This window comes from Camelus dromedarius, chromosome 10 (genome assembly GCF_036321535.1).
Source record: "Camelus dromedarius isolate mCamDro1 chromosome 10, mCamDro1.pat, whole genome shotgun sequence".
NCBI classification, from domain to species: Eukaryota; Metazoa; Chordata; class Mammalia; order Artiodactyla; family Camelidae; genus Camelus; species Camelus dromedarius.
The window spans coordinates 19,917,166-20,493,881 of NC_087445.1; the positions used below are offsets into that span (position 1 = coordinate 19,917,166).

The 576,716-nt window shown below is 39.9% G+C and overlaps 7 protein-coding genes, 2 long non-coding RNA genes, 2 other non-coding genes and 1 pseudogene across 33 annotated transcripts; 7 read left to right on the plus strand and 5 right to left on the minus strand.

Annotated features, from left to right (window-relative positions):
- Positions 1-9,948: 9,948 nt before the first annotated feature.
- On the plus strand, positions 9,949-233,007 carry SLC24A2 (solute carrier family 24 member 2). Of its 3 annotated transcripts, XM_010988149.3 has the most exons (11): positions 9,949-10,132; positions 12,016-13,104; positions 143,664-143,702; positions 146,279-146,387; positions 169,090-169,140; positions 188,543-188,641; positions 191,531-191,649; positions 208,166-208,306; positions 216,138-216,227; positions 221,053-221,219; positions 225,334-233,007. In XM_010988149.3, exons 2-11 carry the CDS (start codon positions 12,172-12,174, stop codon positions 225,581-225,583), a joined length of 1,998 nt encoding a protein of 665 aa, XP_010986451.1. In that variant the 5' UTR covers positions 9,949-10,132; positions 12,016-12,171; the 3' UTR covers positions 225,584-233,007. The 3 variants fall into 3 exon arrangements, with proteins under 3 accessions (XP_010986451.1, XP_010986453.1, XP_010986452.1); XM_010988151.3 differs by lacking the exon at positions 169,090-169,140 and having other exon boundaries at positions 9,950-10,132; XM_010988150.3 differs by lacking the exon at positions 143,664-143,702 and having other exon boundaries at positions 9,950-10,132.
- Positions 185,352-185,424, plus strand: TRNAA-UGC (transfer RNA alanine (anticodon UGC)). The gene has a single exon. It is a non-coding gene; the product is annotated as a tRNA-Ala (tRNA).
- Positions 233,008-234,242: 1,235 nt separating the features above from the next.
- On the minus strand, positions 234,243-277,495 carry ACER2 (alkaline ceramidase 2). 6 transcript variants are annotated; one of them, XM_031449639.2, is made up of 6 exons: positions 277,270-277,491; positions 270,225-270,339; positions 269,338-269,479; positions 263,564-263,701; positions 257,526-257,663; positions 249,945-254,238 (listed from the first exon to the last, which is right to left on the minus strand). In XM_031449639.2, the coding sequence occupies exons 1-6, from the start codon at positions 277,375-277,377 to the stop codon at positions 254,052-254,054; spliced, it is 828 nt and encodes a 275-aa protein (XP_031305499.1). In that variant the 5' UTR covers positions 277,378-277,491; the 3' UTR covers positions 249,945-254,051. The 6 variants fall into 6 exon arrangements, with proteins under 6 accessions (XP_064346243.1, XP_064346244.1, XP_031305499.1 ...); XM_064490173.1 differs by lacking the exons at positions 249,945-254,238; positions 277,270-277,491 and adding an exon at positions 234,243-234,535 and having other exon boundaries at positions 270,225-273,246; XM_064490174.1 differs by lacking the exons at positions 249,945-254,238; positions 277,270-277,491 and adding an exon at positions 234,243-234,538 and having other exon boundaries at positions 270,225-273,244.
- A 2,073-nt stretch (positions 277,496-279,568) lies between these two features.
- On the minus strand, positions 279,569-298,172 carry LOC135322263 (uncharacterized). The gene is made up of 3 exons (XR_010382636.1): positions 297,949-298,172; positions 292,130-292,456; positions 279,569-281,552 (listed from the first exon to the last, which is right to left on the minus strand). It is a non-coding gene; the product is annotated as an uncharacterized LOC135322263 (long non-coding RNA).
- Positions 298,173-298,204: 32 nt separating this feature from the next.
- RPS6 (ribosomal protein S6) lies at positions 298,205-302,410 on the plus strand. Its single transcript, XM_010988153.3, has 6 exons — positions 298,205-298,315; positions 298,862-298,993; positions 299,538-299,748; positions 299,928-300,074; positions 301,882-302,039; positions 302,277-302,410. Exons 1-6 carry the CDS (start codon positions 298,310-298,312, stop codon positions 302,370-302,372), a joined length of 750 nt encoding a protein of 249 aa, XP_010986455.1. The 5' UTR covers positions 298,205-298,309; the 3' UTR covers positions 302,373-302,410.
- A 1,492-nt stretch (positions 302,411-303,902) lies between these two features.
- On the minus strand, positions 303,903-399,369 carry DENND4C (DENN domain containing 4C). Of its 5 annotated transcripts, none has more exons than XM_031449642.2 (33): positions 398,981-399,369; positions 373,077-373,398; positions 367,490-367,742; positions 366,510-366,579; positions 364,594-364,763; positions 361,448-361,686; positions 359,854-359,920; positions 358,703-358,761; positions 357,677-357,821; positions 354,435-354,610; positions 344,210-344,310; positions 343,666-343,884; positions 341,107-341,252; positions 339,997-340,032; positions 339,779-339,909; positions 338,290-338,422; positions 335,935-336,141; positions 331,500-331,628; positions 331,177-331,321; positions 330,750-330,896; positions 326,566-326,688; positions 325,511-325,657; positions 321,979-323,141; positions 320,353-320,530; positions 319,555-319,664; positions 319,081-319,256; positions 316,566-316,748; positions 315,419-315,614; positions 313,292-313,537; positions 312,231-312,348; positions 308,601-308,751; positions 307,286-307,350; positions 303,903-307,101 (listed from the first exon to the last, which is right to left on the minus strand). In XM_031449642.2, the coding sequence occupies exons 2-33, from the start codon at positions 373,379-373,381 to the stop codon at positions 306,965-306,967; spliced, it is 5,871 nt and encodes a 1,956-aa protein (XP_031305502.2). In that variant the 5' UTR covers positions 373,382-373,398; positions 398,981-399,369; the 3' UTR covers positions 303,903-306,964. The 5 variants fall into 5 exon arrangements, with proteins under 5 accessions (XP_031305502.2, XP_064346245.1, XP_064346246.1 ...); XM_064490175.1 differs by lacking the exon at positions 398,981-399,369 and adding an exon at positions 374,586-374,676; XM_064490176.1 differs by lacking the exon at positions 398,981-399,369 and adding an exon at positions 374,586-374,671 and having other exon boundaries at positions 316,566-316,715.
- A 161-nt stretch (positions 399,370-399,530) lies between these two features.
- On the plus strand, positions 399,531-475,842 carry PLIN2 (perilipin 2). 9 transcript variants are annotated; one of them, XM_031449648.2, is made up of 11 exons: positions 399,531-400,027; positions 408,696-408,771; positions 419,739-419,804; positions 463,603-463,640; positions 463,724-463,919; positions 465,602-465,684; positions 466,499-466,784; positions 467,450-467,631; positions 468,394-468,528; positions 469,644-469,934; positions 475,446-475,842. In XM_031449648.2, exons 4-11 carry the CDS (start codon positions 463,626-463,628, stop codon positions 475,584-475,586), a joined length of 1,329 nt encoding a protein of 442 aa, XP_031305508.1. In that variant the 5' UTR covers positions 399,531-400,027; positions 408,696-408,771; positions 419,739-419,804; positions 463,603-463,625; the 3' UTR covers positions 475,587-475,842. The 9 variants fall into 9 exon arrangements, with proteins under 9 accessions (XP_031305508.1, XP_064346251.1, XP_064346249.1 ...); XM_010988157.2 differs by lacking the exons at positions 399,531-400,027; positions 408,696-408,771; positions 419,739-419,804 and adding exons at positions 456,137-456,197; positions 472,820-472,863; XM_064490181.1 differs by lacking the exons at positions 419,739-419,804; positions 463,603-463,640.
- Positions 449,019-462,495, minus strand: LOC116152616 (uncharacterized). 2 transcript variants are annotated; one of them, XR_004136141.2, is made up of 5 exons: positions 462,410-462,495; positions 461,189-461,333; positions 458,574-458,761; positions 450,964-451,166; positions 449,019-449,285 (listed from the first exon to the last, which is right to left on the minus strand). It is a non-coding gene; the product is annotated as an uncharacterized LOC116152616 (long non-coding RNA). The 2 variants fall into 2 exon arrangements; XR_010382635.1 differs by lacking the exons at positions 449,019-449,285; positions 450,964-451,166 and having other exon boundaries at positions 458,354-458,761; positions 462,410-462,494.
- Positions 475,843-479,431: 3,589 nt separating the features above from the next.
- On the plus strand, positions 479,432-514,327 carry HAUS6 (HAUS augmin like complex subunit 6). Of its 3 annotated transcripts, XM_064490183.1 has the most exons (18): positions 479,725-479,837; positions 480,250-480,332; positions 482,686-482,781; positions 484,432-484,510; positions 485,042-485,174; positions 488,591-488,738; positions 490,252-490,317; positions 490,626-490,674; positions 492,777-492,947; positions 494,388-494,581; positions 495,236-495,362; positions 495,990-496,092; positions 499,550-499,631; positions 504,074-504,140; positions 504,454-504,639; positions 506,565-506,700; positions 507,836-508,879; positions 511,063-514,327. In XM_064490183.1, exons 3-18 carry the CDS (start codon positions 482,690-482,692, stop codon positions 511,122-511,124), a joined length of 2,739 nt encoding a protein of 912 aa, XP_064346253.1. In that variant the 5' UTR covers positions 479,725-479,837; positions 480,250-480,332; positions 482,686-482,689; the 3' UTR covers positions 511,125-514,327. The 3 variants fall into 3 exon arrangements, with proteins under 3 accessions (XP_031305513.1, XP_064346252.1, XP_064346253.1); XM_031449653.2 differs by lacking the exon at positions 480,250-480,332 and having other exon boundaries at positions 479,432-479,837; XM_064490182.1 differs by lacking the exon at positions 480,250-480,332 and having other exon boundaries at positions 479,432-479,837; positions 511,281-514,327.
- LOC116152833 (small Cajal body-specific RNA 8) lies at positions 503,861-503,991 on the plus strand. Its single transcript, XR_004136537.1, has one exon. It is a non-coding gene; the product is annotated as a small Cajal body-specific RNA 8 (non-coding RNA).
- Positions 514,328-515,684: 1,357 nt separating the features above from the next.
- Positions 515,685-517,516, minus strand: RRAGA (Ras related GTP binding A). Its single transcript, XM_010988158.3, has one exon. It carries the CDS (start codon positions 517,062-517,064, stop codon positions 516,123-516,125), a length of 942 nt encoding a protein of 313 aa, XP_010986460.1. The 5' UTR covers positions 517,065-517,516; the 3' UTR covers positions 515,685-516,122.
- A 48,858-nt stretch (positions 517,517-566,374) lies between these two features.
- On the plus strand, positions 566,375-566,786 carry LOC105095946 (ATP synthase subunit f, mitochondrial-like; annotated as a pseudogene).
- The last annotated feature ends 9,930 nt before the right edge of the window (positions 566,787-576,716 follow it).

Here is a 576,716-nt window from a genome sequence, read left to right on the forward strand (position 1 = left end):
CTTGTAAAGCTAAAGAAAATATCTGTTAGAATATCATTTATTAAAACCAAATCTCCAAACATCTGAAAATCATTCATAGAAGATATCATATCAATAAAGAACAAAACCCACAGGAACATCTTAATAGATGCAGAAAAAGCATATAAAATCCAACAAGACTTTATGATTTAAAAAAGACTCTGCATGAAGCAGAAGGGAACTTTCTTAACCCGATAAAGCCACAGCTAGCATCATACTTAATGGTGAAAGATAGAACGCTTTCCCCATGAGAGCAGGAACAAGACAGCTCTTGCCACTTCTATTCAACATACTACTGAAGGTTCTAACTAGGGCAGTTAGGAAAGAAAATGAAATAAAAGGCATCCTGATTGGAAAGGAGGAAATAAAACTCTCTATTTGCAAGGGGTATGATCTTGTATATAGGATATCCTAAGGAATCCACTAAAAGACTGTTAAAACTAATAAATGAGTTCAGCAAGGTTGCAGGATATAAGATAATACACAAAAATTAATTGTATTTCTATACACTAGTAATGGGCAATCCAAAAATGAAGTTAAGAAAATAATTCAATTTATAATAGCTTTAAGAAGAATAAAATACTTGGGATTGAATATAACAAAAGAGGTATGAAACATATACTCTGAAAAGGTACAAAACAATGTTGAAAGAAGACCTAAATACCATGTTCCAGTGATAAAGAATTTCTGTAAAATAAAATGATATGCAGGCAAATTAAGGGAGAATTCCAAAACAGTAATAGACAATGTTCCTGAGCTCACTGGATAGTCCCTTGAAATAAGTGATAAGGCATGAGAAATCTAATCTCTTTCTTGGAACAATAAAGTTGAAGATACAAGCTAACAGAGGAGAAGGTAACACACCTTGATGCTGCAGTTTCACATAGATTGGCAAGGCTGGAGTGGTCAGAATATGGGAAAACCTTACAATTTTTGCAGACCTGGACTCCGACTTCACATGTAGTAGGTTGAATAATGTTCCCCAAAATTCATGTCCATCTGAAACCTCAGAATGTGATCTTTGGAAATTTGGTCTTTGCAAATGATATAAGCTAAAGAACTCAAGATGAAATCATCCTGAATTTAGAGCGGGCCCTAAATCCAATGACTGGTGTTTTTATAAGAAGAAGAAAGGATACAGAGAAACACACAGAGAAGAAGTCCCCGTGAAACAAGAGGCAGAGAATGAAGTGATGCTGCTACAAACCAAGGAATGCCAAGGGTTGCCCAGACGTGGCAGAGGAGCTCAGCAGAGGTAAGGAAGGATCCTACCCTGGAGCCTTCAGAGGGAGCATGGCCCTGCCAACACCTTAATTTCAGACTTCTAGCCTCCAGAACTGTGAGAGAATAAATTTGTGTTGTTTTAAGCCACCAAGTTTGTGGTAATATATTTTGGCAGCCCAAGGAAACTAATGCACCACATAAATAAACTGGAGAGTGAAGGAGAGAACGGAGTATTAAGCAGATTTGCAGTGCTGACCAAAGTGGACTGAATAAAACCAAATGATTAAACACAAAACATCTGTGATCTATTAGTCTTCATTATGAACCACAAAGAGAGATTGAACACTGACCCCAGCTGACAGCCAGCAAGGAAACAGAGATCAGTCCTACAACTGCATGGAACTGAATCCCCCAGCACCTGAGAGAGCAGGAAACATATTCTCTCCTAGAACCTCCAGAAAAGGAGCTTTGCTGACACCTTGATTTTAGCCCAGTGAGACTATATGGGACTTCTGACCTATAAAAGTATAAAGTAACATATGTGGGTTGCTTTAAAACACTGCGTTTACACCAATTTGTTATCACAGCAACAAAAATTTAACTGAGCAGGGATACAGGATGGGGCTGCAAATAGGAAGCTTGGCTGAAAGTCTTCAAGAAGCAATTAGATCTTTAAAGACACTTCCCCACCCTGTGTCGCCAGGAGATGAGCTCTCCCACCTGTTAGAAGACTAAGGTTGACCCTTCCAAGAAACTCAACTAGAGTTGTCTGGGACATCAGGCAAAGCTATGGTCAAGTGTGAGCTACCCTGAATTCTATAAATTGAAAAATGAAATTCTGCTAACCTCTTTTCTTGCTCAATTCCCGTAATGCCAGCTGCCAGGAATCAATAGCTCTGATGGGGGCTTGGAGAACTCCCTTATGGAGAAGCTGATCATCCCAAGAGAAGTTCTGTCGAGGTCCTGACACTTGTGCCTCCTGCAGTGGAAAGGCTGCGTCCCCGACTTGATTACACAGTAGAGTACAACTCTCTTCTTGAGAGGTCCCATCCAAGCTGGAGCTTTGATTTAGCATTTTAGTGTCTCACTCAGCTATTTACAGGTACCAAAGTGCACAAGACATTTTAAAAAGGCCTGTAACATAATAACTAGGCCAGAACAAGCAGCAAAAAGGAACTTGTAGGAACCTGAAACTTCAGGAAGAAGAAGAAAATGTGCAGTAAGCATAATAAATATTCTCATTCATTCAAATATATTTATCAAATGCTTATTATACTTAGCACTCATTGTTCTAGGTGTTGAACCATAGTGAACAAAGCAGAAAAAGCCCATGGCCTCATGAAGCTTACTGTGTCCCAGAGAGAGAAGAGAAGCCACCAGACCTAAGTAATAAAAACAGGAAACTATATGTAAAAGAAATGTGCAAAGAACAAGATAGAATTTTTAAAAATTAAAAATAAAATAAGCTGAAATTTTTTTAACACTAGAAGGGTTAAATGATAATGTTGAGACTCTCCCAAGAGATGGAAAAATGGAGGGAAAAAAATGTCTTAATTAGAAGATCAGATAAGGAAAGTCAAAAATCAAAATAACAGAGATTCCAGAAAAGGTAGAGATAATTGAGAAAAGAAAATTATTTTTTAAATTTACACAAAAGTAATTTTCCCAGGTGTGTATGTGTTTCAAGAGCAGAAAATAATGAATGAGAAAAGATCCACCCCAGAGCACATTATCGTGAAGTTTTACGATACTGTGAGGAAAGGGACAGTCCTAAAATCTTCTCTAAAGAACAACTAGACCCCATCAAAAAGGACCAGAATCTGAATGCATCAGGCTTCTCTATGGCAACAATGAAACATCCAAGACAGGGAAAGAAAGAAATGCCTTAAAAATCCAAGGGAAGACAATTTCTAACCTAGGAATTTACACAAAGCCAGACTTCGAACAGAGAATGAGAGGAGGAGACAGACATTACAGACACACAAGTACTCAAAAAGTCTCCTCCCACTTCCCCTTCTGAGGAAGATACTGGAGGCTGTGCTCTAGTAAGCAGGAAAGTAAATATGAAAGAGGATTGAGGAAACAGGGCTTTAAACACAAAACAAGAGGTAAAAAGAATTCCCAGGATGCCACGCAGACAGCAGGCCTAGGCAGCTGTCAGTCCACGTGGCCACAGGGCTCCAAGAGTGATGTCTTCCAAGGGGGAACCCATGAAACCCGTAGATCAGCTGTTATTCCCTCTGTCTGAAAATACTGAGGGGAAATGTACAGTTCTGTCAGAGTTTGAGGAGAATTAGTATACTCTGCAGCTAAACCAATGCTTATGTTTGCATAATTCAAAGGATGTATTAATTAAAGTATGTGACCATTAATTTATTCAAAATGGCAACACAACTGTATTGAAAGTTTGGGGAGAGGGTTACGTGGAGATGAGCGCTTCAGGGAGTTGGGAAGGGGCGGATATTGTAAGAGGAAGAAATCTTTTCTTCCATAATAGGAATTTAATAGCTAATATTCAAATCAGAAAAATCAAGCGATAATAAAATGAGCCTACCACCTCGAAAGACAGACGTGATAAGTACTAGGGGAGAAGAATAAGACACCTAAACCCTTTGAAAATGGTTACTTCCAGGGACCAGGAAGCAGGAGTTGTGGGGAGAAAAAAAATGCAGTTTTTCGATATAAGATTTGTAGTAATATTTGGAGTATTTGAGGGGCTCAATATATATCATTTGTCTTCCATCTTGATTCTGAACAAACTGAGAAATACGCAAAAAGGAGTGACAGGTGGAAGAGAAACTATCACTATTATTACCAGTAAAGGCTAATCTGGGGAAATGGTGAGCATGAGCCCCAAACAGATGTACTGACTGAATCCCAGTGTTGGGGCAGGGCAGGCCTTGCTGTGGTATCAGGACCCCTCCCCACCACTACACACGCAGACATTATTTGGAGGGGCATGAGTGTTGCTGAACTGACCAGCTTGAGACCCCTGAGCTGAGGAAATGACTAGTGACATTCATTTTACTTTTATGAAGTGAATAAAACAGGTATTTTACTTCAGTATTCAAAACCAAAAACACAGGAGCATATTCTTACTGGCTCAAGGCACAGGTCTCTTCTATCCCAATATTTTAATGAAATTCTGAGCCAGAGATAGGTAAAGAGAGAATGCAGTTTAAGGAGGAAAGCAGCAGGAGCACAATTTTTAAAGCTGTTAGAAAAAGTGCTCCTTGCTTGCCCTCTGAATGGACTGTCTTGAATCTACGCCTCTTCCCCAGCGAGTCTCCTTTTACAGGTATTATTTTCTTTATTTCCTTGCTGATGCTGCTCTAAGAGACAGAGGGGCACTGCAGAGGTCGCTCAGGAAGTCCCTGCTGGAATCAGGAAGACAGCCAGAGTTTTAGACTGCAGGCCCCTTGATGAAATTGATGACCTGTGCCTCTCATACTCCTCTGAGCCCAGCCTCAGCACTGCACCCACCTTGGTGCCCAGGAACCCTGAGCTGAGCTGCTGTTGCAAAGAGAAACTCAATTTTTGTGCTTTCTGAGCATTTAAGCCTGGAAAAAAATCCTGTTCCTAATGTAAAAATAACAGGCATCCACCATTTCATTTCATCTCCTAAATAGATACAAAAAAAAGAAGAAGGAAGGAAGAAAGAAAGAAAGAAAGGGCAGTGATTTGGTGTGTTGCTTTAAGTGCTATTGCAGAAACCACTGTCAAAAGCAAAGAAGCCTGTACTTGCATCCCTCAACCCCACAGATACTATTTTCTGCTTTCATGGTTCTCATTGAACTGGAAGGGGAGAGCCACCAGCCCCCCTCCCCCCTCCAAAAAAAGAGCAAAATGCAAAGGAAAACAAGATCAGCTCAGGGTTGGGGACCTGAGAACATTTTTTAGAGAACACCAGGATTTTATTTTGATATTTACACCTGTGTGGTTTTTAAATGAGCAAAACGGATCCTCTTAGGAAATAATTATCCTAGATTGTAGACCAGCTGGTGGTAGAAAAAAATCCACAGGAATCACCTAAGCATGTAACCCCAACAGGAAAAATGCAACTAACTCTTAGTTAGGCAGGGACCAAAAACCTCAGTACTATACGTTAATGATTAGTAGAAAGGACTTGGGCTTTGAAGCCAATATGAGTAAATGAGAGCTGCTTAATATTGGGAAACCTACTGAACCTCACTGAGCCTCAGTTTATTCATCTGTAAAATGGGAATAGTGATAGTGCTAAAACTTGTGAGATTGAAAAGAAATAGGTGAAAGCTTCCAGTTCATGGTAGGTGCATAACATATGTGAGTTCCCTTTTTTTGTTCCAGTTATCCATCATGATAGTCATTAATGCTGGCCACCAAATCTTTCCACTCTCCTCCCAAGCACATAGAGCAACTGCACTTTCTTGCTCCCCTGAAGATAGATGTGGCCATGCTTTTTGCTTTAGCCAATGAAATTTGAGTAGCCGTAATGCATCGCTTCCAAGCTGAAGCTTTAAAAGCAAGTACAAGATTTGCCATGCATCTTTTCTTTATGACAGCAACTGGCAATGTTCTAGATGGTGACCAACTTGGGGACAGGAGTGAGGATGACACAGCAAAATTCACAGAGGACAGGTAGTGTAAGTGAGAAACAAAAACCTGTGTTGTTTTAAGCCACTGTGAATTTTTGAGCTCCTCATTACTGCAGCATAACCTGCACCCTCCTGATTGACCCACCCTCCTTAAGGAACTGCATCTGCCGACAACTCATTAATTCATTCCACAGATAGGTACTGGATAGATGCCAAGCACCATGCTAGATGCTGGGAAATGCATGATACTGATTCTTGCTCTCAAGCAGCTCATAAAAAGGGGAAAAGAAGAGGGTCGTTGTCAGGAGTCTTAAAAATATTCCCCATCGATTCTAATGTTTAACGAGAGTCAAGGTTGAGAACTGCTGCTTTTGTGCACATTGAATCCTCCATATATGTTCTGATTGCCTGCAGATATTGATAACAGAGAAGCTAGAGATTATAATAGAAAGGAGAAAAAAATGTAGTGTCAGGGAAGACTGAAAAAAGAGGTGCTTAGACTAACAAAGTAAAATCTAAATACTTCAGCTTGTCCCTTTGTTGCCTACAACCTCCTGACTCAACTTTCTCTCTCCCACCTTCCCATCATGAAAAGTTACTAGGATTTTCTTTTTCTTTAGACTAAATGTCAAGTCAAAAACAATGTAAAGTTACTTATGATCACTATCACTCTATAACTAGACCCACTTACTTCTTTTAAAAATCCTAAAGGTATAAAATTTAAAAAGCCCAAACAACAAATTTCTAATGGTAGAATTATAGGCACAGTGCCAACCAGGGATATCATTTTGAATGGGGGCACAGGAACCTTCCCAGCCCTACCTGAAAACATGTTATCCTATGCTTCCTTGTGAAAATGGTAGTAACTTATTAACTAGTATCCCTTTGGCAGTTTTCATTAAGGTTTTTTTCTGAGGCTTTATCTTGTTCTTTTGTTTGGAACATATTCCTGTTTCTTCATTTTGCTTGATTCTCTGTGTCGTTTCTCTGCATTGGATAAAATAGCCACCTCTCCCAGTCTTGAAGGAGTGGCCTCATGTGGGAGATGAAACTGATTACTTCAGCCCTTCCCTAGCTCTTGGTCGTTAGAAGTTTTGTGATTGTCCAAGCAGCCTGTTTATTTTTCAATGGTTCTCAGTAGTTGAGGATGTGCCAAGATTTGTCGGTGTCCCAAAGGGGAGAATCTCAGTCAGCTCCTAGATTTAGGCCGATCCTCAGGTAACAGCTTTTAAAGTAAACAAATATATACAGTCCAATGGGACCACAAGTACAAGCCCTCCTGGCTACCAGTGCCAGGTGATCAAGAGATGTCCCCTGGGCAGTAGTCACAAAAATTGGGGCTACAGAGGAGTGAATAAGTCCCTACCTGGGAGATCCTGGTGAGCTGTAGCCAGCCAGAGGGAGAGCACACAGACAGCGTGCACTGGCCTGCTTCCCTGAGAACATGTCTGCAGATCCTAGATGTGCACCATACCTGAAGCCAGCCCCTCACGTTGAAGCTCCAGAACAAGCAAGTAGGGTTCTTTCACAGGAAGACTGAGGAGTGTTTCAGTCTGCTCTCTGTGCAGGGTCCTCAGGGTAGCAGTTTGCCAAGAACCACCTCTCCAATTGTTACAGCCCCATGGGAACCAGGAACGCAAGGCTCCCTGGCCACCAGAGCCAGGTGATCAAGGGGCATCTCCTGGGTGGCCGACTGGGCACCAGAGGTAAAAACCAGGACACCAGACACGTGTAAAAGGTCTCCTCTAAGAGATGCTGGAGCCCAGGGGCGAGACAGAGGGAGAGTGTAGAGATGGTGTCCACTAGGGAAGAGGGAAGGAAGAAAGACGGAAAGAAAGAGGGAGGGAGGAAAGAAGGAAGAAGGATGAGAGAAAGGGAGAAAGGAAGAGCCTAGAGTTTAAAAAAAAGAAGAAAAAGTAAAAGATGACTCACTGGCTGGAGCAAGGCAGAGGGAGAGTGAAAAGATGGTGCCCGTCAGTCTCTGTGGGCAGAAAGCATCCCAGCAGGCCCCCAAATGTATGGCAGTTCACATGCCTGCCCCTAAGGCCAACACTCTAAGACAAGCCAATAGGCTTCTCCCACACAAAGTCTGGGCGCCCTTGCATCAGCCATTTCAGGGCCCTGGGGCAGGTGAGTCCGAGTGCACAAGCCCTTATAAAGGCATTTCTCTGATCACAACAGCTCTGTTGGTTTTCAAAGCTAAATGTTGTGGGGGCTCGTTTCTCAGGTGCTCGTCTTAAAAGTTGGAAGTGCCCAATGTGGGGGTCAAACCCTTCGCTTCTCAGGGAGACTCTCTGGGTTGAGTTCCCTACTGACTGTGGGTCACCACACTGAGGGTATAACTAAAATAAATAAAATATATATATATATTAATAATATATATAATTACTATATATATATAGTAATCTTTTTCTTTTAGATGGGACTTTGTATATAAGAGCTTCTCTCTGCAGATAGCCAGAGGCATCATTGTATCAGGGAAGATGAGGATTGTTAGGCTAGGGAAGCAAAGGCAAGGACAGCAGAAAAGTAAAGTTTAATTGGTTACTCTGAAGTCCATTTTATACAGAAAAGGCAGATTAAATGCATGCTTGTTTTCTTTTTTCTAAAACAATTTCAAAATAATGAGTTAATTCACTCTTGCCCATCAACAGTGACCAATCAACTGAGTTACTTTAGAATCATTATGAACTTATAGATATAATCATATTTGATATGTTTGAAACAATTGCAATTCTTAGCAATTTTTGGTGCTCAGATTGATCCATCCTTGTCTAGTGGGAGCCTATTTAAATTGGCTCCTTAGTCTAAGACACAGACCTAGAAGTAGTTGATAGCTTCTTTACTTTCTGTAAATATTTACAGATAAAAGAATACTATATCTGGGATTTGCTTTAAAATAATGGCACAGGAACAAGGGATACAGATGAAATACAACTGACTGTGAGTTGATAGTTGTTCAAGCTGAGTGATGGCCCCAGGGAGGGCCCCATACTGTTCTCTTATATTTGAAATGTCTGGAATTTTCCAAAATGAAAAGTAAAGATAAAAAATGTTCAGACTATGATTTCCGAAAAGGGACCCTGAAATCCTTAGCAAAACAATAGTCTTAAGTGTCTGTCTTTGGTGGGAGAAAAAGAGACTTCTATTTTCTCAAGACTTCTCTCCACATATCAAGAGGAAGTGTCGAGGTCGAAGTATAGTTTTACCTGAAGTCAGAGGTAGTGAGCTTTCCAGATGACTGACATTCCCCAAGTCCCAGGAAAGCATAAATAACCCCCCCCCCCCAAATGGAAAACAGGAGGAAGCAGGAAAGTAAGGAGAGCAGAAAACGTTTGTTGAAAGGTTTCCAGTCGTGGGACCCTCAGTAGTTCTGGTAGTGTTCACGGGGTGGGGGGGGTGGGGTAAAAGGGGACTTTCCCCAGGAACCAATCTGCCTGATCTCCACCCACTCTTTGGCCCATATTCTTGTCTCCAATTCCCAAGAAGCCTGACTCAATTTCTTGTGGTCAAGGGGATCTTGCTCTCCTGACAGGGCAGGGAAAAGCGCTGGGCTCAGAGTCCAGAGGCCAGCACACGAACGCTGTCTATGACTCAAAATGACACTATCTTGGGTCTCAGCTTCACCATTCGTGAAATTAAAAGGTCAGCCTGCAAGACTAAAGATCCTTCAGTGTCCCAGCCATCCAAAGCCGAGACCTCAGAAACCCTGGGCCTGAACAGACAATCCTGCAGGCCTTCTGGCCTTTCTCAGATCCTCTTTCCCACCAGTATGCATTACATCGCCTCCTAAAGAAATATGTGACTGCTGTCACTTTTAGCAGATAATTGGAGAGGAGGTGCCCAGCATAGATGACCCCAAAGTTGGCAGTACTTTCAGGCTTTAGGAATCAGGCGCGTCACCGACCTGTAAAATTTCTCCTCTCTGTCCTTGCTCGCCTGCAAATCCTGACCCCCGACCTCACTGCGGAGCAATCTCCTAAGAGACGGCTTCCCGCGTCGCCTCTGCGCGGAGGAGGCGTGGAGCAGAGGGCGCGGGAGCAGAGCACGCTGCGGCCACGCTCCCCGCGCAGAGCCGGGAGGGAGGGGCGCTGGGGGCTGGGGGGCCGGGCAGCACCAGAGGCGGCGCGCGGGGCTCGCGGCGGCTCAGTCTCTTCCCGAGCCCAGCCCCGGCCGGTGAGAGCGGCGGCGAGCGCGAGCCGGAGCCGGAGCCTGGGCCTCGGAGCGAGGAGGCAGAGGGCCGGAGAAGGAGGAGGACCGGAGCGGCGGGCCGCGTTCTGGACCCCGTCGTGTTCGCGTCCTCCTGGCGGATCCCGGTAAGTGCGGGCTGCCGAGCCCGGGCCAGCCGCCAGGCTTGGTGGCCGCAGTGGTCGTTGTCCCCGGGTCCCGGTTGCGGGCATACCGCTGCTGCGCTGTAGGCTCACAGGTGGCTCCGCGGTGGACATGGGTGCCCCAGGCCCCGAAAGGAGTTAGCTAACTCTCTTCGCTCTGGGGCGCGGTTTCCAAGCCTCTGTTTCTCCCACCCCAACCGCCCCTGCTCCCGGCTCGGGCCTACAGTCGGGGGAGACTCGAAGAGGGGCGCTCCCCTTCCCCAGCCACCTACCAGTGTTTGGGAAGATGCCATCAAGCCCCTCCCCAAGCTGCATCGCAGTTCCTGGCTCGCTTGTGGGGCGTCTGTCCTTTAGTTTTATTTTCCTATTAACCCACCCGGGAAAGTTTGGGACCACACAAGGCAAAGTTGGGGCGCAGCTGGGGGTGCACTTCGCCGGCGGAGGCAGCTCTAGTGGAGTGGAGCGGTGGGTTTGCTGGTCGAGCTTGGCTGGGGCTGGAGCTGATAGCGCACCCGGGGAGTTGAGCCGGTCCCTGCCGTTTGCCCCGGCCAGCATTGTGACGATCCCCGGAGCGCAGTGAGTCGCTTAATCGTTCACGCTAAGCATAGACATCTGCCAGCCAGCCAGAAATCTCTGATGGGTTAGGTGTATCTCAGGAGTAACAGCGTCTCAGCCTGATTTTACTTGTGCTCCCTCTGCAAACCTGAGTTCCAGCTAATCTCTGTAACTAGCGTGTGTTTAATTAGCTTAGTTTACACTTGAGATGATCTCAGCGAATGTCTCTAAAATGAAATCGTTGATTCAAGAAAAAAACCAAAACCAAAAAAAAAAAAAACAAAAAAACCAGAGCAGTGTTTTTCAGGAAGATTTAAAAGGGGAAACTTTGGAATATCAACTGTCACGTCTGGATATTTTACTCTTCTCTTCTGTAAAAGAGAGAATGAAAACTGCTTGGGTATCTAACCTACTAGAGAGTCAGTGTTGGGGGCTATTTTTGGTAGATTTTGTAAACAGAGGTCTTACTGCATCTTGCATATTATTTATGAAATACACATCTGATCTTTTCAAATAGCCTTCTTGTTAGGAGTTGTTTGATTTACTAAGTTGTTTAAAATACGACTAAAGGTTGTTTTTTAAAAATAAGCTTTAGCTGAAAACAATGTCTTGATGTTTAAGGAAGACAGTTTGTTCATGTCATCAGAACATTATTTAGTAAACAAATTTTTAAAGGGCTACTTTTCTGCATCTGATCTAGGAGAGGCTTTTCATGAAAAAAAAAAAAAAAAAAAAGATCCTGAGATCTTTATGTATACAGGAAAGGAGTGCTACCTGCTCCAATACTCAACCCTCTCCAAGTGATAGATTAAGTCAGAAAAGTGTGCCTGCAGCTGGAATTATATAATTGCACCAAAAGAAAATACAGTGAATAATTGTTGGTTGTCAAATAGGTAGATAATTCTAAAGGAAGTGGTATCTTTTTTTAGCACTGGGAATTTATTTACATGATTTGAGGTGGGCTAAACAGATTTTCATCTACATCTATAAAATTTTTATTCTTAACATAGTCTACATCTAATACTGGATTTACCAAAATGTTTGCCTTTGTACATTATCATAAGTGCCTAATATGTGTTGCATCCCACTCTTAATGCTTCGTGTATTTTAACTCATCTTATCCTCAGTCGAATGCTTGGTGGTAAGGGGCCATAATTGTCCTAATTTTTAAAACAGAGAAACTGAGGCACAATAGAATTAAGTAACTTACCCAAGGTCGTACGGCCATATTACAGGACTTTTTCATATGTGCAAAGTTCTTTTGTAAAAAAAAAGACATGATTTACTTATCCTTGTGTTTATTTTTATTTAAGCATAAATGTTGAAAATACTTCCTGTGAAGCATAAGAACCTGTGATTGTGGAAGCACCCCCACAAGCACCATTAACTGTCAAGGGAGGAAAAGTATGAAAGAGGCATCCAGTTGAGTCTACAATTTGAAGACCACCGCATCCTCCAGAGTATCCAGGATGGATCTGCACCGAAGCACCACCGTCACTTTCCTTGAGAAATGGTGTTCCGATAGGTCACCATCTGGCTGCAGGAGACATTATAATATCAGGAAAAAACTGAAGTTAATTCGAATCTTAGGCCTTTTCATGGGCCTGGTAGCCATTAGCACTGTCCCATTTTCAATCAGTGCCTTTTCTGAGACAGAGACACAGAGCCCAGGAGAGGCCAGTGGTGCCAGTGGCCCTAGGGTAGCACACAGTTACCATCAGAGAACTCTCCTAGATTTAAATGACAATATTCAAGACTACACTCCACAGCCACCTCTTTCTCAGGAAGGCAAATCTGAGAACAGTACTGCAGATCATGCCCAAGGAGACTACCCAAGAGACATCTTTTCCCTCGAGCAGCGCAGAAAGGGCGCCATCATTCTCCATGTCATTGGAATGATCTATATGTTCATAGCTTTAGCCATTGTCTGCGATGAGTTCTTTGTTCCTTCTTTGACTGTCATCACTGAGAAGCTGGGCATCTCTGATGATGTGGCTGGAGCCACCTTTATGGCTGCCGGGGGCTCGGCCCCAGAACTTTTCACGTCTCTCATAGGGGTGTTTATTGCTCACAGCAATGTTGGCATTGGCACAATTGTGGGCTCAGCGGTGTTCAATATCCTCTTTGTCATTGGCATGTGTGCTCTGTTTTCTAGAGAAATCTTAAACCTGACATGGTGGCCACTCTTTCGGGATGTGTCCTTTTACATCATTGACTTGATCATGCTGATCATATTTTTCCTGGATAATTTTATCATGTGGTGGGAAAGCTTGCTTCTCTTGACAGCTTACTTTGGCTATGTGGTTTTCATGAAATTCAACGTCCAAGTAGAAAGATGGGTGAAGCAAATGATAAATCGCAACAAGGTCGTCAAGGTGACAGCACCAGAGGCCCAAGCAAAGGTTGGTGGTTGTGGTTGTTTATTGAATGTTCTTCTTGACCATAGCTCTGAATTATGTTTTTGAGATCTGCTACTTTCTTTTTAATGGGATGGTGTTTGGGGCTGTAATGGAGAGCAGATTGTTTTCTGCAGTTCTTGGATAGCCAGACTAACGTAACCATGGGAAGAATAACTGGAGGGTATTCTGGGGAATGTCTAGTAAGTTCTCAAGCTACTTGCCTCAGAGTAAAGTAAACATAGGTTACATAAGCTTCACAGAGCAGACTCAGCAGTTACTTGTCTCTCATTTTCTGAAGGTAGGCATAATGATTTTGTGAACAGTCTGATTTTCATGGGAAAGTGTACATGTGCCTTGTAAGTTGCAGGGCTTTTTTTTTTTATATATATATAATGGACATGTGACAGTTATCAAGAACACTCTCTTTAAAGATGCTTAGAGAAGAAAGTTTATTTCGGTCACCAGAGCTATACCTTTAAGTCAGCATCCTAGATCCTCTCAGGACTGGTCATCTGAGTGGATCACGGCCATGCTTCTTGATCCACACAATGATACGTCAGACCTTGACCAGGAACTGATCAGGATCTGTAAAAGAGAATCGTAGGCAAGCCCTGCCGCCTGCCTCTGGAGCTCGATGGCTCATTTTGCACACCATGATAAACATGACCCCAAATATTTTTTATAGTAGAATTTGAGGGAGTTTTAATGACAGTAGTGGCCATCCTGCTACTGACGTAGGAAGCAAATGGGTAATGAGCTTGGAAGAAACTGATCTGCAAAAACAGAAATTAATTTTTTAAGATAATCAATGGGCAACATCAATAAAATTTTATATTAAGTCAGGTAATGCAGTTCTGATTTTTTTCCTAACATTGGAAGGTCATCTCTGAATGTGATTTTAAACAGAAAACCAAAATACCTATGCAGACTCTTCATACTAACACTTGGGAAAATTCTCATGTATGCAAAAAACAGATGTTGAGTGAAGGGTGAGATGTTTTGTCCAGAATGAAAGAAAATGATATTAATTTAGCATAATTCCTTTATGTTCAAGTTTGATGACCATCCATCATTTCTGTAGCAGCCTTGAAATGGAAGCAAAGCACAGCTGATAAACCCACTAGTAATAGTTCTGTTTATTCAAAAGAGAAGTGTTTCATACTGTGTTTTTTCTAACATTTCACTCAATGTATGGTGGTTTATTAGAAACTGTAGCAAAAAAAAAAAAAAGTCATGGTAAATAAGCTCTCAGCTATCCTTGAAGACGTAGACATGGTCATCACTGAAGCCCCCTCCCTGATCTAATTTTGTAGCCAAAAGGATGATCCCTCAAGCTGTCTCCTCAAGCCTGACTGCCAGTTTGAGTGGTTTGCATTAGTCTATGTGTTTATTTGAATTAGAATGCTGAGCAATTGCCAAGGGAAAGGCGTATTTTTTAGAGGAAAGGGAATAATTTGGTGGCTTATAAATATCCCAGGCACATCAAGGATAAAAAGTCTTCTTAAGAACTCAATACTTTTTCGTTTTGTTACACCACAGTGAAACTTCATTAATACAGACTCGGCTAAAGGTTATGTTGGCAATAAGTATGAAACAGAAACTTGCAGAGCAGTTCAATGGTGTATTGAAGATTGCAAGGGGATTTATTCTGATGGTGGCGGGGCAGGGGTGGGAGGAGCAGATTTTGTGCATTTAGTAATAACTTTTTAAATATGGTTTACAGACAGTATTTAATCAATTATAAGTCACTCATTAAATCAGCTCTTGGAAGATTTTTTCGTACTGTTTTAGATGACTGTCATGTCATTTTCATAATAATTTAAAACTCAATAACTTAGGCTGATGTTCCTTAACAGTTGTTATTCATATACATAATTTTTGCAGTGCTTAATGGTGTGCATTTTTAAAATTTGGGAATTCTTAATTTACATAATGAGAAAGGAAAGATTATATTCATGACTGTATCTCCTGTTTCTGATTTACCCCAAAAATATGTTAATTGTATTATTTTCCTTTGAGCACCAAATAGCTTTAGTTTATTCCATTTAATCATTATCATTTATTTTGGCATTCAGTTACTAGATTGAACTATAAATTATCATGGGACCAGAATTTTTTTTTAAACATAGCTATGTCTTGTTTGGCATTCCTCAAAAATGTTAGAACACAGATGTTTTTAGGTGGCATTGTGCATAATGGTGTGTGATTTCCTTTAGGAAATTTCACCTTACCAATTTCATTTTTGAATTACTGTTGGAAAAAAATTTTTTCAGCATTTGGTCTTCATCAGATGCCTGATTTCAGAATCTTACGGAGATTTTGCTCTCTAAGCACTGAACATAAGGTGTCCCAAGGAAGGATAAGTCCTTGAGCATGGCTGTCTCCTTCTCTGATCTGCGAAGTTGCTTTCTGGCTGTATACACCACCTTACCGACCAAAGTCAGTGCTTCTGTAATATCATCAGAACACTGAGAAAAAGGACTCTAAGCCAAAGGCAGCCGTTGATGGAGTCTTCATAGAGAGAAATGTACTATACAAGATTTCAGGAAGCAAAATACTAAACACATTTTTAGACAGAACTACCTCATTGTCTTATTTGCACAGTTATGGAGCAGGGGAGTACGGGAAAGTAGAGGAAACATGTTTTAGATATTTTTATACTAGTCATCAATGGTTCTTGCTAAAAATTCATCAATTCTGCTGGGCTGTAGGCAATGAAATATCTTTTAAACTACTTGGTTCATAGACAAGTTGAAAGTCTTAATTTGGTTCCATTGTTGATGGTGGAGCATAGAAAAATAGAAAATGTGAACATTTTTCTCATAGTTAAAGCAATAGTTTCCCACTTTATTAAACGGTTACACCTTGTATATGGTTTTTTATTTGATATTATTATTATTATTATTATTATTATTATTATTTCATTTAGTGATATTATTATCCTTTTTAAAATGTCATGGAGTCATGACTTGGTAAAGAGACTCTGGGCTTTGATTCAGGGAAAAAAGATTTTCACCCAGGTGTGTAATAAGCCCTGTGACCTCAGGGAAGTCACATAAACTCTCTGAACCTCAGGTCACTAATTTGGAAAATGAAAATAATAATACCTACTTCTTAAAGTTGGGAAAATTATTAAATGAAGAAATGAATGGTAAGCAGCTAACGTAGTCCTTGGCAAATGTGGGTTGTTCACTAAGTGTTAGTTCCCTTCCTTTCATCTTTCATTCTTAAAAGCAAATCGGGATAAATTATTTCAAATTTGAGAATTTCAAAACATTTCTTGAAGATTTTAATTCATGCCAGTCAATCATTGAGTTAAGCAGGCCATTATCTCCCTTAGGGGTGTATGATGTTTGTCATATTGTAATACTTATAAGCCAAGTTCATATACAGTGAATATATACACAGAAGATATTATTACAAACTCCAAGAAAACCTTCAAATGCCTTTGTTGTCCTGAAATTTTATTTTGTAGAATTTTGTTTGAAGTAAGTAGGCCATTGACTTGGGTTTGAAAATATCTATGCTAAGCAGAGATTTTTGTTTTAAGGATATTTTTATTTATAAGTGATTGGGACTCTCTTCTAAAAACCTCCCCATAGCTGGTTAGGAATTAATTTGAATCCTGCAGGATGTGAAGCAGTGGAGTTTCAGGGCATCTGGCGTGTTTTGCTGTGTGCCTGGCCCAGCTCCTGAGGTCCGTTGATCTGCTATGGTGCTAGGCTGTCATTGGCCTAGAAAGCAGCTGTCCATGGTATTTAACTTCTTCTTAGACTTGGCACTGTAATCTGACAGCAAGTCAGCCCAGTTCAAATGAAGGGAATGGTCTAAATAAAGATGCTTAAAGCTGGATAGTTGAAGGCAGGCTACTTAGTTTTAGGTGTGCCTTGCTTTATTCATTTTGTGTGTTCGTGAAAAGTTGTTTGTCAACAGAGTGTTTGCAATGCAATTTGTTATTAATATTCATGGAAAAATTGAAACGGGAACCATGTTATAAATATTCCTTATAAAGTAAAGTATCTCTGGTAAAATGCTAATAATTATATAAATACAATGTGTAGTCCCAAGCTTGCTTAAGGCACAGAATGTAAGTTCAGTCTTTGTTCCCTCTTCATACCTAGTAGGTAAACAGTAAAATTTGCCAATTAATGTAAAAATTTCAAGGAAGGTAAGGTAAGATTATCCTTACAATGAATAAAAGGATATTATTACTTGACAGACTTAGAAACTCTCTCAAAAGAAAGAAAATACAGGCATTAAACCTGTGATTGTAGTATTCTTTTGAATTCCTGGACCCAATTCCAACATGGGTAGGGGTGGGAGATGCTTCCCATATACCACCAAAAAATTCTCGGACACCAGCAGGGTGTCCAAGAATTTAACTCAGTTCTAACACTCTCTACCCAAAGATAGCATCGGATTCCACAGGTTAAGAGTTCAGTCCTGCAAGACTGTGCCCCCCACTACCCCCACTTCAGATGCAAGTCACAAGTCCAAGTTGTTACCTGTACTTCCGGCTATAAGTCAGAGATTCCAATGACCCCCTCCTCAGGCTCAATTAATTTGCTAGAGCATCTCCCAAAACTCAGAGAGACATTTTACTTGCTAGATCACTGGTTCATTATAAAAGCATATAACTCAGGAGCAGCCAGCTGGAAGATATGCATAGGGTGAGGCATGGGGAAAGTTCATGGAGCCTCCATGCCCTCTCCAGGCTTGCCACTCTCCCAGTATCTCCATGTGTTCACCTATCCAGAAGCGCTCCGAACTCTGTCATTTGAGGGGTTTTATGGAGGCTTCATTACATAGGTATGGTTGATCAGATCATTGGCCATGGGCAAACTGATTTGACCTCTAGCCCCTCTCTCCTCCCCCGAGGCCTGGGTTGGGGCGGGAGGGTGGGGGGTAGTTCCAACCCCTTTAATCACACAGTTAGTGCCATTAGCAACCAGCCGCCTTCCTTAGGTACTTTCCAAAAGTCACCTCGTTACCATAACAAAAGATACCTTTATTCCTCTCAACACAGGAAATCCCAGGGGTTTTGAGAGCCAGGAGCCAGGAATTGTGAATGAAGACCAAATATGTATGAGAATTATATTCTGATCATCTGAATGACCAAGTATATATTTCTTACAAATCACAGTATCACAAGTGTGTTTGTTCGTGCTATTTTCCTTGTTTTGTTTCCCTCTACTTTTGTTAAAAGCAAACCCTTCAGTTATTGAATATGGTTCAGAGAGTTAAGGAGGCACTTTGAGAGACTCAGAAAGCCTAGTGGATTTTAGTACACAGAGGTCAGATTGTCCTTGGCTCTTCCCCTTGCTGCTCTGGCTTCTCCAGCAAGAGTGGACTTAAATGTGGCAGTGTTGAGAGCAAGAAGTTATCACATCTCTTCCTCTCTCCTTTTCCCCTCCTCTATCTCCATTTTGTTCTTCTTCTTCTTCTTTTTTTTTTTTTTTTTTTGGTAGCACTAGGTAATTCGTATTTTAACTGTAACAAGGAATGATATTGTTATGTTAAGCTGCTCTCTGGCAGTGGAGGGGGGAAGTACATCTCCAGCGTGGATTTGACTGGTTTAGTTTTTCCACTCTTTCATTTTAAACCTTCTTTTGTTTTAAATAAGTCTCTAGTAAATAGAATATAGCAGCATGTTGTTTAATTCAGTTTGACAATCATTATCTTTTACCTGCAAAGTTTAGTTTATTTACACTGATTGTGATAACTATTACATTTGGATTCATTTCTATCACCCTATTTTATACTTTCTGTTTGTTCTGATCTTTCTGTTTCTTTTTATGATTCTTTCTTGCCTTTTTTGTTTTGGATTAATTTTTTCCCCTAAATCGTCTTTTCCCATTAATAGTTTGGAATTTATACATCCTATTTCTATTTGAGTGTTTACCCTAAAATTTTTAATGTGTATATTTAATTCAACAGAGTATAAAATTAATTAATATCTTTATACTCCTGCTGAACAACCTAAGGGCCTTAGAACATTTTAATTCAATTACCTCTTCCCATTGTATATGATTTGAAGTCTTCAACTGAAGTTTTACCTTGATGTTTTATAACGGCATTATTGAAGTATGATCTTCACTTTTTTAACCCTATGAATTAGACATTTCGTTATACCATCAATGTTTTTAGATGTATCTACATTTTTGCCAGTTTTTTCCTATCTCATTTCTTTTCTCACATCAGACCATTTTTCTATGATTTTTTTTCTTATACTGGCTTACATTCTTTATAAGTTCCTTTACCAAGAATCTGTTAATAGTCTATGCTCCTGATTTTCATTTGCTTAAAGATTGATTTTACTTTTGTTCTTGAAGGATAGTTTTGGTGGGTAGAAAATTTTCTCATTCCACTTTGAAATTATAATAATAATAGTTCCACTGTCTCTGACTTCCATTTTTGCTGTTGAAAAGACTGCTATTGGTGTGAATAGTGCTTCTTTGTAATATGTTTGTCTTTTTTCCTGATTGCTTTTAAGATTTTCTGTTTGTTTCTGGCATTCAGTGTTGTTCTTACGCTTTGTCAGGTGTGGTTTTCTCACTTATTTATCCCTTATTTGGGATTCAGTAGACTTTCTGAATTTGAGGATTAGTGCCTACCACCAGTTGTGCCTCTACTTCATTCTTCCCCTAATCTTCTAAAATTCTGATTGGATATGTATTGTACTATCTCAGCCTGTCCTCCATGTCTTTTAACTACTCATCTTTTTCTGTGTTCCTCATGCTGATCATTTCTTTATATCTGCCTTCTACTTTTTAAATTTCTCTTCGATTTTGTCTAATCTGGTCCAGAAATTAGCTGTTTAGTTTCTAATTTTAATTCTATTTTTCATTTCTAGAGGTTTCTTGTGGCTCTTTTTCACCCCCTGTCAAGTTGATTTTCATTGAACTTTACCTGTAGGGTGCCACTGAGGCCTGAGTTCTAAATGTCTTCCAACAGAGTAGACTTTATTTGCTCTTCTGTCAAGTGCCTGTGAGTCCAGCCAACCTGGAACCATTCTAACCAAAATGTTTGACTTTTTCTACTCAGGTAGTGTGTGAATTCAGACTCCAAACCCATGGGTGAGCCTGTGGTTAGAAATTCTTAAGGGAGACTTTTCCTTGCATTTTCTTTTTCAGTATCACTCAAAACCAAGACCAAAATAGGCACATTCTACTATTTCCCTTTGCTAGGCAGATTTTTTTTTTCCTTATCCACCCACTAAGTGTCAGTCCTTCAGGATTTCTATCTTACTGGGAGTCGAGGTCCCTAAAATTCCTCCTTCCTATCTAGCCTCATGTTTGTAGCTTCTGTAGTCCTAGTCTCTAGCCACCCCAGCATAGCAGATATCTCAGAGACAAAGCAACACAGACCCCTCTGGATTTGTACTTAGTTGGTGTTCTGGGTTCTAAGTAATCCCTACTTCCTCACTAACATAGTTGGATAATTCTGAAATATATTAAAAAATATATTATCTAACACTTTGAGGTACGTAGACTGAAAATGGCTTCTCTGAATGCTTAATCCATCAGATTGCTTGCTGAAAAAATATGTTTCAGACTACTTTGGATTTGTCAAATGACAGTGCATATAACAAAGGATGTTAGCATGTATTTTAATTGTACACTTTCAGAATGTTTGCTACACCCTGACCATTGTAATAAAGCTCCCATCAACAGATCCTACCAATGGCAAATTTTGAGTCAAATCAGATCTAAGAGGCAATTCTAACAGAAAGTTATATGGGGCCACTTTAAATTGAGATTTGCCTTTTAAGCAATATTTTTACCATATACTGAAAGTCTATAAAACCACATCAAAATACAAAAAAGAAAATTTAAAATAGTCTGTAATCTTTCCATTGCACCATCCAAAAAAAAATTTGTGCACATTTTTGCATGTATTCTTCCAGACTTTTCTCACATGCACACACACACACACACACACACACACACACACACACACACACACACACACACACATACACACACATGCACATACATACCTATATATCTAAATAAGTTGGAATGATATTAGATATACACAACTTTAAACTTTTATTGACCATATACCATTTGAATATTTTTTAACTTAGTTAATTATGGGCATTTCTTCATATCATTAAATGTTTTTCTAAAATATTATTCATTGTTTAGCACTATCATAAAATAGAAAGTCATTTTCATGTTATATTTCACTACTATTAAAAATGCTATAACTAACAACCTTACACATGAATTTCTGATTTTGGAGAAGCCGAAATTCTGGATCAAAGTATATGAGCTTTTTAAAGTTTCTGCTATGTTGCTACATCCTTGATAATGTTGACTGTTATAATTTTAATAGTTTCCAGTTTCATAGGTGAAACAGCATTTCATTGTTTTCATTTGCGTTTCTTTGAGAGGTTGAAAAATACGTTTTTTGAGAATTAAATTTTTCATTTATAGGTTGTCAGTTTCCTTTGTGTCCTTTGTGTCATTTTTAAAGTTTGCTGTGATGACTCAAAGATCTCTTACAAACATATGCAGAGAATCACTAACTTTAGCTTTCATCTCTCCCCACATTTCCACACCTAAATCAAGGCAGGAAGTTTTTGCAGTTTTTGTTTTAAAGGATGAGTTATTCTGAAGAAGGAGGCCTCGTGACCTAGGAGTTAAGAAATGAGGTTCCCAGGGACTGGGATGTGTCCCAGCCATGTGACCTTTTTGGATCCTGTACCTCCTAGGACCCCTGCCTCCAAATCTGGAAAATGGGAAAATTGACCCACATGACCTAAAAGATTACTTTCAGCTTGTCATTTCTGTCCTCAGAGGCTCTCATAATTACAATGTGGCATACGCTAATCAGGTCAAAGTAACAGTCTAACACGTTTACCGAAAACGGAAGACCAGATTCTAACCATTCCCACAGCACCAAACACTTTTCCTAACTTAGCTTGCATGTAGTACTTTCACTCAAATGATTTAATTGACTTGGCTAAACAGTAATTTTAGCTCAAGCATGCCGTGGGAAGTAGTTCTTCCAGGCAGACAGGAGAACAACTTGCACGGGAGAGGATGGTTTAAAGTTTACTGCAGGACTCTACACCCCCTCAGCTTTGTGGCTTTGGGCAGTGGAAACCCTCCGTGGCAGCTGAATGTGTGTGCCTGGACCGCTGGTCTCTGCTGGTCTCTCCAAAGTCAAGAGAAAAGAGAGATCTGAAAACTGGACTCATGCTTAATACCAAGTCTTTACCACATCACCACTCAGAAATAGATCCTATGTCTACCTGCAGATCAAGAATCTGAGGACCAGAAAACAGAAATGATTGCCTAAGGCCCAAATTTAGTGGTATTAAACTGAATTTGAACTTGGGCCTGTCTGGCTCCTAAACGCATGCTATTTCTCATAGTGCTTCCCACTGGACAGCTGGGAATAAAGACAAAGCAAACCTTCCAAATGAGATGCACATTTCATATTAGACTCAGTAAAGTCAGTGACTTTCAAATATTTTTTAACCATGACCCCTGCTAAGAAATATATTTCAAATCTCAACCCAGTGTATATACACACACGTACCTACACATACATATGTATATGTTTACATATATATAAATAAAATCTGCTTGAGACATTTATATTTCTTATATTTTTCTATTCTATTAGAAATGCTAGTTTCAACCCTAAAATAATTTTACAACCCACTAATGAGCTGTGACCTAAGTTTTACAATATACTGTGTTAAGAAATTCCCTTTTCATCCTTCTTGCTCTTACCAGGATTGCCCTGTAAGCCTGTGCTAGCTTACTGCACAAGGGCATCTATCTGGTCAAGGGGGTGAACAGGGACAGAAATCCAGACATCAGTCTACTGGACAAGCTGTGTGTCTGGTGTAGGAATGCAGCTGCCCAGAGAAATAGGTGCCTTTTCTTAATTCCACAAAGGTGCCCTTTAAGTTGGGAGTGGCTTTGCTTCTTACCCTCTCTGGCTCCGACATAGACTGATTGCAGGGTCAGAAAAGTGCAGATCAAAGCATGATGTGCTCCCTGAGCCTTGACTCATCCTTGGTTCCCAATGAGCTTGTCATTGAGTGGGAAAGAAATGTGGTTGAAATAGGGAGGTAAGAAGCAGAGCCCTGACAAGAAGACTGATGCTGCATTTCAATTAGGTTGGTTACCTTTTAGGTTGGATTTGTAAACCAAATGATGCAGACACGGTTCTTGTCCTGGTCAAAAGTGATGATTTTGGAAAGGGTCTGGGCACCAGGCTTTATTAATGCCTTGTTTACGGCCTTCAAGGATGCACTCAGAATCCTGCTTTGACAGGAACTGGGCCTGGAGAGATGGAGTCCCTTTCATCCCACCCACTGGCTGTCTAATCCTGGTCCAGGCACTTTCCCTCAAGTGTCTTCTCTGAAAATGAAGGGGCTAGTGTATCTACAGAGTCCCCACTAGCTCTGAAAATTCTGTGCTTCTCTGGTAATGGGACACAAACAAGTATATGTCTGTAATTGTGGGCTGCCCAGTAGAAGGGGTGGTCAGGTAATGAAGCCCTGAACTGATCTCCTTCCAAGTACGTTGCCAGTTAAGAAGTCCAATTAAAGGGGATTAGTTCCTTCGGAGGGATAACAAGGGCTTCTTTACCCGTCCATAGGACCTTCTTGAAAAGGGTCAAGGTTTCCGATGCTCTATAAGTAACTTTCTCTTTTCCTACTTCATGGACGCTGAGCTGAGCAAGCAGGTTACAGGTAGAAATACTGGTTTCCCCTTCGGCAGCCCAGTCCTCCCACTTAAACAGTCATCTGTTGCCCTAACCACTCAAGCAGGTTGAGCCAGTTTCATTTTTTCCTGCCACCTGAGAGCAATGAAAAAGATGTCGAACCACTTCTGTTATTTTAGGCATATGGTAGGCACTGAACACTGGCACTTTGCAGGAACCTGTGACTGTTTTCTGAGAGGGAGGCTGACGGTTAAGGGTTAATACAATAGAATTATAATTCAAGCCTGGGATAGAGTGTGACCCTCTTGGCTGTGTGATCTTGGGCAAGTTATTGAACCTCTCTGGGCTAATTTTTGTTTATTCATAAATTAAAAAGAAAATAGCCTTCCCTCATAGGGAGGCTGAATTTCGATGCAAATGCACAGGAAAAGTGATTAGCAGAATACAGTCCCACATACCCACATATATTCTATTCCTTGTTTCTTTACCTCTGAGTCCCTCCCATGTACTATTAGCCTGCCCTCCCCAAGTCCTTTTTCAGGACCTCACCTCACTCCCTAGGCCCTCTTCTCTCTGCCTCCCATGCAGCCAGATGAAGGTGCAGTTCTCCAACTAATCCTCAACTAATAGTCAAATCCTCCGTGTTCGGACTTGAACCTGCTTTCCCTCTGTTCTTGCAGAGGATTAAGAGAGAAGCAGTTTCCCTGTTATGAGACTGAACCTCACTCAAGTATGAAATTCTCTTGAGCCCTCCTGTCACTGTCCTGTAAATGTATTTACTCTTTTCTTACATATGTTATCAATATTTAATCTTAGCCTGTCACATCTCCATCCAGTCATGGCTGGGCCTTATGTTGATTTGCCAGCATCTGTTTTTATTGCCTTGGATTAAGTCACTCCCCTTGACTCAGGGACTAACCAACCCCACATGCAGTATTTCGTGTCTGGCTTGGTACCCAGGGTAGAAAGGAAAAGGGCACTGAATGCCCTTTGATAATGGTGGTGTTGAGTGTTCATGATAAAAAGTCTGGGCCTGAATCAATCATAAAATATAGTGGCTTATAAACTAAAGTCAAGTGGCAAACAAGTTTCTGATTTAAGAAACAGAATCCGGTAGACATTCTCCAGTCCCCTCGGGTTGCAGGTGTGAGCATCAGGGCAGGTAAGGGCCCTTAATTCTAAAAGCCAGATCACTCCAGCTGTGGCCTCGAAATAGCTCTCTTTACCTTCTAGCATTATATAGTGTTTCTCTCTATTGACTTTTTTATAGCAGTTTTTTTGAGATATAATTCACTCAATAGAATTCACCCGAAGTGTGCAGTTCACTGGTTTTTCATATATTCAGAGTTGTAATGCCATCACCACTAATTTTAGAATGTGTTCATCACCTCCAAAAAGAAACCCTATATCTGTTAATAGTCACTCCTCATTCCTTTTTCTACCCCTGTCCCTGGTAGCCACCAATCTCCTTTCAGTTGCTAGCGATTTGCCTATTGTGGACATTTCCTATGAATGGTATCATCCAATATGTGGCCTTTTGTGTCTGGCTTCTTTCACTTAGCATGTTTTCAAGGTCCATCCATGTTGTTGTTGCCTTTTTATGGCCAAATATTCCACTGTATGGATACACCATAGTTTGTTGATTCATTCATCAGTTGATGGACACTTGGGTTACTTCCACCTTGGGGCCTTTATGAACAACGCTGCTATGAACATTTGCTTACAAGTTTTTGTGTGAATATGTATTTTCAGTTCTCTTCGGTACATACTCAGGAGTAGAATTGCTGGACTGTATGCTCACTGTATGTTTAACATTTTAAGGAACTGCCAAACTGTTTTCCAAAGTGGCTGTACCGTTTTGCATTCCTACCAGCAATGTGTGAAGGTTCCAATTTTTCTACATCTTTGCTAACATTTGCTATTATGTGTCTGTTTGATTATGCCCATCCTAGTGGAGGTGAAGTAGTATCTCATCATGATTTTGATTTGCATTTCCTTGAAGGATGCTGATGTTGAGCATCTTTTCATGAGCTTATTGGCCATTTCTATATCTTCTTTGAGAAATGTCTTCATATTTGCCTTATTGTTAAGAATTCTTTGTATGTTCTGGATGCAAGTCCCTTTCCATATATATGATTTGCAAATATGTTCTCCTTTTCTGTGGAGTAAGGAATAATCTCCTTAGATGGGCAGCTCCTAGACTGGGAACCCCCAGGTCTCCAAGCTGTTCCATATTGTTCTGTAGGCATCCTTCTATCTAGAGTGATTTGGAATCTCTGGATCAACCCTAAAGCTGCCTCTTCCCTTGAGTTGATCTTGGGAAAAAATTGATCCCCTTAAAGCTAAGGACTGGAGGAAGACTTAGGGGTTGTTTGAGGTCCAGGACTTGTTGCTTATAGCGAATGTGGGAACGGGAGTCTACTTGAACATCAGACCCAGGATATCTGTTGTCTGGGTGCTCCATCACCCTTTTTCACCCACTCCCAATTCTTCTCTGTATTACCTAAGAGAGTTTCTTGTCATCGAACCCCCTTCCCAACTTACTGTCCAAAAGCCTTGCCAGGAAAGCAGTAGGGCCGCAGCCCTTCACTCCCAGATGTGAAATTTCCCAATGTTGCCATCTGGACTTTGGCACTTAACTTTATACATCTTGGTTGTGGGCCAGTCCTGCCCATCCACGCCCACTGCCCCAAAACATAACCTCTCCCACTCCGGGTTCTAGGAACATCTGCATTCATTTTGAGCAAAGCTTTGCAAGTGTCTGAAGCCACACATAGTAAATAATAACAATACCAGTAATGATCTACTCTGTCATTGTCTAGCATAAATAGTAATTGCACAAACCTGATTAATGAGCACACTCGGAGGGAAAAGAGAGCTCAGCCATGCACTCCTGCTGTGTACAAAAATGTGCAATTGGTTCAAATCTCCAGTGATTTCCAGGGGGTTCAGGAAACAATCGTCTCTCTTGCTGCTAGTTGCTCCAGCCGCACAGTAACGTGTGGCGTGGTAGACGGAGGTTTGGGGCCCTGAACAAGAGGCTGATTTATTTAAATAGGTTCAGATGTGCCAGGCTGCTCGTTTGATGCCTACTTTGAAGGGCCATTACAAATCTGCTGTTTTCTGCTGCCTTTTATTTTAAGTCCAATTAAGTGGATAGCCACAAATAACTCTGACCTTGAAAGTCTCAGTGAAGGTGAGAAGTGAGAACAGGCTTAGGAAACATATGTTTTGGCATCTTAATGCTCTGCAAGTCACACACACTTAAGGAAAATAAATAGAACAGAACAAGATAGTGTTGTGCTTTAGGAGGAAGCATTTAAATGCCCTGGGAAGTAGCACCACATGCTTCACTGGTGCGTAGTCATAAACTGTGCTAAAAATTCATCTAACTCTATCTCATTTCGCTGTGTGGCTCTGAGAGACCAGCCCCAGATGAGCGGTAGTGCCGGTGACATTCAGCACATAATCACCCTGGGTTGGCATCTTCGCCAGGCACCTCTCCTGAGGGCTGCTTCCTTCCTCTCGGCAGCCCCAATACATGCTTTTGGTTATTTGCTTTTAGTAAAACAGTGCTGAGAGTATCATACCACCATTTCAGTTCAGTTGCTTGCAAATGTGGATCACAAAACAAACCTGCAGTTGAATACCTCGTTTTAGATATTATCAGTGTGGGGCTTCTTATTTAAATTCTTAAAGTCCTAGAATTGGGTTATAGAGGTTTAAAGAGGTTTTTCTTTAAGCCACCTGCAAAAATCATATTAAGTATTTTGTGATGTGCTACGAGCTCCCCTTCTCTCTTTTTAATCTTAACCTAACCAGTCCAGGACTAAAAGATGCTTGTCTGAGAATCTTACTGACTCACTAGATGGTCATTGTGAAGTTTTCATTTCTATACACCTATTTTTAAATGTTTTATGTTTCTACTACCTCACTAAATGCTCCAACATTTCATGAGTTGTATGCATTGATCTGTCCCCAATTTTTTACTTCAAGAAATGGGAGCAGATGGCTTTTCCCATGTCTCATGGGATAGTGTGATAATTAATGAGGTGATGGGAATGGACCACTGTCTGAGCCCACATTCGAGTGAAACCACAGACACGAAGACAGTGGCAGTGCTGAATGAGAACATTAGAAAATAGCATCAGAATGATTTCAAACACATTTTTAGTGTAGGGTTCAAATGAATTGTCTTTATAGAAAGGATTGCTCTCGTGTGAATATCCTGAAATATATTCATGGAGCCAGCTTGAGAGATTAAAGTGCTTTCTGGCAATCTCTATTTGTGGATGTTTACAATCCCATAAACTTGGAAGTCCAGTATCCAGACGTCCAGAACAGAACCATGATTCAAAGTCTATGCCAGAAGATCTGTGTTCTAAATTTCAGACACTCAATCATACGGCAACTTCTGGAGACTCTTTATAAGAGTCTGTTTACTTATATCATATACAAAATTCAAGTAAATCAGGGTGCCTTGTTTTCCAGGCCCTAAAGAATTTAGACATAGCAAATGTGATCTCTATGGGGCGTGGGATAGGCAGAGTTCTGAGCTGGGGCAGACCCTTGTGTGCACACTGATAGCCAGGTATGCTACTGGCCTATTCAGTGTCTTTAAGCAGGTTAAAGAGAGCTCCCTGCCCTGAGCAGACCAATTAGAAAAGGCACACACACACCCTTCAAGTGTAGACAGCTCCAGAGGACGTGATGAGCAGAAGACAAGTTTGTGCAAAGAGAAAGGCGCCGTCTCCTGTGGGTGTGCTGATGCAGTGCCCACCAGGACTCATGTCGTGGCGGGGAACAGATGGTCCACTTACCCCTCCACTGTGCACCTCTGGGCAGTGCACACATGCACAGTGTGTGCTGCTACCCATAGATCACATTCGGTAAGACAGCCAGTGTCAACAAGAGACCAGATAAACGATAAAACCATACACAAATAGATCTGTCTGGGGTAACTGCAGGTTCAAAACAGAGTACCTCACCTTCTCATGGCACCTGTGGACTTGAAAATGATGTGGCAATTAACGTTGATAATAATCCACAGAAACACTGAAAGTCTGAATTGTGTTCAGTGTGCCTTGTGCTAGAGGCAGTGGAGCTGCTGAGACAGGCTGTAGGATGGAGAGGAATGACCTACATGGTTGCATAATTGGTGACATGGCCCAGGCTGGTGATGACAGTGGCCTGGCCGGGGTGGTCACAACAGAGGCAGTGAGAAGTGATCCAAGTCTGGACCTCTTTTTGAAGGTAATGCAAAAAGCATTTGCTGATGGATTAGATGCAGGGTGCGATAAAAAGAGGAAAATCAAAGGTGATACAAAGATTTTTGACATAAGTAACTGGGTGAGTGGAATCCACTAGTTGAGATGGGGAGACTTCAGGGGAGCAGGTTTCAAGTGGAAGATAGGAGTTAAATTTTAGATTTAAGTTTGGGACCTAAATGGTTACACATCTAAATGCGGATGTTGAGTAGGCAGTTGGAGATGAGTCTGGAACTCAGAGTAGAAATGAAATACAAGTTCGGAAATCATGAGACTCTCGGTAGTATGTAAAGCCGTGGGACTGAATGATGTCACCCGGGTGTGAGTGTAGATGAAGAGCAGAGATTGTGAAGGCCTGAGTCCAAGGTTTACAGCGTTGAGACAGAAGAAAAACAAGGAGGAGACAGCAAAGGAGCCCAAGGAGTGGCAGCTACTGAGGAGGGAAGGAAACCTGGAGAATGAGGAAGCCAGGTGAAGCAAGCATCTCAGAGAAAACGGAGTGATTGTGTCAGTTGGTGACCAAGTAGGGTGAGGACAGAGAATTGAACATCAGATTTAGCCATGGTCATGGTCATGGTCATGGGTGATTTGACAAGACCAGTTTTGGTGGAGTGGGTGGGGTGAAAACCAAGGTAAAGTGGGTTCAAGGAATGGGAGAATGGAAATTAGAGATACCTGCAAAGGGGAACAAACAATGGGTACAACCCCGGGGACAATGTAGGGTTGTTTTTTTTTTTAATTTTTGAGAAAGCGCTGGGGAGTGAACCCAGAGTCTCATGCATGCTGAGCATGTGTTCTACTGAGCGATTCCCCCCATCCCAAGAGTTTTTGTAAGTGGAAGAAATAATAGCACATTTGTGTGGTAATGGGGATGACACAACCAAGTGGGAAGATGCGATGGCGCACAGAGGGGAGAATTGTTGCAGCCGTGTCCCTGAGTTAGTGGGGAAGGGATGGGAGATTCTGGGTGCAGATGGAAGGGCTGGCTTGGATGAGCACCACCTAGTAAGGGTGAAGCCAGGTAATGGCACCGCTGCAGGTAATGGATGAGTGTGTTAGAGGGATTTGTACAAGTTCTCTTTTTGTTTCTGTTTTCTGTTTCCACAGTAAAATCAGAAGCAACAGATTTCCAAAATTCGATTGAAAAGTGCTCTGATGAGTAATAAAAATCATCTGTCGATCACATCGACATTCAACAAAATGATGTTGTGTGGCTCAGAATGAATTACAAAAATCTGTCCTGCTTGGGAAGCCAAGAAGCAGAGTGATAAACATTAACCCATCTTATCTTAACAGACCACATTATTTTTTTGACAACAGGATATAGCAGGGCATTTATCTGCAATTCAGTGGCCTAAAGGGTAACTTTCTTACTCCCTCAGAAGTTTATGGTTTATGGTACATGGTGTATAGTAGAAACATAGAAGTCAATGAAATATAAGCTTCGACAGGACCGGAGTTTATTTTGTTCACACGTGAATCCCTACTACCTAGAAGAGTACCTGGCAAATAATAGGTGCTCAGTAAACAATTATTGGATGAATGATTGATGCCAAAACAAGGGCAACCCAAGTATTTTTTCACTTAAAAAGATAGTTGCCAATTATTTTAAGTGATCCGTTTCCACATTCTCAATTTTCATCTTTCAAGTGAGAGTGTCCATATGGCAACGTTGCTGCCTTTTTTCTCCCAACACTTTATTCTTGAGAACTGCCTGCAGAATATTACTTATAGCTCTGTTTTTATGGGATAATTTCAGGGGCTTTTACTCCATAAATTCACTTTGCAGTTGAAAAGCCAGCAGAATCTCTGTGCAGAATGAAAATCTGCTCTCTGATCTTATCTGGTCCAATCTCATTATTAAATGGTTATGGAGATCATAGAGTTGAATGGGTAAAATGCCGGGCACCATCTGTCGGCGAGCTGGACACCTACACTGGGAAACCAGATCTGGTTGTGGAATTTCAAAACAAGGTCCTCTGGTATTTAAGTTATGCCAGCTTGCTACCACGTGGCTGGCGTAGTGAGAATCAGAAGCTAAGCAGAAGTCTTGTGCTTTGTATCCCAGGTCTGGGTGCCTGTTGTAGTTGTCTTTTGTCTGATATCCTTTATAAACAGTAGGATCTCAAAGTAAGCTCATTGTTCTTGATTTCCCTTTGGTTGGCAAGATGAGCATTTTGACATAAATCAATAGGCTGCATCCCGAATGCTGTGCAATCTTGACACAAAATGGCTGTGCGAGCACTTTTTGCACTCTTGTCTCAGGAGCCTCAGAGGAAAGGTGCATTGCAGGGTGGGGTGAGCTATTGAGTCAAGGAGAAGAGATGATTTTACCTTGGTAGAACCAGAGGATGTATTATAGTTCCAACTAGCCTGATCAGCAGGAATTATCGACAGACCCCAGTGATTGATGAAAAAAATAAATTTTCCTGAAGTATTGAATTGTAGTGCTCTTTAAGAGGAATCACCTTCCTTACTAAAAACAAATCAAACCTGACAAGGGTCTCCCTCCCCTTGGGCCCTTGCGTGCACAACCCAACCCCACTGAACAACCTGAAAGATATAAACTACTCCCATGGGATCTTCTGGTTCCCAAGGCCAACAGAGGGGAACTATTTTCTCTTGTTCCTTTTTAGCAAGGAGAATTTATTTTCCAAGTAATGTTATATTTTAACTCTAAGGTTTGTTTGGTTTTTAATTAAAGGCTAATGGAAACAAACAAGGGAAGATCAGAATTTCATATGAAATGGTCCCAATTGCAGATTCCAGTACAGCTTTCTGACTGTGCCATCAGGTTATTTATGATTGTTCTTACCCTCCCCCTTCCAGAAGAGGGCTCAGGTCATATTCATGAGGACGAACAAAGGGTGATGGGAACTGGGGTTGATAGGCCCTCCTTGTATCTGTCTTCTTCACCAGCCTAGTTCAGGCAAAAGGCTGGACTTCTTGTCTGTGGGCACATCATAGGTTCTTTTCTTTCATGCTCTGTAAATGAGTTCTTCCTGTTTGATGTTGAAATTACCTTAGAATAGACTCAGTAGTGAACTCTCTCAAGTTTCCCTGATTGGTATGTCTAGATCTTTGTTAAGGTCTTTACTTGGTTGTATGTGATTTTAAGACTAGGAAATTCCAGTGGCTTATTGGGATATTTTGGATTTTTATTTTAGTTCTGAGCTTCACCTTTTCTTCAGGCTAGTTCTTAACTATCCAGGAGATATTTCTGTTTTGCATCGGTTTTCTAACAGAGAAAAAAATAACCTTTTAGAATTTTAGGTGATCATTATTTAAAGCAAGAAGAAGAGAAAGGAGAGGAGGAGAAACAGAAGAAACCAAATAAAAGAAATTGCTTTGGAATTTTTTCCTTTCCTCTTTGTAACTAAATTTATGAATCAGTGAAATTTTCTAAGTATTGATAACTTTTTTTTAATGAAGCCATATATTTTGCAGCGATGCTTCGTTTCATCCAAAACTCTCAAATTTATCAACACAGAGTGTGCAAAACTCAGGCCAGACCTCATGCTTGGCTCTCAGGGTACAGAGATAAATGAGATACAACCCTTGCCCTGAAGGAATTCCCAGCTTACCATCATTTGGCCAGTCAGTTGTTTCCAATGTGAGTTGAGAAACTGAACACACTGACTCCAGAATTTTGAGGTAAGCATTTCTGTTTTTTAGAGGCTGTAGTGGAAGCCTGGGGCATGGATTCCAAGCTCTAGTTTTGTGCATTTCTGATGCCATTGCCCTCTCCCCCCGAAGTCTCCCCTGAACTTGAGCATTTCCTAGGAGGATACTAGAATCATGGCCTCCTTCTGCATGAAATGAGCAGACTTAGGTTAAGACCTCTTTCAAAGCACGTAGTCTGAAATAAAACCAGATGAAATCTGGTTTTCTAGTTGCAGAATCATCTGGAACTCTAGTGTAATCTTTAGTGCTTACCAGAGGTGAATTCGTTGTCACATAATAACATGGTTGCCCAAGCTGAGAACCTCTCTGAGCCATACTGTGCCGAGACTCCTGACCTGTGGAAACTGAGAGGGAATAAATGGATGTTGTTGTAAGCCTCGATGCTTATGGTAATTTGTTATACAGCAGTAGAAAGCTAATCCACCCACGATAGCAACGTGATATAAATAGCTGTCCAAAAGTGTTGGAATATCAATAGCTAGGCTTTGAGTATTTTCAAAGAATCACCATAGAATATTTAAACCCATGATTTTCCTCTTGTTGGAGTCCCTTTGGAATTTTCTTTTTCTCTTCATGTCTATAGTTTAAAAAAAAGGCTCCTCTGCAGAAGGACGTATCCATTTGTTTATGGATTTGTGCATCAAATATTTATTATGTGTCAACTATGTATGTGCCTGGCACTCAGTTGGGCATTTGGAGATAAAATATGACTGAAACATGGTCAGTGCACACCAGGAGCTCACACAGACATGAAAGCAGATCATTGCACACAGTCTGGATGCTCAAGTTTGAAGGTTATAGCTGATGACACTGGGCACCGGAAGCAGATAGCATTTACCTCTGTGAATTTGCCATGGGCAGGAGCCTGGCTATCAGCCCAGTGGACTCATAACCCTGATTGTAATGGCCCATTGCAAGGGACTCATCTCTCAGAGGTGGACTTGTATTGCCCAAGCTCATTATGACTGCTGTCTATTAATACAAATCCAATTAGAGCCCATTAAAATACAATGAGAGCTATATCTCTAAAATCGAAAGGAAAGCCCAAATCAGCAAATCAGAGCCTTATTATGCCTCAGTAGACAAGTACATGGAAAACCAAATTATCATAATCAGGGTGACAATCTATTAATTTACAATGAGGAATTAAACTGTCAAGCTGACGGGCCTGACCAGCACATGGGCTCTGTCTAGATAACAAAATGGGAAGCCAGATGATAGCATCACCGTGGACTCAAGAAGTGTGGCTTTGCCAAAATGCTTGACAGACTGTCACCACAGCAGGGATGACCTTACTGAGGAAAGAGGGACACTTGCTCAGCCAAGATTTCCTCTACCCTTGAGAGCCCTTGGACAGACCTGGCCAACTCTGTCTCATTGCTGCACTTAGGTCTCTTGGCTGTATTTCCATACAGATACCACCTGTTTACACGGTATCTCCATCACAGAGTACGGTATAGACTCTAATGTTTCCACTTAGTCAATTGTCATCACTTTTCAGTTCACCTTATTTATGGTTACTTTCTTTTCAATTTGGGATAGTCCTATACTCTTTATTCTAAACTACATTCCAGACGGTCCTCTGGGTTTGTGTTCAGAGATGGCTAATTAGTACAAGTTCTGTAACAGAGATGTGCAGAGGGTTCTACAGGAACTTGGAGCATGAAGAAACTAACATTTATTGAATCCCTACTAAGGACCAAGGACTGTGGCAGGCCTTCAACTCGTATTATTCACGTGATCCGCAATAACCCCATTGTGTAGGAATTGGAGATTAAGGAACTTGCTCGTAGTTAGAGAGCGGGCAAGAAGCAGGGCCAGGGTTTAAGCTCAGGCCATCTGAGCCCAGAGCTTATGTTCTTAACTGCTGTGTTCTGCTGCCGCCCCTTAGTCGTTCGGTCCTCACACCCACTCTGAAGGATGGAGAGACGTATCAGTCTGGGCTTAGTTGCAGAAAATAAAAACCAGTCTATTATCTACGAAAGAGAGGGTTTTAGTGGAGGAAATGGGTGCTTACAAAATCACTGGGAGGGCAGGATGTGCAGGCCGCATCTCCAGGAATGACTCCCGAACCACACATTAAGATTGACCTGCCAGGATTACTGCTGCTTCTGCCTCGGTCAGGAAGGTGAGGGATCAGGAAGCCGCCATGGGAACTGTGGCATTCTGGCACAAGCTGCCAGTGCCCTGCCTCTCAGTATGTATGATCCGACTCACTAAACACCCAGGTTAATTAAAAAAAGAATTGCCCCCCTGATTGCCAGAAGTCATGATTGCCATAATGACATAGCCTCCACTCTCACCTTCCCCTTCTGAATCTAGTTTGAAAGTCTCTGCTTGGCTAAACCTAAATAGCACCCTGCATCCTAGCTGCAAGGAAGGCTGGAAATGTCATTGTTTCTGACCTCTGCAGTTCAGGAAGTCAGACTAGAAGGAAGGTGGCACGGATCCTAATCACCAGTCCCTTTGTCACTGAGGTGTCCCAGGCTCAGGGAAGGATGTGCCCAAGGTCACACAATGAGAAAGATGGCTGGCCAAACTCTCACTGAATTTGTCACACTCCAAGCTCTGTGTTCTCGGTCCTCTCCACTGCCTAACTCAGCCTAGTTGGGGAAGGAGTGTTTACAGGGATATCTTCATGGAGAAACTGGGTCTTGAAGGAGGAGTGGACTGTGGTTCTGGGAAGACACAGTGGGGCGGGGTCTTTGGGAGCAGGTGAATCCTTCCTCTTACTCTTCCACTGATGGTGTGACCCCTTTTTCAGAATTTCAGGAATCAGTGCTGGGGCTTACTGGGGTATTAAAGCTAAGTGGTGAGCTTTCTCACCTATGTAATGTAGTTTAAATTGTTCATATTGTGGAAAGGGTTGGGGGCTCCAGTTTCTCCCGTATTTTTTTAAAGCGTATCTTTCTTGCATGCATGTTCAAATATACGATTTAATTAATCACTTACATACCTTTGTTGCTAGGAAGACTATTTGGTTCTCTCAGAGAAGCTCGGTGGTTGATGTAGGTGGGAGATGCTAGAAGATGCCAGTTGTTAGAATCAGAAAGGACTTGTGAGGAGCCTCTCCTGCCCTTCCAGAAAATCTAGCAAGAGATTCACTCTCCCCATCAAATCTACATTCAGATGCCACAGGGTGCCTGTCTGGACGTAGCCTGGGTTTCTCACTAGGACATACCTTTGCTAGGATAGTAGTTTTGAAGGAATAATATTCTCAAAAGGTGGCTGAGTAGGCAAATACTGTGCTTGATGGAAAAAATGAGAAAATACTAAAGCCAGGATACTAAATATAAATACTAATACAAATACTGAAGGATACAAATACTAAAGAATAGTTGAAACTTGGAGGTTCAAATTCCCCTATTACAGTAATGTAATTTAATTCATTCCTTAAAAATAGAGGTGAATACAACATTATAGGAAGGTGGTAGTTTAAAAATAAAGATTGGTTTTGTGCCAGTCTAAGTGATAAGCACCCCATTGTATAGGAAATGGACAAAGTACTTGGGAATGTTAATAGTTTAAGGTCATTAGTTTTTTTTCCCCCCATGTTCTTAGCTCTGCTCACCAGCACTGAGAACTCTCCAGAATAAAGCTATCTCTGTTCTTAAAAGCCTTGTTGATTGTCAGCACAGATAATATCCAGGGTTTCAAAAATGCTGGGACTTGGGAATCTGAGAAATCAGGACAGCTGCCTTGGGGGGGCATCAGTTGAGTTGAGACGTGGTTAGATGAGACTGATTCAGCCGTGTGCTCTTGTCCTCGCTGCCTGCTGAGTCGGGACTCACTGGTGGTCTGAGGACATCAAAAGGTGCCCTTTGTGTCCTCATACAGGGCTCTTCTCCAGCCAGCCAGAGTGTGCACAGACAAGGAGAGAATGTGATAAAAAAAAAAAAAAGTTACTGTAGGTCTAAATCCCGCTCCTAGCACCTGAGGGAGTAGGAGACTCCTCCTTTGAAAGCTGAAATACAGGGATTCTGGCATTTCCATTTTTCTGGCATTTGACATTTGTTTTCATTTATTCTGCTAATACATATAGAGAATTTTGAGCATAGTACAGCACTTAGGAGCCCAGACTCTGGTGCTGGATTGCCTTGGTTCAGAATCTAGCTTAGCCACATACTATCTACATGAACTTGGGGAAGTCAATTTCTCTGTTTCTGTTTCCTCATCTGTAAAATGGGCATAATAATAGTACCTACTTCCTAGGGTGGTTGTGAAGTTTAAATGAATAGGTTGCTTATACACACACACACACACACACACACACACTCACAGCCCCTCTAGAAGTATTAGCTATTATTGTGGATCTGAATTCTTCATTTCTTCCTTCCCACAACTGCATGAAGTAGGTCTTTATTAAGAGTATTTTGCATGTGAGGAAACAGACTTAGTGAGTTTAAGGAGTTTGCCCAAAGTGGCAGAGCTTATAAGGGGCTGAGCCAGGGTCCAACTGCCTGGGACTGCATGACTGCACAGCCTGTGCCAAACAGCGTCTTCAGTCACCGTGATGATCATTCTGACATGCTTAACCGCTGAAGATACGACCATGATTTTTTGTCAGCCATAGGGAATCCTCGTCCTTTCTCATTGGGATCCGTCTGTAACCCCTCAGTTCCTGGGCCAGAATTGATCTCTCCTTCAACTGTCTGACCCCACTATGGCCCCACGTGTGGTTCCTGCTAATACTTCTACAGTAACTCACCTTTCCTACGTCTTTTTTATCTGCCCCGCAAAATCCCCTGCCTTCTTATCCCCATCCTGGGTCAAGTCCTCATTCTTTCTGTGTCAAATTTCTCTGGTTTCCATTCCTTCTTATTTCTTCCCTGGCAAGCAGCTAGCACTGATGTCACATAACCAAATACCTGTCAGGCACGCATCAAATAAATGGTTTTAAGGTTAAATTCTGCCTTTTGAAAACTTTCTGACTACATAGCAAGTGGTTTCTGCATTACGCATTCTAATTTTGGCAAGGGAATGATTGCAGAGAAGCAGCTGGTGCACCGAGAGAAACAGGACCAGTTCTGTCTTTAGAGAAGATTAGGTGGAATCATAGTGCATGTGCTCAGAAATGTCTAATGCAGCCAGAGCCTTCCTCTGTTGCCTGGTAAAGTGCATGTCCAGGTTGCAAAGGAGCCGTCTCCACCGCCCTTGCCACCCCTCATCTCAAGCCATGCGTGAGCTAAGGAAAGAACCGTGGTCCTCCCTTCAGTGCAACATGTCAGGTGGGCCTGGCACAGAGCTCATCTGCAGGAGTCTAATGCTTGATAGGGGACTTAGGGGCAGAGCTGTGGAGCCTCCACCATCAGAGTCTGGGTCCTTCCCTTCCCCAAACTCTCTGGCTTCTCTGCCTCCAACATTGGTTCAGGTTTCTTAGAATGAAGCAAGTAGATCAGTGAACATCAAAGCTGGCTGTACGTTAGAATCACCTGGGAAGTTTTAATAAGCTCCTCCAGGTCCCAGCCCACCAAAGATTCCGAGTCAATGGTTCTTGGTGGGCCTGAGCATCAATATTTTTAAGACGTTTCTCAGCAGCTTATACTTTGCACCAATTTACTAGCCACCGTGCTTTGGCTAGCCCTTCATGTCTTGGCCTCAGTTTCTTCTATCACATGGAGGTAATAATAATACCGGGCTCATCGGGTTGTTATTGGAAGTAAATAGGTAAAATAAAGGGCCTAGAAAGTTGCCCAGCACATAAACACTTGGCCAGTGTTAGCCATACTTTACTGCTGTAATTATTGTAGACAGTGCTTGTGCAAAATCCCAGGTATTCAAAGTGAGGAAAGCAAGTCTCTGACCCTGAAGGTCATAATCCTCCTGGGAAGACAGGCCTGCTGCTCCTACACTCAAGGCACAGTGAGCCCCGGAGTGAAGGCAGGTCCCCGTGCGGTGCGGTTGCACAGACCAGGAAGCAGCTAAGTCTGCGGTGCAGAAGGAAGCAGCTTACCAGAAGCAGGCCTCCCCCTGGAGCAGGGTCGATCGAGAAGGACACATTTGCCAGACAAAAGCAGGGTAGATGGAAAACATTCCAGGTAAAGGAAAGGTCTGTACAAAGCCCTCCTGACCTGAAAAAGCATCAGGTGACAGACAACTGGCCAGTGGTTTGGCCCCATCTGTTGTGGGGGGCGGCGGGGGTGGGGGGGATGTGCTTGTTGAGAGGCTGAAAACAAGGACCACTGCCAAACCCTGAAGGACCTGTGTGCCTGCCTGGAGGCAATTTGGCTTTTATTCTCCAGGCATGAAGAGCCATTTAGGTTTTGAAGAAATGGAGAAACATCCTCAAAATTGCACTTTAGAAAGGTATCTCATACAGCAATAAAAAGAGGAGATAAAAAAAGGAAATGGCTGTGGGGTGGGGGGCTCATTAAGATCTTTTTGCTGACAGCTTGAACTAAGGGAGGGGAACTCGGGAGGGTACTTGAGAGACATCTCCGAGACAGCCTCACCAGGAGTTGGCATTTGACTGCCTTGGGGTGAAGGAGGCTGCCTGGGGCCATTGGAGTCTTTGTGGGCAGGCTGTAGTTGAGGCAGGAATTATGGGAGGACGGGGTGTGGTGGTGGGGTGGGTGTGGAGAAGAAGAAAGTGAAGTAGGTGTCGAGCATGTTGTGTATGTGAGCCTTCTGGGTTATCCAGGTTGGGAATGTTTAGGTAGAGTGCTCACTGGACAGCGGGGAGGAAAGAGAGGGATTCCTGTGCCTCCAGCCTTTCCAGTCTTACCAGTTAATCTTCCCATCTTCTGGACATCTGTTCAAACATTTTCCTCCAACCAGCTCCACAAACTTGAAATCAGAGTCATTGTCAAAAATGCCTTCCTTTAAACCGCACTTCCCAACACCGGTCTACACCAGCAGCATCCAACAATAGATCCCCCTTGTCTAAGAGGCACTGGTAAACTGCGATTCCTCTTGTCTTTGGCTTGAGTGCCTAGAGGGTCTAGCATCGCTCCCCAAATTAGTATCCTTCCCCACTGGGCTTGATGGCAAAGAGTGATCTCAGTTGGGAAAATTTGGTTTCTGGTCCCTATAGCAGAATGCACTGCAGTGCAGCCAAGACTTGATACCGTGAAAGAAGAATGTTGCCAAGTGCCAAGTTCATGGGCACATGAACCAGCTGCTGCTGCATGACCCTGAACCCCAGGGAGCCTCACTTCATTAGGATTGCTAGGTAAAATACAGGACAGTGCATTCAATTTGAATTTTAGGTAAACAATGAATCACTTCCCAGATATTACGTGGGACAAACTTATACCAAAAGTGACTCTGTATCTGCAATACAAATTTAACTGAGCATCTTGGATTTTTATTTGCTAAATCTGACTACCCTAAATCCAGCCTACCTCAGCTATTTCTTGTAATGCGTAGACTCTCTTCTAATAAGAGAAGATAAGAGAAGTGTTCCCTTCAGCACAGGGAGACCTGGGTCTCCCTTGTACTACATGCGATAAACTCAGCTTTGTTTTGTTCTGTTTTTTAAATCTCTGGTGGTGGTTGTTTTATCCGTTCAAAACACACACACACACACACACACACACACACACACACACCCCTTTAAAAAAAGACACCCAACTAAATACAAAAATACAGCCAAAATTCAGAAAGGGACATAAACCAGAAGAAATACGTGCTTTTTCTCTATCTCCTTTAGACAAAATCAGTGAATATCAGTGTTTTGCTGGGAATTCTGGGGACCTGGATTGAGTTTATTGTTAATTTTTGTTTCTGTTTATTTAAGCTTTCTCACCTAAGTAACCCGAGCTGAGGGCAAGGAACAGAGGTGAGCTGCGTCATGTCTGGAAGGCACACGCCGGTCTTGCTGATGCAGGAGAATCTTAAGAGCTTATTGATGGCATCTGGAAATAACTCTGGAGGCTGGCTGTGCCAATCCAACGTGTCTCATCCTGTACCGCAAGGTCTCGGGAGAGGGAGGTAGCACAATCTGGTGCAGCAGCCTGTTTGAGACAGGAGCAGGTCTTGTTCTAATTTGACACAAACCTGCTTCCTCCTGCGCTCTCTCCCTTTGAAATGAAGGGTGGCTCTCACTCTCTCGTGATACTTCCTCCCTTCTGCACCTACGGATGCTTTATTCCTGAGGGCAAGGCCAGCGACATCAGGAAGCTGGGAAGACGTTTTTGAGCTGGGTTGTTTAAAAAAACAAAAAGGAACAACAAAAAATAATTGGGTCTAGACAGCCTAAAGAGGTTGACCAATATTGCTGAAAAATTCCATTAAATTACAGGGGTCATAATTTTGATACTAACTGGCCACATCTAGCATCCCTCCTGCAAAGTCCTTACTGCTCAGCTGTGACTGTGCAGAGTTTGAATTCAACATGGTCACAAAGGTGCCTCAAAAGTTTTTTCTACCACTTGCCCCACTACATCAACAGAGGACCAATCAGTCTTAAAAATTCCTATGTCATTCCTTCATGTACTTTTAGAGGGAAAAGAATGATGGCTTGTTGTTTTGCTGAGCATAAAGAAACCAGTGTTTCATGACAAAGAGGGAAATCCGCCTGCTTGTTTGTGAGGACTGGTGGGAGCCAGGGAGCCGAAACCTCAGATCTGCTCCCCTGCACAACATATTTATATCTGCTTTAGCCGAGCTGAGTGTGAGCCACTGTCTAATGCTAATGGCTTGAGGTATTTGTTTTTAGCAAATAATTCAATAAATACCTTCGGAAGCACACATGAAGTTCCCTGTTGCATATCTCTTTTGTGAACGTGCAGCTTTTGTTAAAACAGAAAATAGAGAAACCTATGCAGGCTAAGAAGGCGAGAAGCAGCTGAGTGTCAGCCCTGAGCACAGGCTCAGGAACGAGATGTCTGGAATTTAGCATCCCTCGCCATCTCTGTGCTCTCCGGCTTTGATTAACCTCTTTGTGCCTCAGTTGCCTCACTCATGAAATACATAGAGTTGCGTGCTTGAAATGAATTAATACAGAGAAGCTCCAGTCGGTACCTGGTGCACAGTTAACCTTCATGCACATGGTGTGTGTGTATGTATGTCTGTGCCGTCATGTGTTCAGTCAGCCTCTGGTGCTGCGCTCGTTTGATCTGTCCTGGGGTCATGTGAAGTAAGTAGAAATCTGAGAGTTTATGGAAGATGTTTTTAATAGAAGTTAATTTCTAGATAAGGCAAGAAGAATTTGCTTTGACTAATCTCGTGAAAGGCAGCTCGGTATGTCAGGTAGTAATGAAATGTTTGTAATTAACTTCTATCGAAGACCTATTACGTGCTGGCCACCGTGCTAGCACTTTATCAGAATCATTTAGTCTTTCTGTACGTAGTGTTACTATCCTTCTCTGACAGATGAGGGAATTGAGACTCTTAGAGGTTAAGTATATGTGGATCAACTTGCATAATGCAACACAGGGCCATAAAAAGCAAGTTGCACATGTCTATTATGAAACCACTTATGGAAATGTTTTAGACATAGACATATGCATATATGCACATAATGGGAGAGAGAGAAAGTAAAGGTGTAAAAAGTGCACGGGAATGATAAATAGCCAAGGGGGTGAGGAAAGGAGAGAGGGGAACGGGATGGGGGAGGGCATACAGAGCGGCTTCAACTTTGCCTATAATTTATTTCTTTCAAAGAAGCATCAGTATGGCAGAATATTAAAATCTAAGTCAGGCAGTGGATTCACAGGTGATTATTATATTTGCTTCTTGAATGTCTAAAATATTTCATAATTTTAGAAAGAGGTGGTGTCGGAGACCTGGGGCGTGCCAGCATGGTCCCGGCACACAGCTGACACTGGGCACACGGCATTGTTGTTAGGAGGCTCTTTTCCCAATAAACGCAGTTCTGAAATAAAACTGTTGATTTCACCGTTGGAATTACATTCTGAAGTGAAGACCTAGCAGGTTGGGAAGTCTTACGAGAACCCCAAAGGGGAACTCCGAACACCTCTGCAGACGTTCTTGTTAACCAACGAGATAAACAAGTGTGACTAAATAAGTGTCTATAAATGCACTGAAACAGTGTTCTTCGTTAGGAAGAGCACTTAACTTGGCCTCCCCGTGAGTCTTCTTTAGGCTCTTGGGCCTTGGCTTTTAAAATTCCTTTGTGAGTTAAAGAAGTGAGGAAAGGAATACTGGATTTCAGAGGAATGGCAGAATCAAGGAAAAATAATTCTCTGGGTCAGTAAAAACTTTGAAGTTTCCCATTCCATGTCCTTGGGTATATTTTATAATTTTTGACCTGTTGCAGGAGCAGTGTCAGCTGTATTGACACACTGGACTGTAATGGTAATGAAGGGTGTTTTTGTTACTGGATTCTATTCCAGTCAGTCACAGTGAGCCTACACATACTCTCTGCCGCGGACGTTGCCTGCGGCACCCATAATAGCATAGAGATTTTGAATATTTTCATATCAGGATTAGCAATTTCCCCTGTCTGTCATGGCGACTAGAAAAATCAGCGAAGCTGATTTCATTTCATTTAGGCTTTGCATCTCCTTTCAGAGTTACTTATAACTTTGATGAACAATAAATAAATAATTCTTTAAATCTTCCATGTGGTACCCCCGGAAAGTTGGCACAGGCTCTGAGAACAGGGGAGCTGCTTATCTCCTGACGATGTTGTGGGGTGGAAAAGAGGGCTGCACCTGCACAGGTGTGCCCTCCTGCACTTAAGTAAAAAGGGTAAAGAAAATGCACAATAACAGATGGCGGAATTCCGGGTAATTTTTTTTATTTTCTTCTGTTGTCTTTTCTGTACTCACCAGCTTTTCTGCAACTAATATAGTTGACTCTTACAAGTAGGGAAAAAATGTTATTTCTGAAACACAGAAAAAAAGAAAAGGCTGTGATTTCTGTCAGGAAGCCAGATGAATAATCTTAACTCTGACATTGTACTAACTGCGATTTTAAGAAAATCATTTTAACTTCTTATTGCTAGTTTTCACATTTATAAGATGGCCAGATGGTGATAATAAAACCATTTGGTTTGCTCTGGCTAACACATAGGATTCCTATATGCAGAAAGGAGGTGATAAAATGTGAAAATCCTTTAATAGAGAGTGCTCCATCAATGCAGGGACTTTCCCTGGAATGTAGAAGAGGCACTTAAGCTGTAGTACCCACTACCAAAAGCTGGATTAATCCCCATCGGCCAGAATTCTTCCTCCTCCGTGGAGTCACAGGCAGGTGTATAATAGGGCAGTGACTTTCAGACTTACAGGCATCACAGTCACCTGGAGGGCTTGTTAATGCGAAGATTGCTAGATTCACCTGAAGAGTTTCTGATTTAGTAGGTCTTGGGAGGGGCATGAGATTTTGCATTTCTAGAATGTTCCGGGTGATGCTGGGATCACTTTGAGAACCACTGTTTTAAGGATATACACACAGTATTCTAGACTATTTGGTGACTAGAAGCTTCCTGGTGACCTTCAGGAGTACGCTTTCAGCAGAGTGGAAAACAGAAGTTGGCTGAGGAGAGAGTCATGGACGTGGAAAAGCAGTCAACAGTAAGAGACTACATGTTTAGAAAGTTCTGAGAGCTAAATAACACTTAAATGGGAAGCAGAGTCAAATGTTTAAATGAGAGGATACAGTTGGGGCCCACGAGGTAGCTGACCCACTCAACTCATCTTTTGAGTCGTTCAGTCTTTTAAATTAGTGGCCACCATGTAAATGTTACCAGATTTATGGAACTCCAATTTCCTGTCTGCTTTTGAAAAATAAGATGTGGTCTGTATTCCGACACGATAGCAGTTGGCTGAACCAAGTGATAGCTGCTCCTTTTACCTGAGGCATATGCCTTGGGGTTAATCAGCCCCCATCTAGCCCTCCCCTGTCTTAAATAACCAGCAAGATCTCTATGAGCCAATGAGTTTGCAGCAGCAAAATTCAACAAAATAAACCTGCATACTCCTAGCCTGAGGACAGAGAACAGGAGATGGTGGCAAGTTGTGATCATGACAGAAGCAAGGTCCAGCAAGGAGGAGATGGAATCAAGGACACAAGTGGGAAGGTTGGCTTGGGGAAGGAATGGGAACATCCATCCTCCGATACAGTAAGGACGAAAGGAGAGAAGATGGAAGTAAAGAAAGTGGTATTTTGAATTCAAGATGGTGGCCTTGATCTTCTCAGTAGTAGACAGATCTTCTCAGTAACATGGACAAGACCCTCGAAGGTTTGGCTGGACTGCTGTTCAGTGTGCTGGCCAGTTGGCATGAGGGAGGAAAACATCGCAGCGCAGCTCTCTGAGCCCATTTGGAATGAAGTACCCCGTGACTTTCCCCTCCAGCAGCACTGTGCTGCACGGGTACTGAGGTAGTGATCAAGACTGGGGATTAGAACTGAAGAGGGTGAAGCCAGTTTTTCATTTTAAACCACTGAAGAGTCAAGCACAACCCTACAGTTTAGGGATGGGTTAATAAAGTTAGGAAGTATCCTCCTTATCTGCAGTCCTCCAAAACAAGATAGCATTCCATTCATGCTATGGTCCCACGTGCCCTGTAGGGCAAGCATTTTTAGAGCACCAAGAACTACTGTGTCTGAGTTTCCATGTTTTTTTAATTAGAAGAGGCAGTGGTGTGCCTCAGGATAAACAGAACCCTAGAATCTGAGCATAATTTTCCTGATAGGTGTTTTAGAGAGCAGCAGCAGTTAAATAATTTACCTAGCAAGTAATTTAGAACATTTTTATGTTATCAAAACAAGAGCAGATTACGGGATGCAAAAATCCCTCTCTTTTTGTTGGATGTTAACACAGATCTCAGAGAAACTGTGCTTCACAGGAACTGTTCTGGGCTACACACCTCCACTCAGCCCCCACCCTCAGCCACCCTGTCCTCTGCTCTGGGACGATGGCAGAGTCCCAGAAATGCTGCTGAAGGAAAATACTTCACTTTTCTAAGTTAATCTCAGAGCACAGTAAATGATAGTTTTTAAAAATGTAGAAAATTGGTGTCACCTGTATTTCAAATACTGTCACCCTAAAAAGCAGCTGATTAAAATTCAGTATAATTTGTAAGGTGAATTACAAATCAGTGCATGATCAACTTCCCATGAACAGAAGTGATAAAGTGATTGACCCTGTGACATAACCGTAGCAGTAATTACCCAGCCCCACTCTCACTGCTGTCTTAGCCCCATACTGATTCTGACTTTTTAATTTTGACATGCTGTTGCTTCGAAAGAGAGATGTTAAGCACAGAATTCCTCTACTTTTCAAAATAACAGATTGTTCTCAGACATATGAAAAAAAAAATCAGAGACATTTAACAAACTTTAAATGTTTTTAAGCCTTTCATTGAAATGAAAGCATTCTCTGGTTTTAATCGGAAAATCCCACGTCCTGTTGGGAATTCCATCTGTTGATAAATGGTCTCAGTTTCCTTCCAAAAGCAGCAAGATGATTCTATGAAGCACCTAGAAAAGGTTCCAACCTCCTTGTGCTTTAAGTCTAGATCATGGGTACAGAGGAGGGAGCAGAGAGCAGGGTAGACATGCTACAGCTCTATTCCATGAGACTGCTGTGGGGATTCAAGGGGATGCTCTTGGGAAGGGATCTTCTTATACACAAATGTCACATATTATTTAGTAGAATAACTAAGATGGCTGTGTTGAGGATATGTCTCAGAAGTTCACTCAGAGAAGATTTCTTTACACAAAGCATTGATTGGATTTGACCACCCTGTGGTCTAACAAAACTAGAAAAACGAATTCTTCCATTCCACAGTTCCTAATTCAGGGGAATATCAATCTGTTGCCTTAAGAAGGCTCTAAGATAATTTCTAAACTATTGAGGGCTTCATTTACTGGTTTTACACCTTCTGAAAAGATGGGCCACTAAGAACAGACTGCTGATACGAAGTAGATGAGCCGCCTATTTCTTGTCTTTCATACCCTAGTTCAGGTGAATTTACTAGATTTTTTTTCCTTAGGATAATATCCCACAGCACATTTTGACTACATTCCCAATAAGTTGCTCTCCGTTTTTGGCAGCACTTGTTCATATAATATGCAATTTTCCACTCATCTCCCTTTAAATTAAGTACCTACTGTATAGCTTCCATACACCTATGACATCAGCACTTGACGGCAGTTGTTTCTGAGATGGAATTTGGCTTTTCTGTGTCTGAATTTCAGTACTGCCATATCAGTTTCATCCACAGTGGGTAGCTTTAATAGAAATACTGTAAACATGTGAGAGACATGTGACTTAAAAGCTTAGATATATGCTGTCAAAAATTAGCCCATTATACACTGTGCTAATGACTGTATTAAGGCAAAACTCAATTATTTAATTTTCAGTAGTCGTTTAAAAAAGAATTGAGGTAGCTGAATACTCAGTTGAAATTGTTATTCTGCTTACCTGGGGTGAAAGAGGGAAGGAGAGAGTTTATTGATTTGTTGTTGTTGTTGTTAAACAAATGTATGCTCAGCAAGAGAAAATCAATATTTTTCTGTCAAGCACAGAGGCAGCAAGGACAGAGCATAACTCTGGAAAGGTTGTATCAGTCAGGATCCAGTAGGAGGCAGAAATCTCACCTGATATTTGAACAGAGTGAGGTTGACATAAAGAATGGTTAACTAGCCAGAAAGTTAATTACCTAAAGTGTAAGAGAACTGTTTAAGGCACCAGGGAGGTAGAATTTCAGGAAGCAGCTGCCACTCCTGGGACTGGGGAAACAAGGGGAAGAGGCTGGAATTATTAAAACTTAGACACTGGGAGGAGGGGGATGCTGCCCTGGTGTTCCCATCTTTGAGCAGAGGGCGGTGAGGCTGGTTCTTTGAGAAAGAGCGTACTGGATTCAGCTGCTGGGAAGGGAAGGGACTGCCACCTCTGCCGTGAAACTCGAAGGATTAGGAAATAGACGAGAAGTGCCCAGGAAGTGGGAAGGGAGGAGCAAGTTCCTTCTTCCTTCTTCTTCCAGATTTCCAGTCTCCCTCCTGGTGCCCCTTTTTGGCAGAATCAGAGGGCCAGCTGGCAAATCAGAAGCATGGTTTGCAGAGCCCCATCCACAGCTTCAGAAAGCCAGAATATAGAAGGGCAGGTTTGAACTGAAAGGTAAACAGCTTAATCACTTGCACAAAATTTTTCAGACAAGATAAGCTGATGGCAGCAGCAGAAACCAAACCTGTGAGCTCTTAGAAAGAGTGAGGCAGCAGTTGGTACCAGAAAAGGCAAACGAAACATAGCATCATCTTATTGTCCTCACATGACACTCAGCTTTATCAGTGTAGATTTGAACTGATAAAGATAGAACTATGATTCAGTCAGAGAGGGCAGTAAACCACCAGGAGGCTGTTGTAGGTCTCAGTGAATAGTTCTTTTTTTTTTTTCTGGCCCTTTTTATAATGGAAAATTTTAAATGTACCTGAAGTACAAAGAGTGGTACGATGAACGCCCATATACCCAACACTCAACTATAACAATCATAATTATTTGGCTACTTAGGTTTTGTTTAGCCCACTACACTGCCTCTCCATGCCCCCCATCTTCCCATTGAACTCTATAATTTCATTCACAATAATTCAGTATGTTTACTTACAGCTTGATGAATTTCCAAAGTCCAACATGCTCATGTAAACCCCACCTAGTTCAGAAAAAAGACTACTACAAGTACTTGGGCCCTTTTACAGGACGTTCCCAGGTCCTCGCCCCACCCTTTCCCTACCTGTTTTGAACTTTATGTATGTGGGCTCATAGCGTATGTCCTTTTTTGAGTTTGGCTGCTTTTGCTATACATTGTTGGTGAGATTTACCCATGTTGCATATAGTCATAGTTCATTTATTTTCATGACTGTAGGAATTTATTGTATGACTATACCACAGTTTATTCATTCATTCTGCCATTCATATACAACTGAGTTGTTTCCAGTTTGGGGGCTATTACAAGTGAGGTGTTGCTATGAATATTCTTCTGCATGACTTTTGGTACACACTGGTATTTGTTTCTCTTGGGTATATATCAAGAAAGGAATTTTGGGGTCTTATAATATGCATAGATCCAACTTTAATAAATACCGCCTAACAGTTTTTCAAAGCAGTGAGGCCAGTTCTCCTCCTGTACCAGTTCCAGTTATTCATTTCAGATCCTTGCCTGCACTTGACATGTTATTTTTCACTTTAAACATTCTGTCATGGTGTTTCATTATCACTTTAAGTGCCATTCCCTTGAAGAACACATTTTCTGATGCTTAATTGGCTATTTGGATGTATTTTGTAAAGAGTCTCTTCAGGTCTTTTGCCTGCATTTATTGAGTTGTCTGCCATTTTTCTTACTGATCTATAGGAGATATACATATATATACTGGATAGAGTCTGTTGTCAGACATAAACCTGGCAGATGTCTTCTCCCACTGTAGCCTGCCATTTCATTCTCTTAATGGTGTCTTTGGTAATAAAAGTTCTTGGCTTTAGTGCAGTCCTGTTTATCAGACTTTTTCTTTATAGTTAGTGCTCTTGTGTCTTGTTGAGGAAACTTTCACCTATCCCAGTGTGATAAAGATATTCTCCTATGTTATTTTCTAGAAGTTTTTTTGTTTAATCTTTCACATTTAGGTCTATAATCCACCTGCAATTGAACTTTGTTGATAATGTAAGGGTCAAGATTCTTTTATTTCTCTTATTTCCATATATGAATGTACAGTTCACCTAGCACCATTTTTGAAAGGATTATTATTTCCTCACTACACTATGGTTTCATCTTTGTCATCAATCAAGTGACGGTATGAATATGTGGTTTTTTATTTGTATATCCTTGTGCAAATACTGTATTATTTTGATTGTAATAAGGATTAAGACATCTAATGGTGTGCATTCTTGAACTTTGTTCTTCAGAACTTTCATGGTTATTCTTGGCCTTTTATACTTGCATATAAATTTTAAATTAGCTTATCAATTTCCAAACTATGTGATAGAATTTTATTAGAATTGCATTCAATCTGTAATTTAATTTGAGTAAAAATGACTTCTTCACAACATAAAATCTTCTATTCATAGCATTTTGTATGTCTACATTGATTTAGACTTTTCAATTTCTCTAAATAATTTCATTTTCTTTGTAGAGGCTTTGCACATCTTTTATTGGCTTTATTCCTAGGTATATGATTTTTATAGATTCTTGCCATTCTGAATGGAATAATTTTTAGATTTTGTGTGTGTGTGTGTGTGATTATACGGAAATGTAATTGATTTGCTAAGTTCAGCTATTAATTCAAATAGTTTTTTTGAATAAATTTTCCTGTATGTATAATTACGTTGTCTGCAAATAATGACAGCTTTGTTTCTTCCCTTTTAATCTGTAAACCTTTTATTTGTTTTTCTTACTTTATTGCACTGGTTAAGACCAATACCTCTTTTAGACCAGCATATCACAAATATATGCTGAACATAATAAACTTATTTTAAAATGCATGGGCCACTCTCTTACTTGGGATCTTTTCCCCTAAATATTCACTTTTACCCTAACATCATCCATCCTCCAAAAAAAATGGCTTACCACATCTTTTGCATTGTCTTTGAAACAAAGGTGATGGCATCCAGATTTGACAGTTTGTGAATTGTGTTCATGTTTATGAGGGGATCAAACACTGCTTTGCAGTGAGAGGTGGTTGGCATGGCAAAAGCACTTAAGTAAAAGCAGACTAATTAACTTGACAAATCATTCCTCTTAGATAGCATTAATACATAGATTCCTTGTATAATGAAGTATTGTTTCCCATTCTTTGGGCTTCTGTTTTCTTACTTCTCTTGTGCTATTATTTGTAATTCTGGAGAATAGCAAGTTATGCATAAATTACAACATTTTTGCAGCAATTGTTCATCCCAGCTGAGGAACATTTTACATAAGTAGGAAACAATATATATTACTCTTAAATTTGCACACATTTAAGTCTAGACCTAACATATGTGATGCCTCATACTAATTCATTTACTGGCAATATACAATGATACTGAATGCTAGAATAGAAAATATTTTACATGTATAACAATATTTAATGAAATTTAAATTTTCAAAAATTAAATGATAAAATATCACATTTCTTAAGTAATTTTGATTTAAAAATTGAGATTCATTTATTTGTATCTTGGCTTCAGTTTTAATACATAATTTTGCATATTTTAGAAGAAAAGCAGTATTTTTGAAAACAATTTTTTTGATATTTTACATTTTCTTATTTTTATAAAAATATATTCACTTACGCACTTTGAATACAATTGCATATTAGTTTTTAATCCTTTAAATCATCACTGTCAAGCGTACCAGTTGTATGAAAATCTTGACTATAGCAACACAAAAAATTTACTAAAATAAAGGTATAAAGATCATTTTATGGAGTAAATATGTGATAATTGATGGATAGTTCATACCTTTATTTTATGACTTGGTCAAACATGACCAGCTGATCAATAGAGCACCTGATACATGCTATAATAATTCAATTTAATCATCTTTGATATTTTGCCAGTTTTAATTCATGTATAAATATTAGTTTTATACCTTTTTATTTTGTCGTTTAAAGGTTTATTTGTCAAGGTAGGAGGACAGGACTATTTTGACAGTTTCACAGTTTGATTTGTAATTTTTGCATGTTTATATATGGGGAATGTAGCCTCCATTTGTCCTCTTACCCTTGTGGCTGCAAATAAGCCTGGGTGAGTCTGGCTGAGACCTCAGGTGCAATGCAGTATAGAGGAAAAGACAGCAGGCATCCTTGTTTATCAGTCTTCAAATGTTCAGTTAGTTCAGTACTGATTTTTTTGTCTGCTCTTTCTATCATTTGCAGGGAGAAGTGCCTTAAAATCTCCCACTATGGTTGTAGTTTCTTGGTTTCTCTGTTTGCTTCTGTTCACTTTTGCTTTATATATTTTGAAGCTGTGTTATTCAACACACAAATTGAGCATTGTTACATCATTATGCTGAGATAACACTTTCATTCTTGTAAAATGGCCATCTTGATTTCTAGTAATTCTTCTAGCTTTAAAGTCTACTTTGTCTAATTTTAATATGGGTATACCATTCTTCTTTTGATTAACTTTTGTCTGCAGTTTTCTACCCTTTGCTTTCAATCTTTTCATTCCTTTATACTCAAAGTATGTCCCTAGTATGCTATGTCTGATGGGATTTTATTTGCTATCATTTGTTTATAATCTTTAATTTGATTGTCTCTTAATTTGTCTCTTGAGTATGTAGTCAATGTATATTTGATGTAATTATGAATATATTTAGGTTTAAATCCATCATACTATTTTCTATATGTTTTTCCAATCAAATATTCTTTTTTGTCTCTTTTTTGCTACTTTTCGGATTAATTATTATCATTGCATTCTTTTTCCTTCCTCTGTTTTATTTTTCTCCTCTTAAAACTATAGATACTACATCATGTGTGCTTAATTTACCAAAGTCCAATATAAATGAGTACTTTTACCACTTTCTGGACAACGTGTATTAAGAGCCTTAGAATATTTTAATCAATTTAATACCCTCCTATTTTTTGTGTTCCCACTGTCATGAATTTTAATTCTGAAGACATTTTTACATGACTCAAACTTTCTGGCAGACTTCTGTACAGCCTCTACTCAAATGTCACTTCCTCAGAGAGCCTAGCCTGTATCATCCTAATTCAGATAACCTCACTCTACCCTTTTCCTCTCCATTCCCTTACTTTCTTTGGTTTTCCTTTATGGACTTATCACCTGAAATGAGATATTTATTTTGGGTTTTTTTTGCTTTTTTTTTTTCCTGTCTCTCTCATGAGAATGTAAGCTTCAGAAAGTCAGGGGCTGTCTACCTTCCTCACCAGAACTTGGCCCCGTAAATCCATGTTGACTCACAAACATAGGTCAGAGATGCTCACCAGAGACCACAGCCACTGACTCTCAGGAGTGAAGAAAGCAGGGGTCCCCATGGCTTTGTGTGCTATGAACCACACGTCAGAGGATTTTTCTACCAAGAAAACTGTGGAGGGATACTGGGATCACTCCAGAAATAACTCAGTGGGACGATTTCCTCTCTCCATGGTTTTTGTTCATAACACTTCCTGAACAGTTGTTCAAATCTGGGCGCCAAGCTGGGTGCTGAGGACTGTGCTGGACTCCGTGCTGTGGGCAGCAGGCAGCATCCTCTGTAAGATTCTCTCAGGGGTCATCGTGGGAAACGAGACCTGGCCAAAAGGTGTGAGGGCCTGATGGGCTGGATGACTGGAAAGAAGGTTGCAATGAAAGGGAATGGAGATTGTCTTGCTGGTGAGGCACTGAGGGGGCTGAGGGACATCAGGACTTCGGTCCTGCTGCCCTCAGGTCAGCAGTGTTGAGACGTGGTGCGAGAGGGCATCCACAGAGAAGGCACCGAGAACTGGTCCAAGAAAATTCTAAATCCAAAGGTTCTGACTTTATACTGTCCTGATTTCTTCATTGCTGAGACTCAAGACCCAGAGGTCATCAATCCTGGAAACTTGGACCAGGGTACCACCCGGAGAGCAGCTCAGATGCGCAATATTTCCTTGGAGCCATATTAGCCGTTTTTATTTTTCAAACACCAGTCACATCTTAAGACTTCCAAAATGTTCCATCCTTATGTGACTTTTGAGTCACTATTTTCTTCCTCTGGAGTGGCTGGGCCTGAGGTGGTATAAGGGATACTTCTCTCTGGCCTTTGCCCATGTCTTAAAAAAACAAAGAGGTCACAGGTTAATTCCTAGGTTTTACTCACAGAATGACAACTGAAAAAAAAAAAATCACGATTTTTTTTTTAATAGTTCGGGCTGTATCATTTTCACATTTTCCAACTCTCGGCCTTTTCTCCAGCCTAACAGGCAGATGGGAGGGCAGCTGGGCCTGCAATAAAAAGTGACCCTGGCGGTCAGTCCCTCTGTTTCGTGGTCAGCCCAGGTTGTGTGTATGAAATACAGTTGGCATTTGCAGGCAGAGTAGCTGCAGAGGAAGATGCCGCACAGCTTTGAGAAAGAGATGGGTCTCGGGTTATGATATTGGGCACAGACCCAACGTTGCCAAAGGCTCTTCATGAGGCTGCCAGCCTGAAGGAGTTCCATGGATGGCTGTGCTCACACCATTAAACAGCCAGTATTTCTAGCATTTCTGCAAGAGCGGGTCTCGAGGTACCCTGTCGCCATTCTTCTAGAAGCTATTTGGACTGTTGGGAGATGAATCCCACAACCCATGCCTCTTTAGGGCCAGCTAGTGGAGCTAAGTCCCTGGAATGTTTGTTTGGGCAGCAGACATAACTGGGTGCCCTCTGGGGGGTCAAGCCCTGGGCTGAGTATAACTAGACAGGTACTCACCCTTATGACCTCATTTAACCTTAGTTACTTCGTCATAGGCCTTATCTCCAAATGCAGCCACGCTGGGGGTTGGAGCTTAAATTGGGGAGAATACAGACAGTCTGCTTGTAATGCTATGTAAAGTCCTCATAAGACACACGTTTTACAGATGGAGAGACTGAGGCTCAGAGAAAGTAAGTCCAACTGAGGACAGAGATGGAATTCACACCAAGACCTGACTTTAAAATCCATACCTTTTCCAACAGCTAGACCACTTTCTAAACTTGATGCAGTGGCTCAATATTGAGACAATAGATAAACGACAAGAATAGTTAAACTTCATTTACCAGTTGCCTTATGTACTATACTGGTTTGTTTTGCACTGGCTTGTTTTAAAATATGTACCTCCAGATGAATCAGTACCACTCAGCATTTGATTATAAAGCAAAATGGACTGAAAAGCATGGCAATTTTAAATATAGTGAAGTGCTTGAAAGATAAGTATCCTTTTTCACAATGTCAGAAGCTTTTATTATCAAAGATAAAAAATAGCCTATGGAATATAGTACTTAAGTGTAGGAAGGAGTAGGAGTGATGGTTTAAAACACTGTTAAATGTGAATTTAAATGCAGTCATATATGTTTAGAAAAGATATGCACCAAATAATACCTTAAATGTGTTTAAAATATTTAATGTAAAGGTAATATATCCATATTTGAAGTAATTCAAGCAATGGAAAATGTACATATAAATATACAGGTACATATTTTTTAAACATAAATGACTTATGCAACTTGTTTTTTTCATTTAACATAGAAGTCAGATACATTTTCCTGTTGCTACATACAGATTTGCCTCATTCTGTGACACAGTGGCCTGGCATGCCAGAGTCAAGTTGTAACATCACTCATTTAAATGTTCACCCTATTGGTGAACATTTAGATTTTTTTCTACCGTCACAGAATTGTAGCCTTAGACATCTCTGCACATCTTTATCCACATGGACAGATACATTATGTAATTTGTCTTGAGGATAAAACATGCACATGTTGACAGATACCGGCAAATTACTTTCAAGATAAATTTTCACATTCAACCTTTCCAAGACATATCCTGCGTCAACTGTGATGAAATGTTGTCAGAGTTCTCCCTGCACTGCATACCACCTCTCCGGTGACATTTGATCTGAGGCTTGAAGGAAGAGGGGGAGATCACCATGCTGCTGTGGAAATGTTCTCAAAAACAACAGTCCATTGAGTTTATCTGTGAGGTAAACTGATGTTTACCTGTGTTGTTTACCTATGCGGTGAACTGACGTTCACTCAGTGAAATGGGTATTCTCGTCTCCTTCTCAGTCCTGCGGTTCATTCCACAGACATTTACTGAGTGTCTACTGTGTGGACGGCAAGGTGATGGGCACTAAGGTTGTTCAGGAGCTAAGTGAGACAGATGATCTACCCCAGACGTGTGTGTTTTACTTGTCCTTTTTTTGGTAAGCTTTTTTTTTTTCTGGAGAACCTTGACTAATGCACTCTCAGCACGTAAAAGTGTACAGTTTCTTCCACCCCCTTAAAAACTGGATAGTATCACTCTCCCTACTTTTTAAACTAGATTTAAAGGTACTGGGAAGAAAACCTTTCTCCTGCTTTGCAGTCTTCTGAACTCCACAGTGGGCTATTCAGCCCTCTTTCCTCTGGGTTCCCTCCTCCTGTCGTAGTCTGAAGCAATTTAAGGAACCCTAGGTCTGTGGCTCAAGGATTTAGCACCAAATCACGTTGTGCTGCTGATCGGTTGGGCGATTATTTCAATTTATTTTTAAATTTACATACAGCAAAGTTCACTCCTTGGTGTACTGCTTTGCTTTTTTAATCCAAGTCTCCACTCAAACAAATGAGAACAACAAATTGTTGCTATTGAATATGCCTTTAGCTATGGTTTCAATGTCCATGTCCCTCAGAAGTTCATATGTTGAAATCCTAATGCCCAAGGTGATGGTAGTTTAGGAGGCGGGACCTTTTGGAGGTACTTACATTATGAGGGTGGAGCTCTCATGAACGGCATTATTGCTCTGATAAAAGAGACTCCACCAAGCTCCCTAGCCCCTCCGACCACGTGAGGTTACAAGGAGAAATCTGTGACCCAGGAGAGAAATCCCCTGACCCTGCTGGCATCCTGATCTCAGACTGCCAGCCTCCAGAACTGAGAAATAAATTTCTGTTGTTTATAAGCCACCCAGTCCCCTGGTATTTTTCTTATAGCAACCTGGACAAACTGAGACACTCTATGCTGTAAGTGAATAAAGTCAGCTAGCCTAGAGTTCTTTGGGCCACTGACTGTACAGAAATTGAGGAACCTTCCAATATCCAGAGTTTCCTAAATCAACAGTCTCTATAATTACACTTATTTTTTTATGTAAATTGTTGATTACAGCTGTCTCTGTTTTGTATTGAGGTAAGCAGTATGTGGCCTTTGAAATTCTTGCCTACCTCTTCTGAACCTTTCTCCCCTGAGAGTTGAGAACCTTCTATAATCATTACATGTGACAACATAAGACTTTTTTTATTACAACAAAGCAGAATGAATAAAAGAATTTTAATGAAAGGTGTAGTCTTCTGAGCTGAAATGACATTACTTGTCTGAAGCCCTGGAAAATGCTAATACTCAATATATTAAAAGGACAGCCATCTTAACCTCCTTAATGCCCATTTGCCTGAATTTATGAGATTTCATTCTTTTCAGTTTGGTATTTTTGAAATTATCCAGCTGGGAGTGAGTCAAATTTTTTTTTCTGTCACTAATTCATTAAAAATGTCAGTCATACAAAGCAACTCAAGTGGGACCATCTGCCTTTCAGAAAACCTTAAGAACGCAAAGAGCAAGAGGGACTATACTCTTTGGACCTGAGCCGGGACTGAGGAGCTTAGAAAGGAGGGCACGGTGGCTTCCAAGCCCAGCTCCCATGACCCCACTCCATCTCCCCACTTCCTCACCTGGTGAGAATTTGAACCATTTAGGGCCTGGGCTATTTCACTCAGAAAGGGTTAATGATTTTGTCCTCTTAGGACTATTAAGGCACTTAGGGTTAACTTGCTTTCTTTCCCTCTTATGAACTCCCAGAGGTGCCCGTGAAGACTAGAGGCAGCCCGTTTACCCACTGAGAAAGAATTGGGAGTGATCTTGGCTTATGATTTCTGGTTTCAGTACTAAAGGACCACGTTTTCTAATAAATGTAAAACTGATCTGATCTTTGCTTAGAGGCATATAAGGTAAATTATTATAGGGTAGTTTTTCAGATAGATTCTTCTTTTCCATCCTAAGATAAGTGAAATTTTTAAATTATGTCTTTCAAAAAAGGGTTACAGTAAAATTACCTGAATGCTTAAAAAATAGTTGGAGAAAGTGTGAAAGATGTAGTATTTATTCATCTGACATACAGGTACAGATGTCTGCTGCATTGTAGCCATTGTTCTAAGAGTTTAGGCTCCTGCAGGGAACAAAGCCCACCCAAATCCCCACCCTCTTGGAGCTTACCTTCTGGTGGAGGAGACAAGCGGTGCAGTAGAAATAAACAAATGATTGTTTATTTGCATGGAAGGGTGCAAAGTCTATAGAGCAAAATAAAAAGAGAAGGAGGAGGGGAAGTTAAAGTAAAACTCTAATGTGAAAAAGGAATGCCGATTATGAGCAAAGCGTGATACAAGTTATTTAAGGCCACTTTTCAAAATCTGGATTGCATCGGAAACATTCTGTTTTGGTTTCCTGAGGTGATGACAAAAATGTCACTGTGTAGAGATCCCTCTCTTGTTTGATTTTACCCATGTAAAAATGTCAGATATTTATACCAACTTAAGCTAGGATTATATAGCATTAAATCTCAGCAGATTTACTCGATGAGAAGAACCCAGGAGTGGTAAAGCCTGCAGGTAGAGAATTGCTGGTTTTACTTTCCCTGTAAATAAAGTGATGCAATCTTTGCTTCTTCAATGCTGAAAAAGTTTCACCCCAAATTATTTCAGTGCCTGAATGAAATGGGTACAAGTAGTAAATCTGGGACTGACTTCCCAGAGGCATCCAGCAGGATGATGACCTGCTGTGTACCACCAAGCAATAAAATGTCATCTTCTTGACGTGAAGAAAAACCCCACCTGTACCAGAGCATTCATTATAACCTTAAAGCTAAGCGGGAAACTTTCCTTGGTTTGAAAGAAAGGAAAGGCTCTATAATAGACCAGGTTGAATTTGCCTTCGGGTAAACAGATCAATTCTACAGGATGTAAAACTATTCTATAGAACAGTTGGTAAATGGCAGATGAAGTGAACTGAGTTAACATATGTGAATTACGCTATCCTGCAATGATTTTAAGTGAGTCATCTGCATGACAACTAGAAGATATGTAATGCCAAATGGTCGTATTAGCCAAGAGGAGTTCGGTAATCATTCTAAAGAGAACAGAATCATATTTCACACTTTGTTCAGTTTGGATAAGGTCACTGAGATCTCAGAGCTCCAGTACAGCCTTCTCTTTAATTTCTCCTGTTTTAGGGGGAGCGCTGTGCCTTCTGATTGCTGCTTGGAAGCAGTAAAACATACTGCAATTTTATTTGCTTTCATACTAAAACAAAATACAATGAATAAACAAAAACAATATACCTGAGAGTAATATGGATTCGTGCTAATACACAGAGGAAGATTAGCATATTGTTTATGGTTCTGGATTTTACCTTCTTTTTACCTGTTTGGTTGGATATAAGATATTCTTAAAGTTATATTCTCTTCCAGGCAATTAGAATATTTTTATAGCAGTAAGGAAACTGCCTGTTGAGAGGATGTATAATCCTATGCCATGTTTAATGTGAACTGGCTTGTCTACATAATGAAAGGTCTTGCCAAGAGGTAACTCCAGGGAGATTGTTTTTTGAGGTGCCGAAGAAGAAATCTTGATTAGGGCACAAAGGCCTTGACTCTGCTTCCTTTCCTTGATGAGGATGTGGCCGCCCCAGAACTGAGTTTGTTTCAAGAATCAAGAGATCACAATGTTCGTCAGCAGTCCTTGTTAAGTGGAAGTCCAGAGACTGGGAGAATAAGAGTTTTTCCCCCCAATACCTCACAGGCCTGAATACAGAAGGGCCAGAGCATAGCAAGAATTGGACTTTTCTTTCCAAACTGGTGTACCTGTACCCTGGAGGGAAATATAAGCAGCTGCTTTGTATCCTGGGAGTAAAGGGAAGACTTCATTAAGATACACTCCATCCAGTGCTGATCTGTGGGACCACATCCATTCAGTTCTGCACCTTTAGGAACAAGAAGGAGGAGTACATGCTAGCCATCCCCTCAAACTCTCACCCCTGCAACACCACAGTAACAGTGGCCTTCGTGTGTGTTTTAATGCTGCGCTCTTCATTCATACAGTCATTTCCTCATATTCTTGTACATACTTCTTTTAAAATGGCAAAAATAAATGTGCACATAAAATGCTATGGTATGTATAAATGAAGCCCTGGAAAGATAGTTTATTTGTAGACAGATTACCTCCAAATCTGAGAGCTTTTATCAAAAACATTCAACAGAGTTTGTATGCATTTCATCCTAGCCAAAATAAAGCAAAAATAAAATGTTGAGCCAAATTTTCTTACCTAAACAATTTGCTTATCCTGAAGGAAGCATGTTTGGATTGGCATTTACTTGTTTTAGCTACTAAAGAAACAGCTGAGTTGTATGGAATCACCACATGCAGTATGAAATTAACCATTCATCATATATACAATATGCAGGGTCTTCTCCATGGTTTCTCATCCCGGGCACTGTCGACATTTAAGGCTGGGTCTTCTTTGTTGTGGGCTACTGTGCTGGGCACTGTAGAATGTTTAGCAGCATTCCTGGCCTCTGCCCACTGGATGCCGCTAGCCCCCCCCCCCCCAACTCCCACCTGGTGCAACCAAATATGCCTCTCAACATTGCAGAATGCCCTTTGCGGGATAAAATCGCCCCATCAGTAATATACTACAGTGAATAAGTATAACTACAGTGTAAGACAGAGGTTTTGCAGAGGTTTTGTATGATGCAAACCAGGGCTGTAAGAGTTGTGGCAGAGGGTAAGGAGCAAGCTCTTCTAGTGGGGAAGACTAGAGAGGCTACAAGGGAGACGTGAGATTTAGCAGCCTCTTGAAGTTTGTGTAGGATTTTAAATTTCATCTGTGGCTTGCTTATTGGTTTCCCTGTAGTGGTATCTTTTGCAACTGGTGTTTGTGTTTGAAATATGCCCTATTGGTTTCAAAGATGTTTAAATTGCCAAGAATGCCAAAAGTATAACTGTACATTAATTAAAAATTGACAAAATTCAAGTAATTTTTTTAAACTAAGACTGAATTCTCCTTGAACTTAATAATGTGGTGCTTTTGGAATTAGAGCATCTGGAGATAATTGGGTTGGGCAAAAACGTGCTGTTTTCCATTTACAAATGCCACCAAAAAAGCCACTTGGCGTTGTTTTACTGAAGGGGAACTAATATAACAGACCTTGTATTAGTAATGTTACTTTTTGGCAGGACCTCAAAGCATGTCAGGTCATTTAGACATCTTATCCTGCCCCAGACTCATCTTTTATAGATCAAAATTCTGCACACTTACCTTTCAAATATTTGTTGAATCTTCATTGTAGTTTTAACTTTGAAGACATCACCTTTCTCGAAGGAAATGATTTGCTCACACTGTGTCATGTTTGAACAACAGATGTTATCACGTGCTGCTGTGTCAGAATGTCATTCTCTTTGTCATAGCATCGCTCGTTAAGTCTGATTGAGCAACAGTCAGTTACGCATTTAACCAAATGTGTGAGATTAGTCATGATTGTATGTTCACCAAACTTTGTGGCTCTGAGTTTCCAAAAAAGAAGTTGTCTAGGAAGACTTGCTCTTAAATTTTTCTTCAAATGAATTACCGTTCTCTCCCAGGTGTAATAATTGTGTCGTATCAATATCATAGCATAGCAAATTAAATTATAAGACTGTGGCAGAAGTTGTGTTTGGATATTAACCTTACATAGTTGTACTGCAAATCATATTATACCATGAGTTAGGTTACTTCATCAGTCAGACATCTAAATAGTTCAATACATTCAATCCATGTAAATTTATGAGTTGCAAAAACTCAATATGGCCAAATGCCCACATTATCAGAGATATACCTTGTAAAGGAGCCAGTACTTAATAAATTCTCAAGAAACATTTGTTGAATTAAGCTCTCTATGTTAATTTCTGTCCTGAAGTATGATGTACAGAAGACTTTTTGGACTGTAAATTTTGCTTCAGTGGTTTGCTCTCACTTTGGCCCTGGGCTTCTTATTATTAATTTTTAACAGAAATTCTCTTAAAATTAGTTTTCAAGGAGAATTCCATGAACAGGACAGTAAATGATCTATCTCTATGTGATTCAGCTCTACTGGAAGGCAAGATAATAGCCCTAATATTTCTTAGGGTCCCTTCTAGTGCTATACTTGACCCTAAAGTCACATGGCAAACATTGCCTATTTCAAAGTCTATGTTGTCACAATGATAAGATGAAAGATTCAGTTTATGGCTTTTGATAGAGTTAAAGGGGAGGAAACTTTAACTGTAAATTAAATGGAAGGTGCTAGAATTTTTGGAATGAAAACACCTGTATTAAATATTATTTTTAAATAGAGGAGTACCAGATGTTCTGTGGGTTCATTCTTTTTTGGTGCATCTTATTTCTCTTTGTTGTTAGCAAAAATATGAAATAAATTAAAACTCCTTCATGTCTATGCAACAAAAATAGAAAAAGAGAGCAAATGGCATGATTGATAAAGCAGCACCTAAAATAATTGCCGTTAGGTTATTTGGAGATGTATTGTGAATTAGACTGCAGGAATGTGCAGGGTAAAATTGGCATCTGTCATTTAAAAACAATATAACTTATTTAAAAATGGATCCAAGTGCACTGCTTAGATTGACAGGTCTTTAAATTTTGATGATAATTTTATCACTACCACCCCCAAGCCCCAGTATTTTATGTGCCATTTGCTTTGGGATTTTCCTTGAATTAAAAATTGAACAATCTTATTGCAGTGCAGAGAGGATTTCATTACTTTCAGAGGTGACCTTCCAGATTCTATTAGGACAAGAAAATAGCCTTTAACACCGTCACTCAAAACTTATCTTCCCGTACTGACTTCACCTCTTTCTAGCACCTCCAAATACTCTAGAAACTCTTTGACATTTCTCCTTCCCTCTGCCCTTCCTGTGCAAAGTCAGCAATGCATGTTAAGGCTGTTTGGAAGTCTTCTTTATCATTTTGTTGTGTGTGATTCTGCCACTTGCATTTTGTTGCCTCAGCTCTTTAAGTTGAGAGTTAATACCTTGAAGACAGGGATTGAATATCCTATTCCTATATAATTTTCTGGAGAGCTTAATTCAGATCCCTGTACCTAATAAGCATCCATAATATTAACTGGTTCTTTCTGATGAAACATCCCGTGATTCCTTTAAAGACTGTCCTGACTTACCATGGGCATTTTAGCTGGTCATAAGAACTACAGACTGACTATTAATCAGCTAGTCATGGCTCTCCTGTTGAAGAGGTAATAGTGCCAAAGAAGACAAGCCTTTTAGTCATGTTACTATATAACAAGTCATAATATTTTTTTATTTTAAAGTGATACCAAAATGTGTCCAACCCAACATTTTCAGCTCAGCTCAATTAACTTCTCTGAGGACTCATATTTTTATTGTTTCAAAGAATACCTAATCTCATAAGCTTTCCTAGGGAACATTCTTGAAAACAGTATTTGCTGTAGGATATCTTAATCTGGTTTCTTTAACCTAAATAAATTTATTTGTACCCACCTCTTGTTGTACATGAAACTGCTTAAATACTGTTCCCTATAATTGCCATTTTAATTTAAGCAAGGTCATGTAAGAAGCACATACAAAAAATATAATAGCGTTTCGCAAGTAGTTTCTGAAATGCTTTTTTCCTCTCAGGAGGGGTTGTATGACCAGTGGGATGTGAGGAATTTGGAAACGTATCATGCAAATTGGCCTTGTATTAGAAAATGGAGAGTGAAAGGCACACAAAATGAGCCTGAAGAATGAGGTCTGCTTATCTGAAAAAAGAGCAACAAAGCCTCACTAATTTAGTGACTGTTTTTCAGTTATTTGAGGAATAATGACCAATATTTTCTCCATGAATATGCAGACAGAGATGTTTTAAAAAGGAAATAGGCTTTAGGTGGCAAAGATTAAGATTAAATAGGATGAAAATAGCCTCCAAATGAAGGCTGTTATGTGTTAGAATGATTTAGTTAGGAGGACTGTGGAATTGTTTCTTTAGGAAGTCATAAGAATGAAGAAGACACACTGAAATGACGGGGACTAAATGACATTTTAAAGGGCCTCCTACTTTAATGATTTTTAAGATTTCTTTCCATTTATTATTTAATTTCTTTATTAACTTCCCTGATTCCATCATATTTATCGTCTCATGGTTAAAGCTTTTTAAACCTTCATTGTGAAAGAAGGGAGAAGACGTTAATGTTTGGTTTTTTTATTGGAACACATATTTCTGTCCCTTTTATGTTTTTCTTTTTCTTTTTTTGCCATTGTCACTCCAACCAAGGCAAACTACTAGCTCCAAAATAAAAAAATAATAACAATTCCAAATTTGCACAAAAACTCTAGGCGGTGTCAACATAGGGTCAACATTTCAAAATATTTATAGTGGGAAAGGGTGATTGTCACTGAAATCCAGCAGATCTCATTTTGCTCTGGGTCTTTATGAACATGCAGAATTGCTGTTTTGATTTCAAAATAAGCCAGGTGAATGATATTTTAAAAGTGGGATTTTCAGAGTGAAAAATTTGCTGGATTAGACGCTGTTTTCAACCTCCTTTTTAAAAAAAAATTCTTTTTTTTTTTTTTGGTCCTTAAGTGTATTGTGAAGAATTTTGCATTCCCACCACTTTCGGACAACAGCAATTTCTCTTAAATTTATAGAGGGGAATAGTTGCCAAGGAGTGAAACTTGCAGGATAAAGGATCGGAAATTGGCATTCCTATAGCACAGAACTACACACTCCAGAGCAGAATTACTGGTACCTAAACTAAACAGTTACTTTTATCAAGCACTGTACTTTGGAAACTTAGAGAATCAAGTCAGGATAATATTAACATCAGGGGAATATGTGATGCTGGTAGAAGCTTTCAAAGATATAACTAACACACACACACACACACACACACATACACACACACACACACACATATACACGCACCCCATCCACCCTACAGACAAAAGTTGTTTCAGAACTACAGAAAGAAAATCGAGGACATGGGTTTCTATTTAAATGTTTGCTACGAGTTGAGTCAAGAATACATCGGATCCTCTTGGACTACACTGAGATGATTTTTTTTTTTTTTAACACACAGTATGTTCAGTATAAAGTATCCCCGTACCACAGACTCTGAGAAGAGGCTCCAGCTTTGTGGAGAATTCTTAAGCACCATGGACAGCTGCAGGTTTCTTCTGGCAATTCTGTAGTTTACCACTCAGGGACCAGTTAACAAACTCAGGGCTCATAATCCATGTGTTCACTGTGAAATTTCACCCTTGCATTTTCCAACAAGGCTGTCTCAGGTGGGCACTTCAATCTTCAAAAGGGCCTTTCCTACTTCCTTGTTGAACAGTTTGGGTACCATCTTCTGCAGGTCCTTTTGCAATATCTAGTAAATTTTTATAGATTCTCAGAGTTGACTTGATGTCCCCAGATTCCCAAATCAGCCACATTTGGTTTTGTTTGGCGCACACAGAGGTTTTTAGGATACACTATAGCAAGGCAAGAGATGCTTATATTGGTCGGTCATGATACTATCAACATAGCTCCTGCAGGTTTGTCTCCAGCCTGCTTCACTCTTTTATGTTACGTCCTTGGCCCCTAGAGGAATTTGATTATATGAGCCATATCATAGCTTTCCAGTAGAATTTGGGGGAAATTTAGAGTTGTCTGAAAGACTAGGAACCCTGAAAGATGACCCTTGCATGCTTGAAGTCACATAATGTTGTATGTTTATATGCATGCATTGCTAAACAAAATTCTGGGTGTGATTGACTCTTTTCTGTGCAGAAGGGGAACCCAAAGGGAGAATAATCCAGCTGGATAATAACATGAGACAAAATATTCTGAGTCATTGAGGTGGTTATATGAATTTGTTGAAGTTTGAAGTCCATTTTACTTAATCAGTGAACTTTCTGGTGTTCTTCTAAGAACTTAAGATTTGACCTTAACTGAGCATGAAACTTTCCATAAACCCTTAATTCAAGCCAGGCTGGTTCCTGTCTTTCTCTGCTCTGCTTCTCCCTTTCTGGACCCTTTCTCTTCTGCCATTAATGGAGATTTTAGGTGCACATCCTTAAGTACTCTGTTCCTCTCATTCCTCGGCCTCAGCTCTTACCCTGCACAACAAAGGTGTGAGAACTAAGATGTAAAGGCATCTCGAGAGCACTGAGCATCACCTGAGAGCACTGTGAAGAACTCAGATAAAACAACCACAGCAAAAAGTCTGGGTTCAATGTGAAATAGAATAATAGTGCTGAAGAGATGAGTACCAGGTAACAAACCGTATACAAGGTTTTATGATGTTAGCTACACTTCCTCTCCCACTAATTTGGTGACAAGACTGTTGCTGTAGGTCCCCCTGAGGAATAGTGAGACTCTCCTGACCCCAAGTTTGATGCTGGTAACCAAGGAAAAGCATATCTTATGACTGCAAGCACCAGGAAACTGTGCCTCGGAAACCACCTTCAAACAATCAAGTCTTAGCAGTATGTGCCCAGAAGGAAGATTCCTCAGGAACCTTGGCATTTTGGATATTGTGTGAAGTGGAGGTGGAAGGGAGCTGGTGAGACTTTGCAGAGGACTTGATTACTTTCTGCCAATATTCCATGTGACAGCTTATTGCAGACGGGTTTCTCTTTCCTGTACAGCTTGAAATGTGTCAAGGGAAATGTGTCCCACTTTCCTCAGACCAGCTCTAAAATTTCAAAAGGCAAGACACCGGTATAAATTCAGAGAGAGTCATAAGGGAAATAAGTTGATACCACACTTTATAGTTCCAGAAGTTGAAGAGGATCGAAAATGGGTCATCTTTTAATGAGCTGATAGAAAGATGTTCCCACAGTGGGAACTGTTGACCCAAGTATTTGAACATGCCTGAGGTTTATTTCCAGTCCTAGGCATTCAATGACCCTGACACAGGACTGACCGTAAGCCTTGCTGGTAGTAAGGGCCACAGATGCCAGTCTAAGTAACACAGTGAGGCTTCACGGTGTGAAGTCACCAAGTTGTGGCCATTATCTTCATCGGTCCCACTCTGATTAGATCTTAAAAAATGTATGCATTGTTTTTCTGTAACTGAAGTTTTGAGTGGAATTTTCACGTAGTTGAGTCATTGGAAAAACAAATTCTTTGACCCTTTTGTGGGAAAGCCTTATCCAGTATAATTATTGCAGGAGGCTTCCAATGAGTTTAGTCACAGAAAAGAGGAAAAGCTGTACCAAGCAACTGACAAAATTTAAGAGCCAGGTAAAAAATTCAGAATCTCTATCAATATATTGAACCCAGATTAGATGAGCTGGTATTATATAACTTTAGTGGTCATTAGGTTAACTTTCAAATTTAGATGACTTTGTATAGAATTCCACTTTTCTAGAATTCTTAAAAAAAATCAAATAGGCTTTTTGGGGGTTGTTGTTACAATGTTCTTAATGACCTCTGAGGCAAGTATTTTGGCAGCAAGCATCTTTTTATTGATAAACTAATTCCGTCTTCATTCTTTCAAAGTTAGAAGTCCATGGATGGTGCATATGACAATTCTTGGTTAATCAAAGAATCAAATTAACCTAATCATTTTATTCTACCACCATTTCCAATTAAACTGGAGTGTACTGGGCTACTTAACAGGGCACCTCTCTCCCATGGAACCTCTGTGTAGGTCTCTTTCTGATCTAACATTCCCATTTTCTTTTCTAAAAACTTGAGAATAGTGAGTCAGTGCAGTCTGTCCAAGGTTGCAAGGAAATATACTGTGAAGCTTATAGCCCTTTGGCCTGTTTTCCAGGGTGCTCTTCATTAGATCTTACCTTCTGATACAGCCTTTACATTTTGTCAAATGATGTGAGTGTACCTCGTATCTCGGGAAAAGCTCTCACTGTCTCTGGCAAAGTCAACCACTGTAGTTCATCCATTATCCAGAACTCAGATGGCAGATGGCAGACAACTTGAAGCCTCTGGAATAGCACCAAACCAGGTTTTATGGGAGAGAGGGAACAGTGTTGGGAACAGATAAATGTGTGTTTTAAAGAATTCTCTGTCCAGACTTTGAGCAGACAAAAGTCACAATAGTAACTAAGAAGACTTGGAAGCCTGGAGATTATAGTGGGACCATTGACCGTCTGGCCAGACAGAGACCATGAACACAGAAGCATGAAGACATGACTGAGGCAAAAGAAAAAAGTTAATGGAAGCAGAGAATATATAACAAACTACAGGCTGGGAAAAGAAAAGAGACTGTGTGGAGGAGAGAGGGCATGGTGGCTATAAGATATAAACACCGAGAGCCTGTGAGAAAGAAAGGATCAAATAGAGGAGGCCAGCAAAGGGATTTATCAAAGACATTTATAGATCTCAGCTGTCTCTCAAGATATGGTTGGCTAAAGGTAGATACCGAGCATAAGCTCTAGGATAACACTGCTGTGGTGAGGAGGATCACATTTAATATAGGGATAAATCAGATCACCCCAGAGATCACACAGGGGTGTCATTGCATGTGCAATTTACCAGAGGCTTTCACACATACAATGCAGTAGTGGCCAGTGACCATGAGGTCAGGGGCCGACACGTTGCCCGGCATATCGTAGGCCCACGATATGTGTGCTGAATGCAGCAGGAGGCGAACTGTCATCACTGTCACTGGGTAGAGTCTTTGGCTGTGGAACATTGGAAGCACATGCGGTTGAATTGAGGGTGAGTGTGTAATAGGTGGTGCCCTGCATTATGGACTGGGAAAGGCAAAAGGAGACAGAACCTGGGAGTGCCTTGAAGTGAGCAGACCCGGGAAACTAGCCTGATACGTATGTCATTCAAGTGTTGTAGAACTTGTTTAAAAGGGGATGCTCTTCACAAGCCTTCTGATTTTGTAACTGGGTCGTACATTCTGTTGATGTATTGTGCAAGTCGATATGCTTGGCTGAATAGAGATACCTCTTTTCTTTCAGTATTTTCTCAATAAAAAGAAAGAATGCCTTTCCCTCTTCCACCCCCATCAATGACCTGCAACCAAAACAATGTGAGAAGACGAATTTTGAAGAGCAAATTAGAAAAAGAATAGATTCTTATTAGTTGACTAAGGCGTAGGTACTTTGGTTTTAACTTTTATCAACAGCCAGCATATAATGCAGCTATATAAAAGTTGTTTGCTATTTATTCTTTTCAGAGAACACATTTGTAAATAGACTCCCGCCCTCTGAGTAGCATATAATAGCGTGCTTGGTCACATTTGCCAGCTTCCCTGTGGACCGTGCCTCATTTCAAACACAATGAGGGCAAGTTGACTGTGCCTGCAGGAGCTAGTCTTGGAGACTCTGGAAAATAAAACCTTTATCTTTTAGGGAAAAAGTCCTTAGCACAGAGCTTTCAGAGGAGTCTCGGTGTTGATTCCAGAGGACAAACTAATGCACAGATGGATGAATAATACTTCCCAAGAGATTCCATCATTTTTAGTACCGTCAGTGAAAGATTATTTCAAATCTGGGTCGTACTTGAGATGCTTCAGCTCCTCTCCAGCGAGGCAATTATGGCTCTAACCCTGAAGAGGCGGCGTTGCTGTCTTCAATTATCTTTCTGCCTGCCCATGTATCAACTGGGGTATTATTCAGAAAGTAAAATGTTCTTATGAAAGAAAATACAAGAAGAATTTGATATGCCCTACAAATACAGTAGAAAACATTCAAACTTACTGTTCATTAAAATGCATCTTGTAGGTGTCGAGCATTCTGTCCAAACATTGAGGAATGCTTTAAGAAAAATGAAATCTGGCATTACATCTCTGAAAGTAGTCATTGTCTGATGATGGTGATGATGGGGACCGGGATGGGGAGGGGATGAGGCACCTTAGGTGTAGGTTTTCCCCACGTCTTACGTAAATTCTTGGAATGATAATTAGGAATTATTCTCCGTACATCTAGTGAAAAGGACATAGATGAGTGATGTGGGTTGCCAAGAGGGCTGACTATAGAGATCACAAACCAGGTTTGGAAGGTTATGATAAGACCCTAGAAAAACAGTAAAGAAAATGATGATTTTTTTTTACCCCAGGATGGAAAGGCTACTTTCCGTCTTTGATTTCAGCAGTCAGTGTTGTAAAAGGCAGGCTATCGCCATCATGTTTCTGCACATGCTGCACTCCACCATGGGAGGAATTCAGTCCCAGGGCTGCTCTCGGGGACCTGACCCTGAAACCATGACACCTATACTCACCCTTGCTAGTACTTATGCACAGCTTCACAAAGGGACTCCTGTTCATTAGGAAGACCTCAGGTCACTAAAATACACACACACAGTGTTACAGATAGTCTGTCATAAAGAAGAAGGAAGTATTGTGTGTTTTAGAAAGACTTTAATCAGTGAAAACTTGGAAAATGTCAAAGTAGAATTACTTAATTTTTTAAAGTTCTATTTATCGTATTCAGAAGTTATTCCCTGGAGATTCTCGGGAGCTGAAGTGTTATGGAACTTCACTTAATAGCTGGCTGGATTCAGGTTTTATTCTGACCATTTAAAAGGATCTACCAGCAGTCAGGAGCTATCTTTACCTCCTTCTCCAAAATGTGTAATTTTCTTGGCCCTTATAATGTCTCTCGAATGCTTGCAGTTCTTTCCAGAAGAAAGTCAGCATCTTCGAAGTCAGCCTAATATATCTTAAGGAATTCAGAAAGAATATAACAGATTTTCAGGAAACTTAAAAAAACATTCAATCTTACAATTAAGTAAAGACTTCACTACATGAATAAACTTAACTAGGGCTGGAATCAGGGTAACACCCACTGAATTGATGGGTCTACATAGTAATGCTAATAAAAGCCTCTTCAGGACACATTTGCAACTTATATGTGTGAAGGACAAGTGCAGGTCTTTAATCAGGCACTTTTCTAATTGTGAGAATGCTTTTTGCTCAATGCAAGCAGATATCAATGCTTATAATGAGTGAGAACATAGGTTCTTGATGGTGTGAAATGACTGTAATTTTAGGTCTCAGAAGTGCATACTACTCATAAATGTGGCTGACAGATACATTCTAAATGTTTTATTTCTGCATTCAAAGCATCCTTATAGAGAAGGTGAGTAAAAGTGTGCCCATTATTAGGAAATTCCCTGAAGCCTCATCACTGCTGTGTATAACAGGCAGTGATGATGTTAATAGCTAAACAGAGTGGAAGCCTTTCTGTTGGTGGCGTGTCTATATTCCCCCAGGATGAGAATATCCTGTCTCTCTTCCAGCTTCCCACAGGTTACCTTCCTCCTTCCTTCTTTCGTTCAACAAGTATTTGTAAAGCATCTACCGATTGTCTAGGTTCCAGGTGCTAGGATTACAGCAGTGAAGGCAGACAATAAACAAAGAACTATCTGATATAATATTAGTTGGTGGTAAATACTGTGAGGAGAAACAAAACAGGGAAAGGGAACAGAGCAAGACGGGGTTTCTGTTTTAGCCTGGGTTGTGAAAAAGTTTCCCTAGAGGGGCATTTGAGTACAGGCCTAAATTGAGCGAGGAAGTGAATCATGCCGATATCTAGGGCAGTGATTCCTAACCGGGGGTGATTTTTGCCTCCCATGGGATATTTGGCATCTGGAGATGTGCTGGGTTGTCACAGCCTGGTCTGAGGGTGGGGAGGTGCTACTGGCATCTCGTAGGTAGAGGCCAGAGATACTGCTAAACATCCTACAGTGCATGAACAGCCTCCCCAAATGTTAATAACACTGAGGTTAGGAAACCCCCGTCTAGAAAAAGAATATTTCCGGCTAAGAAGGAAGTTAATAACCACAGACTTCGAGATAGAAACTTGCCTGGCACGTTTGAGGAAGAAGTAGGAGGCTTGTGTGTGACTACAGCACAGTGACAAAGGATATTTGCCAAGAAAAGAATCTGAAAGATAGCTCACAGCCAGGTCACATGGGGTAACAGTTAAGACCTCAGCTTTTCTGTTCTCTGCTTCTGCTTCCCACTCTACTAAGCTCCTATTCCACAACTCTCTAAGGAGAACTAGCCAGCTTTGCTAGCAGTTGTCCTAGGAAACTAACCCTGGGTTTTTGTGGGAGAAAAGGGTTTCACCTGCTTGTTTACCTAAAAAATGAGTTCTCCCTAGCTGTCTTGCCCAGTGTTGAAAGATCTTAGAGTTGGCTATGCAAAGATCGGGAGGATCAGCTCACCAAAGGTCTAGAATAGAGATAGGGTAGTTACTAGTCTTGTGTGACTATTTGAATTTAAATCGACAGCAATGAAATAAAATTAAAAATTCAGTTCTTCAAACATACTGGCCCACATCACAAGCGCTCAGTAGCCACATGCAGCTCTGGCTGCCATATTGGACCGCCCAGGCATGGAGTGTTTCCATCATTGTTTTGTTGGGCAGTACTGTTTTCAAATCATTAAATGTTAATGATATAGGGAACCTTTGAATTGAGTGGTTATTCTGTTTGTGAGAGATAAGGAAGCTAGAACCAAGAAAGGTTAACTGACATGCCTCAGGTGACTGTGTCAATTAACTTTTGTCCCATAAAAAGCACCTGAAAACTAAGTAGCAGCTTGAAATAGATCATTAGTTTAGCCTACAGTTCTGTGGCTCAGCAGTTTGGGCTGGACTCAGCATGGCAGTTCTTCTTGTTTGGGTTGGCTTCACTTATGGGACTACTGGGTCAACTGCTGAGTTAGTTGGGGGTGGTTGGTCTCAGGTGGCCTCAGCCATGATGCTCATTTTCTGTTCTACGTGTCTGGCATCTAAGCCAACAATTTTGTTCTGGTTCACATGGTGGTGATAGGAGGGATCACAAGAACAAGAGCCAAAGGCCGGGTTTAGAACTCCCACAGCATTGCTTCTGCTCCATTGTAACGGCCAAAGCAAATCAAAACACCAGCACAGATTCAAAAGGTAGAGAAATTGACTCATGATGAGAGAAGCTGCAAAAAATTGTAGCCATTTTTTTAAGTGTACTACTATCCTATAGCTAATAAGTTGGAAATTGGAACTCAAACCCATGTCTTGTATGACTCGTGGTGGTGTTCTGAGTTTCTTCAGGGTTTTTCCGGTCCACTTTCTCTGACACTTTCTGAGTCTTGTTCCATTAAAACTTATGTCTTTGATTTCCCAGCCATTTAGAAATTTTAAAAAAGCAAAACAAAAACCTTGGATTCTAGCAAATGGTATACTCAAATTAGCATTCAGCACATTTTTTCCTATTACTGTATACAGGAAAATGACAGATAATTTCAAGTAAATAAAGAATAGTTTATTTTATACAGTATATAGGAAGAATTTTGAGAAAATGTTTCAAACTATCAGTACAGACAGTAACCAAGAAAATGATTATCTAAAGCAGAGCCTAATTTTGGAAATGGAAACACATCGAGGGAAATCAGGCTAAGAGGCTGGAGCACCTGAACACAAGAGACGCTCAGAGTAGGGATAGAATAAGGACTTAGGGTCAGTGCTGCTGTAGGTAGAGGAAGATTGTAGAAGATTACAGCCCCAGGTATACAGCACAGGTATCAGGCGGACTTAGTCAGCATGGCCACAATCAGTGCTTTCTTGTGCTAGGAATCTCTTTAAAAATTATATTCAAAATCCTTATGAAAATTTGAACAACCTTGTTTGAAAGTAGGTTGGCAGAATTCATTAAGGAACTTAAAAACATTACCACAGTTTTCTCAGAATTTCCATTTCAAGGAGTTCCATCTAAACAAATGCTCAGATATACAGTAATACGGAATGTCCATGAATGTTAATTGCAATGATGGTTATTAAATGTGAAAAATTGGTGGTAATCTACTTGACTGACAATAAAGCAATCAGTAAATCAATTATCATAATCACTAAAAACAAAGTTTTTTACTTTTTTTTTCATTAAGCAGCAAAATCTTTAAAATGTTAAGTGGAAAAAAATGGTCTAATCAGCATATATAGGTTTATTCTAATTTTTAAATAAATTTTAAAAAATTTTTACAATGAAACACAGTTTTTGAATCAGAAATTTTTAAAATTTACTTCATGTCATATAAAATGTTTGAAAACCATTCACTTCTGAGCAGGGTTAGAGTTAAATGCTATTACTTTTAGCAAAAGATCATAAATTTACAGAGGAATAAACAGATTCAAAGTAATTTATGAACTTATCTAAATCCTTCCTGAAGTACTTCTTAAGGATGGTAAATTGATAAAATATTTTATTTACTTAATAGACTTCTATTTAATTTTTTTTAAGTCAAAATAAATCCTGAATCAATCTTTTTCAGAAACTTCAGGGACAGGCTTCAGTTTTATAATCCAAGATGAGAAAATATCCACCCCTTTGAGGATTCCTATTTTTTAGTCATGAGTCATTCTTAATCTTCTTAGATTTACCCACTAATGAATCCAATTTTTTTACATTCACGTTTTTCATTTTCATTGTAACTTTTTTATTACTTGAAAAACTCTACATAGTTAAAAATTTTTAACAGTACAAAAATGGACACAATGAAAAATCTCTCCCAACCCAGAGCACGAGTCCCCCACTATCCCTTCTCACAAGGACACTATTATTTTGTTTCTGATGTACTCTTCCATCAGCAGCCTACTTTACTTATAAGAGATGATTTCCTATTAGCACTTAGAGATCTCTCAAGCTTCCTAAGAACCTTATGGAGTCCTGGTCTTAAGTCTTGAGCTCGAACTGCTCTCCGTGTCCTGGACTATTTTTCTGTGTTGCTCTTATCCTGACCTCCCCCCAGGCTGTTTATGCTGAGACTTTCAGGGACCTCCTGGAAGGGCAGGCTCCCTGGGATTCTTCAGGAGTACGATAAAGTTTCCTTTATTGTCTCCAGACCTTTGGGACGGCAAGGAGGTGACTGCCGGATTTATGCTTGATTAGATTTTTTCAACAAGTGGTCCACAGGGGATCCTAAAGTCCTCCCAGGGGTGGAGACTTGAGTTTGGAGCTGCTGGTTCTGAGTCTGGTTTGCATCATTTCTCCTCACTGTGTTATTCTCCACTTGCCTACACTGCAGCTTCTATTTTCCTTTTCTGCCCACACACCAGAGATCTTGTTCTAAGCTATGAGTATTACTCAGTGACTTTGTTTTCTAACTTTAAAAACAAGTTTAAAGAACAAAGTATCTCCAGAATCGCAGATACAGATTTTGTATTTCTACTTAGTGTGCTATATGTTACGTGCTTCGATTTCCTTGGTTAGACGCCATCTATAAAGCCCAGGCATTGTCCTTACGTTTCATGGGCAATGGCCCTGATTTGAAAGGACACCAAACTCAGATAAGAACTAAGCTCTTTGTAAGGAGAGTTTACCCTTCCTCATAATTTGCTGAGCTCTTGGTAGTGGATGCTTTGAAAATGTTCTTTAAATGCTGATGGCAAGGGCTGTCAAATTTTGTGGTCTCAAGTCCCCTTTACTCTCTTACCGATTACTGAGGACCCCAAGAGCTTTTGTTATGTGGTTATTATCTTTCTGTATTTACCATAGTCAAAATTAAAACTGATAAAAATTTAAAGCCCAAGAAAATTCATGCACATAAAACATTAGCCATCAGAGCCGTTGCCTCACTCCTGACACTTAGCCTTAACTCCACTGTATGTTTGTGAGAATAAGAACAAAAAAGTTAAATACTGTCTTATTCTTATTGTGAAAATAATTTTGACCTCATGGACCCCCCCGATGGAAATGCAGGGACCCTCATGGATCCCTAGACTTCACTTTGAGAACTGCTAGCCTGTTGTATAAATTTGAAAGGACTACTGTTTAAAGACAGCTGGATATTTTGCGTCCAGGAAACATTTTTTCCATTGTCAGTGAGTTCATCTTCCCTTGGCCTGAAGTGGCCCATAGATCTCCATGGAGAGGACAGGGAGGAAGTAAGCATTTATTAAGTACATTCTCACTGCCTCTTCCATCATCCCCCACTTCCAGTTAATCACCAGTCTCATTCCATTTACAGTCATCCATTTCCACTGACATTGGCCTAGTTCAGACTAGGATCATCTCTCACCTGCTTTAATGCAGCAGCCCTCAAGGTGATCTCCAGTCCTCCTGTCCTTCCTCCTCACTGTGGCCGGAGCGTTCTCCCTAAAACCCCAGACAGACCAAGTTTGACCCTGAAGTTCTCCTCTGGAGGGAGTTAAACTTCCTTCTTGTGGTTTACAAGGCCCATTCATGACTGGGCTTCACTGCCCCCTCCAGTGTCACTTCCCTTCTTTATCTTGCCCCCGCCCTCTACCCCAAATTCATATCCTAACCATTTGAATTTTATGAGCAGCTGAACATGCTTGCTCTTTCTTACTCTTGAGCCTTTAAATGTGACATCCCTGCTTTCTGGAACCTCCCAGCCTCTCCTGGCTAAGACCCACTGGTCCATCAGCTCTCGGTTAAATATCACTTGCTCCAAGAAGACTTCCTCACCACCCCCACCACCCTCCCCTGTGGTTGGGTCAGCTACTCCTCATATTCCCGCGATATCAGGTCCTCTCCCTGTTGTAGCCCTTGTTGTGCTGTAGAGTAATTGTGTTTCCTTGGTTATATCCCTTGAGCCTAAAATCACCCTGAGGTAAGGGAACTTGTCTGGGATCATTTACTTCCTCTGTGCTCAGCAATTTTCAGCATATGATGGACACACAGTACCCAGTTGTTGAATAAGGAATGAATGAATGAATCAGTCAGTTCAGTCAGTTTTTTAAGTACTTCCTAATAAATGCTCTTTAATAAATGCTTTCTGTGCATTTAATCCTCTTAACTAAAGGAGATACCATTTCCCTTAGTTTTGTGTTAAAGGAATTTGGACTGTTACTTCTGTTGCCTGAACATCCCTGAAGCTAGGAAATAGTGAAGCTGAGATTTGAATTATTTTCCTACCACAATATGCTGGAAGAAAGGGATCACCAAAATGGGGGGAAACGGACAGAAATAAATAAAGTTTAAGGTAAATTTTCCAAGAGAGAATTCAGGCAAAGAATCATTCTAACAAAGCAGCTGGATCCTCTTTCAACCTCCAGCTTGCATGGCTGGAATCTCCCCAACCAGAACTCAAAAGAAAGCCACTGAAAATACTTGGTAAGGGAAATTGATCTGTCTCATCATAAAAGGACCTTCCCAGCTGGCAGTCTTGAAAATGTCTGTGCTCCTATAGCTTTATAGTCCTGTTTTATAAAAAAAAAAAAAAAAAAAAAAAAAAAAATTTTAACATATCCCAAGAGCTCCAGGGACTACAACGTGAAGGTTACACAGACTTATTTCACACCTAGTGGAAAATTCTTATCATTTAATTCTTTCTCTTCTGACAGCACCTTGTCCCACTGATTAAACCCCTGTGGGCGGCGGCGTTCTTCCAGTTCAGCCTGTTGGTTCATGTTTATTTTTCCGGAAAGAAGTCAGTGAAATTCTGAAAACAGAAAAGGAATTAAGAATAGTTTTATTGCTTTAATATTTTAAAGAGGTGTGTTCATAGTAGAAAATACAGATAAGCAAACAGAAGAAAATTTAAATCTTTAATTCCACTGCTGCTGGGATTTTGCTAAATACTCTTCTTATCGGTCCTGCTGGCTTGCGCTCAAGCTCTTGCTCTCCCTGTCTCTGTGTGTGTGTGTGTGTGTGTGTGTGTGTGTGTGTGTGTGTGTGTGTGTGTGTGTGTGAGTTTTAAAATTTACCAATGTAGTGTCATAAAGAACCAATTCTTGTGAAGTCAGCCTGTTGAATGACCATTTAATTGCAAACAGCTTTCCATGCCACTAATCATCTACCTCAGTGCTTCTTTTAATGCATTGTGAGTCATTGGTGAACGGTTAGAATCTGGAATCTTAGACCTGGTGCTCCAGACCTATCTCCAGAAACCACACTTTAACAAATTGCAGGTGAAGGTGATGGTGTTGGTTCAAGGACCACATTTCAGTAGCAAAGATTGGCATCCTTTCTGAAGACTTCTGAGACCCCAGTGTTAATGTGTCAAAGTTGATGTAACTAAGGCCCATGTTGTAAACATCAGTTTCCCTGTAAGGATGAGGCACATCCTTATAAGTATTAGCCCACATCCATCATTGTATCCTTAGGAAAAAATTCTGTAAGTAGTTTGCCAAATCAAATGTATTTTTAAGAGAAATAATTTGTTTTTCGAGAGTCCAAGACAGTAATTAATTCCACCTCATAGAACATAAGACTAAAGTGTAGCCGTGGTATTTCCAATCATGTCTACATTTTTCCCCCCTGCAGTGAACCCAGACCGAGCTTTCTTTGATATTTTTAGTAATTGTGATCACAGTGTTCCTATTCTTTGAAATGTGTTCCCTCTGTCTTCTCTTCAGTTCATCTAATTTTATCCACCCTTTAACACACAGTTTCAATCTCACTTTCTCCAGAAAGCCTTCCCTAACAGTTCAACTCACAGTGAACTCGCTAAACATTTTCATCGTTTTTCTCTGGGCCACTTAAGTTATCTCAAAGCACACTTACTTACTTTCTTTTGATGCCATTTGAATATATTACTTGGCATCTGTTATCTCCAGGACTAGATTATGAACTGCCTGAGGGAATGCATCTTGCACGTGCTTCACCCAAGTCCTCTGCGACACCTCTCACAGGGGTTTACACCAGGAGGGATTCTGGTGTAGTAGAAAGAGCCACAATTTGGAACGAGAAGCTCTGTGTTTGAGGCCCAGCTCCGTCATTTATCAAATGTGATCAGGGAGCAAGTCCTATATCCTCTCTGAGTAAATGGAAATAATATCTGTGCTGCTTACTCAACAGATCACTTAACAAGGTTGCTTGTTGTGCAAATTAAGAGTACAATTCATTATATCATTTCCCAAAATTTAAATACTTCCCTAGAAAAAGAAATCTCAGTTTGAAGCTTACTTGTCTCTAAACTTTATCTCATACATACAGATCTCTTTTATTCACTTTCCGTCTCGAGCTCAAAGACCTTCACCCAACAACAGTACCCAGTAGGAGTTAAGCAGCATTGTCTTGTTTTCACTGCATTTTTTACTTTCGATTTATGGCAAGCAATATTGGTTTTCTAGTTACAGTAGTGATACAAAGTTCACTTTTTAAATAAACTTACTTAAGTTAAAAAAAAAAAAGGCAAGTCAGTATGAAGTTAAATGGTTGGTAAATAGTAGAGCATAAGTTATGAAAACATGGCAAAATCTCATGCTGATGTTATAAAAATGAAGTTTGAGAAGCATCTGACTGTAGGAGGACACATTCCAGCTGTAAAGCGATATACATGGATGTCAGCTGTTATTTCAGCTGTTATTAGGTGAACTGTTGCAAGACTAGTTCTGTGGGTGCTTCTCCAACAGACCCCTAGGCATAATAAATTCTCAATAAAAATTACACAGGTGTGATTAAGAATAGACCAAAAAGTCAGCTGTTCTGTTACTTGACATATGACGATTGTTTTAGTGTGCAGAAATAGCCAAAGAACATAGAGAAGAGAGTTTGTTTCTGATAGAGAAGGTACATATAGATGTATAAGTGTAAAAGTTTCTGATAAAGAAGATAGATATAAAAGTAACTGGGTGTCTCCACAGATACCAGTTACAATTCAGAGAAAGTAGAGAAGATGTTACTTGACAATGATCCATTTCTCCTCTTATGAAAAACAATAAATATTCAAGGAGCACCAATTGTACAGAGGATACTTTGCTTGGAAAGATTCAACCAAAGCCTGCATTCATGGGAAAAACAAAAGATTTACTGTGTCCTGAATTAACATAATTACTGCTATTGTATTAAACTCAAAACAAGTTTACATCGAATTTTTCAGTTAACACTATGACATCTCTCAAAGACAGAACAGGTCCATTAATTATGCCTCTATGTAAACAAAGGACATTTGTCAGAGATTAGACTAAGTGATTAGACTAAGATCATACAGTTATTTATAGCCAAAATGAAAAATGAAGAGTTCTGACTCTGTGGATCTCATAGTTTCATTGTTGATTTCCATCCAGGGTGGGCTTCTCGGACGCTTTATATTCCTGCTGCTCTGGGGAGAGTAAATGATTTGACGCAGTGGTTCTAGATATGGACTGTGCAACAGTGGGATTAAACTAAATCATGGGATTAAGATGAGCTCTGGTGTATTGGTTTGAAGACAGCAGAGAGAAATGAACCTTCAGTGTGAAGGATGATGGCCAAGCTCCTAATGCAAGTAGATCAGGTTGTGGGCATGAGACCTGAAGGAGCCTTCTTGAATTTCTCTTCTTTTTAAAATTAAAAAAAAAAAAAAAAAAAAAAGGCAGGAGAATGCAGTGATTAAAATCTGAAGCTTTGAAGTTGAACCGGCTTCCAGATTCTGCCTCCAACATTTTCCGTAGGATCTTAGACAAGTTACTTGATGTCACTGATCTTTAGTCCTACTATAAAATGGGAAGAATAATAGTAATTATCTCGCGTGCTTATAACAAGGATTTAATATGGTGGGGGAAAAAGAAAGAACGTGTTTAGAACCATGCCTGCCTGTGGTATAGAAGGCCCTCACTAAGAAGATGAAAAGGATCTCTGAAAGGGAAAGTGTGAGCTCATGTTTTAGACATTTCAGGCTCCTCTGGGGTTTACAGTCCTGTGTCTGGAATGGAAGTTACTTCAAATGATGGCAGTGCCCTTTAGATCTCGTTATTTCATTGACAAATTGTTATTATCAAAAAAGTTCTGTGCACAACATTTTCCTTCCTGTCTCAAAGACTTCACTCATAGGAGATACCCTACCCTTTTAACTGACATTCCCACTTTGTCGTCCTAATGTCACATCGGCTAAAACAGAACTCAGTGTCTGTCCCTTCAACTCAGCTCCCCTTCTTACTCCCCATTGTTATTCTCCCATCGTGGCCCAGTCCATCTTTCTTGACTCCTCCTTCCATCTCTACTACTGTTGGCTTCTCCCCTCATAATATTTAAGTTTTGGTTCCCTTGGAAGCAGACCCCAAGACAAGGCTTTGAATGCAAGTAGTTTACTTGGTCGGTTCAGAAAACACTGATAGTAGATTGAGGTAGTAAGCAGCAAAGGGGAAGCAAGCAAATAAAAATGAGTAATAAAGCCACCACCTTGGGGATGATTAGAGCTTATTCCTTTGGGGGGAAACTCTAGGAGATGATGTAAAACACATGTGGTAGCCCAAACAATGCCTCCCAAAGGTGCCTGTTCCCTAATCACCAGAACCTATGAATATGTTATCTTGTATGGTAAAAGAGACTTCGCCCCATGACTAAATTAAGGATCTTGAGATGGGAAGATTATCCTGGATTATCCAAGTGGACCCAAAGTAATCTAAGTGGACCTTATAGGAGGGAGGCAGCAGGGTCAGAGTCAGAAAGAAATTGGAAGTTGGAAAACTGCTGGCTTTGAAGATGGAGGAAGGGGCCACAGGCCAAGGAATGTAGGCAGCATCTAGAAGCTGAAAAGGCAAGGAAATAGATTCTCCCCTAGAGCTTCCAGAAACAACCCAGCTCCACTGACACCTTGATTTTAGCCTCTTTTGGACCAAGATTCATTCTGGAGTTCTGATCTCCAGAACTGTTTGATAATAAATTTGTGTTTCTTTAAGCCTCTATCATTTGGTAATTTTTTATAGCAGCAGTAGGAAACGAACACATCACCCAAAGGGCAAGGTGTTTATGTGTTGACTCCCGTGAATCACTGGTGGAGGGCTTCTGGGCATGAGGGTGTTAATTCTTCAGCTCTCAGGTAAAGGGAAGTACAGGCAGGCAGTTCAGAGTCAACCAGAGCACAGCGAAGTGCTGAGATTCCAGGGAAATGGACTTTGGACCAACAGAGTCAGCCAAAATGTGCCCTTCACCTGCTTTCCTGTCTAATCTGCCTCCATAGTCATCTCCCTTGCAGGTCAGCCTTTCCAGTCAATCTCCCAGCATTTTACCAGATGAATCTTCCTAGAATAAGCAAGACCTTAAGTGGGTTGCTTCCTTTCTCAAACATCTGCAATGCTTTCATAATGGAAGAGCCTCACAAAAGGAAGCCCAGAGGCCAGAAAATGACTTAGCGCTGGATCCCCTGAGCTTTAATCTTGGTCCTTGAACTTTTAAATTTGGGTGTGCAGAAGAAACAGCAGGTGCGCTTGGATATCTATTTGTGGACGGAGTTCCAGGCTTGGCATTCGAAACCTTTGAAGCCTTGAAACATGAATCCCTTAGGTCTGCATTCCTTAGAATAGCAGTAACACCATGAGGAAGTGAGAAAATTGATTTGAAAATGGAGAAGTTTAATTAAAGGAAACATTTAAGACGTGCGGTTGTCAATTGACACCAGAGAAACTGCGCCTGAGAAATTCTGAGTTCTGCACATTTACAGAATGTCACATGTCTATTTAGATAAACCCAGAGTCCAAGGAGACATACTACGCTGGAATCACTTCAGCGCACCAAAACAAAGGACGTTCACACTTCCTACTCTGCCTGCCCTGATGGGAAGTGCTTAAAATTCCAGAGCCTTTGTATGGCAGATGTCAGGTTCAAATGGCTCCCTTAAAATGTGTCCCCAGTCCTCACATTGATTTGCCCAAGCTATGCTGACTTTGGACTCCCTATTGGTCCACACCACTAAAAGGTAGAGAAACAAAGAAGAGAGTCTGTATGTTTTAAACACATCAAAAATAAATATGCTTTAAAATTAGAACAGATAGTTGCTGATGCTGGTTTTTTGTTTGTTTGTGTTAATCCTTGTTCCAGAGTAAGGGTGGGCTGGTGAAAGGCGGAGCCTAAGAAAGGAGGGACACTTACTAACATTGCCCAAGGCGTTCAGTTCACAGTGACCCTCTGAAGGCGTTAATAGTCCCACTTGACGAATGATACGGCTCAGCTTCCAAGAGTGTATGTGATTTGACTCATGTCATGAAACTGAGAAGTCCGTCACTTGGGACTGAGTGTCACTCTGGTTCTGACATCTGTCCTGTATTGTTTCTCGTGTAAGACAGAACTTGTATGTATATAGTGCTTTTCGAAGCATTTTTCTTATGCTCTCTTCAAAGTTCATCTGTGGGGCAAATATCAGTTTCCACATTTTCCAGGTAAAATTGTAAAGGTTCAAAACTGTTTTCCCCAAAGATTCAGCCAGTAAAACAAGGAAAGAGGTCTGGGTTGTGAGGTCTTTCCAGACAATTGTGTCCAGACCACAAGGACTGTGGCAGGGTGACCTGAAACCAGCTGGTAGCAGGCGGTTCATTTCAGAGAATCAGTCTGGTCCAAAGAAAACTGAAAAACACATAATGTTCTTTTTTTCCTAATTATTTAATTAATGGAGTCTGCTTACCCCAAATTTGGACAATACAGAATAGAAGAAAATGAAAATTGCCTGTCGTATCACCACCAAGAAATAATCCCAAGTATTATTTTGGTACATTTCCTTCCAGAAAGTGTATTACAGGTGTATTTGCCTACTGTATTCTTAGAAACGTGGGATCATGTTGTGTACAGCTTAATATCCTGGTTTTCTAACTAACATGAGATGATGAGTATTTCCCCAGGTCATTACATAATCTTAAGAAACTGCCTCATATACCATAATATGGCATGAACATAAACTTAATTTACTTAAGCATTCACTTCCTGTTGAACATAGAAATCATTTCTGGTTGTAAACTAGTACACATGATGCTGTGGTTTTTGGTATCTAAACATAAAATTTACATCTCCAATAGCAGCGGGTGAGGCGGCCAATTTCTCCATCTTTAGTGTTGTTACTTTTAAATTTTTGCAAGATTGATAGGTGAAAAAAAATTCTTCTAATTTGCATTTTACAAATGACAGCCAAGCTGAACTTGCTTCCCCACCTATACTTATCAGGTGTTCTAATCCACACCCAGTAGCAGCAGGTTGGTTTCTGTGCTGCCTCAATCCTCAGAGACCCAGCAGTAGATACCTGGACAATCCAGTATTAAAATAATCCCCAGAACTCCCATGTCGTGCCAGTGCCGGCATGGAAGTGTAAGCACCTCTGGGCAGGAACTGGCTCTTATAATCATCTTTCTTGTCCCTAATTCCTGGCTCTGAGCCAGACACCTGGCAGGTTCTCAACACATTTGTTGCAAACATTGCAGCAGAACATATGTTCTAATTTTGGCCTTCTGACTTGCTCTATGACTTCTCAACAAGTTAGGTCACCTCTCTGTGTCTCCATGTGTTCACCAATAAATGGATGGAAGTGTTAGGTAACATGCTACATGAAATAAGTGCTGGAGAAATGCTGCATCTTCCATGCAAAGAGCTCTGTGTGTGTGTGTGTGTGCGCGCACGCCTATCACCTGGGCAAGATTCCTTTCCTTCTCCCAGGGTGGAGGATTCCGTGTATATTACAGGCTTGGGTTTTTAGTTCACTCCCACCTCTCATGCTGATGGAGCCCATTTCATTTTGTTTTTCTTTCCGTTCTCAGTCTAGCACAGTGCATGGCACATAGGAAGTATCTGGAAGGGAGGAGGAAGAAAGGAGGCCAGGAAGTCATTAATGATGAAAGGATGAATGAATGAAGTATTAGAGCGGGAGGAGATCTTCCAGATCTCATTTTCAAGGTCATCTTCTCGGTTACCATTTTATTTTTGTAAACACAGCTACATTAACATCCTCACCTTATAGGCACTTGCTAGAATAAATTTAAATCACTAGCCAGGGAATTTTAATTTGATAAAAAAAATTATCCATATTCAACACTTCCTTGGGTTTTGCTTTGTTTTGTTACTAGCCATGGTCTTAATATAAATATAAAGTCAAGAAGTACAGTTTTCACTTTTAGTGGAAGCACACCATGTATGAAACAATGATTAGATTACAAATTTATGTTTTATATGAATTTTTCAACCATATCAAAAAAATGGTGAAGTTATCATTTCAGTTTCCAAAGATAATTTAAATGAGTACTTAGAAAGCCAATGAAACTAATAATATAAATTATGTCTTTGAAGATCTCTTTTTCCTAAATAATGAACATGCTTATTTTAACCTGCTAAATATGTGTGTTTTTTAATGTTTTACTAATTGGTATATAATATTTCTAAAATGACAAAATACTTTTAGCAAAGCCACTGTAAGGAAATTACAACTAATCCACTCACAATTTTTCTTGTATCATTTATTTATACGATTTAAAAATGACAGGCTTTTTGTGCTTTTCTCAATTCCCAAATGATTTCCCTAGTTAGAACAAATTAGTGCCAAAGAAAAAGACGTTTGTTACATAATTGCAGAAGTTATTATGACAATTGTAAAAGCCTTTGATGCAACCACTTATCTGAGGAACTTAATTCACTGATGAAATCTTAAAACATTGACAAACATGTTGATTTTTAGTTTCTTAGAATTTTTATTGCAGATTTTAACTACTAAATGCCTAAAATATAATCATCTTTTTCTTCTTTAGAGATTAGTAATTTTCCTCAATAAGTTAGAAGGAAATAACTGGACATGGCATGTGACCTTTGAGACCCATCTATAAAACTTTGCAAATGGGTGGATGACTCAATTTTCTCATATGCTCTATTATTAGAACAGAAAAACTCAATTCGCTTTAGAATGATGCTATAGAGGTTAAATTTAAATTATGTATTTGAAATTAAATTACAGATATTTTTAAAGAAAGCCTATACTTTTTAATTTTCTATTTTAAAGCATGTAATATCTTGACAGCACATTAAGTTTTCTTAGAACAACTGTATTTTTAGAATTTAATTCCTACTTCATAAATGAGACTCATTACTTTTTACTGGATGCAATATTTTATTTTATCTTTCTGAAGATGTTAAAACAATTTTATGTAATATAATTTGAAACATACCAAAGTCATAAAAGGACAATAAGCAACTATAAACCCCAAATGCAGCTTTTGAAGTAAAACATTATAAAGTGGAAATTCTCTTGTGTATCCCTCCCAGTCACATTTCCTTCCTATCCACCTTCTAGAAGGAACCTCCATCTTGCAGATAGATACTAACTTCGCTGCTTTACTGATTTAGACGACAAGTAGGAATCCTTAAAGGATGTATGGTAAAGTTTTAGATGTTTCTAAACTTTATATAAATAGTATCTGAATGAATGGGGTCTTCTGCAGTGTGCTTATTTTAGTCAATATATAATATTGTATTTGTGAACTGTATCTATATTGAAATACACAACTCTGTATCACACATTTTAAGCAATGTATGGCTTTTCAGTTATATGAATAGACTGCTGTCAGTCTGTCCATTCTCTTTTTGGTGAATAGTCAGACTGTTTGTAGGGGTTTTTTGCGCAGGAAAATGGGGCGAGAGAGGATGGTCATGTCCCAGATCCCAGGCAAGTCCCTGGGACCCACCCCATCAAGTGAGAGTCCTTGGCTTCACCAAGGAAAGAATTCAAGACTGAGCCACAGTTGAGTGAAAGTAGATTTACTGAGAGCGACACATACTCCATAGACAGAGTGTAAGCAGTCTCAGTAGGCCAGACAAAGACCACAAGGTGCAGGGTTGGGTGTTTAGTTTAAAGTAAAAGTGGGTACACATTCCATAGAGTGCAGGCGTCCCCAAAGGCCAGGCGTGGTGTTGCTGGTGTTTACGGCCACGGTTATTTCATGTGCTGACAAGTGGGAGGAGTCTTCCAGCTACTTTGGAAAAGGGACCGGGATTGCCAGGAACTGGGCCATCACCCACTTTTTGACCTTTTTTGGGTAGCCTCAGAACTGTCCTGGTGCCTGTGGGAGGGCCATTTGCCGTGCTAATGTATTACGATGAGCATATAATGAAGCTCAGGGTCTACGGGGAGTTGAGTCTCCCTCATCTTGGTGCTAACTGCTGCGTCATTCCTTTAATGGCTGTGCCCTGCCCTCTGCCCTCCAGTCCCACTAACAAACAATGCTGCTATGAATGATCTGTGCATCTCTCCCCATCACACATGCAGGAGTTTCTCTGAGATAAATCCCTACAAGTGGAATTGCTGGGTCAGTTTGTTCAGCTTTACCCTTTCTGGATATCGGCAAATTGCTTTTCAGGGTTGGTTCTACCGATTATAGTTTTTTTAAGTTTTTGGCATAGTCTCTGCTTCCTCCAATCTTTTTCTCTTATTGGGTGATTTTTCTTATTAGGTGGATGCTTGTTTTCATCTCTTTTATTGTGGGGCTTTTGTCAAATGTGTGGTGAAGATCCAGCCATCCATATTTGAGGAAGAAGTCCAAAAGTTCATCCTTTGAAGCCAGTTGAAGTCTTACGTGAGTGATGTAGACAGGGACAGGTGTAAACTGTGGGCTTTACTCTAAGATAAGGTTCAACAGCAGCATTACTGGCATTTGGAGCTGGATAAGTCATTGTTGTGGGGGCTTTTATGTGCCTTGTAGGATGTCTGGTAATTTCCCTGGTCTCTCCCCACTAGACACCAGTAGCATTACTCACCTGTAGTCATATCAAAAATGTCTCCATGTGTCCCCTGGGAATGATCCCCTCCAACCCCCCAAGTTGATAACCACTGCTCTAGAATACATAAGGGGCTGGCTGGGCTTTTTATTTGCTTCAAATTTAAGTCTCTAGAAGCCATTTCTCTGGGGTCACTCCCTTTCTCCAGAAGGGTTCCTCCAGTCTCCTGTCCTTGATGGAGGAGGAGCAGAGAATAGGGCCTGGTACAGTCACTTACTCAGTCCTCTATTTTCACTCAGTGCACCATTACTGAGGCATTTAAACCGAGTGGGAAGTCACTGAACCAACTGCTAGGATAATACTCCATAGGAATACCTTTAACCTATTGGTTGAGATTTCATCATTTATTATTTTCCTGTTTTAATAGGCCATTACTTTTCTAATTTTTTTAAAGATGTTTATTTAGAATAAAAATTGTAACGATTCAGAATTTTTTTTTTTTTAGACCGTCTTGGTTAACCATGTTTATGGGCAGTTCTTACAGTTCAACCAATTCATTTTGCCTTAGTGGTATCTTAGTGGTACAATTCTAATTGGAAATGATTTAATAATGTACATAAATTTTCTAAGAAATCTTCTATTGACCATTTTTTCTCCCTCTGACATACTTATTTTTTGAAATATTTATCTTATGTGAAGAAGACAACCAAAAAATGTTAATTCTAGTTAATGAATAAAGACACTTGAGTGAGGGGAGGGAGAGGGGAGGAGGGGTGGAAGGCAGGAAGGGAGGGTGGGGGGATGGGGCTAAAAAAAAAAAAAGGAGGAAGGAAGGAAAAAGCACCTGGGAAATCACCTTTCTAAAACTCAAATTCTTCCTTTCCCTAACACTGTTTTCGGTATGTGAGAAGCATCTTAAAAACCAACTGACCTTTGAAGAGGGAGAGAAAAAAAACTCCAGTGCTTATCAGTCTTGTCAGTGTCCTGTTTGGTTTTTGTCCTCTAAATGGACTTGATGGGGGAGAAGAGTTTTGAAGCCTCCTCCTAGTGTAGAGATGTAAAGGGTGCATGAAGGCAGTGCTTTCCTCTGTTGACTTCTTAGCTTTGGATGGGGACACCAGGCAGGCAATACAGTAGCTCAGGAAACTGAGTTGTCCAGCAGCTTCAGGTATGGCTGGGTCTAAGACGGCATCAGGCAAGACCCTTGGGCTTCGCCTCTCTCTGTGTACCTCTTGCCTTCAACACCGCTTTTCTGTCGTCTTCAGCCGTGGGCTCTTTGCACTGTAAACAAGAAGGGCACCAGCAGCTCTGCGTTTTCACTGCATCAGCTCAGCACCCCTGTCGTAGTCCACTCAGCTGCTGCAACAAAATATCAGGGACAGGCTAGCTTATAAATTTATTTCTCAGAGTTCTGGAGGCTGGGGAGTTGAAAATCAAGATGCTAGCAGTTTCCGTGTCTGGTGAGAGCTCAATTCCCGATTCATTAACGGCACCTCTCGCTGTTTCCTCACTTGGTAGAGGGTTAGGAAGCTCTGTGGGGTCTCCTTTATAAGACACTGTCATTTATGAGGGATACACCCTCATGACCTAAGCACCTCCCAAAGGCCCCACCTCCTAATACCACCACATAGGGCTTTAAAATTCCAACATGTGAATTTGGTGGGGTGGGGGACACAAGCATGCAGGACATAGCAACCCTCAAAGGAAAGACAGCTCCTCTTTCCCAGTGGTTCCTCCATCAATTCCAGCATGTAACCAGCTCATTGAAGCTATGGCCAGGAGGTGAGGTACACCGTCTGAAGCAGCCTGAGTCACCCGGTCCCATTAAGCTGAGGATGGGGTTCCTCCCCTCCTGAATCAAATTGACTCACAGTGGAAGAGAGAGGGGTCCTCCAAGACCACCGAGGTGCTGCTCCCAGAAAGAGCAGCAGTGGATGCTGGCAGGAGAAAACATCAGAGCTCGTATAAGGACTTGCACATAAGAGGTGGCCAGAGTAGAAGGCTTTGCTTGTAATGAAGATTCCACCGGTTGTGCCACACTGACAAGTCATTTCCCCTTCAATTCAGGGTCTGTGGCATTTACTTCCTGAGAACTATAACAAACATGATGTCATGTATCACATTACCATACTCTATGATTGAACAAATATTCTGAGCATTACTCAGGTATGTTGAAAGAAGTTCCCAACAATTCCTTAGCATCCAGATCTCTCTCACTAGCTCCCCTAACTAGTGAGAATGTCAGCTCATCAGAGCTGTAGCAGCCTTGTTGAGACTAAACTGAGTAATCTAAGAACCTGACCTTTTGAGAAAAGCTCAAACCTTTAAAAAAAAAAAATTGTAGAATAAGTGACTGATGTAGTTGCAGTTTTCCCTTCTTTGGGAAGTCCTAGTGTTGCCACGAGGTTTTTCTCTGGGGAAGAGGGCACTAGCTGGAGCATCAAGAAAGCTGTACCATTTAGGGCTTGGACCACTTAACGAGCTCATGTAATTAAACCACTCAGTGAGCCTCAGTTACCTCATCTGTAAAATGGCAACAATGACGATTGTTTTATTAGGTTGTGTTGAAAATGTGATGAAGTAGTAATAAGTAAAATGACCAGGAAAACAGCTGATGTCAGTGCAGCCCCTGGTATATGTTCCTTTTCCTCCATCTCAGTAAAGGGCTCTTTCACTATAGATTTATAGTTTTAATTAAGATACATTCATTTGTTTGAAAGAATTGGAAGTCTTAAATTTATATAAGATTAGAACCAAACTACAGCTGATCCTTGAACAACACAGGCTTGAACTCTGCAGGTCCATTTATTCATGAATTTTTTTCAAAAGTAAATACCACAGTAACTACACAATCTGAGGTTGGTTGGAACCACAGATACGGAGGAACAGGGCATACAGAGGAACCACATGTATGGAACCACATGTACAGAGGGCCAACTAGAAGTTATACACAGATTTTCAACTGTGTAGAGGGTCAACCTCCTTAATTTCCATGCAGTTCAAGTGTCAACTGTAGTTTATATTATGTACTCAGAGGTAACCCTAACGATTTGCAGTTTAACCTTATGTAAAAGCATTATATTTATTCAAAATAACAGACTAAGGGAATTTAAATTCTAGGGTCTTCAAGTCTGGCATTGGGACATGCAAAATAAAAGGCTTAGAGAAGGCCATGTATGTTGGGAACAGATAAGAAACCCAGAATCAGTGAAATGATAAAAAAAATTTCTACAAATGCACTCCTAGTGTATTTCCTCAATGAAAGTTATTCACCAAGAACACATTCTGATTTGTATCTTTAAAGTGAAGATAAAAACACAACTTGTTCTAAGGAAATTTGCTTTCTAGTCAGCTGAAGTGCAACTTTTTTAAAACCAGAAAATTCCCCAGTGATTGCCCTCCGCCACTATTTGCAGTCACTTTTAGGAGTAGCTTTCAAATTCAGATTTAACAAAAATGCAATCAGCCTACCAAAAGGGCCCTGGCATCTTATTAGCAATAATCTTGTGTGTTCTTTTATTTTGGTTTTACCATCATTCAGGGAGAGGGATGTTATTCCCTCATTTCACATTCCAAGAAACTGAGGTTCTCGAAAAGTTACGTGACTTACCTAAAACCACACAGGCAGGAAGCCAGAAAGCCCAGATTATCAAGCCCAGGTTTGCCCTGTTCTAAATCCAGGGCTCTCTGCCCAGAGTACTTGTCGAATACTCCACCCTAAAATGAAGTTTTTGATTTTTCACATTTAATAGCACCTTCTTCATCAAGATTTCTACAAGCTGAACAAATTGATTTGCGAGTTATTTATAGAAATCATTTCACCCATCACTGAAAGCAGCCTTCACAGAGCTTTTCAAAAGCATACAAAAATATTGCCTAGCAGGTTAATGAAATGGAAAAAGGGGAAAGAAATTATTGGAAGCTACAGAGTGTTTATGCATAAACACTGGAAGACACAACGGGGGTGACTCCTTACTGAGTTGCCATGGCTGAATAACAGTTAAGTAACTTGGGCTTTTTTAGTCATTGTCCAGGTCCTCTCAAGAGGTCTAGGCACCTGCCTGGAGAATCTGTCACTCAAATTACAGGGTCCAAAAACCAGTCCTCTAACATGGGGTATCAATCAAGACAGCCAAAAGGAGTAACTGGTGGGAAACTGAGTCAGACGAGGAGCAAAGGTCAAAGCCAGAGAGCAAGAGCTAAAGTCACGTGAGAGGGGGAGAGAGAACCCCAAACTCCAAAGGGAGCCATGAGATGAAAACCTGGATGTTCCAGGACGAGTTGAGAACATGGTGTGGGACACATTGGAGCAGCTGTTTCTGAATGAAGAATGCAACCAGCGTGAGGAAGTCAGAAGCCCTTTTCTGTCACACCCACTGCCTGATGTGTGGCACCACCCACACAGGTGAAAGGAATTTGCTTTTCTGTTTGCCTCCTTGTGGATGCTACCTTCAAGTCTTCCACATAAATTGCAACAGACTTTCATAATGGCTTGTAAAACCTAGTTAACTTAGGACTGCACACAGGGGTAAAGAATGTCCCGTTTTACATGTTCCATACCCCAAACACAGCAATTTGGTTAACTCATCCAGGCTACCATGACGGAGCCAATGTGGAACTAGGTTAGAACTCAGGTCTGCAGTGCCGCTATCTTGTCATCTTCAAGGATGGGTTTTTCCGGGTTTCTTATACACCTACTCTTCTCACCATTTGGCTTCCCTAGTGGGAAGAATGATATTCTGGACATCAACAAATCTAGAAGAAACTCACCACCCTGGAACCTCCAAAATATAAAAAGCTCACCTTTGCTGTCCGATATACTCAGGGTTTCACCTTCCTTCATTTTTGGTGCTGTCGTGTTCAGTTACAGTGTGGGTCTGTCAAGTGCAGTCCTTCGCAGCCACACATACTGATGGCTTGAGGATATGTGAACGTCTCTCCTTGACCATCACAGACACTGGATTAGACCATCTTGGTCAAAAGGCATCATCGATGCTTCCTGAGTGGAGTTTCGCTCTAAGGACGTCACCCTGGTTCTAGAGGGAGACCCTGTGGAGAGGGGGTCCTCTTCCCTTAGGCTCAGCATCCTGATTTCCATGGAAGGGAGGGATCCGTGCTTCTAGCACAAATCACGAGGCTAAAGGGAGACTCCCTGCCTGTCTCCTGGGCCTTAGATATTTGAGTGAGATGATACAAAAACAGAAAAAGAAAAAAAAAACTTGGGATCTATTGACCTTGTAGAGAGACTGCCCATCAGTTTCTGCTACTGGGAACCCCAGATGCCTATTGTTTCTAAACTTGATTCCTGATTTTCTTTCAATCCAGTGAGTTCTCCCATTTCTTTCCAATAAGTTCCCCTTTTCATGTTAACAGGGAGTTTCTTTTTTGCTTATAACCATAGAGTCCTAAGGGCTACCCCCCAAGAGGGAGACGATAAGTAGCCATAGGCCCAGGGAGGAACAGCCAGGAGATTCAAGAAAGCAAAGAGGTATATGATGCCCACATGCCCACAGCGCATGGCTCCCTGCCTGGTGTCCTAGGCATCAGATCACCCACAGCATTCTTTAATGTTTCCCCCTAAAATGTTTCTTAACTCCTCCATTTAACCACAGGAAAGCTGCTCTGTCTATATAAAATTTCAGTTGTTCGCCCTTAGCTAGATTCCCATCACCCAATACAGTCATCCTTGCTACTTCAAAAGCTGTAATTGGAAGCCTCCAATTAATAGAAGTGGAGAAATGTACTAAACATTGTTTAATTAATAAAGCTTGATTGGCCACATCTTTCATGAAAAAAATAAAAAGACATTTCGTGGAGATTTTTTAATAGTTCAGAGCACAATTTCCAATCGGAATGTTGGCTGCTGAGTGTGTGACGCATGTCACTTGATCAGAATGGCTGCATGTGACCAGACCAAATGACCATCACATTCTCCAGACCCTTCCATTTCCAGAAAGACAGTGAAATCCTCTGCACCCTTCAAAATACAGTTCAACATCTTTGTTGTCTCCCTGAAATCTTCTCAATTCCCTCTGCCGAGGCATCACTCCTTAGCTTTCTCCAGTTGCACTGAAGACCTGTATCTCCTACTTTCTAGTTTTGTCATTATTCTTATTCATCCATCTCTCCCACTAAACTCTGAATTCTTTGCCTGTGGGAGCTTTACTTTCAGTGTTTTCACCCCAGCGCTTATTATAGTGTCTGACTTACAGTAAACACTCGGCTAATGTTCTTTAAAGGGATTTGCTCTCCTCTCCTTGGCAGATGCCCTGCACTAGAACTTTGCATCGATGTTTGCTAGGAACAAGGCTTGTGAAACTGAACATTCATTGTGGATCCTTGACTTTACTACAACTTCAGTTTGTCTGCGTTTTTTACCATACTTTTTTTTTAAACCACTGATAACCAGTTTTGTTTTGTTTTTTAATCCATCTCACTCCAAGACAGTCCAACCAATCAATAGAGAAAGTAAACAGAAGGGAAAATGGATGAAAGCCATTACGTTTTTTGGAGTTTCCCTTTGGGCCCCATCTTCAAAAACCTTCCACATCTTCCATCATTTGCTTAGAATAAGTACAAATTAGTTTTAGCGATTATGTATTTAAGATCAACTGTAAATGTGTCTCTTTGATCTCAAATTAAAGATGCCTTGCTGTTTCATACGGTGCATTCGTATGCTTGTTTTTGCTGTGTTCCTCCTGCTCCCTGTACCGCGGCTGGGTCACACAAGACACTGTGCTGGTTCTACTTTGCCACGGGAGCAGGCTTTTCCTTTGGGGTTTTCTGCACATTGGGGTTGAGACTGTTTCACTCCTGGGGTTTGGTATTGAAGTTTTTTCCCCTTTTGACATTTTAGTTAAAATTCATAGGAAGGGAAAACAGCTCTAAAGGAGAGGATTACTATTACAGAAAACTGACATCTTTATTCCTTTGAATATTATTAGCAATTATTTATTGACATATAGTCGATTTACAATGTTGTGTCAATTTCTGGTGTACAGTATAATGTTTCAGTCATACATATACATATATGTTCCTTTTCATATTCTTTTTCATTATAGGTTACTATAAGATATTAGCCATAATTCCCTGAGCTGTACAGCAGAAACTTGTAGTTTATCTATTTTATATATAGTAGTCAGTATCTGCAAATCTTGATTTGATTTCAGGGGGTGTTTTTCCCATTTTGGTTGACAGAATGGCCCAAGTTTTGCACTTGGCTACCTTAGTCCTGTGTGCATCTCTCTCCTACCAGTCCCAAAAGGAGCACTGAACATAATTTTGTGTGTGTTGCCTTAGCCATTGAGAATCTTACTCCCGGCCCAGTGAACATTTCTTGATGTCATCTCCGTAAGCCAGCGTTGTTAAAATTAGAATCTCAGCTCAGTAAGTGCTCACATAACGCACAGCCATGATGCAGGATAATGAGCTTCAGAGGCCCCTAGCTAGGTCCCAGTTCCAATTAACCTGTGGCAGAGAGATCTGCATAAGAAATGTCAACAGTGCAACGAAGTGGGTGGATTTGGGCAGGAGAAATGGTGATAAATTACCCTGGTGGAAACCATCCATCAGTGCCTGTATCTGTTGCGTGAAGGAACTGTTTTTGCAAACTAGTGTTTGTCACGCCCCTCTCCAATATTCTGTGAACATAATATACTGTTTCTCAGACAAAGGTTGACAGAATGAGTCCCTAGAGAGTAAATAATCTCCCCACTCATTAATCTATAGATCCTTAATGCGTGTTTGTAATGCTCCTGTTGACTGAGAACAGAGGTAACAGCCAAACTTGCTCCCGTTACATTAGCAGCCTCTGTTACTGCCCACCGCTTTGCATTTTATGGTTGTGCTACATAGAGAGTGTCTTGACTCAAAAACTTTCTTAGCTGAACAGTATGAACCAGGAACAGAGGGAAATGGAGACACTAGGATCCCGGAAAGACCCCATTTCTCTACTGGACCACAGATGGTTCACTTTCTGCACCATGGCCCAGACAGCAGCAGGATCCGGCTGAGGGATATGGAAGTGAACAAAGGAGACAATAATTCGTGCCCTCGTGGAGATTACATTCTAAAGGAGGAAGCCAGAAAATAAAGAAAATAAATTAGGATGTTAGCAAGTGAGGAGGACTATGGAGACCCATGAAACAGAGATGAGAGGCAGGGCTTGTTGGAGGGCAGGGAGGGTGCAATTTGAAATAAGGTGGTCAGGGAAGGCCTCCTTGGAAAGAGTGACATTTGAGCAAAGATTTGAAGGAAGGGAGAGAGAGATCTGAGATATGCTGGATGCCTGGGGTGAAAAGCATTCCAAGGAGGAGGAGCGAGGTCGGGACTCTGAAGTGTAGCTGGAGAAACGTGAGCAAGGACAGGTGGTGTAAGAGAGGTGATCTGGACCCTCAAACAACTGAAGGGTCTCTGGAAGGGCTTCTGCTCCTGCTCTGAGATAGGAAACCACCTGGAAGGTTTTCAGCAGGAGAGAGACACGCTCTGACAACATTTTGTACAGGGTCACCCTGCCTGCTCTGCTGAGAACCGGCTAAGATGGGGAAGTAGGAGGGAACCAGGAGACCAGGAAATAATTCAAAGGCTATTGCACGTCTAGGCAGAAAGTGATGGGTCAGGTAGGAGCTGTAAAGTCCTCAAGAAAAGTTCTGATTCTATAAGCACGATGAAATGCGTGCGCACGCGCGCACACACACACACCGTATGTTCAGAGTTTTTCACGTCAGCAAAAGTTTCTGAGCATTTATTATGTCAGCTCTTGATAGGAAAGTTTGTCATTAGCTGTACTTATGAGCTTCTCAACATTGTGAAATTGAGGAGTTTTCAAACGTTTTGAAGGCGCGGATCTTTGCCTTAAAATAAGGAAATGAGTCGTGTGAAAGATTGTAGGGGTAAAGGAACCCCAAAGTGGAATTTATCTTCTTATCATTTTAGCTATAAAAATTATGTACAGAAAACTGTCTTTATTTCTCATAATGTTTAAGAAAGTGCAATTAAAGCGTTATTGCTAACTCAGTCACCTTGATGAACAAAATCACGCAAAGAAACTAGGATTTTCAGCAGAACTTCATGAACCGCGGAGAGAAGTCACTGCAGCAGCATCAGACCTTCTAAGTGGTCTACTTCCTTCATTTCATCGCTGTCCTCAGCCCCTGGGCAGTGGGTTTGCCTGGTTTGGGCCACTCTCTTCTCTCAGTGTGCCCTGACACTTTCTGCATCTGTGCCTCTGTGTGCCTGTGGCTTCACCTGGAGTGCCCAGTTCTCCTCCACTACCATCAGCCTTAAAGACTCAGCCCAGTAACCCCCCCTTCTGGTAGGGTTGGGTCTTCTCCTTTGCTTCCATTACTCCCAGCCGCAGCCCCACCCCCCCTGCATCATAGTACTTCTCAGTGTTAATGGATTTCTGTGTCTTGTCTTTCCCTCTAGACTGTGAACTCCCTAAAGGCAGAAACTGTGGGTATCCTTTCTGGGGGGTCCCAGTGCTAGAATAATATTGCCCGGCACACAGTACTATAGGTTGAATTGATGTTTGGCTGAGAGAGCCCATAGTAGCTAATCATTTTATGCTAGTTGCATCTGCAGGAACCAATTAAGGTTCCTTCCTGTGGTAATAAGGATGACAACCATTTATTACGAGTATGCAGTGTCCCAGGCCTGAGCTAGGCACATTACAAATGTTACCTCATTCAGCCTCCAGCAACCCTATGAAGAGGGATTTTTGTCCCTATTTTCTGGGGATACAGTCCTTAGAAATGACAAAATGGATAATCTAGAGAACCTCAGGACACTACTTCCCTTTGATATATGTAGATAAGTGTGCTGTAAATCTACAACCTATTGGGTTAAAATCTGCCATAATCTGGCCTGTAACAACACAAACTCCGATAACCAGGTGGGTGATTGCCCGACCCTCTGCTGGCTCCTGTGCTCAGTGGGGAGGCTACACTCTTCTCTTGTGGGAGTCAGGGCAGAATTAGGGCATAACTGCCTAGAAGCTCAGTGTACCACCGTTTGTACAAGTGTTACTGCCTTTACTTCTGTGGATTTTGTGACAGCACAGACTGACAAAAATATGTTATTTTTCATTAACCTCCTAATTCACAACTCCGTATTTTATACAATTGATTTTCATATCCCACTTATCATATTATGATGGGGCATTCTGTATTCGATTACTTGTAAGAACTAAGAATTTGCAGCATCACTTAATAGTCAATTCATATCAATTCTGTAAAGAACAAGGAGGTATTTAGGAGAAAACCATTGTAGTTTCTCTAAAGTAGGCAGTCTCCTAATTCCAGGCATTTCTGTAAATTTTGTTTTAGTGCAGGCAAACATGAGCTATTTAGCAGGAATTAGTTGAAAAGACAAAATATCTGTATTTGTTCATTATAAGGAGATGTCTAGATGCCTTCTTGACGTGCTGTGGTAATGCCTTTGATTTCCTTTGACTAGAAAGTAAAATTTAAGAAATGAGACCCCCCCCCAAAAAAAGAACCTTCAGTGTGTATTAAATAAAAATAAAGTATCACACTAGACAGCCAAGTTAGAGAGAAATCAAAAGGCAAGTGCTTTACTTGGTTGCCTTAATCACTTCATAGGTTTACCTGCCCAGGCTGCTTAGGACATACTGAAGCCTGCAGATGCCCGCAAGCTGGGTGCACGTTCTGGTTTGGAAATCCTCCTTCTGAGTCGAATGCCCGCCACAGAACGGGGTGCAATGCTTCTTACCAGAAATAGATGTAGGAGAGGGTACTGAGAACTCCGTAGACTGGTGCCTTTGGGTGGTATGGTGCAAAGAGCCCACAAGTTAGGGTCAGAATAACAAACGGAGGCGGAAGCTGAAGGAGTTTCCCATTACTGAATCCTGACTCTGTGCTGGGTCTGCCACCTACATCACCTCTTTTCATCTTCCTAACAACCCTGGGAGTCAGTATTATGAGCCCATTATTAGTGATGAGGAAAGAGACTCGAAGAGGTTGAGTCTCATGTGAGTTACAAAGCTCATGTGAGGGAGGGGACTTGAGACCAGGACTGTCTGGTTGAAGCCCCACGTGCTTCTGTCTATGTCACGATGCTGCCTGGGGCCTGGCTCTGTCATCACTGCTCGTTGGTTTTTTCATGCGCATGCGTGTGTGTGTGTGTGTTTGTATTTTATGTTTATACCTTTATATACTTGTTTACATACGTTTGTATGTTATATGTATCTGTTTATGTAACTATACTATATAGCCATACTTATTGTGTCTATTTATAAATTTATAATGTAGCATATAATAGATACAATATAGTCTAGAATGTGTACTATGTGTGATATATACCACATATAATTGAGTACAGTATTTATATAGACATATAAAAGTGTTTATCTAGGTAATTGCTGAAATACCTGAGACTTGAAGGTTTATTCAATTTAATTTGGATTTTTCTATAAAAAAACTTTTTAATGTTGTGATATTTGTACAGAAGTCCCTTGGGTTGAGAAATTAATTTTAAATAGTAAAATCATTTCTCTGCAAAGCCAAACCTGTTCTTCCTAGTACATACGTCAATAGAGGACAAAGTTTTATCTGTTTTATTTGACATTTTAATCAGAATGGGATTGCTAATAGTAAAATTTCCATTAATCAAGAGCTCATTTATCTTGTTTTATTTGCTTCATTTAGTCTTTATCTTACTAACCTAATTTCTAATGAAAAATTACTTTCAAAAACTTTCCCCATTAGGTAAAATATACATGTGAAAAAAAAGCATCTTCATTGTGGAGGAAAAATAGAGAATACAGATAAACAAACAAAAATTACCTATGATTTTACCACCCAGAGATGATCATCACTAATGCAAGAAATACAGACTTCCATGTTTTTAAAGCATCTAATTTTTAAATGCTATTTTCACTCATTCATATATTCGACAAGTAATTATTGAGCACAATAATTAGTAAAGACCATTGTTTAGGAAAACTCCTCGAAAAAGGATCTAAGTTTCTTTTTATTATCAAAACTCCCTGGACACAGTGGATAACTTTTAATGATTGCAGAATTAACCACATTCTAATCTGAGTACTTTAGGCTAATTAGCTTGAGGCCTTGCCGCTGATGGGTGAGTTAAGAGTTTTTATCAGGGATATCAGAAGTGTTTCTTAGAAAGCCGTAAAGTTTATCCAGTGCAGATGAAGTAGGCTTTGCTCTACCACCTGGTGACCTAGGCAGTGAAGGACAGTTTACAGAGCACACAGTACAGTTATCCTCATCCTGAGACATACAAAAGGCTGGGCAGTGTCTGTCTCTTCTCCCCTCCAACCCATTTTTGTGGGCCTGGGCACATTCTAGAGGCCAGCAGAGTCAGGATCACATCCTGGCTGTGTTTATTTGCTATGTGCTCTTGGACAAATAATGTAATCTCTCTGTGCCTCAATTTGCTCACCTATAAAATGGGAATAAAGTGCACAGGATTGTCATAAGGAACAAACAAAATCTGGTGCAGATAAGCATCTGGCACTTTTTAATTGTAGACGTAATAACTATAGTTACTATTTAAGGAACAAAATCATGCATGGGAGACCATGAGTTCTTCTCACTTCCTGGGTTCATAGAATATGTGACTGTTTTAGGGAGTTGGTTTTTATAAGATTACCTTGGTGATAAATAGCTGTTAATAAGTTGTTGTGTGGTCACACTTGGAAGCTCCTATCAGTATCAATATTAGGAACTAGAAGATTAAAAAACCTAACTTACTATGTTTATATTATATAACCTAATTATGTAACATGCCTCCCTATGACCTTAATTCTCACCTGTGCTTAACACCTACAGCTGTAAATGAGGAGGGATCTCAGGACTGGGATCTGATGTTCCTGGTGGTTTCCAGTGGTACCACGAGGAATGGGAAGGAATGTTGAGGTGATGGGCTTCTGAGAATGGAGTGATACTTACACTGGGAGCTGAGAATTTAACTGGGGTGTTTAACTTTTGGAGCTCTCTGGGTTTGGACCATCTCCTGAGTGCCTGTCTTGAGGGCAACCCATGTAACACAGAAGATAATCACCAATGACCAACAAGTGTGGGGTTTTCTCCAGTGTTTCTCAGTGGGGGGCTCTGTGATGGCAGAATAATGACCACCAAAGATGTCCACATCCTAATCCCTGCAACCTGTAAATCCATTGTGCTGCATGGCAAAGGGGAGTTACAGTTGCAGGTGGAATTAAGGTTGCTAATCAGCTGACCGTGAGTTGGGGAAGTTACCCTGGATTCTCCATATGAGACTAATGTAATCACAAACATTTAAAAGTGGAAACAGGAGGCAGAAGAAGAGATTGGAGTGATGCATAGGAGAGGGTCTCAGGCTACTATTGCTGGCTTTGAAGATAGAGGAAGGAGGCCACAAGCCAAGGGATGTGGGTGACCTATAGAAGCTGGGAAAGGCAAGGAAATAGATTCTCTAGAGCCTTTGGACAGGTATCAGCAGCGCTGCTGATACCTTGATTTTAGCTCAGTGAGACTCACATGAGACTCCTGACCTACAGGATTGTAACGTAAATCTGTGTAAAGTCTCTAAGCTTTTGATAGTTTGTTACAGCAGCAGTAAAAAAAACAGATACAGGTATCATAAGCATTTTGGACAGCACAGTTCTCCATTACGTAGGACTGCCCAGTGCATTCCAGGGCTGGTACTATCCAGTGGGCTCTGCCCACTAATGCTAGTGCTGCCCCCAGCCATTGAGTCGTCCAGCCACCCCCCTCCCTGCCCTGCCACACACGCACACACACACACACACACACACACACAGGTACACACATACATGCACGTGCTTCACATGCGCTGTGGGAGAGTATACCACTCCTGGTTGAGAGCAGTCTCCTGAACAACAATTCATTCTGTCCATCTTTCTTCTCCTGATTTTGGATCTCAGGGACTCAGACCTGAAGTCCCAGATTACATGTGCCTTCCCCTTTCCTATGGTCTCCTCCTGCTCTCAAACTATGAAGAACAATTATGCTGTATGAGATGCAATATTTACAGTTGAGCCGGATACATGTTAAGATATTTATTTTCAGGTTACTATAGTAAGGACATTTAGAAAGCCCCCCGTTCTCAGAAAGAGCAATGACATGAACACTCATTCACTTATTCACTCAGCCCAAATATACTAAATATCTTTCGTATGCACAACATTGTATTGGGGCTGGGGCCAAACAAAGATGGAAAAGATCTGCTCCCTGCACTAAAGGTACTCCAGCTTAATTCAGGGAAAAGTCTTGCAGAAATTCGCATTATGGGAACTGGAAAATTAACCAAAGCCATGGAAGAGAAGGGGTAGCACTGGGCATGTGTGTGTGTGTGTGTGTGTGTGAGAGAGAGAGAGAGAGAGAGAGAGAGAGAGAGAGAGAGAGACAATACTGTGGGTTGCACAGGAGGGGAAACATTTCATACTGGCAGGAACAGAAAATGTTCCACGAAGTCAGTGGTATTTGCATTAGACCTTAAAGCGAGAGTAGGACTTTCACAAGTAGAGGTGAGAAGGGCCTTTTAGGGAGAAGGCGAAGAATGAGCACAGACATGGGGAGACAAAACGTTTTATGCTTTGAAGAAATGGCTCCCAATCTACTGCTTCTGTCCTAGGAAAGTAGCAGAGGGTAGCGCTGGAGCATCTGTGATCTCACACAGCTCTGGGGTCAAATCCTGACTCTTACTTACTGGCAGTGTGATACTAGGAACGGCTTACATGCTCTGAGCCTCACTTTCCCCATCTACAAAATGGAGGGAGATAAGAGTCTGGTGAGATTAGAAAATACAGCAGTCTGGGAGGATGCCAGTTGGAAAGAGATGATACTGAAAAGTAGTCACGGTAGGATGCTGACAATGAGCAACGGGGATCATAAATCACGTCAGTAGTTGATGGGGCACTTCAGTGGTTGTCCAGGCTCTGCGCTGCAGGCTGAGGCATCAGAGGTGAATTAGTGACTGTCTTCACTCCAAGGAGCTGCCACTGTGGCCATGAGGATAGATGCATAAATTAAAACATTATAAATACAGTGGGAAATGTACGAGAATGGAATTAGGGTCCAAGTACCTCGAGGGTACTGAGGTGGCAGTGGATGAGAAGGAAAGGTTCCAGAAGGCTTCCTGGAGGAGGCACTATCAGAACTAGCAGTGGGTTTAAGGATAGTTCTCTCAGGTCACAAGGTAGAGAACAACATTTTCAGGCAGAGGGAGCAGCATGCTGTGGCCGGTAGACCACAGGCAGCATGGAACAGCTGAGATACTAGGTGCTGGCTGGGCCGGGAGGAGCCTGGTAGGAGGTTCCACAGGAGGAAGAGGTCATTCTGGCACACTTTCCAGGCTATTCCAAGGAGCTGACACACCAGTCTGTAGGTCTCAGGGCCAGTGAAGGGCATCACCCAGGAAGAGAGAAAATTTATAAAGCTCCTTGGTGGAGGATGAATGAAGGACTCCATAGCCAGAGGCAAGAATACCCTTAAAGAGGCGATTCCAGAAGTTCAGGAACACTTGGTCCAGGGGTCAAACTTGGGGATGGAGAGAAGGAAGGAGACGGAGCCATGATCGGGAGGCATCATCTCCAGGCTGTGGTGACCAGTCAGACCTGGGCAGTGAGTGTGGAGGCCCAGGATGGCTCCAGGCTTCTGGCTGGATGATGGAATCATTAACCAAGAAAGAATGTGGGGGAAAGATCAGGTCTGGATGGGGGAGGAGAAAGGGTTAACTCACAGCGTGTTCACTTTTGAACCTTTTTTATTTTGAGACACCTGAGGGAAATACGGAGGGAAATAACCAGGTCGGAGAAGGAATGGCTTTGGCAAGATTTCTGTCATTATTTTAGCCAGTTCTCCCTTTCATTACGATTCTTGAGATTTTATTTTGTCTTTTTATATGCTAACTCATTTAGGCTGTGTTTTTAAATAGCAGGGAAATCGAGTTACACCTCACTAGTAGAGGCATTGAGATTTACCAGTTTCTCAAGCTGAAAAAGCAGATCCCAAGTACACAAATATAAAGCTGCCTGCTCTTTATTAGTTTGTACAGAGTGTTTTATTTTAGATATTTTAAGAAAAGAGTGCATTGTTTGTGTAGCTCTGAGAATGTGCACATAAACTGCACCCATCATGACGGGCACACTGTGCTGTGGAACAGATACACGTTCTGGACAAAGAACAGACCCCCACTTAGGGAGCAGTTTACGTCTGAAACCATGAAAGGCACCTCGTAATACTACCTCAGGGAAAAAGACAAGATGTCCTGCGTTGAACAAAACTTAATGGCTTTAGTAGCCCTTTAGAGTAGAAAAAAATCTGTTAAGGAAGAGAAAGTGCTATTTTATTACTGGTACATGCTGTTCCCATGAATTGTTGGAAATTAAATATATATTCTCTATACTGCTTGGCTTTAACTCATTTCCATCCCCTTTTAAATCAAAAATGTTTAAATCTCTGCACTAAAAATGATGGATACTTTACAGTATGGACATAGATAAACAGAGTTGGAAATAATTGTTATTTTCTTATACATTAGAGGGAGCTTGCACAGGTCCTTAACCACTGTATACCACCCAGTTAACTCAGATTTTTTCTCACGTTTAATTGAGGAAATTAAAACAAGTTCCCCTGTACCTCATTTGAAAATAATGAGAACTAATAAGATGTGTTCAAAGAAGAAAGCATTCTATTAATTATAAAGTATTTTATAAAAGCTAGCCATTCATCATGTGCTTACCATTGCTCTGTACATATTTATTTTGTAATTTTTAATTTCCTTTATTTTTCTTAAAACATATTTTGAATCAAAAAATACATATACATAGTTTTTAAAAATCAACTAAGTATTGACAAGGTTTAAAAAAAAAAAAAAGGTAATCTTCTGCCCTGCCCTCACCAGCCCTGATTCCACTCCCCAAAGGCAACTACTGCTTTAGCTGGTTTTTTGTCCCTGACATTTCCTTCTATGTTTTGACCAATACAGATAACCTATTTTAAAAATTGCAGTAGGGAGGCATATAAACAACAGAAATTTATTTCTCACAACTCTAGAGTCTAGACAGTCCAATAATAATTTTTTTTTCATTTCAAACCACTTCATTACTTCTCTTTTTCTGAACAACAATGGTAAAATCCGTGAAATGGGCCAATAGGAGTAGTATTGTTTCACAAATAAAGAAGTGGACAAATAGATGACCTCAGACTATAGTTATGTAGTCGGTAATTGGAGATTGGATTCTGCCTGGGACCTCTGTATTTCATGTAGTGCTTTTGCCACTGGACCTCGCTGCTACCAATTTAAGTGTAGAGTGGCCCACCCCGTCCCCCCAGCCTCAGTACAACCACAGTATCTTTTACTCCCTGCTCCATTTCTTTTTCTCTAAATTGATGTATAGTTGATGTACAATATTATATAAGTAACAGGTATACGATACAGTGATTCACAATTTTTAAAGGTTGGACTCTATATATAGTTATTATAAAATATTGACTACACTCCCTATATTGTCTCTACATATAGTAACTCAGCATTATCCTCACTTTTCACAGGTGAGGAAACAGTCATGAGGGAGGTTAAATGATTTGCCCAGCGTCTCGTAGCTAGCGTATTGCCAGTCCAGGGTTCGTACTTATTTTTGCCTGATGCCCATAGAGAATTCTACAACCAGGCCATCTCAGTTTGAGTCCATCAAGACTAGATCACTCACAGAACTGTTCCCTTCTTCTCCCTGGGGCTTCACCACCCACCCAGTTCCCCCACCAGAAACCTGGGCGTCCCCACTGCTCGCCCCTCACGCTTACCCCAGCGCCAATGTGTCAGCCGTCCTACAAGTCTGCCTTCCCAGCATGTCTCCGAGTCATCCATCTCTGCTCATTCCTGCTGCCACCATGAGTCCACGCCACCTCCCTTTCTCCTTGGACAACAGCAGCATTTCTCGACAGTCTCCCCTTGTGCCTTTCCCTGGGGCCACGTTTAGGAAACTCATGTCTGATAGATTGTCACATTGCCCTGCCTATGGTCTTTCGCTGGCTTTCCTGGAGAGCGAGCAGTCAGATGTAGGTAAGATTGAGGGCCTCCGATGTCACTAACCCCACACCACTCAGCCTTGACGTTCTGGGAGGAGGACGGCTAATCTTTAGCACCAGAGAACCTAGGATTTGAATCCCAGGGGTGTTAGTTTCCTCAGACCGTCATAACAAAGCACCACACACTGTGGGGCTGTAAACAACGGAAATGTATTGTCTCACAGTTTTAGAGGCTAAAAGCCTGAAATCAAGGTATTGGCGCTTCCTCTGAAGACTAGGGAAGTGTCCCTCCTTGCCACTTCCTAGCCTTGGGTGGTTGTTGGGAATTGTTAGCGTTCCTTGGCTGAAAGCTGCATCACTTCAGTCTCTGCCTTCATCATCATATGGCCACCGTGTGTGTGTGTGTGTGTGTGTGTGTGTGTGTGTGTGTGTGTGTGTGTGTCCTCTGAGTCCAGATCTCTCTCTCCTTAAGAGGACATCAGCCTTCGGATACAGGGCCCACCCTAATCCCATATGACCTCACCCTAACCTGAGTACACCTGCAAAGACCCCATCCCAAATAAAGTCACACTCACGGGTACCAGGGATTAGGACTTCGGGTTATCTTTTGAGGGGAAACAGTTCAACCCACTATATCACGTTTGCCCCCTGACTTTGCACTTCTTTGACCTTTAGATTTCTCATTTATACAACAGGAAATGGCAAATGTCTAACTTCTAGGGTTACTGTGAGCAATAATTGAGATAATGCATGTAAAGTGTTTATCACAGTCTGTCTCACAGAGACTACTCAGTAAATGGCAGTTGTGATTTATTGCCGGACTTTTTCCTTTAAAAAATTATCTGTAAACTAACCCCTGTTCTAAGTGCACCAAGGAAACTTGCCATTGAAAGAAACCCTGCATCAGATCTCCTGTGAAACAAAGCAAATAATTGTCTCTTACTTATGTTGTTATTTCTGATTTCTGTATATTGATTTTCCTTGTGGTAAGATAGATAAATGGTCTGTCATTAAAAAAAAAAAATTCAAACTCAAAACGTTTACCCAAGGGTGCTAATCTGTGTGTAATGTGAGCTCAGACTAAGCCTGCAGAGAAACAGGTTGAGAAAATCCATCTATCCCGCTATGGGGTCATGACTCTTCTAGGGGAGGAGCCACAGCACTCAGGGCAGCAGATGCTTCTAAGGGCAGCCCTGCCAATCTCTTTTGTTTCCAGCTGTCCAGCTGCTTATTAGAAGGGGAGATGGGAGACTGGAAGGGAAATCATCCCTGTTTGCAAATTCAGATATGTACCCGGTACTCTGCTTGCCGCCAGATTTGTTGCTAGAAGCTTCAGTGCCTTGCAGGAGACCTCAGCAGCCCTGGGATTGCCTGTGACAGCACCGACCATGGTGCCAGGCATATGTGCACACAGTTTAATCTATCCAATTGGGTGACGTGTAGGCAGACTCCAGTACAGAGGATGGTACAGGAATGCTTAATGAGAGAGAAAACAAGAGCCTCGTTTGAGAACAGGATGGGCACAGTAAAGGTGTTTCTCACACTCAGAAGCTGGAATTGACTCTTGCCCTCCGACAGCTCGTGGGATGTAGACCCAGGGCTTTTCTACTGGTCTGATCCATCCCTGTGTCCCCAAGAGTCTATTCTGCTGACAAGTCAGGACGCATCTTCTGTCACTACCCATTGTGTTTGACAGGGTGGGGCGGGGGAAGATTATCCCAGAGGGGGAATGGAGTTAGCAGAGATGCCTGCCTATGCACTGTGCTCTCCTCCGTGATCTGTGGAAAGAGGCCACCTGTGCTTGGGTTTGTTTGAAGCCATCAGAAGGCTACTGCTCTAGAACTTTGTTGTAACTAGGACACCAGCATGAAGATCAGCTTCAGAGACAGATCTGGACTGATCCCTCTTCAGGAACTCACTAGCTGTGTGGCCTTGGACAAGTCTTTTGAGCTTTCTGAGCTTCTATTTTCTCATCTGTGAAATGAGGGTAGTGATGCTTCTCTTTTGGATTGTCATGCTTGGTGAATGTTGGATTCCATCTTTCCTTTAACCTCTCCAGGGACTCAGCCAATATTGAACACTTAATCATTTACCTGCTTTGTAGGTGATAAATGCAGAGTATATCTTAAGTCAGAAACCTGTTTTGTTTCAAAATTATGAAGATAAATTAATATTTTGTCTAGCATATACTCTGTATTGTTCCTCAACTAGTGTTACAGGTGTGATGTTTGATATTAGTGATCTAAAACCAGTAAGACCTGGAACACACACATACACACACAAAACAGATCATAGGGCGGTTAATGAAACCACAAGCACATTGATTGTGAGCGTACAATGTAAATCCTGATAAAAGATGTTCAGAAGCAGGCATTAAATCCAATTGAGAACTGGCCAGGGGCAGGGTGCTTTTTGAGAACAGGTGTTATTTTTTAAAGGAGAAGTGGAAGGAGCATTCGGGCAGGAGTAACAGCCTGTACCAAGCCGAGGCAATGTGGAGTGGGTCACCAGGTTCGGGGACTCCAGGCAGCTCAGTGTACTCTGTGGGAGAATCAAAAGTATAGCCCTTGATCTCTGCCCGAGGGCTGGTAGATTAGTTGAGGGGATGTGCACATGCCATGGAGGTTTTACCAGCACAGGGCGCCGTGATCATCACAAACTGAGCAGGACAGACAGAAGTGTATCTCAAAGAGAGAGAACTTAAGCAACAGGCATGACTCTTACTGTGTGCCAGGCGCTGCGCTTGTGTCCTCAGAAATCACACAGCTCGTGCTGCACTGCCCAGTCCATGTCTCTGCTGAGCCCTTGAAATGTGGCGAGTCCAGCTGAGATGTGCTATAAGTATAAAATATACTCTAGTTTTTTAAAAAATGTAAATATCTCATTACTAATTTTATTTACATGTTGAGATTATACTAATGTGGATATACTGGGTTAAGTAAACTATATGATTAAAAGTAATCTTACCTATTTCTTATTATTTTGTTTTTTGAATTATCTTTTTTTTAACATGTTTGTATCTTTTAATAAAAATCATAAATATTTAATATATACAAGATGATAATTTGATATATATATATGTACATAGTGAAATGATTACTACCATCAAGCTAATTAACATATCAGCTCCTCACATGGATACCATCTTTTATGTGATCAGTATACCTGACATCTACTCTCAGCATTTTTCCAGTGTTTGATACAATATTATTAAGTAGAGCCATCATTCCTGTTCTTGTTACTTTTTTAATGTGACTACTAGAAAATTTACAGTTACAAATGCAGCTCATGTGATATTTCTATTGCACAGCATTGGTCTTGAGAGTGAAAGATCTTGGCCTGGGGTAGCAGGGAAGGACGTGGTGCTCTAACACTACTGTGGAAAATGAGGAGGGTTCAGGTGCACATGAAGAGAGGAAGGATTTGTCAGAAGGAGAATGGTGAGTGTGCAGGGTGTGCGTAGGGAATCGCGAGCAGGCCATGCGGGTGGAGCAGGTGAAAAGCTCTCGTGGTGTTTTGATAAAGTGACTTACGCTGGTCATGCACACTCAGATATGTTGAGACGCTTCATATGAATGATAAACAGGAAGAAGTGTCTGTCACTGGCAGGAACAATGGAAATTTACAATACGAGGCTCCCTGATTTTTCACTTTGGTTGGTTTTGTCGTCAAGGATTGCCCTAGAGGACATTAAAGTTTTATTTTGTGATTAAAGTTTTGGGAAAAAATGAAGGGATTGATGATTCTTGTCATATCCTTTCTTTGAACTTCCTCAGCATAGTGACTTGTTGGAGTTATAAATAAATAAATGTGTTCAAGGACATATGGTTGAAGGCCCAGGTGCCGGGCCCCCTACATGAGAAGAGGAGAATTGAGAAATGTCTCTGATCTTTCCTGATGATGTCCTGTTATGCAGCTACTAGATATGCCCCACATGGGCCCTCTGCAAAAAGAAATATTGAGCTGCCTTCTTCCAACATGGTATTTTTTTAATTCTCGCATTTAAAGTACTTAGAAGAAAGATGCCTGAACATGATGATTTTACAATAATTGCTGACTCCCTAACCATCCAAAGGATGATAAAGCAAGATCCTTCCTTGATAATGTATTGGGTACTTTATCTAGTAGTTTACATGGAAATGTTCATAGTATCAGAGGATTCACAGTCAAACACAGGCAGTGTGGTAAGGGCTCACCAGTTGCATAATTAACGTCAGTTAAATAATAAATACACAAAGGACACAGGTATGAAAATACATAAATGTGGGTAGATTGCATTGTTGTGTTGCAGGAGGAGGAATTATGAGAAAGGATATTTAAAACCAAAGTGCTTATAATGGCAAGATTTTTAGCCTGTGTCTCTTATCCGGCAAACCCACAGAATCCCAAGGATGAACTTGCTCCTGACAGAGGAGCACAGTTTATCCACATATGGGAACTTCTGCCACAATGTTCAAAAACTAGCTTTTGAGTTGAATTCCACAATGTTCAAAAACTAGCTTTTGAGTTGAATTACTAGCTGGTAGGCTCTGGGGTCCTAGTGCAACGCCGCAGTGGACCAGAATTCCCATGCGTCTGAGCTCAGCCAGACCTCAGTTCCAAGCCTGGCTTTGCCATTTATTGGTGTTTGCCTTGAGGAGATTACAAAACCTCTCTAAGCCTTAGCTTTCCTATCTGTAGAACGGGGTAGCAATACTACCTGTCTTAAAAGTGTCATTGTTGCCGAAAAACCAGCCTCTGTACCCCGACAGCTGACTTGAGACTTGGAGGCAGAGTTTGGGGAGAATTAGAAAAGAAGAGCTTTATTGCTTTGCCAGGTGAAGGGTAATCACAGCAGGCTGGTGCCTCAGAGACTGTGAGTCCATGTGGGAGTTGGGGTCCTAAGGTTTTATAGAAAAGCCGGACAGAACAGAAAGGCGACTAGGGTGTTGTCCAGGTTGCTGCATTCTTCTTAATCTTGGTGAATCTACCTGGCATCATGGAGAAACTTTGGAGGGTCTGTTCATTCTTCTGAGGCTATTAGCCTGTGACCACCTTCCTGGAACACAACTTCTGGGTTAAAGGATAAGCTATCCAGGGTAAAGAGTGTATCGGGAGTGGAGAGTGTGATGGAAAGGCTGGGGGCTGTTTAGCACAAAAATAGCTCAGCAAGTGAAGCAGAGATGAGGTTTGTTAGAGAAAAGACAAAAACAAGTTGCAAGACTTCTAAGTCAGAATGAATTACTAGGCAGCTTTCGCATTAGGAAAGCTGTTTTGTTTTCTGCTTTTTGTCATGAGGACGCCATGAGATAAGGTGTGTAAAGTCCCTGCTGCCGGGTGCCGAAGGTTTGCAAACTTAGTGGGGGTGATGTTGTGCCGGGAGTTCTAGTATAAGCTTTTTTTTGCAAAAGGAATCAGGAAACTGCCTTTCTAGAATGAATTGCTTTTGCCCCAAGGCTTCTAAATCTTCAATTCCGAACACACCACTTTCCCAGCTACTCCCAGAGTAGAGGAGGCATTCTCAAGTAGCGTTGTTCGCATCTTTCTTTCGCTTCCTGGCTCCCTCTCTCCTGTTGGAGTCACCTCCCCTTTCTTGCCCTCACACCTAGGTTTAGAGATTTTTAAGAATTTTTGCATTTCTGCATATCTGGGTGGCAAACACTTTAAATTATTCCAAAGGGGTGGGGCGTGCTTTATATGTTTTTATTGGTGCCCTAAGTCAAAACTGGCCTTCAGTGATCATCAAGGGAAGGGATAAAGTGTGAGGATAAATATAAAGGCACAGCACCATTACGGGTTAAGTCATCACTGAGAGCTCCCCCCACCAGGGCACCTACTTCTGTGAATGAGTCAGTTCGACTAAAACTAGTGACATCCTTAAGAAGAAATGGTAGAGCAGTAATTCCTTAGACAGCAGCTCCCCCCACCTACTTGCCTGGGGCAGGTGCTGGGGTAGCTGAAGCAGAGGCTCTGAGATGGTCCAGACGGTGGAACAATCAGGGGATCCTCTGTGACAAAGGAAAACTCTCAGGGCAGTTCCTTTCATCTGTTTGCTTTTCGTTTCTCTTTCATCAGGAGGAATTGTAGCTTGCCAAGTAGGCATCCTACTTGCATTTAAAAGGGATGTGGTCCCCTCACAATTCCCCACCTGTTCATCTTAACCATGAAGATAGGGTCCTGTGGTGTTAGGCTCTGATGGAAATGGAGGTCCAGACCTGCGCTCCTGCTTGGCTCTTCTCCTGATGGTGTTCATGAGACGCGTGGCCGCGTATTTGAAAATCCTGACCCCCGTGGACCCTGGCTTCCACTTGACTCATTCTGAGTGTATTTGTGCCTCTTCAGAAAACCAGCTTTCTCAAGAGCTTACTCTTCATTGCCACTCTTCCATTGAACACAGACCCAGCTGGTCTCATAGCAAAAAATCAAGCATGTCATCACACTGAGCATATGAGTCTGCAGCACTGTGCTTAGGCCAAGTGGCATTAAGGGAGTTCATAAAAGCACCGTCTAAGTTTATTCCATGATGTTATTAGTATTATTTCAGAGGAAAGCACTTGCGTCTTGCCGTCAGAGCCCTGGACCCTGCTCCTAGCTTTTTCACCTTAGGAAAGTCAGGACCCAGCAGAAAACAGAGCACGCACTCAGAATAAGTAATTGAAGAGAATTTCAGGAAGGGACTGCTTCTTAAGTATAGGTAGTTGGATTCGTTTCTTAGGTCTGCCATAACAAAGCACCATAGACTGAATAGCTTAAAACAACAGAAATCTATTATCCGATAGTTCTGGAGGCTAGAAGTCTGAAATCAAGGTGCTGGCAGGGCCATGCTCCCTCAGAAACCTGGCAAATCCGCCCTCGCCTCTCCCTAGCTTCCATGGGGGCCATCTTCGGCATTCCTTGGCTGGCAGCTGCCTGCCTCTCATCTCTGCCTTCGTTCTCCCTGTGTCTGTCTTCACATGGCTGTCTCCTTATAAGAACACCGGTCATTTTAGATTAGGATGCGCTTACTCCTTATCTTATAACTAATGACATCTGCAGTAACCCTGTTCCAAATAAGGTCACGTTCTGAAGTCCTGGGAGTTAGGAAGTCAACATGTCTTTTTTGCGGGAGATACAGTTCAACCCATAGGGTTCAGGAAAGCCAGCGAAGGTCCCTGTAGCACCTGAGTCCATCCCTTGCCTGAAGGTGCAGTGGACAGAGGGTTTCTGGAGCCCCTGATACCTGTGACTGTAGGAAAGGATGCCTGACGGAGCTGTGCCTTGGGGAGAGAATTGCAGCCACTAGTGATGGGCAGCCAGGCAGGGAGGGAGCAGAGAAATAAAGGTTCTGACCTCTCTCTCCTCCCAGCTCTGATCTCCGGGATCTCCTGCTGGCATCTCCCAGTGATGGTGTCCAACAGGAAGTGCGAGGGCAGGAGCCCACTGGTGCAGTCCCTAAAGGTGGGCCTCCCTGTGCATGGAGCAGGGTGAAGAGGGTGATGACTGGATATGGAGGGGCAAACAGTAATTAGCATAGCCTGTTATCTTCTCCAAGCCTCAGCTGACCTGTCTGAAAATTAGGGATAATAGTGCCCACCTCATGGGGTCATTAGCTTGGTGCCCAGCATATAATAATCATAAATGTTTGCTATCGTTTTATGATGAGTTCCAGTCCTCTTCACATAACCCAGCTTCCGTGCCACTACTCTATGTATCTGGTGAATGTGAGAAGTATAGGTGTCATGTTTGTGAATGAACACCAGTATGCGCACAGGCGTCTGTCCCAGCAATGTTCTCTGATTTTCCGAGTCATATACTCAAGCAAATGTACTTCAACACCTGGGACCCATACTGGCCAGAGGGCAGCTTGGGCAAAGGCTCAGGTAATTGCCACAGCAGAGGCAGGACCAATCCAGTGACCAAAGCACATTGTTTGGAGGACACTGTGGCTGATGCCCTCAGGAGCAGGACACAGGTAACTCTCACTACGAGTAGAAATCATGAGGGTTTCAGACTGATAAGAAGACCGATAGTTCTGCAATGGGACATCTGAGAGGATTTTTTGGAAAGGACAGTATGGGGGCTGAACCTTGAAAAAGTAGGGTTTGGGCACATGGAGATTGGGGGGCGGGGGAAGCCAGAGCGAAGCAAAGTCAGAGTGCACACGGGACAGGAATAGAGCTGTGGCATCAGTGGGAGCGGAAGGTAAGGTACAGGGCAATAAATAGGGTTGTGGGGGAAACGGGAGTAAGAACGGTAGTAATGGTGAAGGATCGAGAGTGCCTGGTTGGTTTTCCAGCAAAAGCATGGCACTCAGTACCTGACAGATCCTATGACTGTCCAGCTTCTAGCAGTATGTCGGTCATGTTCTGAATATAAACTGGCTCTTCTTCCCTCCTCAGACTGGCCCTGTCTAAATACATGTAGTTGTTTCCAGGTCCTTCTGAGACTGAGTTGCAATTATAGCCTGCAGTTGAAAGAGGCAACTTCCGGAAGCTAGAGGTGGGCAGTTATTTGGCCACTGCAAAGGGAGGAAACCCAGAGCCACCAGCCAACAAAGTGTCAACACACAGAAGGCAGCTCCTTGGGCTTTTCAGGAAGGCTGGAGGGAGAGTTGCCCTGGTGGAAGGAAGCCTGGGAAACAAAGAGGCCCCACAGATTGGTGGGGGCGAGACTCCTGAGGAGATGGAGCAGTGTATGGTGGGTATCAGGGAAGGGGTTCAGCTTTACCTGGTGGGTGAGGGGTCCCGCAGGACTAGACCCAAAAGAAGTTAGGGGGAGGGAGCAGGTGACAAAAGAGAAACTGAGGCATCTCAACTACCACAGTTGCAAAGAAGTGGGAGGAAGAAAGCGTGGGAGATGCAGAGAGACCCCAGGTGCACATCAGATTTCAAAAGAGGCAAAGGAGCTGGAAAGAAGGTGCAGAAAGATAAGAATGAGGAACATCGGAGCAGGGTCAGTATGGGTGTGGGCTCTGAAGGTGGGAATGAAAATGGGAAGCTTCCAAATAGGAGAAGTGAGAATCTGGGAAAGAGACTGAAGGCAGATCAATTCATGGGGAAGGGAGCTTGGAAAAGGATTTCAGAGAGGGTATTGGGAATCACGTAGTAATGAGAGAGGTGAAGGGGAAAAGAGAGACTTGAGATGGAAGGGGAAGCAACTAGAATGAAGATGTTTAGACTGGCCAAAAACAAGGGAAGGTCATTCTAGAGTTCTCAAGGCCAAAATAACATAGGTCGTGGTAGCCACAGATAGAGGTCAAAGTCAGATCAGTATAAATTCAACAAAATTAACCACACAGAACAATCCCAATTTCCCAGGTGTAAGTTTTCAGTGTTTCTCTTTTCCTTTTTTTTTAATTGGTCGTAGTCTTGGCAACTGCAGAAACTTTGTGTTCCTCTCTCCTCTCTCCTCTTACTATGTGATATCTTACATAGCAGTCTGACTTAAATGGGAGCTCTCTCTGTGGAAATGATCCAGTCCCTGGTTTCCGGGAGAAGCAGTCTGGTTCACATCATCAAAGCTGACAGTCTGAGATCTTGCACAAACAATTCCGAAAGGGCCCACTTGTCATAATTGCAGACCACGTTTCGGAAATCCAGCCAGGAGGAAGTGATCCAGGCTCTGCAGGCGCAGTTGGAACTGTGGCCTCCTGTGATCCCTTTGCACGATCAACTATGGCACCTTCAGATCATAAAGTTAGACACGCGGTTTTCACGTCTCTGTGCCCTCCTCCCGCGCCCATGGAAGACATCGCTAGTCAGTCTCAGCAGCCTCTCTCAGGGAGCCCGGCCAGATATTGGAACTCCAACTTGTCCTCAGCTCAGCAATCTAGACAACCTCCACCCACCAATGGTGACTGATTGGCAGGGGACTTGAGACCCATCTGCCACCAGCCACTCTCCTCATGGGTGCTCATTGCTTGTGGTCTGTAACTGAGTTATAACCTATGATTCGTATTACTTGTTTTAGACAAAATAAGTAATGTAGACAAAACAAAATAATTTTCAGGTAATGCCCAAGTAGTCCATTAATCTTGAAATAAAACGCCAAATTAAATTCATACAAATTAAAACTCATACATCTGTATTACCGCATCCAATTTAGAAGTTTATAAAAGAGGTATTCATCACCACAGAGGGAAAAAAATTCCTCACAAAGTCCATCCACCTCACTTAGGTGATGTGTGGAAAATGTGTTAACGATTTTCCACTCTTAGTTACTCAGGGTCTTAGATAACCTCTCATACTGTTTGTCTAGACTCAGGCAGAAAATTGAAAGACACTGAGACCACCAGAAGCTGACCCAGTGGCATTCTAAAGATGTAGAAGCTAATAGGAAGAGAGGAAGGTATCTTCTGAGCCATCTCTAGAAATACACAGAGTATTTTAAAATTCCTTCGGGCACAGGGGGAAGAGTGCAATAATAGAGCATGCACAAGGTCCTGGGTTCAATCCCCAGTATCTCCATTTTTAAAAAATACATTCAAAAAATGAAAGACTAAGTTAAGAAAAGGTTAAATTGTGTCTAATATACTCTATTTCCCAAACAAGGAAGTGTGTAATGAGTATTCTTTAGAAAAGTTTCCATCAGGAATGGCACTTGAAGTGAGCAGGCTTCAGTTATCTGGAAAATGCATTTGTTCATAATTCTTGTTCAGTGATGGGGCCCGAAAAGTAAGGTTTTACTGCATTCGTGAGTGAAGGATTTTCTTTACTATAGATTTTTAAAGTTCCCCAGTTAGAAATTCCAATCACATAAACCTCCTCTAAGAAAGCACAAGGAAGACTCCCCAGTGATGAGGACAGTGATGAGTGTGCGTCTGCAGCCATCATTCAGATGGGCAAAGGGAACGAGTCTGGGCTGAGCAAAGCACCTGGATGGCAGTGAAATCATGGAGCTGGGGTGATAAGCTGGGCTGAGGATGGTGGGGGCCGGTACAGAGGGTATTCATAGGTGAAGGAGAGAGGATCTCTGCCCTCAGGTTGGTCTCAGAGAATTACAGCTGGTGCAAGGTTCTCAGACCTGCCAGACAGATTGTTTTTAGGACAGTAGTTTACACCAGATTTGGCAGATTTTTCTTTACCTGGAATGAAATTCACAGGTAATATGTCTAAGGGAGAGGGAAGATGGAAGATAACCCCCGGGTTCCTCACCAGGGCAGTGAGTAGGCAGAGAAGGGGGACCACCAGCCAAGTGAGGAAAAGGGCAAGTCCTTCAGGTGGCTGGAAATCATGCTGTGTCACGCAAGGAACCCTCGATTTAGGAACCCTCGGCTTTCTGGGAGTGCATGGGTGCTGCAGGGCAAGGCAGCCAGGCCACGTGTCCGGAGGACACCGAAGCCGAAGGCCCAGGCAAGACAGAAGACAAACCCGTGCATGTGGATGCACACGGCAGGATGGGTGATTCCCAGCAACGTATGAAAGAGCCAGATGGAAAAGACACATTCTGTGTGACACCATTTATATGAAAGTCTAGAAAAGGCCAAACTGTAATAACTGGAAGCAGATCCGTGGTGGCTTGGGACCAGGGGTGGGGGAGAGGACTGACTGCTGGGGGCCTGGAAAGATGATGGAAATGTTCTGTATCATGAGTGTGCTGGTGGCTCACAATGTTAACGTTTGCCAAAACTCATCAAATTACACACTTAACATGGATGCATTAGATATCAATTATGTTATGCCTCAGTAAAGCTGCTTTTAAAAGTCAGACGTGTAGTCTGATACAGAGATGAAGTCACTCACTTAACACCTTGACACTGAGCCGGCAACTCTGAGGACCAGCAGATGAAACTGGGCACAAGGCATTCGGGGATAATCTGGCTGGAGCACTGACTGTTAGGTTGCGGTATTTATTCCACAAACATATGTTGCACCTCTGCTACATGCCCGGCACTGTGCTAGGTCCTAGGTATGTCATGATGATAGAGGAATCACAAAGTTAAAGTGGGGACTTGAAATAAAACTCTAAACTTGACTCCAGGTTCAACATTCTGCTGGCATTTGGACTGTTTTATAGCACGCTTGTCAGCTTGGCTACTTGGGTAACTTCAGGTGGTTAACTTTTCAACTGGGAACAAAGCTCTCAGAATGAAGAACAGTAATCATTGTTGATAAGTAATGTGGGTACTACATACAAGTTACTACTAATTAGCTTTAGATTGGCGATTCAAAAGGATTGGAATTTTTCTCTAAGCGCAAAGACATTTAGTGAGCATAATCTTAGGGAACAAAGTAGTGTGGGTGTCTCCTGCAGTCAAGCCCTTTACTTGAGTGAGGATTCTCTCGCACTTGTGCACAGAGGACTGCCCAGATGGAAGGGTGGAACCAAGACTTGCAGGGGAAGGAAACTGGGTTCTCTTTGAGAGAAATAAGTATGGCCAGAGAAGAAAATGGAGTCATACGAAAGCAGCTAAAGCCTCTGGAGTACTTTATAGGAAAACCAGTAAGAATTAGGAAGGCGTAGGTACCACTATAGCATACATTGTCATCAGTTTGATGATCTCAGTAATTTTTTAGGGCCCATTAGCTTGACTCTCAGTCTCCTTATCTGCAAAATAAAGGCATATGATTAGATAGGACAACTCAGTGATTCTTTAAAATCTAATTTTGCAAAGTAGTGATAGTGTGCTTACTAGCTCTCATAAAATAACACTCTAGGGGATAAAATAAGAAAAAAACAAAACAAAAAAACAGAGAGAGAAGCGTGAGGATAAGGGTAGGCATGGAGGATTTCCTGCTGGCAAACTGTATGCTCCGTAGTACCTGATATCATCTCTCCTCTTTCCCAGAAGCACTCGTTAGCCACCATGGGGAGTGGTGTTATGGACATGGCTTCTGAGTTAGATCACCTGGGTCTTAATCCTGACTTTCCTCACCATATGACCTTGTACAGGTTCCCCAGTTTCTCTCTTCTTCACACTTTTTGGCCTGTAAAATAGAAATAATGAGTACCTTTGCCATTGGGTCATTGCAGGAATGAAACTAGGCAGCACATGTTATGGTGCTTAAAACAGTAAGTAGCACCTTGTAAGTACATCGTAAGTATTTACATCATTATTAGGTCCTCTTGTAGCTGACGCACCTCCTAGTTGGGGTACTGTAGCTTTACTAAGAAGGTTTGTTTCGCACCATATTGTAAAAGCAAGTGAGGTCATTGGGGCCTCAGATCTGTGCTGCCTGATACTGGTAGGTCCAAATCTGAGCTTGATTCTGCAGAGGTACTTCTTTTTCAGTTTTCAAATTTTAGAAGGTAGCACATTGTTAATCTCTGAGGCAGGTTGCTGTCCTGTCAATGCAAGTTGACCACTTAGCTATTAGGTCTCTTCAAACATGGAGTATAGCATATAGTTCTCCACTTTAGAAGTATTTCAGTCATGCCAGCGGAATTGACTTCCTAGAAGGCTATTGATGCTGGCACTAGAAAAAAATATAGAAGCTCATTTGTAAAAATATCTGTGAATTAATGTCTGTTTTAGTTGTACATCTTTCTGTTGTTTGCTTTCTGTTGTTTTATTTGTGTGTGCGTTTGTGTGTATGCCATGTTTTGTTTTCTCTGCAGATGGCTTGCCTGGCCATGAAAAACTGGTCTATTCAAGGACAGTGCTCTTTTTAATGACGCCAAGGTCATGGTTTCTGTTCCCATTTGGCCAGTTAGCTTTGCTCTTTGCTTCCTTTTGTAGGCGCAGGCTGCTCCCTAATCATCACATCCAAGCTGTCTCTCGTGGGATGGGAGGATGGTTGGGGGGAAAGGGCACATTACAGGGCCAGTCGACAACTGCAGGTCAAGCTGGTGGTAAGCCAGAGGCCAACATTAGCTGATCACTCATTAGGTTGTTCTTTGTCTTCATGGGAACCGCTTCTTAATTTTCTTTGGGTTGGGTCCCTGCAGAAATCTGTTTCAGGCAGTGTTTCTCTTTAACCAGTAGACTAGATTATTTCAGCATCCATCCTCTTTATTGCCAGAGTAGACTCCTGGGACCCAATTAGTACCATTATTCTTTGTCTTCCGAAGGTAATGTGTCTTTGGTTTCTTCCATTTTCAGCCCTTGAGTCTGTTGCCAAAGAATCTGCTAATGAGAGCTAATATTTATTGAGTACTTACCTTTTGCCAAGCCCTTCTATGTGAATTATCTCTTTTAATCCTCAAATAGCCTATGAGGTAGAACATACTGTTCCATTTTTTCCAGTGAGGACCAAGGTGTAGACTAGTTACATTGCCAGTTGTGCACAAAGTTAGGATTCAAACTCTTGCAGCCCACTTACAGATCCCATACTCCTTAGACTGGGTTGTGACATTTCCCTGCAAACGTGACACCGTGGACAGAACTAGGAGCTGAATGATTACTGCAGAGTCACACTGCTGTGAATTGGTACCAGTTTTTTGTTTTTGCTTTTTTTTTGTGGGGGGGACGGGGGGGTTCCCTTTATTGTGTCATCTTTATTGGAGCTAGAGCCAAGATAGCCACCTGGCAAACTGTGCTAAGTAGACACATTCTTTCTGGGCCAGCAGTTAAATCTTATTCCTATGCCCTGTCTGTATTTCTTAGTTGAATCACATGCCACAGTGGATAAGTGGACTGTTGCCTGGACCTCAGAAATAATTTATTGTACAGAGATGCTTGAACACGCTAGTACTTGTGACCCAGTGAAAGCCTGTATTTGAGAAATCTCTTGATCCCGATGTATTGTCTCCAGATGTCAGTTTCGGGGATTTGATTTTCAAATGCTGAAAGAAACCCCACATTAAACTCCAAACATTGTACTCTCCCTGACCACCCACACCCCTAACCCGTATCCTGAAGATAGGGTCCTAGTGGCTTAAGAATGGTGTAACATCAGTATTTTTTTTTAACGTGCTGGTATTTCACGACTTCCTGTTGATTTTTAAATACCCAATGCATACTTGTGCAAGATAATTCAAGCTGCAGATCAACAAATATTATCTTGAAAAACAAAGAGAAGCTTAATACTTCTCAGTTCTTATAATAAAGGAGAATACAAAATACCTACTGCCCCATCTCGAGAAACAAAGTTTTGAGGGGAGGGTATAGCTCAGTGGTAGAGTATGTGCTTAGCATGCGTGAGGTCCTGGTTCAATCCCCAGTACCTCCATTAAAAGTAAAAAAGATAAATAAGCCTGATTACCTCACTCCCCACCCCCAAAAAAGGAGTTTTGTGTAGCTTGATTCTGTAAGCTCTTCAGCTGTATCTCTAAACCCCTGGATGTTTACAGTGTTTACAAGTTGGCTGATATTTGACACTGATTCCTTTCTAGTATTTAAATGGGTCTGACTGATCCCTGATCTTGAACTTTTCTAGATGATTTGTCCATTTCCCATCGTCCACATCTTCTGAAGAGTTGCTGGGGGGCGAGGAGGTGGGGCTATAGTTTGTAAACGACATTGGTAAAATTCACTAAGCCCTCCTATTTTGGAATGAATATCTTTAGCACCAGACAATTTCAGTTAAGCCAGTTCTATTAAATAACTTTGAGTCATTTCCTTCCCTCTTCCAGCTTTCCCAGCCTGCCAGCACACGTGGGTGGCGCAGTCTGTGAAAGTGAATACAGTCTGACCCTTTGCAGAGATTGTGTTATAAACATAAAACCCAATAACTCTAACCCCTTAATCTTAGAAGTATCCTGTTGCAATGGATGTCCCTCCATGCCAAGAATCAGTACCTGCCCAGTTCCCTGCTGCCAATAGAATTAAATAATGCTTTTCCTATTCCAAATAATACCCTTATCAATTGTGTCCTATTTTGGGCTTTCTTCCTACAGTAAATTTTATTTCCTTCACTTCTCCTTAAATGATCTGGCTTAATGTCCTTGTTTTGTAGCATTCTGTTAGGTTGGTACAGGTTCTAGTTTTAGCCAATTTGATTCCTTTTCTTAACTTTTTCTCTTGTGTTCTGAAATTCTTTCCGTCAGTGGCATCCAACTCTTTGGGGGGCTTGAGTTTTTTAGTTTTTGGTTTTTTTGTTTTCTAATTTGCCCATCTAATCTCCTGACTCTCATGTTTTTGAAATGTATCATCCGTCTCTGGAAGATTTTTCTTCTTTATGAAATCAAGCCTGGCACTACTGCTTATTAATTGGATACCTTACAACTTGTTTAACTCCACTGTCCATCTGGAGGATGAAGATAATAGTACCTACCCTAGAGGGTGGTCGTATCTGTTATACAAACTAATGACTTCCCATTGCCGCATACAGCTTATGGCACTTCAGTTAACGTTAGCACCATTTTCGTTTATGAGAACTAGCTCATGGAGCTGTCTTGCCCTTTACTCTCCTTTCTTGCCTTTCCCAACACCCCCATCACTTTCACCAATGGGAGGAGGAAGGAGTTTCAGACTCAGGGTTCACAGTCCTTGTTTGCATATCCACTGTGAAATAGATGTTGGCCAGCTCAAGTGAGACACCCTGTAACCTTGTTTGTCACAGGCTTTTTCCTTGTGCTGCTTGTAAGATCAAGCATTTTCCAACTACTGTGAAATCAACTTAAGGTAGCTAATGATTCTTATAAAGATAAGAACCTAAATTCCTCTAAAGGACTGGAGTTAACAATAGAGATATAAATGGTACCCAGTTGATTCATTTGGTAAGCATTCTTTCCTGCTGATGATAAACCTTGTTTGTTTCCCCCTTTCATCTCAATCCAGAAGTGGTCTCCTTTTGTGTATGTTCATGTTGCCCTCCCATTAAGTTAGCTTTTACTACTCCATTACCCTGTCCCTTCTATGGTGTTCCTCGACCAGTAGTGCTGTTCTAAGTAGTGCTTGCTGCCTCCTCTCATCTCAGGGACACCTGTCACATGAAAATATAGCCATGAACATCCACCTCTTCTCGCTCTTCCCACTGCCTCTTATATTTCTAAGTTTAGAGACTTGTTTGTGGTCTTGTCCTCTTTGACCAAAATTTCCAGTAAAGGAGATTTAGGAAACCTCAAATGGGGTCTTTAGGAAAACCATCTGTAAGTTCCCTGAGATAAAAAGGATGACTTTGAACCAGAGTTTTGACAGCTAAATGTTCCCATAAATACCTTTATTAAAGTCTTAGTTTTTCTGGGAAAGGCATAGATGACTGTGACTTATCCTTGTCAAGGAGGAATTCAAACACAGGAGGGAAACAAAAATAAAAGTAACCTGCTAAATCAAGGCAGACTGTCATTACTACTAGGATAGAGGAGTCCTCATGATAAGAAGGCAGAATAAATTAATTTTACCTAGAGAAGTCTTAGAAGGCTTCATGGAAGAGGTGAGAGTCAAAGGATAGATGGGAATTCAACAGACTTCTGCAGGAGAATGACCCAAGGATAGAATTCCAGACAAGGGATGCAGCTAAACAACTAGCAACTCCTTTCCCTCAGAGTGAGTGTGTGTGTGTGTGTGTATGTGTACACAGAAATGTGTTTGAAGATGAAGGAAAGAACTGCAGTGACGAATACATGCCTGGGAAGATTGGTTGATGCCATGTTTTTAAGGGTGTAAAAGCTACAAAACCTTATTTCTCTCTAAATATGCTCAAGGAGATAATACCTAGGAAGGAGAAAGGGAGAGAATTGGGAAACAGTGTGTTTGTATTGTGTTCCTGTTTGATTAGCACACCCTTGAGAAGTGTGTTTATTATCTATCAGAATCCTTCTGGCAGAACTGCATGTCTGTCAATCTTATCCCCCCCAATCTGAGGCCCCGGACACAGGTCTGTTCCTCACAGTTGGTGACCTTTCTTTAAAAGGCAAACCTGGCCTGACATCACTGATGTTTTGAATTCAGCATTCAGAGCTTTAGAGGAATTTCTTTCTGAAGGAAAAAAAAAAAGTGTGTCAGCCCTGCAGTGACAGCCCCCTGCTTGCTGCCGAGAAGGAAACAGGTTTTTGTGCTCATCAGTGGCAAGGCAGTTTCAGAGAAGAGAAATGATCTGTTGGTGGAGGCAGTTTCTCTTCACATCTTCTTCAAGAGGAGTCCAAGAGCAGGCAAGAAATTCAAATGGTTTATGTTTTACTTTGTGAGGAAAAGAGACACATATAATTTATATGCACCAAAATATACCTGTTTGAGTTGGACAAAATGACTAGAATTCCTTGCATTCTAGCTAACGCTCAGATCCTCCTCAACTGTGTGCCTACCTACAGTGAGTCAATTAATGGCAAAGGTTGTATTGCTTCACATAATTTCCTAAGTGAGTCCAGATTCATTGCCCCATTTACTCTTCCTGGCACCCCTTGGAACGATGATCATCGTGTTACCGCTGGGAAAGCTGCAGCCAGAGAGGCTGAGCAGTTCCCAAGATCACACAGGTGGAAAGATGCGGAAACAAGACTCCAAGTGGCTCATCTGATCCAGATCCAGGGCCCTTGGCATTTCAAACAGAGATGCTTCTCTAGGAATGGGTTTCTTTCTCTTTAAAAAGAGAGGGGGGTGGGGGCGGAGTGGAGGGCAGGATATAGCTCCCTGGTAGAGCATGAGGTCGTGGGTTCAATCCCTAGGACCTCCATTGAGAAAGTAAATAAATAAATAAACCTAATTACCTGCCCCGCCCCTAGAAAAAGTAAAAAATAAAAAGAAAGGACTGGACAAGAACAATTCTCTCAGGGGTTTCTTACAAGCCTGCAAAGTTTGTATTTCTGATTCATAATGAAAAATTAGTGCAGTCTTCTTTCTGGCAGAATGAATGTAGAGAACTTGAAACTGAGGTGTGGGGTGGGCCAGAGCCCCTGGGTGCTTGGGCTCCTGGAGATGCTCCCCCATCACCCGACCCTGTGCTGTCCTTGGCCTCAGACGCACTGTCTTCTGAGCCCACCTAGAAAATGCTCATCTGTCCCCTTTCTATCTCAAGCCCCACTTCTTCCACACCCTTCTTTGCCATCATGTGTTAAAGACACACACTTATTTTTTTGCCTCCATGTTTGACAAACATACCATGTTTATTTTGTTGTATGTGGAAAATTTACTCAGAAGTGCAAAATATGTCCCAGTTTTTCTCTTAAAGCCAGACGCTCACAAACTAAACTGCTAAATCATAGTCCTGAATAATTAATTGTAACCATGCAGTCTATTCTGTGAGGAGCAAAGAAAATTTTTAAGTTAAAAATAATAATAATAATGTCAAGTTTACATCCAGCCACCAATATAAGACATTCCTAAAGTGGTGGAAATTTCAGATATCAGATCTTTACAAATGACCAGGAATAGAAATTACATTAATACAATAGCTATTGTAATCTCTGGGAGTTGCATATAACATCCAGGCATTTTTTATGTCCTTAGTAATGTGCCCCCTTTATCTATATCTTGACAGCACATAACTTGAATCCTAAAATCATTCTTCTCATCAATGGGAATGAGGAGCATATAAAGAAACTATGCAAACTAGTATGTAATAGAACAGGAAATCTTTTCTCATCTTTAAGTACTGTCTGTTTTTTTATTCTCCTTGTTTCATGCCTGGTCAAAGTTTGTTCTGGAAATTCCACTCCAAGATTAAAATAGGGTCATGAAAAAGACCCTATTTAAGTAAATGTACTTTTTGACTTAGAGATCACAGAATGAGAATGCTGTATAGTCATTTACATACTAAATTTTCAATGTGAACAAGTAGCATTAATGATGACAAATATTCCTTATGAAGAATTCTATATTCAGATAGGGACAAGTGTCCATTAAGCAAAATGTGAAAAATGGATAGAATGGTTCATTTTTTTAATAAGCATAAACTTTTTTTCTTTCTTATTATTCTTATTTATTTTTGAAGTGTAGTCGATTTACAATGTTAGTTTCAGGTGTACAGCAAATCAGTTCAGTTATATGTATACATATATTTTTTCAGTTTATTTTATATTTCAAGCATATTACTTATGTAAAAATATAGAGAAAATTTACATAAGCTGTGGTCAAATGAGGAAAACAGGACTGTAGTTTAAAATTAAACAAGCTAGAACTAGAGATAGAGAGTAGCCTACTGGTTAAAGATGCAGACCTTAGGTAGACTGCCTGGGTTCGGACTCAGCTCTTTTATTTACTGTAGTATCCTTTAGGCAAGTAGTTTAATCTTCCCCTTCCTCAGTTTCCTCAGTTTTGCCATTCTGTAACATGGGGCTGAAAATAGAATTTGTCTCACAGGCTATTGGAAGGATTCAATGAGTGACTCTATGTGAAATACATAGACCCTCCCTGACATAGTAAACATACAGCGTGTCACCTTAAACAATTGCAAACATATCAGGTTAGGCTGAATGTCCTTCTCCCTCGGAAGCCAGTCTTCTGCATACATTCATTTGAATCCGACTATCCTAATATGTCTATTTGTTTATTTCCAGAAGTGAACGGAAATCAACAACTCTTAGCACCACCTCTCCCCACCATCCGTCATACCGATACTTCCACCGCCGGTGTTTCCAACACCGCACCTTATTCTCACTTTACATAAATCTTTGATCTTTAGATAAGAGATGCTACTCCTGACTAAGCTCCAAGTTCACAAGTGCAGAGTGGAGGGAGACTAGTGTGTTTTCAGGCGTGAGGCGTGTCACAAGTAGTTTATTATTCACAGTGATTAAAGTACCCAGGTTCGTAAATTTATTTTTACTAGTTAGAGTAGTTTCAAGGCTATCCCAGTAACCTCGGCCTCACTCAGCTGAGTTCCAGTAAGCTTCTATGAGGAGGAGGGAGGCAAAGATGTCAAGTTCTGGGAAATCCTTACACTCTGTGGGTTAAGCACATCCACTGGCCCATTGCTATGGCCGTGTCACACAATCAGTATCATCCTCACGGGTTGCAGGAAAAATTAATGTAGAGAACTGATGTCCTAAGAGACATGTTAAGAGTGACATATTTCAAGTGGTTTACTAACTGGAAAAACATACACAGATGTTCATCGTTATTTTTGGTAAATAGAGAAGGCTCAGACATGACGCATCTGCCCCTTCCAAAGGATGCAAGAGTGTTTGGGGCAGTTGTCATGGGACATGGTGTCTATGGCAACAAGCCCATCTTCTCCGTCCTCCGGAGCATATCTCAATTAGGCTCACTTGCTGGCCCATCAGCAACAAACACTCCACCTACAGAGGAGTATACCCCAGAGGTTCTGTGCTCAACTTGCTACCATTTTAGGGACATTTCCACCAGTTACTCAAAGTTAATGATGACGGCAAGTGTGAAGTAGCAGGAACATGTCAAAAAATAAGCTAGAGATACAGCAAAGAAACAAGATTAATGAAAAACATAAGAACAACTGGCCTGAACAATAGGTCCTTTGATCTGTGCAATGGACAGTTTAGTAGATAAGAACTGTTAAATCTACAATTTTTATACTAGAGCACCCACTGAATTTAGTAAAATGCAGGCATAAGTAAAGCTCATATTTATAATTTTTCAATATTTAACATTAAGATAAAAATTCTTCATCTCAGTGGGGTCAAGACAGTTTATATTTAGTATGCAAAGAGCATTCAAAATCAGTAGTCACTGAATCAAATCCACTGATTTGGTAAGTGGGGAGATGATTAATGAAATCATTCAGATCTGTATTTAAAAAATTAATACCATCTCTAGAAGCAGGAGCTTGCAATCACATAACATGAAAAGTCATAGCATCACAACCTCATATCAGCCACCCTGAAAGCTACATCGAACAACAACAAATCAAGCAAACAAACTTTATCAGTCTATGTAAACAGGGCCTGTAGACATAGCTGCTAGTTAGGTGTCTTCTGTTGTCATGAACTTGGCTCCCAGAGGAGTTAGCTTGGCACAATGACCCTGTGGTTTGGGGACACTGCCACCTGTTGTCAACCTTGTGCGAGGCCGTGGATTCTGAGCTGTAAGAGCTGAGCTCTGGCTGAGCATTGTCGCCAATCCTCTCTGCTTAGGCAAGCTCCCAGATGATGGCTAGACACGTCTTCACTGAGATCCCCCTGCCCCCTCCAAGGTCGACCAGATGCACCTCCCAGGGCCCACACTCGGAGTATTCCTCCCTCTGGTCCCAGATCCAGATGTGTGGACCCAGCATAGGATGTGAGGGAGTGTGTACAGTAGACCTAAAGCTGGGACTCCTTCCAGCCTCTGTGCCACCTGGGGAGGCCCAGGCATGTGAGGAACCTCTCCTGCCTGCATCTTCCCCCTCCTAAAAGCCAAGCCAGTCTCCCTCCCTACAACCTGTCCTGGAAATACAACCGTCCTGTTTACACACTCTTTCCCACCCCACCCCCTACCACTCCAGCTTCTCCTACCTGGGAAGGACCCACCCTAGGTGTGTGGGAGCTAGGTCTTTTGTAGGCCTACTGAGGTCAGTGCTGATGTTATTAAAAGAAAAATGAAAACACATTTGGCAATAGAATTGATGGAATTTGCTGGTGGATTTGGGTGTAAGAGAAAAGAGGAAGAGAAAAATTCAACAAGACTCCTAATTTTTTGTCTTAAACAGTTGGGGAAATGGTATTGCTGGCCTCTACTAAAAGGCAGGTGGAAGATTAACAGGTTTGGGGAGCAGAAATAAAAATATCCAATGAACCCATGTTGCTTTCCTATGTAAATACATACATATTATTTTAATTGTTAAAAAATGTTTAAACATCCTAAAATCAACCAAAGAAAACATGAAGAGGTTTTGTAAGATCTAAGTTTGTGATTGGACTGATCCCAATGGTACAGAGAGGAAGGCCACCTATCTTAACATCTATGAACGTGAGCATCCGCCTTGTAAAGTCTGCGCACTAGAAATCCAGTGGAGATGGCAGATTGGCAGTTGGGTGTGCATGTATGGAGGGGACAGAGTCAGGACTAGAGGGGTGTCTGTTGGTGGTAGTAAAGGCCAAGGGTTTGTCTGGGAACAGAAGAGGGCAGAGGACTCAAGTCTGAGGAGGAGAAGTCAGTGAGGTAGAAGGAAAGCCAGGAGAGAATGGTGGGAGGAAGACAGATTCAGAGATGTCCCGTGGCGTGTGAGGGCAGGGACGTGGCCACTGTCTTTACACCAGAGTGGTCTTTGGCGACTTGCATAAGAGCAGACTCACTAGGCTAGTACATCAGCCTCCTAACTAGTCTCCCAGTTTCCACATTTGACCTCCCTTCAACCTACGCAGCAGCCAAAGCCATCTTTTTAAAACTTAAATCCCATCAGCCCCTTGCTTGAAAACTTTCATTTGCTTACCATTTCAACTGAGAATTAAATCCAAACTCCTAGGGCTGGAACTGGGGTGAAGTGAGTGAGGCACAAAATTTAAGCAGGCACCCAAAGTCTCAGTTCAAGATAAATAATATTTTACTGCAGTATTTTTTAAAAAATCAAATTGGCTAACTGTAGCCCATGGGCCAGCCGCTGAGTTTTACAAATACAGTTTTATTGGAACCAGGGCCAGTATTAGGGTAAGGTACGTGAGAAAGGGTCATGCAAGTACAAGGTCAAAGCCTGTCTTTATTGAAAATCTTGATCTTCTGTTTATCATGGAATTTGTGCATTAATTTTGATTTTTGAAATACTGCATTTGTGTCACTTAAATTACTAAGTGTTTTGACACCCCCTTAAATTTTGTGCATGACGCCAATGAGACATTAGCCTCACCCACATCCTGGCCCTCCAAACCCCATATCTAGACCTAAACTTTCCAGAGGACATATATTGTTTTTATTGTCAAAAATACAAATATTAGATTTTTTTTTTAATGTTGAAGCCACCTAAATAAAAATAAACCCAAGGTGTATGAAGACATTTTGCCCAGCAGTGGAGAGAGAAAGGCACCCAACTTTAACATCTAAAAGGGTGAAGACTCAACTTCTTCTTTTCCAAATGGATCTGCTCTCACTTATGCAGTGAGTGCTCAGTGAGGCACATGGATTAATAACAGCAGGAGAGCCATTTTTAGATAAAACTGATGATGCTTTCATGGAAAGGTTCCAGGCAGATTAAAGTTGTATAAGACATAATGCTTTTTGACTGCTTAAATATGTTATGATCATAATTTTATTTTGGGACCTCTTCAACAGAGACAAGAGGTTTCTCTTATTTACCAGGCTATCCACCAAGAGAACTAGGAAGCTTTAATTTCTTCATTCCTTAAATAAATTCAAGTTATACTGAAACCTGAACAATCTTAGAAATCTATTAACAAACATATTTTTAAGAGTGCGTATGGTTTGAGGTTTGATTAATAGAAAAAAATATTTTTAGGTTTTCCAAGTTAACAAGAAATATTTTCTTTCTCTTGGCCTCTCCCCACCTCTTCCCTCATCACTGTGCCTTATGTTTTAAAAGTTGTTTTGCTTCCTCTGAATAACTGTGGCTAAATGTATTCAGAAGGGCCTAAAAGCTATTGACTCTCATCTTAGTTAAGCTCTTATGTTATAGGAGAGGTGTCTATCTCAGTTTCCATATTTGAGATGTGAGAATCTGCTGCTGCAAAATATCATCATTACACTGGAAATTCATTATCCAGACCAATATGCCAATATGACCCACATGTCTAAATAAGATCATTGGTGAGAAGGACACGTAGGTATGTCCCCCACACATGCACATATCCAAAGTATTCACCTCACTGCTCAGTTGTAATTTCTGTTGTCTGGCTGGATGATGGCAGTTGTGACAGGGGGCAGGTAGCAGGCTAGCCTGGACTGGTTCACATGGTGGCTGGCTGGAATTCTAAGGGAACGTCTGCATGCATGCAAGTCCCTTGAGACCTAGTCTGGCACCCTGGCACTTCTACTGCATTCTGTTGGCCAAAGCAAATCACAAGACTAGCCCAGATCAAGGGGAAGGGAAATAAACTCCACCTCCTGATGTGGGGAAACTACAAAGTCACTGTTGGGTGAATAAAGGGAGGAGAAAAATTGCCTCCTTTTTGCAAACAAACCACCACAATTAATAAGAGTGGAAAACCCACACAATTACCTATAATATAGTGGCTTCACCTGGTGACTTTTTAACAAGGTTATAAGAGAGAAGGGAAGAGCTATAGGAGAGACTATTTGTGTTGAGAAAACTACCTGTAAATGCAAAATGACGATTATTTGATGAGAAAATGGAAAAGTTGAAGCAGATTACGTTCTCATCTGTCTGGGATAACAAAGACTGACTTGCCCAGTTCTCTGTGGTTCCATGAAGTTGAAATTCCTGCCCAAAGCATTTGAGAGATTCAGGATTTGTTCAGGAGTAGGAATTTCAACCTGGCTATCTGTTATCTCTGAGTTTAGGTATTTAATTCTTCTAGTTGTAAGTTTTTATAATTCTTTAATCTCCTGTATGTTATTAAGGACTTTTACATGTCATCTTATTTAATTTGGTATTAAACAACCTTCTGAAATAGCTGTCATCTACATATTATATGAGTAGGAACTGAGACTTGGAACCCTCCATCAGCTAGCTGGAGGCCACAGAGCTAGTAACCAGCAAGCCAGGGCTCTTTAAAACACTCTCCATCATACTGTAATGTCATTCCATTTATCTCCTTGAATCATACCCTGTTTGTATTTAATACTTAATGTTAGAAATAAAAATGTCAAAATCTAACTCATTGGGAAATAATTTTTCTATTACAAAAAACGAACAAAACAGAGATTCCTTTAGGTGTCCCAGAATGTGTAAATATTTGTGGATCTCCAATTCAACAGAGGGAACAAGTGAAAAGAAAGTATTAGAATCCTCTGCCTAATGAATATTCATTGGCAATAATGATCAATTCAATTTACTTTAACTTGATTTCCTACAAAACTTCTCAAGAATGTGCATATTGGATAAAAAGGGCTCATTTGGAGAAAGTAACCTCTCATCATTCAACGAAGTTCTCTCTAGCGCCCTGATAGTCTGTACCCTCCCAGATGGTGACTACTTCCTGATCCCATACCCTCGGGCCTGCAAAGAAAACCTGCTTCCAGGCCAGACTTTGCTAGGTGTGAACCCCAACTTTTATCTACATCTGTAGCCTTGGGCTGTTTACTCAGCCTCACTGAGCCTCACTTTTCCCAGCAGTAAGATGGGATTGATAATGCACAGGGAGCTATAAATATTAAGTGGGATAATGCATTGACAGCAAATGGTTTGAAAGCTAAGTGCTATTGATTTGTCTCTCACCTGCATTTTTCAACAGAAGCTGAGACAAAACAAAGCACAGTAAGCAAACAACCCCATGCGGGAGCTGCCTTCCCTTCGTTATTACTCATTATCACTTGTGTGTTCCATGCCTGTCCTCCCACTTTGAATATTTGTGATAGGAAATGGCATTTGACAGACACGGGTCCTAATCCTGGCCCCTGCTCACTGAGTAACTAGGGTCCTTACCCCCATCCAGTTGCTTCATCCATCTGAGCTTCCCTTCCTTCCAGCTGCCAAACAGTGGTGCTAAGGGGATGCTCGTGATTCTGCTGATGCCTTGAGACAGCCCTGTAAGAACACCCAGCAGAATACCTGGCACTTCTTTATGCCCCTGTTTTTTTTTTTATTACATTTGGCATCTATTCTCATTGCCAAAATGGCCTGGAAGGTAAGAAGTAAGAAAGGAGACGCTTTTCCTTTTCTCACTTGCTTTGGGTTTTTCTGCTTCTCGCTGCTGTATTTCTTTGAGATGAGCACAATCACGGTTGAAAGCCATGCTGAAGGCTGCCAGCGCCTGGGCAGACTGGGACATTTGGAACAGAGACAGTCGGGTGAGATGGGTGCCTGGTCCTGGGAGCAGACTTTTGGCACTCTGCCCAGTCACTGCCCACTGAACAGAATTGGACCCTCTGCAGTGACATTCAGATCTTTTTCCTGAAGAGCTGGAACTAATTGAGAACTTGTCAGTGTGTGTAACCTGCTTTGTGCTGCCTTCTGCTCCAGCTCGCCTCTGCCAGAACCCACTTTGGAGGCATCAGGCTGTCAGTTGCATAGACTAGATGGGTCCTCTTGGAATTCTCCTTTCTGTCGTTTAGCCCTTTGTAATGATATCATACAGCTTCCAAACGGTGAGTGTTTTGAAAGCATTAAATCAGTGATTCTTAACCTTTTCAGGATCATAGACACTTCTGAGAATCTTACAGAAGCTGTGGATACTCATCCTCCTGTCCCTGAAAATTTATACGCACACAAAATGTAACACATAGTTTCATAGATGTCCCAACACCCCACCCTTAAATCCAGACTGTGGACCCCAAATTCCAGCACTGAGTAGTAGTTATATTTATAAATATCTGGTCAGTATTGTTCACCAATAAGCTAATACCGAACAAGTCAGGAAATGAGTGTTTGTGTCTAGAGCAACTTTTCTTTTAAGGAACCAAATGATTTTTGTTGATCTGCTCTCATGGGTTGGTGGGATAAGTAAGGAAGGGAGATGGTTTTAACAAAACAGATCCTTTGTTTTACATACACTTAATAACTAACTAGCCTTGGGGACAAATTGTAAATATGAAAATAATTGACCATGCTGTCAAAAAAAACACCATCAGGAGGTACTAACCTGTTAAGGCAACGTGCACCTATTACATACATACAGAATGCACACACACAAACAGGGTTATGAATATATAGGAGAAGGACTTTGTTCTTAGAAGGTAACATGTGAAATGTTTAGCATGCCATCTGCCACTTACTTTAAAGTGTTTCAGAAAAATTTTAAATATATTGATAAAGCAACTACAGAAAATGCTAACATTTATTGAATCTAAGTGGTAGGAATATGGCTATTCATTGTACTACTCTTTAGACTTTCCTGTGTTTGAAATTTTTCATTATTGGAACTTAGAGAATAAAGGCACACATTATTTTGAGAGAAATGTCACCATAAGCACAGTCTTTCACTTTTGGACTAGATTTTCTTCATTCAGTCACTGAGCGTCATTTTCCCAACGGAACATAATTTCACTGTATTAGAATCCTGTCCGAAGATGTCCAGCATTACTGTAGCTTAGTAAATAGTAAACTTTCAGTGATGATATTATCCATTATGTGATTGTTATCAGCATTTAAGATGCTCTCTGGGCAGTAAGCTTGTGTCCTGGGACTTGCTGCAAAATCAAGTCTCTAGAGCTATCTAGCAGTTCTCAATATCTAAAGCCAAAGCTTCAGAGCCAGCTGTAATCAGAAAGAAAGCTTTTCCTACAGGATATTCCTCCTGTCGTTTTTCCCTAGTTCTGCAAGAGATTTTTAATGCCAACACTGAAAATAGTGCTGAATATTTGGCCAAGAGGATGGTCCTGACTATAACATTGGTACTTCCTGGCTCCATTTGACAGTAATGCAGTTAGGATTCCCAGAGGTATCTTTTTCCATTTCTGTTACTGCAAGGCTACATCTGTTCTCAATGGTACACAATTTCCGTTGTGCTACTGACAGATAGCAGATAAGATATGCCCTTGGAGACCACAGCCACTATCTGGAACCAGAAATTTTATTTTGAAACCTGAACCGCCAACATCGTCAGTCTATTACTACTTCATCAGCAAAAATAGAGCACTGTCCTTACTTAACGGCAGATCTCAATTTCACCTCTATTCTTCTGGTTTGCACTTGGGCTTTATACAAGTGAAAGGATGCATGATGTTGGAAGTAATAGTTTATTTTTTTAATCATATACTTTTTGTTCAAAGCAAGGCTGATGACTAAAGCCCTAGATTTCCTTAAATACATCTGTGAAGATTAGATGGATTCCATTTTCTGAAAAAGTTTCCCTCTGTTCTGCGTAGAAGGTGAATTCAGTGTGTGTTTTATGTTTACCTGAGGAATGCAGGGGGAGTGATGCCTCGGGCCCCAGGAAGTACAGTCATTAAGAACACACAGGTACAATTTAGACTTCTTGCATTTCCCCCCCAGTGCCTGCACTTAATACCTGAATGACTTCAGGCAAATCATTTGACTTCACTAGGCCTTCCACTCTTGATCTCTGAAATGGATGTAATAGCAATTGGATATCCATAGGCAAAAAAAATGGTGGATCATGACCAAAACTTCTATCTTACACAAAAATAAACTCAAAATGGATCAGGGCTTAAATGTGAAACATAAAATGAAAAACTCCTAGGGAAAAAATAGGATAAAATCCTCAGGACTTGGACTAGGCAGAGTTCTTAGATGTGCTACCAAAACCCAGTATGTCAAAGGAACGTTGATAAATTGGGCCTCATCAAAATTTAAAACTTTTGCTCTGTGAAAGACAATGTTAAAGAGATGAAAGGACTAATTACAGATGGGGAGAAAATATTTGCAAACCACGTATCTGGTAAAGGACTTGTATCTGGAATAAGTAAAGAACCCTTGACATGTAACATTAAAAAAAAAAAAACAGGCAATGCAGTTAGAAAATGGACAAAAGATAGGTGCAAACGTTTCACTGAATAGGATATACAAACAGAAAATAAGTACACAAAAAAATGTTCAGTATGGTAGGTCATTAGAGAAATGCACATTAAAACCACAATGAGATATAACTGTACCTATGAGGGTGGCTAAAATAAAAACTAATCATAATACCAAATGCTGACAAGGCAGAAAAACCGGATCACTCATACACTGCTAGTGGGAATATAAAATGGCACAGCCACTCTGGAAAATAGTTTAGCAGTTCCTTTTTAAAACTGAAAATGGTCTTATGACCCAGCAATTGTATTCTTATGCATATATCCCAGAGAAATGAAACTTATTTTTATGCAGAAGCTTGTACATGAATGCTCATTGCAGCTTTATTCATCATAGCCCAAAACTGGAGACTATCCAGATGTCCTTCAATGGATGAATATAGTTGGTCCATGTCATAGAATTACTCAACAATAAAAGTTGTTGATATCTGCTACAACTTGAGTGACCCTCAAGTATTACACTGAGAAGAAAAAGCCAGTCTCAAAAGGATACATATGCATGATTCCACTTACATGACAATCGTGAAATAACTATAGAGATGGATAAGAGTGAGTGCCCGGGGTGAGGGCTGAGAAAAGGGATGGATGTAGATTTAAAGAGGTAGCACTAGGGAATCATACAGTAATGGTACAGTTAAGTATCTTGATTGCAGTGGTGGTTACACAAAGCTAAATGTGATTAAAGTGAAGGGAGCAACACAGGCACCGTACACACCATACACGGTCACAAGTAAGTGCACAGAAAAGTGGCAAAATCCGAGTGAACTCAATAGAATGTACGTGACACCTTCCTGGTTTGGATGCTGTTCTACAGTGATGCAAAATGCTGTCTTTAGAGGAGGCTGGGTAAAGTGTGCACAGCACTTCCCTGTACATTTTTTAAAACAGCCTGTGATTCTGTAATTATTTTTTTTAAGCTTTTTGATGTTTCCTAATAGAACCTTCCACCAAGGGTTGTGATGAGGATCAAATGAGCATTTGGCACAGTATCTCAAGTGTAGTTGGTGCTCAGTAAAAGTCAGCAGGGATTTTATATATTAATGGCTGCCTTTGGTACCTGATTGGAAGACTGTCTTAGAAGAGAGATTTAAACTAGAATACCATGTTCTTAGCTCCACGCGACCAAGGATTTCAGCTGTTTTGTTCGCTGTAGTATCCCAGAACAGTGTAACGCACATAAGGTACTTAGTGAATATGTGTTGAAGAGTGAATGAAAGAGTGGTTTTGAAGATACCATGAAGGAAGGTATTTGGCTAATAGCGCAAGAGGAATAATTTGGTAACATCCAAGGTTGGACACAGATAAAAGAGCTAAAATGGCAATTTGCCTGGACCACCTGTGAGACCGAAGGATAGGAAAGATAAGTGAGTTGAGTAGATAAATTTGAATTGTAATGTGACTCTCATTACCCTAGATTGCATCAGCTTTAGGGGGAAAACTGAGTGGTAACAATCCTTCTGCTAAACTCCTGTGGTAGTGTTCCTAATCCTTACCATGCACCCTACTTTTCCGGGGTGCCAGCTGTAGCATGGTCAGTGCCCAGTGGAACTGTTCCTTACTGCTGTCTCTCCCTTGAGAAGGGTGCTCAGTAGTGGGAGAGAGAAAGATGAAACAAATAATACAAAAGAATGAACTAGGGAGCAAAGAGGAGGACACACAGGGTGTGAGTGGAATCTGGAGGTAACTAAGCTGTGTTCGAAACAAACACTGCCGAGTCCCAACCCCATGACATGAGTGATCTTGGTTTCTTCCTGGCCTGTCTTGGGAACAGGAGAGCAGTTCAAGGAATGAGACTGATTCTCAGTATTAGTATGTTTTCAACGACAAATGTTATATACTTGTTATTTGTGTCCTTTGTTGTTTTCCCAAAGTTTAATTCCACTTTCATTTTTATTGGGTTTATGTGATATTCATCTGCTTCCTGGGAATTCCAAAACTAAGTTCAGCAAATCTGGCATCTCTGTTTTTCTGTATGTATAGAAATTATATCAGAGTCCTCTAGGAATCAGGTGCTAGTGTGATGCCAATGAAATGTCTAGGATCACAGGTTAAAAAATGTGGTGGAGAATCAATACGTTGTATTAATGAGATTATACTGTACCTAAGAGAGCGTAAAAGTGAAAAGATACACATATGTCCAAATCACAAAGTTACATTACATTCAATTTACAGTCTTTTGTTCTCTTTGGAGTTTAGGGTTTCTTCTTTTTTTTTTTTAATCTTAAATCTGTGAAAGTTTTTTTAAAAACAATAATACTGTTAAAAATTAAATCACGTCTTAAATTTTATCAGTTTCAAGATGTACTTAGAATATCTAGTGCCCTTTGCTCTTTGTTTCTTACAACTTTATAGACACAATCATGTTTTTAATATTCTTTATAGTCTTTGCTAGCTTCTCTCCAAACCAGAATGCATGCTAAATCCAGAATTAATCATAAAGTATGAATTCAGAAGTGATGGTCAGGCCACAGTTAATCCACTGAAATATATCCTTAAATATAACAATTTTAAGTGACCTATTCTTTCTGTCTAGTTAATTTTATGATAATAACATATTTTGGGATGTCACTCATAAAGACACAGATTTTGTCAGTTCTAGTCACATCTGTATCCCTGGAACCTAGAAGAATGCCTGGCATATAGTAAGCATCCAATAAATATTATCAGATAAGTATTAAGTGACTGACCAACTAAATTGTCTTTATTCAAGACTGGCTGTTCAGAGTCTCCCCTTGGTGCTTCAGTCATGGGGAATATGCTTATTTCATGTTTGGGTTGTTCTTTCCTTGAAACAAAGAAACAGCACTAGTCCGTCAAGTGCCAGAAATAAATGGAAGATTGGACACACCCGGCTTCCAAATAAGCTAAATATAGACTAGTATCACGTGGCCACAGCAATAAATGGACCACCAGAGCGCCCCACTTTTCCCACCTACTGGTGAGCTATCAGCTCCTTAACACAAGTCAATTTGCTATACGGATAAACTTCGTTTGCTGCGCTACTTAAACCTATGCCATTGTGAAGGTCGTTAAAGTGCCTCCATGACTTTCAAGGGACATTCAAAAGAAAATTTATAACAACTGTAGGTAAGTCTAAATGATAATGCTGGAAGGGACAAAAGGCAAGAAAATAACCTCTATACTTTCTTTATTCCCGGGCACCAACTTTCTGTACCAAATGAACACAAATAAAATCTGTCATTCTGCAGTCACCGCAATCACTTGGCAACTATTTTCTGGCTTCCACTGGAAGTCAGAGCTCATAAATAGCCCTTAATATACATAAACTATTTTTACTGTATTTGCAGTTCTAGTGCCTCCAGCCTCCTGCCCACAGGCCACGGCAAGGAAAATTCCACTGTCTTGTTTCCCCAACACTGTCTGCAACGCTAAGGCCCAGCTCTGCCCCTTACTGGATACATGGCCATGAACAAACCTCCATCAGCCTCAGGGTCCTCATATGTTCGAGGGGGTGGGAGTGTTTATAATGCCTGTTACCGTGAGGATTCAACTGGATAATACACGTGAAGCCCTTGGCACATCTTGAGCTTTCAATAAATATTCATTATTACCAGAATCTGCTTCATTTGCAGCAAATTATTCTGTGATGTGTCCGGCACCAGCATTTGTTGGACTTCTCTTTTAAGTTCACATCATCTTGGACACTCTGTCTTTAGAAGAAATCAGGCAGTCCAGACTTAATAGATAAGTGCATTGGGGTTCTTTACTAGTCAAAGGAAATTTGTGTGACTAATGCCAGAACCCCACTCAGATTGTGATGGATTGACATATCAAAATGGTTCCTTAGCAATTGTGAGACTTGCTCAAAAAATACCACAAAATGTGTTAGCAACATCTGGATGTGCCAGGGGCAGGCGAGAGATGGGCATGGTAGTTGGGTTGTTAATTCCTAAATTAAGTGAATTAACAAAGGTGCTTAGTATCCTGAGTACTGAAACAGCCTGAGGCAATTCCTGCTTCTCTCTTTCAGTGTATAACATGGGGAGTAATGTCTTCTACGTACCTACTTAATAGGAGGGAGTCAATTAATAGGGACTCTAAAGGGGAGATGTAAATACTCATCATTACTATTCATTTAGCCGGTGGATCAAGCCTCAGAGGAGCTTTGGTTCCTGACCCCGGGCCCCACGGTCCCCGTTCTGCCTGGGTGGCCTCACTCTCTCATGCCACATAGTTGCATCTTTAGTAGCCACGTCAGGGACCATGGAGGCGCAAGGTGAATCCTGCTCTCAAGGCTTTTACCACTGCCACGATTTGGGAGGCTGGCTGGGTGAGCTGGGTATAGTGTACACCCAATACAGCTTACCAACTTAGTGAGAAACATTTAAAACTCTCTCAAATTTTGTTTTTATTTTACTTTTCCCAGCTCTGTTGAGATATAATTGACATCTCACATCGTGTACCTTTAAGGGTTCTACTTTCTCTGAGTCTCCCAGCCTCCAGAGCTTCCTGATCAAAACCAGACCCACTAAGATATACGAGATGTGCGGTGCTAGCCTTGCCTTGCAAATCCTGTATCCTTCAGGCGATGCTGATTCATGGAACAGGGACGTAGTCAGAAGCCAAGTCAAGGAAATATAATCTGTTGTGTCATCACCTCTTCCCTTGGCTGCCAACCTTGGACGTGCCCAGTTAACCATCCTCCAATGTCCTGCGCACATTGCCTCTCACCATCCTAATCAATGGAATTTTCCTCCTTCCCATAGAAGCCACCCTGTTCTCTAATCCAGTTCACAGCCCTGAACCTACTTTTGTCACATAATTTGCCCTTATTCTCCCCTGTGACTCCTAATATTAACAGTATGGATAATAGAGCTGACATACAGTGTTTACCATGTCCCCAACTTTGAGGACTTTCCAGGTATTAACTCATTTAACCCTCCCATCAACCCTCTGGAATTGTTTACTGTTATTATTCCCATTTGACATTACCAGGAAACGAAAGCATAGAGAGATTAAGTAACTTGTCCAAGGTCACACAGGTAACAAGTGACAAAAATAGGAAAATGAACCCAAGCAGTTCTTAATAACTTGTTCTTAATAACTATATGACGCCACTTACCCTACGATGTTCCCTGTACAACTCTTTAAAAAGCAAAATGTTGTTCCTTAACTGTCTCTAAGCATTTCACTTCCATTTCCTTCCTTTCAAAGGATATCTATGCTTCTGAAATTTCTTTTCTGCTATCCCAAATGTTTCAAGATCATGGGAATTATTCAGCTAAATCATCAAAATGCTTTGCTTCCAAAATGCTTTGCTTCCATTACCACGCTTTTTACTTAATTTCCATCCTCTCTCTCCATCCCAATGTGTTTCTTTAAACGAGAGTTGCAAGCGGGTGTTCTTGCAGCCTGGGTGGCCACCTTCAGCCTTTCATTAATCTTTGAGATTCTTACTTTCCTAAAGGACAGTGACAGTGGCGTAATTACCCAGCAACCAGTAGTAAAAGTAATTTGAATTTAAATCTCTTAGTAATTTCTTTCTTTCAGAATTTATTTAACCCTGTCCCGCTTAATACTTGAGGGAATACGTTAGGGCACAGTAAAGGGAGGGAAAGGAACATGGTTTTGCATCTGATTAAGAAAAGATTGGGTTTCTTTCCTTTTAGATTTCAGATTTGAAGTTTTGGCACCTTTTATGTAGTCTTCTCATAGGCTTTGAGGTTTATTCATCTTCAGCCAGAAGAAAGATTTTGAATGTTTTGGCTAATTACATGTAAATGTATGAAAGAAAAAAGGAGACATCATTTTATACTTCCTTGTTCATTTTTAAATGAAAATCAGTCATTCAAATCGTCCCGCACCCAACCTTTCTAAATTCCAAGACACTAAAATACTGTCAGTTAAATAATGGATTAATGTTTTGGATCACATTTATGACAAAATAATTATACTTTCAGATCCGTTCTTGTAGACTTCATAGTGCTTCTGAGTCCTTGGCATAATGAATCTAGGTGCATTTTACTGGACGTAGTGAAAGGTTATGGTGGTGGACGTTTACGGTTGTTACTTGACTGTTGTGAAAAATTGCCTGTTTTTCCTTATCTGTTGCCAAAGCCACAGGCCAGAAAAGCCACCCCTTATTTTACACACTTGTCTTCTGGCAGTGAAATCTTCCCAGCAACCCATTTGATTATATGATTTGCAGGGGGGTGATTACCAGTCAGAGTAAACCAGGGACTGATTGCTCATGATGCAGCCAAACTCTGTAGTGTTTGCCTCATGTTTATATGTTTGCGGTGGGAGTGGGGGCCTGTATGTGGCGTAAGGCTCTGTACAGAGTCACATCAAACTACACTTAGTAGTCAGGGAAATCATTTCTAACCAATGATTTTCGAGGGTCAAAGGAAGAGAGGTGATTTAAGGATGTGTGAATGATTTATAGCGTTAAAAATGCTCTTTAAATGAGCTGTGTGTTCTTTATTTGGGGTGGAGGAATGTAGCACTTGCAAAACACCCACCAAATTGGTAGCCAAGTCCCCATATATATTGGGGTTTCCACCAGGGAGGACAGCAGATATTAATGGCATCATCTCAGTTGTCCAATTACTCAATTACTTGCAGTAATTAAGGAGGGGGCAGTTTAAATTAAATAAAGGATTGAATTACAGACTATTTCCTTTTAAGTAAAAGATGTATCCCTCAAGAATTGCTATGGAATACTATGGATTTGGTTTAACAAATCTTTCTGTAACTGGCATAGCCTTTGAACAGACCACTAGGAATTGGGCTCTCAAATTAGCATAGCCCAAATGTAGCATATATTGTTGTGTTTAAAATTAAGGAAATTTTTTAAAGCAGAATGCATAATACGGATGCCAAGGTCAACCCTTAAAGTCACATCAGTCCTCTTTTGAAGGAGTTGTCTTCTCTGACATCCAGTGGGTTAGAATAAATTTGGCAGATGTTAAATGGCCCTGAAAATAAATTCTCAGCACCAAGGCCAACCCAAAACCCAGATTCTTAGCTAAATAATCCAGTGGTTACACACATTTGGATTGTTTCTTTGTCCCTTCACTAGTTACTTTCAGTGTAATTAAAACCCTTTTAAAATTGAATTCCTAACATAATCAATTAGAAGCACATTTCCAGGACTGTGAGGCTGCTTCAAGATGCAGTGAAAGGGAGACTAAGTCGGGTGAGCATCAGGAATTACCAGGAAAAGTGGGCAAACCCCTGAAAATGAGCAGTTACCATCATATGTCACATCACTCATCTCTTTTGCAACAGGGCTACATAAAAGGAAAGTGTGTGTGTGGCGTCATCGGGGCGGGGGTGGGGGGAGGGCTGGCGTGTTTTAATGGCCTCAGCTGCCATTTGTGTGTCTACCTAAATTTACATGTTATAACTTGATGTGTATTCATGTCTACAAATGACAATTGAGAGTAAACCAATGACATCAACTTCTGCTGACATTAAACAGTGGGAAATTTTGTAAAGGATTTCAGACCTTTCTCTGCACTGTTTTATCATTATAAAATCTAGGTACAAGGCACTTTCTTTCCATCTCTTGTGTCTTATGAGCCTCCTTGCTTGTGAGAGAAAAAGCAGATCAATGGGATAGATATTTTTTTCTTCCTTTCAGACCGAAAGACAGGTTTAGGTTTTTTTTTCCTTCCTCAAATATTTTTAAAGTATATCTTTTATATCCAAACTCTCTGCTGGTGGTATTTTTGTTCTTATAAAGACCACCGTATTCTTTCCCCAGTTTCATCCTGTCCCTTTATGTTCTGTGGTATCACTGTGGCATCAATCCCCGCTTGTAATGATTTGCCTGCCATTTAAGCCACAAGGTGTAAATTTGCTAACTGAACAGGCGTGCTCTGACAGTTAATCTCCATGTGTGTCCAAAGGCTGAGCTGGCTGCACTGGGTAATTTCCCTGGGGGATTGTTCTGTAGAATGTGGGGCCATTTGTTGAGCTGTGTGATGTGGGAGAAGGGGAAATGAAAGGACTGCCAGAGAGAAGCAGGCTCAGATGGTGCCTTTTAGAGCAAAAAAGGAAATCAAAGGACAATTTCAGGTCCACTGCAGTTCCCTAAGCTTGTTCCTGGAACTAGGGAATCTGGGATATTTTCTTATTCGTGTTTTTAGAGAAGTCCCTGAGAGAGGGCCCCAAATTAGGAGGTTATGGCAAATTTAGTAATGCCTGTGGGCTGTCCTTAGAAATTCCCACCAACCTAAACGTGCCGGAGACTTACAAGTTCTTCAAGGGTCTGCAAAAAGTGTTTGGAACCAGAAGGAAAAATATCTGTTGATATTGACTCCAGAATCCAAAAAGGTATCTGTAAGGGTATTCAGTGTTTAATTGAATGTCTGCCAAGTAAAATCAACTTCATTAAGTATTCAATTTAGTCTTCTTAAAAATTACATTACATGTGAAACCAAACTGCAGATTCAGCTTTCTCACTTTCCAAGATTTCTAGCATGCCAGTCAGAAATTAGATGAATTGCACATAACCAGTCATTTGAAATGCAAAATTACGAGTGCTTTCCATTTTTGTTTTACACAAAAATGTACATTTCAGGTTGGATATGGGGTCATGTGAGGATTCCTTCTGGGGCCTGTGTGGTGGGACTAAAGAAGAGAGTCCAGGGCTCATGAAGATTTTAAAACAACTCTGCCCTCATAAATTCTCCTCCAAGGGTATGATTGGTCCTGAAGACACAGATCAGCAAAGATGCTAATGGGGAAGAGGACTAGAAGGCCAGACAGGGGAAAGGTTCCAGTTTCTTCTTGCTGTGTGCACCCTTACTTGAGGTGAAGTGACAGAGACAGTGGTCTGACCATGAGGAAGATCACAAGGCACCTGTACACCACTGGAAAGACTACAGGACAGTGCCTGGTTCTGTTGAAGAGGGAGTGTTCACTTTAAGTGGGGAAGGCCAAGCCGTCCAGTTGGGGCTTGTTAGAAGACTGCCAGTGTCCCCGTGTCTGAATTGCGGTCTCTCCCAGCAGATGAGCGGACCCTCGTGAGCCTTTGGGTTTTAGTCAACTTCTCTCAACTTGACAGATATTTCCATTTTAAGAATGGAAAACCTGACGTGGTGGGGCAGGAAAGAAGGTGGATTTTCTGAATTCCATGTGTGAAGATCCTAGTCTTTAATTCAAGTGGCCTGATTTCTTCAGGCTTTATTTTATTCACCACATGTGGGGCAGTGAATGTTGACTGCCTCCCAAAGACATGGAATATGACACGTCCTTGTAATTCCAGCCCCCAGGAATAACCACTAATAAGAGCTTGGTATAATTTTTGCAGAACTTTTTTTCTTTACATATACTGAAGTATTATTCATTTATTTTCTTTTATAAAATGAGATAATAAATAAGGTTTTTAATTTTTTTCACTTAACAACATGTCTTATATTTTTCTGTGTTAATGTGTACTTACCCCATTCATTGTAATGACCACTGGATTCCACTCGATGGCTGGGCCACAATGGATCTCACTGGCCTCTGTTACTGGGCATTTGGGTCGGCCACTCAACTTTGATCTTTCAAGAGAACGTACCCTGTGCCTAAATAAAGCATTATATGTTGGCTGGAAATATGTGCTTTTGACCCCCAGTGTTGGCATAATCCTTCCCAGGAGCCGAAAGAACCAAATCGTTCCCTGTACTGATGTTTGTGATTAAATGTAAAATCTATATGTGACTTGTTTATTTATTTCTTTGTCTTTTGTCTTTGCCTTTTCCTCCTATGCAGTCATCTACAGCCAGGGACAAGGATGAACAGGCTCTACCGGTAGGAAGCAGTGGCCTTGTCTGTACCTGTTCATGTGCCTGTGGAGAGTGTGGGGCGGGGGTGGGAGGAAGAGAGGCTTTTGTGCTCAACAGATCATCCTCTCCCTTGGAATACTGAAATGGTCTAATCTGCTGGTGTATGTATGCTGTGTCCTATAATTAGTGTCAACTGAATTCTTAAATTCAGTGACAAATTATTTCTGGGACTAGGTTTCAGAACACTTGAGTTCTCTCTTGCTCTTGGCATGAAAGAGTTGAAAGAGTGAGATATTTCCAAATTCCATTCCAAGGGATGTTGAGCTGATGTTTGAGGACAGGGTGGGATCTAATGCTTGGTACCTATTTCTTTGTGTATCTGCATGCACCTAATTTGGGGTTGGAGATTTCTTTTGGTTCCATCAAAAGAAATGCTGCATGAGATCTGTATATTCAATCTCTACATAATGCCCCGAAGAATGCTTTAAGTTCTATAAATGTAATCCTAGGCTAATGAAGATCTCTGCAGAAGAGTTCCTTCCGTTTCTCAGAATCAGGACCATAGTAACAGTGATTAAGACAAACTATTAACAACAAACACATTTTCCAGTTCCTAGCCAATTAAGACATCACATTTTGTATTGTGCAGCTTGGCAAGGAAATGACCTTCAGAGTTTTTGTGCTCAGCCATCAAACCATGATTACATTTCAACTCCACTCAAATATTTTAACCTTGCTCCTAAAATATTTTGAGCCTTAATCATCTTAATCAAATAACACAATGCATTTTAAAATGTTCTAGATTTTTGAGGCTGAAAGGACTAGTAATGAAGATAAATTTGACCCCATTCTTCCTACTGTGGTGCTCAGAGCAGACACTTACAACAAGCATTGAGAGCCCATAGGACATGCAAATCCAGTACAGAGCTAGGAGTGCAGACCCCTTTGTGATCTGGTTCACCACTGAGACCCCACTAATCCCCTCTGTATCTTCTCCAAACCCTATGGAGTTGGAAATATTATTTCTAATAGAATATCAATTATAATAAAATCACATTTAAAAATTCAGATTTCTCCATGTACCTCATACTGACATTTTACCCACGCTTCAAGCTTACTCTGTGTTTCACGTTTCTCTCCAAACATGTAGATCATGATTGTTAATAAGTATTCTTTAGTATAAGGGATGTATGGGCAAAAGTTTGGGAAACACTGTCCAAGTTAATCAAGTTAACCAGATTTCTTTCATGTTAGACTTAGTGGTCTAATGTATAACCTAAAATTTTAAAGGTGGGTTGGTCTAGGGTGGAGCACCTTTTAAATATATTTGGTCATGAAGTCTTTTATGGGACTCTTCTTGGGAAACCCAAGTGTGATGGAATATTTTGCAAAACATTGTAAAGGACTGGAAGATTCCTCAGCGGGATATAGTATTTTATGTTTACCTGACCCTAGAAAAATTTCATGTCACAACTTTGGACCAAAAGTTCAATAAGATTCTCTCACATGACATTACCTCCCTCCCTCTTAAACCTGCCCATCTATAAAGCTCAGCTACTCTGAAACATCTTCCCCTCGATAAGCGGCACAAAATCAACTGAAGGAGGAGAAAGCAGTTCCTGTTCAGGACAACAATCTGTCAAAATATAGAGAGTTCAGGGTCTCTTGGTTATATTGTTTGCTTTTGAAGATTGACTGAAAGAGTTTGTTGGCAACCTCATCTCTAGAAGTGCATTCTTCCTCCCTTACCTTTGGGTTTCATTTATTTGGCCAAAGTAGCAGGAGTTTATGCAAAAGGAGTCCTCTTTGGAGTCAGAAAGCTTCTCTGTGGATTCATAATAGAACATCTTGCTCTTCAGATCTCATTTAACACAGACTGGGAGGCTTCATGGATTAGAGCTGTGATTCCCAGCATAGAAGTGAGGGACCCAGGAGATGTGCGGGATGTTCCTTTGTGGCACATTGGGGAAATATTAGCACCTCTATCATTTACTTTCTGTGTTAGTCTTCAAAATGTCTACTTTTGCAAGTGTTTTATGATATATATGCTCATATTTTAGTATGTCTGGATATAGATCAATGCACATATGGATATAGAGATTGATACATATATACATACTCAAAAATTTTACCGATAGGGTACACAGTCCAAACATTTTAGGGATCACCCACTGGTTCGGAGAACGGATTCTGAGTGAAGCAGACCCACCATCCACTCCACTATCCTCTGTTTTTCGCCTGTATGCCCGTAACGCCTCATTTCACTGCTCTGGGATTGTGTTCTCATCTGTGTAAAGGGAACAATAACAGTATCTAGTTCACAGGGTTCATTTTGAGAATGAAATGAACTAATGGAGGTGAAGCCTACAGCACATTGACTAGCTAAGCTCTAAAAAAAAAAAAATTATAGCGATTAATTCCTTAAGGAGGAAAGGATGTGAGAACACCATTCCTTCAGGAGACTTTGAAGGGATGTACTTTGAAAATCTTTGGTTCAGTTTTGTGTGATCATATGACAGACTAGGCGAGGACCTTATCTGTAATGCACTTGCCTTGCGTTTCTGAGAACTAACAACATCCCTGTCTGGTTTCTCTGCTCAGGCTAAGCCGCGTCTTCAGCGAGGTGGCAGCTCTGCCTCCCTCCACAACAGTCTCATGAGGAATAGCATCTTCCAGCTCATGATACACACCCTGGACCCACTCGCTGAAGGTAAACACCAGGCTTTAGTTTGGGAGCTTGTTTGGGGGGAAAGAGGACGTGAAACGTCTTCTCTTCACGAAACGTGCTTCCACTTCCGTTGCAAACCTGTGACGTCCACGTGTGCAGCGTCTGCAAGAGGCAGCCCTGGCCCTGCGGTGGGCTTTATCCGCAGCAGCTCAGTTCAGGATCAGAGATTTTTGTACCGGGAGTAGGAGCAGAGGTCTGTTTGCTGATTCTGTTTTTTGGTGCCTGCAGCATAAATACAGTTTGGTACTAGTAGAGAAGACAAGAGAGGTTTCTCTTCCAGCTAGAGTGCCAATTCTCCTTCATCCTCCTCCTAAGTTTCAAAATGAAGTTGTATGTGAAGATAAATTGATAATTTGTTCGTCTTCAAAAAAAAAAAAAAGAGAGAGAAAAGAACTCCATGACTTAGGGCTGTGATTAGTTTTGGGAATGATGTTCACTGCAGAACATTGACATTGTGCCTTTTCTTCTCTTTGGCACTTGGAGGATGGAAGGTGAATTTCTAAGCATCCAAAGAGTGCTCTCTAAGATAACTGCTTAGGACCAGACTGGAAAGGGTGATCACAGAACCCGTCACAAAGAATCCACTATTGTGTTCTTCCACGTTTACTGATTCACAATGAAGCGAGGTGTATCATGTTTCTTAAATTGTACAAGTATCCTTAAAAAAACTAATTTTTCAAGGAAGTAGATACCTGAAGCATCAAATAAATATCAGAGTTAGACCGCTAGCAAGGGGTTCAAATATAACCACGCCCCCTGTTCTCCCTTCAGCCCTGGACCTTACAGTTGGGCTAATGTTACACAGGGGCAAAGAGCTGGGGAAGCAGGTCTCTGCCACTGAACCAAACACATGGGATGAGATCATGAAATCATGTCACATAAATCAGAGCTCTTAACCAATATAAACTTTTGCTAAATCATTTCAAAGGTTCGAGACATCAGGAAATTCAGATGAAGTCAGAAAATTCTCTGGGACCTCAAGAGCTGCTCCCCAGATCCTGTCTCCCCCTCACTGGACACATACCTTCACCCAGAATGATAAGGGAGGAGCACCTGTCACTGTGGGGTATTTCAGTTATGAAACATCTCCGTCTTATACCCCAGAGAGTTATATAGCTGATGTGATCTTTTCCGAGGAGTCCTCCCTCATAGATCCTGGGTTCTGTTTACTTGGGTAATCCTGAGCCAGGAGCATCCCAGCTGTCATTCCTCTATTTACCAGAGGTCCACTTGATGAGGGAATGAGCCCTGGTCACCAGCCTTCTTTTCTTACCGCCGGGGTCACCCCCAGAGTAGTGATCGCAGTGAGTGAAGGAGTAACAGGCCGGCCTCCTCCCAGCCGTGAAGCAGCTGTGTGACTTTGGGCAACTCAGAGCCTCTCTAGTACTTGGTTCCTTCATCTGCAGTAAGAGTTACCTTTGTAACTAGCACTTTATAATTGACAAAGCTTTTTCACACCTGTGATTCTATGCATCATCGTAACGCTTCATAACTAACATTATTATACTAATGTCATAAAATGTTGTACCACCAAACCAGACCTCAAACGTATCTCCTTCTCCCTCTGCCAGCTCTCTGTTCCAGGCCACCTTTATCGCTTCCTACCTGGTCTTCCACTTCCTCCGTTGCCTCTTTGTTTGCATATTTTCCACACAGCAGCCCAAATGATCTTCTTAAAAAGTAAATCAAATCATGTCACTCCTGTTAACCTGCAGTGGCTTCCCATGGCTCTTAGGAGAATTGTGAAATACTTGCCATGGTCTACATGATCTGTTTCTTTCTCCAAACTCAATTTGGCTCACTTTGCTTTAGCCAGACAGAGGCCTTTTCTGTCCTCAAACAGGTACTTCTCTCCTGCCTCAGGGCCTTTACCTAGGCTATTCTCCCCCAGCCAGAATACTTTCCTTTCTCCCATCTTCTTCCCCTTTTCCCTGCTTTATTCCAGCCCATTCTTCAGCACTCTGTGTGAATGACACTTCCTGACCATCCAGTTTAAACCAGGACCCTAACCCTCATCTCTCAATGCACTCTTTAATTTTTCTTTGTTGTTCTCATTACAATTTGTGTGATTACTTGTTTATTGTCTGTCTCCCCCAGGACACAGTAAATTTCTAGAGAGCTGGGACTCTATTTACTAATTGTCCCCAAGGTCTGGCAGACTACCTGATACATGGTAGTTGCTAAGGCTCAGAACGATTGTGCAGCTTGGCCAAAGTCATGCTTTTGACCGGATATTCACACAATTTCGAAGCCCTCTAAAGCCTCATGGGTTTAAGGTTGTATCTTGGTTATTCTGAGGCACCATCTTCCCCACCCGTCACCCAAAAGAGCCAAGTGAGAAAAGAGAACAACTCTCTTATTGCCTCAACTTGATTATGAGCAGGTGACTGAGTTTATTTATTTTTGGCAAAGCATGCTATATAGTAATTAAGGACAGATTCCAGAGCCAGACTCTCTCAATCCAAATCCCAGTTGTACATTTACTAGCTGTGTGTCCTTGGACAAGTTACCTAACTTCTCTGTACCTCAGTTCCCTCATCTGTAAAATCAGGATGATATATAATGATGTCTACATCATAAAGTTGTTGTAAATCTAAAGGAGTGAATATGCATAAAGCACTTACATTGCCTAGCAGATCATAAGTACCATATAAAGGTTTGGAATTATTCTGTTTCATTATTTTGAAAAACAATGCAGCATAGGATTTTTTTTTTAATTTAAAACATTCAAAAGCCTATGGTGAAAAAATAAATCTTCCTCCTCCATCAACCTCCCAGTTTTCTCCAGTCCCCAGTTCTCCCAGAGGAAACCATAGCTACCAATTTCTTGGGGCTCATTCCAGAGATGTTCTGTGCATATACAAATGTGTGTGTGTGTGTATGTATGTGTCTTTGCCCACAGGACTCAACAATCTAAATTTCTGTGGTTTTTGTTTGAGGGAGTTCAGTTTCTGGTAGGACTTGTTTTTGTTCTGCTGTTTGGTGGGAGAGGTTATGCTTTGTGTCTGTGAGGTAAGAGGAAGTGAATCTGCGTTGTCTCGGAGTCAGGCCATCAGTGATTTTCCAAAACACCTGGCCCTTGTAGGGCCATGCTGCAATTAAAGTGTTTGTTCCTGCTGTAGGAAGATGTGCCGTCTGAATCTGGGCACCTATTTCCAAGGTGAAACATCTCCCTCAAAGCCATGGAGTGCTCCAACTGTGTGAATCTGGGAGGATGCTGAGAGTCGTAATCAGTTCTGGACTTGCGTGACTGGAAAATATGGAAAGTACTCCAGTGCTTTAAAATTGCTCCATAGCACGCAGCCAAGAAAACAGATTGCTCTGGTACTTTTCCCCCAAAATTCACAATCATTTTCCATTCCAAGAACATCCCAAGCTCTCGGAAATAGTCATCTCTCTTTTAGTTTGCATCTAATCACTTGAATTCACACATCCTTGTGCCAAACTGTCACCTTTTTGCAATACAGAGCATGCTGGTTACATCACCAGGTTGACGGCGTGAACACTGCAGTAGCTTCTCTCCTGCCCTATTGACGTTCCTGGCGTCCAGCTAGCTGAGTCGTGCATTGGCACCGCATGGCGTACGGTCAGTTTTCATAAAGGGAAGTTTTCAAATTCATTTGGAAACATCCTCTAGAACAGATGACCCATGAAAAGTCGCATTTCTCTTTGTCTCATCTGTGCCACCCAGTTTTGTTTTTTTTTTTGTCTTCCAAAATCCAGTGGCTGAGCCCTTGCTAAAAGCTTTGGTTGGTGATTGGTTCGGCCTCTGAGCCTGAGTCACAAGATCCTGCAGTGTTTGTGTTTCATTCATCTATTGATATGTAACAAAGCATCCAAGATTTAGTGGCTTAGAACCACCACCCTATTATTCCTGCTCATGATTTCATGGATCAGGAATTTCGGTGATTCAGAGATCAGCAGGGTAATTCTTCTGTTCCCTGTGGTGTCAGTAGAGGTCATTTGATGTTACTGAGCTAGGAGAGAGGCAGGTTAGAACCACCAGCGTAAGTTTAGAATTAGTATTTCTCAGCCTGAAAAGTCCTTGGTTTCCTCACCTGTAAAAGGAAATAATAACAGTTCCACTCTTGGAAGTTTATGGTGCACGTTCAATACACTAATACCCAAAAAGCATATTGCTAGTGCTCGGTGGCTGTTGGCAATGATTTTTCAGTTAAAATTGTGTTCAGTGTCATGTAATAGAATCTAACTGCGGTGGCTTAATTTAATAGTTTTTTTTAAAGACTTTTCTTTTTCTAGAGCAGTTTTAGGATTACAACAAAAGTGAGAGGAAGATACAGAGATTTCCCATAGCCCCACAGATTACTACCCTCCCCCATTATCGAAATCACTCACTAGAACAGTGCATTTTTACTGAAGGCAGACCTACGTAGACACATCGTAATCACCCACAGATTACCATAGGGTTCACTCTTGGTGGTGTACACTCTATGGGTTTAGGCAAACATAATGACATATATCCATCATTATAATATCAAACAGTATTTTCACTGCCCTAGGACTCCCCTGTGCTCCGCCTCTTCATCCTTCTCTCTGTCTCACACACACACACACACACCCCTGGCAACCACTGACCCTTTTATTGTCTCCATAGTTTCGCCTTTTCCAGACGTCAGATAGTTGGAATCACATAGTATATAGCCTCTTCCAACTAGCCTCCACAGTTTTTTAGGATTTTTATTTTTCATTTAACTAGAAGCCCAATAAAAAGCAGTTCAAGGCTGGTAATACTGCTCCCTCTTGCCATGAGAGACCTAGTCTCCTGTGTCTTTTCATTCTTCCATCCAGAGCCTGCTTCTCTCACTCCTCATCCCCCTAGGATGGAAGCTACTCCCCCTGCCCCCCACCACCATCATATCTGTATTCTGGGAAGGATAAGACAGTGCAGCTGTCTTTTTAATCAGGAAAACCTTAGCATCCCAGAAGCAGACTTCCACCTACATCGTATAGGCCAGCACAGGGCTGTGTGACCACCCCAATTTACAAACAAGCCAGAACTGGGCACTCTGCCTCCCCAAACGTGGAACTCCATGGTAGACCCCAGTGAAGGTCGACTGTGTTCCCCTTTTTCTGCCCATCCTTAGTAACCTTTATCCTGTCTTCTCAAGTTCCTGATTTACAGAGATGTAAATTCCCCTTCCTCCTCCCTTTTAAAGCATTCTCTGATGGTCCATAAGTCCAACTTTTATACAGTGGCCCTGAATTCTTCCCCAGAAAAGACATGCCTCAAAACTTGTCATGTAAGGATCCTGGTTCCCTTAAAACATAGATGAAATCATGTGTCACCTCTGCTCAAAACCATCTCACCAGCAATAAAAGCCCTGGGAGATGCCTTTCTTCCTTCTTCCCTTCCTCCCTTCTTCTCTGCCTCCTTTTTTCCTTCTCCCCTCCTCTCCTCCTCTTTCTCAGCCCTTCTCTCCTTCCTCTCTTATGTCACTCCCTTTGCTCCACTTCTCTGGCTGCCTGGCAGCAGTGCCTTCTTACAAAGTCCAAACATACTATTGCCTCAGGGACTTTGCACATGTTCCCTCTTCCCCTGGACATCCAAATAGCTCCTGCCCGCCCTTTCATCAAGTCAGCCTTCAGATGTCACCTGATGAGAAAGGCCTTACTCAATCAGCCTTTGAAAGACAGCAAAATCAAAACAATGGTAATGGAGCAGAGTTCTGGACCTTCCTTGCCCTGCACTATACTTCTCCATAACCACCATGAACATATTTATTTGTTGTTTACTTCCTGTCTCTACCCTTGCGTCTCCAATAGGGCGAGGCATAGGGCAGGCTCTACTCTATCTCCAGGGCCCAGCATGCACGGATCCCAATCTGTATTTATTGAGTGGATAGAATGAATGCTCGCTTTTGTCACTTTTCTGCTGGAGAACAGTATGTCTCTGGCCACATACATTGTCTTAGTCCAGGCCCTGTCAAAGCACTCTTTGGTTGTGACCAACAAAGTCCAACTGATGGTTGTCTCTGCAGTAGTCAATAGCAGTCATGTATGCTGTGGCCAACGTTGTATCTCCAGCCACTAGGATGGCGCTGACTTGGTCAGTATTTGCTGGATGATTGAATGAATCTCCTTGTAGTTCTGGAGTTACTGCTGCGGTGGGAAATGTTTGCTCTTTGCCTCTTGCCTTCTTGATGAGTTCTCCTGTCCACTCTTTCTCTTTTCTTTCCAAACTCTTTGTTCTTCTCTTATTTCCTTTTTGTGTCTTCCCTTTGATAAACTGTTGGTCCTTTCATTTGTTGCATTTCATGGGCCTGCTTTTATATGTTCAGAGAATTACCATCACTACAAGATTCTAAGGAGTTTATTGTTTTGACCATTCATTCATTTTACAAATTCAAACACCTCTTAAAATAGCATCACCATGTAATTTGGTATTAAGTTGTGTCTGAGAATAAAACCACAAAAGAAGCTGCTCCTCATTCAGTTTTTATGGATTCTTGGAGTCCCTTCTACAGTTCTCCTAGTTTCTCCTTCCTTATAGAATTTCAAAACTTAACTGACATTTTTCATCATAACAATAATTTTATTATTAATAGCAAAAGTTAACAGGTAAACGCATTTGATGCCTTAGAAACAGAAAAGGAGGAATAACACTTGCCTAGAGGGTCTGTAATTGAACTGAAGGATTATTTCACTACAGGGCATGAGACAGTTTAGAACAGTAGGTCTCTATGTCGGATATGTGTTTCCCTTGAGGTTTTCAGAATCCTGTAATGAGATGTCAGAAAATGACACCGTGCTCATAGTACGATGCCTTCCTTATTGGCTGCTAGAAAGACAGGCAAATGTCCCTCAAGGTAAATTCACTTCACGTTATCACAGCCAGTCTCTGCTCTTGTCACTTTCGTAACGTTTACGTTACGAAACCAATATGTTTACATTAGGTTCATTCTGATTGGCTGCAGGAATGTCCTGGGAACACTTTCCTTGCCTTTCTGAAGCGGACAGTTTTGCTCCCTCATTTCCTTCCCATTAGCTATTATGACATTCTAATGCCATCTTTCCCACTGCTTTATCAGTCTGGCTCAGGCAGTGTGAGGTGAGCGGGTGGCTTCAGTGACCTGAATTCTGGGACATCTTGACTAAAAGCTTCACAAATGAGTAGAAACTATCTATTTTTTCATTATTTTCCCGGTAGCCTAGATTATAGGTTTTCAAAGGTTTTTTTTTTAGTAATAGTGGAACCAGTTTGTTCAAAAGAATTCCCACAGGGAAGAATACATATTTTTTAAATAGTTGGAACTACTGAGAGTTCACTCATGTCAAATCCTTTAGCAGTGTGCCTAATTCAGTAGCCTTCCTCTACACCAGCCATAGCAAACGTAAAAGAAATAAAGACTCTACTCACAAATGCAACAAAACCAGAAAGTACCACGGATTAACTCTAAGAAAATGTTTAAGAACTTTATAGCAAAAACAATAAATAATCATTAATGAAGAATGCAGAAGAAGATCCAAATAAATGGTGATATATTATAAAGATATCAGTTCTCCCCAAATTAAACTCTAAATGCAACTCAGTCCTAATTGAAATCGCAAGAAGTTATTTCATGGGATGAACTTCATAACTTGACTTCTAAATTTATATAGAATCAGCAAGAAGAGCAAAGAAGAACAGAAAGGGAAAATATGCTCCTCAGAGCTCAAGATGTATCATAAAGCAGCAGCTTTTAGGTGCTCGAGTTGAAATATTTGAGAGGAAGGGGAAGAGGCTGGACCCAAAGCAGCTGGGGTCTCCCCAGAGGCAGCCCCTGAGGAATAGGAATACAGTGTGAGCACCGCTCAGGGGGATGGGAGGGGCCTTCCTGGAGCACTAGAATCATCTAACTGAAGGAACAAGGCCCTCATCCCCCAAGCGATGAAAAGCGCACATTCGTGGGCTGAGCATCATATCATGACAGTGCAGATTAGCAAACCAAATTGGGAAACCCTGCTGATGCTCACGCAGCGCTGAGCGGGCACAGAGGAAGCAGCCCTGCAGGTGAACTCTGCTCCCCAGACGTTCAGGAACGTCATCTAGGTGTGAGCCTGAGGGCAGGGCCATCGGGAAAGTATGCATAGACAAAGTGAGCTTTGAGAGTGGTTCCCAAAGCAGGTGAGGAACATGGGCAGGCAGAGAAGGTGGGGCATTCGAGGCAATGGAACTGGCCAGAGAGATCCAAGACTATGTCTTGTTGGCCCAACCAAGACGGCGCTGTTTTGAGATGAGCAGGCATGTGGCTGTTTGCCCACTGAACTCATGCTCTGGCGTCTCTCCTGTATAGGGTCAGCTAGGGGTATGTCTGTGTCTGTGTGTGCGTCTACCATGTGTGTGTGTGTGTGTGTATGTGTGTGTGTGTGTGTGTGTGAGAGAGAGAGAGAGAGATTTAAGTGTAGGAAGCTAGAGGCCTGAGAGGATGCTGAAGAGGGAAAACAAGAGAGTGGGGCTTTTGAAGTGCTCGCTCTGCACCACACCTCTGACAGTCATCTTCTGGGATTCTCCCAGCCGTGGCTGTGGGAATTATTGTGTGTTTTACCTCTGAGGAAACTGAGGTTCAGAGAGGTGACATTACTAGCTCATAGTCACCAGCCCCTAAATTTGACTTCAGAGCCTGAGCACTTCGCACTCACACAGGAAGGACGTCCATCTCCTGTACACATGGCCATATGTCTATTTTGTAAAATCGTTCCCATTCTTTAACATAGACATTTAGTGTTAACTCGAAGCTGACACTGAGATTAAACATTCACTTGCTTGCTGAGTTTTCTTTTTTCTCACCAAACAGCAGGACTTGTTATTTTCCCCAGCTTCTATTTTTAAAAACAGCTTCAATATGAGCTTTCAAAAATTGTCATTTGATCCCAGAAGAAAGTCATTTTCATGCCTGTTTCATTCAAAATGTGGAGAAGTTATTCCTGAAAGGCAGTGCTATGACCTTTCTTTCTGTCCCAAATCATAGATCAGTTTAAATTAGCAGGAAAGATGTTTGCAGGCTGCCCTAGCTGGTAAGTGAATAGGCAACAGGAGTGAAAGTCTTCACTGAAGAAGAAGAAAATGCAGTCTGCTGGCCTTGATTTTAATAAAATGACAGTAGTTTAAATGCCTGGATAGAGAAAGGCAGGCTATTTATGCCTCTCATGGAGCAAATACAGGGACAAGTTGAAACGCTTCTCTCTTTGGGGAATAGTAAAGCATTACTCTTAGATTTGAACATCAAAGAAGATCGAAATTGGATCTTTCTTTGTGTTGTACACATAACGAATAAATTTCATTTCGGGCATGAGGGGATGTGAATGGACTTACTGAAAAAAATGCTTCTGAGGATGGGAATAGGTTTGTGTTCTCTCTCTCCCTCTCTCTCTCTCTCTCTCTCTCTCTCAGGTTTGCTTTAAAACCAAGTCCACAAACTCATGTGGCCAAAAAATTGATGCGATGCCATTTGAGTGTAAACAGTGCACACAGAAAGGAAAAGACGATGAAGCCTCCATAAAGTTACAGCTTCATCTTTGTTCTCTTGAACTTATCACCTGCTCAAGCGATGCAGTTAGAACTCCTGAGGCGGGGGGGGGGGGGGGGGGATGACTCAGAGTTCCCAGAGATAGAAGGCAGCTGTCACAGGAGTGATTACATGGAGGACCAAGGATGGGGGCAGTCACTAAAGGTTCAAAAGCACTTTGATTTTATCAGTGACTGCCTGCTCAGTAAGCAGGTTGATACTGAAATATCATCTGTGAGATGAGGACATTCAAAAGTGTTTTGTCTCAAATGAAACCCTAAAGACACCTCTGCTTGTTGAATCAATGGCAGGGCCTCACTTAATGGAGTGCAGGTTGGACGACTTGCATTTGGTTCTGAGACACTTTCCTCTGACAGTAGCCAGATCCCTTCCTAGTTTGTCTCTTGGTCTAGGGTTTGCACTGTGCTGTGCACTCACTTCTGGATGTTGATCAGACTGTAAAAACAAATCTTCAGGCTGCTGTCAGGGTTCCTTTTCTCTCCTGGTCTCGCAATATCAGATCCACCAAATCTGGCCTCTTCACCTCAGCCATTAAGAAGAATTCCCTCCCCCATGACAAGCTGTCTTTTACAGGTTTTGGAGGAGGGCTCAGGTTAGACTGTATAATATGCACACACACACGTACACACTCACACACATAAAGAGTCCAGCAGCACTGTGGTTTATAGAAAGCTTTGGGGTCTACATCAGATTGGTGTCTTACTCGCATGTGTGGATTCGTGTATTCATTCATTCATCCACAAAACACATGCTATTGCAGGCTAATGTGAGCGGTCCCCCTGTTTGAGAACGTTTCCCTTTACGAGTCCCCACTGTCGGTAAGTCTGTGGAGGAACATAAGCCAGTGCTCACTGCAGACTGGGTAACTTCCAGAAAACCAACTTCAGTGCTGTTGTTGAATCTGAGCGTTAGCAGTGCACTTGCAGTAAACATTGTGGCTGCTTCTGTGTGGTGATTTCCCTCCTTGACGTCCCAGGGTGGCAGCCCTTAATCCCAAATAACCAACAGCAAAGGAAGCTTTGCTTCAACTCTAAGGGCTTTTGGCCAGAAACACCATCATAGGCAAGAATTAAAAATCATAGTGAGCCAGTCTCATTCCAGAAGGATCTTTATGATGAAAATCCTCCTCTGCCAGAAGAAAACTTTCTTCCGTCATTCATCTCCCTTCCCATGCATCACATCCCCATTCATGACACATCAGGTCACGCAGTTTCCTATCTAGGAAAAGTCACACATTCTTTTCTTGACCTCAGGTCTATACCCCATCCTCATCGTACTAGTGAGGATTAGAATGTGAGGGGCTGACCCTTGGAGCTTAAAGGTAGAATCTTGCAATTTGCCCATGTAGACAGACTCTCTCCCCTGCTGGGTGCATTCATGGCGGCCTCTTTCCACTGGACTCATGAGGAGGACAGTAGTGCAGTTGCTAAGCAGACACACTGTGGAGCCAGCCACCTGGGTTCCAGTCCCAGCCCTGCCACTCACTAGTTGTGTGACCTTGGGTAAGTTACTTAGCCTCTTTGTAACGCAGCTTCCTCTTTTGTAGAATAGGGAAGATGGTAGCATCTGTCTCTTCAGGCTGTCGAGTGTATTCAATGGAGTGCTATTCACAGAGCACCTAACAGTACCCAGTACATCATTAGTTCTAGGTAGGCACGTGCCGAATAAATTGCTTTCAGTTCCTTTTTTCCTTGCAACTGTCATATTTTTAGGCAGTTTTCAGTGGTTCAGTAGTAAGTCATTGAATTATCTCTATTTTCCCTTAAAAAGAAGCCTATTCACCACGTACCAGTTTTTCAGATCCCGCCATACCTGTCTAGAAGATAAGATGGGAACTGGTCTTTTTGGCAGTCTGGCTCTTGTTTGGGCAAAAGTTATCCTGGAGCTGAATAATTATAGTTTCTGTATTTCCAGATTCTCCTCTCCTTTGTACAATGAGAAGGAAATCAATGTGACATGATACTCAATTCATTTCTTTACAAAAAGCCCCAGCTTCATCTGGGGTCTACAGCTTTAAGATGTTTGACAGACTGAAAAAAAAAATTTCTCTTCCCAACATATTGATAAAAATCTGGAAAAGCAATTACTGTACTAATTTTTTTAATCCTCCCAAAACATCCTAAGGCCAGTATTTGTGTACTTAGGGGTTAGAAGGTCCCGCAGTGCCCTACCTCCTCCTATATCATCAGAGCTCTGGGTCACTGGCAGGCATTTGTTGCTAGATATAAGGTGCATAATGGACTATCAGTGAAACATATCTTAATTTCCAACCCTGTCTCTGCATCCTGGATTTTAAAATACTCATACAGTCCCATCAGATAGTATGGTATTTAAGTAGGAGTAATGGTGAATGGATTTACACTTAAGTGAAATTTAGAAGAGCACATGAACATTCTTTCTACTTGAAATTTGATCCTTTAAATTTTTCATGATCTGGGGTTATTGTTTCAGCTGTGATAGGGAGCCAAGTATTCAATAAAATGACATCCTGGACAATACTGAAGTATAGAATACAAAATTACAAGGATAGTTTTGACTTTGGATTACTTCCACATCAGTGGCATTAATTTCCTTTGTCTTCCAGTTTTTGTTTTTGTTTTTGTTTTTTTCCCTCAGTTTCATTCTGTTCCCAAATTCTCTCGCCTTCTCATTTTTTTCTCTTAACATTTGCCTTTGGGATAAGTTTATCCATTTTATTGTTTTTCTTCTCCTCTTCTATGACACTTTTCTTGCATGTTTCTCTGGTACTATTTGACACTCAGTACATCAGAGGGTACAAACTCAGCTGTGCTGACTCCATGGCTGGATATAATTTAGCACTGATTCTCTCTGCCTGGCAGGCTTTTCTGAATCCAACCAGGCTGCAGGTTGGGATCCAGGAGAACATCCAAGTGGTTCTCTAGCCAGCGTGCAGCGTCCATTCTGTGCACCAGTGTTTGTTTGTTTTTCCTTTTTCATCTCCATTCCCAAGATATTGCTACCATTTTGTCTTCCACGTGCTGAGGACACTCCTGATGGCACGCTTGCATGACGCAAATCCTCCTACTTTGCGGAAGCCATGAAGAGGATTCCAACAGTTGAGGCCGCATTCATTTCCCCTTCATAGACTTCCTCCCCACAGAGATACTGAAGACAGAGTAGTTGAAACTGGGGGGTTGAAACACTAAAATGGAAGGAATCATAGCCATCAGTAGCGAAGGCAACTAGGCTGAGCAAGTCTAACAGAGCACTATTAAATAGAGATTTAATTCAATTTAGCAGCATTTGAACACCTAGAGAGTGCCAGGAACTCTGCTGGGTACTCGAATTAACAAAATGAGTATGTTGATTCCTTGCCCTAAAGGACAGAAAGCAAGTAGGTTAAGGTGCATTCGATGAGCATATGCAGAAGGGTATACTTGCGACAGACCCGCAGGAGAAAGTGACTTACACTAGGGACTCAGAGGGGGAGGCATTCAGGAATACTGCCTGCTGGAGGGAACCTCAAAACTGGGTTCCAAGTAATTAAATAAATGAGAAGACCTAATAAAATTCCAACACACACACGCACACAAACCAGTATGTGTGGGATTTAGAGGTGTATGTGCACTTTGTGTTTTGAAAGCCTTAACCTGGTAATAGGGTGAAAGATGGGTGGAAGGTGCCGGGACTAGACAGTAGGTGGTAATAAAGGTTAGGAAACAAGAATTCAAATAAGACTATTGCAGTAACCTCTGATTAAGGCAGGGGCAGTGGGTACGGAACAGAAAAGACAGAGTTGACGATATTTAGGGGTGGAATTGATAGGGGTTCGTGACTGGTTGGCTTGTGGGTGTGGCTTATAGAAGCATCAGCATCACCCCAGCCCTGTAGATCTTAGTCACATGTAACATAACTAAGCTCACATTTCTATCAAAGAGAGCAATGGGGCTTGTCTGTTTGTGCCACCTTGAAAATACTTTGGGGGAGAAAAAAGGATAGGGGAGGAGAATGAAGTATTTTGCCACTCTTAAGACTGAGCAATAAATGTGTTTGCAGCCCCCCCTCCCCAATTTGATAAGACGTAATCAGAAAGTAGCTTTTGCCTGATTTTGTAAACATAATCTTTCCGTTTACAGAGATGCAAAAGTGTACCCAAGATGTTAGATACCATTAGTGAACATCTTAGCTTCTTAACCCCCTAACTACACAAAAATTTTACTTAGAAAACATTTTAGAAACTTGCTGTTAGAAGAGCTGAAACAGAATTTTCTGAAATAAGAAATAAATGCCAAATGTTGCAAGGATGGCATCTAATAGTCTATGTTCTTTGCTATTCAAACCATATTCTTTCACTGTCTTTGACAATATCATTTTCTTCCTGTAAACTCATGCTGAATAAATAAGAGCTGTGAAAAAAACGTTGAATGTTTAGCCAGAACCCTGCATTGATGCCCATGGAGGCATTAATAATGACAAATGGAGTAACTAATATTTATTGAGTACTTACTATTTGCCAGACACTGTGCTAAGCCTTTTATATAGATTAACTCATTCAATTTTCACATCAGTCCTATGATTCTATTATATTATAACCTTATTATATTGTAACTTCCTCTATTATAGCCATTTTACAGATAAGGACATTGAAAGTTAGAATAGTTAAATAATTTGCCCCAGGACATAAGGGCAGGGACTGATAGAGCCAGTTTAAATCCAGATTTGTTGGACCCCAGAATTAATTCTTTTAACCACTGAATACTACTACTTTCCCAAACAGCTGGAATCCCTTTTGAGCTTTCCTTTCGGAAATCGAAACTTGTATTTTCTCTTTCCCTGAGTTGTACCTTCTTTAAGTAATGCCAACAGTCCCCGTGTATCTGATGTCAGATAATATAAAAGAATATGACATTCATAGACTTCCTTTGGCATAACTAGTCATTGTTTTTGTCATTCTTCTTCTTTAACCTTTATCTCCTCCGATATAAACTTGTGCAGAGAATGTTAGAACAGAATTCTAATCCTGGGTGGTCACTTATTGGGACTTACTGTGTTAGCCTAGACACTCATCACTCCTGGGCTTTGGCCTAGTCATAGAGTGATGGCCCCCGTACGCTGAGAACTTCCAGTGTTCCAGGCATCAGATGAAACCCCTTACAACAACACAGTAAGGAAGTACTGGAATTAGCCCCATTTTACAGACGAGGAAACGAAGACTTTCAAAGGCTAAGTAACATACTGCAGAAGTCACACAGCTAGTAAGAAGTAAAGTCTGGATTAGAAGCCACATCTGTTGAGTCCAGAACTTAGGCTGTGCTGTAAGACCTCCTTGTTCCGCATCATGGTGGAAGGACTCCTGATATCAGGTTCACTCCAGTTTTGTGCTGATCAGAAGAATGCTGTGATGGGAGCTCCCTGAGGTATAAGTGCTTTAAAGCCTTTAATAGTACCTACCGTATATTCCACGAATATTATTTGCCAATTATGTGTTAAGTACCTGTTATCCTCACCACAACCCTACGAGACAGCTTTGTTGTTCCCATTTTATGTAAGTGTGGGAACTGTGTGTCAGAGAGGTTAGGTAACTTGCCCAAGGTCTCATCGCTAGTAAGTGGCAGAACCAGTTGTCAAGACAAAGTCTGTAGGGCTTCAAACTACAAATGATGGAACTGTCACGCTATACCATCACTTGCTTTTCTCTGTCCCTTTGGGAAAAAGAAAAAACATTCTGGCAAAGTATCAGTGTTTAAAATTACCTTAAGATTGTGATGGAGATTTTTAATGATACCATTCAAAGGATACTCATAAAAGCCCGGGAAATCCTTTTTGAACCACACTGTTTTGTGTGGTTCTCTTGCCTGCGTTGCTGTCTGTTTTTCTTTAAAAATCCTTTCCAGAAACCTGCTTGCTCTATCCTGTGCTCTCCCCCTCCAGAACCCATCTCAGAGGGAAAGCAGCAGAATAGCACTTCCAGGTCCCATTTTTCTTGCTTGATCATCCAGAGCATGTAAATTACAGCAAAATATGGCCTGAGTCAGCGCCTCACAGGACAGAAATCAGTAACCATTGATATTGCTAAGCAACGCCACAGAGGAGCGAGGCTGCAAATTAGGTGACAAATCTATAAGAAGTTGAAGTATCTGGGGACTCACTTGGACATTTCATTATGAACCATCTGGAAGAGCCACAGTAATGACCACACAGAATTGTTCACTGTTCAAGGATGATAATTCCCAAATAATTATATGGCACCTCCCTGTGTGACCCTAACCTACCTTTCAGAACTTTACATTGTGTTTTTCATAATCCAGATACCTCCCTGCAAAATAACTGGGAACAGTTATACCTAATGGATAAGGTTCATTCCTCTCCAAAATAAGATTTTTTTTTTTTAATTACTCTGTTACCTTGTGTGATGGCAGAACTTGATGGGCGAGAACATGCAAAAGAAGAGGGGATTGGCCGTGAAATCGTAGCAGCTCCTTTGGCCTGACATGGCCTCAGCCTTTGTGGTCCCAGAGGAGCCTGAGGTGATGAGACTCACAGTCTGTTCCTAAGTCAGATCTGAGCAAACTGTGGTACCTCCACCAGGTGAGATAGGTAAGCCTTGAGGGAGACAAGGAAGGGAGCCAGAATCCTTGACCTTCTGGAGAAGGGCAGCCTAGCGAGGAACACTTCCCGCTTCCAACAGTCTAGTTGGTTCCATTCATTCAGCTAATTGGACTAAGTATCCTGATTTTAAACCAAAGGTTACAAATTGATGAGCCAAATATGACCCAGAGTATTTTTTTTTAATTTGGAATTAGTTGCCAACATATAAAAAATCAGGAATTTTCACGTAAAAATCCTGATAGCTGGCTTCCCTTGAATAATGAGATCCATGAACACCAAATCTGCCTTCCTTCATGGAGTAGGAGCTGTGTGGCTGTGGCCCCTCATTAGGCATGCACTGGCCAATTTTCCATAATCCCCACCACTCCCTATTGTTGTCCCCAGCCCACTTTCCTCACCTACACACCTGTGGTTCACTGGTGCTTTATCAGAATGCCTATGATGCTCCAGTCACTGGGCCAGGTGCTGGGGATCTTTCTGACTCCCGATTTGGCCACCAGTGTAGTATCAGGATTTCTTAGGGCCTGGGACCTCAGAACGATATCAGCAGATGGACATCAACAAGGAAATACATCTGGAGAGTGAGGGAGACAAAACAGCAGCAATAACCAACCAGTGTGTCTGGGTTTGCAGGAAGCTGGAAAAGGAAGAGTGAGTATTTCATGCAAGGGCTAGATTCAGAGGGTGTGAAAATCAGGTGATAAATCTCTAAGAGGTAGCTATGTGTGTGCACATAAATCCTACTTGAAACTCAATAGCTGTCAGGGGTTACCCGCAAGTTCAGCCCTTTATTTTCACTTGCAAAGTTCTTGCCTTACTTCCAAAAGCCTAAGTGAGAGGTTTTAATCTCGTAGAAGACAAAAAAAAAAAAAGTACTCATTAGCATAGATTTGGAAAAGCCAATGAAAAGAACTCCAGAGGGCAAAATCACCTCTGTTTACACCTTGTGTATGACATACACGTGTTACCACGTGTTGGGTACAGCTGTCCCCAGGTAATCCTGTACAGTTAGGAGGCTCTTAGGGAAGTTTAAGGCACAAACATCATTCCCCCACAGATTGTTAAGCAGAGCTTCTGCAATGAGTCAGTACTTTGAAAGCTTTTTTTGAGTGAGAATTTGAATTTGAAGGTTAAAATACTCTTTTCCTTCTGACTTGAACATGAAGTGAGAATAAGCTTGTGTCCTCATTTAACCCCAATCTCTTAAAGTTTTTTAAGTTAAAAAAATGATTTGCCTTGACTTGCACATTTGATATAAAAGAATAATGACCAAAAAAAAGCCTTTTAATATAAATCAATTAATTTTGGTGGTCCCTGCAGCCCTTAGTTTGAGATGAAATCAAACAGAAAGCTTTAAATTGGTCTGTATTAGAAATATCTTTTAATTCAGAATCCATGTTTATTTTGATGAAGGATTTTCACACGCGGAGATGAGAAATGATATTAACCCTGATACCCTGCAAGAAACTTAAAAATTGTATGAATCTACAAATATAAATGTTATGTCTATAGGGAGCGGGGTGGGAAATCACAGATACACAACTGTCATCCTAGTCATTCACAAAACTTCAATAATAAAAATCAAGTCACAAATTAAAAAAAAATAAAAGCCTACCTCAGGCTAAAATAGTAATTCTGCCAAACATGGTTCTGGAAGTTAGCCAGGACAGCCTTTCATTAAACTAGAAGTTTTCCTTCTGACAGTCTTGTATTTAAGGGAAGAAGTCTAGGAGGGGTTTGTTGACTTGCACGTGTCAAGTATTGACATTGACATTGGTGCCGACCCGCGGAGATAATTAGAGTTTGAGTAGCATTTAACAACCTCATGCTGAGCTGAATTAGACGTTCCTTTTGGAACAGTGGCAGACAGTGAAGAGAGGTACCAATTATTAAGGATGTCTGCGCCTCCCAATGTAAAATGCTTTCATAGACGTGTTCTCTCTGATCCTCCAAAAACCCTCCTGAGAATAGATGTTTAGTGCTCTTATCCTCAGTCTACTGAAGAGGAGACTGAGGCTCAGAGAGGATCACCCAGCTCAGAAATAGTAGAACCAAGCTTTCAATTAGCTGTCTTCTCTGTCTCACTCTGAAGCACTCTTAGCCTTGGTAGTGATATTTTGGTGTCAACAGTCCAGAAGCCTTAGGCATCAGTGCCCGCCTTCCTAACTTTGGCAAGTCCAGGGAAGTTCAACAAACCAAAGCATCCTAAACCTCTCTGACATTTGGGAGCTGTGTATTTATATGCTTTGTGTAAGAAATGTGAGGAGAGCACGTGATACGAGAGAAACACTGTTCTAGTTGGGCAGAATCTAAAAAGGAATAAGATGTCTGCCTCCAATGTGCGGGCACCCTAGTTGGAGAGACAGGCTTGTGTGCAAATATCAGAAGGGAAGGTGCCCAAGCTGGAACACTGGTGGTCAGGTGAATGAAGGTGCTGCTTTTCACATACTGTTCCCATGGTTATGATCCATATTTTGAGTTCCGAGACTAGAAGGGCAGGACTGATGAAGAAATTATTTTAAATTCTGGCCCCGACATGGTAGAATATCTTTTGTTGTTGGACAACAAATATCTATTTAAAACGTCTATAGGTACTGTTGAATTAATTTTAACAAACCTGTGTAGAGTACCAAGTTCTGCTCCACGCCCCATACATTCTCTTTCACTCTTCCTGGTGCTGCTTGTGATAACGAAGCTGCTCATTGATTGCTTAGTGGGTGTTATTATCTCATCTACTCTTCACCGCAGCTCTGTGGGGCAGATACAGTTATGCCCCTTTACAGCTGAGGACACTGAGGCTCAGAGAGGTAAAGTGATTTGCTCAAAGTCACACAGCTAATAAGTGGCAAATCTTGGGTTCAAACCTCTACCCTGGCTTCAAAGCCTTTGTTCTTAACTTCTATTCGCTACTGGAAAGAATCCTTTCATGGATGCGATATAACCCAGTGTCTGTACACATCTCCTTGATAGGTATTAGACAACTTTACCAAAAAACTACTCTCTGTAATTGAGAGAGCCTTAATTTTTAGGTCTTTGCACTCAGTTCAATTCAGTATCAAAGATAAAGCAGCTCTTTGATTTAAGAGAATAAACAAGTTAATCGTATTTTTTTTTGCATCCACTAACACTTAAGTAATAAAAAATACTTGTGCTCACTGATTTCTCTACCTCTATTCTTCATTCTGATAAAATGAATTCAGCATAGATACGTCTGTTGACTTTCTGTTTTGTATGTCAGAATTTTAAGGCCTGAAAGGTGAGAGGTCATTTTTATGGTTCTACAGTCTGGGGAGACTTGCTGAAAAAAGGGTTGAGAATGTCAAAGGTTTTAAAAGATAAGCAAGTCGATACTGGAAGGAGAAATCTGTGTCCATGCCCTTCTTAAGAAAGAAACAAGTTAGGAGCCCAAAACACTAGTTCTTGTTCACAAATTCTTTGAGACTGAAGACAAGACCCTTCCCTTGACTTGTCAACCAAGAAATATGGACAAGAATTCAGAGGTCCCTTAAACCAGGTAATGATGTTGCTCACGAGGCCTGAAAGGAAGTGGGCAGAAGAATGACAAGGGTTCAGCCGCTCCTAGCGATCTGAGAGCTTGGATGTCCGTGGACCCAGCTGTCCAAATGGCATGAGCAAGTGTGGGCGCCGTGCTAGGCAGCTTTCCCCATCAGCTTAAAGGCTCATCTCAAACACCAACCACTGCGTCCTGGGATTTATTCTTAGGCTGTGTGACTTCTTAGGGAAATGTTATGGACAAGAGGCAGCAGGCGGTGCCCAGGACGATACTCCCTGCTGATTCATCCTCTTCCAGGCCCGGCTGCCTCTTGCTCAGTTGATATAATGGCAGTTGCTTGATGGTATTAAACAGCACCCTCTTGAACCTCTCACTCCCTCCCTCCTATCCCAAAGAAACCCAGCTCAGAGTGGGCCCAGTTTGAATCCTTATCCAATGGTGCTAAAGGTGCTTGGTTACTCTCCAGGGGGAGTGTGCTGCCTGGAGGCCATTTCCCCTTGCAGGTGAGTTTTCATTCATGCCTCTCAGGCTACTTTCCGTGAGCATCCATGGGCGGTGGGACACCAGCCAGGTGCGTGATGTGCTCTGGCTTATATATGCATGTTGTGTTTGTCCTAGTCACATGTCACACCCCTTTTCCTGTGCCCCCTAAGCCCCTGGTTCAAGGAAGGGAGGCATCGGCTCTTGGAGATGCTGTCCCGCCTGGCCCAGGATGGTACCCTGCCCACTTGAAAGCATCGGAGTGCTGAGTTCACCGTCTCACTGTCCCACCGTCCCATCGCTGTCAGTGTGAACACCTGCATTCTAGCAGGCCGGTTTCCTTCACATTCTTGTATGCCTGTTCTTTACTAAGCAAGCAACATGGTTCTCTTCAGTTGGGCAAATATTATTTCCTTGCCCTCCTTCCTCACTTTAAGTGCTTTAAGTTGCTACATCCATCACCTGTTGTTATTCAGCCTTTCACTGCTCTTATTCCTTCTCTTCCTCCAGCTTTAGCCTCATTTTTCTTACATTCTGTATAGTTCTTGTCCCTCTGCCCCATTCATCACCCCAGGAAGTAGCTAAGAAACAATCTAGGCATCACCACGGCAGCAAGAATGTGTGTGAGCTTTGCCAGTCAGCAGTAGATCCAATTTCGACTATGTAAAAATAAATTAAAGGATATGATTATGTTTATTTATACCTGCTTCCACGAGAGAGAAGGTAAGAATAATCACATCGGCCACAAGCAGATGTTTAACAGTTTGAGACTGAGCCGTGACAACAGGTGTGTGTATATAGAGGTTGCATCTAAAAAGACAGACCCATGAAATGCAATAGTGTATCTTCACTGTGTAGAAAATGGCGTACGTGCAACTTTGCAAACAGAGCCACCCACATTGTTTCCTCGGCAAATAAAGAGAATGCCAGCTGCTTATTCTCCTGCTTTACCTCAGAAAAAGAGTAGAGGTTACAAAAAATTAGTTAGCTGATACAGTTCAACTTACTGCAAGATTATATGCACACATACACACACACACAAATGCATAGATTATGTGTAAAGCCACCATGAACATGTGTTGATTTATGAATGCATCGAGATCATTTTAAAATCCCAAACTTGTGCAATGTCAAATACGTAATAGACTGCTGTTGTTAAAATACCAGAAAAAAAATTTCTACTGAAGGCAATCCCCAGAAATAATTTTTTTAAAAACTTTGTTTTTACACAAAATTGCATTTCTTATTGAAGCCCTTGCGTCCTTTGTCATGGATCTAACAATACCCAGAATAGGCAGGTTTTTGTAGAAACAAAAAAGATGAGGTGATTTTTCTCCCCAGGGCATAATTTTGTATTGGTGTGTTAAAATAGCTTGAGGTAAAATTTTAGGCACGTGGAAGGAGATGATATATAGAATGTATAATATAAATATAAACAGAAGAGTATTATTGTGTTTTAAGCTAGAGCTTTGTCTTGTACCCAGAACCCATCAACTATTAGTTAATTCATATGTGAATTTTCAGTAGCTGCCCAAGTTCACGAGCCACAGACACATTCTGCAGAATCACAGGAATGTCTCCTGAGTCTAATTAAGTTCTCGAAGTTTATTGGGAGAGCATGGTTATGACCAGGAAAAATATTTTTAACCTGCTCACACTGTTGCTTCAAACAATTTGGAATTTTCAGATGAACAAGAATGCATGTTTCCATTTGAGAACTGAAGGATGAAAACAGAACTGGTGCTTCCCCACCTCCTCTGTCCCCCAACCCGGGGGGCCAGTCCCACCAGCTGACTCAGAACAGTCGCTCTCTGCCAGTGGTTTCCATTACAGCCGAATCCTTTGGGGATCTGCACCCAGGAGCGGGTGCTGATTGCCTCCTGGCTCCTGCAGTCTCCACAGCCACAGTCAAGGCCGTGAGCTGGGAGTTGTGGCTGCTCTGTCCCCTGTCCGACCAGGTGCTCTTCCCATGGAATATGCCTCCCTCTTCTTTCCAAAGCACTCTGCACCCTCCCAGCCCCTTCAAGCATGCTGCACCATGGTATTTAGTGTTTCCTGTCTGAAATACAAGATGAGAAGTGAAATGGAAGTTTGGAACCTGGTTTTGTATTTTGGGTTTTCCCAGGTAGCCTTCCTTATTCATCTCTAGGAAGTGGTTCTGTTGGAGAAAAGCTGTGACATGAACTCCATGGCCAGGAATCTCAGCATCTTCAAGCCTCAGTGGGGCTGGACCTTGTCCTCAGGCAGCCCTCTCTCAGAGGTCACCTCTATAAAAATTGTAGGTCTAGGCTGGGCCTGGTGTGAAGCTATCTATGTCAAGTATTCTGTTTCATCAGATGTTAAAATAACGATGTCCTCTTCTGTAAGGCAGGGCACATCCTACCCCTGGTGGAATAATATATTTTAAGTGACTTCTGAAAACGGGCCGTGAAAGCTGTCTGCCACATGGCCCATGTTTGCACATCTCTATATAGTTACGATTGCGGAATTTGACAGTATAACTCTGAATCTGATTAATTAAGAATGTGTAAAAACAAAGTTCTTGCATTACAGCTCGTTCCTTATCTTTGTGTCTTTTACTGTGATGTTGTAGAACTTGGATCATATGGAAAACTAAAATATTATGACACAATGACTGAAGAAGGTAAGAATGATTTCAGAATTGTATGCATTGGCTTTTTTTCATTTTTGGTGTCTGTGGCTTGCCCATTTTATTTTATTTTTTTTTTAACCTCTTTGCATGACTTCAGTGACATTGTGTGATTTATTATTCTTTCCGCATTTTCGTCTAGTTTTGCCATCGTGTTAATTTGGAATTGGAGACGTGCAATACCATGGGCAATCATGTTATTCCATTCAAACGATTCAAACCATCTCAGTTGTGTAACACACTCAGAGAAATGGTGTCAGCAGCGTAAACACAAGCCCACACCCACTGTGCCACCGTTATTTCCTCCACATGCTCACAACATATAGAAACATGTCCAACCAACACTCTTCTTATAATATGTCCTTAATTTCAGAGGGGTGGTTGGTGTATGTTCTGGTGACATTCTGATTTATGCAAATGCATGAGCGATCTAAAGGAACTCCTAGACCCAAAACCAGCTGGAGACCTGTTTCTGATGCAGAGGGCTGTAGGCTCATGTCCTTAGCTCCCCTAGTCCCTGTTGACTCATCCAAGAGAAGCCAGGGCCACCATTCCAGCCAGCAGGATTGTGTGTATTGGGGTTCACACTCTGTGAGATTGGACATGTCATTTTATAACCATGTCCCCTGAGTAAGTGACGTCTGGCAGAGATTTGTTTTTAAATGTATCTACTGGTAAATTCCAGGCACTGTCCCAGAACACAGCCTTGCCCAGTCAGAATAACTTTTCTGGGAAAAAAAATGCAGCACAGAACAGCAGTCTGAAAATTTTGTGTTCTTGTAAAGGTAGTTGTCCTCTTGCCCTATCCCCCATCTCACCCCACACGTACCTGTGCCTGTTTAGTAATAAATAGTATTTGTACGTAATGAAAACATTGGAGTTTTCACTTGATATTTACACTGATATTGACAAGAAATCAAAAGGTACCCTAGAAGGGGAATCAGCTAATTTTATCCTTCAACATGAGAGAAATTCCCCCAAAGTGCTGCATATCTTGTTTTCAGCGTCTAGTAGTTCTGAGTTGCCTTAGCTTGCCAAAGATCTCCTAGTTGCTTTGCATGCAGGAAGCAGAACATGGGACAGCCCTTGGTAAGAGGAAGCCCCTCCCCAGGCCCTCCCCACTCTTGGCTTCTGCACAGCACCCAGGCCCTTCCTTCTTCGCTACTATATCTGTGCTTTCAGTTAACCACTGTCGTCTTTTCTAAAGCAGCAGGCCATAGTTCAGATCTCAGACTGGGCCCTGTTGTAGCCCAGGGCCCTTCCAACGTGGGGTCATGCAGACCCTTGTGCAGTGAGACCTCCAAAGACAGAACACTTCTTGTAAGAATGTGTCCCACCATCGAGGGGATAGAAAGAACAATGCATGTCTCAAAGGAAGGCTCCTGTCCCGGCTGTCATTTTTAGTCCATGTCTTCCAACCACTTCAATTTTTATTGGTGATTGGCTCAGAAAACCAGTGCTTTGGGACTCACTGATTTTACAGTTTGATCACTTTTCCAGGCATCTCCCAGCCATCAGCCTCAACCTCATGGCTTGGGTGGCCAATGGGTTTGTTCGCTTCTACCTGAGCAGTCACGACCATCACTTTGTCTCCTTATGCCATCCTGTCCTTTGCCTTCCACCCTTAGCTTCCTGTTGCCAGAGCAGCTTCTGCCTCCCCGTTGCCTCACTTGGCCCTTTTCTTCCTGGCTGTTCCTTTCCTTCCTCTTTCCACATCCATTGGAGCCATCCGAGAGCTCCCTTTCTCCTCCTCCCTGCTCTGGACAATTCAACATCAAGTGAAGATGCAGAAAAGCTCCTTCCAGTCTGGTGACACACTTGATAATGAGCAGCTGGTTTCTAGGCAGGAAAACAACGTCAAAATAATGTCTGGAAGGAGAAGCACAACCAGAGGGAGATTGTGTTCGGGGGCCCTCAAGGGTCACCTCTCGCATTCCTTATCCTTCTCTTGACTTTGCCATCCCTTCCTGCATATCCTCTTGTGTCCTGTTCTTAGCTGAAAATGTATCCCTGTTACAGTGATTAGCTAACAGTAGCTAAGGGAGCGTTTTAAAAAGCATGTTCTCTAAAATACTAGCTTCAGATGAGGTCATCAGAAATTTTGCAGCTATCCAGAAAAAAAAGAAAGCAAGATTGATTTTACAGTTAAATAAATGGGACGCTTCTGAGTTAAGTTAAATAGGTTTCTTTACCACATGACTCGTCGGAGCCTTCAGTATGCACCCGTGCACGGCAGCGTCTACAAGAGTGAATCGTAAAGCGGGATGAAGTTTGCAGTATTCCCCAGACTTATGCAGTCAGAGAACCCACTCTTCCATGGAGCCTCTTCTGAGACTCTTTTGGAAATGCAGATTAAGGCATTATCCTTCACCTAGAATAGGAACCTCTGAAAGGTATAAAACTTTTCTAACCACATAGCAATCCCTCTCGGGCCCTCATAAAAGGATACTTTGGAACAGGAGGTCCCCGTGCTGCCACCTCAGATTATACCGTTTGGCAGCTGGCTCCCTGACAAGCCAGGCTGGCTTAGACCTGATTGTGGGGTTCCATCTAAAAGCCTTAGAACCGGTAGCAGCCACGCGGCCTCTCCAGATTCTTAGGGGCCTCTCTCTCTCTCATTGAAAATAACAGTAACTGTGGTCTCGATCACTTCCATGTTACACAATTCAAGGAAGTATAATAAAGACAGCGGTGCTGTGGGCAGTGGCCAACTAGCTAGCCTTCAGGACATCCCCCCTCCACTTCAGCTTTCTTTCTACAGTTTTAGAAATGCGACCAGCCCTTGAGCAGGGCTTTAGTGTAACCGCCCATGGGATTGGTCACTATCTGTAACTGTTTCCAGAGAATGCTCTGGATGTTGTGTGAGGTCAGCTACTGGCGTTGAGGCCTTTTTTTCCCTAAGGTGGATTCAGTGGAAAGATGGATTACATATACCACCCTTTATCCTAATAGAAATTGTGTTGACGATTCCTGAGATAGAGGGAATTGTCCTGCACGTATTCTGTTCATTTTTTTAAGCACCGACTATGTGCTAGTTATTCTGCTAAGTGCTTTGTTGAAACACAAGATTAAGAGATGAGCAGTTTTCCCATGGAACTTATAGTCGGGGGAGAAATAAAAGAGCCATCACTGAGCCACCAGGAAGCGAGTGGTAAGTACCACAGGTGCTCAGAAAAAGTTGACAGACTACAGGAGGAGGAAAGATGGCTTTCACCTGGAGGGAAGATTTTGTGGAGAAGGTGACCTTTGAGCTGGCCCCTAGAGGATCAGTAAATATGGGGTGAATTGGGGAAGGAGGCTAGTGGTAAGTTCTGACCTGCCAGGCTGAGACGGGGTGAAAGGAGGGGACACACCAACCCTTACTGGGTGCCTCCCACCTGCCAGGTGCAGTGCTGGGGGCTTTATACATTCTATGTCATTTAATCCTTGTAATTATCACCCAGGTAGATTTTACTGAAGTTGAGAAAATGAAAGTTCAAAGAAGTATTTTGTTAGATGAGCAAACTAAGGCTCAGAGTAGCAACGTAATTGGCTCTGGGACTTAGGTAGTAAGTCACAATGTGGGACCTGAACTCAGGACTGTGGCGTGCCCACACCCTGCCTTCTTGGCTCCACTGTGGCTTGCTCCACAAGGCGGTATGAGGAACCGGACAGTTCAAATTGGCTACCAAGTAGGAGTGGGAAGAAGGGCTTGATGGAGACCAGATCACGGGGAAGGTGGAACCACAGACTAAGAGTGGACAACAGTGAGCTGTGGAATAAAACGTGGCCCCCTCTACTTGAACACTTGACCATAATAAGTTTATTTTAAGAAAACAATCTACTTACTCTCAGACATTAGACAAGATCATGACTTTTTTTTTTTCAAAATTTTCACCTCCCCTCCCTTTTCCTCCCTGCCCAGCACCTAAACTGAAACAGCTCCCTGGGCCACACCCAACCCCCTCTCCTTTGCCAAGCCAATCAGATTTTATCCAGTCACTCATTCATTCAACAACAGTCAGTACGGAGCAGGCACTAGACTGGGTGCAGGGCCTGTGGAGATCAAAGACAGTTCTTCGCCTGAAGAATTCATACTCTAGTGGGAGACACAGGCAGAGAGATGACTAGTGTGATGGGCAGACCCGAGGTGCTAGGGGAGCCCAGTGGAAGTGAGGGCAGGCTTCTCAGAAGAGGCCACGTCTGCACCACCTCATTCCTGCTTCCCAAGTTGCTGACTGTCCCGCCAGCCACCTGATACTAGTGTGTTCTCCGGGTTGTAGCTGAGCACCTGCTCTGTATGAGTCGTTTTGCTAGACTTGATAGATGAGTGAGCGTCACTCCTCCCAGGGCCTGTATTTCCTTCTATAACAAGATGTCCCAGGGATACAAACAAATGACTCTAGGGGTAGTCTTTTGGTGATTTCACATCCCCCACATGGGCAGTCATCCCTTTATCCCTTTATCTCCTCTTAGACATTTAGTAAATGTTCTTGGAAGAGCAATCTCCAATTGTTACTTAATGTTAATAACCCATAGTTTAACACTACTATATATAAAACATAAACAGCAAGGACCAACTGTATAGCACAGGAAACTATATCCAATGTCTTGTAATACCCTAAATTGGAAAATAATCTGAAAAAGAATATATATATTTATATAACTGAATCACTTTGCTATACACCTGAAACTGTAACATGGTAAATCAGCTGTACTTTAGTTGAAAAAAAACCCCACCATAATTTATTTCACATCTGCAGATACCCAAATTTCATACCATTCTCACTCTGGAAAATCTTCAATAAATTGAGCTTGGCTTCCTTATTAAAGTTACTTTAAATGAAAATGTAGACAGTTCAAAAGAAAACAAGGATGGAACAGATGACTTGAAAAGAGAAGCCTTTTCGCCAATGGCATTTTACAGAGCTACTCATTTCTGCTCTTTGGAGCTAAACATTCATAGACATGTAGGTAGGTAGACAGAAATCTTGACTAAGGATACACTGCAAAGATGCAATGTATTGTCGTAAACTCATTGCCATTTAACAGAAGCCATTTCTAGAAAAATAATTTCTCCACTACTTAAAAAGTCAATGTTTGTTCACTTGTACAAGGAAAAAAGATAGAAAAGCTTGTTGTAGTATCAAGGGCAAAAATTATAATGATCTTTTCCATAGTGAAATTAAGGCTACTATTTCATGGCAATCAATAGCCCATTTACCGAGCTGAAAAATTAATAATGTCTTATATGAATCATGGGGTCCTAAATTAGGCATGTGGCTGAGTTTTGAAAACCCACATTATTTCAAAGAAACAAAAGCTCCCTAAGGTCACATAGTCCAGTCATTTGATGTTCTTAACTGCAGTGAAATAATCCAGTTCTTTTTCAAAGTGAAATTGAATTTTGGAATACTGTTTAACAGCATTTTCATTGCCCAAGAGATATCCTCTGAAAAGGTGGTCCTAAAACAGGTTCTTGGTGCTATCTGTGGCCTTCACATTATGTTTTCCTCCTGGCTTTGAATAGATGAGAGTTTACTCTGATATACCAGGCAGGATAGGTTTAACTCTATATAGCAGAAAATCCAGATTAACACTGGTTTAAGTCAGATGAAAGTGTATTTTTCTCTCAAGTAAAAAAGATCCAGTGACAGGCTATACATGACTGATATGGAAGCATCACAATAATCCAGGACCCAGACTCCTTCCATCCTTCTACTCCACCATCCTAATATATGACTTTCAACCTCAAGGGCACCTCATGGTCCAAGATGGCTGCTGCTAGAGCTCCAGCCATTACATCTGTATTCCAGGAAGGAGGAAGGGCCAAAAATTTTTTCCCCAGATGTTCTGCCTTCTTTTGAAGGAGCCTTCCCTGTAAACCCTCCCAGTAAAATCTGTCCAGAACTTAGTTACATGCCTACACATAGTTTCAAGGAAGCTTGAAAATGTAGTATGTTAAGCTGAGTGATTTCTTTGGGTATTATGTCATTAGGAAATGAAAAAAGAATAAATATTGGTAGGCAACTTGTAATCTCTCCACAACAGAGAAGTATCGGTATCGCTTTCAAGTAACTGTATGTTGATAGGGAGGACTGAGATCAGAACACATGAAGAACATGTTCTGAGGGAGGGCTGTGAAAAGTGATGGAATCAATGAATTGACCAATGAGATCAAAGAACTGTTGTGATAGAAAGATACAGTTATGGACTGCTAGCAAGACGCTTCAAATCAGGAATTTGGACGTGGTGCAGTTATTGCTAGTGACATGGTCTAGGATCTAACCACAGGAGTGGATGGACAGGGTGAGCTGGAGGAAAGGGTAGCTGGCTGGAAGTGAGTAGGTTAGAGCGATGAGGAGCTAAGTGTTACCGGGCTCACCCATGTAAACTTACCAAGGATGGTAACATGAGTAATGGTGGAGAGAAAAATAGTGAACCGGGTTCTAGTATCTTCAGAAATGAAGGAAGGGTGACTAGGAAGTCAGATGGGGTAAAGGTGGTAAGGGTTATTGACCTGGGCTTCAAAGAAGGGAGGAGAAATGGTCTACAATGGTGAGGAAGGGGGGATGAAATGTGGGGCACCTAAAGAGATGAGTAGTGTCATTGCCAAGGGCCACAGGAGAAAAAGGGCCATCCGGAAACAGCCCCGTTTCAGTTGGAGCAAAAAGACAGTGTTCATAGACAAGGTTAAGGACATAGAGATTTTCTGATGGCAGGGCTGGGAGACTGAGTCAGGCCAGGAGTTTTCAGAGCCACTTGGTGATAAGTATCTTGATGGTAATGGATGACCCAGAGGCTGTGCTGAAGTGAACAAGGATGTAGCAGGGGATGGAACAGCCTGACAATGTTTCAGAAATTCTTTCTATAGCCTCTTTCTTGGGATTGGCCCTGTGGGTAGTCGGCAGTGATAAAGTGAGATCTGTCTTTCCAGGAGAGGGGAACTCTGGGGATACCCTTGGAGTCCAGCTGGGGGCGGGGAAGGTTGGAGAAGGAGATCAGCCTTTTCCAATTCAGAGAGAGAGAGAGAGAGTTCAGCCCAGAATAGGAAGATCTTTCCAACAGACATGGCCAAAGACGAGATAGCCTGCCTCAGACAGGAGTGAGCCCCCCTTATTTGGAGAAGCCAAAGAAGCCTCCATCAGAAAGACTTTAAGATAATGGACACCTTAATGTCCCTTCTAGTCACATGTTCAAGATTCTGTCCTGGTGCCTTTATTAAATGCGATAGCAGACACTGGTTTGCAGCCTACCTTTAAGATTAAATCTTCTGAAAACTTGATCTTGCATTCTGGTTAAGCTGCCACCAAAATTGTGGTAGGTGGGTTCCTGGGCCAGAGCATCTGCAATAAAAGGCTTATATATTATTTGATTCAGTTCACAGCCAAACTCTTTATTAATGTGGTTAAATACAGCAAATAATCCATTAGATAGTTCCTATGCAATAGACCCTTAAAAGAACAATAACAAACAAACAAAAATTCTCTTTTAGTTACAAATCTGAACTTTTACCACAGTAGAAATTTTAAATTGCAAATTAATTTTAACTGTTCTTTTTTATTATAAAATCATTACATGCACACAGAGGTAAAAGCAAATATTACATAAAGAAAGACAATAAAATTGAGCCCTCTTTCACCCCAGATTCCACTCATTCCTTAGAGCTAACCATTTTTATCAGTTTTTTTTTAATATATTCTCTTTCTCTATACAGTGGTTCTATGCCTGGGTTTTGTTTATTAGTATATCTTGAAGATATTTCCATATCAGCATTTTGTGGCTTTCCTCATTCCTTTTTATCAGGTGCATAGTATTCCACTGCCTGGCTCTTCCATGGTGGGTTAACTCAGTCCCCTGCTGATGTACATTTAGAATGTTGCCATTTTTGTTTATTGAGTTATTACAGTGCTACATGAGCATCTACTGAATAGAAGATATATAAAATAAAATTCTAGAAATAGAAATGGTGAATCAAAGGATATACTCATTTCAGATTTTGAAAGATAGTGCCAAATTGCACTCCAAAGGAATTGCACCAATTTACATTCCCACTAACAGTGAAGGAGAGAGCCTTAAATAACAAATTTCAATAAATCCTTTGAACAGAGATTCAAACTGACTTCGTTAACAAAGCAGATAAGCCTTTGTAATATAACTACCTTCTAATTTACTTGTTTTTCGAAACCTGAGTTTTTAACCAAAGTTGAGTAAAAGGCAGTGTGCAGTTCTGATCGAAATTCTTCGTCCTCTCAAGATGAAATGACAGGGCTATTCCCCCCACACAGAATATCCATTTTCCACCCCAGCACATGCCCTTCTTGCCTCAAGACCACTGATAGCCCTGTAGAAACTCTGAGAAGTACACAGCACATTTACTCACTCCCTTCCAGTTACCGAAGCGGGGACCCCCTATTGTGCACAGACACCATTTCCAATACCATGTTGTTTCATTCATTCCAGGTTTATGGTTTAACTCATTCGGTCCAACTTTCCATAACCAGAGGATTGTTCTGGGCACTTGAACAGATGCTTTCATTGAGTCTGAGCCTTATCCAAAAGCAAATAGATGTAACTCACCAGTTATTAACCACATTACTATTTTAGAGATGTATTCTTCCAAGTCTCTCCCTGGGGCTGGATCTTAGGAAGACAGAAGCCTGGTATGTGTATGTAACCAAACTAACCAGCTAGTAATCAGCATCAGATCTGTGGGAAAGACCAAACCAGCTGTGTGGGTAAATCCACGGTCTTCCTGAAAACCAGGACCCAGGAAGTCTTCCGACTAGAATACATCGGCTCTTCAAACTTCATTTTGTCATATTTTCATGATCTAAACTGTCAGCAGTAAAAGCAGAAAGATTGGACCTGGCAAGTAAAGGCAGATTTTGCCACACTGCATATGTAAGAGGTGTTAAGTGGCAGCAGAAGGCACATCGTGGATGCTTTTTTTGTCTATTTCTGACATCCCCAGAGCTGAAAATGTTAAGTTGCCTTCATCAGTCAAACTTGAATACTGGTATTATAAATTAATAATATAATTTTCCACCCCCGCGAAGCTTTCTCTTAAAAAAAAAAAAAAGTGGGAATCTGTTATACCAAGAGGTTGGCATGTTCAATTAAGCATGGTAAGTTTCTCTTTTGATTAAATCTGAAGTGAACTGAATCATCTCATTTTAGTCATGGGCCACTGAGCCTTCAGTCACATTTGGTTAAGAACTCTCAGCAGGTGCAGGCACTTCTGTCGCAAACCTACGTTTCAGATGAGATTTACAGGTGTTAAGTTTACGATGGAAAGTTGAGTATTCAAAATCAGAGAACATAGGAACTCAAGTTAACTGACACTTTGCAGACACGTGAAATCCAGGTGACAGGAGAGGATGGCCGTACATGAAATAGTACATGGAATAAATGGTAGCCAAATCTAAAATCTTTCCCTTTACATCAAGATAAATGGGTAATATACAGGCTCATCATAAGGAAGAACTGTTTTGTTAAGTTCTGCTTTTTATATGAGTCAGAGTAACTGTTCAGTGCATGGTTATTGAGCACCTACTATTTGCCAAGTGCTGTGAACAAGTCAAAACCCTGTCCAAATGAATCCATCAGTGTCACAGCCCACTGGCAGAGAGACATACCCAGGATATGTATGGCCTCTGACAAACTGCCTCTGAAGAGCTCCTTCCCACCCCTTAGGTGGCAGTGGGGCTGGATGCTGGCAAGTCCGGGACTCCGAGGCCCCCTTGGTAAAGTGCTTCTTCATTCGTTTATCTCTTAGATGTCCACAGCGGGTAAGGGATGGGAGCAAGAGGAAGATGTTCAGACCTGTCCCGCAGCCCCTACCTGGCTCAGAACGCCAAAGCTGAGAGCAGACAAACCCCTTTGAGAATTTCTGTGTGTGAGCCATTTGTATCTGTGTATATTGGATAGAAATGTTCAGAAAATTAAGTTCCTAAAATCATAAAACACGTGACCTAAAATGATAAAGAATGTTAGCTCTCAACCAGTGTCAGCCTCAGCTAAGGTCAGTAAGTTGGCTCTTTTCCTGAAACATTGTATTCTGCCATCTGATACCTGCTGTGAGTCTTTTGGTTTGTAAAATTCCAGTTTTGCCTGAATTTGATAGATCTTCAAAAAAAAAGAGTCTCAAAATAGACAAACATTAACTGTAAACACTATTAGACTTTGGAGGTTTAATCACAGCACTAACCAAGAAGAGAGTCTGTTGAGTTTCTTACAGGGTGCTTCCAGATCTTCCTTCTTTCTGTATCGCCCAAAAGAATGTGAACTCTGAATAGATTTGCACCCAGCAAGAACTCCAAGCATGTCTCTCCCTCTCTCTCTCCCTCACACACACACACATACACACATACACACATACACAGACACACACACTCCCTTTGTTGTTTGTGTTAATGTTGTTATATTCATAAACACTGAGGACCCGCCTAAGAAGTAAGCACAGAGAGGAGGGCAGATGAAAAACAGCATCCCTGTCCTGGAGGGACCCACAGGCTAGTTGGCGAGAGGGTCAATGAAACACCTCTGAGGCTCTATGATAAGTGCCAAGATAGGATAGGTTATCTGAGTGCTGTGATAGAGAAAATTACCACGGTGACTTGCCAGTCCAAGAAAGGGCCCTGGGGAAAGCTTCCTGAAAGATGAGATGCTTAAAGCAGAGTCTTAAGAAGGAATAAGACAAGAAAATAAGTGTGCAGCATTCCAAGCTGTGCGAAGGGTAAGTTAGAAGGAGGCAGGCAAGCAGGCAATTCGATTAAAAGCTAGGAGACCAATTAAGAGGCTGTAAGCAACATCCATGTGGGAAAGGTTGTATCTAAAGTGTTCAAAGGTGGACTCAAAATGACTTGGCAACTAATTGGATATGGGAGAGAGGGGTAATCTCTAAGACGGCTGGAAAACACTGGGCGTGAGGAAATCACTAATCGAAAATTCAAGCAGAAGAGAAGATCCCTAGGAAGGAGGATGATGTGTGGAAGTTTGGGGCATGTTGAGTTTAACCATCAAAGGGATTTCCCTGTGAAGATGTTCAGAAGTCAGTCAGATAAGAGGGTCTGGGCCAGAGATCTGAATGTGGGAAGCATCGATTCAGGCAGTGGTCCTGGGTTTCTTGGGAGGATGTGAGGCTGAGGGAGAGGGAGCAAGGAGGGGGCCCGGAGGAGTGGTGACACTTAATGGGCTCTCTCTCGAGTCCTTTAAAATCAAAGAGGATTTTGAGGAGATGAGGAAGGAATATCAGATGCCACTGAGAGATCCAGGCACATGGAAGTGAAAAGTGGCTGAGGGTAGTCTCAGTGCCATGCTGCCAAATGCCAGATGCAGAGTCAAGAAGTGACCAAAGGAGCCCTAAGGACACAGAGGCACCAGCACAGACTGATCTGTCCAGAGGCTTGGCCATGAAGAGAAGGAAAGAGAGAGCAGTGCCCACGGGAAGCCCAAAGTCAAGAGAAATGCTGCCAAGTTGAAAGATGTAAGCATGATTATATGCTGAGGGGAAAGGGAAGACTTGAAGATTGAAGATGACTGATTAGTCAGAGTCCCCGAAGAGGCAAGAGATTGGAATAAAGGAAAAAATTTCGATCTTTGAGATAGCAACATTCAAAACACATTGGAAATCTTCCAAAATATTTATGAAGGCACTCATATTTCCAACGATAAGGTGACCCTGTTAGAGAAGATGATAGAACCAATTCACGTGAACAGATTCATTCTTTACAGGAGACCCCAAAGGTCATTCTCATAGAAAATTATTTTTAAAAGCCTTAATAAGGAAATCAGGCAGCTTCATTTCATTATATGATGGGTTTGGCCACCACTTAAGATACAATTATGTAAATATTCTTGTTAATTCTTGTTAATTCTAGTCCTATGATTATGTCTGTAAATATAACTACAGTTAAATCTAAATTTAAATTGAAGATGTTAATTATCTTTATTATGTGGTTCATTCACAAAATATTTACTAAAGATGCTTTACAAAATACTTTATTACAACACCAGTTTACTTTCCATTAATGTCAATGCAGTCTTATAATAAATGGTTTTTCATGCTGCCTCACAAAAATTAGAAGAAATAATTCAGAGGCTGTACTTCAAGAATAGACTTAAGAATAAATAAATAAACTGTTCTTGGTGTTTTGTGCAGGATGAGATTATTATTTTTAATATTTTGCTTTTAAGAATAAAGATCAGGCCAGATCCTGTTAGGTGAATAAGGTGCCCTGAGAGAAGTTTGTAGTTGGAAGGGGAGTTTATGCCCTTCAGCTGCTAGGTAGTGAGTTGTATCTGGGAACTTACACTATCCTGTTTCCATACTTTCCCAAGAAGGCTCCCACCATCAGAGCCTGAATCGTAAGTCCTTGTTTCTTGTCTCTCTCTGGCTCCAGGCTGTGAACTACAAGGGCACCAGCTGCATCGATCTTATTACCAAACGCTGTCTGGTTCATAGCACAGGCTCAATTAATATTTGCAGAGTGGAAGATTGTCTGTGACCTGTACTGACCTGGCAGGAAAGCTCAGACTTCCCAGGGGAGCTAATACCAGGAGAGCTGCACTGTAACTCAGGGAGCGCATTGAGGTGCCAGGCACTATGCCGACACTTGTTGATGGATACAAAGATCCAGAGATGGCGGGGAGAAGGGCCCTGCCCCTGGGAAGCCTGCCTCCTGGTGGGGAAAGCAGACACGCGGGCAGCAAACTGAAACAAGGGCTGTGCCGGGTACTGTGTCATGAGAATGGTGGATTTCCTCTTGGAGAGGAGGGTGTGGATATTGGTAGAGAAGGCTTCAGCTCTGGCCTTCCATGAGACCTTAACAAATGAGGGGTGTCTCCATCCAGAAGGAGAAGCCAAAGCCCAGCTTTCCCCGCTCTGCTCTCTGCTGGGCTCACCAGGCCTCCTCCTGCATCACACAGGCTCCTCCCGGTGCTCACCTTGTCCACCGGGGAGGTAGGTGCGCAAGGGGGACGACTGATGAGTCTCCCACCTCTGGAGCATGAACGCCTGGTCCACCCCGTGTTCTCCGGTCCGTTTCCTTCAGACAGTTCCTGGGGCTCTACCCAAGGACCCTCAGCCCCCCTGGGGCCATGTGCTCAGGTGGACCTGAAAGGAGTTACTTTGGGTCATTAGCCAGCAAGAAGTATGTGAGAACCTCATCAACTTGCCTGGAAACCACCAACACAAGGATTGGTTGAGCCCCCCGGGGCCCTGGCGAACCAGCATGAACAAAAGCGAGGAAGATCCCTACCCTCGTGGAGCTTGGCTGCTAGTGGGGAAGCAGCACATAGTCAATGGCAATAACGATTTAGTAAATTAGGTGGTGAAAGTGCTTTACAGAAGGCAAGCTGGGCTTGGGAAATGCTGGAAAGAGAAACTGCAATTCAAATAGGCTGCTCAGAGAAGCCTGGGTGAGAAGATGATATTTGAACAAGTCCTTGAAGGAGCTGAGAGAGTGAACCCCCTGGGTCTCTGGTGGAAGCACATTGCAGGTAAAGGGACCAGCAAATGCCACGGCCCTGAGCTGGGACAGTGCACAGTGTTTTCCAGAACAGCAAGGAGGCCAGCGTGGCTGGAGCAGGGTAAGTTAGGAGAGCGGGAGGGGACAAGGCAAGGTGGTGGAGGTGAGCTTCACTGGACAGAACCTCCCAGGTCATTGGGAAGACGTTGACTTTCCCTTTGACCTAAGGAGCCACGGCAGGATTTTGCAGAGAAGTGAGTGGCGTGATCTGATTGCCTGATCACTAAGGACCCTGGAGTGAGACCAGCCTGGGGGACAAAGAGGTAAAGCTGGAAGGGGAGACTAGCTGGGAGGGCAGCAGAATTATTGCTCTGCTTGAGGGGTGGGAGTGGGGATGGTCAGATTCTGAAATACTTTGAAAGTGGGTGTTGCGGGTAAGGGGTGAATGACCCGTGGTCCTCAGTGAAAGAATTCACAGGAGACTCCAGTCACGGCACACGGCAAGTTTTTATTAGTAGAAGAGACAGCACAGAGGGACAGGACCTCTGGGGTCAGCAGAGGAGCTGCATCTGCAGGTGGCTGTAAGGGCTTTTTATATCCCCAGGGATGGAATTTTCCAGTTCACAACTGTGCAAGCTCGCTTATTGCTGGAAACCCCCTATTTGCCCGTGAGAAGAAATGGGGAGAGGGTTACTGGTCTTCAAGGTCTTTTGAGTCCCTTGTTTTGAATTCCTCTTTCCCCTGCCTGCCTTGCCCTGACCATTCGGTCTCTATCAGTAGAAACCCCAGATTTGCCGATGGATAATATGTGGGGTGTGGGAGAAAGAGAGGAACACTTGATGACCCCAAGGTCAGCGTTTGCCATTTGCCGCAGAAATCCCGTGACGTGTCTTCTCAGACTGAGGATGCCCTGTCTGCCTGACTGGAGTCTCCGCATGCAGGAAAAAGACAAGGGATAAACAGAAGGAAAGTTCAGGTGCACTTTTGCTTTTTAAGCTACCTGCCAAGCCATGAACTTCAAAGACAGAGACAGGAAAGGCAGAACTGAAAACACAAAAAATAGTTTCAAAAACACTATTTTCATGTGTTCCCTTCTGTTTCATCTTTTCGTTTCTTCTCCGAAACCGAGGTCTGATTGCTCAGGTATGTGTGGCCGCTCCCTTTACATCTGTGTTACTCTTTGGCCCCGTCCCTTCTGGGTCACTGGTGCTCAGAATGTTCCAGGGAGCTAATCTGATCACCCACCCAAAGGGTTCCTGTGCGGCGCTGCCGACTATGTGGTGGGAAAGGTGTGAAGGAATTTCCAGGGGCTGTTTTAATTAATTAGCAGCAGAACGCATTTCCTTTGAGTAAACAGGACCTCCGAAGGTTATTTTGCGATGCAGCTTAGAGCTTCTGTTTTATGGCGGAGGGACTGGTTGAGGATTGTGATTCCTGGTTGTTTTTCCAAAAGTTGTTCTTCGCAATCGGCCCTTCTGCTTTGATCTTTTCCTCCCCCACTTTCCTACCACCCCCGCCACACACACTCCCCTGAGGACACTCAGCTGGCATTCTTTAGCAAATTTCAGACCAAGCTGAACTATGTTAAAATTGTGTACTAGGTTTTGACGTAGGTGCCTCACGATTTGAGCAAAATGTGCTATTTCTGAGATTTTAAGTATACAAATATCTGTTGCTATATAAAAATACACTTCAAGGATTCACACCGCAACAGAGGATATTTTTTAAGGTTGCCTTAAAACATGTTAAAATTCACCCCTTCGCTCACCTTGAAAAGCACTCAAAAATGGCTTCTTTATCCTCAGGCACAAAGCTACAGTTGTTTCTTAGCTCTGTCCATGCCAACCTTTATGCCAACGTGGAATCCGTGCCTAAAATAGTCTATGGAAGCAATGCCTTTACTGCCAAGGTCTCTTGCACCAGGGCTTCTAAGCCTTCCTTCTATTTTAAATATCAAGCTTTTCATTTTCAGTAATTTGGGGATAGAGGTTCTGTCTTTCACTTTCATAATAATACCAACCCTGTCCGAGGAACAAGACCAGAGCATTTACTGTACGTCAGAGACCATCCAAATGTGTATCAACCCATTAGGTCTTCTAACAACTACAGGAGCTGAGTGTTCTATTTATTGTCCCCATTTTAAAATTCTGAACCTGAGACACAGAGGAGGTAAAGCCCTTGTGCGTCAGGAAGTCTTGAGCCAGCCCGAGTCCCGGTGCGGCCACCGTGCCCCTTCCCTGTGCCCTGTCCTCACCGGTGGTGGGAGAGAGCCGATCACTGTCCTCCCTACTAAGATGGCCAAGGCATCAGCCTTTAAAACACAGGGGGCCACCTCACCTTGACCTCCTCAGTTTCAGGAAGATAAAAAGTGTCCTTTCTCCTAATCGGTTTTGGAACTGACTTTGGAAGACTCACTGAGAACTAAACACCAGTCCAGCAAGGCCCCAGGATGCTTACACTGTTGGGCCAGGAGCAGCTGATTCCCCAGTCCTCCCTGTGTGGAGGGAGAGAAGGCAAGACGCCAGTGAGCCTTCCAAAGCAACTCAGAGCCATGTCACCCTAGCCCCTGGGTGTGTGTTGGTTTGGTATTTTTTTCCTCTTATTTACAGAGGTCTCTGGATGCCGGGTGTTGTGGTAAGTCCTTCACACACACTTTCTCACATAAGCCTTGCATTTAACTCAGGAGTCAATATCATTAGAATTCCTATTTAACAGATGGGAAAACTGAAGCTCAGAAATATTCAGGAACTGGGGGGAGGGTATAGCTCAGTGGTAGAGCGCATGCTTTGCATGCACAAGGTCCTGGGTTCAATCCCTAGTACCTCCGTTAAAAAACAGAGACAAAACAAAGAAGTATTCAGGAATTGGCTGACTCTCGCCCAGCGGAGCCAGTGAGAGCCCAGACCTTGCTGCCTCGAAATCACAACCATTTAACCACAATGCTGTGCTGTCCCCAACACACACGCGCACACACACACACCCTGCATGGTGCCCTCGCAGCTTGTGGCTTCAGGCTGAACAGTTCCTGAAGATTCCAGGCCTCCCTACCCACAAGCACAGAGGGTCCCTTTGGGAATCGCACGTTCTGTGCTCAGTCTAGTCCCGTTAGCATCACCCTCACAGCTTTTCCCCAGGGTGTCCGTTGGGCTGGAATGAGCATGTCTTGCCGGCTAGGCTCTTCCCACCGCCCTCAAGGCATTCACCTGAGTGCTCAGTTCTGAAGGGGGGCCTTCAACTGCTGCTTTTCTGGAAACTAATCTCTAAAAGGGAAGAGGCTTTTAGGCTGTGGAGCAGCCCATGTCAGCACTTCCAAGGCAGAATGGTTGCCAGGTCCCACACATCAGAAAAAAGTTGTGTTAAAGAAGTTGAAGCGATGGATGGAGGAGAGCTGTTCCCCAGGCAGCCTCAGCAGCTTGTTGCCCGAGGGCTGGACCCCAGAGAAAACAAGTAAGGTTAATGCCTGCCACCTGTCAATAGCACAGAAAGTCTGAGGCGCTGCTGCAGTGGGAGAAGGCATGACCCTCACTGGCTTGTGAACACATTTGAAAACCTACAAAAACCCAATTCTGGAATCATTTCCTACCCTGTCCTCCCATCCCTCCTATAGAGAACTTGGGGAAACCAGCCCATGAGTGATAGTGGCCAACACTGTTCTGAAAGATGGCAGAGCGAGTGGCCAGACCCTTCCATGCTTGGGGTCCCTTTTGTTATCATTTCTCTCTGGCATTCACCTGAGCTCTGAAAAGATCGTTGGAACCACAAACAATGTGTGATTAACTGGTTTCTGTCAAATATTTTCTCTGCTGTGATTCATGACTTTGGGGCATTACTTGGATTGGGTTAGTTCAGTGTTGATCTTCCCAGGCTTTTTGGTTTCCTTCCTAAATGCTTTCTTGCTCTATTATTATTTTATATATAATTTTTAAATAGCAGTTATTGTTCATCTTTGTTTCATAGAGCTGCAGAATGTCCTAAGTTCAAAGACTGACCCTGAGTCCACAGAATGGTTTCATTAGTAGACGCATCATCTATAAAGTTTCAGACCCCCTTTTTCCTCTTCTGGGCTTTTCAGCTGATGACTTGAGGACTTCTTAGGGTCGCCTTCCACGGGAAGTACCCCTCTTTAGACTTAAGGCTGCAGAATGCTGAGAACTGCTCTTCCTCACCTGCCTGTCCAGTTTCCAAATCAGACTAGATTTGACAGCCAGGGAAGGGTCTTGTATCCACACTGCCTGGGCAACCCCCAGGCAATCTCAGCTCCCTGCCTACCTCCTCTGCCCTTGAATTCCCTCTTTTTCTCCTTTTTCTTTCCTTTTACCTCCAACTTCTCCTAGTCCCCAGACTTCTTTCCTCTCCCTTTTTCTTCCCAGAGTTTTCTTTGGAGATTAAATAGAAACAGCCAAACTCAAAATCCCTCCACGCATGGTGAGCCTAATGCTGACCCTCCACATCCCTCAGGTTGGACCTCATGGCCTTCACCTTGTCCTTCTTTCTCATCCCTTATGAAGCCCAAGCTACCAAACTGATCTATTTTTCTCCATGTAGCATTTCTCTTCCTGCTTCCTTGGAGAGTGTACCTAACAGTGCACATCCATTACGTAGACTAAGGTACTTACATCCTAGGAGCTGTCTTTGTGGGAACAGGCATCTAAATTTATGGCTAATGGGGCTTGTGAGCAGAAGGGAGCTGTGTCCCACATCACCTTCACCATTAAAGTCAACTGGTCCTGCCCTAGTCTACAGCTCTGTCTTTCCCAGCCGGTTACACAAATCACCACTATGACCATTCCCCAGGATTTCCATCCACCGGACAGGTGGAGTGGGGATGCCAACCTGCCATGTCCCATTCTAGGAGAATAGACTTTCCAAGAGAAACATTGTGAGGTTTAATTTGGTTTGGTTTTGATCTAACCAGAAAAGTAGAATGAGTTCCCCTGCTAAATGCTGCTACAGAACCCAGCCAACAACAAATGCCTGGTGGGAAAATTGTAGGAGTTGTGATATTTTCAGGGATTCATCATATCTGAAATCTAGGCAATAATCAGTCAGTTTCAAATGAGGCTCCTTTGTGCCTTGAATGTTACCGCGGTGCAGGGGTGGGAATCAAGAATTAAAAGAGGAAGAAAAATGTGCTATATTTCCCTAATCTCTACACTTTTGCATGCTTTTTTTTTTCTGTGCTTGTTGCATGCATTTACCCATTAATTATGTCAGTAATGGAAAAGAAATGAAGCATTGTATCCACGGGACAGCTGTTTAAAATGATTACTTTGAAAATGGTATTTTTTTCCAGCACCTTTCCCTGAGGCGTCTCATCACCAGTAGACATTACTTGCTGTGCTCATTTGATCATCCTTTGCGCTAAATCCCCAACTTGCCTCCTTGATGCTTTAATTGCAGCTGACTCAGCTAATTCGAAAAGCCGTGATGCATGCTCCTGACTCCTTTAGAAACTGCAGTGTTGAGATGAATGTTTGAAAACCAAAGTCAAGTCAAAGGATCCCTAGGTTTGGCTTTCCATGGTCAAAAGCCAGTTCTGGGATGAGCATGTAATTCCAGAGAAATGGCTCTGCCTCCAGAGCAGTTCTGTTTCTCGAGACCTGTTTTTGAATCTTCAGCAGGAGAGGGAGTTTTGGTGACGATTTGTGCTTTCATCGTTTGTAAGCATTTGGGAGGGAGGGAAGAGGTCCAAGTTAAACCTTTTGTCTATCGTCCGGCAGCTTGAGATTCTCAAATAGAGAATTGGGCTGAAGAATCCACAAGGTAAGAAGGTACCCTTTATGCAGGTTGTGGGGCATTAGGGTTGGGCAGAAAGGAGTGGTCGCTGCTCTAGGGCACCATCACGAAGGGAGCCACGCACCTGCTGACCCAGCGCTTTGCCGTTTGCCTCTCTCTTTATCTTCCTCCTCACCTTGTCTCCTTTCCATTACTTTCTCTTACTTCAGGGAGGTTCAGAGAAAAGGCTTCAATTCTCCACAAGATCGCAAAGAAAAAATGCCAGGTGGATGAGAACGAGAGGCAGAATGGGGCTGCCAATCACTTGGGTGAGTCCAGGGAGATGTCCATCCTGTGCCTTTCCTGGGGTGCGTGGAGAGGGGCAGAAAGGCAGGACCCAGCGTGGGGACTGGACTCGGTGCAGACACAGATCCCTGCAGCTCAGCACCCGGGAAGCCCAGGTGTCAGGAAGAGACCCACTTCCCCTGGTAGATACAGGGCATGAACAGGCACAATGTCGCCTACGCTCGGGGAACTTTAAAAAGAGTGACGTGACTCTATGAGGAATCATATAAAATCAATAAATAAAAATATTTAAGTAAATAAATAATTTTAAATAAACAAAATTACACCAGCTCCACCAAGCACCTCCACCAAAGAGTAGAAAATCTCTTCAGTTTCAGGAATTGCACACAATCCCACAATTGCACAAGAAGACACACAGACCTATTATTTAATGCTTAACGAAAGGTGAGAGTGTCCCTTCTGAATGTCTTGCCTGGTAAGCAGATTTTATACCTATGTCAATGCCTACGGCACTCCCACTAAGTGACCACATTGTTCACTTGGTCGCTCCTGAACTGAGTGGCAGGGCCCCTGTAAGATGACACTGCCTCCCTTTCTTAAGAATTCAGCAGCACTTGCCCGGGTTTCTTTTGGCTGACTTTTTCTGAGTTCCTGTATGACCAGATCGTGACATTCAGGCATCTTATTTTAACTTGGAACATGATGTTCCTCCTCTCCAGCCTGTGACTCTAATGTAGCTCTAATTCTAAATTCAAACTAAATTTAACCTAATCTGGAATCTATGTTATACACTCTGCTATTCCCCAAGAAACTAAAATTATCTGCAGACAAAATTCAACAGTGTTGCACTCAAAATACATGACATTCCTTAGAAGAGTTTCTGCCTATCCTGTTGTCCTGACTTCTAGCTCAGGGAAAATCTTTGGCCAAGAAACAGTCAAGATTCTATTGGGTATGAAAAGAAAAACTTGAAGGAAATAAGCTGACATGTTAACCGTCATGCCTGGGAGGTGGCTTCTCATCTGTTCATATCTGTTCTTGGGTATCTTAACTCCGCTTTGACACCCAGCATCCCGTGCCACTGGGGTCAAGTTTGGCCATTGAAGGCTGACCCAAAAGTTGTATCACTTCAGCCACTAGACACCTCAAACACAATTTTAGTACTTCCCAAGGTATTTAATACTTTTTAGTTTAAATAACTGAATAGGCATCCTAGGAAAAACAGGCATAGCCTCACACAGCAGACCATCAAAGAGATAACATCATCACTACTAAACACATGGAAAGATAAAAGAAGTTTCAGTTTCAGTGGCTTTTCGTGCTGAAATACATTTATGCCTCTGTATTCCACAACTAAATACATAAGTAAACATAAACATTTCCCTGGGACTTCTGCAGTTTGTCTCCTTCAAACCCAGCAATTTTTATATGACTCTCAAATTCTTTGCCAGTGAGATTTTACATAGAAATGTTTAGTTTTTCTGAAGTTGCTAGGGAAAAAAAAAATACTCTAATACTCTATGAGCGGCCTTACACTGCCTGTATCCGACAGTGATGAGCATTCCGATTCTCCTGGCAGTCCTGATGCTGAACGTCTTCATTGCCTCCTGAAAGTCAAGAATCACCCAGCACAGCCTGGGAACCCTGTTTGTTTCCCTCTCACTGAACTCATGGCAGACCTCAGTGGTGCCTGATCACTGATCACCTGTAGGTGTTCCTCTGCGTCCTGGAAAAAAATCTTCTACTGCAAGGCAGGTGCTGTAATGAGGATCAGAATAGTTTATGCTTCTTGTTCGCTTGCTCTGTACCAGGCACTGTGCTGGGAGCTTTATATGCATTTTCTTTTGTCATCTTTGCAGGCGTATCTTTGATCACATTGTTAGTTGCAGGAGAGGTGGTGATACTTTTGTCATCACCTCAATTTTACAGATGAGGAAGCTGAATTTCAGAGAGATTAAGTCACTTGCTAACAGTCTCACAGCATTTGTACTAGAGTCAGAGTGTGAACCCAGGCCTGTATGAGATGCTCAGTATCCAAGTCCCAGTGCTCAGCCATTACCCAAGTCACTTGCCAAACGTCTCCTCTCATTCAGGAATGATACCAATTTTTCCTCCATCACTTGTTCATCACTGCCCCACCCCCCGCCTCGGCCTTGCCTGCAGTAGGATGCCCGGGTGTAGGATGTTCTAACTAGCATTCTCCAGACCTTTCAAGTAGGTGGGGTTCCAAAGCCTGCCCTCCCCACAACACCTGCACACTGGCAGAGTCATCCACTCACTGAGCCTAAGGGAATGAGAGCTGGAAGCAATGGGCCTTGGAAGTCAACCAGTTGAATCCTCTCATCTCATAGATAAGGTTCCTGAAAACCAGAGGAAGGAGGGGACCTGCCCAAGGTGACAGCCCGATGGTGGCAGAGCAGAGTGTAGGACACACGTCTCCTGAAGCCCTCGCTAATAAATATTCTCTCTAAAACATATTACAAAAGAAAAGATCCTTCTATAAAAAATACCTGAGGGATGTGGTCCTGGGTATAAACAATAGTGTGTACATTGGGTATGGTTTTGGTTTAAAAGTGTCTGTGCTCATGTTCTTGAATGGCTAGTTTGTCCGTTTGCCTCGTCTAGAGAATGCAGCCCCTGGGAGCTGATAGGGCACAGGAGATCAGACATCAGGCCAGAGGGGATACCAGAGAGCTCGTAAAGGAGGAGGAGGGCTGAGTACACTGAAAGGCATGGGGGAGAAGGGGAAAATCCTTTGCTGTTTGGTGCAACCTTAGCCCTGGCTTTATCACCCCACCCAGACCACTGTCTTCCCCTCCGGGCCCAGCATTTTAGGATGTTCTTTTCGACGTGGCGCTTACCCCACTGACTCCATTTGCTTTCTTTGTGTGTGTGTCTTAATTATGTCACAGAAAAAATCGAGCTCCCAAACAGCACCAGCACAGAAGTGGAAATGACACCATCCAGCGATGCTTCGGAACCTGTTCAAAATGGAAATCTCTCCCACAGCATCGAAGCTGCGGAAGCCCAGGTATGGCTTTTTTCTATCGCTCTTCCAGGCCTCCGTGCTTGTTGAAATCCTAGCACAGCAGCAGAGACCCTCTGTTCTCCTCAGAGGCCCCAGTTCCCAGCTGGACAGGCACCAAGTGGAGTCATTTGTCCTTGTGTGTATTTCCCAGTCCTGGCCGCATGCGTCAAGCCCTTCATCTATTGAATAAGTGCACATCTGCTCTAGCCGCTGTTTCTCAGAGTGAGATTGGAAGACTTATGCATCAAAGCCCTTGGGGATAAAAATGCAGGTTTCCCAGGCCTCATCCCAGACCTGATGAAGCAGAATCTCTGAGAAACAGCACCCAGGAATCAGCATTTTAACTCACTTCCCAGGTAGTTCATTTTTTATTATCGAAGTGTAGTTGATTTACCATGTTGTGTTAGTTTCAGGTGTACAGCAAAGTGATTCAGACATACATACATTTATATATATTCTTTTTCAGCAAGTGATTCTTAATAGACAATAAAGTTTAATCGCTACTGCAGTCTTTCAGGCCAAGGTTAAGGAACAGAGAAACCAGAGCCATCACACCTCAGTTAGCCCCCTTTGGCCTTCCATGGTCTCTGCAGTTGAAATTTTTAATCAGTCCTCTCTGGTCCAATCCACCATTCAGTGGTACAACCATTCAAAAGCTGTTTGATCTAATGGTTATAAAAATACTGAACATTTACATGTACCATGTGCCACAGATTTGATGCCGGACACTTTGCAGATATTCTCACCTTTAAAACTCAGAGAAGTTAAGTCACTTGCTAACAGTCTCACAGCATTTGTACTAAAGTCAGAATGTGAACTGAAGGTATAGGCATTTAGTATCTCCATTTTATAGTGAGGAAGCTAAAACTTAACGAGATGAAGTAGTTAATCAAGATTACCCAGTTTGTAGGTGGTAAAGCTGAGATTTGATCTCAGGACTGTCAACATACAGTCTCTGTACTGTTTCTACAATGCAGCACTGCCTTTGGACCACAGTTGCTCAAAAAAGGAGGCAGAACTGAAAAGTAGGTGGTGATTGTTAGATTTCTGGATCTCAACCTCATCAAGTGAATCAGACTTGGAAGGCACAGAGCCCCAAACCTGCATTTTAATCAGGCACCCTGAGTCAGTGTTTCTCAAACTTAAACGTGCTTATGAATTTCCTGGGGGATCATGTTAAAATTCAGGTTGATTTGTCAGGTCTGGAGTGACACCCAGAGTTTGCTCCCAGATGATTCTGATGCTGCTGGTCCGAGGATCACATTTTGAGTAGCACTACCCTAAAGTTTGTGATCCTCTTCTCTAGACAGAATGTTCCCTCCCAGCACTCTCTTCTCCTTTTCACCGGGATACACTGCACAGAGAGGGTCTGCACGCCTTAGAAAAACACATGCTAAGTGTTGCCTGTTGCCTTTATTCCCTGGAGAAATGTGCAAGCAAAGTTTCTTCTTTTAAAGGAAAGGATAAGGACTATCAAGCACCTTTTCAGATACCTGTTGGCCATTTAGACATCTTCTTTGAAAAAATATCTGTTCAGGTCCTTTGCTCAGTTTTTAATCAGGTTATTTGTTGTTTGCTGTTGAGTTGTATGAGTTCCTTATATATTTTGGATATTAACTCCTTATCAGGTACACGATTTGCAGATATTTTCTCCCATTTCATAGGTTACCTTTTCATCTTGTTGATTGTTTCCTTTGCTGTGCTTTTCACAAGGTATACGTGTATCAAACCATCACATTGTACACTTTAAATGGATATAATTTTTATTTGTCAATTATACCTCAGGAAAGCCAGAAAAAAATAACTAAAGGAAAGAATAAAGAAACAGCAGCTCCTTCTGCCCTTGTCTCCTCTACCTTCCAGGCTCTTGCCCTGCTGCCCAGAGTCCCATGGTCCCTTCACATTAGGTTGGGGGTGAGCTGGCAGAGTGGCTTATGTCCACATGGATAAGCAGCATGTGGCAGCGGGAGGCAGGCCCCAAGGACATCTGGCTGCCCTTGGGGATGGCGTGGTCACAGGTGCTCCGAGGGCAGCCTCGTCATTGTGCCTCTCCCATCTGGCTGGGAGAGGGACATCTGTGCCCCCACGCCGGAGCGCCTTGCTGCGGCGGAGTGAGAGTCTCTACTGACCCCCTCTGAGCAGAACTGTGCCCCCGGGTCTCACGCAGGGAAACAGGACAGATTTGTGCACCACCCTGATACACTGAGAGCTCAAGGGCACACAGCCCTTCAAAGAACCCCCATCCCCACCCCTGCAGCTGCCTGCAGGATAGCCTGGCCGTGAATTCCAGATCCACCCAATCTCACTTTAGTTTTTGCATCTGTAAAGTACAGATAATAACAGTATCCGCCTCATTAGGGATATTAGGAGAGTTCAAGAGATAATGTGCATAAAGCACTTAGCATAGAGCTGAATGCTGCTATTTATATTAACATGTCCCATACCTACTATATAAACAGCATCCAAGGTGTCCCTTCCCTGTGGGTAAAATGCTCATTGTAGTAAAATGAAAATGAAATACATATACAAAATATGTACATATAAAATGTTTGAGAGGATTCAGGATAAAATAAGTAAATAAATAAGCACCTGTGGTAGGTGAGTAATGTGGTCAGGGAGGTCTGTACAAAGTGCTCTGGGAGACTGCCAGAGAAAGAACTTGACCCTGGCAAGGGAAAGTGTAAAAGCTTCGAAGATGATGTAATGTTCAAGCTGGGTATTGATGGGTGAGTAGGAGTTTGTCGCTCAGAGAAGGAGTTGATGACCGAGATGACCCCATGTTCAAAGGCATAAAACCTTAAGAGGGAAACTCATGTTCAGTGATTGGTGAGAAAGGCAGGGGAATTAGAGACTGAAATGCAAGGTGAGGAGTGAGGAGAGATCCACTAGGAAAACAAACTGGGCTGAAAATCTCCCACTGTTCAATCAAAAAATTTTCCGTGTTCATCTAATATGTGTCAGGCAATGTGCTGGGCACTGGAGATGCCCACCCATTCCAGCAGAGCAGAGAGCCTGCAAATACAGACCAAGATATGATTATACAAGGGAATAGGGCCATGAAGAAAATGAAGCCTGGTGACACAATGGAGGACGAATAGAGGGGCCCCTTAAAGTTGGGAAGCAAGGGAAAGCTTCACTAAGGAAGTGATGTTTGAACTGGGGCTGAAATTTAAGAATGCTCAGGCCAAAGGAACACACCCACAGAGAAAGAAGTGAGCTCACCTTGTTTGAGGAACAGAAAAGTCGATGTGGCTGGAGAGTGGAGTGATGGAGGGAGGAGGTGATGTGGGACAGGAGTGCCAAGCAGAAATGGCCTGCCTTGTAGACCATGAGAAGGAAGTAGACTTCCTTCTAGGACAGCAACAAGCTATTGGATGTTCCCAAATGTAATTTGCACTTGTAAAAGATCCCTGGGGCTGAGTGTAGAGATTGGATTTATGGCAAGAGGTTGTGTAGCAGTAGTGGAGCAAAGAGGTCACTGTGGGAGCTGAGGCACAGCTGATGGTGGCATGGACTAGTGCAGTAGACAGATAGGAAGGGGAGGAATCATGACGGGCATTGTAAGCACCATCAAGCTGTCTGGACTTCCCCCTTCTGGGAGTAGGGAGCCCAGGATGCAGAGCAGTGAGGCAAGAGCCTATTTGGTTCAAGGATCAGCAAACTGATTCTGTGGCCAAATCCAGCCCTGCAGTCTGTTTTTGTACGACCCATGAGACAAGAATGTTTTTATATTCTTGAAGGTTTAAAAAGAAAAAAGCAGCAGCATATGTGACAGAGACCATAAGGACCACAAATCCTAAAATATTTACTATCTGGCCCTTTACAGGAAAAGTTTGCCCACCCCTAGTTTAGACCATCTGCAGTCTTTCCCAAAAAAAAAAAAAGAAGGAAAGAAAAATAATGAGGAAGCTTTTCATGCACTTATATGGAATGATCTTCAATATATGTTGTTAAGTGGAAAAGGCAACATGCCAAATTGCATCCAGTATACTCTATTCATGTAAGAGAGGGGAAAAAAGGAGGGGAATAACCGAATACCATATAAGCCTTTACTTGTGATGCTATTGAAGAAACTGGTCATGCTGACTGCAGAATAGGGGTCTGTGCTAGGGAACCGTGGTGGAGGTAGCCTTCTGCATGGATCTTTCAGTGTAGCCTTCTGTAGCTTTTGAATTTTGAACCAATTAACTGTATTACCTATTCCAAAAAGAAATACAGCAACTAAAAATAATAATGGTTAAATTAAAACAGAAGTGGTATGCATTAGTCATTTAAGAGCAGAGTCTCTGAAGACAGACCACATGAGTTCAAACCCCAGGTCTGTGACTTACCAGCTGTGTGACTTTGGACAAGTTCCTTAACCTCTCTGTTCTCATTTTCCTTCTCTGTGAAGCAGAAATAATAACCCATTTCATAGCATTTTTGTGAGACTAGAATACTCGTAGAACAGCTCTTGGCACAGAGTAAGCACTACATAAGTGTTTGCTATTATAAGCAGTACTTAGTAAAACCTTTTTTAAAATTACTATTAAATAGCCCAGATGACAAGACCTCAGACCAAGTATTGTCTGTGGTGTGGATGACAATGGCTGGATGTGAGAGCTGTTTCTGAGGCAGAATTGAGACCATTTGGTAATAAATTGGTCATGGAGAACAACAACAACAACAAAACTGTTGTGGGTCATGCTGACGTTTCCAGGCTGGAAAGACAGCTTAACAGGGAAAACTAGGGCTGTGATTCCAGAGTCAGGGAAAAAGGTGTGAAATCGGAATGCTCAAGCCACTAAAAGCACAGTTTCACAGAAAGGATTCAGTGCCTTTTCGTTGTGTTAGTTTTCTTTCTTTCCCAGTTGTATTTTTATCAAGCTGCATGGCGAATGAGGTGTGCACCCTGACTTTTATTAATGGAAGTGGTGAGCCCCACGCACCACACGCTCACCGCTGATACTCTCCAAGAGTTTAACCTGCCTCGTGTAATTAACCTGCTGTTTTCAAAACCCTATTTACAAATGAAATAACACCTCATTTCTGAGAGCTTCTGTCTGTCCAGACTTTACACTGGCGATGAAGAACATTTTAAAAATAGTCTCTGGCGCAGAGGAAGCCCCTTTACAGTTTGTTTTTTGTTTTTTGTTTTTTGTTTTTTTGCTTCATTTGTATATTCTGAACCAAGAAATAATTTGACTCTTCAGATGTCTGAGTGCTAATCACCTTCTCCCAATGACTGCTGACACAGTGCTGTCGATCCTAATAGAACTGACTTGAGCTGTCACTGAGAACTGACTGACCTTCCCAATTTTCAATCTTAGGAATTTATCCAGGTTTGAAAGATAATTCAAAGAAATATTATCTCCCACCCAGAACCCAGCATTTTCTTAAGGTTTAATTTTGCCAGTCTAGACAACAGCCAAGTGACTGCACGTGGCCAGCTTGTGCCAGAAAGCTGCCCGCCTTGCTGTGTCCTCGTCCTCCAGGCACGACACGTCCACATGCTTCAAATCCATGCTCACAGTCACAGGGCAGAGGGGAAAGTGCCTTGCAAATTTCTTAGACTCTGAAATATGAAAATCTAACTTTTTTCATGTATTATAATGCTGGCTCTTTTTATTTGCAGCTTTTATTTCATTTCACCTCTAAGACTTCTCTTTGTCCTTAGGGAAATTCAAATTGTCCCTGCTTTGGTTCAAAGTTGCCCAGATGCACCAGATTTATTTAAAATAGGTATGTTCCTAGGAGAAAAGGATTGACTGATTGACTGATTTATACACACAAACATACACATACAGATGGATGATAGACAGAGTATAAAATGCACTTTTTTTCTTCCTTTCTCGGTTTACAACTTAAATATCATCTTACTATATTAAGTCCTTCCTTTCTCCCTTTGGGGTTTCAGCCGTGACCTATTTCTCCCCCATGTAGCACTAGTCTTCACCTAAACACAGTGCTGTTTTTAAGATCTGCTCTCATAAAGCCTCGTAGTGCTGATAAAAATGTTTGGACATTATGTGACTAAGTAAAGGATAAGTAGGAAAAGGTGAAGTGATTGTGATCTTAGATTTCTCTAAAAAATAAAATAAAATGCACAAAGATATCTCTCTACTATTAAATGTGGATCTCTGAGGGTAGTAAAAGAGCATGGTTATCAAAGGCAGCAGTTTGTTTTGGATTCTTGCTGTTCAAAGTTATATCTGTGATTTCAGAGCTTTGTCGGGAGGCTTCATAATAAACGTTGGTCAAAAACCTGATAGGGATTTCCAAGATTACCCAAGCAGATGGTACCTAGAATCCACATGATGTCTTTCTTCCTAAAATATTACCTTTAACTTAGCAAATGTTTACTTTCTTAGCAGCAATAAGGTTTAACAGAGGGTTTTCGAACCTCAAACTCCCCTATTATTCAAAGAGCAAGTATCTCTTCTAAGTGATTTCAGTATAATAGCCGGGTCCACAATGTAGAAAGTTTAAAAGGAGCTAAGGACCAAATTTCCCCTGTTAATGAGATTATCCAATGTCTTGGAACATTGGTGAAACATAGTAAGAGGATTCTATTCTGGCACTCAAGAAATGGAGGCTTTGGTGGAACGTGGAGACATGTCTCTTTTTCTGACACAGCCAGAGTCCAGGGGCAGCGCTGGGGAGAGAGGCCAAGGCCTAATTGTGAAGGAGAAAGACTATTCAAAGATTCTTCTAAAGACTGGAGTTTCCAAGGCCCAAGCCATGTGAGATCTATGATTGCCTTAGAAAAGAAACTCATTAGTAGCAGAGAAAAGCCAATACAAACTATAGAAAAGAGCAAAAATTACAGGGTTTTACCTACTGGGCCTCAGTGCATGAGTCCTCTATCTGGAGGAGATAACATTTATTTCTTTCAATCTATACATACGTTTTTTAAGGAAAAGTTGAGATCTGGTTCCTTTATCTGATGACCTGGACAATATTTACCAACTACTTAAGATGCACTCAAAGGCCTTGTGAACACACCTTGAAGTAGATCTGACTCTTGAGTTTCTGCCTAAGTTAGAATGTTAACAAAGAATTACATATTCACTTAGAATCTCACTGCTAATAACACCATTTGTCACTGTGCCTTCTGAAGATGTCTGGGGAATGTCTATTAATTATTCACATAAGCTACATTAAGGGCTGACCATTAATAAAAAAAAAACTCCACTGTCACCCTGAAAAAAATACTGACATTAATATTACTGTTCCTATGAGTAACTGTAATCCAATTGATGATAAATGATGAAAATGACTTTTGAATTATTTCTTACGATTCTCCTGTAGCTTTTATGTTGACAAATCTTTTATGATTTGTATCAGCAGGATTTACGAACCCCGTGAAAAATATACAAAAACCAATTTGCCATAGCAATCCAGAGAGAAATCCGTCTTGTCTGTAGGTTGTACCTCAGAATTATTTGGGCAAAATGCAAAGTGAAGGAAAGTAATTGCATTTCACCAGACTCTCCAAATACCATTTTACATTAAAATGAAATGGTTTCTTGGCTTCTTGGAAAACTTAGGCCCCAATAGCTTCATCACCAGTCACAGCAAAACATTTTGAAACCTTGGTTTCAATTCAGAGTCATGTAGAAGCAGATGAAGTTTTTTCAGATTGCCATTGCTGAGTGAAACCTTACTTTGTGTTTAATGTACTAAATTCTTTTTTAATATTATTTTTTAATTTTTTGTACAGTTTAATTTATTTATTTATTTGGGAGGGATGTAATTAGGTTTATTTATTTATTTGTTTGTTCATGTATTTTAATGGTGGTACTGGGGATTGAACCCAGGACCTTGTGCTTTCTAAGCACACACTACCACTGAGCTATACCTCCCCCCTTAATATACTAAATTGATGCTAGTTTTTTTCCCTTCTATATGCAAAACAAACCATAAGATGGTATTATAAGGGGAGTGAATTATTTCCTACCACTAGGCGGGCAGAGATTAATCACTTTTTTAAAAATCTGTATGTAAGCTCTGTTGGTTCAAGATGTCCACATGAAAGGCAATACAAATGTCTCACATGGTGCTGCCTTCCATAAAGAGATGCTTTTTGACTGACCTCTTTTTATCTCTTATCTCTTGGGAAGAGATAAGTGATAGAAACATAGAGATAAGAACAGAGTCAAGAGAATGAAGGATATCGGTAAATAATAGAAGGGCAAAGACATTGAGAAACTCAGAGAACAAAAATAAAGAGATTTCTCAAAGACTCAATGAAGTATGAGTGAAAAAAAAAGAGGTGATTTAAAAATAAATTATAGCAAGTGAACACAATTTATTTCAAAGCCAAAAAAAGATTCAAAAGTAAGATATTTTTAAAAGATAAATATCCATATGGCTGGTGTATATAAGTCTGCATGAGCTGCCGTAACCAAAAATCACAGACTGGGCGCTTTAAACAACCGAAATTTATTTTCTTACAGTCCTGGAGGCTGGAAGTCTAAGATCAAGATTTCTGCCTGTTCAGTTTCTGGCAAGGCCATCTTCCTGGCTTGCAGAGGGCTGTCTTCTCTCTTTGTCCTCACATAGCCTTTCCTTGATGTGCACAGAAGGAAGGGTGGGTGGATGGAGAGAGAGAAGGAGTAGGAGAGTGTTCTCTGGTGTCTCTTGTCACAAGGGCACTAATCCTGTCGGATCAGGGGCGCACGCTTATGACCTCATTTAACCTCAGTTACTTCCTTAGAGGCCCCACCTCCATATACAGCCAAGCTGAAGGTTAGGGCTTCAGCATGTGAATTTTGAAGGGACAGAAACCCTCTGTCCATAACAGTCAGTAAGGAGTCACCTTTGCACTGAGTAACTGAAGTTTTCTAAATATGTCTCTCTGGTTTTCTATCATTGGGTCTAACAGTGTTTCTTCCTGACTCTTCTGTTTTTATTCCTGTTTCAAAGAGGAAAGGCAAATGGCAAATGAAGTTGCCCTTAGATCCCTTAGCTGCCCCATCCCAGAACTCTGAGTTTGCTCTCAAAATGATTCACACACACCTTGTTTGGCAAGTCCTGAACTATATCTCTGGGGTCCCAAAAATTGACTTTACCTTGTGTCACTTAGAGATTTTGAGTATGCAGCTTTGGATCTCTAAGACCAGAATGATCCGCAATCCAGTAGTGAAAATTTTTATGGGTAGATCTTTTCTATATCTCAATTTTAAGAATGCTGTTCTAGTTCTGTAATAGACATAATGAAGATTGCTGGTATCTTGACCCCACTAATTGGCCAACCAGTTTAGGGAAAAAAAAAAAAAAATGGAGATGAGATGAAAAGCAGTTACTGTCCCTGAGCCGGTTGGTATCTACGACGGGAGTTTGTAATAAATTTCTGTTGCTGGAGCCACCCAATCTATGGTGTTTTGTTATGGCAGCCCAAACAGACTAATATGCTGACTGTATGGATAATTATGTTTTTTAAAAATCTCATTTTTTGAATAGATTCCCTTTGTAGTTAAGCGCTCCATGGAATGTTTCTTGGGAGGCATCTTCTACTTGCCAAATAGATGTTGATTTCAGAACCTTTCACTGTATTAAAGTGTGACTGTGCATTTTTAGTAATTCTACCTTTGAGAGCTCCAACTCTAGTATTGTTTTTAGCTCTGTGCAAAACACAGAATCAAGGTGTCACAATATTATGAGTCTGCTTGGAAGCTGTTTCAGAGAGAAATTCTACTTAGAGCCTACCTACTGAAATAAAAGAGCATTTTCTGCTTAGCGCTGTGGAATTTTCCCTTTCATCTTATTTACAAAAGGCCTTCTATTTATTCATCTTACCAAAGAGGAAGGTAAATTAGATTGTTGACATCACTGCAGTCAATGGATGCTCAGTAAATATTGGATGAATGGCTGGATGGAAGGACACAATTATTGTGGTTTCCACTTTCACATCAAATAATTGAATTACAGAATTTTATTTCTTGGAAGTATCATAATTCACCCGGTCAAACTTCTCTCTCCTGGCTGTCTTTGAAGAAATTATTCTCCTAAACATTTATTAAAATTAATAACGATAACTAACCCTTACTGAGTGTTTACTCTGGGCCAAACACTGTTCTAAGTGCTTTATGTGGATTACCTCAGTTAATTTTGTAACAGCAGTCATGTTGGACGAGAACGTCCTGGAGCAGAAGTGGGTCTTATTTGTCTGTGAACCCCTTCTCCAACAATCCCTTCATTAGGTAAGGCACTCTCAAGACTTCGTTTCTCCCTGGGAGCCTCCCACGCACGCACCATACAGGCACACACACCTCTTCACTGGTTCCCAAGGAAACCTAATTGGAAAAGTAAAACATGCCACCTTTCTCAAAGAGAGTACTTTTAACACTTCAATAATGAAAGAGGACAGAGGTGGGAGGAGAAGCCGATAGTCCCTGTTCAAAGACGATGCTGTTTTGTTTTGTGCATTTTCTTCCCCTGAGGGTCTCCTGGCCTTTGAACACTGAATGCTAGAGTCTGGAAATAACCTGCCTCCTATTTCATTTCTTACTAAAGTTAGCCTCAGGGAAGTTTATGATTGTAAAGGACTTAATCCATCACCTACAGTGTCCCCTAGATATTCATTTTAGAAGTAGCCAGTGCAGGATTAGCCACAGTTATGGGAATCAGGGGTAACATCAAGCAATGAAATGCACATAAAATCTCAAGCCCGCATTTTGGCCGTTGGTGTACTTGGTTGTCATCTCCTGCTCCAGCAAACCGGGGCAAAATTTCTGCACTTCTTTCTTGGACAAAGATGCTAAAGAACAAGTCTTTCTTTTTCACTTGTATATGAAGTCCTGACATTCATTGATATGTTATTAGCACCCACATTCCATTTTTAAATGTGTACCTGGCCCCATGGAGGTAGCAAGGAAGGAGCCAGGAGGAAGGAGGGCATCACAATGGCCCCTCCTCCCCGCACACGCCCACATCTGCCTTTCAGTTCCCCTCCAAAGCTGCCCTGGATGTTATAACAAAAATATCATAGACTCTGTGGCTTATTAACAGAAATTTATTTCTCACAATTTTGGAGGCTGAGAAGTGTGGCATATCGGGTGACGGTCTGTTTCCTGGTTCCCAGATGGACATGTTGTCACTGTGTGAGGCAGAGGAGTGAGCTAGCATCCCACTTATATATAAGCACAGTAAATCCCAATCACCAGGGCTCCACCACCATGACCTCTTCACCTCCCGATGGCCCCACCTCTTAATACCGTCACCGTGGGGGTTACAATTTCATCATATGAATTTTGGAGGGACACAGATATTCCATCCATAGCAGACTCAGAGAAAAGGAAAGAATGCACCTAAGAATCAGATATTTCTGCTCAGCTTTTGCAAGAAAGTAGGCCATCCAAACCACTGAAAATTAGTTCTTGTCTTGAGAAAACCAAACAAATTTATGTCAATTACATGCTTAGTGTTTGCTGTAGCTAGCATTTTCGTTTTAGCAGGTTGAATTCATTACAAAGAGCTGGGAAGCCTGGTGTCATCGGACATGAAGCACATTCATACCTGTTCTTTTAGGAGTGAGAAAGGGAGGCAGTGTGGTATTTTGGAAGAGCCTCGAGTTGGTGGTGAAATGAGCCTGGCACTGTGACCTTCCTTCAGCATGTCACTTCATCTTAGGGTTCTCCATGGAAGGGGTGGGCTCAGTGACCCAGGGCCCTTCCAGCTGTGAAATTCTAGGGCCCCATCTCTTGGAGCCTAAAGCTTCTGTTCTAAACAATTGCAGAGGTCTGCGATTGCAGCTCATCTTCCATGAGCGACCAGTGTCCTTGTGATGAAATGAATGACAAGTTCTTGGACAGGAAGCTGGTCCCACATTAAAACGTTCCAGGCAACAAAGAAGCTCTGCTTCATAATGACAAAGTATTTAAGGTCTGCTGGGGCCTAAAAGGGCATGAGGTGCCCCAGGACCAGATGCCTTGCTGGTCCCGTGTGCTATGTGTTCTCTGGCTGTTCTAGCATTTCCGTCAACTTGCCTGAGGTCACACAGCTAGTTAGTCACAGAGATGAGATTAATGGCAGAAGGGAAGAGAATTAACATTTGCTGGTCTCCTGGTCTCTACCAGGTACCATGCATCCTGCACTTGCCGGAGAATTACTAACCCTGGTCTAGAGATGAATGCCTCCCACATAGTCCAGATGTTTCACATGTTTTCTTTCTTTTTTTTTTAATTGAAGTATAGTCAGTTACAGTGTGTAAATTTTCTGGTGTACAGCATAATGTATGTATGTATGTTTTCATATTCTTCACTTTTTCCTTTAGTGGCTTTTTGAAAACTTTGTTGAGGGTGACAGTTTTAATATTTTTGATGCTGCCACCTAACCTCATTTCCCAGGCTCAGCACATGTTTTTATGGATGTCTGTTCCCGCTCTCAGCTCCGCGGGGGCCTGTTGGTGATTCATAGCAGGCCCCACACTCCCTGAGATTTGCCGCATTTGATCATCTGTGTGGGCATCTGTGTGGCTGAATGATGTGGAGATATAAACTGATTTTTTTATCTACAGATAAAAATTGTAGAAACAGCAACAATGACAAATGTATTAGGAACCATTCTTTTTAAGTAGGAGTTCAGATCACTTAAAATATTCATCTTCCCCCAACTTGACCATAGCTCCGAGTTTTAGAGTAAATGCATTTTATTTTAACTTAATCATATCTTTAAGGGTGCTATCTCTAAATACAGTCACAACTAAGGTCCTAGGGGTTAGGGTTTCAACATACGGGTTTGGGGAGGACACAGTTTTATCCATAACAGGCAGAACAGGTACTGGGGAACAATCAGAATCTCTTGCTGTATATTCTGCCAGCATCCCCACAACTGGATAAAGAATAAATTCTTTGGAGCCATTTTTTCGGTCTCCCCTTTCAAGTCTGCTACAAATCAAGAGTCCTAGAAATTAGGGCAATGCTTTCTACCTACAAGTGCTCAGTGCACACTTGCAGATGATGGTGGTCACCACCCAAGGAATCCCAGCTCGAGCAGAGACGGGCAGCTAGGGTTCCTGATTCTCCACCACCAATTCTTCCCACCAGGCTGCACTGACTCCTTTAAGACCTGACAGCAGGAACATCACTATGTGGGAACTTAGAGTCGTGTGTTTTAGTCTCAGATTTTCCACATCAGAGATTACAAGGCTCTGAAGCAGTCCTTGGCAGCCCCAGTTTTACACAATTCTAGGGCTTCTAACAGAGACCCCAGCTGGTATCAAACTATTTTAAACCCTTATATCATGAGTCATTTGAATTTTTTCTGGACCATTTTGCATCGTTTTGTTTTTTGTGGACATTCTACAGAAGCTTTAGGAGGTAAGGGTGGGTTGTGGCAAGGTTAAAGCCAGGATGAGACAACTGCAGGAGAAGTTGGAAAATCAATGCCCAGCCTCTCCTGGGGCTGGGACAAGCGAGCATGCCAGCAGCTTGGGCAAAGGCAACACGGGCCTCAGACTTGGAACAACATTTTTTTTCACTTTTCTAACTAGCTTGCAAGCTGTCGCCCATTGAACCAGAGTGAGATTGAACTTGGCAAAGACACAAAGAGAATTTCCCCTTAAAATATGCTGACAGCCTCACTCCCCAGGCACCTCATGGCTCCATCACAGAGTTATGTACTTCTCTATAGCTAGACTCATCCCCAAGAGGCCATGAAGTCCCCACGGAGAGCACTGTTTGTACAGACTGAGACACAGTCCCTTCTTCTTGTCCATTTCTGCCCTAGCAACAGCCACCTCAAGTGTAGCTTCTGGAAGCTGTACAATATAGCTAATTGTTTGCATTGGACAGTAGTGTGTTTAGAGCTTATGCATCTAAACAGACAATTATTTTCTGCTATTTGCGAGTGGCACTGCCTGCCTGGTGACTTTGGCAGATGGAGAAAGGAGCTAATCCGTAGGTTATAAGCAGAAGGGTTATTGATGAAATGTCACCATCTGTTGGTGTCATTAAAATGATATGAGTCATAAAGAGTTGCTTTCGTTTTTTCTCAGAAAAAGGTTAGCCTGGAGTTTAGAGAGAAGTCACTAGATTGCAGATGGCAGTGGGGGACCAGACTTGGGGGGAGTGTCGACCCTAGAATTGGGAGGAGCCTTGATGAACTCATCATATCAGCTTATCGGGTCTTCAAGGAGGTGCTGGAATCCTCTGCCTGAGTAAAACCACTTACCTTGCGTGAGACAGGGTTCTAATTAGGAATGATGCAAAGTCTCAACTCTCCCATGGTCTTCCTGTTTCTAAGGCATCTACCAGGTCAGCGGGGGAAGAAAATCATTTATTTGGATTGGGGGAGAAAGATCTTATCTGGGAGGGAACAGTTAAAATGCACCTCTCTCCTTCATCCTTGTTGGTCCCACTGCACAGAGACTATTTTTGTAGTCAGCTGACATGCTGGAGGCTGGTGAGCCCAATAGGGAGTGATACTCTCTGCCTCTGCTACATCTTCTGGGAGGAGGTGGAAGTGGCTCAGAAGAAGGGCCAGGGACAGCACGCCCATGCTTCTGTCAGGGATGGGAGCCCTCGGGATGGGTCTGAGAAGCAGTGGCTGGACCCTCGTGAACTGCGGAGCAGAGGAAACAGCTTTTGGTTTTGTTACTTTTCTCTGTTGACTTCCTCTTTTCAGCTTTGTTGGTTTCTGCTCTAATTTTTATTATTTCTTTTCTTCTACTTACTTTGGAGTTAACTTGCTCTTCTTTTTCCAGTTTCCTAGGGTAGAAACATAAGCTATTGATTTTAGTTCTTTCTTCTTTTCTGACACACTGCGTAGCGAAGAGATGACGAGCATAAGAAGGGTATTTAATGAGAATCCAGACAACCAAAATAAACTGCGCCCACTTCCTCATTCTGCTTTATTACCTAATCCTCTTAATTCCCTCATATTTGCTGCTTAAAAATCTTTCACCCACTGCCAAGAACAGACACTCAAAGAAAAAGAACCTTTTTTCAGTATGGCTTAATATAACTTTTTTTTTTTAAAAATACTGTCTTTTTAAAATTTGAACTCCTGGAGAGAGTATGGGGGTGATGGTGTAAACCACTACAAATCCTTTTGGCAGTGCTAGGGCGTAAGTTACAAGTAAGTACACATAGCACTGCAGCGAGCTGGGCCTCACACCCAGCCTTGCCCCTAGCCCTCTTTCTCTACAGCAGCTCGCCCGAGCCTGGCCCACCTATCGCCGCCTTAGGAAGAGCGGTGCTGGTGGGATTCATTGCTGCCGCTTGAAATAGTGCAACGTGCTGGAAGCCAGGGCCGCGGGGGCGGGGGCAGGGGCAGGGGGTAGGGGTGCGGTGCAGGAGCTGTTTGAAGCCTGTGCAGGTTATTTATGTGGTCTCAAAAGGAAGCATCTGTGGAAAAGTTCCTCTTGATATTTTTAGATCTGATGCTTGGTCCTGCTGCGGCAGTTTCATCTGGAAACAAGCAGGGAAGGGAGTGATGGATGCTGCCTGCAGTGCTGTTTTGGATGCTCAGAGGGCCCGTCTTACAGGCTGATGGTCATCCTGCCAGGCCCAGATCCACCTTCTTTAAGTTCCTTCCAGCTCTGGGGCGTCAGAAGCTGCTGACTTCGGCGGGCAGGGAATAAAACGCTGGCCGCGTGCTGCCAAGTAACAAAGTCTGAAGTCTACCCCTGGCTCTGCGGCCCTGTGCGCTTGATGCCCACAGGTTTAGCGTCTGGCCCTCCTTCCACACTCTGGTTCTCTGCAAATATGATACGTGTTTGCATAACAAGCCTTTAGCCGGAGGTAAAATGGTTTCAAATTTAACTACAGGATTAAACGGGTTAAAAACTCACAACCACTCAATAATCCATGAACTTAATGATTCCAGGGCCAGTGAAGCAAGTCGAGTATTGTTACTGAATGGTTTCTGTGGTGACTTTCAGCTACCCAGTCAAAACCCATGCTCTTAAACTTCTTTAATTAAAAAAAATTCTTCCCTAAACAATAAGGTCCTACTGTACAGCATAGGGAACAGTATTCAACATCTTGTAATAGCCTATAATGAAAAAGAACAGGAAAAGGAACATACATGCATATATATAAAACTGAATCACTATGCTGTACACCAGAAACTAACCCAACATTGTAAATCGACTATACTTCAATTAAAAATGAAAAACAAAAAGTTAAATTCTTCCCAAAGATCCTGAATCCTGTGGCTTTCTCCTCCAGGAGAACGGAGGAGGAGGACGTGGGCACTGCACTCCTCTCTCTGCAGATTCAGTTTCTCCTAAGAGGTTCATTGACCGTGGCTGGATGCACTCCATTTGAATGATTGGTTCACGGAAGTGAGAACCTGGAAAACATTCAGGGAAAGAAAAGAAAGCTCTTAAATTCTCATGGCCGAGAGACGTGTTGTTTGCTCCTGGGGTTCAGGCTGGGACAGGGGTCCTCTTACAAACCTAAAAATCACTCGGATGCAGCTGCTGTGATGACCCAAGAAGACTGATGCGTCTGGAGCCTCCCTTCTGGCTCTGCGGCCTGTGGACATTACTGTCTTTTTGTGTATTTTCTCTCTCTCTCTTTCTCTACAACAGACCACAGAGACCAGTGAAGATGAGGAGGACCAGCCTCTCAGCCTGGCCTGGCCTGCGGATCCCCGCAAACAAGTCACATTCCTCATTGTCTTGCCCATAGTGTTTCCTCTCTGGATTACCTTACCTGATGTCCGCAAACCTGTAAGTAAAGCATTTTTGAAACTGATTCCTTGTAAAAAGCACAGCATGGAACAGTATGCATAGTCTGCTTCCACTTTTCTTAAAAAGGAAAGGGGTGACACATACACCTGCATATACTTACATATGCCTGATATTTCTCTGGACAGATACACGGTGACAGTGGTTGTTCTGGTTATCGAATCTACGTAATGAACCACCCCAGAACTTAGTGATGTGAAGTGACAACCACTGTCTTCTGCTCGTGGATCCTGTGGATCAGGAATTCAAATGGGCACGTTGGGGATGGCTTGTCTCTCTCTGTGCTGTCTGGGGCCTCAGCTGGGAAGACTCGAGTGGCTGGGGCCTGGAATCATCTGGAGATTTCTTCACTCATGTTTCTGATACTGGGGCAAAGATGGTTCCCAGGCTGGGCTCAGCTGGGATTGTCTGCACGTGACCTCTCCATGTGACTTATGCGTCCTCACAGTATGGGGGCATCAGGATAGTCAGGTGTTTTTCACAAGAGACCAGGGTCCAGCAGTGGATGTTCCAGCAGCAAGAGGAGACGCCCCACGGGCTCTGAGGCTTTGTCTCGTAAGCCCCAGAGTCACTTCCACTGCACTCTACTGGCCGAAGCCGTCGTTGAGTCTGTCCCAATTAAAGGGGAGGAGACAGAAAGTCTCCCCAGAATATATCAGTGTCGATGGCATGTGACGCCTTTGATGGGAGCAGTTTCAAAGAATCAGCAACCTTGTTTTAAAACCACCACAGCAATGGCCTCTGAAAAGGGGAACTGAAGGTCCAAGGCAGAAGGGTGACTCACATTTTGTTGAATATTTGTGAACATGAATTAATTCATTCAGCTCAAAAAGTAATTTAAAGAAACGCATTCATATTGTGCAAATGCCTACGTGCCTGGTCTGCTCCCTCCGGTATTATTATCATCACCGTAATCAATATTATCTACCATTATTATGCACTGGGTGCTGTGAACACAATGCCGTCTTGTAATCAGCGAAGGACAATCTGAATGTAGATCAAATCAAAAGAACACCCCTTCCCTGTCTTTTTAAACTGGGATCTTGGGCCATTGCCCCAAGAGGTGAAAGAACTAATAAGAGATAAGGAGAAGCAGCTCTTTTTATTACAACCCTACACACACATCCTCATTCAACAGAAGTGTGTACCTGCTATGTATCTCACTCTGGCCTTGGTGTTTTCCAAAAATGTTATAGTAGAATCTCAGGAAACACCTAATATAAGAATAAATGTAAATATATATACATATATATATTTAGCATAAGTAGAAAGAAACTCAGGGAAAGGAAATTAACTAGCTCCTGCCCTGTCACTTCCTAGGGCACACAGCTGAGATTCAGACCCAAGCCCATGTGACCAACCACACAGCTTCGGCTCATCCTTGTATTTCATGGTGCCAGAGGGTAGGAATCTGAAAACATCACTTCTAAAAGCATTTGGAACAGAATGCTGGGGTAACATCCAGCATGGTTTAGCATACGCCTTCGAAAGCCCCATGATGATCCCACTTTTCCTCACTTGAAAAAGATTGGAGGAAAATCCTGCCTTATTGGCCTGACCTGGAAATAAGCCAAACTGATAGAGAGCCTTGTCTTGTCAAATACAGCCAGGAATGACCCCTCATGTAAGGACTCCTGACATTAGAAGTTTCTGAGGAAAGGATGCATGTAGCAGGTGTGGCTCACTTAAAGCAATATCTAGGGTTCTTTGTTCAGGATGCTGTTACAGAGCATCTGCTCTGTGCAAAGGCCTGGCTTCCTGGAAACCTGCAGCCAGATAGCTGGAATGTGTTCAGTTTCGTCTTGGCTCACATCACACTGACATTTTTGAGACGTGCATGCTCACATCCGCTTACTCACTCATTATCTCTCTCTCCCTCCCTCTTTCTGTCGCCATTACTCTGCGGTTTAGCCCAATGCTTTTGCTTAGCCCAGGGAGGAAAATCAGGGAGACAGACAGGGTTTTCTAAATCCCCACAGCAGGCCAGTGTGATGTGGCCCAGAGTAGAGGGGGCTGATTGGCTGATAAGACTGACGGATGTCCACACACAACCAAGGAAGCAACCAGGAAAATGTGCAGGAATGGGAGGACGTTGCCAATAACTCAAGGCCCTGGGCTGTCAGGTTGAATGGGACTCTTAGAGCAAGGGCTGACAAAGTGCTCGTCCCCTCTGACTAAACTGATAGGTCAAGGAAACTGTTAGGTAAGGTCAAAGTTCTCAACAGCAACTCCTGGGCAACAAACAGGACCCCACCACGGCAGTAGTCACATGGATGGCAACAGCTGCTTGGGCTGATGCTATAATCCCAAGGGGAGCAGAGCAAGAAAATGCAGCTGTACATGCTCTCCTCCGCAGTATCATTAACTGGTCACTCACCATGAAATACACCATGAGAGCCAGCCCCTGAAGCGTGGCCTGGGGCTTTTGCTCACTGCCCCCACCCAGGGCCATCCCTGGATGGACTGGGGTTTTTTTTCTGTCTTATCTGAGTGTACCGTGTGCGGTTCCAAGCAGAAATGAGACTTTCAGGTGAAACATTGGATGTTTCTAGATTTCCTCAGCAAATATTTATATATGCCAGGCATCAGGCTTGTGCCCTAAAGATCTAAAGACACAGCAGCCCCAATATCCTTTAAGGAACTCTAGACTCAGTGGAGGAAACAAAGCATGCCCACATAGAACTACAAGGCAAGATTGCACAGCTGTGCTAGTGAGAGCAGCAAGACTCGATCCCATGGCTCCTGCCTCCAGAACATTCTCATTCTAGCATGTAAACTACAGTGGCTTTCCCCACATGACTCATGAGCTGTGCAACCTTGGGAAAGTCACTTTTCGACTCTGGACTTCACTGTTCCTCCTCTGTGAAATATAGGGGTAGAAGATCTCTAGGATGCCTGCCAGCCGTGACCTTCTGTGATTCAGGAAAGCATAAAGAGATAACCATCAATACAATATTACTAATTTAAGGTGACCATATATCTAGTTTGCCTGAGAAAGTCCCAGTTTACTCTCAAAGCATACTGGTTTGAGTTATATTGTCATTCTTTGCATATGTGAAATGTCGAACGAAAGCATACCAGTTGATACAAAAACCATTAAGTGGCTCCTTGCTCATGCTCAGCACCGGAGAGTTTCTTTAGGGTTGACCTTGTATCAGTTAGCTTTTGCTGTGTAACACACCACCCCAAAACTTAATGGCTTAAAACAACAAGCATTGTTTTTAGCCCATAATTCTATGAGTTGACAATTTAAATGGGGCTCAGCTAGACAGTTCTGCCACTCTCTTATATGTCTGGGGGCCAGTTGGCCTAAGGGTATGTCACCTGGAACACCTTGTCTCTGCTCCACAGGGTCTCATCCTTGAGCAGGCTAGCCTGGGCTTATTCACATGATGGCCAAGTTCCAAGAGCAGCAGGAATGAAAGGCACAAGGCCCTCTTGAGATCTAGTTTGGAACCTGCATGCTGAAATTTCCATCACATACTGTTGATCAACGCAAGGCCTAAGGCCAGCCCAGATTCAAAGGCTTAGAAATAGACCTCATCTCTTCCTGGGAGAAACTGCTGCCACTGGGGCCTCTGGAAAAAATATCCAGGGAGAGGAAAGACAGGAGAAAACTAGTAATTATCAGTAGTTTTTGAATCACTGATGTAAATGAACATCCCAAACTTTGACAATAATTACAAGGAAAACATGATTTTTTTAAATGTATACACCTAATTTCAGGGTAAATAGTACTCCCTCTTGTTTTTATTTCTGTGTCACTTATATGCAAATTATATGACAGTGTTTGTTGCATTACGCACACTCCCAGCTCAGATAATTAACATGGGCTTCACTCTTGTAATGTTCTCAAATTAGTAGCTTTGTTTTAAAAGTAAAAGAGCTGAAATATAAACCTTAGGGAGGAACACGTCTTTGGGGAAAATTGAAAATAATGAAGGAAACAAAGACCCCAAAAGTTGTATTTTCTCATGGCCTCGGATGGGTGTTCTTACATAATAGGAATGCAACTAATGAGATATCAAACCATGGCCCATCAAAGCTAGGAAGTTACCTGAGAACCCAGCGAGGTTTTTGCAGTTTCTGTCATGCATCAGCTCATTCACCAAGTATTTGTGTCTACTGTGTACAAAGCACGGTTCTAGCACAGATGAAGTGATTGAGGCCCTGAGAGGTTTAGTGACTTATCTAAGCACAACCAGCTAGTAAGAAGCAAAGCCAAGACTCTAGGCCAGACCTCTACAGTTACTTTTACCTCCCTGAGTTTTAATTTTTTCATCTCCTAAAAATCAAAATGAGGTTACTGTTGTCTGGTAACAACTGCCATTATTATCTGAGTACTTACTATGTGCCAGGCAGTTTTCTAGACACTCTATGTGCATGAAATTCTCAGGACAACTAGATATTGTTATTCCCCCCATTTTATAGATGAAGAAACTGAGACTTAGAGAAATCAAATTACCTCAGAGCACATCGCTGGTAACTGCTGAGCAAGGATTTCAATACAGGTCATAAAAATCCAGAGAACACACTTTTAATCTTTAATAGGATTGCTTTGGAGAACTTTGTTAAATATGTATGCCCCAGAACCTTGCACAGAGGAAATGCTCAGTGAATATTTGTTGAATTTAAATAAGTAAGGAGACGGCCAATTTATGCAACCAGCTAATGTCCAGCAACATTTTTTAAGCCAAGAAAATATCACTCTGATGTACTCAAAGCTTCTAATGAGAACATTAGCTGTCAATTATATAAGGAAACCATTACACTGGGAACAAAATGGCCGGCACATGGACACAATTTGCTTTTTGCTAATTGGTATGAGGCCCATCCCAGCAGATGTCAGGCTCAGCCACCATCACTAACCATAAATTGACATGTCAGACCTTGGCTTCAAGCGCTCTTCCTTCCAGTGAGACTGGTAACTAAATAATTGTACAGGTGCTACTGGGCGGTGGTGTCTGTAATAAGACCACAGAGTCCAAATAAGGGGAAGAGTCCAAAAAGAAATGAAAGAAGAAGGAATTACCTGGGCTGTGAGCTTGTAAATGGTAAGGTAGTTTGACAGTCGGGAAATGGTAAGGTTGGTCTGACTTAACCGAACTGCTGATGCTTCCAGAGCAGGAACAGTACGGGAGGCTGGGTGAGGCAGATGGCCGTGCAGCTGGAATGCTGGTCTGTTTTTCCCTGATGCTCTTTCTTTTCTGACAGTCAGAGTATAGGCTAGTATTATGCTGATGATGATCATTCTGTGTCCGTAGCCGGGTACATTTTGAGCATTATTGGCCCTGTCTTTCTTTAGGAATGAGTATAACCTAGATCTCTAAGATCTAGGAATACATACTGTATACTCGGATGGACCTAGATTTCAGTTCCACATCTAGTTCACGATCTGGGTGCAGAGTAGATGTCCAGCCTTTGCTTAACCCTAGTTAATGATGAAAACCTGAAATTTTACAAAGAAAAATTATTCTTAAACTTTTTTTTTTCACTGAGCTCCTAATACGACACTAATTACATGTAGATGTCCTTAATTACTAATTGGCTTCTTCATGAAGACTCATAAGCATCAAATTTTGAATTAGACAGGTTTTCACTAGTATGTTGGTTTGAACTTAGTTCCTTTAACTCCTAGTCTGATTACTTACTTTCTGCCTTTTGATTCAGAATGTTCTATGGTTCAGGGATGATATTTCTAGATAAGAAATATGTTCAGATAATTTGATTCTGAGTTGTAATGTTATTATCAATGAACAAATGGTAAAGGTACCAAAAAAATTAAATAATAATAAAATATTAGTTAGTACTTAGTAAGAGAAGTAACCTGGAAAGGGAGCAATCTATGAAGTGAGGACTCTACCGGGATATCCAGGCCATGTGCTGTGTCATAAAGTATGGAACCGGTCCTCCACTCCCCTTTCAGGATGCTCTGAATCAAGCTAAAGACTGGCTGCTACTCAAACCACATGTGTGGCATCACAGCACGAGAGGGGCCCTTCTCTTCCCAGTGACAGAGCATCACCGTGGGAGATGAAACCCTCATTGCATCTGGCATCCTGAAACAGTGACTTGTGACCAGAGGAAGAGAATGCGGAGCCTAATCAGATAAATGCCTTGCCTGGATAAAACTTGATTTCTTAGCACAGGTATTGCCAAGGCTCAGGGAACCCAGTCTCTGGAATCCAGCTGAACTCCCAGCTTTAAAGGAATTTGCTTTCAAAGTGAATGTCTCAACCTCCACTTTGAAAAACTGACTACTTTTTTTTTTCCATAACCCATTACAGCGCTCAGATCTCCTGAAGGAGTCTGAGTCTTTGGCTGAAATATTCTCCTTCGAAGGAAAGAAGAGGGGAAGCATTTAAGAATAATGTTGTGGCTACTCACTGTGGCCTGATGCTGCCCCCAATTTAATCAAGCCCGCTAGGCTTTCAGACATCCCAGCTAACTAGTGGCCCAAGAAAAGCCACAACCCCTTAAAGAAAGAAATGGGTACTGTGAAATTTAACAGAATCATGAAAACATAGACTGAAAACCTTAAATCAGTAAAGAGAACATAAACCCATTTTGAGCAACAGAGACTGCGTTCATCGTTATAGATATGCAAAAGGTTACCACGTACGAGTTTATCTTGTCCTTTTAATGAAGCTCTCAAAAGTCATGGCAGAAATGTTCTATGTGATTGCTCAAGGTCGCCCCTTCAGACAACTGAGATGGCTTTCAACCAATTCAACCCAGGATTGATTTCTCTGGACAAAATTGGATAGCATTATGAAAGCAAAAAATGAGATTGTTCCTCAAAGTGGAATGCTTTGAAATAACAAGTGTTTGGCAGTAATAGGTGAGAGACTGTCTTAGAGCCTTCTGCCATCTGAGCATGTTGCAAAGGATCCCAATTTTGCAAAACGGGCATCAGCAGGACACCGCTACCATCCAGTGAAAGCGTGGGTTTCCTTGTAGTGGGATGGATCAGAAACACTGCATTTGGAGTGCCTGATTTGGGCTGATGTTCAAAAGAAACTTTAAAAGTGCTCATACTCTAAGCCTGAGATTGCACAAAGCCCAGTGCTAGAAGCGTGATTGGATGTAACATAGTTAGGGGCGGAGAACAGGAGAGAAAACATTCCTGAGACTTCACTCTGCACCCACTGCCGAGAGCAGCGCAAGGGGGCATCTGCTACCTGTGTGTTCGCATGTAGCACACTGGCCATCCGGAGACTGGCCTCATCAGGAATCTGTATTGACTGTGGGGACGGCTTCCGTGTGGCTTTTCCTCATAATTCACGGGACTGTGAAATGAGCCAGTCTATTTTTGAAACTATTGATCCTTCCGGTTAAATGTAATTAATCCCATAGGTTTTCCAACATATGGATTGTTAGGATACATGGATTGAAACAACAGAATCTGATTCTGATAAAATTGAGGTGAAGAAAGAAAAGGAAGCAGAATAGGGGGAGGGATGATATAGAGGAGTTAAGGGATTGAAGGCAAGGCTGAGAAACCAAGGCTTAGAAAGAGCAGGAGCAGAGAGCATCTGAGCACCCAGCAGTCGGAACAGACCTTCTCTTCGAAAGACTTTTCCATCTCAGGAACTAGCTTCATGGTGATTTGGCTTCCACCAATTTCCCATTCCCAAGAGAAAATCTTAATGTCCTGGCTTGACCAAGGGTGGGTCAGTCATTGGTGTTGAGTGCTGTTCTACCAAGCCCATAGGCAGCGGGGGAGAAGTAGCTGCATCGGTGGTTTTAGCTTTGAGTCATCAGCTCACCTCGGTGAGCACTCACCCTCTCCCTCTCCCTGGTTCTCTTTCAGTCATCAAGGAAGTTTTTTCCCATCACGTTCTTTGGCTCCATCACCTGGATCGCAGTGTTCTCTTACTTGATGGTCTGGTGGGCACATCAGGTAAGACCCTGATAGCGATACGCATCTGCCTGGCTTTTCTCTTGGTTGCCAAGTGGATAATCAATATGTTTGCTTTCTGAAACTGTCGCAAGAATTTTGCATCTTCCAGGATGCAAGGAATTTACTCCCCTTAACTCTTTGCTTGTCTCCTGGCCTTTCCCTGTAGTGTGAGTCAAATCAGCATAGCCCCAGAACTTGTGGATGAAAGGCCAGGCTAACTGCTTCTTGCCCTCTGCGGCCTGAAACCAGGCCAGCCCAGACCTGGAGGAAGAGCAGGGTTTTGCCAGGCTCAGCAGCACTTGCTTTCTCTTGGGCGGCCACTCACCTCATGATCTCATCAAACTGGCTCTTAGGAAAAGACCTGGAGACAAAGTGGTCTCTTCCTTGGGCCTCAGCTTACAAAAATGATGATGTGTTTCACTTTTACTGCTTTTAACTCAATACCTATCATGACGCCCATCAGTAGAGTAAACTCTCAGGAATTGTTTGTTGTAACGTATGAATGGAAAAATGAGATTCAAAAGTTTTATGTTCCTCGGGGGAGGGTATAGCTCAGTGGTAGAGCACATGCTTAGCATGCACGAGGTCCTGGTTTCAGTCCCCAGTACCTCCATTAAAGAATAAATTTATTTATTTATTTATTTATTTATTTATTTATTTATTTATTTATTGCCTCCTCCCCACTAAATAAATAAATAAATTTTTTAAAGGTTTTACATTCTCAAAAATACTAATGGTAACCATTACTGATTGAGTGTGTACTACAAGCTGGGCAACTCACATCCCTCTGTCCTTGCACACGGGTAAAATTTGTCTACAGTGATGGTTGCACAACTCTAGAAGTATACTAGAAACCATCATACACTTTAAATGGGTGACTTTTAGGGTATGTGAATTACATCTCAATAAGGTTGTCTTAAACATGATACCACTTCACAACCATTAGGATGACTACAACCTAAAAGACAGACAATGCCATGTGTTGATGGGGATGTGGAGAAACAAGACTGCATACACTTGTCTAAACTCACAGAACTGTACATTGTTTTTAAAGAGTGAATTTTACTGAATATAAAATTATACGTACTGTATGAAAATTACACCACAATTTTTGTTAGAAAGAATATATAGCATTACTAACAAAATCCAGTGGAAACATTGGCTGATAACCCAAGCATTATTCCTACAAGATATTTTATATTATTCCTGTCATAGTTATTTTACTGACATTTGACTTCAGAGTACTTTTCCTTGATGTATTTCCAAAAGTCATTGGCCCCCTGAAGAAGTTCTCTTTGCCCCAAAGTCATTATTTTCTACATTCATTGAGAGACGTTTGCTACCAACACCCAGCAGAAATCATTGCAGGTCAGCTGCTTCTCAGGCTCCAGGTTTCCAAGCTAAAAGGACTGTTTGCCGTTTATAACATGAATAATGGCCTTTCCTAATAATCATTTTTATTCTTCCATGTACTGATAAAGAAAAAAAGTGGCTTTTTTCACTTGCCAGAATATATTGTTTTCTAGCTATTTCTCTTTAGCCATCCTAGAAAACATCATCGTATAGGATTCCATCTTTTTCTTTACTTTTTAGTAATTATCTTAATTCTGGAATCTTATTTCCTTTTGATTCTCTTGTAGGAAAGCACAAACAATGTGTAGAACAATAATTACCAAAAAAAAAATAGAAAGTACATAAGGAGAAACCTTACTTTCCAGTAATGGATTAGAAGTTTCTCTTTCTTTTCTCCAAAGAAATACTTTTGTCTTTCAAAACATTCAGACAGCTGATCAAAACAGCAGATTCTGTTCTACATCTGTAGCTCTAATCCTATTGTTTGTACTTTTGAACTCTAAAAGCTATAAGGATAACAAGTGAATCATTCAGTAACCCAACTATTTTGTTACCCACAGTTTTACCAATAATAAATGCTGTTTGATACTATTTGATGCAATTATTTGCCTACTGTTTGGCCAAAAATAAGTGCCCTTCACATAAAACACTCTGTGCATATTTTCCTTTAGTTTGGGAGGTGTTTTTGTTTTTGTTGTTGTTGTTGTTGTTGTTACATTATGAATCTTCATCTTAGTAAATTTCATGGGTGATGAAAACCTGTGACTAAAATCTATCCCAAATCTTGTTAATTAGATGTTTATTCTAAGAGTCACATATAACCGTGTGTCTTGTTTAGCCAGTGTGACATTTTTGCAGATCCTGATTAAACCAAGGCAAGGAACTGCATCTTGGAATATTGGAGCAGTACTGGACATGGATTCTGAGTGGCCCCATTATTTATTTCTATTAGAAAACAAAGGAATTCCCCCCAAGAGACTGCTGATGTCCTTTCTAGCTCTGAACTTTTCTGATTCTCCCCAATTTAATCAGAGTGCCATCCTATCCATGCAACTGTCCCCTTGCCTCTGACACACCAAAAGCCAACTTCAGTGTAATATACTCAGAGTGAGCTTATGAAGACTAGTTCTCCTTCAGTGAAAGCGTTTCTAGAGCCACCCAGATTCATCAGAGGTTTGACGTACGGGAAAGATTCTGTATTATCCATGTGATGTCCCATATTGTCGACTGACCCCACTAAACCAGCTCCTGTCCCTGCTGCCAGACCCAAGGGTTGCACTCCCAGTTGGGCAGGGAAAGGAGTAATGTCCGAGTTATCACAGCTTCTGTTTATTGAACATTCACTTTATGCCTGACACTATTTGCTATTTGCTTTATATGTGTCATCACATGTCATCATCCCAGCAGGTCTGAGGGTGGATATTATTACACCCATTTTACGTAAGAGAAAAACTGAGGCTCAGGGAAGTTGGCTGCTGTGCACCAGGAGTGGCCGGCTAGGAGCTGCACCCAGGGCTCTTTGTACCCCACACCAGCACTCTTAACCAGGCCACTGTAAGACCTCTCCCCAATTTCCCCATTCTTCTGTCAATAGTGGCATTCAAACTCTGAATATAAATTTCTTTAAGTCACTGCTTTAGAACTCCAAGAATTTAAATTATTAAGAATATATTAGGTAGATTGGAACATATTGAGGGTGACAGTTACTTAGTCAGCATCTTCAGTCTTTGAAAAAAGGTTTCACTCCAAATCTAACCCAAAAATGTCAGCAAGGAGAGTATTTTGCTTAAGTAGGGCACTCCTGTACAAAACTTTTCCTAGGAGAATCAGTGAAATGCTAGTAAAATCACCTAAGTATGCAGATTGATTTGTTTATTCAGCAAGTAGGTACTGAGAGGCTACTGCATACCAGGCTGTGTTCTGCTTGTCGGGGAGACCACAGTGACCACGGCCACGACCCTGCTCACGTAGGTGTTACTTTCTAATGGGGAGCAGTGAATCCGTGCACCACAAGGACAGGTAAACCAGTTCAGTAACCAGGCTCTAGAGCAGGCATGACCATCAGAATGAAAATAACTCCACACTATGCTTTTAAACTAGTGGGAACCAGCCTATTACTTACAAATTGAAAGAGAGATTTAGAAATAATTCCACCCTATTCCCCCAAAACCTCTATCCTTATGTGCTACATTGGTCCTTCACATTTTTTCCAAAAAATGCTGGACATTATCAGGTAGGCCATTGGAAACTAAATTGAAAGTTTTCAGAACTGCAGTTCTGAACTCCAGAAAATACATAAAGCTTTTAAAAGAAAGACCGCAAGCTGACAAACAAGCACCAGGAAGTTGCTCAAGAGAGTGAAGGGCTTGCATCTAAGGTCAGACCTCCAAAAGTCATCGGTCTTCAAAGGCAAAGACCCAAAGAGTAACAGATGCTCCCTGTCACTTTGCAATAATGATGTACTGTTCACAAAGGGTCTTCCCATAAATTATAATTTAGTGTTCACAGCCACCTTGTAAGATTAAGTATTATCATCACCACTTTATGGCTAAGAAAGCGAGAATCAAAATACAATTAACACAGCTGTACATTATATATGACAGTTGTTAAGAGAATAAATCCTAAGAGCTCTCATCATAAGAAAAAAAAGTTCTCTATTTAATTGTGTATCTGTATGAGATGATGGGTGTTTACTAAACTTATGTGATAATCATTTCATGATGTAGGTAAGTCAAATCATTACGCTCTACACCTTAAACTTATACGGTGCTATATGTCAATGATATCTCAATAAAACTGGGAGGGAAAAAAAGCAAGATTAAAGACATTGCCCAATTGGTTCAGTTAGCAATATATCAATTACTTAATAAATGCCGGAGCCAGACCTTGGACCGAGGTCTTCTGATTATCTAACTGTTGCTTTCTCCATGGCTGCCTTGCTGATTTACAGCCCTGTGTTACCAAACCCAAAAGCCCTCCAAATCAAGTTTCCCATGGAAATGGTAGCATCTAAGAGTCATTGTTTAAGAGTGGGCTGCAGACACGAGGAGATGTTCAGGAAAAATGGGGACACTGGGTGTCAGTCCTTAACCTTCGATGGTAAATCTGCTTGAGGCTTTGGTGCCGTTGTCAGGCAGTGGCCGCTGGAGCCAGTGAGCAGTTGGCATGTACAGCCCTGGTCCTCTGCTTCCCCTGCCTGGCTTTAGTAAAACCCAGGTAGGCACTGGAGCCCTTTGTAGCTCTTTTTTGAGATTATGTATTCATTCTTCATGTGAACATTCCTGATCTCTCAAGTCTGGATGTCTTTCAAGTCAAAAATCCTGTCAGAATCCAACCATTCTGGCATATTCCTTGTTATCATCTTAACACTCAGCACAGCACAGGGTAAGAACTCATTAAAAGAGAGTTGCATTGAAATGTTAGTGGTTTTGTGGCTTCAAACACCCATGTTTGTCCCTGTCATGGCTTTCAGGTTGGAGAGACAATTGGCATTAGTGAAGAGATTATGGGTCTGACCATCTTGGCTGCTGGGACATCCATCCCTGATCTTATCACCAGTGTCATAGTGGCCCGGAAGGGGCTCGGGGACATGGCTGTATCCAGCTCTGTTGGAAGCAACATTTTTGACATCACTGTAGGGTGAGTACAGATAAGTTATACAAAGGTGCACAACAACTCCATCCCTGTCTTTGTCTTCTTAGAGACTGTGAAGACATGACCAGGACCTCAAAGCCCGTAACCAGCCATTACCAGTAGAAAGTAAAGACTGGGAACGTCATTCAGTTTCCCCGACTCCATTTTTCATTTTCAGAGAACTTTATGAAGAATAAGTTATCCCTAGACAGGCAGAAACACACACTTGCATACAGAGTGGGTCATACAGGAAATAATTTAAGAGAATTTCACCTATTAAATGGCATTGGCTACATGTTATGAATATTCAGCATTCAGATGTGACTGAGATACTCTGGTAGTTTTACTGGGTTTTTTTTCCCCCACGTTCTAACAGACTGGAACAAACATAGGCCCAGGAAAAATACCCCATCTCCTTCCTTGGAAAATGCTGGCAGATCTGGCATTATCATTTCTTTCTCTGTGCTGGTGAACATAGTCTAGGTGTTTTGAAAGTCAGAAGATGAGACCTGTTCTTACAGTTAAGCACACTGAAGTTCTCAATATGAATAGTCTGTAAAGTGGATCTGATTGGGGAGCAATGCTGTTATTTCTATCACTTCATTTAACTTGTCCAAAGTAAAAGCGGTCTGATAAATTACCCAGAATGGCAGCCCCCTGAGAAAGTAAGGCATACGGTATTTATCTTTATGTTCCCACAAGAGCGGGGCTCTTGGCACTTGAATTTGGAAAGCCACTAAAATGGATCTACTTTCTCACTGAACATCTTGAATATTGTTCTCTTTTATCTTTTCCATCCCCTCATATACATAGTAGTTGTCTCATCCAGTGTCTACCATGTGTACTGTACACACATGTATCCATTTAAGCCACACAACCATCCTAAGAGGTATTTACAATCATCCCCATCTTCCAGATAAGGAAACTGAAGGGCCCACAGTTCACACAACTAGTGAATGAGATCGCTGGGATTTGAAGAGAGTCTGCTCTCAACTCAGCACTATCTGTGCACAAAATCCTGCTCAGAGCTCCCCCTGTCTGAACCACCTCTGAGTTCCAAAGGTGCCCTCTCCTACCATATTCTCTTCCTTTGCTGGCACCTCTCACTCAAGGGCCCTTGCTGCTTGTCTGCCTAGAAAACTCCAACTTACCCTTCCAATGTCAACGTCAAATCCTGGCTTCTCTGATTCCCTTAAGCCTGCCCTGGGGGCTCGTGCTTCTGTACACTCCCTGTATATCAGTCTCTTGTCATGGTCCTGCCTGCTAGACTGCGAACTCCCCAGGAACAAGAACTCACCAAGCCTGATACAACGCCTAGTGCATGATAGTGGCTTGACAAGTGTTTGTACAGTAAATAGATGGATGGATGCATGGATGGATGGATGGATGAGTGAATGAGTGAATGAATGCCTGAAAAGGTGTATGTTTTAAAGGAAGGATGTCTAGTATAAAGTGTTCTCAGTTCCACCGCCTACACATTTAGTTTTCTTGGTCAATCTCTTGTAAAAATAGAAAATATTCTGTAGTACAAAAAGATAAAACCCTACATATTGGGGGAAATTACAAGTGTTCTATGAAACATATGTTATGTTTTTGAAAAATATTCTACTGAATTCCAAAATGCTTTTTGTTCATTGTTCTTAAATTGCATATATCTTGTAACCTAAATGAAAGGTTAAAGAAAATCACCCCTAATCCTACTGAATAATCAGTTTTGACCTCCTGGAGGGCTTTTATTTTTCAATTTTATAGCTGTCTGTGTCTAGTACAGAGTAGGAATATATTAGTAAACTAGTAAATCTACCATTTTTCTTCATAGCTCTCATAATGAACATTCTATGGCTTCAAAATATTCTATCTTGTTGCTTTTAGTTTAACCATTATCCTTTAGTAGGACCTTTGTATTTTTTCCAATTTTCTAATATTTTGAGTGTTTTATGAACACCTTTATGCAGGAAAATCTCCTCTTTTAATTATTTTATTAAAATTAATTCCTTCAAGAAATATTGGTGGATTAAAGATTGTAAATGTTTCAGTGATCCCTGATGTAATACATGTTTCCGAAAGGTCTTCCCCAAGAGTTTATATCAATTTACAAAATCATTAGCAATATAGTGAGTGTAACAGTTTCTTCAGTCTTGCCAGTGTTTTCTTTTTGATTATATGATTAATACATATTCAAGGTAAAGGATTTAGAAAATACATATGAAGCATAAATGCAAACCAACACCACTCCTTTTTAATTCATATATATTTTACATTATTGAAGTTACATTGCAATTTGTATGTATACCTTTCATTTTAAATATAGAATCATATCATGAGTATTAGCCTGTATCATTATAAGTTTATGATTTTTAATAACTATATAACATTACATTAACTTAGTAGTTTGCTATTTAACTAGCTCCCTATTATTAGAGATTAAGGTATCCCTGATTTTTCGCTACTCCAAATAACACTGAAATGATCATCTTTCAGAATAAAATTGCATCTGCATTTCAAATTATTCCTTATACTTGATCTCTGACAATAAACTTGATAGGTCAAAAGGGATTAAAAATGTCATATCCCCCAAAGGGTTTTTACCTATTTGTAGTGCTGTAAACCACACCTTCACCAAATTTCACAAATTGAATGTGTGTGTGTGTGTTTAGCTTAATAAGAGTACAGTGGGAGGAGACGGGAAGAGTGTGGAAGAGGAGTCCCTCAGGACAAGTGTCATCACTGCTCTTGGGCGCTCCCCTCCCCTTTTCTGACTCTCCAGTGCTGATCACAGGATGCCAGGGCTGCCCCCTCCTGCTGAGAGCTGGAATTACATCTTGCTCCCTGAGCTGCCCTCTGGAGCCCCTCCCCTCCTGCCATCGCCCACTTTAGTAAGTGCCTCCCAGCCAGGCTGTAGTGGGCAAAGCACCTATACTGATCGTTGCATCAGTCACTTCCCAGGTTACTATATACACCCGGATGGAGCCTGCATGTGCATGTGTGAAGGTCCCAGGAATTCAAAGATGGATAACTTGTGGGCTCTGCCTTCACAGGCACTCTCTCCAGCAGAGGGGAGAGGGGTGTTAACTCACTGCCCCTTTAACCACACTACTTCTCTCCAGCTATTTGCTTTTCCTTTGGAAAACTTTGTTTCAAAAGGGCATCTCCTCTTCCACATCCCTGATGCTAGATCAAGGCTAAGTCTCCCTTAGCTGTCTGCTTTGCAGAAGGCTCAGCCGGCTGGATTCATGACTCCCTAGTCATCATTAGGTTCATTAGGTAGAACTCGGTGGCATCTCACCTGCCACTTGGAGATCCACGTGCCCCTGAGTCATGCGTCCCCAGCCATTTCCTTGCCCACAGAGTCCTCACCCACTCCCTGGGTGGACCTGGCAGTTGGCTTTTCTAATGTCCTTTCAGGAGTCGCCACTCTGGATGGGTAACAAAAGATATGATCATATTTCAAAAGCCAAATGAAAAGGGAGAGAATGGGTATAAAAATACATAATAGCATCTTTAAAATTTTCATCACAAGCGTAAGATACAGTCTTCCTCAAATCTTTCAGAAAGACCCTTTTTAAGTCAGAAGTTTATCCTATCTTTTCCAAAATAAACAGACTATGTCACATCATGGCCCCCACCATCCACATTTATTTTCACTTGCTCTTAGATTTTTAATTAAGTCATTGCTATTCTCTCTCTCCATTTAAAAAATAATAATAATTTGGCCATTTTCACCACTAATTTCTGTATCTTTTCTCCATTTATTGTCTCCCCCTCTCATCCTGCACAAATCCTTCAGTTCATCTCTCTGAGGCTGAATCCGAACTAGGAAGGAAACCAAAAAATTATTTCAAACCAGATTTAGAAATCAGCTGCAGCAGTCATGTCTTTGATCTTAGTCAACCTTAGAACAAATTCTCTCTGTTCTCCCTAATTTGGTCGGGAAATAGATAAAGGCTTTTAAAGTTCACCTGGCTTCCTTATATGACTTCCTGAGCCAACCTCACCCGAGGCACAGTGAGCCTAGCAGGATTCTCGATTCGGATCATGGATCCCGAAGCTAACGTTCCATCACCTGCCTTCTTCGGTGCGTCTGACTGCTCCCCCGTGTGCCCCGCCTCTCCCCTCACAGGCTCCCACTGCCCTGGCTCCTGTACACCGTCATCCACAGATTCCAGCCCGTGGCCGTCAGCAGCAACGGCCTCTTCTGCGCCATCGTCCTCCTCTTCATCATGCTGCTCTTCGTCATCCTCTCCATCGCCCTCTGCAAGTGGCGGATGAACAAAGTGCTGGGCTTCATCATGTTCGGCCTCTACTTCGCGTTCCTCGTGGTCAGCGTCCTCCTCGAAGACAGAATTCTTGTGTGCCCTGTCTCCATCTAACAGGAAAAGCCATATCTTGAGCCAACAGCATGGATGGCCCCTCCCCGCTCTGGGTGGTAGGCTCCTTGATCTCCGGAGAAGAGGCAGCTGGCACACAGCCCTGGGTTTGTCGCGTGTCCCTCCTGGGCGGATTCGCGGAGGGGTGGATTCTCGCTGGGCCCACGCGCTTCCCGGGCTGCTCCCGTCTGTGCCTACTGAAACGGCTTCACGCAAGAGACAGGGAGAACCGACCTCGGGGGGCTTCCCTCCCCGCACCACTGACAGGTACTCCTTGCTGGTCAGAGGTAACGTTCCTTGTTACGATGCAAACAATGACGGAGGCAATATATATACGTGTAAAATATACATATTATATATAGATGCACATGAACACACCCCTGCCTGTTCCTGTAGTGTACCTCTTCCTGTAAGTACACCTATAGAGTAGTACATACCTGTATACAGACACAAAGAAGGAAAAATTATGTATATATAAAATCGTGTATATATATATATATACAAATACAACTGCATCTTTTCAGGGATAGCGCTAGTATATTTATAGTACCTATCTGAAGAGGGGCATCAACCTTCGGTCTGAGCTTTACCTCTTAAGTGCAAAAGGTGAACTAAGAGAATCATTGCTGTGACCTTCAGCTGACCTTGGAGACCCTGGGATTCTGCCTGGTAAGGTGGATGTTTTCAGAAAACAAGTTGCTGGAGGGAGGGCTGGGTGGAGGGGGTCTGTAGGGGCCCTGAACAGAGTCCTCCAGGACATTCCCACAAGCCAACCCGGGAAGACCATCCGTCCACCCCAGCTGGGGTACACGGAACCCACAGGGTTGTTGGGACATTCAGAGGTGAAAACCCAGACTGGGTGGATACTGGTTTGGGGCACAGAGAGGTGACCAGGGTTGGGTTTGGGGCTTTTTTTTTTTAATATTTCCCCAGCATGCAAGTAGAAAATATAATTGCAAACCAAATTAGTGCTCTTCTAAGACAGCAAGACTACATATAAACTGAACCTAGATTGTCCCAACGCATGTCCTGTTATCATCGAAAGAAGGGGGCAAGTTTAGCTGTGACTGTCATTTAGACATATTTTGATGCTAAGGGCTCATATATAATCAAAATGCCTGTCGAGAGAGAATACGCACTGAGAAACACCATCCATTAGAGGTGCTCAGTGGAACTTGCCCCCGAGTGGGAACGTAAGGGCATAGTTTTTTAAATCATCTTCCAGTGTGGTCATAAAGGGCTTCAATGACTGAAGAAATCATTGTTCCTCCAACCAGTAGAAAGAATTAAATTGACTCAGATCAATACTGCTTGGTTTCAGGCAGCTGCTTGGAAAGTCGTTTGCTCACTAGGAAGGTTTCTGAGTCCTGTGTCTAGTGGTGCCAGGACCAGGATTTGGTTAAAACCCATGCTATGCAGGTGTCTCTCCTGCCATCAGGACCCCACCTGGGACTCTTTCTAGCTTCCAGAGGAGTCTGCAGACAGCATTCAACAGCTTCTTTACTCTGGCTTCAAGCCAGTCACTCCAAGGTTTTGATTTCCAGAGCATTCATAGGACATTTCATTTCATTCATTCAGTGCCCCCAAGTTCTATTTGACACCTTGTATGATTCCCCAGGTCTGTGTCTATAGAAAATAAAACTAGCAGAGAAAAAAATTAGGCAGACTGAATTGGTGAAACATAAGCAGAGTTTTTCATTTCCCCAAGTCATTTCCTTAAAGTCAATTGAAAAAGTGGCGGACGGCCCATTATTCTGTAGCCATCCTGCATCTAAGTTAGCACATACCGCGTATGGGGAACTACACACCTGTCTTCTTCTCTCCTGTCTGTTGTGTCGCTGATGCTGCTGTGACTTTGTGGTGAGCCCGTACCTCCTAACACGGGGAGGCAGGATGCCGAACTCACAACTAAGTAAAGAGGAAGGGGGACCTAAGAGCCCTGGAGCAAGTTCGGTATTCCTTCCACAAAACCTCAGCTCACTGCGCGGAGCCCGGCAGTAACAGGCAGTGCCCATCGTGGCTCTTCTGAGTGGCCGCCATCTTGGTTTCAGTCTCTCCAACTTCGCAAAGTCGAGAGTTTGGTTGTGTGAGAGAAACCCATGTCTCATTCGTCAAGGGCAGGATTTTGTGTTGAGGCAAGAATTTGTGCTGGTTCCTTCAAGTGAAGGAGAATGAGTAGGTGAACATTTAGTTAACTCTGGTGGTTTTCCCTGTGCGTTACTTGAAGGGGAGCAGAGTTGTTTATTGTGTGGATGTGTATTATTGACTGGTTTATCAACTTGAAAGGAGGTTTGAATAGGTGACTCTGACTCAACTGCAGATAGATTCTGTAGAAGCAGAAAGGATGGGGGAGGTCTGGTGTAGCTTGTTCCTTTTCCAGCTTCCCCGTGCTCTCCCTGCCCCCTCACTCTTTCCCACTCATTCCCAGCTCACAGTGGAGACTCATCTGAGCAGCCACGGAGCATTTTACTTGCCTGGGAGCTTCCCTTCCTAGGGAGGGTTGTGGTCATTTGTGACAAGTTGCGTTTGAGAAGATACTGTTTCCCAGCCCAATTCCCACCTCAGTGGTGTGCAGTGTTCCCTCACTGGCTGGTCTGCAGGCACCCTCTCCTCGCCACTGCTTGCCCTTTCTTTTCCTCTGTAAAGTGTCTGTGAGGTTATGTGTTTGCCTTGGGTAAATCCAGAGAGACATGTATGTATAGAATGCAACCTTGGATTTTTAGGGGGGGAAATAGATCAGTGGTAGAGTGCATGCTTAGCATGCATGAGGTACGGGGTTCAATCCCCAATACCTCCATTAAAAAAAAGAATTAAAACAGTGGATCTTAAAAAGCGTTTGAATCTTTAACATAATTATAAGAATTTTCCACAACGTGGTTTCCTGAGTAGGTCGTCTCTAATGCCTTTCCTGTATGCCTGTGTAGATACATATATAAACAAATGTCTTCATACCTAATCTATATATACACACACAATACCACTCACATCATTGCCCTCTGACCCAGTCACACTCAGGATTCAAAAGCAGGAGCACTGAAGTGTGCCTTAGTGAAGGAAGAGGAAAATTGTGTGCACCAACAACCCAAGGGAACATTTCTTCCTGATCCCATGAGGTTTGCTTTTTGCCCAGGTACATGCCAACAGACACATATGCACCCACCCCATATATTTTCCTGCCCCAGGAACATAGATTTACAGCCTTATGGAAATGGCCAGCCAGCTCCCTAACGCTGATACAGAGGCAAAGAATGCACAACAGAAAAGTACAGGGGGAAAAAATTTAGACTACAGATACCCTCTTCGCTTTTCTGGAGCAGAGTATAAAATAATAACAAAAATTCAAAAGCCAGCCTCCTACTGTTCAATCTAAAATAAACGAGCTGTGCCCAAATGGTTCCATTTACCTGCAGCGAGCCCAGTAGGTCTTGCTTGTTGTCACCTCTCCTGTCAACCTGGGCCGTCTCAGGACAGGAGAGCAACTTGGTTCACGCTGAGAATACCCAGACAGAACCTTCTAAATTGCATCTGGGAGTGCGCATGCTGAGTCCAGCTGTGCTCTGAACCGGACTAGTTCCTGAAGAACAGAAGCTGGAGATTAGATGGTGTTTATGCAGCTTCCCGGACCTAAGCTGAGCCAGGCTGTGACAGATCAGGAAAACACAGTAACTTACAGAGACGAAGGACGAGGGTTGTTTTATCAAACTGGTCGATGCAGCAGAATTTCCTAGCGCTTTGCCCAGAAGATTATAAAAAGACGCAGGGACTGTTTCGTATTTGGGGAAAATGCTTTGTAAGGCTTCTAACAGGTGTCGGCTGACAGGGGCCATGATAATTTATTTTCTCGGGAAGATGTGAATCAGGTGTTTGGAGCCCTTTCAGCAAAACACAGCTGCCTCGCTGATGAGACATTCGATAATATTAATGCACATCATTGCTGGGCAGGGAGGAAGTTGGCAGACTCCCCACCGTTGCTCACAGCTCTTCAGCTCCTCTGTACCAGGGAGAAAGGAGACAAGCTATCAAGGGAAGCCCCCCTCCCAGACCGCCTTAACAGAAAGCTGAGCAGGGAAGTGACAACAGAAAGAGCTGCTGGCCAGATGGGCAGCTGGAGAAGGGGGACTCACGTTAAACGCTCTGCTGAAACTGCTGGATTGGGATGTCTGATACGGGTCTGATGACCCATCTGAATGCAGGCATATCAGCAAACGTCAGTGTGCTTTCTTTCTTTCCTACATCTGCCAACACACACTCGTGCACACGTGCACACACACGATTGTGAGGGTGCCATGATTCCTTACACCTGGACAGATTATTACTCCAGTAATTAAGTGTCTATACTGGAAGTGGCAACCCTGTTCTAGAAAAAATAAAGGGAAGCTGTTCTCAAGGTGATTTCTGGAGAAATCAGCTGTCTCCTGAAAGCTTGTTACAGAGGCTAACGCTCATTCTTGCTAAGCCAGTATCTTACATAACCACCTGGCTTAATATTTTTAAAAGCCACATCCTCAACTCCTATACGTCCCTTCGCAAGACTGTCTTCAATTAGTAGGTAAGGGCTTGTCGTGAAGAGAAAGTGAAAAAGTAAAGAATGAGGAGAGATAAGAAAGGAGAAATTCATTTACTTTTACTAAGATTCCCAAAAAAGCAAGTGTTGCATTGATATATATCCCTGTGTAGTTTAAAATAATTACAAGTGTCGGGCTTTTTTTTTTTACCCAATTTACATGAGCCTATATAGAGTCCCAGATAAAAATATATTCCCTTCTCAAGAAGGCCTTGGGAAGAAAGGTAAGGGGCCTCCGCTGCCTTTTTAAGTTCTCTCCTTGTCTCTGTAGCTTTTATGTTTCACTTTTAATCTCAGCGTCCCATTCTTGGAGATACCTTGCAAATGAGAAAAGCCAGGAAGGGCACACTCACAGCCAGCTCAACGCCATTACTTGTCCATAGTGCATCACAGTCTTTTTTTTTTCCACTTCACTGGGAGCTTTGAAACGCACGGGCTGGGAGAGTCCTTCTGTAGGAGGGGGGTCCGAGCATAGATGTTCCTGATATAACCCAGCTCCACCAACTCTTCACATTAACAACCATCAGTGTCAGGGAAGTCTTCCTTCAGGTTAACCCCAGCCCTTCAAGGTGATGAATTCACCTATTTTCTTTTTACTGGCAGAGAAGAGCTGCACTGGGGCACTCCTCACTATTTACCCCTGGCAGAGCTGGGAGTCTCTACTAGGTGACCCTTTATCTATTTTCATCAAAGGTATCTTTAGATTTTTATTTCTGAGTCTTTTTCTTCAATCTGCCTAATAATTTTTAAATTCTTCTCTACTAAGTCTTTTAAAATGCCATATGTTGCTCTGAAATCTTGGAACCTTTTGACTAATCAGGACACAAGGATAAGGTCTGAACAGGGCTGAATGACGGCCTCAAACCCAATGCTTTGCTGTCTTTTTATGCAGCCCTCTGTGGTCCTTACCTTTAGAAAGTCACACTTCATTGCTACTTCACATTAACCTGTGTTTCCTGTGACTCCTGTACATTTCTCCAAGACGTTCGGGTGAAGGCAGCGCGTATCTCAGCTTGGCCCCGTGCACTTGGATGGGTGTGTCCTGTCTACCATGAGCCCCTCTCCATTGGGCCTTCTTGAGTCTCAGCCTGTTTCTTTCCAACCCCAACTTCCAGCTTTCCAGTCCAGGTTGGGCCTGGTGCTTACTCGCCTTCCAGGTTCTTACCACCAACCTCCCCACTTTACTTGGACTTGGCAAGTCTAATGAGCATTTTCTCACATCTCACATCTTGCATCTTCACATTAAGGTGAAGATTCAAAAATACTAGACCCCTGCCCCCAACAACTTATGTCTTGTGTAATTGACTACTAGCGGTGGGGGAAATCCCTCCGAACTGATACCAAGATGTGTACAGAATTCACAACCACAAGAGAGTGAGTCACGGAAGTACCTTAAGAGCATCAGTAGGCTTCGACTCAGCAAGTACTACTAGGCATCTGTCCTCTGGTGAAGAGTGTGAACACTGGGTGAGGCATCGTCTGGAGGCCTTGGTGATGTCAAGCTCACATGCTTCATTTTTAAGGTCATAATCCCATACTCACAAAGACCCCAGAATGGGGGAGACACCACTGGAGATCATTCAGGAACTCTGGACTGCACTTACCTGCACTGACTTACCAAAAGGAATTTGTATTTTTGCTCTCAGTGGGAAATGGGAGAAATGGTTGGACCACCTCTCATCACCCAGCATTGCAGCACACTTACTTCCTCGTGCAGTGGGTTGGGTGGGAATTGTAAGATTGCTGATTGGGGTCCCGGCCTGGGACAATGGGCTACAGTTCTCCGGGACAATGGGCTACAGTTCTCTGGGACAATGGCTACAATTTGCTCCTGGATCTAGAACTAAGGCCTTGGGACTGACAGAAAGCACTCAACTAACTGAAAGAGTACACTAATTTTTTTAAATCGTGTCAAAAAAAATAATGAATGAAGCCTGAATCCCTGAATAAAATAATTTTAAGGCTGAAATTACCTGCATGAATTAAGGATAGATAATTCCTTGCCATTTAATTAACCAAATCTCCAATTCGCATCAGGATAAAACTGAAGGACAATGGATGCCTTTTGGGTTTTCTAATTTTTTAATATTGCACTTTATAGTACTTCATAAGAGACGATTGTCTTAATTAAAGCCATAAAATACCAGTAATACATATATTCAGGGCTTCTGAATACAGTCAATCAGTAAGCAGTCCATGAGTCATTCCTGTTTTGTATTGTTTGTTGTAAATTGGAGTTTATCTGTTCTATTTTTCAAGGGATTACTGTTCTAGACAATCCTAATCTCCAGATAAATTTTAGGTGTGTACTTTAATAAGACTAAAAATCAGAGAAATGGTTCATTTCACGAAAGCACTCTTCACTCTCAAAATAGCTTGTTACACATTTCCTTTAAATAGCAAGTTCTGATGCTACATTTAAAGTATTTCCTTTTTTAAGTTACAGATTTACTGTTTTCAGGAGTCCATTTGTTATATAAAGCAAGGTTCACCCATATGGAGAGTGAAATGGATAATTAGCAAATATTTACTTGGAAAATTTAAGGTTTATTTGAGTTTATATAAATATAAGACGGATCTAAGAAGTTCCCTTATAAAAATGGCAAGTAGAGATACACAGTTTATCAACTTCTTATGCCTAAATTACAAACCTTCCTTGGGAGGACTTGTAAAACAGAAGACTTCATAATTTGTTGGGGGTTTTTTTTTCCCTTTTCTGCTAAAATACTCAATTTCTGGCCTCCTATGGTAGAATACTTACACACATATACACATAGATGTTCCCACAACTAAAAGCTTTTAATGTTTCACTCCATCACAACTTTTTATATGATTTGAGTGAAAGCTGAAAGAATGACTAAAAGGCACTAAGCCTAGAAATAGCCACCACCGAGGTACCTAAGTTGTCGATGTAGAGTAAATACATGTGTTAAATTGAACAACCCGATCAATTTTATGTTTAAATGGCCATTTGCCCTAAAGAATGATTGTCTGGAGCCAGAGCCAATGATGTTTTGATGTTTCTGTTTGGGGCTGTTTTGTGGTCTGAAGCATTTCTCCAAAGGGCAGAAACTCTCCACCTGGAAGAGGGAGTCTCATTGGCAGATAGTCCTGTTGAACCCTGCACACAAAGTTTATATTTGTGCCCTGCATCTAGCCTGGATGCTTTTCTTCTGCTCCAGTTTTTCAAAACTCCAGAAGCAACAGCTTCCATCAACAAGAAATCCACAGTCTCAAAAGAGCCATAAGAGAAGTGAAAACTAGCTTCCTGGTTTAATGAAGTGGCTGCTAGAAGGAAAGGAAAGGAAAGGTAAATTATACTACTTTTGTTCTTCGCATATTGTTAAAACAGAGAAAATGTTGTCAACATTGACCCCAACGTAGGCATTTGCCCTTAACTTGTAAACTGTTTTTTGGGCACGTTAATTACAAACATCAGAACGCCATTTTTGTAAAGGATCTTTTTAGGGATAGATGTCATCTCATGCTTCCTGTCTGCCTCCGTTTTAAAGAAGTGTTTTAACCTCTATCTTGACCCCTCCAAGAATCCAGCTGATGCACTTCCAAATTACTTTTGTCATTTTGTGTGTGTTTTGTTTGTTACGAGCAATTTTCACTGGATGACGAGATGTATGGAGATTTTGCGTCGGTTTATTCTCTGTGAATATGTCTGTACATAGACCGAAAGCTATATTTATTTGTACATAGGCTGTTTGGATTAATGTGTTTCTGTCACATGGACTTCACCCTGATAAAGGGTACTTCTTCACTGTGTTCATGTTACACTTTCCACACCTTTGTGCTCCTACTACTGATAATCAACTCATAGAATATCTCACTTTCTGTAACTAAGTCTCCTCGGTGTGAAAAGTAATAGTAATAAAATTATTGACTCGAAGTGTTGTTTTGCTTTGGAATAATCTTTACCTTCAGCTAATCAGGACCCTTGGAATCTCAAGAAATTGACACAGTTGTGGAAGATTCACTGCAAGGATTCAAAGGAACAGAAGGACAACAGGAGTTACTGTTAATTATAACTACCATTACTGAAAAATCAGCCTCGCACCCTGAAAAACAAATTCAAACTCAGAGGCAGAGTTTTGGGAGCAAAGAAGAGAGCCGCTTTATTGCTTTGCCCAGCAAAGGAAACTGTGAATCCATCCTGGGGTTGGGGCTTGGTGATTATATAGGCAAACAGGACAGAGATAACGAACAATAGAGTCTTTTACAAAAATTTATCTTATGTCGCGGGAACTTCTGGTGGTCCGTTAAGTAGGTCGTTGCTCTCGGTCTTGGTGTTATCAGGTCTGATCCCTCTGGTGTCAGCGAGGCTGTTGGAGGATCTGGCCATTCCTTCAGTGTTACCATTTCATGACCTTTCTGGAAAACAGCTTCTGGGTTTTGAATACAATGGATTCAGGATAGGGTGTAAATCATAGCGTTGGGGCTGCTGAGCATGTAATCATTCAAGCAAGTTAAACAATAGCAGTAACAAGGAGTAAAACCGGTTAGTCAGTCAGGAAGAACTCCAAGAAAAATTAATCAAGCTGTGAGCTGTCTTAGCATCAGGGAAGCCATCTTGTGGCTCCTTCACTGCCACTTGTGGCGTGCTGGCTAATGTCGTGTGAGCTTTTCAGTGTCTGAGGGAGATTTGTGCACTGAAAGGACTCCTCTAACAACTGAATTTTAATTAATGAAATATACTGAAAATTGTAAATTCAAAAGCCTAGTGTTCCCTAGGCTTTTAAATTTACTTTAGAAGTCTTGTATAAATCTATTGCTTCTAGATAAAAATAAGAATTCATACTCAGTTTTTCTTTGATTACACTCAATTAACTGATAACTTTCAAAGATTAAATTCTAAATAACTAACCGAGTTTATGAATTGGGTTCCCTCAGGAACTTTTACACATTTAACATCCCTGACTTCTCTCAAACACCTCAAAATCCTGACAGACTTACAAAACTAAAAACAAAATCTTCCTGTGCACTTAGCAATCCCAATCAATCTATCAAATTTGAATAAAACATAGTAAACTAGGTTATCCAAAACATTAAAATGCCGTTTACAAACTTAAAAGTTTACTACACCTTTAAAACTAATATCATAAGTCTAATACGATACACATTTCAAATCGTACTCAGAGAATCTAGTATGCCAGATTGATTTCAGACACCTTAAAATACAAATACACACAAAATATCCCAATGATTATAAAGCATTCTTAAATCATACCAAAGTATTAATACTATGAATTTGACTTACTTTATTATCTCTGTATTTCTACAGTGTCCTCCCAGGCTTTAAAAAGTCACCCCACTATTGAGCAGACCTCCCACCTCTGGGAGGAAGAAACGATTGGGATCAGAAAGCCTAGCCTGGCTGCAAACGGCACATGAAGACAGATTCCACTTCAGTCCAGGTGTCAGGCTCGTCCAGGACATGAAAATGTTTGAGGCACACCAAAGTCACCAAGAGTCCCAGAACTTTTGGTGGCCTTAGGAATCTGTACCTACAGATAACATACAGAAGTACTAAACTTCTGCTGGTCAGTCTTGCCTCTAGGGCCATCTCATACATTAAACACAATTTGTGTATTTCTATAGGGACAGACCTAAGACATTGCCAACCCAGAGCTGGCAAACACTCGGTACATTACGCCACTCATGCTCCTTCACCCACAGCAAACATCAGTGATCAGGCACACAACCATACCCCTCTATACTGTTATAGCCGAGCGTTGCAGGCAGCCACCACCTGGCGGCCCCAGCAGCGCACAAGAGGAAACTAAAGTGCCATGTCTTAGCCTAATCTATAAATGAGGACATGAGGACAAGATGAGCAGTGTTGCTTTCCTGGGGTCCTACTACAAAGCAGTAGAGCTGGACATTAAGACCTGCTTTTTGTTTTGTGTGTATGCTTTGCTGCAACTTTGCCAAACCCATCTGCGGTGTTACACATGTTGCTGTTTTATGTACCCAACCACGAGGCACAGAGTCCCAGGGGGAGGGTTTGCCACTTACAAGGCAGAGGAGCTAGAGGCCTGTGGTACATTTAAAGGGCGTTAGTTAGGTCATAGCCAGTGAGTAATAGCAACTTGTAATTAATGAGAATCGTGTAGGAAGAAAAGAAAGGCTTTTCCTGCTGGGACTGAATAATGGAATTTACAGTAAATAATGACAATCACCTCAGGGACAAAAAAATAAATCGATGCCCAAATTTGGTCACAAAACTGTTGGAAGTTATGCATATAACTTTATCAGCTGCCAGCAGCCAGTGACCCACGTCCTTGAAATGGAATCAGGTCAGGGAAGGATGTAAACGCTCTGGCTTTCCCGTCTCCTCTCAAGAGCTTGCTCAAATGCACAATCAGTTCCCATGGGAGTTCCACTGGCCCTCAGGGAAAAGGAAAAGAAAAATGTTTTCCACAAGGGAAGTAAAGCTATTTGTTCCCCATTGGCTTGATGCAGGGATGGCCTTTAGAAGAGTCTGGGAGGTGAGTGGAAGACCTTGTCCCCAACATCCTCAGAATCCTCCTCCCTCCCTGGACTATTGCCTAGAATTTCATCTTAGTGCCTTATCTGTCCTGCTCAGGGATTCTCAATGAAGACGCAGCACCCAAAGGGCATATTAGAAACAGCTGGGGGCTTTTCAAACTCCACAGGTCAAACGTGGCCCCACCCCCAGCTGCTATCTCCCACCTCACCAATACGGGCACTCCCAGGTGAGAGCTGTAGCAAGCTCTCTGTGTGCAGCCTCAGTGTTCCATGGGGAAAAGATGGAGACTCCTGCTTAGCGTAAGGCCCTGATCCCTGTGGAAACTGTAACTGGCTCTAGGAGGAGTCCATGCCTTGAAGTTTCTACAAGTGACCGGGGAGCGTGCCTTGTGCTCGTGGTCAGGACCTGCAGTGTGCCAGGCACAGGTGTCAGCACTGGGGGCGCAGAGGAGGCTGAGTTCCAGCCCCGGTTCTCAAAGACTTTGTGGTCTGCAGAGGAGGACAAACACGTGACGAGTATAGGCCTTGTACTAGAACAAGCATCCTGGAGGGTGGTTAAGAAGCCAGGCTGCCCAGGTTTGAATCTCAGCTCTGCCACTTAACCAGCTGTGTGACCTAAACCTCTCTGTGCCTTACTTGCCCCATCTGTAGCTTCATGAGAATTGTTTTACATGCTTTAAATCTGTCAATATTTATTTGGAACACCCTAGAACAGTGCCTATCATAGTAGGCAATACACCCCGTTGGATAAGTGAGTGCTGTAATTGGGCGTCATGATGCCATTGGAGTTCACAGGACAGCCTGGTTAAGTCCATCTAGGGGTTCAGGGAAAGCTTCAGATAAAGTATGACCCCTGAGCTGAGAGTAGACTCTAATGAGGAAACCCTGACACAGATGTTAGCAGTCAGCTCTGTGCTCTCAAGACCAGGCCCCTTCTGCTCCGGGCCCCTGGGTCTGATGCTAATGTTTCCCTGGAATCACTGCGAGCTGACCTCCCCCCAACAACGGAGGTCGGAGGTGGAGGTGCAGGCAGGACTGCCCTGAGCCCGTTTTAGCATCCTGGGTGATGAGTGCTTTCTGAAATGAGTTGTTCTGTAACAGGTCTTGGATCTAAGATATATCACATCTTGTGTCCTTTCCTCAAGGACAAAGTTCACTTAAGGACCTTGGGTCATGGGTAGGGTTACTGCATGAGGGTCCCAAACTGCATGGAGTCCTGCCACCACTGCAGAGTGACACCCCCCCCCCCCCGCCCCAGGAAGGTCTGAGAGAAGTCCTGTGAGCCCCAGGAGGGAGGATGTTCAGGAGGCACTGATGATAGGGCAGGTGCTGCTTGTTTCGCAGAAAGAAGATAAATTGAAGCCCGCGCGCGTGCGCGCGCGCAACAGCCCAGCGAAGAGCGAGCCTGCGTGAGCGCACACGGCAGGGAAAGCGCTAGAGAAAAACCCTCCTCGGAAAGAAAGCTTTTAGAAATACGCAAAGGGTGTTTCTCAAGAGAAGGGACATTTTTCCTGTTCTAAAGCAAGAAATCTTAGTAACAAATCTAAAGAGCCTTACCTAGTCTCACAGGGAGCTAAGCAGGGCCCTTTCCTGCATCTTTCTGTCTCTGCGGAGGGAAAGGGAATGGTTCTCGAGCTGCTGAAACAGAACCTTCCCCCCTCCAGTTGTCTTTTATTTTCTCCCTTTCTGTTCTAAAACAACGACTCTAAAGAGCCTTACCTAGTCTCACAGGGAGCTAAGCAGGACTCTTTCCTGCACCTTCCTATCTGCGGAGGGAAAGGGAACCTTCCCCCCTCCAGTTCTTTCTTCTCCCTTTCTGTTGGAGTGCCGGCAGGGGGATTAGAAACCTCCTGATGGCTGCTCTGACACCTGCCCTAGTTTGGCAGGAACTAATCTATTGGGAAGAAGCGTGGGGGTGACAAGAAAGCAAAGGAGAGAATGTCAGATCAAAGCGGGGCAGCAGGCCCCGGCTTCCCAGCCTCCTGCCCTCGCTGAGCATTGCCAGATGCCAGGCTGTGGGGAGAAGGCGCTGCCTCCACGCACCCCAAAAGCAGATGGGGTCCAGCCAACACTACTGTTGCTGCCAGGCCTCCTTCCTGGCCATCTGTTGCCAGGGCAGTTGGGGGAAGGGGGACTTTAAGAAGATCTTCTAGAGGAGACTGCCAAAAAAGGGCCAGGTGGGAAGAGAGGGGCAGGGCTGACGACCCACACTGAAAAAAAGCAAGCGGGAAGGTCTGGGCGCTGCTGCCCTCTGCAGGCCAAGCGGTAGACTGTGGAGATGGCCCCAGCAAAAGTCTCCAGCTCAATCTGGGCGGTATCTCAGTTTCCTACCAGGAAGCCTAGGAGTAACAAAAAAGAGACAGGCTGGCGAGGTCCCGGGGACCAGCTGCAGCCATAGTATCACCAGGGAGGAGCAGAGGCTGAGCTGCCTTAGGGCAAACCTGATGGCCTGTGGGGTTTCTCACCTAAATGCAAACCGTGCTGACATCTTCAGAGGGCTTTTTAAATGTGTGCGGGTGACTTGGGGTTTTCCAGTGACTCTGGAGCACCGCTGGCATTTAAGGGGCGTAGGCCAGCATTGCTAAATGTCCGCAAAGTGAGGGGAAGTCCCGAAGGGAAAATCTTTCCACTCAAAATGCCACCTGCTCTCTTCCAAAAAATACTGATAAGACCTGGCCTTGCTGGGCTTCCCCACCTCCCAACCTTGCCCCCATCACTGTTTCTCAAAAACAGGGACTCCGGGACTCACATATGTCTAACAACACCCGCAGTGCCTAGTTTGAGAACTCATTGCCATCCATTACAGGCAATGGCTGAGAGAGTAGAGGGGGGAGCTGTAACGTGTGTGCCGAAGAAACCAGGACCACAAGGCTAAGAAAACCAGGCTCTTCTAAGTTCTACTGAGTTATTGTCAGCACTGCCTAAAAGAACTTTCTGTGATGAAAATGAAATGTCCTTTATCAGTGGCCACTAGCCACCTGTGGCTAGTAAGCATTTGAAATGTGGATGGTGCAGTTGAGAAGTAAACTTAGTACTTAACTCATTTTAAACTTAAATAGCCACATGTGTTTCGTGGCTAGTCTGTTGTACAAGGGAGGATTGGTCATACAGTTTTGTATAAAAATGCTGTAGTGGGAAGCTTCACCCAAAATAATCCTCAGGGGAGGGAGACACACACACACACACACACACACACACACACACACACACACACACACACAATGTTGGTACAACTAGCAATTAATCATGCTATTCATTAATCTCTTCTAAATGGAAATGGTGAAAGATTCTTTTAAGTGTCAGTTAAGGACATACAATTAATCCACTCAGTTATTCAGATTTAAAGAGGCTTGCCTCCTTCAAATGTTGGCAGCCAGCAGAAGCCAGGGACGGCAGCTCCGAGTCTACCAGCTAACGGACTGAATGAGGACAGTGAAGGCAAATGGGACCATTTCAGCAACTAATCTTTCTCTTCTCTTGACTTTAGAGACCCCCTGTCCTGTTTCTTCTAATCACTGTTCTTCTAAATGTTAAGAGAACGTAATCAAATGTTTACACCACAGAGTTTGACCCCTAGCAATGAATCTAGCCATGACTCAGTGCTGGGCAAAGCAGTCTTCCAAGATGGCAGGCTAGAATAGGAAGCCCTCTGCTGAGAAAGATGATGGGGCACATCACCTGGTTAGCAGCGTTGGCATGTGTCACTTGGCTATTCAGTGCCCACTTAGATTAGAACCCCAGCTGCAAGTACCCATCTGTTTTAGTAGATCTCGGAACAAGTGAAGGACTTCCAATTAAGGGAGCACTTGAATAAGACTTTGTCTCCTCTGGCCAGCAAACAGGATCCACTGGGCACTTCTGCTCCAAACCTTGTTATTTGCCTTTTGAATTCCCCGAGGCTGGGCCCCGGGGAATGCAGTAAGCAAATCAGCAACAGCTGAAGTGAAGAGAAGCCATATCAGCATTTTCTGCAGAACTGGGGCCTCAGTCAAAACCCTGAGCCCGCAGAAAAGGGGGTGGGAGAAGCAGGTGATGAAAATGGAGAGTGGCGGGGCTGAGACAAGCTCCAGAGTGACCAGGAGGATTGGAAGAAATTCCGAAAGTTGACTGTCACGGCCCACACAGTGTGAAGCATCACAAAATGAGGAAAGATAAACAGCAGATGGGGAAAGGAGGAAAAAGGCTGCACAAAACAGCGTTTTCTTTCCAGAACAACATGGGTCAGAAATCCAGTCCATGCTCTGCCTGGTGTCCTTGCACATGCTGAGCGACCTTTGAGGGCAGGGCTTGTCTTGAGTGGGCCCACAGTAGACCCTTCAAATACTAATCAGTTTGAAGTCATGGTGACTTTCTAAGCTGGTGCCTCTCAAACTCTGGTGCAGAGACAGCACCTTATGATTAGTTAAAACAGGTCAAAGTTTGAATTGTTATTTCAGTAGATTTGGGATGAGGCCTGAAATTCTATGTCTAACAAGTTCACAGGGAGGCCTACGTGCTGGTCTCTTGGACAACACTTTTGAGTTATAAGCCTTTATTTTTCCCTGTTGGTCACAAGCTAGCTCATTGGGGTGGGAATCACACCTGGAAAGGCAAGGACATCAATCTGATCCCCGTCAGTGGGGTCTCTCTGGTCCACAGCTGCAAACTGAAGCCACAGCTTCAGCGGGTGACTGTGGGCCTTTGTTAGACACACGCACCCTCTGGACCAGAGGAAAGCCCGTGGGAAGGGCTGCCCATGTGACAGCCGGGCTGCTGGGGCGGGGGAGGGGGTTGCCCTGAGCGACGGCCGCGTTGCTCTGTAGCACTAACCCTGTGCTCTCTCCTCCCCAAAGTCCAGTGAGCCCTAGTCCCTGGATGTTGATTTTAGAATCACTTTTAGACAACGTCACTCAGAAGCAGGATTACAAACTAGTCCTGTCCCCCGGCTGATGAGCTGATGTGGAGTTGAGGAAGAGCCTGAGCCCAGGTTGTGGCTGTGCTGGGAGCACTGCCGGGCTGGGTCAGCGGTGCCTGAAGTCGGGGAGAGATGGGGACAGCTGCTCGGGCACACTAAGCAGGCCGTGACGCTCTTGCAGGGAGGCCTGTCTTGCCTCCTCTGAGAACCCAAAAGGGAGGCTGGCGGGCAGTCACGGGGCGAACCCCCCAGCGCCCCTCGGTGCACACTCAGTGCGAAGCCCCCCACAGGGCCGGGGCCACGGCCACACACTAAAGAATCAGGCCCCGGGTCCCCTGAGCCCAGTCCTGTTAGGGGTGCTGAGAACATTCCTCGGGTGTCCTCTCCCCCAACTAGGCTGGCTGCCTCCCAAGAGAACCTGCACCCAAAGGGCTCTCAGTAGGCTGAGCAGCACGGCAGACTCCACACTTTTTGAGAAAACTAATTTTAAAGAATCGGAAGACCTGAGTTTTAGTCCCATCTCTGCCGCTTTTAGGGAAGATATATGACTTCAGTTTCTTTCTCCAGAAAATGGAGTTTAATCATGTGGCCTCAAATTCCCTTTGTACTTGTTTGTAGGCTGTGGAGATTGACCATCTCAGGGGAAATTCAAACAATAGCACGAGGTGTCCATCCACACATCACAGCTGCCCTCCTTTCCCTTTGTGGCAAATTGGATTTTTTAAAAGACATTTTGGTCCTTGGTTAGTGAGTAACTGCTGTTTATACCTCAAGTTCTCCAGGAAGTTTAGTCCACGTGAGAGAACTAGGTTGGCAGAGAGTTGGTACTTTCTGCCTGACAAAGAAAGATGAAGTGTGAAGGTCCTAATTCAAAGTTTCTGGAACTGCTCTCTTGAAAGTAAAGGCAATGATCCTCAAAGGCCACCTGTGTGAAAATGACCTGGAGCAAATACCAAGGTCAAGGGGCAAAGGGTAGAGTGAAATAGCATTTTTAACAAGAATGATGCCCCGCCCCACCCCCGTCCATGTGATTCTTACATGCACAGAAGTTTGAGACCCACTCACTGGGGCTTCCTCCTCCCCAACAGTGATTCACTTGGGGTAGAGGTTGGGTGGAGGGGAGACTGCTTCACACACAGCTGTGCTCAGACAGCAAGCCCTGGAAGATGATTTCATTAGGTGCGTCTGGTGTTGGCTTCAAGGTTGCCTACTTTCACAGGTGTTTACTGGTTGGTGGAATCAAAAACAAGGTCCTCAGTTAAGAGATCCTACTTTATGGCTACGGCTTTAGCTTTGGCTTTATTTTCATTGGTTTCACACCATGCATTTCAACAAGATGATTTTCTGTCTCCAGTTGAAGAAACACGTGTGTGTGCAGATACAGTGTGCTTCAAAAAAAAAAAACCCAGGCGCGGTCTGAATGCTGATCATATATTTGAAAGGCAGACATGCTATCGTAGACTCAATATGGGATCTGACCAACAGCTCGGCGGTCGTGATATTCATGTGTATATTCACGGTCGGAACCGCCTTCTACGTTAAATAGCAGAAATGTTACAATATCAGCATTAACCCGGATATTTGACTCATCGAAGTGTTTTAATTGGAGTTACTAGATTTCCATGATGTAAAATGTAAAAACATTAGAGAAAGGGAAAGAGAAGAAAGGGAAGGAAACAATTTGATAGCACTTGCCACCATTTTCTGTCTCTGGCCAGACTATGAGCTATAAAGGGCAGGAGAGAGACTATTTGCAAAAAAAAAAAAAAAAAAAAAAAAAAGGCATTATTCCTCTGCCTGTTCCCAAGTCTCTTGGCCATGACTATCAAGAGGTAGTCACCCTTCCCTGGAATCTGGCCTGGACTTGTAACTTGATTTGACCAATAGAACGACTAACGGGACATTATAATCCTCAGGAGACTGGCAGGCTTCCACTCATGTTCCTGGGACCTGAGAGACAGCGCTTGAGTCAGTCCAGGCCAGACTGCTGGCGGGGGGGTGGGGGGTGGGTAGAGACAAGCCATCCTGGCTGAGCGAACCCCCCAGACCCGCCAGCCCCAGCTGACCCGGCAGCTGGCTGCAGACCCCGCGTAAACTCAGCCAAAACCACAACTGGCCAGCGGAACCTGGCCCAGTTTTAACCCACTCTGTTTTGGGGGTGTTTGTTACATAGCCAGAGGTAACTGATAGAGCGGGGCTTGTGTTTGTGTTTTGTTCGTCTTTATCTCCACCCAGCACCGTGCTTGGCACAATGTGACAGTCGATGAATAAATGTTGAGTAAGTGAATGAAGAAATGCACAGATGAATGTGGCTGGGCCCGATGAGCCTTTAAGTGCTCACTTAAGTGCTTCACTGCTCAGTGTACCGATGGCTAAAACGGCATCCATCCTTGAGCTCTAAAAGTAGGAACATTTCAGAACTCCGCCTTTCTGACAGCAGCGGTGTCCCTGTTATTAAGTAACAGACAGGAAACTGGGTACCCCCTGCTCTGAAGTCTGAGGCACATGCCTATTATTCTCTAAAGAACTCAAACCATTAATTACTTTTTGGAACTGCTTCCTCTGGAAATTCACTTCCTTAACCTATCTGCAGAGCAGCCCTGAAATGCCGACTCCCCACATCACAGAAATAACCCCCCCACCGTGGTTTGTTCCCTTCTGCGGAATTATGGGCTACATCTCCCCGGGGGCATAATCAGGGGCTGTGAGAAATGGAGTGAGGTATCTGAGTGTGCTCGCATGCCGCCTGCAGAGTCTGACAGTCGCCAACCTGCTGTTCATAAAAAGAGCTAAGTCCATACAGGCCTGATAAGAATTCAGGGCTGCCGCTGACAGCCAAGCATGTGGCATGTGTGCATCAAGGTCCACGACCAAACCCAAAAACAAGATTAAAGAATGAAAAAATAAGGCCTTAAGAAATATCTTCACTGCATATTTGCAACTGTACTTAATGTTGATAAACTGTTACAGCTGCCATGAACAGGATGGAATTCACGTCCTGTAACTGTTCAGAGTGACAACAGGGCTATGTGTGACTGCTGCTCTGTGATGATTCAGCTTCTTTCGTCACTGGTCTGTATCTGTAGTATTTGTGAAATCTTCATTTATACCTTAGGCCTTCGCTTGGATGGAACCTGTTTCATACGTAAACATTTGTTATTAGGATTCTTTTATCATTGGCCTGTGACAAAGTAGTACTCTCTCCCGCAAAAAATCACGAAGGGAGACAGAAGAGATAACTCGTCTAGGTCTTATTGGAAGAACTTCACGCAGAGCTCAGGACCTTTTGAGCCTGCTTAGGAGGGAAGGGCGTGGAGAGGTCACAAACATGACGTATGTGCACAGGGGGCCGTGTCTCCTAAGGTAGCTTCTAGTCAGAGAAGAGGCTGGGGACACAGTAATGAGAGACCCATCTTGGAAAGTGCATGTGCTTTGGGAACAGATCAACAGCTGCAGAAAACTTTACTGGTGGCCTGAGAAACATTAGTCTCCTTTGACCCTTCCAGGACTAAGGGGGATTGCAGACCTCAGGCCTCCTTATTCTGATTCTGCTGGCTGAGAATTTTGAGCCAAAGATGATTTTCATGACCAGGGCAATCACCCCCACATCCTTATTTCTTCTTACCCAGCTGATGGGAAAAGGACAGAGGAAATGGAATACATAAAATATTGAAAACCTGGGGCTTTTTTTCAGTATGGGTACCGGAGAATCATAAAGAAACCACTGAGTACTGATAAGGGGAGTAATTGCTATCCAGGCAGCAGTACGCAGAGTTCTAAGAGCGCCTGTCATGGGTTAAACTGCTGGCTTGGGTGACAGTGGTGGCAATGTGAATGCCGGTCACAGAGGGGGTCATGCTGGAGTAGGATGGGCCCTTAGCCCAATGTGACTGGTGTCCTTATTGTTTAAAAAAAAAAAAAAAAAAAAAGAACCTGGACACAAACACCAGGGAAGAACACTGGAGAGGAAGGCAGAGACTGGAGGACACGTCTACATGCTGAGGAATGCCAAAGGCTACCAGCAAAGCACCAGGAGCCAGGGGAGGGCATGGAGAAGAGCCTTCCTCACAGCACCCCCCCCCCCAAAAATGCCAAGCTGTGAGGACACCTTGATCTCAGACTTCTAACCCTCAAAACTGCAAGACAATGGATTCTGTTGTCTAAGCCACTCAGCTTTTGGTACTTGTTAGGGCAGCCCTGGAGAACCAATACAGCACCTAAGATTCCTGCCCCAGGTATCCACATTCTGAATAAGTCCCTGTCCCTGAGTGTGAATGGGACTTGTGAACATAAGATATCACTGCTGTTGTTAGGTTAGGTTACCTGGCACAGGGATTCTGCAGATGTATTTAAGGTCCCCAGTCAGGTGACTTTGAGTTAATCAAAAAGGGAGGTCATCCTGGGTGGGCCTGACCTAATCAGGTGAGCCCTTAAAGGAAACTGAGCCATTCTCTGAGAGTTCAAAGTGTGACAGTGTGAGTGCCTACAGAAAAGGCCGGGGTGGCAAGGGGCTAAGGTTGGCCTGTAGGAACCAGGAGTGTCCTCAGCAAGAAAACAGGATCCTCAGTCTTTCAACCACAGGAACTGAATTCTGAATAAGCCTAGAAGGAAGCGTAGCGCTCCAGATGAAAAAGCAGCTTGGTGACACCTGGATTTCGGTCTTAGGAGACCCTGAGCATGGAAGCCAGTTATGTGACATGCTTGGACTTGTGACTACAGAGCAGGGAGGCAATAAATAGATGGTGCTTTAAACTAAGCTGACAGTATCTTGTTATGCTGCCATAGGAAAGTAATACAGATGCCAAGCTCTAAGCTATGAGAATAATTATTTTGAAACAACCAAAATGCAATATTGTGTGTGGGCTTTTTTTTATTATTATTATATTCATCATAAATAGAAAAAAAAAAAGACTAGCAAAGCTCTTTGGATTCCCAGAATGCAACAGGGAAAAGAAAGTTTTCAAATACACTAAAAATAAGTCTAATTGCCATCCGTTGGTAAGGAGCACTCAAAAGAGGTCTTACATACCTAAGGAAGCATAACGAACCCACCCCCTCACCTTTCAGGCTCCAAATACATGTGTGGCTTAATAGGAGGAGGGGAAGAAAGGAATTTTCTCCTTCCCACTGTTACCCACTCAGAAGCAATTGGTGACAGGGAACAAAGAAAGCCACGTGACTTCTTATTCTATGGCCTGGCAGATAAGCTTGGTAGGGGAGGGAGGGGACCCTGAGAGAGCCTGCATCTTGGGAGTAATTTGACAGAAACCAGGCAGTCCACTGACAGTGGGCAACACTGACAGACTACTTCAATGGATTTCTAGGCCCAGCTTCTAAATAGTCTTCCTGTGCTTCAGTGTCTGTTTCATACTTGACCAAGAGAATTGGGAGCCTAGAACACAGAGTAGCAAAGTTGTCATGGGATTAAATGAACTAGTATATATAAGGTGTCTGACATACACAGCACAAACCTGATACTTGGTGGGGTGGGGAGGGTAGGAAGGCTAATGGCCCCTCAAAGACATCCACATCCTAATCCCCATAGTGAACATGTTAGGTCACATGGCAAAAGGGGATTAATTAAGGTTGCCCATGGAATTAAGATTTCTAATCAGCTGACCCTGAGAAGGTGCACAAGTGCAAGGTTTAAGAGAGATGTGAGTTAACGAGAGGTGAGGTGCCTATTGGACGTCCAAATAGATGGCCGGGAAGGACTTGGACCTGCAGGTCTGTCACTGAAGAGAGGTGGCTTGGACTATGGCACCAGAGGAGGGAGGTGTCCACGTGCACATACACCCCAGCTCCTGGGAAGGTGTGGGATGGGGTGTGGTTCCTCGCTGTGGCCACAAGATGACGCTGTCACCCGGCATTGCTTGGTAGTGGGTTATCTTGATTATTAGCTGCCATTATTGAGCACTTACTATATGCCCACTGCTTCTCTATACTTTGTCTAATCATTGTTTTAATAGGACACTTTTGAATTTGATAAGCCCAACTTGGTGCCCACCTACACAAAAATCTTTACCTCCTTTGCCATTTTGAAAATGAGGTTAGTTCTCCTTCCACAAAGGATTTAAACTTAAGAGTTCCCACTATACCTGGGCCCAAAGAGGTTGCATAACTTGGGAGTTTTCAGATAATTATAGTGAGTCCTGGGATGCTTCACAATTGGGGAAGGCCTCGCTTGTGCCATTGACAGCGACATGCTGAAAGGCCACTAGATGGCAATGTTACTCCAATAGTCTCACCTGGTCCCTCCCACCCCGGCGGCTAAGGCTTTCTTTGTTCACGGGCATTTATCAAGGTCTTTGTGCATTTTCTGTCCCCCAGGGTCCCTGGCCTTACAGTCAGCCACTTTGCCATCAGTACAATACAAAAAGCCTCTACTGACTTTATTGCTATTTGTTACCTTTATAAAAATAGCATTATGGTCTCTGTGCTCAATTGTAAAAGCAGCTGAATCACATTTTGTTTTAGTGAGAAATATAAACTAAGCCAAAAAAAACCCAGCGGAGGTTGATCTTTCCCTTTTCGTGAGTTAATACCCAGAAAGACTGGCCAGGTGAGCTGGGTGCCACCAGGCCTGCAGTTGGTCAGAGAGAGAAGTGCCCAACTGAGACAAAAATAACTCCTTAAACTGCGGGGAGGGGCTGCCAGCCCCCACAGGGTGGGGCAAGAGGAGACAGCCCCACCCCAGAGAGAGTGGAGGAGGAAAACCCACATAGATTAAAAATTTCTTATAGAAAAATTCAACAACATAAAAGCAGAATAGCACGACAGACCCAGACACGGTCTTGAGGCATGTCTGAGTCTGTAAACCAGAAAGAGTTTTGAGGAAGAAGTAAACTCACAGTTGAGGGCTCCTAAGGCCTAAATTCTCAGCCCCCTCGGTCTCCCCCCTCTGGCCCCTCAATGTCAAGTCCTCACGAGAGAAGGGGGCTGGGGTTGGAGTGCTGGTCTTTGAGGGCAGTCGGGGAGGCTGAGCTGTGGAGGTACCAATTTCATCACCAGAAAGGGTTTGAATCCTGGCTTAGTGTTCTGCCATGGGCTTCTTTATCTGGGTGGCTCCTAAGGACATCTGAATACCCAGAAAATTCTGCGTGTGGGCATTTTCCTAGGGAGAAGTCCCACTGCTTCCACCAGATTGTCAAAGGGTTCTGTGGTCACCCCTCACCCTGGCCAGAAAAAAGTCTAAAAAGCTAGTTGTAATGATACTGCTGATCCACTTTTTCTTCTCTGATGGTCATACTAGCCTTAAATTTTTTTTGAGGGGGAGGTAATTAGGTTTACTCATTGTTAAAAGAGGTACTGGGGATTGAACCCAGGACCTTGTGCATGCACTCTACCACTTGAGCTATACCCTCCCCCCTTAGTCTTTTAAATATTATAACCTCCTGTTCCCCAACTCAGATCCAGTTGCTTGCCTCCCAGAAGTCAGTGAGTGTTGGTTGGAAAGGAAAGGTTGCTTTATTCAGGAGCTCAGCAATCTGGGAAGAACGTATCCAAAAACCAACTCTGAAGATTCTGCTCAACCACGAAAGTTTTTAAAGGAAAAAGGGGAAGTTAACTGTAGTTAATCATTTGGGGAGGGGGTCAGAGTCTCCATTATCATCCACTCTGTGCAGACTTTATTCCGATTGGTTGGTGGTGAGGTACAGGCGGTGTTCCAGGAATCTTGTGCTCAGCCTGAAGTTACCGTCCTCCACCTGGGTCAGGGCCTTAGTTCCCACAGAACTCAAAGGTGTTATGTATATACCTTGAGGAGGAACCAGGACCTTGCTTTAGTTGCTGCACTATTGTTTCTTGACTGCTCCTCCTTTGTCTCCGCGTTCCCTCCCTTCCCTGATGAGCAACTGTTTAAATCTGCCCGTTGGAACTCAGGGAAGGTCAAGGAGGCTGAATGAAACCTATTTCCTACAAACAGGGAACACAGAAAGGATTTGTATCCGGGAGGGCCCCACAGGACCCTGCTCTGTGTCACTACAAATCCTTTAATTAAAAACAAATTTAAAAATTAAGAAAAATAGGTAGATAAGGAATTTTCCTGCTAAGCTCATTTACTATTTCCTGTTGTTAACATGATTCTCTTTCCATTGACTGGATGAACTCCAGCACAGAAGAGTTGTTTTCTCTATTTGAGATTTTTATATCCATATGACATAATTATAGAATTGTCAAACATAAGCTGCCTCTAGGTACTTTATACTGGAAATATGTAGGTGGATGAATTTCACAGCTCTGAGAAGAAACTAACAATTAACTAATTTTAAGTATGTTTAATAACAGTGATACCCAAATTCATTAATAAATGAACTTGAGCAAAAGTACTTTACAATACAATCCAGTAAACGCATTTTTCACTGCAGATATTGCAGAAATCATTTTGGAAATAAACACAAACATAGTCATTCACAGAAAATGCCACTTATGGCTTTAATATCAAAGGTAGCTATCACGGTCAGTTCACAAAAAGAGCATAAAGTGCAAAAGCTACAATTCTAAAGGCCTTAAATCACTCCCATGGCAATGGAGATTAAACGCTACCACAGCCAGTGGGCACCACCCTTACACGGCACACCCTGTACAAAGTACAAAACAAGGCATGTCTGAAAACACTCTGTGCTCTGACTACATATTGTGGTTACAAAATAGTCTTAAATCTGGTGTAACATATAAGGAAAGATATAATTCAAACAACTAATCCCTTAGAGTAGGGGCCATTAAAAAAGTCTGTAGGAGAATGACGTCTGTTGAAAAAAATCCATTGAGAATCCCAGCCTGGCCGGAGATGTCTTTGACCAGCTAGACCAGCAGCGCCCGCTGAAGAGCTGGCCAGCCAAGGTTCCCAGTTCACTTGGGGAGAAGGAACCATGAGAGGGGCCCGGCCCAGCAATCAGCCCTCACCTGTCCCCCAAGATGGTCCCACGTCAGCCCCAGGGAAGGCTCAAATCCCGGTCCTGGCGCCTCCAACAGGGCACCAGCTCGGGTAAGCATGGCGAACTAGTGAGAAGGTTTTACACACCTGAGAAATGCAGCAAGGAGAATAGGTGATGGGAAAGCCTGTGCTTGACGACCATCAGGCTTAGTCCCTCAACAGAACGCCTCTGATCCATAATGAATGTTTTTAAGCACTCTTCAGAGGGACAGGCACAGAGGTCCCCCAAAGTGTGGCCTATTACCAAATAGATTCAGATAGCTCATCCCCAAGCACCTTAAATATATTCACTGAAGAGCTTGTTTTCTATTACAATAAAGGGGAGACAATGTTTTTTCTGAAAATCATCAAACTCTATAAAACAAGAATCATTGACTTAAATGATCACTTGGTAACATTGTTTTCTAATATCCTAAATCCAGTTCCTGCTGGGTATTGATTTTAGGCAAATTCTAACCAAGTATCTAATAGGCCATGCTGAGTAACAGCCATGACCTAACTCCTAAATGTCAAATCGCCACTTCCCTGAATTATCGGGAGGGGGGGAGAAAAGATTCTTGATTGCACATCAATTAATGAAATAAGCTATTCACTTTTTTAAAAATCTGAAAACATCAAAACCTGTAGAACCATATCTTTAACATCTAAGTGCAGAAGCAGATCAAAAAAATAGAATTCAGTTCATTATGTCTTAGGGCCCATTCACGTGAGGCTCATTAAAAGGGAAGACTCAGTAGTAAGTCTTAGAATCCAGTGATGAACACTCAGTGTATAGCTAACTCTAGTATATTCCAAAAACAGCTCTTCATGAGAAATGTACAACTGGTATTTATATTCCATTTAAGCTACCAGATCAACTGTCAGCTCTAAAAGATACCTATTTACAACGATACTGGGGGGGAGAGACAAGGAAATAAACCAAAATATATTAACAATGGTTGTCCTTGAGCTATAGAAATAGATTATTTTTTCTTCAACTTTTCTGTAATATCCCCATTTTCTTTAAAAAGCATGTAGTGCTATATATAAAAGCAATATAAATATAAATGTAAATATAAATATGAATGATGCCATAAACCTAACTTAAAATAAGACTAGTGTAGTCCTACGCCCTTGATTGACCATCCCATGCTGGCAAGCGATAGTGATTTCTGTTCAGAAGTAGTTATGTTTTGTCTTCAGATATACCCCATTCCACACTTCCTTCTCAGCCCTCATCCCTTTAAAGCCAATCTCTAGAAAGGCGTTCTGTTTTTCATAGCATAAAGCATTCCTTCTGAAACTCAGCTTAGTCATTGGTCTTATCGAAGAGGGTTAGAAACAGCCTTATGAGTTAGGGTACTCCCTTCCACCCGGCAGTCACATGTTACCCCTATTTCCAAAGGACACTGAGAACCTTCCGGAAGGGCAAGGTCAAAGCTTTGGGAGCTGGAAGTGCTGTCCCCCAGGGAACAGGCCCTTCACATCATGGGGAGACATGGTCCTCCTTAATGGCTGGGGCCGTGCTCCCATTACTGAAGAATTTTCAAAACAGAAATTAAATCTCACGCACAAAAAACATTTCCTACACTCTCGGCTTCCCCTTAATTACTTTTCCACACTAAAAAGAGCTGGGCTTAAGATACATCAAAGCTCCCTACTTGGAGCATTTTTATACTGCAGAATGGGTAAAAGCTGAGAACAGAATCCTTGCGTGGTGGGTCAAGTTGAAGTAAGGGCGGTCTGACATTTCCCTTTAAAAACAAAAAAAAAAAATTCTAGACTTGAAACCCAAACAACTTAACATCAGTTTTCCAATTCTCTTCCACGAGCCACCTAGGCCTCAGAGAGATACATTAGAGGTTCCATAAGCATTTAATTCAAATCTTTTTTTTTTTAACTATAATAAAGCTACATACACACTCATTCAATATCAAATTTTTCTACCTTGGAGGCCACCCATTTAATTTGCATTTGCACTGCCTTATATATTACTCAGGAAATACTGTAAGTTTAACCTCAATGTGAATTTAAGCTAATACAACCTATTTCACACATTAGGGCTCCATCAAGATTTCTTACTGCAACCAGAGTTGCTGCTAAAATAATCTGAAAACCACAGAAATAGAATAAAGACATTCATTTCTAAACTCTAAATTCAGTTGCTTATTGGACTTTGCACCTTAGATCCTGGGCAAATTCTAACCAGAGACTTTCTGGACATGTCAAAAAACTGCTACTGCCAAACTCTTTAGTACTTAGGCCAATGAGATGCTTCCTGTCCACAGACAGAGGGCACTTCTGTCCTGCCCTCTCCCGTGGTGGAATGTTGCACAGCAAGAGATGCCTGACTTTAGAATGAGTATCCCTGAGGTCATGAATTTCCACCTCACACCTTGACAACCCGTGGAATCTTCCATTTAGCCCAATGGAGAGGAAATCAGTCGTAGCCAGTGTCACTTTAGGTAAGAGGAACTCAGAGGCCAGAGATCTGCCCTGCTGCACCCAAAGCAGCCAGTGGGTAGTTACAGCCAGCACTTAAGGAAAGCCAAGTTGTCAAATGCTCAGAGGAACCAAAGGAAGCACCTCGTACTGTGAGAATAGGGAGTGTAATTCCCATTGTAAATATCAGAGAAAGAAGCAAGATTCTTGAGGAGGATTTCCAGAACAGGACAGCAAACAGGATGCTTCTGATGAGAAGGAGCTTCTAAAACTTCATGTTTGCTCCAAATTTTGCACCAGGACCCCCACCACGATTGTCACAGGCTTTTGGCAGTGTCTCAGAGGTCAAGCAGTAAAGGGGTGAGGGGAGGTCTACATATGGAATGCTCACACTGTAGCTCTTCTGTGTGTTGGAGGTTACTGGGGCGTGGGGGCAATGTCAGCATTGAAAAATTGTGCTCATCTTCAAGAATGGCTTACAATGGAGTGTCCTTTTTGGCATAGACGGTTTTTCTCATTAGCTTCACCCCGATCTTAAGTCCAGGTTCCATCTCTCAGCAGAGGTAGCAGAAAAAGGATTCACACACGGATGTAAAACCTGTGTTATTGAGCCGCAAGGGGGAAAACCAGCCTCCTTAGCCACAAGCCCTGTGTGTGTGCTCCATCTGTTTGCTTTCGATTTTTAGGAGTTTCTCCAAGTGAAAATCGCTGGCGTCTCCCATCAGGCGGTCAGAGGGTCTTGTGCAGCGCAGGCAGGCTCCGTCTGTGACAGGAGGAGTCCACTCCCAGAGCACCTGGGAACTGCGCGGTCTGGAGCGAGCTCTCTCCGGGAAGCGAGGCACGTGCAGTGCTGGGTCCCCCACGGGACTGCTGCGCCAGCACCACAAAGGACACAGCCCTACGGGCACCGCAGCCGGAGGTGACGCCGAGAAGACACACCTAGTGCCCCTCATCCCCTTACTTTCCTGGGAAAGGGCAAAGCACCCGCTCCTTCCACGCACCGGGAGACCTGGTGGTCCAGGCACACTTGTTTGGAACCAAGGGAACAGAATTCTAAAAAGACAGACCCCCACCCCTGACTCTGCGAACCCCTCTGGCAAGCAAGTGAAGTCTAGGTGCACGAGGGAAAGAAAGAGAGAAGCCAGCCACTGCCTCGCTGTCACGTGATCTTGACTGGTGACTTCTTGTTGGCGCACAGAAGGGACACGTAGGGGACGCCGATGAAGGCCCATTTCTCGCTGGGCCAGAAGCGGATGACGGGGCCTTGCTCGGGGATCTCGGAGGCGGCATCAAAGTAGGCAAAACACACGCAGCCCAGGTAGGCGGCCAGGCAGATGAGGACGTGCCTGCGGAGGGAGACGCGGCGTGAGCCCCCGCGGCCCCTCAGCCTGCGCCTCCCCGCGGGCCGCGAGCACAGGCCGGGCCTCTTCCAGTGCAGCAGCGGGGAGGGTGGCCCACAATCCTCACCCCCTCCTCCCGACAGCAGGAGCATGATAAATCCTGAGCCAACAAAGCTTCTTTTAGAATGTTCTAAAATACTCTGGCTTGGTAACAGGTAGGAGGGGTGGGGACGTGCAAATACCTTTGGGGCTCGACCTGGAAGACTGAGGCCCAAGGATTTAAAACAGACACTAAGGATGGACACGACTGAGGAGCGCGTGGGATTCGTCCCCACCTACTCACTTAATAACTGGCTGCAGAGAGCCCATGCCCTTCATTACGGGTAATTTTATACTGATTCAACTGATTTTGCAATTTAGTAAGAAACTTTTTTTAAAATCTTTACTGTGTCTAAAAAATTTTACATCAATCTTTATCATGCAAGGGAGCATTTAAAGGCATGTAACCCTTCTCTAAATCTTTTATTGAAACTTAATTCCAGATAAATTAAAGATTTAAAATACATTCTAAAAATATTTAAAGAAAAAGTTTTATAAACTTTAGTGGGGGAGGTCTTAAAATGACAGAGTTCAGAAACCCTAAAGGGAAAGGATGTGATAGCCACACGTAATGCATGTAAAGAGGTGTTAAAAACACACATAATAAAGATGGTTGGAGGTGTGCTACCAGTTTACTTAGCTGAGATGTGTCATTTAAGGGGTGTCAGCCATACTGTAATGCATGCAGAAGGGAGGAAAAAAACCTAGAGCAAAGATTGACAGATGGGAGGACATGAAAGTTTACAACCGGTATGGCACAAAATATCATGAACACACTGAAAGATGAATGGGAAACTGGGGTGAAATATTTGCACCATATGACAGAGCTAAAATCCCTATATTACAAACAACCCTAAAAAGGAAATCACTTCATAGGATGTTGGGGATTTGCTTTGCAATAATGAGGGTAGGGGTGGGTAGTGGTTGAGGGTGGCATGAACGAGGTTGGCCTCAAGCAGATGATACTGAAGCTAGGTGTTGCCTACCTGGGGGCTCCATGTATTACTCTCTGTACTTTGGAAAATGCTTGTACGTAATAATGACTGTCTACTACGTGTCAGGCACTAGGTGCTGGATATAAATTTTTAAAAAAACACTCCACAGGGATGACAAAGAAACTTAAAAGGCACAATTTAAAAGAGGAAAGATACAGTAAATTTATATTTGAAAATATGCCCAATAATACTAATTTTTTAAAAGACAAAAAAACAGAATTTTTTTCAACTAGTAACAAAGGTCTTTAAAATTAATAATATCCAGTATATGTGAAAGTGCCTTTTAGCTACACTATCTTATGACTGTAGTAAAAAGTATTAATTAGTATAATATCTTTGGATTTGGCAAACTTTTATAACCTAAAAGGTTATAAAATTTTTATAACCTAAGGAAACATTCAGGCATGTGAACAAATAGAGATGTTCACTATTAATTGTTTGTAAAAAGTGAAAAGTAACCTAAATATCCATTAACAGAGAGGTTGGTTAAATGAATTACAAAGCATCCATATTGTAAAATGACACAGGTTGATGAAGATAACATGTACACGTTGCTGAGGAAAGTTGTCTGTGATCTAGTATTTGGTTTAAACAACACAAGAAGGACCAGTCTGCATCATGTACAGGATGATGCTATTTTTGTTTTTAAAAAGTAAAATTCGAGAAATATATATAAAACACATGTAAGGATATACTTCAGGCTGTTAACAATTCTCTCTTTGGACAGAATTATGAAAGCCTCTCTTTCTACACTTCCCTGTTTAAATGTGTTATAATAAAGAAATAAATGTCACTTTATAAATGGGACCAAACAAACAATATGTGCACCAGATTTAAAAACAATCTATGTTTGAGCCAGTTACAAGCCTACTTCTGAATTGTACTTACATCACTAGTGTGATCAGGGAACTTGGATCAATTTGAAAACGTACTCTAGCTTGAAGGAGGTTCCATTTACTTAGGTGGATACATTTATCAAAACTTACCAAAGTACACACTTGAAATATGTGCATTTTCTTATCTGTAAATTATAACTAAAATGTATTAAGTGTATAAATACACTAATGGGAGTCAAGGTTGAACCTAAGAAATATTAGGCAACAGGTGGGTTCTGAGGTGGAATCCCCATTGTGCTGTTTCATTTTGTCTTGTCCTTTGCAAACAGATCTGGAAGTCCCCAAGTCTTAAACTGAGAGCAGCCTGGATCTCATGGTAGATAATATACAAGGTCAAACATCCAGGGGAATTCCAGGGAACTCTTCCAAATGGCAAAGTTTTAGGCATCTCCTGGTAGACGTTAAGCTTCTTCTGAATCTGGATCTAATCAAGTTTTTCCAACTCTACCACTAAAATTCCTCCCTGAGTGCTCTCAATTTACAAGGAACATTCTAAAGCAGATTTGCTCTTGTTCCTTCATACCTTTTGCAATCAGAAGTCCTGGAGGACAGAGAGGGAGAGATGACGCTGGGTTTGGAGCAGAAGTGGTTCCCAGGAAGAAAGCCATTCAGTTTCCTCCTCGGCTCTCTGTATATAGGATTCTGCATGCAGTTTTGTAACCTTCACTTTTTTAACCTAATAGTGTATCCTGAGCCTTCTAAACTATACATGCTCTAATTCTCTAAACCAGCTCCAAGGCTGGTTTTATGTAACTAGGTGGGGGTGGGGTGACGCTGAACAACTCACCTTACTTCCCAGGGTTTCTGTCTCCACCCATCAGATGAGTGGGTGAGACTGTCCCTAGGTGACCTGTGAGGCCCATGCCTTCCCCCGTTACTCAGGCCCAAAAGGCGTACTTGCTTCCTCTCGGGGACCATCCTGCCCCCACGTCACATCTGTCCCCAGCCTCCCCCATCCCCCCCTACCCTGGAGATCTAGCTAGAGCTCAGGTTACGGAGTTGGTTTTCCAGCTCCTTTCTGCTTTAATGATGGAGCCGGAGGTGAGAGACCGCCAACGTGAAGCACAACCAACCAGGTCGTTTTGCTCTGACGAAGCCAGCTCCCCGGGGCTGCTCCTGCTTTTGACAAAACTTTCTGCTGCTTCTGAAACGTCTGACAGTCTATGTGAGGAGAGCAGGCACCCAGGCTCTGCTCCATCCCTGTGCACACCTGTGCACCCTGCAGGGGGGTCAGAGCCCACAGCCAGTGTAGACCGCGCCTCATCACCACCCCTCCCACCCCCAACCCTAGGGCCGGGCTCACCACACGCAGTGCAGGTAGGGAAAGTGGACGGACGACAGCAGCTCACAGAAGGCCCGGTCACTGATCCAGCAGAAGAGGGCGAGGGTCCACCAGAGGCCGGAGAAGAGGCCCAGCTTAAATACACGCACGTTGTCGCACCTGCCCGGGGATACAGAGAAGAGCTGGCGTCAGTCCTGCTCTCCTCCGGCCTCGCTGGCCACTTCTTCTCCGGTTCCTCACACCTCCCGGGCCCTTGGCACTGGGCTTCCCACCTGCCATCCCGTCACCCCCTGTGCTGATGGATGTAGACAGCACATGGACCCCAGTGGTTCACAAAGCCGCACTCCTCACCCAGGCCTCTCCCTGACTGCAGACTCACACACCACATGTCACATCTTGACATGTCCGCCTGATGTCCCACACTGATCTAAATGTAACGTGTCTACCTCGAACTCCAGATCCTTCCTTCTGCCCAAATCCTGTTTGCTCCCCACCCTCTCAGGGAAAGGTCAGTCCGTGCTTTCAGATGCTCAGGCCAAGAATCTTCCAGTCGTTCTGTTTCTCACACATCCCACATCCAACCCATCAGCTCTACCTTCCAAATACATCCCAAATCCAACCTCTTCCTATCATCTCCACTTGCATCCAAGCCACCAGCATCTCTTCCTGAGTTACGGCAGTCACCTCCGGCCGCCCTTGCTCCTCGTCACCTCTCAACACTCTGCCCCAGAGCCTCCCACGTCTCCCCTTTTCCCAGGGAAAAGCCATAGTGCTCACGGAGCCACGAGGCCCCAGTGTGCTGGAGTCTCCTGTGCCCTCCACCCGCCTCCTTTATACTCTGCCCCTTGCTGCCTCTGCTCATCACCCCCCAGGGACCTTTGCTATCCCTCAAATATCCAAGTATGTTCCTCCAGGCCTTAGCATTTGCTGTTCCTACAACCTGGAATGCTGTTCCTGGATAAGACACAGCTCACCATGTCCAGGTCTTTGCCCAGCGTCACTTGTAAGCCCTGTGACGATCCCTGCCTTTAACAGCTGCACCAGCCCTCTCCAGCCACTAGGCGGCCCTCGCTATCACCTTCCTTCCTCTGCTTTTCTCTGTAGCCCTTATAGCCCCTCTGACATCCTCTGTTTTAGTTCTCTGTTTATGGCCTGTCTCCCCCACCAGCCCGTAAGCTGCTCGCTGCTGCACCTCCAGCCCCTGGAACAGCGCCAGGCACACAGAAGGCTCTCACTATTGCCTGAATGAAGGGATGAGCTCTGACATACCCTGGGACAAAATGTGCTTCGGAAACAATTCCCAACAGCTCAAAGGAAATTTCAACTGCCATTTTCTTTCCTTGTTACCAAACTGCTCTCTAAGTGGGCGACTTCTATTTCTCCGGGGAGAAATGCCCAGAGGCAGTTGGTGGCTGAAGGTCCTTCTAAACCTTCCCTGAGGGTCTCTTTCCCCAACAGATCACTCGCTCTAAGGCCTCAGGGTCCAGCGTAACATCTGCACCCAAGGTTTATTGTTGAACAAATAAACGGTGTCAGAAGCCTGACTTGCTGGCACCTTTCCAGCTTCCTGACAGAAACATCAGCAAAAGCATCAGTGAAAACAAGATGGACAGCAGGTCAAAAGGACCTCAGAAGGCACACCAGCAAACCCCGTAGCCAGGAGGGCTGAACGCAGCCCTGGGCAGCTTCCTTGAAAGAATTCATAGAGGCCTGTGGTATACTCTCCGGTTTAGTGACTAAAACAAAGAGATGAACAATGTCCATTTTTCTCCTCAGCACACCCGACTCCGCAGGGCTCGTCCTCAGACCCACGTCCCCCCCCTCCGCCCATCTTTCCATCTCTGCAGGTCTTGGCTTCAAGAGCATTTTCTCAAATAGACATTCTCTGACAGCCCCCAGCACCATCTCACTCCCCGTCACGTTCTCTCCTGATGCCCTGTCATTTTTCTCAACACTCATCACAAGCTAAAACTGTTTGCTTGTGTAACTGTTTAGCATCCAGTATCCAACTAGACTATAAGACCAATGAGAGTGGGACCTGTACCTGTTTTTCCTTATCATGTATATGCAGTGCCCAGAACAGGCACTGAAAAAGAGGCTTGCTAAATGAATAGATAATGAGGAAGTAAAGGACGATTTTAATTGGATTCTAGTGTTCTGGACAGGACACTTTTTAGATTAAAGGAAAAACACAGTAACCATAGTGACTGGGTACCACATTTTCAGAATCCGCCCTGGGCACTGTAAAAGGCACAACAGCAGCCTCTTGCCTTGCCATTTTAAAAGGGAAAATGAACGCCGACGAAAAGAAATACTAACAAATGCGTAGATAATGAGTCTGGCACAAGAACTACATCAGCTTAGTTTAACTAAGCCTTGGAGGTCTGACTCAAGGACCACACAGACACAGAGCTGTGTAGGGGCAGGACAGGCGGACAGGCCGTGAGGCGCGGAAGGCGCGGGGCGGCCGCCTACGAAGCCGTGTAGAGCCTGGGACTCAAGGCACCTGGCACTGTCCCTTCCTCTAATTCTAGAGGGCCGGGTCCTGCTATACGCTGCTGCCCAGGCTGACATGAACTTTGGGCTTATCCAAACCCGCACTCCCACCAGGTTTTATCCCCACTTTTCAGGGCTTACGTCACCGTGTCAGTGTGAGGTTAAGTGGAAAAAGCAGGATGAAGGTCCTGTATATACAGCAGGGCCCTATTTTAGGATAGAAAAACTGAGAAAGGGGCTGCCATTCCTTTTTTTATTTACACTTTGTAGTTCTCAGAGTTTTCCTTAATGATAAATTGACCCCTATAATCAGAGCAGAAGTCTATTTCAAAATATTTTCAGCATGGTTGAGTCACTTGGTGATGTGACAACACAAATTTCAGAAAACATCAGGTCATGACCCCAAGTCGTCATCAAATCTGTTTCCTCTTGGTCTGAGAGAAGGTTTAGTAAGGACAGTGAAAATACAGAAAGACTAGAAACAAGCCCTAGGAATGAGGCTTACGGGAAACAGAAAGCGAAAAACCAGTCCCGCCCCTGTTTCTTCTGAGCAGAGGGAGCTGGGATGAGAGACCTTTAGCTGAGATGTTGCAGATCACTGCTGATGACAAGCAGGGAAGGTTCTGGAAGGACATGCCAAGAGTGGCAGAGCATCCTCTTGTCTGGGAATGTTATCAAAGCAGGCCAACAGCCATCTCCTTCTTCCTTGTCATGACTCTGGTCGGAACCGGGACACAGCAGTGAATGCAGGCCTTGTCCCTGCCCACATGGAGTCATGTCACGCAAAGGAGACACTGAACAAAACAACAGTGCAAATAATCTTTTAACTACAGTCAGGATGGGGCTGTAAAGGAGAAGTTTGAGGTGCTATGAGAACATAGAAATGGTTGAGCTAAAACCTGAATGATAAGGAGAAGTGAACCAAGCAGGCAAGTCAGAAAGAAGGGACAGCGTGAACACAGACCTGGGGCTTGAAGGAACCAGGCCCCTGGGGGACGTGGGTGGTCAGAATGGCTGGAGGATGGAACGGAAGGGGAGTTTCCAGTGGGAGAGATCCATGGGCGGGGGCCACGTGGAGGATTCTTAACTTTATCTTAATTGCAATGTCCACCAGTAAAAAAAAAAAAAAATGACTGCGATCAGATGAGAGGCTCAGGGAAGGAAGAGGAAGCCAAACTTTTGGCTGGAGCCAATGGGTAAATGGTGCAGCTGGAAATCTTGAGAGTGAGAACTAGAATCTGGGTTTGGAAAAGTTGGATTTGAGGTGCCTGTGGCACATGGACTTGGAGAGGTCAGGTAGGCAGCTAGATACACAGTGGTGGAGATGGAAGGAAGGGCTGGGCTGGAGGCAGGAGCCAGGGAGCTATTCACATCTGTACAGGAACTGAAGCCAGGGGTAGATGAGAGCTTTCAGGGGGAAGGACAGAGGGAGAAAAGCAGAGAGGTGACAGTGCACCTCATGGGATCCATACACACGAAGAAGGAGCTGACATGACAGGCTGAAGAGGAGACAGACTTGGCAGAAACCCAGGAGGGTGTGGTGTCATAGGAATCATGGGAAAGAACGTTCCAAGGATGGGGGGTGGGGTGAATTGTGCAAACAGCTGAAAGAACAACACGTAAGATTCAGGAGGATCAAAAAATGATCATCGGATGTACAATCAAGAGGGGTTTGGGTATCAAAGTCGGGGCAGGAGCCAGACGGGAGTGGCTTTTAGAGGAAAGGAGAGGTGAGGGATGGAGACAACTTTTAAAGAATCGTGGCGGTGACATACGAGAGAGGAAGGGTAGTGGCTGGAAATAATGTGACTGAGCCCAGGCTGGGTGTTAGAGAAGATGAGAGAGACAAATGTTTTTCCAGGCTAATAGGAGGATCGTCTGGAGAGGGAGGGTGACATGGTAGACAACTCACAAGAGTAAAGCAGGCACAGGAGAATGGAGGGAATCCTCACTAGGGAGAAAGACTGACCCTAGATGGAAGGAGGGATGTTCCCATGATGCTGCAGTTGGCTAATGTCATGATAAGGACAAATTCACTGTTGTGATGACCAGCTTTCCAGGAGCAAAGATTTTAAGTATGGAACAGAAATTGCTTCCTTTATAATTACTTAAAAAGATAGTGTATTAAGGGAAGATATTTTTCCCTGCTTAGAGATCACAACTGTGAAGCAGAATTTCACCTGTAAAGTCATCTGCCCTAACCACGGGTCCTTCCCCATTTGTTCTTATGCAGATAATAGGAATTTAAAAGTTTCCCTTTCCTTAAGTTATTTAACACAATTATAGGCTAAAACAGATTATTAGACTCAGGAGTTAAAATGAAACTAGATTAGGGGGAGGGTATAGCTCAGTGGCAGAGTGCCTCCTTGGCAGGCACCAGGTCCTGGGTTCAACCCCAGTACCTCCATTAAAAAGTATATAAATCTAATTACCTCCCCCACAAAAAAATAAAATAAAATGAAACTAGATTGCAGTGAATTCTCAAGAAGCATAGCTAAGTTCAGAACATTCCATTCACATCAGGCCTAATATCAGCTATCACCGCTGGACTGAGGTTACAAATCCATTTCAGATGTCTTTATGAGCAATTTAATTCTTTTCCAAAGAGCTTCAAGTTCTGTCAGTGTTCTGAAATGGGTCTCTTCCTTCCCCGGTTCTTGAAGACTATTCAGAGAACCCAATAAGACAAGACATGACAGAGTCCTTCCATGACAGCCAACAACTTTAAATACCTCTTCAACCACCTTTGACCCTGCCTGGTGTTGCTGACAATCAGAACAAACCCCAGAGGCAAAAAGCAACGGAAGCAAATAAATACATGTCTCCAATCAAAACGAAGACTGAGAGAAAGCTGATAACACATAACACAGAGAAACTCTCACGAAGGGGGATAAATAATAAGACTTCATTTAAGACCACCTATGTCCGTGACAATGAGTCATCAATTCAAATGCATTTCTAAAAGGGCGTGCAAAGAAAAAGAAGCATTTTCAAAGAGGATTATTACAGTAAGTGCAGTGTTAGATGTGTTTTAGTTGGGGCTAGAAGAAGTTGGTCATATACTCACAAGAGCTAAACTAAAATATTTCTAGATATCATCCTGAACTCTGAGCATACAACTTCACAAGGGAAAGTGCTTATGCAAATAGCAAAGGCTTTACCTGATAGATTGTAAACGAGAAACTGAGCCTCAGAAAGTAGCAATGTTGCTTTGTAGACATTCATTTCTTTCCTCCTTATTCTTGTCATATGAACATGTCTCTTCTCCTTTCTACAAAATTAAGTCTAGGCAGCTGGGTCGAGGCACTCACCAGGTCCTGGAGACGTCCTTGCTAAGCTACTTTTGGATCACTGGGACGCACTGCATCCACTAAACAGCTGCGCCCCGCTTTCCGAAAATGAGATCATTAACACTTGGAACAAAACCATCCAACTTGATTCCAATCCAATAGTCAGGAACTAATTCTTTGGAGGGTAACTCCTCTTCCACACTCAAAGGCAATCAAAGAAGCAGGAGCTGCTGTGCTGCTATCCCAGGGCCAGGCAGGAAGAGCTGCACCCACCTCCTTAGCTCTGCAATGAGCAGCGCAGTGCAAGGGACGCCCAGGGTCATCAGAGAGATGTTGTTGATGGCGGGCTTGACGAACGCCAGGCATGTTGTAACGGCAGACAGGACGCAGACCACCGCCTTGAACCTGCCCCTACGTGGGTCAAAGCAGACCAAAACCATTAGCAAAGGAGACCTTGTTTGTTTGTTGAACGCTGGCAAAGTACAGGCACTGGTGAAGAGAAATTCTGCACCAAGTACCAGGAGTCTAAACACCATTCTCACTGGCTCAGTGATTCTAGGAATGTATCCTTCAGATTTGATTGTTAGAAAATTTCAAAATATTTAGCCATGAAAACTGCAAAATTAGAATCAACCTAAGGGGGAGATAAGGATACTTGTTTTCTTAGTGGAACCTTCCTTTATTTTATTTTATTTTTTTTCAGATCTTTTACAGCATGATAAAGAGTCAGATAGTAAATATTTTAGGTTTTGCAGGTCCTATGGTCTCTGTCACAACTATCAACTCTGCCACTGTAGACAGTAAATAAGCGAAAGGGCATGGCTGTGCCCCAATAAAACTTGATTTGCAAAAACAGGCAAGGGACCCATGTGGCCGAAGAATGCAGTCAGCTAGCCCCTGTTCTACACGGTGAACAGGTACGACTTTTATCAGAAAAACAAAGACCATCTACAAACCATGAAACTTCCCAGTCTGAAAGAAAATAATGTCCTCTGTGTCCAGCACACAAAAGTGGAAGTCTTAAATTCTAGTGTCTGTATACTGACAACCCAGTCTACTACGCACTGGAATTTTGTGTTAACTTTTTGATGTGACAAATCTTAGAAAAACAGTTGATACCATCCTGACACCCTTTGGTGAAGGTGCTTTCGGTAGAAAGAGCCAGAAGTGGCGACGTGATCCTGGACACGCTCCTCCTTCCCTCCCTGGGACTCCATTTCCTTATCTATAAAATGAAAAGTCTGGACTAGATGACCTCTAAGGCCATATCCATGGCTGAAATTTAGGAGCACATGATTTTCCTGAAGTTTCTGTTATTCCTCATTAGCACAATTTACTTTGGCCAAGAGCCCTGGATCGGGTGACAGTTAGGAAGCTCATCTGAATGAAATTCCGTTATAAAGAAATCAAAGTGCATTGAAACCTTCAAAACACAAATGTATCTCTTAAAGAGGAAAACCATTTATCATCAAGGCACAGGAAATCATTGATCAAGCTGCCAGCTTTCTGCCTGGAAAGAACAGGAATTGTAGCCCTGAACTTTGACCAGAAGGGAAAAATGTATGGGAAAGGAGCCAGGCAGCAAATCCTCAGGAGAATCGTGTTTCTTCTCCTGCCCTTGGTGGGCATCCTTCAGCTACCAGATAAGTCTGTGGCTCAGCCTGGGGATGACAGCCTCACACAGCCCCAACTCCTGTCATGTGCATGGCCCTTGGGGACCCATAGTAACTCCAGCACTGGGTTTGAGGTTCTATGACACATGTCACGGCTTGTTGGCCTTATTAAACATACAATCAGATACGTCCCAATTGCATCACGGCCCTGTAACCAAGAGTTTAAGATGCAGACACAGGATAGTGAGAACGACAGTGACTGAAGCCCAGAGATTCCAGCGAGACCCACGTATGTTCACGTTCTGCCTCCATCACTTAGTTAGCTGTGGGATCTCTGGCAAGCCACTAACTCCCCGAGCTTCAGATTTTCCACATGGGAATCAAGACACCTGCCTCGTGGTATTCTCACAAGTGCCTGGTACGTGGCGTGTGCTAGTAAAATCCACTATTACTGCTATCATGACCATCACTTGAGATTAAACATCATTTTAAATAATAACATCGCTGATTATATCACACTCAGGGCAAAGCTGACTGAGCCGGTGCTGCAGTCGCCATGGGCTCTGTATAGTCCTGCCAAAGAGTTCAAAGGCAGCAAGCCTGACCAAACATGCTTTCTTTGAGGGGAACATGGGCAGACACCTCCCCTCCGCTCCCCGGAGGGTGTAGAGGTAAGTGCTTCTGGAAGGCGGCTTCACCAACGAGGGCTCAAACATAACCTATTTAGAACAAGCCCCTGATATTCACAGGACTCCAGCATTTGGTCCTGGAAGGTCCACCCCTGTCATTTTATAAGTAAGGAACTGATACGGCCCAGAGAGGCTAAGGTGGTGGCCCCAAGCCAACCAGCCAGAGTGAGAGCAGATCGGGCCGACCCCAGCCTGCAACCTTGCTACTCGGGATTCAAAAACTGACCTGGACCACCAAGTGAGGGCTGTCCCTAGATTTTGTGGAGGCAAAATCATAAAAGTCACAGCAGAATAAATTCTTCAGAAAATGGATACAATTAGCCTATAATAGTCCTTGTTTTTTTTCTCAAAACAAAAATCTCAAACTATCTATTCTCATGAACAGCTGAGTGTATATCCTGACAATTCTTAGGACATTATAGGCAAAGTGAAATAAAGCCGCTTTTTAAAAATCCCACCAATTACTCCTATTTACATAGTGAATCTTATTAATTTCCCTGCTGTTCTAGGCAGCCTTACCTGCAAAATACTTATCCGAATTAGCCATTCATAGTAACTACTAGCACTTCAGTCTTTACTCAGTAAGACACTATACTACACACTTCAGGATATTCCCATATACTTCTAACCCCCTGAGGTAGACACTTTTACTATCCCCATTTTACAGATGAGTAAAACGACGTATCAGAGCTTAAAAAAAAAAAGGGGGACTGTTATTCAAATCCATATTTGTCTGATCCAAAGTCACTTAGTCACCATATTCTACCCTCCCTTCTCCAGAAATCTCACACTGGAACTACTCCTAATATGTTTTTAGAAATACTCTGGCAAAGTCTAGATCTTACACACACACAGAAATCTTAACAATCTTGTAAGTCAGGCAGCTAAACCACACAATCCCCAGTCTCCAGAAATCCTGCTTTTGACCTGAACTCCTTGGCCTGGCCCGCCATTCCACTGCAGAGCTGGCGCCTGCCCCCGCGTCCCTGGCGGGGAGGCCCACACAAAGGGGTCTGGCCTGCTTGCCTTGTTCTCCTCGTTACCAGAAAATTGAAAGCAGACAAACAGACTTGAAATCCTTATTTAGAGTGAGCTATTTTTCCTGTAAGATGGACTTTTTCTTTCTTTGCTCATTAAGATCATCAATGTTCATTCTCTCCTTCAACATGTATGCATATCTCAGAAATGCCAGGCGGAAATCTCCACGTGCAGTTGGTAGTAACGACAGCTCCCTCGGACGGAGCGCCCCACCATGTGCTCAGTACTACAGGAAGTCCTCTGCAGGGTCAGCTCACAAGAACCTTGAGGTGAACACAATTATTATGCCTAATTCTACAGATAAGGAAATAGAAAGTAGAAGAGTCAAGACAGGGGCGAGGGTAGGTACGGCTCAGTGGTAGAGCGCATTAAAAACAAACCTAATTACCTTCCCCCACCAAAAAAAGTCAAGACAAGTTATATAGTTAGTAAGCAGGGAAGCTAGGATTCAAACCCAGGTAGTCTCCAGAGCCAGGGATATGGACATATCTAGTGTGCTCAGTGCCTCCAAAGGACTTCCCCCAAACTGAAGACAGGGGTCACATCTTCCCCAGAGAAATAAGTCCTAGGGGGTCACAGCCCTCCTTGCCTCACAGCGTGCTTCATTATTAAAGTTGGTGAGCTTTACTTACTACAGCACTGCCCCATTTTCTTCTCTCCTGCTCCCACCTTCAAGAAACAAGAAAAGAAAAAGATTCTCTACTAGGAACATATTACAAACTGTCCCATGGAATTTCAAACCCAGGCCTCTGGAGTACCACAAACAAATAAACAAAACCCTTATTCCCACATCTTCAACTTCTCACTCAGATCCCAGGACTTGAATGATCAGATCTAAGAGCAAAGTGGTCCCTCAGGTCTCAACCTAACGTACTGTGCTCAGGGGGAGCATGGAGGTGGCCAGTGGGCACCTCCTGAGACCAAGGCAAACGTAAGGGATGTTAAAAAGTCCCACCAGCAAAGCCACCTCGTGCCCCTGCCAAGTGGCATCCAATTCCACCATTGCCCTCCCCCAGCCCCACCTCCCAAGGCTTTCTGATCACCCCCCAGTCATTCTCCTAAAGCTGAACAAGGAAACGAGACCCAGCAGCACGTTGGATGAGGCTACCTCGGGCCTCTAAAGTGTACGTCCTCCATTCTGGAGAAGGTCTCAGCACCAGGGAGACCACATTTCAGCTAAGCCCAGAAACACCTTCCTTTCACTTCTAGTAAGCAGCACACACACGCGCTCGCTCTCATTTTTTGATAAGCAACCTCCTTGAGGTGCTATCTGCTCAATGGCACACAGAGATAATACTACTTAATTCAAGTCCTGCTGCCCAGGATGGAGGCCGTAGAGCTAATCTAAATGGAAGTATGTTTTCTCCCTACCTCATTTAAAATTCTGGTATTAAAAATCAACATGTGCTCTTCGTTTAAAAAAAAAAACTGTATAACTGTACAGATTAAAGGTAAAAGTGAAAGTTCTGTCTCCACCCCAATTCCTAAGAATAGCCAGTGGTAGCAGTCGCTGTCCTCATCCTCCCCGGCACTTCTGTGCATGTACAAAGACATACTCAAAAAAGAGGCTAGTTCATTCATTCTAAAATAAGGGTGTTACACACACAGCTCTACAGTGTGCTGTTTGCAGCCAGTGTGTTTCATGGATGCTCCTCCACCTCCATCCAAGGAGAGCAGCCTCGTCTTTAATAGCTGCCTGGCTCCTATTCCCATTCAGGGTACCCAGGAAAACTGTTATGAAGTCTTTTATTTTTCCTAGTATAGCTCTTCCCTGGGCACACACAGCTTGCTTGATTGAATCCACATTTTTAGATTGCTTATCCATATATGGGTTTAAACAAAACACAGAGTGTACAGAGAACTGTGTGGGTGGTATGTTCTGGGAGCATTTCTCGTCTTTATAATGCTAACTCTCCTCTGTTACCTCAGTAATTAATAAACCTGCCTCAGGAAGACCTTCCCTGACCAAACTCTAAATCAGCATCCCAAGTCACCACTAGCCCCTTACCAGCTTCATTTTTCATCATAGCACTATCATACCCTAACGTTGTCTATTGATTCATAATTTCCCCAACTTCAGTGTAAACTCATCGAGGGCAGAGACCTGGCTGTTTTGTTTACCTGCTATATCCTAGTGCCTAGAAAACTTCATAGTATATCCTAAGTGTTCAAAAAAGAGTTGCTGGGTCAATAATCATATAAGCATAACACAGTGGATATTAAAGTGCAGCCCTTCCTGAAATTCTTGGTTTCCAGCCTGGAGATGTGTGTGTGTGTGTAGCTCTCATCAGAAGCAAAAACAATGAAATTTGAAAACTGCAGTATCTACAGCTCCAAGAACCAATTCCTTAGTGTGGATTCTACTGGAAACGTATAAAACTGGCAGAGCTGGGCTAGACTCAAGGCGATGGTACAGCGGAAAATCAAAGGTCTCTGAACTACCATTCAGTCCTTTCTCTTTCACTGAAAGTCTTTCTAGTTTTGCTCATATCAAATAAGGGAGATATTTGACTTTTTGTCCCTAATGTCAGATAAATTCTTCCCCAAGCATAGTAAAATTACCTCTTTTATCAGTGGATATTAAACAAGTATACGAGAAGCTCATCACGAGTTTGGACTCAGTAGCGTGTGATGTTTCCTTGATACATACGTCATAATAGTGAGTGCCAAACCTAGTAGTAAATGCAAAAATTTAGTAAGAGCTTACCTGTCGTTCCGAAAGATCTTTGGTAGATACCTTCTGGGGAACCACATGGCCAGAGCACACATCAGAACCCAAAGGATTGCAAGTTCATCAAGCATCTGACCCAGGAAACTAAGGGTTGCATGGAAGTAGACGGATCCAATTCCTAGAATCAATTACAACTAATGAAAAAGGTCACCGCGGAAGGACAGACCCACAGACTCAGTACACCGCTTAAGGACAGCCCTTCACCAACAGCTATCACAGTCCCCAGATCGCTCCACCTCTCTGAAAAAAGAGACTGAAGGAAGAAACACACACCACCTAGGCAAGCAGACTTCAAGTCTGGAAAGAGGGGTTCAAGGAGGGCCCAAACACCAGCACAGGAGAACGTGAATAATGCCACAGGTAAGCCCCCTCTGCCCGCGTCCACTGAGCCTTCGTGGGAACAGGCAGTAGAGGGAAGTCAACACTCACTGTGAAGAATTCCCAGTCTGCCTGTGGGAGGAAGTGAAAAGTATACAAGTATTTCCCAGAACAATGAAGGACCAAACATCTAGAATTGGGTTCTGTTTTTAGAATTTTAGTCCATTAGAAACCATAGTTTCATCAGAGTCCAATTGTTTCACATGACTTTTCCTCAGAAGTTCTCAGAAAATTGCACTGGCACGACACCAAGAGCTATTACATAAACGAACTCTGAAATGCGGTTAAGTGATGATTACGGCCAACTTTGTTATGAGCCCATATTCAAAAGGGGTCCTCCTTTTGGCGTCTAGCAAGCAACATAAAAGTTTGCTAAGACGTCAGAGTGACTTTGGTTTACAAAACATAATGTTCAAAGGGGTCAGGAAGTGTGCGGAATCCCATTTCCTCCCTTTCAGCCCATGTCCGCAAATGCATCCACTTACCCACTACAACTAAAAGAGTCCAGATTAAGTAGATGCCACTGTTGAAGTATGTCGCATACTGACGAAACAAGCACATGCAGATGGGCGGTAAAATGAAAAACAAGGCGTTGCTGATCTGGGGGAGGAAATGTAAAACGAAAAGATGAATGTCAAATAAAAGGGCAAGAAATAAAGCAGTTTGTTCCCAGTATGTCCTGTGTAAATGGAGATGAATGTGGCCATACATCTTTTTTTTAACTGCAGCTGCACAACCAGGCAAACTAACTTCTTTAATAACCATTGAGGGGGCTCCTTCCCACCTCTTTGGTCATGGGAGCAGCTTTTAAAACACTGCCAATGAAAGCCGCCCATATTCCTCTCTTGATTTAACGAAGCAATGACTTATTTTTTTTCTGCACAGATTAATTAATGAGCATACTAATTTACTTGCATAATCATTTTTAAAAATAAGGCCTGCACTAAATAATGGTTTAAAAAAGAAAAGTTTCAGTGAGGAGGACTAGACTCGGTCCAGCCCCCAGTACTTTCCCAGCAGCAAGGCCAGCCTCTTCCCCTGGGCCCACGTGAAGGCAGGACTCTTCCTCATCTCTCCCCGGGGTCACCCTTTCTCCACTTTCTCACCCTAATCAAGAACCTACTTTAAGGTACAGATCAAACCTGTAAGTTCCTTCCTACCAACTTTAAAGTGATATCATTGCATCTTTCAGACTTCAGTGTGGATTTGAGCCTGTTACCTCTCGACGGGGCCTATGAGCTACCGGTGACCCGGGGTGGGAGTTTGGATAAAATGCCTCAGCTGTCCCAGGTGATATCCAGTCTCCAGTCTTGGAAATATGGCCAAGTCTCCTTTTTACCTGCCTCTCGATTAGTAAATGAATCAGGACAAGGGTCTATGCACTATCACAGCCCTTAACTTTCCATGGAATCATTTAAAGAATCAGATCTTTAAGAGTTAAAAATGAGAGATCTTAAAGACCATCCCTTGTTTTACAAGGGGATACAATTAAGGACCCAGACAGGCTCCCAGGCGGGCCAAGGTCAGAGAGGCAGTCACCCAGAGCTGGGGCTGGATGCTGGCCCTTCCACTGGCCCAAGCTGACTTTTTCCCTTCCAACCCACCCCCCACCACATTCTGATCTCCTTGGCTTTATGCCTCACCTGGCATTTAAAAATTCTTGAAAGCATCACACTCTGTGCACCTATGACCTGTATGTGATTTAAATATGGCTCTCCTTTTGTTAGACATAGACATAGAAGGAAGAAAAGGAAGTGAAGGGGGAGGAGAAGGATAAAAATGGAATTATTATACTATAGGTAACTTAAAACCTAATCTTCTCCTTTCATACAGATGTGTTCTCCTTGTAAAAAAAAAAAAAAAAAAGTTACAAAGCTGAAGCCTCCTTTCTCTGCTCTTCCCTAAAAGCTCACCACTGTTCTCAGATTCAGTCCTCATTTTCTTCGCATTTTTGTGAATACATATATATCACATACTGCAGCACTGTCATCCTGCAACTTCCTTTTCTCATTCAACAATGTGCCTTGCAAACCTTCTCCTCTTAGTTCATACAGATTTATCCTACTTGCTGTAAGTACTGCAGATGGCAGCATTTTATTTAGCCATTCCCCAGTGGAAGGCACATTGATTTACGGCCCCATCTACAATGCTGGGTAATGTAATACATTCTGCTTTTTACCCCAGTACAGTTGCCCCTGGGTATCCGTGGGAGATTGGTTCCGGGACCCCCTCGGATACCAAACTGCTGGATGCTCAAGTCCCTTATATAAAACAAGATAATATTTGCATGTAACATACACACATCTTCCCATATACTTTAATTCATCTCTAGTTTACTTATAATACCTAATACAATATAAACACTACAATAGTTGCCAGCATACAGCAATTCAAGCTTTCTGGAACTTTCTGGGGGTTTTTCCAAATATTTTCAACCCACAGTTGGTGGAATCTGCAGATACAGAAACATGGATATGGAGGGCCAATTGGATGTTTATTGCCTCAGGTCCTCTCAGTGTCCCTTGCTTTGGCCATCTATCTATGGCCAACCTGCCCTCAAATGGCTCTTTTGATCTATGTTACCACCAGCAATGTACACATGAATCATTTTTAAATGTATTTACACACTCTTCACAAAATGTGAGGTTGTTTATTAACACCTGCAGTAAAATCATGATACTTCAAACATTAATGCACGTCTTTGGGAGTTCAATTTAGAAGCACCATTTTAACATACAGTCCCAGATAACACTGAAATCACAGTATTGCTTCTGCACAGTCCACCTACTCATGCCTGCTGGCCTCCACCATGCCTTTTAAAGACATCAATCCATGAAAAGGAGAAGACCAAATGAGAGGGAGACGCTCTCCAAGACAAAAAGAGGAAGGAACTCCTAAAGAAATAAGGAAAAGCAAACGACAGATTCAATGGCTCCGTTTCCACTGAGAAATGAAATTTCCCCTCAAAGTTGTGTGGGTCACTAAAGTTGAGCAGTTCAGCCAAGGGGTATTTTTTAAAGCCTATTGTGGGATTGTCCTTTGGAGAACTGGTTTGTTTAATGCCTGCAGAACAGTTTTTTGTTGTTTTTTTTTTAAATGAAAAGGAAGGCAAAATTTTCAAATTTATCATTTCCTTAGAAAGTTCCTCATTCTATGAATTCCTACAAGACATCTGTGCCAAAATAACCTCACAAACACACTGCAGTCACATTCTGACGCATGTGAATGTGCACTTTCCCAGACAGAGGGTGAAAAGTGACAAAGCAACTGGCTCTACGTTTTTCTGAACAGCAAGTTTACGAACAGCTTTAAGGGACGTTACACTGGCTGAGTAGAGGGTCTATGTATCTTAATTGTACCCAGATTCCTAACTATCCATTCCACTGCTCCCTTTCTGCCTCTGGGATGACCACTGTCCTGGTATGCCTGGCGCTGAGGCGGGTTCCCAGGACATGGAACTTACAGCTTGAAAAATGGCAAAGTCTCAGACAAACTCAGAAATCTTCCTGCAAAATTCCCCCACCCCACCTCCCACAGTACACCAACCCCATGCAGAGTGCTAATAACACCTTGGTGACTTGTACACACCTCTACTATGGCCTTCACCACCCAGCTGACTATTTGCAGGTCTGGTGTCTCTAGTAAGGACAGTAGTTGCTCAGTAAATGGATAGAGAGATTGACAGATTGATAACGCTACCCTACAGAGAGTGGAATGTGGGCTTTGGCATACAAGAACTCTACTTCCTTTATCTTGATGATTGGGGGCCGAGCTAACTGGGGGAGATGACAGATCATGGGCTGATTTTAGGCATATATTTTGCTTCGAGACTTTTTCCAGCATGAGTTGATTTCCTTCTGTCTCCCTTAGTTCCCAGCAGAATTCCCACAGGCCAAGCCCTGTGATTAAAAGGCAGACCCCTCTTTTCCAACGCTGCTAGGTCTGGGGTCTTTCTCTTTAGTATGACTGGGCCTTAAAACTTAAAACATACAAAGGAACTGAATTCAATAAAATTTGTGTTTAGAAGAAACAGTACAAAATGTGCACAAGCAAAAGGCTGTGGAAGGGCAGGATGTGTTCTTGCAGGAGATATTTGAGACTGGCTGACATAAAGGACAATGACAAGATTTGAGGCAATGGAGATTTGCAGGGGTCAAAAGCAAAATGCTGTGTGCTCCCAAACATTGCCAGTGGGAACACAGATCAGGGTACACTGTCTGGGCGGCCATTTAGCAACAATTATCAGCCTTCAAAGTACATACTCCCCTTGACACAGCAATTCCCCAACTAGAATTTGTAGCACCTGGAAAAGCACATCCAGATGCCTATTTGAGGGTATTCATTGCATCAGTGTTCAGAAACCAAAATGAAAACAATGAAGAAAACAGAAACTGGGGGGGAGGTGTAGAGAGGATATATATAGTTCAACTTCTAGAGCACATGCTTAGCATGCACAAGGTCCTGGATTCAAGCCCCAGTACGTCCTAAAGAAATAAACCTAATCACCCCCACCAAAAAAATTTAAAAATAAAAAAAAATTTTAACAATTTTAAAATTAAAAAATAATAATTCAATGAAATATATTTTAAAATAACAATTTAAAAAAACTGCCCTAAATGTCCACCAATAATGAACTGACTGGCTTAATAAATTATGGTCAATCCATTAAATGAAATACTGTATAGACACTGTAAAGAGGAAGATAATCCCATATTGGATCATACAGAATTATCTCCAAGACAAATTAGGTGAAAAAACCAAGGTGCAGAAGAGTTTCTGTAGTATGATCTCAATTGGGTTGAAAAAAACAATTGGGTTGTGGTGTGGATATACACTATACATACTTATTTTATATAGTCACCCAAATACATGTGTTTTTTACATGCCAGGAAAATGTCTGAAAAGAAGAAAGGGTATTTCTCACTTTATAACTTGGATACTCTGATATATATATATATATATTTTTTTTTTAACCATGATCATGTTGTTAATTCCAGTAAACAACAACAGCAAAAAAAAAAAAAAAAAAAAAAACTTTTTCCCCATCTCAAACACCATCATTAGCCTAGAGATCAAATGTCCCCATGCAGGAGTTCTAAGTGAAAGAATGACTGAAAAATACCGGCACTCTGCCAAACAAATAAATATAAGGTAGCTACAGTGGCACTTGCATCTTCAAGAGTAGTCTCCTAGTAGTCAAATGGACTGTCCAAGTTCTAACTCTAGTTCCGCCATTTCCTTGACCTCAGCAAGTTGCAAAAATCTGTCTAGGCCCCAATTTCTTCCTTTATTAAATGGATGTAATAAATAGCACCCACTGCGAAGGGTGACAGAGTACCCGGCAGAGCATCTTCACACGGCACACAGTTACTGGTAGCCAATAGCAGCTGAAGTTGTAGCAGTGATGTGCTACCCACAAGACCCATTAAGAAGGTTCTGCCGCCTCCTCCCAGTCTTCTCCTGATTTTCCATCTTCAATCCCTTAAACTTTTTTCCTCAAAATTATTAGTCATCATTATTTTCTTATAAAAAGGATAATTAGACCTGCCGCTTTACTGTGAACATTTAATGAGACCGTTATACCAAGTAATAGTTTACTGTCTTCCTCAATATGGAAGCCTGGGGGTTTGTCCTGATAAGCATTAGAAGATAACCAGGACTTGGGAAGATGAGGAGGAAATGGTTTTTGCTAAACTCTTTGGACCTACACCAACAAAGTTTGGTGGCCAACGACTTCTCTGAGACCCTTAATCTCTCCACTTCACTAAAGCAAATTCTGCGGTTTACAATTATGACAAAGAATAAGGTTTGTCAGGCCGACCAGCTGGGCTTATCAGCTGCAGATGAAGACCAACAGTTCATTTCTAAAAAAGATTTTGGCACTCACTTCATAACAGCTCCAATGGGACTACACTAAATGTAAAGACAAAGTAAGCTCCCCCCGCTCACCCAGCACTCTGGGGCTTTTCAAAGCAGGCTCAGAGCAGCCATACGCTGTTCTTGGCCAAATAACCAGGACTGATTCTGCTGGCCTCAGACTCCACAGAAAATTACCTTGCTGGGTATGTGAGAACCTGTCCCCAGGCTGTCATTTCTTCCACTCTGGTGAAATCCTCAGTAGTATTCTCCACTTACAAATGGAGAAACAGTGTCAAAAACACTCAGCCCTGCTCCAGCCCATCCTCTGTGGGCACCTGCCTATACCTTGATCACGTGCTCTGAAACAGGTTGTACAATAGGTGAAGGGTGGCCACCTCCACTAACTGTCCGTCCTGGCATCTAGAGATAGCAGAGGCCTGGGTTTCCTTGAGGAACTAACCTGGTCGTAAAAAAAGAAGCAGGAGTGTTTGCTTGGGAGGGCAACCACGAATTTTGGCACCGTGGGGAGGGGGAGTGCAGAACTCTGGATTGTGGCCCTAGTCAGGACAGAAATGTGAGCATGGCAGCTCAGCTCGGTTTCCTCATCGATGGATAGAAGGACGAGGACTAGCTCATCAGAGCTCTCTCTAGGCAGTGAGCGCCTGACTTATACCAAGGACATTATCTCCAGCAAACTGAAGGGGAAAATCCCAAAGAACAACCTCAAATTCACAGTGACTCTTAAACCAGGAGTTCCTGTTTGCCTCGGGAGGACAGTGAAAAGATAAGCCACAGAAATGACCGTGCAAAGTCTTACATTTGGTACCAGAATCCTGAGGTATGGTTATAGCAAAGCAAAGAGGTATTTCCTTCCCAACTGCAAGCTCTCCCTCCCACAAAGACTGAAAGCCCACAGGATTCTGCACTCGGAAAGTTTCCACTTGCCACATCTATGACTGAGACTGAGACTTCTGCCGGTTCAGAAAACACGCACACAATCACTCCCAAATTTCCCTTTACTTTCCAGGCTGAATAACTGGAGAGCGCACAAGTCTGGGGGAGCTGAATCTGGGGCTGGTCTGAGACTGGGTACTAAAGGCAAGGAATTAAAAATTAGGAATAATTAACTTGATTCTGCCCCAAATTAACTCGACCCATTTTTGGTGTATGCGTGGTGCGGCGCAAGTCAGCATGGTCCCAGTGGGCCAGGCCCCTGCGGGCTGGGAGGTCTCCCCCTTTCCCTGGACTCCTAGAGCAGGTACTTAGGGCAAAAACGCACAATGCGACCCAAGTGCGTCACGCCACAGAGATCCTACGGGAGGAAGGGAATAGTCACCGCAGGTTCACCGCCCCCAACTGACCCAAACTGGAAGACCGTGCTGACACGGAGCACTGGCTCCAGGACGCATGGGGACCAAACAAGACAATAGAGCCATCAGGAAGAAATGACCAGAGGAGGAGGATGAGCCCAGATGTCGGGGATAGGGAAAGGAGAGGACAGACGGAGAACTGGAAGGCGCGCAGGGCAGGGGGCGTGGATCAACTCTGGCCCTGGAGCGAAAACGCCTCAGATACTCTCAGAGACCTAAGTCCAGGCTCCCGGGGCGGCAGCGCTTGGGAACAGCCCCCTCCCGCCAGCCCAGCTGCCACCCCGACTCCCGCGCCCCGCACCGTGTTGTAGAACTCGGCGATGGCAGGCACGATGGTGTAGTTGTCCTCGCACCAGTCCACCTCCGAGCTGCCAGCCCGCAGCTGGTCCCACCAGTGCGGGGCACTCATGGCCGCTCCGGAGCATTGGAGCAGCTGCTCCTGCAGAGAGGAGGCCAGAGCTGCTGCTGGAAACCAACGGAGGTTGTAGCGGCGGCGGCAGCTTTATGCACCACGGGACAGCCACCGGATGTGGCGCCTCTTCGGCCGGCCTCTCGGGGCTCTACTCCGCCTGTAGGACGTGACTCACTCGCAGACCCCTCCCTCGGCTCCGCCTCCTGGGGAAGCCCGCGGACTGAGAGCGGGCCACGCCCACCCTGGAGGCCGGATGAGCCGGGGGAGGGGGACTTGGGGAGGTGAGGACCGGTCCCCACACCTCTAGACATGCCTGCTCCCAGCAGGTGGCAAAGGCCGTGACGGTTGCCCACGTCTGCCCTCGCCCACCCTCGGGCTCAGACTTGCAGGTGTCCCCCATCCCCACTGTGCAAAGAGCACCTGAGCCATCCCGGGCAAAAATTAAAAATAAGGAGAAACCCAAGAGGACCCGGGCCTCTACGGAATCTTGGGAGTTTGCACGGACTTCCCTGCACGACACTGGGACGCCGGCACTCACACCAGAGAAAAGCCCGCAGTCCTTCCGAAGCCACTAAGTGCTTGCTTGGTGCTGTGGGCTGGGGCAGGAAGACCTTAGGGGCTGGAGTGGCGGGCAGAGCACTCTCCCACGCAGCCACTGCCGCCCACTCCCAGGTAGAGCACTTCTGCAATTTTGAGTATTTTCCTGCTCTCGGCCGGTTGGACTCCAGCGTTAGAATTTAATCTAGTCTTCAATTACATATAGGGTCAAACTTCAGCCATCCCGACCTCCACCTCCAGAACATCCCAGGTACAAGAGGTGATGACACATAGTCGCACTATGTGCCAGGCCCTGTTTGAACACCCCCTTCGTGCTCCCAGAGGGGGTCCTGTGAAGTGGCTTCTATCAGAAATGCCACTCTAGCCAGTAAGTGGCAGAGATAGAAACCAAATTCGGGATGATCTCAGATCTGCTCATAACTACTTTGCTTTTGCTGCTATAACTATTCTGGAGTTTCTAAATCAAAGTTAATCTGGTCCCAGCCATTCCTAGAGAAAGAAAAAGCCAAACTTTTTGTTTTGGGTGGTGGCTCAGGTCCTTCTTCCTAGGGCAGTTCTAGGATTCCAGGTCAAGGTGTCATGGCAGAAGAGGCCCTGGTCAGGTGACTGTCACTAGGATCTCCTTGTTCCAGCCTGCTTGGTACCCTGAAGGCCAGCGCCTCCTCAAAGGCCGCCTTCTTTTAGGCTTGACTGTCCAGTGGGGCCCTAGCTGGAGCTCCAGTGCCTTATGCCCCCAGTGTCCATTTTCCACGGACACGTGCACAGCCATTTGCTTGTCTTTCCAGATCTATCACTGGCAAAAACTGCAAGGCCCAGCTTCTCTCCCAATCTCCAGGAAATCCAGCTTTCCTTCTGGGGAGCCAAACCACATTCTTCCTTTCAGCTCTGTCCCAAGTCCTATCCTGTCGTCCTCCTAGACCGCCAGCTCCACTGTGTCCTAAAAATCCAGGACAGAGTGACCGTCTCCTAAGGTCAGAATTACCCAGATCTGTAGGATACCCAGCATGCACTGGCCACTTAAGAAGGAGGAAAATACTTCCTACAGACAAAAAAGAAAAACACATCAGTTCATTTCTCAGTGTGTCACAGAGCTGCACCAACTGTCTGACAGTGGTTTTCCATGTTGTCAAGATTTTACTCCTTCCAGTATTTTAGGTGAAAATATATTCATATTAACTCTAATGGTGTAAAACACACCATCATTTCATGTTTGTGACTTTCAAAGTGTAGGCCCCCTTTCAGGGGACTCAAAGGTCAAAGCTCTTTTCCTGTTAACACTGTGACATTACCTGCCTCAGTCTCTTACCAGTGTACACTGAAGTTTTTCTGAGGCTACATGCAGTGCTATGTCATTATCTCTCTGGCAGTTAATGGAGTGTGTGCTTATGTATTCTTTGTTATTAAAATCTGTGTGTAAATTTCTAATATGGTAAATATTGATATTACTACATAAACAAAAGTTCTTTATATTCCTCAATAATTAAGAGTAATTAAGTCCTCAAATCAAAAAGGTGAGAGCTGATACTCCCAATTAAATTATTGGTAAATGCTTCTTTAACATCTAGAATTTTAAAATATTTATTGAATGACAGCTTTTAGACTTACATTGTTATTATACATCATTGTGCACACATAAAAAGGAAAATATACGCAAAATAAATTCATTAAGAAATTCGTATAATTTCTTTACTCAGAATCTCTATTCTTCTGAATCATGTTTTTGACTCAAAATTATTGATGTCCTTAATTACCAGGTGCTGGTGAGCAGCATTTCTTAAAAGTATTTCACTATTGTTTGCTTTTAAGCCACTAATACCTTGTGGATGCATTTTGATGCTGACACATTCTTGATGTTGTTTTCAAACAACAGGCAGCATGTTTCTTTTCCAGATGGTCCTTATGATTTTTTTGCTGGAAACATGGAGATTACAGTTGCCAAGTCATCCCACTAGGAATAACCACTGAGTTTGTGCATGTTCAGGCAGTGACAGAACATCTCAGCCGCCACCTGGCCAACCATAATTATAAAATGCCATTCATTGTAAGATGCACCTGAATTTAAGAGATGTTACAGTGCAGAACAATGTCAATTTTAGTACCAATGAAATTTGGAATTCACTGAATATAATTCATTCCTCTCTCCAAGTCCTGCTAAGGAAATGACAGGGAATTCTCTCCCAACAGGAACTCTTATTGTCTATGACAGATCTGTTTCAAAATCAAAGCTGACCACTTGGGTTCTGTCTAGTTACAACTGCATAGAGACAGTGCTCAAGCCAAAAGCCACTGGTGAGTGCTTTAAAGGATGCAAGTGACATTGCTCCAGATACGCCTCTGCTGGTCTTCTTGCAACTGTGTTAACCTTCTGATGTTTTCATCCACTCTCTTCATTGCTAACATTTTTTCAATGAATATAATCTTAGTAATTTAACTTCACAACCTATCATTAGGTAATTAATTTTGAAATGGCTTTATATTAGTAGTGTGTTGCCTTAGCAATTACTGTTAATGGTTTAATAAAAAATCTGATATCTGGAGTAAACAGCTTGGGGAGAGTGGAGTTAAGTGGGGAGCAGGGTGTGACAGCAGAAAACAGAACTGCTGATTCTGATGAGTTTGCTTGTGGTGCCTTTGGTCTAAATATGAGTCAGTGATACAGATCTAGGAAAGAGCAGGTTTTGGAGAACCACCCTCCCTTGCAGGGAAGTCAGGCTGCCAGCATCCTCTATTTTTACAGAATATATAACTATGGGTGTTTTTGGTCTAAGTAAATATAATATCCAGTTCAACTGGTTACACAAGTGGGAATCACCAAGTCACAAAGTCTGCCTTGGGGAAAAAATGCAAACACTCACGTAAGTGAAGCAAGAAGTGTCTGAGCAAAGATGAAATTTTCTGTCTTTTCCTGTTTGGCCAGAGATTTTCATCACTGATCTTGCTTGAGGCTTACTGTTCAGGCCAGTGATTCTCAAGTTTGTTTCCTACATTGGTAGCATCAGAACCATATAGCAACTTGTTAGAAATGCACATTTCTAGGTCCATACCCCACACCTAGTGAGTCAGAAAGTCTGGGGACGGAGTCCCTGCTTACCAAGCTCTCTAGCTGATTCTGCCCTCGCGCTCAAGTCTGAGAATCAACACTTAGCCAATGTGCGGCGAGGCAAAGCCTCACTCTTTGCTTATACACTCTTTAACTATACACTTGGCTTGCATTTGGTTTTCCAGGGAAGCAAAGACCACTGCTGCTCCCAAGGGAAAGAGGAAGAAAAGAGCAAGAAATCATCCTTTCATCAGGCTCTTTACCAGCAAACTGGGCTCAGAGTCCGACCCCTCTCCAGCTAGGAGAGGGGGAAACAAGAGAAGCCACTAAAGGTGGTGGTGGTGGTTTTTTTTTTAAATCTAAGACAAAAAGTCTCCAGGCTCAGAGCTGTGGGAGAGGGTGGCCAGAAGCAGGGCCTCGCCAGGGAAACACGACTGCAGCCACTCCAAGAAACAGGCCCCCATTTGCTGCTTGGGTGCTCTCCTGTTGTTGGCTGACATCCGTCAGAGGCCGCTTCCTGCCGTTGTCACTAGGTCTCTCTTCAGAAGTGCCTCTCTCCTTTCTCTAATGTGCACTGGAAAACCACATACAATGTTAGTACTGGGTGTATAACAGAAGTAAGTCGATTCTGATTTGGAAGTCTGAGGCTTTGCCCATGCCTGAAGTGTGTGTTAACTCGTGTTTTGACCGCCACTTCTGGAGAGAGAAGCTGTTCTTTTGTTAGATCACCGTAGCTGGCAAATGTGTAGCAGCAATTCTGAGCACCTGCTTTGTGCCAGGCTCTATATTAAGTGCTGAGTAATATGAGACAAAATCTTGCTCTTGGCATTGTGGAGCTTAGATGAGCAGAGGCACTCAGGCCATGGGAACACAACACGATTCTTGCTAAAATGGAGGTGCATACGTGAAATGTGGAAGCAAACGGGTTGGGGGGGCCAAGTCTGCAGAGGAGGCAGCCTCTGTATTGGGATGTGCAAGGTGTAGAGGATTTCACGAGGCAGAGCACTGAGGAGGGAGAATACTGTCAAAGGAACCGTATCTGCAAAAGGATGGAGGTCCGAGAACGCATAATAACTCAGGAAACTTCAATACTATGTTTCAGCTGGAAAAGTGGCAGAAGAGGAGGCTGAATTAAAGGACTAATAGATAGTGTGAAAAGAGTAGGTCTTTAGGAAGGAAACTTCAATGGCTGAAGAATAAAATAGACATCATATTAATATTTAGATATTAATAATGTCTCTCAATAATCCAGGTGCGGGATGACATGGGCATGACTAAGACATGCATTCACTCTTATACATTGTTTATGCAACTACTGAATTAGCTCTGTGCCCTAGACGCTTTTCCAGGTGCCAAGGATAAAGTGGTGGGCAAAGCAGATGCTGCCTCTGCCCTCACAGAGCTTGCAGTCTGGGGGGAAGTCAGACATTAAATGTTGCATAAGTAACTCATTATAGCTTTGCCACATGCTATGAAAAAGTACAAGTCCCATGACAGCAGAGGGCAGTGGGTGGGATCTTGTCTGAAGGCAGCAGAGAAAAGCCTTCCACAAGGAAGTGAATTCTAAGCTGAGAGAAGTGAAGGTTGAGGCAGAGGAGGGTAAAAGGAATTGAAACAAAGGATGTGACTGAGATACAACAGTTGTGATAGATTGCACTATTGATTCCAGATACTTGACACACTCTGCCAACCCACGGACATGGGACCTGACCTTGTCATTGGCTATAGCAAATGGAATATGTATGGAATTGATCTGTCCATACCTGAACAGAGACTTTGAAAGCATTTCCAAGTCCTGCCTCTCCTCATTTCCCTTTGCCATACGCCGAATGGGGACTGCCTCTTCAGGCTGGATCCCAGAATGAAGACACAGAGAGCAGAACAGAGCTGGCGTCAACCCACAGCCAACTCATAACTTGAGCAAAAAAAGAAAACAAACTGTGTGTTGTCAACCACTGAAATTAGGGGGGATTGTTTCTTAGCATAACCTCATGAAGGCTGACAAATACAGAAGGAGAATTAATAAAGCTCAATTACTGATGAGAGGCAGGCTATGAAAGAGTGGGAAAAAATAGAAGACAACTTCAAATAGCGTAGCCTGAGTGATCAGAAGGTTGCTATGTTGCAAACCCAAAAGGAGGGAAGATAGTGATTTAGGCTTTGCTGTGTTGAATCAAAAGGATAGGCTGAACATCTGGGAAGATAGATTCTTGCCAGACCAAAGCCAAAAATAAATTTAAAAAGGGACATTATTGTTTGGACATACATACTGAAATACAGACAAAATGTAATATCTGAGATTTGCTTTGAGTTTGTGGGGAACGGTGTTGGTTTGGTGGTTTAGATGGAACACCACCAGTTTTGAGTGGATTGTTCAAACTGGGTGATAGACACGTAAAACTAGTCTCTCTACTTTGTACGTATTTAAAATTTTCCATAATAAGTTTTTTAAAAAATTAAAGCAAAGGGCTTCAGTAAATAGTGTCTGCATAAGAACCCATGTAGCCGACAGCACCAGAAAGGCAGGTTGGGGAGCGAGTGCTGGGGGCTCGGCCTTTAAAGCAGCCGTTCTAGTCGAACCTGTGGTTGTTACCTGTCCCCTTCATTCCAAAGGGCACAGATTTAGCAGGTAGGTTACCCTCACCTGAGGAAGCAAATGGAAATGGCTTGAGAGGGCCCCCACCCCGCCAAGGCCTGTGCGTGAGAAGGCCCTTCCACCAGGGGAGGCTTTGGTCAACAACTGACTGCCAGCAGCCTGGGTAAGGATCTGGTGGTGCTGCAGCCACAGACTCCTTGGAACCAGGAAACTCGAAAGGTCAGGGATTGGTCAGTGCCACGCCTCACAATCCAGGGGGCCCCTTGGGGCTGGGCTCTGTGGCTACTGACATGGGGCCATGAGGGAGTCTCTGGAATGCCAGAGACGTTATACCCACTCACAATGGCCTATACACTTCATCCTTCCTTCACTCTGTCTTGTCAGCCTTTCAAAGACCAAGAAACACTTTGGGGAAATGGAGGTGACAGGAGTCAAGGGGGAAGAGACCAGGCTGGGGTAAAATGTGAGTAAGGGACAGATGAAATTTATTTGGCAGAGAAAAAAGATCGGGCAGGAGCTTGAAGAAGGATTATAGGGGACGGTCCTCTAGTATACAAGGGCCTTGAGCAAATTTAAATGCCCAAGTAGAGAAACAGATTGAAAATGTAAATTAGAAAAAAAGGTAATTAATGACACTAGATCCTGAAGGAGATGGAAAGAGGTGGGATTGAGAACTCAAGATCTTACAATTGGCCTGGAGAAAAGAGACAGCATGGAATAGACAAGCATTGTTTTGTCCCAGAATATCCTCCTTTTCCGAGACTTTTTGCCTCTCCAGTGAGGACTGCCCACCTCCTGCCCCCAACTCCATTCAGATGGCTACCATAGGAACAGCCACGGTGATCCACTGTGACCCGACTCCACGGCTAGAGTCCATTAGTCCAGGAGTAGGTCTTGACCCAAGCTGGCTAATCAGAATGCATCCTTGGGAATTTGGAATCAGAACTGAACTCTTCCAGCTCCATCTGGCTGCCTGACGGAATAGATCTGAACCAACGTACTATCTGTGACGTGCTCCAACGGATGGGAGGGGTAGGCAGAACTGGTCGAGAGCATAAGAGAATGATGAAGCAGTCCCAGAGAGAACTGTATGGACAAGAGACAGTCCAGATGGAAAAGAATTCACTGGCTCCAGTCAAGCCCAGGGATCTAGCCACATCCAAATGTTCCCAAGATACCCAGGAACCTTTATAGTAAAGTCACCTTTTTTGCTTAAGCTAGTTTGGGTAGGGTTTCTGTGACTTAAAACCAAATGTCCCAACAAAACCCTATGCTAAGAAAGAGGGGAATATGGAGAGTATATTGAACACCTGGGTACATTTTGAGGTTGAGAGAAGACTGAAGCAGTTCATGCTTCTGAGAGAAGTGGGAGGAAATGTTGTCTACTGAAAATGAGAGGTCTAAGTAAGAGGTCAGGGGCTTTAAAAAGTAGAAAAGATTGAGGCCAATGAGATTATCCTTTTTTACTAAATCCTCTGGTCATTATAATAGTTGGAGGCAAGGATCTAAAATGTATGTTCTGTAGATGAAGACAGTCAGTGTCAGGAAAATTCCAGACTAGATACCAAGAAGAGCCACAGGTCTTTAATCATTCTTGGTAACCATGGAGCCTAGGGAACAAATGGTAAAGAAGTTAGGGGACACTTGACCCTCCTCTGAAGTGTGAAAATTCAAAAAATTCAATCCTAAAAATATGTGAAGGTTCCTAAAGTGAATGGACCCACCACAAGGGCTGGGATTTCTCTTCATGAAAAAGTTACTGATTTTAGGATGGAACCTTTGAGATAACTTGTAGTGCTCATTTTAGAGAATAATTTGGGCATCTCCTTGCAGATACCACTAACTACAAACAACTCATGGATTTTTTTCGTCATGGCTGCCTTTCCAGCCAGTCACTTAGGAGCAAAACCTGGATGGGACCCAGGCTGTCTCTGAGCCACAGCTCTCCCTGCCCTCTCTGTGGTGCTTCTAGGGTCTGTGTGATTTCCTACTGGATAATGAACTTGACTAGATTAAATCCTACTCTCAACTTCCAGCCATGGAAGAATCTGCTGGAACCCCAGTGTCAACTGTTGCCAGAATTTTCATCTGAGCTTGTCAGGCCCAGAAGGGACATCCCCCAGCTTCTAGCTAGATGCAGCCTAAATTCTCCTGTGGAGACCAGAACCTGAATTCCATTTGCATGATCAAAAGGAAAAGTTCAGCCCTCAGCAATTCCTTAGGGCAGTGATCATGCAGTGCTTGATAAAGAAATATTTTAGATAAAATATCAATAGACAGTAAGTGTGACTATGTAACTAATTATTGCTATGTTAGGGCTTAATTATGCCCTTTTATTTTTGTTTTGTGTTTGTTCTTTTTTATGGTTTCTTTTCCCATTTTCTTTTATGTTACTTGAACACTTTCTAGAATTCTATAGTGTTTTCAAGCATATCTCTTTATATAGTTCTTTTAGCCGTTGCTCTGGGTATTACATTATATATACGTAACTAGTATAGTTTACTAGTGTCACCTTACCTGTTCAAGTGAAGTATAGAAACCTCACCTCCTTTTACATCCTTCCCCCAACATTTATCATATCATGGTATTAAATATTTTCTCTACATACATTTAGAATCATCTGTGTTATAATTTTTGCTTCAACTATCAAACATTTAGAAAACTCAAGAGGAAAAGGAAAGTCTCTTTCATTTATTCACATTTTTGCTTACTGTGTTCTTTCTTCCTAATATTCCAAGCTTCATTCTTCTATCATTTACTTTCTGTTTAAAGAACTTCCTTGAGTCATTCTTTTAGAACAGGTGTTCTGGCAGCAATTAAAAATTTCTTTTCTTTCATTTGAGAATGTCTTGCTTTCCCCCAACCCATGAAGGATACTCTTGTTGAATTAGGATTACTTGCTGAATTAGGATTCTGGGGTTGGCACTTTTTCCCCCGCCCCAATGCTTGAAAAAAAAATTACGCCACTTCCTTCTAGTCTCCCTAGTTTCTGTTGAGAAATCTACTATCATTCAATTATTTTTCCCCTTTAAGTAACATGTTTTAGCTGGCTTTCTGATGCTGCTTTAGTAAGGGATGAGGGAAGTAAGGTCTTATTTCTGCCAGGTGGAGATAAACAGCCAGATTGTCCAGTTGTCACCTGGTGAGGGACTCCTTTATTGGTGATGGGGGTGGAGGTCAAGGCTCTCCACTGACATCATGGCGGGTCTGGGTTAGGGGAGGCTCATTACTGGCTAGTGGGGATGCAAGTTCACCTCCCTTTGGCTTTCTCTGACACTACCCTAGCAAGATTGTTGGGAAACCTGCTTACAGTCTCATAAGGGTGGAAGTCCAGGTTTCCATTCGGCCTTTGCTCCTGTGACTAAGGTTAGGCCATAGTTTGGGGGTTCCCCCACCCCTATGGTGTGTAGCTAGTGTAGAATGTTATTATCTGAAAGTTTGTCTTGCTAGGATGCCCCTTTCCTGGTACTCTGACTAGAGAAGGCAGACTTTTATTGAGGATTTTTTGGTCTATTCCTGTTGGAATTTTGAGTTGCTGGCTTCTCCAGTTCTGTGTCTATAATACATGAGGCAAAAAGAAAACCTAGGAAACCCAGCACCATGCTATTCCTTGGATTCTTCAGGTCTGTAGCCAGTCTGCCTTCTTTTCTCCACCTTTCAGATGCTTGTTTTATATATAATGTCCAAGGATTTTACTTAGCAGGAGGAATAGGGAAAGTATGTCTATTTAAGATTCCTGGAAACAGAATTCTATGGGAGCAGAATTTTATAGCAAGCCAGTGGTCTCTCTGATACCAAGGGACCAGATGAGTTGCTGAGATCAGGTGCAGATAGAAAAAAGAGAAGCAAGGACTGAGACCCAGGGAATCCCTGTCTAGAGCTTCCTAGAAAGGAAGCTAAGAAGGCACAGCTTGTGAGGTAAGGAGGGAAAACAGAAGAGGCCAACATGGCTGTAGTTAATGGTCTTTTTAAAGGATAGTTTAAGTGGGGACAAGATCCTGACTACAGCAGGTTTAAGAAAGAATGGAAACAAAGTGAAAGGAGCAAGTTATTAAAGCCACACATTGTGTGATGCCATTTATATGAAATGTCCAGAGTAGGCCAATCCATAGAGACAAGTAAATTAGTGGTTGCCAGACTGGGGTGGTGGGGCAATTTGGAGGAATGGAGATGGGGAATGGCTATTAATGGGTATGAGATTTCTTTTGGGGCTGATGAAAATGTTTTTAAATCAGATTGTGGTGATGGTTGCACAACTCTGAAATGTATTTTCAAAAATTGTATACTTTAAGCAGATGAATTGTATAGTATGTGAATTATATTTCAACAAAGCAATTAAAAAAGGAAGGAGGGAAGGAAGGAAGGGAAAAGAAAATGACATCTTCTGGGAAAAACTGTGGAACTTTCATGCAGGGCTGATTTCCCTAATATAGAAAGTGTTAACAATCCAACAGAAAAAAAAAACAAAAAACAGCAACAGAACAGAAGAATACATAAAAAGATGCTTAACTCATAGTAATAGAGCTATAATGTAAAACTACATTAAAGTAACATTTCTTCCATCTATCAGACTGACAAAATCCCAAATTTAGTAACACTTGGCAAGACTTTGGAGAACCGAGTATTCTCACACATTGTTAGCAGGCTGTAAGTGGGAGCAACCCTACAGAGAACAATTTAGCAGTGTCTATCCACATTACAAACTTACTTAAGCCAGGCATTTCTACTTCTAATAATTATCTCATATTGTTACTTCTGGACATAGGGAATGATTTACAAGCAGGGTCATTCATATTATTGCAGCTTTCTTTGTTAGCAGCAAATAATTGGAAACAAATGTCCATTAGGAGGAAACCAGTAAAGGGCAATGAGAAAGCTCTTTATATATTAACAGAGAAATTCCCCATGATGTACTGTTGTACTTTTTTTTTTTTTGGAAATATAGTCAGTTTACAATGTAGTGTCAATGTCTGGTGCACAGCATAATGTTTCAGTCATCCATATACATACATGTATTCGTTTTCATATTCTTTTTCATTACAGGTTACTAAAAGATATTGAATATAGTTCCCTGTACTATACAGAAGAAACTTATTGTTTATCTATTTTGTATATAGTAATTAGTATTTGCAAATCTCAAACTCCCAATTTATCCGTTCTCACCCCCTTTCCCCTCTAGGTAACCACAAACTTGTTTTCTGTCTATGAGTCTGTTTCTTGTAAATAAGTTTGTGTCTTCTTTTTTTTTCAAGATTCCAGATATAAGTGATATCATATAGTATTTTTCTTTCTGGGCTACTTCACTTAGAATGACAATCTCCAGTTTCATCCATGTTGCTGCAGATGGCATTATTTTATTTTTTATGGCTAAGTAGTATTTCACTGTATAAATATACCACAGCTTCTTTACCCAGTCATCTGTCAATGGACATTTAGGTTGTCTCCATGTCTTGGCTATTGTTAATAGTGCTGCTATGAACATTGGGGTGCATGTGTCTTTTCAAATTAGGGTTCCATCTGGATATATGACCAGGAGTGGGATTGCTAAATCACATGGTAAATCTACTTTTAAGTGTTGAGGAATCTCCATACTGTTTTCCATAACAGCTGCACCAAACTATGTTTCCACCAAAAGTGTGGGAGGGTCCCCCTCATGATATTGTTAAGGGAAGAATTCAAGGGGTAGCATGACACACATGCTACGTTACCATGTATATAAAAGAAGATGATAGAATATTTTTGTAGCAACCCCTCAAAAAAAAAACTGTATAAACAAACTAATGCTACAAGGTAACTGCAGGGTGAGGGGAGGAAACTGGAAGGTAGGGTGAGAAAGTTGTGCATATACCTCTTCATAATTTAAAAAATTTTAAGCCTATCTTTTAGATGAGAGAATGTGAGGTGAGGAGGTGGACATAATAAATGTAGCAATTTTTCTTAGTCTGTTTGGCTGCTGTAACAATAACACCATTGACTGGGTGGCTTATAAACAACAAATTTATTTCTTATAGTTCTGGAGGTCAGGAAGTCCAAGATTGAGGCAACAGCAGATTCAGTGTCTGGTGAGAGCCCACTTCCTCACAGACTGTCTTCTTCTCACGGTGTCCTCATATGGTGAACGGGGCAAAGGTGCTTTCTCAGGCCTCGTTTATAAGGGCACCGGACCCGTTCGTGAGGGCTCCACTCTCATGACCTAATCACCTGCGGAAGGCCCTACCTCTTCACACCACCACATTGGAAGTTAGGATTTCAACATAGGAATTTGGGGAAGACACAAACATTCACTGCATAGCACAATTAGTTACAGCTTTGCAAAAAGGAGGGTGTGGGGATTTGCAAAGGATGTGGTGGAGTCAACATGGGATTTCTTAAGACTAGAGGTACTGCAGCATATTTTTAGGCTGATGGGCACGATCCAGACGTTTAGATTGTTTCCTGACTTTTGCTATATTACTGAACCTTTTAAATACCTCCATTATATCTGTCTGTCTGCTATCTGCTTATGTTTCTTTCTCCATTAGATAAAAAGTTCCCTAAAAGTGAGGACAATCTCTGTTCATCTCTGTATCTCTTGCCCCTAGTCTGGTGACATGAAGTAGGTGCTGACATAGGTGCGTACGTTTGTTGAAGCATGGGGTGGAGGATCCCCCCCCACCCCCCATGGCTGGCCACCATCTGAATCAATCCACACCACCTCAGCACCAAGTTCAGTCTGCCGTTCCCTCCTTGTAGCAAGGTCAGCCTGAGTTGTAATCCTCAAGGAAAGCCTCCCCTAGGCAGCACAGCTTAGGAGAGGAGAAAGGAAGGCTTTGCCAGTAGCAGGAACGACATGGGCACAGTTAGAGGGACATGGGTGAGGATGGATGATGCAGTGGTGGTAGGGAGGATGAGGATAACTGACATTCATTGAGAGTCTACTGTGCCCCGAGAACTGTTTTTTTTTTCATGTATTCATTTATCCCTGACAAGAACGCTATGAGGAGATATTACCACCATTTTACACATGGGGGAACTAAGGAACAGAGAAAGTGAATAAGTTTTCCAAGATCACATAGCTATTAAGGAATGAAAACACATGAGACAAAAGAAGATTGCCCTGATACAGTGACTTGATCTGACTAAAAAAATTCTTTTGAAATTTCCATCATCCCCTTTGCTTCCTGCCCACCACCAAATATTTCATAAATACATGCCAAAGCTTGTTTTCCATAACTCTGCAAAAACATCCCTTTGTCCCTGACCCATGGGGTGAGAAATCCATTGTAATTCTTGCTCCTGGATGCAGTTACAGAAAAGTCAAGGAGTTTTCCCAGCTTCATTTCTTTGACTTAACTTCCTTTCTCAAACACAGCATGGCATGCTGTAAAATTAGTTTCTTCCTACAAGTAGAAATTGCCCTTGAAATTTAGTTTTTTTCTGTCAGAAAAAATCTTTTTTTCCTGTTTTCTTGACATGAGCCAAATCTGAGACAGGTTACTGAAATGAACAAGGTCATTTCCTCCCTTACAGCTTCTCTTCCCTTCTGTGTTTATACCTCTCTGGAAAGAATCTCTTTTCCCAAACACACTTGAAAAACTCATTTACTCAGTGAGTTAGGGGAAATGTTACCTTTACTGATTGCTTTTCTAATTACTTGAACTTGGTGCTATTGAATACCTAATGTGTTCTCTCCAGCCAGGATTCTCGTGGTTGAGAGACTCTACCTCTGGGCCCTGTTATGAGCTGAGTAGTGTACCCCTGCCCCAAATTCTTATGTTGAAGTCTTAACCCCCAGTATTTCAGAATATAACTGTATTTCGGAGATAGGATCTTTAAAGAGGGATTCAGTTAAAATGAGGTTATTAGGATGGTCCCTAATCCAACATGACTGGAGTCCTTATAAGAGATTAGGACACTGACACATGTGAGGACACAGAGAGATGGCCCTCTGTAAGTCAGAGAGGCCTCGGAAGAAACCAATCCTGGTGACACCTTGGTTTCAGACGTCTAGCTCCAGAATTGTGAGAAAATAAATCTCTGCTGTTTAGCCCCCTGGTCTGTGGCATTTAGTTACGGCAGCCCTAGCAAACTAACGTGGGCTCTACCTCTTTCATGGAGTCTACCACTCAGCTCCCAAACCTCTGTGCCCAACGGCCTATTGAATATCTCCAATCGTGTGTCATAGACGCCTAACACTCAGTGTGTTCAAACATCTCCCCATTTTCCCCCACCCTGGTAACCACTATTCTAATCCTATTTCCGTGGGCTTGGCTTGTTTTTAGGTTCCATACGTGAGATCATACAGTATTTGTCTTTCTTTGATTTATCTCGCTTTACGTAATGCCCTCAAGGTCCGTCCTTGTAAATGGCAGAATTTTCTTCATTTTTACAGCTAAATAATCCATTTTATATATATAAAATAATCCATTATATATATAATATAAAATTTTCTGTACCCATTCATCTGTCAGTGGACACTTGGGTTGTTTCCATGCCTTGCCTATTGTGAATAATGCTGCAATGAACATGGGGGACCTCTTCACGGTCCCATCAACTCCCCAGGCTGATTGAATTACCTTTGGAATTGCAGTCTTGTTAGCTTGGAGCCAGTTATGAGGATGTTGCTGGCTCTGCAGGGGGGTCCATGGTTGGAGGGCTTGTTACCAGGGGTTCAGGCAGGCGTGGATTCTCTATGGTCCCTGTTGGTATGGGACTGCCTCCAGCACCTTGTTCAGTAGGATGGGGTTGGGAGAGGGTCTCCTTCAGGTTCCACAGCTGGGTCCTCAGACAGCAGCCTGTTACCAGGTGTGTGGATATAGCTCTCACCATGTCACTGGGAGGACTTGGTAACTGGATGACTCCCTGGGTGGGCAGGACTGGTCCTGGACTGTGGCTGAGAAGGGCTGAAACCGAGGCAAAGGGCAATTTCAGGTTTCACAGCCAAGATTGAGGTATGCAGACCTGGCTCTGGAGCCATGGATAGACATGTCCCCTGCCAGGTCCCTGGGGGTGCTAGACTGTTCCATCACGGCTAGAGAGGCTGGAACCAAGTACAGAACCCTCTCAGGATTTCTGGGGGCACAGAATGTCTGCTGCTGGGTCCTTGTGTCAGTAGGACTGTTGGCTGACAGTGACTAGGACAGGCTGGAGCCCAGTTAAAGGGCTGTTTGAAAACCTACAGTTTGACGGAGTTTGGCAGGCTTACTTCTAAGGGCTCCCAGATCACAGCTGAGAGTGGCTAGAGCCAGTTCATAGGCCACTTCAGTATCCACAGCAGGACTGAGGGTGTATGCCTATGGTCCAATGCACGAGGGGGTGTGACTCCTCTTGGGTTCCTTAGTATATGGTGTTGGCAACAGAACCAAAGCCCAATGGGGCTGTAGCCGAGTCCTCAGATATGGAGCTGTTTCAGGTGTGTAGCTGCCACTATGGCCGGCGAAGTCAGCAGCCTAGGTTTGTTCCTGCCTTCTCAAAACATCACTCCTTGGTCTTGGCCAGCCCCAGAGTTTCACAATCTACCTGGATCCCCAAACTACCACAAAGATACTTTTCTTACTGGATGGATGCTGCATGGTTGTTGGTGGGAAGGATATGAGCAAGAAAGCATTATTCAGCGCTCTTGCAGATGTTACTTCTTTGAATGTTCCTTTTATGAAGTTTTGACCTCTACATAAATATTACAAAAATTTTACTTGAAGTATAATTGACTTAAAATATTAGTTTCAGGTGTACAACATAGTAATTTGATATTTTTATACACTACAAATTGGTCACCATAAGTGTAGTTATCATCTGTCACCATACAGAGTTATTGACTATATTCCTTATGCTGTACATTACATCCCTGTGACTTATTTATTTTATAATTTGAAATTTATACTTCTTAATCTCCCTCACCTATTTCACTCATCCTTCTCACTGACCTCCCATCTGGCCACCGTCAGTTTGTTTTCGGTATCTATGAGTCTGTTTCTGTTTTACATTTGTTCATTTGTTTTTTTTTAGATTCCACATATGAATAAAATCTCATGGGATTTGTCTTTATCTGACTTACTTCACTTAGCATAATACCCCCAGTTCCATCCATTTTGTCACAAATGGCAAGACTTCATTCCTTTTTGTGGCTGAGTAACATTCTATTGTGTATATGCCACATTGTTATGCATTCATCTATCAACAGATACTTAGGTTGTTTCCATATCTTGGCTATTGCAAATAATGCTGCAATGAAAAAAAGGGGTGCATGTATCTTTCTGAATTAGTGTTTTTCTTTTCTTCAGAAAAACACCCAGATGAAGAATTGCTGTATCATATGATAGTTCTATTTTTAATTTTCTGAGCAACCTGCATACTGTTTTCCATAGTAGCTATATCAATTTACATTCCCAACAGTGCTCGAGGGTTCCCTTTCCTCCACATCTTTGTCAACACTTGTAATGTGTTGTCTTTTTGATAATAGCCATTCTCACAGGTGTGAGGTGATATCTCATTGTGGTTTTGATTTGCATTTCCCTTGTGATTAGTGAAGTTGAGCATCTTTTCACATGCCTGTTGGCCATTTGTGTTTTCTTTGGAAAAATATCTATTCAAGTCCTCTGCTCATTTTTTAATGCTTTTTTTTATGTTGAGTTGAATAACTGTGTATTTCAAATAGTAACCCCTGATGTATCATTTGCAAATATCTTCTCTCATTCAGTAGGCAGCTTTTTCATTTTGTTGGTAGTTTCCTTCACTGCACAAGAGCTTTTCGGTTTGATGCAGTATTTATTTTTGGTTTTGTTTCCCTTGTCTGAGGGATATCCAAAAGAAAAAAATATATATATACATTGCTAAGACCAATATCAAAGAGCTTATATTTTTTTCTAGGAGTTTTATGGTTTCAGGTCTTACAGTTAAGTATAATTCATTTTGAGTTTGTTTTTGTATATGGTGCGAGAAAGTAACCCAGTTTGATTCTTTTGCATATAGCTGTCTGGTAAAATTTAAATGTGGGCTCTGGAGTAGAATCTATTAACTAAAAATTATAAGTTTCAGATGTGACAACTGTATTGAGGCTATGTGGCAGAACATCCTTACCCTTAGGAGACACATGCTGAAGTATTCAGAGGTGAAATACCATGGTGTTTGTAATTGAATTTCAAATGGCTCAGAAAACAATTGTGTGTATATACACACAGGCACACAAAATTTAAAACTATTGTACGTCAGTGGCCATTATCAGGAAAGTGAAAAGTTACTTAAAAAACGGGAGAAAATATTTGGACACTATATCTAATAAGGGTATAGTATTCAGAATTTATAAAGAACTCTTACAACTTGACAACAAGACAAGCCAATTCAAATTTGGGCAAAGAGCCCTTGTACACTGTTGTTGGGATTATGAAAATGGTGCAACTTCTATGGAAAACAGTATGCAGTTTCCTTAAAAAAATAAATAGAACTACATAAGATCCAGCAATCTCACTTCTGGGTATATATCCAAAAGAACTGAGAGCAGGACCTTGAAGTGATACATGCACATTTTTGTTAATAACAGCAGTGTTCACAATAGCTAAAAGGGGGAAGCAGTCCAAATGTTTATCCACAGATGAACAGGTAAACAAAACATGGTATATAAATACAATGGAATATTATCTTGTCACATGCTACAACATAGATGAACCTTGAGGGCATTATGCTAAGAGAAATAGGCCAGTCACAAAAAGACACTGGAAGTGAGGATAAAAACTTCTATTCATTGTCATTAAAGAAAAGAGGACATGCTTGCCTGGATAAGCCACAATATTGAATCTAAAAGGAAACTGTATATTGGTTTATAGTTAAATGAAAGTTTTACTGCTTAAATAAAAAACTGAAGTAACAGGTTTTTTTTAAATTTCAAAATTGATTTTTATTGCAGCCAAGACAGTGGAATTAACTGTACATAATAAACTATTATATATAGATACACTTCTTAAGTTATAGGGAATAAAGTTTATTTTGGCAGAGAGTGTTAAGACAACATTAAAGTTGCGTACATTAGTAACATAACTCAATATCCTAAATTTGATATAAATGTGACACATTTTCTTGCTTTCCTGTGTTCAGCTAAATCACCACAAACTAAACTGTTCTATAAAACTGATATGCTTCCATGTAAGTTTTCCAAATGATTCCAGTTGTATGAAGTATCTAAAGTAGTCAAATTCATAAAGACAGAAAGAAGAATGGTGGTTACCAGACTGGGAGAGGGGGGAGAGGGGAGTTGTTTAATGAGTATAGAGTTCTAGTTTTGCAAGATGAAATAGTTCTGGAGATATGTCTCACAACAATGTGAATATACTTAACCATTTTTTTTTACTTAACCATTTTTAAGTATACAGTTCAGTAGAGTTAAGATGGTAAATTTTATGTCTTTTATCAGAATAAAAAATGCATCAGGAAAAAAAAACCTGAGGGATAGACCTGGACTTGACTCTTTGCCTCCTGTTAATTTACTACCACTTCTATAAAAATAATGAGAGCTGAAAAAAAAAAAAGGGCAAAGGACTTGAATAGGCATTTTTCTGAAGAAAATACACAAATGGCCAAGCACATGAAAAGACGCTCAACATTATTAGTCATTAGGGAAATGCAAATCAAGACCACACTGAGGTACTACTTCACACTCACTAGGATGGCTATAATTTAAAAAAGAGAGAAAATAACAAAATAGCAAGTGGGAATGTAAAATGGTTCAAGTGCTGTGAAAACACTTTGACAGTTCCTCTAGGAGTTAGAGACAGAATTACCATATGGACCTATCAATTCCACTTCTAGTTATATACCCAAAAGGACTAAAGATAGATAATCATAGAAGCACTATTCACAATAGTCAAAAGCTGGAAACAGCCAAAATGTCCACCATTGGATGAATGGATTAACAAACTGTGGTCTATACATAGTGTGATATTATTCAAGCATAAAAAAGGAATAAAATACTGATACATGCTACAACATGGATGAACATCAAAAACATAAGGCAGACACAAAGATCACAAATTCCATTTATGTGAAATATACAGAATAAGTAAATCCACAGAGACAGAACACAGATTGTGGTTGCCAGTGACTGGTGGAAGAGGGGAACGAGGAGCAATTGTTTAATGGATACACGGTTTCCTTTTGGGGTGATGAAAATATTTTGGCACTAGACAGAGGTGATGATTGCACAACACTGTGAATGTGCTACCTGCCTTTAAACTGTTCACTTAAAAAAATGAATAATTTTATGTCAATTTCACCTCAACAACAAAAAAATCACATACACCGATTTTAATGCATTATTTCACCGACCCTCTTTACATTAGCTATCAGATGATCAATCAGGAGTTAGTAGACTCTTTCAACTCTGAGTTTAAGCCTGCTTCACATTCAAAACTTTGTGATACTGAGGTGGAAGATGTAATATAATCTTGGAAAGTAAAAGTTATTTTGCAGGAGTTTTTTTCTTAAAGAAAAAATATGGACAAAATATGTAACAGGTAGTATATGTTCCTTCCTTCAGGGTACTGATTCAGGGTACTCGTGGGCTTCAAAGTTAGATCACTTGGGTTCTCATTCCCACGAATGTTCTGGGGAACTATCAAATGCACTGTATCTTTCCTACATCTTTCTATTCTGTAAAGAGTTGAATCATTGCTGATTCAAGGTTTACTATAACACACTCTCCCTCTGCTGATTGGCTCCATATTACCACACTTTAAAAGCCTAATACCAGAGCTAGGGTTATCATTTAACAAATATTTACTGAGCCTTACTTATTATGCGCCCTGCACTTTGCTGCGTCCTGAGTATCTGGTGGTGAAGGCATGGCCTAATTTACCATCTAGCAGGGGAGACAGACCATAAGCAAATGATTTATGTATCATGATTAAATATTACTATAAAAGAAAACACTGCTACAGTAGAGGAAAGAAGTACTATTTCTGGTTGTGTGGTCAGGAAAGGCTTCTCTTGGGACAGACATCTATCTATTCTGAAAGATTTGTATGGCGTTAACGAATGGCGACAGGCGAGTTTGGGGCTGTGGAAAGTTTGTGAAGCCACGTTAGGAAGCGTGGAAAGTTTGTGAAGCCACGTTAGGAAGCGTGGAAGTATTTAAGTGCACTGGGAAATAAATGGTGCGCTTCCAGCAAGGAAGAGACACAATTTCGCGTTTTAAAAAGACCGCAGAGGCAAGACGGAGAGCAGGGAGACTATTTGGGAGGCACCTAGACTTGGAGTAACTGGGTTACTGGCTTGCGCGACAGGGTGGCTGAGGTGTTGATAAAACGATGACTGCAGGGCGGGGAGGACAGGCGGATGACTGAGTATAAGAGAAAAACAAAACACAGCGTCTGGCTCTCAACAGCCGGAACCAGGGCAGGGCACGCACCTCAACCGGGAATCTTCGAACGGAGTTTGAGGTACAGGAGAGCCCAGGAGAGCTGAACTCCAATTTCGCCGTCCTTCGCTAACATCAGACGCAGAGTACCCCGGACCGACCGGGGCTCTGCTGTACCCGGGAAAGAACAAGCAGTGCAAAGTCTAACCTCAGTAACTATTCCGAAGCCGCTTTCCCAGAACCGCCCAACCGCTGACTAGCCCCACCCCCGGAAGTGCCGCCCACCCAGGCTTACTTCCGCTTACCCAGGCGCCCGATGATCTCGCGAGAATTGGAAGCGCCTATGTGACTTGGGCTCAGCGGAAATTGGTTCCTTTTTCGCGGCGCCTCGGAGGCAGTCGGTTGCCTCAGAATGAAGGTAAGGAGTGGTGGCGGGCGATGGTGTAGGCTTGGGGAACGTGGATGGACTTCCAGAACTCCGTCCTAGCTCTCCAAAAGCCTGGTTCTAGGTGGAGGACAGTCAGAGGGAGGAGATGGGTCGCCCTTTTGGCGCCGGAGCTCCTTGGGTGAGCGGATGGCGAGTGATTGCAGCTGGAGCTGCGCCGTGAGGGGAGCGCCATGGTTGGCGTTCTGGCGCCCAGCCGGGACAGAGGCGACTGTGTTGCCCGCCAGAGGCGGCACGTAAGTCGGGTTTCTTGCTCCGGAAGGGTGAACAGCTGCGGAACCTCCTAAGCGTCAGAGTCACTTAGCGAGGTTTGAAGAAAGTAGTTTCCTATTTTTAGTGCAGTGCTGGTTGCGCGGCATTATGCACACAGGTGTTTTAGTGAATAAATTTGGTATGAGAATTTCTATTGATTGTCGGGGGGGGTGTGTGCCATGAAGGGCTTTTTGCAATGGAGTAATTTTGTGGTGGTTCTGCGGTTTTCATGAAAATTCTCTCCCCTCCCCGTCGTGTAATCCTTAGCTGAACATCTCTTTCCCGGCCACCGGCTGCCAGAAACTCATTGAAGTGGACGATGAACGCAAACTTCGTACCTTTTATGAGAAGCGCATGGCCACAGAAGTTGCTGCTGACGCTCTAGGTGAAGAATGGAAGGTAAAACCTTACGACCAAATTGAGTTGTTAAAGCTATTTAAAGAAATGGTAAACGTTGTTGGTAATTGGTATGTGTAATGGGGTTCAAACTCTGCGTTTTCTGACCTTGGGCTAATTACTTCCAGATGTCACTTTATTCGGTGGAGCTATCAGCTGGTGGGGTTAAGAGAACCAAATGGAAATACTACATAGTTTTTGCCTTGCAAGCTAATGGTCTCCAGAGTGTCTTCGAAAGTGCCAGGAAGGATTGCTTTTGATTTATTCGTTCGTTGCTCATTGATCCTTTTTTTTTTTTTTTTAACATAATGTTTCTTCCCCAAGAGCTATTACCTCTACTAAAACATAAGTTAGAAGTATACCTTGAATGAAAGGTATTTGCTAATTGAACTTGGCAAGTAGGAAGTATAGATAAAAGTGACCAGAGAATAAAGTTTATTGAGAAGTTTCAAATTGGTCTTAATGAACTGTACTTCTAGCATTGAGAGTATACTTTATAGAGGCTTCAGTCCTTTGTTCAGCAGTGTGTCATTGTGTTCTCTTGCAGGGTTATGTGGTCCGAATCAGTGGTGGGAACGACAAACAAGGTTTCCCCATGAAGCAGGGTGTTTTGACCCATGGCCGAGTCCGCCTGCTACTGAGTAAGGGGCACTCCTGTTACAGGCCAAGGAGGACTGGAGAGAGAAAGCGCAAATCTGTACGGGGCTGTATTGTGGATGCCAATCTGAGTGTTCTCAATTTGGTCATCGTGAAAAAAGGTGAGACATGTTAAGATAAATTTTGTTGTCATTGATTCAAAGTTGACTGTCCAATTGTTTTTTCATTTGCAGTATCCACAGTTTGACCAATGGACTTTTTTAGCAGTGTGTGAACAATTTAGGGTTCATGCTTGTAAGGAAGTTGAATTAAAATGTCTTTGTTCACTCGTCTCCGTTAGGAGAGAAGGATATTCCTGGACTCACTGATACTACTGTGCCTCGTCGCCTGGGGCCCAAAAGAGCTAGCAGAATCCGCAAACTTTTCAACCTCTCTAAAGAAGATGATGTCCGCCAGTATGTTGTGAGAAAGCCCCTCAACAAAGAAGGTATGGGTGATTATGCACTTTAGGGCTTAATTTCATTGGTTTGTCATAGCATTTTGTTTGCATGTTAGAAGACAAAATCTCTGCCCACTGTTTACCTGGAATCTGAGTTTTTAGGAAAATAGTGGGGGAAGGTCAAGATTTGCAGTTGGTATTAATTCTTGTTATGTCTAGTGCTCTGCAGAGCGTTACAGTTTTTTTTGGAAATTGGCCTTTGAGTCGTCATTGTTGTGCATAGTCATTGAATGATAATTTCTCAGACATCCATTGCATTGGAGTTAGTTGAATGATAGAAAATTCTGGGATTATGATTGAAGGTGCTCTTACCCATGCCCCCAACACCACACTTGCTTTCTTAACGGTGGTTCTAATTTTTTTGTTTACAAAAGAAATACATGTTTTCATCAACTGAAGTTGCTTTAGTTTCTGGCCTTAATTTTCATTTGGGATGTGGATAGCAGGAGTTGCGTGAGAATTAGAAATAACTTTATTCAAAATACCAGGTTATCAGATGTGTGGGATTTAAGAAGGAATGTTGTTTATTAGGCAGCATAATCCATCGCCATTTGGATCTGTGGCAGCAGTGCTCTGTATCAGTATTTCTATAGTGAATTATATGAATATTTACAGTAAGTGAAATAAACAGCATGTGAGTTGGATTGGGTTTTCCTGACAAATCTGAAAAAATTCAGTCGAGTTTCAGTTTCCAGGACTGGAGGCTTATCTTAAGCCTGTATCTGGCATATAGTAAGTGCTCATTGGTCACTCATTCCAAATATTTGGACACTTTAATGTGCCAGGGTCTAATTTTAAGTGTTGATACAGTGTAAGTAGACAAATTATTACCCTTGTGAACTTTACACGTTTTTTTAAAAAGGCAAATACATGGTAGTTCCTGTAGTTGCACCCTTGGAAAGTACCATTGGAGTAGTGAGTATGCTAGTTGACATATGTTTATAAAATGATTCTTGTTTCTTTATAATTAAGGGGTCATTTATCTAACTTAGCAGAAACTGAAACATCGAGCAATCAGTCTTAGAATATTTACCTGAAGTGTTTCTTACTCCAGGGTGTCCACAAACTAAAATCATTACACAGAAGACTCTTGCTCCGAAGTAGATATATAATCCTAGGGGGAGTTTGAATACAAATCATAGGTTAAATGAAGATACTCTCGTGTTAATGGTTTCATTCCCCAGATTAGAAGGCTCCATTTTGAAAAAGAGATTTGAGCACCAATTGGACTGTACTCTAAGACACAGGAGGATTACTTTAAAACAGTATTAATTATGCATATTTAACTTGTCTGAAAACTAAGCATTAACTGCATCACTATCCAACCATGCTTCAGAGATAGTAAGACAATCTAATTGTGGGAAGGAAATCAGTAGTAAAAGCATGGGGTATGACTTGCTTGTTGAGCAAGGTAACCTAAATTTACATAGGATCTTGAATTTGACATCCACACTATTGGTGTGGCTTAATAAGTTTATCTTTGTGAGGATTAAATGTGCTAATTAGGAAAACACTAGTACTCTTGTAAACAGTTACCCTGGTCACTTTTAGTAGGACTTATCAGATTTCATTATATTGACAACATTTAGCCCATCTTGGATTTTTGTTAAAAGGCTGGTAAGTATTTTGAGTTGTAAGGGGAAAGTTCAGATTTTATTTAAAAAGCCTCATACAAATAAATTTTCATAGGAACTGCTATGTTAAGTTTGAGTCTGTTTCTAATGTTTTGAAAATGTAAATAAGGATCCTATTGAACAACGGTATTGAAGTGATTTGAGTCATTTCAATTTTTTAGGTAAGAAACCTAGGACCAAAGCTCCCAAGATTCAGCGTCTTGTTACGCCACGTGTTCTGCAACACAAACGTCGGCGTATTGCTCTGAAGAAACAGCGTACTAAGAAGAACAAAGAAGAGGCTGCAGAATATGCTAAACTTTTGGCTAAGAGGATGAAGGTAAGTCTTAAGATTTGTGGGAGCAGATGTGGGTAGTCAGGCCTAGCTTTGGATTTGCATTTTTAACCCAAACGTCTGTTTTTTTTTGGCAGGGGAGGTAATTAGGTTTATTTACTAGTTATTTTTATGGAGGTACTGGGGATTGAACCCAGGACCTCCTGCATGCTAAGCATGTACTCTAACCACTGAGTTTTATAAACCTCCCCCCAAACTTAAACTGTGCTCTGTTTTGTTTAGGAGGCCAAAGAAAAACGCCAGGAACAGATTGCCAAGAGACGGAGGCTGTCCTCTCTGAGAGCTTCTACCTCTAAGTCTGAATCCAGTCAAAAATGAGATGTTCTAAGAGTAACAAATAAATAAGATCAGATATATCCAATCTCCTTTATTGATTTCTAATTAATGATGAAACAGGTAAATGAAGGTCAAGATACTTAGGTCATAGAAAAGGGGGTATCATAAAAGCTAATGGTGGATCAAGTCTGCAAGAGATACCTGAAAATGATACCCTTAAAATACCCAGTACGGAAGAGACCGTACTGGGACAGTGGAAGGATGGCCAGGACAGGGTTCTTTTGGCATTGGTGTGGTGGCTTAGAAAAGGATTTTTTTGTTGTTTAAATGAAGTTGATTTACAGTGTGTTAAAGTTTCTGGTGTACAGCACAGTGATTCAGTCGTATATATACATACACTTTCCGTTACAGGTTATTACAAGATACTGAATGTAGTTCGCCGTTCTCTGCTGTAGGACTGTGTTGATCTGTTTTATATATAGTAGTTTGTGTCTGCTAATCTCAAATGCCTAGTTGATCCCTGCCCCCTTTCCACTTTGGTAACGGTGAATTTCTTTTCTGTCTGTGAGTCTGTTTCTGTTTTGTAAATAAGTTCATTTGTATTTTTAAGATTCCACATATAAGTGATATTGTATATTTGTCTTTGATTTGCTTCACTTAGTTTGATAATCTCCAGATTCGTCCGTGTTGCTGCAAATGGCATTTCATTTTTTATGGCTGAGTAGTATTCCATTTGTGTGTGTGTACACACGACATCTTAAATCATCAGTTGATGGACATTTAGGTTGTTTCCATGGCTTGGTTATTGTAAATAGTGCTGCTATGAACATTGGGGTGCATGTATCTTTTCCAATTAGTTACCATTTGATCTAGCAACCCCACTCCTGGGCACATATTTAGAGAAAACTGTATTTCAGTTTTTAAACTAGTTTATCTCCATACTGTTTCCTATAGTGGCTGCACCAAACTACATTCCCACCTACAGTGTAGGAGGGTTCCTTTTTCTCCAGTCTCCAGCATTTATCGTTTGTGGACTGTCCGGCTAGTGTGAGGTGATTCCTCATTGTTGTTTTGACTTGGGTTTCTTTAATAATTGGTGATGTCAAGCATCTTTTCCATGTGACTGTTGGCCATTGTATGTCTTTGGAGAAGTGTCTATTTAGGTCTTCTCCCAATTTTTTAATTGGGCTTTTTGTTTTTGAGTTAAATGAGGTGTTTTGTATATCCTGGAAATTAAGCCCTTGTTGGTCACATTTTTTTGCAGATAACTCAGTCTGTGGGTTGTTTCGTTTTAGAGTGCTGTGCAAAAGCTTTTAAGTTTGATTAGGTCTCAGTTTATTTTTGCTTTTATTTCTATTGCCTTGGGAGACTCAGAATGTTTTGCTGATGTTCTCGAGTTTGTATGGTATGAGGAAGTGTTCTGACTTCATTGGTTTACATGTGGCTTTCCAGCTCTCCCCCTTTCCTAACACCACCTGGCGGAGAGTCTTTTTAGAAAAAGATTTTTAGCATAAGACATTACCTTTTCAGCAAGGCATGGAACAATGTAGGGGAAATAAATGACTAGGACTATTAATCTTTGATACACTTTATTTTGAGGAATACAATTTCCCTTAAAGATCTATACATAATACACAAAAAGTGCCCTTGTGAAGATGGACATTTGTCATGTGTAAAAAGGATACCTTGTTAAAAGCATAGTGAATGGATACCATTTTAAAATAGCTCACAATAGTTCACAAAGCTTTTAAAACCAGTGCAAATTTAATGCATTAACAGAAAGCTTTTCAACTCTAGTAAATGGTTATTCATATTTTTACTGTTTCATACTGATTGATTGTGCCTGTTTTTAGAAATCTGCATCAATGAAAGATGCAGAGAGAAAGTACTTTTCTGATGTACCACATCTAGTTTCTTTAGTAATTGCAGTTTAGAACCTCCTTTCAAACATTACAGAAGAGATGGTCTTAAGGCACATTAGTAAGGGTGAAGAAAAGGAGCTCCTTTGCTAGAGTATCTTAACCACAGGTGAGTAAAATTTTCAAGTGGCTTTAACATGTAGAGACTGAAGCAGTGCTTCACAATTTTAAGTGTGCATAATAGGTCACCTGGGGATCTGGCACAAAGTAGATTGCAATTCAGAAAACTTCCCAAGGAAGCCAATAATGCCAGCCCCTGGACTGTACTGTAAGAAGCAACATTATTATTAGAGATTCCCATTGCTCTTAAGACTTTTCTATGTTTAACTTACTAATAATCATATATTACTAATTTATATTAATGTAAATAGAAATAGAATTTGTAGCATTTTAAAAAGATACCCAACCATAGTATATCATAGTATAGCATAGTCTGATAAACTATGGTTTGAATCATAGTGGGTAACTTACAGGCCAAAAAGCAGATCTGGTGTAAGCCTAGAATTCTGACTGATACCTGGGGTGATTCTACTGCATAAAACATGAGAACTTTATGCTGCTTTCTGATTTCAAGGAGTACAGTCACTAAAGTGAACAGATAATGGCTGGCCTAGACTATTTTAGCTCATGGAATCTGGCAGATGATGATCAGAACTTTAAAAAAGGATAGTGAAAATATTTTGAGGGTTTAACACGGCAGAAATGTTAAATGTGCCAAAAATGGAATAAAAGGGTTAACAACTGAATATCCCAAATTTATGGCAGATTTATGGTTCTGCAGGTTGGTGTATAGTCAGCCAATATGCAGTTAAATGCCAAATCCAAAACAAGTGTAAGGTAATACTAAACAGTCTGGGCTTATTTGAAAGAGTGCTTTCAGAAGTTCTCAGGGATTGAGTCTCATACAAGTCATTCTAGACATTTCCAAACCTGTAGATAATGACTTGATACCTGGTTTTCTGTCTGCTGTAAATTTTTAGTATCCTTTCTGTATTTAGAAAAGGCCTTTGAGCAATTATAGCACAAATCAGCCTCTATTCTAAATGACAGCCACGGGGTAAGCTTTCCAATATATAATGACTTATTAATTTATATATAAAGCTATTAGAAAGTTTATAATTTCATATAATATAGCCAAATATTCTTAAATATGTAAGGAGATCATCACAGGCTTTTTAGTGGAAAGTGCTTTGGTAAGTAATTTAAATTTATGAAGACTACAAAGAAATGGAGAAAACTATTTTAAAGATTACAAAAAAATTGAACTAACTGCACATTTCAGGAGCATTAAAAATGGAACAGATAAGTATAGCAAACTTGAAGTTTTCATTTTAATCAACTTTTTTAAATATATGCAAGGTAATTCCAAACTTTCTATTGGGGCATTAAATGTTAGGTATTAAACCTAGTACCAAGTCTTAAGTTGTACAAATACATACTGAGACAGTGCAGAAGTTCCATTTTTAAGGCAAGAATTGTACATAGTTTATGACAAGTTCTTTCACTTAGCACTTTCACGATAAATTGAAACTAGAATTTGCATAGGTCCTATTAACCCTGAAATAGTGAAACGATTGATAACTAACAATTTTTAAAAGATTATAGTGATAAAAGGGAGATATGTGCTGTTAACTGTACCATCTGGAAATAATTTTTATTACCTGATTTAGTCTGCATGATTTCTGTGAAGCAGGCACACGCAACCACTGGCTTTTCAAACGACGCAGAGAGGTAAGGCAAGTTTACTGTGTCTAAGGGGTATCTTAAGGCATGATGAATGTCAAGAGTGAGACATTTGAGGTCATGATTTTCTTAAGCCTACCGACAACAAGCTTAAAAAAGTTTTAAATTTAAGACTTAAATGATTCAACCTAAAAAACCCTGTATTTACAAATGCACAAAAAATAGGTATACAAATCTAAGTATTATACAAGAATAGAATTTATGTGTGCAGTGCAAGTTTATCCCACAGGTTTTTAAAACTGACCCAATAGCAACAATTTATGTGCCTGAACAATTTCAGGGCCAAAGACAGTATACACAGGAATTGTTTCAATTTTCTAAATTATGAAGCTGATTTGATTTTACTCAAATTACAACATTTTTAAAGTCTTTGCAAATTAACAAGGTATTGGGAAGAGGCTAAAAGAAAATAACTGGATATTCAAGATACAATCCATTAAGGAAGATAATAAATCACATAAAGGATAATTTTGAGATACCTATGAAACACCTATAGTCATTAGTCAATTAATTGTTGGAGACCCCTTTCAGAAAACTATTGCAACATGCAATCTTAAGAATTTTAATAAATACATGGCTGTGTACACATGTACATAGCCACACATATATACACACATACACAAATAGATGCTCTTACAATTGAGATATTTCATTTCTTTTGGGGTTAGGCAAGTTTTAAAATGTGCCATTCCCCAAACTCAATAGCAAAACGGTTTCTCTAAACTACTACAGATAACTGAGAAACCCAAAATCAATTCCCACCAGATACACAGAGGCTGTACATCTTCAACATCAATAAACCCTGGGGCATTTTAATGGCATTTTTACATTTTGAGATGATTTGGTATGAATTATATTTCATTATATATTGTCCCAAGAGTTTTCACCAATTCATGATTTGGAATAAACCTTTACTGTCTCCAGGTTTAATCTATTCCCTCAGCTTTATGTGTCAAAAATCTACTGAACCTGTTAAATGAGAGGTGCTCCAAAACATTTCCTGCACCACTCCACGCTGATACTTGGTGGAGCATCAATTTTCTGCAACCTTTCAAGAATCTCTGGAGGTAAATTATTGTATGCAAGTCCATATTCATTGTCAAAAGCCTCTGAAAGATATTTTCAATACAAAAGCTATGCATTAAAAGATGGTAGTCAAATCACTTTATATACATCTTTAAAGGTGGAGGTATTTTTTAAAGGCAAAGTGGAGTATTTACCCATACCAGTTAGGATTTTTAAAATTGAGGAAATAAAACTAAACCCCCATTAATCCCCAAATAACCAACTTACCGATATCAATATTCTCTCTTCCAAGAGACACTAATGATAAGAAGAGGATTTCTCTGTATAAACTCCTATAAAATAAGTATTTTAAGGTTAATAGTCAAAGGGCATAAAAATACCATATGAAGGTTCCTTAAAATAGTGAAAAAAGTTTGTTCTGTAGTTAACAGTAATGTACCCATGTCAGTGTACTGGTTTTGATATTACACTACAGTTATATGAGATGTCACTTTCGCAAGAAGCTGGGTGAAGGGTCCATGGAGCTCTAACAGGTAACTTTTAATTCTAAATTCTAACTCAAACTTTAAAAAGCAGTGTTCCCACATGACAAAGTAACAGATGGGCTTCTAAGTATGTTATGAGTCTAAAGCCCTTGGACACACAGTATGAAACTAACCCAATAGTAAAAGATAAATCAACTTTGGTTTGTGAACATAAAAATGTCACAAATGAAACTGAAAATGAATTGGCTAAGCTGTTAAGAAAGGGGGGTAAACTTATGAACTGATTTCTGACTATTTACATAGAGGAAAAAAAATTAGACGGTAATGCTGATTCTGATGTTCCATGTAGCTTTCTTGAGAAGCTTCAGAAGCCATACATGTCATTTCTAATATTCCTTCCCTGCCCTTAAGCTATAGATGCTCAAAACTGGCTGCTCTTAAACCTGTGAAAGATAGAATCTCTACCTCAACAGTTGAGATTACAAAAGGATCTATCTGCTTTCATGACGAATTCTTCCCCTATCACGTCTGAGACTATCTTCAAAAATGCCATTACTGAAGAAACTTGGGCGCTTGGAGACACTGTTAACGTTTGATAGAATTTATTATGTACCCCCTTCTGAAGCGTCTACAAAATTCATTTATGCTGAGACTGAGATGAGTACTGATCCAAGCTTGTTAGCAGACAATAAACAGTTAAGAGGATCAGGACAGCTCTATATTTCTTTGTAATTCCATCACTTCTTAAACTGTTTCTCTTCTCCTAAACTCAAGATATGTGTCAGGGCCTGACCAAGTAGTACGTACGTACAACGTTAACATGTTTATAGGTTTCCAGTGAAGAGCAGTAATGTTTCCCAAAGACTCAGTGCATTTTAGACATGATCGAACTGCTAAAATTTAATCTATTCCCTGAGACACTCTTAAAATGTTTGTACTCTAATATGAATGTATACATTTGGGTAGCACTTCCTAAAACAATCAGATGTTCTACAATGAGTATTTCTTTTGTAACTAGAAATATTTTTTAAGATAATTTTTTAGAAAACATGAAATTATTTCAAGTGACATCAAGCAGAAAATACTGGATTTATTACCTTTGTCTTTTCATGGCTACCTTCATTTGCTGTGAAAGCAGGTTGATGGGTTTAAGAACATCATTATGTTGAATGCTCTGCCTGATGGTTTCCACCAAAGTGCTTGTTGCTTGCTGTTCCTCTGACAGGACAGACAATTTCTTTTCAGAATCTAGTAATAAAAACACAATAATAATGAATACATTTATTCACATTAATTACTGATTTTTTTCCCCAGAGTTGTAGCATTTTTCTTGTTGTCTATTCAACATCACCTTCCCCTTACAAGTAAAATTATGTAGCAATGTGAGCAGCTAAAAGATACTTTTCTTGCTTTTTTCAGATAGAAGAGGTCTGTCCCTTTGCCCTTTCCCTGAATTTAGGGCTTCCTGCTGAGGCTGAGTTGTGATAGCTTGTACTCCAGCAGCCATCTTGTGACCACCCTTACTGATGGAAAAAGTGCCTATCGTAAGGAGCCTGGGTTCCTGATGATAGAGGAGCTGCCTCTACTAGGTCTGGAGTGTCTACTTCATAAATTCTTTATGTGAGAGAATAATCTTTACCTGTTTTAAGACTCTGTTGTTTTCTATTGAACACAGCAGCATATAATCCTAATTGATACACAGGCAATTCTAGAATTATTATGAACAATTATTTGTACAGGTTTCATAGATTATAAAAGTGCTTCAGTGGCATACTTGAACTGAATTATACTAACATTAAAAATACACAAAATCAATGATGTAAGCTTGGCCTGGAAAAAGAAAGCCTTAACACTGCAGGTAATCCCAGCAGCTATAAATTGTATTACACACACCCATATTAGTTGAATTGGGACTATGTACCCAAAAGCTCCCTAGGTAGCCTCATTTTAAGCACCTGGCATAAAGCAAAGTTCTCTCACAATACAAGAGGAAACACTGGTGGCTGTGGGTTTTGAACTTAGCTCTTTTTACCTGCTAAACAGATTTGATTTTGATGCTAGGCTGTGATTTTAGAGCATACATGACCCAACTATAATAATGCAACTTCACTGTTCCTTAATACAGAGTTGTGCAACTATCACCACAATTTTTGGAACATTTTTTCACCTCCAGAAACAACCCACCTATTAGTCATTCTATCTTCCCAACCCCTCAGCCCTAGATAACCACTAACCTACTTTCTGCCTCTACAAATTTGCCTATTCTGTTTCATATACATGGAATCATACTTTCTGTTCTCTTTTGTGACTGGCTTCTATAATGTTCTAAAATTCATCCATTTAATAGTATGTATCAGTATTCACTAATTTTTATTGCCAAGTAATATTCCATTGTATGGGCATTACATTTTTTCCACTGTTTGGATATTAAGAAAGCTGCTGAAAACAGTGTACCAAGTTTTATGTGGATGTAGGTCTTCATTTCTCGGGCATATAACTAGGAGTGCAGCTGCTGTGTCATATGGTAACTCTTTACCATCTTGAGGAATTGTGAAACTTTTTGATTCCAATCAGCAGTGCACAAGGGTTCCAATTTCTCTATATCCTCACTACTACTTGTTAGTATCTGTCCTTTTGATTACAGCCAATCTAGTAAGTATGAAGTGGTATCTCTATGTGGTTTTGACTTGCATGTCTTTGATTTCTAGTGATATTGAGCATCCTTTCATTTGCTTTTGGCCATTTGTGCATCTCTGGAGAACTGTCTATTCATATCCTGCCACAGTCTAAATGTTTGTGTCTCCCCAAAATCTGTAAGTTGAAGATGAATGCCCAATGTGATGGTGTTGGGAGATGAGGCCTTTGGGGGTGATAAGATCATGAAAGCAGAGTCCTCATGAATGGATTAGTGCCCTTAAAGGGGGGGGGGGGCATCAGAAAGATCCCTCACCCCTTCTGCCATGTGATATGAAAAGTCTGCAACCCACATGGGGCCCTCAACTGATGATACTGGCACCCTGGTCTAGGGCTTTCAGTCTCTAGAACTGTGACAAAAATTTTATAAATTAAAAACCTTTTATTAAGCTACCCAGTTTTTTGTTACAGCAGCCCAAACAGATTAAGACTGATCCTTTGTGCCTATTGAGATGATCATGTGGATTTTGTCTTTCATTGATACAGAGTATTACACTAATTGATTTTCAAATGCTAAGCCAACACTGCATGCCTGGGATAAACAGCACTTGGTCACCGTGTACAATCCCTTTTCTATATTGCAGGGTTTGGTTTGCTAGTATTTTGCTGAGGATCTTTATGTCTATATTCACAAGTGATACAGATTTTTAGTTTTCCTGTATGGCTTCGGTTTTTGTATCAGGGCAATGCTGGCCTCCACTCTTTGCAAGAGTGCTCTCAGGCTTGAACTTCTCCACAGTCCATTCCAAATAAAGTCATTTCCTTTGGGGAGAATTTCAGAGCTCTTTGCTCTTATAACCTGCCTCTCCCCTGGGCAAAATTCTCAGCCACTGCTCTGGAGCTGGGGCTGGAAACAATTGCCCTTCTCTTGGAACGTACCCCTACCTCGTACTGTTCTCCAGAATTCTATCATTTTATACTTTTAACAGTATATATCAAAATGTTTTCCTTCATATCCTCAACAATACTGCGTTAATTATTAAAATTTTTTGCCATATCGATGTATCTAAGTTTATATTTTCCTTTCTCAAAAAACAAAGCTCTATTTCACTAAATGATAATCAGATTGAACTCTTTTTCTTATGTTTGTGTTATGGACTGAATTATGTGTGCCCAAATCCATATGTTGAAGCTCTAACCCTAAATGTGGTTTTATTTGGAGGTAGAGTCCATAAAGGTAATTAAGGTTAATGAGGTCATGAGGGTGGAGGCCCTAATACAATGTGACTGGTGTCCTTAGAAGAAAAGAGGACACCAGGAAGATGTAGGCATGTACAGGTAAAAGGCATCTGCAAGCCAAAGAACTAGGACTCAAGAAAAACCAAAACTGCCAGCACCTTCAGCTTTGACTTCTAGTTTCCAGAACCATGAGAAATAAAAAAATAGTTGTTTAAGCCACCCATTCTGTGGTGTTCTGTTACGGCAGCCCTAGCAAGAACAGTTTGTATGTGCATTTTAATGTTTCTTCCATTAACTGCCTATTGACATAGTTGCTCACTTACCTGCTGGGTTGTTTGTGGTTCCTTATTGATTCACAGGGCTTCTAAATACCGGATAATACTTTAAACCCTTACAAAAATATGTTCTAAATATAAGACTAAAAATAAAGCCAGAATCTTTGAGACTAGTATCCATACAATTGAAATTATGATCTATACCAACACACTCACTATACAGAATTTACTCTCCAAACACCTAACCAAATTGGTATTTGACAGATAGATCACCAAAATCACACAAAAAAACTTCAACTCAGCTGGAGACCTGATAAATGGGTCAGTGCAGCAGCAAATAAATTTGAACTAAAATGGAAAAAATCTTAGAGATATGAAAAATCAGAGATTTAAAAATAAAGCAAAATAATTTCTCATCTCCTTAATTCTATTTTTCCTCCACTAGTCCATTCTTTGTTGCTAAATAGTATTCTACTACGTGGGTGGACTGTGCTGTCATTTACTTATGCATTCCCATGTGGATGGGTATTTGGGTTGTTTTCAGTTTGAGTCTTTTGTCTTTAACAGTACTTTACTTACTAAAATTCCTCCATGAGACATACAGAGGTTCTCCTGGTTCCTGGTGAAGGTTGATATTATCCCACAACAGCTGAATATACACGAGTTTGCTATCCTGGGACAGGGATGACAGAGGAAGCTAAAAAAGATCAACAAAGTATTAGTACCCCAAGCATAATAATACTAGTGAGCCTAGCAAAGCCTGATTATAAAAACAGTTTCGTTCTTTCAAGACTGAACCTAAAGTTTTGAGCAAACATTTTAATTTCTACTTATATCTGATTATGAATGTTATTCTTTGACGTGCATGTTTCTCATTCTGACTCAAGGACTGACAACTTGGTAACCAGCACAGCAGCCACATGAAAAGATTACGTTGTGCCACTGGTGTATGTTTAGGGTATTGTGGTATCTCAATATTCAATGTCATCAAATGAGAAGCTTACTGTCTCCAGGGGAATCACGGATCCCAGCTCAAGGAGAGGAGGAGCTTCAGAGTCACAGAGCCAGACTGATCTTAGCGCCCCCCCCCCATTACTTATTAGGTAAGTGACCTAGCCAAAATAACCTGTCTAACTTTTGATTATGTCATCTGAAAAATATGGCTAATATGAGTCCTTTAAAGTGAGAATTTCAGCTGGGAATATTGTAATTCAGAATAAACGCTACCTTCTCTAGCTATCCTTGCAACTAGACATGATCATCTAAATAAGTTCAGGCCAAACAGACACATGTGGAACGATTATGTGCATCTCCAGGAACTGTCCCTAAAGAAAGAGGACATACTCTTCATCATCCATTTTTCTTAACTGCTGGCTGGAATGTGGACGTGATAGCTTGGAGGTGGTTATCCTGTAGCAGGTGTTAAAGCCTGGAGATGAAGGTCATGCACTGCTGAGCAAAAAGAAGGATCTCAAGTGCCTAACACCTATACCATCCCTGGACCACCTATCTAAATTTTTAAGTCAGAAATAACCTATGACTTGTTAAGCCACTATTGTTCTTTACTTCCTGTTACCTGAAATCAAGCCTCATCCTAACCAACACCAATGTAGTGTTAAGTACAGAAGTTGGTATCCTACCTGTACACCTCCATTACAGTGTTCAGATGTGAGGATAAGTCCTGGCAAGTTACTAGGAAGGTCCAAACGTCTGAAGTACCAAACAAGGTTCCAGAAAATGATTGGATGTTGATTGATGAAAGAGGCCGTGTGGATCACCTGATCGCCTTCATTTTCTAGCAAAGACTCAAGTTCTTTACGAAGCACTAGAGGACTCAAGTAGGGCACGGAAACGGGGGTAGGATTGGGTCTTTTTCCTAAAGGATCCTTAAAAAAATAAAAATACAAAAAGAAGTGAATACTATCTAATTACATATGTTTCAGAGTAGGTATCCATGAAATTATGCTTCTCTATCCTTTCAAATTCAGCTATTTCAGGGCCATTGCTACATGCAGTAGAACACCCTGATGAAAATCTACAAAAACAAAAAATACTTAATCATAAATATTCTTAAGTTAAATGATTACAAATGAAAATTATTAATACATATACTAGACCCTATTTTAAAGAGAGTTTATCACATTAAGAGCAATAGCCTATGTATGATTGATTTTTCCTTTTCAATTTTTAAAGAACTTTGCATTTCTGATGTTTTATAATGATACCAAAAAATGTGACTTTTTCCTCCCACAATTCTTAACAGATGAGCCACTTTTTTGTGTTACTATCGTTGATGACTCCTAGAATTATATCTAACTTGTTTTTACATTTGATTGCAACAAAAACTATAATGTAGTTAAAGAGCAACTCTATAAATCAAATGAAACAATGAATGAAAAACATACCCAACCTAGATTTTGTAAGTTGTGCATATAATAGAATAAAATGTTTATGACCAACTGATTAATGAGTACCCATAGTGCCCAGATTGAGGTCTCCAAATACTGTTTCCCTCTAAAAGGAATCAAGGTTTCTTAAAGAAATAGCTGATTCTAGATCTAGAGAAAGAAATATATAACATGAGCATGAAACATCTTGCAATAGAAGAAAGCAAGGAAGCTTTAAAAAAAAAAATTACAAAAAGGGTACTAGAGTTGTGTTGAAAGGGCTAAGGCACCAACCTGCAGAAGCTTCTAGCTGAGCACAGATGGAGTAATATAAGCTTCCACTAGGACAACAACAGCAATAGATGTAGACATAACTGTTTAAGTCAGTGAGCTCATAAAGACATGCTACTGCTTCAGATAACTGATCACCTTGGAGAATGCTAGGAACTCAACTTGTTACTTTGAAAATTGGTAAATAAAAGGAAAAATACATCAAACATTTATCTTGCCTTTCCAATATAAACTGCATCTTTGGAAAACCAGACAGAAGACATGGGGGAAGTTTCTCTTTATAGATGTATTCCATATAATAAAGAAGATGACACAATTATAGACTATCATTTTATAGCTCTATATGGATAACCTGAGGCATTACTAGCTACTAACATCACAAAGATAGTTCATGTCTCCTACTGCAGGGACATACCAGCACTGATGAAGCTGTCCTACAAAAATAAACCAATGAGCTAGATGGAACAAAAAAAACCCTGAATCTGATCAAGCTTCTAGCTGCAATTACCAATTTATGGGGTTATAATCAACAAGCTGCAATGGAAAAAAAGAGTCTACAGATTTAAAAAGACCAAAAAAACACATCAACCAATTACAAAGCTTGGACCTTATTTGATCCTGATTTATCAAACCACTAAACATACACATACTTGACACTTTTGAGACAAATAGAAATTTGAACAAAGACTGAATAATTTACCATTATTTGTTATTTTGGGGGCTCTGATAATAGCATTGTATTTTTATGAGTCCTTATCTTTTAGAGATAAATACTGAGATATTTACAAATGGAATGTATGTGGTTCGAAATTTGCTTCAAACAGATGTAAGAAACAAGTGAATGAGGGTATACAAGAAATATGAATGATCGTAAGTTAAAAATTACTGAAGCTATATGATGGGTCAAAGAGACTCATACTCTTATTTTTTTTTATATATTTGAAGTTTTAAACATTTTTTATAAACATACTAAGAACTTTTAACTGTCACTTTTCACATGAGTAAAATAAACCTACTACAGAAGAATTATGTGCTGTTTTAATAAATACTTAAATGAACACACAGTATAAATATAACCTCGTTACATACCACGACTTCCTGCAGACTGTTCGGAAGACTAACTGTTGAAATGCCACGAGACGGTCGCTGGGAAAAGTCCATATTTTGTAAGGGACCTCCAACACTGTGACTTCGAGTCAAAGATACATTTCGTTTTGATAAACTATTAGGTACAGGTGAAATTTTCATACTTTGGACATCTCCACTGGTTTTCATTATTTCATCACTTAAAAAAATGAAGAGATGCTGTGTTTAGATTGTGTGAAACAATCAATCTGTAGAGTCAGAGTATTTTCTACAATGAATTCTACTGAATATATCTGAGGAGAGTCAGTACCACAGTAGAAAAATTAATATTTCTTCAGGCATTTTTGTGAGATTGGTCAGAATAACGGGATGGAATGAATGACTCTGGTGGAGGGAGGGAAGAGCATATATGGTAGATAACAGGTACTATTTTTTAAAATATTTTAAAAAAAATTTTGGGGTTTTTTTGAGGGGGAGGTAATTAGGTTTATTTATTTTAATGGAGGAACTGGGGATTGAACCCAGGACCTTTTGCATGCTAAATATGTGCTCTACCACTTGAGCTATACCCTCCCCTGATAATAGGTACTATTTTAAAAAGATTACATGCCCATTCAGTTGTTTTGCTAAAACATTATTTCATCTTTATTAAACAAAATCACCTAGAAGTATGTATAATACATTCAAATATGTAATGTGAGTTCATTGATAAGTATCTAATCTCTACCAGGCCATGATCCACCTAAGGACAGAAGGCAGATTTTATTTATTTTAATTTTTTACTGTTCAGCATAATGTTTAAGGATACAACAGGCTCTCAAAAAATGTTTGATTCAATATTTAAGAGTAAAAAGTATACTTCATAGTAAAGAAAATATGTCTGGAAACTGGCAATGACTACACTAAAGGGGAAAATACTTTTTTACTGTTGACAAGTTCATTTTGTAAAAGACCACTGTAAAACATTACACACAGTTTTGAAAACGGTTTATCATCAGATTCAGTCATTAGATATTTAAATAATATATGGTAGTAACAATTTAAGGTTAAAATTTTGAAAATGTCAAAACGTATGCCTATATAAGCCAAAACCTTTAAGTTTTCACAAGGGTACAATTTATTATGAAGGGTTCTCTATACCCTCTGGTACCTTGATTCAACTGAAGAGCTGGTTTCTTCAGTTATGGTCTGGTTATGTTTTGGGAACTCCATAAAGCTGATCAAGTCAGGTTCTGCTGAACTGGATATGGGTTTCTGTTCCAAAGGTTCACTTGTCAATGGAATGCTGCCACTCTGTAAACTGTCACCAGAGGTACTTGGTTTCATAAAAAAGCTAAATACGGATCAGTCCAAAAAAAAAAAAAAAAAAAAGCCTTTAAAAGCCCTAGAAGCCTCTAAATTTCATCATATTTAGAATCATTCTATGGTAAAATAGCCAACAATAATTTATACAAATCCACAGAAATACTGTCCATTTCAAACACACACACTCCTGCTCTCATTCTCTCGTCCAAAACTTTACAAATGAAGAGACCTAGAGAAGGTCATTATAGTTCAATATAAGGTCCCTTCAGCTTTGGAGAAACTCTAAAGATAAAGCTATGAAGGAAGATGGAAAGCAAAATATTTCACTAATTTTCTTAGTTAAAAAATCCCAGCATTTTAATATGTATTAACCTGTAATTGTTTATAATGCCCTTTTCACCCTTATAAATCTCTGTTTTTCTCTCTAGTCATTTCCACTCTCCTCTATTCTTTATTTTACTTTCATCTCATTTCTCTCCCTCTCCTTCTGGATGGGGATGGGGTGAGGGCTGGCCCTTGCAAGGGACATTAAGAGAACTTTCTGAGGTAATAGTAATGTTCTGTATCTTGATAAGGGTTTGGTTTGCACAAAGGTATGAATTCACTCTTCAAATAGTACATTTAAGATTTGTACATTTTACTGGATATACATTTAACATGAAGGAAAAAAACTGTAAATACTGAACTCCAGCTAATGATATGAATGCTGAAGTCTATGGGGGGAAAGTGTATTAAATGTCTACATTTTATTTTAAATGAATAAAAATATAGGACGGATTGGTAGGTGGATGAAGGGACAGATGGGTGATAAAGCAAGAAGAGAAAAACATTACTGTAGAATGTAGGGATGGATATTTGGGTGTTACTGTAAAGGAGAAAAATCTTTAAACTTGGCCTTAAGTTTGAAATTTTCCATAATGACATAATGGGGCGGAAAATCAATAATGCTTCTTTATATCCAATTTGAAAATATAAAATAAGCTCTTTCCCACAATAGCTTAAGGAATATAATTAACTCAACAAAAAAGTACAAACCTTATGGAGAATAATTTAAAATTCTTAACAAAAGTCATAAAAGAAGATCTAAAAAATGGAGATATATACTATGCTCACTGATAGAAGAATTTATATTGAAAACATCCATTTTCCCCAAATTAATCTATAAATCTAATTTGATTCCATGAAAACTCCAGGCAAATTTTTTTTAAGAAGTCAGTTACTCTGAAGTTTTTTATTAAAAAATAAGCAACTGTAAGAAAAAAAATTCCACAAGGGGGAACTTACCCTACCAATCAGACATAATATAAAGACAAAGGAATAAAAATGATACAGTATTGACAAAAAGAACAGAATACAGAATCAGAGCAAGGTATATACAGAAACTTGATACACGATAAAGGTTGACACTCCGTATCAATGAAAGGATGAAAAACTGGCTCATTATATGAAGAAAAATAAAGCTGGATCTCTATCATCATATGCAAAGGTGAGATGGATTAAAGACCTAAATAAAACTGGTAAAATATAAAGCTAACAGAACAACGGTTAAGAGAAAATTTTCATGTCCTGCAGATGGGACACAACTTTAAAACAGGATTCCAAAAGCACAAATCATAAGGTGGAAAATTAATGAATGATAACATCAAAATTAATTTCTCTTTAAAGAATTCATACCAAGAATATTCAAGACAAAGATTAACAAGAAAAAGAAAACAATACAAAAATTGGCAAAGGGGAGACTGATGTCAGCAAAATGGAGCGGGTAGCAAAGCTACTTTTGTCTCACCTCTTCAATCTACAACCAGTAAAACTATCAAAATCCCAAGGACATTTTTCACACAAATAGAACAAAAAATTCTATTATTTATTTGGAACCACTGAAGACCCCAAAGAGCCAAAGCAATACTGAGAAGAAAGAACAAAGCTGGCCATTTCACTATAGAGAGCATCACATGAAAGGGCAACAAGTAACAAGAGTTGAAGCCCCCTTTTTCTTGGGGGGGGGGGTGGAGGGAGGCTTTCAAAAGACATAATTAAGGTCACTGAGGCAGAAAGATTAAAATAATGACTAACACTAGAGTTCTGAATTATCTATAATAATCTATAGTAATTATATAACCTATATAAAAATAATATAATCTATAAAGCTTAGCTCTGAGAATTAACTACTACTGATAATCATTTATTAAATAAAGTGGAAAAGCAGCCTCCTACATTACTAGTATTTTCTACTCAAACAGTGAAAGTCAAGGGGCCAGGAAAGGAACACCTGGAGCATACCATGACTACTTCACTCTTCCCCCAGGAGTCATACCCAGGAGGGGGCACTTACCTCTTAAGGGAGCTTTTACAATACTAACCTTGCAGAGCCTCTCAAGTCTTTAAATTCTATATTGAGAAGAGGCAAGAAGTTGCTTTTACAGAAGGGACAGGTGGTATTCAAGTTTGAGTCATCTGCTGTCCATCCAGCCATAATTTCTTCATCATAAACTAAGGCTCCGCAAGCCCTGCACTGTGAACAACTTGACATCAGCACCTAAGAACAGAACGTGCACACGCTGAGCTCCTCCACGGTGAAAATCCGCCATCTTCCCGAGACGAACACAGAATTTTATTTATTTTGTTTATAAATTTGGAAATAACGGTTGAATTACTTTATAGGTAAACCTACCAGTTTATTGCCTTGCTTACATAAGCTATAAAACAAATTCAGCAAAATGACTTATTTTACTATTCTGTCCACAAAGATACTGCATATTTCTGTTACATGCCACTCTGAAATATAAATGTTTCCAGCCACTTTATCATGGGTGGAATACAGAACGTAATTTTACCTCCATTGCACAGTTCTGATAGATGCTAGACATGCTGGTGTTTTGAGAAGACCCATGGTCTGACTTTTCAAAGTCCTGCCCTTTTATGCCTCTTGGAAATGGAAGTTCACCTAGAGAGAAGTAAACATCATAACACATTATGTATGAAAATACCCTTATTCTTCAGAAATGCTTATTTAGACAGAAGTATTATGAAGCCTGCATTTTTCAAATGGTTTAGTATAGAAATGTACATAGAGAGAAAGTTAACAATAGTTAACTAAAACTAGCTGAAGAATATATGAATGTACACTATATGATTCTTTCAACTTTTCAGGACATTTGAAATTTTTCGTAATAGAAAGTTGGAGAAAATGAATAAAATTACAATTTAAAAAATTAACACACAACTAGGAAATTTCACTTGTACAGCCTAGGGACTCTCACATCGTGGTAAACATCTAATTCATCCAGAGAGTTGGTCAAAAATATACATTCCTAAGGTCCCATCCCACAGATTCTGTCTCAAAAGTTTTAGCCTAGGGCTTAAATATTTGTATATATTTTTAAACAAAATTTCCAAGTGATTTTGATACACACTGAAGTTCAACAACTAATGATAGAATCCACAAACACAGACAGCGAAAAATAAACTCAGCAGGTGACTTGTAGATCACATAAAATAACAGTGATAGTGTGGTGTGGGTATATTAAAAATCTGTTAGACCACCTCAACAAATGGGGCTTACTGTGTGTGTGGTGCAGGAAGGAAAAAGTATGGACATATAAACTAGAAGAAAGGACAATCCTTCCCCTTACCTGGTGAGTAATGCAGTTTTCCCGCATCTCCACTGCTGCTGCTACTGCCAAGGCTTGTGTTGCTCTGGGTAAGTTCACTGGGGACCAAACCTGAGATGCTTGTGTTAGGTGATATATTCTCCCCCAAAAGATGGTCTTCAAGGCCAGCTGGGAAGCTGTAATCTCTATTCGTTTCCTCCTTTAATTAAAGAGAATAAAATCCCACATACATAAATAATACCTTTTCCAATGAAAATATATTCACTCTACCCTTTTCTGAATTAAATTCCTTTAGCAGTAGAGCTCGGTGGTAGAATGCACACTTAGCATGCACGAGATTCAATCCCCAGTAGCTCCTTCAAATATAAATAAATAAATAAACCTAATTACCTCCCCCTCATAAAATAAACAAAAAACCCCAAACCAAACAAACAAAAAAACACAATGAGGTGTCACCTCACACCTGTCAGAATGGCTATCATCAAATAGCAAAGTCTATAAATAGCAAATGTTGGAGAGGATGTGAAGAAAAGGAAACCCTAGTACACTGTTGGTGGAAATGTAAATTGGTACAGCCACTATGGAAAATAGTAAGGAGGTTCCTTAAAAAGTTGAAAATAGACTTACCATATGATCCAGCAATCCCACTAAAAACACTAATTTGAATAGATATATACACCCCAATGTTCACAGTAACACTATTTACAACAGCCAAGACATGGAAGTAACCCAAGTGCTCATCAACAGACAACTGGCATAAGAAGATGTGATATACCACTACTAACCCCAACACACATACAGGAATATTACTCAGCCATAAAAAAGAATGAACTTTGCCATTTGCAGCAACATGGATGGACCTAGAGAATATTATGCTAAGTGAAGTCAGTCAGACAGACAAAGACAAATGCTATATAATATCATTCGTATGTGTAATCTAAAAAATAAAACAAATAAATGCATATACAAAACAAAAACATACTCAGAGAAATAGGAAACAAACTTACAGTTACCAAAGAGGGGGAGAGGGACAAATTAGGGCCATGGGATCAACAGATACAAACTACTATACAGAAAATAGATAAGCAACAAGGATTTACTGTATAGCACAGGGAATTATACCCAATATTCTGTAATAATTTATAATGGGATATAATCTGCAAAAAACTAAATCACTATACTGTACTTGAAACTAACACAACATTGTAAACCAATAGTACTTCAATAAAAAAAAAACACCAGTTTTTGTTATCCACTATGAAATCTATCAGTTAAGCTGTAGGATGATTTCACATATATTAAAGAGATAACACAGGGGAAAGTTACTTCTAAAGTGAAGGGCTATGCAACTATAACATGGCATAACTATTAATTCAAACATTAATCATTAGTCATTAGTTCTTTCAAAGAAATAGACTTAACATGTTAGTTTAGATTGATCTATAGAATTATAAAGTGGTCCTGATATTCTATTTCATCATTAATTTCCTTAAATTTATATTTATGTTTGTCGTTTCAAGAAAAACAGGATATGTGTAACATTTTAAAATGTAAGAGTTACCAGAAAACTCTAAGTAATGATTTATATATAAAAAATACTCTAAACAATCCAGTAGCACACAGATGACACACATAAAACATTCTTACCTCGTCATCGGAGTAGCTGTAGGCAGATGCTACAGCTACCCACATCTTACTGGCTACTGTTGCTGCTTGTTTCATACCAGATTTTAGCACATCTATCTTGGGCCCTGAGAGTATATTGTCCAGCTTCAACCCTGACAAAGAATTTACCACAGAACCCAAGGAACCATGTGGTGAAGAACGGACCAGTGCGGATAAAGAAGTTGAACGTTCCTTATGACCTCGAGAGGGAGTCTGCGGCTTGAAACGGCCAGTGAAAGTTTTAGACCTAGACACTGCAGGGGAGCTTTTTTCACTTTCAGGACTTTCCTGTGCTGGTGGACCATGATCTAAAGGGAGGCTTGATCTCCTCTCCAAAGGGTGAATCAGTGCAGTGGTAGTGCCAGGCTCTCTGTTTCCCTCTCCATGTAACTCCATGCTTGAAGACTTGCTACCCAGGGGGCTCTTTAGATTCATATAGCTTTCGATTTCATCAGCCAGATTACGTGCAATAACTGGAGAAAACAATTTATCTTCTGAATCAGGAGTTTTTTCTCCTATAGATTCAGTGGCTAAAAGCGACAAAGGATCTAGTCCAGTTTCCACATCTTCCCTCTCAACAGCTTTAGCAACACCATATAAACTACTTCTCTTGTTTACTAGATCTTTGCATCCTGCTTTCAAGTCTCTGGACTGACTGCTATCATGTTGTAGGCCGTCATACGTATCGTCTGTCACAGAAGTTTTAGCTACATTTTCATCAACCACAGGTTCTACGAGCTCTTGGGTTTCCTCAAGCATCTCTAATACCGTTGAAGATCTGTGCTCAGAATCCCGAGTGCTTTCAGACACACAGGTCCTAGTGTCAGCCAGATGACAGCCAGCACTCTCAAAGCTATGCGTTCTTACAGCATGAGGCGGAGAAGCCTTAGGACTCGTCAGTGCTGCTGTGAGAATCTTGGCATCTGCTCCCATCATCATAGCCACTTCACTTGAATTCAAATCCAAACTGCTCTTCTTAAGCAACATTCCTGCTCGACTTTCAGAACTGAAACTACAACTTCTCTCTGGAAAATGCTTTTGTCTTTTTTCTCCTCTATCACCATTCTTCTTCAGACTAGTAATTTCACTAAAGACTACATCTTCAGTTGGATCTTGAGTAGAAAACAGCACATTAGATGTACTACCTAAAAAGAGAAAGTATATTAAAAATAAATCTCTATTTTCTGATGTAACTTTTATCAAACTGTTTATTTTCTAATTTTTGAAAGTGACATATACTTAAAAGATTCAGAAAGTTTACATGGTATTCAAAAAAAGTACCAAAAAACTCCAGCTCTGCCTCTCAGAGGTAACATTTTAATGTACAATCTGCTTTTCATCGTCTATGCATATACACACATATTTTAAGAAAAGATCATTCAATATATGCTGTATATACTTGTACTGCTTACTAAAAGATATCACATTTATCAATAAATGTACATCTACAAACATGTCTTACATTTTAAGAGTTTTATATTCAATTTAAGAGATATATTCTGTGTTAAACAGTAAATTTAAAAAAGAAATAATCTCTTTGATCTTAGGTTTCATAGATTTAATTCAACAAATATTTGCCAGAATCTATCCTGCATAAAGCAAATTCATAATCATGGAGAAATTAAATATTTGCTATAGCCAAAGCCTTACTTCTCCAAAGTAAAATAACTGCCCCAACGTAAAAGAATCTAGAATGGAGTGCTTAGAATTGGCAAATCCCAAGAAGCCTGATAAAATCTGAGTAGCCAAAATTTTTTAAGACATATTCATTCCTTCAACAAGTATTTGAACATCTACTAGCATTCACTATGCGAGGTGCTAGGAATACAATGGAGAATAAAATGGACATGATCCCAGCCCTCAGAGGTCAATCCTGTTTAATCAAGAATAACAAAAATTATGCTGTAGGAACCTCTCCTGGCTTTGGGGGATGCAGGCGGTCTTTAACTCTTCGCTACAACATAATTTTTTCCACCAAGCCAAGACCAAAAGCTGTTTCCTATTTGCATCACTATCAGAACTTAAGTCTAACCAATCATATTTAGGATTCTCATTTGTTTTTAAAAAAGCCTAATAACCTAGGAGTTTTGGAGAGAAAGCTGTCTTTTTTCAATCTTCCAAACTGATTTCAAGCTTCTTTTTAATACTCCAAATTGGTATCTACTAATAATCACAATCATTCCAATTAAACAGAATGATAAGCATCTAGAGATAGTCTTAAAGCTTTCAGGGTTTAAATTAGTGGATTTTATAGCTCCAAAGTTTGTACGTGCTTTGAAAACTTCTACCCATACTTGAGAAAAAGATCTTTGCAAATTGACTGGTTCTCATATTGTTTCCAGAAATTTAGTGACACATTTTATTCAATTTTAAAATAAAACTGACTGTTTGATATATCAGTAAAAGCCCCATTACCACCTCCTCCTTTCTTAATAGAATAAATCTTCCTATATCAAGATGTAACATGGAAATAAAATAAATAAAATGGGAAGGAAACACACCAGTCCCCAGACCATGTCCATTTCAACATTCTGAGAGTCTAAACCCTGATGAAGAAAACTCTGTCCTTCTCCTTTTCATTCTTTCCTTTTTTTCTTTTTAACCTTCTATCAATAGGTTGGGAAAATAGGATACAGAACATTTTTTTTTTTTCAAAAAAACTTTAGCTCCACCTCTTGAGCAAACTACCTCCCACCCTCCCGCAAAAGAACTGAATTTGGTAACATAACTACCAAAAAAAGAAAAAAAAAAAGACTATAGGAATAAGGAGTTATTTCCATACCAATTTAAGAAGCTGGACAAATTAACTTCTATAAAGTCGTAAAATAGATAACTTACATACAAGACAGGGACTTCAGGGAACGTAACCGCAGCTACTACTAACAAGGACTAACTTCATTGTCTTTTAAAATCATATACTCAGATTTATGCCTTAAGGGTACTTGGGAGGCCTACAACATAACTGAAAGCATGGGAGTCACACACAACCGAGTTATTCATTACAAATACTTCATCACGAATAAAAAGTGGTTCAGGGTACTTATAATAATTGGGCCAAAATTAAATGATCCATTAGTATTTTTGTGTAGAACGTAGTGATGTGAATCTTTTTCTTCCATTTCCCTTCAGTCACAAGAATAACCCTGCCACAAAGAAGCCCTTGATTATGTGGTCACAGCACTGCCTCTCTGTCCTGGATGGGTACAGGAGGGCTGCCCTGCAATCCTCTCGTTATCAATCGAGAGAAAGAGGGATCGACCAGAGAACAGGCACTGCCACAAGAAAGGGTATTCTACATAACAACTAAACATACTTAATATTCTTCTTTTTAACAATTAAATATCTTTAAATAACTATTTTAATTTCTTCTTTAGCCCGTTTCTAGGATTCAGCTTACTTCTGGCTCTTCAGCATATTCATTACAATTAAGTCAGCAGTTTAATGTAATTAAAGATACATGTCTATCTACAGAAGCCTATTTTACATATTTAATGAGTAGTATGTAAAGACTCACCAGTGCTACTTTTCCTGCCGTTGACGTCAAATATGCCAGATGGAACTTTCACAATACTGCTGCCCCACGCAGGAGGTTCAGTGGGACTCTGTGGCTCTACACTAGGTTGTGAATGTTTGGCCACAACAGCAGAGACATCACACGCCTCTGGGAAAAAATATTTGGACGTTATCATTCCTATTTTTGCCACTGTTGAACAGAAACCAAAATATATCTATATATACATATATATAGATAGATAGAGATATATACTGTGTGTGGTTTTTCCTCCAAGTGGGGATGCATACATGACTATTTTATTGCTGATTTATTCTGCTCTGTTTTATGCCATAAATGTTGTCAGTACTGACTGAAATAAATATTTTATTTCAGCATTCATAATCCTAACTAGAGCATTCTTGAGTGAATAAATTAGGGCTTTTGCCTTCGATTATACTCCTCATCACTTGTCAAGTAGAAGAGGGGCTGGCGTCTGCATAATTATGGAGCATAAAGTAAGTGGCATCCGTAAAGAAAGTGCACTTTTGTGTAAGAGGATAGGAAGAATATCTTATTACCATGAAGCCAAAATACTCCTCCATATTTCCGTAAAATGATCACTACAAATCATTTCTACCTCAATGAGTCCCTTAAAAAAAAAAAAAAGGAAAACTACATAGCCTATGTTGGAACCTACCAATGAAAAATATTCACTTAGTTATTTGAAGGACCTCTAATGAAGGAGCATTTGAAAACAAAAGGGGCGCTGGAATACAAGTCCGATGACTCACAGTTTGGTCCTGGTTCCGTCACAAAGCAGTTATGTCACACCAGCAAATGAATTCCCCGATGGGGTGCTATTTCCTGCAAAACTGAGGGCCCACCTACAGAATCTCTGAAAGTCTCTTAATTAAATTCTAAAATTCAGACACTACCAAAATCTACCACATATAACAGAGTACATAATATCTAATAAGCCCAGAACTTACATTTCTAGAAATTATCACCAAAATGATCAAATAAGACTTTTAATTAAGGTATTTTTAAAGTAAAGCTAGTAAATATCAGTACTTAACCGTCTGTTTGCACTTTTGTTTTAGTTATCGTTTCTCTTGATATTTGTTCTTGAGGTACATGAATTTCTGCATCATCTTTTATAAGTTCATCCTTAGACCCATAGCCTTGGTCAGACTGACCACCTGTTAAAAAGAATGCAAGCTTACATATAAATGCTTTCATGTATTTATAACCCAGCTATAAAAACGTCAAAGAACTTTCCACCAATCTACATAATTAAACGTATAGAAAAAGAAGAGAAGAAAGCTCACGAAGCACACAAAACATTTTAAAACAATAAGAAGCAAAGGCCAGTAGAAACAGAAACATCAAAGACTAAAAATCATAATGCACTTGGAAGCATTGAACCTTAATTTCCTCATCTGTAAATTAATAGGTTTGGATATAATATTTTGGAAGTTTCTTTTGGAATACTTCCATAGAATGCTCCTTTTGTGTACAAAAGAGGAATTTAAAAAAAAAATCTGCATACTTTTGCAAAAGGAAATGCAAGAATAATAAACTAGAAAATAATAAAACTGGTTACCTACCAGAGACGGAGGAAAACAGAATGGGATAAAGAGAGAGGAAACTTTTCTAAATATGGCTTATTGAATTGTTTTCATTTTTGGAAATGTATCAACTTCTACATATTCAGAAAATTAAATCAACAGAACTGGAGGTGGGGGGGTAACTAAAATTGAGTGTAAATAGAAACAAATGAAATCAACCATATATGAATAACATAACCACACTGAAAGGATAGGAAAGGACTAATTCAAGTAACTTCAACGTATTATTTTAAGTATATACCTTAAGCCTGGGGGTAACAGTCAAATCCTTAACTCCTTAGGACGTCTGTTTCTCACAGGGGAATCGGTGTAGGAATTCTAAAATTATTTTATGTGTACTGTAGGACCCAGACAATGAGTAAATATAATGATGTTGGAAGCCAAGATTCTTATTACGGAATAAGAGAGATTTTTAAAGAATGAAATGAAGGTAGGCAAAGAGAAACCTGTAGGGATGATTTGGAATTACAAGTATTTCTAAAATAAATATACATATTTTCTACTTCTGCTGAAAAAGTCTAGAACAATAACACTCTAGTGGCGGCAAGCATTCCCAGAGCCCAGATCTTGGTTTCTAAAATCTACTGCCCATTAAAAGGAATCTGGGGTGTTTGAAGAAATGGTGGATTCCAGAGCTCAGGCAGGAAAGGTATACTAATGAGCCAGGAACATTCTGTTATGCAAGAAAGAAGGTGCTCAAAAACATGAATAACACGCAATAGAAGAATGCCATCTTATACACGTGAGGAGAGGACAGAGTTGGCAAAATCACTACTTATAACCATCATAGTAAAGACTAGTCTAGGCAAGAAGCATTAATGGATGCTAAATTTAAAAGATACTGCGGAGCCTCAGAGTGTCTCCTCACAGATAGCTTATTATCTGCAAGGGGATAACAGTAACTAGTAGAAACCAAACACTGACAGCAGGTGATCAAAACATCACCAGTGAGGGGCAGACAGACACTGTGTGCCTCTGGGATGTTATCATCTCAGAAGGATATAGCACCATTGTTGTAGCAGAGCCATGGATGCATAACCTAATATAATCACAAGGAAACAGCAGACAAATTCAAATTTGAGAGCATTCCACAAAATAATTAGACTTATTCTTCAAAAAGGTCAAGGTCATGAAAGAGAAAGAAAAGGTGAGGAACTATGCCAGGTTAAAGACTAAAGAGAGGGAGTTAAAGTACCACACAGGACAAAACCAAAATACAGACCACAGATTAAAGTAGTCTATCACTTATGTAAGAGCAAATACCACTGAAGCATTAAGAGGTACAAAGGCAAGATGTATTATGGAACCTGCTGCCGCATAATATAGAAAAAAATTTGCATGTGTACAGAAAGAAAATGATAAAGCAACTGTGTCAAGCTAAAAGTCAATGAAACTAGATGAAAGCTATTCAAGAGTTCTTTGTACCATTCTGAAACATTTCTGTAAGTTTGAAATTATTTCCAAATGTTTTTTTAAAAGTCTTTTTTGCCCTTAATGTTCTATCATTTAAAACTGAAACAAAGGCGAGTTACTAGAGGATCATTATAAAGGATGTCAATGAAAAACACATAAAACAAAAAATATAGTGCCTTCCACTTTCTACTACTTGTTAAACTGCCATTCAAACTTTGGGTTTGCCATATAACAAAAGAATTACATTTTTTAAATACTGCTATTTAGAATGCCTACTTTCAGTTAGTTTTTGAATTGGCCCCCTCAAAGCATTACAGTGCTATGAAAGGGACACTAGACTGGGAACTGAGTAAACTGATTAAACCCAGATATGCCCCACAACAAGCTAAATGATTCAGTATCAGGTACCAAGCAGAAAGATTCCAAGAGATAATCCTTAATGAAAAGAGTAACTTAAGCACCTGGGCTGGAAGTCTCCAAAGTATCAAACGACATCACCAGAAACTCTACAGAGACAGATATTCATTGTAAATTCAGTCAGGGCTTCAGTTATTTGAAATGCAACTGAAAAAAATATGTAAAAAAAGGGATCCGAAGTTTCTTCCCCAACTACTGGAATCTTCATACAATTACCCAGTGTTACTAGGAGATCATTTTTTTAATTAAAGGAGACAATTAAAAAATCTAGAGAGGCAAGATACTGTTTATCTATTATTACTACCATTATTATTATTATTCCTGGTGAAATGGTTTCATACCACAAAATTACTTTCTTGGTTTTTCATTAATGAAAGCAATTTATTCTATAAGCATTAGGAAAAAATACAACAGGAAATAAAATAAGGTAGTTTTAAAATGAAAGTCTCATAAAAATTCCTACATGTTGAAAGTTAATTTACAAAAAGAACTATAATTTATGTCTTTACATTGACTTTCACCAATTTATACATGTTTCTGTAATTACGAGGGTACTTTTTACCACAAGAATTCAGCTGATCAGTTTTAGCAAGCGAAAACCACCTCAACAGCTAGAATACTGAAATCTTTAATGCCCATAAAACTGACACAATGATGCTACAAACCACCCTCAATATAAGAACTCTTTAAAAAAAAAACAAAAAACTGTTGCAAGGCAGAGCATATTTTCAAATAGAGTAACAAATATGCTTTGCATATTGATTATAAAGTGTTAGCTGGATATTTCAGCAGTACATATATGATTACACGTATCTGAAGGAGAAAAAGCCAAGAAAACTCAAATTGTTTTCCATTTGTAACAATACTTAAAATACAACAAAATGTCTGTCCCCAACCCTTGCATTATCAGCAAAATTTAACCTAATAAATGGGAAATTACCTGAAGTGGTTAACATTCAAGGGTAGGATTAATGCACACGTGTATCCATAGCTTCACGTCATACATGTCTGTCTGCACCCCACACCATGACAGCCAAGGACAAATGCAGCACCAAGAAACAGCACAGAGCAAAAAGCAGAGCAACAAAGAGCAGAGAAAAGGAAACTTCAGTCACTGAGACAAGTTCATCAGATGAAGCACAGGAATTAGAATTCTTTTTAAAGAAAAGCTTGAGATACTAACAGTAACAACAACAACAAAAAAAGAAAAACACAAGAAGAAGGATGTGCAACACACACATATCTGCTCAATGTGCTATGTTAAATATGCTTATTTCTAACTCCAAAGGGCAGAGGTTAGGCCCAAGCTTTGAATGTAAAAGTAGCTTCAGCAGTTTCTCAGATTTTAGAAAGTGTCATTTAAACTAATGACTATGCAAAGAATACTTTTTTCTCATGGTGTGTGACTTATTTTCTTCCCTCTTTAATATTCATAATCTCACATCTGTAATAAATATTTTTCACTTAATGAAATAAAGATTTGCAATTGTGTCACTAAAAGTCAAGTTCCTCAGCTCACAGTTCCCAACAACTGTATCATATACGTTCACACATTAATGATCAACAACAACAAAGAAGCACCGCTCGAGAGCCTTCTGCACAGCACTCTGCAGTTAATTTACACCACAGGAAATAATGACAAGTAATCTGCAATCGGGGGTACTTTCTTCCCTTATTTATATACGGTATTTTTAAGGTACTCATATTGCACCAACTTGAGAGAGGAGGGTAAAATCTGTTTTAAAAAAATGAGACTTAACATGAGAGTAAGCGAAGGGTTAGTAAAATCCAGATTTTAGTACCTGTGCTAGAGTGATTATCAATGGAATCAAGCCTGATTAAGTCTCTGACGAAGACTGTGTGCTCCCCACTGTTAGCATCATTAGAACTATCCACGCTACCGTGGCTCACCGTGTCCCCATCACTTCCACCCGCGGCATTCTGAGGAGCTAAAGATAAGCACAACAGCAGTTCAAATACTCATGCGCTGGTAATCTCTGAAACTAAACATAAGCGACTCACAGTTCAGTTAAAGTTGCAGAACACTTTCTAAATTTCTGAGAGAAAAAATAACTTTGGACTAAGGCAACCTTTACCTACTCTGTAGATAGTGTATGAAAACACCAACCAGAATTTCATTTAATTTTTCTGCCTCATATAATTAAAAATTCATATGCCTATAGAGCTTATGGTTCAGCAAGAAAGTATCTTTCCAATCACATGTATTACCTGATATTGAGGAGACCTGTGACTTTTGCACGGTATTTTTAAGCGGCTGCCTAAACTGTGCCAAGCCACGTACCACATTCCGTACCTTCGTCCATAAGAAGATACCACTGCGGGTACTGCTAGGCCACGGGCTCTCCAAAACTACCTAAAGGTAAAATAAAGGTAAAAATAATGATTATTAGGAATATTTGAATCTTTTTAAAAAAATACATAAATATATATATATAATTATACCCCTGAAAGAAGCTTCTTGCATAATAAAGGTACAAAAAATGATTAATCTTAATAAGCAGCATATATTGCCTAATGTCAGTCCTACTTACCTTATTATAATAGCCATAAGTAATAGCATTGGGCTTTATCTTAGCAGTTTTCATTTCAAATAAAACTCTCACTGCTAAAACAGGGTGACCCCAAAGTCCACAGAGCTGCATTACTACTCGATAGCACACCTAACAAAAAATAACATCAAAGCATTAGTAGTCAGCATATTAATCTTTGACTTGTAGAGGTTTTTTTTAATGACTTACTCAATTCTTCTCAAAGTTATTAAGCACCATTTTCTCCTTTGTTCTGGTTTGAGGGTCTCAGTAAACTATTTTTAAAACAGGAAGTATCAGATTAACTATTCCACATAAAACCTTTGTGCACATGTGACATTTGTTTCAGTAACTAAGTTTTACACAAAGACAGTGACTATTATTCTCCATAATCCGAGAAGGAATTCATTTTTAAAATCAAGCATGATTAAAATAGCTCTTTCCCAAATAGTGTTTTATATTTTATGTCAAAGGAATTAAAGACAGCAGGATGCCTACATAACAGCAACAAAAAATTCTGTAAACCCATGTCTTAAAAAAGTATGAAAAGGAAGTTAAAAACACTGGAATATTATTAGCAAAGGTTCTTCCAAGACCATGTGTTTACTGAAGAGGGCTAGATTTGATCATAAGAGCAAAGTCCTAAAAGTTAGAATCACTCAACTAGGAACTCCTAAAAGTTAGAATCTCACACTTGGAAGACAATGGTAGAAACTATGAAGAAAGAAACAGGAATCTCAAGGATCCCTGGCAAAGAGGTGAGCCAGTTTACAGTATAGCTCAATTTGAGAATAAGAAAATACACATAGATACACTCTTCTTGGGACTTGTACACTGTGCTCTATTTATGACAGAGTTGTTTTAACAATTGTGAGTACCAACCATAAAGCCAAGCTGCCCTCTCTACTAAAGGGGACGGTAAAAAGATTTGAGAAAGGATATTTTATTCCAGAGATGAAACAGGAAAAGAGATGTGAAGAGGCAGAGGAGCTAAAGAAGAGTACTGTGAAGTTAGAAAAGGAGAGTATAATTTAGGAGCAGGAGGAGGTCAGAAACTATTCAGAGCAACTCTACAAACTACCAGGTTAAAGAAATGTTAGGAAACTATATTAACGAGGAACAAATAGGGGAACTAGGTAAGATGTATGACGGAATTGAGAAGAATACAGCACAATAGTTCTTCAAATACCTGAAGAGTTGTCACTTACAAGAAGCAGTAAATAGTCTGTGCAATTCCAAAATAGCCATAAGGAGGTGGAACTGGACTCGGCATAAAACACACACTTTCTAACAATGAGAGCCAACTCACATATAGGCAAGATCCTATATGTTACATCTCAGGTTTAGGTTGAGTCCTAAAATATCCTGGAGTCCTATCCAACTTTAAGATTCCATGAGCTACGAAGAAGTAAATCACTTTCTATGTCAAACTGGGATTAATCTGAAATTTTCCAAAACCATTCTAGACAATTAATTTATTCTGACATCTACAAAGTATTTGCCCAGTCTTCCAGGCTTACCTGTATAAGAGCCAGGCACCAAATTAAAGAAATAATAATCATGATATAATTTTTCAGTTGCAGTGATTTGTTACCTACAAAATGATACCTTTTGGATATCTATGGTAGATAAAAGATGGCCACAAACTCTTTGTTACCCCTCCTGTTGAGAGGTTTATATCCTTCCCCCTTGAATTGAGGGGGAAGAACCTCTGAGATCGCATGACCAACAGAATTTGCCTGAAGTGACGCTGTACCAATTTCCTGGCTTAAGCCTTAAAAAACATCAGTTTCCACTTCCTCTCTCATGAAACAAACGCTCTTGGAGTGCTACGCTATCATGGGAAAAGCCTAACTACCACAAGGAGAGGTCCTGAGACTACACAGAGAAGAGGGGTCCACCTGAGCCCAGTCTTCCAGACAACCTATCTAAGGTACCTGGCTGGCATTTGAGTTAAGCTGTCTTGGACCTTCCAGACCAGACCAGCCAGCAACTGATTATAACCAGGTGAAGCAACTAAATGCAATGTGGAGCAGAAATATTACCCAGAATCCTTCCTGGATTTTCAGCAAATTAAATAATAAGATTTAATAAAATGGTTATTTTAAGTCACTAACTTAACTGGTGGTTTGTTACTCAGCAATGTACAACAATATCTATACAAACAGACTGATGAGACAACATAAGAATAAGCTTGACACACCTATTTTATTTCAATTAAAATGCACTAAATACTATTAAAAGCAAAATGCATTATGCATTTTAACTTTAATTTAGCCTATGTGGCATATGCTATTTCTGGGTCTTCTACAAGTTTTATTTTAAAATCTAGGTTACTACAAGTTTTACAAACATAACATACAACACAAAACTGTCAAATTAAAACATTAAGTATATGAATTAGACAATGAGTTCTAATGGAATATGAACCTAAAAATCAAAATGACTTAACTTGCTGGGTAGCCTTGTGTGTGTGTCATTTAATCTAAGTTTCAAATTTCTTTCTTTGTAAAATGTAGCTAATATATAAAATTGCCTCACAGAGTTGCTGGGAATACCAAAGGAAATAATGTACATAAAAATACTGTCAAAACTTTAACGTGCTATTCTATGTGTAACCAATAAACAAGTAGTAACCAATAAGTAAGTAAAATGCATCCAATATGCCAAGCAAATATGCATCCTTAAGTTTTAAAATAAACAAACACTTCTTCTTCCAGTTGTAGAGATGTAATTACTTCAGGTGACTACAAATCTGTCAATATAACTTCTTAGAAGTGGGAATACAACAAACTAACCTCTAAGCCTTAAACCTCCTATTAGAGTATTTATTGGGGAGATGGTCTAAAAGTTTTCTAGCTTACTAGTTATAATTGCTCATTTTAGAAAACAAGAGAATGTAATTACTTGTTAAAAAAAAAAAAAAAAGACTACCACAGAACCTAAATATCTTTAGAGGAAATTACTTATAAACGTACCAAAGAACATGTAAGTATTGTGCTTTGAGTTTAGAGTGTGATAACACAGTAAACACTCACTCTCTCACAGAGCATACTTTAAAGCACTTCAAAAATGTTCCATGCTTTCACAAAGTTAAAACACATCTTAAAATATATCTTAGGTATAAAAACTAAGTCTACCAGAACAATTTTTTAAAAACACTAAAAAGTACAAGGTACAAAATACTAATTCTGACCAAGCACTTTTAATTTCCAAATAGTTTTATAAACATTAGATGAGAGAAAATGTAATCAAATGTGAGAACGGATATTTTAGTACTTGTTTTATAACTTTTATCTATTTGAAAAGTTTTTTTTAATAACATATGGATAGTACTTAGAGAAAACAGAACTTTAGTGTGCCCACAAGCATTATCAAATCTCAATAATGTACATGCTGTATCAGTTTCAAATCTTTTTTATTTTAAAAAAGAAAAAAATTACAATTACTGCTGAAGCCTATAATGCACCCCTCTTCAACCCCACTTCTCTCCTAACCCTGTGTACTCTCCTTCTTCCCTAACATCCATTACTCTGAATTTTTATTCCAACTACATTGTAAATTCTAATCTGGTTCTAAGTATCATTTTTAGTTACTTTAACACCAAAAATAATTTTTAACGGGAAAAACAGCAAAAGAGAATGGCTAAATAAGTACCTCAATTTCTTCAACCGTTAACTGGGTAATCTCACTGTCTCTTAGGACGGATCTAAGGCTTAAGAGACTCAGCCCATGGTTCACCAAGTGCTTACTATCAGCCAGGTACTTGTCTAGGCACATTATGTACATTAACTGACTTAACCCTCAAATTAACCAATTGAGGAAGGAAACTAAATATCATTACCTTTATCAGTGGGGCAATTTTATCCTCCAAGGGACACCTGGTAATGTCTGCAGACATTTTTGATTGCATGGAGCTACTGGCATCTAGTGGGTAGAGGCCAGGGACGCTGCTACACCTCCCACCCTGTACAGGACAGGCCCCCACAATATAGTACGTGGGTCAAAATATCAACAGAGCCGAGGTTGAGAAACTCAGACTCACATTCTCAGATACATAATGTGAAACACATAAAGGTTATGCAAATCACCCTAGGACACAGGTCCCAAGTGGAGAGGCACTTACTAAAATAGCCTATTTGCTTCCTAATAAAGTTACCTGAAAAATAAAATAAAGTCAATTTTGTTTCTATTTATCAAGGGCAAACAATATGGTCTAAGAAAGGAAGTCTCTGCTTCACTTCAAAGCCATTAATTTTTAAATAAATGTATTTTAAAATAAACAATAAGTATTAGCTCTATGAAACAGGATAATAGTTTTACCTTTCCTACTTAATGAAAATATTTGAGGATACTGGAAAGCAACTGAGACCTAAATTTTATTAAAAATACAAATAAAATTTATCTTAGAAACAGTAACTCAATTTGTTATACTTGCCTCATCTAGTGGATCCACATCTGTTTTCCTCATCTTAATAAGCACATCATATGCCTGCTGAAGTGCTCGGACCTTAGGATGAGAAACTCTAACATAGGCGGGGAGACAAATGAACCATAAACTATAACAGTGACTGAAGAGACACTTGGCCCACTGGGGTGGATTTGTATAACATCTCTTCGCCAATTTATGGGCTGATTTTATCTCCTAGAAAGAGAATAAATACAACATCATGACATTTACTAAAATTCATTAAGATGACAGGAAAAGTGAGAAGTAAAAAAGGAGGTAAGAAATTAACGTAAAATTTGACTCTAAGATCAAGCATTTTGGTTTTGCTTTTGTGAACGGCTTCCTGCTTAGTGCAACATGATTCCTTCTATAGAAGCACATTATACTGTACTGTAACTAGCTGCTGGCAAGTACGTGTGTCCTTAACAGACTAGAAATTCCTTGAGAGAGATCATTCATACTACCACAATATAATGGTTAATTACTTGCCCTTCACATAGAAGGCACTCACACGTGTGATGAAAGAGACTTAACCATGGATTGCTTATGAGTTCTACAATATCAATCCTGAAAAGTCAGTGTCTTCTCACTCTTCTCCCTGCTAAAAAGTTTAAGATGCCCTAGGCTACTTCCCACCAAGATTTCCACCCTATCTTCTGTGCTAATTCCGTCACTGATTCCTTCTTTGCAGGCAAAGTCGTCTGAGAAAGATCATAGATCTTCCCACCTAATAATTCATTTGATAGTCATGTTTTCCACTTTTGATTTTCATTCTAGTTTAGGTGTAAAAGAGAACAGGTATCAAAATCACCTGCTGAGTTTTATCAAACACTACACACTCCCAGAAACTACAGAGCCCTCCAGACACATCAGACTGCCACCGTATACCTCGCACTAAAGATCCCTCTGCTAAGATGTGTTCTAAATAAACATATTCTTATGAGGTCTATTTCCAAGACTTGCTTGGAAAAAAAATTCTGGTGAAAATGAGATTTAAAGACTTAGTGGCAGAATTTTCCTATTGAAAAAACTTGCTTTTATTAAGCTGGTAACAGTAAAAACAAACAAACAAACAAACAAACAAAAAACCTTTTTAGATGGCATTGAGAGAACTGTGCTGTATGAAGTTAAGGATCATGCCAGGATTTGGGGGACTGTATGTGAATTGGTACAACCTGAACTAAGAATTTCATTATAGCATAGGCTTTTGTAGACCCCCTCAAATATCAGTATGTGTATAAAGGATGTTTAATTTTAACTCACACTTAGCCATAGTTTAACTCTTTATACCTAAATCAGATACAGTATAAAAGCAAGATGTCTAGGTTGTCCTAAGTTAACTCCCTTTGAAATGTAATATTTAGTATAAAATATATTTATATTAACCATGAAGGAAATGCAAATCAAAACCACAATGAGATACCATTTCATAGACACTAGGATGGCCATAATCAGAAAGACAGAAGATAGTAAGAATTAACAAGGATGTGGTGAAACTGAGCCCTTAAACATGCTGGTGGGCATTTTTAATGGTATACCCACTTTGGAAAACAGTCTGACAAATCCTCAGAAAGTTAAACCCAGAGTTACCACATGACACAGCAATTCTACTTCTAGGAATATACTTAAAGAAATGGAAACATATATCCACACAAACACTTACAAACAAATTTTACAGCAGCACTATGCCTAACAGCCAAAAAGTAGGAACACAGACATGAATGGATAAAGAAAATATTCCATACAATGGAATATTATTCAGCAATAAAAATACAATACTGATACATGCTGCAACATAGATGAACCTTAAAAACATAATGCAAAGTCAAAGAAACCAGTCACAAAAAAGTCACATATTATACAATTCCATTTTTATGAAATACCCAGAAAAGGCAAAACTATAGAGACAGAAAACAGATTAGTGGCTGCCTGGGACTGTGGGGATGGAGGAACGGAGGGTTCACAGTTTAGGGGTGTAGGCTTTCTTTTTAGGTTGATAAAAATGTTCCATAATTGATTGTAGTGGTGGTTGCACAACCCTGTGAAAATACTAAAAGCCCATGAATACACTTTAAAAGAATTAATTGTATGGTATATGAATTATATATCAATAAAGTTGTTTTTCTTTAAGTATATTTACTTCCCAAGGATTCTCTTAGAGCATAAACATAAACATTAGCCTCAGTATTATAAGCAGGGTTGCAAGAAATCTATTTTACTTCATTAATAACCATAGTGGTTCTTCAAATGGTTGCTGTGAAATAATTCTAAACTATGAGCTGCATATCACATATACATATTTTGCATTTTAAATTAACATGTATTAGATAAAGAATATCTGACCTGTTTAGTTCTCTTAGCCATGAGAGCTGGACTGTTTGTAATGCTACTCCCAGTAGGGTGTCTACTAAAACAAAGTTTCAACTCCTGCGGTCTGTCAAAAAGCTTAAGATCCAGTCTTGGAAAGTATTTGTAACTAAAATAAAAAGCAAAAATAGAGCTGCTGATTTAAAATACATTAACTCTTTATACTATGCCAGAATTTAGGTGAATATTTCTAAACTTCAAATAATACCCAATAATATTCTCCAAAATCCTTATATAAAATTTTTTTTCTCAAAAGTATAAGATGATGTAATTATAAGATACACAGACTATCTACATGGAAACTTGGGCTCCTCCCCATCCTATATGTTATTTTCAACCAACCCCTGGAACATTAAAAAACCCTAATATATTACTTGACAGAGGAATTAAGACTTTCAACAGAACTTATTTGTTCAATGGTAATTTATATTAAAAAATAACATTTGGTATACTTTTGTTTTTCTTTATAAAAGCACCTTGCATTTCATTTTAAAAGGAAAAAAAAACTATAATATTTTTACATTAGGGACATGCCATAACTTAACAATTCTTTACTGTTGGACATTTGTAGACTACTTCTCAATTTTTGCAATTAAATATCTTTGTACATACATCTTTGTGAATACTTTTCTTAAATTTCTTAGGATAATGCCCAACAACAGAGTTTTCTATGGTCAGAGTTTATCAAGAGAATAAAAATTATTATAATCACTATCAAATTACTTCCAGAAAGGTTATACTTACCTACACTGTAAAATACACTCTAATTAGTAGGATAGCCTACTCTTAATCTGATAAATTAAAAATGCTTCTACTCATCATTTTGGTTTGCATTTCTTTGGATCCTAGAAAAACTTAACATTTTCATATTATTCATTATCGGTATTTCTTCTCAGAAATTGCCTACTCACTTCCTTTGGCCAATTTTCTGCTGGAATATATTACCTTTCCTTATTTGATTTACCTTGTTTGCCCATACCTGGATTCCAATGTATAGTAAGTAAGCAAAAGTAAAAAAGAGTTCTAAAATTAACATGCAATCAAAATAGTATTTAATTAAACCACTCAATCCCAGGTATATATTTTTCATTCTTATGAAGCCCTGGTGATATATAATCAATTCTGTATTTTTGAAAAAAACTTATTTTATATTCCCTTTGCTCCAGAAATTCTTTTAGGAATACAGCCTAAGAAAATAACTGTATATATACATAAAGATATCGGTAGCAAAGAACTACAAACAAATCCAAAGGAGACTAGTTAAACAAATCACAATAAATGCATGCAATGTGGTTATTCTTAAATTACAATACCTGGTATATCTCCATAAAATATTCATCTCCATCAGTTCACTGAATAAATTCTGAAAATGACCTTCACAAATGATTCATATACATATCTACTAATAATCACAAAAGATAAATAAAAGCTGTGCCCAAACAGCTCTTTAAAAAACTCCTGCTACCTGTACTTTGGTGGCAGATCCGTTTCGTCATCAGGAGGTGGCTCTGGTGGCATTATGAATACAGTGTGCTCACTTTTTTGTGAATCATCTAGCTCTATCAACTTGGTATCTTCTGCTGAGTCAAAATCAACCTAAAAATAATTATTTTCTCCAATTAATTTGCAAATAAGCAAGGTCTCATCCTCAAATATCAAAATTTTAATTTAAGAAAAAAATACCTTATCTGTTTTCTCTGTGCCTTTATCAGGAAACAACTAGAAGAAAACAAAAGAATTCTTAGTGAAAAATGTCTACTTTTAAATTAACAGAGATAATCTTAAACTTATTTAAAAACTATCCTTTTTTTAATACTAGGCAGATAGGAAACACTTCATAATATATTTGGGGGGACCTTATACTACTAGGCTAAAGTATATTTCTCTTACGGCTATCAGAGTAGAAAACAATTTACTTTGGTTAATTTGTTCATAAATCCTCCATAAGCAAAAGATGGGCGATCACAAAAGTAATCTGGTTTCTCAAATCAAAAATTTCATTATTACTAAACCTCTGCATTAGTGGTTGATATTATCTAAGCTTTTCTTTAACTGGATGATACTGAACTATTAATTTTATAAGTAAACAGATATGTTGAATAGTTTTAATCATATCCCTGGAGTTTTAGATCACACTGACAGAATGGGAGAAAATTATTCAAGTCTTCCAAGATAAAAAATCATTAGGGGCCCATAAAAATCATAATGTCATAATATTCTATCTTTTTTGGATACTATCTCAAATTTTATATAATATATGGTTTGCATAAACAATCAACCCCAAGATCCATTTAGGAAAAATAAGAGCTCTATTAAAAATAAGGAAAAAATACATGAGTCATCACTGTCAAGAATCAACTTAAAGTTCCTTAGGACGGGTGAGTAAAGCTTTAAAATTTAACATATTTCCAAATATCCTCCATTAAGACAGAAGAAACATATTAGCAAAAGTATTTGGAAAGACATTAAAACAAAAGAACACAGGATATTCATTACTTACAAAATTAAACTTTTTAAATGAACTACTAAATCTTATCTTATAAAAAAAAAGAAATTTAGGAGGTTCAATGAAACGTTCTTAATACCTAACACAAAACCAAAGTGAGCATCAAAGAGGAAAAATTAGCTATATGTATGGTAGCACAAGATACCATAAAATAAAATAATTCTTACATTAAGTCCAGTATCGGATACCTCCTTCAGATCGTTTGGGCTAATAATAATGATGATGATGATCATAAAGGTAAACTATTAAAAGTTTTTATAATATTGATATACAGGACAAACTTTTACCTTTTCTATGCAGTCGTCAAAAAAAGCCAATCCAGTATCTTTATCACTTACAAAACTACATTCTTCAATGAAACGAATAAAAATCTGAGTTTTGGATAAAAGGGTGTAGAATTTTGTATAGGCACGATCTCGACTTTTTAAAAATCCTGAAGAAAAAAAAATTACAATAAAATTCAAATTTTAAAGTTGAACTAGATGTTATATTAAACATTATTTTAAGCTTGTATTTATCTAGTTTTCTCTTTATATGTATATCTACATTTATAGAAGCTTTTAGTAGCCAAAGGCCCTTCTGCTTGATTCAACCACAGAACTTAACCCGTACCATTAACACTGAAATCTGAATGTCCTATAAGGAACCTCTAGTCCTATAGCTCAAGTACAAATTTCTGATACTCTGCATATTCTCAAGCAGAAAGGATCAAGTCCTTCTGCAATGTCACCAATTATTCCTGTATTATCTTGGAAAATTTTCTGCTCATTGAAGTTCAGGAGGCTATTCTACCCATTCTCCTACTAACTCCTGACTTCAGGGACATTCTCTCCCTCATTCACTGATGACTAGGGCACCTAATTCAAAGTCTCCCCCTCTTCAACACCCATAAGCACCAACCATCCAACATTTAAATGAGTTTTTAATTCCTTAACTTTCAATGACCTATGGTCTATCCTACCTCAATTACCAACTTCTATGCATAGTCACACACTCACTGGACTTCTCTTGGAAGCACTGAAAACAGCTCTGCCTCCCAAATCTCTAGTTTACATATTACCCAGTGACCATTACCCCTGTCTGTCTGGTATGCCTACTTAAGTTCTTCCTACCAAGTCTTCTTTTAGGAGGAGAACTGGGGGAGGAAGGAGATAGGCTCACTGAAATATATAATCCATTCACCCTTTTACATTCTATGTACAACCTCCCATCTTCACTTCTCTCCCTATCTAATATTGCTTCTATGGCCACGTACATCATTTCAGTTACCTTCTTGTCAACACATTCAATTCTTATGCCCCCAGGATTTCAAAGTGTGACTATACTTGCAGACTGGGTCTTTAAAGGCATACTTAGGTCAAAATGAAGTAATTAAATTAGGATGGGCTCTGACTGGTGTCCTGGTAAGAAGAGAAAATTTAGACACAGATTCGCACCAAAGGATGATCACAAGAAGATACAGGGAGAAGACAGCCATCTACACAGCCAAGGAGAGAGGCCTCAGAGGAAATCAATCCTAGGTACCTAGTCACCTGGATTTCTAGCCTCTAGAACTGTGAGAAAATAAATTTCTGTAGTTTAAGCCGCTCAGTCCATGGCAACTGGTTACGGCAGCCCTGGCAAACTAATACACATGCCTTGTGCTTTTGTTCTTCAGCTTTCTTCCACTTCTTTACTACCAATAACAATAATAGCTGTTATTATGAGTACAGTACAGTACTTTTACTAGTTGCTTCACATACAATTTTCTCATTTAATCTCCACAACTATGCATGAAGTAGGTATCATTTCATTAATGACAAAACAGAACCCCAGAAAGACTTCATAAATATAATAAAGTGTAAATTCTAATTCAGATTTGACTTTTAATGCCTATTGTTTTTAGAAAGTCTTTCTTACTCATCTCCATTTATCTAAATTTTACCCACTCTTCAAAGTCATGCTCCTCTTCCATGAAGTCTTCCAAAATGCTCATTTGGAAAAATATTCTCTTTTTCTGAATCTCATAACCCCTCACTAAATTATTCTGTAAAATCTGTTTTATTGGGTACTTGTTCTATTTTTAAAAACACTATAGATTATTTTCCATTGGGTATCCCATGCATTTAGATTTTATACTTCTTCATATCCATACAAAATAACTAGTTGGACTTCGTAAGTGGTGACTAAGTATTTGAGAGAAAGTTATCCCAAAGCAGAAATGGTAAAGGACAAAAGGATTACTGGGAAAATAGAGATTTTTAAGAAAGTAACTGCTGGGTAAAATTACAGAAATGTAAAATAATTGTCATATGAATACTTATCTATTTGTAAGGTTGCTGCTATGCATATGTTTTAAAAGCAGCTGGATAACAACAAAAATTTTTATAATTCCCTAAAATACACATACTAAAAAGAATGAATACAGTATTTTCCCCTGGAACAAGGCTATATTTTTTGAAACTTTCAAAAAATTTATAGTCTTATTCCAAAAATTATTTGTCAGAGAATACTGTAAAGCCACGAGTGTACAAACTCAAGAATTAGGGGAAACTGAGAAAACACCTAAAAGCAAATTACCAGCTTTGTTCTACTAAGATAACTGACTACATACAGAGTACTATAAATATAAGCAACATCTTTGACATTTCATAATTAAACACCTCCAGTTTGCCATTTCTTGGGAAAAAAATGGAGTATAAAAATTAATAGAAATTCTATTCACAGAGCTAGATTACAAATACACAGAATTTCATCACTTTAATATAAATTTCTAAGAACTTATATATTGTATATTTTTTGGCAGCAATGCCAAATAGAAAATATTTTTCATTTCAATGAATAATTATATTTTTAATTCCACTCACCCTGTCGGTCAAACAATGAATCAACAGCTGTGGCTTTATTTGAAGGAGCCTCTGTGATTGGTCTGAGATATGTTCTATATCCTTTTAAAATGGTTGCCATAAAGCGCAAAAATGCTTCTTGAATTTCCATCTCAAGTTGTGTCATCTTCTTTTGCCACGAGAAATCTGCTTCAATTGGGGTCATCTCAATTGCTGAACCTTCTTGAGTTTTCCGGTGGACTGATAAATGAAGAAAGAAGAGAAAATGGCACTAATATATACTATTATTTATGTAATGATTCAACAATCAAGGAAATTGTCAAAATAAAGCCCATCACTTCCTGAAATTCCTCTCTCCATTAACGTGAAGAGATCACTAGCAGGGGTTAACAAGAAGGCCCATGCTCAAAAAAAACCACGAACCACAGTATTACTTTCTTACTACTGGAATTTTGTTTTTTAATGAGATTCCCTTTAAGAAGAGCAAAATTGTGTTTAAGTTTAAGAATTTTTTTAATACAGATTCTTTCACTAAAAACATTCCTTCCTTTTTGCTCACATTTACCTGAAGATAGCTGGGGATACAATTTCTTCAAGGTGCTAATCAGATTTTTGCATGGCTTTTTGGGAAGTTGCTTCCAGTTCATATTCTTTTTTTCATCTGATCTATTAAATAAAAACATAATACAGTTTGTTAGAATCTGTTTTTACTTAAGCCAAATGCTAATGTCCAACTAAAAAAGAAAATGGAAAGGTATTTTTTACTGAAGTTGCAATTGATACAGACAGCCTGAATAAGCGGTTTTCAAGGAATTTCTCTTCTCACTTCAATCAACTTCAGTCAAATGTGATTATCTCATTCTAATCCTCCAACATAGATTTTCAGTGTTAGGGTTATGAACACAACACTTAAGTCTTGTTTCAAAGTTACATCTTAGAATTATATTTTATAAGTGGCAAACTTAATTTACTTGATACTTCAAGCTACTTATTAGAAAGAAATCTCAACAAATATCTGAGTCAGATATAATAGAGCATGTTATCACAATTCAACTGAGTCAGCATTTAAAAAAAAATCACTTTGGAAGTTCAAAAGAACGCTTTAAAGTAATACATGAGACAAAGTATTCTGATAGAATTATAAACATGTAAAACTCTACAGAGACGAAAGCTCAATGTACCAGCCATGGGCTGGAGCTAATGCTATACATCAAGAAAGTATCATTTATGAACATCAGTGCTAGTATTTTAAATTATTAGAAAAGTTAATCCATTAGCATATAAAAAAAAAGAGAGCAAGATGATGTTTATTTTAGGAATGCAAGGTTGTTTACTAGTAACTGATTTTATAGTGTAATTTACCACATAAAAATTAAAGGGGAAAAACTTAATGCTCTTCTCAATAGTTATACAAAGTCATTATAAAGTTCAACATCAACTTATAATTTTTAAGCAAACCTCTTAATCTAGAAGTAAAAGGAAATTTCCTTGATTTATTATTAAGCAATCAAAACCCTAAAGCAGGGCTAGCAAATCTTTTCTATAAAAAGTCAAATAGTAAATATTTTATGCTTTGAGGACCTCTGTTACAACTACTCAAATGTGTCACTGTAGCATGAAAGCAGCCTCAGGCCATATGTAAACGAATGAGCACGGCTATGTTCCAATAAAATTTCATTTGCAAAAATAGGCCTTGGGTGAAATATCAGTTCTTGCTTTAAAGCAATAAAGATATTTAATGCTGAACTGCTCAAACCATTCCCTTCGAAGTAGGAACAAGACACTGGTTATGGTAACTCCTATTCAACATTACAACAGGATTCTAGCCAGAGAATTAAGACAAGAAATTTTTAAATATTATAAGGACTGCAGAGGATGTCATTGTTCCTAGCCAGAAAATTGAAGAGACTCTACAAATTAAAATAAATTCAGCTAGGTTGCTGGGCAGCAGACCACTACATAAAAGTCAATAGCATTTCTATACCCCAGCAACTAACAAGTAGAAAATGTAATTTAAAATACCATTTACAGTAGCAATAAAAACCATAAGGTACTTAGGAATAAATAAGTTTAACAAAAGACGTGCCTGATCTTTACGAAAAAAAAAAAAACTGAAAAGGTTAAAACTTTTTAAAGGCCTATGAAGTAAAATACCACATTTATGGGTAGTGAGACTTTAAGTCAAAATGATATTAGCCTCCAAATTAATGTACTAACTCAGTAGAAGTCTAACCAAAATCACAACATAATTTTACATGGAATTTAACAAGCTAATTAAAATTTATATGGAAAAGACCAAATACAGTCAAAACAATTTTTAAAAACAGGGTGTAAAGGGACCTGCCATCTCACATTACAACTTTAAAAAAAAAAATGTTACTGAGACATAATTCACATACCATACAACCCACTCACCTCAAGTGGGCAATCGATGGTTTTTAGTATACTTAGAGTTGTTTAACAATCACAATTGATTTTAGAATATTTTTATCACCTCAAAAGGAAACGCCACATCTCCTCAGTCACTAACCCACAATTCCCCCAACCTCCTATCCCATGGTAACCCCTAATCTACTTTTTGTGTCTTGGGTATTCCACAGAAATGGGATCATGTAAGGTATTTCACCATGATGTTTTGAAGGTTCATCCATGTTGCAGACATCTTAACTTTTTAAGTCATTAAGAGATTGTGATACTGGCAAGAAGCTAAAATAGACCAAATTAACAAAATGGTAAGCCTGGACACATATCCACACAAATATAAAAACTGATCCGTAATGTTACTGACACTGAAGACCAGTGGAGAAGAGATGAACTGACTATTCAATTAACAGTACTATGTGACAATTGTTAATTAACATGAAAAATAAAATGGTATCTCTATGTCTTATCATACACCAACATCAAGTTTAGCTAACTGAAAGACTTAAATGAGAAAGCCAAAACCTTACAACTTTAAGAACATCCAGAGTAATATTTCATGACATCAAGGCAGAAGATTTCATATACAAGAATCAAAATGGCAATCCATAAATAGAAATTGGTAAATTTGATCAATTAATATAAACTTCTGTTCATCAAAAGACACAACAGAATGAAAATACAAGGCATGGTGTGAGAGAAACTATCTGCAATGTATATAACAGAGCAAGAATTAATTCCAGATTATAAAAAGAACTTCTTCTACAATTAAAAGAAAAAGACAAACAACCCAACAGAAAAGTGCACCCAGAAAAGGAGGGAAATTAAAATGGATATATGTAGGTATATGTATGGCTGAACTATTATGCTGTACACCAGAAACTGACACAACATTGTAAACTGACTACACTTGAGAAAGAGAGAAGGAAAGAAAAAAAAAAAGAAAGAAGAGAAGGTAAAACCAAAGGGCAAGAAGAAATTAAAATTCTTCATTTGCTACTAATTAGGGAAATACGTATTAAAACCAAACAGAGAGATCCCATTACCATCAAATTAGGAAAAATCTTAAAGTCTGACCATAATAAGTATTGGCAATGATATGGAACCAACTGAAATTTCATTTGCTGCTGAAGGATCAGCGTAATGTGCAGTAACTATGCCTATCAACCAACATTAGCTCTTCTATATATATGCTTAAGAGGAATTTTTCTCCATGTACTCAATAATGATCAGAACAGCTCTAATCATAATTGTAAAATCTAACTATAATCTAAGTATTCATATCCATGAGCACTGATATACACTGAAAATGAAGTAGAGCTACATGTGTAAACATAGATGGACCTATCAAGAATGTTGAGTTAAAAAGCAAGCCACAGAAACCTTTACAAATATAAATTTTTAAAGCATGCAAAATAAAATATCATTTATACTAGCATAGATAATAAATGTTTCTAAACTACATGGAAATGATAAACACCAAATTCAAGATTAATATGGGTGGTACATTCATGCAAATTATTTACATTATTCTCTGATTCTTGAGTATCTAGAACATTTCGTAATTCTTCAAGTACAACTAAGCAAAGAGTTCAATTTTAGAAAACAGTGTTTTGATCAATAGAAATTATACAGAAATTATTTAAAACAGGGCAAAACTAAGCATCTCCATAATATTATTTTATTCAGAACAGTAAATAAAAAGATGTAAACATTTGAGTTCTAACTTCATAATGACTTCCAAAAGAACCACAATGTACACAATCCTGAAATAATTGTTTTTCAAGGACAGCTGCTGAAAAAAAAAAGTGTGCTATAAGAAATAATATTTAGTGCTTACAAGTAGTTCATTTTCAGGCTATAAGCAAATCTAAATATGCACAGAGAGATCACTCAAGATGGCACACTTAGAGGAAGAGGACATGGAGCTCATCTTCCACCATGCACACATGAAAAAATACACCTACATGTGGAATAATTCTCACTGAAAACTAACTGAAAACTGGCAGAAGGACTCCTGTACAACCAAGGCTATAAGAGAGATACACAGGGAAGAGAAGAAAAGTGATTGGGTCAGGACCTGTGCATCTGGGAGGGGACTCAGAGGAAAAGGGAGAATACATGGGTGGATACCCACCCAGAGGAGTGAGCAGTGAGAGCCACAGATAAGGTGCTCCAGGCCCTGGAATCCTACATGGGGGAGACAAGTCCCCTTGGCTGACTGGAGGACCACTGGGAAAAATAGGAGGCAAAAAGAAAAACAAAAAAAGAAAAACAAATTTTTAAAAATGAAAACAGTTTGAGAGATCTCTAGTGTAACATTAAACATAGCAACATTCACATTATAGGGGTCCCAGAAGAAGAGAGATGGGAGATCAAAAACGTATTCGAGGAAATTATGGCTGAAAATCTCCCAAACCTGAGGAAGGAAACAGATATCCAGGTACAGGAAGCACAGAGGGTCACAAACAGGGTAAACCCAAACAGATCCACAACAAGACATATCATAATTAAAATGGCAAAAGATAAAAAGAGAATTTAAAGGCAGCAAGAGAAAAACAAAGAGTCACTCACATACAAGGGAACCTTCATTAGGCTATCAACTGATTGCGCTGCAGAAACTCTGCAGGCCAGAAGGTGTGGCATGATATTCAAAGTGCTGAATGGGAAAAAACCTGCAACGTAGGATATTCTACTCAACAAGATTATCATTTGGAATAGGAGAGATAAAGAACGTCTCAGAGAAGCAAAAACTAAAAGAGTTCACCAACACGAAACCTAACCTAAAAGTAGTGTTAGAGTCTTCTCTAAGTGGGAAAAAAGTAGGAATCTAAAGGAAAGGAAAAAATCTCACTAGGAAAGGCAAATACACAGTAAGGACTGAGGGTCAACCACTTAAATAAGCCAGTATGAAGATGAAAAGATACATATAAACATTTATATATATATATATAAAGCAACAATAACTACAATAAACAGTTAAGAGATAAACATGGAGATGTAAAATATGACATCAAAAACATAAAATGTGGGGAGGGGAGAAAAAAACAAATCTTTTACAACGTGTTGAACTTAAATGACTACCACTTATGACAAGTAGATATAGTTATAGGTCAACAATATATGAACCCCATGGTAACCACAAAACAAAAACCCCCAAGAGTTATAAAGAAACTAAAAAGAAAGGAACAAAAGCATACTACTAAAGAAAATCATCAAACTACAATGTAAGAAACAAAAAGAGTAACAGAGAACTACAAAAACAACCAGAAAACAGGTAATAAAATGGTAGCAAGTGTTTAACTATCAATGATTACTTTAAATGCAATAGACTAAATGCTTCAATCAAAAGACATAATTTGCTGATTGGATATAAAAACAAGACTGTTCTATATGCTGTTTACAAGAGACTCACTTCAAAGTTTAAGACAAAAAAAGACTCAAAATGAGGGGATAGGAAAAGATATTTCATACAACAGAAATGGTAAGAAAGTGGGGGTAACACTCACATCAGACATAATAAACTTTAAAACAAAGGCTATAACAAAAGATGAAGAAGGGCATTATACAATGATAACTGTACACAATACAAAAAGATATTACACTCAACACATATGCACCCAATACACGAGTAGCTAAATACCTAAAGAAAATACAAACAGACACAAAGAGAAAATGACACTAATAAAATAATAGTAGGGTACTTCAACACCCCACTTACATCAATGTACAGTCAATAATGCAACAGTGGTCTAAAATGAAACAAAGACCACCCAGGCTTATTAGATAGCTACAGGACATTACATTCAAAACCAGAAGAATATACATTCTTTTCAAGTGCACATGGAATGGTCTCCAGAACAGATCACTTGCTAGGCCACAAAACAACTCTCAACAAATTTTTTAAAGGATAGAAATTATTTTATCAAGTATTCTTTCTAACCACAATGGTATGAAACTAGAGATCAACTACAAAAAGTAAAACAGGAAAGGACAAACAGGTGGAAACTAAACAACATTCTACTTAAAACAAAAACAAACAAACAAAAAAACAGGTCAATGAAGAAACCAAGTAGGAAATCAGAAAATACCTCGAGACAAATGAAAACAGAAACACTATACTCCAAAAGCTATGCAATGCAACAAAAGCAGTTCTAAGAGGGAAGTTTATAGCAATACAGGCTTTTCTCAAGAAACAACAACAAAAAAAAGCCGACCACCACCAACAAAAGAAACAAGAAAAATCTCAAATTAATAACATAATTTACCACCTAACAGAATTAGAAGAAGAGCAAAGCCTCAAGTCAGCAGAAGGAAGGAAATGATAAAGATCAGAGGACATTTTAAAAAGAATAAAAACAAAACCAAAAACAAAACTATAGAAAAAATAAGTGAAATCAAGAGCTGGTTTTTTGAAAAGATAAACAAAATTGATAACCCTTCAGTCAGGCTCATCAAGAAGAAAAAAGGACCCAAATTAACAAAATAGGAAATGAAAGAGGAGAAATAACAACCAACACCAGAGAAACACAAAAAATCATAAGAAAATATTATGAACATTTATATGCCAACAAATTGGGCAATGCAGAAGAAATGAACAAATTTCTAGAAACACACAACTTACCAAGACTGAATCAAGAAACAGCAGACAATACAAGAAAAGGAAATTATAGACCATTATCTTTGATGAATATAGATGCAAAAATCCTTAACAAAATATTAACAAATTGAATCCAATAACACATAAAAAAGGATCATAATCCATGATCAAGTTGGATTTCTTCCAGGAATGCAAGTATGGTTCAACACACACAAATCAATGTGATACACCACACTACCAAAAAGAAAGACAAAAATCACATGATCAGCCCCACAGATGCTGAAAAAACATTTGACAAAGTTCAACATCCATTCATCATAAAAACTCTCATCAGAGTAGGTATAGAGGAAACATATCTCAACATAATAATATGGGCCATATATGACAAACACATAGCTAATATCATACACAATGGTGAAAAGATGAAAGTTTTTCCTGTAAACTGAGAAACGAGAAAAGGATCCCCACTCTTACCACTTCTATTTAACATAGTATTGGAAGTTCTAGCCACAATAATCAGACAAGAAAAAGAAATAAAAGCCAACCAAATTGGAAAGGAAGAAGTGAAACTGTCACTATTTGCAGATGATATGATACTTTATATAAAAAACCCTAAAGTTTCCACCCCAAAACTATTAGAATAAATGAATTCAGTACAGTTGCAAGATACAGGATTAATATATGGAAATCTGTTGCTTTTCTATACACTAATAATGAACTATCAGAAAAAGAAAACACAAAAAAGAAATCCCATTTAAAATTGCATCAAAAAGAATAAAGTACCTAGGAATAAACTTAGCCAAAGAGATGAAATACCTTTACTCTGAAGGAAATTAAAGATGATACAGAGAAATGGAAAGATATCCTGGGCTTTTCTTGGATTGGAAAAATTAACATTGTTAAAATGGCCATACTACCCAGAGCAATCTAAGATGCAATCCCTATCAAAATACCCAGCATTTTTTCACAGAATTAAAACAAATAATCCTAAAATTCATAAGGAATCAAAGACCCTGAATTTCCAAAGCAATCTTAAAGAAAAAGACAAAGCTGGAGGTATCACCCTCTCAGACTTCAGACTACATCGCAAAGTTACAGTAATCAAAAGTCTGATACTAGCACAAAAATAGACACATAGATCAATGGGACAGAACAGAGAGTTCAGAAATAAACCCATACACCTGCAGTCAATTAATCTACGACAAAGAAGGCAATAAGATACAACAGAGAAAAGACAGTCTTTTCAAGAAATGGTGTTAGGAAAACTGGATAGCTGTATGTAAAACAATGAGATTAGAACACTGCACCACACCATATACAAAAATAAATGCAAAATGGATTAAAGACCTAAATGTAAGACCTGAAACTATAAAACTCCTAGAAAAGAATATAGGCAGGATACTGTTATGATTTAAGTCAAAGAGTATTTTTTTGTATCTGTCTCCTAAGGCAAAACAAGTAAAAGCAAAAATAAGCAAATAGGACCTAATTAAACTCAAAAAGTTTTTGCACAGCAAAGGAAACCATCAACAAAGTGAAATCTACATAATGGGAAAAAATATTTGCAAATGATAGGACCAACAAGGGTATAAACAGCTCATACAACTCAGTATCAAAAAAGCAAACAACCCAATCAAAAAATGGGCAGAAGATCTGAATAGACATTTTTTTCAAAAAAAGACATACAGATGGCTAAAAGGTACATGAAAAGATGCTCAATATTGCTACTCATTACAGAAATGCAAATCAAAAGCACAATGAGATATAACTTTACAACTGTCAGAACAGCTGTCATCAAAAAACCTACAAATAACAAATGCTGGTGAGGATGTGGAGAAAAGGCAACCTTTGTACACCATTGATGGGAATATAAATTGTGTAGCCACTATAGAAAATGGTACAGACTTTTTTCAAAAAACTAAAAACAGAACTACCATATGATCCAACAATTCTGCTCATGGGTATATATCCAGAAAAAATGAAAACACTAATTCAAAAAGATACATGCACCCCATTGTTCATAGAAGCACTATTTAGAATAGCCAAGATATGGAAGCAATCCAAGTGTTCATCAACAGATGAATGACTAAAGAGGATGTGGTGCATATATATACAATGGAATATTATTCATCCATAAAAAAGAATGAGATTCTGCCATTTGTAGCAACATAGATGGACCCAGAGAATGTTATGCTTACTAAAATAACTCCAAGAAAGATAGAGGGGGAGGGTACAGCTCAAGCAATAGAGCGCATGCTTAGCATGCACAAAGTCCTGGGTTCAATCCCCAGTACCTCCCCTAAATACAAATAAGTAAGTTAACCTAATTACCTTCCCACCAAATTAAAAAAAAAAAGATACTGTTTGATATCATGTACATGTAGAATCTAAAATTTTTTTAAATGAATAAAAACAGAAACAGACTCACAGATATAGAAAACAAACTAGTGGTTACTGGTGGAAAGAGGAAAGAGGGGAGGGGCAACTTAGGGGTATGGAATTAAGAGATTAAAAAAACTACTATGTATAAAATAAATAAGCAACAAGGATATACTGTATTGTACAGGGAATTATATGCATTATCTTTTAATAACTTTCACTGGAGTATAATCTGTAAAAATATTGAAATCACTATGCTCTATACCTAAAACAACATATTGTAAATCAACTATACTTCAAGTTTAAAAATGTATTAAAAACCAAATAAATAAACAAGCAAATGCAGTAAAAAGCAACCACAATTATACAGTCTTTAAAACACAATGGTAGATCCACTTCAAAATTATTTTTTAAGTTACAGCAAATGTTTTTTTTTCCTTAAGTCGTTCTTTTGGTTCACTTAAGGCTATTTTCCCAACCAATTCTACTGCTGTGACCAATGAGGTCTCATCCCAAGTTCTTACTCTATTCATTTTCTATCAAAATCAAACAGGAAAGAATAAAAGGACTCCAGGAATAAAAGGTGGAATTTGGCAGCAACACTAGGGAATTTTCAATACTTACTGCCCTTTCCCACTTTTTTTTTTTTTGGTGGTGGTAGAGGGTGGTGGAAAGGGAACTCCTAAGCATCCTTCCAGAACTGCTTCTTTTATTAATATGGTGCTCTATTCTCTGGACCCTCAGTTATACTACTGCCGCACATATTTAGTACCTCCAGTAAACACAAACTATTACTGATTTTTTTTGGCAGGGGGGAATTAGGTTTATTTATTTAGTTATTTATTTTAATGGAGGCGCTGGGGATTGAAGCCAGGACCTCCTGCATCCTAAGCATGTACTCTAACTACTGAGCTATACCCTCCCCCCATTTCTGATTATTAATATCAATTTATCTACAATACCTATAATATTTAAATCTTGACACCTAAGGAAACAGCATAATATTATCCTATATTGTTACTAAAGTCAAACAGGTAAATCTATTTTTCAAAAGTCTACACACAGATTTTGAATTAAACCTAGATAGCCTATCATCTCCTAAGGTCTGAAAGCAGTATTAAACCTTTTTTTAATCCATATTCTCTTCTGATAAACATAAATATCTCCTGCCTACTGTTAACATTATAAACTGTAATAATATTGAGGATGTTCTTTTTCAAATCACAAAGCGCTCCAGGATTCTGAAACTTGTCCTGGTTGAGAACCACTGTATTAAAGATGAAGACTTATTAACAACTTTTTAAAATATCATTTCTAGGTGTTTTCAATGAGCCATAACTACATGAGAGGAAAAATATAAATTGAGAAAATATAAAAAGAATCAACTTACACATATAACATGTTTGTATCCAAGTCAATGCAAACAACATCTTGTGGTGGGTCATGAAGATCAAAATACCTTGAGTCAACTCCAACTATAAACGGAAAAGGTGCACTCAGCACTGCCGCCAGTGAAAGAGGACAAAGGGGAATATATGGGCATTGCCACTGAAACGGAAAGATCATCTGGGGAGAAAGTTTTAAAAAATTAACCAGATTTTAAATTTGCAATGAGAATTATGTAATTAACTAGTATTACTGAAAGGGACCATTAAAAAGCAGTTAAGTGAGTTTCTTTTACCTTAAACTTCATTCCGAAAGTTAAATGACTATAAAATACTACTAGGCAATACCATTAACCAATGTGATAAAAATCTTCAAGTGTGACAATGATCACAATCACAATGAAAACGCTAATAGCTCTTTGCATGTTACTTGTTGTAATGCCTAGAGAAAATCCACGTTCCCTCTTTATGGAGAGAGTCAAAGAAGAGAGAAAATTACCCAAAATATTATAAAACAAACTCATGATCTTTAACTCATGCATTTTATCCACCTACTAATCCTCAAAATAACCTTTGACTAAAATCCAATGAAGAGCACCAAGAACTTTAAAAAATTTAAAATGACTCTCTTGGGAACAGTAATAGTCAAATGAAAATTTCAACAAAAAGATTTCCTAACTGTCCAAATAAACATAAAATGATCCAACTTCAGTGAAGCTTGGTGTCTTAAAAATATTAGTCAATATAAAACATACCTCAACAATCTTTACTAGCCTTCCTTTATAAAGCTAACTAACTAAATAAACCTAATTATATCACTGTAGTCTTTCCAAAAAAAAAAAAGAAAAAGACAAGTTTTGACAAGTAAAAAAAAAAAATTTAAATAATCAGCTAACATTAAAAATTTAATTATTGATGGTAAAATTTTTCCTCTACTATAAAAATCCTTGCTATTTTTCAAAGTCTAGTCCAATTATGACCTTACCCATCATCACTCATCCCAAATAATTGCCTACAGAATTTACAACCTCTGCCATTTATTCCAGATGGTTATACAAAACTGGAATTCTGTCTTGTCATTTATTTACTTATCAAGTATTTGAGCACTTAATATGTACCAAGCACTGCTCTAGATGATGGGGTCATAACCACAAATAAAACAAAGATTCCAGTCCTCATGAGGTTTATATTGTAGCATAGAGTCAGCAAACTTTCTGTAAAAGAGAGTAAATATTTTATGCCTTGCAAGCCATATTATCTCTGCCAGAAATATTTAACTCTGTCTTCATGTATGAAAGCCGTCATAGGCAATATGTAAATAAATGGCCTATGTTCCAGTAAAATTGTGTTTACAAAAACAAGCGGCAGCCGGGAATTGACTCACAGGCCATAGTTTGCCAAAACCTGGTCTAGAAGAAAAAGACTGAAAATAAACAGAAGACATAATAAATAAAATACACACCATGTGAGAGAGCACTAAGCACTATGTAAAAAAGGAAAAGTAAAGCCAAGTGCAAGGGATTAAAGTTGAGAACAGGAGAGAGAGAAAGCAAGTGACGCTGAGCTGGAACCTGAAGGAGGTGAGGGAGTTAGTCAAGGGGACATCTAAGGGTGGAGCACTTAGAAGAAAAGGAACAGATAGAGCAAAGGTCTTAAGGTGTGAGGTGTGCCTAATATGTTACAGGGGCAGCAAGGCCACCGTGGCTGCAGCAGAGTGAGCAAGGAGGAGAGAAGTAGAAAATGAGATCAGACAGAAGATGGACAGAACTACTCGCAAAGGACCTTAACAACTCAAGATTTCCTTCAGTGAAAACTATGTTCCATTCAGCAAAAAGGTTACGTTACACCTCCAACTACGTAAGAAATTTCAGAACAAAACTGTCTGACAACTAAATGATACTCTTGTCTTCATCTTTGACTTTTGCAACACAGTCTTAAATAGGGTCAATTTTACAAAAATATTCATTGTTTCCATTAATTTTTACTATGGGGCTCCATTAAATCTTCAATATTCTTAGCTTTGTCAAATCATTCTCCTTTTTCTATTTTTTTTAACCGTGCCCGCCACGGTGAGGGGCGTTTTTAGCCCCCACAGGGCGAGGTGGTCCCCACGGCTCCCAAAGGTGTGCCAGGCTGCCACCCTCCAAATCATTCTCCTCTTCAGGCAGTGTTCCAACATTCATTACATACATTTCATGCCATCTTGCATTTTCATAAGTCTTCCAATTTCACTTTCAAGAGAGTGGGCCACAAAGATTCAGACAGAGGGGCATAGATAAACACTAAACTTTTAAAGGAAGGAGTGGGAACTTCATAAAACCGGTCAGTCCATTAACAAATATTTTCATGTTGTAACAACTTTTGCCGACACATGCAACTGTGGAGGCTTGGAAAACTGGTATATAATTAGCATTTTTGCCCCCTATAAACCATCTCAAATGTTTATTACTATTTTCAGTCCTAGCAGCATTTCCCTGACCAGATTAAGATCTTGGAGACTATCCTATTTGTTAATTTAACAAATATTTATTGAATGTTTACTCCATGCTCTTTAACTGTGATAAGTGCTGAGGACACAGGAGTGAAAGAGACTTAGATCATTATTTTCGTAACAGTTACATTCTTAAAATGGAGAAAGGAAGAGAAGGGAATCAACTATTTTAAATTAAACTAATAATGGAAAATAGGGTTAGAAAAATGAAACATCCAAAATTCTATACTATGACCTTTAAAGCCCTATCTGATCAGACCTCTTTCTAATTGCAATGGGAAGCCATCAAAAAGGTTTTAAAACAGGGGAGGACTTGATGTAACTTTTACTTGTTTTACACAATAGCTAAGCATTTGTACATTATCCAATTTCACAATCATCTAGATTTTCCCAAGTTATTGGCTTGCAATGATTAAAAGTTAAAATTGGGAGAAATTAGTTATGTAATTCATGTGTATAATTTTAGGGCAACTGAAATTGGCCAGAGCCTCTCATTTAATATAAGCTTCATTCACAAGTTTTATTATCATGTAATCATATAGATTCTCCGAACAACTCTAAAATATGAAAAATTAGAAACTGACATTTTCTCTCAAATAGAAATCACTTTTCCTTTTAAGTATTTCTCTTTGCCACCCTATTACATTTATGTAACTTCTACTGGTAATTTCAGAGCTGCTTTCATTGAAGGAAATTTCCCTTTAAAGTAATAATCCTGTCAAGAATTTTGTACTAAAATGAAAATTCTATACTTACAGCTACAACAGCTTCGGCTACTCCAGTCAACACAGCTGGCCTAAGAGAATGTAGCAAAATTTTACACTCAAGTAAAACAAAGAGCAGCAGTGTTGCACAATTCTCAGGACCCAAATTCATTAACAAGGTGCTAAAGTTGGCTCCACTAGAAAAATAGAGAAAAAGAGGAATTATGAACTATTTCTCTAAAATGTGTTAAGATTTGTTTATTAAATTATTTCCTACATATTAACAATTTAGAATCTAATATTAATTTCAAGTTCTCATTTAGTTATCACTGAAAAGGAGCAAATGCAATGAGATGGTATAAGAGAATGATTCAAACTCATTCTTTGATAACAAAGGGGCATTTATCAAGAAAGATTTTCCCAAAGAACAACCATTTGAGCTGAGCTCAAAAGAAAGGATGTAGGGGTTGGAGGCACAGACAATATATGCAAATGTCCTGAGGCAAGAAAAAGCAACTGTCATGTTCAAGAAACTGAAATAAATCTATTGTGACTAAAGTATAGGGGGAGGGAGTGAACACAACAAAAGAGTATACCTGAAATAAAAATGATATTTGCATTCTCAAACATTTATACTTGCATTCTCAAAAGGACACACTGGCTACAGTGTGGAAAAAACTGAAAGAGTGCAAGGTTACTAACTAAGAGGTTAACAATGAAGTAGTCAAGGTGACAGATCGTGCTAGCCTGGACTAGTGATGCAGATGAAGAGAAGCTAACAGATCTGAGATTTTTAGGAGGTAAAATCAGTTCACTCTGAACATTTAGTTATTAACTGGATACGGGAGGAGAGAGGAGAGGAAGAGGAAGGTATTCCCTACATCCAATATTGTAACTCTCTTAAGTGTTCCATTTTAAAATAGCAAGGCCATCCACCCAGCTATCAAAGTTTGAAACATTAAGGCTATGCTTACACAGTTTGTAAAAATTACACAACTGTATTACCCGAACCCTTAAAATGTTTTAAAGCATTCTGCTCCAAGTGAATAAATATATCATTTTAGATACTATTAATTACCTTAGTGGTAAAGGTGTAGAAACTGGCTGTGACAATATTAACGCATCATGGACTGATAGCTTAAAAAAACAAAATTAATTAATTAATTAACCAAGCCAATTCTGAAACCTAAATATTTAGATCAAGGGTAAAATGGAAAACAGTTTAATATGCAGACTGATACAGTTTTGGAAACATGTACTAAAATATAGAACAATAGCTGTATTTACTTAGAGGTCCTGAATTAGTTCTTTTTAATTAAGTGGTTAATTCAACTGAATTCTGATTCAATTAATTGGTTAAAATACAGTTGTTTAAAAATTATGGAGTAACTGCCTTTTAAAGCCTCAAATTTATTTACTCTATATTTGGAAACTGCTTAATATATATTAAAACTTTGCTGAACTGAAGAACATTTAAAATTAACAGTATTTGACTTAATGCTACCATATCACATATAATGTTGATAACCATCTTAGCAAAAATTTTAAAATACCTTGCTTCTATAGATCAGTGCTACTCAAAGGGCGAGGCTATATAGACTGTTAGTGGTCTAGGAACAGACAGTATATAAATAGAGAGTAAGCCATTTAGAAACTTTTATGGCAGTGTAACTCTGCTCTCACATCCAAGTACACCATCAGTAAACTCACGTCATTGGACAGGGTATAGACCTGTTCATGTCTATACGGATCTCACATGGTAAGCTACATATGTGACAAGCTGTATATTTATATAGGTCTGCCACTGACTAGAAATAAAAAGAAACTGGTCCTTTAAAACAGATAGTTTGAAGAGCACTATTATAGACTACTTCACTCTCACCCTCCAACCATAATCCATTTCATATCTAATATTTATTAAATACTCCAATATTAAAAACATGCCATAACCTAAGTCTGGGTTTTACATTATTAAAATCAGGTACACAAAGGTCACGCATGGACCAATGATGTCATGAACCAAGTATTATAATTACTGCAATCCTGAACATCCGAAATTTTAAAAAAAAGTAGAAAGGATGTTCATGGAAGACATAAAATACAGGAAATGCAAGGACTTTATGAGTGCCCGTTGCTCCACCTTAAAGCCAAAGGGCCACAGAATCCACCCTGCAGTGATCGGAATGAATTTATGCAGCGCTCCCCTCAAATATACTCTTTTTTGATTACCTGTACCAGGATTCTTGGTCTTTGTGGTGAAGGAAAAGGGATGTTTTGCATAAAATGTGAAATGTGCCTAGAAAAAATTTTAATATAATTACTTTTCTAGAATAGAAATACATAGCTTCACAGATTTTTTAACAAATCTTACATATTATGTATCATCCCAGATCTGACAAACTCACCTAAAACTTAAGCTAAATAAACAAATTTACTTGGTGTAAATACATGTACTCACTCCACTCAACTTCTGAGATGCACTGTACTTCCTGATTAAAAGTCCATATTTATATACCCTATTATCATCAAGAAAATAAAGAGTAACATGAATAGTTTCCATGAAAGAAGATAATATTTATTGCCCTGGTTATCAGTTCCAGTATGGGGAGTAACTAACAGTGATATAATGAATCAAAACTAATACAGAATTTAACCTTACTAGTTAATATTAAAATAATATAGTTCTTTTACTATAACTTTGAGCAAACCACTTGTCCTATTTCTCCACCTATTAATAATACTTCTTAAGTTCTGAGCTCTTAGAATCCACTAATATGCAAAGTATTAGTTACTTCAATTGAAAAAAAAATCACATACACTCATTCTATTTTCACAAACTATTCACAGGACCTTACTTTTTCAAAGGCTGCTAACTTATCATCATCATTAAACTTACTTCTAACAACTTTTAATCTGACCACTGAAAGTTAAATCTAGAATTATGAACCATTAGACTGGCATTCCAGTAATACAACATGAAAGCTGAAACCATACTGCTAAGCCAAATTGTGTAAGTTTATGCACAACACTTTACTATTTTTTAAAGTTGATTTTTCAGCAGCATTATTTTAAAACCTACAGATAACTGCCCCTCTCTATTCCACTAAACTAGTACACTTTACTGATATTCTTTCTGCTATAATGTGAAATTTTGGAAATTTTAAGAAAAGTCTGTATGTTTATTCATACTAAAACATGTTTCCACAAAGCTCCTAACTTGGTTTTTTAGCAGGGTACATGAGTTATTTACTATAATAATCAAATCAATGTGCCACTAGAAGTCAGAAAAGATGTGGTTTTAAAAAGACAGTGGATCCAATATAAGTTTCTTGCTTATAAAATGTAATGAAGGAAATCACAAATCAAAGGGAAAACATCCAGAATTCTATCAATGCCAAAACCAAAACTTCACTTTTAATATAAATAGACTCACCCTTATTAATTCCTACATCAGTTTAGAAATGTTTTAACTTGGAACATTTGGATGTTTGGGGTGGGGTGGGGTGGGTGTGTGTATCAACAGTCACTTTTCTCTTAGTTATTCAAGAATGAATAGGAAGAACACACAAAATACAATATTATATATAAGTTCTCTTCTCAGCTGAACTCCCAGAAGATGATTATATGGTCATCCTCACTACCAGTCCTCAATTTTAAATTCAGAGTCAATGACTAAGGTGAAGAAAGGGAGCAAGTAAAAAGTAGGATGACTTTTATGCTCCTTCTCATTCAACTCAGAAGCTTCCAGTCAGGGAAACAATGAAATGTGTATAAACACATCCAATTTTTCCACCAGACATCCCTCAAGAGTCATTATACATACTTTTCAATGGGAAGAGGATGTGGTCCAGACACAGAAAGTTTGTAGATAAACATGAGAAATTTTCTAAAAGCTTCAAAAAAAGGCCAGTGTGAGAGTAAACAAATGCATTTGTTTGAATTGATGGATTTGGAGACCACTTTTCTCTCCACAGGTGTCAGCAGGCCCAGTTGCACAAGCTGTTTCTCTGTGAGAAGTTCTCGAGAGTAAGGTTCATAAAATTGGATGGCAGCTCCATATACCTACAGAGAGTAAAGGTATTGTTAAAAAAATATGAGTTTGTTTTTAAGAATTAATTTCTCTTTTTCTCTTGTTCCAAAAGAAATATTTGCTTAGAGTACATATGATAGATAAATGGGAAAAAAAATCTCAAACATTGCTGATGGGAATATAAAATGGTACAGCTACTGTGGAAAACAGTTTGGCAGTTCCTCCAAAAGTTAAACAAACAATTACCATATGATCCAGCAATTCCACTCCTACAGATATACCAAAAAGAACGGAAAACAGGGACTTAAACAAATACCTGTACATCAATGTTTATAGCAGCATTATTCACAATAATGGAAAGATTCAAACAACCCAAATGTCCATCAACAGATAAATGGATAAGCAAAATGTAATACAGTCGTCCCTCAGTATTTGAGGGGGATTAATTCCAGAACCCCTAGTGGATACCAAAATCCACGAATGCTCAAGTCCCTTATAATATAATGTACTACAGTCGGCCCTCCTTATCCACAGGTTCTGCATCCAAGGATTCAGGGGGCTGACTGTATATATATGAGAAGGAATGTTATTCATCATTAACAAGGAATAAAATTCTGATAAATACTGCAACATGGATGAACCATGACAACATTATGCTAATTGAAATAAGCCAGACACAAAAGGACAAATATTATATGATTCCATTTATCTGAGCTACCTAGAATAGATATATTGGTAGAGAAAGATAGAAGAGGTTACCAAGGACTTAGGGTAAGGGTGAAGGAAGCTTCTGTTTAGAGTGATGAAAAAGTTCTGGAGATAGATAAGTGATACTTTTATAAATCTTATAACTATTTAGTCACTATATATGTGTGTATATAAATCTGCATATATATCATATATATCATATCAACCCTTGTCTTTATAAAGACAACACTCCCAGAGACAATTATTTCAAAGTGATCTCAGAGATTTTTAACACAAGCAATATGACAAAAGCATCTCAAAAAGGCTTTGTTGTTCTCTACTGGTCAAAGTACATTTGGTAACTCTTAAATGTTTGAAAATCATAAAATACTCATTTATATTTATTGCTTTCAGTGAGAGAAACTATAAATGATCATGAAGCTAAAAAGGTAGCTTAGTTGTAAGCCATCCAGTTAATATAATATTGGAATTCATTTGTTGAGTATTTTACTATGTTCCAGACACTGTACTAGACACTTAACCTTCATTATAATCTTTAATACAGTGGCTATAAACTTGTAGACTGTAGAATAAGGACACAGATGTATTTTCATTTGTTCCACAAGAGTTAGCCTTGGTTAGTTATACTTTTCAATAAAACTGATTATTCTATCAAACTTCCTAAGAAACTCTTTAATTTTTAAATTTCTACTAGATCTGAGTTTTATTTACTGTTTATTTCCTAATGTTTTTTTCACCATCTCTTTTTCACTCTAAATTATCATTCTATGTCATTATTACTACTTTACACATGTTTTGAATTTCTGGCTATTACAAATAAAGTATACAAATACACATGTCTTTCGAAGGATATGTAAACGCCTCTCTCTTGGAATATGCTCAGGAGTGTAACTGCTGAGCCACAGGGTTGTTTCTTTTCCTTGCTGATAATGCAGCAGTTCTTTAAATATTCTGAAATATAAACCCCTATGGAACACGTACAGTGTCACATTACTTTCTCCCGTCTGGAGTCTGCTTTTTCAACTTCTTATTGGTATCTTTGAATGAACACATGTTCTTAATTCCAATGAGGTCCTACTATTCATCTTTTCTTTTATGGCTAGTGCTTTCTGTATATTGTTTAAACTATCTTTGCTAATTCTGTCAATTTTAATGTTACTTATCTTCTTACCCTCACTGTCGTAGTTCAGAAATTAGCCATCAATTAATAGTCATCCTTTTGAAAGTAAGTATGTCTTCTCTTTCTGGTTCTTTTTTGTCTTTGGTGTTCTACTTTTACTATAATACTTATTTAAAGGTGGTCTTATATTTTTATTTTTTTCTGCTGAAGTTTCAGTGTATCTTTAACCTGAAAACTCAATTTTTATCAACCCTGGAAAACTCTCAGCCAACCACTAGCTTTTAAAATGTTGACTCTCCCTTTTCTAGTCTCTCCTTCTGAAATGCACTAAATATCTATTGGTCCTTTTGATTCTATCTTCTACATTTTTAAACTCCTTTTCTATTTTATGTTTTTCTGTGCCACATTTGAAGTAACCAATCTTCCATCTCATTAATTCTCCCTTCAAATATGTCTTATTTGCTGTTTAAACCATTCACTAAATTTTAAGGACCATGCTTCTCATTTCTAGACATTTGATTCTTTATTCAATCTGTCTATTCATTTTTCAAAACATTCCGCCCTTTCCCTAATGTTCTGAGCCCCTCTATTAGGTCTTAAATCATTTCAACTATATATTCTTTTATAGTATCTATGATACTGTCATGCTATCATTTTAATGCCTTAAGCGTCTAACCCAGCTCTGATTATGTCCTGTTGACTATTCCTATGGTCCCTATGTCTTCTAACTTTTACTAGAACCACATCTTGAGGCTTGGGTTTTGGGGGTTCCTCTCCAGAGAGACTTTATATTTGCTTCTATAGGCATTCCAGAGGTATCAGCAACCTGATAGCAATTTTCATGCTGACTTCTCACTTTGGGCTTTACAGTACAAATTTAAACTGAAATGTATTATGTGCAAATAATCCTAACATTCAAATAAGACTTTATCTCATATTAATCTTTTTATGGGATTAAAAACATGGACAAAATAGGCCTCTCTTGCCTTCTGAGATGGCCCACACTGTCCATAGCATGTGTATCTCCCTGAATCAAACTGCTTTCACTCTAAAAGAAAGAAAAAAAATAAGACAAAACAAAAAACATGAGCAAAATAGGAAAAAAAAAAACCTTTTCAGCAGAAGAGGCTGTCAGGACAAAAGTTGAGAAAACTGGCAGTGGGTATTTACTCTGAGGATCCCAACATTCAATTGTAGCTCCCATCGGAAGGCAGAAGAGAGGTACAGATTCCGACAGTGGAAATGACTCATAGTCCTCTTCTGGATATCTAAAAATTAAACCTTTTGGAGAAAGGAGACAATGATAAATTTCTTTTAATAGTTACTATTGCACAAATTATATGTGATAAATATTAAAAGAATAATTTAATGGCAAATTTTATGGAAATATTTAGGTATGAAGTTTCAAAATCACTATTTCTCTTGCATATCAGAAATTATAATAAATGAACAAATTTACCATTTATTTTTACTCATGGACTTACAGTTCATTGTAACATTAATATGTATTAAATACACTAGTTAAAACTATTCAACAGGATCATCAACCTTAATGTATTTTCCGTGCATACTGCCAACATTATGGAGAGTGGTAAAGAAACATACAGGAAAATTTACCAATTTTTCAGTTAGTCTTCTATAAAAGAAAAAAAAATTCAGGGAAGGGACCAGTATTATGAAATAATACCAAGGCAACAGAAATTATCACAGCCCCTAAACTTGTCTAGAGAGAGAAGCAGTGAGAAGACATGCAATATGAAAAGTCAATAAGCCAGAAACCCTTGTGACTAAGCAGAGAGTACGTGAGATCCAGGAAGCAGGAGCAGGGGCACTCTGAGAAGCATAACAAAGCCCCCGCGGGCTAAAGTACCCACATGGCAACAGTTCATTAGCCTCTGACATCTCCAATGCACAGACTACCTCTAAGTTATACACTTGAAAATTAGTAGCAGAATTTTGAGTCCAAATTCAGTCTCCAAAATTCTGTATTCTAAAATACGTGTCTCATATCAAATACCTGAATACTTTCACAAAACTTGTTTCTGTAAGTTTTTCTTTAGGTAACAATTTCTCCCCACCAAAAAGAAAAAAAAAATTTTAAAGAAATCACACATAATCAACACATTACAGCAATATTATCAGAACATTTTAAAGTGATACTGAAACTTGTTAGTTGTTGCCTTTATTTTTATATTATAAATTAAATGGTTTGATTCATTAGTATGAATATCTTTATGAGGACAACTAAGATTTCTCAAAAATGGATTTGCCTGACTTCCCTGAAGTAAAACTTTATTCCAAAAATTGTGCACAATCAAAAAGTAACTGACACTGCTTTTCACAAAGTATTCCAGTATCTCTTCTATTTACAACTGGAGCATACCTGTATTTTCAGTTTTTATCCCACCATACCAGTGGGATGAAGAGGTCACACTTAAATCTTTACAGCCCTTGACACTTTACTGTGCAGTTAGAATGTGGCGATACATTTCTCAAACACTTCATGGCAGAAAAGTTTCTCAGGCCCTTCTCTCCTCCATTTAGCTGATTCTTTGCAACAAGTGAGAAAGGAAGCAAGTCCACCTTTCATGGCAAGTAACATGTGGTTTCAAATCAGACACACAGAGATAAGAGAAGGAAATATAAGAAGTAAAGATGCAGTTTGACACCCTTCTGATTGTCAAAATATAAAAGTGCAGAGAGTAAGCGGTTTCTCACTCAATTGTTAAGTCTATTAGTGTAGACTAAAATCTTGAATGTTTATTTCACAAATGCTTGCTTGGGATAGAAGTTTCTGTTTAATTAATACAGTATTTTTGTTGGTGAAGGGTAACATTAAAATATCTTGTAAGTATGTAATATATTTAAGAAAACTTATGCCTTTACATGCTAAAGTTATAGGTAATTCAATTTATGAATAGATCAATTCCAATACTGCATAAGGAAGCATATACTGTCTCTTGTAACCAAATGTTAATGTACAACAAGTCCTACAGTAGCAGAAACCATTTTTTTAAATGTACTTACCAGCTTTATATGCTATTGCATTAGAAGCAGGCACAGACTTCTTATAACACAGAAACACACTGGAACCCCACTGTAAAATATAAATTAGGTTTAAAAAAGACAAAAAGGTGAAAATAAATTGATATTGCTGAATGTCTTCTAAAGATTTTGATTATTCAGGGAAGTCTATTTAAAACATGTTTATCAAACAGACTATGTAGTATACAACAGAGCAAAACATGAAATTGAAACACTAAAAAGAGTAAAAAAATATTGCTATAAAAATTAAACTGATGCGAAGGCTGTTTCAAAAAGTTTAAAATTCTGTAATCACCGAGAGGCTGCTTCTATTTGAAAGAGATAACACAAAACAGAGTGGGTGCTAGAGCCCCAGCTAGGAAAGACTGGGGTCACTAGGGTTCTATGAAGTCATTCTCTCCAGAGGCAAACCAGTGTTGACTAATAGCCGTGGGTGCATGGGTCATCTCTGCCTATACCTCATTTAAGCTAATATTAGCTTAATTTAAGACATTTTTCAAAGTAAATGTAACCCTACAGTAAACTCTAGAGTCATAAAACTATAAATCAAATGTATATGTTGCATTTTCTTCTTCATTAGCATGTAAAACTACAATATTTAAAATAAATATAGGGGAAGTCTCGACCCAGTCAACTTGCAGTTGTCCTTGACGACACCACTGAAATCCCAAAGCTAATAAAACCTCTATATTAATGTAACATAGGCAATTCAGCAGGTAGCAAAAAAAAAAAAAATCTGACTTTAAGTATGTATCTTCTGGATGAAATTATTCTAAAACATCAGAGAGCTAAGGATTTTGTAAGTCATTATGAACCATAAAAATTAGAAAGCTAAAAATAATAAAAACAATCATGAAAATATAAACTGAGAGTAAAAAATAAGCACAATGAAAAACAAGAGTCCAAAAAAAATTTTTTTTTGGTTTTCATATGAAATTTTAGAAATTAAACTTTATTCTTACCATTCCACAATTCAAGTTTTTGTCAACTTTGCAGAAAGTATGAGGAGGGGTTTCTCCTTTACTGGTTACAATAACACAGATATCAGTTACAGCCAAGGAATTCTGGGGTCGAATTAGAGGAGCCCTTCGGTAAGTGATAAAGATTCTTTGTGAAGTAGTTGAACTGTTGTTGACATTGGCACAGCGACCGTAGGGTGTGGCTTGTATCACTTCACATCCTGGAATAAGCCTTTCTTTCCCATCATACAGAACTCTGCATGGCAGGGAGGGGAGAAATAAGTAAATAAATAGGTGAACACATTTCAGGTTAATGCTGGTTTTCTCTTGAGAACAAAAAAAAAAAATTTATTTTGGTCTTCCCTACTGTTTTCCAATCTTAATTGCAAACCAAAACTAAAATTACTATACCTCGGGAATTATAAATCTCTTAACTACTATTTTCAACAATAGAATATAGCTTTAAGAAGTATAAATAAGATCAAACAACCTGATTTTTTATTGCTTATAACAAGAAACATATGAAACAAAAAAGGAGCATACAACAAACATCCTTAGGTCAATTCTCACAAGTTTTATCAAGTATTCAGATGTTTCCACATAATTTTCCTTCCTAATTCCGGTCAAAATTTTACCTTTAAAAATCCTTTGACTGAAACTACAAAACACTGTTTAAAGAAATTAGAGATGAGCTAATAAAGAAAAAGTCATCTCATGGTCATGGATAAGAATACTTAATATCAGTGAGATGTCAATATTCCCCAAATAGATCTACAGAGCCAACACAATTACTATCTAAATTCTAGCTGTCTGCTTTTGTAAAAAAAAGGCAGTATGATCTCAAAGTTTATATGTAAGTGCAAGGGACCCAGTTATAGGCCAAAGCAATCTGGAAAAAAAGAACAGACTTGGAGGATTCACGCTTTCCCACTTCAAAATGTACTACATATCTGCACATCAGTACAGTGTGGTACTAGTGTAAGGACAGACATACAGATCAATGGAATAGCACAGACAGTCTGCAATCAAACCCGTACACTTACAGTCAATTGATTTAGACAAGACTGGCAAAATAAATCAATGGGAAAAGAACAGTCTTTTCAACAAATGGTGCTGGAACAACTGGATATCCAAGTGCTAAAGAATAAAGTTGGATCCCTTCCTTACACTACACACCAGAAAACCCAAAATGGATCAAACACTTAAATGTAAGTGCTAAAATTCTTAGGAAAAAACATAGCAATAAGTCTTTGTGGCCTTGAGTTAGACTAAGCCTTCTTGTACATGACATCAAAAACACAAATGACAAAAGAATGATAGATAAACTGGACTTCATTAAAATTAAAACCTTCCATGCTACAACTGATACCATCAAGAAAGTAAAAGGATAACCCACAGAATGAGAGAAAATACTTGTAAATCATACATCTAATTAGGAAATTCTTTGCAGAAAATGTAAAGAACACTTACAAATCAATATATTAAAAAAAAACACAATTTAAAAATGGACACAGGACTGGCAAAGGATATATGGAAATTCTCGGTACTATCTTTATAATTCTTCTATATAAGTAAAATTATTTAAAAATAAAACATCTTTTTTTAATGGGCAAAGAATCTATACAGATCTTTGTCCAAAGAAGATATACAAATGGCCAAAAGTATATAAAAATATGTTCAATATACTATTAGCCATTAGGGAACTGCAAATCAAAACCACAATGAGATATCACTTCACATTCATTGGGATGGCTGCAATAAAAAAGACAGATAATAACAACTTGGTGAGACTGCAGGAAAACTGTAAACTTCATACATTACTGGTCGAAATCAACCACTTCGGAAAATAGTTTGACAGTTCCTCAAAGGGTTAAACATAGAGTTTTCACATGATCCAGCAATTCTACTCCTAGGTATATACCCAAGAGAAATTTTTAAAAAGTGGAAACAATCAAATATCCATCAACTAATACATGGATACACAGAATGTAGTACAGCCATGTAACAGAATATCATAGATCACCAAAAGGAAATCAAGTATTGATACAAGGGACAACGTGGATGAAACTTGTAAAAATTTTAAGTGAAAGAAGCCAGACAAAAAAGATCACATATTGTATCCATTTACATGAAATGTCCAGAACAGGCATGCCTATAGAGACCCAGAGTAAATTAGGAGTTGCCTAGGGCTAGAGAGTGAGAAGGAGTATTGGAGAGCAACTGCTAAGAGCACGAGGTTTCTTTTAGGGGGATGAAAATGTTCTAAAATTGATTGTGGCTACGTAACTCTGTGAATATACTAAAGACCATTTAATAGTACATTTTACTATTAAATTACTATTACAGGTGAACTGTATAATATGTGAATCATAGTTCAATTAAGCTGTTAAAGCCCAACTAAATATTAAAATGGCAAATGAGGAAACAGAACAATGAACACAAAAGAAATCTACTACATGATAAAGATGGCATTTCATTACACTAAGGAAAAGATGGACTTTTTAACTTAATAAGCAGAGCTTGAATAAGCAAACTCCCATTTGGGGAAAAAAACAAAATTTTTTCCTATACTTCACACTATACACCAGAAAGGGCTCCCAGTGGATCACAGATGTAAATATAAAGAATGAAACCGTACTAGTATTAAAAGAAAACCTAGCAGTGGGAAGTGTTTATAATTATGATGCAAAATCTAGAAGCAATAAAAGAGTAAGAAAATAAACTTCATAAAATAAACCTTGCATGACTTAAAAACACCGTAAGCCAAGTGAAAAGACAAATTACAAGGGGAGAGGTAAGGGGAGTACCAAAATAAATAAAAGGGATTAAGATGCACAAACTACTAGGTATTAATAAATGACAAGGCTGTAATGTACAACACAGGGAATATAACCAGTATTTTATAACTTTAATGGAATATAATCTATAAAATATTGAATTACTATGTTGGATACCTTAAATTAGCATAATATTGTTAGGTCAACTATATTTCAATATTTTAAAAAAATTATAAACTTGAAGAAAACATTTGATGACTCATTTAACAAAAAGTTTATCCTCTTAATACATAAAAATCTCCTTAAAAAAAAAATCAAGGAAAAGGACAAAAAACTACTTCTAAAAAAGACATCAACAGTTCACAAAAGAAAAAAGGTTAATGGTCCTTAAACACATGAAGAAATATTTAACCTCATTTAGATTACTCTGACATACCATTTCTCAACTGTGAGACTGACAAAAATTCAAAACTATCATCGCATACTTTGTTGATGGGACTTTGGGGAAAGAAACAGTCATATACGTTGTTGATGGGAATATAAAATGGCACAACCACAGTGGAAGGAAGTTTGGTAACATTTAACAAAATAATGCCTTATTTATCTTTTAACCCATCTAGGATCTACCTGAAAACACACCTCCACAAATATGTAAAAGTATTTGTACAATGTTATTCACCAAAGCAACAGGCCTTGACTCTATACCCCCTCACATTCCAGGTACCCTAAACCATTGCTTCTGGGGGTTTTGTTAAGATACAGATTCAGTAGGTCTACGGCAGTGCCCGAGATTCTGACTGTCTAACACACCCCCAAGCCCTAAGAACAAGACTGGCCCATGGATTACACCTTGAATGAATAGCAAGGCCGTAACTATCACCTCTTTCCTTTAAAGTCAAGCTTTCAAAAAGAAACCTCTATTGCTCCAATTTCCAATCATTTCTCAACCCTTTCTAATCTGGCTCCTACGTCCAATGACCCAATAAAGTTGTGTGACCCACCATCCCAACTGTACTGACTTGAAGGAAAATCAGATAAGCTAAAAGGGTAGACTTTACTAAAGGAGCTAAATGGATGCTACATAAAGGGAATGTAAGATAAGGATAAATCATCCTTTGGCTTTGGAAATTTGAACATATAAGGATCTCAGGACAATTTCATCAGAGCTCTATTGAAATAGTGGAAGAAATGATAAGCAAAACAAGTGGTAGGCTCAAATGCAGCAGCTAACTTTCTTAACATCTGAACAACTATCAATAGAACAACCAGCAATCAATTGTTAAAAAAAAACCAGCATGGGACAGTCAGGGAAATTTGGATACATGACGATATTCAGAATGTAATCATTTTTAGGTGTGGCATTGTGGTTATCTTAAGAGAGAGAGACATAAAATCAATTGATGTCAATACATCACATTACAAGAATGAAGGAAAAATTCACACGATCATCTCAATTAACAAAGAAGTGCCATTTGACAAAACCCAACACACTTTCATGATAAAATCTCTCATAAAACCAGGAGTAGAAAGGGTCTTCCTTAACATGATAATCAGCATTTATGAAAAGCCCACAGCTAACATCATACTCAATGGTGAAAGACTGAAAGCCTTCCACCTAAGATGAGGAATGAGACCAGGATGCCTGCTTTCATCACTGCTATTCAACACCATGCTGTAAATTCTAACCAGGGCAGGGTGGGCGGCAGGGAGCATAAGCAACATGTAAATGAGGGACTAAAACTATCTCTATTTGCAGATGGTATAATCCTATATATTAAAAATCCCCCCAAAATACATAAGAAAGCTATTAGAGTAAGTTAGCACAGTAGCACGGTCTAAGATTAACACATAAAGTTAAAATTCAGCTGTGCTTCCATACATCAGCAATGAATAATCCACAAAGAAAATTAAGAAAACAATCCCATTTAGAATAGAATCCAAACAAATAAAATACTTAAGAATAAAATTACACAGATGAAAGACTTAGACACATAGGTTGGAAGACTTAGTATTTTAAAGATGGCAATACTTCTCCCAAACTGACATTAATGCAGTCTCCATTAAAATGCAATCTCCATCAAAATTCCAACTGCATACTTTGCAATAAATGGATAAATTAATCCCAACTATTTCCCAAGATGCTCTCAAATACCTACGTTTTTACTAACTGATGATAATTATAATAAGCAGAACATCTTCATACATGACATGTATATATGATAAAATACTATAGGTATTCTAAAAGCATTATCTTATTTACAGAAGAGTCAATGTAGACATTTTTGGGGAAAAGGCTTTTACAAAGAATGTTTGTTCTTCATTGGCTGTGGACTAGATACTAAACACCTCATGAAAACTACACTCCTTCTAAACTGTAAATACTTTCCTCCTGGCACTACAGACCACACAGTACAACTGCATTTTCTAAAACAGGAATGCTCCTTTGCCAAATGAGTTCAGGGTTTCACAAAAACTCATCACATAACCCAAGGAGCTCCTTACAAACATACTGTCTTTTATTATAGCTTCTTGTTCTTTGATGTATAATTAATAAGCTTATCTGACAAGAACAAACAGAAATGAAATCACATTTCAGGCTCTAATGCCTTCATTTCAATATTCTTTTGAAAGGAAAATGATTCAAGTACAATGCAGAGAAATTCAGTAAGGGTGGACAGAGATATGTAATACCTTACTATACTTGATCTTAAAGTAATCATAATAGAACTATCAAGGATTTTGAGTATCTATTCCCATGCATCTTAAATAAATTTTATTTCCTTCACTAGAGCAAACAAAACAAGTCACTGTACCCAATGTCAGTAAGGGGTGGTTTATCTCTCCCTCTCTTGTAACAGAGGAACAGTTCTGGGCTTTTCAGACTTCCATAGTTCAAGTTTGCTTGAAGAGCTGATGGAGTGGCTTCAACACAGGTATAACCTTCAGGTACTGTTTCCCCAGCTGATTTGTTAATAACTGCAATGTCTGTAATTGGAGCTTTAGGCCCAGTTGGCTTAGTATCTAAACGATTTATTTCTTGATCCAAAAGAGTAGACGTATCAGTGAGACCAGCCACAACAAAGTAGTCAGTCACTCTTGGCCCTTTGTCTTCTATCATGGCTGCTATTATATTTCCTAGAGGAAAGAAAAAGGAAAAAAAAAAAAAGACATTAATAAAATGCTTTACCAGACTCACTAAAATTAAAATACTCCAGAGTTAACAATGAACAACTAGCACACTTCCCCAGGTGGATTTATAATCAAATTGTTATCATTCTGTAGAGGAAGATTTTTTTTTAAGATATTTTATTTTATTTTCTTCCATTTTTATTGAGATATAATTGCAGCACTATGTAAGTTTAAGGTATACAGAATAATGATTTGACTTACATACATCATGAAGTGATTACCACAATAATTTTAGTGGACATCCCATACAGATACACAATTAAAGAAATAGAAAACAAATTTTTTCTTGTGATGAGAACTCCTAGGATTTACTCTCTTAACAATTTTCATATATAACATACAGCAACATTAACTGTATTTATCATGGTGTACATTACATCTCTAGCACTGATTTATCTTACAACTGGAAGTTTGTACCTTTTGACTGCCTTCATCCAATTCCTGCTCCCCCTACCCCCTGCCTCTGGTAACCACAAATCTGATCTTTTTCAATGAGTTTGTTTGTTTTGAAGTGTAATTGACCTACAACACCATGTTAGCTCCTACTACACAACATAAACACATGGTGATTTGTAATAACTCACTGAGGTTAACGTGGATGCCCCATAATTCACTCATCTACTCGTAACTGATGACTATTCGGAAAGCTTCCAAATTTTTCTATTGCAAAAATGTTGCAATTAACATCTTTGTACATATATTTTTAGTTAGTTTACTTTTTATATATATATATTTTTTTATGTAAGTATAGTCAGTTTACAACGTTGTATCAATTTCTGGTGTACAGCACAATGCTTCAGTCATATAGGAACATACATATATTCATTTTCATATTCTTTTTCACTGTAAGTTACTACAAGATACTGAATATAGTTCCCTGTGCTATACAGTATAAAACAACCCACATAAAGTGTACAATTTGGTAAGTTTTCACAAATGTATATACCCGTGAAAACATACCACAATCAAGATAGTGAACATATCCATCAACATCCAAAATACTCTCGTACCCCTTCATTATGCCTCCACAGGCAATGAGTGACCTGCTTTCTGTCACTATAGATTAATTTCTATAATTGATATAAATGAAAGCATACAGGATATTATTTTTTTGTCTGGCTTCATTCACTCACTGTAATTATTCTGAGATTCATCCATGATGTTTATATCAATAGTTCACTCCTTTCATATTCCACTGTTGACTATACCACAATATGTTTATCCACTGACCTATATTAAGAGACATCTGGGTTATTTTCAGTTTGGAGCTATTGAAAATAAAGCTGTCATGAATACGCATGTATAAGCCTTATGGATATAGGCTTTCATTTTTCTTAGGTAAATTCTGGATGGAATGGCTAATCACCTGGTAGGTGTACATAGTTCTAAAAAAGTGCCAAATAGTTTTCTAGAATGAGTGTACCATTTTACATTCCTAACATCAGTATATGAGAGTTCCAACTGTTCACCATCTTCTCCAACACTCTGTAAGGTCAATCTTTTAAATTTAGACTAGATTCTAATATGTCTATACTGATATTTAACTGTAGTTTTAACTTACATCTTCCTAATGACTAGTGATGTTGACTACCTTTTCACTCTTTTGCCCATTGTTTAACTGGGTTTTTTGTTTACTCATTATAGAGTTTTGAAAGTTCTGTACTCCAGAGATAAGTCATTTATGAGGTATATGATTTTCAAATATTTTCTCCCAATATGTGACTTACCTTTTTATTCTCTTACAGTGCCTTTTGAAAAGCAAGTTTTTACTTTTGATCAAGTCCAATTTATCAATCTATTCTTTAATAGATCATGCTTGTAGTATCATATTTAAGAAAACACTGTCAGGGGGAAGGTGTAGCTCAGTGGTAGAATGCATGCTTAGCATGCACGAGGTCCTGGGTTCAATCCCCAGTGCCGCCATCAAACAAACAAACAAATAAATCTAATCACCCTCCCCACAAAAAACAAAAAACTAAAAAAACACTGTCAATCCAAGGTTACCAAGGTTTTCTCTCATGTTTTCCTCCAAAAGCTTTATACTTTAAAATTTTACATTTAGATCTATGGTCCATTTTACTTATTTCTTTATATATGGTGTGAGGTATGAATGAAGATTCACTTTTTACATACAGACATCTAATTTTTCCAGCACCACTGTTGAAAATACTATCTTTACTCTACTTTATTGTTTTTCTACCTTTGTTCAAAAATCAATTCTCCAATATGCATGTGTTTATTCCTGGATTCTCTATTTTGTTCCACTGATCTATTTGTTTATATGTCAGTACCATATGGTTTTAATTACTGTAACTTCATAATCAGTCTTGAAATCAAGCAGTATTAGTCTTCAACTCTTTTTCAAAATTGTTTTGACTAGGTCCTGTGCATTTCAGTAAGCATTTTGGAATCAGCTTGTCAATTTCTACCCCTCACACCCACCAAAAAAGCTTAGTCAGATTTTAACTGGCATTGTGTTGAACCTGTAGGTCAATTAAGGAGAACTAACAGTATTGACTCTTCAAACCTATAAAGAAGGCTTATCTCTGAATTTACATTGTTTTAAATTTATCTCATTAATGTTTTATAGTTTATAACATTTAAGTCTTTCATACCTTTTGTCAGATTTATCCTTAAATACTTAATAATTTATGCTAGTGTAAATGATACTGCTTCCTTCTAAACTCAATTTCCAGTTGTGCATTGCTACTATATAAGAATAGAACTGCTTTTTATATATTGACCTTGTATAATGCAATCTTGCTAAAGTTGCTTATGAGATGCCTTTTCTTTTTCTTGCCATACTGTACCGACTAGAACATCTAGTACAATGTTCAAGAAAAATGCTGATCAAAGAAGATCTACAAATGACCAATAAGCACAAAAAGACACTGAACGTCATTATCATAGTAGCATTATTCACAACAGCCAAAAGGTAGACACAACCCAAGTGTCCATCAGCAAACAGATAAACAAAATGTGGGTTATCTATACAATGGAATATTATTCAGCCATAAAAAGATATTAATTTTAATAAATGTTATAACATGGATTAATTTTGAAAACATTATTTTAAGTAAAATAAGCAAGACACAGGACAAAAATTATGTGATTCCACTTATACGAGGTACCTAGAATAGGCAAATTCATAGAGATGGAAAGTAAAATAGAGGTTACCAGGGGCTGATAGAGGGGAGAATGAAGAGTTATTTTATTAGTGAGTATAAGTTTATAGCTGGGATGATGAAAAAGTTTTGGGCATAGATAGTGGAAATGGTTGTACAATACTGCCAATGTATTTAATGCCACTGAATGTAATGACACAAATGATTAAAATGATACTACGTTATGTATATCTTACCACAGTTTTGTTTTTCTTTTAGAGAGAGAATGTATCAATAAACATCTCTCCATATTAAACTTTTAACTTCTGTTAAGTTACAGAATAAGTTCCTGGAGTCACCTCTCTAGATCAGAGTATATAAATGCCTGCTTATATACTCTGCTATATGTTATCTTCTTACCTTTAGAAAGAATATACCAATTTACTATGTCAACAGTAATTTATCTGTGACCCAGTGAGTATTCAAATTGTATTTAAGTTTACCGTGTTAGAGTAAAAGTGGTGAAGAAAGGTTGTTTCAATACACATTTCTTTGCTCAAAAAGAGGAAGAGAAAGAAATGTTTAGACATCTTTGTTTTGTTCATAATCTTATGGAGAAAGCATTCAGTCGTCTTTTATCAGTAAATATAATAATTGTACATTTTTCATATATGCTCTTTATCAAGTTAAGGAAGTTCCTTTCTATTCCTGAGACTTTTCTCAGGAAGAGATGTTGAATTTTATCACACTTTTCCTCCATCTACTGAGATCATATGGTTTTTCTTTTCCTGTTTTTTAATATAATGAATTATATTGACTAATTTCTGAGGTATTAACCAACCCTGTATTTCTGAGATAAATCCCACTTGCTCATGATATATTATCCTTTTCATATATTCTTGGATTCTACTTGCTAAAATTTTGTTTGAAATTTCATATATGTTAATGAAGGACACTGGTCTGTAGTTCTTTGTTTTTTTTTTTTTTTCTTTCTTGTAATGTCTTTATCTGATTTTGTCATCAAAGCAATGCTAATTTCACAGAATGAGTTGGCAAGAATGTCCTCCCTTCAATTTTCTGGAAGAGTTTGCATAGAACTGTTATTATTTCTTCCTTAAATGTTTGCTAGAATTCACCTGTAAAATCACCTGGGTCGGCAGTTTTCTCTGTGGGTAGGTTTTAAACTATAAATTCAATTCCTTTAGTACATATAGGGCAACACAGGTTACCTATTTATTCTTGAGTAAACTTTCACAGTTCGTGTCTGTCTTAGTCCATTCAGGCTGCTATACCAGAATACCATAGGTTGTGCGGCTGATAAACAATAAATTGATTTCCCAAAGTTCTTGAGGCTGGGAAGTCCAAGATCAAGGCACTGGCAGATTCAGTGTCCAGTGAGCTGGCAATATTCCTAGTTCATAGAAGGCTATCTTTTCACTGTAACTTCACAGGGTGGAAGGGAGCCAGGGACCTCTCTAGGGTCTCTTTTAGAAAGACACTAATCCCATATGTGGGGGTTTCACCTGCATGACAGAAGCACCTCCCAAAGCCCCAAACTCCAAACAGCATCACACGGGGGATAAGGTTTTAACATAAGAATAGGGGGCAGACATTCAGTCTATGGCAGTATCTCTCAAGGAATTTGTCCATTTCATTTAAATTGTGCAATTTAGTGGCATAAAGTTGTTCATAATACTCCCTTACTATCCTTTTAGTATCTGTAGAATATGCAGTAATGTCACATCTCTCATTCTTGTTATCAATAAGTTTATGTCTTCCCCTTTTTTTTTACCTGATCAGTCTGGCTATAAAACTGCCAATTTCATTGATCTTCTCTAAGAACCAGCTTTCAGTTTCAATGATTTTCCTCTAATGATTTTCTGTTTTATATTTCATTAATTTCTACTTTGATCTCTATAACTTCCTTTCCTCTGTTTTTGTAGACTTTAATTTGCTTCTTCTACTATCTGAAGGTGGAAGCTAAGGTCACTGATTTGAGATCTTTCTTCCTTTCTAATACAGGCATTTAGAGCTAAAATGCTCCCCAAGTAATGTTTTTAGTAGCATCCCACAAATTTGGGTATGTTAGGTTTTCTTCTTATTCAGTTCAAATTACCTTTTAATTTCCCCTTCTTAAAAGTATATTTTCTTTGACTAATGGGCTATTTATAAAGTATGTTTATCAGTTCCCAAACTTTATACTTGGAAATTTTCCAAGAATCTTTTAGTTACTGATTTCTCACTTAATTACACTGTGGTCAGAGAACATACTGCATATAATTTGAAGTATTTTACATTTATTGTTTAAATCTATTATATCCTTGCTGGTTTTCTGCCCACTTGTTCAATCACTTATCAACAGAGTAATATTAAAATCTGACTATAATTATAGATTTGTCAATTTCTCCTTTCAGTTCTATCAGTTTTTGCTTCATGTATTTTGAAGCTCTGTTATTAAGGGCATAAACATTTAGAATTATTATGTCCTTCTGACTGACTCCTTTATCATTATGAATGACCTTTTTTATCTCTGCTAAAAATTAATAAAAGCTTTGGAAAAATATTAAAAATCTGTATAGACTTAGATATATAGTTTAATAATTAAACTTCATTTTCCAACTCCAACCAAGATAATCTTTCAAAATCCAAGGAGGGTATAGCTCAAGTGGTAGAGCGTATGCTTAGCGTGCAGGAGGTTCTGGGTTCAATCCCCAGTACCTTCTCCAAAAATAAATACAATAAACCTAATTAACTGCCCCCACCAAAAAAATAGTAAAAAATTTTTCAAAATCCACTTCACCTTACTGTTTAAAACGGCATACATTTAAATAAATACTGTTAACATCAACAAAACATTATTAACTTTTAACTTACAAGGCTAAATGTAGTTTACAAAGTTCCTCTCACTGTAACAAAAAGATTTTTTTTAAAGGTTCAAAAAATATCTGTGTGTTCTTTGGTGTTCCAAACCATACAGAATGAATGACCAACATTGTTTATACCACAAAGAAAGTACAATATTATCAAAGTTATTTGCTACATTTAAGCAATTTAAATTAGGGCCTTGGTGATGCCATTTAGAAAGCATTATCAACATCAGTTATGCTGGCTGAGTTACAGAACTACAAAACTGAAAAAGTCAGTCATTTCAGATAAAATCAGTTTCTTTTTCACAACACAAAGCAGTCTAATTCTCTACTGCTGCACTTGCAACTGAAAGTTTGGTAAAGAAGGAGAGCTGTAAAGGGCAGCAAACAAATGCTTTAAAGGAGTCATACGAATGTAAGAGTTGTGGGAACTAGAGAGCAACAAATGCTTTAAAGAAGTCATACGAATGTAAGAGTTGTGGGAACCAGAGAGCACCAGCAGCCACTACTAGTCAGAGCCATCCAACTGCTGCCAAACAGAAACGGCAAAACCATAGCTTCCTTTTTGTCTTCTTAAGAGAAGCCAGAAATAATCAGGATTTTTATGTAAATCTCCAAGTTTTAAAATAGTAGCAACTAATTCAAAATTCTTTAACACTAATAAATTAAAACAAAACACATTAGCAGGGTATATTCACCCTAAAGATTAAGTATCTAGAAGAGAACAATTTTAAATTTCATTTAAAAAAACTATTGGCTGAGTCGTGGAGCAATCGCTCGCAGTCACCTCTGCCAATGGGCTCCATGGCCTAGAGTCCTCATCCCTACCACCTACAATTGTGCACCAAGGCCTGCTAGAGGTCACCACCAAGGTTTCCACCAGCCCACAAGCAAGATAATGGCAGCCACCCCCTCCAATGGCTCACTCGTGGCCACCCACGACTATTAGCAGCACTGCCCGGGCTCCACTTCCAGTAACAGCTCATGCAGAAGTGTGGAGTACCCTGGGGAAGACATCTCCCACCCGTGGGTCTCCCCAGAGCTAAGCCAGACCCTGGTGGACTGGATTCTTTTTCATGAAATCCACTCTCCCATTCATGGGCCACAGTGTTGGAGTCCCCAGAGCTCTCAGAATCGCCCCCAGACATCCACCGGCAGGATCACCTGTGACCTGGCTCTGGAAGCCATAGGGAAGGCAGCTCTTGGTGGCTAGCCTGGCAAAACCAACTCTGGGCCCCCGTCCTGAGTGGCCACCACCAGCTGCCAGGCTTCTTTTCAAGGCGGTAGGCCCATTAAGAGCACCCCGCCACCACTTTCCTCCCTCGCCCAGACTAAGTAGGCTACAGCCACCAGAAACAGTTGGGTTCTTTAATATGAAAACAGCAGAACACCAAAAAAGAAGTTGAGAGAACCCCACGCTTTACCCCCCAAGCCACACAAGAGCCTTCCTGACACCTCGTAACAACTGCGCCTTGCACCAAATAGAAAATAAACTCCAAGCAGCCAATTTCTTAAAAAAATTTTCTAAATTGACCTAGTTAAATACCTTTACCATGAAAGATACGTGAACCAATGAACCTAACTGTGTATCACATTGTTAATATAATCACATAGAAGGGAATGAAAAAAGAATGAATCCAAGTAAATTTTGAACAATTTTCTTTAACATGAAGAACTGAAGAGAAATCTTAACCCTTCCTTAGAAGGCTTGTTTTTTATACCTGTATGTTTGTAGCAATTCTGAAATTATTCTATATGTACTCCATGACTAAATGATTGTTAGAAGCCAGAGTTCTTGCTGTGAGAAAAGGAAGATATAAATAAGGGATGGAAGACAAGAATCCATGTTTTAGAATGGAATGAAAGGTATCAGCATGAACTCATGATTTTAAGAGAGAGAGAGATATACACTAAAGGCAATGTGGTATCCTGAATCGGATCACAGAACAGAAAAAATCACAATTTGTATTAATGTAAAAATTAGTGAAATTAAAATAAAATTTGGATTTTAGTCAATAGCAATTTAACAACGTTGATGTTTTAGTTTTAATTAATGTACTGTGGTAATATAAAATGTTAGCCATAGAAAAATACAGGAAATCTCTGTACTGTCTTTACAGCTTCTCTGTAAACCTGAAATATAATTCATAAATAACAATGTTTAAATACATGTCTGTTAGCATTACTGATGACAGACAAAAAAAAGTGGAAACAGTTCAAATGTCCATCAACTGATGAAGCAATAAAATGCAGTACATTTATACAATGAACTATTGTTCAGCAATAAAAAGAAACCAAGTACTGTACATGCTACAACATGGATAAACTGTGGACACATTATGCAAAGGGAAAGAAGTCAGTTACAAAAGACCACATATAGTTTGATTCCATTTGCATGAAATGTCTAGTATAAGCAAATCTACAGAAAGACGAAGTAGCTGGCTGCCAGGTCTGAGGTTTGGGGGAAATGGGGAATGACTGCTAATGAGTATGGGGTTTCTTTCTTGAGGTGATAAAAATGTTCTAAAATTGATTGTGGTGATAGTTGAATAACCTGTGACTACACTAAAAACCAATAAATTGCATACTCTTAATGGGTGAAGTGTGGTACGTGAATTATCTCAATAAAACTGTAAAAACAGATAAACATTTAGCTAGTCATATCAAGAAAAAAAAGAGCCTAAATAAATAAAATCATAAGTGAAAAAGGAAAAGTTGCAACCTACATCACAGAAATACAAAGGACCATACAAGATTACTACAATTATGTGCCAATAAAATGGTCAACCTAGAAAAAATGGACAAATTCCTAGAAATGTACAATCTGTGAAGACATACGAGAAATAAACAGAAAATAAGAACAGACCAATTAACAGTAATGAAAATGAATCAGTAATTTAAACACACACACACAAATTCCTAACAAGCAAAAGTCCAGAACCAAACGGCTTCATGGGTAAGTTCTACCAACCATTTAGAGAAGAGTTAACACCTATCCTTCTCAAACTATTCCAAAAAGTTGCAGAGGAAGGAACACTTCTGAAATCATTCCACAAAGCCAGCATCACCATGACACCAAAACCAAAGATATCACACATACATATACACACACAAATATAGTCCAATATCACCAATAAATACGGATGCTAAAATCCTCAAAAAAATATTAGCAAACAATTCAATGATACATTAAAAGGATCATATGCCAGGGATGCAAGGATGGTTCAGTATCCACATATCAGTCGTGTAATACACCACATTAACAGACTGAAGATTAAAATCAAATGATCATCTGAAGAGATGCAGAAAAAGCTTTTGACAAAATTCAACATACATTTATGACAAAAACTTTTAACAAAGTGAGAACTGAGAGAACATATCTCAACATAACAGAGGCCACATATGACAAGCCCACCACTAACATCATAATCAATAGTGAAAAGCTGGAAGCATTTTCGCTAAGATCAAGAAAAAGACAAGGATGCCCACTCTTACCACTTTTATTCAACATAGTATTTAAAGTCCTAGCTATAACAATCAAACAAGAAAAAGAATAGGAACCTATATTGGAAAAGAAGAAGTATAACTGTCACTGTTTGCAGATGACATAATACTATACATAGAAAATCCTAAAGACGCAAGCAAAAAAAAAAAAAAAAAACAACACTTTACTAGAACTCAATAATGAATCTGGCAAAGTTGCAGAATACACAATGAATATTTGGAAATTGGATACATTTCTACACATGAACAACTATCACAGAGAAAAATTAAGAAAACATTTATAATTGTATCAAAAAGAATAAAATACCTAGAAAAAAATCTAATTAAGAAAGTAAAAGATCTGTACTTAGAAAATTATAAGGCACTGATGAAAGATACTTAGGACAAACAAACATGAAAAGATAAACAGTGCTCGTGGACTGGTAGAATTAATATTGTACTAACCAAGGAAATCTACAGATTCAATGCAATCCTTATCAGATACCAATGACATTTTTCACAGAACTAGAGCAAATAATTCTAAAATTTGTACAGCAACACAAAAGACCCCAAATAGCCAAAACAATCTTGAGAAAGGACAAAGCTGGAGGTATCACACTCCCTGATTTCAAACTATACTACAAAACTACAGTGATTTAAACTATACTACAAAGCTACAGTAATTCAGGGTACAGTGATTTAAAAAGTATGGCACGCACACAAAAACAGACACATGGATCAACGGAACAGAAGAGAGAGCCCAAAAATGAATCTACTCATAGGGGCAACTAATCTATGACAAAGTAGCCAAGAATATATGGTGGAGAAAAGACAGCCTCTTCAAGAAATGGTGTTGGGAAAACCAGACAATTACATGCAAAAGAAAAAAACTGGACTTTCTCACATCATTCACAAAAATAAATTCAAAATGGATTAAAGACATAAATGTAAAACTGGAAACCATAAAACTTCTAGAAGAAAATATAGGCAATATGCTATTTGACAAGGGCCTTAGTGATGTTTTGGGGGGTATGTCTCCTCAGGCAAGGGAAACAGAATAAACAAATGGGTCTACATCAAACTAAAAAGGTTTTGCACAGTGAGGGGAACTATCAAGAAAACAAAAAGGGCACCTAATGAATGGGAGAAAATATTCGCAAACAATATATCCCGTAAGGCGTTAACATCCAAACTGCAGAAAGAGCTCATACAATTAAACATCATCAAAAAAAAAATCTGATTAAAAAATGGGCAGAGGATCTAAACAGAATTTTTTTTTAAAGAAGACACATTCAGCCAACAAGCAAATGAAAAAAGATGCTCAACACACTACCCTCAACAGGGATATGGAAATCAAAACCACAATGAGATATCACCTCACATCTATCAGAATGGCTACCAACAAAAAGACAACAAATAACAAATGTTGGCAAGGATGTGGAGAAAAGGGAACCCTCGTACACCTTTCATGGGAATGTAAACTGGAGCAGCCACTATGGAAAACAGAATGGAGATTCCTCATAAAGTTATAAATAAAACTCAGATACAACCCAGAAATTCCACTTCTGGGAAAGAAAGAAAGAAAAGGAGGAAAGGAAGGAAGGAAGGGAAAGAAAAGAAAGAAAAAGAAAAGAAAAATGTGCAAACATATATGCGTGTGTGTGTGTGTGTGTGTGCGTGCACCCTTATGATCACTGCAGCATTATTTATAATAGCCAAGAAATGTCAACAATCTAAGTATCTATTAATAGATGAATGGATAAAAATGTTGTATATAGATACAATGGAATATTGCTCAGCCATAAGAAGGAATGAAATAATGCCATCTGCAGCAACATGGATGGACCTAGAGGGTGTTACACTAAGTTAAATAAGTCAGACAGTGAATGACAAATACTGTATGATTTCACTTATATGTGGAATCTAAAAAACAAAATAAATGAACAAACATAACAAAAGAGAAAAAGAGCTGTAGATATGGAAAACAATCAGGTGATTTCCATAGGGGAAGAGGGTAAAAAGATGAGTGAAACAGGTGAGAGAGATAAAGAGGTACAAACTTCTAGTTGCAAAATGAGTCACAAGTATGAATTGTACAGTGTGGGGAACAGAGTTACTTATTATGTAATACCTTTGTATGGCGAATATCATAACAAGATTTATTATGGTGGCCATTTTGAAATGTACAGAAATATCAAATCACAATGTTGTGCACCAGGAACTAACACAGTGTTGTAGATCAATTATATTTCAAAAACAAAGTCACAGAAAAAGAGATCAGATTTATGGTTACCAGAAGTGGGGGAGGGAGGAGGGGAACTGGATGAAGGTGGTCCACAGACACAAACTCCCAGTTATAAGATAAGTAAGTACGAGGGATGTGAAGTACAACATGATAAATACAAGCAATACAGCCCTATGTTACATATGTAAGTTGTTAGAGTAAATCCTAAGAGTTCTCATCACAAGGAAAAAATTTTTTTCTCTAATTCTTTAGTTTTTCTAACTATATGAGATGATGGGCGTTCACTAAACTCACTGTGGCGATCAGCTCACAATGCATGGAAGTCAAATCATGCTGTACTCCTTAAGCCTACACAGTCTATATGTCAATTATATCTCAATAAAACTAAAGGAAAAAGACCAATCAAGCTATTGGGTAGAACGCCACTGGAAACAGACTATACAACTTCAAAGTTTTTCCCCAGAGATGCTAGTAACTAGAAAGAAAATGCACATCACCAATGCGGTGGCATTACTTTAACCAACCAATTGAAGTTGACATCATTAACAACTGTTCTGGTATTACATGCCTTCTGATGTGAAGCATTAAGAAGGGCACCACATTAGTTATGCAGTATTCCTAACAAAAATGTATAGCCTTAATCATGAGGAATTAGGCTAACAAACCAACCAAAGGGCAGAAGTCTTAAAAAAAAATATGTACACACACACACACACACACACACACACACACACACACACACACACAAAGCGAAAGGGAAAAACATGCTGTTCCAAATTAAAGATTAAAATCTCAGCATCAAAATGAGCGATGAAAGATAACAGGAAAATCTCTGAACACTTCAAAACTAAACCCACTTTTAAATAATGCATGATTCAAGAGGAAGTTTAAGGAAATTACAAAATATTCTAAACTGAACAAAGAGTAAGACAACACATTAAAATCTGTGGGATACAATTAAAGCAGTGCTTACAAGGAAATATATAGCAGTAAGTCCTTATAGAAAAAAAAGCAAGGTCTCATATTAACAATTTAAGCTTCAATCTTAAGAAACTAGAAAAAGGACAGAAAATAAACCCAAAAAAGCAGAAGGAAGAAAATAATATAGCATAAAGAGAAATAAAAGAATGGAAAAAATAAAACTGTCCCCATTCACAGACACGACTGTCTAGGTAGAAATTTCAAGTAATCTACCAAATAAATAACAACTAAATGCAATGAGTACTCCTAGAATGGATCTGTGAACAGGAAAAAAAAACTGCTGTAAGGTATAGTATTGGAAAAATTTCAATGTAGACTATATATTAGATAATTTTGTAACAATGCTAATTTTCCTAATGTGATTAGTGTGAGAGAATGTTCAAGTCTTTAAGAAATACATGCTGAATTTATTCTCAAATGGTTTACTCAAAAATAATAATATGCATAGAGAGAAATTGCTAATGTGACAAAATAATAATTAGTAAATCTAAGTGAAGGGTATAATGGGAGTTCATTAAAATACTCTTCCAACTTTTGTTAAGGTTGGAATTTTTTTCAAAATGAAGTTTTTGTTTGTTTGTTTGTTTTTACAATAGTTTCTGTCCTTTGAGATTTCAACAAAAGTATAGAGATAAATGGAGGAAAGTGGGAAAGGTAGGAAAATAAGAGAGTGAAATAACACTGGTTTCAATTCAAGAAGTATACAGAAAAGCATAACTGCTAATCTGAGTAGTCCCAATTTTAGCTACACTGTCTATAAAGTTGGAAAAGTAGAATATAAAATCTGCTACATTATGTTATGTATGTATGTATGTACATTTATGTACATGTATATACACAGAGAAGTGCAAAGGCAAAGACCTGATAAATTTAATGTTGTCCCCAGGGATTTTTTTCCTTTGCTTACTTTAAAAGCTAAATCATCATTCTTCAACTTTATTCACTTTGAGCACAAAGTAACAATCAGAATAAAATGACACAAGTTTCTGAAACTCAGCCATCTGGCAACCTCACCAATTCATACACAGCCAAGAACCAGCCATTAAGAACTGCAATAGATATCACAAAGCAGCAAAACATACTTTATGCATTTCCGTCTCTCAATTCACAGTCTATTTAATGACAGTTTACAAGAAGTTCTATTAAATTTATTTGAGTACTAAATACACAGTAGAAGTAATAACACAAAGAAGAGAGGTAAACATACTATCAGATCAAAAAATTAAGTGTCAAGGAGTGAGATGTCAAGAAGGTGACCTAAGGGCAGAGTTAACTAGATCCCTACCTGTAACAGTAAAGAGTCACACGCACCTCAAATATACCCAATGGGTATCCCTGCTTTGCAAATGTTCTACAGTATTTATAATCACATCATCTACTTATTATGAAAAGGTTCACTTACTGAACAATTCTTTTCTCACCATATTATCTATGTATTAAATATTAAAATTCCATATACTAAATATACATTAAAAGCCTATATAATCCTATAAAATTTAACCTCTATTGTTTCATTGGCCAATTTCCAAGTTGACTATAACAGTTAATTGTAACAATTTTATACGTTATCTGATCTGGTTGATAAACTCCCTCTTCACCCTTTTTAAAACTTTCCAGGGTTATTCATCTGAGCTTATCAAGTTTTGGGAGGAAAAAAGCTGAAATCTTTGTTAGGAACAGTTCTAGAAGATTATTTAATGAGAATAGGCATCTTTACAAAAATTAAGTTCTCCGGTCAAGTGCAAATGGTATGGCTCTCCATATTACTCAGGTGTCTTTTTTTAAAGCCTTCAAGTAAAGTCTCATGATGTTTTTCAACAGGTCTCGCACACTGTTTGTTTGGATTATTGATAAATATTTTACAGTTTCGTGGCTAACGGGAAGGAGCTCTTACGTTTGCTAAACAGTCACTGCCAGTACACTAGTAACTATGGCAGAGCCTCAGACCTTGTTCTAAATGCTGGGAATTAAAGCAATGAAAATACCAAATGCCTTGTCTTTATGGTTGGGGAATAATCAGTAAACAAGTAAAGACTTATAAATAAGTGATTTCAGAAAGCATACATGCTATGAATAAAAATAAAGCAAGAAAGAGGGAAAGAAAGTGATGGTGGAAGTGCTAATTTTTATAGTACAATCAAGGAAGACCTCTCTGAAGAAGGAAGTAAAATCTGAGCAGAGGTGTTAAGTGACAGGGAACAGTAAATCATGTGATGACAGAACACATTCCAAGCAGGAAGAAAATAGAAAATAAAAGCCTAAGACAGGTAAATAACTTGATCTTTGAGGAACAGCAAGAAGGCCATAGCTCTAGAGCTTAATGGAGTATAGGAGATATGGTCAGTGAAGGGGGAAATGATATAGGACCTTTCATGCTAAGGTAAGGTCTTTAGGTTTTATTCTAAGCATGCTGGGAAGCCACATGCTGGGAAGCCACTCCAGATGCAAGTGATGTGTTGTTATTTATGTCTTTAAAAAATCAGGGGAGGAGGTAACAGCTCAGTGGTCGGGAACATGTTTTGCATGTACAAGGTCCTGAGCTCAATCCCCAGTACCTCCATTAAAAATATTTTTTTTTTTAAAAAATCACACTTGTTGCTGGAAACAAAGTAGAGGGAAAAAAAGAACAGAAGCAGGGAGAGCAGTTAGATGGGAACTGCAACAATCCAGAAGAAAGATAATAACGGCTTATATTAAGGCAAAGAAGTGGGTGAGACAAGAAATGGCAGGATTTGAGATACAGTTTAAAAGTCAAGCTGCTACTGATGGACTGGAGGTATGAGGGAAAAAGAGAAAGTAAGAATGGCATCCAGTCTGTGGCCTAACCAAGTATGTGAATGGTGGTGCTATATACTAAGATGGTGAAGTCTGAGCAAAGAGTAAATTTGAGGAAATAAACCCAAAATTCTGTACTGGACAAGTTTGAGATGCCTAGTACAATACCGAAGATGAAAAGGCAGTCCAATCTAGTGTGGAGTTTGATAAAATACCGCAGCTGGGATCAGGAGCAAATTAATGATACTTAAAACCACAAAATTAAATAAGACACCCTAAAAAAGTGACAAATAACGATAAAGAAAAGGTATATGGCCTAAGCCTAGGGCACTCCAACTTTTCAGATAAGGGAAGAGTAGCCAGAAGACAAGACTGAGAAGGAACTGCCATAAATCAGAAAAGAATCAGGATTATACAGCAACCAGAAAACCAAGTGAGGTTTTTTCCAAAAATAGGGACTGATCAATCACGTCAAATGTTAACGAGAAGTAGAGTAACTTTAAGACTGAGAGTGGTTTTAGTTGGTGGGGGTGAGCAAGAGCTAGCCTGGAGCAAGTTGGAGAGAAAATGCAAAGAAAATAAAGACAGTATGAGCAACTCTTTTTGACAAATTTTACTATAAATAAGAAAGAAAGGTTTGTGTGGGAGAAACAGAGAGAAAGATAACACCAGATGCAAAATCCTCAAACAGGCAAGAGGATGCAGCACAGATGGAGCTGTTAGCTTATAAAGAGAGAAAGATAAGAGTAAGGAAAGAAAAGAGATTAAATAGTCTTCTTAGTCATAAAAGTGGAAGAGCAAAATGACAAGGTAATGCCGAGGGCATAAGAGATATCTGTGGCCGTGAATTTAAAGTGAGACCAGTCAGCACTGTTTGTTTGTTTTCTCCAGTCACTCAGTTGCTCAGGATCAAGGGAACACAGAGTTTGCAAAGAACTGTGTTCGATCAGAGCTGAAATTTTGCTCTGATTATAGTAAAGAAAGCAAGAAACAAGAGAGATGATAACCTGACCCAAAAAAACAGTACAGAACTCTAGTAGACACTAACGTTTGCATTCAATGAATCAATGTCCCTGAGTAAGGAAAGAAATTACCATATGTGGGGGCAGATGGATGGTAAAAAAGTGGTGTGACTAATGGCCTGGTGGTCTAAAAAGAATCCAAGAAATGTCAAAATATGGCACTAAAGTATATAAGCTGACAAAAGAGAAGATGGAAGTCAGAGTTAGATGCTTAAAATATTTTAAGTTAAAGATCATGATGATAAAGTCTAGGATAATGTTTCTCTATTTTAACTACACATTGGGGTCTGCTGGAATACTTTTTTTAAAAAAAATCAGACCAATAAAATAAGCATTTATGAGTGTGGCACACTCCCATCAGAATGTTTTATGCTAACCAGTTAACTGTAATATACAGTCAGAATTAAGAACCAACAGTCTTTAGTGGGATCATGGAAATGAGTAGCTAAGGCACATTAGAAAAGAAACTTGCAATCTGTAGATTCAAGAACTTCTAATGAAATTGTCTTCTGTTATTCTCAATACAAATAAAAGCATGAAATATATTCCAAATATCTTACATGCATTAACTCATTTCATACTCCTAACAACTGAACAAAGTATACATGAAGTATTATAAAACTATGTGAAGGTAGACTGTGGTAAGTTAAAGATGCATATAATAAACCCTAAGGCAACTAGTAAAAAAAAAAAAAAAAAAAAAAAAAAAAGAAAGAAAAGATATATAGCTAATATGCCAAAGTGGAGATAAAGAGAACACTAAATACACTCAATCCAAAAAGGAACAAAAAACAGATGGGACAAATTAAAAACAGATAGCAAGATAATAGATTCAAATGCAGCCATATCAATAATTTCAGTAAATTTAAGTGGTCTACCATGACAAATGAAAACATATGTCCATGGTACATGAAAAGATAGCTCATCATCATTAATCATCAGAGAAACTCAAATCAAAACCACAATGAGATATTACCTCACATTGTCAGAATGGCTATCATCAAAAAGAACACAAATAACTAATATTGGCAAGGATGTGAAGAAAAGGGAACCCTCATACACTGACCGAGGGAATGTAAATTGGTGCAACAATTGTAGAAGACAGTTTCGAAGTTTCTCAAAAAACTAAAAATATAATTACCATATGATCCAGCAATTTCACTGCTGGGCATATATCTAAAGAAAATAAAAACACTAATTCAAAAAGATATATGCCCCTCAATGTTCACAGCAGCATTATTACAACAGCCAAGATATGGAAGCAACCTAAGTGGTCCATCAACAGATGAATGGATAAAGATGATGTGGTGTGTATGTGTGTGTGTGTGTGTGTGTGGACACACACACACAGACTACTACTCAAGTCATAAAAAATAACAGAATTTTGCCATTTGCAACATAAATGGACTTGGAGGGTATTATACTTAGCAAAGCAAGTCAGACAAAGACAAATACTGTACAACATCACTTATATGTGGAATCTAAAAAGTAAAGCAAACTAGTGAATGTAACAAAAAAGAAACAGACTCACAGATATAGAGAACAAACTTGTGGTTTACCAGTGGGGAGAGGGAAGAGGGAGGGCCAAGGTAGGGGTACGGATTTAAAGGTGCAAACTACTATGTATAAAATAAATAATCTACAGGATGTATTATACAGCACAGGGAATATAGTCAGTTTTTTTAATGACTACAAATGAAGTATAACCTTTAAAAACTGTGAATCACTATGCTGCACACTTGAAACTTATATAATGTTGTACATCAACTATACCTCAACAAGAAACAAACCTGGAAAAAAAACACACACATCCATATAAACACTTGGATACAGATATTCATAGCAACACTACTCAAAATAGCTGACATGTTGAAACAACCCAAATCTCCATCAAATCATGACTCAATAAAAAAAAAAAAAAGGTGGTATTTCCATGCAATGGAATATTATTCAGCCATGTCAAGGAATGAAGTACTACTGATATATGCTGTGACACAGATGAACCTAGAAAGCATTATGCTAAGTGAAAGAAGCCAGACACAAGGGTCACATATTGCACAACTCCATTTACAGTAAATATCCTGAACAAGCAAATCCATAGATAAAACAAGCAGACTAGTGGTCGCCAGGAGGAGGGGAGATGGGGAACAGGGAGTGACTGCTTAAAAGGAAAGGAGTTTCCTTTTGAGGTGACAGAAACACTCTGGAACTAAATAGTGATGACAGTGGCATAACACTGTGAATGTATTAAATGCCACTAAATTGTACATTTTAAAGTTGTTCAAATGGTGAATTTTACATTATGTCAGTTTTGCCACATTTCTTAAAAAAATAATAATAAAGTACTGATATATCCAAGAACATGAATGAAACTCAAAACATTATCCTAATTAGGGGAGGGTATAGCTCAGTGGTAGAGTCTGTGCTTAGCATGCTGCAGGTCCTGGGTTCATCCCCAGCACCTCCATTAAAAAATAAATAAATAAACCTAATTACCCCCCCTTAAAATTTTTTTAAATTAAATTAGAAAAAAAACTGCAGGAAAAAACACGTTATCGTAAATTAACAAACCTAGTCACAAAATATCACATACTGTATAATTTTATTTATATGGAATGTCCAGAATAGGCAAATCTATAAAGACAGAAAATAGATTAGTGGTAGCCTCGGGCTGGGGTGGGAGAGAGATGGACTGGATTGTGACTGCTAGTGGACATAAGGTTTCTTTCTGGGGTGATGGAAATGCTCTAAATTATGCTAATGGTGGTAAGACTCTAAACATATTAAGAACCACTGCGTTGGACCCTTTAAATGGGTGAATTTTATAGTGTATAAATTATATCTCAATTAAGCTGATTTTAAAAAGGAAATTTTAAGTGGTCTTAAACATCCTTAAGTAAAGACAAATTATTAGACTAGATTTAAAAAGTAAGACTCAATACTTTCTACAGGAAATATGTTTTAAATGTAAAGACACAAATGCATAAAAAGGATGACTGACTTGACAAAGAAGGAAAGAAAATTCAGTTGACAAAGGATAGTCTCAACAAGTAGTAGTGGAAAAATTAGATGTTCATATGCAAAAAAGGGAGCGACTGAGACCTTACACTTTCTATTAAAAAAACTCAAAACGGATCACAGACCTAAGTATAAAATGCAACACTATAAAACCTCTGGAAGAAAATACAGAAGAAAATCTATATGTGATCTTGGGTTTGGTGATGAATTTTTAGATAAAAGACCAAAAGTAACATCCATGAAAGAAAAAATTGATATGGTAGACTTCACTAAAAATTTATACTTTTTCAGAAGAAGGTGAAATGCAAAACTAGCATTCAGCATTTGTTTTGCAGCAAATAGTTATAGAGGCAGCGTGCACCCCAAACAGAGCAGGGAGACTGGCATCTCCAAGCTCCTTCCCCAGGAACTACACTCAGCATCAAGCCAACATAGCTTTGAACTGTGTCTGTAGGCATCTGTGCTTCATCTAGATTTACCTGTGCATCCATGAGCAACATGTGTCCCAAGGTAATTGCTTCTTCACTTTATACCATTTTTGTTTATGAAAGGTTTCACAGGAACACTCTATTTTCATATAGAAGGGGAAACTGTATACTAAATGAACCTGCAGCATTTTTTTTTTTTTTACTGTCAGAATGCACAAATAAACACAAACCACAAACCCACATGCATGGGTGTATGTTAAAGGAGCACAGGAGCCAACTAAAAGAGCTCCCAAATGCCAAGGCTGTGACAGTTTGAGCAAATAAAGTAGTACTGGATTATAACCCAAAGAATAAAATAAATACCCATAAGCCCATACTGATATAAAACAATGACACAAATAAATTAATAAGTGAAAGAAAGGAGACAACTCTCCCATTCAAAAGAATTCTAAATAACTTATGTAGACATTCTGCTCTTAAGAAGTGTGTAATCCTCTACTCAAGTGTAGGATGAGCTTAGTGACTTCCTTCCAAAAAATATAGAACAGAAAGGGGCTACTAGAAAACACATACATGTGGCTTACACCATTTCTAGTGAAATAGCACTCTTCTAGCCACTGCATTAAGGCAAGAAAAACTAAAGGAATACTGATTGCAAATGTAGGAGCAAACCTGGCTTTCTCTGCAGACATTATGATTACGTATCAAGAAAATCCTAAGGAATCTACATAAAAGCTACTAGAACTAGAAAGGGAAATTTAATAAGAAAGAATACAAAGTCAACATACAAAAGAAATTAATCGTATTTTTACATACTATCGAGAAATATTTCGGAAAAAGAAATTTTAAAATGCAGTATCTAACAATAGTCAGCATCAAAAAATATGAAATACTTGGGGATAAACTGAACAACATATGTGCAAAAGACCTATAAAATGATAATTATAAAACACTGCAAAAAAAAAAAAAACCCTAAAGATATTTAAATAAATGAAGAGATATGCCATGTTGTTCAAGTATCAGAAAACTCACTATTATTGAGATATCAATTCTCCCCATCAGGCTTTTGGTAGAACTGACAAGCTTATTCTACAATTTATTAAGCAAATGCTAAGAATGTAGAATAATCAAAACATTTCTGGGAAAAAAAATGGTGAAGGACAAACACTACTTGACTGCAAGGCTTGCTATAAAGAAACAATAATAAAGACAATACAGTACTGGTATACGGATAGACATCTAGACCAATGGAACAGAAAAAGACAGCAGAAATAGACCCATACTCAAAAATAAATAAACAAACAGGAATCAGATCACATACAACCTCCGAACTAGTAAGGGGAACACACAAGGAGGAAGAAGGGATGGATTAAATTCTACAGAGTAAAATAACAAGGTGCTATAACAACAACTGATCTCCCTAACTAGACAGTGTAATCAGGAAAGACTTGTCAGAAAAGTAACTTTTAAATGGAATAGTACATGCAAGGGTTCTAAAAGAAGGAATCTGAAAGTAGGCTCATGTGACAGATGCACTGTGGGCGAGGAAAAGATAAGGCCAAGGACACTGGGCTTTTCACTTGGAGTAAAATGTTTGCATTACATAATAGTTCTCAATTCTGTTTCTTTCCCATCCCTACCACTGCTCTTCTCAATTCTCACCTAGGTGCCTACCAGATCTTCTAGCTGATGAACGTGCATCCTTACTCAAGCTGCTCTCCCAATTCCATTCTTCACACCTGAGCCAACGATATTTAACAGCTTAAAATCATTAAATGGCTCCCTGTTCCCTACAAACATGATTTTTATTTCTTGTTTGACTTTTAAGACCCTTCATGACACAGCCCTTACTTGCCCCTCCAGCTTATTCCCCACTTCCCTCCAAAACTACCTGTGCCTCCACACTAAATTACTTGCATTTTAATAAAACTCACCACATTCTTTCATTACTTTGTGCCTTTTCACATCATTCTTTGAGCTTTAAATCAAATGTCTCCTACGTAAACCATCTCTAATGCACATCAAACACACTTAGGTATTTCCCTCTGCTCCTATAGTATCGTTTGCTCTATTCTAGATTTGTCATGTGGTAGTTACGGTGCTTATCTACGAGAGTGTTTATCCCACTAGACTTTAATACTCAGACTGTACGTCATTCATCTTTTTATCCCTCACAGATAGCATAGTACCCATTTAATACATGCTTTGTTCCACAATTAAAAAACAGAAACTCCTAACATTTATGCTTTTAGGATCTAACCATCCCTAAGTTAAGATATAAATGAATCACAAATACACAATGACAAACTAAATTCAAAGATTTCTTTGAAATATTTCAAAGATTTTTTAAATCCTATAAAATGACTCTTCCATAAGTCAAATGATTATAAATTGAGATTTGTAAATATTAAATTTGGTAGAAATGAAGTACACTTAGATATCTATGCCCCACAATATTACTATAAGAATTAAGAACTTTATAAGAATATTATTATATTGAAAAGTAAAACTAACAGACACAGAAACTTGTAGCAAGTCAGTAACAGAATTAATGAATTTGTATTTTGATCCCTACTCAATGAATTCAAGTCACACATGCGCATCTAGTTTTTCACCCACTTTCAGCTCTCAGACACCATATTACAGGAACCCTCATGATCTACTGCAAAGGAAGTAGTTCAAAGAATGTCCACAATTTCAAAAGTTCAATTTGGCTTGGACCATTATACAAGCAAAATGATTTAATTATAGCATTATTTTAAGACTGAAAAAGTGGAAGTACTAAAATATTAAGAGAGAATGATTAAATAAACAGTGACAGTAAAACTCTGCAATACTACAAAATCAAAAAATAGCAATATGCAGCACCATGCTATGTTTAAGAAGACAAGTATATAAACACTAACCACAGAATTATACACAAGTATACATAGGATCAGTATAGTATTATACTAATATATAAGTATAGAAGAATTAGACTAGAGAAAAATGTAAGAAAGATGACAATTTTTTCTTTTGAATTTCCTTTAATCGTGTTATATTCTTTTCCAATAAAACGTTCTCAAATACCACACAAAGCTCTATTACACTTATTTATATGTACTATGTACTGACATACATTTAAAAAATTTTTTAAGTTTATAAAGTACCTAACTTCTTCCCATGAAACACAATCTTAAATTTCAGATAATAAAATTATCTGATTTTGGAATTTCCTACAATCTGATGCTAAAAACCTACCATTTTACACCAGCTGTACTACATAAACTCACTCCCGAAGTTTCAACTCTTATAAAGGAAACTTCAGTTTCAATAAGGCATCCCATGACTGCAAGTCTGTCAAACTGACAGTCTGAAAGAGGAGGTACAACTTGTTTCTAAGTTTCAGCAAACATATTACATTGGAAATACAAATTATAACAGAAATTGTTTTGCAAATCAAAAAGACCAAATGAGACAATCTCCCTCTGACTCAGCAGCTTTCTTTTTCACTTTACAACCTGTACTTAAGTTGCAAGGATAACACTGAAATCTAACTTTGAAACTGAGCAGCAAAACCAATGCAAAATCAGTATTTATATTGGCAGGAAACTCCAATGAAAATATGAGATGTTTTGGTCTCAGCTGGGATGTATGTAAGAGCTGCCTCCTTAAGTTATTATTTATCATCAAAATCTCTTCAATATAGCTACAAATTAGTTTTTATTGCAGATACATAACATGTTTCTTTATAGAGAGCACCTCAACCAAATAACCTTCCAAGTCTGGCACCATGAATTGTTACAGCTTACACCACTGTAGTTCCTTGTAATTTAAAACACTTGCGTTTTAAGAACAGTCTCCACACACCAACTCTACTGCCAATTTCTAACAGCTGAAAGCTCAAGTTTATACTACAAAATACTGTATTTACTCTCAAAAACAGAATGCACTCATTTACAAATTACACAAGGGTAAGTTACTCCAATATACAACTTCAAAATTTCTAACATCATAGCTTTTCCATTATCCAAATTAACGAGTCTAAACAGTAGTACTAAGTGAGGTACTATGGCCAAAGCCAACTGACACATTATCAGTTCAGTAAAATTAGAAATACAAAAGATGGATCCCTAATCCCAATCATTTTGCAAAACAGCCACAAGAGATATCAATGAGGGGAAAGTGTGGATTGAGTCTGCCATTACTAGAAAACGAGTCAAAGCAAGCCTATGAGAGGCAGATTAACCTCACGAATACAACTCTAAATTTATTTCTGAGTTTCCAGTCTCACACCGAGAAGGCAGTTTACCAATTTTTTAAACAGTAATACAAAGAATAGGGCAGAAAATAAAATATAAGGGGCGTTTTTCATGGTAATATTGATAAAGAACAGGTATCCTTCAATGCTCAGAGATGAAACTTTCCTCTTAATTTTGCTCTTATCACGTGTGCACATAAAATCCTACAATGCGCTGCATTTCAGATAGCTTAATATACACGATCACCTCAAATCAAATATTTACTGAAAACTTAGCGCCTTAGCACTAACGTTCTCTAATCTTACTATACCTTTCACCTTCTAAAACGGGAGACGAGTAGGGAAGACCTATCGCTACGGTAAATTTGGGTCTAGGGAGAACACCTTAACGCGAGTTTGCACACAATTAAGCAGGCTCAGTAAATCAATTACCCAGACTACAATGCTTGACAATTTCTCTGAGGCAAAAACACGCCAGCAGCTGAGGGTTCATTACTGGAGCTGACTCCCTCACACGTAACGAGCAACTTCGGTAAGTGCCCTAAATTTTCCCGTGTGAAACAGACACGTAATGACGAAGGGGGGTATATTTAAAAACTGGATCATTTCTTATTTGCTCTGATGTGGCCCGATCTTTGAGAGGGAAAAGCTCTACGAAACAGAGGGGGTAAGGGGAAGACATGACAGCATCCTCAATGCAGAAAAGTTACAGCTCTTTACGAGAGTCAGCACTAGGGGCTCATTAGTTAGTTTTATTTGTGTTTAGTCTCTCGGAGTTGAATGGAACCTGCCTCTCTAAAAATCATCCCCAACAAAGAAGCCCCGAGGATCTGCCACCGTAACGCGGAGAAGGAAATGTCCTCAATTCACCTGCGACACCTGCCCAGATTCCCAGTTCTCCCCCGACCCGGTCTCCCAACCACTCTCGAGACCCCCGGCCTTAGCTCTTCACCCGCTCTGCCCCTACTCCCCAGGAGTCTGGGTCCCTACCCCTGGACCCCTGCCCCCACCCAGACAGCCTTCGCCCAGTCGGTCCCTAGGGCCCAGACCCCTCGCGCTTCCTTCCACGCCAGTGGCTCTCAGGAGCCTGGGCGGCGGCGCACGGAGGCCCTTCCTGGCGCAGCCTCTCCCCCATCCCATCGTGCAGGCTCCGGGGACTTCCCGCCCCCGGAAACCAAGGAGAAACTAGGCCGGGAACGCCAGCGCCGGCCCCCTCCGCCTCCTCGGCGACCCCCCGCAAGCGGGCCCTAGGAACTCAGCCCTTGGAATTGCTACCTGCCCAGCGCCCTCGCGGCTCGGGAGCGCGGGCCCGGCGGCCGCGCGGCGCAGGGTTCCTCCGCCAAAGGCCCTCCGCCGCAGACTCACCTGTCGTCCGTTCCTCCTTCAGTGCCACCCGGGCACAGCCCCTTCCTGGGGCATGAACGAGCCGGCTTCGCGGCCTGGGCGCTCTCGGCAGGGAAGGGCGGGCGACTTGCTCCGGCGGCCGCCACAGTCCGATCTGCGCCTGCGCCGCCCCACGGGCTGGGTCTCGAGGGGCGCAGCTTGCAGCAAGGGGTAACGGCCTGAGCGCGAGCCTCACCGAAGGCCGGCTGTGCTGGCGGCGGGTTGCCTAGGAGCTGCGTGCAGCACTGCCGCCCCGACAGCTGACGGCCATGTTTCTGTTCTCTTTTTCTTTTTTTCCTCCCTCTCCTTCCGCCCCTTTCCACAGAACAGCACTTTCCTTCCCCTCTCCCTCTCCCTTTCCTACTGCGGGGGCGGTGGAAAAGGGCGCGGGGGAGGGGTGGGGAAGGGAGGGCGCGGGGGGCGGGACGGTGCTCCAGCCCCGCCCCGGGGGAGGGCCGACGCCGCGCGGCCACGTCTCCCCTCCCCTCTCCCCCCCCCCCCAATCCCCATCGCGACCCCGGCGGGCCGCGGGGTCCCAGCCGCACCAGCCTGCGAGGCCCTCCTCGGAGTCCGCGTGGTGGGTCCCGAGCAGAAACAGAGCCGCGGAGAAAGGGCCCAGGATACAGCCTTCCATCGCTTCCTGCAGGGCTCAGACTCGCCGTGTGGTGCGGCTTTATTGCCTTGGCCTCAGGCAGGTGGCGGCTGCGCCTCTGGGTTTTTCTGAGGCGGGTAAAGTGACACTGAGTCGCTCGAAATCACTGAGGACAGTGCAGAGAGGGATGCACGTCTCTGGACGAGAATTTTCCTTCCCAGGGTGGGAGTTGGAATCCCCACGTATGACTGGGGACCTCGGAGGCCGGAGAAAGACCGCCGACAGGCGCTTCCCGAAGTCCCGTCCCGAGTTCAGCGCCGGATGAGAGAGCCCTTGGCCCGCGCTCCATCTCGCTACTTCGGCCGAAGTATTTCGGGATGGGGACGCCGAATGTGGAAATCTCTTGTTTAAAGTAATAGTTCTCTCCTGCCTTCTAAGTAAGTGTAGCCTCCTTATGTACACGGACGCATGCATGGTTGGTTCCCTTAATGCAAATTTTGCGAGATATTGTTGATTACGTTTGGAGGTAATTACATATGTAGTTTTCATGTATGTCATATATAATTTCATATATTATATATATAAAATTTTCGTACGTATAATTTTCATGTATACATATGAAAAATAACTAGTTACTTAGGAAGAAGCAAACAGTTCGAAAAAAATTAGGAGAACTTTTTCACCTCCTGGCCAAAATAAAAAAATTGGCGAGTGACTTCACAGATTCCAGGCAGGTCACAATTAGAACTAGCAATATTTGTGCATGTCTAATGAGTATTCATATACGTAGCGATCATTTTCCTAAGAATTGCTGTCTCCTTATTAAATCTGTATTTTTGCTGGAAAGTATGAGATTAAACCTCAATTACGAGGGCTCTGTTGTCAATTTAAGAAGTTTACTGCATAAATGGGTAGTTTAAATTGTCTATCCAGTAGTAGAAACTATTTGCCTAACCACGTTAGCATAAGAATTGATTCAGTAGAAATGCACAGCATAGAAATAAGGTTTATTTAGTAATAGTTTGGAGTCTTTTTGAGCCTGCTGGAAACCAATCTGACATTGACCATCTGGACAGAAGTGTATAAAGGAACTGAAGCTTCAGAATTTAGCTTCTGGACTTCTCGTCCTTCCTTTCTCAAGGGCAAATTAATCAATGGTTTTAAAACATTTACAAGATTCTAAAATGGGAGCATTTCATGAACACTCATAGATTGAGTTTTTTCCTCTTTTCATGGTTTTTGCACTCAAAGAAATGAAAAATGAAAGAAGCCAGTGTATCTCTTCCATTTGACAAATTTTTCTCAATTTGCAATGTAGGATTTAAGGATGTTCTTAATTTCTTCTTAGTAATTGTCCTATACATGGATCATAGATTTGCATTGCTGTTTTCTACCCAAAATTTCATAGAATGAACTTACATGTTTTGGGCCTAATTTGTTGTGTAGGGTAGCTGTCCTTAACTCTGAAAAGTCCTTGATTCAGCAACAGCCTTCTTAACTGCACTCGTATGGGCCCAAGGCTGAAATAAGCTCATTTAAATTTTTAACATATAAGTATTTGACTGTCTAAAAAATGGGAGGGGAGCTGGAGAGCCCAGCATAACATAACATATAACATAATTGTTACAATGGTGATAGTATCACAGTTTCCAGTAAGCCTGTTTGGATATAAGAATGCATAGAAAAATCACTTAGCCCACTAAAGAGGGAAATACAGACAGACATAAGGCTGGACGTGGTCACTGCAGATTTTTGTGGATCAGCAATGCAAAGGAGTTGAATGGAAAAGTTAAAAAATTTCTTCAAATAAGCAAGTTGGTTTTGGCAGCCATCTTCAGTGCTGCAGCAGCCACATTATTTTCATCTTCCCAGTTTTCAAAAACTTGTAAACATTGCTTTTCATAGGAATATTCAAAGACCTTAATAATACTTTTTTGTCATATTCACTTTTTTAAATTCCACGTGTAAGTGATAACGTTAAGTATTTGTCTTTGTCTGACTTACTTCACTAAGCATTATACCCTTCGTGTCCATCCATGTTGCTACAAATGACATTTCCTTTTTTGTAGCTGAGTAGTACTCTGTGTGTATATATGTGTGTGTGTGTGTGTGTGTGTGTTTCACACCTTATTTATTCCTTTGTCTGTTAGTGGATGCTTAGTTGCTTCCATATCTTGCCAATTGTAAATACTGCTGCTATTCAACATTGGAGTGCATGTATCTTTCTGAATTAGTGTTTTTGTTTGCTTTGAATATATACCCAGCAGTGGAATTGCTGGATCATCTGATAGTTCTATTTTTAGTTATTTTGAAGAACTTCCATACTGTTTTCCACAGTGACTGCACCAATTTACATTCCCACCAACAGTGTACAAGGGTTCCCTTTTCTCCTTCCTTGCCAACATTTGTTATTTGTGGTCTTTTTGGTGATACCCATTCTGACAGGTGTAAAGTTCTTGTTGTGGTTTTGACTACTATACATATTTTAATCTTTTATTCAACTACATGTTTAACAGAAGCATTATAAATCTAGTAGTTTCATCTGATTATTGTAACTATTTTTAAAAATTCCTTAATCTCAGGATTCCATACTAGATTGTAAGCCCTGTGAGCGCTTATGTGTATTCACATGACACGTTCTCTTCCAAATCCCCAGTACCTAGCAGAGTAACCAGTATACCAGAGACTCTCAAAGAGTATTTGATGAATGACTGAAATAATTCAATCTGTGGTTCCCTTACTTTTTTCTATTCTGTCCTTAAGTTATTTAATTTTCCTTATCTGTAAAGAGGATAGAATGATATAAGTAAGATCATTTATTTATTTACAATAAGCTGTGACTATCAAATATACCAGTTCAGTAATCAGTACTTAGCCTAAGTGATGGACATCCTCTTGTTGTAGCTTACAATGATCCCTGCCTTCCGGTTTGTGCTCTTCTGTAATCCCCTTCCATTGAGCTTGGAGTGGACTCACTGACTGGCACTAACACAGAGAATACATCAGAAGCAATGAGGTCTCTCTAACAAGATGAGATTCTAAAAAAAGACTAGGGCTTCAGTCTTGGATTCTCTCTCTCATCCTCTTGAGTTGCTCACTATGGGGGAAGCCAGCCACCATGTCATCAGGCAGCCTTGTAGGTGAGTTCAGAAGCAGATCCTCACCAAGTTGAGCCTTGAAATGACTGCAGCCACAGCCAACACCGTGACTATAGTGTCTTGACAGACCCTGAGCCAAAATCACCCAGCTAAACTGCTCCCAGATTCTTTACTCACAGAAACTATGAGATAATAAGTGTTTCTAACTGCAAAATATTAGGATAATTTGTTATACAGCACAGTAATACCTGGAAGATAGCAAGTGCTCATTAATGGTAGCTCTTCCTTTACTGAAAATATCTGGGGTCAGCGTGTGATACTTAGCATCCTATAATGCTGAGTTAAATGAGTCTCCTAGTTCCAGTTTTGGTGGTTTCATAGTTGAGTATTGAGTAGCAACTACACTTGACCCTTGAACAACGTAAGTTTGAAATGTGTGGTTTCACTTTCATACATGGACTTTTCTTCAATAAATGCATACTATAGTACTATGTGATCTACGGTTGGTTGAACCCTCAGATGTGGAATTGCAGATATGGAGAGCCCGACTGTAAAGTTATATGCAGATTTTCAACTGCCTGGGGGGGATTTGGTGCCCCAAACCCACGTGCTGTTCAGGGGTGAACTATACTAACTTCATGGCTCTTTATTTTCCCAAACGGAAGAACTTGCTCCAGATTTCCTAGGATAGCCTCCTCTGTATGAAAATCTGAACTTGTTCTCTACTTTCTGAATAATCCACTTCTTGTAAACGGACAAGTTATTTGGCTCTAGCCCCTCATAATGAATTTTCAAAAACATGGGATTTGAAGGCCTGGTGCTTCATACCTGCAGGCACTCTCGGTTATTCTTTTAGAAAGCATTTTTGGTAAGAATGACATCAGTAACACTAGATCTGCTTTATTCCTCTGCTATCTAAACGACTCGGTGTGCTCTGCTCTCCACAGGGGACACAAGCACACTCTTCTCTTTGTGCTTCATTCCAGGATCTTATCTGTCTGGAGACTCTGTCTCCAATTATCAGAATGGGCTCATCTAGAGTCTTTGGAGGTTACTCAGCACATTCTTTATCCTGCTCTCTTTTCTAGGCCTACAGGCCAAACTGCTGGACTAGGAGTGGAAGGACTGACACAGGCTCTTGGTCTTGAGTCAGAGAAGAGAATGTGCTCCTGAGAACAGTGTCCTAGCTGATCCTAAAGACAAGTAGGGATTAGCAGAGGGAGAAAAACAGAGAAAGATAATGGGTAGAGAAGTTGAGGAGAAAGATGGTCTATATGAATATCTGAGACAAAACCTGCTGCCCCTAGCCTGCTTTGATGGGCTCCCTACAGTATTTTAAGTGGAAGGCATAGTCTTCCACCCTCAGTCTTTCCCCACTATTGGGAACCATTGTCTGTATAATGAGAACACCACCTTAGGACCTAATGACTCCAAATATGGCCAGCCACCCTAACTGGCACTTGTCCATATCTATCCATCCAGATACACTCCTGGTTTCCCAAAGGCAGCAGGACTGTTGCCTTTCCTGAGATCAACACTCATCTGCTTCCTCCAAACCCCTTTTTCTGGGCCTCACATCATAACAAATTGTCCTGAATACAGATCAAAAAATAGATGTATTCTTTATGTCAAAGATTAACCTTTAAAAATATTTTATATCAAAGAACAATAGAAACAATAAAATATAGACATAAACAAAAATAGTAGTATAATGAACTCTTCTGTATCGATCACCCAGGTTCAACTCATGGTTAATCTTGCTTCATGTATACCCTTCTGAGTCCTCTCTCCTGAGTATTTTGAAGAAAATACTCAACTTTTCATTTCACCTGCAAGCATTTCAGCATGTATCTCTAAAAGATAAGGATTTTTTAAAAAGCATATCCACAAGACCATTCCTGCCATTAAAAAGCTATTTGAATTAACATTTTTTAAATATTTTAATTTTTTAATTGACAAAGAACCTAGAAATATTGATATTGTGCCCTCTCTTACTCCTTCCCATTCCTCATGGATCTATTCCCTTGGGTACAACTCCTTCCCAGAGGGTTTGAGTTTGCCATACACCTCTTTGATTGATGGACTAGAATGTTGCTGTCCCAGTCCCAGCTTCTAGCTTCCTCCATGCTTCAGAGTATATAGGGTAGGGACTCTTTCTTTGAAGTTTTCCCCCCTAGAGATGGTTCATTATTCAGTTAAAAGATTCCATAATACATAAGGAGACTGCCTAAAAAAATCTCAAAAGTGATGTTCAATTTCCAACTTCTGTTTAATGTGAGTGCAGTAGACTAAATATTGCTTGACATGCCATGACAAAAAAAGAATTGGGATCTGGTGCTGATACCCTTTAACACCTATTCAAATTTCCCCCTCATTTTATGGTTCTTTTCATACAGAACAGGAGAAAATGAACTAAACTCAACTCTTGAGCTCTCTCTAAAAAGAATCAATAGAAAACAGAATTGTTTCAACCTCTTTTTGTTGTTCCAAGTTTAACTTCTTCATCCTTACATCATCTAGTCATCCCAGTGGCATTAATACTATCCGTGTGTTGTTCACTCACAAATTTACTGCTCTAGCTTCAAATTTCCCTAAACTACAGGCTCAACCATCAGACTACCTCCAGTGTCTAAATGGCATCTCACACTTTACATGTTCAAAATACAACTCTTAAGTCCCTCTCTGTCTTGCATCTTCCCCCTGAATTTTTCCTTTTGAAGCTGCCTCACTTCATTATATGGTACTGCCACGTCCTCTGTCTTACTAAATGATGTCCCCCCTCAACCACCAGATTCAAAAGTGGATCACCTAAACTGGTAGTTAGGGAAGACATAATTTGGCACGACAGAGGAGAAATGAAACAGGGGTCAGCATTGGGAGGACTGTCCAGCACTTTCAGGGTCCAGCACCAAGGAGCCTCACAAGGACCAGAACCTACAATCATTGATTGCCATTCAGTGGTGCACAACATGCAGTCATGTAAAGTCAAATGAAGTGGTCACCTTAGCTGTGTGTCTGGTTATTGAAGTGCATGGTCCATCCATTGACAGCAGTCTGCACATAGCTGTCATTCTTGACTAAAAGAATGTAAGCCCATGTCCTAAGAGTTGAACCCCCTAATCACATTGACCATGTAAACAACTACCCTATTTTCGTTTTCCAGGATACAGGCCAGGGTGACCTTGACATCCACAGGAACAGTGGAGGTACAGAAGGAGAAGTCTTAGCACTAACACTAGAGAGGGACTGGCAAAAATGAAACCACCACCTTACGGAGAAAACGTGTTTAATAAGCTGTGTTCAGGCATGAGTTATAGTGATGTTGGCCATGAGTTCAATGTTAATGAATCAATGATATTAAATAGTGTCTATAAACAGAAACACACATAATACAAGGTTATGTGTTGGTTGGCTGACACAAATGTTGTGGACAGAAACTCTCAGAAACCTGTTTATTTCCACTAGGAACAGTGGTTTAGTGTTTGCTAATTGAGTGTTCCCTAACTACCCTATGTAAAACAGCACTCACATTATATCATCTTGCCCTGTTTTATGTTTTCCCCGTACTCTGGTCACTGACATTTATTGCCTATTTGTGTATGTGTTTACTATCTCCCCTGCCAGTATCTAATCTCCATTAGGGTAGGAACTTTTATTTTATTCACTGTTGTATCCTTGGTACCTAGAACAGTAGTAATACTCCATAAATATTTGATGGTGAATCAATCGAATAAATTAAGCAGCCTTTTTAGGAGTCTGTTCTCTCCACCAATTTTCAGCCTTTATGTTTCTGGTCGTTGTTCTATCCTTAAGGTGACTGAAGGCCTAGCATAGGTAAACCCCACCTGACCCAACCTCTCCAGTCCTACAGATATGCCTGAGCGTGTCTGAAATCTCTGGGACTCTTATTATCCATATTTTCCCCTGTGCAATCTATATAAGAAGGTTCTTTGAGTTGGGTCCAGAGCATTCAATATAGTTATAAACAGTTCTATGATAGCAATAACCATTAGCTGACTAATGCCTAAAAGAGAACAGCAAGTTAGCAAATTCTGTCTTAACTGACTTAAATGACGTGTTAATTCTCAACTAAATGATTTATTTACTAATGACTTCTGCCTTCAGGAATCATTAGAGCATTTTTTTGAGCTTGTCAAAGGGAAAACTGTATTTGTGTTTACTATAGCCATAAGGTTACTTGCTATTTTAATACTCTTTTGATGTGCTAATAGCTCCTAATGAGGATCATTAATTAAGAAACTAAAAGAAGAAGGCAACATCCTACAGAAAATTAATCTATTCCCTAAACTTCAGATTCATATTTCCTAGGATTTACTAACCATTTCAGATTTCTATAGTCAAATCAAACTCAGCCAAAACTGCGTTCATTGGGAAAGAATAGAGCAGATGGTTAAGACTTTTGAATCCGATTATTCTTACTTAGTCCCTGGGCAAGTTATTTAATGTCCCTGTTTCTTTGTGCATAAAATATATCCATCTTGCAGAGTCACCTAAGATTAATTATCGTCATTTGCAACAACCATTTATCAAGCATCTACTATAGGCCAGTCACTATGGTAAGTGCTTAACTTTCATTGTCTACTAGTCCAACCCTACAGGGGAGTTGTCGTTGTGGTTTCCCACAAGATAACGTATGTATAGGCTCTGTCATAGTGACTGGCATATATCTGGACAGGGGTTGACATACTTTGACCTTGGGCCAAATCCCGCCTGATGCCTGTTTTTATAAACTAAATTTTATTGGAACACAGCCATGCCCATTTGTTTACTGTTGTCTACGGCTGTTTTGCACTACAGTGGCAGAACTGAAGAGTTGTGACAGAGACCATACGGCCCACAAAGACAAAAATATTTGCTATCTGATCCTTTACAGAAAAAGTCCATCACCTCCTGTACTAGAAGACCAACAAAATTTGGCTTGATTTACTTTTCATCCAAACAGGAGGTCAGAAAAATAAAGCAAACAAGCAGGGCTAGAGAGTGGGTCACAAACGACTTGTCCGAAGGGAGCAAACGTTTTTAAGTGGAAAAAAGGAAGAATAACAGAAATGGATGTGAATAGTGGCCCTAATTTGTGACTTCAAGATATATTGCCTACTGCAGAGTGAGCAGCCTCCAATACAGAGTGACAAGCAATGTGCTCACAAAAGAATTCGAATTCAGTTGTGAGTTTGCAGGTGAGAGCCAGGTAGAAAGGATGTAGTAAAAGGTTGAGGCTGTAGAGCAGATATCTGTTTATCATGGGAAATCTCTGGAGGCAGAGTGGAAAGATTTGTAAAGGAAAAGCGAGAGCAGTAGTGGCTCTAGAATGTTTATAACAGAAGGAAACTAAGGGTGTCACTGATTGACAAAAGCATCACTTATCCATACCACAGACTGGGTGTAACTGAAGGAGACCCTGGGAGATCTGAAGCCACTGCCTAATGCCCCAGAGGCACTCTCTACTAGTGGAAGGTTAGGGTTGGGAAGAGAAAGGTTGGGAATGGGAAAAGAAAGTGTGAGCAATAGAGAAAGGCATGACAAAAAGGAATTACAGTTTGAAGGGACAGAAGATGATGACAGGAATGATAAACATGGTGGAATCATCTGGCTTCATGATTTCAGTAGGATTCTTAATTACACATTTGCTTTAGCTCGGGTAGAAGCTCAGGTTCTAGTAGAATCAGTGACCTGATGAAGATGATGTCTGATCTGTACACTTTGTAGGCCAGAAATGAACAGGCCTTACAACGTCAGTCCTTTAACTGTTTATAGTCAGCAATGTTTATCAATCAAGTTGCTTTCATTCTTTAACCTATTGGAATGATGGCAATCAGAATGCCAAATTACAGAAAGTTATTTGAAATATTTCAGTGGTTAAAAAGAAAGAAAGTGAAACCATACTGTCAGAAGTTCTTAACCTTGGTTTTTATTTTTCGATATGCTTTTGCTTTTGCTTTTTTTTCTTAAGATAGCACCATCTTTTAAAATACTTTTTTTATTGCAGGAAAATCATGTAAAAGGACCGTGATTTCTGGAAAGTTTAAAAAACAAACAATCGTTCACCTCCAATGTTGTTTCAGGTGAGTCCTGATTCATTAATACATACTCCCCTTCATTTCTATTAGGTTTTTTTTTCATCATTCAGTGTTCACAATCTTTTCCACTATGTATTTTGCCAGTCATGGCATCTCTAGAATTTTTAAGCAGAGTTCAAACTTGTTTAATATTGATAGAATCAACATCTTAGGGTAACTTTTCTGAAGGTTCCATTCTACTTTGGCACAAAACTCAGAAGCATTTTTAAGTTTACTTGTTTAGATTAAGTTCAATGACAGCTTATTTTCTTTTTCACTTTTATCCTAATATTCTTCAGCTCTTTCATTTTTTAAACATATGAAAGTTATTTTAGAACTGGACTTACAGACAGAAGACACCTAAAATCAAAGCACTGTTAGTAATGTCATCCTGGTGTGCTGAAAGATAAGGTTTTTGAGCTGAAATGTGGGAAAGGATTTTACTTTTAGAGAAAGGCCCACAATTATCTGTATAATTCAGCCAGGAAATCTATCTAAATTACCATTCGTATTAAGTAAAGGGAAGGCCAAAGGCTGGTAATTTTTCACTCATTAAGTGAGTGTTAATTGAATATCTACTATATGCCTGCACTGTTCTGGGCACTGAAGATGCAGTAAGACAAAACTTACAGAAATTCTTGGCTATGAGAAGCTTATATTCTAGTGAGGAAAGAAAGACAATAAACAAGGAAAATAGGATAATAATAATACATAATATGGTTGAAGGTGGTAAATGTAAGAAGAAAGATTATGCTGGGAAGGGGGAAAGGGCTGTTGGGGAAGGGTGTTGACAATTCTTAATAAGGACTCCAATCAGCTTTGAACACTAATTATTTTTCAAAATGCTTTGGGGTTTACGAGATACTTAGCTGGAAAGCTTGAAGAGGATTCCAAGAGCCAGGAATTGGGACTGGTGGTAGCTTGCCCAATTATCTGATTACTTAGGACCTTACGCATAGCCGGAACATGATTTCATCCCTAGCCTTCCCTGTCTTCATCTCCACGTCCACTTCTCCCCTGCCAGCTGCTTTTAATTTACCCAATTAAAGTGAAAGGAGGGGGAAAAGGTGCTGGAACTATTTTTGCTTATATTTTGAGCCTGATGCATTTTTTTAAAAATATAAATTCTGATGAGTTCTAGAAATGAAAAATATATAAAAGCAAAATTCCCATAGCTTTTGCTATTGCAGGTAAACTGATCATTGAATCCACTCAGAATTTCTTTCTTGAGAGGTAGCACAGTGTCCTGGAAAGAAGTGAGTCAAGAGTTTGTGTTTTGGGTACTCATATGCCACTACGTACCTTTGTAACTAGAATCAGGTCCTTATCAGAGAAACTCTAAAATGCTGTGATTCTTCCTCTTTTTAACCAATTCAAGTCATTAATTACATAAACCTAGATGAAATACAGCTTCACTTTTTGTTTCAGGAAGCTAAAATGTGGCTAAGATTATTAAACTGGGTTTTGTGTGTGAGTTAAACAGAATATGGATGTTATGACTAAGTTACATGACTCCTTGATCTCCAGGAGTGCTTTTCATTAGGAACATGTATCACACTCTTTGCTTATATTTATAATTTACATCAAAGTGGATTTTTAAATGTAGAAAAGATTAATTTGCATAAGTTAATATCAATTTTGATTAAAATCTGAATGGTTTTAGGAAACTGCAATATTTATGTTAAGATCCCTCTAGGGCAAATTTTTTTTTGAACCATGGCATTGTGTTGCTTTATAGATGAATAAAAACTTGATAAATAATGATAATTAGTTGTAATAGCTGCCAGGAGGTTTGATCAATGTATTATGTGTATATTAACTCAGTTACAAGTTATACGTATCCCATGAAGTAGGTACTATTATGTCTTCCATTTTATAGTTACAGAATATGGAATTCAGAGAGCTTATATAACTTGCTCAAGTCCTTGAGCCTAAATTTGACCCCAGGTCTATCTGACTCTGCCTGGCTCATTATGAATATTGCTTTCCTAAGGAAGAACATTCTCATATGAAGTGGCTAAACACTGGCAGAAGAAACTGCCAAGAGATTTAGGGAGAATTTGGTGAATTTTGTATGAAAGCAGGGATTTTGAGCAGATGGTCTCAAGTGACCTCTGTCTATCCCAAAGATTGTACACCTGGAGCTGCCAGTCCTTACTTTAAAATATTACTAGTTGTAATTTTTTAGCAAGTGAATATTCATTAATTCTGACAGTTGTGTTTTTATATGCAAGAGAATCCTCAATATGTCCTTCTGATCTCAGAAGATCATTCATTTATAAACGTATTCAAATAGTACATGCAAACTGCTATCAAAAAACCCCATAAAACTCAATTGAAAGTACAGTATCACCTCACACCAGTCAGAATGCCCATTATTAAAAATTCCACAAACAATAAATGCTAGAGAGGGCATGGAGAAAAGGGAACCCTCCTACAGTGTTGATGGGAATATAATTTGGTGCAGCCACTATGGAAAACAGTGAAGATACCTTAAAAAACTAAAAAATAGACTTACCATGTTATCCAGCAACCCCACTGCTGGGCATATATCTAGAGAAAACTCTAATTCAAAAAGATACATGCATCCCAATGTTCATAGCAACACTATTTACAATAGCTAAGACATGGAAGTGACCTAAATGTCCATCAATAGATGACTAGATAAAGAAATGGAATACTACTCAGCCATAAAAATAATGAAATAATGCCATTTGTAAATGCATTTGCAACATGGATGAACCTGGAGATTATCTTACTAAGTGAAGTAAGTCAGAAAGAGAAAGGTAAATATATGATATCATTTATATGTGGAATCTAAAAAATGATACAAATGAATTTATTTACAAAACAGAAACAGACTCACATATATAGAAAACAAATTTATGGTTACCAAAGGGGAAGGGGTTGGAGGAATAAATTAGGACTTTGGGATTAGCAGATACAAACTACTATATATAAAATAGATAAACAACATGGGCCTACTATATAGCACAGGGAACTGCATTCAATATCTTGTAATAACCTATAATAAAAAAATATGAAAAAGAATATATATATGTATAACTGAATCACTATGCTGTATACCAGAAACTAACACAACATTGTAGATCAACTACACTTCAATAAAAAATAAATTGGAAATGTGCAAATAATGGAAGATAGTTGTAATTTTTAAAAAGTTATTTGTCTCAAATTAAAAAAAAAACACCTAAAACTCAACATTTATATATTTTAACATAGCTTTTTGCCTTTACCATATTGTCCAAGAGTATTGCACCTAAAGCACCTTTGATAACACAGCTCCTAATTTATTTCATTAGGATTTATCTATTGCTTAGTGTTTTGGTATATAAAGATACTTACCATTTCTCTTGCAGGTCATTATTAAATAGCAGTTTGTTAGTTGCAGGTTACCAAACACAGACAAAAATTATAACATTGCTTGAAATATTTTATAATTAAAATTTGTCAGTAAGTTGGTTTCAGTTAGTCTAAGAAGTGTTTTTTTTATTCCCAATTAAATTTCAGGTAATATGCTGATTAGATTTCATTTAATAGTGACTCATGATTTGAAATTATAGTATATTGGCCAATATTAATTGATGTTCCCTCAACTTAGGTCTTTAAGTAAAGATATGCTTTTAGACATTGATCACAATATACAAAAGGAAATTGTCAATAAATATATCTGCTTTCTTGATGTCAGTAGATCACATTAGAAACAAAAATGTTATGGAAATACTATAGTAAAATAAAGCAGCTCTATCATGAAACTGGGCCATATTCTGCCTTTTCTGTAGACTTCCAAATCAGGTAATGTGAGATTATTTCCACATAGAAGAGCATGTAAAAGTACTGCATGAAAGAAGAGCTGTGTCTTAAGTATACATGTCCAAAGTATAAGAATTCAATAGAGAAGTTACTAGGGACGAGGTTTGAAGGGCCAGGGAGTAATTCATGTTCAAGTCATCATCTCAAAGCATTAGCTTTGGGCACAGTTTTTGGCCCAAGCCTGGGCAAATTACCTAAGTTGGCACAATTGTATTGAAGGGAAGGGTTTGGGAGAAAATATGCCCTGTTGCTGCTGGGAGCCATCTAGAGATAATAAGGGAAGCCAATCTCAAAGACAAAGCTAGTTGACATGGGGGAAGAACAGAGAAATTCACAGGGAAATGGAGCCATAGTGTGAACTGAACCCAGAGGCCTGTCCACCTCTGGACTTCCATTTGTGTGAGTCACTAAAATTCCTTATTTTTGAAGCCTTTTGAAGTAAGTTTCTGATACTTGAGCTAAAAGCATCTTAAAGGAATTCTTGACATGTTAGGGATCTTTTTCATTATATGTGTTGTAAATATTTTCCCTTCAGACCACAGATTGTCTTTTGTTCGCCTATCAGACACTCAAATCCATTTAAAGTTATAAAGATTAAAACAAGTGTGGTATCAGTGTTCAACTAGAAAGACAGGTCAGTGGAACAGAATATTTAACTGACAGATTTTAGGATACAGAATAATTTACAATAACATAAAATTGGGGAAAGATGGATTTTTATTAGTGTTTTGTGACTGGTATCACAGCAAAATAAATTGTAATTGATCAAAGGTATAAATGTAAAGCCATAATAATGCTAAAATAGAAAATAGAGTAATTATATAATCTTGGACAAGAAAGGTCTATGTTTGATGTCAAAAGTAAAAACCTTACAGGAAAAGATACAGTTATACAAAAATTAAAATGTGTTCCCTTTTTCTTGTTTAGCATTTTTCAATTGGGAAAGCCATATATATTCATTGTGAGTTCATGGTACATTGACATAAAAACATCAAACAATACAGGGTTATATAAAATAAATAATGTCCCCTTCTTTAATCTCTCACTTCATAGGTAACTACTTTCAAAAATATGTATTATATATTTCCAGACCTTTCTCAATACATATATACACATATATAGTGTGTTCCTAAAGCATAAACTTTTCAAAACAAGAATCAGTGTCAGTGACATTTTGCATCTAGTCTTTCTCCCTCAACAGTATATCATCATGCACATCTTTCCTTGTCAGCAAATATAGAGCTACTTTGCTCTTCTTAACATCTGCCTTGTATATTCCACTACATAAATGAATGATAATGTATTTAATCAATTACTTATTAATGTATATTTTGGGTTTATCCAGTCTGGGAAACTTCCATACAGAGGAAGTTATAATAAATGTATGAAGATTTACTATTAGTATATATATCAACTTTTTCAAATCAATAGTAAAAAATATAAGAAGCACATTTACATAAGAAATAACATAAAATATGCTATTTATGTGGGAAAATGGAAAAAACAATGAAAATGAAATGCAAACAGCAATTAAATATATGCAAATATATGGCAAATAAATATTTGCTTTTACTAGTAATAGGGAAATAAACAAATTAAAACAGTGAGATATTGCCTTTCATCCAGCAGATCAGCAAAGAGGAGGGGGGAAAAGAATTTAAAAAAGGAAGTGGTGGTATTGGGAAAAAGGCATTTTTATAAAGTAAGAGAGAAGTGCTAAGTTGTAATACTTTTAACAGGGCAATTTGACAGTGTTTATTAAATGGCTTAAAACTATGCATAGCTTTTTGTCCAACGAGTTCACCTGCAGAAATTTTAAAGAAAAAAATAACTAAGGCTACATCTTAGTTTTCGGTTCAGGTTATTATAGCATTGTATAAATCCAGCAGTTTAAAAATAATTTAAAATAGTAAATATTCACAACTGAATTGTAGGCCATCTATGAGATGGACTCCTATGCAGCATATTAAGAATGATGCTGTTGAATATATATTTTATATGAAAAAGTACAGTCTAAAAATAATGTGCACAGATGATTGCTTTTGAAATTAGTGTGAATATCCACATGTGTACACATATGTATAGAAAAACAGTGCCACTGAGGTTGGTGAGGTCATGGATAATTTATTTTCTTCAATTTGTTTAACTGTATTTTCAATGAATGCGTATTGCAATCATCTAATAAGCACTATAAAATGTTTAAATCAAGAGTATGCTTTGATACACGTTAACAAAAATAAGACAATCTATCAGAAGTAGACTGAGGGAAAACAAAAGTGAACAGAGAACAGCTGGATTGCTGTTGGTAAGGGAGGTTCGCTCTCTTCTTAACAGTAAATAACTTTTTAACGGAAAATTTAACAGTAAATGACTTCCTGTGGATTTGTAGTCTACTGTGTCATATGAGGCTGTGTCTTTGAGCAAACATAAACAAATGGGACCTAATGAAACTTAAAAGCTTTTGTACAGCAAAGGAAACCATAGACAAAACGAAAAGACAACCCACTAAATAGGAGAAAGTGTTTGCAAGGATGTGGCCTATGATAAGGGGTTAATATCTAACATATATAAATAGCTCATACAGCTCAACATCCAAAACAAACCAACAAACAACTTGATTAAAAAATGGGCAGAAGACCTGAATAGACATTTTTCCAAAGAAGAAATGCAGATGGTCACCAGGCACATGAAGAGATGCTCAACATCACTAATCACCAGGGAAATGCAAATCAAAACCACAATGAGATATCACCTCACACCTGTCAGAATGGCTATTATCAGAAAGAATTCAGATTACAAATGTTGGCAACAATATAGAGAGATGAGAACCCTCATACACTGTTGGTAGGAATATAAATTGGTGCAGCCACCGTGGAGAACGGTATGGAGGTTTCTCAAAAAACTAAAAATAGAACTGCCATATCACCCAGCAATTCCACTCCTGGGCATATATCTGAAAAAACAAAAACACTAATTCAAAAAGACACGGGCACCTTAATGTTCATAGCAGTATTATTTATGATCACCAAGACACGGAAGCAACCTGTGTCTATCCACAGTTGAATGGATAAAGAAGATGTGAGATAAACGTACACAATGGAATACCATCAGCCATTAAAAAAGAGTGAAATAATGCCATTTGCAGCAACATGGATGGACCTAGAGATTATCACACTAAGTGAAGTAAGACAGAGAAAGACAAATGCAGTATGATACCACTTATACGTGAAATCCCCAAAATACAACAAACTAGTGAATATGACAAAAAAAGAAGCAGATTCACAGATCTAGACAACAAATTAGTGGTTACCAGTGGGGAGAGGAGGGGGAGGGGCAGTATAATGGTAGAGGATTAAGAAGCACAAACTATTATGTATCAAATAAGCTACAAGGATATATTGTACAACATGGAGAATACAGCCAATATTTTATAATAACTGTAATGGAACATAACTTTTAAAAATTGTGAATCACTATATTGTACACTTGTAACTTACATAATATTACACATCAACTATTCTTCAATTAAAAAAATTCCTTTTTTCAAGATGTCTTTGAGACTAGCATCTCTTTATTCTCAAACCAAGTGAAAAGAGAACAAAACAGAAGAAACTGATAAGGACCTGTAACTGATCTGGAGGGTAGGGGGCTGTGAGAAAACTAAACCTCAGTTAACTCCTGAAGTAATTCTGTGTAGCAGGAGAAGAGTATGGACTGGATTAAGCTAGAGAAAAACCTCGCTGAGCTCTTGTTACCAGAGGAATTTTGAGACTAGTTCGGCCTGAAATGTGGGGACCATCTTGGCAGGAGACCTTTTATAAGACTTACATTCAGGGTCAATTAGAAAAAAAGGCCTTCCTACTTGGTCTGGGCATAAAACCAAAATGTGATATATTTTGAAAGGTGGTAGAAGTATTACATTTAACTTATGTATATGCATTCAGTAAAATCTTGCCTGATAGTAGTATTTAACAATAACCCTATGTGTATTTTTATATTAGAAGAGGGATGTAAAAATATGTGACCCTACCTCTTGGTTAACTATTCCTGCTCCTAAACTCCAGTTTTTGGATGATGTGGCCCTAGTTTACATAACACCAAACGTAATTTATAGCTGTGGAACAGAGGAACAAACAATGACCAGAATGCTGAATTTGAGACTTAAAGCTCTAGTGAGAACATCAAACCCAGCAAAACTATTAAGAACATACATGATTAATGGGCAAGTGGTTTTTGCAAAGTTGGGCTGTTAGATTTAGATTTTTGGCTCTGGCTTGTTATAGCATACAAATGGTAATTCTCTGTTTAATAAATCTACAAGTGATGACCTCTTTCAAGTGAGTCACACAGTATTTTCTACTTATATCACAACTGAAAATTCTCAGAACCTCCTCCTCAACATAATAATTTAAACAAATGTAAAGTGTGCTAAATTAGTTGCTTAACATTGTTTTCTAAATACCTATACTGGCTGATTTAATCTATAACATATAGTCTGGTATCAAGGTTGGCTGCCAGATATGAACTTCTGGCTTCATGAGGGATAAAGTGACGTCATCTCCCTCCAAGCTGGCCAGATCCACTCATGTAGGCAACTGCTTATATTTTTAACCCTCTTTAGAAAAATATACAGAGGCTTACTCTTTGATACCAGTCTTCCTGTACTTTCTTTGCAGTTTGAATCTTACTGTTGGCATTTTCTGCCTTGGCACTGTGATTTGTGAACTCAGCCTTTGATTCTGATTTTAGTTTATTTGGCTCTTTATATTTTGGATCCTGCCTTTGGCATGTTTTTTCACTTTTTTTCCATCCCTTGCTAGTATCTTGATTCAAATTCCTGAACTTAACACCCCCTGCAAGCTCCACCCATACACCTCTTAAACTGAAGTATTATTTCCTAAGTCCTAGAGACTAAAACCACAGGGGAAATATTAGCTCAGCTAGAAAAGCATCTTTCTTAGTCTCTAGATAATTATCTCTTCTCAGGTAGAGGGTTCTCTCATAAAAACCAAAATCTGTTAATTCAAAAAACATTGTGCAAGAATTATATGTTTCTGCATGCTTTTTCCCCAAGGGGACAAGAAGAACCTGCTAGGCTAGTTGCCATTGCTCAGTGAGAAAAGAATTTATGATACACACTTGAAACCTGTCTGTCTTTCATTTAACACTCACCTCCTCATTTACTCCCCTGAAACAGTTGCACTTGCCTACACAGCTTGTCCGGTGCAAGGATGGTTTATTAGAAGGAACTAAGGTTTCCTTGTACCTTAGTTCTGTTCTGGTGTCATTTCACTGTTAAAAGTCCTCTGGTAAATTTGTATCTGTGAACATGAAAATACATGAGGCATCAGATACATGGTTACTTAGCATGAATTTGGCTGAATACTGTTAGTTTATTGTGAGAATGTGAATTTGATGCCAATTTGTTTGAGTTATAATGTTAAATTATTAATACCCCTATCATGGGCCTAGAGCTGTTTGGGTTACTTAATAACTGAATATCTGAGAGTATCACCATAATGCTATCATTTTGGAAATGCAGATGTTTTCTTTGGTACAATTTGAGAAAACCTTAATGACAAATAAGTTTCCCACTAGCCTGCTACAATGCCTGAATTCCACTATGAGAGACTCCTATCTTTATGCCTTGAAAGGAACTCAAGATACCTAATAAAAGATACTTGTAGGTGTATGTGTGTGTGTGTGTGTGTGCACGCACCTGTGAATTTCAAAATGTTAAAATTATTTGGAGACTGTAGGATTACTATTGGTTATTTTTATTTTCTTCGTACTTTCCCTATTTTCAAAAATTTCTGTATTGAATATGTACACTTTCATGATTAGAAAAAATGCCATAAAAATTTTTATGCACCCGAGGATAGTAAACATCTAAAGCTTTTCTCAGCAGATAGCACCTTATTGAATACGTATTTCTCAAATCTTCTCCATTAATGCCAGGTAACTAGAAGCCAGACTCCTTCAGAAACTGGCATAAGATCCTAAAGGAAGTAAATCCTGATATTGATAGTGTTCTTATTCTTAAGCAGAACACATATTCTTAGAGTACATGCTTTTGTGTATCTGAAGTATCACACTAAGGTATTTTTTAAAGTTAAAGAAAGACCCTAAAAGGGTCAAAGATAAACAACTTATTTTCCCAGTACTTCCCAGGCCTGCCATGGCAGGATTTATGCAAAGGGACTTCTCTATAGATAATGTTGCAATATAAGGATCATTCCTAAAAATATTTCAGAAACTGGAATGTATAAGACAGACCCATATTAGGCTAAAGTGTACCTCATTTTATGGTAAAGTTTAAGCTATTGAAGTTCAGCTTAATTAAGTTGTGATGGTAAGCATCATAAGATATTCACTCACATCAGATTCATGCTTCTGTTCAATGTCAGGTAAATTCATCCTTGATTTCATGGAAATCCAAGGATTAAAGAAGGGGTAGTTTCCTCCAAGGGTAGCTAATTGTCTATTCCATTTTCAGGTGTATTTGTTTTAATGTACAGTCATCAGGGATCTTGTTAAAATGCAGATTGTGATTCAGTAGATGTAGGTTGGCCTTGAGATTCTGCATTTCTAGTAAACACACTGGTGCTGTCCACACTGCTGGTCCATGAACTCCACTTTCTGTACCAAGGAGTTAGACCACAGTTCTAGGAGTAGATGTGCCAAGGCCCTCCCTCGGATATTTCTGTTTGAGGGCTGCCATTTCCCTCGTTCAACACAATCTCTACCAACCTTAACAGCACCTTAGCACAGTCTCTGCTCCATTTACCCCGTCCCTCCCTCCCCCAGCTCTTCAACTGGTTTCCTGTTCTTAGGACTTCAAGTATTTCCCTGTTCTACAGCTGTAAGACTAGCAGCCAGTTCCTCGTCTCAGTAGAGACCCTTTGTTCTACTTCTTGAGGTGCTGCCACCTGGAAGGGAGGGCTGTACCGCCTCCCTCCTTCTTCTTGGGATCTGCAGACCCTTTGTTTGTATTTATGGCCCATTAACTACTTTTATCTAGGAGATAAGAAAGATCAATGGAAACCAGCTGCCCTTTGTTCAGACTAATTCACTAACTTTGATAAAAGCCTTTCTCCTGCTCTCTATTTTTCATCCAAAGTTTGCTTTTTATTTTATAGGTTTGGGAAAGGTGGGAATAGCTCCAGCCTTGTTTTGATCTCAGTTGGAATTCCTTAAACTCTAAGGTAATTGGTAAACATTTTAGAAGCCAATAGCTACTAGACTTTGAGTTAGCTGTTTTAGGGCCACAGACTTGAGGATAGGAAGAGGCTTTCAAGTTTTAGTTCAACTCCTTCATCTGACAGTTAGGAAACAGAAGCCCTTGGAGTTTCTGTACTTTGCCAGAAACTGGGGAGCTGAGTCCCTGCACCATTTCAGCTGTGCTGCATGGTGCTTAGAGGTGGCTGTGCAGAATTGCTTTTGTTTGGAGGTGTGGAGGCAGAGGCTTTCTTCCAAGTCTCCAAACCTCAACCAAAGGAGCTCCATTTATAATATTTTCCGCTGTTCCACATGCTAGACTTTCAACATAGATCTTATTTGACATCTACAAAAAGTTTTAAACCATTTTATTTCATTGTGGTGCCTGCAAATTAATCTTAATCCACATCTACAGTTTAAGAGAGTCATATTTTTCTATTTTCATTTTAATTGTGGAGTGTTACACTTAGAAGGATAGAACTTGCATTATCCCAACCATTCTCTGTTATATTTTCATGGTATTTTTCCAACCCTTACATTGGAAATTACATGTAGCCATTGACTGATTTTCACCTGAATCTTAGTAAATTTAACAGCTTTATTGAGATATCATTCACATACTGTATGGTTAGTTTTATGCATCAACTTGACTGGGCTAATGGATGCGTGGATAGCTGGCAAAACATTTTTGGATGCGTTTGTGAGGGTGTTTTTGGAAGAGATTAGCATTTGATTCTGTAGACTGAGAAAAGAAGACCCACCCTCCTCAGTGTGGATGGGCATCATCCAAACTGTTGAAGGCAGGAGTAAAACACAGAGAGGAGGAAAGTGTGAATTCTCTTTCTCTTGGGCTGGGATGTCCAGACTGGGAGCTACCCCCTTGGCTCCCCTGATTCTCAGGTCTTCAGGCTCAGACTGAATTATACCTCTGGCTTTCCTGTTTCTCCAGCTTGCAGATGGCAGATTATGGGTTTTCTCAGCCCTTGTAACCATGTGAGCCAATTCCTATAATAAATTTCCTCTTATGTATATCTACATATATATCCTATTAGTTCTGTTTCTCTGGCAAATCCTGATTAATACACCATGTAATTCACCAATTTAAAGTGTACAATTCAGACCTTTTAGTGTGATTACAGAGTTGTGCAATCATCATCAGTTTCTAAATGTAGAACATTTTCATCACCCCAGAAAGAAGCCCTGTATTCATTAGTATTCAGTCGCCATCCCCATTCCCCCAACCTCTGGAAGCTACTAATTTACTTCCTGTCTCTGTGGATTGCCTATTTTGGCTATTTCATACAAGTGGAATCATACAATATGTGGCCTTTTGTGTCTGGCTTCTTTCACTTAGCATATTTTCATCCATATTGTAGCGTCCATATCGTAGCACCATATTGTTTCATTCCTTTTTATGGCTGAATAGTATTCTCTTGTATGGATATTCCACATTTTGTTTATCTTTTCATCTTTTGATGGACATTTGAGTTGTTTCTGCCTTTTGGCTATTGTGTATAATACTGCCGTGAATAATGGCAAACAGGCATTTGTGTGAGTGCTTGTTTTCAACTCTCTTGGGTATATACCCAGGATTAGAATCACTAGGTCATATGATAATTCTGTGTTTAAGTTTTAGAAGAAATATCAAATTGTTTTCCACAATGACTGCACCATTTTACATTCCCAGTAGCAATGTACAAAAGTTCAGATTTTTCTACATTCTTGCCATATAAATCTAGGATATATAAAGAATGCCCTTATCAGATAATGATTTGCATGTATTTTCTTCTTTTCTGTGATTTGTCTTTTCATTTTCTTTCTTTTTTAAAATTCAAGATGGTTGACTTACAGTATTATATTATCTTCAGGTGTACAGCATAGTGAGCCAGTATTTTTGTAGATTATGCCCCGTTACAGGTTATTACAAGATAATGTCTATAATTCCTTGTGCTGTACAGTACATCCTTGTTGCTTATCTATGCCTTTTCACTTTCTTGAAGGTATCTTTCAAAACAAAAGTGTTATACATTTTGTTAAGTCCAATATATTTATTTTTTTCTTTAGTTGTTTGTGCTTTTGGTGTCATAGCTAAAAAACCATAGCCTAATCCAAGGTCCTGAAAATTTACACATATGTTTTCTTCTACGAGTTTTATAGTTTTAGCTCTTACATTTAGGTCTATGGTCCATTTTGAGTTAATTATTGTATATCATGTGAGGTAGGGGTCTAACTTTATTCTTTTGCCATGTGACATCCATTTGTCCCAACATCATTTGTTGAAAAAATTCTTCTTTTTCCATTGAATTTTCTGGCATCCTTGTTGAAAATCAATTCACTGTCAATGTCAAGGTTTCTAGATTCTCACTTTTATTCCATTGATCCATATGTCTATCCTTATGCCAGTACCCCACTGTCTTGATTATTATAGTTTTGTACTAAGTTTTGAAATCAGGATATGTGCATCATCCAACCTTATTATTCCTTTTCCAGATCGTTTCAGCTATTTTGGACCCTTGCATTCACATGTGATTTTTAGGATCAGCTTGTTGGTTTTTGCAAAGAAGACAGCGAGGATTTTGTTAGTTGTGTTGAATGAGTATATCAGTTTGGGGAGTACTGCCATCTTAACGATATTAAGTCTTCCAGTCTGTGAACATAGGATGTCTTTCTATTTATTTGGGTCTTTTAACATTTCTTTCAACAGTGTTTATAGGTTTCAGAGTACACGATTTGGACTCCTTTTGTTAGGTGTACTCCAAAGTATTTTATTTTTTGATGCTATTATAAATGGAGTTGTTTCTTAATTTTATTTTTGAATCATTCTTTACTAGTGTATAGAAATATGATTTTTAAAATTGATCTTGTCCCCTGCAACCTTAATGAACTTATTAATTTTAATAGTTTTGGCAGAGTATTTCTTAAGATTTTTCTATATGCAAGATCGGGTCATCGGCAAACAAAAATTGTGTTACTTTTTCTCCAATCTGGATACCTTTTTATTTATTTTTATTGACTTTTTAATTGCTCATGCTGGAACCTCCAATACAGTGTTGAATGGCAGTGACAAAAGTGGAGATCCTAATCTTCCTCATGATGTTGGGAGCAAAGCAGTCGTTTACCATCAAGTACAATGTTATATGGGGTTTTGGCTATTTCAATAATGCCAGTGTGTATCCTGGTAGGGATGTTCAGGCTGAGGGTAGAAATAATAGAAGAGAGCTCAGAAGAAAGACCTGGGTTACATTTGGAAATCCTTAGTATTCAGATATAGTTGAGGTCACAAAACAAATGAGATGGTCCAGACAGAGTGCATAGGATGAGAAGATGATTAGGGATAGACCTTTTGGGAAATAGCAACCTTCAATGAACAGAGAGGCTAAGAAGAACCCTCAGAGTAGTAATTCTCCAACTTGAACAAGCAGGGTTATCTGGGGAGCTTTGTTAAAATACAAATTCCCAAGTGCTATCCCAAGAAATTCTGGTTGAGGAGGGTTTGGTCTTGGCATGTGTGTTTTTAGAAGCTCTGCAGGTTGTTTGGTTCTCTGACCTCTTTGACCTGCACATCGTCCTCGATACCGATTTTGCTTTGAACACCTGTTTGTGTTCAGAGAGGAGGTGACACACTGACTCTTGAAGCATTTCTGAGCTGCAGGTAAAGTTTCAACCCGTCGGCCAAACTGTAGAGACATTGAAGTCATCTTAGAGGATGGCCTCTCTCTTATTCCTGTTATCTAATTGGTTGCCCAGTCTTGTCAGTCACACTTCAGGAATATCTCTCAAGCCCACCTCCTCCTATTTCTCCCACTTCTTAGGGTATTCATCCTCTTGCACCTGGTCTATAGCAATTTATCTGTTAGGTCTCTTTTTTCTCTGCAGCTATCGCCACGCTGCCACCAGAATTATCTTTTATCTATTACGTTATACCTTTGTTGAAAAACCTTTAATTGCTCCCTGATATAAGGTGAAATCCAGCCTCCTTTGGTGTAAAGGCCCTTCCCTGCCTTACTCTACACCTTCCCAGCATCAGCTCCTGGCACCTTTCTCCTTGTACCTCACAGTATTTCACTTCTACTGCCTTCGTCTTCCCCATTCCTTGCATAATAACCTCTGACATCCTTGAAGATCCAGCTTAGATGTTCTCTTCTGTAATGTTGCCCCTGATTGACTTAATAACTTATTCTCTTGTAACTATAACAGTGCTGGGGGAATGATCAATGTGATCCCCAATAAATATAGAAAGAAAAAATCAGAAATTTTAAAATTTATCTGTGTATATGTAAGATTTTTGATGCAAAGGCAGAACAGTTTATTGGCTGAGAACACAGATTCTAGGGCTAAACTGCCTGGGCTTAAATCCTGATTCTGCCACTTGCTAGCTGGTTTTGATTTGGACAAGTTACTTAAACATTCTGTGTCTCAGTTTTCTCATCTGTAAAAGTGAGTATCATTCCAATCACTTATTGCTGTATTTCAAACCACTCTAAAGCTTGGTAACTTAAAACAATACTTCAGTATTATCTTCCAAAGTTTTGGGGGATGACTGAACTCACTGGTTCTCATCTGGGATCTGTCATATGATTGTAATCATCTGGTGACTGGGACTGGAATTATCTGTAGGCTCCTTCACTCCTGCCTCTCACACCTGGGCTCAGGGGGCTGGAAGAGCTGGGGCTGCTTGGGTATTTCTCTCTTCATGTGTCCAACTTGGGCTTTTTGACTTGGCATCTGGCTTTCCCCAGATCAAGACATTTAATAACATAACCTCAGAAGTCCCAGCATGTTACTTCTCCTGCATCCTGTTAACCACATAAGTGACAAAAGTCAGGTCAGCTTCTGAGAAATTAGCTCTCACGATGGAAGGCGTGTCAAAGAATTTACAGCTATTTAAAATCCATCGTGGGTGTAGTAAGAGTGCCTACCTCAGGTTGTTATGAGGGTTAATGGAGTTAATGTTTGTAAAGTGCTTAGAATAATCCTTGGCACTTAGTAATCATACAGTTTCAGCTCTTATTATGAACATGAGTGTAATTTACAGATATAATCTATTTGATTGTATACTCAATTTTTTTTTATGATGGAAGACATATAACATTTGAGAACTGCTCTGCAGTATCATTTACCAGGTTTTTGCTGTTGTTGTTGAGTGTTAGTGTCCTTCTGAACCCACTACTCTGCGAATTCTTCAAGGTCAGGGACTTTGTCAAAGTTTTTCTTTATTCTCCAGTGCTTAGTACAGCATCTGGCACACGGTAACTGCTCAGTGATTTTTTTTTAAATAAATGCATGGAAAAAAATGAATGGAATAGGATAACATTGCCTGGGTTAAGTGTGGTTCCCAGAACACAGAACTTTCAGTGCTAAAACCAAGAAAGTCTCAGGCAAACCAGGACGAATGGGTCATAATGGAAATAAACAAATGAATGCTTTTTCCAAAAGAGACCTAAGATGAAACATGGTGGTGAAGTGAGGTTACTGGGCCAGTCCACCAAAGCTTGGCAAACTCATAAATGTGTTAAAACTTTTTTTAAGCATTGGAGATTTTTGGTTTGTTTCTTCTTTAAATGAAAACTTACTTGAACACAGTACACATAAAACAGACAAAGTGGACCCTGGTTGACGTGAAGGGCAGGGCACCTAGAGCTTTGGCTCTGACTGCCCCCTCCTTCCCTCTCTCCCTTTAGAAGCCCTTCAAGCATCTCTGAAAAATCCTAGGGTATTACTTTGAAAGGCACTGATGTAGTAAATCATAGCTCCATGACCCCTTAAAGTCCCTGAAATCTGACCATTTGGTTCCTCTTAAACTAATATTCTACAGTCTGGAGCCTCCATCAGGGTGAGTGCTATGAGATGGGTAAGGCAGGTGGACAGCTCCAGGGCAACAGAGGGGTGGAGGGGAGGTTTCTAGCACAAGGAAATAACCTGGGCCAGATCTTTACAGGCTCCCCAGAAACAGGAACAGGGCCATTTATGAAAAGGAAGCAGTATCAGCACCTGGAGAGCTCAGGGGCAAGAAGGGTAAAGCAGAAGGGGCCACTCGTTTGCGCTATCATGTGCAAGTCAGGAACCAATGGACTTCATAAACATTTTATCACTCCTATTTTAAGAGAAAGAGCTCTTGTATGTATTAAGACCCTTCTACAAGTGAATAATCTTTGTCACAGTAATTCATTTCTAATAATTTCCACTAAGGGCACAATCAAAAAAGTGTGCAAAGATAGATACAAGAAAAAAAAAGATATACACAAGGATAGTCATTGCAATTTTTTAACAGTAAAGGACTCCAAGAGAAAATGGTACATGAGCTGAACATTAAAAGGTGAGCATTGAACATTACCAGGCCTATTGGGCAGGGAGTAGAAAGAGGTGAAGATATTCCAGTTAGGGGAAACCGTATGTACCAAGGTACAGAGATGTGACAGGTCAGTGTACTGGGAAACTATAAGAAATAAGGAATTAACAAAGGATACACTGTAAATGGGGGAGAGGATGAGGCTGGAAGGGAGGAAAAGGTCAGAGGCAGAACAAAATTGTAATTTGTATTTTAAAAATCACAGTAACTTTACTCTTTGAGTGAAAAACACATTCTTTAGGTTGGCACGCATACACAGTGAAATAAGAAATCTAACCCCATGAATAGGAAATTCAAACCAAGGGAAGTAGTGAACTATCCTTGAGTTTAAATGTTACTTGAAACAATAAAATAAGATTAAATGAGTCATGGTGCTTTGATGTCGGTGCATTCATCTCCATGTATGATCCATTGGTCAAAGTTCAAGAACTGGTTATCTTCATAAAAATATTGCCCTTCAGATTACAAAGTCTTCACAGTGATTCCAGAATTATTTGTCTAATGTTTTGTTTCTTATGCAAAAAGTCATGTTTTAACCAAATTGATTGTAAAGCAAAAATTTGCATATTATTCATAGATTTATGCCATTTGCACAACAAGAATTGTTCCAAATTTACCATTATCATATTGACTCAGTCATTACCTGCTGTTGCTGCTATTGGCTTGTTTTTAAACTCCTCTTATAGTTTACTGGGCACAATCAGCATCTTTCTGTTACTTCTACTACTAAATAACCTTCTCAAAGTAAGTTTTTGGTCGCACCTCTTCCCACCACCTCATTGTTCTCTGACTACAAGATGACCACCACCATACCATTTATTGCTTCAACAAACACTGGGTCAATGACAGCGCTTGATCACAGGCGGAAGGTTATCAGATACACCCGATTGGCGAATTGAAACAATTGCATCTTAAAATGTCCCTATGTAGGCCTCAAGTATTTAAGAGTCTCAGAGGAAGGTAATTGGTTTTGAAGGAAAAATTCATAGTGAAAGAACCTGTCTCACAACTTGGAATCAAAAGACTATAGAATTTTAGAAGTGCATGCCAGTATGCATTTCAGAAATTATTTTATCCATCTCCTTACAGATAAAGTAACTGAGGCCTAGGAAGACAACATAATAACTGTGTGACCTTGGACAATTTACTTATTTTCTCTTCCCTCACTTTTCTTATCTATTAAATTGATATTAGGATGTGGAGAAAAGGGAACCCTCCTACACTGTTGATGGGAATGTAAACTGGTGCAGCCACTATGGAGAACAGTATGGAAGTTCCTTAAAAAACTTAAAAATAGACTTACCATGTGATACAGCAATCCCACTCCTGGGCATCTGTCCAGAAAAAACAAAAAACTCTAATTTGAAAAGATACATGCACCCCAATATTCACAGCAGCACTATTTGCTATAGCTAAGACATGTAAGCAACCTAAATGTCCATCAACAGATGAACGGATAAAGAAGCTGTCGTTTATTTATACTATGGAATACTCCTCAGCCATAAAAAAAGAATGAAATAATTGCCATTTGCAGCAACATAGATGGACCCAGAGATTGTCATACTAAGTGAAGTAAATCAGACAGAGAAAGACAAATATCATGTGATATCACTTATATGTAGAATCTAAACAAATGACACAAATGAACTTATTTACAAGACAGAAGTAGGCTCAGAGACATAGAAAATGAACTTATGGTTAACACAGGGGGAAGGAGGTATAGGGATAAATTAGGAATTTGGAATTAATAGATACATACTACTATATCTAAAATAGGTAAACAACACAGATTTACTGTGTAGCACAGGGAATTATATTCAGTATCTTGTAATAACCTATAATGGAAAAGAATCTGAAAAAGAATATGTGTGTGTGTGTGTATAAAACTGAACCACTTTACTGTACACCTGAAACATTGTAAATCAACTATACTTCAATATAATTAATTAATTAATTGATCTTAGCAGTACTTAGAGAGTTATTGTAAGGAATAAATGAAATAATGAAAGTGAAGAATTTAAAGCAGTGCTTAGCCCAAATATATCATTCAATAAAAGTCTGTTGTTACAACTATGGATACAACAATGAACAAGGAGTCTTGAGTCTGCTATTAATTTGTAATGCACTCAGAAAGCTCCTGAGTTTAAGCAATCTATGAAATGACGTTGGACTAAGTCAGTGTTCAAGTTGTGCTGTGGAGAACTAGGGCTCCCCAAAGGACTACAAGGCAGAGGATTGGAGACCAGCAGGAGACATTTAACCTGCACCCTCCTTCAACCAAAGCTATTTAGCTTTCATCTTACTTCTTACATTTTTGTTTGAATAAAAGAGTTCTGCTAAAAAAAAATAACTACTTAATGAGACCATCTTTAAGATTCTTTCAGCCCACGAGTCTATGATTTTTGCAACAATCACGCTGTGTCCCCCTGTTATCCTGGCTTCAAAATAAAGACAAGGGCTTTAAAGTTTTAAGGATAAGATCAACTTATGACTATAGGCACAGAGCCAGGACAGAGCTCTACATTTCCTGTCAGTAAAGAAGAGCCATGATAATCTCTTGAGATTAATGGGAAGAAGATCCTCAAATGATTAATCCTCAATAACGGTTATGGGTATTCTTGTGTCTTGTTTATGGGGAAACAAATCCTGTGTTTTTCCTTCTTAGTTTCCTCTTGAGTTGTTCAAGGGATGCATATTCGTTTGGATAGTGCTGATGACTCTCTACTCTATGATTACCACATTTGTTACCCCATACTTTTCTGGGTAACTTAAGATTCAAGTTTGCTGAATTAAATTTTACTGAAAAAGAAAAACTTAAGGAGAGATTTCGCCATCACTTCTATTCGGATTTATTTTTTAAAAGATTATAGAGTAGTTATTGCCATACTATTTACACATCTAGGTGAGGATATGTATATTTCAGGTGCAATTCTCTGATGTAGTTCTAATTTTCAAGGACACTGCCACCCCAGTTGCAAAGCTCTAACCAAAAAAGAGGTTGTAGGTATATCAGAATATTAAATGAGTGAAATTTGTTGGTGCTCAGCAAGCTTATGGTGTGTTCTGTTGGATTAAATTATTATAATAGTCTTGTTTTTCTTGTATTTCAGACTTTCTCAGGATAAAATGTGTTTAGATACACAACTACTATATCAGATTCCAGTATATAAATTCCATACTGTTCTTTCTATCTTGCCTTTTCAAGTGTCTCTGAACTAATGTTTCCATTGTATAAAAAAGTAAAAAAGCATTGATTTTCATGAGATAAGAAGTGTAACTCCATCTCAATGCTTATAGCAGCATTATTCACAATAGCCAAGACATGGAAGCAACCTAAATGTCCATTGACAGTTGAATGGATAAAGAAAACGTGATATATATATAGGTTATATATGTATGTATGTAGGTATTATGTGATAGATATAAAATGGAATATTACTCAGCCATAAAAAAGATTGAAATAATGCCACTTGCAGCAACATGGATGGACCTAGAGATTATCACACTGAGGGAAGTCAGACAGAGAAAGACAAAAATTACATAATATCACTTCTATATGGAATCTAAAAATTAATACAAATGAATTTATTTACAAAACAGAAATAAACCCATAGACATAGGAAATGAATTTATGGTAACCAAAGGGGAAAGTGGGGGGTGGATAAATTAGGAGTATGGGATTAACAGATACATACAACTATATATGATAAACAACACAGATTTACTGTATAGCACAGGAAACTATATTCAGTATCCTGTGATAGCCTATAATGGAAAAGAAGCTGAAAAAATATATATGTATAACTGAATAATTTTGGTGTACACCTGAAACTAACATAATGTTGTAAATCAACTATGCTTTAATCAAAAAAGAAAGAAAAAGAAATGTAACTTTAAAAGGTATGCAGATTTCTACTGTGTAATTTTAATTCTCATGTAGAACACACCTAGTTCAGACTGTTACAGGGCATTGCAGTCAACACAACAGATCTGAATGTACATGAGATAACATACTTCTGAATTTTCATGAAGGTTTTACTAAAGCCTAAATTTCATACTAAGCAGTCTTACATATACATTTTTTTCATATGATGGAAAGTACTATATATACAATGAAAATGAGATCTTTTGTGTAGCCGTGACCCCTGTCTCTTGGTTCATCTACCCAGAGATGACCATTAGTCCCAGTTTCTCATCTGTCATTTGAGGGATATTTAATACATTTTTCTGATATAAGAAAACAAAACTTCAAGACACATCATTCTATTTGATCCTCACAAAAATTCTGTAAGGTAGACAGAAGTTTCCTTCCTGATCATAGAAATGAAAATGGAGGCTCAGAGAAGTGAATCAATTATTATAACTCTGTTCTACAACTAATAAGTTGATCACACAGTCAGGTCTTTATTAAGCACCTCTTGCATCCAGGCATTGTGCTGAGGAGTAGAGACAGGATTCCAAGTTGAAATGCATTGTACCTCGATGCTGTTTCTGTTACTTGGAGTCATGATTGAATGCTTCAGTTGAAAAGACTGAATGTAAACATGTTTAACAGAGAAATCTTAATTCACCAGTGTAATATACTCAACACTCTTCTGCAAAAGCTGAGGACAGAGGAAAGAGAAAAGTAAAGGTTGGTTTCTCGAAGTGTAGTATTTGCCTGCCTAGGCATCTAGGTTTTTCATCTTAAAGATTTCTGAGGAAACCCCAACAGTTACAAGGAAGTGTTGCTTTTGGTTTAATGTTTATCCGGCTAGTGCACTCCACCCTTAAATGATCTTAGTGACTAATAGGACTGGCACCAGTTCTCACTTACCAGACACAAATTCCACTTACCAGCTTGTTGGGGTTTTTTTTTTTTTTTTTTTTTTTTTGTGCCTTCTGTTGATCTGCAGTCATAGGCAAAACTAGACTGAAGAACTTCTTAAAATAAATGAGAATAGGCAACGATGCCGTTGCTCTTCAATTTTGAAATCGGCCTGGGACAGTGGCCTCACCTAAAAAGTCATATGGTCTGTCGGTTGGTCTTATGTTCCCTGACAGTTAGAGGACCCTCCCTGGCCACCCGCAGTGACTCAGAAGGCAGCTGCAGAGAACAGGAAGGCCTGGGATTCACGTGACAAGCCATCGGCCTTCATCAGGGCAAACAGAGCAGGTGGATGTCTCCCTCCTACCCTGCCCCCCACCCCTCAGCTTTAGGTTGCGTCTCTGGATTTTCTCTTTCTTCTTCAGACGGCTCTGAATTTTCTCCTTGACCTAGTTTCATCTGTGGAAAAATGCTGTCTGGAAGGGCCTGCTGAGATTTTGTCTGGGCCTGCATCCCTGAAGAAGGCCAACAATTTGTTTGCACACCAAGAATGGAAAAAATGTTTCAGAGCTTCAGAGATTACTGAACACACTCTTTACAAAATGAATCAATTCCTTCCAGCAGAGATAATTTGCACTAATTGGGAAAACAAATGATGCTGCCAATAGTCAGTAGCCAACCTCTAGATTTCAATAGAGACCCCTCACCCTCACAGTTTCTTGCAGTTTTTCTTGGCTAGATTTAAGTCATTATTTCCCAAAGTGTGGCCTGAGGGCTACCTACATTAGAATCATGAAGATTAAGGAATCACCATCTCTAGAGAAGGAAGCCGTAATCTGTGATTTTTAACAAGCCCCACAACTCATTTTATGCATGAAATTAACTCAGCTAAATTAGGATTCACAAGCCTTCATTGGTAACATCAAAGGAGACAGCCTGGTGAGGAGAAGTGTTGTTAATCCCTCCCTTGTCCTCCTCTCCCTATTTCCTCCTGTCCCTGCCAAACTGCCATTTCTGATAATATTGCATGGTCACTGTAGAAGGAAATAGAGGAAAGACACATTAAGGAAACGGCAGTGTTTTCCCTCTATTGTACTGCTGTGGGAATGGTTCTGTCCACTGAAGAAAAATATGCAACCTAAAAGTTGAGGGTTAAGTTTTACTCAGGGATCTTACTAAGAACTATAGCCCAGGAGACAGCCTCTCAGATAGCTCTGAGGAACTGCTCCCAAGAGGTAAGGGAAGAGCCAAGGTATAGAGGAGTCTTTTGCTCAACAAAACAAAACAAAACAAAACAAAAAACTAGTTAAATATGGAACGATTACTGCTAATTACAAAGAACAGACATGTCATGTTAATGATTTTAGGGCTTTTCTATGAATCTATGTATGGGAAGATGCAAGGATCTGGGTACATTAAAATTATTTGTTAGATATGTATCTTAACTGTCTGGGGCCAGTATCCAAAGCACAGAATGCTTCCTGTTTTTCTCTGTCCTGAATTCTCCCCTGGGGCGCACGATTTCAGTGGTGGGGGTCTGCAGTGACTAATGACTTGATCCTTCAAGAAGTGGGATGGTAGGCAACATTCTTTGTTTACTGAAATGGCAGGCAACATTCCCTGTCCCAACAGTTCCCTGGCCCGTGCTGGAAATGTGAAAGGTCAGACGCCCAAGGTGGCCAGACAGGAGAGAAAGAAGACCGGCCCCTGGCCAGGCAGCCAACGCAGTACATCCAGCACTTCCTCAGTGTTGTGCCCACCTTTGGCCAGAAAAAGGACTCCAATGCCAACTCTTAAATCCTTTGTAATCCCAGTGTTCTCTAATAAAGCTACTTTGCCCAGTCAAAGAAAAAAAAAAAAGATTTCACAAATGCCTTGAAAATAAGCATCTCTAAAAGGACTGATTTTAGAAAGCAGTGGACCAGATGCTTAAGAATCATCCACAAAACTTGCTAAAAATGCAAATCTTCCCCATTCTGACTAAGTACATTTGGTGTGGGGTCTGGGAACCTGCTTTTGTTAAAGCACCTGAAGTGATTCTAATGCAAATTGATCTGGGGGCACATAAGGATGTCACTTGTTTAATGTACTGGAGCAAGTGATAGACTGGAGAAGCAAGGCAGTGTCCACAACTGGATTTCACAGCTAGAACAGCAGTTTTCAGAGTGTAGTCTATAGACGCATGGGATCTCAGAATTTTCAGGAGGTTTGCAAGATCAAAAAAAAATTTTTTAATAATACAAAATGTTACTTGCTTTTTTCATGTGTTGACTTTTGCACTCATTGTCCAAAATCAACGTTAGGTAAAAGTGATGGCCTGGGTAACTTAGTGAACAGTGGTATATTTACTAAGATAGAAAACATAGGAAGAATAGCCTAAGGGGAAGAGAATGTGAAGCTGGATGTGTTGAGTTTGAGGTGCCTATTGAACATCCAGATGGAGTTGGTCTGTAGGCATGTATGGATCTGGAGCTCAGGAGAGAGTTCTGCACTGGACATCTCTGCAATGGATAGTAATTGTGCTTCTTCTTTACATACATCCTAATTCTTCTGATGAGATTAAATCTCCCTGGCATTCTCTTTTTGTCCAAGGATACTCAGTCAAGGATACACTTACCCATCTGTGTAACCTTGAGCAAGTTAAAAGAGCATCTCTGAACAACAATAACAAAAAAGAGCATCTCTGTTTCTCAATTTTTCTCATCTATAAAATGAGGATAAAGAAACTTGTATTACAGGATTGCTGTGAGGATTATAGGATTTAATATATGTTAAATGCTACATAATAGTGCATGGTACATAGCAAGCGCTCCATAAAGATTAGCCATGTTTCATAATTTTATGACACTTGTACTTTTCTTAGCACTTGTCATAGTTGTTGGTGTATAATTACTAGATCATAAGCTCCATGAGGGTTTGGGTCTTGATCCCTGCAGGACCTGTAGCACTTGTAGATGGTAGATGCTCAATAAATACTTATTAGATGAATTAGTAAGTATACTTCTCAGGGTTGACATTGTACTGTTGTAAATTCTTTCCATCTTTAAGCTGCCTTTGATTTAACTCAGATCAACAGGTTGGAGAAGTGAGTTCACTGTGACTTGTTCTTTGCTCTGTGGTGTTATGTTCCTCACAACCCCATGATGGTACTCCTACACGAGGGGTCAGTAAGTATTTAGGGGTTCGTTGATTGAGTGATGTGGCTGATTTCCTGACCCAACTTGGTCTGTGGATAGATACAAGGCAAAAAGAAAAATTGGGGAAGTAACTCTTAGGTTACATTGTGGTTTCTCTCTTTTTTTTTTTTTTTTTTTTTGTTCTTTTTCTAATGAAAGTACTGGGAATTGAACCAAGTCCCTCACCCATGCTCAGCATGTGCTCTGCCAGCTGAGCCATACCCCCACCTCTTAGGTTACAAAGGTCAAATTTTCACTTGGATTTGTTGAAATACAGCCTGGCTTCCACAGGCACTCACCTATTTTTGTCCACTACTGGTCTGAAAAATCGGATACCTCAAGGCTAAGGGCCTAATGGCCAATAACCGACTACTTCATTATTTCAAATATTACAGATAGCACTCAATTCCATACATGCCCATATTGTGAATTAGTAGCTGTGAGTGTAACGAAAAGTGTTTGTCTTTTTCATCTTGTGTTTTACAAACGGATGGGCAAATGTTCACTATTCTTCTCTTTGTTGTACCAAAATCATAGCGCTATCAGAGCACCAATAACTCACTAGCTATGTAGCTTTGGGTAAATCATTTCTCTCTGGAAGTTAATTTCCTCATTGATAAAATGAGGAGCTTGAATTCTGGCCTAAGTTCTCTTCCAATTCTATGACTTTTTTTTTCCCCCTAAATCATTCAATGCACCAGATCAAAGAAATTGATTTTTGTTAAGTTTCCCCCTCTATTCACAGGGAGAAAATAAAACTGTCTTTCCATAAATCTGGAGGTAAACTTTTTTTTTCAATTGTTCGTATGTGACTACAAGGGACTTTTCCTTGAAAATACAATACTGAAAACACAGACTTCTTTATTCTATTTGGCCATTAGATGTCGCTCTAAATCCAGGAAGTGTAAGAAACCAGCCATGCATTATAAAGCTCCTGCTTGGTCCTCCGGGGCCTGAGCCTTCCCATGGAATCTGTGGTTTGCTTAGTCATGTATTGGTGTTTGTGTGTCACTGTCTTGCCCTGTATAGCCAAAAACCCCCTCAGCCATCCAGAAAATGTGTTCTGCAGATGTCCTTATTTTGCCAAGTAAGTCAACAAACAGTAGTGGAGCACTTGGCTGACAGACATACCAGGATCAACGCACCCCACGCAGAATTCCCACTCAAGGTCTTGATTGAATCCAGCTCCTCCGTGGAGCCTTATCTGACCCTCTTTCTAACCCAGAGCACTGAAGAAAAATCGGTCGTGTTACCTTTATATTGTGTTTGTTTACAAACATCTCCCCCAATTCTAAAAAGGATTCCAAATCACCTTCATAATAAAAGAAATGTACTCTAAAACTACAAGGAAAAGCCATTTTCACACAGACTGGCAAATATCCACAAATCTGATAGTATATTTGGTTCAGGGTCTAACAGGCATTCTCATTCATTCTGAGTGGAACTGCACACTTGCTCATGCTTTCTGGAAGACAGTTTGGCGATCTGTCAAAATTTGAAATACGGCAGTTCTTCTAGACATTTTCCCCCAAAGATATATAGCACTTGCACATGTGCACAAACATCTGTGTAAGGAGATATTCACTGCGCAATTGTTTGTGGTAGCCAAAGACTGGAAGTGACCTCAATGTTCATGAACAGGCACTGGTTAAATTGTACATCTCACAGTGAATTACTATGCAGCTGTTAAAAGAAAGAAGTACATTTGGAGGTACCAATACAAAATTGTCTGCAAAATATATTACTAGAAAATTGCTAGGTACAGAAAAGTGAAGGAAGTTGTAACAGTTAATGTTGACTGTGCACTTTAAAATGGAGTTTCTCGTTTAATCTTTATAAGAAACCTCAGAGGTAGGCGCTTAACCACCATGTCACAGGCAGAGAGATGTTAAATCATTTGTCCAAATTCAAGCTGTTGCTTGGAAGAACTGTTATTTAAACCCACATAGTCTGGATTTCAGGGCTTTTGCTCTTTTTTTTTTAAATATATATTTTTATTGAAGTACAGTCAGTTTACAATGTTGTTATCAATTTCAGGTGTACAGCATAATGCTTCAGTCATATAGGAACATACATATATTCTTTTTCATACTTTTTTCACCATAGGTTACTGCAAGATATTGAATATAGTTCCCTGTGCTATATACAGTATAAGCTTATTGTTTATTTTATATAAGCATCTGCAAATCTTGAACTCCCAATTTATAGATTGCAGGGCCCTTGCTCTTAATCCCTGCAGCACATTTACTTGTAGTAGTGCAGGGGATACACAGATGCCGTGAAAGTCAGGGTGATGTATATGCGCCACATGGATTCATGACATCATGGCAACAGTGGCCACATCTGGCAGGAGAACTGAGGCCAATGGATCAAGGGTGGAAGGGAGTTTTTTTTCCATTCTACACAAGTGGTTCTCAGCCTTGGATGCATATTAGAATTACCTGGAGAACTTTTTAAAAAGCAAGGTTACCAGGGTCTGTCTTAGGTCAACTAAGTGAGAAACTCTGGGAGAAGGGCCAAAGCACTGGCATTGTTTTCAAAGCTTCCCACCTGATTCTAATGTGAAGTTGGCATTAAGAACTACTTTTTAAACCCTCTTGTACCATTTGACTTTTTTTTTTTTTAACAATAGCAAGTATTACTTTAAAAAGAATCTCCGAAAGGAGCACTGTGTCTTCTGACACGGATCTCTGGAGAGCATAGTTTCCTGCTTGACACATTGCTTTATTGTGTGAAAAATTCTCTCTCTAAAAGTTGACATATTAGACTGGTTAATTTAGCAAAAACAAAACACATCGTTTTTACCAAAAATCCTTAATATGTATACTTCAATTGACAAATTACCTATGACCTGATATAATCTTTAAGTGAGTTTATTCTATTTCCTTTTAATAATATAAGAAGCTTTCTGGCCTAACATGACCTTAAAACACTGTAAATTTGTCAGCTATATCTGTTTCTTGGTAAAATAGCGACCAACACAATTATTTAAGTATACACTTTCACACGAAATCATCTTTGTAATCCCAGAGTACAAAAGGGCTGATACTCCGTAACTCTGAGAAGTTAGCAATTTACATAGAAAACACGTTCAGAAATGATTTGAGTTCATCAGTCACAATTCTGTTCTCTGTTTCATTGACATATAATAACTACAGGTGGGCTTTCCAGAAAACTCCAGTGAAAGCTTTACTAGGGGTAAAGTAGGACACTGACACCCAGGAGAAGGGAAGCTCATGCCAGGTCAGTGATTAATAGGTCCTAGGTTGATAAGCTGATAAGATCTGGGATGAGGCAGAGTAACAGTGGCATCACTCTTGACAGACTTGAGTAGGGGAAAGGGAATGCTGGCCTGAGGGAGGAGGAGTGGTGCCGAGTGTGACAGCTGGCCAGTGGGTGATCAACTTAGACTGCCCAAGGCCTGCCTGTGGTCCCTCCGCCCCCACAGTGGGTGACCATGAGCATTATTTTGGCATCCTCTGTCATATTTCTTTCTCCCCTTGGAAAAAAAATGTCCTGGCTTTCACCACCTCTGATACCCTTCGTTCTTGAGGAGTGCTTTAAAATCGTTTTTAATTGATTGTGCATTTCACCACCTGCACAGGGGAACTGAGGCACAGTCAGAGACTTTCCCACACCACCTTTCAGTATAGAACCTCGAGTGTTACCCTGGTTTCATAGTGAACTTTGGTTTCATCAGATGAAGACTGAATTTCAGCATTGCAGTTTTTATTTAGCCACCAGTGGATTACTTAACCCACTTAATATTTGCTCTCATTTTTACACCTTAAAAAAGCCCTCCGGTAAAAGGCTCTCATTTGCTTCTCACACAGTTATTGCCAGAAAACAAGAAACCCAGTCACATCCTGAATATTCCTTGCTGCCTCAACAACAGACCTAAATCAATAGCAGGCTAAAATAGAATTATGAAAAAAAAATGTAAATTTAGCCCAGAATACCTATAACCAATTTATTTTATACATTGTCAGAGCAGCTAGACATTTATTTAACAAACAGTTATTGAGTACCTGGCCTTTCCTTTAATTTTCCTCCTGATTTATAGTTAATAAACATATTTGGATACTCTGCACCCTTTGTGCCAGGCACTACTGTTGGCACTAATACATCACTTTGTTTACGCGTTCATTTCAGCGGCTTCTACCTGTATTCCCCGCCTAAAAACTGCCTTTTTCCTTCTTGTGGCTCACGTTTTGCTTCTGACTCCTACTCCTTTTCTCTGTTATTTACTCTGCTGCCATTGCTTTTCTCTCTGGTTTACCACTCTGTCCTTGGAAAACTTTCTATTTTTTCTGTGATCCTCTCTTTCCTCCCCATCTTTTTCCTTTTAGCCTGTCCTCCCTGTATGTTAATCAATATGAAGAACATTGAGAGGAAACTCACAAATAGGTTTCCTTAAAATACTTTTAAGTTCTGATTACCACCAACAATGTGGGAGTCTTTGGTGCTTCACATCCTCACCATTAAAAAGATTTTAGCTACTCTGGTGGGTGTGCTATCTCATTTGGTTTTCGGTGGCACTTCCCCAGTCACGAAGGATGCTGTGCTGCTGGCCCCTCACTTATCTTCTATGGTGAAGTGTCTGTTCAACTCTTTTGCCCATCTTTTTCAAAGAGCTATTTGTCTTTTTTATTATTGAGTTGTAGGAATTCCTTGTATATCCTATATCAGACCAATTTTTCTTTTGTGGTCATTGCTTTTTGTGTCCTATCTAAGAAACCTTCCCCTAATCCCAAGTCATGCAGACATTTTCATGTTTCCTCTAAAAGCTTTATGATTTTAGCTTTTATATTTAGGCTTGTGATCAGTCTCAAAATAAGTTTTGTGTATGTTGTGAGCTAAGGGTTAGGATTCATTTTTCCCACGAGAATATTCAGTTACTTCAGCATACTTTATTGAAATGACTTTACTTCTTGGATGGTTTTGGTGCCTTTCTTGAAAATCAAGGGCCATATAAGGATGGGTGGTTCGCATTTTAAATTTCTTTTGTTATTGATTTTTCATTTTATCTTGTTGTGATTTGAGGATCTGGTTTATATAATATTGATTTTTTATTTTTGGCCACCTTCTTTGGCTTAGTACATTGTCAGTTTTATTAAATGATCTTCCTGTGCTTGAAAAATAGGCTTTTTCTCTAATTGTTGGTTGCAGAGTTCTATACAATCCTTTGAGGAAGTGTTTTGTGTTGTACAAATTTTATACTCTTAAAAAATTTTGTTTTGGCTTGAGTTCTCATTTTTTGAGATGTACATGACAATCTTCTAGCTTGGCATGCTTGTGGGATGGCAGGGAGGCCAGTGTGTGGCTCAAACAGTAAGGAGAAGAGTAGGAGTTTTGATCAAAGAAGCAGTGGGGCCAGATCATGTCAAAGTCTTTGGATTTTATTATGAGTGAGTTGAGCCAACTTTGAAGAGTTGTGAGCAGAGAATCACACTGATGCTGTGTTGAGCATAGAATAGGAGGGTGTGGGTTAAGTGTTCCATAAGACACTGGTTAAGTGACTGTTGTAGAGGGCCAGGCAAGATAAGATGATGGTTTGGACGAGGGTGGTGTAGAAGAAAGAGGTGAAAGGGGTCTGGATTCTGGAAGTGTTTTGAAGATAATGCCAACCGATTTTGTTAATAGTTTAAATGTGGATTGTGAGAAAAAGAGAGGATTCAAGGATGACTCCAAGACTTTTGGCCTGAACTGTTAGAAGAGTGGAATTACTAAGTGTTGGGGGAGGGAAGTGTATGTGTATTTCCTTACAGGCATAGCCACTGTCCTCTGTTTCTTCGCCACCTCTCGGTAGTGCCTTCATGAGCAGAATCCTAAGAAATATAACAGGGGTAATAGCTAATATACTCCTAGTACTTATGTGCCAGGCATGGTACCACTAACAGAAAGTTAAATTAAGTCATTAATGTACATTTATATTTCATCATTTAATCCTTACACAAACCTAGGTGACAGGTTCTGTTGTTACCCCATTTATACACAGGAACAGTAAGCCCTATAGAAGTTAAAAAACTTATTCGAGGTTGTATAACTAGTAAAAAGGAAAACTGGGATTTTTTTTTCTTTTTTGTTAAGTTTTCTCCAGATGTAGCATGTCACTTTTTAAAAACCATTGTTTTAATTTTTGAACATGTGACAGAATCACATAGTTTATAATTGAAAAAAACAAATTTCTCTTCCAACCTTTTTCTCAATCATCCACCTCCCCTCCCATATGCAATTAGTCTTAGTTACTTCAATATTCTTCCAGAGATATTTTATTTCATATGCAGGCAGATATAAAAAAATATTTTCCCCCTTTTGTTTCTTCACAAAGGGTAACATACCTTATATGCTGTTCAGTACCATATTTTTCCACCTGGGTAACTTTCCACATGCTTATTGCCATAACTTATTTAATTAGTCCCGTATTAGTAGACACTTAGTATGTTTTTAGTCATTTGTTATCATAAACAGTGCTGCAATGAATTAACTTGTTCATATGCCATTTGCAAAGGTAAAAGCTGGTATTATAAGTGAGCTCTGTCTGATTTATTTATTTTTAAGTTTTGGTAAATATTACAATGTTTTGGGGTTTTTTTGCCTTTCAGATTTTATTTTATTTTTTTAATACCTTTATTGTGGTATGATTCCTATATAGTGAACTACACATATTTCAGATGTACAATTTGATGAATTTTGATAGATGTATACACCCATTAAACCACCACCACAATCAAAATAGCTAAGACTTCCATCATTCCCCAAGAAGTGCAAATTTCAAATTCCATATTTATCCCTTCCCACCCTCTTTACTCACTGGAAACCATAAGTTTGTTCTCTGTGTCTGTAAGTTTGTTTCTCTTTTGTAGATAAGTTCATTTGTGTCCTTTTTTAAAGTTTCTACACATAAGCGATACCATATGGTATTTTTCTTTCTCTTTTTGGCTTACTTCACTTAGAATGATGATCTCCAGGTCCATCCACGTTGCTGCATGTCTGACTTTAAAGCTACTTAACTTCTACATCGCATTGCCTCCTCACATCATTGATTGATTTGAAAGGATGATTCTCCTTAACCCCTTTACCCCGTGACTCTTGGCTCCTAGCCCGAGGTGCAGCCATTCCTGAATACCTCTTAGGTTCATAAACACTCCATCTCCTCACTTCCGTCTTCCACACTCGCATGACCCTGATGACAGAGTCTGAAAAAAGGGAAAAATAAACTCAGAGCACCTAAGAAAGTTTTTCTTTGCTTGTTGGTTTAAGGTAAATGTACTTCGGGAAGTAACCCAGAGGTGAAAGTGTCTGGGGCAAATGGAAAAGCTTTTCTAAAATGAGCTGATGATCTGACTCCTGCAAAGGCTGACTGCACACCAGTGTCTAGAGCAGTATTTCACCACATCCTGTGTGACACCTAGCACTCATCGTTTTTGTCTTCCACAACTTTTCATTATGCGTAGAACGAACTTTGTCCTAGATTTGAGTCATTTCCTGTTAAACTTAACATCCACTCTGTGGTGCTAATAGCTTCACTGGTAGTATGATAAGCTGAACGAATAGCTTAGCAGCTCTATCTAGTTCTGAAATTTGGTCTAGTTTGTATTGCCATGACACATACTCCTCTGTGAACTTTCACCTAGATACGTGATTCCCTGAAATTATTATTAGTATTGCAGATGGGCCTAATAATTCTTTTTAATACATTGGTATTTGAAATATCTCAATACATCATAAATGTTGGCACATACATTTAAAATTAAAACCGCTCTTTCATCTCAGCCATAGAAAACAGCATGGCCTCTTTTTCCATCCTGTGGTATAGTGATAATTTATACTTATTGAATCCTTACTGCATGCTAGGTATTACTGTAAGCCCTTTGGGTTACTCATTTACTTAACTTTAGGGTTACTCATAAGAGGTGGGTTCTATTATTATTATTATCTCCATTGTATGCACTAGGAAACTGAAGCACAGAGAAACTAATTAATTTGCTTAAAGTAATACTCGACAGCTATTTAATAGGGAAACTGGGCTTTAGACCCCCAGCAGTCTGGCTTTGGAGCCTGTGCTGTTAACCAGCAGGCTATGAACTTGTTAGGACACAAAGCTCTCCATCTATCTTACTGCTACAGCCATTGCTACCTGCCCTCTTTATCGTTCTGTCCTCCTTATCACCATCCCTACCTCCACCATCTTAGCCCAACACTGGCAAAGCTGAGTTGGGGAACCAGCTGTTAGAACACAGTAACCTGATTGCATGATGTAAAAGAAAGCCGTGATTCTCTGATTGGGAAATTGGTAATGTTACCAGTGGCTCTGTAATAGTTGAGAATGTTTCAATGAGTCCTTATGTAGAGGTCAAAATATTGACAAGGAAAGTCAGTCTTTGTCCTGGGATAGGTTTATATTCCAAGCTGGGCCCAGGAATCACCCATGATCCTAATATGAGGTAGGTATAGACCAGCTTTAGACTGAAGGACATTTGTTTTCCCACCCCTGGCTTCCTAGAGATTCAGACTTCTTCAGTGTTTCCATGGGAGCAGACAAAACTAGCTTTCTCTTCTTTTCAAAATAGCTGTCCTTCCTGAATATTTCTTGACTCCTCCTCCATCGATCTCTCACCAATCCATCCTCCACACTGCTGTCAGAAACCACATAATCCCAGTGTAAACTCCTCTTAAATTCTCCCCAGCATCACTTTCAGAATAAAGTTTAAACTCCTGAGCTCATCACACCAAGCCTGAATGACCTGGTCTCTGCCTCTTTGGCTGCCACTCCCTCACGTACACCTTTCACTTCACTTCCTGCTACAGCTGTGGCAGTTCCCCTTTGTTCTAGCCCAGCCCCTTAGCCTGCTTTTCAAGGATCTCTTAGACCTACCTTTCAATCCAAGTTTCCCACCATCTTCCAATATACCTACTGTCGCAGCCTGACTAGGCTAAGCCTGCCCAAGAATACCAAGCACCTCACCGATGTGGTTCCCTTCGCTATCATTTGTTCTTGAAGATCCTGCTTCAGCGCCACCTCTTTTATGAGAGCTTCCTCACAACCACCTCCCATCCCACTCCCAGACTAAGTGTTAACCAAATCACTATGCTGTGCCCCAGAAACTAATACAATATCGTAAGTCAACTATACTTTGATTTAAAAAAAAAGTTAAACAAAATGAGAGAAGAAATTTACCATATGCTTCCAGACATCTGATAAACATATTATGTACATTTCTTCTTAGAGAGGAGTTTTCATTTTAAGAATAAATATTAATTTATTTTTATATACAGTGGAATAAAGACAGTCTCTTCAGCAAATGGTGTTGGGTAAACTGGACAGTAGCATGTAAATCAGTAAAGCTAGAACACTCCCTTACACCATACACAAAAATCAACTCAAAATGGATCAAAAACTTAAACATAAGACAAGATACAATAAACCTCCTAGAAGAAAATATAGGCAAAACATTATCTGACATACATCTCAGAAATGTTCTCCTAGGGCAGTCTACCCAAGCAATAGAAATAAAAGCAAGAATAAACAAATGGGACCTAAAGAAACTTTCAAGCTTCCACACAGCAAAGGAAACCATAAGTTAAACAAAACGACAACCTACGGAATGGGAGAAAATTTTTGCAAATGAAACCGACAAAAGCTTGATCTCCAGAATATATAAGCAGCTCATACGACATAATGAGAAAAAAACAAACAACCCAATCCAAAAATGGGCAGAAGACCTAAACAAACAATTCTCCAAGGACGAAATACAAATGATCAATAGGCACATGAAAAAATGCTCAATATCACTAATTATCAGAGAAATGCAAATCAAAACTACAATGAGGTATCACCTCACACCAGTCAGAATGGCCATCATTCAAAAGTCCACAAATGACAAATTCTGGAGAGGCTGTGGAGAAAAGGGAACCCTCCTACACTGCTGGTGGGAATGCAGTTTGATGCAGCCACTATGGAAAACAGTATGGAGATTCCTCAAAAGACTAGTAAGACTCACCATGTGACCCAGTAATCCCGCTCCTGGGCATATATCCAGAAGGAACCCTATTTCAGAAAGACACCTGCTCCCCAATGTTCATAGCAGCACTATTTACAATAGCCAAGACATGGAAACAGCCTAAATGTCCATCGACAGATGACTGGATAAAGAAGATGTGGTATATTTATACAATGGAATACTATTCAGCCATAAAAAATGACACCATAACGCCATTTGCAGCAACATGAATGTTCCTGGAGAATGTTATTCTAAGTGAAGTAAGCCAGAAAGAGAAAGAAAAATACCATATGAGATTGCTTATATGTGGAATCTAAAAAAAAAAAGGACATAAATACAAAACAGAAGCAGACTCAGACATAAAATACAAATTTGTGGTGGCCAAGGGGGAGAGGGGTGGGAAGGGATAGACTGGGAGTCCAAAATTTGTAGATACTGACAGGCATATGTAGAATAGATAAACAAGATTATACTGTATAGCACAGGGAAATATATACAAGATCTTGTGGTAGCTCACAGCGAAAAAAATGTGACAATGTATGTTCATGTATAACTGAAAAATTGTGCTCTACACTGGAATTTGACACAACATTGTGAAATGACTATAACTCAATAAAAAATGTTGTAAAAAATATAGCTGTGTTTAATTCAATTATGTAAACTTATAAGATTCCATTTCACAAAGCTTTCTGTTTGGTTTACATGCAGACTTTGAGGTTTCTTTTGTTGTTGTTCTTTGTTTAATAATTTGTCTTCTACCATGCTCCTCTCCACTTTTCACTAATGCTCTGGGGTTTATTTTATGCTGGCCAGCCTAGAGATTCTCGGAATTTACACAGGCCAGAAGCGCTACCATTTACAGGTTGCCCTTATGGTTTGGCAGAGGATATAATAAGCCCACAAGTGCTAGTCTAAGGAAGAAGCTGTTTAAGTATGTTGAAATGGTGTCACCAGGAGAATGGGGACATTGTGTAAGCTGTGTGCAGGACACTGTTTAATATGCGGGGCAGGGTGAGGAGACGGAGGAACCAGCAGGCTCTTACTTCTAGCTTCTTCCTGGAATTGGCTGGCAGTGGTCTGGCTGGCTGCTTGCACAAGTTTCCAGGACTCCATCATAAGTTTATTCTGAATGGACAGACTGTTTTGTCAAAACACTTAGGGCTTCCTTTGGTGTGCATCTAACTGGGAAAGAAAGCAGGAACCCCTTGGGGCCAGTATTCTAGGAATAGTGGACCCTGAATTAATGCATGGAAGAAAGGCTACAGAGTAAGGATGGTGTGGTAGAGAGGATTCAAAGCAACTCGAAAAAACTGAGGCAAAACTGAAGCAACCCTCAGAGGCAGCAAATGGGAGCACTGTAATGCTCACCTCCTGCTCACATGCCCCAATGGGGACAGAAAGTATGGCTGGAGAGTTGGAGGTAGATGCCAAAGCCAGAAAGGCCAAGAGAAAGTGAGAGTTCGAGCAGCAGTACTTGATTTGGTGAAGAAATGAAGAATGTCATTTGGGAACTGCGTATGTACACAAGCAGGCCGGTGATCAGCAGGAATCAGCACCTCACACGTGCGAGTACGCACACAGACAGGGAGAATGAGACAGAGAGAAGGAACATCACCTTGTCCCTTAACAGCAGTTAGGATCCTCAGACATTAACTATATTTAGGTCTATCCCAAAGCCGGGGGTATAAATGTGTCCTCTGTTGTGTTTGTTGTATGGCAGGGCCTCCTTGAATATAGCGTGTTCTTCTTTGGGAGTCATGGAAACTGGGCTCTTGTGTGCTAAATTATTTGCATGCCCAGGATCACAAAATTCCTCACCTCACCTCCAACTTCTTCATCCACACATTTTGAGAGCTCTACCTAACAATCCAGTTCTAACACACGCCTTTGACTAAGCATGAAGTTTGTGGTTACCGTCGATACTAGATTAAACCCCTATGGCCATTAGCCATTTTCTGAGTAGCCTGAAGAATCAAATATAAACAAGAGGAGGGGAATGAGGAGTAGGGGATAGGTTACCAGGGGTCGGGGGACAAGGACCTGAAGGGAAACTGCTCATACTGACAGACGAAGACAGTGCCTACAGACCCAAGAAAAGGAGTCACAGGAAGAGGAAGAGGGGGCTTCTGCTTTTTCCAAGATTTATATCTGCACAATTTCCTACCTAATCGGATGATTGGTAAGAAGTTGCCAAACCTTCTCAAGGACCCCAACAGCTGTTTGGAGATTGAATTAGGGATTCTCAGTGATGGACAGGACCATCACAAGAAAGATTTACATACAGCTAATGATGGTAATATGTGATCCATTGCTAAGGGATATGCTGCTCTTTGTATATTAACCTTGTATCTTACAATAATCTTTGCCATAATCACTTATTAGTTCCAGGAATTCTTTTGTTGGTTCTTCTGGATTTTCTACATAACTATCATGTCATCTATGAACAAATATAGTTTTATTTCTTCCTTCCCAAACTGTATACCTTTTATTTCCTTTTCTTGTTTTATGGCATTAGTTAGAATTTCCAGTACAATATTGAAAAGGATTGGTGAGAGGGGACATCTTTGTCTTGTACCTGACCTTAGTGGGAAAGCTTCAAGTCTCTCACATTAAGTATGATGCATTTTTGTTTTTAAATGTACTCTGTTATGCTTTCTGCTTACAAAGATAGAAATACAGCTCATTAAACATTTTCAAATGTTGTAAGAAATATGTAATGTGAAAAAGGAAGTGTTTTTTTTTTTACAATCTCTGCCCACCTACCCCAAATTGCCATTGCCAGTTATTTGGTCTGTCTCTCAAGGTGACACACTGTGATTTTGAACCAGTTTACGTCTTACCACACAATATCTCTGACCAAAAAAGACTGTGCCACAAACTGAGATTTCTTGACAGTTTGAGGTACACATACCAAGCTGTGTGTATGTTTATATGTAGAATAGACAGAATAAATGTGATGAAATCACCCCTGTTCCTTTTCTGGGAAATGCTTTTAGTTCTTGATTTCTATCTTTTATAGGAAATTGTGTTATGAACTAAGTAGCCAGATAATTTATTTAACATGAATATGTTAAAATTTAGTTCAGTCACAGAGTGCCCTAATCAGAATTATCACAGTGAATGAATGAATGAATGAATGAACTGATTACTAATCATGAGCCAGATATGTGCTCACCTGTTGGAGAGTTGTCAAGAACATGGTAGCCTAGGTATGGTTTCTACCCAGTGATCCCTGAAGTTCTTATGAGCACATGAAGGGAAGAGGCCACGTCTTAGATGCCTAGCAAGGGTATCCTGGAGTGTTGGCTTGAGAACTCCTTTTGTAAATGGTTTTTTGGGAACCGTCAGTTTTAACTTGGACGCCCTCATGGACATGCAACCATGTGCCTTTGGGGATGCACCACCCACCAAGCAGAACCAGAGATTGGTGCTGGCTACTTGGGGATACATGTTGCTCAGAGAAGGCAGGTGTAGAGGCCTGAAGGTGACTATGAATGCATCCTGTGACACTGTGGCTGCTTCTGCACAGTTTCTGCTTCCAAACCCACACCCACACTTTTCCAGAACATTTAAGAGAACATGTCTTGGTTTATGAATTAGACTTACAATTCTGAGAGTCCCTAACTGGCCATCTCCAAGGAGCTGTGGGAGTTCCTTACCCAGGTACATATGTAAAAGGTCACAGCTGGATTTTCTAGAACAAATAAGCTGCCCTTATTTACTGGCTATCTGTAATCAAGCTGCTAGGTAAAATTTAGCAATCATCACTGATGCCTCTGGCTAATTGTTTAGTTTTTGAGCATTAAGTATAATCTAATAAAAAATCTTTTATTAAAAAAATACGCTTTTCAGGGGGGAGGGCATAGCTCAGTGGTAGAGTGTATCCTTAGCATGCATAAGGTCCTGGGTTCAATCCCCAGTACTTCCATTAAAACAAACAAACAAACAAACAAACAGACTTAATTACCTGCTCCCCACCAAAAAGAAAAATCTAAAAAAAAAAATTCTTTTCTAGGTAAAGCTACAGAAACAATAAAAAGATTGTGGCTTCCAGGGGTTTGGGGAGAGGGAGGGAGGGAGGAATGAATAGATGGAGCACAAGGGATTTTAGGACAATGAAATTATTCTGTATGATACTATAGTGTGGCTACATGTCATTATGCATTTGTCAAAACCTATTAAATGTACAATATCAAGAGTGAACCCTAATGTAAACTATGGACTTTGGTTGATAATAATGTGTCCATGTTGGTTCATCAATTGTACCAAATATGCCACACTGATGAGGGATGTTGAGGGAAGGGGAGTACATGTGTGTGGGTGGGGAGGTCTATGTGCAAACTCTTAGTATTTTCTGCTCAATTCTGCTATAAACCTGAAGCTGCTCTAAAAAATAAAGTCTACTAAAAAAAAAAAAACCTCCCCCCTCAAAAAAAGAAAAATGAGCTGTAATCGTCCTACAAATGATAACCATAATTAACATTTTGGTATAATTTTTTGTAAAATCCCCATACTTTAATAATCTTTCAATAAATAGATGTTATACAGTTATATGATAAAGTTTTCCTTTCTCCTTTTACTTCAACTTAAGTGTAGCTATGATGTTTCTTTTTTTTTCTTTAGAGAAATGACTTATTATTTGTATTTTTCAAAAACATTTGGCCATGAATTATTTTTATCCAATCCTAATGGCAACCTTAAGGGTTTTAGATATCTGTGTCCTTCTGGATAAAGACACATAGAGCTATGGTGTTTACTTATGAAAGTATGAAAATATATTCTGTTAACTACAGACTGAGAAGCAGACAATAAATGAGTTTGCTCTGTTTATTTAAATGCACATTTTGTCAAATGGCTTTCTTTTTTACTTACATTTTTTGAAGAAGTTGTGTTTAAAAGAAAGGTTTATATTGATCCACAGAGCAAATCCTTGGACCTTGATTAGCATTGCTTTAGTTTGATCCTAAAATGGGCTGTAACATTTCTTTCTTCTTCAAACTGTGATGCTTCTGTATTTCCTCCATGAGTGTTTGTAAGTATTTTTTCTTCAGAGATATCTTCAAATAAAGAGTCATGTTCCTTATATTGGAGTCATGCGGGTGACTGGGTAAACAGCCAGTCTGGGCACACCACTGCAGAATATTTAATATTCATTGTATATTTAGTGAAAAAAATAAGCTATGGAATAATATTGGTAATACAAACCCACTTTTATGAAAATGAAAGTTAGATAAATATAGTTACATAGAAAAAATATGGGAATGCTATAATCCAAAATATCAACAGTGGTTATTTCTAGATGGTAGAGTTATGGGTGATTATGATGACTTCATTCATGTTTAAAGTTAAAATTTTTTCATAAATATGCATATATTACATTTTTCATTTTTTAATAATCAAAGTGTTATTTTATGGTAAGATCATAGTCTTTATTGATGAAAACCAAAATGATACTTCAATAAAGAAAACTGTATTTATTTCCATTATCCTCTTTCTCCCATTATCTCTCCTCTAAAACATTCATCAAACTAAGTGCTATGTGGTTTCCTCTCAACTCTTGAAAGGAGGTTTTGAGAAGCAGAAATTATGTCAAGAGGAATCGAGTGGGAGGAGGAATAAAAAGACAGCGAGCGTGTCATATGTATGACAGTCTATTTAATTCAGCTCTATATTACCTAGGTACATATGGAGTCAGCTATTTTGTATTTCTAAGATTATATCTAGTAACCTGGAAGGCCAGCCTGAAGCTCCTTAATGTGTGTGTTTTGGGGGAGTGTGGTGTTTTTGAGTCCATATTCCATTACCTTCCTCTTATACCTAATCAAAATCTAAGTGACCAGTGTAAATGGGGGGAAGGGGCGGGCAGTAGCTAACTGATCTGTATTTCAGTTTCAGAAAAATGGTCTTCCTTTTCTTCTTCTTAGACAGTAGGCTAGAGTGATTTAAGTTTGCTAAAGCTAAAAATGAAAATTTCTGGAGCATTGGAAAAGTGATGTTGCTTTGATAGATGCCATTCTCACAAGCATAACTTTGTGTCACATACCTATTTTTAATTTTTTTTTAAGTTCAGTGTTCTAACATTTAAAGGTCATCAAAAACAGATGGATTTGTTGGGTTTTTTTTTTTAACAGATATGTTAAAATAATATCAGGACTACTATTAGTATGGTCTTAAATTTTAGATCAATTCTGAATTCTTGATGAATTATATAACATTCATAGTAGTGTGGCTATGCATGTCTGCTGAACTTTGGATCATGATATATACTTTTACTTAGGGAAGCTTTTTGGGTTTTTCTTTAGTGAAATATTAAATCAAATGTGGAACTCTGATTAACTGACTCAGATAAAAGGAATGACTTGTACTTGGATGACAAAAATGGATCCTGACCTTGAGGGTTTCAGTCTGCAGCTCAGAGAGTGGGCAGATTCTGGAAATGGCACTGGTGCTGGTTGGTAAAGTCATGTTTCTCACAATTTCCTCAGCTGTTTGTTGAATCATTAAGAACTGCTAAATTGTCTCTGTCAGAGGCCAACCTAGGAAAAGCATCTTTGCCAAATCCAAATCCAGAGCAGAATGTGAGGCTGACAGTGAATATAACAGCCAATTCACTCCCGAATCTTTTGGCTCCATCATCTTTCCAAAATCAACATACTTAAACAAAAACAAAAACAAATCCACCTCTCCCACCCCTACTTCCCACCTTGTTCTCCACCAATAGGAGGTCTCAGAGAAATGGAAGGATTAGGCATTTTCACAAAGAAGAAGCCAGGCCCAAAGGACCATTTGCCAAGGGTAACTGGCCCATACCTTTTGCCTTCAACAAAACTGCTGAAGAAGCCATCCCAGGAGAAGGCACTTGGCTGAAGATCTGTGCCCAAGCCATTGTCGTGCATGCAGACACACATAGAGACCCACTGGGTTAGATAATCAGTAGAGTCTGTTCCTGCTCTAGGGTGGTCATCGAGTCTTTGTGGCCCAAATTAAAATGACCTGACTATGATTCTGAATTTCTGAGAAAGAGAAAAAAAGAAATAAACATGTTATCCACAGGCCTGATGCCCTTTGGGAACTGATCGAGCCTGGGGACGGACACAGAGGCAGTATATGGAGCCTGCGAGTGCAGGTGTGTCTGTTTGGGGCGGACTTTCGTAACTTCACGTACCTCCTTCCCTGTTGAACAACTCCTTCCTGATCCCCTAAGGAAATGCCCCTCACTTTTTGTTTTCGTTTTACTTTCTTTCCTACTCCCTCATTCCCTCTTGCTCTTTAACTTTCATTTAACAAGATTTTACTCGTGTTCTATAGACATTTATCCTTCAAAGACAGCATGATATAGCTGAAAGGTTGTAGACAGGATCTTTGACTCAACTCTATAGCTTACAGAGTAAACTTGGACAGGTGCCTTGGAGTCAGAGCACAGAATTGGAATAGCATGTCCTTGCTACTTTTACATGAGAACATATTTTGTAAATTGTTTTTTAAAAAAAAGATTTTTATTAACTTATAAATTGTCCTGGGAGAAAGCAGTTAATAAACTAGTCTTTGGCATTTGGTTTTGAGTTCATTTATAACATGCATTTGACTTTTTAGTTGAGAGCACAGACTTGTTAGGATGAGAGTGTATTGGGAGACTCCAAGCACACAAGGAACATACGTGTACCCAGGGAAAGGAGGATTCCCTAAGGAGGAGAAAAGGGGCTGAAAGAGTAGGTGAGGGCCCAGAAAATACTTTGTCTGCTTTTTTTCCCCCACGGTCAAGCCCGGATTGTTTGTGACCGGGATACGCAGTGGACCATGGCCTCCAGGTGGAGCTGCTCACGTTACCAAGGACAAAGGCCACTCATCCTGCAAAGCAAACTGTCATGCTCTAGCAACCCCAAATTGTGTATGTTCTTGGGGTTATTGGGCCTTGACGTTGGGAACTGGCTCTCTTTCTAGCTTTGGGGCTGGCCAGTAAGCTTGAGTTAGCGTTTAAATTAATAAATATATGTTATAAAGGGCAATTCTTTATGCCAAAATGATTTGATGAACAGGCTTATTGTTGAATTGTATTTTTGTATGCATTGTGGAGAGGCCATGGAGACAGACACCTCACGTTCTGGTTTCAACTCTGCCATCTGTGGTGCCTTAGGCAAATCATTCAGCTGCTTTGTCCATCAGAAGAGTCCAGTTTGAATGCAGCTCTCTTAAAGTGTAGTTCTTACGTTGTCTGTATCAGAATGACCTGGGCTACTTTTTAAACATTTCTGGAGGGTTTCCTAAATGAGGTGAATCAGAATCTCTGGGGATGAAACGGAATCCCCCTAAAACCGAGTTCCTCTCTCGAGTTTATGATGAACCTCTTTATCCAAAACTGTACTCCCTTTCTTGTCCCACCTCTGTTCCCCTCAGGATTGAGAAGCATCAAAGGAAAGGGAAGACTGAAACCAAGCAGGATCCTGCAGGGCCCTCCTGGGTACGAAAGCCCCACTGTGTCCCCCAATTAATTAAAAAGGATTTTTTTATTGAAGTACCGTCAGTTTTAATGTGTCAATTTCTGGTGTACGGCACAATGTCCCAGTCATGCATATACATGCATATATTTGTTTTCATATTTATTTTGCATTAAATGTTATTATAAGATATTGAACATAGTTCCTTGTGCTATACAGAAGAAACTTTTAAAATCTATTTTTATATATAGTGGCTAACATTTATAAATCTGAAACTCCCAAATTTAACCCTTCCCAGTCCCTTTCCCCAGTAACTATAAGATTGTTTACTATGTCTGAATCTGTTTCTGTTTTGTAGATGAGTTCATTAGTGTCCTCTTTTTTCCATTTTTTTAAATTCCGCATATAAGTGATATCATATGGTATTTTTCTTTCTTTCTGGCTTACTTCACTTAGAATGATGATCCCTAGGTTCATCCATGTTGCTGCAAATGACATTATTTTATTATTTTTGTGGCTGAGTAGTATTCCATTGTATAAATATACCGCAACTCCTTTATCCAGTCATCTGTTGATGGACATTAAGTTGTTTCCATGTCTTGGAGATTGTATACAGTGCTGCTATGAACATTGGGGTGCATGAATCTTTTTGAATTTGAGTTCCCTCTGGATATGTACCCAAAAGTAGGATTGCTGGATCATATGGTAAGTCTATTTTTAGTTTTTTGAGGAATCTCCATACTGTTTTCCATAATGGCTGCACCAAACTACATTCCTATCAACAGTATAGGAGGGTTCCCTTTTCTCCATGCCCTCTCCAGCATTTATTGTTTGTGGACTTTTGCATGATGGCCATTCTGACTGGTGTGAGGTGATACCTCATTGTAGTTTTGGTTTGCATTTCTCTGATAATTAGTGATAGTGAGCATTTTTTCATGTGCCTATTGGCCATTTGTATGTTTTCATTGGAGAACTGCTTGTTTAGGTCTTCTGCCTATTTTTAGATTGGGTTGTTTGTTTTTGTTATTAAGTTGTATGAGCTGTTTATATATTCTGGAAATTAAGCCCTCATCAGTCTCATCATTTGCAAATATTTTCTCCCATTCCGTAGGCTGTCGTTTTGTTTTGCTTATGGTTTCCTTTGCTGGGCAGAAGCTTATGAGTTTAATTAGGTCCCATTTGTTTATTTTTGCTCTTATTTCTATTGCCTGGGTAGACTACCCTAGGAGAACATTGCTAAGATTTATGTCAGAGAATGTTTTGCCTATGTTTTCTTCTGGGAGATTTATTGTATCTTGTCTTATATTAAGTCTTTAAGCCATTTTGAATTTATTTTTGTGTATAGAGTAAGGGATTGCTCTAACTTCATTGATTTACACGCTGCTGTCCAGTTTTCCCAACACTACTTGCTCAAGAGACTGTCATTTCTCCATTGTATATTCTTGCCTCCTTTGTTGAAGATTAATTCACCATAGGTCTGTGGGTTTCTTTCCCAATTCTTATTTGTAGAAAAGGTTTTAGTCTCCTAGGCCTTCCATGAGTTTCAAAGAGTAGGCAAAGCAGTAAATAATTAAGGAAGTGAGGGAATGCAAAAACAAAGAAAAAGCAGCTAAGCAAGAAAAGTAATGACAGTAGTTCAGCAATAAAACAGAGTCCTAGTTGCCCCTGAAGGGATATAACTAACCAGAAATTTGACGATTAAGATTCCTGAGACATTACCCTGTTACTTCACCACCAACCATTAAGAAGACAGTCCATGAGCTGCAACCCTCATGTCAAATGTTGCCTTTTAAAACCCTCCCCTGAAAGCCATAGGGGAATTTCGGTCTTTTGAGCATTAGCTACCTGTTCTCCCTGCCTGTTACCTTGCAATAAATGCTGTACTTTCCTTTCGCACAAACTGGTGTCAGTAGCTTGGCTTCACTGCATGGCAGGCAAGCCCAAGTTTGGTTTGGTAACAGGAATGAGACCCCAGAATCTGTATTTTTAATAAGTGCCCCAGGCCACTGTCATGCACACAGAGACCTACTGGATAGGACCATAGACAGGATCTCTTCCTGTTGTCCAACCCAAGTTCATATGCCCAATGGACAGTGAGGCCAAACAAGCCAAAATGTCAGAGTTTGGAACAGAAAAAGTTTTGCTGCAGGGTACCAAGCAAGGAGAAGGGGCAGCTCACACTTAAAGACCCAAACTTCCTAATGGTTTTAGGGGAAGAGTTTTTAAAGGCAACATTTTGGGGCGAGGGCTGTAGGTTGTGTGACTTTCTGATGGGTTAGTGGTAAGGTAACAGGGTCATGTCTCAGGAATCTCAAACTTTTGGTTCCAACCAGTCTGGGGTGGAGTGCTTGTGGTCTGCATGTAGTCGCCATCCTCCACGGGTTAGGGGTCTCAGTGTCTGCAGATACTAGCTCAAAGATATGCATCGGATTGTTATCTATATCCCTGCAGGAGGACTGGGCGTTCTGTGACTCTATTGTCCTACTAACTGCTTAAGTCTGCTCTTTGGAACTCAGGGAAAGCCTAGGCTAGGCTGAAGCTTTTTCCTACAAGCAAGAAACAGGGGACGCAGAAAGGCTTTTGGACCAGGGAGTGAAACAGAGCAGCACCCTGTGGGGTGCTTCTCTTCATTCAGCCTCCTTGACCTTCCCAGAGTTCCACAGGGCAGATTCAAACATTTGCTGTTCAGGGAAGGGAGGGAATGCAGAGACAAGGGAGAAACAGTCAAGAAACAGTAGCACACCCTTGGCTCATGGTTCTGGTTTCTCCTCAAGGAATATACAGGACATTTTTGAGTTCTTCAGGGACTAAGGCCCCCCACCCAGGTGGAGCATGGCAACTTCATGCTGAGCACAAGATTCCTAGAACACCACCATGTTACCTCAGCACCAACCAGTCAGAAGAAAGTCACACACCCTGATGTCCTCACCCCAAATTTTGCCTATAAAAACTTTCCCCCTAAAACCATCAGGGATTTTGGGTTTGTTGAGCACGAGCTGCCTGTCCTCCTTTCTTGGCCCTGCAACAAATCTTTCTCTGCTCCCTACACCGACATTTAGGTTTGTTTGGCCTCACAATGTGATGGGCACACAAACTTTTATTCGGTAACAGGAGAGCCCCACAGGATCCTGCTTGGTTTTATTCCTGCTCTTAAATTCTGTTAATTCTCATGACCTGAATTTTGGTTAGCTTTTTTTTTTTTTTTTTTTCCTGTGAGCAAAGCAAAATTTAAAGGAGAAAGGAAATGACATTGGCTAAGAACCTACTATTTGCCTGGCTCTGTGTTTGGCACCTTATACACACATTACCTTATTTTTCTACACGATAACCCTTTAAGGTGGTGGTATTATTATCACTGTAGTATGAATAGATTCACAGTTGGGATATGTACAAACTTCTAGTTACAGGATGAGTAAGCTCTATACGTAATGTACAGCATGGTGACTACACATAACTATACTGTATTGTGTACTTGAAAGTTGCTTAGAGGGTAGTGTCAGGAATGAAGAAATTTTCCTTTTCCCCCTCTAGGTTCTTCTGGTTGGTTGGAGAATTGAACTGACATGAGACAGATTAACAGGGGAAGATCAAACAAAAGTTTAATAACAGGTATACAAGGGAGAAGCCCAGAAAAACTGAGTAACTCCTCAGAATGGCTGAAACTTTCATCTTAACCATCATTTTCAGCTAAAGACAAAAGAGGAGGTTGGGGTAGTGGTTTGGGACCTCAAAAGGGAGGAAGGCAATTCACATGGAGATGGAAAAATAAATGTTTGGTAAATACATGTTTGCTGGGCCATGCAGGGATGATGTGACACAATTTCCCCCACCACACCTAGTCCATATTCTTTGCAGATATCCCTGGTGATAGCTATACTATTCCAGGAACAGGCCCTTTATCTAAATTCTTTAGGCAGCTAAGTGGGAGGTAAAAAGAAAGAATTTCTTAGTCTTCTGTTTCTTAAAAATAATCAGCCTAAATTAATCTTCATGCCAAAGAGACACATTTTGGGGTGGCAAGTTTTGCTCCCCTACAGTAATTTAAAAAGTTCTCATCACAAAAACATATAAAAGTTGTAAATATGTGAGGTGATGGATGTATCAACTAACTTTATTTTGGTAATTATTCTTCAATATATACATATGTAAAATCACTACACTGTATACCTCAAACTTACACAATGTTATATGACTACTATATCTCAATAAAGCTGGAAACAAAAAGGTTGGGATTCTGACCTAAAAATCAATATTCACCCCCACACACAGTATGATGCTATCCTAAGAAACTACAAAAGAGCACCTTATCTGTATACAATAGATCACTGTTTCAGGAATTGTTTCTTCATCCTTGCGGAATCACTGAGTTTCTCCTAATGTGAATATTAATTACCTGATATAATGATGATAATATAAAAACTATATGTGCCATCTTAATTTCTCTTTGCTTTACTTATTTATTTACTTATTTTAAATGTATTCTTTTTGTATTTTATGCATCTTCTAAGGCAATTTAAGTCCTTTGTGTGTGGTGGGGAATACACTGGATATAAATAACAGAAAGAAAGCTATTTTCTGTATTCACTTAATAATTGCATTCGCTTAAAGAGAATTAAAAATGCATGAAATTGTGACATCCCAGGATAATTTCAGTTTATAAAATCTCAAACCTATAACTAGGTACAAGATGGAGGGGAAGACAAATAGAATCAGATCAGAAATTGATTTTCAATTTGATGAAATCTATCTTCTGATTGCTTCTACTGGAGTTACGAATTTCAGACAGAGAAGGGCAGGGGCCCTGGAAGGCTAAAAGATGTGAAGTTCATTTGGGCAGAAGGAGGTTCATTCTCTTGGAAACCAAGTCAAGATGAAGCCCATGTGAAAGAGGAATTGCCTTTTCCCTTCAAGGTATTTGGAGGGGTGTGAAAAAAGAATGGCAGAGGATCAAGTTCAGGGGTGAGTGGAGAGGCAGATTACTCACGTCACCCAAGAAATTCTTCCTGCTGGTGACCAGTTTGAATGGAATTTTAACTGTTCAAAACAAAAATCATCTGGCTTCATGATTCATTACTTGTGACCCGTTATCTTTGTCTCTGGTCCATGAGAAAGGTAGTTTTATCTACTTTCTAGCTCAGGTGAAAAGAAGAAATGAACAGAGTGACACTTCCCCTGTGTTTGGATAAGGCTGTCTTGTGATGAGGGAATAGGAAAAGGCACCTGTGTGGGTTGAGATATGTTTATAGAAATGACACTGTAAAGTTATAAACAATGTGAGGTATTGTTATTTTTTGGATGAAGATAATATAGCTGGGAGGAGCCCTAGATACCATCTGACTCCATCTTATAGGCATTCAGGCCTACGTGGGCCAAGTGTATTTACTAAGAGCACACACCAAGCACTGCTAAACAGTGTAGATTCCAGAGTCAGGCATACCTGGTCTGAGGCCCAGTTCTGCCACCGACTGCTTGGTAATGTTGAGGCTGAAGAGGGCCTCACAGAAGTGAAGAGCTGAGTCATGCAGAAAGAGTAGAGTTTGCCAGACTGACAGGTACTCAAGGCAGGGGAAACAAGGGTTTGTCCAAAGAGAGAAGGGATGAGAGGAGGAGCACGCTTCCTGGAGGTGAATGCAGGATATAGTGCTTAGTGGGGAGGGAAGAAAAAAAACGGTGAGCGGTGGGGAAGGAGGCAGTTGCCCTACCTCTGCAAGAGGAAACTTCAAGCCAGATTTTTTTTCCTAGCTATTTTATTATTACTTTGTATCAATAATACACCCAGGTTGAGTTGCTCCAAACTCTACGAAATGTGTCCTTGTCAACAGGGCCTCCCATGCTTTGTAGTCCAGGAAGGAAGGTTAGACAGGAGCCGGGATACTGCTGGTTCCCTGCAGCCCCTTCAGTTTCCCCTGTGAGCAAGGCTCTCCTGGGCAAGAAGGCTCTGGTGTGGTTAGAAAACATTAAATAACAGCTCCCATTTATACGTACTTGGCATTATTCTGTTCAATGTGTTGATTCATTTAATCCTCACAGAATCCTTAGAGTCAGCACCACTTATTTTTTCCTTTTCTCAACTTTTCAAAACTTCCAAAAATATAAGTATAGCATACTTATAAAAATGTAAGTGTCCAGTTTAATGAATTTCCACAAAAAGAGCAGACACATGTAACTAGCACCTAGAACAAGAAAAAGGTTATCAGCACACAGTAGGTCCCTGGTGGCCCCATCCGGTCACTAGCCCTCCCCACCTTGCAAAACAACTCTCATTCTTATTTTTTTTTTAAAGAGAGTTTGTTTTTAGTGGAGGTACTCATGCAGGAAAAAAATAGACTTGGGGCGTGAGGAGGGCCGTGTCCCAGGTCTCGGTTGAGCCCCTGGGACGTGCCCCGCCAAATGTAGATCCTTGGATTTGAGCAGGAAAAAATTCAAGTGTGAGCCACAGTTGAGTAAAGGTAGATTTATTTAGAGAGATACATACTGTATAGAGTGTAAGGCAAGAGAAAGGCAAGGAAAGAGGTGTGGGAATTGGGTGCTCAGGTTAGAGTAACTTAGGTACACACTCCATAGACACTCTATACAGTAGGGCCCTCTCAGAAGAGGGAGCGGAAAAGGGCAGCCAGGTGTGGTGTTGCCAGTTTTTAATGGGCTCAGTAGCTTCACACGCTTACAGGTGGGACCATTCCAACTACCTTGGGGAAGAAGCTGGGATTCCCAGGAATTTGGCCACTGCCCACTCTTTGGCCTTCTGTGGTTGGCCCTGGGACTGTTTTGACGCCTGCGGGCATGTTATCGATCACACTAATATGTTAACAATGAGCATATAATGAAGCTCAAAGGCTACTAGAAGTCAAACCTCCCACCAACTTAATCCTTAAGGCCAACTGGGAGTTGAATCTTCCACCATTTCAGTGTAAAATTGCTGTCATTCCTTGGATGGCTCTGCCCTGTCCCCTTCCCTCCTGTCTCAGTACTGGGGATTGAACCCAGGACTCGTGCATGCTAAGTATGCACTCTACCCCTGAGCTATACCCTCCCCCACATCCTTACTTCTGACAGCACAGCTTAGTTTGCTTGTTTTGTACATTATCTGTAGGCAGCTTCTTTCACTTACATTGCATGTAGCTATAGGTCTGTTTATTCTCGTTGTATAATACCCTCAGCCTTTCATTTTGAAACATTGAAAGCCCCAGCAAAGTTGAAAAACTAGTACATCCAATGAACATCCATATACCCTTTACCTAGAACACGAAGGACTATTATTTCCACTTTATACACAAGGAAACTAGGTCAAAGAGGAATTAGGCAACTAGCTCAGGTTATGACCCTGGGATCTAGTCTCACCTAGCTTGCTGCTTAGTCAGTCACGAAGGTGGTCAAATAACATAACATCTCTGACTGATTCTCGTTATTAAGATGAGAGTAATAGTCCCCATTTGAGTTTCCAGATTATTGTGAGGCTCAAATAATAAGGAACATGTGAAAGTGCTTTGTGAAGAGTAAAAAGGTGTTACTAAAAAAAATACTGTTAAAAATGTAGGTGCGTGGGCCTCACTCCCTGTAGCTCCTGATTCAGTAGGTCTGGGGTAGGAGGCGGAATGTTTCACAAGCACCCGAGGTGATGCTGATGCACTAGTCCCCAGGCCAACCATGAAAAAACACTTATGTAAAACAAAGGTTCTCAAACTTTAGAGGCTATCAGAATCACCTGGGGGACTTGATTGTTCTTGTCACTAGCTCCATGTTCTCCCAGACTTGAGAAGATGAAAGAAAGGAGCAGGTAAAGAATCCAGAGAGCTTTATGCTCTGGGGGCGTGGAGAGCCTAGCCCCCAACATTAGCCTCTGGAGCCCTTGCCTTCTGAGGCACAGAGAAGCAGAGGGAAGCTTGCTTATCCTTAAAGAGGGCAAGTGACTCACAGGTTTAAAACAAACAAAAAGAAGGAGGCATTTGTAGGTGAAAGGACAAGAGCCTTCTGTTGCAAAATAAAAGGTCAGATTAGTGAGAAGTTAAAAAAAAAACCAAAAAACCCCAACAACAACAACCATCAGGACTCAAAATCCAGTACAGGCCGTTTTACTTCAGGGCAAGGATAGATTAGTAATAGGCACACCAAACCTCAGCTTAGAGCACCAACAAAGATGGAGAGCAAAAAGAAGAGAAAAAAGTAGTACTTTGATTGCTTAAAGCACTGAAGATGTAAACACAGGAAAAAAACAAAACAGAGAATTTTGGACTTCTTAACAGTGATCTATGATAGTACTGTATTTTATTTTGAATTACCTGGTGTATGTAGGGGGGAGATACTGTAATTATTTTATTCTTGCTGGGGGTGTCCAGATGTCTTCATTCGTGTATAAGAGATACATTTTTAATGGGTCAGTTTGGAGCTTTAAATATGATAAACAGTATGTATGTGCATGGAACATTAGTTAAGTAATTGAGGTGAATGCCTTTGAGGGTTTCCCACAGTGCAAACTTGGTAACTTGACAAAGCCTGCTCCTGGGCTCCAGCATCCTCGCCGCCTTCGCTTGCTCCCAGTTCTGGAGGCCAAGGACCTGGCACCAGCTCCCCCTCGCACCTCCCACCTGTCCTTTATTGTTTACCTTCTCGGAGAGAGGGCTGGGGAGGCTGAGGCCCGCTGCGATGTCATCAGATCCCAGGCCACTCACTCGAGGAGAGGTCTGCAGAATCCCTACCCAGCTCGGGTGGTTGCACAGCTTGTTCACTCACATAATCTGGTGCAAGTCCCTGCATTTTACACAAGAAAAAACTAGGACTCAGATGTTGATAATTTGTTTCTTCAAAAAAGAAAAAAAAAAAGGCCAGTTTGCGAAGTAAACATAAGTAGCTAATGAAAATGATCTGTCAAGCCATGAAAGACATGGAAGAAACTTAAAAGACATATTACTAAATGAAAGAAGCCAGTCTGAAAAGGCTACAAAATGTACCATTCCAACCAAATGACATTCTGATAAAGGTATAGCTTACAGAAACAATAAAAAGATCACGGTTTCCATGTGTTTAAGGAGAGGGAGGGAGGGAGGAATGAATAGATGGAGCACATAGGATTTTTAGGGCAATGGAATTATTCTGTATGTAGTGGTGGCTACGTGTCATTATGCATTTGTCAAAACCCACAGAATGTACAACATCGAGTAAACCCTAATGTAAACTATACACTTGGGTTGATAATAATGTGCCCATGTTGGTTCATCAGTTGTACCAAATATGTCACACTGATGAGGGATGTTGAGGATAGGGGAGTATGTATGTGTGGGTGGAGAGGGCTATGTGCGAATTTAATTTTCTGCTCAATTCTTCCGTGAACCTGAAACTGCTCTAAAAGAAGAAAGTCTATTCAAAACAAAACAAAAGTAGCTACCATCTGGGAGTGATTTGTGTTTAAGTCTCCCTAAGGAAAAAAAAAAAAAGACCAACCAACGGTATTCTCAGGCCCTTTTGAGAAATTCCGATTCCACTTTAAATTCCACATATGTTTGAGGAACTGACTTTACAGTCAAAAGAGTAGCAAAACAAATCTCTACAGGGCTGTCATCCCTTAGAATTTCATAAAACTTTTATCAGTTATTTGTTTGCTATAAGTAACAGTCAGAGCGTCACTGTTTCCGTTTTTAAAGAGTTCTATTCCGAGGGCTGATAGAAATCAACAGGTTAGTTACTGTTCATTTGTCCGCGCGACTCCTCCACCGCCTTTTGCAAGAGCACAGAGCCGGCGTGGGCGGCGGCCGCATTTTCCCCGGGGGTCCCCTCAGTACCCCCGACCCAGACAGCGCCCCCAGCCCACGCAGACGGGGCCTCCACACCTGGACGCTGAGAGGCGAGGAGGCGGGGACCCGGGCCTCGGGGTGTCGGGTGTCCGGGGGCCGCGGGTCACGCGGCGCGGGGGCGGGGCGGGCGGGTATATAGCGCGGCGCCCGCGGGCCCTGCGCTGTGAGCGCCGCGTGGAGTCTCCGGGGCGCGCTCTTCTCGTTGCTGCCGGCCGGTGGGTGCGCACCCCGCCTCCACGGGCTCCAGGACGGACGCCGGCGGCCTCGCGGCGGTTTCCGGGTCCCGGCTGGGAAGGGGCGGTCTCCTGGGCCTGCGCTTTTCCACCCTCGCTTTTTTGTTCATTGAGACTTCTCGTCTGCCCGCTGCTTTAATGCGGTTGTAGCTTCTTGGCTTGGTTGCGGGGTAACAGTTTCCATTTGTCCCGAAAGGACATTATTTAAAAGGAAACGCGTTAGAAAACCGTCTTAAAGCATAGTTTCTGTGGGGTAGGCAGTGACAGCCGAGCTGTTGATACTGGCGCGGGACTTCCCGCCTTAAGCGTGATTCTTCCTCTTTTCTGGTAAAACTGGGAACCTTGGTGGCGGCCTCAGGGTGAACTGATTTGCCGGGGAGTGGTGGACAGCGGGCTGGGCGGGTTCTTTCCTTCCCAGCTCCGCTGCTTAGCGGTGAAGCAGTTTTGTGTGGGTGTGGGTCGTTGGGGACACTAAATTTACATTTAAAAGCGCCCTGAAAAGTCTCATTTCCTTGGGGTAGTTCCTCCTGTGCTTGGTGTCCCCTGAACTAGCCTCAGTCCTTTAACAGGGATCAAGCAGTCCATCTTGACTGTCCAAGCTGTCTTCTACTTGAAATACCTTTTTAGTTTTAATACGGATTTTAACTTGGTTAGCATTTTTGAGAACAGGTATTGCTTTTCAAAAGGCATCTCCATTGTCCTGGTGGAAAAACAAGATAAATATATCAACAGCTTTGTTTTTCTTTGTGAAGCCTGTTTAATAGTGAAAGCTTACATATGAGCTCTGAAATCCTGCTTCAGGACGTGTTTGCCCAGAGCAGAGCTCTGAGAGCTGGACGGTGGGAAGAAGTTTGGACAACACTTACTTCACATTTATTCATTCATTCATTCACTCACTCATTCATTCATTCAACTTGAATTAGCATTTGCTTGGGTTGGGGAATGAATCTGGGAGCATCTTACCCCGGTGTCCTGAAATAAGTTTCTCTTCTGCAGATTTCGTCTCTTCAGGCAGAAAAATGGCACCACAACCGGTATGATTTTTAAACAGCTGTATTTTGTTTCCTTTCATGTCCCCATGTGTTTTGGAAATTTACACCTCCCTCTTCCGTTGTAGAATGTGGTGACAAGGGTGGCCAACTTGCCCTTGGTGAGCTCCGCTTATGACCTTGTCTCCACGGCTTACGTCAGTACAAAGGATCAGTATCCCTGCTTGAAGTCTGTGTGTGAGATGGCAGAGAAGGGCGTGAAGACCATCACCTCGGTGGCCATGACGAGTGCTCTGCCTATCATCCAAAAGCTGGAGCCACAACGTGAGTTCTGTTTCCCCCCCCAAAATGAAGCCCCCAGGTACTCATCAAGAGGAAGCCCGAAGCTAGCCTGAATGTGGTGAATGCCAGCGTTTGGCCTTAAGCAGCCACATCAGGGAATCCTCAGCCATTCCCGAGGGACATCCTGCCTTTACTGAGTAACTGCCAGGTGACCTTCATTGTTACAGAAGGCCTACTTCATAACAGTGGCAGATGTTATATGAAAAAAAAATCCCTCAGAGATGCTTCTATATTGGCAGCTGAGATCACAAGGGGAGCCAGTGAGTGAACTGAAATAGCTTACTTCTTGGGACTACACAGTACACATGAATGCCTTTTTTTTTTTAACATCAGCATACAGTTCACCCACTTAAAGTGTACAATTCATTAATTTTTAGCATATTCAGAATTGCACAGGCATCACCATGATCGATTTTACATTTTCATGACCCAGCAAAGAAACCTCATACAGGTTTCTCTTTGGGATGATGGAAAAGTCCTGGAAATGATACTGGTAATGATTGCACAATATTGTGAATGAAGTTAATGGCAGTGAATTGTACACTTGAAAATAATTAAAATGGTGAGATTTGTTATGTATATTTTAGAATAATTTAAAAAAGAAATAATCCTTATACTCACTGACAATGACTCCCCATCTCCCTCCCCCTTAGGCAACTACTGATCTATTTTCTGTCTTCACAGGCATCATATTCTGGACATTTAAAATAAGTGGAATCATAAAATATGTGTTTTTTTATGACTGGCTTGTTTCACTTAATGTTTTCAAGGTTCATTCAAGTTGTAGCATAACTACTATTTAATATGGAATAATCTATTGTGTGGATATGTCATTTTATTCATTCATTCATTATGGGTGTTTGGGTTGCTTTTACTTTTTGGCTGTTCTGAATAATGAATGCTACTGTGAACATTTGTATATAAGTTTTCGTGTGGACATGTGTTCTCAATTCTCTTGGGTATACCTAGGAGTAGAACCTCCAATTTCTCCACATTATGAACTACTTTTGAATAAAGGTTTAAATCATTCCCCCAAATGGTATGTCATGGACTTTTAGGATTAAAGGGAACGTTTTAGAAATAAGTTTTCCAACTCTGCTACTTCCCAAATGAATTTAGTACTACTAGTGCTAGGTTTGGTCATCCTTGGAAAGTTGGGGGAGCTAGGACTGAAATATGGATCTTGTTAGGGAGACCCAGGGTGCTATTAGTGTACTGTTTCCTGGTGATAACCCTACTGAATTAAGTGTAGGTGGGTATTAAACTACGATGCAAATGCTAATTTTGAGTTTTCAGGTACTTCATTCCCTGAATGAAGGTTCAGGTGAAGCCTGGCTTTTCTTGGCATTAACCTTAGTTGAGGGGACAAGGATGAGGAAGAAGCTTCTTGACCAGCTTCCTGCTTGGCCTGTCACTGCCTCTGTTTGCTCTTCCTCTACACCTTTATTTCCCTGTTAGTAGAAGAAAGTTGCCAGAAACCGAGCAAGAATCTTCTGTCTGAAAGAGAGAAACCAGATAATGCATTGTGTGGTATATGAAGATCAATATTTTTGCTGGGTTTTTTGTTTTGTTTTGTTTTTATAAAAGTAAAGGTTCAGGGTATAATAAGACATACTCACTCTTACCCAGACTGTTAACACTTTCACCATTTGTGATTCTTCTAGTTGCTGTTGCCAATACCTATGCCTGCAAGGGGCTGGACAGGATTGAGGAGAAACTGCCTGTTCTGAATCAGCCAACAAAACAGGTGAGCTTGGGACAAGAGTGCTGAGGCTTGCCACCTCATGTTTTTAAGTTTTATCTGTTTACCACAGGCTGTCTGTGCATGCCATAAACAGGTAGTACTTAACGTGTTCCCTCAACCTGGGATGTAGTGTTGAAAGAGTAATCGCCTTTCCTGAACTGTTGTCAGGTTATATCTTAAGAAGGAGAGATGAATTGTCCACCTTTGGTTTAGAATACCTTTAGTCTGATCTCTCTTAATTTGTGGCTTCATCTCAGCAAGTGAAATTGGTTTCTTAAATAACCGATAGCTATGTGGTATTGGATAAATGCAGAGATAGTAAATAGGGCCTTTTCTTGCTTGGCATCTGAGAGCTCGTCTTGTATGATGGATAACTGACATCTCTGCTTGTATGCTGGCCTTCTGAGGTTGTGTGCATCAGCCCAGGTGTGCATGGTACCTAAGTCTGTGCATATAGGCATACATGAGGGGCTCAGTATAAGCATGTCAACATGGAAAATGCCATTCTTAGAGTACCCCTTGTACCTGATCTCAGATTCATCTAGTTTAAAAAGAAAAGAAAACTTGACAAAGTGACAAATTTTGTATCTGTTTTCCTCATCTGGTTATCCAACTACCTTTGAGTGGTGGCAGGTAGGGCATTTATACATAAGAAGGAAATTGAAGCTCATCAACTCAGCAACTTGTCCGAGACCTACAACTAGAAAGTGAAAGGGCTGATTCATTCTTGAACTCTTAAATTATGCTACCTTAGTTAAGACGGTAAATTTATGCCCATGTTTCTTACCAGCCAAGTGATTTGCTTTTTTCCTTGTAGGTTGTTGCCAGTGCCAAAGGTGCTATGACTGGGGCGAAAGATGCTGTGACGACTTCTGTGACCGGGGCCAAGGATTCCTTGGCCAGCACAATCACTGGGGTGGTGGACAAGACCAAAGGAGCAGTGACAGGCAGTGTGGAGAAAACCAAGTCTGTGGTCAATGACAGTATCAACACAGTCCTGGGAAGTCGGGTGATGCAGCTGGTGAACAGTGGAGTAGAAAATGCGCTCACCAAATCAGAGCTCCTGGTAGACCAGTACCTCCCTCTCACCCAGGAAGAACTAGGTAATTGGATTTTCATCTTGAAATAATATCTTATATTTTAAAGCAATCTTTCTAAACAGCTTCATTGAAATATATTTTATATGCCAAGAAAGTCACCTGTTTTCATTCTAAATTTACAGTTGCCCAACCATCACTAGAATCCAGTTTTAGAACATTTCTGTAATCCCAAAAGATTAAAGATCCTTCACGCCTGTTTGCAGGCCATCTCCATCACCCGTTTTCCACCCTCTCCCTGATCCCCAACCTCCTGAGCAACCACTAATCTTTCTGTCTTAATAGTTTTCCTTCTTAAGGCATGGAGTTGTTCATAGTAAGTTTTGAAATTTTAGGAGAAATTAGCCTATAGAATATTTTCTATAAATAGATTGCCTTTAATGGGCTGCTGTATAGCATCGTGAATCATTTAGTGTTTACTGTAATGCCAAAAGAGCTCTAGTGGGAAGAGACCTGTGTAGATGACATGTGTCAGATTCAGTGATGTGTTGTTCTGGGTTGCCAAGCCCAGCAGCAGACAAGCGCTGTCTTGTAAAAAGGGGTGCATAATTGCTAGATGGGTGGGTGGAATCAGCAAAATCAAGATCTAGGTTAGAGTCCAGGCCTTGTCACTGACAGCTGTGATCCCTGACTTTTTTTTTTTTTTTTTTGTCCCTTCTTTATAACTTCAGAAAAAGAAGCCAAAAAAGTGGAAGGATTTGATATGGTTCAGAAACCAAGTTATTATATTAGACTGGGATACCTGTCTACCAAACTCCGCTCTCGGGCCTACCAGCAGGCCCTCAGCAGGGTTAAAGAAGCTAAGCAAAAAAGCCAAGAGGTCATTTCCCAGCTCCATTCCACTGTCAACCTGGTGAGTATAACTTCATTTAAAGGAACCTGAAGTAATTTCATTTATCTCGAATATTGGGAGTAACGGTAATCATCCAATCATCAATCAAATCCAAGAATTTTAGTCTTAGCATATAAATAATCCAATAGAAAAATGGGCAAAGAGTATACAGACAAGTCATAGAAAAGGAAGTATACATAGTTGAAAAATACGAAGTGATGTTAATCTTACTCTGAGGGGTCAAATTACGCATGTCTGTCTTGTCTGGTGCTGTTGGCAAAGTTTGACACTGTGGGCAATGGTGTAGAGAAAGAGGTACACCTGTGTTGCACTCTTCTGCGGGATTAAAGGGACTGTTCTAGGAAAGTTACAAACACCTATGCCTGGAGCAGCTTTACTTCTGGAAACTTACCCTACAGATAATTCTTGAGAGTTGCAAAAGAGTGTAAACAATGCACACCCACAATAAGGGACTGATTAAATTGGTACGGCACAAAGGACGACTGTGTAGCCATTAAGGATTGCCAAGTTACAGAACAGTATGTATTGTATGGCTGTCAGAAACCAGTTTATTCATGGAAGGGGAAGTAGGTGGCTGGCAACAGGGAAGAAGTTTGAGTTCCCTTCTCTTTTGTAATTTTAACTTGATAATTGGGGATAGGTCTCAAATACCAAGAATTTCTGTAAGAGTTTATGTTATCTGATTTGCATCATAGATCTGAGAACAGGCTAACATGAATGTCTGGCTAGTTTGTTCCTTTGTCTTCTTTCAATGTGTTCTAGATTGAATTTGCCAGGAAGAACGTGCATAGTGCCAACCAGAAAATTCAGGATGCTCAGGATAAGCTCTTCCTCTCCTGGGTGGAGTGGAAGAGAAGCACTGGCTATGATGATGCAGACGAATCCCACTGTGCTGAGGTAAGACCCTGGGACCGAGTCATCCGCTACAGTTTCCGAAGTTCTTACCAGACTTCGGATATTATTATTCCTCTTAGAATACTCTTCTCTATCAAAAGTTTGAATAATACAGTGTACATACATTGTTATGTGACAGAAAAGCAAAAATGTGCAGTAACTTTGTCTAACAACTTACAGATAGGCATATTGCCCCTAATAGGATACAACTAACAGAAACATGGGTCTTGGCCTTTTTAATTTTTTTTTTTTTAGTTATAGTCAGTTTACAATGTTGTGTCAATTTCTGGTGTATAGCACGTTTCAGTCATACATGAATATAATATATTCATTTTCGTATTCTTTTTCACCATGAGCTACTACAAGATATTGAGTATATTTCTCTGTGCTATACAGTATAAATTTGTTTATCTGTTTGGGCCTCAGCCTTTTAATGGATACACATGCAGGCATTTTTACTGTCATAGTGTGTGGGGTTTTTTTTCTTTTTTTTTTCGGACAGCATAAATCTAGGTGCTATGAGGATACTATACAGGAGGGGTACTAACTCAGCCTTGGAGGGAGGGTGGGTGAGTCAGATGGTTTGCTGGCAGGGATGAGTGGTAAGCTGATACTTGAGCGGTGAATAAACCAGGTGAAAGGTCAGTAAGCAGATGAATGTTCCAGGCAGAAGAAATCGTATATTGTAGTCCTAGAAAGAGATTCTTTGGGTTCCAAAAGCTGGTATACATTTGCCTTTGAAATCAAGATTCATTGTCTGTTCATATCACATCTTATTTGAGGAGAGAATATCTAAGTTGCCCCACTTACATGGAGAGTATTTTCCTTCTGTCCCTCCTCCCCAGTTAGGTTTCTTCAGCTTAAGACCGTGAACTTTGAAGACTTGGGCACTAGTTCAAATCCCCACTTAGCCGTTTTCCAGCTGTTAACTGTTAAACTCTGAGTTTATGTTCATGTCTGTGAAATAATACTGCTGCTCTTAGGGTCATTATGAGGATTTTATAAAATAAAAGAATCTACACGTGTGGTGGACATATAACCAGCTTACTGCAGTTGGACTAATTCATACATAGCACTGTTGGATCCACTACTAATTCTTAAACTTGTCTCATTTTCAGGACATAGAGTCACGTACTCTCACTATTGCCCGCAACCTGACTCAGCAGCTCCAGACCACGTCCCACACGCTCCTGTCCCACCTCCGAGGGTTACCACAGAACATCCAAGACCAGGCCAACCACTTGGCGGTGATGGCTGGCAACATCTACTCAGTGTTTCACAATGCTGCCTCCTTTAAGGAAGTGTCTGAAAGCCTCCTCGCTTCCAGCAAAGGACAGCTGCAGAAAATGAAGGTGTCCTTAGATGATGTGATGGATTATCTTGTTAACAACACGCCCCTCAACTGGCTGGTAGGTCCCTTTTATCCTCAGCTGATCGAGTCTCAGAATGCTCAGGCTCGAGGTGCAGAGAACACAACCAGCCAAGAGGCTCGGAAGCCTGAGCACAAAACACATTAACCTGTCTGCATCAGCAGTGCATGGGGCGGCCAGCCAGATGACACCTCCTGATGCATTGAAATCTGCTAGACAACTCTGAGGTGGGGGAGCAGCTAGCGAGAAAAAAAGGTCCTCGATTGTAGTTGTTTTCAACTGGATTAGGAGCTTTAAAATTTCTCCATGAGCAGATAGCCCTCTTGTTTACCTGGCTGGTAAGAAATAAGTGATAGGCTGGTCAGAGCATAGCCGGAACTCAGAAAAGTTCCAGGGCATTTATGGTCTCATTCTGTTGCCTCTTTTGCTGACTGTGTGTACTGAATAAAAACTCCTTCACGTGGGCTGGTGTGTGAACTGGTGTCTGCTCCGGTTTGGTCTGAGCAGGCCTTGGCACTTGTTTGTCTCACAATGCATGCTTGTGCTACTCGAGTTTTTTGTTTTTCATGAAGGAATTCAATAAAATTCACTGCAGAATAGATCAGTTTTATGCTGTGTGTTCCATGTGCTTTGTGTGTAGCTTTCTTAGAACTGCTTTGCCTGCATGACAGGGAAACACATATTAATACACATGAATTCAAATGGCCTGTTGGGGAATTTGTAATAACACAGGAAGACTAATGTTAAAAATGGAGTGTTTGATAACAAGTTCTAAAGAAATTACAAGCTAATATTCCTCTAAGAACTGGGTGGTGGTGGTTCCTTTCATTTGCCCATTTCCTAGACCCCTGAGTGCGGGGTTTTTAAGTCAGTAGAAGGACCTACTTATGGCTGACTGCCTTTTTGAAAAGAAATCAGAGCTTGGAAGTAAGCTCTTTAGTGACTGCATCCGTGTCCCATAAAGGCAGCAGCGTTTCTTGCCAAGGAGCCATCTAAAGTTTAGGCTTTGGAGTGAGACTGTTCAGTGTCCAGTCTCAGCTGGACTTAATGTACCAAGCTGTCACTTTGGGACAAAGTCACTAACCTCATTTGTGGCTGAGGTACCTTTAGAAGACCACATGAGTTTAATTAGGAAAAAAAAAAAGATTTCAGACCCCCTGTAGAAAATCTACATCCTGCCTAGGGTATCCAGACTTCAAGTCCCCTCGATGTGAGTCAGTTATTGAGGAAATACGAACTTCCTCATAAGAAAGCTTCAGTACTCCAAAACTTTTTTTAAAGCCGATTCTTAGAATTCATGAAGCAGCACTACATGCTTCTGCCTGCTCTGCTCAAATGTTACCTAGGCCGCCCTTCAGAAGAATCAAAATCTTAAGTTCTAATTTGTCTCTTCTTTCTGCCCTGCTTCACCCCTATTCCCATGAAAACAAGGAAGCAGCAAATAACTTTACATGGACTTCTGGTGTGAATGGGTCTATCGGAGCTTACCAAGCTAGAGAACTAATTTTTTCCCCTTTGAGGTAACTCCAGGAATCAGTAAACAGGTGAACTCAGTTGGAGGGGCTCCCTGAAATACTTGAAGCAAAGGAGCTGCTGATTTCTGGAAAGATGAACTATCACGATTTACAGGTGTCCAGGGTGGAACCTGTCCAGTCACTGACCTCCCTGTCCTCATTGTCGTAACAATGCTAATAAATTGTCTCTTTGTCAAAAAAAAAAATCCTGCTCCTTCTTTCTCCTTCCCAGGGGTCAGAAAGGTCAGTGACTGGCTTTTCTAGACTTTCTGTCTCTTAAAAAATCTATTGATACCAATTGGATATGACCCTGCTTCCATCTGCCTCAAAACTTCAAAGCCAATATTTTGTGGTTTATTCTCATCGGTTGGAAAATTCATATACTACAGCTATGCATAGGCTTTCTTGAAGGTAAACCTTTGCATTTCCCAATTATAAGAGTTATAGTACCAACTGAATTGCTTGTAAAAAGGAGACATTTCAAAGCCATTCTCCATGAGCAAGACAGGACATAAAACAGACCTCTCTTAGCTTCTAGAAGAACACCACTAGCCCTTGCTTTTTGCCATGAGCACACTGTTGTGGTTTTGTCTGACTTCGTGATTCAAGTTTGCGACTACACACGTTTTGTCAACATGTCTCGACATTTGTGGTGTCCTTGCATCTTACAGCTTTATTGTTTCATAAACTGGCAGTTTTAGTTTAATAGATTTTTTTCCCAAGGAGGACAATTCTTTTGAAGAAAAATAGCTGATAGCTTAGCACAGTCTCTACCCATGGCGGGTTCTTGAACGTTTGGCTGCATGAAGCCTGACGTAGTGTGCCTGAGTGTTCAAAGACACTTTTTTCCCCTTTGCATGTAATATTGTATGAACTTTCTGGTTAGTTCTGGGCGAAAAAAAAGGAACATAGTCTATTAGCCGTTAGTGTCTTAGCCTTAGTTCTATCATCTGTAAAGTAAAATTAGTGATGCTTCAACAGATAGATGTGTTTAAGGATGGGTTGTCTTTCTAATTTTGTGCTAGAGTCATGGGGGGACCACCTGTGGGATAGTGACATGTAGTGTCTTTAACTTGCCAGTTCCAGAGTGAGTATATAATACCACGATGAGGAAAATACACCCACTTTGGTAAGGCATGATAGATATCGAAGAACTAATGAAGTGAAAGAGGAAAACTAAAATTTGGCTTACCTGAGATACCCCTTTTAGAGTATCCTTTAGTTCGTGGAGGTGGCCAGTGGGGGAAGGAGGAAGAAGGAGCAGGATAGATATTTCTGGACAGATCTTTAAGTAAAGGGGTTTTAATGATGCCTTGGAGAGCAGGTGGGGAATGGAAGGAGGGCCAATGTATTTATTGTTTGTATCTCAAAGCGCAATTCATTCATGCTATGTGTCCACATTCCCAACAGGTGTCATATAATGTTGGATGTCCTATTTCCACAGTTGCTATTCGGTAAGGAAAAGATGCTGGATAATTCCACTGTTGTGTGTCTAAGTTCCCAGGCTGTCCTGTAGCAGCCTACTTCATCTGAAAGATAGAGAAACTGGAAAGGAAATAGCATTGGACTGTTCAGAGAAGAATGAGAAGTCAGTCTCTTCAGGCTTGATCAGGGCAAACTTGTTCCCAAGGCTGAGTGTTCTAACCTCTTCCATGGACTCCTGTTGCCAAGAACAAATCTTCGGGGTCCAAGAGGGTGCCCCTACTGTAAGGCAGGTTATCTGCATCAGCCCGCTCAGCTGTACCAGGCTGTTCAGGTTTAGGGTAAAAAAAGAGTAAAGCAGAATCAAGATGCTCCCGGCCATCTACCTTGCAAGCACATAATCAAGCTGCATATTATGCAGAGGTTTCTGTTAAAATCAAAACCTCAACAGGGTTAGTCTTACGTATTTGGTGTCAGAGCTAATCTTGCACGATCCCTTTTATAGCCCTCTACATTAGAATTACTTTTATGTAAGCCAAAATTTTAGGTTTTCTTTTTACTTCATTAGTTCAATAATTATTTTCTATTTCAAAATCAGTTGTCCTAGTTCTGTGTCATGTTTATGAGCACTGCATGCATACTCACCTTTACCAGCAGGTTAAATTCTCACAGGCGCTGTTTTTATTTCTGTAGTAGCGCCACCTATCCAGAGCCCCCTGGCCACCACTAGATTACCTTTATGCAAATTAGAAAATAGTACCTTTCTCTCAACATGTGTAGTGCCACCTTCTGGAAAATTGTCACAGTAAATATGGGAGTCAATGAAGTTTATGAATGAAAGGTGCCCCCTTATGGTTGTAAGGTGAACAGCCTGCAAAAATTACATGGGTCCCTGGAATCCTGGCATGGTCACTTGGTTTTACTGAAAAGAATGACCTTGCAGGAAGGGACTATGGTTATACCACGGTTTCATAGTAAGCATGTGATTCTTAGTTTGGCCTCAGAATGTCTAATGGGCATTCTCGGCAAGAGACTCCTTTATGTTCCTGCTTCGATGATCCAAACTATGGTTTGTTGGTGTCAATGAAGAAAATTTATTTTGTGAATGTGTGAAGTGATTTCTCTTGTGCTACATTTCTAAAACCCCATGATGAAGATGGTCAGGAAACTGAGGTTGAAAAGAGATAAGTGGCAAAGTGGAGATTTAGTCTAATGTCTTACTGATGTCAAAGTGCTTATTTTCTCCATTTTAGCACTCTAGCCTCTGATAGGAGAAACTTGCTTCTTGTTTCCTTATTTGGGGCCCAGAAAATCCCTCTGCCTACATCTTGTGTTGTAGCTTCCTGTTCTACGTTTATTAAAAACAAATAGACTGATAATTGATGTTAAAATATATATTTATTAGAAATAGAAGAGGGAGCCACCGAGGTGTACCTTTTAACCTAAAAAGGCTAAAATTGGAATATTTGATGTGCCTGGCTGATGCTGTGAATCAGTCTGTACAAACATGGCTGGCTTTTGTGGATGTCAGATTGGATATAATCTTTGTAAAGGGAACATTCATGAGGGGCTAGAATGTAGTGTGATCTCCCCGAATAGAAAGCCTCAGGAATAGATGATGGAAGTTTTAACCTCAGACCAGACAGTCCTCTGAGCCCCTGGGTTCTTAGGGAAAAGTATAATAAGGGCCAAGAAATGGAGATAAGAGGCCCAATGAACAAAGCAAGATTCTCTCTTCATGTCTTTTATTTATGTTTTACTATTTTTATTGTAATAAAACATACATAGCATCAAATTTACCATTTTAGCTATTTTTATGCGTACAATTCAGTGACAGTAAGTACACTTACAGTGTTGTGCAACCATCACCACTATCCATTTCCAGAACTTCATCATCATCACAAGCATAAACTATACCCATTGAACAATTAACTCCTCATTTCCTCTTCCCTCCATTTTTGGATGCATTTCTTTTCTTGTTGTCAGTTGTTTTGCTTCTGTTATGGAATCAGTTAATTCTTTCCCACTGCTATCAAGATTCTAGCCTTTATAACTTATTATACCTTACTAATTTTCTGCTTCTAATTTTCTGTTGGTTAAGAAACGTTACTTTGCTTATCAAAATTGTACCTGAAGTAAGAGTTAATAGAACTTATCCCTAAAAGCCTTTTCTATGCAGAGAAAAGCTAGGACATTGTGATGGTCATTTTAACTATTAAAAGACCCTTTGCTTCCTCAGTTCCTAGACATTTCCCCAGAGGGTTATAGTATTAGAAATCAGACCTATGGAAAAGTGGAGTATTATTGTTTTTAAGAGAATCATAGATTAATAGACAGACGAATAACCAGAAATGCTTTATAACTTGTATTTTCAAAAAGCTTTTATTTAATAAGCTTTACCACTAGTTGATTTCCTTTTAAAGAGACATTTCCTTAGTGCTTTTATAATATGAGTGAGTTGTGGAAATAAGACCATAAACACCTTGTCAGAAGGCATAGTTAGACAAAGTAAATTTCATGCATATGCAGTAATTCACGTTTCTAAGAGGTCACTTGGACTTAACAGTTCACTTCATTAGTGTTTGTTTGAATATCCAAGATTCTTCTTTTACAGGTACTTGATTTCACTGTCATAGACTTGACATTTGAGAATGATGAAATTCCAGATGTTATACCTTTGGAAGAGGAAGATGGACCAGATCACTCACATGCCAATGGCCCTGAGCCCACTCAGGGCAAAATGTTGAAAAACTAACAAGAAAAATCTTCTTTTGCTGAACACACAGTTTGTGTCACTTTAAGCTAAGCCTCATTTTTGCCCGTGTGCTTATTCCTGTGCCTTAGGGATTAATCTATTTTTTGGCTACTTGGTCTTAACTGTAATGAAACACTGATGGATCCAAACTTTTGTAAGAGATTCTAGTTCTGCACCATATATTATTTTATACAATTCTTCAAAGTTTAATCATTGAAATGCCTACAATAAAAAAAATGGGCTGTATAATCTTGAATCAGTGTTTTGTTTTTTCTTTAAACTGATATAGTGGATTTAGTGGACTTTCTTTTTCCTTCCAGAATTCATCCCTGCTTTTTCTGGTAAGGGAACTTCTGTGTGTTTGGGAGTGGGGAAGTCCCAATGAGTCTGCTGGTCAAGGGTTTTTTGCTTTTCCCTTGCCTAGTGGAAAGGCATATGACTAAAAACAAGTCAACTAGGAGGAAGCATACCATGATGGTTCAGACTCTGTGTTCTAATCTTGGCTTTGTCACTTACTGGCTGTGTCACCTTCAACAAGTGACTTAGTTTCTCTGTACCTCAATTTCCTCATCTGTAAAATAAGGATAATAGTAGGTTTGTTATGAAGAATAAATAAATTAGAAAGTTTAGAGTAATGCCTGGCACAGAGCAGCATTAAATAATTATTAGTTAAGTAAATTGTAGAAACAACGACCAACCCAGTAGTGATGAGCATCCCTACTGCCCAGATTGTAGTTCAGAAATACCTTTTCCCACCAAAAGAAATCAGGGCTTCTTGAAGAAATGGCAGATTCCATATCTGAGGCAGGAAATGTGTAATGTGAGCCTTGAACTTCTTGCTATTTCAGATAGAGACGAAGCTGATTTGAAGAGTTCCCATTGACTAAAGATGGGAAAATTTGAATTTCAATAAGGCTAATGGTTGCAATAGATTGAACCCTATCAAATATGAACACTTTCAAATATCCAAATATATCATTATATATATATATACAACCTCACTGGTGACATTCAGGTGATGGTAGCAAACGAGTTAATTATCTTGAAAACTGGTAAATAGAAAGACTCAAGAATTTATCCTTCTTTATATCTTTACCACTTGGTAAACAAACAGTAAATGAGGCTAAACCTATCTCATAAAAGTAGTCTCACTAACAAATCAAAAAGAAGTGGTATCTTAGTCAGTTTGGACTGCTATAACAAATTATCTTTGGCTGAGTGGTTTAAACAACAAACATTTGTTTTTCACAGTTCTGGTGGCAGAAATTCTGAGATCAGGGTGACAGTGGAGTTGGGTTTTGGTGAGGGGCCCCTTCTGGGTTGCAGAGAGCTGACTTGTCTTTGTATCCTCACATGGTGGAAAGAGCAGAGAGAGGAAGTAAACCCTCTTATGACTTAAAATTCCATTTAAGAGGGCTTCACCCTTATGACTGCATTTAATCTTAATTAATTCCTAAAGGCCCAACCTTCTAATGTCAACATATTGAGGAATAGGGTTTTGACATATGAATTTTTTGGTGGGGCACAAACAATAATCCTGTAACAAATGATAAATTAGAATTTCACTGTTCTGCAATCACCAGTGAATTATGAATTTAGGCATTTAGCATTAATGCCTGCCGACAGCATAAATAAAGATATTACATGCTCCCTGATGAAAGAGCATACACCAACCATCATCCAGTCTTGCCAAATGGATTGGACATTACTCTGATTGATCCTCTGGATCCAGGTGCCAATTTGAAGGAAATACAGAGGACAGGGCCAGTGGAACATGTTGAACTGCACCATGAGGATGCAACCAGGAAAACCCAGACCATGGGAAATTATTCAGGTGGAATCAATTGTAAGAAAAAGGGGTGGGGGAATGAGGAAAACCTGTAATTAAATTATATTATTAAAATATAAAAGTCAAACTCAGGAAAAACGGGGAGTGGGGGAGAAAGGCAAGCCAACAAAGAAAAAAAAAAAAGCAAGACTAAACTATAGTGTCTAGTGTTTAGGGAAGCACACTTGGGTGGCCAAACTACCAGACAACACAAAGAAGTGATTATTCTAAAAGTGAGACTGGTGATTATTTTTCGGGAAAGGAGAGGTTTCTGGGATGGCTGGAAATCTTTTATTTCTTGTCTGGGTGGGAGTTATGAGGATGTTCACCTATAATAATACATTAAGTTACTTTTAAAAAGTAAAATGGACTGCCTGGGATATAAATCGTGAGTAGAGTAGCACATGGGCCTTATCGTCTAGTCTTTCCATTCTTTATGCTATTCAATACCAATCTCATAAAAGTCCATCAGAGTCAGTTTTGCTGCTTACAGCCAAAGAGCACTAACTGATACAAGTGGCTTTGGCAAGTTATCACTAGCAGCAGGGTGGGTACAGATAACTTTTTGGAGAAGTTTTGCTGTAATGAGAAATGGAATGGTAGCTAGAAAGGCATTGGAGTCAAAAGATTTTTCATTTTTTAAATGATGAACAATATTACAGCCTGTTTGTATACTGATGAGAGAAATTGATGATGCAGGAGAGTAGAGGACAAATGGTGCAAACTCCTTGTGTTGGAGAAGAGGAATTCAGTCCATCGAATGAGTAAGAGGACTGGTTTTAGGCAGGCACACCTTGATTCACCCAGATTAACAAGAGATAAAGAAGACTGTGGGCAAAGATATTGGTAAACTGTTGATGAAAGTTCTTTTTTGGAAGTATCTATCAACTAAGAACAAAGGACATCATTGCAAGTGAGGAGTAGAAAGGAGGTATTGGAAGTTTAACGGAGGGAAGAAGATAAGTATAATTGTATAGAGAGTGAGATTTGAGGAAAATAGTAGGGCGGAGAGGACAGGCCCAAGAGCCTACTTGAGTTGTCATGAATTTTGGGTAATACCAGGCATCATAATTGCATTTAGCTGCTAAGCTGCAGGTATGGAGTAGGCAGAGAACTGGATTTAATAAGGATTTGGATTCTGCCAGATAAATCTGGCAGAAAGAGAAAGGGGCCAGGATGCTGAGAAGAAGTAGAGGAACTTAGAGGCCAGCGTATTGGACAGGTGGATATAATACATGGATATTGAAACCACCAAAAATTATCCCATGAGTAATTATTAGAGAAACAGACGATTAAGTGCTAAATCTCACGATGAGGTCTAGCAACCTGGAGATCTTACACATGACCTCCACAAGGAACAGTTGTGGGTGATACCATAAACTTCCGAGGAGCTGGTGGTTTTAGTGAGGCAATAATTGCCAGAGGTTACAATGAGAAATAAGTAGGATACCCACCCCACTTCCAGGTGCTATTGTATATGACATGTGGGGGAGAACACAGTCATCAATTGAGAGGGCTGCAGGGGAAAGGTGTGTGCTTAGGGGAGAGTCAGATTTCTTAGAGCAAGATGAAAGGAACATTCAGCACTTAAGGGCATGGAAGATTTTGCTAATAATGGACCTGAGGCTCAGAGGTTAGGTGACTTTTTCAGGGTAACACAACTAGTGAGAACACCTGAGGATAAAATCCAGGGCTTTTTCTACTATAGTAGACAACAGTCTATGGTTTTTACCTGACGTAGTAGGCCTATACAAGCAAAAAGAACCACAAAGATCAGAAAAAAAACCCAAGAGAAATCGCGAAGCCCGACGAGCCCGCAAGATCCTGCTTGTTGTTACGCCAGCGCAAAATAATTCCCCGGTCCCGTAATGACCTGTGGGTCTTGCGTGTTCTCGGCTGGTCATGACCGGAAGGAGCCGAGAGAAAGGCGCCTTGAATGGCGGGAGACATAGTCCTCCCAGGAAGTCCCTCCTCCCCAGGAAGCCCGTCGGCGCCGGCGCAGACCGCTCTTCCGGAAGCGCGGGAGACTCGGTTTGTGGTGGCTTCGCTTTGGCGGTTGTGCTGTACTGTTGTTAGAGGCTCCATTTTCCCGATACTTCATAGTTTCAGGCCATTTGAGGCATTTGAGGCCATTTGAGGCGAAATGGCTCCGGGCGAGAGAGGAGCAGGCGCTGGCAATGGAGAAGCCGCCGCCGCCGGCACCTCAGGCTGCCCGTAGGGAGGGAGCCTGAGGGGCCCTCTGAGTCGTTTGAGCCTGCGCCTTCTTCTTTTGCTGGGCCCTTGCCTCCCGCCAAGATGAGCTCGGCTTGGGTCACTTCTTTCGAGAAGGAGCATCTCTGGATGTATCTGCAGGCGCTCGGCTTCGAGCCAGGCCCGGCGACCACAGCCTGCGGAAAGATCGTGTCGCACACGCACCTCGGAGTGTAAGGACGCCCAGACCAGCGGCGCTGAGCGGGGGAGTCTGAGCCTGGTGGCGCTGGGGTGACTTGCCGTTTTGCGGACCTCACTGGTTGATGAATCTAGTAGTCGAGCAGATTCTGTGACTTGGCTCTGGCTACAAAGTCCCTGCGCCCAGTGGCTGCTAGCCTGGTGGTAGACACTAACAGTTAGGGGACTTTGACGGGAGCGCTTTGTAGGGGAGTAGAGTCAGAGTTGGGGCAAAACTGAAGGGGCGGGTTATTCCTGCTTTAGTAGCGAAGCTGGGTGGCCCGTGAAGTCGAGGATAATGGAAGAATGTGGGGAACGTCTTCCATTATGTGCGAACGCCTTTAGGACTCAGGAGCCTTTCAGGGTGGTTACTCTTTAGTTTATAATTTCTATCTCTTGAATTAACAGAATGAAGCATGCTACACTTAGCAAAACAAAAACAAACCACAAAACAACAACAAAAACAGTAGAAGATGGTATTAAGATGAGAAGTAAAAGCCTCTTCCTACTTTGCCGCTAATGTTGTGTCTCTGATCATACAACTAATTACTTTGTTCATATTCCTGTGTCTTAATTTATCAACTTTAAACAGTGTGTATTCCCCACTATAGGTCAAGGGAAATTTGGCATACATAAGCTGTTTCCTGTTCTAAATCTTCTTGACCTTTGTAATTATGTAATTTCGGTTCTTCTTGTGGCAGTGTTTAAATAATGTACTTAGATCTCTATTTCTTGATATATCAATGTCAAAAGATCTTTTGATAATCCACTATATAATTTCACAATGAATGTAGCTTATTTATATGCTAATTAACTACCTTCACCTACAGTTACCTACCCTCCTCTGCCTTCTCCCTCTTGACTTTTTTCAGCTGTATTGTAACTGTTTTACTCTCAAGGTTTAGAGTAATTCAGTTTTGTTTTGTAACTATTTGTTTAGAAGTTACTACTATTTGTATGTAGAAGTGCTTTGTCTAAGAAGTCTAGTCTAAAGATTGACAGTGATTTACCAGCATTCATCAGGTTATGATTGTGTATTAATGAATACTCCATTTATCTCATAAGATTTGATGCCCCACAGAACAGTCTCATTTTTCTCTGTACTGGCAGAGAAACTTAAAGCTTCTCTAGGTCTCTGCTGAGAATGGTTCCAATTGCCACTGCATCCTTCTCTCCAGTGTTTTAGCAATCTTAATTTTCTTTGCTCTGGTTTAATTCAGTTGCAGTCTGCTTTTGAAAATTAGTTAAAATCTGTCAAGTCCTAGTCCAGTGATGATAGATTTTTTATTTTTAACATTTTAACATAGGTTTCCCCCTGCCACACCCCTACCCTGTGTCTTTAGAGTCATGCCAGTTAGTTATTGGGAGGGATCTACTATTTTGAAACTGATATCCCCTTTATAATATGAAAAGCATGAACATGGCATCAAATCTACTTTTAAGTTTTAAAAAAGTTTGTTCTCTTATATTCATATATGGTAAAATTCATTGCTTTTGATGTGCAATTATCTGAGTTTCTACCTTCTGTGACCATAATTGTGTAACCACTTTTCTCATAAAGTTAAATATACACTTAACGTATTATCCAGAAATTCCACTCCTAGATATTTGCCCCAAAGATTTGCATTTTGGAAAAATCATTCTGGTTACAGTACAGAGAATAGATTAGAGGGGGAATCAGGGCTTTGCAGTTAGGTAAACCTAAACTAAGGTGACAGTGGGAATGGAAAGAAAAGGTGATTCATTCATTTGTTTATTCAACAGGTATTAATTGAACACAGTATTGGACCTGGGTATACAGTAGTGAATACAGTAGACATAAACTTTTCCCTTATAAAATTTCAGTCTGGTAGGTTAACAAACCTTTAACAAGTATCTTATTAAAAATTAGAAGTGTTGAAGAGAGCAGAATACTATATGCAAAAAATAACAGATTTGAGAGATGATAAGGAGATAGGAACTTCATTTGTATTTGCTGAGGAATGGAAGCATTCCAATGGTAAAAGAGTTGTCTGGCAAAAGGATAAGAAACATGGGAACTTTAATGTTACTCTTCTTTTCCCCCCTAACTCAAAAAAGCTTATTTCAAGAAAATAGCTTTATATGTTCACAGAAATACTCACATCTATTTGTCATGTCATCTGTATTATGAGGATAATCAAACCACTTTTTTTTAAGTTGAGCCAATGGAAAATAGGTATGGGTCCTTTATTTATTTTAATTTTTTTTCTTAACAGAGATACTGAGTATTGAACCCAGGACCTCCTGCATGCTAAGCATGAGGTCTACCACTGAGCTGTACCCACCCTGCTTCAAACTACTTTCTAATGTCGTTAGGATTAGATAAAATACTTCATTTTAGAGCAGTAAGCACAGTTCTTAACTTCATATGATTGTAGTGAAGATTAGATGAGTTACTGCTTCTAAAAGCCTTAATTAAAATACTATCTGACAAATAATAAACTCAATAAATATTCAGCTATTTTTATTATTATTCAGAAAATGTTGGTTGATGTCATCATCCTCACCAGAGCATGTGCTGTTGTTTTCTCTACCTAAAAAGCTTTCCTTTTCTTTTTATAGAATGTTTTCATTGCAATAAAACAAGTTCTATCAGTTTTCTTCTATTTTATCTATATTTTCAGAATCAGCAAGTAAAAACATGTTTTTCTTAGTTGGCTATAAATATATACATGAATTAGAAAAATTAATTTGCCTCGACCTCTTGAACAAAATGAAAAATATTAATTTGTGTCAGATTCTTACACAGCTTCAAAGGATGTTCAGTTTTATTAACATTTTCCTTATTTTTTCCCCCTGTTTCTGTTTCTTTTAAACCATTAGGAACATGTTTGACAAGCTGAACCGCGATGCCTTTCAAATAGTTTCTTATTTTTTGTTTCAAACGCTCGACCAGTCTCTCACCAAAGAAGTTTTCAAGTGAGTAAAAGTTATTTCATTTTCTTTTTGTAAAGGATTTGAAAGAGATTATGCCTTGATAAAAGTCAGAATTTCAGTTTTGGCTTTTGACTATTGTCTTGAATGGATGTAACAAAAGTCAGGTTTGAGTCTTACAAATTTAGTATTTAACCTTTATAAATTTGAGGGGTTTTTTTGGTCACTTATCTTAAAATCGTTGTAGATTTCATAAATAATCTGGATCTTGTTTTATAAAATTAATTCCTAACTTTCTTCATAGTCTTAATTATTAAGCAGAACAGTTAACTGGTACTAATCTATCTGTAGGCTTAATTTTGCTTTACTTGTTGTACGTTATCCCTTCCCTTACTCCTTTTTTTGTAGACGATACTATTTGTTTTGTCTAATTTTATTTTGTAGGTCTCTGTAAATCCTTATATTTTTGTCAATGACATGTAAAAGTGTCAAGTGCTATAGACAAAAATCATTTCTGTTAATTAAATTTAGCCTATTGTCATATACTGTTGTATATGAAATAGTTTAAGGAGGAATAAAAATGTGAATACTCACTAGCCTTGGTTCCACGTTATTTTGCATGTGACTTGGGTTTCTTCTGTCAGAAAAAGTGTTCAAATTTGTCTTACTGTTTATATTGTGCCATCATCCTCTTATATAGAAAAGCAACAAATCCATTGTTTAGGGCATTGTTTTTATTTTTGATAATTTATTTTTAATATTTTGCCTTCAGTTAAAGTTATGAGTGACCAGGAGAACAAGTATATTTGAAACATATTTTGGAAATCCCTGTTATTAAGGTATAGGGCTTCCTCTGCTCAAATAAAAATAGCTTTTCTGATTTTTTCCTCCTGATTATAAACAAAATACAACTCATTTTAAGCAATTCAGCAAATACAGAAAAAGTTAAAGAAGGAAGTAAAAATTATTCCTACACCCACCAACCAGAGAATGACTGTTGACATTCCACCTTTTTAGTCCCTTTTTTCTTTGCATGCTTAATTTCTTTCTGTGAGTACAGAATGTGTGTTATGCTATAGAAATATGAAAAAGTGGGACCCTAAACACATAATTATGCCTCAGAATGAAAATTTAGGCAAAAGTGGTTATCAAGAGAAAGCAATAGGCAAATTTTAAAGTCCATTATTTTCGACTAAAACTGAGGCAAAACTTTTCCTTTTAATAATTTTATTTTTTGTCCAGAAAACAGTAGTACCCACTAACTACTCTAGGAGCCGTAACCTCCTATGCCATTCCTTCTGTGTTTTTCATGTGTAACCATTTATGTTTCTCTCTTTTTTTCTCAAGGCTTAACATTCTAATTTACTTATACCATCTTTATGCATTAGTGCAGTGAATCCACTGAGAGTGTTGTCTTTATTAGCTGATTTTCATTAATTTTAATGACACATTTCTTAATTTAATATGTATATTTACTGATTTTTAAAAATTCACTAAACTGAATTTAACCCCATAGAAACTTATAAAGAAAAAGATCTAATTTTTTATAGGTTAATATCTCTTTTTAGGTGAAATTTATGAATGTTCATCTTGATTTAGCATTAATGTTTCTATATATAGCAGATAAGTTTTATGTTTTTAAATTTTGCTGAGTTTTTTTTAATCATAATTTTAATTTTGATTTTTGTTTTTAAGACTTTGTTGGCCTCCATTTGACCAAAAAAGTGATACTGAATTCCGAAAACATTGCTGTGAATGGTTAAAAAAGATTTCTGTAAGTATGCTCTTTTTTTAAAAAAATTGTCTTTCTTGAAGATGCAAACTTTTAAGAAGTTAAAAAACTACATTAATTTTTTTCCAACTCTATTGAGGTACATTAATTATTAGAGGTGAAATCTTTTTAATGATTTTATGCTAACAGTATAAGCAAGGAAATTAGAATAATACTTTTTGATAGTTTTTGGTTAGGATTCTGTATATTCCTGGGAAACCAGCTTTGTTGACTAGGTGCATTGGGCATGATTTTTTGAGTTCCTGGGAGTTTAGATCACAGTTTTTGTATAAAGGAAAGTTTTTTGACCATAGATTATTTTAACTTATGTCCCCAAATAGTATCAATAATTGTGGCTTTAAATCGAATTATTTTTTGTGACCAAGTCCAGGAGTTTAGAAAGAGTCAAAAATTCAACTTGGTTCAAATGGAACAATTCTGGTCAATCCTGTTATGTTTTAAAAACAATGTGATGTAAGTATAAAGATTATTGTTGATAAGGTCTTCAAATCATCTTATTTCTTTTTTCCTTAGGCTGAATGTGGAGGTAGCTTTCCTCAAGTTGTTGGTTCATTATTTCTTTCTCCTGGTGGTCCTAAATTTATTCATCTGATGTATCACTTTGCAAGATTTGTTGCAATAAAATATATAAAAACCCATTCTAAAAGTAAGTTTATAGTAGGAATTTTTTGTTTTGATTCTTAAATTTTTATTGTTATTTACAATTTGTAAATCATCAAGAGATTTTAATAAAATAAGGTAAGAAAAATATTACTTTACCTCATAAGGCAAATAGTTATTCTATTGGTACTGTAGTTTAAAATCCTCTCATGATGAACATAAATAGCAATCCAGATTATTTAAACTTTAAAAAAAAATTTTTTTAAATGTCATTTTTTTTTTGTCTTTCTCTGGAATATTTCTTTTTTTTTTTTTGACATTTTTTATTGATTTATAATCACTTTACAATGTTGTGTCAAATTCCAGTGTTAAGCCCAATTTTTCAGTCATTCATGGACATAATACACACTCATTGTCACGTTTTTTTCTCTGTGAGCTACCATAACATTTTGTGTATATTTCCCTGTGCTGTACAGTATAATCTTGTTTACCTGTTCTACAATTTTGAAATCCCAGTCTATCCCTTCCTATTAAATGTCATTTTTAATAGTTGAACCTGAATTATTAACTTCTAGTCAGAGTAGTTTTTGCTCAATACAGAAAAGGGAAAAAGCCCCACAGAAATGTACAAAGGAAAAAGAAACATTCACTGTGCATAATTCACATATTCAAGGATAACACAGTTGACATTTTTGTGTATGTCCATCACATACATTCTTTTTCCAAACCTGTAGGTTTTTTTTTTGATGGCATCAGGCTATCCATAGTCTTTGGGGCCCGCTGTTTTCCAATGTAGTGAATATTCCCCAGTATTGATGAATATTTTTGCTCTCATCATGGTTCTTAATAGCTGCAGTCCAGTGCACTGTGGGTTACTCACTCAATGCCTAATCCTCAGACATCTAGGTTCCTGCCATTTTTTGTCATTAGAAACAACACTGTGATGAATATCCTTGTATGAAAACTCTTATACAGCCCCAATTATCTCCTCGTACATTGCCTTGTGTGTTGTCTCTGTCACATACACCTCTCTGTGTGTTTTTATTTTTATTTATTTATGTATTAATATATTTTTATTGAAATATAGTCAGTTTACAATGTTGTGTCAATTTCTGGTGTATAGCTCGATACTTTGGTCATATAGGAACATACATATATTTGTTTTCATATTCTTTTTCACCATAAATTACTACAAGATATTGAATATGGTTCCCTGTGCTATACAGTATAAACTTGTTTGTCTATTATATATAAATTAGTATCTGCACATCTTGAACTTCCAATTTATCCCTTGCCACCCTCTTCCTCCTCTGGTAACCATAAATTTGTTTTCTATGTCTGTGAGTCTGTTTCTGTTTTGTAAATAAGTTCATATTTTTATTTTTTATTAATACAACCCCTTAAAAATGTAGCTTGCTGACCTCACAGAAACAAGCCAGTGGGCCAGATGACACCTGTAGGTTGTAGTTTGACTCTAATACATTGTATTAAATGTTGTGTTGAATTTGTTAAGAGATTTATTTTGGCTACTGGCAATGTGTTGGAATATTTTAGTTCAAAATTGCTGGGTTTTTTAAAATTTAATTTAATTTTTTCCCCTTAATGGAGGCACTGAGGGTTGAACCCAGGACCTTATGCACACCAAGCATGCCTTCTATCAATGAACTATATACTTCCCACCTCCCCTGATGTTGCTGTTTTAAAAGGATTTGATCTATTTGTTAAATCATAGAAACAAAATATTGGATTTTTAAGCTAAGACTTAAAAGAATGCTGTTTGTACCTTATTAAATATGCTGCTTTGTTCAGTTGGGTTATGCTCATAAAACATGGGAAGAAAAAGATGAAAAAGTTGATGCAGTAAAATCCCATTCATCTTCCAATCTCTAGAGATAACCATTGCTGACATTTTGGTTTCTTTTCTTTTAGGTTTTCTTTTTTCTTTTTTAAGTGCTCATGTTGTACCTATGTGTTTTAATTATTTTGAATAAATAATACATCCTCATGATTCAAAAATTGAAAAGTCTGTCTTCCACCTCTATTCTCTAAGTACCTATTTTTCTATCCCAGAAGCAGCCAGTGTAATCAGTAATACTAGCAAATATGTATATATTCTTTTTTTTAAAACTCTAAATAGTGACGTACATCTGGTTTTGGATCTTGTGTTTTTTATGTAACAGTGTATATTGGAGATCATCCCTTATCAGTTCATACAGCTTCCTATTCTTTCTCTCTCTTCATAACTGCATATTTGAATGGATGTGTCATAGTGTATTTAATCAGACATACTGACAGACATTTGGCTTTTTTCCCTAATCTTTGCTATAAAAACATTGCTACAGTGACAAACTTTATATATATATCATTTTGTGTATGTTCAAGTATGTGTATATATATATTGTGTGTGTGTGTGTGCATACATATATATATATATATATATACTTTTTTTCCAGTTTATCTTCTGTGCTTGATTTTTAAAACCTGTACATGTGATCTTGCTTTATAAGCATTTGCATATTTTAAATTTAATGCAACATAAGTGTTTTACCAGTTTTTCTATTAGATGATCTGTTCCAGTTACATGTAACCCAGACGATTTTATGTGAATTGTGTGGGTTTGGATTTAGCAAGAGTTTATTGTATATAAGCCTTTTGTATATAATAGGACAACCCATGTGTATTTCTGGTTTAAAACATTTTCACTCAGCTTGTTCAGTCTCCAGATGACTTGTACATCCAGTGAACTCTCATCCCCTGTTAAATATTTAGAAATTGTGGATATCTCCTTGTGGTTAATGCTAGGACCTGGATTAGTAATGTTAATTATGGTGTGGGGTCACTATTTTCCAGAATATCCATCTTTATTGTATTGAGCTGTCTTGAAGTAGGATTTATTACATTTTATTACAGGTAAAGACCTGAACTCTGAAATGTTTGGATATATTGTTCTCAGAGTCTGCTTTGATCATTAGTAACATAGCCAAGAATTACTAGAGAATTGGAGATTGGTTTTATTTGGTTGTCTTGTCCTTTTGGTCTTACTAGGAAGAAAAGTAAGCTGATGGCAGCAGTGATGTGATTTCACCTCATCTCTTTTAATTGATTTTCTTCCTTTGTTGTTAAAAGATCTTGTTAAGAAGTTGCATATTTATAACAATGCATTTGTTCATGGATGTATCAAGCTGTAATAATAAGTATTATTTTGGGCAGGTGGACTGTACAAGTTTGTAATTTTGTAAAATAACTCAACTTCAGATATTTTTTTTTAATTGCCTTCTTTAAAAATAGGTCATCCTTGCTTTTGTTGAAATTAGTTGTATCTTTTTGTGTATGTGGTTTACCAGCTTTTAAGAAGTTGTTAAATGAGGTTGTTAGAGTCTCTCAGCATTAACGAAATTCAAGTTTTGATGTTTATTAGCTTGTAATTCTAAGTTTTTTATATTTTATTTGTGTTCTATATAGATTCTTCTGTACATTTTGTGGAGACATTTAATATAAAGCCACAAGATTTGCACAAGTGCATTGCCAGATGCCATGTCGCACGTAACAGATTTTTACAGATTTTGCAAAGAGAAGATTATGTTACCCAAAAATATCAGGAAAATGCACAGTAAGTAATACTTCCATAGTTAAGAAATGAAAATTCCTTTCTTTTTGAACTAATGTAATCAATATTCCTTCAGTGGCAATAATTCATGTCTGTCAAAACCACCTGGCTGTTATCTTTCTGTTTTAAAGCCAGATAACTTCTGAATAAAATGTTTTAAACTTTTAGACATACTCAGAAAGAGAAAGAAAAATACCATATGAGATCACTCATATGTGGAATCTGAAACAAAACAAAACAAAACATAAATACAAAACAGAAACAGACTCATAGACATAGAATACAAACTTGTGGTTGCCAAGGGGGCAGGGGGTAGGAAGGGATTGACTGGGATTTCAAAATATAGAATAGATAAACAAGATTATACTGTATAGCACAGGGAAATACATATAAGATCTTACGGTAGCTCACAGAGAAAAAAATGTGACAGTGAATTATATATATGTTCATGTATAACTGAAAAATTGTGCTCTACACTGGAATTTGATACAACATTTTAAAATGATTATAAATCAATAAAAAATGTTAAAAAATTTTTAGGCATACTGTAAATGAAAGTTTAGAGAAAAGGAAGATATGGTAGTCCAAAATTCAATTTCTTTTAAACATGGAAATACATTTCTAAGCTATAATTATAGTGCTCATTTTATTTTGTATCCTTTTTTCTCTTGATATTTCATTCTGTAAATTTTTCCATATTGCCATAATGTATTATTTTTAATGTCTACTTAATATCTGTTGAGTATCCATTAAGTAGATGTTTCTTCAAATAGATATTCCATAGTTTCTCTAACCATTTCATACTATCTTATAGTTATGTTCATCTACTGAGTACTTGTTTTTTTTTTTTCCCAGTTACTTCTGTGTGCCAGTTACTGGTCATACACTGGTCCTACAGCATTAAATGAGATAGGCAAGGTTCTTACTCCCAAGACATAGATTGTGTCTAATTTGTTTTGCTATTTACTTACTTACTTGTTTGTTTGTTTGTTTATTTATATTTATTTATTTGATGGAGGTACTGAGAGTTGAACCCAGAACCTCGTGCATGCTAAGCATGTACTCTGCCACTGAACTATACTCTACCCACTCCTGTTTTATAATTATAAACAACTATAGTATGATGATTTTTTAAATACTGTGTTATCTATCACAAAAGCTACAACATCCTTTAAAATCTCATTAAAACTCCTGTCTTAGGTAACATTTAATTTTGTCCCCTAGGTATGTGAGACAAGGATAAGAGAGCAGGGTAGTCTTAACTGACCTCCAACGTTTTTACTCAAAGTCAGAAAGTATATGAGCCAAGAAGTTCTGGTCCATCCCAGTGGCCACCTGTATGTTAGATCGCTCCTGTAACTCTTAAATGGAGTCTAGAGTCCCGTCAAGACTGGCTGCTATTTGGAAGAATAGTCCTCAGAGACCTTGAGCAAAGATATGGCAGAAAATACCAAAGCGGACTATACTAGTCAGTTGTAATAGAGTTATAGTTGTCATTTTTTATGTTTTCTTGCAGATTGTCAGTTAAACAAGTACGAAATTTGAGATCAGAATGTATAGGACAGCAAAACCAAATAAAAAAGTAAGTAATATTTAGAGCTGAAAATTGCTTTAGATATTAAGTTTAACCTCCTGCATATTACAGGTAAGGAAACTGAGATTAGTTAAAATAGCATATCAATAGCTTGTTGGTAATACGGACTAGAACATAATTCTGGTTCTTAGTCCAGTTCTAATAAATTAAGATAGCTTTGAGCTTGAATTATATTTTCATTTTTGATAGAAATTATTGTTAGTGGGTGGGTTTGCAGATTAATTAGCTCTTTGGATAGCAAATTACCGTATGGTTTTTTTTAAATGACTTAATGAGATTATTTAATTTTTAACTAGAATGGAACCCTGTGATGACCAAAGTAATATACAAGAGAAAATTCAAAAGGTAAGACAACTTTGAAGAGAGATTTAATCTTTCTTCTGTGATATGCAGTGTTTGCTTACTCAATTGGATTCTTTATAAATTTCTCTTTTTGTAACACTTTTTTTTCTCATAAGTAATATATGTATAAAGGTATCAACAGGGTGCCTCTAAAACACTTGAATTATAATGGAAAAAATTAGCTTGTGATATATAAGACTATATACAAAAGAAGTCTTAAACGTGGTTAATTTAAAATTTTAGAGGGGAGGGTATAGGTCAGTGGTACAGTGCGTGCCTAGCATGCACGAGATCCTGGGTTCAATCCCCAGTACCTCTGTTAAAATAAATAAATAATAAATAAATAAAAACCTAATTAGCACCCCCCACAAAAAAAAAGGAAAAAATAATTTAAAATCTTTCATGCTAGGAAGGAAAGTTTAGCTTGGTTGTAACTTAATTAGTAGTATTTATGTAAAAAACACTAACTGAAGGGAAATATGAAACTAAAATGAGAAGTCATATTGATGCTGGTGTGACAGTAGGGAGGAATCTGGCAGACAAATGATCTGAGATTTTCAGAGGTTCTCTTTGATAAATGTAGGATAAGAGTATTTCTTAGACCTTTGTATTTCGATGAAATCTCTCAAGCTTTTTATTCTGATTCTGTGGTCACCAACCTACTTTGGGGTATCACGTTGACTTTTTAGGCACTTTGTTACTGGAAATGGTGAGGGCCCTCAGGAAATAATTTTTCATTCGCTGAGTGAATGCATATTGATGATCTGCCATGTGCTGGGCAGTTTTTTAGGTAATAGGGTTAGAGCAGTGAAGAACACAGGCAGAGTCACTTCCTTCATGGAGCTTCTAGTTTAGTGAATATTAATATTCCTACTACTGAATGTGGTATCTTTAATTGTAAGCTTAGTAAGTTAGGTTGATATGAAACCTGTTAAGAGTTTTCATAGCAGTCTCTCTTGAGTTTGGGTAATGTTCAGATTCCCTGAGTCCTCTCAACTTGGAGGCATTGATAAGATAAAATTTCTAGACTTGAAAAAAATCTGAGAACCGGATCCTGGACATTTTGTACGTTTTCCAAGGAAACGCCATCCTGTGTGATCTCTAGATGGCCAGCTAGTGAGTTTTCCTTTGGGGAACAACTTTACTTTGAACTGTGGGAAAACACAGACACTAACACCAGTAGAGTAATTGTACTTGTCCACCTTCTTCCCACTTTCGTAAATTCTTTTGAGATGTAACATACAAAAAAAGTGTAAAAATCTTAAGTGTGTAGCTTGACAATTTCCTAAAGTGAACACATCCACATAACCAGCATCCAGTTTAAGAAACAGAATGTTAATATCACCCCAGGATCCTTGAGCCCCCTTCATTCATGACCTTTTCTTCTAAGAGTAAACACTGTTCTTACTTCTTATGCTGAAGATTAGTTTTGCCTGTTCTTGAACTTTGTATAAGTGGGAGTATATAGAATATATTCTTTTGAGTTCAACTTCTCTCACTCATGCTGTTTTATCCATGTTGTTGTATGTGTTCACTCTCATTACTGTTTATTGTTCTATTTTATGAATATAGCAAAATGTATTCTTTTTACTCAAGGTAATCCTTTGGATTGATTGCAGTTTTTGTCTGTTACAAACAGAAGTGCTGTGAACATTCTTGTACATGAATTTTCATAAATATAGGTTAATATATGTTTTTTCACATTTTAACTTTTTGAAACTTGAGTGACTCTTAAAATTGATATATAGTGTTTTCTTTTTCTCCTGAAAATCTTTTATGATTTCTTCCTGAAAAATTGCCATTAGAATGATGGCATGTCAGAATACAGGAAATGCCAGTTACATCTTGATACTCTAAGGTTTCTTAGATATGTTTTGAAAATCATAGTAGGCTAGGCTAGATTCTCCTGATAAGTTATTTAAAGCCCCTTTGAAAGTAGTATCAGAGCTTTTAGTCTTTTAAAATACAGTTAATTTTCTCACCAGAAGCCATTCCAGGAATACTTCATTTGTCCCTGGGAGTGAGCATATGTTTGTGTTTTACATTTCTTTAATGTACGTTTAGGTTATATATAGACTAACATTTGCTTGTTTCTGTTTTCAAAGGTTCGGTCTTTGTGGGCTTCAGTGAACGAAACACTCATGTTTTTGGAAAAAGAGAGAGAAGTTGTTAGTTCAGTTCTTGGTCTTGTTAACCAATACACTTTAGATGGAACTAATGTTGCTATCAATATTCCAAGGCTTTTACTTGACAAAATTGAGAAACAAATGTGTGAGGTAAGCATTTGATAGCTAAGGAAGTGTTTGAGAAAATTGCCTTCATGTATTCATTTTATATATTATATATTATTTTTCTTATAATATTTTTCTGCTGTTTTCAGAATTTATTTTTGTGAGTGTATCTGGTAAATCTTTCATAGAGGGGTACTGTTAAGGGTGTGTGTATTTATCAACTTCTATTAATTGTCTGTACCTTGTATGGTGCTACATCATACAGTGTAGAAAGTATTTAGTAGAAGATGACCTGGTACCTAGTTCTTTGTAAGTTCTCCAAGAGAGCAACAGTGATCTCCTGATTGTTAAATTTCATTTTAAAAAGTCTCTATCCTCTGATTTTTCTTTCATCTTGATGCTGTTAAGTATTTTAAAGTCTTTTCTTCCTTTAGCCTTTGTGACCTCAATGTCTTTGCCCTCCTGTAGTGTTTCAGACTGCTGTTCTTTGGTTTCTCACTAGTTCCTTTTTCTCTAACTTTAAATGAAAATGTTCCCCATGATTCCTTTAATGCCCCTCTTTCTTTCCCACGTTACAAATTCATCTATATTTTCTTACCCAATTCCATGGTTTCATCAGCCTCCTGTACAATAATATTACAAAATTGGTATTTCCAGACTCTACCCTTCAACCCAAACTACATCAAATTATTTCTACTTGCCTATGGGACATTTCCATCTGGATAGCCTATATCTTTTTTGTTACTAAACTTAAAATTTATTAAGCATCTAGTACATGCCAGGTTTTATTACAGTGCGTAGAGGATATAAAGATAGACTATTGTTGTGAACCTGAAGAGCTTTCACTTTAGTACATAACATGTCAGGGACTTCAAATTCAGAGTATATAAAAATCAGAATCTGAAAACTCAGAGATTCTTACAGGGACTAGGCAGGTAACATATCTATAAATGAAGTATGCTAATTGTGTGTAACAATAGGGATAAAGCAGGAAGTGATGAGATCTTTGGAGAACTAGTCATTTTCATGTGAAATATATGATTTTTTTTTAAATATTGGCAACTAATTCAAATGACTTTAAAACACTGGAACTGTGCAGGCCAAATAAACATGTCTAAATTAGGATTCAACCTTTAGGGGCCATTAATTTGCAACTTTTGTTAGAACATGAATTCATGATCTTTCTCCAAACCTGCTCTTTCTCCTCAATCTTTATTTTGTTTTCCACTTATTTGCATTCCTTTTATTCTAGTTTTCAACTTTTTGCATGGTATAAAAATGTAGCATGGCGTGTTAATTCTTCCATAGTAGTTTTCTTTGGATCAAAGTTATTTACAGTTTTATTTGGGGGTAGACATTTGTTTTTTTCCCCACTCTTTTTTTAAGATAACCTTTTAATATAATAGTGAAAAATGAATATATTTTTGTAGCATTTTATTATATTAAGAATCTATAGTTCACCACTTTTTTTTTCTGAATCTTTAGTTGCACATAGGAAACGTTTATGAGGCCGGAAAATTGAACTTCCTAACAGTTATTCAGTTATTAAATGAAGTCTTGAAAGTAATGAAATATGAACGTTGTCAGGCTGACCAAGCAAGACTGACAATAGACCTTCACTTCCTTGAAAAAGAGACCAAATTTCAGAGAGAAAGATTGTCAGATCTGAAGCATATGAGGTACACTAGGAAGATCTTCTGTTATTTCATTGGGGGAGGAGTAGGGTGGTTTTGATAATTTCTTAGTACAACTTTTGTTTAGTTAACTCTGTAGCTTTGGCAGACAAGTAAGAAAATTTTACTAGTACTCAAAAACTTCATGTCATCAACTCCTAGAGAGATGTATGAGGTAGAAGGGAAAATTAATGTAGTTTTCTTTTGTCTGCAATATATTATTTGCCCTGAGTGATAATTCTTTACAGAATCATTTTAGCTTTTCTTTTGTAGGATCTACTAATAAAACTAGGCCTCAGAAAAGTTTTTTATATTGAGCAGAATGACTAGGAGTTGTGGGCTGGGCTCTCTTTAGAAATGGGTAGAATGTAGGGGTAGAATTTCAGCTAGAGTTTAGAACCAGGAGAAAAATTGTGTTTTAAAGATAAATGGAGTATAGATATGTGATTGCTATCTAGTCTGAAAAGGAAAAAAGTTGTTTTAGGTTCTAAACTCTCTCTGAATGAGAGAGCTTGTTCAATTTGTGTGTGCTGTATCGGTTGAACTTTCAGTTATACTTTCTTCTCCTTCTTTACAAACTATTGTATTCTTCAGTACTTTTTCGCATACTTTTTTACTATATTCATGTTTTGAATGAAGTTATTTTTTGTGCTATTGTAGGTATAAAATAAAAGAAGACCTCACAACTGTGAGACATTCTGTTGTGAAAAAACAAGGAGAATGGCATAAAAAGTGGAAAGAATTTCTTGGTCTGTCTCCTTTCAGTCTAATTAAAGGTTGGGCTCCAGTAAGTAATATTGAGTTGCCTTTTTGAGAATAGTTTAATCTCTTGCAATCTCTTGGTTTATCATGTTACAAATGACCTAGAAATGTTATACGTGTGTATGCTTGTCATCTTTGCATCTGAGCCTAAAGGTCAAATGTTTTGGTTTCTGTAATTCATCTAAATGTGTATTAGAATGTTCATAAAGCTGCTGTTTTGACTTTTGGGGGGGGGTAGGGGGAGGTAATTAGGTTTATTTATTTATTTATTCTTGGAGGAGGTGCTGGGGATTGAACCGAGGCCCCCATGCATGCCAAGCATGCGCTCTACCACTTGAGCTATACCTTCGCCGCTGCTGTTTTGATTTATAGTTAATATTTTTAGATTCAGTGGATTGTATTAAAAAGAAAATGAGACATTCCTCTTGATGTTAGATATTACTACATTTGAGGCATAGTTGGAGGGCAAAGTTGTCCTTGTGTTCCTAATATACTCCTTAGTTTAAAAATTGTTACAGGATAATTTGTATGTTTGATAATTCTGTCTTTGTTAGGGAGACAAAATCATCCATTCATAAGATTAACTTAGTACTGTTATTGTGGCACTGAATAAGATGTGTGTATTTCAAAATGACAAATTCTGTGTTTTAAGGCTGTGGATCTTTTACCACCCATGTCTCCCCTTTCGTTTGACCCTGCCTCCGAGGAAGTATATGCAAGGAGTATTCTTTCACAGTATCCTGCTTCACTTCCAGGTTGGTTATTTATTTTTGACTCTTAAACCTCCTTCCCAGAATTATTTCTCACTATGGTAACATTTTTTTTTTTAAAACATTCTTTCTTGTTTTTTTCTCTGATTATTTTTTATTGTGGTGAAATTTACATGGCGTTTCAGTCATTGCAGTGTCCAGCTCATTGGCATTTAGTAAACCCAAAATTCACAAAATTGTGCAACCATCGCCACTAGCTAGTTCTGAGTATTTTTATTACCTTGTAAGGAAACTCCGTACCTATTATATCATAACGCCTTATTTCTACTTCCCAAGTCCCTGACAGCCACTAACATACTTCCAGTCTCTGTAAATTTGCCTATTGTGGATATTTTATGTAAATGAACTCATATAATGTGAGGCTTTTTTTGCCTAGCTTTTTTCACTTGCACCATTTTGTTTTGTTTATCGATTTGTCCTTTGATAGACATTTAGGTTGTTTCCAACACTCGGCTTTTATGAGTAATGCTGCTATAAATATTTACAGGTTTTTGTGTTGAAGCCCATGATTTTTTAACATGAAAGAATAGTATCATAATTAACTGAATACACAGTTTCAACAGGTGACATTTTTGTTTTAAATGTGTATGTTTGTATTTTTGCTAAACCATGAGACAATACTTTATAAGTATTTTAGCATGCACTGCCATGAAAATAAGGACATTTTTCTATTTAACTACGATACTAATATACCTAAAAACTAGTAATAATTCTATAATATCTCATTTAGTTTCCTCAAATATCATACTATTATCACACTTAAAAATTAATTAATTTCCCTATAACATCTGATATCTATTTCATATTGAGTTTCCCCAATTGCCTGGTACCTGTGTACAAGAAATTGCTATTAGGATTAATAAATGTAAGATAGATAGGTGGAAAAATAAATGAATAAAAAAATTTGTGAATTACATAGCCAGTCTGGAGCAGGTAATAAGTATAGGTCACAGTTGGGTTCAGGCAGGTCATAGGTCACGGCAGCAGTTAGCATGGGACTTAGGAAGAAAAGGATGAGCACAAGTAGGATAGGTGATTGTTTTGGGAGTGAGGTGTATGTGGGAAGGACAGTGGTTGGGAAAGGTCATAGACCAGAGAGCACGGCTCAGAAATAGGTCATAGCAGAAAAGTAGATACAGAAGACCGCATAGTTAGATGAATGAAAAACATCCGCAGCTAGAACATTACTTATGATGATACAGTTACTTTGACAGCTCTTGGCATATTTGGTTGACGGTGTGTTCTCACTTCATCTTGGAAAGGGCCTTTGCACTCTTGGCAGACTTAGTCAGTATTTGCTTTAGATTTTTTTAAGTACATATGTAGTCAACTCTTTAGTATCCACCTTTCCCTGAATATTTTTTTTTAAGTTGAAGTGTAGTTGATTTATAATAATGTTGTAGTTTCAGGTATGCAGCACAGTGATTCAGATTTATTTTTGCAGATTATATTCCTTTATATGTTATTACACAATATTGGGTATAATTGCCTGTGCTATAAGGTAAATATATCTATTTTATGTATAGTAGTTTGTATGTTTATCTCATACTCCTAATTATGCAGGTTCATTGAGATGTGTCTAAAGGTAGATTTGTTTTTGTTTAGCCTGTTTGGAGCTTGTGTGTGCTTATTCAATGTGAAGGCTAGTATTTTTTCATACAGGACTTCAGGTAGACAGCAAGCTTTTCTAGTCCTTGGCAGAATTTTTACAATCCCTTTTCAGGGTCTTAGCAGCTGCAGTGTCCTGCTTTATGATGGTCTCTCAGATCCCAGCCTGAGTGGCCTGAGATGATGTTTCTTATTATCATGTAGGGATTAAATCTCTAGTGTTCAGTCTCTGGAGTCCACCTTATTGAGTCTTGTTTACATTGAGCCTTTTATTCGTTTGAATTTACCATGCTTGTCATGCTTTCCACCTTTGGTTCTGGCATGTGATGATTTTTATTCTTCTGGGTGTTCTTTTTATTCCCTTACATTTTATTTAGCAGAGCTACTGTCTTTATGGTAGGGGTCAGTGTCTGTTTCAGTTTGGTTTGCTTTGTAGTGGTGAGCCAGGTTTTTTTTTTTTTAAACCTTCTAAATGGACTGTTATGTCTTTCCCCTCCTTTGCTATCCTTGCATATTAAGTGTTGTAGTTTTCTTCATTTGTTGTATGTGATAGTGTTATTCTGCCTCCAGTATCTTATCTGTTCTGTATTACAGATGGCTGTCAGTGATCTTTCTGTAATGTAAATATGAAAATATAAAAAGTAAATATCCTTTTCATTTCCTGGTATAATACCAATCAATGACTTCCTATCACCTCTCAGTTTTAGAAAAAAGAAAAAGCTCTATAAATGCTTTTTCCCTTAGCAGCTTTTACCTTAAAGAGTTCTTACATACCAGAACAGATGTGCATCAACTCTGCCTACCATCACCAAATGGTGTTTACAGTTTTGCATCATCATTTTACTTAATGGTTGTCTACTAAGTTTGCAGTGTAGTTGTATTTGTGCTTATTTTGGGGATGTTTTATAAATAACAGTAACTCCATCATAATTAGTAGGTTCAGAAACATAGGGTATTGAAAAAGTTATAAGGTGGCATTATGATGAATTAAAAGGGAAACTTTCCATGGTATACACACTGGCTTCTTATATAGTATCACTTTGGACACATGTATAGTCTTTCGGAAGCTAACATGTTGAACAAAGAGGAGCCCCTGGAATAGCAAATCCTCTGTAATGTAGCCCTGGCTTTCTTCATCAGTTTCATTTCCTACCATATTTCCACTAGGTTCACCCTCTGCTCCAGCACACTAAACATGCACCTCATTCTCTCAGTATTTTCATGGCTTCTTCTCATTCCCCGCTCTAGGCTGGGTGCCTTTCTGCTTCCTTGCATTCTGTGCATACTTGTATCATAATACTATAGCAGTGTACCATAATTCTTCACTCATCAGTAGTTTTTCCTGTACTGACTCCTTGAAGGCAGGTCTCCATTTTTAATTTCCTTTTCCCATTGTTAGTACAGTAATGACATATAGTTATTAAATTATACATTGAAGAATAAATGCATAGGTTGACTGATGTGAGAGATGTTGGGCTAAAATATGCTAAAACTATAACTTTTTGCCCTTGCTGGTTTATGTAGTAATTGCATTATCTGTGGACTTAAACATGAAGCATGGCTATATAATGTTGGAGAATTACAGATTGTCCCTTTTTTGGAAACTTAGCACGTACTATCTTTTTAGAAAAGCCTGTTATACATATTCTCCATCACTGTCATGCCTATTACTTTACCCTTAACAATTAAATCATTGTTTTTTCCTATTAGCATTTATATTGTTTTATTTTTCGTTTTTCTTCTCTTTAGAAGTTGTTGTAGAACTTCAAGAGATCTCTGAATATTAGAATGTACAAACATAATTAAAGACTAATTAATTTTTCTGTTCCTTTAGATACACCTAAGCGACATAACAAGGAAAATGATAGTAGAAGAGCAAGTGATATACTGGAAACTAAATGTGATCTAGCCAACAGGTAAAACAAATTTCATTTTCATACTGATTTTTTTTCCTTCATTAATTTTAATCCCATCTTCAGCCAGTTTTCAAGCTTCTCTACTACAGGATAGCCCATAATTTTCTTCTCTTAACCAGACAGTATTTTTCTACTATACATCCACATTTTCAGGAAAAGATTCAACATTTCTGATACATGGGCATTTTTTTTCCTGTCTAGTCCTGTTTTTTTTTTGTTTTGTTTTGTTTTTTTGATGGGGGTAGGTAATTAGGTTTAATTTATTTATTTATTTTTGGAAGAGGTACTAGGGATTGAACCCAGGACCTCATGCATGCTAAGCATGCTCTCTACCATTTGAGCTACACCCTCCCCCCATTCCTATCTAAATGTTGGGATTCAGAGGGATTACCTAATTTTTGAAGAAAGAAACATATATGAAAATTGTCTACTGCAAGTTTTGGGAATTTTTGCTTTTTTGTGTCGGTGAATGTCTTTGAAACCACTTGTGGCTGTTGACTAAATCTAAGAGTTTAGGGACTTTCGAGATCATTTAGTTGGCAGTTTTCAGTCTGTGTTCTGCAGTGCCCTCTAGTTCTGTGGATGAATCGAAATTGGCCTGTGGCTGTCCCAACCTTTCCCACTTCAAACTAAGCAGCTCATTCTTTTATCTGTATCAGATATTGGGGTTTTATATGCCATTTGATAAAAAGAGTTCTATGCTTTAAACATTTTGGGGGAGACTTCTGATTTAATCTGATTCCAAAATTTAGCATATGAAAAAACTGAACATACTTAGTTTGTTGTAACTTTCTTCATTGCCTGTTTTCCGTATTCCATTTTGGCCCTTAAGCTGATGCCAGATTATAAAAGCAAAAAATCTCTAAACTAAATGTATGTAATCCACTTGGGGAATATATTTGTTCTTTATTGAAATTAAACATTATTTGGTGTAAACACAGATGTACTAAACAGATTCCTTTATTATTTTGCATTTTCTGATTACCCTTTGACCTAAATAGGTGTCTTTCAGTTAAACTTCCTCATGTTAATGCAGCACAGATACGGAAACAAAATACTTGGGACAATTCTAAGTATTTAATTCTAAATTTTGAGTGACATGAGGCCCTCTTCATTCTATACATGCTTAATAAGTTAATAAGTTAATAATTTGAAACACTTTAACTACAGTCAAAACTTACATGTGAAATTATACTATTGGCAGTTCCCTCTGCAGTAATTTTCTAGTTCATAGAGAGATTGACTACTTGTGGAAGAAGTTTATTTTTATTCTTAGATCTGGATGTGATGTTGATTTTCTGAGTACCCTAAAGAAATACAATGAAATCTTCTGTGAAGACCTCATATTGAAGAAATTGTAAAGTTACTGGGCTTGCTAATTTTACCCCTTTACCACAGTTGTTCTTAAAGTTACCTCTTAGAGGGGAATAGTTGGTGCTTCCCAATCTCAATTATGTTTTTGATGTGTCTTTTCTTTAAAGAGCAAATTAAATATTTTGATTAAGATTTCTTGCTAGACTAAAGATTGATGAAATAAGTAGATTAATTAATAAATCCGATTTTATTATAAACTCCATTGAACCTCAAGATTCTTTTTTGAAGTAGAATGAAGTAGAAAGTACTAAGAGGTATTATCAGAATTCTACAGGAGCAAGACACTCAGCCCCAAGAATTTAATTCAAATAGAATTCTCTTAGTATAGGAAAAATTTGTATTAAATATATTTTGACTTTCACATTTATCCTTTTCCAAGCTTCTGGATCTTTTGACTATCTTTTGATACTTTATTTTACTTATAGATTGGGATATAGAAAAGAGGTAGAGGAAGGCTTTTGGTGACGAGGGATAAATGCTTAATGAGAAATGAAAGATTATTACTGCTTAATAGGAGAACAGAAGAGTGGTGAAGAGTTGAGTACTGGGATGTGGAAATGAACTTGTTGCACAGAGTCCTTTACTGTAAAAGGTATTTGTAATAAAATATTTCATGTGTGATGTGAATAGACTACTTAAAGGAAATACCTTCTTTTTTTGGCATATAGTTCAGCTATTATACTAAATATTTTATTTGTAATGGTATCATCTTACATCGGTATCCATGTAGGTAATTGGGAAATTCATATGTGGATATGATCAGTACAGCTATTCAGTTAAAAGCATGGAATGAATATAGTTTTTAGAGTAAGTGTGTTATTAGTCCTTTCACATGCAGTTTTCATTCACAAGTGCTAAATATAAGTAATCTTCTCCATAAATCTTCTGGCTTTTGATCAGTGAGCTCATGGAGGCTTTACCATCCTTAAAATCAGAGTTCAGTGATTGGTGATGGTTTTGCTGTACACTGTGGGTTCTACCTTTCTTTGTAATAGTTTCTGGAAAGGAGGGTTCTGTGATATTAGTGGTGGTGATGTAGTTCTTCTAGACCTTTAGCCTCTACAATTTCTCCTTTACTGCATTTTAAAGACAGGGCAGTATGATCTTGCATGCATGCCAAATAAAACACCCTTAGTCTTAGAAATTGAATTCCAGTCTCATAATCTCTTTTTATAATCTCTGTTTATTATTTCTCTGTTAATTGTAGACATATTGTAACAATAACAGCAGATGAAAATAAAAAGTAGTTAGTTAAAATTTCCGACAAATCACTTGTTAGATTTTTTTCCCACGCTCTTTTTTAGGCTGTATTTACAATTTTAAATTCAAATCAAAGTATGGATATAGTCTTGTATACTAAAATGCAAATTTTTCTTAACATTAGCATAGGATAAATGCATTTTTTAATTGTATGTTTACTTAACATGTTATCAATTTTCACAAAATAACTTTGTAACATTTCATTTATTTTTAGACTTTTAGGCTTTTCTCAAAATTTTTACTACGATAAAAAGCATGCCTTTTTCTTTTGGAAGTGCTCTTAGGTTAAATTCCTACAATGGGATCAACACCCTTTTTATCTGTTACAGTGGTAGGATTTCCTTGGCCTCAGTTTTTGGTATGGCAAGTGGATAGAGAGTAAGGACTAAGCCAGGGCTGCTTTAAAGTTAACTTGAATTGAGATGTTAGCAAGGCTGATAGCATGTTGCCAATTCAGAAATGAGAGGGAGGAAGGTGTAGAATGTGGTTCCATCTTTCTCTGTTATGATGCTCTGCAAGAATGATTCAAATAGAAAAATTTGGTGGCATCTTCAAGTGGCATTTATTCATTGATCAGTCAATTTATCGATCAGTTACAAATATGTATTGCACTATGAAGCCCTAGGGACTGTGTTAGCCACCAAGAATAGTGTTGGGTAAGCCATAGTCTTTGTCCTCAAGGAGCTTACCAGTCTTGTGGTGGCATCTTAGTGGCTTTGGTCCATAGCTTGCTGGCCCTGCTTCAAAGGGCTTTTTGACCATTTTAATGTCAAGTTTTGGGGAAAATGTGGATAAAATCACAGTAGATAGTAATTAGTTGTCTTTTGCCTTAGATACCTGGATTATATCCTGGTGATGCAAAGTTGAAGCTTGAGGAATTTCAGTGATTTTGAATTATGTTTGGAAGGCAAATGATTTCAAGAAGGGCACATTTGAAAAAGTTTAAAAAGCATATTTGCTATTATGTAAAATATTTGAAGAGCTATTAATTTTGTACTTTTCTGTTTATGAACAGAAAAGCCCTGACATGCTTGATTTTGAAAGTGGTCTCTATGGTAATCTTGCCTTTCATTTTACCTAGAATAGGAAAGTTTTTGGTCAATGAACAGACCCAATCCATGACTGAATCTGAGAGCACTTTCAAGATGAAGATAAATAATTAAAGTTATCATTGCTTTGAAGGCTTAAAAAATTTAATAACTTATTTTGTAATTATAGTGAAAAGATACATAAGGTTTTCATGTTTACCCAAAGAGGTAAGAGAATCTAAGAGATTAAAGAATAGTGTGTGTGGAATGCAGCAAACTGAAATTGAATAACCATATGACTTTACTGTAAGTGTAATGTATTTGCTATAGAAAATTCAGCATAAGAGAAATTGATTTTGGACGTGAAATATCAAAAGAATCTTATAGTCTGTGCTCCAGTGAAATTCTGTGATCTGAAGCCTGAGGACATTATAAGAATGTGATTCTAGTTAATTGAGTTAATTTTTATCCTGTATTCAAGTTTTTGAGTTTTCATCAAGTCAGTCAACCCTTGTAAAAAATACTGTTATTTAAAATGCATAATGGATAAGGAAAATGTTCATAATTTGGGAGGTTGATACACAAATTGGGCTGAAGTACTGCTCTAATTGTCACCATACCTCCCTATAATAAACTGCCTTTTGATGACCGGGACGAATTGAGTGAAATCGTAACGGACAGATACGGGGCAGACAGTTTCTTTAGAATATTCAGATACATCAAGTGAATGGAATTCTTTCCTACTCATAACTTGGATTTATTTATTTCTTTCCTTTTTAGCCCTGCTTCTTTCCTGTTGCACCCCATTTCATCATGGGGTATAAACAGTGTTACACTACTTGAAAAGGTACATTTTAAAACAATTTTAAATTACTTCTGACCATACTGACTCATGATAAAATTTCCCTTACGTTTGTTGATATGCCAGTTACATTAAGTTAAATTAAATTTCTGTTTTCTTATTTACCAGTATGTGCACGTTATGTATCATTGGCTATTACTTCTAAATGTGAATATTGAAATTTTTAAAGTGTGCCAGTGAACATTTAATTCTACAGTCATGTTAACAGCCTTTTGTAGGTTCATGATAACTCAGGGACCTCTAATGAAGATCAGTCACAGTTACTAAGGTTTTAACATTACATGTCCATCTTCTTCAGGACACGAAAGTGAGGACTCCTAGAGAAGAAAGAGAAACACTTCCTAATAAAATACCAGAAGTTGAAGTGGAAGACTCTTCATCATCAAATATTGCAAAGAATACAGAGAGTAGTGCATTTGGAGTGTCTCTGCCAGCTGAAAAAAGTGATCCTTTCCAAAAAGAGCAAGACCATCTGGTAGAAGAGGTTAGAAAAAGATTGTAATAAGTATATGGATATATCTGTTGTTTTCTCCATGATGTTGGAATTATAAGTGAAGTACAGTTAATTACTGACTACTGGGGGGTAATTTGGGAAAGGAGGTCATAGATAAAAAAATCATGGTTAAAGCAAAATTGGTCCTCCCAAAAGGTAGAAATAAGTATGAACTTTATTAGCTAAGATCACATCCATGGTTTAGAACCCACATCCCATTCTATAGCTATCCAAAATTATAAAAATAATACACTTACAATTTTGGAATTAACGATTACATAATTTTTTGGATAAGTACACTCAGTGATGATGTCTTATTAAAATACTCTAAATGTTGTCTGTTGCTTAGCTGAGCTTCCTCCTTTTGAATATTGGAACAGACTATACAGTATATAATCACTGAATGAAGGTTTTGTCCTTCTGCTTTTTAAATATTTCAAAAATGAATGAATACATCATTGTTCACGTACTTGGTTTTCTTAGCCAGCCCTCTGCCTTAGTACTATTTTACTTTTAACTGGCAAGTGACCACATAATACTACTATTGCTGAGTATTATGAAACGCAGTTTACACAGATTAAATGGTCAGGCCATTCTCTAATGTTATTTTTTTTTTTTTCATGTTTTCCATTGTTTGAATTTGGATAAACAGCCAGGAAATAAATCAGCTACTTTATATTCCTGAGAGACTGAAAGAAAAATTTGGTTTAGTGCATATTGATTCAGGTATTGGGGTTCCCTTCTGTTTCTCAGTCCTGATCAAAGTTAATGAATATTGTCCGAGTATGAGAACTAGATGTTAGTCATTTTTCTTATTTGTAACTTGAGGAGGTTGGACCAATTTTATGGTCTCTAAATACTTTTAATTCTCTAAAATTCTGTTTCTCTTTTAGTTGATTGACTTTATATTAAAGAAAAGGTGGTTAATCATTCTTTTTTTCTTTCCTGATGTGGGAAGAAAGGCACATTTTCTGGTTTAAGAGATTTTATAGTAGCAGTGGGATGGAATGGAAGAAGAGAGTCCTAAAATCTTAAAGCTCTGAAAGTGAAGTGAAACTATTATTTTTTTTAATAGTGTCTATGACAAGGAATATTTAGTGTTTGAATTCTAGAGAAGCCCTCTAATTTCATGGAGGAGGTTCAATTGGGGTCAGTTTGATTAGGGTCATAGGCAGTTTCTTTTTAAGTTATCTCGGGGCAGATGTTTTAATTTGCATGTTTTTGTTTTCCAGTTTTATTTAAATTTAGTTAGTATAGAGTGCTGTTTTCATATAGAACACTTTCTTTTTTCTATTTTATTTTATTTATTTATTTTTTAATTAAAATTTTTTAAATGGAGGTACTGGGAGTTGAACCCAGGACCTCACACATGCTAATAATAAGCACATGCTTTACCACTGAGCTGTGTGGCCCCACCCCCTTTTCTCTCTATTTAAAAATGTGTCCCTATGCTTTGTTTACTAGTTTATGTCTGATAATAAAGTTCCTGGCAAAGAAGTATGTTGTCAGAATGTATTCTGTTTATTCATGGAGGTGTTACTTGTGGATTATAATTGAGAAGAACCTGTGTACTTTAAAACCAGTCATTTTGGCGGATTAGAATTGTCAAGCTCAAAATTGTGGCAGATAGCAGCTTAGATCACTGGTCTTTCCAAGTATAAATACTTACCTTGTCTCTCTTATATAATGAGATGTTCATTTAAGATAAGGGAGGAAACAGGTTTTGGGTTTGATTTCACCTTAACAGGATAGTCTGTACGGAATGTCTGGGAGCTACACTGTTGAGCTAGTTTTTGTGTCATCTGCTGTGGGAAGGGCTGCTGACCTCAAAGTGCTTACTGTTCTTATGGCCTTTTGTTGCATTCTGTTAATGGACTTGGTAATTTTTGCTTTACGTTTTTGTTTGTTTGTTTTAGGTTGCAAGGGCAGTTTTATCTGATTCACCACAGCCCTCTAAAGGAAAAGAAGCAAAATTAGAGGAACTGATTGACTCTCTAGTTTCTAACCCTTTCTTAACAAGGAACCAAATTCCCCGAACTCCAGAAAACTTAGGTAAGTTAATAATGTTTTCTGCCATTATTTTCTTTCTTAGATGTTACTGATATTAGAACCTTGTTCTGACAAATCTTCTGGAAACTCAACTTTAAAACTTTTTTATCTTTCAAATTTAGTGGCATTGATTCTATTTATTTCGATATAGGAGACCTTTTATTGAAGTCCTAATAAGTGTGGACACTCTCACTTATGTGGCAGTCCTTCAGCAGGATTATTTTGCCCTGGTACTGTACAGTTTTGTTGTTGTTGTTTTACTTGGCTTTTTCCTGGAAAACATTTTAGTTGATCACTTTTTAAAAAATCCTCTGCCCCCCATGTGATCTGTGATCAACATTTATAGAGTATAGGGGCTTTGTTCTCTCTGGCAGCGACCAACAGCATCCACCAAAAACTCTGCATGCAGAGCTGTTTTCTGCCCTTCCCAAGCTAGTCCAGACTCCCCAGAACTTTCTTCTTACAACCTATATTGTGTAGGCAGAGTTCTGATATTGTTGCCTTTGTGTAGGCACATCATTCTGGTTGAGTGATTAAATATAATTTCCATTTTGCTCCTAGAAATGACATATTCAAAGTTAAATTTATTCAATTCAGGTTGAAGTGGGCCACCGTCTAGATTGGTGGGTGTCAAGCTACATGGGAACTAAATTCTGGCCCACCCTGTGTGTTTTTGTATGTAAAGTTGCATTGAACACAACCATATTCATTTGTCACCATATCATTTATGGCTGCTTTCATGCTATGATGGCAGAGCTGAGTACTTGCCACAGACTGGATTGCCTAGAAAGCCTGAGGTATTACTATCTAGCCTTTCATAGGAAAAGTTTGCTGAGCCCTGGCTTAGATGGCCAAGAAAATATCTTTTTAACAAATGTAATTTGTATATGCTTTGTGAAAGTACATGCACATTTCAGAAACAGCTTTTGTTTTTATGTGTGATCAGCTGGAGATGGAGTTCTTTGATCTTAGTGGACTTTGATATGTTGTGGAGCCATGTCATCCAATTGGCATATCTATGGAACATTTACTGAGTCAGCAGTTTTATCTTGAGCACTAGAAATGAAATGTTTAATTGCATGCTCTGTTTGGGAATATTATTGATAACTTATGTTATTCTCCCCCTTTATTTAATCAGTAAATGAAATTAGGAGCTCATGGAGAAAAGCTGTTGAAGTGGAAGATAATGGAAGTACAGAACCAATTCAGATGGATCCTGAAAAGAGAGAAGTATTGACAGAATCCTTACCTGTGTTGCCTAATCAGGGAGAGTTTAGCATGGCCAGTTTTTTCTCAGCAACCACTGTATCTGATGTTAGCCATTCTCATTTGCCTGAAGAGAAGGTTGTTTCAGATTGCCTCAAGTGTGTACCTCAGAAACCTGTGACTAGTCACGCAGGTGAACCAACAACACAAAATCAGTCAGATTTATTAAATAAGGAACTAATTTGTAAGCAAGATTTGGAGTGTACAGCTCTACAGAACAAGCCTTTAGAAACTAACCAAATAGAGACATGCTCTCCTGCTGTAGGCAGTAGGAGAGATGTGATAAATAGCAGTGAAGAGGACTATGTTACAATATCAGACCACTTGCAGGCTTCTTACAAAGATCCTTCCATGCATAAAAGTATGTTATGGAACTCTTTTCAAATCTCAAGTGGAATTAGTTCCAGTTTTAAAGATAGTGATTTTGGCATATTACATGAAACTCTTCCAGAAGAAGTTGGTCACTTAAGCCTTAATAGTTCCAGTAGTACAGAGGCCAATTTTAAACTGGAACCAAATAGTCCTATGCACGGTGGCATTTTCCCAGAAGATGTTGTGGGAGAAAGAGAGGCAACTCCAGAATCAGACATCAATTTACAGGCTATTTACAGTGGATATGAGGCTCTGAAAAAATCTCTGTCCAAACAAAAGGAAGAAACTTACCTCTCTAATCCTGAAACACTTGAAAGACACAAACCAGAATTGAGCCTTACTCTCCCAAACATGCAAACAGATGATATGCTTAACTTTTTGGGCACTCATGATTTGCACATTGACTATACAAAACCATCTTCACGCATGTCCCTTGGTGAAAGAAAACGATCTCTTTCACCACTAATTAAGTTTTCTCCAGTGGAACAAAGATTGAGGACCACAATACCATGTAGTCTTGGAGAACTTCTACCTAATTTAACAGGTAAGATTTAACTAGACCTGTGCGTATTGACCTGCTGAAGTTTTCTCTTAACTTCTCATAAAAATAGTATGCAGTGAATGTTATATGATCTTTATTGTTAATGTGATATAATTTACCCCTTACTCCTTCGCTAGGATGAGCAGAGTGAACCCATCATTTTTATGAGTACTTGGCGAATTTCTAGTGATGCGTATATAGTTTACAATTGGTGTGAGACAGGGATGAAAAACAAAACAAAAATACCCAAACTGGTTGATTTTTGTAATACAAATTCCTGAAAGTAAATCTCATCAGAACCTTCTTGGCTAGTGGAAGATGGTTCTAAAAAAGTTGAGAAATGCTATTTTAAATACCATTCTTGTAACAAGGTAATATCTGTGATTTGCTTTGGAATAATTTAATGGGGTGAGCTGACAAAATAAGAAAGATCAGTACATTAGTTTCTTAGGGCTGCCATAACAAAGTCCACAAACTGGATGGCTTACAACAATAGAAATTTATTGCCTCTGGAGACAAGTTCTGGAGGCTGGAATCTGGAATCAAGGTGTTAGCAGGGCCATGTTCCCTCTGAAGCCTTTAGAGGATGATCCTTCTTGACTCTTCTAGCTTCTGATCCCTCCAGGTGTGGGATCTGGATCCCTCCAGATCCCTCCCTCTTTGGCTTGTGGCAGCATAAGTCATCTCTTCCTCTACCTTCACATGACATTCTCCCCTTGGGTTCCTTGTACCTTCTTAAAAGAACACCAGTCATATAGATTAAGGGCCCATCCTACTCTTAACTGAATATGTCTGCAGTGACTTATTTCCAAATAAGGCCATATTCTGAGGTACTGGGGGGTTAGAACTTCAAGATATGTTTTTGAGGGACATTGCTAAACCTGTAACAGTTAGTATTAATAATTATTGAAGCTGGGTGATGGATACATTGGGTTCATAATAGTTAAAAAGAACTGCTCTTGGAACTATATGCAATATCTTATAATAGCCCATGATGGGAAATAATCTGAAGAAAAACAAAACAAAACTGAATCACTTTGCTGTACACTTAAAACTAACACAATATTGTAAATCAACTACAATAAAAACAAAACAGAAAAACTGTTCAGAAATGCTCTTAATACCATGAGGTATTAACTCACCCCAATCAGAATGGCCATCCTCCAAAGTCTACTATGCTGGAGAGGGTGTGGAGAAAGGAGAACCCTCTTGTTAGTGGGAATGTAATTCGGTGCCCCTATAATGGAGGAAAGTATGAAAGTTCCTTAAAAAACTAAAAATAGACTTGCAGTGTGATCCAGCAATCCCACTCCTGGGTATGTATCTGGAGAAAACTCTTTTAAGTTGAAAAGATACATGCGCCTCCATGTTCATAGCAGCACTATTTACAATAGCCAAAATGTGGAAGAAACATCAGTGTCCATCAATAGATGAATGAATAAAGAAGATGTGATACATATATCACATATATATATATATACACATACATACACACACACACACACAATGGAATATTAGCCATAAAAATGAATGAAATAATGCCATTTGTAGCAACATGGATTGACCTAGAGATTGTTATACTAAGTGAAGTAAGTCAGATAAAGACAAATATCATATCATTTATATGTGGAATCTAAAGAAATGATATAAATGGTATGTATATGGAATAAATGATATTTATGAAACGAACAGATTTACAGATAGAGAGTAACTGTAGTGATTCTTATAACTTATAGTTACCAAAGTGGAAAGGAGAAGGGAGAGATAAATTAGGAGTTTGGGATTAGCAGATACAAACTATTATATGTAAAATAAATAACACGGTCCTACTGTGTAGCACAGGAAACTATATTCAATATCTTACAATAAATTATGGAAAAGAATCTGAAAAATGCTCTTAAGACATTTCAGAACAGATAGAGATTTAGTAATACAGATTATGTATAATTCTGATTTGTTCATGATAATTGAACACTAGTATATTGAAAAGTATTCTAAGACGTATATATTGATGTCCTATAGAGAAAAGGTACCTCAGTGAGAACAGTGGTAATTTTGCTGTAGTTAAATATTTGTAAGTGAACTTTTTATTTAAGATTGACATTTGCTACCATTTGGAATTTTTCCTATTATTTTCTTTGTAGTGTTTACTTACTGTTTTCTCTTTTTTAAAATCAATTTTGCAGAAGAAGAAATCTTGAGTAAGAGCCTTGATGCAAAAGAATCTCCATCTGACTTGAGAAGATGAAGCAGTAGCCCAGTCAGTTTAATTATGCACTTAAGTTACAGCAGTGTCATAGGATAAAAACTGATTTATAATTTAAATACACATTGTCAGTGTAGCTGTATTTCAAGGTCCAAAAAATCCTAGATAATGCCTTTTAGCCTTCTCTCTTGTTTTCAGGTAAGGAGAGTATGTTTGGATTTTGTCTCTTTGTATGGATAAAGGATTGAAATGTGAAGTATTTGGAAAGTAAACATCAATTTATGTGAAGCCATTTTGATTTCTTAAGTAATCTGGTAAGCATTAAGTAAATGGCAAAGTAGTAGTTTTGACTAATTTATTATGTTATAATTTGTTTTAACATAAGGATGAGTAGTTTGTGATGTACTTTCATTAAGTGGTTAACATAGTAGCCATTGAATATATTGATCTTTCTTTTTAGGGAAATGTACAACTTTTATTGTTTCTTTATGGAACATTCTGATACTAAACAAAAAAATTGAGAAAAGTATTTTTTAGGGTGTGTACTCAAAATGACTAAGTTTGGGAAAGTTCTGAATAGGCTTTATGATGATTCAAGTAGGTTGATCCTGAAAAATGATGTTTGATGGAATAAAGTGCATGTGGTGGTGATAGTGAAGAATAGAGCAGAATGGATTTAGATAAAGGAGAAAGATGGAAGATTACTAGACACAAATTTTGAGGAACATTATAAATCCATTTAGTGGGTTGTATAGCAGTTTTACATTTAGTCTAATTTAGACTTTGAGAATTTAATTTAACCCGTTTTTTTTTTTAACAGAAAATATGTAAATTAAAAAATTAGTCTGTGTTTATTGTTTTTTTGGGGGGGCATTGCTTTTGGGGAAGGGAGATAATTTTGTTACTTTCCTCAAAAATCATGAGTTCCCCACTGTCTACAAAATTCGGCTCAAAATAGCTTAAGAAAACTGAACTTGGGGTTAAAATAACTTGTTCATTGTCACACAGCTAAGTCAGCGGTGAAGCTAGGATTTGACCCTATTTTCCTTCCTTAATATACCAACAAGACCTCCTAGAAGTAAATAAGGGCTGGGATGTAGGATATGGCTGTAGGAGTGGACATCCAACTGACCTTCCGGACTCTGAATGGGAGTCAGATGTGAGGCCTCTCAGTGTCCTGCCTCACTTAAGTCATGACCTCTGGCCAAGAAAAGGGCTTGTCTTTAGTATCCAAGTGAATACATACCATTGTCCTCTGTGAACCAGGAGGAATGAACTGAGTGTGCACTGGAAGTGTGATAGCACCTACCATACTCCTGTGTCTAGCCCCAACTCTTAACCATCAAAACCTTGTCCGTTTGCCAAGAGTTGAAGGGCAGAGCTCTGGAAGTGGCTGGTCTTGATAAGTTCATTTCTTCACTCATTTGGGCTTATTTTGGGCTTGTTTGATTCCAGCTTGAAGGCCACTTTTTTTGTGAAAGAGAAGAAAAGCACATATAACTACTACCTTTTTGCAGTGGAAAAGAAAGAGGAAGAGAAAAGCTTCTCCTAAGGTGCTATATTTTATTAGTTAATACAACAAATTAGACTCTGCAGGTCTGCTGCGAAGTTATTCTCTAGTCTACCTTAAGAAACCCAGTATCTATAAATCCAAAATTAACACGTTAGGGAGGAGGTAGACCTGTCATATTAGCATCTATAAAGTGCCAGAACCATTCCTAGATACTTAATACATATTATATCTTTTAATCTTATACCTCTGTAAGATACTGATTATTATACCTATTTTACATATAATAATACCAAAGCTAGGGAGCTTAAATGACTTTCTAAAATAGACTCAAGGAATCATCTGGGATACATCTTTAAGGAAAATGTAGATTCTATAAGTCTAAAATGGAGATTAGGAATCTGTAGTGTTTTAAGTATGTTTCCCTGGTCATTCTTCGCCTCAGAAAAAAGCTTGAGAACCAATGCTAGGGGATATAGAGTCACATTTAGCCCTGGGGCACCTTAAAGAAGCCAGGTACATGATCACATACCTTACTACTTTAGGGATTGTTTGCTATCTGATAAGGAAGCTTAAGTTCACCAGTAAGTGTGGGCCCTGAATTACTGAGAATCAAAAGATCAAAGTATCTTTGGATATTATGGAGTTATAAAAACTACATTGTTAAGTGAGTCGTACTTGTGATAGGTTGAGCTTTTGGCATTCTTCCCTGTCATTTGTATGCCAGTATTATAAACAAAAGTATCTCTGTCACTTTCTCCTAAATCATTTTGATTATGATTTACTGCTTTCAACCTCTTCCTTACCCAATACTGCTCACATAGCTACTTTTTGACCTTAAGGGATTGCTTTGATCATGTCAGTTCCTTGTTTAATGAAGTGACTGTTCAGTGGAACATCTCTTTGTTCCATTAATGGTTCATTTGCTAATTCCAGAGTAGAGTTCAAATTTAAAGGCATATAAGGTCCCTTCCAGAGGTTCCTCTATTCCCCCTTCCACTTGATCTCCCACATTTTACTGAAATGCTTTGCTGAGCATGGGTCTTTAGAAATCTTAATTCACATTTCTGAAGCTAGAATATCTTACCTTCATCTCCCAGCTAATCACATTTTTAGCTGTGCTTTAGGGTTCAGAACAAATCTCACTCTTACCTTGAAGTTCTTTATCCACGGGCCTATCCTTTCTCTGAAATCTATTATCTTAACTTTTAGTCACTTAGTGTTTTTCATTCATTGCTTTTATCATTTTTTTCATGGTTGGATGTGATTTCTCCAGTTATATTGATTATATACATACAGACATACCTACGTAGATGTGTGTATGGCTTGTGTCCACACATACATATACTCCAAGGGCCATAGATCATCCTTAGCAGATATTGAAGTACTGAAATTGTTTTCTTTGCCTCATAAGTGATGGAATTAAAGGAATGGTAAAGAGGGAGGGCTCCTTTGTTGCTGTAAGAGTACTTTTTCTCATTACATTCATAGCAGAATGTACGTTATTTTATTCACTGTTCATAAGATGAAGGTGTATTAACTGACTTCTGTATCAATATGAAACTTTAGATAATGCCAGTATGTCCTAATTGTCTTAAATGTTTAAAGAGGACAAGCATGTAATGTTGCTTAACATATTAACATGTTATCAAGTGGAATAAAGATAATAATGTTAAAGAAAGTCATTTTGGGGGAATTTAATTGAAAACAAAAATACCAGTATTTTGAAACTGTTCTTTACGTGTTTCTTTCTTAAAAATTTTTTATTTTTAATTTTTTAAAATGGAGATACTGGGGATTGAACCGAGGACTTCCTGCATGCTAGCTACCACTGAGCTATACCCACCCCTCACCTTCCTATGTGTTTCTTAACCATGATCTATGAAGTCAGTTTTACCTAAAGACAGGAATTCTTGAGACCTGTATAAAAGGAAACCTTATTTTTTCCTTGCTCTGAGTATATTGAAATTAATGAAAATTTGTTTAAGGACACTTTCCTCAATGTAAAGAAAGTATTTGCTAAAGTAAAATACCTTTTTATAAAGGTTTTGAAATTCCCTATCACTTATGTTTAATGTCTGTATAGAGATAATGCCTCATTTGTAAAATGAGAGGTGAGGAGTTGATCAGAGGTCTCTTGGCTCAAAGATGGGATACTTAGATTTCATTTCAGACAATCTATAAGGCAGCTGAAGTGGGGCATTTTAGTTCTGTTTTTTGACTTCACTATACCATATTGCCATTCCTAAATCGGAACCTTAGAATCCTTCCCCCAAGGTATGTAACCTAAGAATCTGGTTCAATATAATCCAATTTCCAGATAGATACAGGTGGGAAAGCAGTCTTGCCCAAAGTGAAACACTAGTCTTTGAGAGATGTCACTTCCTGGGCTTTAGTTTACTCAAATCTATAAAATCAGGGAAATTACATGAAGGAATAATGCACACCTAAAAAGCTAGGAGGAAGTAGTGGCATGTAACGGTTAGGATCTGAAATCATACTGCCTAGGTTCAGCTGCATGACCTTAATAAGGTCATATCAGTTTTCTCATCTATTAAAATACAAATAAAAGTAATTACCTCACAAGTTGTGAGTGTTAAATAAGAAAACACACCTCAAGTATTTAAGAATACCTGGCATTTATTAAGGGCTCAACTACTGAGCTAGGCTTCACATCCAGTAATTTGGGAGTGGGGAGGAAGACTGGCTCAGTAGGTGGTACTGACAGCTTGACAGTACTGAGTATGTGCCAGGCACCATTCTAAGGGCTTTCCATGTTTTAATTCAATCTTAACAATCCAGTGAGGTAGTGCTATTCTTAACCATATTTTACAAATGAGGAAACAAGCACAGTAAAATTAGGTACCTTGCCCAGTTCACAGAGCTAGTAAGTGAAGACTGGAATATTAACCCAGGTTGTCCAGCTCTAGCCCATTCTCTTAACCATACTGCTACAGTTGCTATGAAACATTGCTAAAACAATGGGGGCTGAGATCACAAAATCAAATTCACCAGTTAAGCAATACTTGTAGGTAATCAGAATCTATAGATTTATTATTAACCACCTTCAAATTATTTCAAATAAGACCATATTTTAAATTGCTAACAGCAAATGTTTATTCATGATTGAAGCCAAGAAGAATTTATAAATGTATTTTAATACCTTGCTGATAAAATAACATTCCATCTTTGCAATCTGGTAAGCAATACAGGAAGATACTGTAAAAGCTTTGATGTGTATATCTATTATAACCAGGTATTCAGAACACACACACACACACAACCACCTACTTTAGTGTTACACCATACCAACTTTTCAGAAAGGCCATCTTGAAGCTCTACTGGATAGCTGAGTAAATAGCGTCCAAGGCTTAAGGACTGGGGAGCAGGGAAGAAAGAGATGGAAGTAGTAAGCAGCACACATTTCAAAGCCCACTTTTAAGCACACGACATTATGAATATTAAGAAAAAAAAGATGCGGGGGTGGGAGGAGGCAATTCAGCATTTTCAGAAAGCGCATTTGGCAATATTCAACGCATAAGGAGGCTGTGCTTGGGACCATCCACTCTCTCCAGCTTCTCAAAGTGTTTCCTGGCATTGCGAATGTTGATCAGAGTAGCTGCAGAAGGGATGGACGGATCTGACATAACCACCATCACGTATGTGTTTGATGTGAAGATGTCGATGAAAGCAGCGAAGTTAGAATTCCTTACTTCCATGCTCTGGAAAGAAGCGGCCAATTTACTGCAGCTCAGCTTGAACTGCTTAATAATGTTGCTGATCTTCTCGAACCGGTGGACGTCGCGCTGCTCTTTGCACTGGTAATGGGAAATGACCAAGAACGTCGCTCTCTCGAACAGCAGAACTTCGTCGGCCTCGATAATTTGGGCAAAATTGCTGAGGTTCATCTCCAGCTGCTGCACATTGGGAATCAACTGATAGACGATACTGGACCAGGCTTTGTAGAGCGTTTCATCCCAGATGGATGTTCGAAAACAAGCGCACTCCAGCGGGCGAGACAAACGCCTCAGGTCTTCCTCTCGCTCTTTAAAAATCAGGTCACGCTGATCCTCCTGAACCAGATCCATTTTGTGCACCAGGCAGAAGATTTTGGCATCAGGAGAGTTCTGGAGGATGGCCTCCAGACACGACTGGTAATAATGCATGTCCTTCTCCAGTTCGCGGCTCTCCACGTCGAACACGTAAATCAGAACCTCGACGTTACGGAAGATGTTGTCTCGCTGGCTGGTGAAGTAATTTTCCATGAAGGTGTCCTGACCGCCACAGTCCCACAGGTTCAGCACCAGGTTGCCCAGAAAACGGACGTGGGAGTGCTCCACATCAATGGTGGCACCCAGGCGCCGGGTGTCGCGAGCGATGTAATTTGCGAAGATAATCGACCTCATGCTGGTCTTCCCCGACCCGCTTTTCCCCATCAACAGCACCTTTTTCTTCATGGCTGTATTTGGCATCACCCGCCGGAGCTGCCGCGGACTGGGCCTCGGGGCGCGGCCTAACTGCAGCGCGCAGGGAGGGAGGGAGGGGCCGGGGCTTGCGGGGACTCCGCCGGCTAGGCCGCACCGCTGTGCGGTCAGGGAAGCCGAAGGTACGGGCTCGGAGCTGCAAAGGCAGCGGCTGCGGAGCTCTTCCTCAGACAGGAGCGCCGTGGGGCGGAGGGCAACAGCCGCTACGGACCAACGCTCGCCTTCCGGAGAGAAGAGTCTCTGCGGCTTTGCTGCCACCCACTTCCGGCGGCGATCTCGCGAGAACCTGCGCGCTCAGCCGTCGCTGCTCAGCCAGGTTTCACAAACCGCTTTTATAATGAAACCCAGCTGGGCCCACCTGAAGAAGAAAATGGAACAGAACCCAGGACTATGGTGTTCCGTCGTCCTATTTAAACCCGTCTTACGGTTGCGAGATGGACGTGTGTGGGCGGTTGGGAGAATGCTGCCATCTCGTGGCCGAAAACCCCGAGCCCACCACTCCGCGCTTCAAGAGCGCGGTGTGCTTTGGGGAGCTTTCAGGCCCGGGCAGCAGACAGGTGAAGCAGAGGAAGGCGGAATGTCTCAGCCCTTTTAGGCGTCCCCACATTCCCTGCTTTACTGAGTACAAGGGTAGGACAGATGAAAACTGTACCAAGGAGGAAAGTGAGACTCCCAGAAATAAGTGACTGCCCAGGGCTACACAGCTGGATTGTAGTAAATCCCTACAGGGAGGTATCCTGACTCCGTTAGTGCTTTTCCCACTTGGAAGCAAGTTCGTTTCTTACACCTGCTTTTCCGAAAATCTCTTCCTTTAGAATTGATAGTGAGAATTCCAAAGCAATTGTACATTACGTCAGTCCTCACGCTAACCCTATGAATAAATAACCTTATTTTCACGTCAGTAAGTCGAAGCTTATAGGGGCTGAGTAACTACCAAGTTATGCATCTATTAAATGATGAAATGCAATGTGTTTATTTTTAAAATATAAATTGTATGTATTTAAGGTGTACAACGTAATTTGATATACATAGTGAAATGAGTACAGTCAAGCTAATTAACATATCTTGTATAATTACCTTTTTTGTGTGTATGTGGAATCTGGAATCTACTCTCTTAGTAAATTTCCAGTATTCAATACAGTGTTAGCTATAGTTATTACGTTGTAGGTTAAATCTCTAAACTTACTCATCCTACGTAACTGCAACTTCGTATCATTTGACCAGTATCTCCCCATTTCCCTCACTTCACTCTGGTAACAACCATTCTCCTCTCTGCTACTATGCATTTTGACGTTTTTAGATTCTTCATATAAGTGAGATGATGAAAGCGTTTTTCTTTATGTCTGGCTAATTTCACTAAGCCTGATGCCTTCCAGTTTCATCCGTGTTGTGCAAATGATAGGATCCCCCCTTTTAAAGGCTGAATATTATTTCACTGTGTATATAAACCACCATTTCTGTTTTAAACATAAACATTTTTATATTGATTTTATGTTTAAAACTTAACACATTTACAGTTTTCTAAGACAACAAGAATGTTCTCTAATACCATATTCTACAATTGGATGTTGACGTAGATTTTAGCTAAAATATACCAACAGTAGAATTCCCACTGTCCCTTAGAGAAGTTGAATTTTTTTATTTTGAGCAATTAGTTATTTAAATTCTTCTGGTACTTATATTGGATTTTGGTGATTTTTTCTATCCAGTTTTTTTTGAGATATACTTGACATATAACATTGCATTAGTTTTAAGTGCACAACATAATGATTTGCTATACATACATATTGCCAAACTATTGCCACAATAAGTTTAGTTAACACTCATCCCCTCACATAGTTACAATTTTTTTCTTGTGATAATAAGTTTTGAGATCTACCCTTAGTAAATTTCAAATATACAATACAGTATTGTTAACTATAGTCACCATGCTGCGCATTTACATGACCAGAACTTGTTTATCTTATAAGTGGAAGTTTGTTCCCTCTGACCACCTTCACCTATTTTGCCCACCCTCTAACCTCCACCTCTGGCAACCACCAATATGTATCTGTGAGTTTCTTTTTTTTTTTAAGATTCCACATATAAATTAGATCATACAGGATTTGTCCTTCTCTAACTTATTTCACTTACATAATGCCTTCAAGGTCCATCTATGTCATTACAAATTGCAGGATTTCCTTTATTTTTATGGCTGAATTTTCTCTCTGATATATATTGATATATTGATATCAATCACATTTTCTTTATCCATTCATGCACCAGTGGACACTTAGGTAGATTCCATGTCTTGGCTGCTGTAAATAATCCTGCAGTGAACATGAGGGTGCAGATATCTTTTGGAGATAGTGATTTCATTTCCTCCGGATATATACCTAGAAGTGGGAATGCTGGGTCATATGGCAGTTTTTTTCTCCTTTATACATTTGTTTTAATTAATTATTTAATTATTTAATTGAAGTATAGTCAGTTACAATATGTCAGTTTCTGGTGTACAGTATAATGTCCCAGTCATACATATACATACATATATTTGTTTTCATTTTCTTTTTCATTAAAGGTTATTACAAGATATTAAATATAGTTCCCTGTGCTATACAGAAGAAATTTGTTTTTTAATCTGTTTTTATATATAGTAGTCAATATTTGCAAATCTCGAACTCCCAAATTTATCCCTTCCCACCTTCTTTCCCCACTAACCATAAGATTGTTTACTATGTCTGAGAGTCTGTTTCTGTTTTGTAGATGAGTTCATTAGTGTCTTTTTTCTTTTTTTAGATTCCACATATGAGCGATATCATATGGTATTTTATTTTTCTCTTTCTGGCTTCACTTAGAATGATAATCTCCAGGTCCATCCATGATGCTGCAAATGGCATTATTTCATATTTTTATATAGCTGAGTAGTATATCATTGTAAAAATATACCACAACTTCGTTATCCAGTCATCTGTCAATGGACTTTTAGGTTATTTCCATGTCTTGGCTATTGTTTATAGTGCAGCTATGAACATTGGGGTGCATGTGTCTTTTTGTATTACAGTTCTCTCCAGACATATGCCCAGGAGTGGGATTGCTGGATCATATGGTAAGTCTGCTTTTAGTTTTTTGAGGAATCTCCATACTGTTTTCTGTAATGGCTGCACCAAATTACATTCGCACCAGCAGTGTAGGAGGGTTCCCTTTTCTCCATAGCCTCTCCAACATTTATCATTGATGAATGATGGCCATTCTGACTGGTGATACCTCATTGTAGTTTTGATTTGCATTTCTCTGATAATTAGTGACACTGAGCATTTTTTCATGTGCCTATTGGCCATTTGTGTGTCTTCGTTGGGGAACTGCTTGTCTAGGTCTTCTGCCCATTTTTGGATTGAGTTGTTTGTTTCTTTCTGTTATTAACTTGTATAAGCTGTTTATATATTCTGGAAATTAAACCTTATCAGTTGCATCATTTGCAAATATTTTCACCCATTCCATAGGTTGTTGTTTTGTTTTGCTTATGGTTTCCTTTGCTGTGCAAAAGCTTGTAAGTTTTTTTAGGTCCCATTTGTTTATTTTTGCTTTTATTTCTATTGCCTGGGTAGACTGCCCTAGGAGAATGTTGCTGAGATTTATGTCGGATAATGCTTTGCCTGTATTTTCTTCTAGGAGATTTATAGTGTCTTGTCTTATATTTATCCTTTAAGCCATTTTGAGTTTATTTTTGTATATGGTGTGAGGGAGTGTTCTAACTTCATTGATTTATATGTTGCTGTCCAGTTTTCCCAAAACCACTTGTTAAGAGACTGTCTTTTCTCCATTGTATATTTTTGCCTCCTTTGTTGAAGATTAATTGAGCATATGCTGTGGGTTTATTTCTGGGCTCTCTATTCTTTTTCAGCAGTGAAGTAATCTGGATCTAGATTTCTCTTTGTTTGGAGATTTTTGATGACTACTTTAGCCTCCTTATGTGCTATTGGTCTGTTCAGGCTTTCTATTTCATCTTGGTTCAGTCTTGGTAGGTTGTATGTTTTGAGAAATTTATCCATTTTTTAAATAGTTAATCCAGTTTACACACATATAATTATTTGTAACAGTCCCTTGTGATCCTTTTTATTTCTGAGACATTCATAGTAATAGCTCCTCTTTCATTTCTGATTTTATTTGAATTTTCTCTCTTTTTAGTCTAGTGACAGGTTTGTTGATTTCATGTTTTTCAAAAAAAACCAACTTAAGTTTTGTTGCTGTTTTCCCCTATTCTCTATTTGACTTATTTCTGCTCTGGTCACTGTTATTTCCTTTTTTCTGTTAACTTAGTTTTAGTTTCTTTTTCTTTTTTCTAGTTCCTTGAGGTGTAAAGTCAGGTTGTTTGAGATCTTTTTTTTAAATGTAAGTGTTTATTATTACTTCCCTCTTAGTACTGCTTTTGCTGCATCCCCAAAGAACAATTGTTTTTGCTTTTGTTTGTTTTCAAAATATTTTTGAATTCTCTCTTGGTTTCCTGTTGGATCTAGTGATTATTCAAGAGTGTGTTGTTTAGGTTCCATGTATTTGTGAATTTTCCTGTTTTCTTACTTTATTAATTTCTAGTTTCATTACATTCTGATCAGAAAAGATACTTGGTATGATTTTGTTTTTAAACTTGTTAAGACTTGTTTTGTGATCTAATGTGATTTATCCTGAAGAATGTTCTGTGTGCACTTAAGAAGATTGAGTGGATTCTTCTGCTGTTGGGTGAAAAGTTCTTATATGACTATTTGATTTATAGTGTTGTTCAAGTCCACTGTTATTGATTTTCTGCCTGGATGTTCTGTCTATTATTGCAAGTGGGGGATTGAAGTCTCCTTCTATTATTGTATTGATGTCAATTTCTCCTTTCAGATATGTCAATATATGTTTTGTATATTTAGGTGCTCTGAGGTTAGATGTGTATGCATTTATAACTGTTATATATTCCTGCTGAGCTGACGCTTTTCTCATTATGTAATGACCTTCTTTGTCTTTAAAGACAGTTTTTTTGTTTGTTTGTTTTGACTGAAAGTCCACTTTGTCTGATAGAATTATGGCCACTCCTTTTTTTTTGTTTTGTTTTATCTTATTTTGTTTTGCTTTTTTTGTTACCATTTGCTTGGAGCATCTTTTTCCATTCCTTCACCTTTAGCCTATGTGTGTTCTTGAACTTAAAGTGAGGTTCTTATAGACAGCATACAGTTAGATCTTGGTTTTCTTATTCTTCCAGCTACGCTGAATTTTTTTATTGGGGAATTTAGTCTATTTACATTTAAAGTAATTTTTGATAGGGAAGGATTTATTATTGCTATTTTGTTAAGTGTTCTGTTTGTTTTATAGTTCTTTTGTCCCTCTTATCTATTGCTCTTTTTCTTTGTGGGTTTTGTGTGTGTGTGCGTGTGTGTGTGGTGAGGTTTGATTTTTTTCTTTTGTGTACCAACTACAGGCATTTGCTTTGTGATTACCAAGGGCCTACATAAAATATCTTACAGTTTTTGCAGTTTATTTTAAGCTGATAACAACTTAACTTCACTTGCATAGAAGAATGCTCCACTTTTACCTCTTCTCCACACTGTGCTATTGATGTCATAATTTACATCTGTTAATAGTATGTATTCATTAACATAATTTAGTTATGGTTGTTGAAATGGAATTTGAGCCATATGGTATAACTGCGGGATCTACTTGCCTACCAGTAGGACACACTGCCCTCCTAAAGATGTAGCATTGTTCTGTCCTTGGTCTTTAAGTAGGTGAATAAATCAGTGTTATTCAGTATCATTTATTCACAATTTATCAGTACCATCAGGTTACTTTTAATTTCCACAGGACATTTTTAATTTCCACGGACTATTTCTTATTCTGATTGTTCCTTTAAAAATATAAAACTATTTTTTTTTGATTAAACATTTTTTTTCTCTCTGAGGATATTGTTAACATTAGAGAAAGTTTTCATCTCTGTTTAGTCTTGATTTCTTCCAAATTCCTTTTGTTTGTTCTTTTGTTTTGGTCTGTCTTTCTTCATGTTAGAAACTTTCCTCAATTGCCCAGTGATCTTCAGCTGTCTGCTCCTGTTTAGTCAGGTAAAGCCTGTGGGTAGCACTGGCAAACTATGAGGTTCATTGAAAGGTGATCTAGCTGAGCCATTTCTTTGAGGAAACTTCTGTCACCTGCATCTTTAGATTTGTTCTATTTGGCTGGTTTGATTCTCCCAAGATTCTTCTACTGGGCTGGGATGACTCTAAGCCTGATAAACAACATTCTGGTCATTCTAGGAGAAGAAAGCTGGGGTCCTAATATTCAGTTTACAGGCAGACTTCACTTGATTTTCCAGTTTTCAATATGACACCCCATTCCTCAATGTCCTTGGTGTTTCCCCAGTTCAGAGACCCTCTATTTTACTCTTTTCATGCAATAAAAACTGCTTGTCTTAGGGATTAGTGGGAGAGGAGCAGTTGCCCAGCTATGTGGAATTGGGGACTCCTCTGTGGGTCTAATCGCTTCTTTTTTAAATTTATTATTGAGGTGTAATTGATGTACAATATTATATTAGTTTCAGGTGTACAACATAGCGATTCCCAATTTTAAAGGTTATATTCCATTTATAGTTATTATAAAATATGGCTATATTCCCTGTGTTGTACTGTATATCCTCTAATTGCTTTAAACGGGTCTTCAATCAGTCCTCCTGTTTCTAGTGTTTTACTCCCACTGATGCTTCCAAATCTTGAATATTTTAGAGGTTCTGTGATGAAAATAATGCTTCTTTCTGGCTTTCCCTGCTGCTGGCTAAGGATTCAGCTTTCTTGAGTCAGCTAAGTCAGTTACCATTCTTCCTTGTGCTTTTCTGCTTCCCTAGATTTGATGTTATTATCGCATTTCCTATCTTTACCCTTGCCCACTCATCCCATCACTCTCATTTTAGTAGGATTTTGGAGAGAGAAAGATAAATCTACATGTTTAATCTAACACCTTATTGGGAAATTAAAAAAAATCTTGACCTAAATTATCCAAAACTAATTAATAATAATTTGATAATGATACGGAAGGGGACATTCTGTAAGTGATTTTTCTCTTAAAGAATACTTCACTGAGGTATAATTTATATACTGTATAATTCATCCATTGCATTTAAGTGTGCAAGTCCATCACCACAGGTCACTTTTAGAATATTTCTTGAATTTCTCAGAATTTCTCTTGCTTCTGTTTGCAGTTAGTCTCAACCCCCAATCAGAGACCCAGGCAACTACTGTTTTGCTTTTTCTCGCTACAGATTTGCTTTCTCTAGAAATTTTATGTAAGTGGAATCATACAATGTATAGTTATTTTGTATCTGGCTTCTTCCTCCTAGCATAAGGTTTCTGAGGCTCATCCCTGTTGCTACATGTATTAGTACTCCATTTACTTTTATTGCTGAATAGTATTCCATTGTATGGACATATACTACCACATTTTGTTCATTCATTAGTTGATGGAAATTGGAGTTGTTTTCAGTTTTTACACTATTATGAATAATGCGACTATGAATATTCATATTAAAGGTTTTGTGTGGATGTATGTTTTCATAGATCTTGGGTAAATACCTGTGGGTGAAACTACAGTAAGTATATGTTTAACTTTTTAAGAAACTACCAAACTTTTTCTGAAGTGACTGTACCATTTTATACTCCTACCAGCAGTGCTTGAGATTTCCAATTTTTTTCACATCCTTGGCGACAATGTTGTGTTACAGCCATTCTAATGGATATGAAGTGGAGTCTCATTATGGTTATAATTTGCACAGCCCCATCAGTGATTATTGATGTTGTGCGTTGTGTTGGAGGCCTTGAAGACTCCCCCCAGGCTCTATGATTTGTTAGGAGGACTCATAGGACTCAGCATATAGTCATGCTCAGGGCTATGGTTTATTACAGAAAAAGAACTCAAAGCAAAAGTAGCAAAGGGAAAGAGGCACACGAAGTGAAGTCTGGAGGAAAACAGGCACAGGAAGGGCTATCAAAACCCCTTTCCCAGTGGAGTCACACTGGATATAGTTAATCCCTCTAGCAACGAGTTGTGACAACACATGTGAAATGTCATCTACGATGGAATCTCATTAGGGACTCAGGGCCCAGGGCTTTTATTGGGGGCCAGTCACATAGGCACCATCTACCTAGCATGTACCAAAATTCCAGGTTTCTAGAAGGAAAGTAAGTATTCAGCATAAACCATATTGCTTACAATTTAGGCACAGTGAGCCATTATTATTAGACAATGATGAGAACTCTCCCTAAATCCAAGTTCTTAGCCAAGGGCAATCCTTGCAAGCAGGACTTTCTAAGGAAAGCAGTTTCAGTGTTGCTTTATTAACTCTTTCCTGCACAAGCATATTTTTGTGTGCTTATTAAGCATTCATATATTTTCTTTGGTGAAATATCTCTTAAGATCTTTTGCTCTTTTGAAATTGGGTTGTGTTACTGTGAGTTGTAAGAGTTCTTTGTATACTCTGGATAGAGTCCCTTATCAAATAAGTGATGTGAAAGTATTTCTTCCAGTCTGTACTTGTCTTTTCATCCTCTTAACAGTGTCTTTTGAAGAACAAAGTATTAATTTTTATGAAGTCTGATAAGTCAATTTTTTATTTCTAAGACTCATGCTTTTGGTGTATAACTATCTTTGTCTAACTGAAGGCACTTTGTCTAACTGTTTACATATATGCTTTCTTCTAGAAGTTTTGTAGTCTTTAGGCTTTACAGTTAAGTTTATGATGCATTTTGAGTTAATTTTTGTATGAGGTGACTTGAGGGTGTAAGTTTTTTTTTTGTAATTTCCCGTATATGGGTATCCAATCCAGTCATCCCAGCATCATTTGTTGGAAAGACCATCCTTTCCTCATTGAATTGCCATGTCACTTTTTTCGGAAATCAATTGATCATAGATGTAAGAGTTTATTTATGGACTCTCCATTCTGTTCCTTGATCTGTGTGTCTGTCTTGACTACTTTAGCTATAATTTTGATAACAGGTTTTGAAATGTGTCTTTGTTGTTCTTTTTTAAAATTGGCTATTCGTGGTTCTTTGCCTTTTGTGTAAATTTTTAGGATTGGCATACCAATTTCTTTTCTTTTAAATTTTATTGAAGTACCATCAGTTACAATGTGTCAATTTCTGGTGTACAGTGCAATGTCCCAGTCATGTATATACATACATATATTCATTTTCATATTCTTTTTCATTAAAGGTTATTACAAGATATTGAATGTAGTTCCCTATGCTATACAGGGAAATCTATTTTTGTATATAGTGGCTAACATTTGTAAATCTCAAACTCCCAAATTCACCCCTTCCCACCCCTTTCTCTGGTAACCATAAGATTGTTTATTATGTTTGCGAGTCTATTTCTGTTTTGTCGATGAGTTCATAGTGTCCTTTTTTTTTTTTTTTCTTTCTTTCCTTTTTTTAGATTCCACATATGAGTGATATCATATGGTATTTTTCTTTTTCTTTCTGGCTTACTTCACTTAGAATGACCATCTCTAGGTTCACTGGCATACCAATTTCTATAACAAAAAGTTTGCTGGAATTTTGATAGGGATTGTACTGAATTTCTAAATCAGTTTAGGGAGAATTGCCTTAACAATATTGAATATTCTAACCCATGCACACGGTATATCTCTCCATTCATTTAAGTCTTAATTTCTCTCAGCAATTTTCACTGTAAAAGTCTTATATTTAGAGGATAAATTTATTCCTTGGTGTTTTATTCATTTTTATGCTATTGTGAATTGAATTATTAATTTAACTTTTGGATTGTTTGTTGCTAGTGTATAGAAATTCAGTTGACTTTTTGTAATTGATCTTGTTTCTGCAGCTCTGTTTAGTATGTTTCTTGTTTCTAGTAGTTCTTAAAAATATATATATATGTATATATAGAGAGAAAGTTCTTAGGATTTTCTACATATAGGATCATGTCATCTGTAGATACAGTTTTATTTCTTCCTTCTCAAGCTCGATGCCTTTGACTTCTTTTTCTTTCTTTCTTTTTTTTTTTTTATTTCACTGGTGAGAACCTCCAGTAGGGTCTTGAATAGAAGTGGTGAGAACATATATCTTATCTTGTTCCTTACATCGGTGGGGAACATTCAGTTTTACTAATAAGCATGATGGTAGTTGTAGCTTTTTTTGGTCAATGCCCTTTATCAGGTTGAGGAAATTCCCTTCTTTTCCTAATTTCTTGAGGATTTTTAAATCAAGAGTGAGTGTTAGATTTTTGTCAAATGTCTTTTCTGAATCTATTGAGAAGATCAAGCAGTTTTGTCCTTTATTCTGTTGATACAGTATATTATATTAATTGAGTTTTCAGTGTTAAAACAACCTCGTAGTTCTGGGGTAAACTCCTCTTGGTCATGCATTTAATCCTTTAAATATGTTGCTGGTTTCAGTTTAGTATTTTAAAAGAATTTTTACATTTATATTCATGAGAGATGCTGGTCTATAGTTTTTGTCTGACAATTTGTCTGGCTTTGGAATCACAGTAATACTGGCCTCATTGAATTAATTGGGGAAGTATTCCTTTTTTTCTAAAAAAGTATGTGTAGGATTGGTATTATTTCTTTCTTAAGTATTTGGTAGAATTCACCAGGTCCCCCTTATGTATCCTTCTTGATACTTAACATCGTTCATAATGATACACTTGGTAATATTTCGATCACCTGCTTCTCCTTCTAGACTAAGTTCTATGAGGTCTCTGTCCCTCACCTCTATCATTCATCACAGTGTCTGGCTCATCATAGGAGATCAGTTAGTGTTTGTAGAATGGCTGAATGGTTGAATGATAGATGCCCAACTTGTGTGTCATGATGGGCTAGTCTTCAATTGGTGCCAGTGAAGTTTAGCAATCCCCCAAAATTTAGGATGCTAAAAAAAAATTTGTTCAAGTGCTTTGTGTTCAGAAGACTATAGATTTTTAACAATGTTCTACAAATAGTAGATTTTCCCATGGTATTCAGCAATGAGTTTGTGGGGTGGATTATAAGGTCACAGAATAAAAATTATGTCGTTTCCCTGAGTGCCAATTTTACAAAAAGATTTTGGGGGGAAATATGAAAGATGGCCATTTGGAGAAGTAAATGTAAAATTTTAAGATAAAAGTGCCATTTGCAATGGTCCCTAAGAACTCCAGCTTACCCATTCATTCTTTTTCCTAGGGGAAAAAGTTTGAAAAAAAAGATCAAAGTAGGCCTGAATCCCAGCTCTAGTACTCAGTAGCTGTGTGACCTTGCCTTTACCGCCTGGCTTCAGTGTCTTCATTTGTAATATGGGTATGATAGATTTATGTCAGTTTTAAGAGACAGACTAGAGAGCTTAAAGGAAAGCAAAAGTGTTTAATGCATAGCAAGTGAGAGTATATTCTTCGTAGGCAAGGCCATTTTGAAACAGGGTTTGAGAGGTGTTTATATGAGCTGAGTTGGCGGAAACTAACAAAACACAGGCAGTAACGAAGAAGAGGGGGGTTGTCCCGTCTGGCACCAGCTCTACAGAAATGCCACTGTTGAGGCTGTTTTATCCACACCATCTTCATCTTTCAAAACCTCCACCCTCTGTTGAGGGCAGGGATATGGCAAGTTGGAAGTGCTGTCGGTTGTTGACAAGGCTGCTGTTCACAAGTTTGACTGGGGGCATGGTTCTCATCCAAGTCTGGGGACATGAGTGGGATATTCTTCTTCTGGAAGATTCACAGATTACGTTCAGGCAGCTGTCAGGAGAAGGCTGGTGTTCATAACCATAGTTCCTCTGTAAGGGCCATATGATGTTCGCTGTCAGTGGCAAGGGGTGGCATGCAGGCTTGTCTTTGCCTTCCAATAGCTCCCACCACTCCCTCATGTCCCCCCAGGTTTCCATCCTCCCCTTTAGGGACCTGATCTCCTACCAAGAAGGCAAGGGGCAGCTTCACCCTACACTGTTCTTAAGTATGATCAGTAAGCTTTGCTTCCCTCTGGATTTACTTTTGACTTTCTAGAGTTGGGGTCAGTGAACTCCCTCTGTAAAAAGTCATATAATAAATATTTTAGCTTTTGTGGGCCAAGAGGCAAAATCAGGAGTATTTCCACACATTTTTGGACAAAATTCAAAACTTTATATGTAGACACCAAAATCTGACTTTTATGTTTCACGTGTCATGTAATGTTCTTTTAATTTTGCAACCATTAAAAAATATTAAAAAACAACCTGTTCTTAGCTTGCTGGCCAAAGGCAGGTGGCCAGCTGAATTGGACCTGTTGGCAGTAGTTTTCTGATCTCTGTTCTGGAGCCTAACATGGAAGAAAAAAATCCAAAAAAACTCTGGATATTAAGCGTTCTTCAGTCTAAGATGACTCTGACTGACTCACTCCTTCACAAAAACTAGTGAGAAGAGTTAGGAAGTGTGGGAGAGAAAAAGCAAGCACAGGCTTGTCAGTTCTTTAAGCTCCCATTTTCCATAACGGAGAGGTCATCACCTGTAATTCAAACCACCTAACAGAGCGGGGGTCTTCTGAGCTTGCTTGGTGATCAGAATCACGTGGCTTCTGGTTAAAACTAGGGTTCCAAACTAGAGATTTTGATGCAAGTGGCTTCTGGGCAGTCTGCTCTGATTCTCAGGGTCAGGTGAGCTGAAGAAACATTACACTAGGGGAAGGTTGGTTGTAGAGAGGGCAAAATCATCTCCCAAACCGTGCTTCTTAGAGTGTGGTCCCTGACCCAGCAGATCAGCATCGTTCCGAACTTGTTAGATATGCAAATTATAGGCTGATCCCAGACCTAACTGAATCAGAAAATCTAGGGTGGGATGTGGCAGTTTGGCTGTTCTCAAGCCAGGTGATTCTGATGCGCACTAAAGCTTGTGGACCGCTGCGGAGGCATCATTACCAGCACCTGGAGATGTGGTGGCCGCCCACGGGAGCAGTACAGGCCCAGGTGAAACTGCTTTTTTCTCAAGAGAGCACGGGCTATGGGAGGAGCTAAAGGCAGCGATTTCCACGAGGAAGACCCGGAAGTGGTATTTAAGGTCAGCCTTCGGGAGGTCAAAGGGTGGCTTTCTGTGGCTCCTAGAGGCAGAGACTGCCACCCAGTGTGATGACAGGGGGGTTTTCAGCCTTGTTGCCCAAGTGAGCATGGCGTTTGCTGATTGGCGCTCCCAAGAGCTTTCCAAAGCCATCACGTCCTTCGCTTTTCCTGAGGTTTCATGGCCCCGTCGGGGAGCTCGGTCCTGGGCCTGCCAGGTAAGCCCCTGGGAGCTTTCTGGCCTCATAGGCGGTGCTTGTGATATCACTGCCACCCAGGGGCGCCCCTCGTGGCCCCGGCGACGTCACAGAGGCCCCGCGGGGCCGGTGCAGCGCCCAGGTGCGCGGGGCCGGGGCGCAGAGGCCGGGGCGGCGCGTGCAGGCGGAGGTGGCCCGGGCCGCTCGCGTCCACGCCCCGTGCGGCTCTCTCGCGAGAGGCCAGCTCAGGGAAGGAAAGGGAAGACCGGACTTTGGAAGAGGGCCCCTCAAGTTTTCTTTGGAGTCAATATTGAGAAGACTTGTCAAGGCCCTCTAGCCTTGGCGTGCCCCGGCGAGGCGCTCGGGCTCTAGGAGGCGGCGGCGGCGGCAGGGGATGGTCGGCGCGGACCTGCAGGCCTCGGGATGGCCCCGGTGAAGAGCAAGTGCATCTGCGAGCTGTGCTCCTGCGGGTAAGGCGGCCGCGCCCGGGCCTCGGGCCCCCGAGCCTCGGTTTTCTGAGTCCGAAAGCTAGGCCGAGACCTGACCCTGTGCTCCGGGTTCAGGCAGCGCCGCAGTGGATTCTCCGCTTGTCGGCCTCCTTTAGGTCACGGTGTTGTCAATTTGCAGTGATTGCGCCCGCGTTGAATCCGTCCCGGTGAACATGGTTGTTTTCAGGCCTTCTCCGTCTTCTGTCACCCCAGAGCTGCACGGAGGCGGAAAATGGGCACAGACCCCTCCCTGCAGCGCAGAAAGCATCAGACAAGGATAGAAAACCCCTGGCCGGGACAAATCATGCAATTTTTTGTGGCCTCCTTTTGGAAGGGTCTGGGATAGGGAAGAGGAATCCTTTAATGTAACACAGTTTCTCAGAGGAATTATTGCTGTTGCTGCTTTGTCAGAAGTGTAAGGTGTTTGTAAAACTCGTGTTCATACTGGTGTAGCGTTGAACAAGAGTAAGGTAAAGGAAATTATGTCTGCACTGTCTTGTCTAGGCCCTGCCAGGTGTCTCTCCCCGCCATTGCCTTTAAGGACCATGCCTGGGAAACTGGCAAACGCACATGGTCCTAGGGAGAAATCTTACACCACCGACCCCTCTTCTGTATCTCACAGAGTCTGAGAAGCTTCTCCGACCTGCTTCCCAGGACATCTGAGCTGCTGCTGGGCTTGGGGACACAGATAAGAGGGTCGGCTCTGGAGTCGGCCCTCCTGGGCTATTGCTAATTGTGGGGTCTTGGACAGGTAACTGAACTTCTCCAGGATTCTCTAAGAACACAGTGTCTGTGGGTCTCTCCTTCCCTTTCTCCTCCTCTGGTACCTACTCCTCCACTCTGGGGTTCCAGTCAGCAGTCTCTGGTTTGACTCTTAGATCTATCAGCTTCTCTTCTTTCAGTCTCATTTCACTTCCCCAAGTGCTTGTTGATCCATCTGGTTATCTCATTAACCTCAACTTCAACCTGCAGTCAGCATGTTCCCTTTCTCCCAGTATCAGCTGCATTAATTGTGCCAGCAATTGTCCATTTACTCTGGGTTAAAAAATTTGAATCACCCCTTATCCTCCACCACCCCCAGAGTTTAGTCATCTCTAAAGTCTTGAGCCCTCCTTTGCAATCTTTAATTGGTCTATTTTCATTCTCATTCTCCCCTTTGGTCTCTAATTTTTATGTTTGGAAAGTGGTCCTAACATACCTTTCTAGTTCTCTCCTGTGATCCCCTTACATAAAACCACTCATATTGGATTGGGCTTACTGGCATCCCCTGAGCAGACCGTCTCACCTCCCGTCTCTGCCTTACCTTTGTTGCCTCTTAACTAAAATGCCTCTGCCCCCTCCTGTTGCATGACCTTTTAAGGCCCTGTATCAGTTGCATGTTCCATTAACCCAGACCTGTCGCTCCCCATCTGAGAGGGGCCCCATTTTCTGTTAATGGTCATAATAAAGTGTCTGGATGCTTTTGCCTCTATTTGATTGTATACTCTTGGAAAGAAGAGACCATATTTTTGTGGGTGTGCTCTATAATATTAACGCAGTTCTCCATATAGCAGTCAAAACATCTTTTCTGAATAAAGGGATTTTTTTTTGGTTAAGGTGATACGTGGGAATGGATTAGGGAGGCAAGATCTATAGCTGTGCTATCTGTAGGTTAGCCACTAGTCACATGGGGCAACTTCGTCTAAATTAAGTACAGTTAAACAAAATGAGTATGTCACTCCCTCAGTGATGTACTCAGTCCTGTGTGTAGCCACATTCCCAGTGTGCAATAGCTGCGTGTGTGCAGTGGCTGCTCTGCTGGATGCTGCAAATCGGGAACATTTCCATCACTGCAGAAAGTTACATTGGACAGTGCAGATGCAGAGTCTCATTATTGGGAAGTCTTCCTCCTTACCCTTCATTAAATCTGCACAGAAATGGGTTTGGATAGAATGAGGAATTTTGTAGGTGTTCTCTAAGCTCTAAAAGTCCAAGGTTTTTTTTTTTTCCCATTTTTCAGTTTTATTAGGTAGAATTGTTACAGTCTGACTGCACAGATTTTTTTTAGTTTACATATATGTACTGTTCCTTGTTTCTAAGAACGGTTTAGAGCTTTAGCTTTTTAAACTTACAAAGGAATAAAGCCAACCACAAAGTAAGAATCAACAGAATGTGGTAATCCAATCATAAAGGACAAGTCAAATGTGCTTACACATATTCAAGAAATCAATCATGTAAGTTATAAATAATTAGTTCATTTGTGTCTTTTTTTAAAAGATTCCACATATAAGTGATAAATACGGCATTTTTCTTTCTCTTTTTGGCTCGTGGAAGTCCAAGATTTTTTAAACTTTTCCAGCCTGAGGTGGTGGGAAAAAATGATAGGAAATCTGGAGGAAAAGCGTGTGTGAAGATGAACTCAACTTGTCCGAGGAGAGAGCCTTTCCGTGGGAGAGGGGAGACTCCAAGCCAGTCACTTGATCTCCTAGGGCTTTAGTTGCTCCAGTTTTTTAAAATCAGGAGACCTGGGGAGGCTCTTGGGGCTGCCAGGGAGGGAGGGAAGCCCACATCCCTTCCTTCCTCTTCCACTTCATTTCCCTCCTAAGGCTTTGTTTGAGCAGAGATTTCTTTAATGTCCTTTCAACTTTAGTTTTTGGAGACTTTGTTAATGGGGAGGCTCAGGATGCACACGGAGAGCTGAACAGGAGTCTTCCTCTGTGGAAGCGGCTTGGCAGAGGCTCCTGGAGCAGGCAGTGCTCTTGAAGCAAGTTCTCTCTTTTGGCCACGAGATGGCAGCCTTCTCCCGACCAACTCACTGCCAGAGTAGCTTAAATGGAAAACAAAACCTTGGAGTTCGGGTTTTATTTAATTTTTTCTGTAGATTTACCTTAAATTTTCTAAAATGAGCAATTAGAGTTTAGGGCCCAGAAGAGCTCAGGAAGTGGTATACCTTGAGGAGTAGATTATGGATTACAAAGTGAAAGCGTTGCAAATATCTAAATCTAAAGATTCCAACCACTCATAAAACTTTGTAATGAGCTTTGCTGGTTCTAGAAAACCAGATTTATTTTCCTAAATTAAGCTCAAGGCTCTCTGTCTACAACAACACTTCACTTGACAATCAAAATATGGTCATTGGAATTAACATGAAAGTATTACGATAAAGATGTATTTTCAATACAATCAACGCCAAATAAGCAAAAATATTTGAGTTGTAGAAATACAGTAAGGTGAGAAGTTAACAATTTTTTCTGACCATCTAACCCCTTAATTGTCAGACCTATATTGAGGGGTTTGAGTATTTGAGCGGAGTGACCCTACTTTAGTATATGAAAAAATTTTATCTGAATATCCCCAGCACTCACTATTACTGAAAAAAAAATGGTGCCTTTCAGTTTTCATGATCATAGCACCTTACATTTCTGTAGTATTTTGAAAATTTTAAAAGCGCTTCTTCAACCATTATCTTCCTGGGGGCCCCTCAACAATGGGAAACATGGCTTAACTGGGAAATTTGATTCTTTGATCTTAGCCTTCATTTTCCCCGGGGATATTTCTGCTTACTGAGCTGTTCTTGTCCCAGATTACTAAATAGGAAACTGGGGGTGGGAGGAGGAGGGTTTAGGGGAGGGCTGTAGATAAAGTAAATTGTTAATGAGCATTTTAAAGCTTTGGATCTTAGTGGTCTCTAGCTTTTGTCTTACAGACAGGGAATTTGAAGCATTGATATTAATTTTAATATGTAAGAACACATTTTGTTAAGCTTTAGGCACAGTTAGGTCAACGATGAAGTTTAATTCTTCTTTTACTGTGTATCAGACACCACTAGATGTTACAGATCAGTCTATGTTCTGTTTTCATGTCACACTGGACCATTTTTGACTGCAGATTATAATAGGAAGGCTCCCGTCCAGTTAAGAAATATTATCTGATGTAAAAAAAAAAAAGTGTAATTCGAAAAAGCCTTTTAGTAAAGTCATATAAATAGCAAATCTCTCTCCTGAGATTAAGATGTAGTAATACTACTTTTTGGAAGCTCTTGTTAAAAAAAAATGTGGTTAATCAAGGGATTGATAAAGCTTACTTTTATATTTGATTATTTTATGGCTTGCAGTGCACTATTTTAAAGACTGTGCAATCTTGCAGGAAATTCCAGGACTGGGTAATGTATCATGAAATATTTATGTAGCATTGGTAGCATGTGCAGCATTTCATAAAAAAGGTAGTCCCATAGAGGACTTGCAAATTGCTGAAAAGGATGTGGATTTGGCCCCTTCACAGAGCTCGGGGAGGAAGGTGATCTCAGGGGCAGCCATGTATCTGCAACTTAAATCAGTTATGTTAACCAGGGAGAAACTTGTTATTTTAATTTTGGAAAATATTTTCTTCACATCGATGGAAATTTCCTTAACCTTAGATTTTATTTTCTTAGAGTTTCTGTTACAGATTAAGAGGAAGAGGGAAAAAAATCGAGGAATTGGTTTGATATTACATGTTTCAAGAAGAATTCTTGTTTTTAATTTAAATAAAATTGACTTCATAAATTCTGATGAAGAAAAAAGACAAAGACAAAGAACAGCTTTTAATAGATGCTTGCTTGGTGACTTTTTATCTTTAACAGAATCCATATAGAGAAGCCAAGAGGAAAAAGAAACACCTTTCACTTTAACGTTGAATTATTTTTATTACAGAACTTGCGTACCTTGTTATATGCCCTTTAAAAATAATGGTATTCTTGTGATATCAGAAATGACGTTTGTTCATGTGTCCTTTCATCTTGTAAAATGAGTGTAAGTCAGTTTATATAGTCGAATTTCAGATATTAGGAAATTAGAATATAACATTGCCGTCATTCAAATTACAGCAGTGAAAATGATTTCCATGCTCCAGTTCATACGTAGATGAGAGTATAGAACCCCTGCTCTAATTCCATCCTGCCATGGGTAGTTTTAAACACCATCCCCTCTATCGCTATGAAAATGTTTTAGACTGACCTTCAGGGGATGTGCAGGTTATTTGGGAAGATGACATGTCTCGCGGGGGAAAAGTAACTAAGCTACAAATGAACACAGACAAGAATATAAGTGACACAGGGTTTCAGAGGTGGGAAGGGGTCGCAGGGCAAGCTATAGGAAGGGGAAGCCATTTCTTGGGGCGATTAGGAAAGTAAGTGCTGGAGTCAGACTGCCTGGTTTCAAATCCGGGCTCTGCCGCTTTTTATCTGTGCAAACGTGTGCAAGTCCATCTTTGTACAAAACACGGGTAATAACCACACCCTACTCTTTGGGCCGGCATGAGGTGAACACAGGGCTGACATTGAGCCGCGAGCTCTGAAAAAGTGTCCTGTTGCAGGGGTTGTGTCTACACCAGCTGCAGGGGCCCTGTGGTCCAAGAGACATGGAGACCTAACACCACCTGGAGCGCTGGCGCCTGAAGAGGGGTATCGTTCCAGAAGCATCACGGAGCGAAACTGCCCAGGGGCCGTCAGTGCCTCAGAATGTGCAATCAGGTGGCCAAGAGAGCCATGGATGGGTGGGAGCCACGAATAGCAGAGGTTAAACACTCTTGTCCCCAAAAGGAGTTCTTAAAGGAACAGTGTTTCTCTTTTTTCTTCAATACCCAGTATCTGAATTAAGCCAACTTTAAGTCTGTATTCAGTTAGACCTTCTGAGTGGATTTGAGGTTGGCTAATATATATATTTAAAAAGTGTATCCTCTCCATTCTATTGTTTTTTTATTTTTACTTTATTCAACAAATAACTTACTGATGATTTATTATGAGAGCCAGCCAGGCATAGGCATTAGCACAGATTGTAGAGCCAGACCCCTGGTTCAAATCCTAGCCTTTCCACTTATCAACTGTGTCTTTTTTTTTTTTTTTTTAATGGAGGGACTGGGGATTGAACCCTGGACCTCGTGAATCCTAGGCACGTCCTCTACCACTGAGCTACACCTTCCCCCCTCATCTGTGTCTTGTTGAACTATTTTACAGCATAGTCTTTCCTTCCGTGGAAATAACATTGCCTACATCAGAGTTGTTGCGAGGACTGTTGTTAAGCGCATAGAACAAGCCTGGCATACAGAGTAAGGCATAGATAAGTGTCATGAAATAACTATAAATAAGATGCCCTTCTGTGTTTTGGGCAGCGAGGCACTGGGAGGTGTGAGCAGGGTGTCTGCTCTCAGGGAGAGCTTGAGCTCCAGGGGAGAGTGTAAACTTTATTAATGGGGAGGTAGTGGAAAAGGTCTGCAGAGAATTACAGCTGGGTGGTGTGCCGAGGTGCTTGGGGAACCTGGTTAAATGTGGAGGATAGGGACGGTCTGCAAAGATTCAGTCTCCTCTTCAGTCAGATACGAGGCCATCTTGCCCTCACAGGGCCCTCTGCACTTGAGCCCAGCAGTGACTATGCTTCTCACGTTCAGACTGCCATGAACAAACATTAAGGTCAAGTTTCTGTTCAGTCTGGCACTTTCCAAGTCTTACAGTGACCTGGTGACTAAAGACATCCTCGCTGCGTTCTCCACTGTTCTGGAGTTCTCTTTACAGGCTCATTCAAAGTAACTTTGAAGTGCCTGTGATTGTTTCCCTAAAAGGAGGAGTTTTTCTAAATGGCTGTCAAGTTAACCACTTACCTAAATACATCCATACGTTTTACATATCCAGAATATTCAAAAGCCCCTCATTCTTATGCTAACAAACTGAGTTGTAATGTAAGGAATAAGTTAAATTTCTGCCTGTGTTGGTCAGTTACTTAATTTCAGAAACATTATCTTCTATGTGATTATTTTTAAAAATCAGAACTTTCCGCCTTAACTCTCCCATTTTCTCTCACACGTATAATGTATTTCAACTCTGTTCTCCGAATAAAGTCTACTAATACCTGGGAACAAGAGCTCAAAATGAAAAGCAAAGAATTGATTGAATGCCGCCTTCTATCCTGGTTCAAATGGGAGGGCAGTGGGTGGTGTTTGGGAAAGAACTTGGAACCGTAAGAATGTTTGAATTCTAGTCCTGGTTTTGATTAATTGGAAGGTTTGTGAAGTTGTTCAGGTCCTTTAACATCTCTGAACTTGTGAAAAAAAAAATCAGTGATCGTCAGGTTTTTTTTTTTTTTTTTTTTTTTGATAATTGCCATCCTGACAGGTGTGAGGGGGTATCTCATCGTGGCTTTGACCTGGATTTCCTCAATGATTAGTGCTATTGAACATTCTTACCATGTACCTGTGTCTGTTCAAGTCCTAGGCCCATTTTGAAATCAGGTGTTTTTTTTTTTTTTTTTTTTGCTTTTCAGTTACGGGAGTCCCTTGTATATTTGGGAAGTTAACCCCTGACTGGACATGTATTTTCTCCCATTCTGTCTGTTGCCTTTTCATATTGTTTATGGGAACACAAAATGGTGCAGCCACTATGGAAAACAGTATGGTGGGTTCGTCAAAAAATCAAAAACAGAGCTACCATGTGCTCCAGCAATCCCAGTTCTGAGTATTTATCCAAAATAATTGATACCAGGATCTCAAAGAGAGATTAACACTCCCATGTTTATTGCAGTACAATACACGCTAGCCAAGATGTGGAAGGAACCTAAATGTCCATTGATGGAGAATGGATAAAGAAGATATTGTATTATACGTAATAGAATATTCTTTAGTTTTGAAAAGCAAGGACATTCTGCAATATGTGACAGTGTGGATGAACCTCAAGGACATTATGCTACGGGAAATAAGCCAGTCACAGAAAAACAGTTCTGTGTGATTCTAATTACCTAGTTATCTAAAATAGTCCAGTTCATAGAATCAAAGTGTGGCATGGTGGTTGCCAGGGAAGGAGGGAAGGGGGAGAGGGGGAGTTTACTCATAAACAAACGTAGTTTCAGTTGTGTAGGTGAGTATGTTTTGGAGATGTGCTTGCTGTACAGCGTTGTACCTTGTCAACAACTCTGTGTTGCCCACTGGAAATTCAGAGGGTGGATCTCACATCAAGTGCTCTTATCACAATAAAACTAAAAAAAAAAAAAAAAAAATTATTGATCATCAAATAGGTAGCCCCTATCCTCTATAGTAGTTTTTTTCTTTATTTCACCTAAACACTTTTGAAGAAATTGTTTTTTTGTTTTGTTTTGTTTTGTTTTTTTAATTGAAGTACAGTCAATTACAATGTGTCAATCTCTGGTGTACAGCACAATGTCCCAGTCATGCACATACATACATATATTTGTTTTCATTTTTTTTCCCACTCTATAGTAGTTTTTCTAGGCTTGGAGAATTTTCATGTCAGGGTTCTGAAGGTGTCTGCAGAGGTATTCTGGAGCCTCTGTTGGTGACCTTAGAGAAGAGAGGGAATAGTGGAGACAGGTCACAGAGCTGAAGACGGACAGTTGTTCTCTTGGCTTTTCCAAAAATTACCTAGGAGCTACTTAGAATGAATGAGGCTTCATGGAGGCCTTGTCTGATCTTGGGGTCATGTCAGATCTGGCTTCCAGCACATCGGCCATGTGTGGCTGCCCAGCCCTAGCTTTGCACCACTTAAAACCGTTTCAGGAAACCCAGGAGACTGCCGAGAGTTCAGTGTACCAGTTCCAGATCTCAAGAGGAAGCAGGCCTGGTTGATCAGTCTGTGACCTGCTCTTCTGGCATCCAGGGTCCTTCCCCTTGGACAACTGGTTGAACTGTAGGGGTTACATAATACAAACTGGGCAGTTAGGGGAGGGGGCTGTTTTGTGTAAGAGGGTATGGGTAGGAAAAAAAAATGATGTGAAGAAATGATTGGTCTCTTGAAGGCTTTTGCCAAGATATCCCTGTAGATAAAGTTGGTGAAAGATGGATTGGTTGAGAGTATAACTAGATAGATTCCCAGCTCATTGAATAAGCAGGCCTGTTAGAGTGTCAGCTGATGGCTTTTTGGCTACTTGGGACGATATTACTAGCACCATGCCACAGCGCTCCAGCATTAGCTCTGTCTGCTCAACATTTTTATCAAAACTTGGATGAAGACATAACAGTCATTCTTAGGAAATGTACTGAAAACACAAAATGGGAAGGAGATAGCAAGTGATAGACAGGATCACTTAGATTCAATTCTTACCTTGACGGGCTGGAATGCTGGGCCCCAAACCAAGCTGAGACTTTTAGCAGGAGTAAACATGAAGTTCTACATTGGGGATGAAAATCAATTATACATGTTGCTAATGGGAGAAGCTTGTCTTGGCCATAATTTGTGCAAAAGTCTTTGGGTTTTACTTAACCACAAGTTCAGTAGGATCTTGATGGTACAATGTGGCTGCTTAGAAAGATTAACTTCATTTTAGGCTCAAGTAGAGTGTCAGGTCAGCAGATGAATTACCTCATTGGACTCTGGCTTGGTCAGACCACAACTGAAGGGTGCTTTTCTGTTTGGGCACTGTATTTAAAAAAAAATTACCCGCAACTGATCACAAAGGCCAGGTTATGGGGAATTCATTCCGCAAGTGGGAGACTTGAACTTGATGAGATCAGGAGCTGGATAGAGTGTCCACTAGGCTATATTCTGCAGAGGAGGGGCTGTACTTGTTCTGGGTTGTTCAGAGGGTAGAACTAAGACCACTGAGTGATGACTTCATGGAAAGCCAATTTGAGGTCAATCCAGAGAAAGAAGAATTTTGTAGCAGGTGGAACCTTAGGAACTAGAAGTGGACTGCCTTTGACTCTCGAGCTGGGCGTGTGCCTGTTTGGATGCCGTGGAAAGGATTCCTACTTGGGCAGGAGCTTTGAGAAAATGATCTCTAGGGTCTCTTTCAGCACTGAAAACCCAGATTTCTGCAAAGGGAGAATAGCATTTATTTTAATATGATGATTGAACTTGAAAGACTACCGCACAGGAAAAAAACTCTGGGTACACGTGATATGAAGAATAAGCTGAGATCCATATGTGCCTGAAAAACCAAGGAAGTTAAGAGGGTGATTAAGGCATTTATATTTAATGCATAAAGCACATGTGCAGGCTCGAGCCTCCTGTCTCTGTCCACTGCTTCCGCTGAACCTGCCTCTCTTACTTGGTGCCCCTGCTTTTCTGAGAGCCCTTTGATAACCTTCAGGTAATGTATAAAAGAACTTCATCTTTTGCTTCTGTAACTTTCCCTGATTGTGTCCACAAGTAGAAGTTCATCTTAAGGAAGCCTTTGTGGGCCAGCCTGGGACTCCAGCCACCATGTGAAGCAATACTTTTGTGGGAAATGTATTTGAAGTCCAACAACCAGTGTGTGGACTTTTGTGTATGTATATTTATATATTTTTAATATATACTCAGTGAAGTATGGTCAGTTTACAATGTTGTGTCAATTTCTGGTGTACAGAATAATGCTTCAGTCATGCATGAACATACATATATTTGTTTTCATATTTTTTCACCGTAAGTTACTACAAGATATTGAATACAGTTCCCTGTGCTATATAGTATAAACTGTGTTTATTATATATATATTAGTATCTGTAAATCTTGAACTCCCAATTTATCCTTTCCCCCCATTAACTATAAGTTTGTTTTCTGTGTCTGTGTGTCTGTTTTTGTAAATAAGTTCATTTTTTTTTTTAGATTCCACAGATAAATGATATCATATGGTATTTTTCTTTCTGACTGACTTCACTTAGAATGACAGTCTCCAGGTCCATCCATGTTGCTGCAAATGGCATTACTTCATTCTTTTTTATGGCTGAGTAGTATTCCACTGTATAAATATACCACAGCTTCTTTATTCAGTCATCTGTCAGTGGACATTTAGGTTATTTCCATGTCTTGGCCATTGTAAATAGTGCTGCTATAAACATTAGGGTGCATGTTATCTTTTCGAATTAAAGTTCCCTCTGGATATATGCCCAGGAGTGGGATTGCTGGATCATATGGTAAGTCTAGTTTTAGTCTTTTGAGGAATCCTCATACTGTTTTCTGTAACGGCTGCCCCAAACTACATTCCACCAGCAGTGTAGGAGGGTTCCCTTTTCTCCAAAGCCTCTCCAGCATTTATTGTTTGTGGACTTTTGAATGATGGCCACTCTGACTGGTGTGAGGTGATACCTCATTATGGTTTTGATTTGCATTTCTCTGATAATTAGTGATGTTGAGCATTTTTTCATGTGCCTATTGGCCATTTGTATGTCTTCATTGGAGAATTGCTTGTTTAGTTCTTCTGCCCTTTTTGTGGGTTGGGTTGTTTGTTTTTTCAAGTTGTGTGAGCTGTTTATACATTCTGAAAATTGAGCCCTTGTCAGTCTCATCTTTTGCAAATATTTTCTCCCATTCTGTAGGTTGTCATTTTGTTTTGCTTAAGGTTTCCTTTGCTGTGCAAAAGGTGTGTGGCCTTTTGAAATGTGTGCCATTGCACCGCTGGGCCTACCCATGCTTCTCTTTCCTTGTGATCTTCCACTGCTTACCACCTTGGGGCCTTTTCTAAATTGGGTGGTGAGCTTGAAAGCCCTCCTTGCTGCCAATGATGACAGTTCCTGTAATTCTGACACTCAGGAGGAATCAAACCTTCCAGTTTCTCATCCCTAGAAAGGGATGTTATCAAGGTGCTTTCTTTTCCAAAAGGAATTTGAGGAATCTTAACCTCACATAATAGACTATGATAAGAAGGAAAAACACAGTGAACAGTTCCACGTCTCCCATCCCTGTAGTGCACTTGTGTGCCTGATCTGACTGTTCATCGTGTGTGGATTTAGGGTTTTGCTGTCCTTAGTGTCTCAAGCTTCTAGTACCAGAATGAAGTATAGGAACACGGTGTTGTGTTTTTGTTTTTAATTTAAATAAACATTTTTTTTTTTTTAAATGGAGGTACTGGGGATTGAACCCAGGACCTTGTGCGTGCTAAGCCTGTGCTCTACCAGTGAGCTATAGCCACCCCCACAAGGTGTGGTTATTTTTTAAGTGATGATGCTGGCACTAAGCAGAGCTTTTACAATCGTTGTATTATGCAGATTTCTTGGTTTGAAGCAACTGAAACAGACACTGGCTGGTTTTAAACAAATGAAAAGCTGTAGTGTGGTGCACAGAATTACTGGGAAGAGTAGTGTGAACCACGGATGGAAGACGGGAAGGCACAGGAGAGGCCATGGGGCCATAGCCATAGCCCAGACCCCTCTCCAGAGACCATCTGGTGAGGAAGCTGCAGCTGCATTTACCACCCCTGGACCTAACCCTGCCCTGCCCACGTCCGCCGTCCAGGATGAATTCTTCACTCTCTCTCCACTTTTGCTTACTTGTTTTTGCACCATTTGTTCTACAATCAAGTTTAGAGATGGGAGTTTGTGATTGGCCAAGCCTTGGTCATGGGCTCAGTTCTCACTGTGGAGTTGGGGGTTAGGAGGGGTGTTTTTTCCTGGTTTCTGGAGGTGGGCACCACCTCTCACAAGATTAATGTGGTTGGGAATTCCTCATAGGAGATTTTCAGATGTTAGGCCGTTAAATAAAGAAATTGCTAAAAATTCGTTTACATTTCTGTACTAACTTATGAAAAAGAATGACAGCAGGGTTTCTCAGCTGTGGCACATCTTGGATGTGGGGCCTGACCTGTGCATTGTAGGATGTTTAGCAGCATTCCTGGCCTCCAGCCACTCGATGCCAGTGGCACCCACTCAGGTATGACAATAAAAAATTGTTTTCAGGTATTGCCAAGTGTTCCCTGGGTGGGTAAAATCACCTCGGTTGAGAATCAGTGGGCTAGAGGCTTTCTCAAACCATGGATTATGATTTGATAGCTTTGCAATAATGGCTGTGTCACAGGGGCTGGATCTTATACTATTGTCCTTACAGACGAAGCTTCCTCCACCTGGTGCCCCTTCCCCTTCCCCTGCATGTGAAGTTCTGAAATTTCAGTGTTGTCAAACTTAAGTGTCCTTCAAGCTAGGGAGCTCCTTGAAAGATGTGAATTCCTGGGCCCTGCCCCCGCACAGTTTGACTCTGTGGGTTTAAGGTCTGGGAGTCTGCAAGTTTACCAGTGAACCTCGTGGTTCATGCAGGTGGGCTTTGGACCGCACGTTAAGAAACATGTAGCTACTTCACTGGGTATTGATCTCAAAAACAAAAGGCATGTGTTTCTTTAAGGGGAAGAGACAAGATTTTGAGGCTTTCAGATCTTTCCAGTTGTTGATTAAAAAGAAGCGCGGTAAAGATGTGGTCTGTTCTTACAGAAGTTTTTGGCAAGAGTGCTTTGGAACCAGTCTTGACGGGTGACGCCGGCACTCATCGCCTTCTGTCACCATCAGTGAGAAGTGTCTTCTGTTTTGAGCTCTGACTTGCCTCTCAACCCTCCTTGGGAAAAGGACTTCACAGCTCCTCCTCCCCCCAAATAAATATTAGTCAAACCTTGCAGGGAGGTTTTAATGCTTTCCAGGTCTCCCAGGCCTGTTTTGTGGTCTTGTTCATGGACGCCCTAACCTCCTCAGGGGCAGAGACCATGTTGCATCAGCATCACTGGCTTTACTTCCCCAGTGGAGCCTCTGTGGTGGGAGGTCCCACATTCTGCAACAAAGCCGTGGGCCTCCTGATCCTCTACACTCTTCTCTCAGGAAGCCTTAAATCAGAGCGAGAGGATTCCATCCACAGACACAGCGTTGTGCAGTTTGCTACCGTGTTTGTAGGGGACTTGCTTGAGGCTCCTTGATTCTGTTTTTACTTCTCTAGATGGGACCAGGCACAGTGCTATTTCCCACAGCCATTTTTCTAAAACTCGGATCATGTGGCTGTGATTCAGAGCCTTTGGTAGTTGTCCATTGATCAAAGGACAAACTTGGCATCATTCATGACCCCACCCCGCCTTTCCAGCTGTTCCTGCCGTGCACCCCGTGTTCCAGGCTCCCGGAGCTGTGTACACCATGTGTAGAACTATACTCGGTGTGCTAACTCTTCTAACTCCTGTCTTCCAGTCTCACCAGACTATTCTACAGGCTAGTGTACGCTACCCAGTTCACACACTGGGTGCTTGCCAAGTATTTTTCCTAAAAGAAGGGATTGGTTGCTAACATGTGATCTTTCCTGATTTTTAAGAAGTCTGGGCTTTCTCTCGAGAAATTAGAAAATGTGACAGTACCATCCCCCATGTTCCTAAGTGGTCGTGGTCTTCCTTGGCCCGAGAAGGGGTTTGTTCTCTCCGTGGGCTCCTTGCATGAGGGAAGGGGAAGTACTGCACAACTTTACCTTCCTGTTTCCCACAAGAGGGCAATATAATCTCTCAAAAAGTAAAAGGGACTGAACTTGCAAAAGCTGCTAGCTTGACCCTGTTAACCATAGCAAAGCTAGTTGGGCACCCAGCTGAGTTTTGCATGCTGAATGGGCGTGCAGCACGCTGTGTGCTGTTCACACTTTCACAAACTCCTTTTCCCTCCAGATCGTAGTTCGGTTCATCTGAAAGCCAGTTTGAGCTAAGCGGGGCTTGCACTTGGCTTCTGGAGCCGCCTTGCAGCCTAGGTGCAGGTTTGGAAGTCTGACAGAGACTGACGAGGAGGGACTGCTTCTAGGAAAATGCCTGGTTCGAGTGGAGACAGCTCACAGCCTAGCATTCCTTGCAGGTGCTTCTCTTTGGCGCAGTGTCTTGCTTGTCAGCACCCTGAGAGCAGAGCTGTCACCCTTGGGAATGCCTTAACACTAACCAGGCCAACAGAGACTGATGGGTTAACTAACATGGCTCTTTATTTAGAATGAGATAAATTTGCAGAAGGGGCTTAGAAACTCATTTTTGCTGGCCAGAGTGTACTTTCCTTTTAGAAAAATTAACAGTAGAAGCCTAAACATAATTGCCAGGTTGTTTGAGTTCTGAGCAAGGGGAGTGCTATGATTTGCAGGCTTGTGATGTTCTGACAACCCCACCCCTGCAGTGAGGCCTGGATGGGTGGAGCACGTCTGCCAGGCTTCCTTATGGGAACAGTGCTGTGGGTACCTTCCTGTGTTTCCCTCTCAGACTCTGTCTGTGCCCCCTGCCCTCCATGGTCTATGCCGGGCTTACAAGTCAATAAACAACACCATAAATTATTAGGTGACATTCACATGTGGCATTTTTCACTTTTGGTCTTGTTTACATCTTATCTATCACAGATGATTTTTTAAAATTATTTTTTTAAATTGAAGTATAGTCAGTTATGTGTCAATTTCTGCTGTACAGCATAATGTTTTAATCATCCATATACATGTATTTGTTTTCATATTCTTTTTCATTATAGGTTACTTCAAGATAATGAAAATACATAGTTCCCTGTGCTAAGAAATTTGTTTTTTATCTTCTATATATAGTAGTTAGTATTTGCACATCTCAAACTCCCAATTTACAGTAACCATAAGTTTGTTTACTATGTCTGTGAATCTGTTTCTGCTTTGTAGATCAGTTCATTAGTGTCTTCTTTTTTTCTCATTTTTCTTTTAGATTCCACGTATGAGTGATAATCATGGTATTTTTTTCTCTTTCTGACTTACTTCATTTAGAATGATGATCTCTAGATCCATCCATGTTGCTGCAAATGGCATTATTTCATTCTTTTATAGGGCTGAGTGATATTCCATTGTATACATATATCACAGCTTCTTTAGTCAACTTTTGATGGACACTTAGGTTGTTTCCATGTCTTGGCTATTGTATATAGTACTGCTATGAACATTGGAGTGCATGTATCTTTTTGAATTAAGTTTCCTTCTGCATATATGTCCAGGAGTGGGATTGCTGGATCATACTGTAAGTCTATTTTTAGTTTTTTTGAAGAATCTCCTTACTGTTTTGATAATGGCTGCATCAAACTGCATTCCCACCAACAGTGTCACAGATGATTTAAATAATTCAGGCCTAAGTATTTTGGGGAGTGTTAGAGGTGAGGCCCCTCAGTACTTATTTTAGTGTGCTTTAAGATAGTGCAAAGGTTTAAGAAAATAAAGCTAACTTTTAATTGCATATGGTGACTAAGTACAGATACGTGAAAACAAAGGTTCCAAATCTTACTTTCTCTGTTGACTTTGTTGTTTGCCTTGGGTTAAAACAACAAAGCAGCTCATCTTTGCCTCATTTTTTGCCTCTTATTCTTTTTTATCCATCTGTAATGTGGGTAAGATTTAAAATGGTTTAATGAGAATGTGGAAATGTGGAAAAGTAGAGGAAGAGGAAAAGCATAAATGGAATAATTGTGTCTTGGGTTTTTTAAAAACTGGCTTTGGTGGTTAAACTTGTACATTTTTTTCTGTGTCAGATTGGGTTGAATAATTATCCAAAGCTAATACTGAATTTATGATACATACATATTAGCCCATGAATCCTGTTTTTGATGTTAGTTTCCACTAATTTGTAGTCAGGATGTTGACCCAGCTCTTTTTTTAAATCTTTTTTTTAATTGAAGTACTGTCAGTTACAATGTGTCAATTTCTGGTGTACAGCACAATGTCCCAGTCATACATATATGTACATATATTCATTTTCATATTCTTTTTCATTAAAGATTATTACAAGATACTGAATATAGTTCCCTGTTCTATACAGAAGAAACTATAAAAAAAAATCTACTTTTATATATAGTGGCTAACTTTTGTAAATCTCAAACTCCCAGATTTATCCCTTCCCACCCCCTTACCTCAGTAACCATAAGATTGTTTACTATGTCTGAGAGTCTGTTTCTGTTTAGCAGGTGAGTTCATAGTGTCCTTTTTTAGATTCCACATATGCATGACATCATATTGTATTTTTCGTTCTCTTTCTGGCTTACTTCACTTAGAATGACAATCTCTATGTTTGTCTGTGTTGCTTGCTGCAAATGACATTATTTTATTTTTTATGGCTGAGTAGTATTCCATCGTATAAATATACCACAACTTCTTTATCCAGTCATCTGTCAGTGGACACTTAGGTTGCTTCCATGTCTTGGCTATTGTATATAGTGCTGCTGTGAACATTGGGGTGCATGTATCTTTTCGAGTTAGAGTTCCCTCTGGATATATGCCCAGGAGTGGGATTGCTGGATCATATGGTAAGTCTATTTTTAGTTTTTTGAGGACTCTTCATACTGTTTTCTATAACGGCTGGACCAAACTACATTCCCACCAACAATGTGGGAGGATTCCCTTTTCTCCAAAGCCTCTCCAGCATTTATTGTTTGTGGACTTTTGAATGATGGCCACTCTGACTGGTGTGAGGTGATACCTCATTATGGTTTTGATTTACATTTCTCTGATAATTAGTGATACGTAGCATTTTTTGTGTGTGCCTATTGGTCATTTGTATGTCTTCATTAGAGAATTGCTTGTTTAGTTCTTCTGCCCATTTTTGGATTGGGTTGTTTGTTTTTTTGTTAATAAGTTGTATGAGATGTTTATATATTCTGGATATTAAGCCCTTGTCAGTCTCATCTTTTGCAAATATTTTCTCCCATTCTGTAGGTTGTCATTTTGTTTTGCTTAAGGTTTCCTTTGCTGTGCAAAAGCTTTTAAGTTCAATTAGGTCCCATTTGTTTATTTTTGCTCTTATTTCTGTTGCCTGGGTAGACTGCCCTAGGAGAACACTGCTAAGATTTATGTCAGATAATGTTTTGCCTATGTTTTCTTCTTGGAGATTGATCCTGTCTTGTCTTATATTTAAGTCCTTAAGCCATTTTGAATTTATTGACCCAGCTCTTTCAACCTAAGACTTAGTTCTGGGCACACAAGGAACAGGAATGCCTACTGGAAAAAATCTGCAATCATTTTTATTCATGTGCTCAGTTTACTTGAGGGAGGATCTTATGGGCTCCAGAGTGTGTCTCCTTCAGCCTGTTTGTTGTTATAATCACCCATGGTCCTTGGGTCCCCAGTGCAAAGGGAGGAAGAGACAAGCTCATGTTTGATGTGGTTGTGCATCCCCTGCCTTCCTCATCGCATGTCTCCATAGGTCGTTCTACAGGATTTGGACAGATAGGACTGTTTAAAAAATGAGTTATTTGGTGCTGAAGTCCAGTCAGCATGTTTTCAAATGCCTTTTAATTTGTTGACCTTTGCTTGAGTTTCATGGAACTCTGAAGATAAGTAGAAGACATAGTTTCTATTTTTAAAGAGTTTAAAATCTATGCAATTGGAGGATGTACACAAAACAGCCAGAGAGCAATGCAGAATGATGCAGTGTATTAACTAGGTTAGGGATTCTGGGGCTAGACAGACCTGCATTTTTTTTTGTTTTTGTTTTTTTAAATTGAAGTATAGTCAGTTTACAATATTTTGTCAATCTCTGGTGTCCAGCATAATGTTTCAGACATACATATACATACATATATTGGTTTCCATATTCTTTTTCATTACAGGCTGCTGCAAGATACTGAATATGGTTCCCCAGACCTGCATTTTTTTTTAACCTTTCTGAGCCTTAGTTTCTTGATATTGTAAAGAATGTATGAGAATGTAGAGTATTTAGCCTAGAACCTGGTATGTGGTTAAAAGTTCAGTATTTGGTAGATAATCACAGTAACTGGGTCTAATGTTCCTTTTTGCTGTTTTATTGAGGAAAAAATGGTTTTCCTTGTTTACTGCTCAGATAAATCACTTTGAAAGAAAATTTCCTAAAATACTATTACATGCCACTTTGATTTCTTTAATGACTTTTTTTTTGGTGATAGCAGAAATTTGGACCCATTGATCCTGTCTTAAAAAGCGCCTTGATTACAGTTAGTGTGCCTGCCTGTAGTTTTTTTTTTTTAACCTGTTTTTTAATAAGCTGCTTCTCTTCTGGAGAATCAGCTAACCAAACAATGTATACAAGGAGTCAAGGAGAAGAGAGCCTGTGGAGGGAACTCAGAAGTCAGCTCTGGGACAACTTAAGTGACGTGGGTGCCCCCTGCGCTCCCACTCCCTTAGCCATGTTCTGAAAGACGGGGGTTTCCAGAAGTGGGGAATTGGATTGTTTGTTTGGGAGGACCAGAAGTGTAAAGAAACAGTGGGTGGCCCCTGGATCATCATTATTTCCCATCAGAGGTGAGCGTGATGGAAAGCCTGACTCATAAGCAGCAGAAAATGTGGGCTCCCGGCCTCACGCTGTCAGGGTGGCCTCCCCAAGGGTGTGGCCTCCCCATGGATGTGGCTTCCGCTGCCTGAGGAGGTGGTCAGAGCCGCTGCCACACTTCAGTCCCTCCTGGGAGGAGTCAGGTGCAGAATGAGTGCAAATGAACTTGCTAGGTCTCAACTTCATAGAAGACTTTTTTTAGGTTAATATTTGTATGGAAACATACAACCCCCACCCCCACTCCAAAACTTTAATGGACTTTGCTTCTTTAAAGAGTGAATATGCCCTTAAAATTTTTTTTTTTTTTAGTATTCCCTTTTGAAGGTGATGGGAGTTGCATGAGTAAAGGCAAGTCTGACTGGCTTTGGTAATGAAAGAGTGTAAGAAAGTCAGGATTTCTCACAGCTGTTTTAGTAGGCAGAGTGCTTCCACTTGGGGAATAACACCACGAGAAATCTCAGTCTTCCCTGATACTTGTTCCATTTCATTCTGTGTACTCCTCGCCTCACAGATTTAAATACCAAATTGCTTCTATTACTTCACAGTTTCCACCCAGGGTCTCAGGAGTTTGCCCAGAGCCAAAAAAGCATCTGCCGTTTCCCACTTTTTGCCCCATCTTAGAACCGGGGGCTTCTTCTTGAGCTGTTGATGTCATCATCGCCATATCTGGGTATTCCTAGTTGAGTTTTCAGTTTCAACTGAACCTGTAATCTCAGAAGAGGCAGGTCTCCCCATGCTTTAAAAACCGACATCATCTTGGAGAGTTTTCTGGTGTGACGGTTTGGGGTGACTTAATTTTGAAAATCCCTTTTTAAAACGTTCTCATCTCTGCTGGGATTTTTTTATTTTCATTTTTTAAGTTTGGAAATTTTTTAAATAAAGATTTTTCCTCCCCTGCAGATACAGAAAATAGCTTTTAAAAGCATAACCTTGTTAGCATAAATCTTTGATTCTCTGAACAGAGAGGAAAATGACAGGCAATAAAGACAGATTCAGTTCTGTCTCCCGGAGCTATGTGGCACCGATCAAATGAAGCACCTTTGTTTATTTGAAGGCAGAATATGGATTTTTGTTTGGAAATAATGGTTTCCTGCATGTATGAAACTGGCCATTTTGACTCAGTTGATCCATCAATTAGCTGGATGATGAATTGCCTTCTAATTGGGGATTAGCATAGTGGTGTGCATGCTCAGAAGTGCTTCCAGAGACCTGGCATCTCCTTATAAAAGTCCTTGCAGTGACTAGGGCACACTTAACTCTCCCAACCCCTTCCCCCCTTTTAAGCCATTATGGGAAAGATTTTCTTTTTAAATTTTTTCCCCTAGCTTTACTGAAGTATACTTGACACAACTGAGATGTTTAAATTATACATCATGATGGTTTGATACACATTGTGGAAAGTTTCCTCCTATCTAATTAACACGCCCATCACCTCACCTATTTATTTATTTTTGGTAAGAACATTAAGTTTCATTCTTAGCAAATTTCAGTTATACAATATAGTGTTAACAACTATAGTCATAATGTTACATATTAGATCCTCAGATCTTATTTATTTTCTGGCTGGGAGTTTGGAAGTTTGTACCTTTTTACCAACCTCTCTCTGTTTTTCCCACCTCCAGTCTCTGGCAACCACTTTTCTACCCTGTTTCTATGAGTTTGATGTTTGATTTTGTTCTGCATGTAAATGTTAACACAGTATTTTCTTTGTCTGTCTGGCTTACTTCACTAAACATGATGCCTTCAAGGTCCATCCATGTTGTCACAAAAGGCAGGATTTCCTCTTTTCTCATGGCTGAATAATATTGCCATGTGCATATAAACAAAATGTTTTCATGCATTGATGGTCACTTAGGTTGTTTTGATATCTTGGCAGTTGTGAATAACGCTGCAGTGAACGTGGAGTGCAGAGATGTCTGGTAGCCTGTTTTCATGTCTCTTGGATACAAACCCAGAAGTGGGACTGCTGGTCATGTGGTAGGTTTGTTTTTAACTTTTTGAGGAACTCCATGCAGTGTTCCTTAGTGGCTACACCAATTTACATCCCACCCCCCCACCCTCCCCATTTGTCCCATCCTTCACCCTGTGACAGGGCAGGTGGGCCGAGTGCCATTGGAGTGACAGACTGATAGGAGATGAGAGGTCAGCTTGCTGGCCTCTGAGAGGCTGGATGTGAGACATGGAAAAATGCCTCCCAGCTCCCTTGGGTCCTTGCATCACATCTGCTTCCTGACTGTCCACTGCCCCATCCCTCGAGAGCTCAGTGTCCTTTGGCTGTGCCAAGACCCCCACTGAGCCCCAGGCCTGCCTGCCCCTTGGGTCCCGGGCTTCACCACTACTCCTTTCTGTACTGACCTCATACTCCCTTTTGTTATTTGCAACTTGCATTTTTATTTTATTTTATTTTATTTTATTTTATTTTATTTTATTTATTTTAACATTTTTATTGATTTATAATCATTTTACAATGTTGTGTCAAATTCCAGTGTAGAGCACAATTTTTCAATTATACATGAACATATATATATTCATTGTCACATTCCTTTCTCTGTGAGCTACCATAAGATCTTGTGTATATTTCCCTGTGCTATACAGTATAATCTTGTTTATTTATTCTACAATTTTGAAATCCCAGTCTGTCTATTTCCACCCCCCACCCCCTTGGCAACCACAAGTCTGTATTCTATGTCTATGAGTCTGTTTCTCTTCTGTATTTATGCTTTGTTTGTTTGTTTTTTAGGTTCCACATATGAGCGATCTCATATGGTATTTTTCTTGCATTTTAATTGTTTGATGACTGATGTATTGTTTTAGTTCCAGTCCCTAGGACAGTAGTCTCTCGATAAGTATTTATTTGAATGAACAATAATTTTAGTCTATTGATGGAAAGCAGTCTGACTAAACTAATTCGTATTAAAATACAAATGACTGGTCCAAATCTTACATCATCATTTCAAATATTCTAGGGAATTTAGGCTTGAGTAAGCAGCATTTGTACTGTTAATTTATTATTTTTGTTTCAGAAATGTAAGATCTAAGAAAAAAAGTTTAAAAGGAAATACAAGTTCATGGTTAAAAAGTTCAGATAGTCCCCCAGTTCCCTTTACCTAAGGCACCAACTGTTTTTGATTTCTTTGTATCTTCTGGAAGTTTCTATAAATACACAAGCATATGTTTACAAATTGGAGCCTACCTTTTAAAAAATAATGAGATGTAAAATGCCCTTTACTTATTCTCTGTTAATGTAAAGCCCTGATCTGATGGGCCACCTGTCTCTTCCCCCTCAGGCTCCCCAAATAGGCCATATATTTGTCTTTAAAATTCATCACGTTCAAAACTGAAAAACTTCATCTTTTATTTCTTTCTATCACTGTAATATTGAGGATGAAGTTTGACTACACGTTATAAAATGTGAAATGACAGCGGCTTACACAAGATAAAAACTTATTTTTCTTTTGCTTAAGAGAAATCCAGGGCTGATAGGGCAGCTCAGGGACCCAGGCTCTTTCTGTCTTACTGACTCTCTCTCTGTCTCTGTCTCATTCTGTCTCTCTCTGTCTGTCTGTCTGTCTGTCTGTCTGTCTCTCTGTCTCTGTCTCTCTCTAATCCAGTACAAGTGTCTAACCTCCAATCACTACCTCTGTTTTCTAGGCAGCAGAACAAAGTAGTCTTCCCCACCCACGAATCGTGTACAAGTACACCTCACAGAAGTGTCATACAAGACTTTCTAGGTGGCCCAGCTGAAAACTGGGGATTCTATCACTACAGAAGGAGAGGCATATAGATACTGGGATAAATAGCTAGCGTTCTGCCAGTCACTCAAGTCTTCAAATATGGTGACCTCCCTTCCCCCCTCCAATTTCTTACCACGGGGATTCAAGATAACTTTGTGCTTCTTTCAGAAATCTTCAGTTTGATTTGTGAAAGTAAAGGTCAGTTCAGCCTGAGAATGGCCATGTCAGATTTTTGTGAAGAAAAAGTGACCGAGTGCGGTATTAACTCAGTGGAAAGCTCAGTGTGGTTTGACATCGCAGTTTTTTGAGTTGATCATTTAGATCAGATGTGGGCAAAGTTTCTCTGTAAAGGATCAGGTAGTAAATATTTTGGGCTTTGCAGACCAGATCCTCTGTCCTGCAGCTACTCAGCTGTGCCTTTGTAGTATGGAAGTGGACAGCACAGAGAAGAATGCGCATGGCTGTGTCCAGTGAAACTTTATTGTCACACTGAAACTTCAGTTACATGTATTTTTCATGTGTGATGATATATTTGTCTTAACTTTTTCAATTATTTAAAAATGTAAAAATCATCCTTAACTCACATGCTGTACAAAAACAGGTGGTGGGCTAAATTTGGCCCCAGGGCCATAGTTTGCTGATTCCTAATTTAAATGATTGTAGAAATGATGAGCTCTAAGAAACTAATGTTCTTCTGTTTTAAACAGAAAATGGTCAGCTAGTGTGAGAGTCAGAAATGGGGTGGAGGGAAGGAGGGATCTAAAAATATTTAGAAGAATTGACTTTAAGTTTTGAGGCCGCACATTCTAAAATGCTTAAAAATATATCATTAGATTAGGAAGAGAACCATATTTTTAAAGAAATGTGTTTTTTTTTTAGTGGGATAAAATAAAACATAAAATTTACCACTTTAACCAATTTTTAAATGTCCAATTCAGTGATATTAAATGCATTCAGTATATGTGCAACCATTACCACTATCCATTTCTAGAAAACTTTCATCATCCCAAACAGAAACTCTGTACCGTTTAAAATAATAACTCCCTATTTTCTCCTCTCCTCTGCCCGTGGTAACTTATATTACATTTTCTATCTCTGAGAATTTGTCTATTCTAGGTATCATGTAAGTGGAGTCATACAATAGTTTTTTATTTTTATCTGGCTTATTTCACTTAGCATAAGGTCTTCAAGGTTTATCCATGTGGTAGCATGTTTCAGTTTCATTCCTCTTTAAGGCTGAATAATCTACTTTATGTAAATGCATTGTGTTTACCCATCTGTTGATAAACATTGGGTTGTTTCCACCTGTTGGCTGCTGTGAATAATGCTATGAACATTGATATGAAAGCATCTCTTTGAGTTCCTGCTTCCAATTCTTTAGTGTATGTGCCTGGAGGTGGACTTGCTAGAGTGTATGCTAATTCTATGTTTAGCTTTTTAAGGACCCTCCATACTGTTAACCTTATTCCCATTAGTAGTGCACAGTTTCCAGTTTCTCCACATCCTCACCAACACTTATTAAATTTTTTTTATAATAACTATCTTACTGGGTGTGAAGTAATATCTCATTGTGGTTTAGATTTGCATTTCCCTAATGACTGGTGATATTGAGCATCTTTTCATGCACTTATTGACCATTTGTGTAAATCGTTTGTAAGACATTTGTTAAGTCCTTTACTCTTTTTTTAATTGTGGGTTTTTTGTTGTTGAGTTGTAAGAGTTCTTTTTTATATTCTGGATATTAATCCCTTATCAGATTTTTGATTTGCAAATATTTTCTCTCATTATGTGGGTTGTCTCTTCAGTCTCTTGATAGTATATTTTGATGACAAAATTTCTAATTTGGTGTCTGATTTATTTATTTTTCTTTTGTTGCATGTGTTTTTGGTGTTGCAACCGAGAAATCATTACCAATTCAGTGTCACAATCTTTCCTTCTGTTTTCTTCTAAGGGTTTCAAAGTTTTTATTCTTACAGTTAGGCCTTTATTCCATTTTGAGTTACATTTTGTATGTGTGTAAGGTAAGGGTCCAACTTCATTCTTTTGGATGTGGATATCCAGTTTTCCCAGTGCCGTTTGTTGAAGACTCCATTAATAATCTTGACACCTTCTGAAAATCATTTGGCTATATGTGTGATGATCTGAGCTCTATTCTGAGCTCTATTTTGTTGGTCTACATATGTGTTCTTTTTAAAAGAATTTATTTACTATTGTTTTTGTTTTTTGTTGGGGGGAGATGATTAGATTTACTTATTTATTTTCAGTGAAGGTAGTAGGGATTGAACCCAGGACCTCATGCATACTAGACATACACTCTACCAGTGAGCTATACCCTCCCTGCAGCGTGTGTGTTTTTGATGCGTTCTTATGCCACACTCTTTTGATGACTGTAGCTTTGTAGTAAGTTTGAAAATCAGGAAATAAGAGTCTTCTGACCTTGTTCTTTTTTGTGAAGATTATTTTGATTGTTTGGAGTCCTTTGAGAGTCCGTATGAATTTCAGGATGGGTTTTCTATTTCTGCAAAAAATGCCAGGGATTTTGATAAGGATTGCATTAATCTATAGATTGCTTTGCGTAGTATTGCCATCTTAACAATATTAAAGCCTTCCAGTCAATGAACATGGAAATGGAAATGTCTTTCCATTTATTTGTGTTATCTTTAATTTTTTTCAGAAAATTTAGTTTTTGGTGTACAAGTCTTTTGCCATTTTTGTTAATTTATTACCAAGTATTTTATTCATTTTGATGCTATTACAAATAGGATTGTTTTCTTAATTTCCTTTTTGGATTGTTCATTGTTAGTGTACAGGAATTTAAGTGACTTTTGTGTGATTTTTTTTTTATACCCTCCAACTGTGCTGAATTTATTAGATCAAACAGTTAATTTAAAACACTTCTTTTGTTTTAGAGTTTTCATGTATGAGAATATGTCATCTGTAAACAAATAATTTTATTTCTTCCTTTTTAAATTTGGGTACCTTTTATTTCTTTTTCTTGAATAATTCTCTGGCTAGGACTTCAATACTATATTGAATAGAAGTGATGAAAGTAGACATCCTTGTCTTTTTCCTCATCTTAAGGCAAAAGCTTTTAATTTTTCACCATTGAGTATGATGTTAGCTGTGAGTTTCTCATATATGGCCTTTATCATGTTCTGGAAGTTTCCTCCTCTTCCTAGTTTAAGTTTTGTTTTTTTTTTTAAATCAGTGGAGAATGTTGAATTTTGTCAAAAGCCTTTTCTGTAGAGATGCATATTACAGTATACAAGGGTGATTTCTTAAAAAAAAAAAAAGGGTGATTTCTGAGGTTTGCTTTAAAATACTTTAGCAAAGGAAAAAGGGGGTTTGATGAAGCAAGTGACAAAATTTGGGTAACTGGAGAATGGGTGATGTTTTGGAAATTTATTAAATGATTATTTCTACTTTAGAGTATGTTTGGAAATTTAAAAAACTTGTATTAAAATACTTATTTTATTGTTTTAGATTGTTTGAATTCCCTTATTTACTAAAATGTCTATTTTTAAGTCATCATTGTTTGGATTATGTTTACCTTCTCCATTTAGGGTATATTGTGATCTTTTGCAGCATCCAACTATGACTTTGCCCTTTACCAAGGTAGAAAAGGTGTCTATGTTCTTTTTGTAAGAGTCTTACTCTGGCCTAAAGTGTTCTTGCCTCTGGGAGTTGGTAAAGATGATTCTGCTGAACTCTCGGGTATTGTGAATGTGCAGTAGTTTCTAAACCTGAATGACTTGAGGAAGCTTTGAAAAAAGTGTAGATTGTGTTGACAGATTGATCAGACCTGGGGTAGGACGTGGTCTCCAGAAGTGATGGGGATGCAGCCAGGTTTGGGAATCATTAAATAGGAGCCAGGCTTTAGAAAGGGCATGGGAACAACATCCCTCTGTGATCCCTCCTACTAGCCTAGAGAGTGTCTTGCTTTCATGGGGAGAGTGCGGGACTTGGAACCAGAAGTTCCAGTCCAGTCAGTAGAACTAGATGACTTTGGTTAAAGAGGTAACTTCACATTAAGAAAAATAAGTAGCCTGAACTATACCATTGGTGAGCTTCCTGAATGCATTATTCCATGATGAAACTTGCCAGAGAGAGATGTTGACCACTAAAAGTGAAGGGATTAATGTGGAATAATCCTGTGTACCGAAGGAGAAGGTATTTGTGTATTAGGTTGATTAAAGTTTTAGACAAATCACTCAACGGAAAAAAACAAATTCCCAAAGGACTTTTTTGGCGGGAGTTGACGGGGTGGAGAGAGAGTTGCTTTATTGATTTATTTTTATACTTGCTTTAATCAGCAGCAGTGGTAGAAATGTGGCATTCTATAGTTACTTTCCACATTTCAAAAAGAAAAACTCGATCTCTTCTTGGATGGTCTAGTGGAGCTGTAACCTTGACATAGTTAATAAAATTGTGTTATACAATGGGCTTTTCTTTTGAAGCCCTTAAGAATGTTCAGATATGCCTTATTAGCTTACTCAAACCAAATCGGGGGGTCAAAAAGATGAGGGCAGCCTGTCAGATCCCAAGGCCTCCAGGCACTGAGGTTAGCCCCAGATCACATCCAGGGGTGAGTGTGCAACTGCTAACAGATTCCAGTCTTGTAAAAATCCAGGATTCAGAGGGGCCTGGGTCTGAGAGACCCTCGCTGCAGCCTTTCCTTTTACAGACGACAGAACTGAGGGTTGGAAAGGGGTGACTTAGCCAGAGCCCTCTCCTGCTGAGCCCGGCGGTTTCCATTTACTAGGTCTCTGTTAGGATGGCAGCACCTTCAAAACACAGAACGCACTTCCCTGCCGGAAGCCACATCTTTCAGTGGTGACACCCCGAGGTGGCCCCCGTGGTCTTTTGCTTGTTTTGGAGAGATGCAGCGTGACTGCTTTTGTTGTTACAGCACTGGGTGGTCTGCTAGTGAGCACGTAATATAAATAACAACTAATAAATAATTTTACAGCAGAGACCCTAAATCCTTCCAGATAGTGCACTGGTGCGTGGCTGTCAAACACCACACACATCCTAAGAAAACAGTAACTTTAACCCATCCGTCTTTTACGTACACGGCACGTTGTTGTCATAAAGTTTTCCTGAGGTTTTAGTGGCTTAAAGGAAGAAAATGTACACCTAAAAACACACGTACACAAACACACGTACGTGTGCACACCTACCCTCGCTGGCTACATGATCACTTCTGTTTTTAGGAATCGCCAATTTTATACGTCTCTGAATTTTTTATTTTATTTTTATTTTTTGCTACTTTGGCTACAGTAGACGATTTTATTTCATACTGCAGTGAATTTGAGCAGACTTGGTATTTTTGAAATTAAATCCCTCTGATTTTGCATGCCGAACCATACTTTGGCGTTTTAAAACAAAGTGATAAGAAGATGCATTGGCTTTACTCATTTTGTGGTTTTCTAGCTCTTGAGAGCCGGCTACCTGAGTCCTGTGCTGCCTAAGACCTTGGGGTTTCCAGATGAGTTGGAGGTTAGGATTCTGGCCTGACCCCTCCCTGAAATCTCCAGGCTTCAGCTTCTTCAGGTGGAAATTGGGGATCATACCTATTGCATAGAGGACAGAAGGACTAAGGGTAGAAGCTTGAAGCTTCCACCAGAGCTCCCAGCATTGGCCCTCCATCTGAAGCTCTCAACAGGAGTTGCCTCTCTTCACTTTCTAGATTTGCATCTCGCATCTTCTTCATTGAAACCTGCCCATAGCAAAGGCTGTTCTCTCATGAAGCTGTCCTGAGTTGAAATAGAAGTCTTGCTGCTCTGTATTTCCATATTGCACTGTATCTGGTGCCTCTCCCGTAGTGTCTTGGGCTTGATGTCTGCACTGTAATGGTTACAGGGGAGCTGCGTTACCCCCACTCCCTGCCCCTGGCTGAGCTGTCTGAGGACAGAGGCTGAGGCTGACCAAGCCCTGCGTTTCCTGCAAGACGTTACGCATGCTGCACACACAGCAGGTGTGATCATGGATGAGCTCTCAGTGGGTGTGTGGGGGTGGTGTTGAAAACAATTTGATAGAATGGTACATGCTCTAAAGGTGGTCACTGTCTTCCTCATCCCTGCTGCCTCCAGCCACCCATTTCTCTCTCCAGCCCTCTCACTTGGAAGGCTCTGCACCTGAGGGGGCTTGGCTTCCTCAAGGAGGTCAGATTTATAGAGGCCAGGCTGACTTGTCAATAGCTGTATGTTGTGACTGGAATTGTGTCCCCCAGGAGATGTCAGAGTGCTAACCCCTGGTACCTCAAAATGTGACCTCATTTGAAAATAGCATCTTTACAGAGATAATCAAAGCCACATGAGGTCGTTGGGGTGGGCCCTAATCCAGTATGACTGGGGTCCTTATTAAAAGGGGAAATTTGGACAGAGGCAGACCCGTACAGAGGGAAGAAAATGTGAAGGCCCAGAGAGGACATCTAGAAGCCAAGGAGCCTGAGGCTACGAAAAGAGAAGAGGTGTGGATCTGACAGATTGTCCTCGCAGCCCTCAGAAGGAGGCTGCCTGCCGACACCTTGATTTTGGACTTCCAACCTCTAGAACTGTGAGATGGTGCATGTCTGCTGTCTAAACCACCTGGCATGTGGCACTTTGTTAGGGCAGTCCTAGGAAATGAATACATTATGTGAAGCAGTCAGGTTTTAACATTTTCAGCCTTGTTTCCTTATCTGTAGAGGGAGTGGTATGGCAAATCACACTATTTCGTAGGGTTCTTCTCAGAGCTAAACAGTGCCTGGCTTTTTTTTTTTTTTTTAAAGATCTTTTTAAACAATTTTTTAACCTTTCTTTTTTTTTTTTTTTTTGGTGGGGAGAGGTAATTAGAATTATTTATTTATTCTTAGAGGAAGTACTGGGGATTGAACTCAGGAACCTCATGCATGCTAAGCATGCGCTCTACCACTTTAGCTGTACCGTCCCCCATGCCTGGCATTTTGAAAGGACCTCTATTAATGGTATACCTTTACTGTTACTCTGTAGACTCCCAGCCTTCCTCAGCCTTGGACCACTTGTATCTGTCCCTTACTGGCATTTCTTCAGAAGGTCGTCAGCCAGGTTCTGGTTTCTGTGGCCATAAGATCTGGAAGCCTTAATAGGAAGCAAATCATATTTTCTTGTAGGAATCTAGTTTGATTAGGGTTTCACTTCCTGACAAAGTGCTCAGCCACAAACAATCTGCAAAACCATCCCGTCCCAATAGGTAAGTGTGTGTTAATGGGCTGAGGCCTCATCCTTCTCTGGTCACCGTGTTGACTGGGAGTCTTTGTTAGACTATATGATAACCTGTAAGAATCTATCAACTTCCTTACTTTTGAATGCCTGTCATAGTAGGTTGTAGGAAGTAGGGCCTGGATTCTTTGGTGGTAGTTAGAAGAAAAATGAAAATCTGTGAATTAAAATCCTCCTCAGTGTATGGGAGGTGGTGGCATCTGGAAACAGGTGTGGGCTCAGTCTGACACTTGGAGCTGTGTGGCCTTGGGCTGGTTACTTAATCTTAGTATCTGTTTTCTCTGTAAAACAAAGGTGATGATCGCTGCCCAAGGTAAGACGCGCCTTTTCTACGTGGTACATACTACTTGACCAAAAAAAAAAAAAAAAAAAATGTTCCTTTCCTCCCTCTTCCCCATCCCTCAACGGTTAGAGTCAATAGCTCAAGTGTTGGTCGCTTCAGGCGTGATGTGGAGGTTGCTTTGGGGAAACGTAAGAGCTTATTGTGCCCTTTAAATTATTCTCAGCAGAAAGCTACCCACCACCTACATGCTGAGAACCTTTGAGTGACATAGGTCAGATTCAAAACTTTATTTCAGCATGGTCTGAAGTGAATTTGATATTCTTCTTACAGTTCTTTTGGTGATATCACTTCTGAGTTGTTTGTTTTTTAAAAAAAGTCTGAAAGTATTAAACATTTGAAGAATGAAGTATTATGAGATTGGGGTGTGTGTGTGCATGATGACTAAAATAAATTCTCCTATGGCTAGTATTGTTTAATTATGAATGGGTCATCTCTAAAAATTAAATTTGAAGTTCTCTAAGATAAATCTGCATTAATAACTATGGCTATTTGAGCACTTAGGGCTCAGATAACATCAATACCCTAAAAATCTCTAAGCTCTTTATAAACATCATTGCAGACTGTATTAATATCCATATAAAACAGGACTTCAGTTTAAGCTTAATTGAATTAGTCCTTTGGTATTGAATGAGGAGTCCATTCTCCAGTTTCACTTAAGAAGTAGTGGACCAGGGAAAGAAAGAGACATAGAATGTTAGATTTTGGCATCGTTTTATTTGTTTTACTAATTTTCTAGTCTCAAAGCCGTTCTCAAGATGATTCCATTAAAAGGAGGTTGGAATATTTGCCATTTTCCAGGAAAGTAGTGATCGTTGATGGGGGAGAGAGATTATTCATGCCTTATAATCAATATAACTTCTTCTATAACTGATTTTTGGGCACTCAAAGTCAAATTATCTTACTTCCTTTTAAAAATAAAAACTTACAGTTTCCATAGGGAAAAGTTCAAAACACAGAAGAAATTTCCAGAGTTTTTTTAAAATTTCTTTTTTCTTTTTAAAAACATGTTTTTATTGAAGGATACTCAGTTTACAACATCATGTCAATTTCTGGTGTACAGTACAATATTTCAGTTGTATAGGAACATACATATATTCGTTTTCATACTCTTTTTAAGCATAAGTTACTACAAGATACTGAATATAGTTCCCTGTGCTATAGAGTATGAACTTGTTTATTTTGTATTTAGTAGTTAGTATCTTCAAATCTTGAACTCCCAGTTTATCCCTTCCCACCCCATCCTGTAACCATAAAATATTTATTTATTTGTTTATTTATTTATTTTGGGGGGAGATAATTGAGTATTTATTTACTTTCTTTTTTTTGATGGAGGTACTGGGGATTGAACCTAGGACCGTGTGCTTGCTAGGCATGCGTTCTACCACTGAGCTATACTTTCCCTCTGCCAGAGGTTTTAATACCCTCTTTTGATAATTATTTTCACAAACTCTGTTCAGGTAGGAACTTGGTTTGAGTAGCTGTATGATCTGGAAACCAGGGTAAAATGAATCATCGTAAAGACGAATCATGTTTTTCTGTAGGAATCTAGTTTTAAGTAGGGGTTTTATTCCTGATAAAATGCTCAGCATCATCTAAATCATAAACATGGCCACTCATGTTATAAAAATAAATATACAACAATATACATCATGTGATAATTTACATAATATGCTCCTAGTTGCATATAATGGGATTGCCTGTGGTACATACATTGATTACCTAAAGGCCCAAGTGCTTTATGAAACATACATTCAGCTTATAAAATGCACAGCTCTGCCATGATTTAATGTGTATGGAAGAACTTAATAAACTGTAGGGTGCTATACAGATGTAAGCTGAAATTTTATTAGCTTTGTACATACAGCCTAGCATAATACATGTGCAGGAAGACATTCCTAAACATCCAGTTAGGAATATTTTTTTCTCCTTAGAATTTGGAAAGCGCATTTGGGGGTTTGGGTGACTCGTGAGCTAGGATATGTAAGGAAGTTTGAACAGATGCTTTTCTTCTTTTGCTAATATTTCTTTATGCTGTATGCTTTGTTTCAATTATTTTTACATGTGCTTTGTATCCTCATTATCCCCTTTTAAGAGAAGATACCTTTAGCCCCCTTTTGAAGAAGATGGTGATAATCAGAGATAAATGGCACTTTCAGAGTCACTTTGTCACTAGGAAGTCGTAAAACCCAAACTAAAACCTCTTCTTCCTGACTCCTCATTCTGTGCTCTTTCAAATACACCATAAGAACCTGACATTTTTTACCTTGGGATAAGCAGATGGTATCAAAATAATTGTAGCCATCCTAGAACAGTGCTGAAATTTGGGGTCACTCTCAAAGGAAACTCTTAGTGTCTGAAAGCCTGGAGTCCTCACAGAAGACTTCAGCTGTGACGGTTCAGAGAAGAAGACTTGAGTCTTTGCTCTTCCTTCCCCGACTCCCTTGCCCACCCTGCCCCCTGCCATAGCATTACTGAACACAGGTGGTCATGGCAGGGGGGCAGGTGGACAACCTGAGAGAAGCACATGGAAAGGGAAGGCAGGGGCCCATGTGATGCTTGTCAATTCTGCAGAAACAAACCCTGAAGTCTCATCAGTTATGACAAAGTTTGTCGATCAAAGTCAGAGGCTCCTCCTTGTGCAGTGACTAGAGGTCAGGGCCACTGTCATCCTGCAAGAGTTCCTTTTCTCCAGGTGTGAGGAAGAGGGGGAAGAAACACGTGGTGATCCTGGAGTTAAGGGCTGCAGAGTGTGGCCTCAAGGTCACCTGGGTGTCTCTGTGCTGAGATGATTGCTTCTACAGCAATAGAATCATGACTCTGTCTTCAGTAACATCCTGGTCGATCACCTGAGCTGATCATACCAGACAGTCATGTTGGTGGCTTTCTTCTTTATATAATAAATGTGTGGCATGCTGTGCGCAAAGCTTGGGTTGGAAAGTTGATTCAAAGTAGCAATTCATTCCAAAGAAGCACTGACATGTGTTTCATCCAGAAATCATAACTTCCCCATCAGAGCCACTGTTAGCCTATATGAAGCCTCTGTGCAAATTAGAAACAGGCACCCTTTTCTCAATACATTTTCCTTCCACGTGTCAGAAAATTGTCATGCTGTGGTATTAGAACAATACCCTTCACTAATGGCTCCTGAAAAACTGTCCAAATATGCAAATTGACAGTGTCTCTGAAGGGAACAGTGTCCTCTTAGATGTGTCACCCTGTCACTTGGGTGTAGTGCACTTCCCCTACAACTGTGCATGGCAGCCTTTGTTCCCCTGGCCTCCTTACTATTGAGTCTTTTTGAAATTCCAAAATGTTTCCAGGTAAAAGTCTTTACACTCCTAGTTAAGATGGTGGGATATTCTTTTCTGGAAGACTATGATTTCAGTTCTGTTAGGCCACGGGAAAAAAAAAGTGTTATTTTTCATAAGGTCAAGTCTCTGTGCCATTTTCTGAAGCATATGTCATCCATCTTTAGTCTGATTTGTTTTAAAACTATATTTACCTTCTTCTATTGTTTGTTTCTCTGTTCTTTAGCCATTTGCTGCATTTTGAAAACATGGAGTCACCCTAGTACAAAAGTCTCTTTTTATTCAAGAATCTTTTATCCAAATAATTTAGGACTTTAATAGAATATCCTCAGAGTGATAAAATTCCTGCCCAGAGGCTAAAAATTATTGCCATTATTAGGAAAATAGATTTTCTGTTTGCCAGCATTTGGAATAGACCAACCCAATAGGCAGTGCTACTATTTGTTAAATGAACAAATGAATGGATACATTGCGAAGGACATTTAGTCTTAACTGTAAACCAATTGCCTTTTTTTTTTTAAACCTGTTTTATGACTACATGTTATCACAGAAGGACTCAAACCTAGAAAAGACCATTACTATTTCTGAGTTAAGGACCCTTGCTAAAAACGAAGGAGCAATGATGTGTGAAGAAAGGATAGTATGTTTAAAAAAATTCCAGGACTGCTCTAATTGCGCTTTGATTACTCTCTCTGGGGAGTAATTCTTACTCCTTGGTAGGAAACCACGAGCAAGTCTGGCCATTTGGTTTTGTGAAAATAAACTTCATCTAATTTATTATTGACACGTTATACATACCTGCCAAATTTTCTCATGCTTTTTTCCTGACATGTGTCTGGCCTGATGGAGTCACTGTAAGGCAGTCAATGTGTTTTTAAAGAAATTATGTTTTGCTAAGGAATGTATGAAGATTGTTAAACCGTGTTGCACCTTGTTCTCATTAGTCTTTGGAATGCAGCTGCCGGAACAGAAAGGGCAGGGGAGACAGAGACAGAGTGGTGGCTGCGAAAGCTCTGGCCTCTCCTAGCGGGAGACCTCTGGGCTCCTTTTGGAGCTGCAGGAGCCAGGTTCTTCCTGGCAGCTGTGCCAGGAGGAGCAGACGGGGAGCCCCGTAACCCAAGCCCATGCCTGCTCTGTTGAGCTGACAAACCCAATAACAAAATGGATCTCCCCTCTCTGTGCAGTCCAGCTACAGTTGTCACACTGTATGTAATTAAACTTACAACATCCAGGTTTCCACCGAAAATACTCCCTAAAGCCAGGCCTGCCTTGGTTCATTAGCAGCAGGGAACACTGCAGAGCATCCCTAAGTTCCAAGTCCTGACAATTCTGCTTCCTAACATTTCTCCCTTGTCGGTCCCTGCTCCCCACTCCAAACAGCCCTGACTGCTTCAGGATCCCATGAGTCTTGCTTGAACTGGGACAGCAGCTTCCAAGAGTCCCAGCAGAGCTCCCTGCGCTCTCCAGTCCACCCTTCATGTGGTAGCCGGGGCAAGCTTCCAGAGATGCGTGGCCCTTTCTACTTCTCCTGCTTGGGGCTCATCTGGGATCTCTGTCACCTGCAGGATACAACGAAAACTCCTTTGCATGTTGTTGAAGGCTCTTTAAGGTGTGGCCTCTGCTGCCTTGTCCAGCTAATCTCCCAGCCTGTCTCACCTGTCATTTTATGCTCCAGGAATATAGGACTGTCAGTGATTTTGGAAATAATACCTTGTTCTCTCTCCTTCTGTACCTTTGCTCTTATTTTCCTTTCTTCCTTGGATGTCCTCCCTGCTGATGGTCCATTGGGCTGACTCTCCTTAGCCCCGTGCCACCTCATTTTTGAAGCCTTTCCTGATTTCCTCTGCTGATTTAGGTGCTCAGCATTGTGTTCCCTTGAGCTTTGTGTAAATGAAGCCATCGAAGCAGTCATGGAGAAGCAGAAATACTTGTAGCTCTTGACTGGACTTGGAGCTCCTTGGGGTTGATGATCATAGCTTTTAATTTGTTGCCTCCATAAACTGTCAGTGATTTGGTATATAGAAGTTCCATGAAGCGGACAGCCAGGACTCCAAGATGGCGTCAGTTGTACCACTGAAGGAGAAGAGGCTCCTGGATGTCTAATTACGGGAGCTGCCAAGCTGGATACTGATGCGGGATTTCACCCCAAAGGCATTGCTGGAGCGTTTCAAAGAGGTTACTACCGGTGTTACAACAAGTACATCAGCGTGAAGAAAGGGAGCGTCGCGGGGCTTTCCCTGGTGCTGGCAGCTTACGTGCTTTTCAACTATTGCCGCTGTTGCAAGGAGCTCAGACATGAGCGGCTGTGCAAGTACCACTGAAGGAGGCGCGCTTTGCATTCCCGACCAGGACCTTTGCCCTGCACCCCCGAATCCTTACACATCCTACTAGAGAATCACCACCCAATAAAAGATGACTGGTAAAAAAAAAAAAAAAAAAAAAAAAAAAGGAAGTTCCATGCATGAATTAAGGAAAGATTGCCAAGGTACTGCCCAGTGAATCTTGAAAAGCAGTTCTTTTCCAAGACAGACATCTCTAAATCCAGCAAGTTAACACAGGAGAATGGAATGGCTTTGGTGAAGAAGCTCAGCATCTCAGTGGAAAGTGAGCCGAACTGCCTGGTTCACCTCTGTGCTTGTTGCTTTCTCTTGTATGTTGTTTTATGTACAAAGTCACCTGAAGGAAGGCTCTACCCAGGATCACCTCCACTGCCAGGGTGACTCTTCTGGAAGTCAGCCGAGGATCCGGATGGTGCAGGACCTTGTGCTCGTGGCTCCTCTGTTAAATGTGTTTCAGTGTATTTTGCAGAGCTTCTCCTAGGAGACTGGCTGCCTGCCCTGATGTGTCAGAGCTCCTGCCGGGGCCCCAGATTCGGGCTTTCTTCGGAGTCCTCTGGGGAGGGACAGTTTTATTACCAAGACATGTGATGTCCCAATCCATCCGGCTGCGTTTTGTAGTGAAATGTTGTCTTGTCTTGGTGCCTCACATTACAGGGTTGTCATTTTCTCTGGATTTGGGGGCAGCTGTGTCGTCCCTCCTTGGGCATGTCAATATTGTGGCCTGTGGCCAGTTTGGGTTGAGCTGAGTGGGGAGGACTCTGTCCCCACTCTGCAGGCTGCCCTTGGGAATGAAAATCTTCAGTCCTCAGAATGCACCCCTGCCTTAGCCACAGTGGGGACGCGAGAGGAAACTGTCCTGGGTACTGGCCCCGGTGAGATCTGAGAGGCCTGAGGAGCAGGGAGCCTGTGTTGGGATGGGGTTTTCCTCCCTCCTGGGGACATGATCCGGCTCACTCAGCCCCCGGGAACTGAATGCCTCTAAACTTGAAGAGTGTGGCAAACTGTAGAGCCTGCAGAGCTGAATTAGAATCCTGTTTCTGGCACTTACTCTAGGACTTTGAACAAGTTGCTGAGCCCTTCAGTTTGGTTTTTATGCTTAAAAAAACAGGGTGGGTTGCTGTGAGATCAAATGTGATATGTATCTGGAGCTCAAGAGTTAGCACTCCCGACTGTGAGTATCTGTTCTTCTAATTATAAATAAGCATTCTTCAATACATTTGAGAAATACATCGAGGCACAGAAAGGGAGAGTGATTTTTGTTTTTTTGCATCACTAGATTCTGCTTAGAAACTAAATCTGCCGTCAAAGAACAGAGACTGGCCATCCCCAAGGACATGCGATGCAATTGTCTGGACTGGTAAGGCTCAGCCCAGAGAGGAGCCCAGCGTGCACGAGTGTGACTGTGCAGCTTGGGAGAGATGTCACTCTCAGGCTGACAAGCATTTTAGTCTGTTTATTTAGAAGAATCATCCTTTCTTACTGCACCAGGTCAGACCCTATACCTGAGAAGAAATTAGGTCATCATGTCTTGATTTCTGCTTTTAATGCCATTCTTTGATTTCTCCTGTAAGTGAGCTGCCCCTACTGGTCCCTTTCATTTACTTTAAAATTTTTTCTTGCCATAAGTCTCACACACACACACACACACACACACACACAATGGCTGCAATGACTAGTGTCACACTGGCTCAGTGATGTCTCCGGGCTGCATGAGAAATTGTAATCTACTCCCTTCTCCAAAGCATCTGCTCGGGGACTCTCTGGAAAGGGTGGAGGGGGCAGGACACCTGAGTTCTAGTTCTTATTTTGCCCCCAACCACCTGTATGATTTTGGTGAGTCACTTGCCCTCTATTTGGCTTAGTTTCCAGGCTTCTTTGGAAATTGGTGAGGACCAGCCTTGCTTACCTCCCAAGGTGGCTGTAGAAATAAAAGCAAATAATGTAGACATGAAGGTGTTGTTCTGAGAATACCATGGGGCATTTTATGACTAAGAGTAGAGGTGAGTGGGGGTGGTCTTTTCCTCTCCTTTCCATTAGCAAGCTATTTAATGATCACAACCATGAAGAAATAACCTAGCAGCACAGGGGAGAAACAGGTCTGTTAAAGTGATTCTCATAGATGTTGTCCTGTCCATTTCCAGAGGTCCTTAGCAAAGACTTTGAAGTCGGTTTAACACTTCACACCTGCTCTGCTGTCAGGTGTTGGGCTAGGGGCTGCTCAGATTTGAATTTCCCAAGTCTGTGAGTCACTTTATTCCTTTGGCTCTTAGATGATGCTCTGCAGGATAACCCCATTTTAAAGGTGAAAATCTCTTAACTATGTTAAAGATGCAGGTGGAAAAAGACTGGAAAGTAATACACCAACATGTTAAATGATGGCTGCGTAGTAGAGTTCTCAATGAGTTTTTATTTTTTTTCTTTATACCCTTATGTGTTTTGTTTGGAATCAAAAAATACATATGCACTTCCTTCCATAAATCAAATGTGCTATTTAATATTAGAAAAATAGGGATTTTGAAAGTTTGTCTGAAAATAGACTTACCCTATGATCCAGCAATCCTACTCTTGGGCATGTATTTGGAGGGAACTGTAATTTGAAGAGATACATGCACCCCAATGTTCATAGCAGCACTTTTTATTTTTTAATTTTTTATTGAAGTATAGTTAATTTACAATGTTTCAGGTATACAGCAAAGTGATTCAGTTATACACATACATATAAATATGTATTCTTTTTCAGATTCTTTTCCCTTATAGGTTATTACAAGATATTGACTATAGTTCCCTGTGCTATACAGTAGTTCCTTTTTCTTTACATAGCAGCACTGTTTATAGTAGCCGAGACATGGAAACAACCTAAATGTCCATTTGCAGATGACTGGATAAAGAAGTTATGGTCTGTTTATACAATGGAATACTACTCAACCATAAAAAAGAATATAATAATGCCATTTACAGCAAGATGGATGAACCTGGAGATCATCATACTAAGTGAAGCCAGAAAGAAGAAAATACCATATGATATCACTTAGATATGGAATCTAAAAAAAAAAAAAAAGACACAAATGAACTTACTTACAAAACACAGACTCATTGAGATAGAAAACAAACTTGTAGTTCCCAGAGGGAAGAGGAGGTGAGGAGGGATAAATTGAGAGTTGGGGATTTGTAGATACTAACTACTATATATAAAATAAACAACAAGGTCCTACTATGTAGCACAGGGAACTATATTCTATACTTTTTTTTTTGTTTTACTCTATACCTTGTAGTGGCCTATAATGAAAAAGAATATGAAAAGGAATATATATATATATAGATAGATATGTATATGTATAACTGAACACTACGCTATACACCAGAAATTAACACAACATTGTAGATCGACTATACTTCAATTAAAAGAAGAAAGTTTGTGATTTATCATTATACTAGAGAGGACTAGTGTATCTAGAAACTCCCTGAAGGTGAGCTGGACCCAGCCCATGGGGAGACTTTCCTGATCCCGGCACAGTGCACCCTCCTTCCTCCCCTGCAGCTGCTCAGAGCCCGGGCAGTGGTGACAAGACTCCCCTTCAGGGCAGGCCTTCCTGACGGGCAGGGCGTTTAGTGAGCATCATGTACCAGTTTCGGTGGGTCTGGAGAATTAATGAGCTGTTAAAACTCGCCGCCTTCATCTCCTGAAGCTTCCTTTCGAACCACAGATCCCAAATCTGACCCACCACAGCCGTGAGCCACCTCCCACTCTTCTGATTTGTTTGCTTAAACACATGCTGCCAAGCAGCGCCTCAGTTCCTACTGTGGCTTCTGAGAGTTTAGGCCAAAAGGTGCCAGAAAATAGTTTGATGAAAGAGCTCAGCAACCTCAGAGCATGAAAATGACTCTAGAGTAAACCTGTTTCAGGCCTCCCTGTAAATTAAACTTCATAATTATTCTAAATTGTTAATCCTAACTTGTAAACACTTGAGCCAATCAGAATCAGTTCAAAAACCAGAAATTCCTTCCTTCCTCAAGCAAAACTCCCTTTCTAACCACCCTATTTCAGACTGTTTCTCTGGTGGGGAATTTCCTTTTTTTTTTTTTTTTTTTCCTTTGATTCCTCTGATCCAGCCGCCTCTTGGGTTAACCCTTAAGTGTCTTTCTTCCACACACTAGTTTAGGCCTCGTCATTTCAACACCAGACAACTCTAATCGGTTTCCCCACTTCTGGACTCTTCTCCCTCTAGTCTGTACACTTCCCAGATCAGTATTCCTGCAAAATAGAGCTGATCGGGTCACTCCCAATCCAAAACCTCCCCTGGGCTCCCATCACCCTCCCATGAGCCGAGCAGGTGAGCCCTTCCCAGTGCGTTCCCAGCCACACGCTGAACTCCAGGCCAAGCACTGCAGGCAGAAGGGGGCTAGGGACCATCCCGTCAAGGGCGCTGTGCCTTCTCCTCCCCCAGCCTTTGCTCAGATACCCCTCTTCACCTCTGTCCACTCATCCCGCACATGCCAGAACTGCCCGCTCTCAGCCTACCTGCTGTTTCCTCTTGAAGTCTGAATTTATCACATACCTTCCTACCCTCCCCCACATGAAAACAAACTGTCCTCATTTCTCTCCTCTGAGGTCCATCAACGTGCTAGGAAATTCCTTCTGTCTCTTGCGTTAGTAATATATTAAGCAAGTTGGGTGTGGATGTGCTCAGCTCGAAGCTACATGGAGGAGCCAAGACTGTCTTACTTGTCTGGGTCTCTCCATACTCCCTCACTGAGTGCCTTGAACCGCCTCTGTTTGTTGAATGCAATTGAATAGTGGGATTCAAAAATGCCTTTCAGTGAGGCATTGAGAATTTAAGAAATCTACTCATTATTTCTTACCTTCATTTGTGAAAAGTCAGAAACATTCTATCCCATTTTAGTAGACTGCCGTGAAAAGATTTTATTTTGCAGCTACTTAAGATGTTGAGGCCTGGAAGCCTTTCCTACTTTCTAACTTGAGTAAACTTTCTTTAAAGAAGAAGAGTAATTCTGATTCCATGAGAAAAAGGGAGCGTGGAGGGCTAGGGATGTGTGAGGGTTTTGGCTTCGGCTCAATGTGGGGTCAGATCTTGGCTCTTGGGAAGTTACTGAACCTCACTGATAGGACCTCAAGCTCTCCATCTGCAAAATGTTGACGTATCTGTCTAAGCTGTTGTGCAGATTGCAGGATGATGGATGGGAGCATCTAGAACAGTGCCTGGCACACAGGCATGCCCAAAGTGCGGTAATGGGGTAATTATTTTCGTAGCCATTACACACAGTTCATTTGGAAATGGGGACATCTGTTAAGTGCAGCTGCAGGCCGAAAACCAACTTTCCATATTTCAAAAGCTCACCTTGCACAATGGCTTTTATTAAAATGTGAAATTGTTTATAAAGCAGAGGCTTACTTGACAGCTGACCCTGAAAATGGGGCTGGGCTTCAGCAGGAAGGGCCAGGTGTGCTGGGCTGGGCTGGGCTGGGCATCTCTGCAGGCCAGATCTTCAGGCCAGAACAAGCAGATGTTTGGTTTCCTGGGATGAGAAGGCAAGGATGGGGTCCTGTTGGCTCTTTATGGCATGTGGCTGTGAAGGACAACAGTGTGAAAGGCTGGGCTCTGGAACTGTGCTAATGGTGCTCTCACATGTGCATGGCTTAAAAACAGAGCCGTAAAAAATTCACCACTCATTGCATCTAATAAAGACTAAGAAAGGACCAGAGAAGAGAATGGGGTCAATTGGGTAACTGGTAGTTGACTATCCATCATGTACGAGGCTCTGCCTTTGGGTGCTGGGGGCAGTGATGGGAGTGATGGTGCAGAATATAAAGATGAGAAGATATAGTCCCACCTGAATCTGGGTTTTTAGAAGTTTTTAATTTTTTTGAGTTCTAGACTTTTGAAACTATGGTAAAAGTTTTGGACTTTGTCCGAGGAAAGTGTATACATACATATACCATTTTCTGTATAATTCCAGGAGGCTTATGGATCCCTTTAAGTTCATTTAAGGTTAAGAACCCTTTATTTGGTAATTACAATCTAGTAGAAAATAATAACACAGACCTTGGGTTCAGAAACACCTGGTTTGAATTTGGTTCCACCCCCTTACTAGCTGTATGTGTCACTGAATGAATGATCTTGGATAACTGAACATTTCTAAGCCTCAGACATCTCATGTAGCTGAGAATAATAGCAGCGTCTTAAGGGGCTGTAGTGAAGATGAAATAATAAAGCTATTAGCGCTATCTGTGGCATGTGGAAAATGCTCAATAAATGGTAACACATAATTATTACTAGTGAGCCTGTTATAATGGGGCCGAGGAAGTACAGCAGATAAATTCCAATTAGCATCTGGGAAGAAAGTATGAAACAGTTTTCAGTTGAGGTCTGGTATACAACAGAATGTGAAAAACAGCATGGTGGGATTTTTCATCTGTATGAACAACAAATTTACGGTAACTGTCTGCTGCCTGTTGGTAAGAGAAGGCAACCCCAGCAGCATTCCTTAGGGGTGTTGCTGTGGTTATGTACTCCATTCTGATGACCTCACTGGAGGAAATAAATCTCTCCCAGTGACTGCTAAGTACCGACAGTGTTACAATCCATCAGCCATAATGAAGAAAAAGGATAAGATGATAACAGTTATGAGCTACTGAGGGGTTACCTTTGTGCTAAGTGTCTCATTTGTGCAGGTTTCTGGTGTCCTTTCCGATGAAGCTTGATCGCTTAGAAGAGCAGAAGTCAAAGATAGAGGACTTTGGGTGTAGTTGGAGGTCAGCAGGCTGTGTGTGTGTCTGTGGTGCTTGCTCAGGCTGGCAAAAACAGCTTTTTTTTTTTTATCAGCCTGCACTCATTTGACTGCTTTCTGAGCCACGAGTTTGAACATTTTGGAATGTGCCTGTTGAACACGAAGGTTTATCATGTGGAGTGTAAGATTTCAACCACAAGATTCAGAAAGGGGTTTCTGAGCTTGGGGGAGAGTTACAATTAACCTCGTAAAGAGTGCAGATGAAAGTCTTTCCCATAGTTACAATCAGAAACACTTGAGGCCACACTTTCCCCAGAGGAATAGTTGTTTTTTATGGCATGTTTTAAAGTTTTATTTCAAAAACAGTCAGCATCTTAAAGCAGAATGTAGTATGCTCCCCAGGCTTTCCCTTGCAATGTGTTTCCAGTTTTCTCAATCGTATTACCAAATTTCTGGATGTGATGTGAGTTGCTACCCTCACCAGGTTCGCACACCAAAGGATTTAGCCTGACTTTCTTGTGCTCGTAGCAAGAGCTCTCTCCTAAGCCTCCTTGCTGTTTTCTTCCGAGAGGAGAGTTCAGAGTCAGCATTATTATGTTAGAAGAGATTGTCTTTTTCTGTCAAGAAAGCTGGAGCCCAGAGAAGAGATAAAACCCTGTCCTGTCCAGTATTCTCTATTACACCCAGCAGTTAACTGCTCCTAAAACTCAAGAAGCCAGTTTCTTGCCTATATCCTGTGTTGGAATGCTTCCTAATTGTGTCCTGTGTCTCTGTGCACACAAGGGTATATCTGTGTGTGTGTTTTAAGTGCTTAAATATCATATGCCTTTTCCTAAGATGTAGAAAATGGGACTAATTGCCTTTCAGTAATAACCTTTCGTTGAATACCTAACTACTACTGCAGGGAATGACCATAGTCTGATAGCACCTGATCCCTGTTAGATGGCACAGTACTGCTGTGGTCAGTTGGTGACGGTGTTTGCATGGAATGTCAAGGTTAGTGAAGCTTACCTCTCTCTTGGTTGGCCTGCTTCACTCCCTCTCTAGTCCTTTCTCCTGGGCCTCATTGTCCCCTGAGTACCACTTTCAGCATCTTCTGGATTTTAGTGTTTGAAGAGCTCTTTACATGCTTTCTCCACCGTAATTTGCCTTCCTGCAATGACCCAATTCTGACTTGGGTTGGTTGTGCACCTTGCCTTTATACAAGGCACGAGACTGTTGGAGTGGCCTTCTCACAGGGCACGATGCCTGCAGTCTGTTTCTTGACTCGTCCTCACTGCTGTGCTCGTTGTGCTTTGTTACCAACAGAGCCAGTCATTCCAGCCACCTGTACAAACGCTGTAAGCCTCCCAGTGCCTAGAGCAGGGCCAGCAAATGATTCTGTTTCAGGTGCCAATTCCAGTTGGTGGGTAGTGGCTCCCTGAAGTGTAATAAAGTGCTGTGATGTGTAGTATCTGACATGTGTGGGGAGAGGAGTGATAGCAGATGTGCTGTCTTCCTTAGCCAAGAGGAGAAGGTGTAAACTGCTGAACATTGCACGTAGGTCTCTTCCTGGTCTGGTTTCTGCCTACCGATCACGTCCCACTCCCCAGCCCGCATCTTCCCACTATGCACTTCCTCCCCAGCACCCTTGCTGTCGTGCCAGCATGGCTTTGCATCTGCCAAACTTCTGCCTGCAATTCCTTGCCTCTTGTTTCTCCACTGCTTCCTCATCCTTTGGCACCCGACTTGACTATTACTGCCTTTGAAGCTTCCTCACATTTTTGCCCCTTAGCTAAGCCCTGCAAAATCACTCTTTTTTCTTTAGTTTCTCATTGCATTCTGCATATACGTATTATTAACAAATTAGATTGTAATCACTTAATCGTGTATCTGCTCTTCTACTAGGCTGCTTTGTGGGAAGATCAATACTGATTGAGTTTCTTCCATATCCTAAATACGCCGGGAAAAGCTGCCCATCTGGGAAGCCCAGTGGAGTAGGAAGACAAGAGGGTTTTGAAGCTGACTTCCTGTTTGGAGTCCTGCTTTTTTACTAATGGGGAGGACATGCCATTTCTGAGTCTCAGGTTATTCAATATTGCAAATTAGGAATCATAATACTTAGGCCAGGTTATTGAGTGGTTTAGAAATAGGATTTCTAAAATGTGAGCATGTAATAGTAAGTCCTCAATAAATGGTGACTATTATTGGTTATCTAATTTATCTCAATTTTGTGAGGTCCAGTCAGAATTAATTTTCAATGCAGCTGAGCCTCAAATTACTTCCTTAAGGTCATAGATCAAATAAATTACTAAGTTAGAATTCAAACTCAGGTCCTAGTGGCATCAGGGCTAGTGTCCTCTTAAATGTGTTATTACAAAAAATTGCAGTGGTCTCAGACTTACAGAATTCTCTGTTCTGTTTTTACAATTTTGTGTATCCCCTTCACCTCAGCCAGATTTTCTAATTGTTAATATTTTACCTTAATTTTTGGTCACCCTCTCTTTCTTTCTACACATGTGTGTGGACACATCTGTTTCTGACATGCTCATCACCCCTAATGTCCCAAACAAGGACCGCTTCTCCTGCATTATCATTGTACAAGCATCCCACCAGGAGATCAGTGTTGATAAAACAATACTCACTATACAATCCACAGATCCTATTCATATTTATCCAAGCATTCCAACAATGTCCCTTTTTATTTCTGGTCCAAGATCCTATCTAGCAACTTGTATTCTATGTAATTAACCTCATTTCATCAGTATTCTTTAACATGAAAACATTCTTTGATCTTTTCCTTGTGTCTCATGCCCTTGGTAGGCCTTTGATTCTGTAGGACAACCTTCCACTTGGGTCTATCCGGTGCTTCCTCATGTTAGACTGAGGCCATGCACTGAGCTGTGTCTGGTGCATCACGTCAGGAGACACATGATGATGACCCATCTTACCACTGGTGATGTTAACCTTGATCATCTGGTCAAGTTGAGGTCTGCCAGGTGTCTCCACTGTAAAGCTGCCATTTTCCCTTTGTGTTTGATTAATTTGGTGTATAGTATTACACCAGTATACTGTTCCTTATCAAAAAATCACCCATCAACCTTAGTATCCATGCTCGACTCCCACCTGCATCCATCACCACCATGGTTGCTGAGTGGCAATGGTCAGTTTCTATCATTTCTACATTTATTACTTGGCTTTCTACTATAGGAAGGAGGGTTCCCTGCTTCGCTTCTATATGTATTTTCAGTGTGGACTCATGGTTCTGTTTTAAGAAATGAATTATAACCTGTTAACCATCATTTTAATCCTC

What these genes read in the sequence shown, in the direction of transcription:
- SLC24A2 (XM_010988149.3), top strand. Translation starts at nt 12,172, where the DNA reads ATGGATCTGCACCGAAGCACCACCGTCACTTTCCTTGAGAAATGGTGT. An exon ending in CACCAGAGGCCCAAGCAAAG is followed by an intron (nt 13,105 to 143,663) that starts GTTGGTGGTTGT and finishes CCTCCTATGCAG; the next exon opens with TCATCTACAGCCAGGGACAA. An exon ending in CCTGGACCCACTCGCTGAAG is followed by an intron (nt 146,388 to 169,089) that starts GTAAACACCAGG and finishes GTGATGTTGTAG; the next exon opens with AACTTGGATCATATGGAAAA.
- DENND4C (XM_064490175.1), bottom strand. Translation starts at nt 374,610, where the DNA reads ATGGATGAATCTCAGAATAATTACA. An exon ending in CCACCCCTTACTGACATTGG is followed by an intron (nt 367,743 to 373,076) that starts GTACAGTGACTT and finishes CCTGCCATGCAG; the next exon opens with AGTTCTGTATGATGGGAAAG. An exon ending in ACTGTAATGGAGGTGTACAG is followed by an intron (nt 312,349 to 313,291) that starts GTAGGATACCAA and finishes GATCTTTTTTAG; the next exon opens with CTTCCTCTGTCATCCCTGTC.
- PLIN2 (XM_031449646.1), top strand. Translation starts at nt 456,152, where the DNA reads ATGAGACAGATTAACAGGGGAAGATCAAACAAAAGTTTAATAACAG. An exon ending in GAAAAATGGCACCACAACCG is followed by an intron (nt 463,641 to 463,723) that starts GTATGATTTTTA and finishes CTTCCGTTGTAG; the next exon opens with AATGTGGTGACAAGGGTGGC. An exon ending in ACACGCCCCTCAACTGGCTG is followed by an intron (nt 469,935 to 475,445) that starts GTAGGTCCCTTT and finishes CTTCTTTTACAG; the next exon opens with GTACTTGATTTCACTGTCAT.
- HAUS6 (XM_031449653.2), top strand. Translation starts at nt 479,710, where the DNA reads ATGAGCTCGGCTTGGGTCACTTCTTTCGAGAAGGAGCATCTCTGGATG. An exon ending in TACAAGAGAAAATTCAAAAG is followed by an intron (nt 490,675 to 492,776) that starts GTAAGACAACTT and finishes CTGTTTTCAAAG; the next exon opens with GTTCGGTCTTTGTGGGCTTC. An exon ending in TCAGATCTGAAGCATATGAG is followed by an intron (nt 494,582 to 495,235) that starts GTACACTAGGAA and finishes GTGCTATTGTAG; the next exon opens with GTATAAAATAAAAGAAGACC.
- RRAGA (XM_010988158.3), bottom strand. Translation starts at nt 517,064, where the DNA reads ATGCCAAATACAGCCATGAAGAAAAAGGTGCTGTTGATGGGGAAAAGC.
- RPS6 (XM_010988153.3), top strand. An exon ending in AAAGCCCCTCAACAAAGAAG is followed by an intron (nt 300,075 to 301,881) that starts GTATGGGTGATT and finishes TCAATTTTTTAG; the next exon opens with GTAAGAAACCTAGGACCAAA. An exon ending in TTTTGGCTAAGAGGATGAAG is followed by an intron (nt 302,040 to 302,276) that starts GTAAGTCTTAAG and finishes TGTTTTGTTTAG; the next exon opens with GAGGCCAAAGAAAAACGCCA.
- ACER2 (XM_064490171.1), bottom strand. Translation starts at nt 270,504, where the DNA reads ATGGTTATTAAAGAAGTTAGTTTGCCTGGTTGTGCAGCTGCAGTTAAA. An exon ending in GACTCTTTTAGTTGTAGTGG is followed by an intron (nt 269,480 to 270,224) that starts GTAAGTGGATGC and finishes AATTGATTCTAG; the next exon opens with GAATTGGATCCGTCTACTTC. An exon ending in AAGATCTTTCGGAACGACAG is followed by an intron (nt 263,702 to 269,337) that starts GTAAGCTCTTAC and finishes TGACCCACGTAG; the next exon opens with GGGCAGGTTCAAGGCGGTGG.